The 548,165-nt window shown below is 47.6% G+C and overlaps 5 protein-coding genes and 1 long non-coding RNA gene across 18 annotated transcripts; 5 read left to right on the plus strand and 1 right to left on the minus strand.

Annotated features, from left to right (window-relative positions):
* Positions 1-73,505: 73,505 nt before the first annotated feature.
* On the plus strand, positions 73,506-414,060 carry STXBP5L (syntaxin binding protein 5L). 8 transcript variants are annotated; one of them, XM_073576992.1, is made up of 29 exons: positions 73,506-75,516; positions 125,197-125,294; positions 206,074-206,155; positions 214,570-214,670; positions 225,357-225,491; positions 241,387-241,450; positions 247,114-247,197; positions 249,864-249,987; positions 252,716-252,794; positions 255,101-255,249; positions 255,705-255,777; positions 258,918-259,065; positions 262,555-262,622; positions 265,180-265,220; positions 289,539-289,756; positions 289,924-290,102; positions 298,694-298,819; positions 300,034-300,185; positions 313,911-313,982; positions 335,951-336,016; positions 362,561-362,611; positions 378,885-379,055; positions 391,753-391,857; positions 392,259-392,498; positions 392,750-393,110; positions 393,265-393,430; positions 404,729-404,840; positions 406,922-407,142; positions 413,294-414,060. In XM_073576992.1, exons 1-29 carry the CDS (start codon positions 75,334-75,336, stop codon positions 413,333-413,335), a joined length of 3,711 nt encoding a protein of 1,236 aa, XP_073433093.1. In that variant the 5' UTR covers positions 73,506-75,333; the 3' UTR covers positions 413,336-414,060. The 8 variants fall into 8 exon arrangements, with proteins under 8 accessions (XP_073433093.1, XP_073433095.1, XP_073433098.1 ...); XM_073576994.1 differs by lacking the exon at positions 313,911-313,982; XM_073576993.1 differs by lacking the exon at positions 362,561-362,611 and having other exon boundaries at positions 73,507-75,516.
* LOC141091436 (uncharacterized) lies at positions 214,723-217,815 on the plus strand. Its single transcript, XR_012232514.1, has 2 exons — positions 214,723-216,136; positions 217,217-217,815. It is a non-coding gene; the product is annotated as an uncharacterized lncRNA (long non-coding RNA).
* Positions 414,061-414,829: 769 nt separating the features above from the next.
* POLQ (DNA polymerase theta) lies at positions 414,830-453,347 on the minus strand. Of its 4 annotated transcripts, none has more exons than XM_073576989.1 (31): positions 453,216-453,347; positions 452,218-452,933; positions 451,054-451,236; positions 447,272-447,402; positions 445,896-446,052; positions 444,194-444,302; positions 443,749-443,965; positions 443,421-443,580; positions 441,991-442,137; positions 441,682-441,894; positions 441,281-441,423; positions 440,875-441,070; positions 440,619-440,761; positions 440,357-440,550; positions 440,134-440,258; positions 439,804-440,047; positions 428,494-430,820; positions 428,252-428,398; positions 427,989-428,179; positions 426,792-427,032; positions 425,598-425,791; positions 424,662-424,793; positions 424,402-424,576; positions 423,589-423,715; positions 422,857-422,957; positions 422,564-422,748; positions 418,047-418,158; positions 417,720-417,844; positions 417,031-417,178; positions 415,748-415,857; positions 414,830-415,404 (listed from the first exon to the last, which is right to left on the minus strand). In XM_073576989.1, the coding sequence occupies exons 2-31, from the start codon at positions 452,819-452,821 to the stop codon at positions 415,291-415,293; spliced, it is 7,395 nt and encodes a 2,464-aa protein (XP_073433090.1). In that variant the 5' UTR covers positions 452,822-452,933; positions 453,216-453,347; the 3' UTR covers positions 414,830-415,290. The 4 variants fall into 4 exon arrangements, with proteins under 4 accessions (XP_073433090.1, XP_073433091.1, XP_073433089.1 ...); XM_073576990.1 differs by having other exon boundaries at positions 440,619-440,758; positions 451,054-451,239; XM_073576988.1 differs by having other exon boundaries at positions 451,054-451,239.
* Positions 444,517-445,902, plus strand: LOC141091412 (uncharacterized; the record flags this gene model as incomplete). The annotated part of the gene is made up of 1 exon (XM_073576953.1): positions 444,517-445,902. A coding segment is annotated over one exon (1,281 nt), but the record flags the coding sequence as incomplete, so codon positions are not given.
* A 14,813-nt stretch (positions 453,348-468,160) lies between the features above and the next one.
* Positions 468,161-473,155, plus strand: LOC141091437 (uncharacterized). Of its 2 annotated transcripts, none has more exons than XM_073577001.1 (11): positions 468,161-468,302; positions 468,493-468,598; positions 468,670-468,809; positions 469,486-469,582; positions 469,656-469,733; positions 470,346-470,436; positions 470,615-470,697; positions 471,741-471,885; positions 471,968-472,113; positions 472,463-472,585; positions 472,942-473,155. In XM_073577001.1, exons 1-11 carry the CDS (start codon positions 468,235-468,237, stop codon positions 473,026-473,028), a joined length of 1,164 nt encoding a protein of 387 aa, XP_073433102.1. In that variant the 5' UTR covers positions 468,161-468,234; the 3' UTR covers positions 473,029-473,155. The 2 variants fall into 2 exon arrangements, with proteins under 2 accessions (XP_073433102.1, XP_073433103.1); XM_073577002.1 differs by having other exon boundaries at positions 470,618-470,697.
* Positions 473,156-481,631: 8,476 nt separating this feature from the next.
* Positions 481,632-495,385, plus strand: FBXO40 (F-box protein 40). Of its 2 annotated transcripts, XM_073577003.1 has the most exons (6): positions 481,632-482,235; positions 488,835-488,904; positions 489,018-489,081; positions 490,039-490,086; positions 492,101-493,993; positions 494,860-495,385. In XM_073577003.1, exons 4-6 carry the CDS (start codon positions 490,084-490,086, stop codon positions 495,058-495,060), a joined length of 2,097 nt encoding a protein of 698 aa, XP_073433104.1. In that variant the 5' UTR covers positions 481,632-482,235; positions 488,835-488,904; positions 489,018-489,081; positions 490,039-490,083; the 3' UTR covers positions 495,061-495,385. The 2 variants fall into 2 exon arrangements, with proteins under 2 accessions (XP_073433104.1, XP_073433105.1); XM_073577004.1 differs by lacking the exon at positions 489,018-489,081.
* The last annotated feature ends 52,780 nt before the right edge of the window (positions 495,386-548,165 follow it).

The raw sequence follows: 548,165 nt of genomic DNA on the forward strand, positions 1-548,165 counted from the left end.
CGTGTATCTAATCCTATCCTGTGTGATACTGACTGCTGAGCCGTGTATCTAATCCTCTCCTGTGTGATACTGACTGCTGAGCCGTGTATCTAATCCTCTCCTGTGTGATACTGACTGCTGAGCCGTGTATCTAATCCTCTCCTGTGTGATACTGACTGCTGAGCCGTGTATCTAATCCTATCCTGTGTGATACTGTCTGCTGAGCTGTGTATCTAATCCTCTCCTGTGTGATACTGACTGCTGAGCCGTGTATCTAATCCTCTCCTGTGTGATACTGACTGCTGAGCCGTGTATCTAATCCTCTCCTGTGTGATACTGACTGCTGAGCCGTGTATCTAATCCTCTCCTGTGTGATACTGACTGCTGAGCTGTGTATCTAATACCATCCTGTGTGATACCGACTGCTGAGCCGTGTATCTAATCCTATTCTGTGTGATACCGACTGCTGAGCCGTGTATGTAATCCTCTGCTGTGTGATACTGACTGCTGAGCCGTGTATCTAATCCCATCCTGTGTGATACCGACTGCTGAGCCGTGTATGTAATCCTCTCCTGTGTGATACCGACTGCTGAGCCGTGTATCTAATCCTCCCCTGTGTGATACTGACTGCTGAGCCGTGTATCTAATCCTCTCCTGTGTGTTACTGTCTGCTGAGCTGTGTATCTAATCCTCTCCTGTGTGATACTGTCTGCTGAGCTGTGTATCTAATCCTCTCCTGTGTGATACTGACTGCTGAGCGGTGTATCTAATCCTCTCCTGTGTGATACTGAGTGCTGAGCGGTGTATCTAATCCTCTCCTGTGGGATACTGGCTGCTGAGCCGTGTATCTAATCCTCTCCTGTGGGATACTGGCTGCTGAGCCGTGTATCTAATCCTCTCCTGTGCGATACGGACTGCTGAGCTGTGTATCTAATCCTATCCTGTATGATATTGACTGCTGAGCCGTGTATCTAATCCTATCCTGTGTGATACTGACTGCTGAGCCGTGTATCTAATCCTCTCCTGTGTGATACCGACTGGTGAACCGTGTATCTAATCCTCTCCTGTGTGATACTGACTAGTGAACCGTGTATCTAATCCTCTCATGTGTGATACCGACTGGTGAGCCGTGTATCTAATCTCCTGTGTGATACCGACTGGTGAGCCGTGTATCTAATCCCATCCTGTGTGATACCGACTGCTGAGCCGTGTATCTAATCCCATCCTTTGTGATGCCGACTGCTGAGCCGTGTATCTAATCCCATCCTTTGTGATACCGACTGCTGAGCCGTGTATCTAATCCCATCCTGTGTGATACCGACTGCTGAGCCGTGTATCTAATCCCATCCTGTGTGATACCGACTGCTGAGCCGTGTATCTAATCCCATCCTTTGTGATACCGACTGCTGAGCCGTGTATCTAAACCCATCCTTTGTGATACCGACTGCTGAGCCGTGTATCTAATCCCATCCTGTGTGATACCGACTGCTGAGCCGTGTATCTAATCCCATCCTGTGTGATACCGACTGCTGAGCCGTGTATCTAATCCCATCCTGTGTGATACCGACTGCTGAGCCGTGTATCTAATCCTATCCTGTGTGATACCGACTGCTGAGCCGTGTATGTAATCCTCTCCTGTGTGATACCGACTGCAGAGCCGTGTATCTAATCCTCTCCTGTGTGATACCGACTGCTGAGCCGTGTATCTAATCCCATCCTGTGATACTGACTGCTGAGCCGTGTATCTAATCCCATCCTGTGTGATACTGACTGCTGAGCCGTGTATCTAATCCCATCCTGTGTGATACTGACTGCTGAGCCGTGTATCTAATCCTCTCTGGTGTGATACTGACTGCTGAGCCGTGTATCTAATCCCATCCTGTGTGATACTGACTGCTGAGTCGTGTATCTAATCCTCTCCTGTGTGATACTGACTGCTCAGCCGTGTATCTAATCCTCTGCTGTGCTGTGTATCTAATCCTCTCCTGTGTGATACCGACTAGTGAGCCGTGTATCTAATCCTCTCCTGTGTGATACCGACTGGTGACCCGTGTATCTAATCCCATCCTGTGTGATACCGACTGCTGAGCCGTGTATCTAATCCCATCCTGTGTGTTACCGACTGCTGAGCCGTGTATCTAATCCCATCCTGTGTGATACCGACTGCTGAGCCGTGTATCTAATCCCATCCTGTGTGATACCGACTGCTGAGCCGTGTATCTAATCCCATCGTGTGTGATACCGACTGCTGAGCCGTGTATCTAATCCTCTCCTGTGTGATACCGACTGCTGAGCCTTGTATCTAATCCTCTCCTGTGTGATACTGACTGCTGAGCCGTGTATCTAATCCTCTACTGTGTGATACTGACTGCTGAGCCGTGTATCTAATCCTCTCCTGTGTGATACTGACTGCTGAGCCGTGTATCTAATCCCATCCTTTGTGATACCGACTGCTGAGCCGTGTATCTAATCCCATCCTGTGTGATACCGACTGCTGAGCCGTGTATCTAATCCCATCCTGTGTGATACCGACAGCTGAGCCGTGTATCTAATCCCATCCTGTGTGATACCGAATGCTGAGCCGTGTATCTAATCCCATCCTGTGTGATACCGACTGCTGAGCCGTATATCTAATCCCATCCTGTGTGATACCGACTGCTGAGCCGTGTATCTAATCCTATCCTATGTGATGCCGACTGCTGAGCCGTGTATCTAATCCTATCCTGTATGATACCGACTGCTGAGCCGTGTATCTAATCCCATCCTGTGATACTGACTGCTGAGCCGTGTATCTAATCCCATCCTGTGATACTGACTGCTGAGCCGTGTATCTAATCCCATCCTGTGTGATACTGTCTGCTGAGCCGTGTATCCAATCCTCTCCTGTGTGATACTGACTGCTGAGCCGTGTATCCAATCCTCTCCTGTGTGATACTGACTGCTGAGCCGTGTATCTAATCCCATCCTGTGTGAGAATGACTGCTGAGCCGTGTATCTAATCCCATCCTGTGTGATACTGACTGCTGAGCCGTGTATCTAATCCTCTCCTGTGTGATACTGACTGCTGAGACGTGTACCTAATCCCATCCTGTGTGATACTGACTGCTGAGTCGTGTATCTAATCCTCTCCTGTGTGATACCGACTAGTGAGCCGTGTATCTAATCCTCTCCTGTGTGATACCGACTGGTGACCCGTGTATCTAATCCCATCCTGTGTGATACCGACTGGTGACCCGTGTATCTAATCCCATCCTGTGTGACACCGACTGCTGAGCCGTGTATCTAATCCCATCCTGTGTGATACCGACTGCTAAGCCGTGTATCTAATCCCATCCTGTGTGATACCGATTGCTGAGCCGTGTATCTATTCCTCTCCTGTGTGATACTGACGGCTGAGCCGTGTATCTAAGCCTATCCTGTGTGATACTGTCTGCTGAGCTGTGTATCTAATCCTCTCCTGTGTGATACTGACTGCTGAGCCGTGGATCTAATCCTCTCCTGTGTGATACTGACTGCTGAGCCGTGGATCTAATCCTCTCCTGTGTGATACTGACTGCTGAGCCGTGGATCTAATCCTCTCCTGTGTGATACTGCTGAGCCGTGGATCTAATCCTATCCTGTGTGATACTGATTGCTGAGCCGTGTATCTAATCCCATCCTGTGTGATACTGACTGCTGAGTCGTGTATCTAATCCTCTCCTGTGTGATACACACTTTCCATTGGTCGAATTCTCCCAGGACAGGTGGATGTTCGGGTGGTGATGGCGCCCCCTGCTGGGCTCCGTCTCTGGTATTTGTCCACGTTCTGGTTCGCTCCCGATAATGAGACGTCTATAATCCGGCTCTAATCACCGTCGCTGTAGTTTGACCTTCTCATTAGCGGAAGCTGCAGCCGCTGCTCTCCGGGGAATCCTGCACTCAGCGCCGCGAGTACCCAGGTCCGGGACAATTACCTCATTAACATTTCACCTTCTCTATTAATTGCTGTAAATGAAGAAGTGAAATATCCAAGACGAAGATTATATCAGAGAACAACGTGTTACCGAGGAAACGACGAGCGTCAGCGACATCATATTCCACATTACTGGATGTTGTGCTTGTGATTGTATCACCTCATTAACCCCTTAGATCTGCATTATACAGGTCACAGAATCAATCAACATAAACAGTGCAGTCACTGTGTACATACATTACATTACAGATCCTGAGTTACATCCTGTATTATACCCCAGAGCTGTACTCACTATTCTGCTGGTGCAATCACTGTGTACATACATTACATTACAGATCCTGAGTTACATCCTGTATTATACCCCAGAGCTGCACTCACTATTCTGCTGGTGAGGTCACTGTGTACATACATTACATTACTGATCCTGAGTTACATCCTGTATTATACTCTAGAGCTGCACTCACTATTCTGCTGGTGCAATCACTGTGTACATACATTACATTACTGATCCTGAGTTACATCCTGTATTATACCCCAGAGCTGCACTCACTAATCTGCTGGTGCAGTCACTGTGTACATACATTACATTACTGATCCTGAGTTACATCCTGTATTATACCCCAGAGCTGCACTCACTATTCTGCTGGTGAGGTCACTGTGTACATACATTACATTACTGATCCTGAGTTACATCCTGTATTATACTCTAGAGCTGCACTCACTATTCTGCTGGTGCAGTCACTGTGTACATACATTACATTACTGATCCTGAGTTACATCCTGTATTATACTCCAGAGCTGCACTCACTAATCTGCTGGTGCAGTCACTGTGTACATACATTACATTACTGATCCTGAGTTACATCCTGTATTATACCCCAGAGCTGCACTCACTATTCTGCTGGTGAGGTCACTGTGTACATACATTACATTACTGATCCTGAGTTACATCCTGTATTATACTCTAGAGCTGCACTCACTATTCTGCTGGTGCAGTCACTGTGTACATACATTACATTACTGATCCTGAGTTACATCCTGTATTATACTCCAGAGCTGCACTCACTATTTTGCTGGTGCAGTCACTGTGTACATACATTACATTACTGATCCTGAGTTACATCCTGTATTATACCCCAGAGCTGCGCTCACTATTCTACTGTTGCAGTCACTGTGTACATACATTACATTACAGATCCTGAGTTACATCCTGTATTATACTCCAGAGCTGCACTCACTTTTCTGCTGGTGCAGTCACTGTGTACATACATTACAGATCCTGAGTTACATCCTGTATTATACTCCAGAGCTGCACTCACTATTCTGCTGGTGCAGTCACTGTGTACATACATTACATTACTGATCCTGAGTTACATCCTGTATTATATTCCAGAGCTGCACTCACTATTCTGCTAGTGCAGTCACTGTGTACATACATTACTGATCCTGAGTTACATCCTGTATCTCTTTTATTATAAAATATCAAAAACAATACAACACAACATTCCAGAAAAGAAAACATGAACCAAAATACACACATTAATCATACACTTAGGACATACAGAAGCTTGTGCAAAAACACAACTTGTTATAGTCCCCAAGCTTTCCAGCTTAGGGGACCCCCAGCAGGAACTTTCCAACAGAAAACTTTTCCCATAAAATAATGAAAAACAGTTTTTAATCTTTCACCCCCATTCACACTTCCGCCCATACCTATATACAGGAAAACAAAAATAATATTCTTGGCCCATGCTGCCTTAAATAAACCTAGCCAATTCTTTTTTGGCAAAATTACCTACACCAGCTTAACACCTCAATATATATATATATATTTTTTTTTTTTTCCCCACCACCCACACCACAGGTCCATAAATGTCCATGGCCTTATCACGTCTAGGCCTGATGAGCATGAAAGTTTATGCCCATAAGCAAAACCCTCACCCATTTGCCCCCGATGTGCTCAAAAATGGTCCAATTTCCATGGTCCATGGTATATGGTATATCCATTCACCACTTTCCCCTTGGTTTAGGGTCCTTTTACTTTTTTTTCCCGCTCTCACCCCCCCATTCACCCCCCTCCCAACCTCACTACGCCCCCCATGCACCTCTGACTATGGAAAAGAATAACAACACATACTACAATACATATACTACAATACATATTACAATGCAATATTACAATGCAATGTCATTACATCATTTGCTTTACCGAATAATGCCACACCACAAACCTTTACTTACAGGCCCAAGTTCAGTGCCTGCAAGCCCAATATCCATTATTTCTCTATCTCAAAACAAAAATATGCCATGCCATGCAGTAGCCCACCACCAGGAAAAAGGAGTTCTAGAGGCCCCATCCCTCACTAACACATTCACCCTGTCCCTCAACGACTAAGACTGTCCCTACTTCTGTCCCTAAAGAAACTGTCCCTATCTGTCCTTACCTGCCCCTACTCTACCTACCTTATCATAACTAACTCTCTATCTGTCCCTCAGTGCCTGTCCCTTCCTGTCCCTATCTGCCCCTACTTCTGTCCCTCACCACCCACACCACCTTATGCTGTCCCTACCCACAGTCACACAAAATCTAGCTCTCCCTAGAGTGTGTTTTTAAAAGGAAAGGCCCCTCCAAAGCCAAGAGGCCCTCCTCACACCCAACCTTTCGAACTCCAAAGAACGCACCTTCACCAGGTCACCCAGGATGTTACTAACCACCTCTTCCCTTGGGAGGGCTTTCTGCCGTGTCGAAACTAAGCACCGTGCATTCCAAATGTAGAACCTAACCACTACACTGACTAGGAATAAAGTGCCCCGGTCTCGGCCACCCAGAGTTCTGAACGCTCCATAGGCTCACTCGGCATAGGAGAGGGACGCCAGCCGCGGCCAACGTATGAAAGCCCCCACCCTGTTGTAAACCTCTGTATTAAAGGGACACTGAAGCAGGAAGTGCTCCATGCTTTCCAACACGTCGCCACACTCCTCACGGGGACAACCCCGATCATCGGATTTCCTGCAGTTCAGGTTATCCTTTACATACAGCCTCCCGTGGAAGCAGCGCCAGGTCAAGTCCCAAAACTTCGTGGGGATCCGCTTAGAATTTAAAAGTCCGAGCCCCACCTCCAGATCCCAGCCTGGGCAATCCTCAAGGGCCAGGGGCTTCTGGAAATGGGTCAACAGAACCCTCCTGTCAAGGCATTGCCGCGACATGGTCCTGATTTCCCACATTCCCAGACCCCACCGGCGGATCACCTTCAGAACCGGGGTAGCATAAGCCGGGAGATGCCCATGAGGTGTGCGGAGGTCCTTCACTTGCCCTCCTGTCTCCCATTCCTGGAAGAAGGGCCGAAGCCAACCCTTGCAGGAGACTACCCACGGAGGAGCCCTCTCTAGCCAGAGGTTGGAAATGTTGGCTTTAAGAAAGGTGTTCACTAAGAACACTACCGGGTTGACCATACCCAACCCACCTAGTCTCCTCGTGCGGTATGTGACCTCTCTCTTGATTAGGTTGAGCCTATTTCCCCATAACAGCTGGAAGAACAGGCTATAGACCTGTGTCCAGAGAGGTTCTGGCAAGATGCACACGCTGCCTAGGTAAATTAACAAGGGAAGCAGAAAGCCTTTAGCCAGGGCAACCCCTTCCCTTAGGGACAAAGACCAACCCTTCCATTGGTCCACCTTTTGGGCGGCGATCTTAAGTCTGCCCTCCCAATTTTGCTGGGGGTAGTCCCCGGGGCCAAATTCGATGCCTAGAATTTTAGCGGTGGCCTGGGGCCCTGGAAGGGTGTCCGGGAGATCAAAACTAGGATCTCCCCCTCCCAGCCAGAGACTTTCACACTTATCCCGGTTGATCATGGACCCGGATGCCTCCGAGTAGCGCACTACCTCTGACATGACCCAATCCGCCTCCCCCCTCGAGGACACGAAAAGGGAAACATCATCGGCGTACGCCACCACCCTCAGAGAGGACCCAGAGCCCGCCTGGTCCATCCCGACTCCCGCCAACGGCCCACGATCTACCCTCCTTAGGAAGGGATCGATCGCGAACACGTATAAAAGCGGGCTCAGCGGACAGCCCTGACGGACCCCAGAACCCACCTCAAAAGGGCGACCTGACCAACCGTTCACCAGCGGAAAAGTCTCAGCCCCTTGGTACAAGATCTCTAACCATTTTACAAACCTCCATGGCAGACCATACCTCAAAAGGACGGACCAGAGGTATTCATGGTTGACCCGGTCAAAGGCTTTCGCTTGGTCTAAGGAAAGCAAGTACCCCTTCCAGTGGCCTGCCCTACCCTGCTCCACTGCCTCCCGGACACCGAGCACAGCACTAAAAGTACTGCGGCCTGGAACAGAGCAATGCTGGGCCCCTGAAAGGAGCCGGGGTGCAAACTTCACCAGCCGATTAAACAGCACTTTGGCCAGAACCTTCCGGTCCGTATCGAGAAGCGCTATGGGACGCCAATTCTCGATACGGGACGGGTCTTTACCCTTTGACAGAATAATTAGGGCTGACTTCCTCATTGAGTTGGGAAGAGTGCCCAAGGATAGACACTCATTAAAGACCCCTGTCAAGAGGGGCACCAAGGAGCCCCTAAAAGTCTTATAAAACTCGGATGTTAAGCCATCCGGACCTGGCGATTTCTTGGGCCGAAGCCCATCAATGGCCAGTCTCACTTCCTCCTCCCTAATTTCTTCTGCCAAAACACCAAGAGAGGGATCACCCCCTGGCTCAGGGACGGTTTCAGCCAGGAAAGCCGATATCCTATCCCGATCCAGATCCTTCTTTTCCAAGAGGCGTGAGTAGAAGGATCTGACCACATCCAGGATCCCTGATTTGGATCTGTTCAGGGACCCGGTACTGTCAATCAGTCCTGTCACCATCTTACAATTCACTGACATCTTACAGTTTCTGTAAGGGTCGGGTGAGCGGTACTTCCCGAAGTCCCTCTCAAAAACTAAAGATGTGTGTCTATCATACTGGCACCTCTTGAGCAAAGATTTCACTCTGGAGATTTCCTCACGGTCACCTCCAGTCGAGACAAGCTGCTCGAGTTTCCTCCCCAGAGCCTGATACAAGCGGTGCCTGTTCAGACTTCTGAGGTTCGAGAGCTGACGGAAGAACCCCGCCACCCGCTTTTTGAAGATCTCCCACCACTCTGACTTACTACTACAGAGATCCAACAGCGGTACCTGGCTCTGAAGAAAATCCTCAAAGGATTGTCTCACCTCCGCTTCTTCCAGCAGGGACGAATTGAGCTTCCACAGCCCTCTTCCCATCCGAGGAGTCTCTGCAACATTCAGAGAAAAGAAAATTAAACAGTGATCGGAGAACTCCACCTCAACGGCGGACACAGCAGAAAAGATGGCGTCCTCCTTCAAAAAAAACCTGTCTATTCTAGACCTACTGCTACCCCTATGGTAGGTGAAACCCCCGTGGCCTGGGGTGTGCCGGATGTGGACATCCACCAGGCGAGCTTCACTAGCTATGTTATTAAGCGCGACGCTGTCATAAGCCAGGCGGTCTCCGGGACCCCCCCGGTCACGGGACCTCGTAACGGTGTTGAAGTCCCCACCGAAGACCACCTGTCGGCTCGTAAAAAGAAAGGGCTTTATCCTCAGGAAGAGACATTTACGGTCCCACTTGGACTGTGGGCCGTAGATATTAATGAGCCGGAGCTCTTGTCCCCTCATGAAGACATCTAGGATCAGGCACCTCCCCATTTCCAACTCAGTAACCCGTCGGCATTCAACATCTGCAGTCTTAAAAAGGACTGCCACCCCGCTATACGGCTCAGCCGCCAGAGACCAGTATGAGGGCCCGCACCTCCACTCCCTCCGTGCTTTAAAGATGGCCCCCATGTCCGTTAGTCTGGTCTCTTGCAAAAATAAAATTTCTGCCTCAATCTGGGAGAAAAAATCAAAGGCCGTGAAGCGAGCTGCATCTGACTTAATGCTGGCGACATTAATGGACGCCAGCGTCAACGGGGCGAGTTCAGCCATCATGGGTGATCGAGTTGGATGGCCAGTTTCTTCCCTGCCCCGCTATCACCTCCTCCTGGGGAGGGGTCAGACACCTTCCTTTTTAGGGAAGCCCCCGACGTGTCCATCCCTCCCCCCCCAGTGAGGGACGGACTCCACCATCCCCCGAAGGACCCTCCGGTGTTACCCCCGGCCCAGCACCCTCGTCTTGCGGATCATCATCTGAACCTCCGAGGGCGCTGAACCGGTTGGAGAGTCTGATCAGAGGGGGGTCAGCGGGCCCTTCCGTATGCACTCTTGTGGTCGGGGGCGGGGGGGAATTTGAAGACTTGTCAGCCCTCTTCCCTCCCGATTTACGGTTGGCACGCTTGTTTTTGCCACCTGATGCTGTAGGCTGCCCCCTGACATCCTCGTCGACACTTTCATAACGAGAGGAGTCGTCTGAGTCAGCCGCTTTCTCCTCTCTCTCCATCCTCCTGATCTCCTCACTCACCGCACTCTCCCCCAGGGCCTCAGAGGCTTTTGCCACGGGCCTAGAGGGAGGGGCAGGCATCACCCCAGTTTCCCGAGGCTCCACCTGCCCCTTGCCTCCATGGCGTTTTTCTTGCCTCCGCTCATACGCGGGGCCCCTTGCCTTAGCATTGCCCTTCCTCACCGGCCCCTCAGCCCTTCCCCCTCCGCCACCACCTGCCACGGCAGAAGCACCGCCAGAGGTTGCCCCCTCATGGTCTCCCCCCACCGGGCCTGCAGCGGTATTGGAGAAAGAGCGAGGGCAGCGGCTGAGCGGGTGACCTAGGTCACCACACAGGTGGCACCGAATGTCTTTGCACAAGGCGGTCAGGTGGCCTACCCCACCACACAACGCACACTTCTGCACCTTGCAGCTGGCGCTGAAGTGGGTGGGGTCGCCGCACTTGTGGCAGACCTTCGGTTGCCCCTGGTAGAAGACCAGGATCCTGTCCCCAGGAACGCCGAGGAAGGGATGTGGGTGACTGTGCCGCCGGAAACCTTCAGCTTTACCATGAAGGTCCAGCCCCCCGACCAGATGCCAAATTCGTCCCTGTTCTTTTTTGGGACCTCGGTGACTTCCCCGTAACGAGAAAGCCACGTCATGATGTCCACGCCTGCGAGCGACTCGTTACAAGTCACCACGGTCACTCGCTTGACGGAATTTTGGCGAGACACCGCTTGCTCAACGAAGTCTCGCCATCCGGGCTCTTCTCGCACCAGCTCGTAGTTCGACCAGAAGAGCTCAAGCCCCTCTGGCCGCACGAAACTGACATCAAAGAAGTGGGACGCCGAAGGATGTATCAGGGCAAAGATGTCATTCGCCCCGAAGCCCATCTTAAGGAGGAGCTCCATCACCTTGCTCCTGGGTGGAGAAGCTTCATTGCCCCCCCACCTAAGACGGACCACATTCCTTCTTGGCGGCAAGGCCGTGTCTCTCTATCCAGAAAGACAGGTCCACTGTCCTCCCCTCTACTGTTACCGACCTTTCTCCCCTTTTAAGGGCCTCCAGGAAACGGTGGTGCAAAGCGCCGTCCCTGGAGCCCGGAGGCGAGGAGACCCCCCCCAGGACCACCCTGACCCCCAGCCGCGGCCCCCGCATAGTTACGTTGGGGTCTCGCGGCCGGGGGGGCAGATGGGCCAGCCCTCCCACCACCACTTGTGCCTGCACCCCCATTCGTCCTCCCACTCACTCTCCCATTCACTCTATTATTCCCACTCACCCCAGCATTCACTCCAGCACTTTCAGCCACATTCACTCCCTCATCCATGTCACTCACATCCCCATTCACGTCCACAAACAACTCCTCAAAAATATCAGTCACCCCGCTCTCACATTCACTCACGCACTCCTCATACTCCTCAGCACCAATTTTATTTATATTTACATTTTTATTTACATCAGCATTAACAGTTCCTTTGCCACAATTTTCCCTCCCACCTGCTGGGGGCCCTAGCTGGCCAGGTGCTCCATGATTGCCCTTACTGGCTAAGAGTGCTGCTGCCCCTTTAAGTGCCTCAGCACTGATGACATACTGCACATTTCCCTGGCTATGCCTGGGAGCAGCAGCAGCTCTTGGTTTCTCCAGCACCATTTTTTTTTCTTTTTCAGAGTTTCTTTTGATTTCCTTGCTCTGGGCAGGGACGGCCTCTGGCACAGCTCCCTGCCCTGCATCCTTCTTCACTCCCTCTGCCGGCCTGCCAGGGGGCGCCAGAGTCCCCGCACCCTCAGATGAAGGTAGGTGGGCTGGGGACCCCGACAACCCCCCCGCCAGCTTTTGGGGGCAGCTTACTTGCACTGATTGGGAGGGTGGGTGGGACAGAGGGCAGCGGGCCTGCCGTGGCCATGCCCCCCCCGCCAGTCACGGCCACCACGGGCAGAGCAGTGACCCCTTGCGAGGCCACGCCCCCCCAGGTGACACGGACGTAGCGAGCGGGACAGCGGCCGAGGAGGACACGCCCCCCCACATGCCACAGCCTTTGCAGGCCGGGCAACACTCGGGGAGGCCCCGCCCCCCTCACAGACCACCGCCGCCACTCTGCCCACCACTTGCCACGGGCAGGGCCGGCCACTCCCCCTTTTGGGTCGACATGCCGGAGACCCCGCTCTTACCACGGGCGCCGCCATGGGAGCGACCAGCTCCCTGCACCGCTTCAGTTGTTTGATTTTTTGCTCGCCCTTCCTAGACTTCTGGACCCCCACTAGCGATCCAGACTTAGCGGATCCGTATGTGGGGGGCCCAGAAGCCCCAGCACTCGCCGCCGGAGGTGCGGCCCTGACTGTACCAACTTTACCTGGTGCCAGGCCAGCCCCCCCTGCCACTGAGGGCTGAGCCTGGACACCACCACCACAACCAGCACCGACCTCCATGTCGCTGCCCTGGTCTGAACTGTCACCAGATGCGACAGTCAGGTCACAACAGTCATCTCTCTCCCCGCTCCCTCGCTGCGGACCCACCACAGGGCCCGAGCCGGGGTGGGTAGCGGGTTCCACACAGCGGGACAGAGGGGCCCCGGGAAGAGGAGCAAAAACCAGTTGTTCCTCCACGCCTTCAGAGGCCTTACGCCTGCGCCTCCTGTTTCTCCTCTTCCCGGTTGCCTCTTCCTCCGGGCAGACTTCATCCCCAAACAACAGCGTGCCAAACCGTGCTGGGGATTCCATCTGCCGCACTTGCCTGAGGATGAGGCAGCCCCCCTCGGTATTGCTCCCACTCCCTCCATCCTCCCCCTCGCTCCTGCTTTCCTCCGCGTTACTGGAGTCCAGCGGGAGGGCCACCTGCTCAGGGGCTATCCCGCTGCATGTTACCTGACTCCTTCTGGTGTCCGTCAGGTCTTCAGGTGGAGGTGGCCCGGGTGTGGTGTGGGCGCCATCTTGCTCTTCCTTCTCCTCACTTTCCTCCACCTGGGTGGGGCCTCCTGACCCCCCAGGAGACCCACCGGCCATGGCCCTGAACCGGTCCTCGTTCCGTAGCTTCTCCTGGAAGGGGCCGCTGCCGGCCATGATGACACTTCGCCGGCCCTCCAGGGCCCGAATCTCCTCTTCCAGCCGCTGGACTGTGGCGGCGACCTCCGCTTTCTTTGAGGTACGGAGCCTGCTTTTAGATATCCTGGCTCCCTCCAACTCCCCCCGAAGTGGTGGATGAGGCCCCCCACCCCCAGCTGGCTTGCCGGGGGGTGGGAGCCAGGGGCACAGCCCCGGCGCTCAGTCCCAGGGAGAGTCCTCTTTCCTGGGAAGGGGGTAGATGGAAAGTCCTTGCAGGAAAAACCTCCCTTCCCAGGAGCTTAGCAAAACCCCAGCCTGCAGAGCTCAGCACAGACGCTCCTCCTCTTCCTGGGCGTACCCAGAGCTGCACTCACTATTCTGCTGGTGCAGTCACTATGTACATACATTACATTACTGATCCTGAGTTACATTCTGTATTATACCCCAAAGCTGCGCTCACTATTCTGCTGGTGCAGTCACTGTGTACAGTGAGTGAAATAAATATTGAACACGTCGCCAGTTTTCTTAGTAAATTTATTTCTAAAGCTTCTATTGACATGTAATTCTCCCCAGATGTCAGTAACAATCCATCCGATGTCCATAAATTATGTGTAATAATGAGAAAAGACCCCAAGAAAAATATTGAACACACAGAATCCTAGAACGTTAGAGTTCGAAGGGACCTCCAGGGTCCTCCTGAGCATCGGGCTCAATGCAGGAGTCAATAAACCATCTCTGACAGATGTCTATCCTGACTCTGAAGACTTCCATTGAAGGAGAACTCACCACCTCTTGTGGCAGCCTGTTCCTCTCTTTGATTACCCTCACTGTCATCCATCTAGTCTCTAATCTGTATCTTCTCCCTCTCAGTTTCATTCCATTGCTTCTTGTGACTCCATTTGCAAATGAGAATAATGATGATCTCTCTACACTGTGACAGCCCTTCAGATATCTGTAGACAGCTGTTAAGTTTCCTCTTAGCCTTTTTTTTTGCAGCTAAACATTCCCAGATCCTTTAACCGTTCCTCGTAGGACATATTTTGCAGTCCACTCACAATCCTGGACGCTCTTCTCTGAACTTGCTCCAGTTTTCCAATGTCTTTTTTACAATGTGGTGCCCAGAACTGGACACAGTATTCCAGATGAGGCCTGACCAAGGAGGAGTAGAGGGGGATAATTACTTCCCGTGATCTAGACTCTAGGCGTCTCTTACATTCTAAAACTGTGTTTACCTTTTTTGCTGCTGCATCACACTGTTGACTCATGTGCAGTCTGTGATCTATTAGTATGCCCAAGTTTTTCTCACACGTGCTGTTACTTAGTTTTATTCCTCCCATTCTGTAGATGTAATTTTCGTTTTTCTTGCCCAGAAGTAGAATCTTGCATTTCTCCCTGTTAAATACCATTCTTTTAGTCGCTGCTATTGTTCAAGCTTATTTAGATCCTTCTGAATCCTTTTACTGTCTTTTCAAGTGTTAGCTATCTCCCCTAGCTTTGCATTGTCTGCAAATTTGATTAGTTTACCATCAATTCCCTTATCTAGATCATTTCTAAAAATGTTGAACAACACTGGGGCCAGGACAGAGTCTTGCGGTCCCCACTTGAAACACTCCTCAAATTATATGTGCAACCATTTATTACCACTCTTTGAGTGCGATCACTGAGACAGTTATGTAATCTCCTAACCGTAGCCTTTTCAAACCATACGTGGACATGTTTACAATAAGGATAGTATGAGATACTTTATCAAATAATAATAATAATCTTTTATTTTTATATAACATATTCCGCCGCGCTTTACAGTTTTGCACACATTATCATCACTGTCCCCGATGGGGCTCACAATCTAAATTCCCTATCAGTATGTCTTTGGAATGTGGGAGGAAACCGGAGTACCCGGAGGAAACCCACGCAAACACGGGGAGAACATACAAACTCCTTGCAGATGCTTTGCTGAAGTTGAGATATACTATTTTTACCACATTTCCTTGATCCACCCAGTCAGTGATTCCATCATAGAAGAAAATTAGATTAGTCTGGCATGACTTGTTTGCTACTAGCCCATATTGACTCTGGTTAATTACTGTATTCTTTTTCAAGTACTTACATACAAGCTGTTTAATAATTTGTTCACAGATCTTTCCTGGTATAGCAGTAAGGCTCACTGGCCTGCAATTTCCTGGCTCCGTCTTCTTTCCTTTTTTGAAGCTAGGGACAACATTTTCCCTTCTCCAATCTTCTGGGACTTCTCCTGTTCTCCATAATTTTGCTTAGATTCTGGCTAGTGATTCTGCACTTTCCCCAGCTAACTCTTTCTGTATCCTAGGATGTAATTCATCTGGACCAGGAGATGTAAATTAATGTAAATTAGCTCCGTGTTCCCGCACCATCTCTCTGTTTATGTATAGAGTGGATTCTTTTATTCCTTCGATGGCACTGTATCAGTTGATGTTACAATTGATTTCTTAGAGAACACAGATGCAAAATTGGAATTTAAAAGTTCAGCTTCTCAACATCATTTCTGACCACTTCACCCTTTTCATCCTGTAAAAATCTTATTGCATCTTGACTTTTCTTTTGCTATGGACATACCCCCGAAATCCTTTTTATTGCTTTTGGTCTCCCTTACAAGCCTCACTTCATTACTGGCTTTAGCTCTTCTTACTCTTGCCCTGCATTCTCTGCAGACAAAATGTATTCTTCTTCAAGTGACTAAGTTCTGAGTTCATCCACCCTGGTCTCTTTAAATGCTTCCAATTCTTCCTTCTTTTCGGGATTGTTACTGATTGTGTGGTGAGAATTTCATTTAGTAAAGTCTTCCTTCTTTCTTGGACATTTCTGTCCTTTAGAACATCCGGCCATTGGAACTTTCTCACCCTCTTTCGTAGCCCATTAAAATCTGCCTTTCAGAAGTCCAACTTTAAAATCTGAGTCCTCTCTGGTCTTCTGCCTCTTGTAATCGAAAATTTGAGGGTATTATGAGCGCTGCCTCCTAAATTCCCAGCCACCCTTGAAAGATAAAGTTGTCAGCAAGAGAATCCTAACAAATATCTGGATAGTTAAAATCTTCCATGATCACTATGTCATACTTTTTTGAGAACAGAGACATCTGATGTAAAAAGAGTTCATCCATATCTTCAGTCTGTCCAGGTGGCCAATAGTAAACACCTACAATAGTGTCCTTTCTGTTCTTCTCTTGATGAATTCTTACCCAAACAGTTTCTACAAAGCTACCAGTTTCTGAAGCTTGGATCTCTTTGGAGATATGTGTTTTCCTAACATACAATGCAACACCCCCTCCGCTCTTGTAAATCCTGATTAATAAATAACTTATAGCTTTCAAGGTTTGTATTCCAAGCATGTGTATCATCCCTCCAAGGTTCAGTGATGCCTATGACATCATATCTCTCTTCCTGTGTTAGCAGCTCCAATTCTCCTTGTTTCACATGTTCTGTGCATTTGTATAGACACATTTTAGTTTGTAGTCAGCTTCTCCTATATTTTCATTTAGAGTTTGTTGTATTTGTTCTTCCTTTCCAGTTCTAATAGCAGGATTCTCAATAGAATTCATTAGCTGCATATTTACATGAAGAACGAGAGCAGCAAAAGGCCCTGGAAAGTCCTGACACTAGCTGAGACTTATCAGTAATTAGAAAGCAACCCGGCCACTAAAACAATATCTGCTGCTTCACCTTAATTTCTGTAAAAATGTGCCTCATTACCAAGGGGCCACACAGAAAACATCTCATGATAGGTAGAACCAGTGAACTGTCTCAATACCTTCGAAAACTTATTGTTGCAAAACATCCTGATGACATTGGTTACAGAAGAATTTCTAAACTATTGAGGTTCCAGTGAGTACTGCTGGGCCGATAATCTGTAAGTGAAAAGAACCCCATTTCACCACAAAGCGGCTGCGACCAGCTGCTTCTCGCAAGATTTCATGCAGAGGTGTGAAAGAAATTATCAGAAGAGCTGTCCAAAAGCCAACCACAACTTGTGGAGAATTACAGAAAGACCTGGAATCAGCAGGTAAAATTGTTTCACAGAACATTATAAGTAATAATCTAATATATAAAGCTCAAGTATGTAGTGTATGTATGAATGTATGTGTGTGTGTATGTAGTGTATGTATGAATGTATGTGTGTGTGTATGTAGTGTATGTATGAATGTATGTGTGTGTGTATGTAGTGTATGTATGAATGTATGTGTGTGTGTATGTATGAATGTATGTGTGTGTGTATGTAGTGTATGTATGAATGTATGTGTGTGTGTATGTAGTGTATGTATGAATGTATGTGTGTGTGTGTGTGTGTGTGTGTGTGTGTGTATATGTCCATGTCCGGGATTGGCATCTGCACCGTCGCAGCTACAGCCACAAAATTTGGCACAGTCACACGTCTGGACCCCGAGAGCATCCTAAGCTATGTTGTGAGGCGAAATTTTAACCCCGCGCGTTCAAATTTACCAAACAATTTTGCCCCTATCTACATAATGGGGAAAAAGTGTGCGCGTGTCAAGCCCCGCCCCTCATTATGATGTCACAATGCCCCTATCTACATAATGGGGAAAAAGTGTGTGTGTGTATCAAGCCCCTCCCCTCATTATGATGTCATAATGGTTGCCATGGCGACGCTGATGTCATCATAGGTTGCAAGCCCTGCCGCTCATTATGATGTCATAATGGTTGACTTTGGGATGGAGGATATGTATGACGGGTATATGGGCACGGGACTATGAGATGGAGGATGTGTGATGGGTATATGGGCACTGGACTATGGGATGGAGGATATGTATGATGGGTAGATGGGCACGGGACTATGGGATGGAGGATATGTATGATGGGTATATGGGCACGGGACTATGGGATGGAGGATGTGTGATGGGTATATGGGCACGGGACTATGGGATGGAGGATGTGTGATGGGTATATGGGCACGGGACTATGGGATGGAGGATATGTATGATGGGTATATGGGCACGGGACTATGGGATGGAGGATATGTATGATGGGTATATGGGCACGGGACTATGGGATGGAGGATGTGTGATGGGTATATGGGCACGGGACTATGGGATGGAGGATATGTATGATGGGTATATGGGCACGGGACTATGGGATGGAGGATATGTATGATGGGTATATGGGCACGGGACTATGGGATGGAGGATGTGTGATGGGTATATGGGCATGGGACTATGAGATGGAGGATATGTATGATGGGTATATGGGCACGGGACTATGGGATGGAGGATGTGTGATGGGTATATGGGCACGGGACTATGGGATGGAGGATATGTATGATGGGTATATGGGCACGGGACTATGGGATGGAGGATATGTATGATGGGTATATGGGCACGGGACTATGGGATGGAGGATGTGTGATGGGTATATGGGCACGGGACTATGGGATGGAGGATATGTATGACGGGTATATGGGCACGGGACTATGAGATGGAGGATGTGTGATGGGTATATGGGCACGGGACTATGGGATGGAGGATATGTATGATGGGTATATGGGCACGGGACTATGGGATGGAGGATATGTATGATGGGTATATGGGCACGGGACTATGGGATGGAGGATATCTATGATGGGTATATGGGCACGGGACTATGGGATGGAGGATGTGTGATGGGTATATGGGCACGGGACTATGGGATGGAGAATGTGTGATGGGTATATGGGCATGGGACTATGAGATGGAGGATATGTATGATGGGTATATGGGCACGGGACTATGAGATGGAGGATGTATGATGGGTATATGGGCACGGGACTATGGGATGGAGGATGTGTGATGGGTATATGGGCACGGGACTATGAGATGGAGGATATGTATGATGGGTATATGGGCATGGGACTATGGGATGGAGGATGTGTGATGGGTATATGGGCACGGGACTATGGGATGGAGGATATGTATGATGGGTATATGGGCACGGGACTATGAGATGGAGGATATGTATGATGGGTATATGGGCACAGGACTATGGGATGTAGGATGTGTGATGGGTATATGGACACGGGACTATGGGATGGAGGATGTGTGATGGGTATATGGGCACGGGACTATGGGATGGAGGATGTGTGATGGGTATATGGGCACAGGACTATGGGATCGTGGATATGTATGATGGGTATATGGGCATGGGAATATGAGATAACTAACCACAGTTAGTTACTATGCCCGGGCAGCGCCGGGCTCTTCAGCTAGTATATAATATAATTTAAAGAAGGAGCCATGGGACCTTCAGGATGTGATGAGTGTTTGTGTGGAAGAATAGGCTAAAAGCTCACTTGAGCAATGACTGTGACTAGTTTCTCCGTTCTGAATCTTATCATGTATCTCTGCATACAGGGAGCTCCCCCTAGTGGTGGCTGCAGACAGGATCTTATCATGTATCTCTGTATACAGGGAGCTCCACCTAATGGTGGCTACAGACAGAATCTTATCATGTACCTCTGTATACAGGGAGCTTCCCCTAGTGGTGACTACAGACAGAATCTTATCATGTACCTCTGTATACAGGGAGCTCCCCCTAGTGGTGGCTGCAGACAGCATCTTATCATGTATCTCTGCATACAGGGAGCTCCCCCTAGTTGTGGCTGCAGACAGGATCTTATCATGTATCTCTGTATACAGGGAGCTTCCCCTAGTGGTGGCTACAGACAGAATCTTATCATGTATCTCTGTATACAGGGAGCTTCCCCTAGTGGTGGCTACAGACAGAATCTTATCATGTATCTCTGTATACAGGGAGCTCCCCCTAGTGGTGGCTACAGACAGAATCTTATCATGTATCTCTGTATACAGGGAGCTTCCCCTAGTGGTGGCTACAGACAGAATCTTATCATATATCTCTGTATACAGGGAGCTCCCCCTAGTGGTGGCTACAGACAGAATCTTATCATGTATCTCTGTATACAGGGAGTTCCCCCTAGTGGTGGCTGCAGACAGCATCTTATCATGTATCTCTGTATACAGGGAGCTCCCCCTAGTGGTGGCTGCAGACAGAATCTTATCATATACGGTATCTCTGTATACAGGGAGCTCCCCCTAGTGGTGAATGCAGACAGAATCTTATAATGTATCTCTGTATACAGGGAGCTCCCCCTAGTGGTGGCTGCAGACAGGATCTTATCATGTATCTCTGTATACAGGGAGCTCCCCCTAGTGGTGACTGCAGACAGGATCTTATCATGTATCTCTGTATACAGGGAGCTCCCCCTAGTGGTGGCTACAGACAGACTCTTATTATGTAGCTCTGTATACAGGGAGCTCCCCCTAGTGGTGGCTGCAGACAGGATCTTATCATGTATCTCTGTGCCATGGACATATATTACCCTCCTCCTTTTAGCTTTATGATTGCTGTTAGTCCATCACATATAATTGATATTTTTATTAGCTGGTATGATATTATAGAGCTGAGTGATGTTAGCTTACAGGCACAGCCTGGTGGGATTGCCACCATTAACCCCTTTTATTGCTGCAGTACCAGAGCGAGTCATTTCCCTGGCAGATTGAGGGACATGTACGGCTTCCCCTGATTGCAGTCCTTCTGGGCATGATGCGATGGCTTCTCCACAGGGACAGGTATCAGCCTGGAAGGAAATCTGTCAGCAGTTCCTGTGCTGTGAGATGTGCTCCTTGTCTTGTAATTGCTCAGTAATTAGTTCTCCTTCAGCAGCTCTGGGAATGCTGCAGCCCTGGGATCCGGCTCTGAGGAGGTGGCACTGGAGTGGGCAGATGGAGGGAGACTCCATATCTCTGCTGCGTCCATGGTGCCAGCTTTAATTAACCCCGCATCTTCCGCTCAGGACACGGAGTCCACATCATGGAGGTGTCCCATGGTCTGTTGAGTGACCGGTCCGGACACAGTGCAGAAAGAGGATAAAGGATTCAGGGTTCTGCAAAGAGAAAGTGGTGATGAGATCCACCAATGGGACCAAGGTGCTGACAGGTGGGCAGTGGTGAGGCCACCGGATCCCATCAAAGCCTGCAGAGACCCCAAAAGTCCCCCCTCAATAGCCTCATGCCGCCACACTCACTCGCTGTCAGCCCTCCAGTCACCTTATTCCACCCACTCACCCCCAGCGCATCCTCCCACCCATGGAAATGTAAAGCGTCAAGAAAATTATCTACTAGCTTTTATTATTACTTTCTGTATATTTTTTGTGGTTTTATCCATAATAAACACATTGCGCAATATCGTGTCATTTCCACATTTCACTGGAGAAGACACTATAGACTGACATTTCCAGTTTTCTGCTGCTCACTTGAGAGCTTTGCTGTGTAGACTGGGACAGCTTAGCAGAGTCATTTCATAATCCTTAGTGGGCTGTGGTAGCAGTCTATGAAATTCTTCCATGCATTGCAACTGCCATAAAGCACCCGCCTGCTACACTGGCCGCCACTGGGTGTCTGAAATATGGCTGCCCCCAGGAATACATTCATAAGGTAAAAAACTATGGTGCTCAGGATGCCTCAGCTGGAGACACACAGGATGATCTTATCAGTCTGCTGACTACAGCGCCCCCTGCGGTCTAATCCTGTTTGCACTTATCATTCAGGGCAGGGGCATCACGGTGGCTCGGTGGGTAGCACTGTATTATATATAGGGAAGCATGGTGGTTCAGCGGTTAGCACTGAACTATACATAGGGCGGCACAGTGGCTCAGTTATTAGTCTTGCAGCGCTGGGGTCCTGGGTTCAAATCCCACCAAGGACAACTGCATCTGCAAGGAGTTTGTATGTTCTCCCCGTGTTTGTGTGGGTTTCCTCCGGGTTCTCCGGTGTCCTCCCACATTCCAAAGACTGATAGGGAATTTAGATTGTGAGCCCCAATGGGGACAGTGATGATAATGTCTGTACAGCGCTGCTGAATATGATAGTGCTATATAAGAAAAGCATAATAAAGAAAATAAAATCTGGATCTCATAGCCAAACACAATGTATAATCCATGAAAGACAAAACATTATCTTAGCAGAAGATCACACATGTGACGACAGGTTGTAGACACAAGCATAGTAATAGATGAAATGTAACTGGTTTTATTGGGCGCGAGATGGCAGCATTATGTGACCAATGTACTGTACCATTAGACAAGGAATGGGGGCGCTATGTGAGCACTCAGTGGAACTATTATTACTGAGGAGATGTTGGGCATGTGAGAATATATATCATCTGCACTGTGGTGTTATCATAGAACTGTGTGGCGGTGTTTCCGTATATATTGTTATAAAGTGGTGTTACATGAGCCCTTTGTGGCACTGTTATTAATATGGTGCTATTCTTTGTCCAATGTATGGCATTTACTTCATGTGCAGCGTCATACTATTTGAGTACTGTAATATGTTGTTAAGTGAGCACTATATGACACTATTAATGATATACTGGTTTATGTGGCAACTGTATAGTGAGGTTATATAGTTTATAAAGTGCTGTTATTCGAATATTCTGTCAGAGACGTGACTAGCACGCTTATTAATACCAATCTTTTTTGCAAATTATGCAAACAAGGCCGTATTATAGTAGTTATATTCTTGTACATAGGAGCAGTATTATAGTAGTTATATTCTTGTACATAGGGGCAGTATTATAGTAGTTATATTCTTGTATATAGGAGAAGTATTATAGTAGTTATATTCTTGTATATGGGAGCAGTATTATAGTAGTTATATTCTTGTATATAGGAGCAGTATTATAGTAGTTATATTCTTGTATATAGGAGCAGTATTATAGTAGTTATATTCTTGTATATGGGAGCAGTATTATAGTAGTTATATTCTTGTACATAGGAGCAGTATTATAGTAGTTATATTCTTGTATATAGGAGCAGTATTATAGTAGTTATATTCTTGTACATAGGAGCAGTATTATAGTAGTTATATTCTTTTACATAGGGGCAGTATTATAGTAGTTATATTCTTGTACATAGGGGCAGTATTATAGTAGTTATATTCTTCTACATAGGCGCAGTATTATAGTAGTTATATTCTTTTACATAGGGGCAGTATTATAGTAGTTATATTCTTGTACATAGGGGCAGTATTATAGTAGTTATATTCTTCTACATAGGCGCAGTATTATAATAGTTATATTCTTGTACATAGGAGCAGTATTATAGTAGTTATATTCTTGTACATAGGGGCAGTATTATAGTAGTTATATTCTTGTATATAGGAGCAGTATTATAGTAGTTATATTCTTGTACATAGAGGCAGTATTATAGTAGTTATATTCTTGTACATAGGAGCAGTATTATAGTAGTTATATTCTTGTACATAGGAGCAGTATTATAATAGTTATATTCTTGTACATAGGGGCAGTATTATAGTAGTTATATTCTTGTACACAGGAGCAGTATTATAGTAGTTATATTCTTGTACATAGGGGGCAGTATTATAGTAGTTATATTCTTGTACATAGGGGCAGTATTATAGTAGTTATATTCTTGTACATAGGGAGCAGTATTATAGTAGTTATATTCTTGTACATAGGGGCAGTATTACAGTAGTTATATTCTTGTACATAGGAGCAGTATTATAGTAGTTATATTCTTGTACATAGAGGCAGTATTACAGTAGTTATATTCTTGTACATAGGAGCAGTATTATAGTAGTTATATTCTTGTACAAAGGGGCAGTATTATAGTAGTTATATTCTTGTACATAGGGGCAGTATTATAGTAGTTATATTCTTGTACATAGGGGCAGTATTATAGTAGTTATATTCTTGTACATAGGAGCAGTATTATAGTAGTTATATTCTTGTACAAAGGGGCAGTATTATAGTAGTTATATTCTTGTACATAGGGGCAGTATTATAGTAGTTATATTCTTGTACAAAGGGGCAGTATTATAGTAGTTATATTCTTGTACATAGGGGCAGTATTATAGTAGTTATATTCTTGTACATAGGGGCAGTATTATAGTAGTTATATTCTTGTACATAGGGGCAGTATTATAGTAGTTATATTCTTGTACAAAGGAGCAGTATTATAGTAGTTATATTCTTGTACATAGGGGCAGTATTATAGTAGTTATATTCTTGTACATAGGGGCAGTATTATAGTAGTTATATTCTTGTACATAGGAGCAGTATTATAGTAGTTATATTCTTGTACATAGGGGCAGTATTATAGTAGTTATATTCTTGTACATAGGGGCAGTATTATAGTAGTTATATTCTTGTACATAGGGGCAGTATTATAGTAGTCATATTCTTGTACATAGGGGCAGTATTATAGTAGTTATATTCTTGTATATAGGGGCAGTATTATAGTAGTTATATTCTTGTACATAGGAGCAGTATTATAGTAGTTATATTCTTGTACATAGGGGCAGTATTATAGTAGTTATATTCTTGTACATAGGGGCAGTATTATAGTAGTTATATTCTTGTATATAGGGGCAGTATTATAGTAGTTATATTCTTGTACATAGGAGCAGTATTATAGTAGTTATATTCTTGTACATAGGGGCAGTATTATAGTAGTTATATTCTTGTACATAGGGGCAGTATTATAGTAGTCATATTCTTGTACATAGGGGCAGTATTATAGTAGTTATATTCTTGTATATAGGGGCAGTATTATAGTAGTTATATTCTTGTACATAGGGGCAGTATTATAGTAGTTATATACTTGTACATAGGGGCAGTATTATAGTAGTTATATTCTTGTACATAGGAGCAGTATTATAGTAGCTATATTCTTGTACATAGGAGCAGTATTATAGTAGTTATATTCTTGTACATAGGGGCAGTATTATAGTAGTTATATTCTTGTATATAGGGGCAGTATTATAGTAGTTATATTCTTGTACATAGGAGCAGTATTATAGTAGCTATATTCTTGTACATAGGAGAGCAGTATTATAGTAGTTATATTCTTGTACATGGGGCAGTATTATAGTAGTTATATTCTTGTACATAGGGGGCAGTATTATAGTAGTTATATTCTTGTAGATAGGAGCAGTATTATAGTACTTATATTCTTGTACATAGGAGCAGTATTATAGTAGTTATATTCTTGTACATAGGGGCAGTATTATAGTAGTTATATTCTTGTATATAGGGGCAGTATTATAGTAGTTTTTTTCTTGTATATAGGAGCAGTATTATAGTAGTTATATTCTTGTACATAGGGACAGTATTATAGTAGTTATATTCTTGTACATAGGGCAGTATTATAGTAGTTATATTCTTGTATATAGGGGCAGTATTGTAGTTATATTCTTGTACATAGGAGCAGTATTATAGTAGTTATATTCTTGTATACAGGGGCAGTAATATAGTAATTATATTCTTGTACATATGAGCAGTATTATAGTAGTTATATTCTTGTACATAGGGACAGTATTATAGTAGTTATATTCTTGTACATAGGGCAGTATTATAGTAGTTATATTCTTGTACATAGGGGCAGTATTATAGTAGTTATATTCTTGTATATAGGGGGCAGTATTATAGTAGTTATATTCTTGTACATAGGGGCAGTATTATAGAAGTTATATTCTTGTACATAGGGGCAGTATTATAGTAGTTATATTCTTGTACATAGGGGCAGTATTATAGTAGTTATATTCTTGTATATAGGGGGCAGTATTATAGTAGTTATATTCTTGTACATAGGAGAAGTATTATAGTAGTTATATTCTTGTACATAGGAGCAGTATTATAGTAGTTATATTCTTGTACATAGGAGCAGTATTATAGTAGTTATATTCTTGTACATAGGGGAGCAGTATTATAGTAGTTATAGTCTTGTACATAGGAGCAGTATTATAGTAGTTATATTCTTGTACATAGGAGCAGTATAATAGTAGTTATATTCTTGTACATAGGAAGAAGTATTATAGTAGTGTGGTGTAGTTACCACTATGTCAGCTAGGGGGCGCTGTGTGGGTGTCCCAGGACGGGTGTACAGGCACATTCAGTGTGGTAACAGGAGCAGGGTCCTAAATGACCATTATGGGTCTCAAGGTGGGTGGCCTTGGGATGCAGGCTCCAGGGTGTATTGATCAGCAGAGGTACTGCTGATCTTTCTGTTACACTGTGTCAGGGAAGCCTGTGTGTGTCTATACAACCTTTAGTGATGTCATAGCCATGTGATCACCTGTGGGTGTGGTTACAGGGCTATGTAATTGAGGTGTTTGGCACATGTGAGAGAGTGTGAGAGTGAGTCTGTCTGAGTGTGGACAGACTTCCATGTGTCCAGGTGGGACACTACAGAGAGTGTATATGGGGAGGACTACAGCTCCCAGCATGTGCTGAGACTCTCAGTCCGAGTCTGAAGCCACGGACATTTATAATAATAATAATAATAATAATAATAATAATAATAATAAATTTTATTTTTATAGCGCCGACATATTCCGCAGCACTTTACATTTCAGAGGGGATTTGTACAGACAATAGACATTACAGCATAACAATAATCACATACAGTAGATTATAACAAATACCAAGAGGAGTGAGGGCCCTGCTCGCAAGCTTACAGTCTATGAGGAAAGAGGGAGACACGAAAGGTGGGTGGTAACAGTTGCCCTGATTGTATGGACCAGCCATAATGTTAAGTGGGTAACAGTACAGACACAGAGGGCTAATGGATGCATAAAGCATGTGGGAACATGATGCTGGGAACCTGGTTATGGTAAAACTTTTGGCTGTGCCACACAGGGATAGGTTAGGTTAATGTGTTGAGGCGATAGGCCAGTCTGAATAAATGCGTTTTCAGGACACGCTTAAAATTGTGGGGATTGGGGACTAATCGTATTGACCTGGGAAGTGCATTCCAAAGAATTGGCGCGGCACGTGTAAAGTCTTGGAGACGGGAGTGGGAGGTTCTGACTATTGAGGATACTAACCTCAGGTCATCAGCAGAACGGAGGGCGCGGGTAGGGTGGTATACTGAAACAAGGGAGGAGATGTAGGGTGGTGCTGAGCCATGGAGGGCTTTGTGGGTGAGGGTAATAAGTTTATACTGAATTCTGGAGTGGATGGGTAGCCAGTGTAATGACTGGCACAAGGTAGAGGCATCGGTGTAACGATTGGTGAGGAATATGATCCTGGCTGCAGCATTCAAGACAGATTGGAGAGGGGAGAGTTTTGTAAGAGGGAGACCGATTAGAAGAGAGTTACAATAGTCGAGACGAGAATGAATAAGAGAAACAGTAAGAGTTTTTGCAGAGTCAAAGGTAAGAAAAGGTCGAATTCTAGAAATGTTTTTGAGGTGCAGATGACAAGAGCGAGCCAGTGATCGAATGTGGGGGGCAAAGGAAAGCTCGGAATCAAGTATGACCCCAAGACAGCGGGCCTGTTGCTGGGGAGTAATAGTGGAACCACACACAGAAATGGCAATGTCGGGTGTAGGTACATTAGTAGAGGGAGGAAACACCAGGAGTTTAGTCTTTGACAGGTTCAGTTTCAGATATAGTGAGGACATGATATTAGACACAGCGTTTAGACAATCGCCGGTGTTTTCTAGAAAGGCTGGCGTGATGTCAGGAGAAGAAGCGTATAATTGGGTGTCATCAGCATAGAGATGGTACTGGAAACCAAATCTACTGATTGTTTGACCAATAGGGGCAGTGTACAAGGAGAAGAGGAGGGGGCCTAGAACCGATCCTTGAGGAACCCCAACAGTAAGGGGAAGGTGAGAGGAGGAGGAACCGGCAAAAGAAACAGTAAAGGAGCGGTCGGAGAGATAGGAGGAGAACCAGGAGAGAACGGTGTCCTTGAGGCCAATGGAATGGAGCATAGTGAGGAGGAGCTGATGGACATTTCTGTTCCTTTGCCTGAAGTGAAGGTTACATTTCAGTGTTATGCTGTCTATGGTTTATGGAGTAATAAACCTGGTGAAATTTTAAAGGAACGTGCCTCATGTTTGTCTCCCGCTGCACCTAAGCGAGTCGAATCCCTACAGTAGTTATATTATTGTACATAGAAGTAGTATTATAGTAGTTATATTCTTGTACATAGGAGCAGTATTATAGTAGTTATATTGTTGTACATGGGGCAGTATTATAGTAGTTATATTCTTGTACATAGGAGCAGTATTATAGTAGTTATATTCTTGTACATAGGGGCAGTATTATAGTAGTTATATTCTTGTACATAGGGGCAGTATTATAGTAGTTATATTCTTGTACATAGGGGCAGTATTATAGTAGTTATATTCTTGTACATAGGAGCAGTATTATAGTAGTTATATTATTGTACATAGGGGCAGTATTATAGTAGTTATATTCTTGTACATAGGGGCAATATTATAGTAGTTATATTCTTGTACATAGGGGCAGTATTATAGTAGTTATATTCTTGTACATAGGGGGCAGTATTATAGTAGTTATATTGTTGTACATGGGGCAGTATTATAGTAGTTATATTATTGTACATAGAAGTAGTATTATAGTAGTTATATTCTTATACATAGGGGCAGTATTATAGTAGTTATATTCTTGTACATAGGAGCAGTATTATAGTAGTTATATTCTTGTTCATAGGGGCAGTATTATAGTAGCTATATTCTTGTACATAGGAGCAGTATTATAGCAGTTATATTCTTGTACATAGGGGCAGTATTATAGTAGTTATATTCTTGTACATAGGAGCAGTATTATAGTAGTTATATTTTTGTACATAGGAGCAGTATTATAGTAGTTATATTCTTGTTCATAGGGGCAGTATTTTAGTAGTTATATTCTTGTACATAGGAGCAGTATTATAGTAGTTATATTCTTGTACATAGGGGCAATATTATAGTAGTTATATTCTTGTACATAGGGGCAGTATTATAGTAGTTATATTCTTCTACATAGGAGCAGTATAATAGTAGTTATATTCTTATACATAGGGGCAGTATTATAGTAGTTATATTCCTGTACATAGGGGCAGTATTATAGTAGTTATATTCTTCTACATAGGAGCAGTATTATAGTAGTTATATTCTTGTACATAGGGGCAGTATTATAGTAGTTATATTCCTGTACATAGGGGCAGTATTATAGTAGTTATATTCTTGTACATAGGAAGAAGAATTATAGTAGTTATATTATTGTACATAGAAGTAGTATTATAGTAGTTATATTCTTGTACATAGGGGCAGTATTATAGTAGTTATATTGTTGTACATAGGGGCAGTATTATAGTAGTTATATTCTTGTACATAGGAAGAAGTATTATAGTAGTTATATTATTGTACATAGAAGTAGTATTATAGTAGTTATATTCTTATACATAGGGGCAGTATTATAGTAGTTATATTCTTGTACATAGGAGGCAGTATTATAGTAGTTATATTCTTGTACATAGGAGCAGTATTATAGTAGTTATATTTTTGTACATAAGGGCAGTATTATAGTAGTTATATTCTTCTACATAGGGGCAGTATTATAATAGTTATATTCTTGTTCATAGGGGCAGTATTATAGTAGTTATATTCTTGTATATAGGGGCAGTATTATAGTAGTTATATTCTTGTACATAGGAGCAGTATTATAGTAGTTATATTTTTGTACATAGGAGCAGTATTATAGTAGTTTTATTCTTGTTCATAGGGGCAGTATTTTAGTAGTTATATTCTTGTACATAGGAGCAGTATTATAGTAGTTATATTCTTGTACATAGGGGCAATATTATAGTAGTTATATTCTTGTACATAGGGGCAGTATTATAGTAGTTATATTCTTGTACATAGGAGCATTATTATAGTATCATAGAATCGTAGAGTTGGAAGGGACCTCCTGGGTCATCTGGTCCAACCCCCTGCTCAAAGCAGGATTCGCTAAATCATCCCAGAAAGATGTCTGTCCAGCCTCTGTTTGAAGACTTCAATTGAAGGAGAACTCTGTCAAAAACTTTTTTCTAATATCTAATCTGTGTCTCCTCCCATTCAGTTTCATCCCATTGCTTCTAGTCTTTCCTTGTGCAAATGAGAATAAAGTTGATCCTTCTACAATGTGACAGCCCTTTAGATATTTGTAGACAGCTATTAAGTCTCCTCTCAGTTTTCTCTTTTGTAAGCTAAACAATCCCAGATCCTGCAGCCTTTCCTCATAAGACAGGGTTTGCAGACCGGTCACCATTCTGGTCGCTCTTTTCTGAACTTGCTCCAGTTTGTTGATGTCTTTTTTAAAATGTGGCGCACAAAACTGGACACAGTGTTCCAGATGGGGTCTGACCAAAGAGGAGTAGAGGGAAATAATGACTTCACGTGATCTAGACTGTATGCCTCTGTTAATACATCCTAGAATTGCATTTGCCTTTTTTGCTGCTGCATCACACTGTTGACTCATATTCAGTCTGTGATCTATTAGTATGCCCAAGTCTTTTTCACATGAGCTGTTGCTTAGCCCTATTCCTCCCATTCTGTATATGTTTTTTTCATTTTTATTGCCCAGATGTAGTACTTTGCATTTTCCCTGTTAAAAACCATTCTGTTAGTTGCTGCCCACTGCTCCAGTTTATTTATATCTTTTTGAATCCTCTCTCTCTTCTCTAGTATTAGCTATCCCTCCTAGCTTTGTGCAAATTTAATCAGTTTACCCTCAATTCCTTTATCTAAATCGTTGATAAAGATGTTGAACAATACAGGGCCCAGGACAGAGCCCTGTGGTACCCCACTTGAGACATTCTTCCAACTGGATGTGCAGCCATTTACGACCACTCTTTGGGTCCGATCACTAAGCCAGTTATGAATCCACCTAACAGTTGCCTTGTCCATTCCATACTTAGTCATTTTTTCAATAAGGATTGTATGAGAGACTTTGTCAAATGCTTTGCTGAAATGAAGATATACTATATCTACAGCATTTCCCTGATCCACCCAATCAGTGATACCGTCATAGAAGGAAATTAAGTTAGTCTGACATGACTTATTAGTTACAAACCCATGCTGACTCTGTTTAATCACTTCATTCTTATCCAGGTACTGACATACATGTTGTTTAATAATTTGTTCGAAGATCTTTCCTGGTATAGAAGTCAGACTCACCAGCCTATAGTTGCCTGGGTCCACCTTCTTCCCCTTTTTGAAGATCCGAACAACATTTGCTCTTCTCCAGTCTTCTGGCACTTCTCCTGTTCTCCAAGAATTTTCAAAGATTATGGAGAGGGGTTCAAAAATTTCTTCTGCTATCTCCTTCAGTACTCTGGGGTGTAATTCATCTGCACCTCGAGACTTGGATTCATTTAGGTTAGATAAATGTTTCCTCACTATCCTTCTGTTTATAGATATTCTGGATTCTTCTTGTAGCGGGGTCTTCTGGGCTGTAATACCTCTTACATTACCACCCCGTTTCTCAGGAGGTTCACTCTGCTTTTTTCCATCCTTCTTCTGAATGAAGGACGCTGGTTCAAAAGGCTTTGTAACATGGGAACATATAAAAGATCACTGCTACTCCATGTATTTCCAGTATATCAACATTTTACTCATCGGTCTCAGAATATATATACATACAGAGGGCTGGACAATCAATGTGTGTCGTGCCAGTAGATAACAGGCTCCAATTAAGACGCCAGACATGCATTACAATAGCCGTGGGATTTACAAAGGTGGGGGGAGATCAGAAGTGGGATATCTTGTTTACCTCTGCCCAGGGGGTCGCAGCCGGTTGGTTGCTGCAGTAAGGGCATACATCTCCTATTCGGTGTGCTGGGGGGTTCTGTAACACTTCTATTCCCTTAATAGGACATTGAAGAACAGTTGATGTTACATTTCCTTTCTGAGAGAAAACAGATGCAAAATAGGAATTTAAAAGTTCAGCCTTCTCAACATCCTGTCTTACCATTTCATCCTGTAAAAATCCTATAGCATCGTTGACTTTTCTTTTACTTTTGACATATCCCCAAAATTCTTTATTATTGCTTTTGACATCTCTTGCAAGTCTCAATTCATTTTCAGCTTTAGATAATCTGATTTGTGCCCTGCAGGTTCTGCAGACAGCATTATATTCTTCTTTAGATATGCCTCCCTCTTTCCATTTTATAAACATTTCTTTCTTCCTTTTTAGCATGTGCTTAAGTTCTGTGTTCATCCATCCTGGTTTCCTTAAATGCTTCCTATTCTTCCCTCTTTTCGGAATTGTTAACAATTGGGCTTTGAGAATTTCATTTTTCAAGATTTCCCATCCTTCCTGGACATTTTTGTCTTTAAGGATATCCAGCCATTGGATCCCTCCAATTCTCTTTCTGAATTCCTTAAAATCTGCCTTTCTGAAATCTAACCTTGACGTCTGAGTCTTCACAGGTCTTCCTCCTCTAGTTATCCAAAATTCTAAGATAGCATGGTCGCTACCTCCTAGGGTCCCAGCCACTTTTACCTCCTCAACCATTTCCTCCCTGTTTATAAGGATAAGATCCAAGGTAGCAGTTCCCCTTGATTTCTCCCCTACCTTTTGGAAGATAAAGTTGTCAGCAAGAGAAGATAAGAATTTCCTTGACCTGTTAGTTTTGCCTGAGAGAGATTCCCAACAAATGTCTGGATAGTTGAAATCTCCCATGACAACTATGTCATATTGTTTGGAGAACTTGGCCATTTGATGTAGTTAAATTCTTGCACATAGGGGCAGTATTATAGTAGATATATTCTTGTACATAGGGGGCAGTATTATAGTAGATATATTCTTGTACATAGGAGCAGTATTATAGTGGTTATATTCTTGTACCTAGGGGCAGTATTATAGTAGTTATATTCTTGTACATAGGAGCAGTATTATAGTGGTTATATTCTTGTACCTAGGGGCAGTATTATAGTAGTTATATTCTTGTACATAGGGGGCAGTATTATAGTAGTTATATTCTTGTACATAGAGGCAGTATTATAGTAGTTATATTCTTGTACATAGGAGGCAGTATTATAGTAGTTATATTCTTGTACCTAGATGCAGTATTATAGTAGTTATATTCTTTTACATAAGGGCAGTATTATAGTAGTTATATTCTTGTACATAGGGACAGTATTATAGTAGTTATATTCTTGTACCTAGGGGCAGTATTATAGTAGTTATATTCTTGTACATAGGAGCAGTATTATAGTAGTTTTATTCTTGTACATAGAGGCAGTATTATAGTAGTTATATTCTTGTACCTAGGGGCAGTATTATAGTAGTTATATTCTTTTACATAAGGGCAGTATTATAGTAGTTATATTCTTGTACATAGGGTGCAGTATTATAGTAGTTATATTCTTGTATATGGGGGCAGTATTATAGTAGTTATATTCTTTTACATAGGAGCAGTATTATAGTAGTTATATTCTTGTACCTATGGGCAGTATTATAGTAGTTATAGTCTTGTACATAGGGGGCAGTATTATAGTAGTTATATTCTTGTACATAGGGGCAGTATTATAGTAGTTATATTCTTGTACGTAGGGGCAGTATTATAGTAGTTATATTCTTGTGTATAGGGGGCAGTATTATAGTAGTTATATTCTTGTACCTAGGGGCAGTATTATAGTAGTTATATTCTTGTACATAGGGGCAGTATTATAGTAGTTATATACTTGTATAGAGGGGCAGTATTATAGTAGTTATATTCTTGTACATAGGAGCAGTATTATAGTAGTTATATTCTTGCACATAGGAGCAGTATTATAGTAGTTATACTCTTGTACCTAGGGGCAGTATTATAGTAGTTATATTCTTGCACATAGGAGCAGTATTATAGTAGTTTTATTCTTGTACATAGGGGCAGTATTATAGTAGTTATATTCTTGTACCTAGGGGCAGTATTATAGTAGTTATATTCTTGTACATAGAGGCAGTATTATAGTAGTTATATTCTTGTACATAGGGGCAGTATTATAGTAGGTATATTCTTGTAGCTAGGGGCAGTATTATAGTAGTTATATTCTTGTACATAGGGTGCAGTATTATAGTAGTTATATTCTTGTATATAGGGGGCAGTATTATAGTAGTTATATTCTTTTACATAGGAGCAGTATTATAGTAGTTATATTCTTGTACCTATGGGCAGTATTATAGTAGTTATATTCTTGTACATACGGGGCAGTATTATAGTAGTTTTATTCTTGTACATAGGGGCAGTATTATAGTAGTTATATTCTTGTACCTAGTGGCAGTATTATAGTAGTTATATACTTGTATAGAGGGGAAGTATTATAGTAGTTATATTCTTGTACATAGGAGCAGTATTATAGTAGTTATATTCTTGTACATAGGGGCAGTATTATAGTAGTTATATTCTTGTACATAGGGGCAGTATTATAGTAGTTATATACTTGTATAGAGGGGCAGTATTATAGTAGTTATATTCTTGTACATAGGAGGCAGTATTATAGTAGTTATATTCTTGTACATAGGAGGCAGTATTGTAGTAGTTATATTCTTGTACCTAGACGCAGTATTATAGTAGTTATATTCTTGTACATAAGGGCAGTATTGTAGTTATAGTCTTGTACATAGGGGCAGTATTATAGTAGTTATATTCTTGTACATAAGGGCAGTATTATAGTAGTTATATTCTTGTACATAGGGGCAGTATTATAGTAGTTATATTCTTGTAACTAGGGGCAGTATTATAGTAGTTATATTCTTGTACCTATGGGCAGTATTATAGTAGTTATAGTCTTGTACATAGGGGGCAGTATTATAGTAGTTATATTCTTGTACATAGGGGCAGTATTATAGTAGTTATATTATTGTACGTAGGGGCAGTATTATAGTAGTTATATTCTTGTGTATAGGGGTCAGTATTATAGTAGTTATATTCTTGTACCTATGGGCAGTATTATAGTAGTTATAGTCTTGTACATAGGGGGCAGTATTATAGTAGTTATATTCTTGTACATAGGAGCAGTATTATAGTAGTTATATTCTTGTACATAGGAGCAGTATTATAGTAGTTATAATCTTGTACATAGGAGCAGTATTATAGTTATATTCTTGTACATAGGAGCAGTATTATAGTTATATTCTTGTACATGGGAGCAGTATTATAGTTATATTCTTGTACATAGGGGCAGTATTATAGTAGTTATATTCTTGTACATAGGAGCAGTATTATAGTAGTTATATTCTTGTACATAGGGAGCAGTATTATAGTAGTTATGTTATTGTATATAGGGAGCAGTATTATAGTAGTTATGTTATTGTATATAGGGGCAGTATTATAGTAGTTATATTCTTGTACATAGGGGCAGTATTATAGTAGTTATATTATTATACATAGGGGCAGTATTATAGTAGTTATATTCTTGTACATAGGGGCAGTATTATAGTAGTTATGTTATTGTATATAGGGGCAGTATTATAGTAGTTATATTCTTGTACATAGGGGCAGTATTATAGTAGTTATATTATTATACATAGGGGCAGTATTATAGTAGTTATATTCTTGTACATAGGGGCAGTATTATAGTAGTTATATTATTATACATAGGGGCAGTATTATAGTAGTTATATTCTTGTACATAGGGGCAGTATTATAGTAGTTACAGTATATTCTTGTACATAGGAGCAGTATTATAGTAGTTATATTCTTGTATATAGGGGCAGTATTTTTGTAGTTATGTTCTTGTAGATAGGGGGCAGTATTATAGTAGTTATATTTATGTCTCCAGGGGTGTCTTATTTTTACCATGTAGCTATTTATTATTATTGGCCTTTTTCTGTTATGGCCTCTTGCCTTTCTTGTTCTGTCTTTGCATGGCTTCCTCTCCTGGTAATATGGCCATACATGTGTAGTAATCGTGTTTTGTGACCTTGTGGTGCAGTTTTTGGACTCCTTTACCCTAATGTCACTCTCCAGCAGAGCGATATTCGGAGTCCTCTCCCAGATCCCTCTCTGGAAGCCGCTGGGGGGTAATTTGTTGTCTGTGAGACGTCTGAGACTTGGGATTTTTTACATAATCATTTTCTTCTACAACGAATTCATGAGAAATAACCAGCAGATAAGGTCAAACATCTTATAGAGCAAATTAATCACAATCCATGACGGCGTTCAGCGTAAGGAATCGTGACTTGAGTGTATTTACTGTAACACAGGGAGGAATTAGGACGAGGTGCAAACCCCCTGAGCCGCCACTGATGAGCGGCATTATGATGTGGGGTGAGTCTGTGCTGTGCGCCGGCCCTTTATTTAATGACCAGAGGAAGATGCATACTGAAATATTTCTTCCCATGGAGGCCTGATGAAAGCTCATGAAGCCGCACTGCAGTAATATAAGGATCTTATCGTGTATCTCTGTATACAGGGAGCTCCCCCTAGTGGTGGCTGCAGACAGGATCTCATCATATATCTCTGTATACAGGGAGCTCCCCCTAGTGGTGGCTGCAGCCAGGATCTCATCATATATCTCTGTATACAGGGAGCTCCCCCTAGTGGTGGCTGCAGACAGGATCTTATCATGTATCTCTGTATACAGGGAGCTCCCCCTAGTGGTGGCTGCAGACAGGATCTCATCATATATCTCTGTATACAGGGAGCTCCCCCTAGTGGTGGCTGCAGACAGGATCTTATCATTTATCTCTGTATACAGGGAGCTCCCCTTAGTGGTGGCTGCAGACAGGATATTATCATGTATCTCTGTATACAGGGAGCTCCCCCCTAGTGGTGGCTGCAGACAGGATCATGTCATGTATCTCTGTATACAGGAAGCTCCCCCTATTGGTGGCTGCAGACAGGATCTTATCATGTATCTCTGTATACAGGGAGCTCCCCCTAGTGGTGGCTGCAGACAGGATCTTATCATGTATCTCTGTATACAGGGAGCTCCCCCTAGTGGTGGCTGCAGACAGGATCTTATCATGTATCTCTGTATACAGGGAGCTCCCTCTACTGGTGGCTGCAGACAGGATCTTATGTATCTCTGTATACAGGGAGCTCCCCCTAGTGGTGACTGCAGACAGGATCTTATGTATCTCTGTATACAGGGAGCTTCCCTTAGTGGTTGCTGCAGACTGGATCTTACCATGTATGTCTGTATACAGGGAGCTCCCCCTAGTGGTGGCTGCAGACAGGATCTTATCATCTATCTCTGAATACAGGGAGCTCCCCCTAGTGGTGACTGCAGACAGGATCTTATGTCTCTCTGTATACAGGGAGCTCCCCCTAGTTGTAATTCCAGGCAGACAGGATTTTATTATGTAAATCTTTGTGAATAGTGGAAATTTGAGAGCAGTGTATTAGAAAAACATCAGGTAAAGTAAACTCTAAAGGGGCAATTACTTTCTGTAATGTTGTGAATTGTTAAATGCTGAAATGATATTAAATATATGTAGCAGTCTCTCCCTTTCATCTTGCAGGCCGGGAGGAGATGGCAGGATCTGGATGTTGCCTTTACAGTTCTCTTCCTGGCACATTGTATCAGGGAAGCTTCTAATTCCTCAGTGTTGTTTCCCTGGAGAATCAAATCCTTGATTTGTCTTCTTTGTTTGCAGAGATGTCTTTAGAGCAGAAGGACAAGTGGAGAGATAACACTTCACACATCTCCCAGTAATTGTATTAACCTCTTCTTAACACAAAGTGAAGGAAATTATTAAAGGTGTGTGGTTCCACTATTACTCCCCAGCAACATGCCCGCTGTCTTGGGGTCATACTTGACTCCGAGCTTTCCTTTGCCCCCACATTCGATCACTGGCTCGCTCTTGTTATCTGCACCTCAAAAACATTTCTAGAATTCGACCTTTTCTTACTTTTGACTCCGCAAAACTCTTACTGTTTCTCTTATTCATTCTTGTCTGGACTATTGTAACTCTCTTCTAATCGGTCTCCCTCTTACCAAACTCTCCCCCCTCCAATCTGTCCTGAATGCTGCAGCCAGGATCATATTCCTCACCAATCGTTACACCGATGCCAGTCATTACACTGGCTACCCATCCACTCCAGAATCCAGTATAAACTTATTACCCTCACCCACAAAGCCCTCCATGGCTCAGTACCACCCTACATCTCCTCCCTTGTTTCAGTATACCACCCTACCCGCGCCCTTCGTTCTGCTGATGACCTGAGGTTATCATCCTCAATAATTAGAACCTCCCACTCCAGTCTCCAAGACTTTACACGTGATGCGCCAATTCTTTGGAATGCACTTCCCAGGTCAATACGATTAGTCCCCAATCCCCACAATTTTAAGCGTGCCCTGAAAACGCATTTATTCAGACTGGCCTACCACCTCAACACATTAACCTAATCTATCCCTGTGTGGCACAGCCAAAAGTTTTACCATAACCAGGTTCCCCGCATCATGTTCCCACATGCTTTATGCATCCATTAGCCCTCTGTGTCTGTACTGTCACACACTTAACATTATGGCTGGTCCATACAATCAGGGAAAATGTTACCACCCACCTTTCGTGTCTCCCTCTTTCCTCATAGATTGTAAGCTTGCGAGCAGGGCCCTCACTCCTCTTGGTATCTGTTATGATCTATGTGATTATTGTTTATGCTGTAATGTCTATTGTCTGTACAAATCCCCTCCGAAATGTAAAGTGCTGCGGAATATGTCGGCGCTATAGAAATAACTTTTATTATTATTATTAATAAAAGTAGCCGTTAGAACATAAAGTTCTCCCCATAATGTCCCCAATCTGATTTCCTGCAATGTTGGCCACAAAGCTATCAGACAGGCTTCAGGAACTGGAGCTTCTTTATTTCTCAGTTTACTGTTTGTGGGGAAACGGGGGGTTGGTGGGCGCCCAAGTCCGCTAGCTGGAACCGCATGGACCAGGGATCGCCCTGTCTAACGCCGGCTCTCCCATTAACGTGAGCATAATGCTACTCAGACAACGTAGGGTGAGGGTAAAACAGTGTGGCAATACTTTACTAAACCACAAAACAGGCAGATAACACATAGAACAGTCCCAGCACAGGACCCAAGATGGTGCACATTACAGAGTCTCACCCTTCCGCTGACTCACCGGGATAATAGCAGATGTTACTTCAGAGCTCCCAGGGTGGACTACCCCACCTGTGATACACACACAGAGAGGAGGTAACGACAAACGTTGGGAGATGACCGTCCATAGAGTCCATACAAGGTCCAAAGCCAGTTGACACGAGAAGCACCACCTGGCTTCTTCCAACATCTCCATGAAGCCAGGCGACCAACGGGTCCCAATCCTGGCCTTCTCCAAACGTATCCATGGCTCAGCATTTGTCAATGGAGCAGATCCGTATCCTTCCAACCAGAGCCGAAACCCCTAGGTTGTTTGCTATAGAATGATAGATCTGTGTCCCTTGTGAGGGTGCCATGATGGATTGGCTACAGTCCTGTCTCTCGTCCATTGGGTGTTTTGCAGAATGTCAGGCTGTGTCGCTCTCTCTCAGTCTCTGAGTCTTTTTATACTGAGGGATGTAACCTATTTTTAGGTTTACCCAGTGTCTTTCAGTCCAGCATCAAGATAAGGGAAGCAATGGTGATGAGATCAAGTAACATTACTTGACCATTCAGTCTATTTGCTCTGTCTTTCTTTCTCTGCTTTCAAAGCACAATTAGCATATCAGCAAACATCAATAGTCAAAGATAAGCGCACACTGCGTTATATGAAATATCAGCTTACAAGTCACTATTCCAGGCTTACCCAAACAAAAGTCTTTTTTCTTGCCCCACCAGAAATCAACACTTTAATCCAAAAGCCAACATACAGATAAAAGTCAATTTTTCTTGGTTTGTGAAACATAGTCGTCTGGGAAATTAAGATATAATCTGGTTTCTTCACACTCTCCCTTCAGGAGACTCAGAACATGTCCTTCTGTTGGGAGGTGACGACATTCAGCAGCTGGACGTGCTGGACTGCTCCCCTGGATTTTTGTACCCACTGCTCTTTGCTACATGTCATTGATAGAATCAGGATCCATGAGCTGGGGGTCCTATGGTAAAAATGCCAGGGTCCACAAGGCTGTGATAAGTGCCCAGCACTATGGCATGTTTATTTCCTAAAGCTGCAGATGTAATGTTCCCTTTTCAGTGGAGCTGGTGGCCGTACAGCTTGTGCTTTTCTGCTCGTCCTGACCGTCGCGCTTTGAGCTCTAGTGTGATCCCGCAGACTGGAGACGTCTGATGTAGGGCTCATATGTTATGTTGGGATGGCAGCAGGTCATCTTTGAAGAAAAGATCACTTTACCTTCAAACTCAGGTTTATACTTTACGTTTGCAAATCCAATGTTGCAGGGGCAAAATTTCTAAGGCAAAGAATACTAGTATACCAATAACACTATACTGAATAAGTCCCAAATAATTCCACTTCACCATGACCTCGTACCTGAGTAATGTAACCATACTGTTACTGAAGAAACACACTATACAGCAGGGGTGGGGAACATTCGGCACGCGGGCCGAGAATGGCCTTGGTGGTCTTTTCTCCTGCCCCCAAACAGTCTCCTGGGGTCATCAGTGCTCCAGCCGACAGCTGCGGACCCTATATTACCTTACACTGTGAGCATGCAAACACAGAGGTTACTATTGAACGCTGTAGTGGACACAATGAAGGATTATGTCCAGTACTATGTGGGCAGAGAATGTGCGCTCTGAGCTTCAGTCCCACCGACGAAGACAGCAATGGCATGCCAAATATCTCCTGTAATGTAAATGCCCCAGCGTCTCCTGTGAGGTATACAGCAGTCTCAGTGACTCCTATGTGATGTTTGCGCTGCAGCCACATTGTATCCAATGTGATGTATAATGTGATTTATATACAGTAGCTTTGGTGTCTCTTATGTGATGTATACAGCAATCTCAGTATCTCCTATGTGATGTATATGGCAGTCTCAGTGTGTCCTGTGTATTATATGCAGCAGTCTTAATGTGTCCTAGGTGATGTATACAGCAGTCTTGATGTCTCCTCTGTAATGTATTTGGCAGTCTCGCTGTGTCCTGTGTAATATATAGAGCCGTCTTGGTGTGTCCTATATGATGTATACAGCAGTCTCGGTGTCTCCTATGTGATGTATGCAGCCGTCTCAGTGTCTCCTATGTGATATATACACTGCAGACCTCCCACTGTGCAATGATGAATTTCCCAATGTGATAACTACAGTGTAATATACATCTGTGTTTGGAACGTAAAACTGTGAGTTCTTTTGAAAATTTATTGCAAAACCTCACCTGAGCTCCAGACCGATGCAAATCTGGAAAAGCAGCTGTGAGTAGCAACATCATCACTACCAACTATCATCACAGCCGCACCAAAGAGAAGCAGCCATGGCCGTCACATTAGCGTAAAGTAATTGTGTGACTCAATATAGCAGGGCAATTTTAAAGTTGATAATTTTGTGCTGCTGTTAATGATGGCATAAATATCCAAAAGGCCCCTGGCAGAAAACCGTTCCCCCACCCCTGCTATAGAGAGCCCAAAATTATCATGACACCCCTCTACAAGGCTAAATAATAGCACCTCGCCATGATCTCTACCATCACCACTAAGTACTGAGTGAATAATACTACCACACTGACAATACCAATATTACACAGTGTCCACATTGTAACATACATTAGTTCTTCACTCTGCAGACCGCATGCATGACTACTGTACAGTTACATCCAGTATCCACAAGTGACATCTTCTGTTTATGGAGTTGAACTTTTTTTTTTCCATCTGGCCCTGACCCCCATGACGACTTCTTCTATATGATACTCTTAATAACCCCAAAAAGCATCAGTGCCCCTGTTAGCACCTACAAAGTAACAGTACTCCTCTTAGGGTGCTGCAAAGATAATAGTGGCCTTTTTTTTCTACTTTTTGCAAAACAGTAATGTTTTTACTCTGATCCGCCATAGTAATTTTGTAATGTGGTGCCTCTCATGAAGCAATAATGCCCTCTATGAGCCCGAGCTGGATTATGAATCCAGCTCTGGAGGTGATTAGAATCTAAGACAGATTGAAACAGCAGAATTGTGAATGCAGCTGAGTGTGACTGGAATATAAGACATAATGTAGCTGCAGAATTGTGAATGCAGCTCTGAGTGTGACTGGAATATAAGACATAATGTAGCTGCAGAATTGTGAATACAGCTCTGGTTCATGTAAGTGTATACACAATGAGATTGTGTGGACATCTTGTGAATATACAGTTATTGCGTTCCGTGTATATTATAATGGCCGCCTCTCTGCCCGTCAAATGAACATATAAAATGCTTTATCAATTGAAGATTAATAAATGCGCTAATGAGGCAGTGAGGGTTAATGAAGCCACCATGGCTCCTCTGGGCGCTCGCTGACAGATTATTCTCTGTCTGTCATCCCTTCTCTGACTCATCCCTTCCATCGCTCCGTGATTGACTCACTCCTGTATTCTTCCCACTCACTCCATACCGGATTCACAGACAATGTGAGACTGTACGCTATTAAAGATGTGCACCCCAGAACCACACACTTCTTGACCCCACACACTCCCCGAACCCGCACACTCCCCGACCGCACACTTCCCGACCCCACACACTCCCCGATCCCACACACTCCCCGATCCCACACACTCCCTAACTCCGGACACTTCCCGACCCCACACACTCCCCGATCCCACACACTTCCTGACCTCACATACTCACCGACCCTGCTAACTCCTCAACCCCACACACTCCCCGACCCCGCACACTCCCTAACCCCGAACACTTACCGACCCCACACACTCCCCGATCCCACACACTTCCTGACCTCACATACTCACCGACCCTGCTAACTCCTCAACCCCACACACTCCCCGACCCCGCACACTCCCTAACCCCTAACACTTACCGACCCCACACACTCCCCGATCCCACACACTTCCTGACCTCACATACTCATCGACCCTGCTAACTCCTCAACCCCACACACTCCCCGACCCCGCACACTCCCTAACCCCGAACACTTACCGACCCCACACACTCCCCGATCCCACACACTTCCTGACCTCACATACTTATCGACCCTGCTAACTCCTCAACCCCACACACTCCCCGACCCCGCACACTCCCTAACCCCGCACACTTACCGACCCCACACACTCCCCGATCCCACACACTTCCTGACCTCACATACTCATCGACCCTGCTAACTCCTCAACCTCACACACTCCCCGACCTCACACACTCCCCGACCTCACACACTCCTCGACCCCACACACTCCTCGACCCCACACACTCCCCGACCCCGCACACGCTCCCCGACCCCGCACGCTCCCCGACCCCACACGCTCCCCGACCCCACACACTCCTCGACCCCACACGCTCCCCGACCCCACACACTCCCTAACCCCGAACACTTACCGACCCCACACACTCCCCGATCCCACACACTTCCTGACCTCACATACTTATCGACCCTGCTAACTCCTCAACCCCACACACTCCCCGACCCCGCACACTCCCTAACCCCGCACACTTACCGACCCCACACACTCCCCGATCCCACACACTTCCTGACCTCACATACTCATCGACCCTGCTAACTCCTCAACCTCACACACTCCCCGACCTCACACACTCCCCGACCTCACACACTCCTCGACCCCACACACTCCTCGACCCCACACACTCCCCGACCCCGCACACGCTCCCCGACCCCACACACTCCTCGACCCCACACGCTCCCCGACCCCACACACTCCTCGACCCCACACACTCCCCGACCCCGCACACTCCCCGACCCCGCACGCTCCCCGACGCCGCAGGCTCCCCGACCCCACACGCTCCCCGACCCCACACGCTCCCCGACCCCACACGCTCCCCGACCTCACATACTCCCCAACCCCACACACTCCCCGACCTCACACGCTCCCCGACCCCGCACCCTCCCCGACCCCGCACGCTCCCCGACCCCGCACGCTCCCCGACCCCACACACTCCCCGTCCTCACATACTCCCTGACCTCACATACTCCCCAACCCCACACACTCCCTGACCCGGCACACTTCCCGACCCAGCACACTCCCCGACCCCGCTCATTCCCTGACCCACACCCTCCCCGACCCCACAGATTTCCTGACCCACACACTCCCCGGCCCCGCACACACCTCAAACCCGTGTAGGAAGATGGATTGGGCCGGTGGTACCTCTCTCGTGTTGGTCTCGGAACTATCTGGGCTTTCACCATTGTTTCCGAGGGGAAGCTTTCTGACTCGGACAGATCTTTGCACTCAGCAGCAGGGGGCGTGTTAGGGATAAAAGGTATGGTGTGCAGGAAAGCAGGACTCTGACAGAGGGCGCAGCAGTAGAAGGTTGACTCACTCTTCTTTGAGGCGCTGTAGTTCCCCGGCCTATGCACACACTGACTGTGAGCGACGAGCAACTGTGTGTCCGCTCACCCCTGTCACTGATAATCCATCCTGCACCATTCCGCTGATTGCTGCGGGCGCGTGGCCTAAGACCGCTTTCACACTTCAGGCTTTTTGTCCCGGCACGATGCGGCGAAAAACCGGACTACTGGATCCGGCCGCAAACGCAGACACCGGATCCTTCTTTCTGCCGGATGTATTCCTGGCAGAGAAGGTTTCCGGGCATGCGCAGTGTGAAAAACTGGTCCGGTGTCTGGAAAAAACGTTGCATGCATTTTTCCGGATCTGGAAAAAATCGGACGCACCGCATTGCCATCCGGCACAATGTGGTAGTAATGATACAGCACGGGGAAAATGTCGGATCCGGCAGTCCGGTTTTTCGCCGCACCATGCCGGATACCGAAAGCCTGAAGTGTGAAAGTGGCCTAAGTCTGGCCAGGTGAATCATACAGAGCCGAGTAGGTTCACCCCCGCCTCCACCACTGAACTGAGTCACGCTAGGGCAGTACCACAGACTGTGCCACAATACGCACATCGTCCCAGGAACGCAGGACCACGCCTAGGAGAGCCAGGGTACGCCGCGTCCATCGGGAGACAGTGCCTTAACTTTCTTCAGGATCACGTCAGGGACTTGTCACTTGTGGTGCGACCGTGGTAATTCAAGCCTTCACAGCCCGGACACCATCAGACTGATAAGTTTACCTGTTTCATGAACAATTGTTCTTACCCTAACATAATACTCAGTTTTACTCCCCTCATAACCCATTATCTCCCTGCATGGAATAACCCCTGTAATAGACCCTTTTACTCTTGCTCTGCCTCCTGCTCGTCACTGCATCCCGCGCACCTGTTAGACCCCGCACTCTTCCCAACCCCGCACACTCCCCGAAACCGCACACTCCCCGACCCCGCACACTCCCTGACTCCACACACTCCCCGACCTTGCACACTCCCTGACCCCGCACACTCCCCGACCTTGCACACTCCCCGACACCAGTAGTTCATGTGCCCCTCTACCACCAGCAGCTCATGTGTCACCACCAGGTCTCACTGTAGGCTTCAGGCATTTTTATTTGTCCTCATCTTAGCAACACTATACAGTTTGCAGCCATCAGCTCCAAAAAAAAAAACATTTCTCATGGTCTCATCCCTCCTGAGTGCAGAGTCCTAGTGTCTCCATATTTTTCAGCCTGGGCCACAGCACATTGTAGGCAGCTTTCTTGCAGCCGGGCTTTAGGAGTGTGCTCGCGATTGTGTCTCCCCAACTCAGCTACTTCTTTAGATAACTGCATTGAACTTACATGTAGATTTTCTTCCCCCTTCTCACCAGAAGACGCTTATCATGGGTTTACCACGACAGAGAGGAGGCAGAAGACATCAGCGTCTGATTTATCCTACTCCTGCACTGATTAGAAGCACTTCACCTTCATATTAAGCGGTGCATGTTTCTTTTAGCAGTGCAGGGGTTAATCTGTTCAGTTGAGCGCTCCAGGTACAGGTCAGGAAGGTCTTACAGATACTCAGAGACAATAAATTATTTGTCACACCAGATAAATGTATGTTCTCAGTTGAGGAGATCTCTTTTCTAGGACATATTTTATCATTCACTGGTTTTCGCATGGATCCGGTGAAAATCCGTGCGGTACAGGATTGGGATCGTCCTGAGGATTTGAAGGCATTACAAAGGTTTTTGGATTTCGCCAACTGCTATCATTAGTTTATCAAAATCTTTTCGTTAGTGGCCAAACCTCAGACGGATATGACCAGGAAAGGGACAGACTTTTTCAAATGATCCAGTCCGTCCAGGGAGGCATTGAAAGCCTTGAAGGAGTGTTTTGCATCTGCGCCGATTCTCATTCAGCCTGACGTCGCTCAGCCTTTTATTGTAGAAGGTGACACGTCCATGGTGGGGGCTATATTGTCACAGGATCCATCTCCTGGTAAATGAAGTCCATGTGCATACTATTCTAAAAAACTGTCAGCTGCAGAGAAAAATGATGACATTGGTAACAGGGAACCCTTGGCAATCAAGTGGGCCTTTGAAGAGTGGCGTCATTTTCTGGAGGGTCCAGTTCATCCGGTTATGGTAATCATGGATCATAAGAATCTTGTATATCTAGAGTCTGCAAAACGTCTAATGCCTCGACAGGCAAGATGGGCATTGTTCTTCACCAAACTGTAAAGCACTGCGGAATATGTTAGCACTATATAAAAATAAAGATTATTATTATTATTCACCAGGTTTAAGAACATTTAAGGCGGATGCCTTATCTCGTTGTTTTCCTGGGAGTGGAAATAATTGTGAAGCGGTACCTATTCTACAAAAAGTGGTGGTTATTGCGTCTATGTGCCTTGATCTTGAGAAAGAGGTTGTTGAGGCTCAGGGAGACGCCCCTGTTACCTGTCCATTAGGGAAGCCGTTTGTGCCTGTGAATCTCCACCTGAGAGTTCTTAGTGAACGTTTTGATTCGGTCTTGGCTGGACATCCCTGTCGTAAACCCACCACAGATCTTCTTACTCTGTGTTTTTGGTGGTCAGGGGTACATCAGGATGTTTGGGAGTATGTAGCCGCCTGCAGTGTCTGTGCGTCTTCTAAGACCTCTCATACTCGTCAGTCTGGGTCTCTCCAGCCATTGGCGATTACCAGTGGACCATGGTTATATTTATCGGCTGATTTTATCACTGATCTACCCGTGTCAGCAGGTAAGACTGTTATTTTGGTGGTGTTGGACAGATTGAGTAAAATGTCACATTTCATTGCGCTACCTGCTTTACCCAACGCCAAGACCTTGGAGGAAATTTTCATCAGAGAGATTGTAAAATTTCATGGGATCCCTACCGATATTGTTTCTGATCAGGAGGTGCAGTTTATTTCCAAATTTTGGAGGGCATTTTGCACTCGTTTGTCCATCAGTCGTTTGCTTCAGCATTTCACCTACACTCTAATGGGCAAACTGAATGAGTTAACCTGAATCTTGAGACTTATGTTAGGTTTCTTGCGTCTGAAAATCAGGAGGATTGGGTTACTTACCTCTAGCTGAATTAGCATGAGTCTACTGGTAAGTCCGCATTCTTTGTGGCATACAGGTTTCATCCTATGTTTTGCTCATTTAATAGGAATCATTCTTCTGGAATACCTGAAGAAGAACACTTTTCATCATCAATTATATCTTTGTGGTAAAGGGTTCTTGACAAGTTGAGGAAGATGGGGTCCAAATATAAGAGTGTGGCTGATCGGAGACACTTGGTGGGTCCCGTGGGTTGGTAACTTGGTGTGGTTGTCTTCAAGGAACATTAAGTTGAAGGCACCCACTTGGAAACTGGGTCCCAGGTTCGTTGGCCCTTATAAGATTGTGGCCATTGTCAATCCGTAGCATTCCACCTTGCCTTGCCGCGGACCTTTAAGATTCATAATACTGGACCTTATCTTCACCCGCCTATGTTCCCTCACTAATCTCACCCCTCCCCCTGTCCGACCACAACCTACTGACATTCTCTTCCCTCAACTCTCCTAGTGCGCAATCCCCACTCCACAAACTCACCCTCACAAAAATCTCAAACACATCAATTTGCACTCACTCTCTGAGTCACTTCTCGCTCTTCTTGGTGTCCTGGTCTACGATGTCATGCGGTGTGAGGTGATGTATGGCGAAGGTAAGTGCACACACACCCAGGCACCATCCTGTTTTCTGCAATGTCTGGGGACACACCCTCAGCCGGGGGTGTCACATCTTTGTTTTCTTTCTGATACATGTGACCTATGAATGGTAACATTAGTGACCTGTGACCTACGGCAGGCACACGGGGTACACTCCTGTGTAGGGATGAGGTGGTCGGTGCTAGGACACTGAACATTATTTTGTTTGCTCTCCGGGACACTGAATGATAAGTTCAGGTGGAAGTTGAGGAATCTATAAAGAACATTTAGCGTTGCTCCTTTTCTGTTCAGTGTGGAGAACAACTGGGGGCGAATCACAGCCGCCATCAATGAGTCACGGAGGATTCGTGTAGGGGTAATTATAGGGAGATAGTAACAGATTTGTATGTATCACACATCACAAGCTCCACCTGTCAATCATTCATATTACCTCCTCCCGAGACCGTAACACCGGGTACCAGCCCTCTGCCGAGGATTAACACCGCTGTCCCCAGGTTACGCGGCCATGCTGCTCTTACAGCCTTTATTCAATCTGTTCTGCTGTGGCCAATTTTAGTTTTTCACATTTGCCCTCCCCTTCTTCCAGGAGGGAAGATTTAATGAAATGATCCAGGAGACACTCCAATACAAATGAGTATGTTGGCAAGCACCACTCCTTCTCGGAGCAATGCACTGGCACATTGAGTACTCCGTGCCCAGTGACTAGCAATCTGAATGAGCAAACAAGCCAGCGATTGCTTTGTCATCTAGGTTTTTCACATCCGTTCCAGAGTGCAATAGTGGATAGGAGTCTGTCATAAAGTACAGCACTCTGCATAGGCAGCAACTGAAATGACAAAGCTTTGATCATGATGAAGTGAGCTTTGTCATCTCAGTCATTACCTATGCAGAGCGCAGCAGCCAATAAACACCTCCATTGCTGCGCTCCTTGCCAGACTATGACTGATATGACAGACACTTTTGTGAGAGGAGACACAGAAACCTGCTGGGAGAGTTGTCCCAATGTGAGGGGTCCGTTGTACAAAAAATACTGCATTGTAATACATTCTAAATCTTTGCACGCCTTTTCTAAACCTACCCAAGGTTAAGGCTAGAGCTGGGATCATAAAAGAGTTACCGTACATAAAAACTATAAAAAATTATAACAATTGTTATAAATACAATTTCAAAACTCTATCCAGCTGAAGTTTGGATTAAATAGAGTAAAAAAGCTTGTTATTAACCGTTATATGACTTGTCTTGAGCTGAGACCATCCAACTCCCCCTCTCCTGCAAAGAGGTAATTAAAGTTGGAATCTGATTGATAGGAGATCCCCAACTTGCCTAGGAATGCAGAGGGTAACACGTTTATGGCTTATGCCTGCATGTGTCTCAGAACTGCAAAAAAACTGATGTGAGCTTCTTTGTTCCATTCAAATTATTATGAATATTGAGGTTTTTATGAACAGCATAGATAGGATTGATATGAAAGTCATATTTTCAGAGTTGTGACAAAGTTGCAAACATAACTCATTGTCTTATTTCACTGAGTGGTGACCATTACACCTTCAAATTAAATAACGTTCAGATGGATGATGCTATCCATGGCATGTTACCTATCTATATAAAGGTAAGATCGTGGTAGGAAACATGACAGTGATATCTCCAGCCTGGGACCTTCGGGGGCGAAGATATCGTAACGTTTGGGAACCTCATAATTTTCTAAGACTGAGCCACATCCCTGTTGTGAGTTACCGGAGGGGAGGTATGGGTGTAACCTGTGTTAATAAATGCAAATACCAAATTATAATCTTTGTCAGTCCTGGGAGATGCAGTTACTGTAGTTCTGCCTAGTATCTACCAAAATGAAGAGCTCTGTTTCATAAAAGCCAGAGCCAATCCTGTAACATAAGGTTCAGTACATTTTCTTGTGTTTATCCTTTCTTTTTTTATGTAATTGTTTATACTGTACAATTTTGTCTATTTTGTAACATCTTTGTGTATGTTTATAAACAGTGCCTATATTTCTGGAATAAATACATAAAATTTAATTCCTCTTGCCCTCTAAACCGCACCCCTGAAGCCATGCACTACCTGTGACTGGTGTCCAATCGGCCTGTGTATATATACACAGAACACTGTATCTGTAAGATCTTCACTGGTTTATTATATATGCGGCATAAACCATGGTGAAGTAAAAATAAACACGGACATTTGGGCAAAAGCAGGAAAACAAAACAAAGTGGTAACATAAAGCACAGTCCGTGTGGTAGCGGAGATCCGCCCTCTCAAAGTTAGCAAAACACACGGTTGGTTCAGGTTAGCACAATCATGAACACCTCTCTGGAGTTAGCCTCTCCAGACACACTGAACCCTGAATACCTCAGGAGGATGACTATTTATACCCCAGACCACATCCTGGACAACCTCCCACCCGTTCTATAGTTGTCCACAAAAACCCAGTCCTTAAAATGGCCTATTAACCCCTCTCGACAGAGTGTGCTGGAGCAAACATCTGGGTTTCTAGTCACTGAAGCTAATAGCCTCAGTGAAACGTATCTCCCCTCTAGCTCTTTGTCAGTGACTTTGTCACAGACATACAGTATATTCTATACACTGAATTCGGAGGTTTATATACCAGTCTAGTAGTGGAAGCCGCTGCTGCCTCATCCATCAATCCTCCTTTCCTGTAATAGGTGTGCTGATGATGGGATTCCCAGAGAATAGCAGGAAGATGGATAATACAAAGAAAATCCCTGGGATCGGCTCCTCCGGGCTCATTATTATTATTATTATTATGTGTTACCTGCAGCTATGAAACCACTTGTCATATGAAGCTGTCTCTCCGCCTGCAGGCATCATGGAAAGTGAGTCATCTTCTCAGGGGAAGAGAGGAAGCTCCTGCTGTACCTTATAACCCATCCGTTATATGGACCGGACAGGGGAACCCTTAAGGTTTTACTGCTAGTCATTAATGTATTGAGTCCCGGTAATCAGAGCGCTCGGACCTGAGTCCGTAAAATATGGCAAGTTCTCTAGTGGGAAAATTCCAGAAAACGATCCTTCTTTGGGGCATTTTAGGAGCAGTTTTGAGTTATCTGAAGCATATTTTTTTTGCAGCCTTCTGATTGAACAGTGCGCAGTTTGGGTGGATCCCACCAGGATCTGCACACTCACTCCTCCCACCAGGATCTGCACTCTCACTCCACCCACCAGGATCTGCACGCTCATTCCTCCCACCAGGATCTGCACGCTCACTCCTCCCACCAGGATCTGCACGCTCATTCCCCCCACCAAGATCTGCACGCTCATTCCCCCCCACCAGGATCTGCACGCTCATTCCCCCCACCAGGATCTGCACGCTCATTCCCTCACCAGGATCTGCATGCTCATTCCTCCCACCAGGATCTGCACAGTCACTCCTCCCACCAGGATCTGCATGCTCATTCCACCCACCAGGATCTGCACGCTCACTCCTCCCACCAGGATCTGCACGCTCATTCCTCCCAACAGGGTCTGCATGCTCATTCCTCAATCCTCCCACCAGGATCTGCACACTCACTCCTCCCACCAGGATCTGCACTCTTACTCCTCCCACCAGAATCTGCACGCTCATTCCTCCCACCAGGATCTGCACGCTCATTCCACCCACCAGGATCTGCATGCTTACTCCTCCCACCAGGATCTGCACGCTCATTCCTCCCACCAGGATCTGCACGCTCATTCCTCCCACCAGGATCTGCATGCTCATTCCTCCCACCAGGATCTGCACGCTCACTCCTCCCACCAGGATCTGCACGTTCACTCCTCCCACCAGGATCTGCACGTTCACTCCTCCCACCAGGATCTGCACGCTCACTCCTCCCACCAGGATCTGCACGCTCACTTCTCCCACCAGGATCTGCACGCTCACTCCTCCCACCAGGATCTGCACGCTCACTCCTCCCACCAGGATCTGCACGCTTATTCCTCTCACCAGGATCTGCACGTTCACTCCTCCCACCAGGATCTGCACGCTCATTTCTCCCACCAGGATCTGCACGCTCACTCCTCCCACCAGGATCTGCACGCTCATTTCTCCCACCAGGATCTGCACGCTCACTCCTCCCACCAGGATCTGCACGCTCACTCCTCCCACCAAGATCTGCACGCTCACTCCTCCCACCAGGATCTGCACGCTCACTCCTCCCACCAGGATCTGCACGCTCACTCCTCCCACCAAGATCTGCACGCTCATTCCCCCCACCAGGATCTGCACGCTCATTCCCTCACCAGAATCTGCACGCTCACTCCTCCCACCAGGATCTGCATGCTCATTCCTCCCACCAGGATCTGCACGCTCATTCCTCCCACCAGGATCTGCACGCTCATTCCTCCCACCAGGGTCTGCACGCTCATTCCTCCCACCAGGGTCTGCACACTCACTCCTCCCATCAGGGTCTGCACGCTCATTCCTCAATCCTCCCACCAGGATCTGCACACTCACTCCTCCCACCAGGATCTGCACTCTTACTCCTCCCACCAGAATCTGCACGCTCATTCCTCCCACCAGGATCTGCACGCTCACTCCTCCCACCAGGATCTGCACGCTCATTCCTCCCACCAGGGTCTGCACGCTCATTCCTCCCACCAGGATCTGCACGCTCATTCCTCCCACCAGGATCTGCACGCTCATTCCACCCACCAGGATCTGCACGCTCACTCCTCCCACCAGGATCTGCACGCTCACTCCTCCCACCAGGATCTGCACGCTCATTCCTCCCACCAGGATCTGCACGCTCACTCCTCCCACCAGGATCTGCACGCTCACTCCTCCCACGAGGATCTGCACTCTCACTCCTCCCACCAGGATCTGCACGCTCATTCCTCCCACCAGGGTCTGCACGCTCATTCCTCTCACCAGGATCTGCACTCTCACTCCTCCCACCAGGATCTGCACGCTCATTCCTCCCACCAGGATCTGCACGCTCACTCCTGCCACCAGGATCTGCACGCTCATTCCTCTCACCAGGATCTGCACGCTCATTCCTCCCACCAAGATCTGCATGCTCTTTCCTCCCACCAGGATCTGCGCGCTCATTCCTCCCACCAGGATCTGCACGCTCACTCCTCCCACCAGGATCTGCATGCTCATTCCTCCCACCAGGCATTGTTCCAATGTCCGAACATGTGACCAGTAAAGCGGCTTTACAATAGAAATGAATAGGAAGAGTCTTTCAGGAATATTTTCAGCAATGTTTGGAACCTTGTGTGCACAAAGCCCAAGATATCTCCCCCCCCCCTACAACCACAAGCACTTTCCCCTGCTGGATTTCTAGGTTGTGATCTCCAGAACAGTCCCTGAGATCACAGTCACTATGATGAATAGTGAAAACTAAAGACCCGTGGTCAACAGGAGTGCGGGCAGAACGTGACCCTCCAAAGGATGAGACAAAAATGAGGAAGGAAGGACTACAAGTACCAGGCAACAAATCTGTAGATGAATGTAGAATGCAGAGACAAGGTCTAAACAGAAATAAATAATTAATAGAAGGTATTATAGTTCACATAAATCGCAGAGTCAAATTCTCCATTAAATTTGCTGTCAGGTCAGTGTTATTAGCACCTTCAGAACTTGTTCCATGTTTAATGTCACCTATAATCTGTACAATTCAATTGAGAAAAAGAAACAAAAAAACCTGAAATCTTTTCGGGTGGAAAAAGAAGAATTAAGAAATAAAACAATGTGACTGCATAAACCTGCACACCTTTACACTTATACTTTGTTGAGTCCCATATCAGCCCAGCACATCTGAAATTGCTCATAATTCCCTCCACCTCGACAAAAGCCCCAGTTCCCAGCCTCAGGGAAACAGCCACAAAGCACAATGCTGCCCCCACCATGCCTTAGTGTGGGGATGGTGATCCCCTTGTGATGGGCAGTGTCGGCTTTGCACCTTTTTGGAATTAAGGCAGAAAAGTTCAACCTTGGTCATATCAGACAGAATACATTTTCCATATGCTTTTTGCAGACGTGATGAAGGTTTTGGCAGAACACAGACAGGGATAATTTTTTTGTTTGTAAGAAAAGGGTTCAGTCTTGCCCCCAACCTCACAAGCCAGACATATGAAGAATACGGGAGATGGTTATCACACAGGAGGACATAACCAGTACTTGAAATAAATTCCTGCAGCTCCTTTAATGTTGCTGTCGGCCTCTTAGCAGCCTCATGGACAAATTTCCTTCTTGTCTGTTCCTCAATTTTGGAGGGACGTCCAGTTCTAGGTAATGATACTGTTGTGCCAAATTGAAGCCTCTTCTTGTTCATGTCCTCACTGTGCTCCATAGTATCTTATGCCTGGGAAATGTTTTTGTACCATCTCCAAACTGACAGCTTTCCACAATGAGATCTTTTGCTGTGTTGTCAGCTGTTTACAGACCAAGAAATGTCGGGAAAATCCTCCTGGAGCAGCGACTCTTTCTCTGGGGTTAATCAGAATCGCTGTGAATGACGGTGGCCGAGCGCTGACTACTGTGTAACATGGGGGGAAATGTGATCGGCTGATTCTGGGCATGACCACAGCCCCGATTATAGGAGGGTGTGCACATTTATGCAACCACATTATTTTATTTTTTCTTATTTTTATTGTTCCCTTGAGATAGATTTCAGTTTGTTTAGAAGTAGATTTATACAGATTTATGGGTGACATTAAAGGGGTCAAAAGTTCTGAAATGATTCTTCTTGGTAGGATTTTTTACATGATAAAAAACTGGGATTATAAACAGGGTTGTTTGGACGTTTTATATCCACTGTACATCAGGCTCCTTCATTTCTGGAGTCAGCGCCTCACATATGCCGTAGATTCATATCCCTCCATTTCTAGGTGCTGAAGTCGGGGTCTCGCATTGTTTGTCACTTTCCCTTATATAACTTCATCCCATCAATACATGTTTGTGCATTATTCATTTTTCAAGGCCAAACAATCCGTAGAACGAGACAAGGCGGATTGTTATGCGGCACGAGAAGACCCCGCACTGCGCAGTCACTTCCGGCAGGGATCATGGTCGCCGCTCATCACCATCGTCGTTGACTATTGTGTCTTTGTTCGTCCCCTTTAAATGTTCGGTGTTTTTCAGTTTTCTGTGTCTGACTCCTGCGATGGCCATAAATCTCCTGCACAGGATGCGGCAATGATTGGCGGCTTCCAGGGGTGCATAGCCCGGGGCCATCACACATACCGCGCTCCCTCACTAGCGCTGACATAACCACAATATAAAGTGATGATGATGATGATGATGATGATGATCAGGCTCATGTAAATCATCAGCTAAATGGTAAGATGTTCTAGAGCCCCCGCCGCCCCCACATCACAGCTGGAATACTGAGACATAGGGTAACGTTACATAATGGATTCATCTTTATCTGCAATCTGCTGTTCTTTATCACTGCCCTATCAATGAGGAACCATCACTGCTCATCCTGAGCTTCCTCGTTCATCAACATAATGCCAGAACTACAGTAAAAAGTGACACTGAAATCCTGATTCATCAAGACTGATTGGTGAAATGTAAGTAATACGCTCATATTCATGACATGCGCCTCTCAATGAATGTGGCGTATCGTTCAGGTACAAAAACACAAGAAATGGACTTTGTGAATTAATGGAGACGTTTCTGACTCTTGTCTAGGCCAAGCTTCCCCCTCTTGCTGGTGCTGTGCAGGACTGGCTTAAAATTGCCAATTCAGATAAATGACTGCACATTTGTGACATTTTACGCAGTTTTTCACCAGAAAACTGTCTGATGAATCAGCCCCTGTCTATGGCACCTGCAGACCTGCCATTATCCGGCGCATACTGTACGGGAGTAGTCACCAACCTGCGGCTTTCAAGATCTTCTGCAACTAGAGCTCCCGTCATCCTATATAGTGTATTTTGAATGACAAGGAAGTAGAGATGTATAGAAGCAAAAAGGAGGCTGTGGCACACCAAAATAAAAATAAAAAAACTTTATTCGGCACTCAAGCCATCACTAAAAACCTGAAACGCGTCAGGTTCTGTATGGCTTTTAATTATGACTTGAGTGCCGAATAATGTTTTTTTATTTTTATTTTGGCGTGCCAGATCCTCCTTTGTGCTTCTATGCAATGCTGTGCTTTCCAGCCTTTGTGTGCACCCACCTGCTCTGCGGATTTGGCTCAAACCTTTGTGCTTTCATTCTGGATCTCGTGGAAGCTCCTACACTCCTCTCTCCTGAAGTGGAGATGTAGTGGCTATGTTCATGGCATCCCTTCCCAGCATGCCTGGCAGCCCAGGGAGGCTCCGCCGGTGGGATCCACAAGAGGAATGATCTGGGGAAGAGGCGAGCAGACATGGATGTAGGGTACAGCGATGGGGGCAGACTAGCACCCACAGTCTCAGTATGGCTCATCCATAGAAAGGGCAGAGGTCAGCGGATGTGAAATTAATAAAGAATAGGCAAGATGAGGGCAGGAGACAAGGGTAATGGGAAGTCTCTAGGGGTATGTGGAAAGGGGCATTCAGTTATTTCTGGAAGATATAAAACAGGGGCCTGGAACATGAACATTATGTTACACTCGGTCCCCCCCACAATACTCCATTTGCTTAGTTCTTCTCAGCAGGAACAACCTAGCATGGAGCAGACAGGATTGTCTGGGCTGGATACAACTGTAACAGTTCCTCAGCTGTGAGAAGTACTGGGCCTGTTCAGGTTTTCAGTCTCTAGTCGTAATAAGGCTACTTTCACACATCAGTTTTTTGCCATCAGGCAGGATCCGGCTATTTTTAGAAAAAACGGATCCGGCGTAAATTTTGGAGAACTGTAGAAACGGATCCGTTTTTCTGCCGGATCCATCTAGCAGGTCATATCTGTTTCCTGGGGGCTGGCCAATTGGATCTGAGCATGCGCAGACTTAAAAAAAACGGATCCGGTGGCTGGATCCGTCTTTTTCTGGATCCGGCACATTCCGGCGCCCATAGACTTTCATTGTGGCAAAAAGCCGGAAGCGTCGGATCCGGCGCTTCCGGCTTTTTCGTCGGAGACAAAAAAGCGTTACAGTAGCCATTTTTTCCAGACGCCGGAATGAGACAAATAGCCGGATACGGCAAAAAACGGACAAACCGCAATGCCATCCGGCGCTAATACGAGTCAATGGGGAAAAACCGGATCCGGCATTGAATTTCGCCGGATCCGGTTTTCCAAAAAAAAAGCTGGATCTCGCCTGACGGCGCAAAACGGATGTGTGAAAGAGGCCTAAGATTGACCAAAATCGCAGAATACTTCATTCCAGAACTTTAAGGGTTAACTGCGCTGATTTTTCGATCACCAGATTATAATCATATCGGCGACGGAAGACGGGTGTGAACCAGTGCCAGAAACACTGGAGAGAAGCCGATCACAACCACCATATGGGGCAGCACCTGGGGGAGTGACGTGAAATCCTCTGCACAATGATTGTTGGCCCCAACTACATGCATTTCAGGAAAAAGTGTCCATTGGTTGGTGGACACTCCCTTTAACACCGTCCCGTCCCACGCTGTTGCACAGTCAGTATCTCTGATTACAGGGTTAATCTGCAGAATCCTTCGTCCATTTTGAGATGTCTTATTTGCCGGGAGGAGCGAGCAGCGGGGATGCGGTGGCTCTGGTGCTCCATCCCTCCGCAGAGTCGCTGCCTTTCATTCTTTCTTGTAAGGAATAGCTTATCTGGCCTGGAACAATGTATCCAGACATGTAACAAGGGAGCGAGGCTCCGGCGAGGCGCGAGGCGATGGTGTCTGCCATTGGCGATTATCTGGGAACCGCGCGCTGATACATTTACGGAGGCCACAATCTGAAATGTTGCCTTCTGGTTGGAGATTTAGTCAAATTGTATCATCGGCCCCTCGGGCGACTGTCCTACCTCCTAACCAAGTGCTAAAATCATGCTGAGGAGGGACAGAGCCGGCAGACATCCTCCTGCCCCCAGGGGAGCGCGCACGGCTCAGCTACATTGCTGCCACATACACGGATGCATCTGCCCGGATTTAAAGTGATAATTCTATTTTGTGTAATGATCCTATAATAAATAGTTCTGCAACTTTCTGTTGGACCGTGGCTCGATTCCTCACCATCCTCAAGATCTCTGATGTCAGCAAACGGAAATATTCCTGCATACAAGTTTCCTTTCTACCTAGTACTTCTCATGGCTGAGAGTTTGTTACAGTGTACTCAGCCTGGACAATATTCTTCAAGAAATCAGCAGCCAAAATCTCCGGCGAAACCCCCGACAGACATAATATGATGTGTTTATCTGCAAACATGTTGCATTTGCTGCATGCTCATACCATAAAAGGAAGCAAGGCGGGGTAAACCGGAAGCCTGCCCCCCATCTCCACCAATCACACAGCTGCCTCTGTGTTACACACGCCCCTGAGGTGCAGCAAACCCCCCTATCAATGTGCAGGATGAAAATATGTAGTGGACACAGAACAGGACAAAGATGAAACTATTGATTTCAGATTTCCAAATCTACGACTGCCAAAACCCTCCCCAGTTCAGTGTCTCCATACTAATGTCTGCGCTGCCTAAATGGACAAAAGTATTTGCCCCCCTCTTACCCCCAGATGTCTTCATGTTTTTAGTCACAAGGTGATATACGATCCTAACATATATTCAACCCCCCCATATTAGAAAGCAGCTGTCCCCTATGTTTAGCAATTTTTTGTCCTTCATTTACATGGCAGGAGTTGCAGCCAGTCGACACCTGTGATGGGATATCATCCTTACTGATCACTGCTGACATGTCAGAAGGTGACCTGTGCAACTCGTAGAATGTTCCCCCCTGACCGCATTGTGCCCGCTGGATAGATGGTGGAGGAGGGTAATGCTGTGGGCTGTTATCAGGGGGAGGCCGCGGACCCTCAGCTCCAGTGATGGGAAATCTTCATCTTCAGCACAAGACATTGTGGACAATTGTAGCTTCAGATTTGTGGGAACAGTTTGAAGAAGACCCTTATCTGTCCCCATGACTGTGCCCAGTGCACAATGGCCACCCAGACATGGGGGGGAGGCAAAAGCAACCATGTGATTATTCACGTGACCAGTTACCTGGGTTACTAAAGGTCCTTGTGATCCTTCTTCCTCACTTCCCCTTGAGAAAGCGACCAGTGTGGATGCGAAACGCGCGTCGGGGATCACCCTCTTCTTTGGCTCCTGTGCACATCCCTGTTAGTAAGCCCTCTTTGCTTCTCTTTGAATTATTTATCCACTTGGACTTACTTAATACTGTAGGTATTATTGAGGGTTTTTGTGCCAATAGCCTTTATACAGCCGGTCCCACTATGCAAATTACATAATTGGCTGATTATATAGGTTTGGATATCATGCACGGTTGTTTTACTCCCCTATTTTTGTCTCTGTCCTGTTTTTGCTATTATGTAACTTGATACACTTATATTGTATTGTAATTTAATAAAATTGCTACATTTTTACTATATTGGATCCGTTACTTCTTTTGTTCTCCTATGGTTCAGTATGTATATGGAGTGGAATTTTCACTTATATGGCGGTTTATTTAAAAATTGTTCCGCCAGTTTTGTCTACTAAGATTTTGGGCATTTTTCTTGTTCTAACTATAGAAGTAGACGAGGACAGAGAAGCCCCCGGAGGTGGATGGGGGGGGGCACATACTTTCTCCATATTAATGTCTATGGATGTAGATGAGGACAGTGAAGCCCCTGTAGGTGGATGTGGGGGGCACATACTTTCTCCATATTAATGTCTGTGGATGTAGATGAGGACAGTGAAGCCCCCGGAGGTGGATGTGGGGGGCACATACTTTCTCCATATTAATGTCTATGGATGTAGATGAGGACAGAGAAGCCCCCGGAGGTGGATGTGGGGGGCACATACTTTCTCCATATTAATGTCTATGGATGTAGATGAGGACAGTGAAGCCCCCGGAGGTGGATGTGGGGGGCACATACTTTCTCCATATTAATGTCTATGGATGTAGATGAGGACAGTGAAGCCCCCGGAGGTGGATGTGGGGGGCACATACTTTCTCCATATTAATGTGTATGGATGTAGATGAGGACAAAGAAACCCCCAGAGGTGGATGTGGGGGGCACATACTTTCTCCATATTAATGTCTATGGATGTAGATGAGGACAGTGAAGCCCCCGGAGGTGGATGTGGGGGGCACATACTTTCTCCATATTAATGTCTATGGATTTAGATGAGGACAGGGAAGCCCCTGGAGGTGGATGAGGGGGTACATACTTTCTCCATATTAATGTCTGTGGATGTAGATGAGGACAAAGAAGCCCCCAGAGGTGGATGTGGGGGGCACATACTTTCTCCATATTAATGTCTATGGATGTAGATGAGGACAGTGAAGCCCCCGGTGGTGGATGTGGGGGGCACATACTTTCTCCATATTAATGTCTATGGATGTAGATGAGGACAGTGAAGCCCCCGGAGGTGGATGTGGGGGCACATACTTTCTCCATATTAATGTGTATGGATGTAGATGAGGACAAAGAAGCCCCCAGAGGTGGATGTGGGGGGCACATACTTTCTCCATATTAATGTCTATGGATGTAGATGAGGACAGTGAAGCCCCCGGTGGTGGATGTGGGGGGCACATACTTTCTCCATATTAATGTCTATGGATGTGGATGAGGACAGAGAAACCCCCAGAGGTGGATGTGGGGGGCACATACTTTCTCCATATTAATGTCTATGGATGTAGATGAGGACAGAGAAACACCCAGAGGTAGATGTGGGAGGCACATACTTTCTCCATATTAATGTCTATGGATGTAGATGAGGACAGTGAAGCCCCCGGAGGAGGATGTGGGGGGCACACACTTTCTCCATATTAATGTCTATGGATGTAGATGAGGACAGTGAACCCCCCGGAGGTGGATGTGGGGGGGCACATACTTTCTCCATATTAATGTCTATGGATGTAGATGAGGACAGTGAAACCCCCTGTGGTGGATGTGGGGGGCACATACTTTCTCCATATTAATGTCTATGGATGTAGATGAGGACAGAGAAACCCCCAGAGGTGGATGTTGCAGGGGGGTTGCAGGGGGCATTTATGCACACTTTATCCAAGTACAGTTTATCAAAGTACTGGCAGTTATAACATGGATGAATGTGACACGCATCTCTATTCTCTTCATACAGGTAACCAGCTTTTCCAATCTCTGCTCTGAATCCACTCCTGTGTCTCCATTCAATGTCAGCAAGCAGTTAATCCTGAATGCTATCTCTGTGTTTTCAACTCTCCAAGCTTCTATATGGTATATAGTTTTTTTCAACTTACTCTGCTTGTCCCCTTATGTTGTGAGGTCAAGAAACTTTTCAAAGTGCTTTATGATCCATGTAGTGCTGGACATGTGTTTATTTGACCACAACATTTTATTGGGTCCTGGTGTCGAAATTTAGTGTGATTGATTAACGAGAAGAGAGCCCAAAAAAAAAAAAAAAAAATTAAAAAAAAGTTCTAAGTCTTATCCTCCTATATATTCAGACATAGCTTGGGGATAGCATTTATGCAGGGGGCATTTATGCACACTTTATCCAAGTACAGTTTATCAAAGTACTGGCAGTTATAACATGGCAGTTCGACAGGGCAGGAGACAGGTAAGACATTTATATACATCTACTCCCTGTACATTTGGAGTACAAAAAATATATACCATATGCATTTGTGTAATTTTAATCCTGGCCGCTGCATTCACACACATCCACCGCCCTGGCATTAACTCTCTACACTCCATCCACATTGGCCCCTCGCTTCTTTCCTCTCCTATGTATAGCACTCATGCTCTTTTCACGTTGTTAAACTGCACAGATCCAGTCAGTCCCACCATTCAACATCAGAGACGCTCTCACAAATCACTTAACCATCTGCTCACTCTTTCTATCCTCCTTCTCCTAGTCGCAGGAGACATTGCTCCCAACCCTGGTCCCCCATGTTATAGAAAGTCAAACTTCCCGACTGCTACACTCTGAAACCCCTCTAATCTGATTAATATTCCCTGCATGCCATCTGTCTCTCTTAATTGTGCACTTTGGAATTCTCGCTCAGTGTGTAACAAACTCTCCTTCATTCATGACTTTTTCCTTTCTAATTCTCTTAACCTCCTGGCTCTTACTGAAACCTGGATCCAGCAGTCAGACACTACCGCTGCTGCTGCTCTTTCATACGGGGGGCTTCACTTCTCTCATACCCCAAGATCAGACAATAGAGCTGGTGGAGGCGTTGGTCTGCTCCTATCACCAAAATGTACCTTTCAGGTTATCCCTCAAGTACCCTCACTTGTCTTCCCTTCTTTTGAGGTCCATGCCGTCAGACTCTACACCCCCTTCTCCCTGCGAGTGGCGGTGGTGTATCGTCCTCCCGGCCCCTCCCATCAGTTCCTGGATCATTTTGCCACTTGGCTTCCACATTTTCTCTCCTGTGACATCCCTACCCTCATCATGGGTGATTTCAACATCCCCATTGCTCTTCCCCTCTCACCATCTGCTACTCACCTTTTATCTCTAACCTCCTCATTTGGCCTTTCGCAGCTTACTAATTCTCCAACGCATGAAGACGGAAACTCCCTCGACTTGGTCTTCTCTCGGCTTTGTGCAGTGGATGATTTTGCAAACTCCCCTCTCCCGCTCTCTGACCACAATCTTCTTTCATTCTCTATCAAGAACTGCCATGCTGCTCAGGTCACCCCCACTGTCCATACTTATAGAAACATACAGGCCATTAACACCCAGAAACTTATGAAGAACTTGCAGTCTTCATTGGCCCCTATCTCCTCCCTCTCCTGTCCTGATTCTGCATTGAAGCATTACAATGAAACACTTCAAAGTGCCCTGGATGAAGTTGCACCCCCTATAAATAGAACACTACAACGCAGACGGCGACAACCCTGGCACACGGTGCAAACACGTTTCCTGCAGCGGTGCTCCAGGTGCGCCGAACGTCTGTGGAGAAAATCCAATCTACCCGAAGATTTCATCCATTTTAAGTTTATGCTTAGAACATACAACACTGCCCTTCACCTCTCCAAACAAACCTATTTCAACACCCTCATCACCTCACTGTCCAATAACCCGAAACGTCTCTTTGACACTTTTCATTCTCTACTCAATCCAAGAGTACAGGCCCCAACCACGGAGCTCCGAGCTGACGATCTGGCCAATTACTTCAAAGAAAAAATTGACCAGATCCGACAGGAAATTATCTCCCAATCCCCTCATACCATGCACTGTCCTCCCTCCCCCACTGCATCGAACTCACTCTCTGATTTTGAACCAGTCACAGAAGAAGAAGTAAGCAGGCTCCTTGCATCTTCTCGCCCAACTACTTGCACCAGTGACCCATTTCCGTCACAGCTCCTTCAGTCCCTTTCCCCTGCTGTCACCCCTCACCTAACTAAAATATTTAACCTCTCTCTCTCTTCTGGTATTTTTCCCTTCTCATTTAAGCATGCCATCATACATCCACTACTTAAAAAACCATCCCTCGACCAAAACTGTGCCGCTAACTATAGACCTGTCTCTAATCTTCCCTTCATCTCTAAACTCCTGGAACGCCTGGTCCACTCCCGTCTTATCCGCTATCTCTCAGAAAACTCTCTTCTCGACCCTCTCCAATCCGGTTTCCGCTCTTTACACTCCACTGAAACTGCCCTCACTAAAGTCTCTAATGATCTGCTAACAGCTAAATCAAATGGTCACTACTCCATGCTAATTCTCTTGGATCTCTCTGCAGCATTCGACACTGTGGATCATCAGCTCCTCCTCACTATGCTCCGTTCCATTGGCCTCAAGGACACCGTTCTCTCCTGGTTCTCCTCCTATCTCTCTGACCGCTCCTTTACTGTATCTTTTACCGGTTCCTCCTCCTCTCATCTTCCCCTTACTGTTGGGGTCCCCCAAGGATCGGTTCTAGGTCCCCTCCTCTTCTCCTTGTACACTGCCCCTATTGGTCAAACAATCAGTAGATTTGATTTCCAGTACCATCTCTATGCTGACGACACCCAATTATACGCTTCTTCTCCTGACATCACGCCAGCCTTTCTAGAAAACACCGGCGATTGTCTAAACGCTGTGTCTAATATCATGTCCTCACTATATCTGAAACTGAACCTGTCAAAGACTGAACTCCTGGTGTTTCCTCCCTCTACTAATGTACCTATACCCGACATTGCCATTTCTGTGTGTGGTTCCACTATTACTCCCCAGCAACAGGCCCGCTGTCTTGGGGTCATACTTGATTCCGAGCTTTCCTTTGCCCCCCACATTCGATCACTGGCTCGCTCTTGTCATCTGCACCTCAAAAACATTTCTAGAATTCGACCTTTTCTTACCTTTGACTCTGCAAAAACTCTTACTGTTTCTCTTATTCATTCTCGTCTCGACTATTGTAACTCTCTTCTAATCGGTCTCCCTCTTACCAAACTCTCCCCCCTCCAATCTGTCTTGAATGCTGCAGCCAGGATCATATTCCTCACCAATCGTTACACCGATGCCTCTACCTTGTGCCAGTCATTACACTGGCTACCCATCCACTCCAGAATTCAGTATAAACTTATTACCCTCACTCACAAAGCCCTCCATGGCTCAGCACCACCCTACATCTCCTCCCTTGTTTCAGTATACCACCCTACCCGCGCCCTCCGTTCTGCTGATGACCTGAGATTAGCATCCTCAATAGTCAGAACCTCCCACTCCCGTCTCCAAGACTTTACACGTGCCGCGCCAATTCTTTGGAATGCACTTCCCAGGTCAATACGATTAGTCCCCAATCCCCACAATTTTAAGCGTGTCCTGAAAACGCATTTATTCAGACTGGCCTACCACCCCAACACATTAACCTAATCTATCCCTGTGTGGCACAGCCAAAAGTTTTACCATAACCAGGTTCCCCGCATCATGTTCCCACATGCTTTATGCCTCCATTAGCCCTCTGTGTCTGTACTGTTACACACTTAACATTATGACTGGTCCATACAATCAGGGTAACTGTTACCACCCACCTTTCGTGTCTCCCTCTTTCCTCATAGACTGTAAGCTTGCGAGCAGGGCCCTCACTCCTCTTGGTATTTGTTATAATCTACTGTATGTGATTATTGTTATGCTGTAATGTCTATTGTCTGTACAAATCCCCTCTGAAATGTAAAGTGCTGCGGAATATGTCGGAGCTATAAAAATAACATTTATTATTATTATTATTATTATTATTATTATTATTATTATGTGGGGGGCACATACTTTCTCCATATTAATGTCTATGGATGTAGATGAGGACAGTGAAGCCCCCGGAGGTGGATGTGGGGGGGCATATACTTTCCTCCATATTAATGTCTATGGATGTAGATGAGGACAGAGAAGCCCCCGGAGGTGGATGTGGGGGGGCATATACTTTCCTCCATATTAATGTCTATGGATGTAGATGAGGACAGAGAAACCCCCAGAGGTGGATGTGGGGGGCACATACTTTCTCCATATTAATGTCTATGGATGTAGATGAGGACAGAGAAGCCCCCGGAGGTGGATGTGGGGGGGGCATATACTTTCCTCCATATTAATGTCTATGGATGTAGATGAGGACAGAGAAGCCCCCGGAGGTGGATGTGGGGGGGCATATACTTTCCTCCACATTAATGTCTATGGATGTAGATGAGGACAGAGAAACCCCCAGAGGTGGATGTGGGGGGCACATACTTTCTCCATATTAATGTCTATGGATGTAGATGAGGACAGAGAAGCCCCCGGAGGTGGATGTGGGGGGGGCATATACTTTCCTCCATATTAATGTCTATGGATGTAGATGAGGACAGAGAAGCCCCCGGAGGTGGATGTGGGGGGGCATATACTTTCCTCCATATTAATGTCTATGGATGTAGATGAGGACAGAGAAACCCCCAGAGGTGGATGTGGGGGGCACATACTTTCTCCATATTAATGTCTATGGATGTAGATGAGGACAGTGAAACCCCCTGTGGTGGATGTGGGGGGCACATACTTTCTCCATATTAATGTCTATGGATGTAGATGAGGACAGAGAAACCCCCAGAGGTGGATGTGGGGGGCACATACTTTCTCCATATTAATGTCTATGGATGTAGATGAGGACAGTGAAGCCCCCGGAGGTGGATGTGGGGGGCACATAATTTTTCTCAATATTAATGTCTATGGATGTAGATGAGGACAGAGAAGCCCCCGGAGGTGGATGTGGGGGGGCATATACTTTCCTCCATATTAATGTCTATGGATGTAGATGAGGACAGTGAAGCCCCCGGAGGTGGATGTGGGGGGGCATATACTTTCCTCCATATTAATGTCTATGGATGTAGATGAGGACAGAGAAGCCCCCGGAGGTGGATGTGGGGGGGCATATACTTTCCTCCATATTAATGTCTATGGATGTAGATGAGGACAGAGAAACCCCCAGAGGTGGATGTGGGGGGCACATACTTTCTCCATATTAATGTCTATGGATGTAGATGAGGACAGAGAAACCCCCAGAGGTGGATGTGGGGAGCACATACTTTCTCCATATTAATGTCTATGGATGTAGATGAGGACAGTGAAGCCCCCGGAGGTGGATGTGGGGGGCACATTCTTTTCTCAATATTAATGTCTGTGGAAGACAGAGGAACCCCTGGAGGTGGATATGGAGAGGGTCACATATTTTTTCTCCATGTAGTGATACTATAGCGAACCCCAGTATGTATCAGGCACTGGCTATATGATCTTACACAGGTAGTGGCATGTAAAAGTTTGTGCACCCCTGGTCAGAATTACTGTTATTGTGGGCAGTGATGCAAGTTGAAGATGAAATGATATATAAGGCCTAAAGTTACAGATTACACATTTCCTTTGTATTTTATGCAAAAAAATAACAAAAATACGTTGTCAGTTTACATTTTAAAAACTACAATAATGAAAATGGGCCGATACAAAAGTTTGTGCACCCTGCATGGTTAGTACCTAGTAGCGCCCCCTTTTGCAGGTATCACAGCTTGTATACGCTTTTTGTAGCCAGACATGAGTCTTCCTATTCTTCTCTGGGGGATTTTCCTCCATTCTTCCTTGGAGAATTCCTCCGGTTCTGTGAGATTCCTGGGGCGTCTTCCCTCCTCTGCTATTTTGAGGTCTCGCCACAGATTTTCAATGATGTTCAGATCAGGGGACTGTGAGGGCCATTGTTAAACCTTCATCTTGCGCCTTCTGTGGTCATCTGTTGTGGATTGTTACTTGTGTTTAGGATCATTCTCCATGTGTAGAAGCCATCCTCTTCCTTTTCCTCTTTTCACCTTCAGCTTTTTTACAGATGGTGTTATGTTTGTATCAAGAATTTGTTGAAATGTAATTGAATCCATTCTTCCCTCTACCCGTGAAATGTTCCCCGTGCCATTGGCTGCAACACAACCCCAAAACATGATTGATCTCCCCCCCATGCTTAATGGTTGGTGAGATGTTTTCCTGAAATTCTGAGCCCTTTTTTCTCCATATACCTCTGATCATTGTGGCCAGAATGTTCTATTCTATCCTCATCGGTCCAAAGGACTTGTTTCTAAAATGCCCCAGGCTTGTTTAGATGTTCTCGTGCATTCTTCTGACACTGAATTTCATGATGAGGACCCATCAGAGGTTTTCTTCTGACGACTCTTCCATGAAGGTCATATTTGTGCAGGTGTCTCTGAATATTAGAACAATGTACCACAACTACAGAGTCTGCTAAATCTTTCTGATGGTCTTTTGCAGTCAAGCGGGGGTTCTGATTTTCCTCTCTAGCAATCCTACAAGCAGCTCTCACTGAAATTTTGCTTGGTCTTCCAGATCTTATCTTGACCTCCACTATTTCTGTTAACAACTGTTTCTTAATTCAATTCGAACTGAGGAAATGGCAACTTGAACACACTTTGCCATCTTCTTAAAGCCTTCTCCTGCTTTGTTGGAAACGGTTTTAGGAGCGCAGGAAAGAGACTCAGACAAGAGATGGGGTTAAACCACAACGCATTTCGACGGAGGATCCGTCTTCATCAGGTGCAAGGCGTACCCGGCAAGGGGCGTAACTAAGCGGCTACCTTGGTGTTCACTGGAGCCTCTAGTGGTGAGGTCAGGCTTGTGCGGCAGGTAGCCGCCAGGTACCACTCCTAGGCAGAACCCGGTACTGCAGCTGCTGATCCCAGGGGTCAGGTACGCTGACATTACTTTAGGGCTTAGTTAAGACAAACTGATCCATGAGTCAGGATCAAGGTTAGGACACTTATGGACCAGGGAATAGTGTTCAGGCGCTGGCCGCCTTGGGACCAGGGGACGAGGTTCAGGCACTGGCAAGCCCCGGGACGAGGTTCAGGCACTGGCAAGCCCCGGGACGAGGTTCAGGCACTGGCAAGCCCCGGGACCAGGGGACTAGTTTCAGGCACTGGCCACACTAGGAACAGGGGACCTCACTACTCATGTGCAGTACACCTTACTGACTAATAATTCACTATGCTGCTTGGTGACTCCCTAGGGGAGAGGGAGCCTTATATACAACATACCTCCCAGTTATTGGCTGGGAGCCATCTTGCAGGTGTACTGCTTATGCTAAATGCCTTTCAACAACAAGCTGAGAGCAATTAGTAAAATGTGCTCACTGCCACATTAAGAACGGGGAAGCGCGGGCACGCGAGTACTAGGAGCGCCGCCCGACTGAGGCACGCACACACAGAAAGCAGGAAGCAACAGGAGGAACATGCCGGGAAACAACGCCGCGGGGCTGGGGAGTAAGCTGGCATCCCTGCATGGAGGGCGGAAGGGGACTCCATGCAGGGGCACTGGCAGCAGAGTTACATTAAAGGAGGTTTTCCACAAACTAAAGTTTTAATCATTAGATTTTGGAATAATAATAATTTCCACAATTGGATGTTTAAAAAAAATATTGTTTAGGCTCTGTGCCCACGTAGCGATTCTCATGCAGAATAAACCTGAGGAGAATCGCACACCCTGCTCCCGGGAAAACGCAGGCAGTTTTTGATGCGCTTTTTTAAGCGTTTGTCAAGCGTTTTTGCATGCGTTTTCCTAAGCGTCTTTGCCCATACAATTGATGGCATGCGGAATCGCCCGCGATTCCGAAAAATTAATGAACATGCTGCGCTTGTAACCGCTAAGTGATTCCGCAGCGGTTAAAAACGAACCATTGGCACAACATGTGCATTTTCCATTACAAATCCATGGAATGCTTTTAAGCGTTTCTGCAGCAGAAACGCTTGTCTAAAAGAGCTGCAGAAACGCTTGAAAAACGCTACGTGGGCACACAGCCTCAAAAAAAAACAGCAAATGTTTTACCTCACAGGAAGTATGGGCTGTGATCCCAGCTGTCATGTCTGTACACTCCACTGTGTCCTCCCATGTCCAGGAGATGTGGAATGATCAGACCATTTAAACACATCCAATTGTGAAATGTTTTATTATTACAAGATCTAATGATTAAAACAAACTTTTGTTCGTGGGACAACCCCTTTAAGGCCGGAAACCTTATCTGAACACAGAAATCTCCAAGGGTGCCCAAAGTTTTGCATTGGCCCATTTTCCTTTTTGTAATTTTTAAAAGAAAAAAAAAAAGAAATACATATATACTGCAGAAAATACAAAGGAAAGGAAATGTGTCACCTGTGACTCTAAGCCTTTTAGATCATTTCTGTAGAAAAAAGAAAAAGTCCATCAGCTCACCCATATTTGCTGTAGTTCCAAGTGCCTGATCCTGCACGGACTGGGCTGAGCAGCCTCGGAAGAGATAATCAGAAAACAGGCGAATTCCAGCAGGATCCACAGGAAATCTTGTTCACTTAAAAAGTAACTTTTATTACCATAAAATTATGAACAAATCTGATGTTCAATGCAAAAATAGCACTAGCAGCACAACACATGCAGCAGCATAATCCTGCGCGTTTCGACTCTAGGTCTTAGATTATTTCATCTTCAACTTGCTCAACTGTTCACAATAACAGTAATTCTGATCAGGGGTGCCCAGACTTTTACATGCCACTGTATACTTTATTCTGAAACGCTGCGGCATTTCAGAGACAGTGTAATATCAGCTGTGGACTGAGGTCATGCTGGAGACTAGTCAAGTTGGTGAGTCTGTGGGGGCCTCTCCCCATGAGTGACTCTTGCTATGTGCAGAGGGGAACACCTGTCAGTCATTGCCAGTGGAGGGGACAAGACGCCGGGGGCCAACCTATAGGTTTAGGACTGCAACAAAAATATCATAAACACACTAAATGCTAACACTAAAAACTGGAGCTCCCGGGAAAAGGAAAAAATCAGTCTTCACACAGCAGAGAAGCGTTATCGGACTCCATCCGGAGAACTACAGCCACCCAGAACTTGGAGAACAGCGGCCACACGGAGAACCGCCGCCACCTGGAACCTGGAGAACTGCAGCGACTCGCAGAACCGCAGCGACCTGGAACCCGAAGAACCGCAACCACCTGAAACTCAGAGAACCACGGCCACCCAGTACTCAGAGAACCACGGCCACCCGGAGCCAGGAAACTGCAGCCACTTGGAACCCGGAGATCCGCACCCACCCGGAGCCAGGAGAACCGCGGCCACCCGGAGCCAGGAGTAATCCGCGGCCACCCGGAGCCAGGAGAAATCCGCGGCCACCCGGAGCCAGGAGAAATCCGCGGCCACCCGGAGCCAGGAGAAATCCGTGGCCACCCGGAGCCAGGAGAAATCCGCGGCCACCCGGAGCCAGGAGAAATCCGCGGCCACCCGGAGCCAGGAGAAATCCGCGGCCACCCGGAGCCAGGAAACTGCAGCCACTTGGAACCCGGAGATCCGCACCCACCCGGAGCCAGGAGAACCGCGGCCACCCGGAGCCAGGAGAAATCCGCGGCCACCCGGAGCCAGGAGAAATCCGCGGCCACCCGGAGCCAGGAGAAATCCGCGGCCACCCGGAGTCAGGAGAAATCCGCGGCCACCCGGAGCCAGGAGAAATCCGCGGCCACCCGGAGCCAGGAAACTGCAGCCACTTGGAACCCGGAGATCTGCACCCACCCAGAGCCAGGAGAACCACGGCCACCCGGAGCCAGGAGAAATGCGCACCCACCCGGAGCCAGGAGAACCGCGGCCACCCGGAGCCAGGAGAAATCCGCGGCCACCCGGAGCCAGGAGAAATCCGCGGCCACCCGGAGCCAGGAGAAATCCACGCCCACCCGGAGCTCTGAGAACCGCGCTACATTTGCCGCACGGTTAACACTAAGAACGAGTAACACAATGGCGGACTTGCGCAGCTCGTAGAACTCTTCTCTGTTAGGCCTGTTTCACACTTCAGTTTTTTGTGTGTCAAAATCCGCCAAAATGGCGGAAAGAGGATCCGTTGCAAAACTGATGTGAACGTTTGTGACTGGACCGTTTTTTTGATGGATCCGATGAATGAAGAATTTTAAAGGAACCGTAGCCGAGAGAGAGAGAGAGAATTTTTCCGTCCACCAGAAATGATTTCGGTGTTAGGTTCCCGGCTGACTTCCTTCCTCCGGGCATGCGCACTATAAAAATGCGGATCCTGCAGGGAAAAAACGTTGCAGGGTCCGTCCGGACATGTCGGCGGACGCAAAAAATTTGGCGGATCCGCATAAAACGGATCCAACGGAGGCCGTCAAGATCCGCCGGTAATGCAACTCAATGGGAAAAAACGGATCCACCAAAAAAAATGGCCGATCCGTTTTTTTTTTTTAAAAGCGGCGGATTTTGACTGATGGACAAAAACGGAAGTGTGAAACAGGCCTAATACAGGACGTGATTTGACAAACAATTCCCACTGACAACGAGCGAGGAATGGCTGAGGGGACGGAGGCGCGGGCTGTGGACGCCGTGCCGGCCCTGGTGCACACTGTGGCGGAGTGCGTGATCCAGGGATACCGTGTGTGACTCCGCTATACACCGAGAAGAGAGCTGTCAGCCGCCTCAGACCCGCTGCTCCATGACAGCAGCCTCCACAGCTCTGCGCCGACCACCTCATACTAACCACCCACTGCTCCAGAAGCATGGCTTATATACCTCTTTCTAACCACGCCCTTCAGGTAGCGCGCAGACACACGCTCCTTATTCGCTGGCTGAGCTGTCAATCATTTACACGGCCGACCAATTATTGACTGCGAAAAAAAGCACCGCCTCTTTTTGCTGCAGCTGACGGAACACTATATGGGCGTGGCCGTCTTGGTAATCGCGGCAGAGTTTTATACTGATTGGTCAGTGACGAGTGGGCGTTTCCATTTAACCAACTAAACTACGTGGCTGGTGAGTAGAGTAGAAAGGGGCGTGGCAGCAGAAGTCACGTGTAGGGGCGTTACTGGGCGGAGCTAGCGTCAGTGTGTTTTGAATTATTTATTACCTCACGCGTCCCGCCTTTTTCCCGCCCTCCAGTTCCCGCCCATTCTCCTCAGCACCACGGACAGCGGCGGCGACAGCCGAGGCTCCGGACCGGGCTCCAGCGGCGGCCGCACCTGCTCAGCTCCAGCGCGGAGATCCGGAGAGAGTGAGCGGGCGGAGGAGGCTGCTGGCCGGAGCCCTCACCGCGGCTCCCTGTCATCCCCACCGTCCGGAGTGCGATCCCCGCAGTCGGAGGCAGCTGCGCCCTGACAGGAGGCAGGTGCGGAACCTGTGGAGGCTCCGGAGCCGCCCGTCCTGTCTGCAGGAGCCGGGGAGGAGACCCTGCGGAGGAGCCGAGGGAACCAACCGCCTGGGATCTGCTGGAGATCGGGGATCCGGCTCCAGGGGGATCAGGAGAGATCTGGGATCCGGCCACAGGGGGCCAGGAGAGATCAGGGATCCAGCTCCAGGGGGGTCAGGAGAGATCGGGGATCCAGCTCCAGGGGGATCAGGAGAGATCGGGGATCCAGCTCCAGGGGGATCAGGAGAGATCTGGGATCCGGCCCCAGGGGGATCAGGAGAGATCAGGGATCCAGCTCCAGGGGGATCAGGAGAGATCAGGGATCCGGCTCCAGGGGGATCAGGAGAGATCTGGGATCCGGCCCCAGGGGGGTCAGGAGAGATCAGGGATCCGGCTCCAGGGAGATCAGGAGAGATCTGGGATCCGGCCCCAGGGGGGTCAGGAGAGATCAGGGATCCGGCTCCAGGGGGGATCAGAAGAGATCTGGGATCCAGCTCCAGGGGGGTCAGGAGAGATCTGGGATACGGCTCCGGGGGGGGGGGGTTAGGAGAAATCTGAGGTCTGGCTCCAGGGGGGGCAGGACAGATCTGGGATCTGGCTCCAGGAGGGGCAGGAAAGATTGACCGATCCAGTCTGCACTAGAGTAGATTGGGAGATCTAGCATGGATTGTGACATCAGTCTGCTGTAAAGAAGCGATCTAGTCTTGGGATCTGTATAGATAGTGAGATTTTTGGCTGTTGTAAAGAAAGGATCTATATAGATTTCATATATATTGAGAGATCTGGTCTGTTGCAAAGAATGGATTTAGTCTGGGGGATCTATAAGGTCTAGTCTGGGTAGATCCAGATTACATTGTGAGCTCTGGCCTACTGTAAATAAGCAATTTAGTCCAAGGGGATTTCATAGGGTGTGAGATCTGATCTGGTCTGTTGTAAAGAAGGAATCTAGTCTGGGGGGGTTCAAGTATAGGTTGTGAGATCTTGTCTGTTATAGAGTACATGGGGCTCTAGTGGCTCTAGTATACAATGGGAAATCTAGTCTTTTGTAAAGAAGGAATCTAGTCTGATTTTGAGACTTATTGTACATAAAGGGATCTAATCTGTTGTAAAAAGAGTCAGGGTCTGGTGAATCTAGTTTACAATGGTATATCTGATCTTTCAAAAATAGATCTACCCAATTACATAACAGATTGGAGATCTAATATAAATTGAGGTATCTGGTTGATTTTAGAGATGTCTGGAGCTGCTGTTACAGATTGTAAGATCCTTATTTTTATAAAGTAGATTGGGGGATCTATTACAGATTGAGAGATGTAATCAATGGTGAGGAAGAGATTTTGTACGTCACACTTAAAGTTGGGGGATTTAGCAAAGATTTATAGACCTTATCTGTTTACAGGGGATTGGGGTGACCTGATCAGGCCTAGAGTGAGGGATTTGATCTGTTACACATCAGATTGAGGGATCTAGTACAAAATGAGAAATCTGGCCTTTTGTATGGTGGATTCGGGGATATAATTAACCTAAAATTAGGGATCTGGTCTGATGAGAAGAAAAGATCTGGTCTGTTACACATCAGATTTAGCAATCCATTATGTAGTAAGAGATCTGGTGGTCTATTGTAGAGTAGTTTAGGGGATCAGGCAAAATACTGAGTGATCTGGTGCTGGGATAGAGAGATTGAGGGCTCGGATCTGTTGATCTATAGTGGAAATAGGCAATCTAGTTTCTTATAAAGGATATTGGGGGTTCTGGTCTGTAGATGAGATTGGGGGATCTGATCTGTGGAGGACTTGGGGGATCTAGTACTGTTATTGGTGCCTGTACTGGAGTAGACTGTGCTGTCTCCACGGAGTTCAGGTCACGTGCACGCCTCGAGCAGAGGATCTGTAGTTCTGAGGGAAGGAATATATAGTTATTATAGTCCTGTACGGGGCGGTGATCTCTCCTCTAGTGATCTATCACAGGTGTGAGGTAGGGACTGACGGCATCAGACAGCCGGCAGTATCGGACATGTGTTGCAGCTGGTGGACGGGGCAGATATCTAGCCGTGAATTCTTCGTTTTGGGGACTGATCGATGGACATTATCCGGGACCTCTGCTAGAGAAGATCGGATCCAGCACTAATCCGGGAGCTCCTGGGATGTCGCCGTCATAAAGTTCCCTCTTGGTTTGGGCTTTATCATCTGGGGTCCGGATCATATGACTTCACCCTAGGACACTTACTTCTGGGTTCACCTCACAAATTCTTCTCCATGATGTCTCGTTATAATCTCACCTAGTCCATTATAGACACTGCTCCTCGTGCCTTCCCACATCATCTGGAATTTACTCCATTTATTTGGGGGATGAACATTGGGGCTCTCTGTGCTCCCCTGACCTCGTAGAGGTGTCCGAGGATGAAGACTATACGGAAGGTGTTGGACGGCTTAACTGCCTCTACGCCGGTTGGAGCAGGAGTCGGTGGTGGAACAGGTGGTGGCTGTGGAGTTTATCCATCTGGACAGCCGGGGACTGTGGTGTCTCCCCGAGAACCAGAAATCCAGGAGAGCCTTACCTCCGAGCAGTTCCAAGTGTGCAAGGTAATCTAACAGAGTCCCCCACAATGCAGGCCCGAGGGGGCATTGTGTGCAGTGCCGCAGGTGGAGCAGGCAGCAGAGCAGACCTCTCAGTATGAAGGTCTGTAGTGGTGGAGGGGGAGATGTTAAGGTTATGTCTGCTCTGATTCTAGGCTGGAGATAGGTGTGACGGGTCGTTATCAGGGCTGTGGAGTCAGAGTCGTGAAGTCGATGTAAAATGGACCAACAGCGACTCCTAAACTATATAATACATTGGATAAAGATAAAGGGGATTATGTCAGTTCACCCATAGCGGAGTCTGGAGCTCGGAAAATCCAGCAGTGCCGCAGGAAGAGCATATAATAGTTGAAAATCCTAAATCCACCTTCATACAAGAAAGATATATATCTTTGTATCATGTTAGCCAAGAATATTTAGAATTGAGAGTCCTCAGTGGTTGATACCCTTTAATGGCTAACTGAAAAGATGGTAACACATTGCAGCTTTCGAGACTACTCAGGTCTCTTCGAATGTGTCGCATGGATTTATGTCTTTTTACATCAAATAAGTGTGAAAGTTTTATTGCCCTCTGATTGGGGTCTGGTTCTGTGTTGTATGATGACCCCAGAAGGTATGAAGAGCAAATTCGCTCTTCAGACCTTCTGGGGTCATCACACTACACAGAACCAGACCCCAATCAGAGGGCAATAAAACGTTCACACTCCTTATCTATGAACTGGTCCAACATTTATGTCTATGCCTCTCCTATAATGACAATTCTGCCTCATATCACTTGTCTTATCTATTGCATTATTTCTGTGCTGTCTTGTGCATAAATATGTGATTCTTCAGATTTTGTATCAGTTAATGCCTGATGAAGAGACCTGAGGAGTCTCGAAAGCTGCAATGCTGGGGCAGCCCGTGCCTGTCGTGTTGCTGGGGCAGCCCGTGCCTGTCGTGTTGCTGGGGCAGCCCGTGCCTGTCGTGTTGCTGGGGCAGCCTGTGCCTGTCGTGTTGCTGGGGCAGCCCGTGCCAGTCGTGTTGCTGGGGCAGCCCGTGCCTGTCGTGTTGCTGGGGCAGCCCGTGCCTGTCGTGTTGCTGGCTCAGCCCGTGCCTGTCCTGTTGCTGGCTCAGCCCGTGCCTGTCGTGTTGCTGGCTCAGCCCGTGCCTGTAGTGTTGCTGGCTCAGCCCGTGCCTGTCGTGTTGCTGGCTCAGCCCGTGCCTGTCCTGTTGCTGGCTCAGCCCGTGCCTGTCCTGTTGCTGGCTCAGCCTGTGCCTGTCCTGTTGCTGGCTCAGCCCGTGCCTGTCCTGTTGCTGGCTCAGCCCGTGCCTGTCCTGTTGCTGGCTCAGCCCGTGCCTGTCCTGTTGCTGGCTCAGCCCGTGCCTGTCGTGTTGCTGGGGCAGCCCGTGCCTGTCCTGTTGCTGGCTCAGCCCGTGCCTGTCCTATTGCTGGCTCAGCCCGTGCCTGTCCTGTTGCTGGCTCAGCCCGTGCCTGTCCTGTTGCTGGCTCAGCCCGTGCCTGTCCTGTTGCTGGCTCAGCCCGTGCCTGTCCTGTTGCTGGCTCAGCCCGTGGCTGTCCTGTTGCTGGCTCAGCCCGTGCCTGTCCTGTTGCTGGCTCAGCCCGTGCCTGTCCTGTTGCTGGCTCAGCCCGTGCCTGTCCTGTTGCTGGCTCAGCCCGTGCCTGTCCTGTTGCTGGCTCAGCCCGTGCCTGTCCTGTTGCTGGCTCAGTCCGTGTCTGTCGTGTTTGATACAGAAATTAGTTGAGCCTTTAGTTGTGATGAATCTGTGCTGCACTTTATATCCATGCTCTGTAGTGACCAGTGCTGTGGAGTCCAGGAAATTGAGGAGTTAAAAAGCGGAGAAGCCAGCGCTGCCTATGGTCAGAACGCAATACATAAAGTGCATATGCACATATTGATTTCTATCTGTACTTTAAAATGAAAAATGACAAAAATCTTGGCACTCAATATGTGAAATATTCAGACACTTTTATTTTGTGCATCCAGACAGAAAGGTTTAAACGTTTTCGGTCCAGCATAGGACCTTCATCAGAAAAATCTCGTTTACTGAAACATACATACAAAAGAAGAACAAAAACAAGACGTTAATTGCTGTCCGCACCATCACAGAAATACATACTAACAAAAGACATGACAAAAATATATGTTCCAACTTCATCAAAAATTGAAAGGAGAGAGAGACGGCTCGTAGAGGTACTATCCAAGGGTGCTTTGCTGAGTCAGGCGATGGTAACTCCAAAGGTGCTGTGCTGGTCGTTAAGGAAGAGGGAGCCTATAAGTGAGTGTTGTTGAGCGTGGAAGGAACTACAACAGATAATTGCTCGTGATAGTATGGTGTGCCCTTGTGCGATATCTCATACATGTGCAATCTAGTGCTTCCAAGATGGCTAGGAATAGAAGTCACACCAATACCTGAAATAAATAAATCCTTGTATTGGTAGCCAAAAGAAGGACAAAGTAGAGAATCTAATAGCAAAATGGAGGTTCTAATTAAATAATGCAATAGATGTGACACAATGTATACCCACTGCTATCAGCGCTGCCTTCACTCCTTATTTTAGTGACCCTGGAGGTCCCTTTTCTGAAGCCCTACGCTGCACAGGTATATTTACCTTCCTTCAACCTATTCCCTGCCTCCCTCTTGTTTTGCACTGTTTGATAGGCCACTTATTTTACAGCTGCCTGTTCTAATTTTGGATGGCTCAGTCCACATATGCTTTCCAGACGCCAGCCATTTAACATTTTCACCGGCCATCCAGGTATTCCATCTTAGGCTAGTTTCACATTAGTGTTTACGGCCGCAGCGTCGGGCTGCGCACGGCTGCCGCTAAGCCCCGAACCCTGCCACGCCTCCGCCGGTAGCTCTGCCTACGGGCGCATGACGCTGCATGCGTCCCGCGTCCCCTATCTTTAGCACTGGGGACGCAGGCCGAGCGCAGGTATGCGTTTGGCGGCACATGCGTCCTTTTGACGCTGTGCCGACCAGTGCCAAACAGAACCTGCAGCAATTTGGTGCAGTCGATGCAGGGATACGTTCTCGCAGGATTACGACGTCGCGATGACGTCGCGCGAATGACCGCGAGACTTCGCGATCCCGCGAGAACGGACGTCATCGCTCGCAAAGGCTTACTGGGACCGGGAGTGTGGAGAGAGGCGGGAAGGCTGCGCGGGACGTCGGAAGGTGAGAATAACAATATTTTTTATTTTAAATTCTATTTTTTACAGGGATATGGTACCCAAAGCCCGGAGGACAGTCTCCTCTCCTCTGGACCGTGGGTACCATCCGCAAATGTTCTGCTTACTTTTCGCATGGTGGGCGTAGCCTGTGGGTGCGGGATCGCCGCGATTCCGCTAAATTAATGAGCATGCTACGTTTTTTACCGCGAAGCAATTCCGTCGCGGTAAAAACCGCAGCATTAGTACAGCATTGCGGAATCCCTTAGGAATGCATGGGATGCTTATTTTTCGCATTTTCACGGCAAAATCGCGCGGTTAAAACCGCCGCGGAAACACAAAAAAGACGCCACGTGTGAACTCAGCCTTATAGGCTCCCTCTTCCTTAATGACCAGCACAGCACCTTTGGAGTTACCATCGCCTGACTCAGCAAAGCACCCTTGGATAGTACCTCTACGAGCCGTCTCTCTCTCCTTTCAATTTTTGATGAAGTTGGAACATATATTTTTGTCATGTCTTTTGTTAGTATGTATTTCTGTGATGGTGCGGACAGCAATTAACGTCATGTTTTGGTTCTTCTTTTGTATGTATGTTTCAGTAAACGAGATTTTTCTGATGAAGGTCCTATGCTGGACCGAAAACGTTTAAACCTTTCTGTCTGGATGCACAAAATAAAAGTGTCTGAAAATTTCACATATTGAGTGCCAAGATTTTTGTCATTTTTGATTGATGGGTTAGATACCCGACTTGAGCACCAACAACCAAACTATTCCTGAGTGCCATGCTCTCTTTTTAGGCTTGCACTTTAAAATGAGACATTTAGCAAACAATTGATAAATTCTTTGAGCCACCCCGCCACGTCACAGAATTCTCATGTGGGGCAGTCCTACTCTACGTTTTTTATATTCGCTGTGCCATTACATCCTCCTAAATGTATTAAAAGCAAGACCATATTAAATGCAAAATGTACCTGAATCGTTTCTGAATCACTCCCATGGCGCCAGAAAGGGCGAGCGCAGATAAAGGACGACCAGGTCCGGACATGGACATGGACATTTCAGATCTAACCACCACACTTCCAAACCAGCAACCACAGATGAAGGGTGAAACAGGCCCAGCCACAGGCGCATAATCAAATAGAGCCTGGGGCAGGGTAGGGCTGCTGTATGTGTGTACAGCAGCCTAGATCAATCACAATAAAGACAGAAAGCATGGCATGCATAACCCAGTGCGCACAGTGTCAGCCTGTACCCATAATGTCACAGTGTCAGCCCGTACCTATAATGTTGTAGGTCAGCCTGTACCCATAATGTCACAGTGTCAGCCCATACCCATAATGTCAGTGTCAGTCTGTACCCATATTGTCAGTGTCAGCCTGTATCCATAATGTCAGTGTCAGTCTGTACCCATAATGTCAGTGTCAGCCTGTATCCATAATGTCAGTGTCAGTCTGTACCCATAATGTCACAGTGTCAGCCCATACCCATAATGTCAGTGTCAGTCTGTACCCATAATGTCAGTGTCAGCCTGTACCCTTAATGTCACAGTGTCAGCCTGTACCCATAATGTTGTAGGGTCAGCCCTTACCCATAATGTTGTAGAGTCAGCTTGCACCCATGTTGTTGTAGGGTCAGCCCGCACCCATGATGTTGTAGCGTCAGCCCGCACCCATAACTTAGGGTTAGCCCGCACGCATGATGTTATAGGGTTAGCCCATACCCCTAATGTTGTAGGGTTAGCCCGCACCCATAATGTTGTAGGGTCAGCCTGCATCCAAAACGTTGTAGGGTTAGCCTGCACACATGATGTTGTAGGGTTAGCCCGCACCCATGATGTAGGGTCAGCCTGCACCCATGATGTTGTACGGTTAGCCCATACCCATAATGTTGTAGGGTCAGCCTGCACCCATAACGTTGTAGGGTCAGCCCGCACCCATAACGTTGTAGGGTCAGCCCGCACCCATAACGTATTAGGGTCAGCCCGCACCCATAACGTTGTAGGGTTAGCGCGCATCCATAACGTAGGGTTAGCCCACACCCATAACGTTGTAGGGTCAGCCCGCACCCATGATGTTGTAGGGTCAGCCCGCACCCATGATGTTGTAGGGTCAGCCCGCACCCATGATGTTGTAGGTTCAGCCCGCACCCATGATGTTGTAGGTTCAGCCCGCACCCATAACATTGTAGGGTTAGCACGCACCCATGATGTTGTAGGGTCAGCCCGCACCCATGATGTTGTAGGGTCAGCCCGCACCCATGATGTTGTAGGGTCAGCCCGCACCCATGATGTTGTAGGTTCAGCCCGCACCCATGATGTTGTAGGGTCAGCCCGCACCCATGATGTTGTAGGGTCAGCCCGCACCCATGATGTTGTAGGGTCAGCCCGCACCCATGATGTTGTAGGTTCAGCCCGCACCCATGATGTTGTAGGGTCAGCCCGCACCCATGATGTTGTAGGGTCAGCCCGCACCCATGATTGTAGGTTCAGCCCGCACCCATAACATTGTAGGGTTAGCACGCACACATGATGTTGTAGGGTCAACCCGCACCCATGATGTTGTAGGGTCAGCCCGTAGTCATGATGTTGTAGGGTCAGCCCGCACCCATTATGTTGTAGGGTCAGCCCGCACACTTGATGTTGTAGGTTCAGCCCGCACCCATAACATTGTAGGGTTAGCACGCACACATTATGTTGTAGGGTCAGCCCGCACCCATAACGTAGGCTCAGCCCGCACCCATGATGTTGTAGGGTCAGCCCGCACCCATGATGTTGTAGGGTCAGCCCGCACCCATGATGTTGTAGGTTCAGCCCGCACCCATAACATTGTAGGGTTAGCACGCACACATGATGTTGTAGGGTCAACCCGCACCCATGATGTTGTAGGGTCAACCCGCGCCCATGATGTTGTAGGGTCAGCCCGCACCCATGATGTAGGGTCAGCCCGCACCCATGATGTTGTAGGGTCAGCCCGCACTCATGATGTTGTAGGGTCAGCCTGCACCCATGATGTTGTAGGGTCAGCCTGCACCCATGATGTTGTAGGGTCAGCCCGCACCCATGATGTTGTAGGGTTAGCCTGCACCCATGATGTTGTAGGGTCAGCCTGCACCCATGATGTTATAGGGTCAGCCTGCACCCATGATGTTGTAGGTTCAGCCCGCACCCATAACATTGTAGGGTTAGCACGCACACATGATGTTGTAGGGTCAACCCGCACCCATGATGTTGTAGGGTCAACCCGCACCCATGATGTTGTAGGGTCAGCCCGCACCCATGATGTTGTAGGGTCTGCCCGCACTCATGATGTTGTAGGGTCAACCCGCACCCATGATGTAGGGTTAGCCTGCACCCATGATGTTGTAGGGTCAGCCTGCACCCATGATGTAGGGTCAGCCTGCACCCATGATGTTGTAGGGTCAGCCCGCACCCATGATGTTGTAGGGTCAGCCTGCACCCATGATGTTGTAGGGTCAACCCGCACCCATGATGTTGTAGGGTCAACCCGCACCCATGATGTTGTAGGGTCAGCCCGCACCCATGATGTTGTAGGGTCTGCCCGCACTCATGATGTTGTAGGGTCAACCCGCACCCATGATGTAGGGTTAGCCTGCACCCATGATGTTGTAGGGTCAGCCTGCACCCATGATGTAGGGTCAGCCTGCACCCATGATGTTGTAGGGTCAGCCTGCACCCATGATGTTGTAGGGTCAGCCCGCACCCATGATGTTGTAGGGTCAGCCTGCTCCCATGATGTAGGGTCAGCCTGCTCCCATGATGTAGGGTCAGCCCGCACCCATGATGTTGTAGGGTCAGCCTGCACCCATGATGTTGTAGGGTCAGCCTGCACCGATGATGTAGGGTCAGCCCGCACCCATGATGAAGGGTTAGCCTGCACCCATGATGTAGGGTTAGCCTGCACCCATGATGTTGTAGGGTCAGCCTGCACCCATGATGTTGTAGGGTCAGCCTGCACCCATGATGTTGTAGGGTCAGCCTGCACCCATGATGTTGTAGGGTCAGCCTGCACCCATGATGTTGTAGGGTCAGCCTGCACCCATGATGTTGTAGGGTCAGCCTGCACCCATGATGTTGTAGGGTCAGCCTGCACCCATGATGTTGTAGGGTTAGCCTGCACCCATGATGTTGTAGGGTCAGCCCGCACCCATGATGTTGTAGGGTCAGCCTGCACCCATGATGTTGTAGGGTCAGCCTGCACCCATGATGTAGGGTCAGCCTTTTCTCACACCTTATAAATCTCAGCACATAACCTGTTCCCTTTAATAAGTCCCACGTTGTGTCAGCAGCTGCTGGAGACGAGGCCTCGGGCAGAGCCATTGCTGGGAGAGTTTTTTCTTTTTCTTTTTGCTGCATTATAAAAATGTAAAGTGTCTGCTGGAAACGTCACTGGGTGGAGGAGCGGCAGCAGCGCCAGGTGTAATAACCAGAACAGTAATTCGTATAATCGCTCACATATAAAGCACCAGTGCAAGATTTATGATTTCCCAGTAAAAATCTTGATACATACAGCACCCTATACCTCATACATGACAGACCTAGACCTGATACATACAGCACCCTATACCTCATACATGACAGACCTAGACCTGATACATATAGCATCCCATACCTCATACATGACAGACCTAGACCTGATACATACAGCGCCCTATACCTCATACATGACAGACCTAGACCTGATACATACAGCACCCTATACCTCATACATGACAGACCTAGACCTGATACATGCTGCACCCTATACCTCATACATGACAGACCAAGACCTGATACATACAGCACCCTATACCTCATACATGACAGACCTAGACTTGATTCATGCAGCACCCTATACCTCATACATGACAGACCTAGACCTGATTCATACAGGATCCTATACCTCATACATGACAGACCTAGACCTGATACATACAGCACCCTATACCTCATACATGACAGACCTAGACCTGATACATACAGGATCCTATACCTCATACATGACAGACCTAGACCTGATACATACAGCACCCTATACCTCATACATGACAGACCTAGACCTGATGCCTACAGCACCCTATACCTCATACATGACAGACCTAGACCTGATACATGCAGCACCCTATACCTCATACATGACAGACCAAGACCTGATACATACAGCACCCTATACCTCATACATGACAGACCTAGACCTGATACATGCAGCACCCTATACCTCATACATGACAGACCAAGACCTGATACATACAGCACCCTATACCTCATACATGACAGACCTAATCCTGATACATACAGCACCCTATACCTCATACATGACAGACCTAGACCTGATACATACAGCACCCTATACCTCATACATGACAGACCAAGACCTGATACATACAGCACCCTATACCTCATACATGACAGACCTAGACTTGATTCATGCAGCACCCTATACCTCATACATGACAGACCTAGACCTGATACATACAGGATCCTATATCTCATACATGACAGACCTAGACCTGATAAATACAGCACCCTATACCTCATACATGACAGACCTAGACCTGATACATACAGGATCCTATACCTCATACATGACAGACCTAGACCTGATACATACAGCACCCTATACCTCATACATGACAGACCTAGACCTGATGCCTACAGCACCCTATACCTCATACATGACAGACCTAGACCTGATACATGCAGCACCCTTTACCTCATACATGACAGACCAAGACCTGATACATACAGCACCCTATACCTCATACATGACAGACCTAGACCTGATACATGCAGCACCCTATACCTCATACATGACAGACCAAGACCTGATACATGCAGCACCCTATACCTCATACATGACAGACCTAGACCTGATACATGCAGCATCCTATACCTCATACATGACAGACCAAGACCTGATACATACAGCACCCTATACCTCATACATGACAGACCTAGACCTCATACATGCAGCACCCTATACCTCATACATGACAGACCTAGACCTGATACATGCAGCATCCCATACCTCATACATGACAGACCTAGTCCTGATACATACAGCACCCTATACCTCATACATGACAGACCAAGACCTGATACATACAGCATCCTATACCTCATACATGTCAGACCTAGACCTGATACATACAGCACCCTATACCTCATACATGACAGACCTAGTCCTGATACATACAGCATCCTATACCTCATACATGACAGACCAAGACCTGATACATACAGCATCCTATACCTCATACATGACAGACCAAGACCTGATACATACAGCACCCTATACCTCATACATGACAGACCTAGACCTGATACATACAGCACCCTGTACCTCATACATGACAGACCTAGACCTGATACATACAGCACCCTATACCTCATACATGACAGACCTAATCCTGATACATACAGCACCCTATACCTCATACATGAGAGACCAAGACCTGATACATACAGCACCCTGTACCTCATACATGACAGACCTAGACCTGATACATACAGCACCCTATACCTCATACATGACAGACCTAATCCTGATACATACAGCACCCTATACCTCATACATGACAGACCAAGACCTGATACATACAGCACCCTATACCTCATACATGACAGACCTAGTCCTGATACATACAGGATCTTATATCTCATGCATAGCAGACCTAGACTTGATATACACTGAAAAAGTTTTCATACCCAGTGAACTTTTCCACATTTTTTCACATTACACCCACAAGCTTAGATATACTGTATCTTAGTATTTTATATGAGACTACACAAAGTAACAAGTACGTTTGACATGTAAACGGAATGAAGCAAGGTTTTCCAATTAGTTAAAAAAATATAAATCTGAACATTGCAAGGTGCATTTGTATTCAACCCCCTGTAGTCTGATCCTTCTAAATAACATCCTGAGTGACTAATCGCCTCCAGAAGTCACATACAGTGGGTACGGAAAGTGTTCAGACCCCTTTACCCCCCAAGGGTGGTTTGCACGTTCATGTCCAGGCCAATTTTTACAATTCTGACCACTGTCCCTTTGAGGTCATAACTCCGGAGCTTCCATGGGTCCCGGTGATTCTGACATTGTTTTTTCGTGACATATTGTACTTCATGTTAGTGGTAAAATTTCATTGATACGACTTGCGTTTATTTGTGAAAAAAACGGAAATTTGACGAAAATTTCGCAATTTTCCAACTTTGAATTTTTATGCCCTTAAAAGGAACCTGTCACCCCCCCCCCCCCCCCGGGCGTTTTTAAGTTAAAGAGCCACCTTCAGCAGCACTAAGGCTGCATTCTGTGAAGGTGGCTTTTCTTTTTCTGACCCCGAGTAACGCTGAAATATCGACTTTTATAAATAGCTCCTCATACCTGTAATGTGTCCCATAGGTATGATGTGTCCCCCTGTATCAGCTGCCTACAATCCGTCCATCATGCCTGTCCAGTGTCTCGGCGCCGCCCACCATCCGTCCATCATGATGCCCCTGTGCGTCGCTGCATCCTCCTGTTTTGAATCCCGGCGCCTGCGCAGTGACAAGAGTTCTCGGGCATACGCAGTGCACGCTGCCCGAGAACCGACATCAGGCTATTGCACCTGCGTGTTGTGGAGGCCCCAGATCCAGCCCTGCAGTGTGTTTTGATGTATTCACACAGCGGGGCTGGAGCCTCCATGACATGTAGTGACTTTTTCATTGCAAAATTGGCTGGAATTCAAATCGGACGCCATGTCACGTTTGGAGAGCCCCTGATGTGCCTAAACAGTGGAAACCCCCCACAAGTGATCCCATTTTAGAAACTTAGACCCCCCAAGAAACTAATCTAGATATGTGGGGAGAACTTTGAACGCCCAAGGGCTTCACAGAAGTTTATAACATACAATTAAAAAATCATATTTTTTCCACAAAAATGATCTTTTCACCCCCAATTTTTATTTTCCCAAGGGAAGCAGGACCCCAAAAGTTATTGTGCAATTTGTCCTGAATACGCTGATACCCCATATGTGGGGGTAAATGACTATTTGGGCGCATGGCAGAGCTTGGAAGGGAAGCAGCGCCATTTGACTTTTTTGGCTGGAATTGAGATCGGATGCCATGTCGCGTTTGGAAAGCCCCTGATGTGCCAAAACAGTGGAAACCCCTCACAAATGATACCATTTTGGAAACTAGACCCCCCAAGGAACTTATGTGGTGAGAACTTTGAACCCCAAGGGCTTCACAGAAGTTTATAACGCCCGGGCGTGAAAATAAAAAAATTATATTTTTTCCACAGACATGATCTTTTAGTCCCCAATTTTTTTATTTTCCCAAGGGTAACAGGAGAAATTGGACCCCAAAAGTTGTTTTGCAAATTGTCCTGAGTAGGCTGATTCCCTATATGTGGGGGTAAAACACTGTTTGGGCGCATGGCAGAGCTTGGAAGGGAAGGAGCGCCGTTTGACTTTTTCAACGCAGAATTGGCTGGAATTGAGATCAGACGCCATGTTGCGTTTGGAGAGCACCTGATGTGCCCAAACAGTGGAAACCCCCCAATTATAACTCCAACCCTAACCCCAACACACCCCTAACCTTAATCTCAGCCCTAACCCTAATCTCAGCTCTAGCCCTAACCCTAGCCCTAATGGGAAAATGGAAATAAATAATTTTTTTTTAATTTTATTGTTTTTCCCTAACTCAGGGGGTGATAACGGGGGTTTGATTTACTATTTATGGCGGTTTTTATGTTTGGCAGCTGTCGCACGCTAAAAGACGCTTTTTATTGTAAAAATAGTTTTTGCATCACCACATTTTGAGAGCTATAATTTTTCCGTATTTTGACCCACTGAGTCATGTGAGGTCTTATTTTTTGCGGGACGAGTTGACGTTTTTATTGGTACCATTTTTGAGCATGTGACATCGTTTGATCGCTTTTTATTCCGATTTTTGGGGAGCAGAATGAACAAAAACCTGCGTTTCATGAATTTCTTTTGGGGGGGTGCGTTTACACCGTTCCGCATGTGGTAAAATTGATAAAGTGGTTTTATTCTTCGAGTCAGTACGATTACAGGGATACCTCATTTATGTCTTTTTTTATGTTTTGGTGCTTTTATGCAGTGAAAACAATTTTATATAAAAAATAATTATTTTTGCATCACTTTATTCTGCGAGCTATAACTTTTTTATTTTTTCGCTGATAACGCTGTGTGGCGGCTCGTTTTTTACGGGACAGGATGACGTTTTCAGCGGTACTATGGTTATTTATATCCTTTTTTGATCGTGCGTTATTGCACTTTTTGTTCGGCGGTATGATGATAAAGCATTGTTTTTTGCTTTGTTTTTTATTTTTTAAGGGGTTCACTAAAGGAGTTAACTAGTGGGACAGTTTTATAGGGCAGGTCGTTACGGCCGCAGCGATACTAAATATGTGTGCTTTTATTGTTTTTTTTATTTCCAAAAAATTAATTTATTAGGGAATATTTTTTTTTATTTATTTAGGGATTTTTTATAAATTATTTTTACATTTTTTTAACTTTTTTATTGTCCCAGGGGAGAACATCACTGTAATGTGTCAGATTGCTGATCTGACAGTTTGGATAGCACTCTGTCAGATCAGCGATCTGACAGGCGCTGCACAGGCTTCCTCACTGCCTGCTCTCTGCAGGCACTGAGGAAGCCGCCTCCCTGTAGGCCCCTGAAGGCCCCCGCGGCCATCTTGGATCCCGGGGCCTGCAGGGAGGAGGCCCTCGGACAGCGCAGCACATCGCGCTGCTCCGGGGGTCTCAGGGAAGCACGGAGGGAGCCCCCTCCCTGCCGATGCTTCCCTAATTCCCCGCTACACTGCAATCATGTGAGGCCTGTTTCACACATCAGTTTTAGTGTTCAGTCAAAATCCGCTAACATGGCGGATAGCGGATCCGTTCCTGAACTGACCACAACGTTTGTCACCGGACCGTTATTTTAACGGATCCGTGAAAGGAAGAATTTTAAAGGAACCGCTGCCTGGGGGGGAAGAGAGAGAGAGGTTTTTGCAGTCGCCAGAACAGAGTTTAGGGTTAAATTTCCGGCTGAGTGAAGTCTTTCGGGCATGCGCAGTGAGAAGTGCGGATCCTGCCGCCCGAAAAAACGTTACATGCTCCGTTCAGGCATGTCGGCGGACGTCAAAATTTTGGCGGATCCACAAAAAAACTGATCCAACGGATGGCCATCCGTCAAGATCCGCCGGTAATGCAACTCAATGGGAAAAAAAACGGATCCGCCAAAAAAAAGTGGCGGATCCGTTTTTTTTGCAAAACGGCGGATTTTGACTGATGGACAAAAACTGATGTGTGAAACAGGCCTTAGGGGTTAACGTGCTGGGGGCAGTCCATGACCGCCCTTGACACATAGTGTCGGGTGTCAGCTGTAATAATCAGCTGACACCCGGCCGCGATCAGCGGCGCCCCTCCCCGCCGCCCTGGTCATAGGGTCCCGGGTACCGTGGACGGGATAGTACATCTCATGTCAGAAAGGGGTTACATTTTTCACTCTTTGTTTCATTGCAGCCATTTGGTAAATTCAAAAAAAGTTCATTTTTTCTCATTAATGTACACTCTGCACCCATCTTGACTGAAAAAAAACAAATGTAGAAATTTTTGCAAATTTATAAAAAAGAAAAATTAAATCTCACATTGTGCAGTATTGAGGAGAAGCACCTTTTGAGCTAGTACAGCCATGAGTCTTCTTGGGAATGATGCAACAAGTTTTTCACATCAGGATTTGGGGATCCTCTGCCATTCTTCCTTGCAGATCCTCTCAAGTTCCTCCAGTTCCTTCAGGTTGGATGGTGAACGTTGGTGGACAGCCGTTTTCAGGTCTCTCCAGAGATGCTCCATTGGGTTTAGGTCAGGGCTCTGGCTGGGCCAGTCAAGAATGGTCACAGAGTTGTTTCGAAGCCACTCCTTTGTTATTTTAGCTGTGTGCTTAGGGTCAATGTCTTGTTGGAAGGTGACCCTTTGGCCAAGTCTGAGGTGCAGAGCACTCTGGAAGAGGTTTTCATCCAGGATATCTCTGTACTTGGCCGTATTCATGTTTCCTTCAATTACAACCAGTCGTCCTGTCCCTGCAGCTGAAAAGCACCCCCATAGCATGATGCTGCCACCACCATGTTTCACTGTTGGGATTGTATTGGGCAGGTGAGGAGCAGTGCCTGTTTTCTCCACACATACCGCTTAGAATTATCACCAAAAAGTTCTATCTTCGTCTCATCAGACCAGAGAATCTTATTTCTCATAGTCTGGGAGTCCTTCATGTGTTTTTTAGCAAACTCTATGCGGCCTTTCATATGTCTGGCACTGAGGAGAGGCTTCCATCGGGCCACTCTGCCATAAAGGCCCGACTGGTGGAGGGCTGCAGTGATAGTTGACTTTGTGGAACTTTCTCCCATCTCCCTACTGCATCTGTGGAGCTCAGCCACAGTGATCTTGGGGTTCTTCTTTACCTCTCTCACCAAGTCTCTTCTCCCATGATTGCTCACTTTGGCTGGACTGCCAGGTCTAGGAAGACTTCTGGTGCTCCCAAACTTCTTCCATTTAAGGATTATGGAGGCCACTGTGCTCTTCGGAACCTTGAGTACTGCAGATTCTTTTGTAACTTTGGCCAGATCTGTGCCTTGCCACAATTCTGTCTCTGAGCTCCTTGGCCAGTTCCTTTGACCTCATGTTTCATGGTTAGGACATGGTTAATGTCCTGTTCTCACAAGTTTAACTTTTGCCGGGCTCTCTTTGGATCTGGGAGGGGTATTTATACTCACTCCAGACTAGCATTCTCTGTCAGCTATACTGTTATTCTGGCTGTGTGTCTGACCGACCCCCCTGGTGTGCGTGTATTCTGCATTGCTTGTTTGATTCCCGTGTATGACCTGGCCTGTTCCCTCACTCTGTACTCAGTCTCTCGTTTTGGTACTATTGTCTTCTCCGGTTCTGACCTCCTGGCTTGGCTATTGTTACTCCGTTGCAGTTTGTCCCTATTGTACCGTCCATTGCCCGTTCTGGTTTTCTGATCTATTGCTACGTCCTGACTATTCGCTCTGTCTAACCCTTTGGTACTGTCCTGCTATCTCATGCTTTGACGCTGCCTGATCTGGTTTCTGTCTCTGTCTATGCCACTTAGTAACATTGTCCTGTAGTTACCTTTCTAGGAGTTTCCCTGCAGCTCCTAGCTCTGTGGAGCTTAGGTCATGCCCCCAGCAGTCACGTGCTTCAGGTCCTGGAGCATGCATCATCACCGCTGCTGCCCGCTCCACAGGTATCTTTGAGCACTTTTTTTGTACTCAGGACATGCGCGCTGGCTCAGTGAGCAAGTGCAGTGCGGTGTTCCTGACATCATGATTCTCATTTGGTCTGACATGCACTGTGAGGTCTTATATAGACAGGTGTGCGCCTTTACAAATCAAGTCCTATCAGTTTAATAAAAAACAACTGGACTCTAATGAAGGAGTAGAGCCATCTCAAGGAGGATCACAAGGAAATGGACAGCATGTGACTTAAATATGAGTGTCTGATCAAAGGGTCTGAATACTTATGACCATGTGAGATTTAAGTTTTTCTTTCTTAATAAATTTGCGAAAATTTCTACATTTCTGTTTTTTTTCAGTCAAGATGGGGTGCAGAGTGTACATTAATGAGAAAAAAATAAACTTTTTTGACTTTACCAAATGGCTGTATTGAAACAAAGAGTGAAAAATTTAAAGGGGTCTGAATACTTTTTGTACCCACTGTAATTAGTAAATTGCTTCCACCTGGTAGTGATTTCTTCTCAGTATAACTACAGCTATTCTGTGAAGCCCTCAGACGTTTGTGTGAGAACATTTGCGATCAAAGAGCATCATGAAAACCAAGGAGCCCACCAGACAGGTCAGGGATAAAGTTATGGAGAATAGGAAAGCAGGGTTAGGTTATAAAAAATATCCCAAGCTTTGAACATCTCATGGAGCACTGTGCAGTCCATCATCCAGAAACGTAAGGAGTATGGCACAGCTGCAAAACAATCAAGACATTGATGTCCACATAAACTGACAACCAAAGCAAGGAGAGCACTAATGACAGAAGCAGCCAAGAGGCCTATGGTCACTGGTTAAGCGGCAGAGATCCACAGCTCAGGGGAAGAATCTGTCCACAGGACAACTATTAGTCATATCTGCACAAACCTGCCTTTTATGGAAAGGGTCAAGAAGATATTTTTGATAGCCATAAGAAGTCCCATGTAGCGGACACAGCGAGCATGTGGAAGATGAGACCAAAAGAGAACTTTTTGGGATAAAATGCAAAACTCTATGTGTGATGGAAAACTAACATTGCACCATCCCCACCGTCACACATTGTGGTGTCAGCATCATGCTGTGGGAGCGTTTTCTTCAGCAGGGGCAGGGCAGCTGGTCATATGTGATGTGAAGATGGATTCAGCTAAATTCAGGGCAATTCTGGAGGAAAACTTGTTAGAGACGGCAGAAGATGTGATACTGGGGCTTAGGTGTACCTTCCAGCAGGACAACGACTCTCAACATCCTGCCAGAGCCACAATGGAGGGTCTAGATCAGAGCATATTCATGTGTGTGATCGGCGCAGTCACCGTCCAGACCCGAATCACAGAAAATCTGTGACAAGACGTGAAAATTACTGATCACAGACGTCTCTACCCAATGTCTCTGAGCGAGAGCGAGGGGGCAAAGAGGATGTCACCTGTAGATGTGCAGAGTTGGAGAGACAGACCCCAAAAGACTGCAGCAGTAATGGCAGAGAAATTTTTATCATAATTAGAAAACCTTGTATAATTTCCTTTACTTTTCACAAATACTTTGTGTTGTTATCACGTAAAATCCCAATAAAATACACTGCTCAAAAAAATAAAGGGAACACTTAAACAACAGAATATAACTCCAAGTAAATTAAACTTCTGTGAAATCAAACTGTCCACTTAGGAAGCAGCACTGATTGTCAATCAATTTCACATGCTGTTGTGCAAATGGAGTAAACAACAGATGGAAATTATTGGCAATTATCAAGACACCCTCAATAAAGGAGTGGTTCTGCAGGTGGGGACCACAGACCACATCTCAGTACCAATGCTTTCTGGCTGATATTTTGGTCACTTTTGAATGTTGTTTGTGCTTTCACACTCGTGGTAGCATGAGACGGACTCTACAACCCACACAAGTGGCTCAGGTAGTGCAGCTCATCCAGGATGGCACATCAATGCGAGCTGGGGCAAGAAGGTTTGCTGTGTCTGTCAGCGTAGTGGCCAGAGGCTGGAGGCGCTACCAGGAGACATGCCAGCACACAAGGAGACGTGGAGGAGGCCGTAGGAGGGCAACAACCCAGCAACAGGACCGCTACCTCAGCCTTTGTGCAAGGAGGAACAGGAGGAGCACTGCCACAGCCCTGCAAAATAACCTCCAGCAGGCCACAAATGTGCATGTGTCTGCACAAACGGTTAGAAACCGACTCCATGAGGATGGTCTGAGTGCCCGACGTCCACAGATGGGGGTTGGGCTCACAGCCCAACACCGTGCAGGACGCTTGGCATACTGAACACATGTGACAGAGTCTGGAGACGCCGTGGAGAGCGATCTGCTGCCTGCAACATCCTTCAGCATGACCGGTTTGGCAGTGGGTCAGTAATGTTGTGGGGTGGCATTTCTTTGGAGGGCCGCACATCCCTCCATGTGCTCGCCAGAGGTAGCCAGACTGCCATTAGGTACCGAGATGAGATCCTCAGACCCCTTGTGGGACCATATGCTGGTGCGGTTGGCCCTGGGTTCCTCCTAATGCAGGACAATGCCAGACCTCATGTGGCTGGAGTGTGTCAGCAGTTTCTGCAAGATGAAAACATTGAAGCTATGGACTGGCCCGCCTGTTCCCCAGACCTGAATCTGATTGAGCACATCTGGGACATCATGTCTCGCTCCATCCACCAATGTCACATTGCATCACAGACTGTCCAGGAGTTGGCGGATGCTTTAGTCCAGGTCTGGGAGGAGATGCCTAAGGAGACCATCCGCCGCCTTATCAGAAGCATGCCCAGGCGTTGTACGGAGGTTATACAGGCATGTGGAGGCCACACACACACTACTGAGCATAATTTCCTTGTCTTGAGGCATTTCCACTGAAGTTGGATCAGCCTGTAATTTAATTTTCCACTTTGACTTTGAGTATCATTCCAAATCCAGACCTCCATGGGATATTCATTCTGATTTACATTGATCATTTTTATGTTTTATTGTTCTCAACACATTCCTCTGTGTAATGATTAAAGATTTGCAACTGGAATATTTTATTCATTGATATCTACGATGTGGTATTTTAGTGTTCCCTTTATTTTTTTGAGCAGTGTACATTTAATAAATTTAAGTATGTGGTGTAATTTGAGAAAATGTGGAAAAGGTCACTAGGTATGAAGAGTTTTGGAATCACTGTATGCAGCACATTATATCTCATTGATGACACACCTAGGCCTGATGCATTCAGCGTCCTATATCTCGGACACATCTGGTACCATATGTTACCCCCGCTTGCTGTAGTATCAGGATGTTCTTTGCACACTCACCAGTCACTTGTACTGGAAGCGTTTTATTTTCCAGTCCTAGGGATCCCGAGCTCCCAGTATAAGGAGATATTGTGTCTTCCTCCTGTCTCTCCGTTTTCTTAATGGGTTTGCTTAGGTCATTGCAGGGCTGCAGCTGCCTGGTGAGGAGATCTCTGGAGACTCTCTACTTCATCTCCCACAGGTTAAGGCCTGTTTCACACTTCCGTTTTTGTGTCCGCCAAACGGATCCGTTTCCGTTTTTTTGACGGAAACTGATGCAAACGGATCCGGTTTTTTAAAAACGGATCCGTTTTTTTGACGGATCCGCGGTAACCGCTAATGGAAGTCTATGGGACAAAAAAAACGGATCCTGAAAAAAATGGCGGATCCGTTTTTTTACGGAAACCAACGGATTTTGACGGATTTGAAAAAACGGAAGTGTGAAACAGGCCTTATCTGCTGCTAAAGTAGAAAGCTGAGATAACTTGCTGGAGGTGATGCTAACACCCCCATAAACATTGCTCATGTCAGGGGACAGCATTGAAAAGAGCAGGAAAATACATTCGGCACATGATATTCCCCTGAAATATCTGTACATGTTCAGACGTTGACCTGCAGTGATACAGTAAATGCTAAACTGGGAGGAGGGGGATGCAGCTGCACTTTCTGAGGCTGGGGAGAATGAGCGCACAAGTTTACCCATAATACTCCGCAAAACTCTGCACCTACAACTTACATTTTTCTCTGTCATCTCTTTTTTTTACAGCAATAGGTAACAGCCTTCCTCATTTAGGAAAGTTAAGAGGTTATAAATACATCTCTAACGGTCTACGGAAGTGAAGGGGTTAATATTTAAATCTGTGGTGGTCTAGGGTAATGAGAAGGTGTTTATTGTTACATCCCTTGTGGTCTATGAGAAGTAAGGAGAGTGAAGGGGGCCCCGAACCTGCCAAACGTAAGGCTATAAGGTGCCAGGGTCCAACCATGCAGTTCCTGCCGCAGATTGGACTCACCTGTCAAAGATCGCAGTCAGTGGGGTCGTAACAGAACCCACCCACTGCTATCTCTGGAGCGAACAGCTCTCTGCCGTCCCCTATCATCCGGCCAATGATGTGACTGACCAACGATCAACGGAGAAGGTCGTAGGCTGTTTCTACTAATGGAACGCATGGAATATACGCATATACCCCCGATACGGTCACTGTGAACGCCACGATAATCCCAGACTACTCGCTGCCACCACCAGTCGTTTTTTATACAGGCGAGCTGGAGGCCTGGTTCTGGTAGCGTATGGCTTCAGGGGGCGGGTTACAGAGCTAAAGGAACAGAACTATTATATTTTATATTTAATCCTAAACGATAGACAGTGTCTATAAAAAATATAAAAAAGATTTTACAAAGGGCACAAAACAATACAGCATATACAATTACATAGATTAAAGCAGAACTAACGAAAGAACGTAATACTCTGATTACAGAGACGATTCAGTTTAGCGAAGGAGAGCGCTTCGATTGGAGGCGTTCAGTGAGCGGGATTTATGCATACACCGATATGTATCTGTCACGCTGTGACTTCAGTAAGGAGGACTGGCCTCAAACTGTTCCTGGAGCTGGGACCCTAAGGCCTGTTTCACACATCCGATTTTCAGATCAGTTGTAATCCACGAAAATGGCGGAAAACGGATCCGTCGGCGGATTGACAGCAACGTGTGGCAGCAGACCGTTGTTTTGAGGGATCCGGCGAATGTTGAGTTTTGAAGGAACCCGTGGGGGGGGGGAGAGAGAAAAATTTTAGCGGCTCCTGGGACAGCATTTCAGGGTTAAAACTGCTCCCGTCTTTCACCTTTCGGGCAGTTAAAAATAGCGGACCGTCAGCCAAAAAAAAACGTTGCAGTGTCCCGTCTGGTCCGCCCAGGAGCCGCTAAAATTCTCACGGATCCGTCAAAAAACAGACCCAACGGACGACCATCAGTCAAAATCCGCCACTAATGCAAATCAATGGGGGAAAAAAACGGATCCGCCCCTTTTTTGGCGGATCCGTTTTTTTTAAATAAAATTGGCGAATTTTGACTGATGACCAAAAACGGATGTGTGAAACAGGCCTAATTATCCCTGTCCCTGGGGTACTCTGAAGGTTAGAGAGGCCCAAGTCTCTTACTATGCTCCTGTGAAAACCCTAATCTGTTCCCTCCCCCCACCCCATGAGGCATGGGACAGAAATGGAAGGTAAACCAGACACAAAGACAAAACATGGATAACAGAAAGCTTCTATCATACAAAAGCACCAACCAGCAATAGGGAGGAGGATGGGGACTGGGGGGAGTAAACTAAATGCCAAAATGGACCAGGAGATAACTACCCACGTACAACAGCAAACTACAGAACGCCACAACTGCAAACTTCACTACTTAGCTTTAGCACACAGCACAGGAAGACGAATCTCCACGAGCAACAACGAACTCCTGATCAGCACAAAGTCTCCTAAGGCTATGTGCACACGTTGCGGATTCTGCTGCGGATTCGCAGCAGTTCCGCAGACATGGTACAGTACCAGGTTAGCCTATGGATTTTAAACTCCACTGTGCCCACGCTGCGTTTTTTTCCATGCGGATTTGCCGCGGATTACAATCCGCAGCATGTCAATTGTTTGTGCGGAATCCGCAGCGGTTTCACACCTTTAACATTGTAGAGGTGTGAAACCGCAAGTCTTTTGACCTGCGGATTTACCTGCGGATTTTGCCAAATCCACGCGGAAAAGTCCGCAGCCCAATCCGGAACGTGTGCACATAGCCTAAGAGAAAGGAAGATATTTCACTGGCAGGACAGAGAGGGCCAGGCCATGGTTTATAGGAAGAGTTAATCAGATCAGAAGCTGCTGAAATGGGGCTGCATGTTTCTGATCAGCATAGAAAGGGTCGTTATCCTCTTCAGTACCAAAGGAAACCAAATTAATTTACTATGGGATACAAATACAAAGGCTAAATGGAAGATCTGTGATTCACAATACACAGTGATCTTCTACCCCCCAGATCTCCCAGGTTGGCGTGACACATTCGTAGCAGTATCTCTCTGCAGGAACACAGATCATAATTTGTCACTTTTATCAGTAACTGAATGACATCCACACATCCCCCTTGATGACCTCACGTGGGCTGGGTTGTGGAATTTTCTCAGCCTTTTATGAAATTCCCAATTGATGAGATATCTTCACTCTTGATGATTTCAGAAGTTTGAGATCGCCTCCATATTTTTTATCGGGATTTTACCTTTCCATAGATAGTAAACATGACATGGCTGGTGCCAGCAATCTGGCCACTATTGATTTGGGGCTTCTAGGAAGGTGTTACAGTTTTGAGAAAGCATGCATATTCTTCCACGATTAGCCCTGAAGTTGAAAATGTATGTCACATCACTATCGGATCTATATTAACCCCAATATTCTCAACGTTCTTTCGGAGACACCAAGTCTGAGGGAACAGTAGCTATCTCTAAAGGGTGTTAGATATTCACTTCCTTTCATCCCTTCAAAACTTAAAAGGTCTTTCCTGTGTTAATTACCTGTCCAATCTATAACTCTCCATCTCTCTCACAATAGACATTCCCTTTGGCACCACAGCGGTCCTTTGGTTCAAAAGGAACTGCCTGCAATTTAATTAGGATTGCCATTTCCCAGCTACACATAATTTCCTACTTCCTTATGTCCATTGTACAAGTCTATTTCTAAGAAACTCAGAATGTCAGCTCTTGTTTCTACTGGAAAAGAGAGATGAGGAGGGAAGGGGGGTGAATGCCCCCCTCACTAGTGGCTTTAGAGATCTTAATATTTTCTTTGACATCACCCATGTGCTAGGATGACTGGTGCTAATGGCAGTATGTGATGAGCAGTCATTACATCTGGAAAGGGTGCTCTTATGTTTTCCCCAAGTTCACATTTTCTCTACATACACTTAAAGGGGTATTCTCAAGTTGCCTCTTGAACTCTGCAGTCTCCTTATAGTCTTTTCACTTCCTTGATTGTGGCGGGCGGGCTCTCCTTGAATGACAGCTCTGGTGAGGAGCAGAGTTGTAGTAAAAGGGCTCATACTCATCTGCGTTTAAAATGGACACTTTCAATAGATAATAAATTGAATTGCACTCTGACTAATGTTAGTCATTGATTCGGTGTTCATCTGCGATTTTTTTCTGTCAGTTCAGATCGAACTGAGAAAAAAAATCTAATCATGCTGCGAGTGGCCACGAATATCAGATGAGACTTGGCAATGCAAGTCAATGGGTGCGAGAAAAAAAATACCAAGCCGCAGCTGTCTGCTTTACTCTGGCTGGTTAACAAATATAGGGGGACCCCACACCATTTAAAAAAAAAAAAAAAAAATGTTATTTATTTATTAAAAAGGAGGGGACCGCTCTGCTTTCCTCCACTTCCTGTGTCATGTACTTCCGGCGGTGTCACAAGATTCACCATTATGTAACTTAGTACACATGCATAGTAAGCTGCGTTCCTGCACTTAATACACATGTGACTAGGAAGATGATGATAGTGAATGGGTAATTTACACAGCTACATAAATTGACATGCTGCGGCCCCATGTCCGTCTCTGCTGGTGAGCCATGGGCATCAGTGCACGCATAGTGGGCATAGGATTTCTTGAAATACATCCACTCTGCTGTAACAGCTGGACGCTGCAGGTTGGCCATTGGGGATGTACACAGCATCCAACCCGCACCGTTTACTGACCGTGGGAACCTACCCCAATATATCTGCAAACAGGAAATCACTTTTATTTTCCTTGCCAGAAGCCAACTTTCAATTAGCTTTATTTCATGTGACGAAAAAAAACGCACGCGATGAAAAAACGCATCAAAAACGCAGGTGACCTTTCAGTGACCTCAGATGCAGATTTGGTGCAGATTTCACCTGTGTCAAATCCTGAGTAAATACTGAGACATTCCTGATTGCGTGCACATACCCTAATAATAATTAATCTTTATTTTTATATAGTGCTAACATATTCCGCAGCGCTTTACAGTTTGCACACATTATCATCGCTGTCCCCGACGGGGCTCACAATCGTACAGCCGCAGCGTCCAACCCGCAGCTTCCAGATGTTACAGCATAGTGGAGGGGAATTTATGAAATCCCATCTCCACTATGCGTGCATGGCCGCCTCTGGCTTCCTTGTGTAAGCAGACATGCATCGCGTCTTTCTAGACCACAGCATGTCTATTTATACATTTCATCGTCCTATGTATAGGACGCGGTGGTTCCGCATGGTTCAATTAACACATGCGGAATCACCGGACGTACAAAAAACGACAGCACTTTGGATGGAGCGGACATGTGCTGCATCCAAAGCGCTGCCAATACCCTAAGCCCAGGAAGTTCTAAGATAGTAGTTCAGCTATCAGTGGCTTGTTCTGAGTCTACACTGCTATCACTGCATTTACACATACTATAGAGATAATAAGGGTGGTTTCACATTAGCGTTTCCAGCAGCAGCGTCGGCCTGCGCACGGCCGCCGCTAAGCCCCGCCACCTGCCGGCCTCCAGTAGCTCCGCCTAGGGGCGCATGACGCTGCATGCGACCTGCGTCCCCTATCTTTAGCACTGGGGACGCAGGATGTGCGCAGGTATGCGTTTGGCGGCGCATGCGTCCTTTTGACGGTCCGCCGACCAGCGCCAAACGCAACCTGTTGCAATTTAGGGCGCTCAGCGCACCGTCAAAAGGATGCATGCGCCGCCAAACGCATACCTGCGCACGGCCTGCGTCCCCAGTGCTAAAGATAGGGGACGCAGATCGCATGCAGCGTCATGCGCCCTAGAAGGAGCTATCGGAGGAGGCGTGACAGGGGGCGGGGCTTAGCGGCGGCCGTGCGCAGGCTGACGCTGCTGCTGGAAACGCTAATGTGAAACCACCCTAAGACATTTGAACAAGTAAAGATTTCAGGACAGTGAAAGCCTTGATTATTAGACCTGGTTAGTGATTTATGACTGCATCTCATCAAGGAGGCTGAGCTGATAAATGCTGTGTAGAAATCAATGGAGTGGAAAAAGGTGACTGGGATGTTAAGAGTTAACCCCTCTCCTGGAATATAGCTACTGCCACGGTCATGGAAACAAGCTGTACACTATGAAAGATGAAAGCTTTCAGTGCAGGAGAATGGCAGCAGATAGAGAAAGCATGTCAAACTTGTTTAACTAATTAAAGCAATCTAAAAACTTGAGAATATCGCTTTAAAGAATTAGGATAAGTAAACTCTGCCCACACCTGACCACAGGACACAATCAGCTCAGAAGCCATGAAGACAATGAAGCCGCCTCTGACACCGGTTATTATCCTCTTGTTAAAGGGCTTGTCCAGCGCCTTGATATTTTAGCAAACAATTTTTTACTGTAAGATTAGATATTATTTTTAGGCTGTTGGTTTTATATAGAATACTACATACTAAGGCTATGTGCACACAGTGCTTTTTTATGTGTTTTTGCTGCTTTTTTTCTGCACAGAAATGGGCCAAAACGCTATGGAATCCTTATGCAAGCTAATTCAATGTCAATCCTGAAGTGTTGTACACATGTTCAGTAATTTTCCTTAAGTATTTGCAGTACGTTTTTTTCTGTAGCATGTCAATTCTTTTTGCATTTCTGCAGTGTTTTTACCCATTGACTTAAATTGAGTAAGTCAAATCTGCAGCAGACGCAGGTATAAAAATGTTTGCGGATTTGCTGAGTTTTTGTTTTGCGTTTTACCGGCTTCCTATGATGTTTCCCATGCTGTCATCTGTGTGACAGCGTGGGAAACATTGGCGCGGTAGTTCTTATCGGCGGTAACGCTGCCGCCAGTAAGACAGTTGGTCAGAGCGCTGCAGGGTAACGCTGTCAGATATCAGCGAGACCCCGGAGCTATGATTGTGACCCGAGGTAATGCTACTGTCGGTAAGACTGTCGGTCAGAGCGCTGAGGGGCCTTGCTGTCAGATGTCAGCGTGACTCCGCAGCTGTGACTGTGACCTGCTTAAGAACTTTCCCCGATTGTCTTTGAGAGCAGTCACATCAGTGATGAGATCAAGATTGTCATGGAACATTATGGATTATCTTCTCGGTAGACAGGTGAGGAATAATGGTTTCTTATTTTATTTTTGCTGCAGGAGACGTTGGCTTCGGCGGATTAGGCGAGTATGGTTTAATTAGGATTTATTAAAGGAGTCTGTGTCATTATTTCAAATAAAGAACTTTATTCTGGTTGTCTGTGTTTTTATATAATATCACTATGGGGTTAGTAATCGATAGGTGTCTTATAGACGCCTCTCCATTACTAACCTGTGAGCTTGATGTCACCCGACAATACAAAGGTGACATCAACCCCACAGCTATGAACCCCACTTGTCAATGCTACAGGGCAAGTGAGAAGAGCGAGGCTAAGTGCCAGATTTGGCGCATCTTATAGATGCGTCTTTTCTGGGGAGGCAGTGAGCTGATGTTTTTAGTCTGTTCTTACTCTATTAATATCAGCCTGTAGCTTTCTGCCTAGCCTTTGCTGGTTAAATTTTATAAGGGGACCCTATGTCAATTTCTTTCTGGGGCCCCCCCTGTAAACTAGTCGGTAAAGGTTAAGCAAACAGCAAAATAGCCTGGGAACCTTTATGGCTATTGGCTTCTTCCCAGAATATTAACATCAGCTCTCAGCCGTCGGCTTTCCCTCTGCTGGTTATTAAAATTATGCTGGAGCCCACGCAATTTTAAAATTTTTTTTTTTTCTGCAAGTAAATACTCAACATGCTCCCATAGCCTAATACTCTAATCTCCGATCCGACACTCTCTAGGACCACCACTGTTCTCTGTGTCCTGGACTTTAGCGATGAAGTTTCAACATGGACATTTGATTTCTGCAGCAAATCCGTGACAGGTCAGGGGGGAATCTGTAACACGGTGGTACAGAAGTGTAGGGGAATCAGTACGGGAGCGCAGGGGAATCAGTACGGGAGCGCAGGGTAATCAATATGGAAGAGCAGGGGAATCAGTACGGGAGCGCAGGGGAATCAATATGGAAGAGCAGGGGAATCAGTACGGGAGTGCAGGGGAATCAGTAAGGGAGCGCAGGGGAATCAATATGGAAGAGCAGGGGAATCAGTACGGGAGCGCAGGGGAATCAATATGGAAGAGCAGGGGAATCAGTACGGGAGTGCAGGGGAATCAGTACGGCAGCGCAGGGGAATCAGTACGGCAGCGCAGGGGAATCAGTACGGCAGCGCAAAGGGATCAGTACGGGAGCGCAGGGGAATCAGTACGGTGTTTATTACTTAGTTTGAGTATTATTCAGGGGTAAGATGCACAGAAAGTGTCTGGTTTTAATAATATAAAAGGTAATAAATCAGTTTCATAGTGATCAGATCAGTCAGCAAACAACTGATTTACGGGGCTGTGTCTTGCGTGTCTTGCCTCATGTATCTTATAGTGGCTGTGCCTGCCTTTACAGCCCTCAGGTTCACAGGTGATATATCCGGCATAATCCGTGCAATTTAAGAAGCAGTGCTTGGTAAAGTGACTGTGGAACTGACTTAGGTGCCAAGACCCCGTTAATCCATATCAAGATCATCAGTATCTGATCAGTGGGTTCTGAGAGCTCTGGCGACGGCCCAATGTGCACAGTGTACTGAGCAGCTCATCTCCGAACACAGTGGTCATTGTCCGGTACAGAAGCTCAGATCCCAATTACTTCAATGCGAGCTGATCTGCAGTACTGTGAACGGCCACTGCATGGAGCTGTGCGGGCCTGAATCCATGCACTCTGCGTACAGCCGATCAGTGGGGGGCGCCAGTGGTCGGGATCAGTCTAGAGTTAGGGGGCATTATGCGGCTGAGAGATGGCAGGGATTAGTGCTGCCACCCCTCCTGGCAGTGCCACAGGATGACACTGTGCAGCCTCTTCCGTCATTCTTTGTCATTCATTTTTTTGCATTAATAAATTAAATCCTCATTAATGTGACCCATCATTAATGTGCTCCTTGAATCACTTTTGTGAGCCGTGGTTGGTCCCGTCTGCGCCATTTAGGAGCAGGTATGCAGCGCCTTTATGCTCATGAATAAATGTAAGCAATTAGGCAGGCAGCGCTTTTATCCCGTCCCGCTCCCTCCACCAGATCTGCTGAAAGACGCTTTCCAGCGCCGGCTATTTTTAGTCCAGTAATGCTCTAAATTTACGCTGGGGCTTTTGACCGTCGCGCTCAGGCTCCTCTATCTAACATCAATCTCGTTATTGTACAGGAGTCTGAATATTTCTTCCTTTATTTAATAGGATGCGTCCCCGAGGGTCATGTCATGCTTCAGGTGGGCACAGAGCCCGTCCATCTAGGGAGCAGCTGGGTGCCAGTGTGTGCTGCCACTGCTCCTTAGGGGTGCACAAACTTGTAAGATACAAGAACCCCAATATTAGATTTAAAAGGACGAGCCGTATCCTGTCCTGGCTCACATGTGGTGCCGCATGATGGGGCGCTATGTAAGGCTACGAATGTATCCTTTATATCAGCTTCATTTACATATGAAGACAGAAAAAAGTGCATTGTCATTTGTACCTCTCAGGTGACGTGTAGGGGTCTATGTGTAGTATGTTCTTGTGTAGTCCAGGATGTACAAACCCAATTCCACAACCCAATTCCACAATTGTTTGGCGGCTGTGTGAAATGTAAAAAAACCCCCAAAACAATGTAATAATCTGGAAAGCTTTTATCTCCATATTTTATCACACAGAACAAAGAACAGATCAGAAATGGATAATGACAATTTTTCCATTTCATATGAAAACACTACCTCTTTTAGAAATGAATGGCTCCGACACATCTCAGAGCAGTTGTTCCCGGGCTGTGACCACCATCGTACCTGGGTTGCATCCATCACCGTGACCGGCTGCATCCACCATCGTACCCACCCGGGTCGCATCTGCCTTTGTGCCCTTGCCACTTCCATCCTTGCATCCCAGCCATGTTCACCATTCTGTCAGGCCGTGTCTACCATCGGGCTCGGGCCTCTTCCATCATTGATTCAGGGCCATGTCTACCATTGTGAAGCGCGTCTCCTCTTCTTCTTACAACAGCCTGTAAATCTCAGAGAGGTGAGGAGTCAGTGACTGATGTTTTGGGAGAGGAACGTTGTCCAATTTTTGTCTGATGTCGGATTCTCGCTGCTCTTCAGTTTGGGGTCTGGAATGTAATCAAGAGGAAGATGGATAGCAAATGATTATGAACTTATTTTCTTTGCATTATTTAAGGTCTGAAAGCACTGTTTTTTTTTTATTTTGACAATTTCTCCTTTTCAGAAAAACACCCACAAAATTTATTGCTTGGACATTCAGAGACATGTTGTCAGTAGTTTATAGAATAAAAGAACACTTTACATTTTACTCAAAGATATAAAGAGAAAAATCAGACAAACTGAATATTTGGAAGTGGTCTCTTAAAGGGAATCTGTCACCCTTTTTTTCATCTTGCAGCTGCCGGCATAGACATCGGGGGCTTATCTACAGCACTCTGTATTGCATTCTGTAATGCTGTAGATAAGCCTCCGATGTAACCTGAAAGAGAAGAAAAACACGTTATATTATACTCACCGGGGTGGGCGGTCCGGTGGGCATTGCGGTCCGGTCCGACGCCTCCCTTCTTCATGCAATGACATAATCTTCTCCCGTCCTGTAATGGCTGCAGCGCAGGCGCACTGCTCTGCCATGTTGAGGGCAGAGCAGAGTCCTGCAGTGCGCAGGCGTCGGGAGAGGTCCGGCGCCTGCGCACTGCAGAATTCTGCTCTGCCCTCAACAGGGCAGAGCAGTGCATCTGCGCCGCAGCCATTACAGGACGGGAGAAGAGGATGTCATTGCATGAAGAAGGGAGGCGTCGGACCGGACCGCAATGCCCACCGGACCGCCCACCCCGGTGAGTATAATATAACGTGTTTTTCTTATCTTTCAGGTTACATCGGAGGCTTATCTACAGCATTACAGAATGCATTACAGAATGCTGTATATAAGCCCCCGATGTCTATGCCAGCAGCTGCAAGCCGAAAAAAGGGTGACAGATCCCCTTTAATTTTTGCCAGAGCTGTATATATATATATACACACCCACACACACACACACACACACTATATATATATATATATATATATATAATGCTAAGCATTGATGTTGTCTCTCGTGTGTACACTGCCCCTGCCATAGTCACTAATGCCCCCCATTCATAAGAGAGGCAGAATTGTGTGATGATAACGAGCTGGATGGTCCCTCTCCTCGATAACAAGCTGGATGGTCCCTCTCCTCGATAACAAGCTGCATGTTCCCTCTCCTCATGAGTCTGCAGGACACAGAACTACAGAACAGTTTTCCATTCTGCCTCTATCCTGAGAAGAGGGCAGGGTTTTTGGATTTTGCTGTTATTCAGCTTTTTCCTTACATCATGGAGCGGTCACAATGATCACATACAATGATGTCACTCTCTGTTATTCTACATTTAGTTCCATTTCTCTGAAGTTGGTCCACAATTCTCGTCCTCAGTTGTTCTTTGATTGTCGTCCACCAATCATCTTTTTTTTGGAGAGACTCTGCCTCTCTCACATGCTCTTTATACACAGTCATGTGACTTACTTGGACATTGACCCTCCGACTGTTTTTCTTTAGGCCACTTTCACAGTCTTTGGTTGATGTCCCAGGTATTTTGAGATTTGTTGCTGCCATCAATTTCTAAATTATATAATTTTTGGAAATGAAATGGATTAATGTCCAACGTGTGATCTGAGTGATAACGTGTGGAGATAAGACATTTCCAAATCATTGCTTTCTGGTTTTCTTTACATTTTGCACAGTGACCTTCCTTTTGGGGAATTTGGGTTGCATAATATCCTTCCAATATTCCAATACATAATGGTTTGTGGTTGTATTATAATACCTATCGTGCTGTTAAAGCAGCCTCCATACACAGACAGCCCTGGCGCCTTTTCAGGTCTCCATGCAAAGTACATAGTATTCCCCAATCCCCAATAATGTCACTGAGAAACCCGGTGACTCGATCTTTTGATGATACAGTGGATTCTCTTGAACGCAGCATTTCTAGGCTTAAACAGCTGAGATACAAGATTGTTTTGATTCTGGCCAATGGCTGGTGTGGCAGAGCCTGCAATGAGGGTTAGGAAGGACTGCACCCCATAAGAAGGGCTGATGGGCAGAGTGGCATCACTCAGGGTACCTGCGGCTCCCAGCTAAGATATTGATTGAGTCATACAATTGAGGACTACCAGAGAGTCATTTTGAGTCCTAAAAAATTCATAATACTCAATCATATGTCACAAAAGACCAAGGTATCAATATCTTTATTTCATAATACAAAATCACCAGCATTAATTCACAAGTTATAAAATATAGATAATACAAGAACAGGCTGGCAGCTTCATAACCATATATGCAATGGTAAGCACCATAATCATAGATTAAAAAATTGTCTACTCATGATATGTATATAAATTTGACAGCAAAAATGCATAATAAATTCTATCATGAATAAGCAAGTAAAGTGATACAAAAATTAAAGCATGGCTCAGGAATGGGGAGATAACGTTAAAATATAAAAACTCAAGTGTAGGCCATCAAAAAATGCTGTGCGACTTATGTAATGACTCACAAGGTGTGCCCTTTAAGGAACCACACAGCCAAAATATAAATGACCCTATTTCCCAACAAAACCTAAGCGATGCTTACCCATAATGGATGCGATACCAAAGTGCAGGTGCCCTGACGTGCGTTTCGCTGACTGCCCCCCCTAGGAAGCCACAGCGAAACGCGCGTCAGGGCACCCGCGCTTTGGTAACGCATCTATTATGGGTAAGCATCGCTTAGGTTTTGTTGGGAAATAGGGTCATTTATATTTTGGCTGTGTGGTTCCTTAAAGGGCACACCTTGTGAGTCATTACATAAGCCGCACAGCATTTTTTGATGGCCTACACTTGAGTTTTTATATTTTAACATTATCTCCCCATTCCTGAGCCATGCTTTAATTTTTGTATCACTTTACTTGCTTATTCATGATAGAATTTATCACTCATTTTTGCTGTAAAATGTATGCACCATGCATTTTTGCTGTCAAATTGATATATAGTAACATAGTAACATAATAATAATAATAAATTTTATTTTTATAGCGCCGACATATTCCGCAGCACTTTACATTTCAGAGGGGATTTGTACAGACAATAGACATTACAGCATAACAATAATCACATACAGTAGATTATAACAAATACCAAGAGGAAAGAGTGCCCTGCTCGCAAGCTTACAGTCTATGAGGAAAGAGGGAGACACGAAAGGTGGGTGGTAACAGTTACCCTGATTGTATGGACCAGTCATAATGTTAAGTGTGTAACAGTACAGACACAGAGGGCTAATGGAGGCATAAAGCATGTGGGAACATGATGCGGGGAACCTGGTTATGGTAAAACTTTTGGCTGTGCCACACAGGGATAGATTAGGTTAATGTGTTGGGGTGGTAGGCCAGTCTGAATAAATGCGTTTTCAGGACACGCTTAAAATTGTGGGGATTGGGGACTAATCGTATTGACCTGGGAAGTGCATTCCAAAGAATTGGCGCGGCACGTGTAAAGTCTTGGAGACGGGAGTGGGAGGTTCTGACTATTGAGGATGCTAATCTCAGGTCATCAGCAGAACGGAGGGCGCGGGTAGGGTGGTATACTGAAACAAGGGAGGAGATGTAGGGTGGTGCTGAGCCATGGAGGGCTTTGTGAGTGAGGGTAATAAGTTTATACTGAATTCTGGAGTGGATGGGTAGCCAGTGTAATGACTGGCACAAGGTAGAGGCATCGGTGTAACGATTGGTGAGGAATATGATCCTGGCTGCAGCATTCAAGACAGATTGGAGGGGGGAGAGTTTGGTAAGAGGGAGACCGATTAGAAGAGAGTTACAATAGTCGAGACGAGAATGAATAAGAGAAACAGTAAGAGTTTTTGCAGAGTCAAAGGTAAGAAAAGGTCGAACTCTAGAAATGTTTTTGAGGTGCAGATGACAAGAGCGAGCCAGTGATCGAATGTGGGGGGCAAAGGAAAGCTCGGAATCAAGTATGACCCCAAGACAGCGGGCCTGTTGCTGGGGAGTAATAGTGGAACCACACACAGAAATGGCAATGTCGGGTATAGGTACATTAGTAGAGGGAGGAAACACAAGGAGTTCAGTCTTTGACAGGTTCAGTTTCAGATATAGTGAGGACATGATATTAGACACAGCGTTTAGACAATCGCCGGTGTTTTCTAGAAAGGCTGGCGTGATGTCAGGAGAAGAAGCGTATAATTGGGTGTCGTCAGCATAGAGATGGTACTGGAAACCAAGTCTACTGATTGTTTGACCAATAGGGGCAGTGTAAAAGGAGAAGAGGAGGGGACCTAGAACCGATCCTTGGGGGACCCCAACAGTAAGGGGAAGATGAGAGGAGGAGGAACTGGCAAAAGATACAGTAAAGGAGCGGTCGGAGAGATAGGAGGAGAACCAGGAGAGAACGGTATCCTTGAGGCCAATGGAACGGAGCATAGTGAGCAGGAGCTGATGATCCACAGTGTCGAATGCTGCAGAGAGATCCAAGAGAATTAGCATGGAGTAGTGACCATTTGATTTAGCTGTTAGCAGATCATTAGAGACTTTAGTGAGGGCAGTTTCAGTGGAGTGTAAAGAGCGGAAACCGGATTGGAGAGGGTCGAGAAGAGAGTTTTCTGAGAGATAGCGGATAAGACGGGAGTGGACCAGGCGTTCCAGGAGTTTAGAGATGAAGGGAAGATTAGAGACAGGTCTATAGTTAGCGGCACAGTTTTGGTCGAGGGATGGTTTTTTAAGTAGTGGATGTATGATGGCATGCTTAAATGAGAAGGGAAAAATACCAGAAGAGAGAGAGAGGTTAAATATTTTAGTTAGGTGAGGGGTGACAGCAGGGGAAAGGGACTGAAGGAGCTGTGACGGAAATGGGTCACTGGTGCAAGTAGTTGGGCGAGAAGATGCAAGGAGCCTGCTTACTTCTTCTTCTGTGACTGGTTCAAAATCAGAGAGTGAGTTCGATGCAGTGGGGGAGGGAGGACAGTGCATGGTATGAGGGGATTGGGAGATAATTTCCTGTAGGATCTGGTCAATTTTTTCTTTGAAGTAATTGGCCAGATCGTCAGCTCGGAGCTCCGTGGTTGGGGCCTGTACTCTTGGATTGAGTAGAGAATGAAAAGTGTCAAAGAGACGTTTCGGGTTATTGGACAGTGAGGTGATGAGGGTGTTGAAATAGGTTTGTTTGGAGAGGTGAAGGGCAGTGTTGTATGTTCTAAGCATAAACTTAAAATGGATGAAATCTTCGGGTAGATTGGATTTTCTCCACAGACGTTCGGCGCACGGGAGCACCGCTGCAGGAAGCGTGTTTGCACCGTGTGCCAGGGTTGTCGCCGTCTGCGTTGTGGTGTTCTATTTATAGGGGGTGCAAATTCATCCAGGGCACTTTGAAGTGTTTCATTGTAATGCCTCAATGCAGAATCAGGACAGGAGAGGGAGGAGATAGGGGCCAATGAAGACTGCAAGTTCTTCATAAGTTTCTGGGTGTTAATGGCCTGTATGTTTCTATAAGTCTGGACAGTGGGGGTGACCTGAGCAGCATGGCAGTTCTTGATAGAGAATGAAAGAAGATTGTGGTCAGAGAGCGGGAGAGGGTAGTTTGCAAAATCATCCACTGCACAAAGCCGAGAGAAGACCAAGTCGAGGGAATTTCCGTCTTCATGCGTTGGAGAATTAGTAAGCTGCGAAAGGCCAAATGAGGAGGTTAGAGATAAAAGGTGAGTAGCAGATGGTGAGAGGGGAAGAGCAATGGGGATGTTGAAATCACCCATGATGAGGGTAGGGATGTCACAGGAGAGAAAATGTGGAAGCCAAGTGGCAAAATGATCCAGGAACTGATGGGAGGGGCCGGGAGGACGATACACCACCGCCACTCGCATGGAGAAGGGGGTGTAGAGTCTGACGGCATGGACCTCAAAAGAAGGGAAGACAAGTGAGGGTACTTGAGGGATAACCTGAAAGGTACATTTTGGTGATAGGAGCAGACCAATGCCTCCACCAGCTCTATTGTCTGATCTTGGGGTATGAGAGAAGTGAAGCCCCCCGTATGAAAGAGCAGCAGCAGCAGCGGTAGTGTCTGACTGCTGGATCCAGGTTTCAGTAAGAGCCAGGAGGTTAAGAGAATTAGAAAGGAAAAAGTCATGAATGAAGGAGAGTTTGTTACACACTGAGCGAGAATTCCAAAGTGCACAATTAAGAGAGACAGATGGCATGCAGGGAATATTAATCAGATTAGAGGGGTTTCTGAGTGTAGCAGTCGGGAGGTTTGACTTTCTATAACATGGGGGACCAGGGTTGGGAGCAATGTCTCCTGCGACTAGGAGAAGGAGGATAGAAAGAGTGAGCAGATGGTTAAGTGATTTGTGAGAGCGTCTCTGATGTTGAATGGTGGGACTGACTGGATCTGTGCAGTTTAACAACGTGAAAAGAGCATGAGTGCTATACATAGGAGAGGAAAGAAGCGAGGGGCCAATGTGGATGGAGTGTAGAGAGTTAATGCCAGGGCGGTGGATGTGTGTGAATGCAGCGGCCAGGATTAAAATTACACAAATGCATATGGTATATATTTTTTGTACTCCAAATGTACAGGGAGTAGATGTATATAAATGTCTTACCTGTCTCCTGCCCTGTCTAACTGCCATGTTATAACTGCCAGTACTTTGATAAACTGTACTTGGATAAAGTGTGCATAAATGCCCCCTGCATAAATGCTATCCCCAAGTAACATAGTTTTGAAGGCTGAAGACCTTATGTCCATCTAGTTCAGCCTATTTTTAGTGCAGCTGTTCTGCATTGTTGATCCTGGGGAAGGCAAAAAACCCACAGAGTAGAAGCCAATTTTCTCCATAGGGAAAAAAATTCCTTCCCCTAAGCTGGGTCAACCATCTACCTATAATATTCTGTTATTCGTAACCTTCTATACTGTTACTCACAAGAAAAGCCACCATTCCTTTCTTACATTCATTCAGTGAGTTGGCCATCACCACTTCCTCATGAGGAGAATTCCAGAGCCTCACTGCTCTTACCGTGAAGAACCCTCTTCTATGCTGGTGCAGAAATTGTCTTTCCTCCAAGCGAAGAGAATGCCCCCTTGTTCTGGTCACAGTCCTTGGTACAAACAGTTCATTGGAGAGATCTCTGTATTGCCCTCTGATATACTTGTACATATACAGTGGGGAAAAAAAGTATTTAGTCAGTCAGCAATAGTGCAAGTTCCACCACTTAAAAAGATGAGAGGCGTCTGTAATTTACATCATAGGTAGACCTCAACTATGGGAGACAAACTGAGAAAAAAAAATCCATAAAATCACATTGTCTGTTTTGTTTTCATTTTATTTGCATATTATGGTGGAAAATAAGTATTTGGTCAGAAACAAGCAATCAAGATTTCTGGCTCTCACAGACCTGTAACTTCTTCTTTAAGAGTCTCCTCTTTCCTCCACTCATTACCTGTAGTAATGGCACCTGTTTAAACTTGTTATCAGTATAAAAAGACACCTGTGCACACCCTCAAACAGTCTGACTCCAAACTCCACTATGGTGAAGACCAAAGAGCTGTCAAAGGACACCAGAAACAAAATTGTAGCCCTGCACCAGGCTGGGAAGACTGAATCTGCAATAGCCAACCAGCTTGGAGTGAAGAAATCAACTGTGGGAGCAATTAATTAGAAAATGGAAGACATACAAGACCACTGATAATCTCCCTCGATCTGGTGCTCCACGCAAAATCCCACCCCGTGGGGTCAGAATGATCACAAGAACGGTGAGCAAAAATCCCAGAACCACGCGGGGGGACCTAGTGAATGAACTGCAGAGAGCTGGGACCAATGTAACAAGGCCTACCATAAGTAACACACTACGCCACCATGGACTCAGATCCTGCAGTGCCAGACGTGTCCCACTGCTTAAGCCTGTACATGTCCGGGCCCGTCTGAAGTTTGCTAGAGAGCATTTGGATGATCCAGAGGAGTTTTGGGAGAATGTCCTATGGTCTGATGAAACCAAACTGGAACTGTTTGGTAGAAACACAACTTGTCGTGTTTGGAGGAAAAAGAATACTGAGTTGCATCCATCAAACACCATACCTACTGTAAAGCATGGTGGTGGAAACATGCTTTGGGGCTGTTTCTCTGCAAAGGGGCCAGGACGACTGATCCGGGTACATGAAAGAATGAATGGGGCCATGTATCGTGAGATTTTGAGTGCAAACCTCCTTCCATCAGCAAGGGCATTGAAGATGAAACGTGGCTGGGTCTTTCAACATGACATTGATCCAAAGCACACCGCCAGGGCAACGAAGGAGTGGCTTCGTAAGAAGCATTTCAAGGTCCTGGAGTGGCCTAGCCAGTCTCCAGATCTCAACCCTATAGAAAACCTTTGGAGGGAGTTGAAAGTCCGTGTTGCCAAGCGAAAAGCCAAAAACATCACTGCTCTAGAGGAGATCTGCATGGAGGAATGGGCCAACATACCAACAACAGTGTGTGGCAACCTTGTGAAGACTTACAGAAAACGTTTGACCTCTGTCATTGCCAACAAAGGATATATCACAAAGTATTGAAATGAAATTTTGTTTCTGACCAAATACTTATTTTCCACCATAATATGCAAATAAAATGAAAACAAAACAGACAATGTGATTTTCTGGATTTTTTTTTCTCAGTTTGTCTCCCATAGTTGAGGTCTACCTATGATGTAAATTACAGATGCCTCTCATCTTTTTAAGTGGTGGAACTTGCACTATTGCTGACTGACTAAATACTTTTTTTCCCCACTGTATATTAAGTCTCCCCTAAGTCTTCTCTTTTCTAGAGGAAATAGACCTAATTTTGATAACCTTTCTGGGTATTGTAGTGAACCAACTCCATTTATTATTTTAGTAGCCCGCCTTTGAACCCTTTCAAGTTCAGTAATGTCTTTCTTGAGCATCGGCGTCCAAAATTGCACACAATCCTCCAAGTGTGGTCTGACGAGTGATTTGTACAGAGGGAGAATTATGTTTTCATCTCGTGTCCCCAGACCTCTTCTAATGCATCCCATGACCCTATTTGCTTTGGTGGCAGCTGCCTGACACTGGGCACTCCAGTTTAGCTTCTTATTGACTAAGATGCCTAAGTCTTTTTCCATGTCTGATTTCCCCAGCAGTTTCCCATTTAGTAAGTAATTGTAGCATCTGTTTCTCCTTCCCATGTGCATAACCTTACACTTATCTGTGTTAAACCTCATTTGCCATTTTTCAGCCCAATTCTCCAATTTACTCAAATCTGTCTGTAGTTGCAAACTGTCCTCCTTTGTGGTAACTACCTTACATAGTTTTGTCTCATCTGCAAATACTGATATTTTACTGTGTAAGCCATCCACTAGATCATTAATAAATATATTAAACAGTAGGGGGCCCAATACAGACCCCTGTGGTCCCCCACTAGTAACCCTGGCCCAATCTGAGGATGCACCATTAATAACCACTCTTTGTTTCCTATCACTAAGCCAGCTACCTACCCATCTACACACATTTTCCCCTAGCCCAAGCTTTCTCATCTTACTGACCAATCTTTTATGTGGGACAGTGTCAAATGCTTTAGAGAAGTCGAGATAAATGACATCCAATGATTCTCCTTGGTCCATTTGAGAGCTTACATCCTCATAGAAGCTGATCAGGTTAGTCTGACAGGAGCGATCCTTCATAAATCCATGTTGATATGGAGTTAAACATTTATTAACATTGAGATATTCCATAATGGTATCCCTTAGAAAACCTTCAAACATTTTACCCACAGCAGATGTTAAGCTTACCGGCCTATAGTTTACAGGTTCCCTTTTACTCCCCTTTTTGAATATTGGTACCACATTTGCTTGCCGCCAATCAAAAGGAACAGACCCTGATTCTATAGAGTCTTTAAATATAAGGAATAGAGGCCTGTCTATCACATTACTTAACTCCCTTAATACCCGAGGGTGAATGCCATCAGGGCCTGGTGATTTGTCCATTTTCATCTTACTAAGGCGGTCCTGCACTTCTTCCTGGGTTAGGCCGGTAATACTTAATGGGGAGTTTTCATTATCACTCTGCATTTCCCCTGGCAAATCCTTTTCCTGTGTGAACACTGTTGAGAAAAAAGTATTGAAAACCTTTGCTTTTCCCACATCGCTCTCTGTGATTTCACCCTCATTGTTCTTTAAAGGGCCGACACCATCAATTTTAATCTTTTTACTGTTTATATAATTATAGAATAGTTTGGGGTTTGTTTTACTTTCCTTAGCAATGAGCCTCTCAGTTTCCACTTTTGCTAAATGTATTTGTTTTTTTACACATTTTATTTTTTCTCTATAACTTTTTAATGCTTCTTCATTGCCTTCTTGTTTTAGCTTCCTAAATGCCTTGTTCTTGTTCTTTATTGCCCTTTTTACATCCTTATTTAGCCACATTGGTGTTCTCCTGTTCCTAGCCCTTTTATTTCTGTACGGTATGGCTAGCTCGCAGTGGGGGTGTAAAACTGATTTAAATATTTCCCATTTATTTTCTGTGCTCCTATTTTTGAGGACATTGTCCCAATCAATTCGGCGAAGGTCCTCTCTAAGCTGATCAGACTTTGCTTTCCTGAAATTCAGCGTTTTTGTAACCCCCTTCCAGGGCGCCTTACTGAAGGACAAGTGGACTTGTGTTATATTGTGGTCACTGTTCCCTCGGTGCCATCGCCTCGGACTTCTGTTATTCTATCCGGCCTGTGGCTTCACATTAAGTCCAGAAGGGCCGTCCCTCTAGTTGGGCCCTGCACAAGTGGTGACAGATAATTATCCTTGGTCACTGACAGACATTGGTTTCCTTTCTGAGATCCGCAGGTTCCAGGTTCCCAGTCTATGTCGGGGTAGGTGAAGTCCCCCATAATAATCACCTCATTGGGATTTGCTGCTTTGTCTCTTTGTTTCAATAATACATTCTCAGTGGTTTCTGTTATATTTGGTGGCTTATAACAAACCCCTATGAGGATTTTATTACTTTTCCCTCCTTGTATCTCCACCCATAGAGACTCCACCTCTTCGTTTCCCTCTTGTATATCTTCTCTTAGTGTGGACTTTATATATAGATAGACTCCACCCCCTTTCCTTTTTTTACGATCCCTCCTAAACAAATCATATCCTTGCAGGTTGGCCGCCCAGTCATAGCTGTCGTCTAACCATGTCTCAGTTATTCCTACTAGGTCGTATTTCTCCTCATACATTACCAACTCCAGATCTTCAGTCTTATTGGTCAGGCTTCTTGCGTTGGTCAGCATGCAGGAAAGAGGTTTTGCTTCCTTTTTCTTAGCTTCCTTCTGAGTGCCCTGTCTTGGGTCCTCTGTACCACATCTAGTATCCTTGATTAGTTTGTCCTTCTGCTGATATATGATATATGATTATGGTGCTTACCATTGCATGTATGGTTATGAAGCTGCCCGCCTGTTCTTGTATTATCTACATTTTATAACTTGTGAATTAATGCTGGTGATTTTGTATTATGAAATAAAGATATTGATACCTTGGTCTTTTGTGACATATGATTGAGTATTATGAATTTTTTAGGACTCAAAATGACTCTCTGGTCGTCCTCAGTTGCATGATTTAGTATTCTTGAGAGTATCCTTTCAATAGGGAATATGCATCGAATTACCCAACTTTTCCTAAATGTATTTCTGAGATATTGATTGAGCCCTGGCAATCGGTGGTGGTAATAGTCTTGTATTCGCAACCACAGCAATATGAGACAGCGAGAGGTGGGAAGACATTCACTAACATTTCCAGACATGATGAATGTCCAGTGTCTTCACATTTTAGCCAGGTGTCCTCTGTGAGAGCGCTGCGCGGCCATTATTGAGAAATATTCATCAAAATCAATGTAATAAATCAATAAGGAATTATTTCAGCTGCACATAAATCAGGACTAATTAATAACATATTCTTGAATGGTATGGTGCCATAAAAGAAGGAAGTGAGAAGATTGAGGTTATGTGCCCACGTTGCGTTTTAAAACGCACAATGAAAACCGGTCTCCTTCCCAGAAATCGCGCGTTTTTTTCCGCACTATTTCACCTCGATTCTGTTTGCGATTTTGCCGCGATTTTCTCAAGCACTTTCCAAGTGATTTGAAGCATCACTTGGAATGTGATTGACAGGTTGGTCACACTCGTCAAACATAGTGTTTGACAAGTGTGAGCAGCTTTTTATTATTGAGGCCGCCTATGCAGCATCAATAGTAAAAGATAAAATGTTAAAAATGATAAAAAATCGGGGTATATTTACCTTCCGGCGTCCGGCGCTGCCATCCCGGCCTCAGCGTTCCCAGTAATGCCTTGCGAGACCTGTGATGACGTAGTCTCGCGTTGCTATAGCGATCTCATGAGACCGCTAGAGTCACGCGAGACTACGTCATCACTGGACCGTGCCGCAAGGCATTACTGGGAACGCTTAGGCCGGGAATGCAGCGAGGGACGTCGGAAGGTAAATATACCCCGATTTTTTATTTTTTATTCTTTTTTTTACAGGGGTATGGTACCCAGGGCCTGGAGGACAGTCTCCTCTCCTCCACACCGTGGGTACCAACCGCACATGAGACGCTTAGCTTCCTGCATGGTGGGCATAGCCACATGCGGGAAGTAAGCGATTCTCATGCATTCCTATGGGTGCGGATTTGCGGCAATTCTTTGCGATTCCGCACAAAAGAATGATCATGCTGCAATTTTTTCCGCGATGCGATTCCGCCGCGGAAAAAAGCGCAGCATTAGCACAGCATGTGCGGAATGCCATAGGAATGCATAGGGAGTGTTCTGTACACGATTTTTAAATGTTTTCACAGCGTTTTCGCGCCGAAAATCGCGGCAAAAACGCTTAAAAATCGCATCGTGGGCACACAGCCTTAAGTTTAAAACATACGGTATATATTTATAAATAAGTAAAATATGTGATGTAAAAGACAAGACAAAGGGGGAACCTCCAAATGCAGGGAGAGACTGTGCCCAGCACTAGTTCATCAACTTTTTGTGAAGAAGCATCTGCGAAGCGGCGCTCGTCGGGCATGAGGGAGCAGCCCCGGCACACCATCCCCTGTGCACAGTTGTGCGTTATTTTCATCCGCAGCAGCCAGGTAACCTTCTAGTATACTATGCCTCTTCTTTTCTCCCACATTTATCATGGTGGTATATCAATGCTCACGCCCCAGTATTGAATAGCAAACGTTGTCTTGCACTACTGGTGACATAATATAACCGCCTCATTTATTCCTTTAAGGGCATCTAGACGTTTTTTGTACTTCATTCAATTTCTGTACTTGCTGCTATATACTTGCACTGTGCACTTTAGCTATTTAGCTTGTTTATCTATATTCCTTTTTATCAACAGGATTAATTTAGCCATACCTACAACATTGTGCTGATATGTCAACAAGTTGATGAACTAGTGCTGGGCACAGTCTCCCCCTGCATTTGGAGGTTCCCCCTTTGTCTTTTGTCTTTTGCATCACGTATTTTACTTATTTATAAATAACAATATATATGTTTTAAATTTAAATCTTCTCACTTCCTTCTTTTATGGCACCATACCATTGAAGAATATGTTACTAATGTATCACTGAAGTGACTCAGCCAATTTTAAACTAGGACTATGGGAATAAACATAAATCAGGACGTAGCATTTCTGCACCTCGTCAACTTTTCAATTTTTTAGTTATTTGAATGCAAATCTTTCCCTTTAAGTGGCAGTAAATGGATTATTAATATCTGGATGTATGTGTGGTCATGGCAGCTCTTCCCATCTTGACTGCACAGATGACAATGATTCCCATCTGTAGGACAACAGATAATCACACTTGGTTATAAATTGTCTATCCACATATTGCACTGATCCTGAGTTACATCCTGTAGATCTTTTATTATAAAAATGAAAAACATAACAATAATAATAACAGAAATAGCAAGAATATCAACCAGAAAATAATCCGTATACTGAACACTGGTCCGGCCGCTCAATCTCTCCTCTCACACATATTATACATATATGCAGAAAAATAACTAATAATAACTTACACCTCCGACTTCTGGTCCGGCCACCAAAGAAAATAATAACCATAAACAAAAGATAAAGTAAAATCAAACACAAACTATACAAATATATTCAAGACTAAATTAAGCACCCAACACTTAAGCCCTCCATTCCCAACCCTCGCACTGGTCCTGCTGTCATGCCTTAGTCCATGTCCATAGGCCAGATCGGATAGTACCAATTTTTCACCCAAACACCCCAGTGTCCTATAGTCCTACAAGATGAACCCACCTCCTCCCTTTTCCCACCACACAAACTAACACCACCCAAATCTATATCCCTATATACAATATATACAGAAATAAACACTACAATAACCACAAATCACAAAGCTCTACATCACTGTACACTGATTAAAACAGCAGCCCACCACCAGGAAAGGAGATGACCAGACTAGGGCACACTAAAAGAAAAGCCCCTCCAGAGGAGAACAGCCCTACTTGTGCCCAGTCTCTTATACTCCTGAGAGCACACCTTCACCAGGTCACCGAGTATGGTCCTAAAAACAACTTTCACTGGGAGAATTTTCTGTTGCGTCGATAAGCACCGTACGTTCCACATGTCATCACTAAACACTGTGCTAACTAGAAATAAGGCGCTGCAGTCCTGACCACCAAGGTCTCCGAATGCTCCATAGACCCATTCTGCATAAGAGAGTCGGGCCAGCCGAGACCAGCCAATGGAGGCACCCACCCTGTTGTACACCTCTGTATTAAAGGGACAACGAAGCAGGAAATGGTCCACAATGAGCCCAAGGACAGTTCCTGTCCTCAGAGCTTCTACACTTCAGATTGTCTCTCACACACAGTTTCCCATGGAAGCAGCGCCAACCAAGTCCCAAAACTTCTAGGGGATCCAGATAGAATTCAGAAGATGCAAACCCACCCCAAGATTCCGACTGAGTACTAGAGGCCTCTGAAAATGGGTCAACAGGACCCTTTTGTCAGAATTGTGATCTCCCACATTCACAGACCCCACTGGTGATTTACCTTCAGAACCAAGGTAGCATAAGCCGGAAGATGTCCATGAGGTGTGCGAAGATCCATCACTTGCCCTCCTGTCTCCCATTCCTGGAAGATAGGCTGAAACCATCCCCTACAGGAGAATACCCACGGAGGAGCCCTCTCTTTCCAGAGGTTTGCAATATTCATCTTAATGAAGGTATATACAAGGAATACCACAGGGTTGACCATACCCAACCCTCCTAGTCTCCTCGTACAGTAAGGAACCTCCCTCTTGACCAGGTTCAGTCTATTCCCCCATAGCAGTTGAAAGAACAAACTGTAGACCGGAGTCCAGAGAGACTCCGGCAAGATGTACACACTACCCAGATAAATCAGTAAAGGGAGCAGATACTTTTTGATCAGGTTTACCCTTTCCCTTAGGGTCAAAGACCAAACCTTAAATTGGTTCACCTTCTGAGTTTTGATCTCTTGCCTGCGGTCCCAATTTTGTCTGGGTAATCCCTCTGTCCAAATTCGATGCCAAGGACTTTTACAGAGACTTTGGGTCCTGGAGCGGTGTCCGGGAGATCAAAACCAGGATCTCCTCTCAGCCAGAGACTCTCACACTTATCCTGGTTGATCTTGGACCCGGATGCCTCCGAGTAGCGAGCTACCTCTGACATAACCACTCCGCCTCCTCGTGAGAGGAAACAAAAACAGTGACATCATTGGCATATGCCACCACCCTCAGTGGCTTCCGGTGCTTCCCGGTCCATCACGATTTTGGCCAACGGTCCACGCTCCACCCTCCAAAGAAATGGGTCAATCGCAAATAAGTACAGCAGCGGGCTCAAGGAACAACCCTGGCGAACACCAGATCCAACCTCAAACGAGCTGCCAATCCAACCGTTCCAAAGCCTTAAACTCTCTGCCCCACCGTACAAGGTCTATCCCCCCTGGCAGGCCATATCTCAGAAGGACAGACCAGAGGTACTCATGATTAACCAGATCAAATGCTTTTGCCTGGTCCAGGGACAGCATGTACCCCTTCCAGTGACCAGTCCTACCCTGCTCCACCGTCTCCCGGACACCGAGCACAGCACTAAATGTGCTTCGACCTGGAACAGAGCAATGCTGGGCCTCCGAAAGGAGTCGGGGTGCAAATTTCACCAGCCGATTAAACAGCACCTTTGCCAGAACCTTCCTGTCTGCATTGAGAAGCGCTATGGGACGCCAATTCTCAATACACGATGGGTCCTTACCCTTTGGCAATATGATCAGGGCAGACCTCATTGACTTTGGCAGAGTGGCCGAGGAAAGACACTCATTGAATACCTCAGTCAAGAGGGGAACCAAAGCGTCCTTAAAGGCCTTATAAAACTCAGATGTTAAGCCATCTGGATCGGGCGATTTTTTTTTTTTTTTTTTTTTGGGCAAGCCCTTCAATCGCCAACTTAACTTCCTCTTCCCTGATCGTCTCTGTCAAAACTTCAAGAGAGGGGTCTACCCCTGGTTCGGGGACGGCTTCAGCCAAGAAAGCCAACATCTCATCTCAATCAAGATCCCTCTTCCCCAAGAGGTGCGAGTAAAAGGGTCTGACAACCTCCAGGATCCCTGATCTCGATCGCCTCAGGGACCCCGTAATGTTGACCAATCCTGTAACTACTCTACTATTCACTGACATCTTGCAGTTTCTGTAAGGGTCGGGCGAGCGGTACGTCCCGTAATTTCTCTCAAAAACCACTCTTACTTACTACTACAAAGATCCAGTAAGGGTACCTGGCTCTAAAGAAAATCCTCAAAGGACTGTCTTATTTCCGTTTCTTCCAAGAGAGACGAATTGAGCCTCCAAAAACCTCTTCCCATCCGGAGGGTCTCCATAACATTCAGAGAAAGCAAAATTAAACAGTGGTCGGAGAACTCCACCTCAACATCAGACACTGCTGATCTTTTGCCGCTGTGAGGCACCGCTGATCCTTTATATCAGGATCTTGCTGACCAGTGGCGCCAACACAGAATAGGACTTTAGGAGGACTGGAACTTTCAACCCTGAAAACCCCCTCACACTTCCGCCACCTCTCAGCTAAGTGATCAGTGACAACTGTATTCAGGGGCGCCGAGGCTACCGGAGCTGTCCCCAACACTGGGCCGCTCCCCCCTCCCACTGAGGCGCGCACCACAGTATCGTGGCCTGACTGTTTCCCTGCCTCCGGGCCGCCCTCACTGTCCAACCTCTCGGCTGATGCACCTGCTCCTACGTCCTTGCTACTACAAGCAGAGACGGAGCTCTTCGCCTCACTGCCGTGCTCTATACTATCCCCGCGCCTTTGCACCGGATTCACAGCAGAACTCGGGCTGGGCAACGGGGCTTATACAGAGAGCTGACCCTGTAGCCTACTGAGGGGGTACAGGGAGGGGGGCTTCCTGTAGCTTTGGCTTGGTGGTCTTTTCCTCCTTTGGTAAATCATCACCAAGATGGAAATTCTGAAGGCACACTTGGGAGTTACATCCTTTATTATACCCCAGAGTTGCACTCACTATTCTGCTGGTGCAGTCACTATGTACATACATTACATTACTGATCCTTAGTTACATCCTGTATTATACTCCAGAGCTGCACTCACTATTCTGCTGGTGCAGTCACTGTGTACATACATTACATTACTGATCCTGAGTTACATCCTGTATTATACCCCAGAGCTGCACTCACTATTCTGCTGGTCCAGTCACTGGGTACATACATTATTGATCCTGAGTTACATCCTGTATTATACTCCAGAGCTGCACTCACTATTCTGCTGGTGCAGTCACTGTGTACATACATTACATTACTGATCCCGAGTTACATCCTGTATTATACTCCAGAGCTGCACTCACTATTCTGCTGGTGCAGTCACTGTGTACATACATTACATTACTGATCCTGAGTTACATCCTGTATTATACCCCAGAGCTGCACTCACTATTCTGCTGGTGCAGTCACTGTGTACATACATTACATTACTGATCCTGAGTTTCATCTTGTATTATACAGAGTCCCTCTGAGCATATGGAGGGGTCCTGAGTGAGGGGCTTCCTTCTTTGGTGTCCATGAGTCCTATTATGATGGTCCTGGTGTGGTTCCTCAGGTGAACCCTAGAGTCCAGTTATCATGTGTGTTTTCGTCCCTAGTTTGTCGATTAAACATGGAAAATCAGCTCATGTACAAACTGATATCACTCCACACTACTCGGTATGTGTGTGACCACACTGTCTGGAGCGATCACATGCCAATACGTGCTGACATCGCTGTTGTGAACAATGATTGGCGCAGCGGTCACGTGCTTGTATGTACTGGGATCACTGCTGTGGGGGATGATTGGCGCAGTGGGCGCATGCTTTTATGTACTGGCTTTCTGCTGTGAAGAATGATTTTCTCAGCGGTTACATGCTATTACGTGCTGGGATCGCTGTTGTGAAGAATGATTGGCGCAGCGGTCACATGCTTGTATGTACTGGTATCACTGGTGTGGAGGTTAATTGGCACAGTGGTTGCATGCTTATATGTACTGGGGTCACTGCTGTGGAGGATGATTGGCTCAGTGGTCGCATGCTTATGTACTGGCGTCGCTGCTGTGGAGTATGATTGGCGCAGTGGTTGCATGCTTATATGTACTGGGTCGCTGCTGTGGAGGATGATTGGCGCAGTGGTCGCATGCTTATATGTACTGGGGTCACTGCTGTGGAGGATGATTGACGCAGTGGTTGCATGCTTATATGTACTGGGGTCACTGCTGTGGAGGATGATTGGCGCAGTGCTGGCATGCTTATATGTGCTGGAGTCGCTGCTGTGGAGGATGATTAGCGCAGTGGTTGCATGCTTTTATGTACTGGGGTCGCTGCTGTGGAGGATGATTGGCGCAGTGGTTGCATGCTTGTATGTACTGGGGTCACTGCTCTGGAGGATGATTGGCGCAGTGGTTGCATGCTTATATGTACTGGGGTCACTGCTGTGGAGGACGATTAGCGCAGTGGTTGCATGCTTATATGTACTGGGGTCACTGCTGTGGAGGATGATTAGCGCAGTGGTTGCATACTTGTATGTACTGGGGTCACTGCTCTGGAGGATGATTGGCGCAGTGGTTGCATGCTTATATGTACTGGGGTCACTGTTGTGGAGGATGATTGGTGCAGTGGTTGCATGCTTTTATGTACTGGGGTCGCTGCTGTGGAGGATGATTGGCGCAGTGGTCGCATGCTGATATGTACTGGGGTCACTGCTGTGGAGGATGATTGGCGCAGTGGTTGCATGCATTTATGTACTGGGGTAGCTGCTGTGGAGGATGATTGGTGCAGTGGTCGCATGCTTTTATGTACTGGGGTCGCTGCTGTGGAGGATGATTGGCGCAGTGGTCGCATGCTTTTATGTACTGGAGTCACGGCTCTGGAGGATGATTGGCGCAGTGGTTGCATGTTTTTATGTACTGTGGTCACAGCTGTGGAGGATGATTGGCGCAGTGGTTGCATGCTTTTATGTACTGGAGTCGCTGCTGTGGAGGATGATTGGCGCAGTGGTTGCATGTTTTTATGTACTGGAGTCGCTGCTGTGGAGGATGATTGGCGCAGTGGTTGCATGCTTTTATGTACTGGGGTCGCTGCTGTGAAGGATGATTTTCTCAGTGATAACATGTCGATACGTGGTGGTATTGCTGTTGTAAACAATGATTGGCGCAGCGGTCACATGCTTGTATGTACTGGTATCACTGATGTGGAGGATGATTGTCGCAGTGGTTGCATGCTTATATGTACTGGGGTCGCTCCTGTGGAGGATGATTGGCGCAGTGGTTGCATGCTTTTATGTACTGGAGTCGCTGCTGTGGAGGATGATTGGCGCAGTGGTTGCATGCTTTTATGTACTGGGGTAGCTGCTGTGGAGGATGATTGGCGCAGTGGTTGCATGCTTTTATGTACTGGTGTCGCTGCTGTGGAGGATGATTGGTGCAGTGGTTGCATGCTTTTATGTACTGGGGTCGCTGCTGTGGAGGATGATTGGTGCAGTGGTTGCATGCTTTTATGTACTGGGGTCGCTGCTGTGGAGGATGATTGGCGCAGTGGTTGCATGCTGATATGTACTGGGGTAGCTGCTCTGGAGGATGATTGGCGCAGTGGTTGCATGTTTTTATGTACTGGGGTCGCTGCTGTGGAGGATGATTGGCGCAGTGGTTGCATGTTTTTATGTACTGGAGTCGCTGCTGTGGAGGATGATTGGCGCAGTGGTTGCATGCTTATATGTACTGGGGTCGCTGCTGTGGAGGATGATTGGCGCAGTGGTTGCATGCTTGTATGTACTGGGGTCGCTGCTGTGGAGGATGATTGGCGCAGTGGTCGCATGCTGATATGTACTGGGGTAGCTGCTGTGGAGGATGATTGGCGCAGTGGTTGCATGCTTGTATGTACTGGGGTCGCTGCTGTGGAGGATGATTGGCGCAGTGGTTGCATGCTTTTATGTACTGGGGTAGCTGCTGTGGAGGATGATTGGCGCAGTGGTTGCATGCTTTTATGTACTGGAGTCGCTGCTGTGGAGGATGATTGGCGCAGTGGTTGCATGCTTATATGTACTGGGGTCGCTGCTGTGGAGGATGATTTTCTCAGTGATCACATGTCGATACGTGGTGGGATTGCTGTTGTAAACAATGATTGGTGCAGCGGTCACCTGCCGTACCCAGAGGTGACTGTATTCTGCTGCGTGCAGGTGTCGGGGGATTTTCTTTTGATACGGTATTATACCATGATCTGTACCTTCCGAGCCCGGCCTGCGTCTCACCCACTATATGAATGCCTCTTGTCCTGTCTTGCAGACGATGCGACATGGTTTTCCATATCAACCCACGGCTTTAGCATTTGACCCGGTGCAGAAGATTTTGGCGATCGGTACCCGGAGCGGAGGAGTGCGCATGTATCCTTTTACCTGGTGCGTCCCATGTGGAGGTAAGGCTTCTACTACTCAGGATGGTTGTCACAAGGCGTTATGTACACGGTCACTTCTGTGGGCGGGTGGCTGTGATCGGGGTCCTGTATTGCCGGCCGCTGAGCTGATACCCCAGAATTGGACAGATTTGTGGCCCCTTCACCCTCTGGATATGGATATATACTGTATATTTTGCTTTTGCTCAGTCTACGGGCACATTGTGACATTATGGCCTGTATGTCCCACAATGATGATTCACGGATGTGCCCTGCACCACTTGATGGTAGCAATGTGGCTCCTATCACTGCTGTCAGCTGTTTTCTCCATGACCCCCATATACTGGTGAGCATCGGCGATCGTCATTACTCACCAGCTTCACTGAGCAGGTCTGTGATTCACCCCTGAAGAACTCCTGCAAAAAGGAAATGTTCACTTTTTTTTGTTTTGATATGTTGTAGCCACAGTTTAGTAGTTTTGATGCAGTAAGGGTCCGTGATCTTAGTCCGCACTAGTCAATGTGAAAACAAGGCAGAAGCGTCCTACCATCTCCGAGAGCGAGCAGAGCAATGTATGGACTCAGAAGAAAGTGTTCAGGTCTGCATATCCGCATTGTGATGTACAGTAGCATGTTAGTCAATAGAAGAAAAAAAAACACTGTGCAGACGCTGCGGATTTTTCCGTGCGGTTTTCTTGTGGTTCAAAATATGCAGCATGTCACTTTTGTGCGGTTTTCCACCTGCTCCATTCTCCAAATCCGCAGGGGGAAATCCGCAGGGGAAAACTGCAAGAAAAAAGGAAGAAATCCGCAGGAAAAATGCAGGTCATTAGAGCTGCGGATTTCTTCAATTCTGCGCGGAAAAATCCGCAGGGCAAAAAAGTACGTCTGCACTTAGCCTGATTCTCACTACTGCAGACTACGCCCACACTGACACCGCACGTACCCACTACTGCAGACTAAGCCCACACTGACACCGCACAATACCCACTACTGCAGACTAAGCCCACACTGACACCGCACAGTGCCTTCTGCTGTGCCCACACTGACACAGCACAATACCCACTACTGCAGGCTGTGCCCACACTGACACCACGCAGTACCTACTGCTGTGCCCACACTGACACCACACAATACCCATTACTGCAGACTGCGCCCACACTGACACCGCACGGTACCCACTACTGCAGACTAAGCCCACACTGACACCGCACAATACCCACTACTGCAGGCTGTGCCCATACTGACACCACACAGTACCTACTGCTGTGCTCACACTGACACCACACAATACCCACTACTGCAGGCTGCGCCCACACTGACACCATTCAGTACCCACTGCTGTGCCCACACTGACACCGCACAGTAGCAAGTACTGCGCCCACACTGACACCGCACAGTACCCACTACTGCCCCACACTGACACCACACAATACCCACTACTGCAGACTGCGCCCACACTGACACCGCACGGTACCCACTACTGCAGACTAAGCCCACACTGACACCTCACAATACCCACTACTGCAGACTAAGCCCACACTGACACCGCACAGTGCCTTCTGCTGTGCCCACACTGACACAGCACAATACCCACTACTGCAGGCTGTGCCCACACTGACACCACACAGTACCTACTGCTGTGCCCACACTGACACCACACAATACCCATTACCTCAGACTGCGCCCACACTGACACCGCACGGTACCCACTACTGCAGACTAAGCCCACACTGACACCGCACAATACTCACTACTGCAGGCTGTGCCCATACTGACACCACGCAGTACCTACTGCTGTGCCCACACTGACACCACACAATACCCACTACTGCAGGCTGCGCCCACACTGACACCATTCAGTACCCACTGCTGTGCCCACACTGACACCGCACAGTAGCAAGTACTGCGCCCACACTGACACCGCACAGTACCCACTACTGCCCCACACTGACACCACACAATACCCACTACTGCAGACTGCGCCCATACTGACACCGTACAGTACCCACTACTGCAGACTAAGCCCACACTGACGCCACGCAGTACCTACTGCTGTGCCCACACTGACACCGCACAGTAGCCAGTACTGCGCCCACACTGTCACCATGCAGTGCCTACTGCTGTGCCCACACTGACACCGCACAATACCCACTACAGCAGGCTGTGCCCACACTGACACCACGCAGTACCCACTACTGCAGGCTGCGCCCACACTGACACCACGCAGTACCCACTACTTCAGGCTGCGCCCACACTGACACCACGCAGTACCCACTACTTCAGGCTGCGCCCACACTGACACCACTCAGTACCCACTGCTGTGCCCACACTGACACCGCACAGTAGCCAGTACTGCGCCCACACTGACACCGCACAGTACCCACTGTTGTGCCCACACTGACACCGCACAGTACCCACTACTGCCCCACACTGAAGAATAGAAACCACTTGTATTTTCATAGTGAGACTAAATCTATTCACGTGTAAAGTGTTACTGTCCATGGATAATAGAAGCAGGTGAAATATCCAGGAATCTTCTGTCCTCGCTACGTCCTGATCCCTCGGGGGCCGGATTATTGGAATCTAATGTGATACTGGCTTTTCTTTGTGTCTCCTCCGCTCGTCAGAGGCTCATCTGTCATAATGAAGCCATATATCTTCTGCAGAGAGTGATGTCTGTGACACACACAGTACCCACCACTGCCCCACACTGACACTGCACAATACCTACTACTGCAAACTGCGCCCACACTGACACCACACAATACCCACTACTGCAGGCTGTGCCCACACTGACACCATGCAGTACCTACTGCTGCAGGCTGCACGCCTGCGCCCACACTGACACCGCACAATACCCACTACTGCAGGCTGCACCCACACTGACACCACACAATACCCACTAGTGCAGGCTGCACGCCTGCACCCACACTGACACTGCACAGTACCCACTACTGCATGCTGCGCCCACACTGACACCACGCAGTACCTACTGCTGTGCCCTCACTGACACCACACAATACCCACTACTGCAGGCTGTGCCCACACTGACACCATGCAGTACCTACTGCTGTGCCCACACTGACACCGCACAATACCCACTACTGCAGGCTGCACCCACACTGACACCACGCATTACCTACTGCTGTGCCCACACTGACACCGCACAATACCCACTACTGCAGGCTGCACCCACACAGACACCACGCATTACCTACTGCTGTGCCCACACTGACACCGCACAATACCCACTACTGCAGGCTGTGCCCACACTGACACCATGCAGTACCTACTGCTGTGCCCACACTGACACCGCACAATACCCACTACTGCAGGCTGCACCCACACTGACACCACGCAGTACCTACTGCTGTGCCCACACTGACAGCGCACAATACCCACTACTGCAGGCTGCACCCACACTGACACCACGCATTACCTACTGCTGTGCCCACACTGACACCGCACAATACCCACTACTGCAGGCTGTGCCCACACTGACACCATGCAGTACCTACTGCTGTGCCCACACTGACACCGCACAATACCCACTAGTGCAGGCTGCACGCCTGCACCCACACTGACACTGCACAGTACCCACTACTGCAGGCTGCGCCCACACTGACACCACGCAGTACCTACTGCTGTGCCCACACTGACACCACACAATACCCACTACTGCAGGCTGCGCCCACACTGACACCACGCACCTACTGCTGTGCCCACACTGACACCGCACAATACCCACTACTGCAGGCTGCACGCCTGCACCCACACTGACACTGCACAGTACCCACTACTGCATGCTGCGCCCACACTGACACCACGCAGTACCTACTGCTGTCCCCACACTGACACCACACAATACCCACTACTGCAGGCTGCACCCACACTGACACTGCACAGTACCCACTACTGCATGTGCGCCCACACTGACACCACGCAGTACTTACTGCTGTGCCCACACTGACACCGCACAGTACCCACTGCTGTGCCCACACTGACACTGCACAGTACCCACTGCTGTGCCCACACTGACACTGTACAGTACCCACTGCTGTGCCCACACTGACACCGCACACTACCCACTGCTGTGATCACACTGACACCGCACAGTACCCACTACTGCCCCACACTGACACCGCACAGTACCCACTGTTGTTCCCACACTGACATCGCACAGTACCCACTGTTGTTCCCACATTGACACCGCACAGTACCCACTGCTGTGATCACACTGACACCGCACAGTACCCACTACTGCCCTACACTGACATCGCACAGTACCCACTACTGCCCCACACTGACATCGCACAGTACCCACTACTGCCCCACACTGAAGAATAGAAACCACTTGTATTTTCATAGTGAGACTAAATCTATTCATGTGTAAAGTGTTACTGTCCATGGATAATAGAAGCAGATGAAATATCCAGGAATCTTCTGTCCTCGCTACGTCCTGATCCCTCGGGGGCCGGATTATTGGAATCTAATGTGATACTGGCTTTTCTTTGTGTCTCTCCTCCGCTCGTCAGAGGTTCATCTGTCATAATGAAGCCATATATCTTCTGCAGAGAGTGATGTCTGTGCCCCTCATTCTGGAACAGATTCTCATTTGTAGTGTTCTTATGAAGGGACTATATTTTATATTTTGGCATTAATGGACGAACCGTAGACTCCACAGTATTGTCTGCAGTCAGTGACGCCGCACAGTATTGTAATATAGGGATACTCTACACTAGAGAATGCCTTTCTTTTAGAAGAGGCCCCGAGGATAAGGTGATCAGAACCCTGAGCGGACTGTAGACCCCGCTGTGCCCTGCACTCCCCTGCTGTGGAGCTATAGCTGTATTTTACAGTGTGTGACCCCCTGAGTGGGACCCCCTGAGTGGGAGTGGGTCCACCCTTTTGTGAGCCTCACTTTCCTGCTGTGCAGGTATAGCTGTATATTACGGTGTGTGACCCACTAAGTGGGACCCCGCTGTGCCCCGCACTCCCCTGCTGTGCAGCTATAACTGTATATTATATATTACAGTGTGTAACCCCCTGAGTGGGACCCCTGTGGACCCCGCTGTGACCCACACTCCCCTGCTGTGCAGCTATAACTGTATATTATATATTACAGTGTGTAACCCCCTGAGTGGGACCCCCTGAGTGGGTTCACCCTGATGTGAGCCTCACTGTCCTGCTGTGCAGGTATAGCTGTATATTACAGTGTGTGACCCCCTGAGTGGGAGTTCGTTCACCCTGATGTGAGCCTCACTCTCCTGCTGTGCAGGTATAGCTGTATATTACAGTGTGTGACCCCCTGAGTGGGAGTTCGTTCACCCTGATGTGAGCCTCACTCTCCTGCTGTGCAGGTATAGCTGTATATTACAGTGTGTGACCCACTAAGTGGGACCCCTGTGGACCCCGCTGTGCCCCGCACTCCCCTGCTGTGCAACTATAACTGTATATTATATATTACAGTGTGTAACCCCCTGAATGGGACCCCTGTGGACCCCGCTGTGACCCACACTCCCCTGCTGTGCAGTTATAGTTATGTACAGGGGTATGTAAAAGTTGGTACACCCCTGCTCAAAATTACTGTTATTGTGACCAGTTAAGCAACTTGAAGATGAAATGATCTCTACAAGGCTTAAAGTAACAGATGACACATTTCCTTTGTATTTTAGGCAAAAAAATATATGTAGTCATTTTTTACATTTTAAAAATTACAAAAAGGAAAATGGGCCTATGCAGAAGTTTAGGCACCCTTGGAGCTTTGTGTGCTCAGATAACTTTGACCAAGGTTTCAGACCTTAATCAGCGTGGTAGGGTTATGGCTCGGTCACCATCATCATTAGGAAAGACCAGGAGATGCAAATTTCCCAGCTTTATAAAAACCCAGCCTCCTCTAACTTTGTACCAAAAACCAGCAGCCATGGGTTCTTTTAACCAGTTACCTAGCACTCTGAAAATGAAAATGGTGGAGGCCCACAAAGCAGAAGATCATAAGAAGATAGAAAAGAGTTTTAAAGTTGTCCTTTCCTCAGCAGGAAATGTAATTAAGAATTGGCAGTTACCAGGAATAGTGGAGGTCAAGATAACGTCTGGAAGACCAAGCAAAATTTCAGTGAGAGCTACTTGTTGTATTGCTAGAGAGGCAAATCAGAACCCCCACTTGACTGCAAAAGACCTTCAGAAAGCTATAGCAGACTCTTGAGCTGTGGTACATTGTTCTACAGGGATGTACATAGAAATCATGGGGCCTCATAGCAAAGGTTCTAATTGGACCCCCTGTCATCACCACCCCACCCCCCCCCGCCAAAAAAAAAAAAAAAATGTCAAGGTCGTAGAATAGCATATCTCATAAAGGAACTACATACAGAATAATGGCCCCCAATAGCCCTCCAAACAGTATAATGGCCCCCACACAGCCCTCCACACAGTATGATGGACCCCACACAGACCTTCATACTGTATAATTGCTTTCATACAGTATAATGCCCTCCACATAGCCCTTCAAATATGATAATGGCCCCACATAGTATAATGAGCCCCATATGGTCCTCCATATGGTACAATATATAATACATATAGTATAATGCACTCTCGATGGTCCTCCATTAAATATAATGCACCCCCATGATCCTCCATACAATAAAATGCACCCCCCATGTTCCTCCATACAATATAATTCACTCTCCATGGCCCTTCTTACAATATAATGCACCACCATGGTCCTCCATACAATATATTGCACTCCCTATGGTCCTCCATACAATATAATATACTCTCCATGGTCCTCCATACAATATAATGCGCCACCCATGGTCCTCCATACAATATAATGCACTCTCCATACAATATAATATACTCTCCTTGGTCCTCCATACAGTATAATGTGCCACCCATGGTCCTCCTTACAATATAATGCACTCTCCTTGGTCCTCCAGACAATATAATGCACTCTCCATGGTCCTTCATACAATATAATGCACCCCCCATGGTTTCCCATATAATATAATGTTTCCCCACTGTCCTCCATACAATGTAATGCACCCCGCATAGTTCTCCATAAAATATAATGCACCCCCATGGTCCTTCACACAATATAATGCACCCCCTTGGTCTTCCATACAATATAATGCATTCTCCATGGTCCTCCATACAGTATAATGCACCACCCATGGTCCTCCATACAGTATAATGCACCCCCCATTATCCTCCATACAGTATAATGCACCCTTCATGGTCCTCCATACAACATAATGCACTCCCCATGGTCCTCCATATAGTGTAATGTACCCCCCATGATCCTCAATACAATATAATGCACCCCCCATGGTCATACAGTATAATGCTCCCCCCATGATCCTCCATACAGTATAATGCACCCTCCATGGTCTTCCATACAGTATAGTGCACTCCCCATGGTCATCCACACAGTATAATGCACCCTCCATGGTCCTCCATACAGTATAATGCACCCTCCATGGTCATCCACACAGTATAATGCACCCCCCATGAGCCTCCATACAGTATAATGCACCCTCCATTGTCCTCCATACAGTATAATGCACCCTCCATCGTCCTCCATACAATATAATGCATTCCCCATGGTCCTCCATACAGTGTAATGCACCCCCCATGATCTTCCATACTGTATAATGCACTCCCCATGGTCAACCATACAGTATAATGCACTCACCATGATCCTCCATACAGTATAATGCACCCCCATGGTCCTCCATACAGTATAATGCACTCCCCATGGTCATCCATACAGTATAATTCACTCACCATGATCCTCCATATAGTATAATGCACCCCCCATGGTCCTCCATACAATATAATGCATTCTCCATGGTCCTCCATACAATATAATGCACCCTCATGATCCTCAACACAGTATAATGCACCCCCCATAGTCCTCCATACAGTATAATACACCCCCATGGTCCTCCATACAGTATAATGCACCCCCCATGGTCCTCTATACCGTATAATGCACCCCCCATGGTGTTTAGCTTGGGTATATATTACAGTGCATGACCCCCCCCGAGCACTGTGGGCCCTGCTGTGACCCCGACTCTCTTGTGTATGGCTATGAGTGTATATTACAGTGTATGATCCCCCCTTTCCTCCCGGTAGGACTGTGGACCCCGCTGTCACCCCCCATTCTCTGGTGTACGGCTATAGGTGTATATTATAGTGTATGATCCCCCCTCCCCGGGAGCACTGTGGACCCCAACGCTCTGGTGTACGGCTATAGGTGTACATTACAGTGTATGACCCCACGGGAGGACTGTGGACCCCGCTGTGACCCCCACTCTCTGTTGTATGGCCATATGTGTATATTTCAGTGTATGACCCCCCCGGTATCACTGTGGTCCCCGCTGTGACCCCCCACTTTCTGGTGTATGGCCATATGGGTCTATTACAGTGTATGACCCCCCTCCCCGGGAGCACTGTGGACCCCGCTGTGACCCCAACTCTCTGGTGTACGGCTATAGGTGTAGATTACAGTGTATGACCCCACGGGAGGACTGTGGACCCCACTGTGACCCCCACTCTCTGTTGTATGGCTATATGTGTATATTTCAGTGTATGACCCCCCCGGTAGCACTGTGCACCCCGCTGTGACCCCCACTCCCTGGTGTACAGCTATAGGTGTGGATTACAGTGTATGACCCCCCCAGGATCACTGTGGACCCCGCTGTCACCCACACTCCCTGTACGACTATACAGTTGTGGCCAAAAGTATTGACACCCCTGCAATTCTGTCAGATAATACTCAATTTCTTCCTGAAAATGATTGCAAACACAAATTCTTTGTTATTATTATCTTCATTTAATTTGTCTTAAATGAAAAAACACAAAAAGAATTGTCCTAAAGCCAAATTGGATATAATTCCACACGAAACATAAAAAAAAGGGTGGACAAAAGTATTGGCACTGTTCGAAAAATCCTGTGATGCTTCTCTAATTTGTGTAATTAACAGCACCTGTAACTTACCTGTGGCACCTAACAGGTGTTGGCAATAACTAAATCACACTTGCAGCCAGGTGACATGGATTAAAGTTGACTCAACCTCTGTCCTGTGTCCTTGTGTGTACCACATTGAGCATGGAGAAAAGAAAGAAGACCAAAGAACTGTCTGAGGACTTGAGAAACCAAATTGTGAGGAAGCATGAGCAATCTCAAGGCTACAAGTCCATCTCCAAAGACCTGAATGTTCCTGTGTCTACCATGCGCAGTGTCATCAAGAAGTGTAAAGCCCATGGCACTGTGGCTAACCTCCCTAGATGTGGACGGAAAAGAAAAATTGACAAGAGATTTCAACGCAAGATTGTGCGGATGTTGGATAAAGAGCCTCGACTAACATCCAAACAAGTTCAAGCTGCCCTGCAGTCCGAGGGTACAACAGTGTCAACCCGTACTATCCGTCGGCGTCTGAATGAAAAGGGACTGTATGGTAGGAGACCCAGGAAGACCCCACTTCTTACCCCGAGACATAAAAAAGTCAAGCTGGAGTTTGCCAAAACTTACCTGAAAAAGCCTAAAACGTTTTGGAAGAATGTTCTCTGGTCAGATGAGACAAAAGTAGAGCTTTTTGGGCAAAGGCATCAACATAGAGTTTACAGGAGAAAAAAAGAGGCATTCAAAGAAAAAACACGGTCCCTACAGTCAAACATGGCGGAGTTTCCCTGATGTTTTGGGGTTGCTTTGCTGCCTCTGGCACTGGACTGCTTGACCGTGTGCATGGAATTATGAAGTCTGAAGACTACCAACAAATTTTGCAGCATAATGTAGGGCCCAGTGTGAGAAAGCTGGGTCTCCCTCAGAGGTCATGGGTCTTCCAGCAGGACAATGACCCAAAACACACTTCAAAAAGCACTACAAAATGGTTTGAGAGAAAGCACTGGAGACTTCTAAGGTGGCCAGCAATGAGTCCAGACCTGAATCCCATAGAACACCTGTGGAGAGATCTAAAAATGGCAGTTTGGAGAAGGCACCCTTCTAATATCAGGGACCTGGAGCAGTTTGCCAAAGAAGAATGGTCTAAAATTCCAGCAGAGCATTGTAAGAAACTCATTGATGGTTACCGGAAGCGGTTGGTCGCAGTTATTTTGGCTAAAGGTTGTGCAACCAAGTATTAGGCTGAGGGTGCCAATACTTTTGTCTGGCCCATTTTTGGAGTTTTGTGTGAAATGATCAATGTTTTGCTTTTTGCTTCATTCTCTTTTGTGTTTTTTCATTTAAGACAAATTAAATGAAGATAATAATACCAAAGAATTTGTGTTTGCAATCATTTTCAGGAAGAAACTGAGTATTATCTGACAGAATTGCAGGGGTGTCAATACTTTTGGCCACAACTGTAGGTGTGTATATTACAGTGTATGATCCTCCGGGAGCGCTGTGGACCCGCTGTAACCCCCACTCCCAGCTGTGCAGTTATAGGTGCATGTGACCCCTCTATTTTGGAGTCTTCATGTAGGGGTGTAGGACGGGGCCGCTGGTCTGAAGTGCTCAGGAAGGAGCAGTGCAGCCCGGTCTATTAGTAATCAGATCACGCTCTGGGTGCAGTGCAGATCCCGCTCCCTCCTCATAATCCCACCATAATGATTTCTTCTTGTATCACCTCTGAGTACCTGACTTTGGAAGCCGCGCGGCCATATATGTATATCGTATACTGCTCCTGTCTGTGTGTAATCATACAGATCATACATCACACATACAGGGGCCTGCAATTGTACAGATCATACATCACACATACAGGGGCCTGCAATCATACAGATCGTACATCACACATACATACAGCGGCCTGCAATCATACAGATCGTACATCACACATACATACAGCGGCCTGCAATCATACAGATTGTACATCACACATACATACAAGGGCCTGCAATCATACAGATCATACATCACACATACATATAGCGGCCTGCAATTATACATCACACATACATACAGGGGCCTGCAATCATACAGATCGTACATCACACATACATACAGGGGCCTGCAATCATACAGATCATACAACACACATACATACAGTGGCCTGCAATCATACAGATCATACATCACACATACAGGGGCCTGCAATCATACAGATCGTACATCACACATACATACAGCGGCCTGCAATCATACAGATCGTACATCACACGTACATACAGCAGCCTGCAATCATACAGATCGTACATCACACATACATACAGTGGCCTGCAATCATACAGATTATACATCACACATACAGGGGCCTGCAATCATACAGATCATACATCACACATACAGGGGCCTGCAATCATACAGATCATACATCACACGTACATACAGCGGCCTGCAATCATACAGATCATACATCACACATACAGGGGCCTGCAATCATACAGATCATACATCACACATACAGGGGCCTGCAATCATACAGATCATACATCACACATACAGCGGCCTGCAATCATACAGATCATACATCACACATACAGGGGCCTGCAATCATACAGATCGTACATCACACGTACATACAGGGGCCTGCAATCATACAGATCATACAACACACATACATACAGGGGCCTGCAATCATACAGATCATACTACACACATACATACAGTGGCCTGCAATCATACAGATCGTACATCACACGTACATACAGGGGCCTGCAATCATACAGATCATACAACACACATACAGGGGCCTGCAATCATACAGATCATACAACACACATACAGGGGCCTGCAGTCATACAGATCATACATCACACGTACATACAGCGGCCTGCAATCATACAGATCGTACATCACACGTACATACAGGGGCCTGCAATCATACAGATCATACAACACACATACATACAGGGGCCTGCAATCATACAGATCATACTACACACATACATACAGTGGCCTGCAATCATACAGATCGTACATCACACGTACATACAGGGGCCTGCAGTCATACAGATCATACAACACACATACAGGGGCCTGCAATCATACAGATCATACAACACACATACAGGGGCCTGCAATCATACAGATCATACAACACACATACAGGGGCCTGCAGTCATACAGATCATACATCACACGTACATACAGCGGCCTGCAATCATACAGATCGTACATCACACATACATACAGGGGCCTGCAATCATACAGATCATACATCACACATACAGCGGCCTGCAATCATACATAATACATACATACAGCGGCCTGCAATCATACAGATCATACTGTACATCACACATACATACAGGGGCCTGCAATCATACAGATCATACAACACACATACAGGGGCCTGCAATCATACATAATACATACAGCGGCCTGCAATCATACAGATCATGCTGTACATCACACATACATACGGGGGCCTGCAATCATACAGATCATACAACACACATACATACAGAGGCCTGCAATCATACAGATCATACTACACACATACAGGGGCCTGCAGTCATACAGATCATACATCACACGTACATACAGCGGCCTGCAATCATACAGATCGTACATCACACATACATACAAGGGCCTGCAATCATACAGATCATACATCACACATACAGGGGCCTGCAATCATACATAATACATACATACAGCGGCCTGCAATCATACAGATCATACTGTACATCACACATACATACGGGGGCCTGCAATCATACAGATCATACAACACACATACATACAGAGGCCTGCAATCATACAGATCATACTACACACATACAGGGGCCTGCAGTCATACAGATCATACATCACACGTACATACAGCGGCCTGCAATCATACAGATCGTACATCACACATACATACAAGGGCCTGCAATCATACAGATCATACATCACACATACAGGGGCCTGCAATCATACATAATACATACATACAGCGGCCTGCAATCATACAGATCATACTGTACATCACACATACATACAGGGGCCTGCAATCATACAGATCATGCAACACACATACATACAAGGGCCTGCAATCATACAGATCATACATCACACATACAGGGGCCTGCAATCATACATAATACATACATACAGCGGCCTGCAATCATGCAGATCATACTGTACATCACACATACATACAGCGGTCTGCAATCATACAGATCATACAACACACATACAGGGGCCTGCAATCATACATAATACATACATACAGCGGCCTGCAATCATACAGATCATGCTGTACATCACACATACATACAGGGGCCTGCAATGATACAGATCATACATCACACATACTCTGGCCTGCAATCATACAGATCATACATCACACATACTCTGGCCTGCAATAATACCTCACATACAGCAGCCTGCAATCATGCAGATCATACAACACACATACATACGGGGGCCTGCAATCATACAGATCATACATCAGACATACAGCGGCCTGCAATCATACAGACAACACACATACAGGGGCCTGCAATCATACGTAATACATACATACAGCGGCCTGCAATCAAACAGATCATACTGTACATCACACATACATACGGGGGCCTGCAATCATACATATCATACATCACACATACATATAGGGGCCTGAAATCATACAGATCATACATCACACATACAGCGGCTTGCAATCATACAGACAACACACATACAGGGGCCTGCAATCATACATAATACATACATACAGCGGCCTGCAATCATACAGATCATACTGTACATCACACATACATACGGGGGCCTGCAATCATACATATCATACATCACACATACATATAGGGGCCTGAAATCATACAGATCATACTGTACATCACACATATATACAGCGGCCGCACACAGGTCCCCTGATGCAGTCTTATCGTCTCACGTCTGCTAGGACCTGAGGAGGCAGATGTCTGAGCCGCTCCTCGGGGAATCTTATTGATGGGAGATGACGATGCTGAGGACATTGCTACAAGAGACCACAGAACGAGAGCGTAAGGTGGCAGCAGCACAGAGGATGTCAGGAGTGTGCAGATCCTGGGAGAGATCAGTGACAGTCACATATTGCCATAAGAGAGAGAGGAGTATTTATGGCAGAAATGTATCAGTTATTTTATTAGGTAGAAATTATACAGAGACAAAGATAGAGATAAAATAGGAATGACAAAGAAGCAAGCTCCCTAGTGACAAATAACATCACACAGTAAAGAAAGTGCAATAATGCAGTTACCAAAGGACGGGGAAAGAGGCCAAGTGGCGATGCCTGATGCTGGTCCCCCAAGAAGCCTGCACATACAGCCCGCGAGACGAGCATTGGGTTGTGTCATTCCCCTTGTGACCAGCGCCGGATGCCGTGGGGAAGGATGCGCTGCGGATGCCGTGATCAGTGTGTGCTCACCTTGTGGTAAGTGTGATGATATCATCTGCGCGCTCAGCATCAGGCATCGCCCCTTGGCCTCTTTCCCCGTCCTTTGGTAACTGCATTACTGCACTTTCTTTACTGTGTGATGTTATTTGTCACTCGGGAGTTTGCTTCTTTGTCATTTGTATTTTATCTGTTACGTTTTTCTCTGTATAATTTCTACCTAATAAAATAAGTGATCTATTTCTGCCATAAATACTTTGTTCTTTCTCATCGCATATATGTGATTCTTGGAGAGCTAGGTCACATCGACATCCATGTATGACATAATCTTGGATGTCTATTGTTATGGACCTAATTAATCTATCACTAGTCAGAGTCACATATGGGCAGGGGCTCTCGCAGCATAGAGGATTTTAGGAGAGGAGTGTAATTCACAGTTGGAGAGTTACACAGTGGAAGAACCTGCGTCTCACCGGCAGCACAGAGTATTTCAGAAATATCTACTGATCACGTGTTCCCCGGACTATGGCCTAGTCATCATCCGCTTAGCATTGGGTCTCTCTAATGGAGGCATAGATATTAGACCAGGGCGTCCGGCCGCCCCTCACTGCCCTCCGTTGTAGGACGGTAACGCTGATTTCCTGTGTAATGGAAAGTTTACACCTCTCTAACGGACGTTGGGGCCGGTTCATCAGTACGGGCGTCTTGTATTTTAGTCTTGATGAAGGTTCGCGGGTGTAATACGCGCCCAGTTCTTGAGACGTGCGTGAATTTGGCGCAGCTTTCTGCTGCCGTGCATCTATCAATGGCTGCCGGACATTTCTGTCCTGAGTTACATCACTTCTGTGTTATAAATTATGAAGAATTAGTTGTCCGCCCTCGGCCACATCCCCGCTGGTAAAGCACCATCCTTTCTTTCATAAAGTTGGCAGAAGTGACTGTAAGAGGCGTAAAAGCCCCAACGGTCGGGCACGGGCCTGACACCGGGGCTACAGAGACAGCAGGGTTCTTACTGAGAGGTTGTGGCAGTGCCGCCGTCACATGTCATTTCTAGGGTATCATCCCATGTGCTCTGTACGGGGGGCTCCGGGCACCGTCCATAGCCTTTTCTGCATCCTAATGCTGTGTGTTTGGGCTCGTTCACACAGGGTGTTGTCCATGAAGAAACACGCGCTCCGTCCATGTTATACAATGGGGCCGTGCAGACGGGCGAAGTTTTTCACTGACTGAGCTTGCGTGTGAGAATAGCGGCAGCGAGCGCTCACTTGTTCCAGATGCCGCGCGGAGCCGCAGCGTCTCATCTACAGATACAATGCAATCCTGACACACAAATGGTTAATGGCTGTGAGTGAATAAACGGATTCTACACGGACAAGTGAGAAAACAATCCTCACACTTTTCTGGATGAAACTCTGACGACTTTTTATTTTACTGTCGTTTGACCCTATCCTCACAGACGGGACAGGAGCTTGAGCTCATCCTGGTCCTCCTGCTTCATTCCCCAGGTTAGATGTGGGTTTTTTGTCGTTCTGGATAATTTCTAGCTCTGTACATTACGAGAAGTGTGCGCTGCAGGTCCAGCCTCTCTGCCCGCTGAGATGCCATCTGCCTATCACATTAGAGGAGCTTCCGTGCCCACAGCGTGAAGAGCCTTCAGCATTTTCTCTGTATCCGGAGGGGAGGATCGTTAATTAGTGACGGGATCTGGAATCATCAATGATTTGTGCCATCACAGTCCTCTGTCCGGGGATAATTATATAGAATTGTGTCCAGTGGATAGCACTGTACTATATAGGGTAGCACGGTGGCTCAGTGGTTAGCACTAATATACAGTATATAGGACAGTACGGAGGCTCAGTGGTTAGCACTGTAATATATATGGGGCAGCACGGTGGCTCAGTGGTTAGCACTGTAATATACAGTATATAGGACAGTAGGGAGGCGCAGTGGTTAGCACTGTAATATATATAGGGCAGTATGGAGGCTCAGTGGTTAGCACTGTAATATATATAGAGCAGCACTGTGGCTCAGTGGTCAGCACCATGCTATATATAGGGCAGCACAGTGGCTCAGTGGTTAGCACAGTACTGTATAGGCAGCACGATGACTCAGTGGTTGGACTGTACTATATATAGGGAACCATGATGGCTCAGTGGTTATCATTGTAGCTATGCAGTGCTGGGGTTCTGGGCTCCAATCCCAACAATGACTACATCTGGCAGAAGTTTGTATGTTCTCCCTCTGTTTTCCTGGGTTTCCCCCAGGTTCTTCAGTTACCACACTCCAGATATAGACTAGGGAATATATATTATGAGCCCCAATGGGTCAAAGATGATAATGTCTGTACAGAGAATGATGGCACTATATACAGTGGGTACGGAAAGTATTCAGACCTGTTTAAATTTTTCACTCTTTGTTTCATTGCAGCCATTTGGTAAATTCAAAAAAGTCCATTTTTTTTCTCAGTTTGTGCACTCTGCACCCCATCTTGACTGAAAAAATCAGAAATGTAGAAATCTTTGCAAATTTATTATAAAAGAAAAAGTTCTCAATTGGCAGCTGTGTTTATTTAAACTGATAGGACTTGATTTGTAAAGGCGCACACCTGTCTATATAAGACCTCACAGCTTACAGTGCATGTCAGACCAAATGAGAATCATGAGGCCAAAGGAACTGGCCAAGGAGCTCAGAGACAGAATTGTGGCAAGGCACAGATCTGGCCAAGGTTACAAAAGAATTTCTCCAGTCGTGAGCAATTTGAGCAATTGCGAGAGAAGAGCCTTGGTGAGAGAGGTAAAGAAGAGCCCCAAGATCACTGTGGCTGAGCTCCACAGATGCAGTAGGGAGATGGGAGAAAGTTCCACAAAGTCAACTATCACTGGAGCCCTCCACCAGTGCTAAAAAACCACATGAAGGACTCCCAGACTATGAGAAATAAGATTCTCTGGTCTGATGAGGCGAAGATAGAACTTTTTAGTGATAATTCTAAGCAGTATATGTGGAGAAAACCAGGCACTGCTCATCACCTGCCCAATACAATCCCAACAGTGAAGCATGGTTGTAACGAATGAAAGCGGAGACAGAGATGGTGAAGTTCACATTCGTTTTTATTTTTAAAGTGGCACCTCGGGACCACGGTCCGGGGGGCTCCGTAGGGGGCGTGACTAGTGAGCCCCAGGTGCCCGTAGTAAAGCCCCTCTAACAGGGCCAGAATGGAATACCTGGAGGCCACAGGTGCTACCTCCAGTTAGGCCCCGAACACGTGGCAGCTGTCCCAGCGGGACCAAAAGGGATAACAGTAGTTGCAGCAGAGTCCGTAATGAGACGGGTCCTGGATCCGGGTAGTTGGTAAGGAGTTGGTTCCAGTGACCTTCACACAGTCCTTGGACTCGGATGGCTGTTGGCGGAACGGGATGGCTTTCGCCCAGATGGTTACAGATATAACCAGGAAGCACAGGATGCTGATACTCTGTGGAGACAGATAGCATTAGACAATGCACAGAGACTGCAGACGCAGCGCAGACAGGTTAGCATAAGAACCGGATGTAGCAATGATTGATACTCGTTGCTCCGGCGCTCTCCCTCTGGAGGAGAGGCCAGAAATAGCAGCCAGTGCGCTCCCATTGGATAATTGCACTTTTTGAAAAATGCATGCTGTCCCTTTAAGAAGGCAGGAGAGCATGCGGGCGGGCCCTAATAGCTCTAGTTGCAGATCTGCCGACAGGATGCCAGGAGGTGGAGGCAGGGGAGCGACCTGAATGCTGAGCAGCAGCATGAGACACAGAGGAGGCAGGCTGCTGCCTAAGGACAGCGTGCGAGGCACGAGGTGAGTGCCCAGAATGGGGAGCAGCGCTAGGACGGCGACCAGGTGTAACAGTAGCAGACCTGGGCGCCGCGCCAGGACAAGGACCGGGTGTAACAGTATCCCCCTCTTTACACCCCCTCTTCTTCAAGCCTTCGTAGAATTTTTTAAGGAGAAGGGGCGCCTGGATTTTCTCTCTAGGCTCCCAAGATCTCTCCTCAGGACCAAAACCCTTCCAGTCCACCAGATAGTAGGTCTTACCCTTTACTTTTTTCACGGCCAGGATATGTTTTACCTCAAAAACATCATCTTCTGAGACAGGGTCAGGAGTGGTACCTGGATCTTTAAAGAAGGGGCTCAAAACTACTGGTTTGAGGAGAGAAACATGAAAGGAGTTAGGCCCACGTAGAGAAGTAGGCAACTTCAGCTTGTAAGAGACTCGATTGATTTGTCTCAAGATCTCAAATGGTCCAATGAATCGGGGACCCAATTTGTAGGATGGCATCTTTAAACGGATGTACTTTGAAGAGAGCCATACCTTGTCTCCGGGGCGAAAGGTGGGCGCATCCAAACGTCTCTTGTCCGCATGCCTTTTCATACGCTGGGAGGCTTTCTCTAGAGCAGTTTTGGTGTCCCTCCAGACCTTAGAAAAATCTTCGGAGAAAGTATCGGCAGCCGGAACGCCAGATGATCCAGCGATGGGAAGAGGTATTCCGGGTTGCAGTCCGAAGACAATCTGAAAGGGAGACTTTCCAGAAGATTCACTTACTTGATAGTTGTAGGAAAATTCGGCCCAGGACAGTAAGTCTACCCAGTCGTCATGATGCGCGTTTACAAAGTGACACAGGAATCCAGCCAGGATTTGATTTGTCCTCTCCACTTGTCCATTGGACTGGGGATGGTATGCTGAGGAGAAATCCAGTTCAATTCTTACCAGTTTACAAACTGCTCTCCAGAATCTTGAGGTGAACTGGACTCCTCTGTCAGACACGATGTGGAGAGGGAAACCATGGAGACGGAAGATGTGCCGAATGAACAGATCCGCCAACTCAGGAGCAGTTGGAAGACCGGGTAGTGGAACGAAGTGAGCCATTTTAGAGAAGCGGTCCACCACTACCCACACCACAGAACAGCCAGATGAGATCGCAAGATTTGTGATGAAGTCCATCGCGATGTGTTGCCAGGGAGCGGACGGAATTGGAAGAGGCTGAAGCCTTCCTGCAGGTAGGTGCTTGGCCGTCTTGTTACGAGCACAGGAAGGACAGGCCGTGACGTACTCCAGAATGTCCTTAGCCATAGCAGGCCACCAGTAGTACCGAGAAATGAGTTGCAGAGTCTTTCTCTGACCGGCGTGACCAGTCAACTTGGATGAGTGACCCCAGCGAAGGACACGATGACGTTCAGAAGCTGACACGAAAGTTTTCCCAGGGGATAGCGGGGTAAGATCAACAGAAGTGACAGATACTAATCTTGAGGGTTCAGTGATGTGCTGCGGTTCTTCTTCTTGATCAGGAGGTAGAAAGTCTCTGGAAAGTGCGTCTACTTTGACATTTTTGTCGGCTGGGCGAAAATGAAGAACAAAATTAAAGCGAGCCAAAAACAAAGCCCAGCGGGCTTGACGAGGATTCAGCCTTTGCGCAGTTTGGAGGTAAGCAAGGTTTTTGTGATTGGTGTATGTGACGACTCCTGGAGTGGACCCTCTGGGTCGTGACACCAACCCTCCCAGGGCGAGCTGACCTAGTGAAGACCACCCCCTATACAGGGAGTGTCAGGGGCAAGCCCCAGGGGGTGAGGCACCACGACTGCTGGCACCAGGCGGCCGGCTCACAGGAGACACGAGTGGGTGAGAGTGTCTGCAGGAACGTGTAAAGTGTGGACACGGGAACACGTGGTATACAGAGACTTCGTTCGTCCGGGTGTGAGTGAAGCAGGAAGCGTGCAAGGAGCACGTCAGAGCACTGAGTCAGGCAGCAGGTGTGCCAGGAGGTGTAACAGAGTAAGAGACTGAGTACAGGATCAGAGTGTGTGCCCGGAGGCACAACCGAGTATAAGACAGAGCACGGAATCAGAGTGTGTGCCAGGAGGCACGACTGAGTATAAGACAGAGTACAGGGTAAGAGCGTGTGCCAGGAGGCACAACCGAGTATGAGACAGAGTACAGTGTCAGAGCATGTGCCAGGAGGCACAACCGAGTACGAGACAGAACACAGGATCAGAGCGTGTGCCAGGAGGCACAACCAAGTACAAAGCAGAGTGCAGATTCAGAGCGTGTGCCAAGAGGCACAACAGAGTGCAAGGCAGAGGGCCTGAGTACAGCGCACAGCCAGGCAGGGACACGGCAGACCAAGCCAGGAAGCACAACAATAATCAGGCACCTCCCCTAGGGGGAGGTCGTCTGATATAGCACATGACTACTACTGGTTCCGGGTCAAGAACTAGCCAGAAAGCACATGACCACTACAGGTTCCGGGTCAGGTCCTCCATTACCATAGAGAGGACCGAGCCCTATACAGCACTGACAGGAGCACGCAAGCGCAAACGTGACATGTAGGAGGAGGCCCGGGGACGAGAGCTGCGCGTGCGCACCCTACGGGACCCCCGGAGTGACCGCAGCTCCGGAAGAGATGACGTCGGGACCGAGGTCCCGCCCCCAGGTGAGCACGGCGTGACAGTACCCCCCCCTTTACGCCCCCTCTTTCTAAAACTGGGGAGGAACTTAGACAAAATCTGGGGTGCGTGGATATTCTCCCTGGGTTCCCATGACCTCTCCTCGGGGCCAAAACCCTTCCAATCGACCAGGAACATGGTTCTCCCTCTTACCTTCTTCATGGCCAAAATGTCATTCACCTCAAACTCATCCCCCAAGCCAACAGGCTGGGGTGTGTGGCCTGGAGAAGGATGAAATCGGTTAAGAACCACAGGTTTTAGGAGAGACACATGGAAGGAATTGGGAATACGGAGTGAAGGAGGCAGCTTCAATTTGTAAGCAACATCATTAATCCGCCTGAGGACCTCAAAAGGACCAATGTAACGGGGACCCAGTTTGTAAGATGGTACCTTAAGGCGGACGTATTTGGTGGAGAGCCACACCTTGTCACCAGGGAGAAATGGAGGAACGTCCAGGCGCCTCTTGTCAGCGTGTAATTTCATTCTGTCCCGTGCTTTCTCGAGAGCGGTTTTGGTCTCCTGCCATACCCTGGAGAACTCCACAGACTGAGAATCGGCAGCAGGTACCCCCGAGACAGGAAGTACCGGTAGAGGCACATTGAGATGCTGTCCAAAGACGATGAAGAAAGGAGACTTGGTAGACGATTCACTGGAGTGATTATTGTAGGCGAACTCAGCCCAAGGAAGTAGACCGACCCAGTCATTCTGATGAGCATTAGAAAAATGCCGGAGATAGGATGTAAGGATCTGGTTGGTACGTTCCACCTGCCCATTGGTTTGGGGGTGATAGGCGGAAGAGAAATCCAATGACACTTTCATGAGTCCGCATAGAGCTCTCCAGAACCGGGAGGTGAATTGGACCCCTCTATCCGACACGATGTGCTGGGGGAAGCCGTGAATCCTGAAGATATGGGAAATGAAGATCTTCGCCAAGTCAGGAGCAGAGGGTAGTCCGGGAAGAGGAATGAAGTGAGCCATCTTTGAAAATCGGTCTACAACCACCAAGACCACAGTACAACCGGAAGAACAAGGCAGATCAGTAATGAAATCCATGGCTATGTGCTGCCATGGAGCCGACGGAATGGGAAGCGGGAACAGAAGACCGGAGGGTGGTTGTCTGGGTATCTTGTTCTGGGCACAGGACGGGCAAGATGCTACAAAGTCTTTAACATCCTGGGAGAGTGAAGGCCACCAATAATGGCGAGAGATTAAGTCCAAAGTCTTTTTGACACCAACGTGGCCGGCAATCTTGGACGAATGTCCCCAATTTAGCACTCGTTTTCGGTTATTCTCAGCCACAAAGGTTCTTCCCGGAGGTAACGTGGTTAACTTGACAGGAGCCACAGTAATTACTTTGGATAAATCAATGATATGAGAGGGTTCTTCCTCTGCATCAGACGACAGGAATGATCTTGACAACGCATCCGCTCTAACGTTCTTATCGCCGGGCCGAAAATGTAGCTCAAAGTCAAAGCGGGCGAAGAATAGGGACCACCTGGCTTGCCGACGATTGAGCCTCTGTGCGGACTGGATGTACGCCAGGTTCTTATGGTCTGTGAAGATCTTGAATGGATGTATGGCACCCTCCAGTAAGTACCTCCACTCCTCCAAGGCCAACTTAATGGCCAATAGCTCTTTGTCGCCAATGGAGTAGTTCTGCTCAGTGGAGGAAAATACTTTAGAAAAGAAGCCACAGGTGACAAAACGTCCAGAAGAGGATTTCTGCAGAAGGACTGCGCCAGCCCCAGTAGAGGATGCGTCTACCTCGAGAGTGAAAGGTCTACTAACCTCAGGTCGGTGAAGCGCCGGAGCAGCGGCGAAGGCTTGTTTCAACGACTGGAAGGCCTCTTCAGCCTCAGAGGGCCAAGCCTTTGGGTTAGCTCCCTTGCAGATAAGGGACGAGATGGGGCGAACCAACGAGGAAAAATGAGGAACGAACTGTCGGTAGTAGTTCACAAAACCAAGGAAGCGTTGGATTGCCTTCACCCCATGGGGCTGTGGCCAATGGAGGACGGCGGACACTTTTGCCGGATCCATGCATAGACCTGATTCTGAGATAATGTACCCCAAGAATGGCAGGGACGTTTGCTCGAAGGCACATTTCTCGAGCTTGGCAAAAAGGCGGTTCTCCCTCAGGCGCTGGAGGACTTGACGCACGTTCTTTCTGTGGGCGGAGAGGTCTGGAGAAAAAACGAGGATGTCATCCAGATAGACTACCACGCAGGAGTACAGCATATCCCGGAAGACGTCATTCACGAACTCCTGGAAAACCGCTGGGGCATTGCAGAGGCCGAAGGGCATGACCAAGTACTCGTAGTGACCGTCTCTGGTGTTAAAGGCGGTCTTCCACTCATCCCCGGAACGAATGCGGATCAAGTTGTAGGCCCCACGAAGATCCAGTTTGGTGAAAATTCGAGCTCCTCTAAGTCGGTCAAAGAGCTCCGGGATCAATGGCAATGGGTACTTGTTCTTGACCGTGATATTGTTCAGGCCTCGGTAGTCTATGCAAGGACGGAGGGAGCCGTCCTTCTTTTTTACAAAGAAAAATCCCGCTCCCGCGGGCGAGGAGGACTTACGGATGAAACCTCTAGCAAGGTTCTCCTGGATATAGTCAGACATAGCTTGGGTCTCAGCAGGGGATAGCGGGTATATCCTACCCCTGGGTGGCGTAGAACCAGGAATGAGGTCAATCAGACAGTCATATGGCCGATGGGGGGGCAGAGTCTCGGCCTCCTTCTTGTCGAAAACATCTGCAAAGGACCAGTAAGCCGACGGCAGACCTGTAGGTGCCGGGGATGGACCGGCAGAGTTCATCAGACGGACGGGCAACAGGCACTTCTCCTGACAGAACGGTCCCCACCGGAGTATCTCGCCCGACCGCCAGTCCAGGGTTGGCTCATGAGTCCGTAGCCAAGGGAGGCCTAGAAGAAGTGCGTGAGACATGGTGGACAAGACGAGGAAGGAGATCTTCTCCAGGTGCAGGGCTCCGATCTGCAGCTCGATCTCTTCAGTGGCCTGGGTAACGGACTCCAGCACGGACGTACCATTGACCGAAACAATCGACCGAGGAGTCTCCAGGGATCTGACAGGAATCCGGTATTTTTTAACCGCCTCGAGTGTGATAAAATTCCCCTCCGCGCCAGAATCCAGGAAAGCCTCCTCAGAATAACGCTTGGCACCGAGATTCAATAATACGGACACGAGCAGGGGAGGAGAGGAATCACGTACACCTAGGGAGGCCTCTCCTATCAACCCTAGGCGGAGAAGTTTCCCGGCTTCTTGGAGCAGGAACGGAGGAGGTGAGAGGAGCTCCTCTCTCTGGCTAATTCACGGGCACGTTCCTGAAACCGCAGGTCGATGCGTGTCGCCAGTGAGATCAGATCCTCTAAAGAGGTGGGAGTATCCCGACCTGCCAGTACGTCTTTGATCCGACTGGACAGGCCACGCCAAAAGATCCCTACGAGAGCCTCGTTGTTCCAACCGAGTTCGGAGGCCAAGGTACGAAAATGGATGGCATACTGTCCTACCGGTAGCGTACCCTGATGGAGGTTAAAGAGGGACTCGGTGATAGAGGCCAGCCGACCCAGCTCGTCGAACACCTTGCGGAAGGTGTCCAAAAAGGTGGAAAGCTGAGAGACGAGTGGGTCATTGCGCTCCCAGAGGGGGTTCACCCATGCTAATGCCTCCCCCTCTAAGTGTGAAACAATAAAGGCAATTTGGGCGCGCTCAGTGGGATAGTGCTGCGGCAAAAGCTCAAAATGTAACCGGCATTGGTTCAGAAATCCTCGACAAAACTTAGGGTCCCCGCTATATCGGGGTGGCTTGCCGAGGCGCGGCATCGGGTGCGGGGCCGAGGACTGGGCAGAAACGGATTGTATGGCCGACAAACGAGACTCCATGGATTTCAAAAAGACCATAATCCTGGTCTGACTCTCCCGTAGGAACACCAGTTCCTTTTGGATGGAGGTGGTGGCACCAGCGGGGTCCATGGCCTGATTATACTGTGACGACTCCTGGAGTGGACCCTCTGGGTCGTGACACCAACCCTCCCAGGGCGAGCTGACCTAGTGAAGACCACCCCCTATACAGGGAGTGTCAGGGGCAAGCCCCAGGGGGTGAGGCACCACGACTGCTGGCACCAGGCGGCCGGCTCACAGGAGACACGAGTGGGTGAGAGTGTCTGCAGGAACGTGTAAAGTGTGGACACGGGAACACGTGGTATACAGAGACTTCGTTCGTCCGGGTGTGAGTGAAGCAGGAAGCGTGCAAGGAGCACGTCAGAGCACTGAGTCAGGCAGCAGGTGTGCCAGGAGGTGTAACAGAGTAAGAGACTGAGTACAGGATCAGAGTGTGTGCCCGGAGGCACAACCGAGTATAAGACAGAGCACGGAATCAGAGTGTGTGCCAGGAGGCACGACTGAGTATAAGACAGAGTACAGGGTAAGAGCGTGTGCCAGGAGGCACAACCGAGTATGAGACAGAGTACAGTGTCAGAGCATGTGCCAGGAGGCACAACCGAGTACGAGACAGAACACAGGATCAGAGCGTGTGCCAGGAGGCACAACCAAGTACAAAGCAGAGTGCAGATTCAGAGCGTGTGCCAAGAGGCACAACAGAGTGCAAGGCAGAGGGCCTGAGTACAGCGCACAGCCAGGCAGGGACACGGCAGACCAAGCCAGGAAGCACAACAATAATCAGGCACCTCCCCTAGGGGGAGGTCGTCTGATATAGCACATGACTACTACTGGTTCCGGGTCAAGAACTAGCCAGAAAGCACATGACCACTACAGGTTCCGGGTCAGGTCCTCCATTACCATAGAGAGGACCGAGCCCTATACAGCACTGACAGGAGCACGCAAGCGCAAACGTGACATGTAGGAGGAGGCCCGGGGACGAGAGCTGCGCGTGCGCACCCTACGGGACCCCCGGAGTGACCGCAGCTCCGGAAGAGATGACGTCGGGACCGAGGTCCCGCCCCCAGGTGAGCACGGCGTGACAGTGTATATGACTACCTGATGAAGAGCTCCTTCTAGAAGATGCCTCCACTCCTGCAGAGCCAATTTGATAGCCAACAATTCCCGATCTCCAACGGAATAATTCCTCTCTGCGGAAGAAAAAACCTTGGAAAAAAAAAAACACAGGAGTGCATTCGCCCAGTGGACGATTTCTGGGTTAGTACGGCTCCCGCACCTACTGACGAGGCATCGACCTCGAGAAAAAAATTGTTCATTGGAGTTAGGACGATGAAGAACAGGTGCGACAGCAAAGGCCTTTTTGAGAGAAACAAAAGCCTCCTCAGTATCAGGAGGCCAATCCTTGGGATTTGTACCATTCTGGGTCAGAGCAGAGATGGGCGCCACTCGGGTGGAGAAGTTAGGAATGAATTGTCTGTAATAGTTGGCGAAGCCCAGAAATCACTGTATGGCCTTCAGCCCAGACGGACAAGGCCACTTGAGTACAACCGATAACTTCTCTGGATCCATTTTTAATCCTGTGGAGGAAACAATGTAACCGAGGAAAGGCAAAGAGGATTGTTCAAAGAGGCACTTTTCAAACTTGGCATACAGTCTGTTCTCCCTGAGCCACTGTAAGACTAGGCGTACTTGCCTGCGGTGCGAGACCAAGTCAGTAGAAAAAAATCAGAATGTCGTCCAGATAGACAACAACACAGGTGTAAAGCAGATCCCTGAAAATGTCATTGACGAACTCTTGGAAAACAGCCTGTGCATTGCTTAGACCAAACGGCATTACCAGGTACTCGTAGTGGCCATCACGGGTGTTGAAGGCTGTTTTCCATTCGTCTCCATCCCTGATTTGGATCAAATTGTAGGCACCTCTGAGATCCAGCTTGGTGAAGATCCTGGCCCCTCGGAGATGGTCAAACAGTTCTGAAATTAGAGGCAAAGGGTACCTGTTTTTTACGGTGATCTTTTTCAGTCCCCGGTAGTCGATACAGGGCCGCAAGGATCCGTCCTTTTTATTCACGAAGAAGAAGCCTGCTCCTGCCGGTGATGATGATTTTCGGATAAACCCTCTGGCCAAATTCTCCTGGATGTAGTCCGACATAGCCTGAGTCTCTGCCTGGGAAAGAGGATAAACTCTCCCACGGGGAGGAGATGTTCCAGGAAGAAGATCTATTGGACAGTCATACGACCTGTGGGGGGGAAGTTTTTCAGCTTCCTTTTTCCCGAAGACATCAGAGAAGGACCATTAAGCGGATGGTAATCCAGGCAGGGTAGCAGGTTGGACCGGGGGTAAAACTGGTTCAATCCGGGTTAAGCAACGGTCCGAGCAGGAATCTCTCCAACGTAGAATTTCACCTGTTCTCCAATTAAGGACTGGTTCGTGTTTCTGAAACCAAGGCAAACCTAGAAGCAAGGGGTGAGACAAACCAGGGTACACATAAAAACGGATTCCTTCAGAATGCATAAGACCTACCCGGAGTTCCACTGGCTCAGTCTGGAACTGGACGGGTTCGGTCAGTGGCTGGCCATCGACAGCGGTCACCCGCAACGGATTGGGAAGAGCCTGAACTGGTAAGTGGTAGCGATCCACAAGCGTCTGCAGAATAAAGCTCCCGGCGGCTCCGGAATTCAACAGTCAGAGTCCAGAAAATGTTATTGCTCTGCAGGTCACGGAGACTGAGATCTGCAACGAGGGAGAGGAATATTCTCTACCTAGGGTGGCCTCTCCCACCGAGCCTAGGTACAGGAGTTTCCCGACTTCTTTGGACAGGAGTGGATCAGGTGTTCGGAACGACCACAATATAGACAGCTTCCGTCTTTGCGACGCGCCTCCTGGCGGCGGCTGGCCAGACTTACTCGATCTACCTCCATAGCTTCGGGAGAAGAGGATGAGGTAGCTATCTTGGAAGAATTAGAGTCCAGGTGGTAGGACTTCTTGTCATGCTTAATCTCCATGGAACGCTCCTGAAAACGCAGGTCAATCCGGGTCGCCAAGGAAATCAGGTCATCCAAGATGGTAGGCCTGTCCTGTCCCGCCAGCTCATCCTTAATTTTTCCAGATAGGCCCTCCCAGAAGGTAGCCAGCAAGGCCTCATTGTTCCAGGATAACTCAGATGAGAGGGTGCGGAACTGAACAGCATACTGAGCCACCGTGAGGGTTCCTTGGCTTAAGCGAAGCAGGGCAGAAGCGGTCGACGTGGACCCGCCAGGTTCATCGAAGGTCCTGCGAAAAGTCTCTAAGAGAGATTGAAGATCATTAACCAGCGGGTCTCCTCTCTCCCTTAACGGGTTTAGCCAGGCGAGAGCCTCTCCTGCCAGATGTGACATAATGAAGCCCACTTTGGCACAGTCAGAAGCAAACATGTGCCCCAGGATTTCGAAGTGTAGGGTACACTGATTGAGAAAACCCCGACACTGAGTGGGATCACCATGGAAGCGGGGAGGAGCCGCCAGGCGAGGGCCCTTGCTTGCCATGATAGCTGGTACCTGGGTGTTGCTGGGTGAATCAGGAGCAGCCGGGTTGAGCAGAGAATCCATGCGGGTGGACAGATTACGTAGATAAGACGTGATCTTGTCCTGTTGATCTTAGCGGGTCACGTCTTGGCACAGTTCCATAGTCGGAGGCCTCTGGGGTCCAGCGGATTCCAGGGTCGGAGCAATCTGTAACGAATGGAAGCGGAGGCAGAGATGGTGAAGTTCAAAACAGAGTAGTTGCAGCAGAGTCCGTAATGAGACGGGTCCTATATCCGGGTAGTTGGTAAGGAGTCGGTTTCAGTGACCTTCACACAGTCCTTGGACTCGGATGGCTGTTGGCGGAATGGGATGGCTTTCGCCCAGATGGTTGCAGATATAAGCAGGAAGCACAGGATACTGATACTCTGTGGAGACAGCATTAGACAATGCACAGAGACTGCAGACGCAGCGCAGACAGGTTAGCGTAAGAACCGGATGTAGCAATGATTGATACTCGTTGCTCCGGCGCTCTCCCTCTGGAGGAGAGGCCAGAAATAGCAGCCAGTGCGCTGCCATTGGATAATTGCACTTTTTGAAAAATGCATGCTGTCCCTTTAAGAAGGCAGGAGAGCACGCGGGCAGGCCCTAATAGCTCTAGTTGCAGATCTGCCGACAGGACTCCAGGAGGTGGAGGCAGGGGAGCGACCTGAATACTGAGCAGCAGCATGAGACACAGAGGAGGCAGGCTGCTGCCTAAGGACAACGTGCGAGGCATGAGGTGAGTGCCCAGAACGGGGAGCAGTGGCAGACTTGGACGCAGCGCCAGGATGGGGACCAGGTGTAACAGCAGCAGACCTGGGCGCCGCACCAGGACAAGGACCGGGTGTAACAGTGGTGGTGGCAGCATCATGCTATAGGGGTGTTTTTCAGCTGCAGGGACAGGACAACTGGTTGCCTTTGAAGGAAACATGAATGCGGTCAAGTACAGAGATATTCTGGATGAAAACCTCTTCCAGAGTGCTCTGGGACCTCAGACTTGGCCGAAGGTTCACCTTCCAACAAGACAATGACCCTAAGCACACAGCTAAAATAACAAAGGAGAGGCTTCAGAACAACTCTGCGACCATTCTTGACTGGCCCAGCCAGAGCTCTGACCTAAACCCAATGGAGCATCTCTGGAGAGACCTGAAAATGGCTGTCCACCAACGTTCACCATCCAACCTGAGGGAACTGGAGAGGATCTGCAAGGAAGAATGGCCGAGGATCCCCAAATCCAGGGGTGAAAAAGTTGTGGCATCATTCCCAAGAAGACTCATGGCTGTACTAGCTCAAAAGGTGCGTCTACTCAATACTGAGCAAAGGGGCTGAATACTTATGATCATGTGAGATTTCACTTTTTTTTTTATAATTTTGCAAAAATTTCTACATTTCTGTTTTTTTCCATCAAGATGGGGTGCAGAGTGTACATTAATGAGAAAAAAATTAACTTTTTTGAATTTACCAAATGGCTGCAATGAAAGAGAGTGAAAAATTTAGAGGGATCTGAATACTTTCCGTACCCATTGTAAGTAAAGAAAATAAATAGAGAATAAAGACCTAGTTCTGTGCTGCTGATGAGTGGAGATACCATGAGCCTGGAAAACTTTCCTGCTTGTCAGCCAGGTAGGGAGATAAGTGGCTGTCACACTCCTGGATCCTGCCTGTCAGATCGGATCCTGCCTGTCAGATCCTTGCTGCTTCTCATGTCTACTATGTCATTGGCAATGTCTGACTTTCTTTTTAAAGGGGCCATGCCTGCTGCTGTGCTTGTTGTGTAATGCTGATGGTTTCTGTTCTGCTCCTTTCATCTCTGTAGAGGAGGACAGAACGGGGACAGGACGATTACTTTATATTATAGGCAGTGATGATAATAGATGAGGATTATCTTCCCTGCAGCCACAAGAGTGGATGTTTCCTCCAACATAATCCTGTTACCTCAAAAACTCTAAAAAGCTGAATAAAGCCTCTATAAAGACCTTTAGAGCTGGCGATCACACACTTAACTACAGGCATGAGTAGTACAGGATATCCCTGCTCATACAGGGCAGGATCAGGTACAGGTCAAGCCCCTGTCACATATCAGTTTTTTGCCATCAGTCGCAATCCGTCAAATTTTGAAAATATCGGATTTGGTGACTGATGGTGTGTGCGGGCTATGTGTGTGGCGGGGCTGTGCGGGGGTCTGTGTGGGGGTATGCGGGGCTTTGCGGGGACCTGCGTGTGTGTTCAGGCATCGTCCGCTGGGACCACAAGTCCAATCGGGCTATGCCTGCTACAGTGACAGTGATTGACACATTAGCCAATGATGGGACACTAGTAGTCTAGCGCTCTCCGTCGTTTGCTAGAATGGAAGCCTAGGGGCGCCGGATCTGTCGCTGTCTGACAAATGACGGAATCCATTGCCATATTCCGTATTTTTAACTAAGCTGACTGTTATGAATGGGTCACCGAGGAGGAAAAAACCTAAACATGCTAAGCCCAGAAAAACCAGAGAGGTTGGTAACTATGCAGATTGCAGATCCCTGATCCTACCACACAACTAGCAGCAGCCATGGAGCGTGCCTACGATGAACCTAGACGCCTTGTCATGGCTGGAGGACTAAATAAGCCTAAAGTAAGAAAAGGGAAAACTAACTGCCTCAGAGCAGACCCCAAAGGAATAGACAGCCCCCACACATGTATTGATGGTGAAACAAGATGAAAACACAAACACAGGTAAGAAAATAGGCTGAGCAAACGATGGGGCCCAAACTAACTAGAGAGGAAAATAATGTCCAACAAAATTAACCCTGAAGTCACTAGACTCCTCCCACTATATCAGCACTCTGAAATATTCTCAGACAGAGGAAAAAGAGGCCAATTTAATAAGGGACAAAAAGCAAAATGGCAAACACAGATAATTCAGCACAGCCCAAGCCGGGGCTGGCTGACCACAAAAAAAAAACTAAATAGAGCAACAAAATCAAGTGTGAACATTAGCAGAGAAACTTAGCTTGAGCTGACTGGCACAGAGCAAGACCTGACAAGCAGAAGGAGTCACCAGCAACTGAATAGGGCGTCGGCTGTCTTAAATCCAATCTGAGACTCCTGAGATCCAATCGTCATCCTCATTCTCAGGTGGCAGATCTCCACCAATCAAATCAGCCTCACTACCTCCCGTTACCACCAGAGGGAGTCTGGAAGGAGAACTCACAACTGGTGAACCAGAGAATGAACTCACAACAGCCAACACTGTGCACCTGTATGGTGTGTGTGCGGGCTATGTGTGTGGCGGGGCTGCGCGGGGGTACATGCGGGGCTGTGCGGGGGCCTGCGTGTGTGTGTGTGTAGGCATCGTCCGATGGGACTACAAGTCCAATCGGGTTATGCCTGCTACAGTGACAGTGATTGAGACATTAGCCAATGATGGGACAGTAGTAGTCCCATCATCCGGCTAATGTGTTGAATGTAAAAAAAACAAAACAAAAAAACATACACACATATATAGTTGGTACTCACCATCTACACCTAATTCCGAAGCCATCGATCACCTGTAAAAAAAAATTAAAATAATAAACCAACAATATACTCCCTGTGTCTGACATAATCCAATTAATACGATTGTCCCACAATGATCTCCTGTGGAGAGCTGTCACATCAGCTGAAGCGACCGCTCTCCAGGGGCTCCGGGGATACAATGACGGAGATAATCCTCCGCATTTTATCACTTCGCCGCCCATAGGTCACCTGAGTTCACCTGTCACTTTGCGGCACTACAGCGTGAGAATTTTTTCACGCTGTAGTGCCATAAAGCGAGAGGCTTATCTCCGATGACACACTGCCGGAGGGTTATCTTTAGGGGAGATTGTCGTGGGACAATCGTTATTAATGGGATTACGTTGGACAGGGAGTATATTGTTGTTTGTTTTCAACTGGATAGACGTAAAATAAAAATTTTGAAAAAATGTGTAGTATTTTATTTCATTAAAATACTTTATATGTGTGTGGTTTTTTAACCCTTTATTAATATAAGATTAATAATGGATAGGCGTCTTATTGACGCCTCCCCATTATTAAACCGGGCTTAATGTCACCTTCCAATAGCAAGGTGACATTAACCCCTTATTACTCCATATGCCAGCGCTACACGGCAGTGGGAAGAGAGGGGCTAAGAGCCAGAATTGGTGCATCTTATAGATGCGCTATTTCTGGGGTGGCTGCGGGCTAGTATTTGTAGCCAGGGGTGCCAATATCCATGGGCCCTTCCAAGTCTATGAATATCAGCCCGCAGCTGTCTGCGTAGCCTTTCTGGCTATAAAATATAGGGGGACCCAACGTCATTTTTTTGAGGGTCCCCCTATTTTAATAGCCAGTAAAGGCTATGCAGACAGCTGCGGGCTGATATTCATAGCCTGGGAAGGGGCCATGGGTATTACCCCCTTCCCAAGCTACAAATATTGGCCCCCGGCCATTGTCTTTCCCCCTCTGGCGCAGAAAATTGCGCGGGAGCCCACGCCATTTTTTTTTAAATTAAAAAATATTGTTCATTAATAAACATCGGCCTTACTATTATTTATCTATATATCTATCTATCTATCTATCTATCTCTCTATCTATCTATCTATCCATAGATATATCAAAAGATAGATCCATAAATCTATGGATATATCTATAGATATATCTATGTATTCTATCTATCTATCTATCTGTCTGTGGGCGTTTTTAAAAACTGATCCTTAAAAAACGGAAGAAACGGATGCGACAGATCCATTTTTTGACGGATCCGGCTAGCGGATCCATCGAAAAAACGGATCCGATGCATTAGTTTTTCACAATCTGCGACTGATCCGTCGATCTTTCGAGCCAGCGGATTGTGATTGATGGCAAAAAACTGATATGTGAAAGGGGCCTCAGGCTCAGGTACAAGGCAGGTACAGGGAAAGCATCGGAGAGATATAGAGCAGGTTCAGATCAGGCACAGATTAAGGCTGAGGTACAGGGAAGGTGTAAAACAGATACTGGGCAGGCTGAGATACAGGAAAGACTCAAGAAAAGGGCAGGCTCAGGTACAGGGCATGTACATGGCAGGCTCAGGTACAGGTCATGTACGGGGTGGACTAAGATACAGGGCATTTATGTGGTGGGTTCTGGTACGGGATGGGCTCGGGTAAAGGGCATGCTCAGGTACAGAGAATGTACATAGTGGGCTCTGGTACAGGGCAGGTTTAGGTTCCTGGCATGTATGGGGTGGGCTGGGGTTCAGTGCATGTAGAAGGTGGGCTTGGGTACAGGCCAGGCTCAAGTACAGGGCATGTACAGGGCATGTACAGGGCAGGCTCAGGTACAGGGCAGGTACAAGGCAGACTTGCGTACAGGGCAGGCCCAGGTACAGGGCATGTACAGGTCAGGCTCAGGTACAGGGCATGTACTGGGCAGGCTCAGGTACAGGGCATGTATAGGGCAGGCTCAGGTACAGGGCAGACTTGCGTACAGGGCATTTACTGGGCAGGTTCAGGTACAGGGCAGACATGCGTACAGGGCAGGCTTAGGTACAGGGCATGTACTGGGCAGGCTCAGGTACAGGGCATGTACTGGGTTGGCTCGGGTACAGGGCAGTCTCATGTACAGGCCATTTTCAGGGCAGACTTGGGTACAGGGCAGGCTCAGGTATAGGGCATGTACAGGGCAGACTTGGGTACAAGGCATGTACTGGGTGGGCTTGGGTACAGGGCAGGCTCAGGTACAGGCCATTTACAGGGCAGGCTTGGATACAGGGCAGGCTCAGGTATACTGGCACCTCCATTGCATGAAGACAGGCTCTGTAACTTTCTTATACTATATGTGTCAGTGTCTGAACATTTCCTAACGTGACTGCCCCTCTCCCTATCAGCCAGTGGAGCACATGCGTGTCCGCTATGATGCCCTGCAAGGTCTCACATAGTGGGGGTCTTCAGTGGGGGCCTGTGCTGGTATAATGGACTCTCATCTGTCAGGACCAGGTGAGATGCAGCAGGACGAAGACAGCAGACAAGCAGATGGCGGAGGAGAGGGCGTCCTTGCTTTGCAGCTGCCGGGAGACGAATATGAAGAGTAAATAGATTTAGTAACTGGTTCTGTAACCGGTTCTCTGCAGCTTTGTCTTCTGTATATACTGTATACCCTGTACAGAGAGGTCCCCGAGACGGCAGGGCCGGCATCCCACAATATTACATCATCGTCATCCTCCATTCTGCTCCTCAGGGCAGGAGGGCACAGATGTCTGGGACCCCTACCGATCTGACAGCATCCAGTGGATAGCTGATCATTGTGATTAATTTATGGTAATCCTCTAATCTAGGCCTTTAATTTTTTGAAAATGGAGAAAATGATCGAACCCCCCCCCCATCCGTGAGGGAACAGGACCCCAAGTCCAGAAGAGAAGCAGGTTGACGCGTTTAGAAGGGGTGCTTCTTAATCATGACGATTATCGCATGACCCTGAATTATAGTTTCTCCGGACTTTTTCCTTGTATGTTTTTTGCCATCATACTGGTGATGATCAAACTTTTATTGTGACATATGCTTTTAAAGTGAAGGAAGTGCTGGATCCGCTGCTATTCTTGGACTATAATTCATTGACAAGTGCTAATGGAGGTCCGAACTTTCCAAATAATAATCTAGTGTGGGTCTGTTGTAACCCGTGGTTTTGAGCGTTATGGATGACCCATATGGGGGGAGCGGAGTATGACACAGGGCGGTCACCGCTGTCATTGCCCTCCCTGCCTGATAGTGGGGTACCATTGCTGTCCTGTGTGATTGCGGCCGTCCTGACGGACAGTTTTCATGTCCCGCCTGTGTCAGAGCCTGCGCGCCATGTTTTATATGTAGATGATCAGTGGGCACATGCGGCGTCCCTTACACCATTGTGCAGAAACACACTGAACTACATGAAAATCGGTGCACAAAGGAGGCGACTCGCCACCAAAGACACAAGTAGCCTGCACTGATGGTGGGAGAGCAGCATCTAAGCGGCTAAACCAGAGAGAAGGGCAGCTTGTGATGTGCGGCGTCTCTGCAGACTGAGCGCTCAGGACTAACGGCACTATTAGGAATGAAGCTGCAGTAATTGTATCCCATGAGCCTCTCCTGCCACCAGCTGAAATGGATTGCAGTGTGACCGGCGTACATGAAATGCTCGGTGACATCACTTTCTGAATATAGAGCCGGAGCGGCGGCTGCATGCTGCCAGCCTGATAGATGTTTGTTCCCTGGTGACCGATGCTCCACTTTACACTTGTTTTCTGTAAGAAGAATGGCAAACATGGATTTTATTAAAGGGACATTGTAAGCAGATGTGAAAAATCCTCAGCACTGCTTTGTGAACAGCGCTGGGAGGGGGCGCTACTCCTGAAATCATCAGTCCATACTGAGCCTCGCTCCTGGAAGAAGAATCACCCGGATATCTCTCATGTAGGAGAAGATTGTGCACCATGCAATCAGTAGAGGAAGGTGGTCCCGAGTAAAGGGAACCTACAGTTCAGACGTATGCACTGGACATAATAGGTAGATGGGGGTCCCTCCTATATCCATGTCTGTTCTGTGAGAGGCAGACATACACCGTCACCTCTTCATTCATTCTCCACCTCCATAAGTTCTCATACATTGTGAATGAACATGTCACAATCTATTTTTGGATCTGTGGCAGAGTCTGGACTCTCTTATATAAACCTTTTTCCTTTCTGGCCTCGGGGGTTTATATGGAGTTTTGCCCCAGTGGCCGCTGGTGTTACTGCAACTGTAGTTGGTCGGCTGCTGGGTTTTTGCCCCCAGTGGCCACTGGTGTTACTACATGTATAATTAGTCAGCAGGTGGTGACCTCCCCCCCTCCTTCCTATAAATGGTCATCAGCTGCTGCTGCTCCCTGTTTGTAATACTGGTCATTTGCTAACCAACCTTGGTGAAGACTGGACCTACCTGGTGGAGAGGGGGTCCAGCTTATCTAGAGCAGTGGAGTTGCTGCTGGATGCTGTTCGGGTGCCTTTCTCTGCTGCTTGGAGCATTGGCAGCAGATAAAGCTAAGTTTGGGTTTTTAGTTGCTTTAACCCCGTAGTATCTGTTTTATTTTTCCTTGTGTGTTATTTGGTGCAGTTCACTTTTTTCCCTGTCTCACCTCCTGGGGAGGGGGTTGTGGGTTTAGCTCAGGGCTAAGCAGGAGATAGGGACAAGTTGGGGACTTGGGCCTCACTACCATCAAGTGTACCCCCAAGTTAAGGAAAGTCAGGGCACCGCCTTAGCCTGAGGGGCAGTTCAGGGGCCCCGGTTCCATGTCTCCTATTTTCCTCCTACTGCCCCGTGACAGAACAGGTCACACAAAGCATCTGCAGCACAATCTGGTGTCAGGTCAGAGCCTGTTACACTCTGGAGAGAGGAAACACAGAAATATGGCACTGATCCTTCTAACAAATTTGTGTTTACTCAAAGGTGGATGCACATCTACTCTGCTCTCTGTCTCTGTTATTAATTAAAGATAGAAGAGTGGGAGTCAGTCATGAATGTGCGCTGTGTATGGAGACATCTGACACCTACAACCCAGAGACAACTGACAATTAGAGATGAAATCTGCAAAGGGTAAAACAATAGAAAATGCAGGATATAAGCTGCACAATGGGCAGAAAAACAGCAGCTTACTCTGATAAATTACAGAATTTGGCAGTAGAGGCCGACCAAAGGGCTGACAACTATTAGAAGATTTTAGTTTTTGTCTTGGACTCCTGCTGTTCCCCTTGGGCAGAGGCCAGCTGTTTAACATCCAGAATACCTGAGCCCCACTGCCAGTTATAGTTCTCCTCGTCCTGGTGTGACTGCATTCATCCTGCTTGTAATCTCCGGTTATTAGAGGCCTCCGCAGATTCGCTGAGCACAGGGTCGGGCGCCTCTTAACTCTCCGGTGAATTGTGACACCTATGTTAGTGCCCACACCCTCTTTTTCTGCGACGCGGAGCTTGTCTTACCATCCCAACGGGGGGGCTTGATGGATAACTTTTGTCTTGGACTCCTTCTGCTCTCCCTGGGCAGAGGCCAGCTATGTAAGAACCTGAATACCTGGGCCCCACCTCCAGTTATAGTTCTCCTCGTCCTGGTCCACAGCTGTTTGTCTTCTTTCATCCTGATTGTCTTCTTTCCCACCTGCTTGACGTTTCGTTCTGCTCCTGGTCTGAACCTTTTTCAAGCAGCGTCTTGTCCACCCTTTGCTAATCCGCTCCACCGGCCAGTCTACCACACACCGTCAGTGACATGAACATGTAGTAAGATAACTGAATGACGGTCTGTATGGCACCTGATTGTGCTCAGTCTGGCAGCGGGGGCCTCAGGTTTGCAGACTGGACTGTGACTCCCGGCACGTTCTCACCGAGAGGTGGAGAAATCTCAGGCCAGAAATTAGCTTCAGAAATCCATGTGTTTTCTTGGCACAGTTTTTAGTTTTCAATGTTTCGCGTGCCACACTTTTTTTTGCCGCCTTTTTACTTTAAGGTAAAGCTTGATGTGTTTTCCACGATGACAAATCGCGTCTCTTATAACGCAGCTTGATTTTGAAGTCTTGTCCAAAATCCATGTTAATAAACTCCCTGAGTTCAATTCCTTTGGACATACGTGACTGATCATCAGGTCCCCGGCGGATTTTCCACAGATTTTGCGCTATGCATGAATTGATGTTCTCTGGATTTAGCATCGGCGTTGCAGCTTGTGGGTGACGCTTGGTAAAATCGGATCCATATTGCTGCGGATGGAATCCGGCCAAACATCTACAGCCTATCTGGTAACATAGCAATGCCCGGTGCAGGATACGGCCGTGTTACAAGTGGGTGACAGCAGCTGTAATTTGGGGGAGTCATTGTTTACATCTGGTGATCTTTGTGCCATCAGGCCAGGCTGGGAGCAGGTAAATGTGGCAGGCAGTACTCAGAGAGGAGACCCCAGATACGTGATGTAGGGGCCCATCTGTAGCGCGCCTCCAGTGCCGTACAGCAGTGGCTGCCAGTGACAGCACTAATGGCAGCGACGAGCCGGGAGTAGACTGTAACTGGCGTCTTCAGTCGGAGGCCAGGATCCTCCGGGAGCTGCGGAGAATTGTTTTTGCCTTTCTGACTTTGCAGCTATTATGAGATGTGGGAATCCATTATCCTTCATTAAATAATCAGTGAATTAAACATACAGATTTGTCACCGTCACTGCTTCCTGTTAATTATATATCGCTTTGACGTCCTGGAGACTTTATTATCCTGCCTGGAGGCCTCCGCAGTGGACGCCATTGTCCCATATAATGAGCTGTCAATCACGTCAGCCACTCCATCCTAGCAGGAGAGAGCAGGGCCCGACCACGTCCCAGGGCAGATCACATCCAGGACACTGTCAAAAGATCTCCATGGGACACATTCAGGATAGTGGTGGCAGCCCACAACATATAGGTACAGGTGGTATATACCGTATATACTGTATAAGACTGGAGTCAGACAAAACATATAAAAATACTGACCGAATTTTACGGTCGTAATGCGCAGAAATGTTCCCTGAACAGTGATCCGTATGTCACTCGTTGTCAAGGTGTGGCTCCGTTTTTTGCGCATGCAAGCATCCGTATGACATTCGTATTCTGAGATTTTCTTGCAGGCATGCAAAATGGACATATAATGGAGCCCATGTGTTGTATAAAAAGATGTGGGGTGCTTCAAACAATCAATGGGTTCTATGAGGGTGCAAAAGCCTTGCATGGAGTGAACCATGAAATGTAAGAGAAAAAAGACCAAGCAAAGAATGGCCTGCACACCAATTAAAATAATAATAATAATTGGTGTGCAGGCCATTCTTTGCTTGGTCTTTTTTCTCTTACATATAATGGAGCCCAATGACAGGTTAAAACACAAACGAAAGAATATATATATATATATATATATATATAGTGGGGAAAAAAAGTATTTAGTCAGTCAGCAATAGTGCAAGTTCCACCACTTAAAAAGATGAGAGGCGTCTGTAATTTACATCATAGGTAGACCTCAACTATGGGAGACAAACTGAGAAAAAAAAATCCAGAAAATCACATTGTCTGTTTTTTTTCATTTTATTTGCATATTATGGTGGAAAATAAGTATTTGGTCAGAAACAAGCAATCAAGATTTCTGGCTCTCACAGACCTGTAACTTTTTCTTTAAGAGTCTCCTCTTTCCTCCACTCATTACCTGTAGTAATGGCACCTGTTTAAACTTGTTATCAGTATAAAAAGACACCTGTGCACACCCTCAAACAGTCTGACTCCAAACTCCACTATGGTGAAGACCAAAGAGCTGTCAAAGGACACCAGAAACAAAATTGTAGCCCTGCACCAGGCTGGGAAGACTGAATCTGCAATAGCCAACCAGCTTGGAGTGAAGAAATCAACTGTGGGAGCAATAATTAGAAAATGGAAGACATACAAGACCACTGATAATCTCCCTCGATCTGGTGCTCCACGCAAAATCCCACCCCGTGGGGTCAGAATGATCACAAGAACGGTGAGCAAAAATCCCAGAACCACGCGGGGGGACCTAGTGAATGAACTGCAGAGAGCTGGGACCAATGTAACAAGGCCTACCATAAGTAACACACTACGCCACCATGGACTCAGATCCTGCAGTGCCAGACGTGTCCCACTGCTTAAGCCTGTACATGTCCGGGCCCGTCTGAAGTTTGCTAGAGAGCATTTGGATGATCCAGAGGAGTTTTGGGAGAATGTCCTATGGTCTGATGAAACCAAACTGGAACTGTTTGGTAGAAACACAACTTGTCGTGTTTGGAGGAAAAAGAATACTGGGTTGCATCCATCAAACACCATACCTACTGTAAAGCATGGTGGTGGAAACATCATGCTTTGGGGCTGTTTCTCTGCAAAGGGGCCAGGACGACTGATCCGGGTACATGAAAGAATGAATGGGGCCATGTATCGTGAGATTTTGAGTGCAAACCTCCTTCCATCAGCAAGGGCATTGCAGATGAAACGTGGCTGGGTCTTTCAACATGACAATGATCCAAATCACACCGCCAGGGCAACGAAGGAGTGGCTTCGTAAGAAGCATTTCAAGGTCCTGGAGTGGCCTAGCCAGTCTCCAGATCTCAACCCTATAGAAAACCTTTGGAGGGAGTTGAAAGTCCGTGTTGCCAAGCGAAAAGCCAAAAACATCACTGCTCTAGAGCAGATCTGCATGGAGGAATGGGCCAACATACCAACAACAGTGTGTGGCAACCTTGTGAAGACTTACAGAAAACGTTTGACCTCTGTCATTGCCAACAAAGGATATATCACAAAGTATTGAGATGAAATTTTGTTTCTGACCAAATACTTATTTTCCACCATAATATGCAAATAAAATGAAAAAAAAACCAGACAATGTGATTTTCTGGATTTTTTTTTCTCAGTTTGTCTCCCATAGTTGAGGTCTACCTATGATGTAAATTACAGACGCCTCTCATCTTTTTAAGTGGTGGAACTTGCACTATTGCTGACTGACTAAATACTTTTTTGCCCCACTGTATATACACAAACACACACATGTCATTGAGACACATATATAAATATTTATGGTTCATAGAGTTCTACATAGCATAATAGCCGCTAAATCAATTGCCGACTTCTGTAAAATCATTACAAAACCCGACATGAAATGACACATGGTTTACATATAGAAAACCATGTCATATCAAAACGATTTATATATGTCAGTGTTTAATCAAATTAGTAGTTTGTGTTAGGAAAAATTTGGAACTCTTGGGGTCAAATTTAAAGCTATAATCGCGGAAAAAAATTGCATGGGCTCCCACGCAATTTTCTTCACCAGAGAGGGAAAGTCAGTGAGTGAGGGCAGATATTAATAGCCTAGAGAGGGACCATTGTTTTTGCCCCCCCCGGCTAAAAAAATCTGTCCCCAGCCACCCCAGAAAAGGCACAGCTACAGCGGGGAAAAAAAGTATTTAGTCAGTCAGCAATAGTGCAAGTTCCACCACTTAAAAAGATGAGAGGCGTCTGTAATTTACATCATAGGTAGACCTCAACTATGGGAGACAAACTGAGAAAAAAAAATCCAGAAAATCACATTGTCTGTTTTTTTTTTTCATTTTATTTGCATATTATGGTGGAAAATAAGTAGTTGGTCAGAAACAAAATTTCATCTCAATACTTTGTGATATATCCTTTGTTGGCAATGACAGAGGTCAAACGTTTTCTGTAAGTCTTCACAAGGTTGCCACACACTGTTGTTGGTATGTTGGCCCATTCCTCCATGCAGATCTCCTCTAGAGCAGTGATGTTTTTGGCTTTTCGCTTGGCAACACGGACTTTCAACTCCCTCCAAAGGTTTTCTATAGGGTTGAGATCTGGAGACTGGCTAGGCCACTCCAGGACCTTGAAATGCTTCTTACGAAGCCACTCCTTCGTTGCCCTGGCGGTGTGCTTTGGATCATTGTCATGTTGAAAGACCCAGCCACGTTTCATCTTCAATGCCCTTGCTGATGGAAGGAGGTTTGCACTCAAAATCTCACGATACATGGCCCCATTCATTCTTTCATGTACCCGGATCAGTCGTCCTGGCCCCTTTGCAGAGAAACAGCCCCAAAGCATGATGTTTCCACCACCATGCTTTACAGTAGGTATGGTGTTTGATGGATGCAACTCAGTATTCTTTTTCCTCCAAACACGACAAGTTGTGTTTCTACCAAACAGTTCCAGTTTGGTTTCATCAGACCATAGGACATTCTCCCAAAACTCCTCTGGATCATCCAAATGCTCTCTAGCAAACTTCAGACGGGCCCGGACATGTACAGGCTTAAGCAGTGGGACACGTCTGGCACTGCAGGATCTGAGTCCATGGTGGCGTAGTGTGTTACTTATGGTAGGCCTTGTTACATTGGTCCCAGCTCTCTGCAGTTCATTCACTAGGTCCCCCCGCGTGGTTCTGGGATTTTTGCTCACCGTTCTTGTGATCATTCTGACCCCACGGGGTGGGATTTTGCGTGGAGCACCAGATCGAGGGAGATTATCAGTGGTCTTGTATGTCTTCCATTTTCTAATTATTGCTCCCACAGTTGATTTCTTCACTCCAAGCTGGTTGGCTATTGCAGATTCAGTCTTCCCAGCCTGGTGCAGGGCTACAATTTTGTTTCTGGTGTCCCTTGACAGCTCTTTGGTCTTCACCATAGTGGAGTTTGGAGTCAGACTGTTTGAGGGTGTGCACAGGTGTCTTTTTATACTGATAACAAGTTTAAACAGGTGCCATTACTACAGGTAATGAGTGGAGGAAAGAGGAGACTCTTAAAGAAGAAGTTACAGGTCTGTGAGAGCCAGAAATCTTGATTGCTTGTTTCTGACCAAATACTTATTTTCCACCATAATATGCAAATAAAATGAAAAAAAACAGACAATGTGATTTTCTGGATTTTTTTTTCTCAGTTTGTCTCCCATAGTTGAGGTCTACCTATGATGTAAATTACAGACGCCTCTCATCTTTTTAAGTGGTGGAACTTGCACTATTGCTGACTGACTAAATACTTTTTTTCCCCACTGTTTATGATGCGCCTTTTCTGGCACTTAGCCACTCAATTCCCATGGCCTTTAGCGGTAGCTCATGGGTTAATAATAATGGATTAATGTCACTTTGCTATTGATAAAGCGGCGTTGTGAGCCAGTGAAAAGAGCGTCTGGGTGGACATTTGGTCGGGGGACCTCTTCTCTGCTGTTATCTAAACCCTGGTAAGCCCCTTGCTTATTGTTATTTTTGAAGAGAATTTCCCCTGTTGTTACAATGGATCTTAGTATGGGCTTCCCTTTTGGGATATTGATAGTGGGACCATTGTTTGTCCCTTACACCTGATATTTCATGTGGAGGTCTCCTTTCCTTTTCTTGTCTGTACTGTTTTGGATTGCATTGAGTATTGTGACCTATTGTGTCATTTTATGTATTAAATACTGAATAAAATTTGTACTACTGTTTTACATATTTATCACATTTGACTCCCTTTCTTTCTCTTGGTTTGGCAAGTACAAACAAGTTGGGAATGTCCAGCCATCGCACCGCTCAGGAAGGAGACTGGTTCTGTGTCCCAGAGATTAACCTGCTTTGGTCTGACGTGCATATCAATCCAAAGACAAAAGCAAAATACCTTGTGAAGATGATGGCAGAATCTGTTAAGATTGTGTCAATATTCACAGTGTAACGAGTACTGTATCAACATGGGCTGAAAGGCCACTCTGCCAGGAAGAAGCCACTACTCCAAAAGAAACATAAAAAAGCCACGTTTGCAAATGCACACAGTAGCAAAGACCTTCATCCCCACTGTGAAACATGGTGGTGGCAGCGTCATGTTGTGGGGTTGTTTTGCTGCAGGAGGGACTGGTGCACTTCACAAAATAGATGGCATCATGAGAAAAGAAAATTATGTGGCATTACTGAAGCAACATCTTAAGACATCGGCCAGGAAGTTACAACTTGAGCGGAAAATGGGTCTTCCAAATGGACAATAACCCGAAACATACTGCCAAAATGGTAACAAAGTGGCTTTAGGCTAACAACGTCAATGTTTTGGAGCCGCCATCACAAAATCCTGATCTCAATCCTATTGCAAATTTATAGGCAAAGCTGAAAAGGCCGGTGCGAGCAAGGCGACCTACAAACCTGGATCAGTTATGCCAGTGTTGTCAGGAGAAATGGGCCCAAATTCCAACCAACTATTGTGAGAAGCTTGTGGAAGGAGATCCCAAACGTCTGACCCAAGTCATTCAGTATAAGGGCAATGGTCCCAAATATACTAATGAAATGGATGGATGACTTTACACTACGTAATAAAAATGCATTAAAACATTCTCTTTCTAATTATTCTGGCATTTGGCAAATATTAATAATTATGGTAATCCTAATTGACCGAAAACGGGAAAGGTTTATTCTGATTTCATGTCAGATATTGAGAAAATCTGCAGATGTGTCTTTATATATAGCGGATGGAAACTTCGGGTTTCAACTGTGTGTATATATATATATATATAAATTCTTTGGTATTATTATCTTCATTTAATTTGTCTTAAATGAAAAAACACAAAAAGAATTGTCCTAAAGCCAAATTGGATATAATTCCACACCCAACATAAAAAAGAGGGTGGACAAAAGTATTGGCACTGTTTGAAAAATCATGGGATGCTTCTCTAATTTGTGTAATTAACAGCACCTGTAACTTACCTGTGGCACCTAACAGGTGTTGGCAATAACTAAATCACACTTGCAGCCAGTTGACATGGATTAACCCCTTCACCTCCAAGGGTGGTTTGCACGTTCATGACCGGGCCAATTTTTACAATTCTGACCACTGTACCTTTATGAGGTCATAACTCTGGAACGCTTCCATGGATCCCGGTGATTCTGACATTGTTTTCTCGTGACATATTGTACTTCATGTTAGTGGTAAAATTTCATTCAAATAACTTGCGTTTATTTGTGAGAAAAACGGAAATTTGGCGAAAATTTTGAAAATTTCGCAATTTTCCAAATTTGAATTTTTATGCCCTTAAATCACAGAGATACTGCACACAAAAAACTTGATAACTAACATTTCCCACATATTTACTTTACATCAGCACAATTTTGGAACCAAAATTTTTTTTGTTAGGAAGTTATAAGGGTTAAAAGTTGACCAGCGATTTCTCATTTTTACAACACCATTTTATTTTTAGGACCACATCACATTTGAAGCCACTTTGAGGGGTCTATATGATAGAAAATACCCAAAAGTGACACCATTCTAAAAACTGCACCCCTTAAGGTGCTCAAAACCACATTCAAGAAGTTTATTAACCCTTTAGGTGCGTCACAGGAATTTTTTTGAATATTTAAAAAAAAATGAACATCTAACTTTTTTTCACAAAAAAAATACTTCAGGTTCAATTTTTTTTATTTTACCAAGGGTAACAGGAGAAATTGGACTGCAAAAGTTATTGTGCAATTTGTCCTGAGTACGCTGATACCTGATATGTGGGGGTAATGACTGTTTCGGCGCATGGCAGAGCTCAGAATGGAAGGAGCGTCGTTTGATTTTTTCAATGCTAAATTGGCTGGAATTCAGATCGGACGCCATGTCACGTTTGGAGAGTCCCTGATGTACCTAAACAGTGGAAACCCCCCACAAGTGACCCCATTTTGGAAACTAGACCCCCCAAGGAACTTATCTAGATATGTGGTGAGAACTTTGAACCCACAAGGGCTTTACAGAAGTTTATAACGTACAGCGGTACAATTAAAAAATCATTTTTTCCACAAAAATGATCTTTTCACCCCAATTTTTATTTTCCCAAGGGTAACAGGACCCTAAAAGATATTGTGCAATTTGTCCTGAGTACGCTGATACCCCACATGTGGGGGTAAACCACTATTTGGGCGCATGGCAGAGCTCAGAAGGGAAGCAGCGCCATTTGACGTTTTTGGCTGGAATTGAGATCGGACACCATGTCGCGATTGGAAAACCCCTGATGTACCAAAACAGTGGAAACCCCCCACAAATGACACCATTTTGGAAACTAGACCCCCTAAGGAACTTATCTAGATGTGTGGTGAGAACTTTGAACCCCCCAGTGCTTCACAGAAGTTTATAACGCCCGGGCGTGAAAATAAAAAATTTGTATTTTTTCCACAAACATGATGTTTTAGTCACTATTTTTTTATTTTCCCAAGGGTACCAGGAGAAATTGGACCCCAAAAGTTGTTGTCCAATTTGTCCTGAGTATGCTGATACCCCACATGTGGGAGAAAACTACTGTATGGGCACACGTCGGGGCTCGAAAGGGAAGTAGTGACGTTTTGGAATGCAGACTTTGATGGAATGGTCTGCGGGTGTCATGTTGCCTTTGGAGAGCCCCTAATGTACCTAAACAGTGGAAACCCCCCACAAATGACCCCATATTGAAAACTAGACCCCCTAAGGAACTTATCTAGATGTGAGGTGAGCACTTTGAACCCCCAAAGGCTTCACAGAAGTTTATAATGCCAGGGCGTGAAAATAAAAAAATCGTATTTTTTCCACAAACATGATCAATTAGTCCCCAATTTTTTTATTTTCCCAAGGGTAACAGGAGAAATTGAACCCCAAAAGTTGGTGTCCAATTTGTCCTGAGTACGCTGACACCCCATATGTGGGAGAAAACTACTGTATGGACACACGTCAGGGCTCGGAAGGGAAGCAGTGACGTTTTGGAATGCAGACTTTGATGGAATGGTCTGCGGGTGTCATGTGCGTTTGGAGAGCCCCTAATGTACCTAAACTATTGAAACTCCCCCACAAGTGACCCCATTTTGGACACTAGACACCCCACGGAACTTATCTAGATGTGTGGTGAGCACTTTGAACCCCCAAGTGCATCACAGAAGTTTATAACGCTCGGACGTGAAAATAAAAAAATCATTTTTTTCCACAAAAATGATATTTTTGCCCCCAATTTTTTATTTTCCTAAGGGTAACAGGAGAAATTGGACCCCCAAAATTGTTTTGCAATTTGACCTGAGTAGGCTGATACCCTACATGTGGGGGTAAGAGATTCAATGGCTCGCACACGATAGGTACGGGGGTATGGTGCTAGTGAAGGAGGCTCATGAGTCCCACTTAAATGTCTATTAGAATCACTGCACACATACACTTAAGGAGTATTTGCTTATTAGTGAAATTTATTGAAAGCAAGTGCTCTTATAGTGATTGCGACAGAATGACGTTTCGGTCATTCAAGACCTTGATCACATAAGTTGCCTTGAACAATGTAGTGGTTCATGAAGGATGTGGTCCTTATGATCAAAAATAGGGACAGCGAGTATGCCCGTAGTAGTTCTGAACTAAGGGCTGTCCTGAATTAGGTAATGGTCACTTATGCCTTTAGGTTAGCCAGGGTCAGAGCGGTCGCTCTATGTGGGGTGGTGGCGAGACGGTGGAGTGTGTTAAAAAGCCTAAAACATTTTGGAAGAATGTTCTCTGGTCAGATGAGGCAAAAGTAGAGCTTTTTGGGAAAAGGCATCAACATAGAGTTTACAGGAGAAAAAAGAGGCATTCATAGAAAAGAACCCGGTCCCTACAGTCAAACATGGCGGAGGTTCCCTGATGTTTTGGGGTTGCTTTGCTGCCTCTGGCACTGGACTGCTTGACCGTGTGCATGGCATAATGAAGTCTGAAGACTACCAACAAATTTTGCAGCATAATGTAGGGTCCAGTGTGAGAAAGCTGGGTCTCCCTCAGAGGTCATGGGTCTTCGAGTAGGACAATGACCCAAAACACACTTCAAAAAGCACTAGAAAATGGTTTGAGAGAAAGCACTGGAGACTTCTAAGGTGGCCAGCAATGAGTCCAGACCTGAATCCCATAGAACACCTGTGGAGAGATCTAAAAATGGCAGTTTGGAGAAGGCACCCTTCAAATATCAGGGACCTGGAGCAGTTTGCCAAAGAAGAATGGTCTAAAATTCCAGCAGAGCATTGTAAGAAACTCATTGATGGTTACCGGAAGCGGTTGGTCGCACTTATTTTGGCTAAAGGTTGTGCAACCAAGTATTAGGCTGAGGGTGCTAATACTTTTGTCTGGCCCATTTTTGGAGTTTTGTGTGAAATGATCAATTTTTTGCTTTTTGCTTCATTCTCTTTTGTGTTTTTTGATTTAAAACAAATTAAATGAAGATAATACCAAAGAATTTGTGTTTGCAATCATTTTCAGGAAGAAACTGAGTATTATCTGACAGAATTGCAGTGGTGTCAATACTTTTGGCCACAACTGTATATATATATATATATATATATATATATATATATATATACACACGTACATACAAATGCTTTTGTGGCTTCCCCTCCGTGTGGAGTGTGTCAGTGACGGCCTTCTGGACATCTGTCTGGTCAGCAGTCTTCCCCATGATTGTGGAGCTACTAAAACAGACTAAGGGACCTTTACAGGGGTTTATTGTTAATTATTCTAATTTACTGAGATAATGACTTTTGGATTTTCATTGGCTGTAAGTCATAATCATCAACATTACCAGAAATAAACCCGTGAAATAGATCCCTCTGTGTGTAATGACTCTATAGAATAGAGGAGAGTCACTGTCTGTATTGAAGAACTGAAATAAATTCACTTTGTGATGATATTCTAATTTTGTGAGAAGCTCCTGTATATACTGATGTGCAGAGAGCCTGTTATACGAAGGTACAGGCGGCATATATAGAACGGAGCCTGCGTCATGTAGGTAGAGGCGGTCACAGTGCAGGAGGCTTCGCCCGCTCCTTACTTTCTGCGTTTTATTTTTCATTATTTTATTAATTAATGTAAGAGAATGTTTTGGAAAGGAAATGGAGACAGATTGCGGAGCTGAACAGAGCGCGGTGTACCGGCCGTCCATCTGGAGCAGCAGGCGGCAGCGGCTTCCGTTCACCGTGGGCTTGTTTGGCTGCTCCATGTCTTGATGGAGGCCGGGAACGGGCCTGAAAGTGAGAAGTCACAACCTGCGACACCAAGAAAGAAGGAGGAGCGGGAGAGGGAGCCATACAGTGACCTGCACAGTGTTATATCAGTGCTGGAGCGTTATAAGAGGGGCTGATATCAGTCACATATGGTGTAATGTCTGGAGGTTATATCAGTACTGGAGCGTTATAAGAGGGGCTGATATCAGTCACATATGATGTAATGTCTGGAGGTTATATCAGTACTGGAGCGTTATAAGAGGGGCTGATATCAGTCACATATGGTGTAATGTCTGGGGGTTATATCAGTACTGGAGTGTTATAAGAGGGGCTGATATCAGTCACATATGGTGTAATGTCTGGAGGTTATATCAGTACTGGAGTGTTATAAGAGGGGCAGATATCAGTCACATATGATGTAATGTCTGGAGGTTATATCAGTACTGGAGTGTTATAAGAGAGGCTGATATCAGTCACATATGGTGTAATGTCTGGAGGTTATATCAGTACTGGAGTGTTATAAGAGAGGCTGATATCAGTCACATATGGTGTAATGTCTGGAGGTTATATCAGTACTGGAGCGTTATAAGAGGGGCAGATATCAGTCACATATGATGTAATGTCTGGGGGTTATATCAGCACTGGAGTGTTATAAGAGGGGCTGATATCAGTCACATATGGTGTAATGTCTGGAGGTTATATCAGTACTGGAGTGTTATAAGAGGGGCAGATATCAGTCACATATGATGTAATGTCTGGAGGTTATATCAGTACTGGAGTGTTATAAGAGAGGCTGATATCAGTCACATATGGTGTAATGTCTGGAGGTTATATCAGTACTGGAGCGTTATAAGAAGGGCTGATATCAGTCACATATGATGTAATGTCTGGGGGTTATATCAGCACTGGAGTGTTATAAGAGGGGCAGATATCAGTCACATATGATGTAATGTCTGGGGGTTATATCAGTACTGGAGCGTTATAAGAGGCTGATATCAGTCACATATGGTGTAATGTCTGGAGGTTATATCAGCACTGGAGTGTTATAAGAGGGGCTGATATCAGTCACATATGATGTAATGTCTGGAGGTTATATCAGTACTGGAGCGTTATAAGAGGGGCTGATATCAGTCACATATGATGTAATGTCTGGAGGTTATATCAGTACTGGAGTGTTATAAGAAGGGCTGATATCAGTCACATATGATGTAATGTCTGGGGGTTACATCAGTACTGGAGCGTTATAAGAGGGGCTGATATCAGTCGCATATGGTATAATGTCTGGAGGTTATATCAGTACTGGAGTGTTATAAGAGGGGCAGATATCAGTCACATATGATGTAATGTCTGGAGGTTATATCAGTACTGGAGCGTTATAAGAGGGGCTGATATCAGTCACATATGATGTAATGTCTGGAGGTTATATCAGTACTGGAGCGTTATAAGGGGCTGATATCAGTCACATATGATGTAATGTCTAGAGATTATATCAGTACTGGAGCGTTATAAGAGGGGCTGATATCAGTCACATATGATGTAATGTCTAGAGATTATATCAGTACTGGAGCGTTATAAGAGGGGCTGATATCAGTCACATATGATGTAATGTCTGGAGGTTATATCAGTACTGGAGTGTTATAAGAGGGGCAGATATCAGTCACATATGATGTAATGTCTGGAGGTTATATCAGTACTGGAGCGTTATAAGAGGGGCTGATATCAGTCACATATGATGTAATGTCTGGAGGTTATATCAGTACTGGAGTGTTATAAGAGGGGCAGATATCAGTCACATATGATGTAATGTCTGGAGGTTATATCAGTACTGGAGCGTTATAAGAGGGGCTGATATCAGTCACATATGATGTAATGTCTGGAGGTTATATCAGTACTGGAGCTTTATAAGGGGCTGATATCAGTCACATATGATGTAATGTCTAGAGATTATATCAGTACTGGAGCGCTATAAGAGGGGCTGATATGAGTCACATATGATGTAATGTCTGGGGGTTATAGAGATTTATGATATAATATATTGACCACAGGGAAGATTTATCCGATTGATCGAGTCTACAGAAGGAAGTAGCTGATAACTGGCAGAACTGGACCCATACCGCCAGACACTGTTCACGAGGGGTGGACTCTGGAGTATTCCTACAGTGGGGCTGACATTGCATTGGTCACAGACGGCGTCCAGTAATGGTATAGCCATAAATCTCCCTGGTTGAAGGGCCTGTTGCTCTGCAATCCTGGCAGCAGGAAATCTGGGCATTGTGCAGGGTACAGACATGTGCGGCCTGAGTGCCAGTGACAAGCAAACACTATGAAATATGCATTTTCCCTACAGTAAGTCGTCTGCTGTATAAAATGTGTCTAATCAATAATGCAGACATTTCATTCAGCGAATGCCAAGAGTCCGGAACAGGCTGATTACTCGCCAATTGCGGGCGCTGGAGCTGCTGGTATTGACATAGTGATGAGCCAGTGACTGCTATACAGGAGGACACTGTCTACAGTTGAGACCTTATACATTGTCAGAGACTATTATACAGGAGGACACTATATACAGCTGGACTGTTTCCATAGTCAATGACTAATATATCGCTCGCTGCCTCGGGGTTATCCTTGACACTGATCTCTCTTTCAAACCACATATCAAAGCCCTTTCCGCTTCCTGCCAACTTCAACTCAAAAATATTTCACGAATCCGTACATTCTTCAACCAAGAATCTGCAAAAACCCTAGTCCATGCCCTCATCATCTCCCGCCTTGACTACTGCAACCTCCTGCTCTTGCTCTATGGCCTCCTCTCTATCACTCTCGCACCCCTCCAATCTATTCTTAACTCTGCTGCCCGACTAATCCAATTGTCCCCACGCTATTCCCCGGCCTCTCCCCTCTGTCAACCCCTGCACTGGCTCCCCATTACCCAAAGACTCCAGTTCAAAACCCTAACCATGACATAGAAAGCCATCCACAACCTGTGTCCTCCATACATCTGTGACCTCGTCTCCCGGTACTTACCTGCACGAAACCTCCGATCCTCACAAGATCTCCTCCTGTACTCCCCTCTTTTCTCCTCTTCCCACAATCACATACAAGACTTCTCCCGTGCTTCCCCCCTACTCTGGAACTCTCTACCACAACATATCAGACTCTCGCCTACCATGGAAACCTTCAAAAAGAACCTGAAGAGCTACCTCTTCCGACAAGCCTACAACTTGCAGTAACCACCGATCCACCAAACTGCTGCACTACCAGCTCTACCCTCACCTACTGTATCCTCACCCATCCCGTTGTAGATTGTGAGCCCTCGCGGGAAGGGTCCTCTCTCATCCTGTACCAGTCGTGACTTGTATTGTTTAAGATTACTGTACTTATATGTATTATGTATACCCCATCTCACATGTAAAGCGCCATGGAATAAATGGCGCTATAATAATAATAATAATAATAATAATAATAATAATATATTCAAGGAGGACAATTTACAGCTGGGACCATATCCATAATCAATGACTACTAAAGAGGAGGACACTGTATACAGCTGGATCATACATAGTGTCATGGAAATGACTCACTGGCCTCCTCGGCACCACTCTACTCATCATTCGGCTTTTTCTCATGTCTGGCCATCCCTTTGAGTCTGCTTCATGCAGCACTGTTGTACCAGCATGTGGCTTCTATCTAGCGGTAGGAGGGCATGGCCTGTCTCTCCTGTTATTTAACCCTGCTGTGACCTGCAGAGAATAGGTTTCCGGCGCTTTCCCATGCTAGCAAGGCCTTAATCAGGCAACTTCTATCACTCCCTGCCGAACGTTTGTTCCTACCCTGTTAGTCCACGTATATACTTGCTTCAGTATTCCGCTTCCGGTTACTGACCCGGCCTGTTTACCCGTCCTGCCTGACCTCGGCTACGTTTTCTGATCCTGTGCTGCTTGCCCCAACCTCAGATCGTCTGATTTCACTTCAGTCCAGCCTCTCTCTCTACCGCTTACCTGTCCCTCTGACCTGTGAGCTGCTGCCTTGGAGTGGTACCTGGTGACTACTGGTGGCAAAGCCATCCAAAGTAAGCCCGGCTCCTCGCGCAGTGGGTCCATACCCACCTGCATTGCATTACGTTCGGGCCATGGACCCCGCTGACAAGTCTACACCCAGGAATCCCACGACGACTGTGTAAGTGGATGTCCGCTTTCAGCATGAGCGTCAGGACCAGTTGATGCAGACCATCAATGTGGCAACCTAGCTGCAGGGTTTGTCCACCACTATGTCTGCTTCTACAATGTCCGGCCAGCCGCCTTCTGGACAGTTAGTCTCTACTAGGGATCCGCCTTATGCTTCAGTTACTGTGGCTGAGGTTCTGCCACACCACAGACCTTATGACTATCCCGTCAATCTACTTGGCACTTCTCCTCCCCTAGGGCGGGTGTATCTACTTTCTCTACTTGAGACCCAAGCCATGTCTAAAAAGCTCCAAGAGAGCTTAGCCAAGAGATTCATTTATAAGTCCTTCTCTTCTGCTTGTGCCGGCTTCTTCTTCGTGGCCAAGAAGGATGGTTCGTTACACCCCTGCATAGACTACTGAGGTCTTAACAAATTCACTCTTATGAACAAGTAACCCATGCCTTTAATTTCTGAGCTATTTCACTGAATCCGTGGAGCTAAGATCTTCACCGAGGAGCTTACAACTTGATTCGCTTTTGATACCTGTGATGATCACAATGAGTATCTCGTCATGCCCTTTGGGTTGTGTAATGCACCAGTCGTGTTTCAGGAGTTAATGTCATCTGCCGGCATCTCCTCTATGTTTCCATGATTGTGTATTTGGATGATATCCTGATATTCTCCCCTGATCTTCGTTCCCACAGAAAACACGTCTGTCTAGTTCTGCAGCGTCTCCGGGAGAACACTTTGTTTGCCAAGTTGTCCAAATGTGTCTTTGAACAAAGCTCCTTGCCTTTCGTCAGCTGCATAGTTTGAAATCAAGGTCTCAAAATGGATCCAGAAAAGGTTTCTGCAGTTCTCTCTTGGCCCTGTCCTCAAGGTCTGCATGCCATCCAGGGCGTTATGGGTTTTGCCAATTTCTGCAGGCAATTTATCCCGCACTTCTTGTCTCTTATGGTACCTATTTCCGCCCGAACCAGCTAGCGTTTAAATGCCAGATACTGTCCTGAATCGGCACTGTTGGATTTCCAGCAACTGAAAGATTCCTTTGCAAGTTCTCTGGTGATGCATCACCCCAATCCAAACAAGCAGTTTTTCTTGGCAGTAAATGCCTCTTTCTATCGTTGCTGGGGCAGTGCTCCTGCAAAGATCTTCTTCAGGCAAGTTTATCTCTTGCGTTTTTTTCTCCAAACTGAGCTAAATTATACAATTAGGGATCGTGAGTTTCTGTCTATCAAGTTGGCGCTTGAGGAATGGAGACATCTACTGAAGGGTGCCAGCTCTCTGGTAATGATTTACACTAACTATAAAAATCTGACCTTAATGCAGTCCACCCACTTTTTCGCTGGTTTTAACTTTGAGTTGCATTTCCATTCTGCGGAGAAGAATGTCAGGGTAGATGCTCTATTTTGATCTTTTGTTTGATGTGACCAATTCCCTGGTGGAGCCTCAGCACATCTTTGACCTGGCCAGGATTATTGAAGTAGCCCTTGTCCTATTTAAAGATATTCCTCCAGACAAAACCTTTGTTCCCACTGCCAGGAGGTGGAGAGTTCTGTCCTAGGGTCATAAATCCAAGTTGGCTGTTCATAGGGGCATACATAAGTCCCCCGAGCTGATTGCTCACCACTTCTGGTGGCACTTGCTAGTCAAGGATATCCAGGACGTCGTAACCGCTTGTTGACTATGCACCAGAAACAAGTCTTCCAGGCTTAAACCTGCTGGTGTCATCCAGCCTCTGCAGGTTCTTCTGCTCGCTGGCAACATACTGCTATGGATTTAATTTACGGACCTGTCTCTCTCCAAGATGTTAGGCTTCGGGTTCCGGGCGCTGCACAGCGGGAATCCCGAGCCTTGCCGTCGACGGTCTCCCATTCCCCTCGGGCCACAGTAGAGCCTGCTCAGCAAAATCCTCGATCCCGACGTCCTGCCCACACCAGCATTGTGGGTTCAGTTGCTGCTGCCACCTCTGGTCCAGTTATGGCAATGCAGCTTGGTCAGCAGCAAAAGACTCCAGAGTCGAAGTCCTTCCTTCTGTCCACGGAGCATGCTCATGAGACAATCTCCCATTGGGGATCGGGAGTCACATGCTTAGGTCCTTCTCCAGTTCTGATTGGTCCATCAGAAGGGTCAGGAAGGTCCCGGAAGGACTCGGCTATAAAAGGTTCGCATGGCCATGCGCTATGAAAGACTCTGAGGCTTTAGTACTTAGTGTATGTGTGATGATGGATGAATGAGCCTGGTGACTGACGCATTAAAATTCCCCCTCCTTGGATATTACGCAGTCAGCACAGTAGCTCTGACACTGCATAGCGCCGCAGTGTTTCTCATCGTCTTCCTCTAGCGCCTTGGTCGTTGGCCAGTACAGGCCTCCTGGAACACTGCTGCCGCAGCGTCCGCCTAAGTAACGCCGTGCGCCTCAGGAGCGCTTTCCAGCTCAGTTGATAGGCTGGTTAGTGGCGTCCGTAAGGGCAGACAGTGCACCCGTACTAAGCTGTGGTTCACACTACCATGACCTGTGACGTTAACAGGTCACGGTTGTTCGCCGGCTGGTACGTGCTTCATGAAGCAACGGGGTTCGTGCCTGCTAACACCGGGTCAGTGGTTATCCACCGGTGTCCGGTTTGCTCCTACAAGCCGTTCCCTCATTGTTTAGCTGCAGTTCGTCATTTCTGCACGGTGGGCCCGGGCTGCGAACGCATCTCTTATATAATTTCATCTTTATTTATTTGGTGCGTTCCGCCAGCCCGTAACATCATAGCGCCAGGGCCTGGCTAACAATAACGGACGAGCAGCGTTTTCTCTTCCTCCTTCGTGGTGATGAAATCCGGGAAGAGATGTGAGAGCCTCCTGAAGTGAGTGTCCCTCACTGCTGAGTATTTGGAGCAGTGTAGCAGGAAGTGGGTCTTATCGTCCAGGGCCTCCTGGTTACAGTGTTGGCACAGTCTTTCCTCCCTGGGCTTGTAGCTCTGCCTGTGTTGGCCGGATTCGATGGCCAGACTGTGGGCACTGAGTCTATACCGGCTCAGGATCTTGCGGTCTCTGGGGTCCGGGAGTTTCTCCAGGTATGGAGCCAGTCTGTAGTCTCTCTGTAGACTCTGGTACATGGTCAGTTTCTGTGAGCTGATGATGTCGTTCTTCCAGTCACTTACGTACCTCTCCTGGCCTTCGTCTACCATCTTCCTGATTCCGGCTTTTGTCAGGTTGTTGTGATTGGTGTTCTGGTCAGGTTGGGTTTGGGTGGGCTGTTCTGAGGATCCTGGTTTTTCTGATTCATCTACATGTGTCAGGGCTTTATGGTGATGGGAACTTGGATTGCTCCTACGTAGGTTAGCCCAGAATGACAGTACGTGTATATACTCGGGGCAGGTGTGTAGAGCGGCCGTGTATATACTTCGTGCAGGTGTATAGAGTGGTCGTGTATATACTCAGGGCAGGTGTATAGAGCGGCCGTGTATATACTCGGGGCAGGTGTATAGAGCGGCTGTGTATATACTTCGTGCAGGTGTATAGAGTGGCTGTGTATATACTCGGGTCAGGTGTATAGAGCGGCCGTGTATATACTCGGGGCAGGTGTATAGAGCGGCTGTGTATATACTTCGTGCAGGTGTATAGAGTGGCTGTGTATATACTCGAGGCAGATGTATAGAGGGGCCGTGTATATACTTGGGCAGGTGTATAGAGGGGCTGTGTATATACTCGGGGCAGGTGTATAGAGGGGCTGTGTATATACTCGGGGCAGGTGTATAGAGGGGCTGTGTATATACTCGGGGCAGGTGTATAGAGGGGCCGTGTATATACTCGGGGCAGGTGTATAGAGCGGCCGTATATATACTCGGGGCAGGTGTATATAGCGGCCGTGTATATACTCGGGGCAGGTGTATATAGCGGCCGTGTATATACTCGGGGCAGGTGTATATAGCGGCCGTATATATACTCGAGTTAGGTGTATATAGAGCGGCTGTGTATATACTCGGGGCAGGTGTATAGAGAGGCCGTGTATATACTCGGGGCAGGTGTATAGAGGGGCCGTGTATATACTCGGGGCAGGTGTATAGAGCGGAGCGACTGTGTATATACTCGGGGCAGGTGTATATAGAGCGGCTGTGTATATACTCGGGGCAGGTGTATATAGAGCGGCCGTGTATATACTCGGGTCAGGTGTATATAGAGCGGCTGTGTATATACTCGGGGCAGGTGTATAGAGCGGCTGTGTATATACTCGGGGCAGGTGTATATAGAGTGGCTGTGTATATACTCGGGGCAGGTGTATATAGAGCGGCCGTGTATATACTCGGGGCAGGTGTATATAGAGCGGATGTGTATATACTCGGGGCAGGTGTATATAGAGCGGCCGTATATATACTCGGGGCAGGTGTATATAGAGCGGCTGTGTATATACTCGGGGCAGGTGTATATAGAGCGGCCGTGTATATACTCGGGTCAGGTGTATATAAAGCGGCTGTGTATATACTCGGGGCAGGTGTATAGAGTGGCCGTGTATATACTTGGGGCAGGTGTATATAGAGCGGCCGTGTATATACTCAGGACAGGTGTATATAGAGCGGCCGTGTATATACTCGGGTCAGGTGTATATAGAGCGGCCGTGTATATACTCGGGTCAGGTGTATATAGAGCGGCTGTGTATATACTCGGGGCAGGTGTATAGAGCGGCTGTGTATATACTCGGGGCAGGTGTATATAGAGCGGCCGTGTATATACTCGGGGCAGGTGTATATAGAGCGGCCGTGTATATACTCGGGGCAGGTGTATATAGAGCGGCTGTGTATATACTCGGGGCAGGTGTATAGAGCGGCCGTGTATATACTTGGGGCAGGTGTATAGAGTGGCTGTGTATATACTCGGGGCAGGTGTATATAGAGCGGCTATGTATATACTAGGGGCAGGTGTATATAGAGCTGCCGTGTATATACTCAGGGCAGGTGTATATAGAGCGGCTGTGTATATACTCGGAGCAGGTGTATAGAGTGATCGTGTATATACTCGGGGCAGGTGTATATACTCGGGGCAGGTGTATAGAGTGGCCGTGTATATACTCAGTGCAGGTATATAAAGTGGCCGTGTATATACTCGGGGCCGTGTATTTACTCGGGCAGGTGTATAGAGCGGCCGTGTATATACTTGGGGCAGGTGTATAGAGCGGCTGTGTATATACTCGGGGCAGGTGTATATAGAGCGGCTATGTATATACTAGGGGCAGGTGTATATAGAGCTGCCGTGTATATACTCAGGGCAGGTGTATATAGAGCGGCTGTGTATATACTCGGAGCAGGTGTATAGAGTGATCGTGTATATACTCGGGGCAGGTGTATAGAGTGGTCGTGTATATACTCGGGGCTGTGTATATACTCAGGGCAGGTGTATAGAGCGGCCTTGTATATACTCGGGGCCGTGTATATACTCAGGGCAGGTGTATAGAGCGGCCTTGTATATACTCGGGGCTGTGTATATACTCAGGGCAGGTGTATAGAGCGGCCTTGTATATACTCGGGGCCGTGTATATACTCGGGCAGGTGTATAGAGCGGCCTTGTATATACTCGGGGCTGTGTATATACTCAGGGCAGGTGTATAGAGCGGCCTTGTATATACTCGGGGCTGTGTATATACTCAGGGCAGGTGTATAGAGCGGCCTTGTATATACACGGGGCCGTGTATATACTCGGGCAGGTGTATAGAGCGGCCTTGTATATACTCGGGGCGGTGTATATACTCGGGGCAGGTGTATAGAGCGGCCTTGTATATACTCGGGGCCGTGTATATACTCGGGGCAGGTGTATAGAGCGGCCGTGTATATACTCAGGGCAGGTGTATAGAGGGGCCGTGTATATACTCGGGTCAGGTGTATAGAGGGGCCGTGTATATACTCAGGTCAGATGTATAGAGTGGCCGTGTATATACTCAGTGCAGGTAAATAGAGTGGCCGTGTATATACTCGGGGCAGGTGTATAGAGCGGCCTTGTATATACTCGGGGCTGTGTATATACTCGGGGCAGGTGTATAGAGCGGCCTTGTATATACTCGGGGCAGGTGTATATAGAGCGGCTGTGTATATACTCATTGCTCCTCTCCTGTAGTGACATCTCGTCTCCGGGTCGTCGTGTTTTCGGCCTGCGGCGGCCTGCACGGCAGCTCCAGTGTGTAGATCTGCGGATGTTGAGAATCTGCCTCTCGGGGTTCGTCTGCTGGGAGTATAGAGTATAGAGCGGCCGTGTATATACTCGGGGCAGGTGTATATAGAGCGGCCGTGTATATACTCGGGGCAGGTGTATAGAGGGGCCATGTATATACTCAGGGCAGGTGTATAGAGGGGCCGTGTATATACTCAGGGCAGGTGTATAGAGCGGCCGTGTATATACTCGGGGCAGGTGTATAGAGCGGCCGTGTATATACTCGGGGCAGGTGTATAGAGGGGCCGTGTATATACTCGGGGCAGGTGTATAGAGTGGTCGTGTATATACTCAGGGCAGGTGTATAAAGCGGCCGTGTATATACTCGGGGCAGGTGTATAGAGGAGCTGTGTATATACTCAGGGCAGGTGTATAGAGCGGCCGTGTATATACTCGGGGCAGGTGTATATAGAGGGGCCGTGTATATACTCGGGGCAGGTGTATATAGAGGGGCCGTGTATATACTCGGGGCAGGTGTATAGAGCGGCCGTGAATATACTCGGGGCAGGTGTATATAGAGTGGTCGTGTATATACTCGGGGCAGGTGTATAGAGCGGTCGTGTACATACTCGGGGCAGGTGTATATAGAGGGGCCGTGTATATACTCGGGGCAGGTGTATATAGAGGGGCCGTGTATATACTCGGGGCAGGTGTATAGAGCGGTCGTGTACATACTCGGGGCAGGTGTATATAGAGGGGCCGTGTATATACTCGAGGGAGGTGTATATAGAGAGGCTGTGTATATTCTCGGGGCAGGTGTATAGAGAGGCCGTGTATATACTTCGTGCAGGTGTATAGAGTGGCTGTGTATATACTCGGGGCAGGTGTATATAGAGCGGCTGTGTATATACTCGGAGCAGGTGTATATAGAGTGGCCGTGTATATACTCGGGGCAGGTGTATATAGAGTGGTCGTGTATATACTCGGGGCAGGTGTATAGAGGGGTCGTGTATATACTCGGAGCAGGTGTATATAGAGTGGTCGTGTATATACTCGAGGCAGGTGTATAGAAGGGCCGTGTATATGCTCGGGGCAGGTGTATAGAGGGGTCTTGTATATACTCGGGGCAGGTGTATATAGAGTGGTCGTGTATATACTCAGGGCAGGTGTGTAGAGTGGCTGTGTATATACTTGGGGCAGGTGTATATAGAGCGGCCGTGTATATACTCGGGGCAGGTGTATATAGAGCGGCCGTGTATATACTCGGGGCAGGTATATAGAAGGGCCGTGTATATACTCAGTGCAGGTGTATAGAGAGGCCGTGTATATACTCGGGGCAGGTGTATATAGAGGGGCCGTGTATATACTCGGGGCAGGTGTATATAGAGCGGCCGTGTATATACTCGGGGCAGGTGTATATAGAGCAGCCGTGTATATACTTCGTACAGGTGTATATAGAGTGGCTGTGTATATACTCGGGGCAGGTGTATATAGAGGGGCCGTGTATATACTCGAGGCAGGTGTATATAGAGCGGCCGTGTATATACTCGGAGCAGGTGTTTATAGAGTGGCTGTGTATATACTCGGGGCAGGTGTATATAGAGTGGTCGTGTATATACTCGGGGCAGGTGTATAGAGGGGTCGTGTATATACTCGGAGCAGGTGTATATAGAGTGGTCGTGTATATACTCGAGGCAGGTGTATAGAAGGGCCGTGTATATGCTCGGGGCAGGTGTATAGAGGGGTCTTGTATATACTCGGGGCAGGTGTATATAGAGTGGTCGTGTATATACTCAGGGCAGGTGTATAGAGGGGTCGTGTATATACTCGGAGCAGGTGTATAGAGGGGTCGTGTATATACTCAGGGCAGGTGTATAGAGGGGTCGTGTATATACTCGGAGCAGGTGTATAGAGGGGTCGTGTATATACTCGGAGCAGGCGTATAGAGGGGCCGTGTATATACTCGGGGCAGGTGTGTAGAGTGGCTGTGTATATACTTGGGGCAGGTGTATATAGAGGTATATAGAGCGGCCGTGTATATACTCGGGGCAGGTGTATATAGAGCGGCCGTGTATATACTCGGGGCAGGTATATAGAAGGGCCGTGTATATACTCAGTGCAGGTGTATAGAGAGGCCGTGTATATACTCGGGGCAGGTGTATATAGAGGGGCCGTGTATATACTCGGGGCAGGTGTATATAGAGCGGCCGTGTATATACTCGGGGCAGGTGTATATAGAGCAGCCGTGTATATACTTCGTACAGGTGTATATAGAGTGGCTGTGTATATACTCGGGGCAGGTGTATATAGAGGGGCCGTGTATATACTCGGAGCAGGTGTTTATAAAGTGGCTGTGTATATACTCGGGGCAGGTGTATATAGAGTGGCTGTGTATATACTCGGGGCAGGTGTATATAGAGTGGCTGTGTATATACTCGGGGCAGGTGTATATAGAGCGGCTGTGTATATACTCGGGGCAGGTGTATAGAGTGGCTGTGTATATACTCGGGGCAGGTGTATATAGAGCGGCTGTGTATATACTCGGGGCAGGTGTATAGAGTGGTCGTGTATATACTCAGGGCAGGTGTATATAGAGTGGTCGTGTATATACTCAGGGCAGGTGTATAGAGGGGTCGTGTATATACTTGGATCAGGTGTATATAGAGTGGCTGTGTATATACTCGGGGCAGGTGTATATAGAGCGGCTGTGTATATACTCGGGGCAGGTGTATAGAGTGGTCGTGTATATACTTCGTGCAGGTGTATATAGAGTGGTCGTGTATATACTCAGGGCAGGTGTATAGAGGGGTCGTGTATATACTCGAAGCAGGTGTATAGAGGGGTCGTGTATATACTCGGGGAACGTGTATATAGAGCGGCCGTGTCTATACTTCGTGCAGGTGTATATAGAGTGGCTGTGTATATACTCAGGGCAGGTGTATATAGAGGGGCCGTGTATATACTCGGAGTAGGTGTATGTAGAGTGGCTGTGTATATACTCGGGGCAGGTGTATATAGAGTGGCTGTGTATATACTCGGGGCAGTTGTATATAGAGCGGCCGTGTATATACTCGGGGCAGGTGTATATAGAGTGGCTGTGTATATACTCGGGGCAGGTGTATGTAGAGTGGCTGTGTATATACTCGGAGCAGGTGTATATAGAGTGGCTGTGTATATACTCGGGGCAGGTGTATATAGAGTGGCTGTGTATATACTCGGGGCAGGTGTATATAGAGCGGCTGTGTATATACTCAGGGCAGGTGTATAGAGCGGCCGTGTATATACTCGGGGCAGGTGTATATAGAGGGGCCGTGTATATACTCGGGGCAGGTGTATATAGAGGGGCCGTGTATATACTCGGGGCAGGTGTATAGAGCGGCCGTGAATATACTCGGGGCAGGTGTATATAGAGTGGTCGTGTATATACTCGGGGCAGGTGTATAGAGCGGTCGTGTACATACTCGGGGCAGGTGTATATAGAGGGGCCGTGTATATACTCGGGGCAGGTGTATATAGAGGGGCCGTGTATATACTCGGGGCAGGTGTATAGAGCGGTCGTGTACATACTCGGGGCAGGTGTATATAGAGGGGCCGTGTATATACTCGAGGGAGGTGTATATAGAGAGGCTGTGTATATTCTCGGGGCAGGTGTATAGAGAGGCCGTGTATATACTTCGTGCAGGTGTATAGAGTGGCTGTGTATATACTCGGGGCAGGTGTATATAGAGCGGCTGTGTATATACTCGGAGCAGGTGTATATAGAGTGGCCGTGTATATACTCGGGGCAGGTGTATATAGAGTGGTCGTGTATATACTCGGGGCAGGTGTATAGAGGGGTCGTGTATATACTCGGAGCAGGTGTATATAGAGTGGTCGTGTATATACTCGAGGCAGGTGTATAGAAGGGCCGTGTATATGCTCGGGGCAGGTGTATAGAGGGGTCTTGTATATACTCGGGGCAGGTGTATATAGAGTGGTCGTGTATATACTCAGGGCAGGTGTGTAGAGTGGCTGTGTATATACTTGGGGCAGGTGTATATAGAGCGGCCGTGTATATACTCGGGGCAGGTGTATATAGAGCGGCCGTGTATATACTCGGGGCAGGTATATAGAAGGGCCGTGTATATACTCAGTGCAGGTGTATAGAGAGGCCGTGTATATACTCGGGGCAGGTGTATATAGAGGGGCCGTGTATATACTCGGGGCAGGTGTATATAGAGCGGCCGTGTATATACTCGGGGCAGGTGTATATAGAGCAGCCGTGTATATACTTCGTACAGGTGTATATAGAGTGGCTGTGTATATACTCGGGGCAGGTGTATATAGAGGGGCCGTGTATATACTCGAGGCAGGTGTATATAGAGCGGCCGTGTATATACTCGGAGCAGGTGTTTATAGAGTGGCTGTGTATATACTCGGGGCAGGTGTATATAGAGTGGTCGTGTATATACTCGGGGCAGGTGTATAGAGGGGTCGTGTATATACTCGGAGCAGGTGTATATAGAGTGGTCGTGTATATACTCGAGGCAGGTGTATAGAAGGGCCGTGTATATGCTCGGGGCAGGTGTATAGAGGGGTCTTGTATATACTCGGGGCAGGTGTATATAGAGTGGTCGTGTATATACTCAGGGCAGGTGTATAGAGGGGTCGTGTATATACTCGGAGCAGGTGTATAGAGGGGTCGTGTATATACTCAGGGCAGGTGTATAGAGGGGTCGTGTATATACTCGGAGCAGGTGTATAGAGGGGTCGTGTATATACTCGGAGCAGGCGTATAGAGGGGCCGTGTATATACTCGGGGCAGGTGTGTAGAGTGGCTGTGTATATACTTGGGGCAGGTGTATATAGAGGTATATAGAGCGGCCGTGTATATACTCGGGGCAGGTGTATATAGAGCGGCCGTGTATATACTCGGGGCAGGTATATAGAAGGGCCGTGTATATACTCAGTGCAGGTGTATAGAGAGGCCGTGTATATACTCGGGGCAGGTGTATATAGAGGGGCCGTGTATATACTCGGGGCAGGTGTATATAGAGCGGCCGTGTATATACTCGGGGCAGGTGTATATAGAGCAGCCGTGTATATACTTCGTACAGGTGTATATAGAGTGGCTGTGTATATACTCGGGGCAGGTGTATATAGAGGGGCCGTGTATATACTCGGAGCAGGTGTTTATAAAGTGGCTGTGTATATACTCGGGGCAGGTGTATATAGAGTGGCTGTGTATATACTCGGGGCAGGTGTATATAGAGTGGCTGTGTATATACTCGGGGCAGGTGTATATAGAGCGGCTGTGTATATACTCGGGGCAGGTGTATAGAGTGGCTGTGTATATACTCGGGGCAGGTGTATATAGAGCGGCTGTGTATATACTCGGGGCAGGTGTATAGAGTGGTCGTGTATATACTCAGGGCAGGTGTATATAGAGTGGTCGTGTATATACTCAGGGCAGGTGTATAGAGGGGTCGTGTATATACTTGGATCAGGTGTATATAGAGTGGCTGTGTATATACTCGGGGCAGGTGTATATAGAGCGGCTGTGTATATACTCGGGGCAGGTGTATAGAGTGGTCGTGTATATACTTCGTGCAGGTGTATATAGAGTGGTCGTGTATATACTCAGGGCAGGTGTATAGAGGGGTCGTGTATATACTCGAAGCAGGTGTATAGAGGGGTCGTGTATATACTCGGGGAACGTGTATATAGAGCGGCCGTGTCTATACTTCGTGCAGGTGTATATAGAGTGGCTGTGTATATACTCAGGGCAGGTGTATATAGAGGGGCCGTGTATATACTCGGAGTAGGTGTATGTAGAGTGGCTGTGTATATACTCGGGGCAGGTGTATATAGAGTGGCTGTGTATATACTCGGGGCAGTTGTATATAGAGCGGCCGTGTATATACTCGGGGCAGGTGTATATAGAGTGGCTGTGTATATACTCGGGGCAGGTGTATGTAGAGTGGCTGTGTATATACTCGGAGCAGGTGTATATAGAGTGGCTGTGTATATACTCGGGGCAGGTGTATATAGAGTGGCTGTGTATATACTCGGGGCAGGTGTATATAGAGCGGCTGTGTATATACTCGGGGCAGGTGTATAGAGTGGTCGTGTATATACTCGGGGCAGGTGTATATAAAGTGGTCGTGTATATACTCGGGGCAGGTGTATATAGAGTGGTCGTGTATATACTCAGGGCAGGTGTATAGAGGGGTCGTGTATATACTCGGATCAGGTGTATATAGAGTGGCTGTGTATATACTCGGGGCAGGTGTATATAGAGTGGTCGTGTATATACTCGGGGCAGGTGTATAGAGCGGTCGTGTACATACTCGGGGCAGGTGTATATAGAGGGGCCGTGTATATACTCGGGGCAGGTGTATATAGAGGGGCCGTGTATATACTCGGGGCAGGTGTATAGAGCGGTCGTGTACATACTCGGGGCAGGTGTATATAGAGGGGCCGTGTATATACTCGAGGGAGGTGTATATAGAGAGGCTGTGTATATTCTCGGGGCAGGTGTATAGAGAGGCCGTGTATATACTTCGTGCAGGTGTATATAGAGGGGCCGTGTATATACTCGGGGCAGGTGTATATAGAGTGGCTGTGTATATACTCGGGGCAGGTGTATATAGAGCGGCTGTGTATATACTCGGAGCAGGTGTATATAGAGTGGCCGTGTATATACTCGGGGCAGGTGTATATAGAGTGGTCGTGTATATACTCGGGGCAGGTGTATAGAGGGGTCGTGTATATACTCGGAGCAGGTGTATATAGAGTGGTCGTGTATATACTCGAGGCAGGTGTATAGAAGGGCCGTGTATATGCTCGGGGCAGGTGTATAGAGGGGTCTTGTATATACTCGGGGCAGGTGTATATAGAGTGGTCGTGTATATACTCAGGGCAGGTGTGTAGAGTGGCTGTGTATATACTTGGGGCAGGTGTATATAGAGCGGCCGTGTATATACTCGGGGCAGGTGTATATAGAGCGGCCGTGTATATACTCGGGGCAGGTATATAGAAGGGCCGTGTATATACTCAGTGCAGGTGTATAGAGAGGCCGTGTATATACTCGGGGCAGGTGTATATAGAGGGGCCGTGTATATACTCGGGGCAGGTGTATATAGAGCGGCCGTGTATATACTCGGGGCAGGTGTATATAGAGCAGCCGTGTATATACTTCGTACAGGTGTATATAGAGTGGCTGTGTATATACTCGGGGCAGGTGTATATAGAGGGGCCGTGTATATACTCGAGGCAGGTGTATATAGAGCGGCCGTGTATATACTCGGAGCAGGTGTTTATAGAGTGGCTGTGTATATACTCGGGGCAGGTGTATATAGAGTGGTCGTGTATATACTCGGGGCAGGTGTATAGAGGGGTCGTGTATATACTCGGAGCAGGTGTATATAGAGTGGTCGTGTATATACTCGAGGCAGGTGTATAGAAGGGCCGTGTATATGCTCGGGGCAGGTGTATAGAGGGGTCTTGTATATACTCGGGGCAGGTGTATATAGAGTGGTCGTGTATATACTCAGGGCAGGTGTATAGAGGGGTCGTGTATATACTCGGAGCAGGTGTATATAGAGTGGTCGTGTATATACTCAGGGCAGGTGTATAGAGGGGTCGTGTATATACTCGGAGCAGGTGTATAGAGGGGTCGTGTATATACTCAGGGCAGGCGTATAGAGGGGCCGTGTATATACTCGGGGCAGGTGTGTAGAGTGGCTGTGTATATACTTGGGGCAGGTGTATATAGAGGTATATAGAGCGGCCGTGTATATACTCGGGGCAGGTGTATATAGAGCGGCCGTGTATATACTCGGGGCAGGTATATAGAAGGGCCGTGTATATACTCAGTGCAGGTGTATAGAGAGGCCGTGTATATACTCGGGGCAGGTGTATATAGAGGGGCCGTGTATATACTCGGGGCAGGTGTATATAGAGCAGCCGTGTATATACTTCGTACAGGTGTATATAGAGTGGCTGTGTATATACTCGGGGCAGGTGTATATAGAGGGGCCGTGTATATACTCGGAGCAGGTGTTTATAGAGTGGCTGTGTATATACTCGGGGCAGGTGTATATAGAGTGGCTGTGTATATACTCGGGGCAGGTGTATATAGAGTGGCTGTGTATATACTCGGGGCAGGTGTATATAGAGTGGCTGTGTATATACTCGGGGCAGGTGTATATAGAGCGGCTGTGTATATACTCGGGGCAGGTGTATAGAGTGGCTGTGTATATACTCGGGGCAGGTGTATATAGAGCGGCTGTGTATATACTCGGGGCAGGTGTATAGAGTGGTCGTGTATATACTCAGGGCAGGTGTATATAGAGTGGTCGTGTATATACTCAGGGCAGGTGTATAGAGGGGTCGTGTATATACTTGGATCAGGTGTATATAGAGTGGCTGTGTATATACTCGGGGCAGGTGTATATAGAGCGGCTGTGTATATACTCGGGGCAGGTGTATAGAGTGGTCGTGTATATACTTCGTGCAGGTGTATATAGAGTGGTCGTGTATATACTCAGGGCAGGTGTATAGAGGGTTCGTGTATATACTCGAAGCAGGTGTATAGAGGGGTCGTGTATATACTCGGGGAACGTGTATATAGAGCGGCCGTGTCTATACTTCGTGCAGGTGTATATAGAGTGGCTGTGTATATACTCAGGGCAGGTGTATATAGAGGGGCCGTGTATATACTCGGAGTAGGTGTATGTAGAGTGGCTGTGTATATACTCGGGGCAGGTGTATATAGAGTGGCTGTGTATATACTCGGGGCAGTTGTATATAGAGCGGCCGTGTATATACTCGGGGCAGGTGTATATAGAGTGGCTGTGTATATACTCGGGGCAGGTGTATGTAGAGTGGCTGTGTATATACTCGGAGCAGGTGTATATAGAGTGGCTGTGTATATACTCGGGGCAGGTGTATATAGAGTGGCTGTGTATATACTCGGGGCAGGTGTATATAGAGCGGCTGTGTATATACTCGGGGCAGGTGTATAGAGTGGTCGTGTATATACTCGGGGCAGGTGTATATAGAGTGGTCGTGTATATACTCGGGGCAGGTGTATATAGAGTGGTCGTGTATATACTCAGGGCAGGTGTATAGAGGGGTCGTGTATATACTCGGATCAGGTGTATATAGAGTGGCTGTGTATATACTCGGGGCAGGTGTATATAGAGCGGCTGTGTATATACTCGGGGCAGGTGTATAGAGTGGTCGTGTATATACTTCGTGCAGGTGTATATAGAGTGGTCGTGTATATACTCAGGGCAGGTGTATAGAGGGGTCGTGTATATACTCGGGGAACGTGTATATAGAGCGGCCGTGTATATACTTCGTGCAGGTGTATATAGAGTGGCTGTGTATATACTCAGGGCAGGTGTATATAGAGGGGCCGTGTATATACTCGGAGTAGGTGTATGTAGAGTGGCTGTGTATATACTCGGGGCAGGTGTATATAGAGTGGCTGTGTATATACTGGGGGCAGGTGTATATAGAGCGGCCGTGTATATACTCGGAGTAGGTGTATGTAGAGTGGCTGTGTATATACTCGGGGCAGGTGTATATAGAGTGGCTGTGTATATACTCGGGGCAGGTGTATATAGAGTGGCTGTGTATATACTCAGGGCAGGTGTATTGAGTGGCTGTGTATATACTCGGGGCTGGTGTATATAGAGTGGCTGTGTATATACTCGGAGCAGGTGTATATAGAGTGGCCGTGTATATACTCGGGGCAGGTGTATATAGAGCGGCCGTGTATATACTCGGAGTAGGTGTATGTAGAGTGGCTGTGTATATACTCGGGGCAGGTGTATATAGAGTGGCTGTGTATATACTCGGGGCAGGTGTATATAGAGTGGCTGTGTATATACTCAGGGCAGGTGTATTGAGTGGCTGTGTATATACTCGGGGCTGGTGTATATAGAGTGGCTGTGTATATACTCGGAGCAGGTGTATATAGAGTGGCCGTGTATATACTTCGTGCAGGTGTATATAGAGTGGCTGTGTATATACTCGGGGCAGGTGTATATAGAGCGGCCGTGTATATACTCGGAGTAGGTGTATGTAGAGTGGCTGTGTGTATACTTCGTGCAGGTGTATATAGAGTTGCTGTGTATATACTCGGGGCAGGTGTATATAGAGCGGCCGTGTATATACTCGGAGTAGGTGTATGTAGAGTGGCTGTGTATATACTCGGGGCAGGTGTATATAGAGTGGCTGTGTATATATTCGGGGCAGGTGTATATAGAGTGGCCGTGTATATACTTCGTGCAGGTGTATATGGAGTGGTCGTGTATATACTCAGGGCAGGTGTATAGAGGGGTCGTGTATATACTCGGAGCAGGTGTATATAGAGTGGTCGTGTATATACTTCGTGCAGGTGTATATAGAGTGGTCGTGTATATACTCAGGGCAGGTGTATAGAGGGGTCGTGTATATACTCGGAGCAGGTGTATAGAGGGGCCGTGTATATACTCGGGGCAGGTGTATATAGAGTGGTCGTGTATGTACTCGGGGCAGGTATATAGAAGGGCCGTGTATATACTCGGGTCAGGTGTATATAGAGTGGCTGTGTATATACTCGGAGCAGGTGTATATAGAGTGGCCGTGTTTATACTCGGAGCAGGTGTATATAGAGTGGCTGTGGATATACTCGGGGCAGGTGTATATAGAGAGGCTGTGTATATACTCGGGGCAGGTGTATATAGAGTGGCTGTGTATATACTCGGGGCAGGTGTATATAGAGCGGCCGTGTATATACTCGGGGCAGGTGTATATAGAGCGGCTGTGTATATACTCGGAGCAGGTGTATATAGAGCGGCCGTGTATATACTCGGGGCAGGTGTATATAGAGCGGCTGTGTATATACTTCGTGCAGGTGTATATAGAGTGGTCGTGTATATACTCAGGGCAGGTGTATAGAGGGGTCGTGTATATACTCGGAGCAGGTGTATAGAGGGGCCGTGTATATACTCGGGTCAGGTGTATATAGAGTGGCTGTGTATATACTCGGAGCAGGTGTATATAGAGTGGCCGTGTATATACTCGGAGCAGGTGTATATAGAGTGGCTGTGTATATACTCGGGGCAGGTGTATATAGAGTGGCCGTGTATATACTCGGAGCAGGTGTATATAGAGTGGCTGTGGATATACTCGGGGCAGGTGTATATAGAGAGGCTGTGTATATACTCGGGGCAGGTGTATATAGAGTGGCTGTGTATATACTCGGGGCAGGTGTATATAGAGCGGCCGTGTATATACTCGGGGCAGGTGTATATAGAGCGGCTGTGTATATACTCGGGGCAGGTGTATATAGAGCGGCCGTGTATATACTCGGGGCAGGTGTATATAGAGCGGCTGTGTATATACTCGGAGCAGGTGTATATAGAGTGGTTGTGTATATACTCGGGGCAGGTGTATATAGAGTGGCCGTGTATATACTGGGGCAGGTGTATATAGAGTGGTCGTGTATACAGTGGGGAAAAAAAGTATTTAGTCAGTCAGCAATAGTGCAAGTTCCACCACTTAAAAAGATGAGAGGCGTCTGTAATTTACATCATAGGTAGACCTCAACTATGGGAGACAAACTGAGAAAAAAAAATCCAGAAAATCACATTGTCTGTTTTTTTTTTCATTTTATTTGCATATTATGGTGGAAAATAAGTATTTGGTCAGAAACAAGCAATCAAGATTTCTGGCTCTCACAGACCTGTAACTTCTTCTTTAAGAGTCTCCTCTTTCCTCCACTCATTACCTGTAGTAATGGCACCTGTTTAAACTTATTATCAGTATAAAAAGACACCTGTGCACACCCTCAAACAGTCTGACTCCAAACTCCACTATGGTGAAGACCAAAGAGCTGTCAAAGGACACCAGAAACAAAATTGTAGCCCTGCACCAGGCTGGGAAGACTGAATCTGCAATAGCCAACCAGCTTGGAGTGAAGAAATCAACTGTGGGAGCAATAATTAGAAAATGGAAGACATACAAGACCACTGATAATCTCCCTCGATCTGGTGCTCCACGCAAAATCCCACCCCGTGGGGTCAGAATGATCACAAGAACGGTGAGCAAAAATCCCAGAACCACGCGGGGGGACCTAGTGAATGAACTGCAGAGAGCTGGGACCAATGTAACAAGGCCTACCATAAGTAACACACTACGCCACCATGGACTCAGATCCTGCAGTGCCAGACGTGTCCCACTGCTTAAGCCTGTACATGTCCGGGCCCGTCTGAAGTTTGCTAGAGAGCATTTGGATGATCCAGAGGAGTTTTGGGAGAATGTCCTATGGTCTGATGAAACCAAACAGGAACTGTTTGGTAGAAACACAACTTGTCGTGTTTGGAGGAAAAAGAATACTGAGTTGCATCCATCAAACACCATACCTACTGTAAAGCATGGTGGTGGAAACATCATGCTTTGGGGCTGTTTCTCTGCAAAGGGGCCAGGACGACTGATCCGGGTACATGAAAGAATGAATGGGGCCATGTATCGTGAGATTTTGAGTGCAAACCTCCTTCCATCAGCAAGGGCATTGAAGATGAAACGTGGCTGGGTCTTTCAACATGACAATGATCCAAAGCACACCACCAGGGCAACGAAGGAGTGGCTTCGTAAGAAGCATTTCAAGGTCCTGGAGTGCTAGCCAGTCTCCAGATCTCAACCCTATAGAAAACCTTTGGAGGGAGTTGAAAGTCCGTGTTGCCAAGCGAAAAGCCAAAAACATCACTGCTCTAGAGGAGATCTGCATGGAGGAATGGGCCAACATACCAACAACAGTGTGTGGCAACCTTGTGAAGACTTACAGAAAACGTTTGACCTCTGTCATTGCCAACAAAGGATATATCACAAAGTATTGAGATGAAATTTTGTTTCTGACCAAATACTTATTTTCCACCATAATATGCAAATAAAATGAAAAAAAAACAGACAATGTGATTTTCTGGATTTTTTTTTCTCAGTTTGTCTCCCATAGTTGAGGTCTACCTATGATGTAAATTACAGACGCCTCTCATCTTTTTAAGTGGTGGAACTTGCACTATTGCTGACTGACTAAATACTTTTTTTCCCCACTGTATACTCGGAGCAGGTGTATATAGAGAGGTCATGTATATACTCGGGGCAGGTGTATATAGAGGGGCCGTGTATATACTCGGGGCAGGTGTATATTCAGGGGCCGTGTATATACTCGGAGCAGGTGTATATAGAGTGGCTGTGTATATACTCGGGGGAAGGTGTATATAGAGCGGCTGTGTATATACTCGGGGCAGGTGTATATAGAGTGGACGTGTATATACTCGGAGCAGGTGTATAGAGCGGCCGTGTATATACTCGGGGCAGGTGTATATAGAGCGGCTTTGTATATACTCGGAGCAGGTGTATATAGAGTGGCTGTGTATATACTCGGGGCAGGTGTATATAGAGTGGCTGTGTATATACTCGGGGCAGGTGTATATAGAGTGGCTGTGTATATACTCGGGGCAGGTGTATATAGAGCGGCTGTGTATATACTCGGAGCAGGTGTTTATAGAGTGGCTGTGTATATACTCGGGGCAGGTGTATATAGAGTGGCTGTGTATATACTCGGGGCAGGTGTATATAGAGCGGCCGTGTATATACTCGGGGCAGGTGTATATAGAGTGGCCGTGTATATACTCGGAGCAGGTGTATATAGAGCGGCCGTGTATATACTCGAGGCAGGTGTATATAGAGCGGCCGTGTATATACTCGGAGCAGGTGTATATAGAGTGGCCGTGTATATACTCGGAGCAGGTATATATAGAGTGGCTGTGTATATACTCGAGGCAGGTGTATATAGAGCGGCCGTGTATATACTCGGAGCAGGTGTATATAGAGCGGCCGTGTATATACTCGGAGCAGGTGTATATAGAGCAGGGCTGTGGAGTCGGAGTCGTGGAGTCGGAGTCGGTGCTCATTTTGGTGGAGTCGGAGTCGGAGTTGGAGTCGGTATAAAATGGACCGACTCCGACTCCTAAAGTATATAATAAATTGGGTACAGTAATTCAATGTAGAATGTGCTGAATATTTTTTCATAGGAGTTTGGGAAAGTTATGAAATGTCCTATAAATGGCTGTTATATTCCTGATCTAAGGCTACATTCACACACAGCGTTTTTCCTGTGTTTTTTGAGGATACGTTTTTCAGCTGCAAAAGCCGATCAGCTTTTTAAAAAACTGCATCACCTGAAAGGTTTTTGAGCTCATAGATAATGTTTTCAATAGCAAAAGCAGATTAGAATTCTGCTCTATCTATATATCCATATCTGTCTATCCATATCTTATCTGTACCAAAAAGAATGAAAGCCGGGTAGTACACCAATATATATTCTGTTCTATCTAAATATCTTGATTATTGGATCATAAAAATGATTAAATGTCTGAGGTTCACATTGTACTACAATAAATTTTTCTCTTAAATAGAAGCAATATGTGTGGGAGTCGGAGTCGGAGTTGGTGTAAGGGAAATTGAGGAGTCGGAGTCGCAGGTTTGGCTTACCGACTCCCCAGCCCTGATATAGAGTGGCTGTGTATATACTCGGGGCAGGTGTATATAGAGCGGCTGTGTATATACTCGGGGAAGGTGTATATAGAGCGGCTGTGTATATACTCGGGGCAGGTGTAGAGAGGGGCCGTGTATTTACTCGGGGCAGGTGTGTAGAGCGGCCGCGTATATACTCGGGGCAGGTGTGTAGAGCGGCCGTGTATATACTCGGGGCAGGTGTGTAGAGGGGCCGTGTATATACTCGGGGCAGGTGTATAGAGCGGCCGTGTATATACTCAGTGCAGGTGTGTAGAGGGGCCGTGTATATACTCAGTGCAGGTGTATAGAAGGGCCGTGTATATACTCGGGGCAGGTGTGTAGAGGGGCCGTGTATATACTCGGGGCAGGTGTATAGAGCGGCCGTGTATATACTCAGTGCAGGTGTGTAGAGGGGCCGTGTATATACTCAGTGCAGGTGTGTAGCGGGGCCGTGTATATACTCAGTGCAGGTGTATAGAATGGCCGTGTATATACTCTGGGCAGGTGTGTAGAGGGGCCGTGTATATACTCGGGGCAGGTGTATAGAGCGGCCGTGTATATACTCAGTGCAGGTGTGTAGAGGGGCCGTGTATATACTTGGGGCAGGTGTATAGAGCGGCTGTGTATATATTCGGGGCAGGTGTATGTAGAGTGTGTATATACTCGGGGCAGGTGTGTAGAGGGGCCGTGTATATACTCAGTGCAGGTGTGTAGAGCGGCTGTGTATATACTCAGTGCAGGTGTATAGAGGGGTCGTGTATATACTCGGGGCAGGTGTATAGAGGGGTCGTGTATTTACTCGGGGCAGGTGTATAGAGGGGTCGTGTATATACTCGGGGCAGGTGTATAGAGCGGCTGTGTATATACTCAGTGCAGGTGTATAGAGCGGCCGTGTATATACTCGGGGCAGGTGTATAGAGTAGCCGTGTATATACTCGGGGCAGGTGTATAGAGTAGCCGTGTATATACTCGGGGCAGGTGTATAGAGTAGCCGTGTATATACTCAGTGCAGGTGTATAGAGCGGCCGTGTATATACTCGGGGCAGGTGTATAGAGTAGCCGTGTATATACTCGGGGCAGGTGTATAGAGTAGCCGTGTATATACTCGGGGCAGGTGTATAGAGTAGCCGTGTATATACTCAGTGCAGGTGTGTAGAGGGGCCGTGTATATACTCTGGGCAGGTGTGTAGAGGGGCCGTGTATATACTCAGTGCAGGTGTATAGAAGGGCCGTGTATATACTCTGGGCAGGTGTGTAGAGGGGCCGTGTATATACTCAGTGCAGGTGTATAGAAGGGCCGTGTATATACTCTGGGCAGGTGTGTAGAGGGGCCGTGTATATACTCAGTGCAGGTGTATAGAGCGGCCGTGTATATACTCGGGGCAGGTGTATAGAGCGGCCGTGTATATACTCAGTGCAGGTGTATAGAGTAGCCGTGTATATACTCGGGGCAGGTGTATAGAGCGGCCGTGTATATACTCAGTGCAGGTGTGTAGAGGGGCCGTGTATATACTCAGTGCAGGTGTATAGAAGGGCCGTGTATATACTCTGGGCAGGTGTGTAAAGGGGCCGTGTATATACTCGGGGCAGGTGTATAGAGCGGCCGTGTATATACTCAGTGCAGGTGTGTAGAGGGGCCGTGTATATACTCAGTGCAGGTGTATAGAGGGGTCGTGTATTTACTCGGGGCAGGTGTATAGAGGGGTCGTGTATATACTCGGGGCAGGTGTATAGAGGGGTCGTGTATTTACTCGGGGCAGGTTTATAGAGGGGTCGTGTATATACTCGGGGCAGGTGTATAGAGGGGTCGTGTATATACTCGGGGCAGGTGTATAGAGGGGTCTTGTATATACTCGGGGCAGGTGTGTAGAGGGGCCGTGTATATACTCGGGGCAGGTGTATAGAGGGGCCGTGTATATACTCGGGGCAGGTGTATAGAGGGGTCGTGTATATACTCGGGGCAGGTGTGTAGAGGGGCCTTGTATATACTCAGTGCAGGTGTGTAGAGGGGCCGTGTATATACTCGGGGCAGGTGTATAGAGGGGCCGTGTATATACTCGGGGCAGGTGTATAGAGGGGCCGTGTATATACTCGGGGCAGGTGTATAGAGGGGTCGTGTATATACTCGGGGCAGGTGTATAGAGCGGCCGTGTATATACTCAGTGCAGGTGTATAGAGGGGTCGTGTATTTACTCGGGGCAGGTGTATAGAGGGGTCGTGTATATACTCGGGGCAGGTGTATAGAGGGGTCGTGTATTTACTCGGGGCAGGTGTATAGAGGGGTCGTGTATATACTCGGGGCAGGTGTGTAGAGGGGCCGTGTATATACTCGGGGCAGGTGTATAGAGGGGCCGTGTATATACTCGGGGCAGGTGTATAGAGGGGTCGTGTATATACTCGGGGCAGGTGTGTAGAGGGGCCGTGTATATACTCGGGGCAGGTGTATAGAGGGGCCGTGTATATACTCGGGGCAGGTGTATAGAGGGGTCGTGTATATACTCAGTGCAGGTGTATAGAGGGGTCGTGTATTTCCTCGGGGCAGGTGTATAGAGGGGTCGTGTATATACTCGGGGCAGGTGTATAGAGGGGCCGTGTATATACTCGGGGCAGGTGTATAGAGGGGTCGTGTATATACTCAGTGCAGGTGTATAGAGGGGTCGTGTATTTACTCGGGGCAGGTGTATAGAGGGGTCGTGTATATACTCGGGGCAGGTGTATAGAGGGGTCGTGAATATACTCGGGGCAGGTGTATAGAGGGGTCGTGTATATACTCAGTGCAGGTGTATAGAGGGGTCGTGTATATACTCGGGGCAGGTGTGTAGAGGGGCCGTGTATATACTCGGGGCATGTGTATAGAGGGGCCGTGTATATACTCGGGGCAGGTGTATAGAGGGGCCGTGTATATACTCGGGGCAGGTGTATAGAGGGGTCGTGTATATACTCAGTGCAGGTGTATAGAGGGGTCGTGTATTTACTCGGGGCAGGTGTATAGAGGGGTCGTGTATATACTCGGGGCAGGTGTATAGAGGGGTCGTGTATATACTCGGGGCAGGTGTATAGAGGGGTCGTGTATATACTCGGTGCAGGTGTATAGAGGGGTCGTGTATATACTCGGGGCAGGTGTATAGAGGGGTCGTGTATATACTCGGGGCAGGTGTATAGAGGGGCCGTGTATATACTCGAGGCAGGTGTGTAGAGGGGCCGTGTATATACTCGGGGCAGGTGTATAGAGGGGTCGTGTATATACTCGGGGCAGGTGTATAGAGGGGCCGTGTATATACTCGAGGCAGGTGTGTAGAGGGGCCGTGTATATACTCGGGGCAGGTGTATAGAGGGGTCGTGTATATACTCGAGGCAGGTGTGTAGAGGGGCCGTGTATATACTCGAGGCAGGTGTATAGAGGGGTCTTGTATATACTCGGGGCAGGTGTATAGAGGGGCCGTGTATATACTCGAGGCAGGTGTGTAGAGGGGCCGTGTATATACTCGAGGCAGGTGTATAGAGGGGTCTTGTATATACTCGGGGCAGGTGTATAGAGGGGCCGTGTATATACTCAGTGCAGGTGTATAGAGGGGCCGTGTATATACTCGAGGCAGGTGTGTAGAGGGGCCGTGTATATACTCGAGGCAGGTGTATAGAGGGGTCTTGTATATACTCGGGGCAGGTGTATAGAGGGGTCGTGTATATACTCAGTGCAGGTGTATAGAGGGGTCGTGTATATACTCGGGGCAGGTGTGTAGAGGGGCCGTGTATATACTCGGGGCAGGTGTATAGAGGGGCCGTGTATATACTCGGGGCAGGTGTATAGAGGGGCCGTGTATATACTCGGGGCAGGTGTATAGAGGGGTCGTGTATATACTCAGTGCAGGTGTATAGAGGGGTCGTGTATTTACTCGGGGCAGGTGTATAGAGGGGTCGTGTATATACTCGGGGCAGGTGTATAGAGGGGTCGTGTATATACTCGGGGCAGGTGTATAGAGGGGTCGTGTATATACTCAGTGCAGGTGTATAGAGGGGTCGTGTATATACTCGGGGCAGGTGTATAGAGGGGTCGTGTATATACTCGGGGCAGGTGTATAGAGGGGCCGTGTATATACTCGAGGCAGGTGTGTAGAGGGGCCGTGTATATACTCGGGGCAGGTGTATAAAGGGGTTGTGTATATACTCGGGGCAGGTGTATAGAGGGGCCGTGTATATACTCGAGGCAGGTGTGTAGAGGGGCCGTGTATATACTTGGGGCAGGTGTATAGAGGGGTCGTGTATATACTCGAGGCAGGTGTGTAGAGGGGCCGTGTATATACTCGAGGCAGGTGTATAGAGGGGTCTTGTATATACTCGGGGCAGGTGTATAGAGGGGCCGTGTATATACTCGAGGCAGGTGTGTAGAGGGGCCGTGTATATACTCGAGGCAGGTGTATAGAGGGGTCTTGTATATACTCGGGGCAGGTGTATAGAGGGGCCGTGTATATACTCAGTGCAGGTGTATAGAGGGGCCGTGTATATACTCGAGGCAGGTGTGTAGAGGGGCCGTGTATATACTCGAGGCAGGTGTATAGAGGGGTCTTGTATATACTCGGGGCAGGTGTATAGAGGGGTCGTGTATATACTCAGTGCAGGTGTATAGAGGGGCCGTGTATATACTCGAGGCAGGTGTGTAGAGGGGCCGTGTATATACTCGAGGCAGGTGTATAGAGGGGTCTTGTATATACTCGGGGCAGGTGTATAGAGGGGCCGTGTATATACTCGAGGCAGGTGTGTAGAGGGGCCGTGTATATACTCGGGGCAGGTGTATAGAGGGGTCGTGTATATACTCGGGGCAGGTGTATAGAGGGGTCGTGTATATACTCGAGGCAGGTGTGTAGAGGGGCCGTGTATATACTCGGGGCAGGTGTATAGAGGGGTCGTGTATATACTCGGGGCAGGTGTATAGAGGGGTCGTGTATATACTCGGGGCAGGTGTATAGAGGGGCCGTGTATATACTCGAGGCAGGTGTGTAGAGGGGCCGTGTATATACTCGGGGCAGGTGTATAGAGGGGTCGTGTATATACTCGGGGCAGGTGTATAGAGGGTTCGTGTATATACTCGGGGCAGGTGTATAGAGGGGTCGTGTATTTACTCGGGGCAGGTGTATAGAGGGGTCGTGTATATACTCGGGGCAGGTGTATAGAGGGGTCGTGTATATACTCGAGGCAGGTGTGTAGAGGGGCCGTGTATATACTCGGGGCAGGTGTATAGAGGGGTCGTGTATATACTCGGGGCAGGTGTATAGAGGGTTCGTGTATATACTCGGGGCAGGTGTATAGAGGGGTCGTGTATTTACTCGGGGCAGGTGTATAGAGGGGTCGTGTATATACTCGGGGCAGGTGTATATAGAGCGGCTGTGTATATACTCGTTGCTCCTCTCCAGTAGTGACATCTCGTCCCTGGGTCGTCGTGTTTCCAGCCTGCGGCGGTCTGCACGGCAGCTCCAGTATGCAGATCTGCGGATGTTGAGATTCTGCCTCTCGGCGTTCGTCTGCTGGGATTTGTGTTTGCGCACAATGCTGGGTGTGATCGCCACGGGCATCAGGAGCAGGATACAAGCTGGGTAAACAGCTCACTGAGTGCCTTAAAGGGAATCTGTCAGCAGATTTCTGCTATGTCTTCTGAGAGCAGGACCATGTGGGGCAGAGACCCTGATTCCTGTGATGTGTCACTTACTGAACTGTTTTGCTCATTTTGATGCAATCTTTTTTCTTCTTATATATGAGGTGCGCTGGGATGAGATGGATTCAGCTGGCGCTGATTGAGTCGCCGATGTTGCATGTCTGGGTGGGCTTTGAGTTTGGACCCCTATCCTTTAGGAGCAGTGCAGGTCAGTGATGAGAAGCTGGAAGTCGTAGAAAGCAGGTGCAGCACTGGAGAAGCCTCAGGAAAGACGTGGGAAGGGTGATGGAGGGAGGGGCAGGCGAATACCATGAGATGTAGCAGCGGATGGGTGGGTAATAGCGGGGTCTGTGTGATGGCCGCTCGCTGTCAGCGCAGACACCAATAAACGTCGCTGTTTATTCTGCATTTATATGGAAATTGAAGGCTTAGGGTACATGTTTACCGAGGAGGAGGAGGTGTGCTGAGGGATTGATGTCTGCACACAGACAGCTGGCCCGAAAGTATACACCCGGCCTGCGGCACCTTAACCCCTCGGTGACCACTGTCTGCAGCACGGAGTGCTTTTCCTGTTACCCTACATTGGCCTGAAATGGCCGCTGATTGGCTGCGTGATTGGCGAACGTTTCATTGTGTAGACAAACCGAGCAGATCGGGTCTGCACAGAACAGTCGTTAGTAGATCGATCTCTGCACATAAGCTGTCATTGTAATGGGGAGAAATGTCCCCAGTGGTCGGACCCTCAATAATTAACTTATCAGCCATATTTCTATTACAAAGCTTAGAAGCCATTTCACCCGACAAATGAGTTAAGTGAAACGGGTCGATGTAGGAGCGTGTCTGGGGTACGGCTACTCTGGGGGTCCACATTCAATAGCTCTCTTGTGTGAACCTACAGGCCCTGACAGCCTGTGAGGCAGAGTGTGATAGGAGTTGTGGTTCTGCCTCTGCTGGAGAGGGTCCGGTTGAGGATCACTGGTCTGGTCAGTGCAGAGAGGATGACACGTTGGGCACCTACTTATTTACCTCCGCTTGTGGGGTCTTCCAGGGTCTCGTCCTACATACACCTGTCATCACCTGCGTCCACTTAGGTTTCAGCCTTACTACATAGTCATTATTGTAACGGCACAGGATACCGCCCACCGGTAGGTACGAGAGGACCCTCATCACTGGAGGTGCAGTCAGCGAGCGGCGGTACTCGGAGGAATGAGGGATGTGTCAGCGAGACGGATGCGTCACCATGTAACCATTGTGTGATCACTGAGAAGCTTTTATCTTGTTTCAGGTTGTGAGTGACAGACAGTTCTCCAAGAAGAAGAGAAAACTATAAACCGTTTCCAAAACCTTAAAGGGGCACACACAAAGAAATGTCTCACCCCTCACGGATTAGTGTATGATCACTGGGACCCTCACAAGTCACTAGAACGGTGGTCTAGTGGGAAAACGTGTTCTCTGTCTGCGCCCCCTATATGGAGGGTCCTAATGGAATTCCACCACTGCTCCTTTACTCGCTTCACCTAATTGTGGCACTGAAAGGGTTAATTATTTTGTAATGGTTCACTAGTAAAATCCTTAACCATCGATTTCAGACTGGGCCGACCTGGCGTTGACTGCCATTGCCAGCATGAGAGCGGCGCGGCTGTCCTGCATCTTCAGTTCCTAATCAATGAGGTAAGCGTCCCCTGAACCCTCATACTGCCACCGCCACCCTGCGCACAGCATGTGAGGCGCACAGGGCATGGGATCACAATGGGGTCACAGCGTGTGGGGGTCACAGCGTATTGGATCACAGCGTCTGATTACAGCGTGTGGAGGCAAAGTGTATGTTAGTACCACACCAGATCTCTGTTTGGACAGGCAGGGTCTCTGGCATGTCACTTTACTCACCCGCGCTGCGGTCGGTTCTTCCCTTCCCCATGCTCCGCATGCTTCCAGCAGAGTCTCCAGCCATGTCCTTAGAGCGCACGTGCGTGCGCTCCCGCTCTCTTAAAGGGCCAGCACATGCACTTGCTATTTCTTCCCCAGCCAATGGCTGTGGGGCTTTATGTATATATTGCTTCCTCCCCACTGGGGAGGTGCCTGAGCAACCTTCCTGTTCTGCTGTCTAAGTTGTGGTAAGCTTGTGTACCAGTCCCTGCTGCACTCTGGTGCAGATCCTGCCTGCTGCACTCTGATACAAACTCTGCCTCCTGTACCATCCAATCTGGGTCCAGCTGCTGCGTGTCCGTTGGACTCTCATGGAGTGGCACGTGGTGTTCATCGGGAGCCAAGTCTAACCTCACTATCAGAGGCTCTAGTGAACAGTCTGGTGCTCTCTTACTCACACCCCTCCAGGCTCTCCGCCGATCGTGGTAAGTGTTTCCACAAACCACGTCTCTGACAGTGTATGGGGTCACAGCGTGTGGGGCCACAGGGCATGGAGTCTCAGCATTTGGTGGCAAAGTGTATGAGGGCAAAGTCTATGGGGTCACAGTGTTTAGGGTCATAGCGTGTGGGGGTACAGGACATGGGGTCACAGTATGTGGTTTCACAGCATATTGAGGCACAGAGTAGGGGGCACTGCCTGTGAGGCTACAGTGTATGAGGTCACAGTGCATAATTGGGGGAGATTCACTAATATTTTATGGCCAGTATTAAACTGATTGGAAGACAAAAATTTTTTTTTTTCCAGGAAGTCCCTCCTGACAGCACAATTGAGGTTGTCCTTCCATCCTTATAGGGACAGGAAATGCACGAGAGGTTAAAAGGTCCCCTCCCACTCCCATGCTCCAGTGTTTTTCCTGTCCCTGTAAGGACGGCCACGAGAGATATCGTGGAAAGTCAGAGAAGAGCTCTGGTGCTTCCATCGTTTCTTTGTGGGCTCAGTGGGATCGGGGGTTCCAACTCTGCCTTCCCCCTGTCAAGAGGTCCGGGGCTGACTCCCCTCCAAGGGGGGTTCCTCAGCCAGGCGTCCTGTGGAGTGGGGCACCGGGACTTGGAGCCACTTCCCTCCCAGCGGGGGGCTCTCGGCTCCACCGCCGGCCGCCGCATCACTTCTGGGCGCCACAGACAGCAACTTCCGGTTGCGTTCCAGGCTGGAACACATTAGGACCAGTAGGAGAAGGTGCTTCCGGTGACGTCAGACGCGGCAGGAGCCGGCATTCCGCTGAAGATTGAGGATCAGGCAGCTCAATCGAGGGAAGGAAGGACCTTAATCCCTTGGACAGGGTACTGTGTACCAGAGGCAAATATGGAGGATGCAGTGAGGTCCAGTGATCACCCTGAACCACCAATGACTGTAAGTGTGTTTAAAGGGGTATGTCCTATTAGACCCAGAAAAGACAGGAGTTCATTAAAAACTTTCCTGTGCTTTTACATTAGGGGGACGCGGCACCAGTATCTACGGCACCAACGTCTCAAAAATTGGGGAAATCCAAGAAGTGCGCTATCTGCTCCGTCAGGCTTCCAGAGTCATGGGAAAAACACCTACTGTATGTGAGGGATGCACCCTTAAAGTTATCAGAAGCGAACAAGCTTCCCTTTTTGCCAAGATGCGCACCATGGTCAGAGAGGAGGTTCAGGCCTCCATCTCAGGTCTCCTACCTCCCCATTCGTCCCATTAAGGACCCCCGTCCTAAGAGACCGAGGTGGGAGTTTGAGCAATCCTCAGATGAGGAGGTCCAATCACTAAGCTCGGACCTGGAGCACCTCAGAACCTCTTGGGGTGGGGAAGAGGTATCTCTTTTCATCAGAGAACACAGATGAGCTGCTAAGTGCAGTGAGAAGTACAATGCAGATCGAGGAAACCCCAAAACCTCAGTTAGTCCAGGACGAAATGTTTGGGGGCCTAAGAGCACGGATACGTCAGGTTTTTCCAGTGAACTATCACATCCGTACGATGATTTTGGAGGAATGGGAAGACGCTGAAAAATGGCTGGTCATCCCTCGAGAATTCAGACTTCGACTACCGTTTGAACCAGAGGACATTCGCACTTGGGACGAAATTCCTAAGACTGATGTTCCAGTGGCCTGAATATCAAGGAAGACGTCAATTCCCTTTGAAGATTCTTCTAGCCTCAGGGAGCCCATGGACAGGAAAGCCGATGGACTCCTTAAAAGGGCTTGGGAGGCTTCGGCTGCAGTTATTGAAACAAATATAGCTGCCACATCTGTTGCTAGATCTATGCCCCTGTGGATCGACCAACTAGAAGTCCAGTTAAAGGGGAAAGCCCCTAGGAGAGATATCTTGGAAGGTCTCCCCCTTTTGACACTTGCAACTGTTTTTTTTAGCAGACGCTTCGGCTGAATTAGATTGCGGACAGAAATAATTCTTTGCCCAGTGCGGCTCGTAGAGCCATATGGATGAAGACCTGGTCGGGTGACTACCAGTCAAAAAATAAATTGTGTGCCATACCCTTCTCAGGTTTGAAGGTGTTTGGACCAGTCCTAGACAAAATTCTAGAGAACGCCACTGATAATAAAAAAGGTTTTCCTGAGGAAAATTCAAAAAGATATTATCCCTTTCAGAGATCCCGCCCTTCCCAGAGGCAGGAATATCGGGGAAAAGGAAAATCGGGTCGCTGAGAAAACCCAAAAGGAGGGAAGAGTAGAGCCCCTCTATCTCTCTCCGGACCAAGTTCTAGGAGCAGGAGACAATGACGCTATACCCATTGGGGGTCGCCTCAGGGAGTTTGCAGGTCCGTGGGGGCTCATCTCTCAAACTCTGGGTCCTAAACACAGTATTCCAGGGGTATAACCTCGAGTTTACCAACCCCCCCCCCTTTTCACGATAAGAAAGCCTTCAGGGGAGAGTCGCACGATGGTGTCCCTAAAAACCACCATTCCTCTGATAGACCAAGATGCCGTAATGTGCACGATAGACCTAAAAAGTGCATACTATCATGTTCCCATTCACTCACTCTCAAAAGTTTCTTCGGTATACGCTAAAAATAAAGATTCGTGCTACCATTTTCAGTTCCAGGCTCATCCTTTTGGTCTAGCTTCAGCACCTTGGGTTTTTACGAAGCTGGTCACCGAGATTGTGGCATATTTAAGGCTAGTTTCAGACTATCGTTCGTGGGCGCAGCGCAGGGCCGCCGCTAAGTCCCGGCCGCGCCACCTCCTATCAGTTCCTCCTCTGATAGCATGAGGCTGCATGCGATCAGCATCAGCGTATCCTATATTTAGCATTGGATACGCTGATCGTGCGCTGACCATGCGCTGGTCTGATTTTGCTGGTGCTGCGCCCATTTGGCGCTGCGCCCAGCGCACAAAAACGCGCTGTGTTGCATTTTTGTGCTCTGGGTGCAGCGCCTTTAAAATCAGATCAGCGCACGATCAGCGTATCCAACGTTAAATATAGGATACGCTGATCGCATGCAGCCTCATGCGATCAGAGGAGGAACTGACCGGAGGGGGGCGGGGCTTAGCGGCGGCCATGCGCTGCGCCCACGAACACTAGTCTGAAACTATCCTAAGACAAAGAGATGTGATCTTCGTTCCATACTTGGACGATTTCCTCCTAATATCCCGTTCAGCTTCCAAGTTAAAAAGACAGCTCAACCTGGTGATCTCCTCACTACAAGATCTGGGTTGGATCCTGAACAGGGAGAAGTCGGACCAGGAAGAAGTTTCTGGGAGTTATCTTAGGTTCTAGAAAAAGAATCTTTCTATTGCCGGAAGAGAAGAAGGAAGCAGTCAGGAACAAAATATATCAACTGCTGCGGAATTGAGTCTCCATAAGAGCCGCAATGAAGATCTTGGGTACATTGACAGCATGCATACCATGCGTAAAGTGGGGCCAAGCCCACACGAGGGGACTGCAGAGGGTGATCCTTTCGAAATGGGACAGGCGGCAGACCTCTCTAGACAAAGACATTTGTCTTGCTCCGACACAAAAATCATCACTCAGATCGTGGCCCAGTCACAGGAACATCAGTCAGGGAGTAACATGGATCCTATCACCATGTGTGACTATCGTCGCAGACGCCAGCAGGGAAGGATGGGGAGCCCATTTGGAAGGAAGATACCTTCAGGGAACTTGGTCAGCAAACATCAGTTCCTAATCCTCAAATTACAGAGAATTATGTGCAGTATGGTAGACACTAAAAAGAAATCTCTCACGTTTACAAGACCGACACATAAAAATCATGTTGGACAATATAACCGCAGTTTCATTTCTTCGCCACCAGGGAAGCCCAAGACATGGGTCTCTTCAGGACCTGGCCGCTCGCATCTTCACTTGGGCAGAGAACAATGTTCGCTCTATATCAGCGGTACATCTAGAAGGCTCCAAGAACACTGTAGCCGATTATTTGAGCAGACCGAGCCACCGGGTGAAGAGCCATTCGTATGCCTGTGTCGTCGGTGGGGAGCTCCTCAGCTGGATCTCTTTGCATCAAGAAACAACGTCAAGCTGCAGAGGTTCTACTCCCTCAATCCAGCGGACCACCCGGACGTGAACGATGCCTTGAACCAGAGATGGGAAGGGGGTTTGCTATATGCCTTTCCCCCCATCGCCATAATATCAAGAGTCCTCAGAAAGATTCGAGAGGAAGGAGCATGGGTGATGCTAGTCGTACCATTCTGGCCGAAACGAAGTTGGCTTCCCCTCCTAAGGAAGATGGCTCAGGAAGGTCCACTCCATCTACCAGCGGTGGAAGATCTGCTTTCTCAGGGACCAGTTCTACATCCAAATCCAGGGAATCTACAGTTGTCAGCATGGATCCGGAGATCCAGAGGTCTCTCTGACCAGGTGATCTCCACGATCCAGGCCCGCCATAAACCTGTTACATGTGCGATCTACAATAAGATTTGTAAGAAGTTCTGCTCGGAATGTGGTAGCCCCCTCATAGACACGTCCCATCCAAACATCTCTAAATTCCAGGATTTAACAAAGGATTGAGTCCAAGCACACGAAAAGTTCAAATAGCAGTCTCAAGTATTTTCTTTGATTCCCCCTTGGCATCTCACCCGTGGATAGCGCGTTTTTCAAAAGCCATCCAGCGATTAAGACCCACAATAAGAAGAGCAGTTCCCCCGTGGGACATAAATCTGGTCCTCAATGCTCCATGTAAACCTCCATACGAGCCAATAACAGAAATAGACGTGGCAAAACACACTCAAAACAGTCTTTTTGGTGGCCATCACCTTGGCTAAAAGACTGGGTGAAATTCAGGCCCTGTCGGTACAGAACGCCTATATTCAGATCTTCGAGGATCATATAATCCTAAGACTTAACCCGGGATTTCTTCCTAAAGTAGTATCTCCCCAGGACTTAAACCAGGAAATAATCCTGCCCTCATTTTCCCAGTACCCAAAAAGCAATAAAGAGAAATTCTTTCACTCGATGGATGTCAGAAGTACGGTTATTCACTGCGTAGAAGAGACTCGGGAGTGGAGAAAAGACACAAATTTATTTGTCCAATATGGGGGTAAAAATAAGGGGAAAGCGGCATCTAGGCATTTACAAGACACTACAAGCTGGGTACGTTGGTGGGTAGCCAGATGGCCTTCGGCCGTAAGGTGCTGCAGGCAGTAGTCCCACCCTAGTGAATACCTACTTTGGTATTCTCCATGGTGCTGTCAGAAGGGACGTCCTAGAAAATGGGGATTAGACCTACCGGTAATATTGTTTCCAGGAGTCCATCCTAACAGCGCTGGTAATTCCCTCCCTACGATTTGTATTTGTAATAATATGCTTGTACAAAATCTCAATAAATAAGAATTCATTCATCCTGGAGTGGTACTTGAAAAATCTCTGGAGTGTGGGAGTGGGAGGGGACCTTTTAACCTCTCGTGTGTTTCCTGTCCCTATAAGGATGGAAGGACAACCTGCATGGTGCTGTCAGGATGGACTCCTGGAAACAATATTACCGGTAGGTCTAATCCCCGTTTTTTGCATCTGTTTCCAGCCATAGAGAAACCAGTCATTCTCCCCACGGATCCACTGCCGATACTTCCTGATCCCAGATTTTTCTCCATTCTTTCCCTGTCGTTGAGCATGTCCTGTGTAGTCACATGACCACTGCAGCAAGTCAATGGTTATTTTTTGGTTTGCAGCAGTCACATGGCTGTATGACACGTGATCGGCTGTGGGGAAGTACAGAGATGGATCTGTGATCAGCACTGATACAGATCTAATGGGGGATCTGTAAGACTTTTAATTTATAACCATCTAGGCTATTTTTCAGGATGGCTCCTTTAAACTTAAGTTTTCAAACTGTTGATGGACATGTCCCTCCTACTCAACTCCGCCCACTTGTGAAAACAATGAATCAAAAAAAGTTCAAACAATTGTTCAAGTTTGGCTCCAAGAGGTGAATAAATTCCTCCACCTATATAATGTGTGATATTAGAGGGCCTCAGCGTGGAATCATATATTCTGTACACCCCTCCAGTAGTGAGCACTCACACTGTATATAACTCAAATAACTATGGCCTCAGTCACCGGATCCCAGTGCTGGTCCGTAGACCCCTCCCCCATAGGCTGTTGTGGTCACCGGATCCCAGTGCTGGTCCGTAGACCCCTCCCCATAGGCTGTTGTGGTGGTCATCGGATCCCACTGCTGGTCCATAGCCCCCTCCACCATAGACTGTTGTGGTGGTCACCGGATCCCACTGCTGGTCCATAGCCCCCTCCACCATAGACTGTTGTGGTGGTCACCGGATCCCACTGCTGGTCCATAGCCCTCTCCACCATAGACTGTTGTGGTGGTCATCGGATCTCAGTGCTGGTCCATAGCCCCCTCCACCATAGGCTGTTGTGGTCACCGGATCCCAGTGCTGGTCCGTAGACCCCTCCCCATAGGCTGTTGTGGTGGTCATCGGATCCCACTGCTGGTCCATAGCCCCCTCCACCATAGACAGTTGTGGTGGTCACCGGATCCCACTGCTGGTCCATAGCCCCCTCCACCATAGACTGTTGTGGTGGTCACCGGATCCCACTGCTGGTCCATAGCCCTCTCCACCATAGACTGTTGTGGTGGTCACCGGATCCCACTGCTGGTCCATAGCCCCCTCCACCATAGACTGTTGTGGTGGTCACCGGATCCCACTGCTGGTCCATAGCCCTCTCCACCATAGACTGTTGTGGTGGTCATCGGATCTCAGTGCTGGTCCATAGCCCCCTCCACCATAGGCTGTTGTGGTCAACGGATCCCAGTGCTGGTCCATAGCCCCCTCCACCATAGGTTGTTGTGGTGGTCAACAGATCCCAGTGCTGGTCCATAGCCCCCTTAACCATAGGCTGTTTTGGTGGTCTAGGGCACCAGCCATGTAGGCTTTGTGACGTCTTGCAACAATTCCACTTCAGTAATTCACAGTTGTGTTTTTTGCTCGTGTCCGACCCTCACCATCCAAAATGGTAAGAATGTGGACCGCTCCATCCAGAGATTGTCTGTCACCGCACCGTCCTGACTGTGGACAAGTCCTATCATATGGGGTAGACAACATGGCGGAATGGCTGCTGGCGAACGTCCAGGGGGGTGATTGGCCACCTGACACCCTATGCTGGATGTGATTGGCCAGAACCCCTCACTGTAGCTCCTCCCCCTGGACTCGTGCTTGAGCCGATCCCTCAGATTCATTTGCTTCAGTAGCTAAAAAATAACACAACAGAAGTAAAAAATATCTTGAGCGGATAGCGACAACATCTGGACAGTTGGTGACAGATGGAAGCGACGTGTGAACTGTTCCCTGCGAGGTCCAGAGCCGCTGCCTTAGCACTTGGATTTCTATAGGTGATGGACCAGCAGGATTTGCCCGGGTTATTGCCCTCAGCAGGGGACAATCCACAGGAATGATGGTTTTGTGAGGGCACACACGTGCCGGTGCGGAGTCTGCCTGTCCGACATGCCGCCTGTTATGTCACTCTGCTCAATCATGGTGTCCGGGGTCACAGATGGGTCATGAGGCACGTGATACCTGACCATGGCAGTGCCAGACCTGAGCAGATGGCCCCTAGCTGAATACTCTCACAGAGGGGCCACACTGCCCATAGGTCACACACCTGACAGCGCCCCGTCACCCAGGTGTTATGTCTGTCCCGGCTCTAGCACAATGTCTTCCGTATGCCGCACTGGTCACTGTTTTCCTTGTGTCCGCAGGGTGCCTTGGTCGCTGCATGTGCCGACGAGACGCTTCACTTGTGGAGCCTGAGGCAGAAGCGCCCAGCTGTGCTCCATTCCCTTAGATTTAACAAGGAACGGTAAGAGGAAGAAAAGTCCGCAGACACAATGCTGGAGATTACTGGTGAGGGAGTGCGGCCAGAGGATCCGTACACATGTGCCTGGTAGATAGAGCCCCGCACGGCTGCAGCCCAACGTGACTTCTAATATTTCCCATAGGAAAAAGTCACGAGCAACTGGCAACGATCACAACCATATCTGAAAGTGCGGCCATAATTTAATTTCCCCACAGGACATAATAGAAATCATATGTCACGTTAAGTCAGTCATGAAGCGGTGTAGCCTCCAACTAATGCTCTGTGTCCTCCTCCCTGGCATGTCCACTGCTTAGTTTAAATATTTAACATTTGCCATTAAAGAACCCAGATAATCCATCCTATAAAAGGCAAATCTCTGAAAATCATGACATAGAATGTAAAGAGAGAAGAAATAAAGATATCCTGTATTATTCTCCAGAGCTGCACTCACTATTCTGCTGGTGTAGTTACTGTACATACATTACATTACTGATCCTGAGTTACATCCTGTATTATACCCCAGAGCTTCACTCACTATTCTGCTGGTGCAGTCACTGTGTACATACATTACATGACTGATCCTGAGTTACCTCCTGTATTATACTCCAGAGCTGCACTCACTATTCTGCTGGTGCAGTCACTGTGTACATACATTCATTACTGATCCTGAGTTACCTCCTGTATTATACCCCAGAGCTGCACTCACTATTCTGCTGGTGCAGTCACTGTGTACATACATTACATTACTGATCCTGAGTTACCTCCTGTATTATACCCCAGAGCTGCACTCACTATTCTGCTGGTGCAGTCACTGTGTACATACATTACATTACTGATCCTGAGTTACCTCCTGTATTATACTCCAGAGCTGCACTCACTATTCTGCTGGTGCAGTCACTGTGTACATACATGACTGATCCTGAGTTACATCCTGTATTATACCCCAGAGCTGCACTCACTATTCTGCTGGCGCAGTCACTGTGTACATACATTACATTACTGATCCTGAGTTACCTCCTGTATTATACCCCAGAGCTGCACTCACTATTCTGCTGGTGCAGTCACTGTGTACATACATTACATTACTGATCCTGAGTTAGATCCTGTATTATACTCCAGAGCTGCACTCACTATTCTGCTGGTGCAGTCACTGTGTACATACATTACATTACTGATCCTGAGTTACATCCTGTATTATACCCCAGATCTACACTCACTATTCTGCTGATTTTGTTTTATGGGAATCAGAACATCAGCAATGCTTTATTATAGTGGAATTCCCTTTTTAACTTCTTTATAAGTTTCATTGTAATCAGCTGCTTTCTGCACGTTATTGTACAGTACTTGTTCTTTCAGGTCACTTGAGAAATATTTCTTCCCACTATATAACTTGTATCATGCTTTCTTCTCCACAAGTTTTCCTGATTTTCTGTCTCTGTGTAGCACATATTCAGAAGACTCAGCAGCAGGTATGATATTATATAGCAATACTGATCAATGAAGCTGTGAATCCAGCACTTTGGTGAGAATTCTTTTTCTAGAAAGCAGCACTATGGAATACATTATACTGCAGAATTGAGCAGTGTACCTATGAATCCAACACCGGGTGGAATTAAAACATTTACTGGAAAGCAGTGGTATTGAGAGCGTCATTCAGCAATACCTCTGCAGATCCAGTACTGGCATGACATAAAAGGCTAACTAGAAAGTGGGACATTGTACTGCCGCTCTGAGCTGTGTAGCTGTGAATACAACACTGGGGTGACATAGAATATACTTACTAGAAAGTTGGAGCACTGAGCAGTATAACTGTGACTCCATCATTGAGATGAGATAATTCACTTACTGGAAGGCAGGTGCAGCATAGAGGACTTTGTACAGCAGCACTGAGCTGAGTAGCTGTGAATACAGCAGTGGGGTGAGATAAAAAAGTACTAGAAAGCAGCAACACTGAGCAGTGTATCTGTGAATCCACCAGTGAGATGAGTTAAAACACTAACTTCAAAGCAGCTGTAGCACTGAGAACATTATACAGTAGTACTGACCAGAATAGCAGTGAATCCAGCTGCTGGGTGAGATAAAACACCAGAAGTATCGGGTGTCTGTACATCTTTCTGCTGCTCACTCTACTCCTCACCTCCTCTTCATAGACATAAGCACCTGTAATCTGATGTCTTGTTGCAATCTGTCTTGTCTTGACCATGACAGATTTTAGCAATATGAGATGAGGAAGCAGAGGAGAGAGAAGAAAGGCTCATAAGTGGAGAAAGAAGCAGATTTCTCATAAAATGTATTACAAAGTGTCTTATCTTCGCTTGTACTTTTCCTTGTTTTGCTCTGTTGATTCCTTAGAGGGGTTTCTTAATCTCTGAAAACCCCTTTAGTCCACACACTATTGTGTTTCCATTAAAAGTAGAAAATAAAATGTAACAAGGTGAAAAGAAAAGGAAATGAAAGCAACAACTTTCAGGAGGTTTTTCCATTTTTATTGAAGCTATTAGGAGTAACGATTATTCTAACCTGGATCCTTCTCTCTATAACTCCTCCAGGCCTCATTTGGTGACTTGAGGAGCTGTTGTCAGACTCTTCAGGATGATTTGGTTTTGGATGGAGCGACAAGACAGAGGTATCGGAGGCAATATGCACTTGATGAATGTTCCCGCGGTCTGTGCTGTAATTATGTCAGCATGGGCACACAGGTAATGTGGTGGGAGCCATCAGTCCGGGCTCTGACTACCACCTCCTCGAGGAGCCACTGGTGACTGGAACTTGCCAAACTGTCATCAGATAAAGCGAAGCGCGCGACTTTTCTCAGGAAGCTGAGAGCCTCCATCAAGTATCAGAGGCTGAAGTACATGGCAGCCGATGCCTGGACGCGATGAGGATAAGGACCCGGCGGATACAACGTGAGAGCGAGAAATGGAATCAGCGAGTCTCCTGGGGACAAAACGAGAGGTTTCATCATGCCCATTCTGCTGTCTCCTGGGCGCAGACCCTGGCTAGAGAGCGAAACATCACGTTCTGCACGGCCCGGAGCGAGGCAAAAAGAAAACATCAGTAAAGAGGATCTGTCTGCTTTCCTCACTGCCTGTTTTACTAATTATCTTATCTTTGTATCTATAATATGGAACATATTTTTTAGAACTGTGTAATTTGCGGTTTCCTTGTTATTCCTACTGGAAACTAAATAGACAGCTGAGTTGGAAACAGGAGGGGTGAGGCCTGACATTCCGAGCTGCCAGGATCAGATTTTATAGGAACATGTCCCTTTTAGGCCTCCTTCACACGTAAGTGTGTGCGGTACACGTGGTGACAGTTTTCACAAGTGCTGGAGACACTTACACGTGTAGACCTATTCAAGTGAATGGTTCTGTGCACGTCAGAGTGTTTCCATGGATCGTGTGTCTGTGGGCAAAGCACACTGACATGTCTGTTTTTTACGATCAGCACGAGCCACAAAACGTCCCAAACACATGCACACAGATAACACACGGGGGCGCCAGGAAAGAAGCCATACAATAAACTCTGTTCCCCGGCGCCAAGTGGTGAATATGACTGTCCTCATTCTCCCCCGCTCTGCCAGCGATCAGCGTGAGCAGGGGAGAATGATGAGAGTTATATTCAAGTGATGACAGCAGGCGGCGACTGATGGAACTATTACTTCCATCAGACTACACCTGCTGCCGCTAGTAACAGTGACAGCAAGCGGTGACTGATGGGAGTATTCCTCACCCACCGCCTGCACTATAAATAAAATAAATAAAAAAATTGGCTTGGGTTCCCCTGTGTTTTCTATAACCAGCCAGGCAAAACTGACAGCTGGGGGCTGCAACCCTCAGCTGTCAGCTTCAGCAAGGCTGGTTATCAAGAATAGAAGGGACCCCACAGCATTTTTTTTAAATGTATTTAATTAATTTAAAATGAACGGCGTGGGGTCCCCCTATTTTTGACAACGAGCCATGCCAAAGCTGACAGCTGGGGGCTGGTATTCTCAGGCTGGTAAGGGGCCATGAGAATTTCTCCCTGTGATCTGCTGTGAACTGATTGAGCTGAACTACGCCAGATTTTTAATTAAATAATTTATTTTATAGCGCATGTGGGGGGGGGGATACTCCCATCTGCCGCTCCTGCACTAACTGTTATTAGGGGCAGCAGGTGGAAGCTGATGGGAGTAATAATCAGCCGCCACCTGCTGTCATTGTTGTCACTTGAATATAACTCTCATCATTCTCCCCTGCTCGTGCTGATTGCTGGCAGCGCAGGAGGGAATGATGAGAGCCGTCTTCCGTGTCCGGCGCAGGGGAACAGCGCTTACTGTAAGGCTGCTTCCCGTACGGCACACGGTTGCCACACGTGTGCTGCAGGTATTACATATTGCACACACGGACAATGACATCTACGGTACCGGAAATATCAGGACGTGTGAAACTGGTTATGTTCACAAGTTGTGATTTTGCTGCGTTTTACATTACCAACAAAAGCTATGGGATTTCAGAAATCTCATGCACACACTTTGTTTCTTTTCCTGACTGATTTGGAAAACTGCTGCGTTTTTGTAAACTGTAGCATGGCAATTCATTCAGTGTTTTTTCACCCGCAGAAATCGGTAACTGAGTAACTGCAAAAACTCAGGTATCAGGTTTTGCTGCGTTTTTGGTGCAAAAACTTTAAGGAAGATAAATCCTGACTTTTCTTGAAGAAAAAAAAAACGAAGCAAAAACGCAACTCGTGAACATAGCCTTACGGAGTAAGGTAACGCTCAGCTTTTAATGTATCCATACCAGTGATTACAGGGGACGTGTCAGGAAAGCGGCCCGTCCTCATAAACTTCCAAGTACAAATTATTCTTCAGAATAGGACTGTGGGTGCAGCTGGGGGCGATCATGCCATGGTGGGCAATACTGGGCCCCGGGAGACTCACCCAACAGCTGCCAGATCCTCAGTCCCCAGCAGCACGTTCAGCGTTGTCAGGGTTGTCAATGGCCCCATCACCTTTTCCTCTTTACTCATAGAATAATTATGTAAAAGAATAAAACTATAAAACTGCACACATACTTGGTAACACGACCTACATAACGACCGAGGTATAACAATATTGTCACGGGGTCCTTCTCTGGTGTCACACAACAGAGCAAGAGCAGAGTGAATAATCTCAAGATCTTTATTTTAGGCAAAAATATGAAAGGTCCATAAACAATCCACCACACAAAGGATAAGATAGGCCAGAAGCCAAATGCGGTTCAGTAACAGGATAAAAGCCCTGGGAGATGAGAGTCCAACAATCCAGCAGACAGAGGATAACACAGTCCATATACTCTTCTTTCTCTCTGAGGAGCTGTGTTCACATCATAGTTCCACACATGATCTGAACTTGTCTCTCACCTCACTGATATTTTAAAAGTCCCTCTCCTCATTCACAGGTCAGGGGCAGGTCGCAGGGGCTCATTGTCTCACCAAGCTAGGTCAATATGTCATCAGCAAATGAGCCAACAATGCAATACTGTGGGGGCTGATATCAGATGGCAACGACAGCCATTCATCAATTAGCAAATAACAACTCATCCTACGAGAGAACACCATGAAAATCAGTAAAATATGAATACAAACACAATGATCCCCACATACCATATCCCCCACCATCATAAATATAATATGCTCTGCCTGGTCCTATCACTGCGATAGCAAAGCAGAAGCCCAGGATTGCTGCCATATTTGTTCATTCACCTCTGAAAAAATGTAATAAAAAGTCATCTTTAAATCATATGTACCCTACAATGGAAAGAAAGTTTTTTGTGCAAAAGTAATATAACAAAAAATAACATATTTGCATATAATTTGCCATAATTATATCATCCTGCAGAATTAAAAAAAAGTCAATTTCTCCCCCCAAAACAGGTAATACCATGTTCATAACACATCATGTGTACCCCACAATGGGACCAATAAAAAGTACAGAACTGTGCAAAAGTTATAGGCAAATGTTGTAGAAATGCCTCAAAGTAAGAATGTTATCACAAGTAAAATTAATAGTCTATTTGTTATTAAGAAAATGCAAAGTGAATGAAGAAAGGAGAAATGTAAATCCCCTTAGTATCTAGTGACTGCCCATCTCCTCCATCATCAGTAGCTAGTGACTGCCCATCTCCTCCATCATCAGTAGCTAGTGACTGCCCATCTCCTCCATCATCAGTATCTAGTCACTGCCCATCACCTCCTTCACCAGTATCTGGTGACAATCTGTCTCCTCCATCATCAGTATCTGGTGACCGCCCGTCGCCTCCATCACCAGTGTCTGGTGACCGCCCGTCACCTCCATCATCAGTATCTGGTGACCATCTGTTACCTCCATCATCAATGTCTGGTGACTGTCCGTCACCTCCATCAGTATCTGGTGACCATCTGTCACCTCCATCATCAGTATCTGGTGACCGCCCGTCCCCTCCATCATCAGTATCTGGTGACCATCTGTCACCTCCATCATCAATGTCTGGTGACTGCCCCTCACCTCCATCAGTATCTGGTGACCATCTGTCTCCTCCATCATCAGTATCTGGTGACCGCCCGTTGCCTCCGTCACCTCCATCATGAGTATCTGGTGACCACCTGTCACCTCCATCATCAGTATCTGGTGACCACCCGTCGCCTCCATCATCAGTATCTGGTGACTATCTGTTGCCTCCATCATCAGTACCTGGTGACCGCCCGTGGCCTCCATCATCAGTATCTGGTGACCGCCCGTCCTCTCCATCATCAGTATCTGGTGACCGCCCGTCCCCTCCATCATCAGTATCTGGTGACCGCCTGTCGCCTCCATCATCAGTATCTGGTGACCACCCGTCACCTCCATCATCAGTATCTTTTGACCGCCCGTCCTCTCCATCATCAGTATCTGGTGACCGCCTGTCGCCTCCATCATCAGTATCTGGTGACCGCCTGTCGCCTCCATCATCAGTATCTGGTGACCGCCCATCACCTCCATCATCAATGTCTGGTGATACTGATGATGGAGGAAATGATATTGTTGCATGAGATTGTTCCACAGCCTCAGCTCATAGCAGAGTTTGGCTGCTCCTCTCACAGTTATGTCCTGTTTCAGTTATTGATTGTGTTTCAGATATTAAATATTGATCCTCATCACATGTCTGACTCTGGTGTAATTATATACTTGGCTATAATCCAACACATTCCTTCACATTCTCCAGTAACCAAGAAGTGAGGAAGGCAATGTGCGGTCACCAGATACTGATGATGGAGGTGACGGGCGGTCACCAGATACTGATGATGGAGGTGACGGGCGGTCACCAGATACTGATGATGGAGGTGATGGGCAGTCACCAGATACTGATGATGGAGGTGACGGGCGGTCACCAGATACTGATGATGGAGGTGACGGGCGGTCACCAGATACTGATGATGGAGGAGACGGGGGTCACCAGATACTGATGAGGGAGGGGACGGGCGGTCACCAGATACTGATGATGGAGGTGATGGGCAGTCACCAGATACTGATGATGGAGGTGACGGGGGTCACCAGATACTGATGAGGGAGGGGACGGGCGGTCACCAGATACTGATGATGGAGGGGACGGGCAGTCACCAGATAGTGATGATGGAGGGGACGGGGGTCACCAGATACTGATGAGGGAGGGGACGGGCGGTCACCAGATACTGATGATGGAGGGGACGGGCGGTCACCAGATACTGATGATGGAGGAGACGGGGGTCACCAGATACTGATGAGGGAGGGGACGTGCAGTCACCAGATACTGATGATGGAGGGGACGGGCGGTCACCAAATACTGATTATGGAGGGGACGGGTGGTCACCAGATACTGATGATGGAGGGGACGGGCGGTCACCAGATACTGATGATGGAGGGGACGGGGGTCACCAGATACTGATGATGGAGGGGACGAGCAGTCACCAGATACTGATGATGGAGGGGACGGGCGGTCACCAAATACTGATTATGGAGGGGACGGGCGGTCACCAGATACTGATGATGGAGGGGACGGGCGGTCACCAGATACTGATGAGGGAGGCGACGGGCAGTCACCAGATACTGATGATGGAGGGGACGGGCAGTCACCAGATAGTGATGATGGAGGGGACGGGCGGTCACCAAATACTGATTATGGAGGGGACGGGCAGTCACAGATACTGATGATGGAGGTGACGGGAGGTCACCAGATACTGATTATGGAGGGGACAGGCAGTCACCAGATACTGATGATGGAGGGGACGGGCAGTCACAGATACTGATGATGGAGGTGACGGGAGGTCACCAGATACTGATTATGGAGGGGATGGGCAGTCACCAGATACTGATTATGGAGGGGACAGGCAGTCACCAGATACTGATGATGGAGGTGACGGGAGATCACCAGATACTGATTATGGAGGGGACGGGAGGTCACCAGATACTGATGGGATTTACATTTCTATTTTCTTCGGTCATTGATAGAAATAGACTATTAACCCTTCTATATATGAAGCTTCTGACTCTGCAGCACTTTTCCACCCAAATGTAAAACTTGTACAACTTGGTCCGTAAAAAACAAGAGCACATGGCCTGAAATAGTATAATAGTAATAAATATGGCACAGCCGTGATTCTAGGAACGCAGTAATAAAATATGTGTCTTCAAGGAGCAACTTAGCAGATGCCTGAAGTGATTGAAGTCTGGGACTAATTTTTCGGCCGGGGTCCGGTCAGACAACCGGTGAAATGATAGGACTCATCTGTGCTCATCTGAGTTGCTGTTTAATAATGAGTTACAGGGGTTTGGTGCAGAAGCCCCCCAGTCAGCAGAGTCACAGGGTAGTGCCGTAGCACCTGACACAGCGCCATCCATAGGCATTCTGCTGGGTCTGGTATTGCCAGTCAGTCCGCTGAGCCCTATGTCTGCCACACAGCTGAACCTTGTGTCTGCTATATTATGTGGGTCTTAAGGTGAAGACCACCAGTCATACAATGAAAAAGAAGATAACCAGAGCCTGGAGCTTATGACCGGCCAGAAGGGCGGCAGCCTGTCCATGCTGCTGGGTGGCAGCTGCTCCTCGCTGTGGCCGCTGCATCTGCGCAGTCATCAGAGGAGAACGCACATCATCACATGACATGTGGCACATGGAGGGATCTGGAGTAGTCACGAGCCCTGATGCTGCATATGAGGCTCCGGTTGTGGACTGTTGCTGGATCCATAAGGTCTGAGCCCAGATCTGCTTTGTGGCCTCTTGTTTTTGTGTGCTGCACCGTTCCGCATAATGAGGTCATCGGCACGTTACCATTACCTCCTGTCTCTCCACTTTGATTTGCTGGCCATATGCCCAGATCTTGGTGTGACACAAGTAAACTGAGAGCGCTGGCTCCATCTCCCGTACAGACTGCAGCCAGATCACAGACTGCAGCCAGGTCCCCAATGTATACTGTAAGTCATGATCCGTAATGTATGTGCACAGTGACTGCACCAGCAGAATAGTGAGTGCAGCTCTGGAGTAAAATACAGGATGTAACTCAGGATCAGTAATGTAATGTATGTACACAGTGACTGCACCAGCAGAATAGTGAGTGCAGCTCTGGAGTATAATACAGGATGTAACTCAGGATCAGTAATGTAATGTATGTACACAGTGACTGCACCAGCAGAATAGTGAGTGCAGCTCTGGAGTATAATACAGGATGTAACTCAGGATCGGTAATGTAATGTATGTACACAGTGACTGCACCAGCAGAATAGTGAGTGCAGCTCTGGAGTATAATACAGGATGTAACTCAGGATCAGTAATGTAATGTATGTACACAGTTACTGTACCAGCAGAATAGTGAGTGCAGCTCTGGAGTATAATACAGGATGTAACTCAGGATCAGTAATGTAATGTATGTGCACAGTGACTGCACCAGCAGAATAGTGAGTGCAGCTCTGGAGTATAATACAGGATGTAACTCAGGATCAGTAATGTAATGTATGTACACAGTAACTGCACCAGCAGAATAGTGAGTGCAGCTCTGGAGTATAATACAGGATGTAACTCAGGATCAGTAATGTATGTACACAGTGACTGCACCAGCAGAATAGTGAGTGCAGCTCTGGAGTATAATACAGGATGTAACTCAGGATCAGTAATGTAATGTATGTACACAGTGACTGCACCAGCAGAATAGTGAGTGCAGCTCTGGAGTATAATACAGGATGTAACTCAGGATCAGTAATGTATGTACACAGTGACTGCACCAGCAGAATAGTGAGTGCAGCTCTGGAGTATAATACAGGATGTAACTCAGGATCAGTAATGTAATGTATGTACACAGTGACTGCACCAGCAGAATAGTGAGTGCAGCTCTGGAGTATAATACAGGATGTAACTCAGGATCAGTAATGTATGTACACAGTGACTGCACCAGCAGAATAGTGAGTGCAGCTCTGGAGTATAATACAGTAAGCGATCAGTAATGTAATATACACTGTGATGGGCGAAGGACATGCTGTAGTCTTCTCAGACTTTGTGGCTTTGATTGTCTTTTGTCACTTCTGTTTTATACCGGAGATTGTCCTGAGTGTGGGGTATACAGCATTGGGGATAATTATGAGACAGCTGTTTGCACCTAGCGGGGTCACATATACTGTATGTCCGGCTCTGTGTGTATAATCTGGTTATGTGCTGATGTGACTTACTTCGTTGTCTGTTTCAGGATCACCTGCTGCCATCTGCCTTTCCAGAGTAAGTGGCTGTATGTCGGGACGGAGAGAGGAAACACGCACATTGTAAATATTTTATCCTTCGTTCTGTCCGGATACGTGGTCATGTGGAACAAGGCGATAGAACTGTGAGTACGATCGTCCCTCATCACCCGATTCTGGGTCATTTAGTTAATTAATGAATCACCATCCCTTAAAGGATTTGTACCGTCTAAAGGCAACCAAGCTTAAAGGGATTTTTCATCCTGAATATTTATTGCCCTTTCTCAGTAATGCCTCGATCCATACAGAGCTGTAATCAGGGGGATCCTGTTTCCATGTAACCCCAACCTGGTGACCTGAGAGGTTAGTATATCGAGGTAGCCAAGCACGCTCACTACTACTCCATAGAAGCTCTGTAAGGACAATGTCGCTCTTGAGATTTTTAGTTGTCTTTTTCCATAACTTATATGTGCGACCATCACTTTACATAATCTTCCCCACATCTTGTAGTCTGGGAGGACCAGGTCCTTCTGGTGCAAATGATATGAGTCCAACAATGTCATAGTGGCTTGGCGGTAATGGCCTCGATTAGCTTACCACTTTAATCAATGTATACGGCTTTATTTACTGTGTTCAATATCTTGTCTTTCTGCGAGTGGAAAACAATCTTGTTTTTATCTTAATGAATGCCTGTCCTAAGCTAATCCTGCTGAGGGTTTGTTTGAATGTATAAGTGTGGACAGTAATCAACTATTTTGTCAATTTAATTCCTGCTCTTCCTCCGAATTTTACAGAAAGCCTGTGAGCCCTGCTTCTCCCACCCACTATTAGAGAAAGCCTGTAAGTCATTCTCTCCCTCCCATTTATAGAGTGAGCCTGTGAGTCCTGTTTCTCCTTATCACTTATAGAGAAAGTCTATGAGTCCTGTGACTCCCTCCCACTTCTAGAGAAAGCTTGTGAGTCCTGCGTCTCCTTATCACTTACAGAGAAAGCCCGTGAGCCCAGCTTCTCCCTCCGACTTATAGAGAAAGCCTGTGAGTCCTGCTCTCCTTCCCATTAATACGAAAAGACTGTGAAATCTGCCCCTCCCTCCCACTTCTAAAGAAAGCCTGCGAGTCCTGCTCTAGCACCCACTGATAGAGAAAGCCTGTAAGCCCTGCTTCCCCCTCCCACTTATACAGAAAGCCTGTGAGTTCTACTTCTCTTTATCACTTATAGAGAAAACCTGTGATCCTTCTCCCTCCCAGTTATAGATAGAGCCTGTGAGTCCTACTTCTCTCCCAGTTATAAAGAAAGCACGTGAGTTCTGCTCTCACCCACTTTTAGAGAAAGCCTTTGAGTCCTGCTGTCCCTCCCCTGTATAGAGAAAGCCTGTGATTCCTGAGCCTCTCTACCACTTGTAGAGAAAGCCTGTGAGTCATACGTCTCCTTATCACTTTTAGAGAAAGCCTGTGTGCCCTGCTTCTCCCTTCCAGTTATAGAGAAAGCCTGTAAGTCCTGCTTCTCCCTCCCACTTATAGAGAAAGCTTGTGAGTCCTTCATCTCCTTATCACTTATAGAGAAAGCTTGTGAGTCCTACGTCTCCTTATCACTTATAGAGAAAACCTGTAATCCCTGCTTCTCCCTCCCTGTTATAGAGAAAGCCTGTGAGTCCTGCTTTTAACTCCCACTTATAGAGAAAGCTTGTGAGTCCTGCATCTCCTTATCACTTATTGAGAGAGCCTGAGAGTCCTGCGCCTCTTTATCACTTATAGAGAAAGCCTGTGAGTCCTATGCCTCCTTATCAGTTATAGTGAAAGCCTGTGAGCCCTGCTTCTCCCTTCCTCTTATAGAGAAAGCCTGTGAGTCTTGCTCTCCCTCCCACTTCTAAAGAAAGCCTTAGACCTGCTCTAGCACCCACTGATAGAGAAAGCCTGTGAGTCCTGCATCTCCTTTTCACTTAAAGAGAAAGTCTGTGAATCCTGCGTCTCCTTATCACTTACAGAGAAAGCCTGTGAGCCCTGCTTCTCCCTCTGACTTCTAGAGAAAGCCTGCATCCTGCTCTAGCACCCACTGATAGAGAAAGCCTGTGAGTCCTGCATCTCCTTATCACTTACAGAGAAAGCCTGTGAGCCCTGCTTCTCCCTCCGACTTCTAGAGAAAGCCTGCATCCTGCTCTAGCACCCACTGATAGAGAAAGCCTGTGAGTCCTGCATCTCCTTATCACTTACAGGGAAAGCCTGTGAGTCCTGTGTATCCTTATCACTTACAGAGAAAGCCTGTGAGCCCTGCTTCTCCCTCCTACTTATAGAGAAAGCCTTTGAGTTCTGCTCTCATCCACTTATAGAGAAAGCCATTGAGTCCGGCTCTTCCTCCCACTTATAGAGAAAGCCTGTGAGACCTGCGTCTCCCTCCCACTTATAGAGAAAGCCTGTGAGTTCTGCGTCTCCTTATAAACCTGCGAGCCCTGCTTCTCCCACTTACAGTGAATACAGAAAGACTGTGAGTCCTGCCCCTCCCACTTCTAAAGTCTGTGAGTCCTGCACTAGCACCCACTCACAGAGAAAGCCTGTGAGTCCTGATTCTCATTCCCACTTATACAGAAAGCCTGTGTTTCCTGCTTCTCCCACCCACTTATTGAGAAAGCCTGTGAGTCCTGCTCCCACCCACTTATAGAGAAAGCCTGCAAGCTCTGCTTCTCCTTCCCTCTTATGGTGAAAGCCTGTGAGTCCTACTCTCCCTCTAATTAATACAGAAAGACTGCGAGTCCTGCCCCTCCCACTTCTAAAGAAAGCTTGTGAGTCCTGCACTAGCACCCACTGACAGAAAGCCTGAGTCCTGCTTCTCATTCCCACATACAGAAAACCTGTGAGTCTTGCTTCTCCCACCCACTTATAGAGAAAGTCTGTAAGTTCTGCTCCCACCCACTTATAGAGAAAGCCTGTGAGCCCTGCTTCTCCCTCCGACTTCTAGAGAAAGCCTGCATCCTGCTCTAGCACCCACTGATAGAGAAAGCCTGTGAGTCCTGCATCTCCTTATCACTTACAGGGAAAGCCTGTGAGTCCTGTGTATCCTTATCACTTACAGAGAAAGCCTGTGAGCCCTGCTTCTCCCTCCTACTTGTAGAGAAAGCCTTTGAGTTCTGCTCTCATCCACTTATAGAGAAAGCCATTGAGTCCGGCTCTTCCTCCCACTTATAGAGAAAGCCTGGGATTCCTGCGTCTCCCTCCCACTTATAGAGAAAGCCTGTGAGTTCTGCGTCTCCTTATAAACCTGCGAGCCCTGTTTCTCCCACTTACAGTGAATACAGAAAGACTGTGAGTCCTGCCCCTCCCACTTCTAAAGTCTGTGAGTCCTGCACTAGCACCCACTCACAGAGAAAGCCTGTGAGTCCTGATTCTCATTCCCACTTATACAGAAAGCCTGTGTTTCCTGCTTCTCCCACCCACTTATTGAGAAAGCCTGTGAGTCCTGCTCCCACCCAATTATAGAGAAAGCCTGCAAGCTCTGCTTCTCCTTCCCTCTTATGGTGAAAGCCTGTGAGTCCTACTCTCCCTCTAATTAATACAGAAAGACTGCGAGTCCTGCCCCTCCCACTTCTAAAGAAAGCTTGTGAGTCCTGCACTAGCACCCACTGACAGAAAGCCTGAGTCCTGCTTCTCATTCCCACATACAGAAAACCCGTGAGTCTTGCTTCTCCCACCCACTTATAGAGAAAGTCTGTAAGTCCTTCTCCCACCCACTTATAGAGAAAGCATGCAAGCTCTGCTTCTTCCCACTTATAGTGAAAGCCTGAGAGTCCTGCTCTCCCTCTCATTAATACAGAAATACTGTGAGTCCTGCCCCTCCCTCCCTCTTCTAATGAAAACCTGTGAGTCTTGCTCTAGCACCCACTGATAGAGAAAGCCTGTGAGTTTTGCTTCTCCTTCCCACTTACAGAGAAAGCCTGTGAGTCCTGCTTCGCACTCCCACTTATAGAGAAAGCCTGTGAGTCCTGCTCTCCTCCTCATGGAATCACAATCTGCTCCCATTATGCAAAAAAAACCCTGTTTGGGAGAGAAGAACAGACAATTCGCGGCGCCCTAAGTGCGTAAACACAATATTGTAGTCTTTAAAGGGTGCACAATTTTATGCACTCACCTGATAGAAGACTAACATAGCTTTGGATTATGTATCCTCAAAAATCCTTCCTTTTGGGATACTTCTCAGAAGACAGGGCTTGCAGCTTGCCTCGGGTGGATCCAAGTGAAAGAGGCAGATTCAGGCTCACACAGGATGAGTAAATCAAGAAAGGCACCTCCAGCCCATAAACGGCAGCGCTTCCCAGGACTCACATCCAAAGATGATATTCCATATTTTTTTATTTCATAGGTTAAAAAAGAGATACAACGCGTTTCGGATACAGTGTATATCCTTCATCAGGTATCATAAAAACACAGTACTGTGTTTTTATGATACCTGATGAAGGATATACACTGTATCCGAAACGCGTTGTATGTTTTATGATACCTGATGAAGGATATACACTGTATCCGAAACGCGTTGTATCTCTTTTTTAACCTATGAAATAAAAAAATATGGAATATCATCTTTGGATGTGAGTCCTGGGAAGCGCTGCCGTTTATGGGCTGGATGTGTTTTTCTTGATTTAATCTGCTCCCATTAGGACACACTGACCACATTGACCTGATTCTTCTGTGATGATCATCTGGGGAATAGCAGCAAATAAAACTCAGATCTATTCTCCCTCCTTTGTTGGCTGATAACAGATGGATGTGAGTATAATGTCATAGTCCATTTTGTAATCCTGATTTCCCTCCCTGCATACGCATCATATTGCTGTTTACACATCCGACCATTGTCACTTTGGATATCCTGCAGCTGCACACCCTTCCTCCCCCTCTTTACAGATGACAATCACCATCATGTACATTTACAGGAGGATTGGAGACACTTGTCACCATACAATCTGTAATGAACATGAAAGTAGGATCTTCAGTCTCCCCAATCTGCACCACATTAACGTGAAATGCCGCAGCCTTTACCAGGTTGTTTTATGTTGTGGCATTTAGGAAATGAATACAAATCTGCTGGCTCCGCAATTACTGCAGTCATACATTTATTCTCCCACATCGAAGAAGACATAAATCACTGGTGACCTTTCCATAAAGACTCGGTCTGGGATCCTGCGTTACTCCTCCTTCACTCGTTGTGTACTGTACTCATATACATGTATAAGAGAGGAAGAGAAACAGAGAGAGCAAGAAAGAGAGAAAGTGCGAGAAAGAAAAAAGTTTTCAGTAGGTGTGTACAAAATCTGTTAAAACTGGAAGTTTTAGGGTATGTGCACACTTTACGGATTTACCTGTGGAATTTTCTGCGCGGATTCTTCCTCGCAGTTAAAAATCTGCGTGTTTTCGATTCGGAATTTCATGTGTTTTTGTAAGCTAAATAAACATCTATATTTAACAAAAAAAAAAGAATTGTGATGTCATTTCTTTGTCCATCCTCTTCTTTTACATACTCCATCGAATACCATATCATCACATACCATGTTGACATATAATGTTTTGTGGTGTAGTAACCACTGTGTTCACTAGGGGGGCACTGTTCGGAGGTCCCAGGAGAAGGGATGAATGGCAGAGTGTTGAGGGGCCGTTATGTATCTCAAAGTGGGTGGCTTTGAGATGGAGACTTATGTGTGTGTGATAAGCAAGGACGTTGCCGTGTTCTTCCTCCACTTCTTCTTCAGCCTCTTTTCTTCCAAAGCCAGAGCATCTTCACCTCTGTTGTTGGCAATCACATCTGCCAGTTCATCTCTTTCCTGCTGTGCTTGTCTTTCAGCACACTCTGCAGCAGCAAGCTCCGTCTGCAAGCGAATCACCTCGGCTTCCATACTTTTCAGTTTCTTTTTGTCTTCACACTGTTCCTCACTCAGGCCTGGCCGCTGTAAGTCTTCGTCCCACTTCTTCTCCCGCAGAAGACCTCTTACAGTTTCTGTTAGTACTCCCACCTCTTCTCTGAGGGACTTATTCAGACCTTGCCACGATGCCAGGTGACCTTTGGGCTCGAAGACTTCTTTCTCTAGCTCATCCAGTCTGTGCTCCCTTTCTCTCTCAGAGCCACAGTCTCCCCTAGAGTCTGAGTCACGCCGATCATCAGAGTCAACCCTCCAGTTACCCTCTGACCGTGTGTCCACTCCAGTCACCTCATCTCCCAGCCCACCATGTCTTATCACGAGACGTCAGGTCCGTCAGTTGGGCAGATGTACTTTTTCTTCCAGTCACTTCTACATCAGACCTGTCCACTTTAGGAGACGTCACCGTCTCAACGTCTGTTAATCCAACAGTAGAAACGTCTCCCTCATTCGACCATACATCATCAAACAACACAAAGTCCCGGCCCCTCTCCAAGGCATAGACTAAGTCACGTGGTATCACGCCCCCTTGGCACGCACCACGTTTGGTCCCCTCGAACATTACTCGGTCTACTGCATAGTTCACCGTGACCCCATGTTTACAGTGAACCCTGGCGTTTTTCTCGGTCAGAGACAAAACAAGAGGAGTTCCTGTCAGAGTCACTTGACTCTCTGAGTCCAGTCTACCAGAGACTCCTTCCCGATGCAGCATCACGGTACACACCTGTGGCCCGTCATTATCTGGAAAATACATGCCGCACTCCTCAAAACTCATACAGACACACTACGGTTCCCCAGACATACCCACTGAGGCAATCAGTGCTGCCATTTCCTGAACCACCCCAATTTGGGTCACCGCCCCCTTCTGGGACTCCACCCCTTTTTGTGTTACCATCCCAATTTGGGTCACCGCCCCCTTCTGGGACTCCACCCCCTTTTGGGCTACCACCCCGATTTGGGACTCCACCCCCTTTTGGGCTACCACCCCGGTTTGGGCCACCGCCCCCTTCCGGGAATTCCTCATGTCCGTTATATCGGTCTTCTCTGACCACAGTTCACACAACACAGTTTATGTCTTTTAACGATACCACACAAGTCCTTGCTCGCACCACCACAGCTCCTGCTGTCACCGATCACCGACACCACCGGCTGCTGTTCACACACAGCGGCTGGTGTCCTCTTCGTAACCCCGCCGAGTTACCGGAAGCTGCTTGTCCCCTTCATAACCCCGCCGAGTTACAGGAAGCCGCTTGTCCCCTTCGTAACCCCGCCGAGATACAGGAAGCCGCTTGTCACCTTCTTGACTCCCACTGAGCCACCGCAGGCTGAGTTGAGAAAAGAAAAAAAACACCACACAAAAAACTCACGTGTCCTTTCTGTGTGCTATTCAGGACGTTCCGTCTCCTCTCCTGAGACCGTCCAACACACAGGGCGCACCGGGTTGTATTCAGGGATCGGCCCTCCTGCCAGGGTTTCCCAACACACCGGCCTCACCAGGTCCAGGGGCTTAGCGGGTGCTCTTCAGGACATCCATCTCCTCCTGAGACTGCCCAACACTCACGCCTCACCAAATCCAAGGTCATACCACGTGCTCCAGGGATCCGATTCTTCTCCTAGAATCTCCCAACACTGACCCTCCAGGACCTTGCTCACTGAACCCACACAGTCTCTCTCACTGACCCAGGTCAGTACAACACGAACACCTGTCCGTTACCTGTGTCGGCCCCACAGGTCCTCGGATACCTCTTCTCCACAGAGGCACCCTATCACTCACCAGTCTCTTTCTCACTGACCCCGGTCAGTACAACACAGTTTTCACGACCGTCACCTGCTGGCCGCGCAGGTTCTCGGACCCCTCTACCGCAGAGGTATCCTATAAGTCTCTTTATCCTGGGGGAAACGGCCGCACTGGGCTCACCGATCCGGACAGTGCCTTACTCACTAGGCCGCCCCACGGTTCCAGAACCACAGCCGGGCAGTGGCTTCCCCAACCGTCAGCCCTCCTGGCTCAGCGTTGCCCTTAGCAACCGACTTTGCAGTCCTCTTCCATTGCTCCCAGCAACATGGCTACAACAATGCCCATAGCTTTCTCCACCAATTGTGAGGTAGCGCTGTTATTCGGGTAGGGGATACTCGCTCAGCAGCCACAAAACCAGATCCAGCACAGATTTTCCATAAAGCAAGCATAGTCCATGAGGTTTATTCATCATCATAAACCAAAGCAATATGCAACAGCATATAAACAGCAGAGCGTCCATTATAGCGTCACTCTGTAAACCCTGTGTTCACACAGGTTGTACAATGTCCAGCATACAGGCTCTCTTAGCCTCACTTATCTCACCCACGTCCGGGTCTCCTCATGGCTGCTTCAGCTTACTGCAGACGTTCATTCCCTCCCCTGGGAACTCTCAGACACGTGCAGCCATTCACCACAGTGTCCCCACGTGCTGTCAGGCAGGAAGCCCCATCTCAGCAGGACCTTCCACACTGGACCAACCGGGTCCCAGCATTCACCTCATGTGACCTACCCTGGCCACATTATATGGTTCATAGCCACGCCCACCAGGTCACATGACTGACCTCATCACAGGTCCTTCAAGCACATACACACTCTTTACAACAGTGTTCTTTAAACACACCCCCTGGGTGGGTTTGTAGGTAACTGGTCCGCCCATCTCCCTAGTTACCTGGAGGCTTCTCCCTGTCACATTAAAGCAGCACCTCAGGAGTATCACTGCTGATCCACACATAAGTCTTCATCTCAAAGCCACCCACTTTGAGATACATAATGGCCATTCAGTATTCTGCCATCCATCCTTTCTCCTGGGACATTCACACAGCGCCCCCTAGCGGACTCAGTGGTTACTACACCACAATTCCTTTATTTCTTTTCGTTAAAAGAGCATGTTACAGGTAGTGGATACCCCAGTGGATGGTAAAAAATCCAACGCGTTTCAACTCAAAAGAGTGTTAATCATGGATTAAGACGGCTAATGCTGTCACTGTAGCAGACATAGCCAGATGGGACTAGTAGTCCCATCGGACGATGCCTGCGTACACACAGACCCGCACACACACAGGCGCGCACACACCCACAGACACCCTCACACACACAGATACACACAGACACCCGCAGACAGACCTGCATACATTCTCCGCACACACATAGTCTGCGCACACACACTCTTCCTCCTCCCGATCTGCAGAGTTTTTTGCACACAAAACCGCAAATCTTTTTATACCTGCGGTTTTGCTGCGGATTTGACTGACTCATTGGAAGTCAATGGGTGCAGAAACGCTGCAGATCCGCAAAAAGAATTGACATGCTGGAGAAAATAAAACGCTGCAAATCCACACATATTTTTCCATAGTACGCGTATGTGTACTCCAATTCTGAATTTCCCATTGACTAACATTGGTTGTGCACTACACTGCGGACTTGATTCAATTCCGTGCATCCAAAAGCGCTGCGGATCGGCATCAAAATCCGCAATGTGTGCACGTAGCCTGTCATTTATTTTTATCAATAAAAAAATGCAAAGTGACTGAACAAAAGAGAAAAGTAAATCCCATCAATATCTGGTGACTGGCCATCATCTCCTTCATCAGCATCTGGTGACCATCTGTCTCCTCCATCATCAGTATCTGGTGACCGCTCGTCCCCCTCCATCATCAGTATCTGGTGACCGCCCGTTGCCTCCATCATCAGTATCTGGTGACCGCCCGTTGCCTCCATCATCAGTATCTGGTGACCACCTGTCGCCTCCATCATCAGTATCTGGTGACTGGTCATCATCTCCTTCATCAGTTTCTGGTGAGCACTTATCACCTCCATCATCAGTATCTGGTGACTGTCACCTCCATCATCAGTATCTGGTGACTCTGTCACCTCCATCATCAGTTTCTGGTGAGCACTTATCACCTCCATCATCAGTATCTGGTGACTCTGTCACCTCCATCATCAGTATCTGGTGACTCTGTCACCTCCATCATCAGTATCTGGTGACTGTCACCTCCATCATCAGTATCTGGTGACTGCCCATCACCTCCTTCATCAGTATCTGGTGACCATCTGTCTCCTCCATCATCAGTATCTGGTGACCGCCCATCACCTCCATCATCAGTATCTGGTGACCGCCCATCTCCTCCATCAGTATCTGGTGACTCTGTCACCTCGATCATCAGTATCTAGTGACCTCCCGTCTCCTCCATCATCAGTATCTGGAGACAATCTGTCTCCTCCATCATCAGTATCTGGTGAGCTCCCATCACCTCAATCATCAGTGTCTTGTGACTCTGTCACTTCCATCATCAGTATCTGTTAAACTAAAGGGCTGCAGAATATGTTGGCGCTATATAAATAAACATTATTATTATTATTATCTGGTGACTGTCTTACTCCTCCATTATCAGTAATTGGTGAGCACCCATCACCTCCATCATCAGTATCTGGCGAGCACCCATCACCTCCATCATCAGTATCTGGTGACCATCTGTCAGCTCCATCATCAGTATCTGGTGAGCGCCCATCACCTCAATCATCAGTATCTGGTGCCTGTATGACTCCTCCATCATCAGTATCTGGTGATCACCCGAAGCCTCATAGTTAGCATAGGTAGCATAGTTAACAAGGCTGAAAAAAGCCACATGTCCATCCAGTTCAGCCTATATTCCGTCAGTATAAATCCCCAGATCTACGTCCTTCTAAAGAGCCTAATAACTGTAAGATACAATATTGTTGCGCTCCAGGAAGACATCCAGGCCTCTCTTGAACCCCCCAACTGGGTTCACCATCACCACCTCCTCAGGCAGGGAATTCCAGATTCTCACTGCCCTAACAGTAAAGAATCCTCTTCTATGTTGGAGAAACCTTCTCCCCTCCAGACGCAGAGAATGCCCCCTTGTGACCGGCACCTTCCTTGGTATAAACAGATCCTCGGAGAGATATTTTTATTGTCCCCTTATATACTTACACACGTGGTCAAAATTGTTGTTACCCCTCGTTTAATGACAGAAAAACCCACAATGGTGACAGAAATAACTTCAATCTGACAAAAGTAATAATAAATCAGAAATCTAGGAAAATGAACAAATGAAAGTCAGACATTGCTTTTCCTCCATGCTTCCAAAGAATTAAAAAAAAAAAAAATAAAACTCATGAAATAGGCCTGGACAGAAATGATGGTTCCCTTAACTTAATAATTTGTTGCACAACCTTTTGAGGCAATCACTGCAATCAGACGATTCCTGTAACTGTCAGTGAGACTTCGCAGGTATTTTGGCCCACTCCTCAAGAGCAAACTGCTCCACTTGTCTCGTGTGTGAAGGTTGCCTTTTCCAGACGGCATGTTTCAGCTCTTTCCAAAGATGCTCAATAGGATTTAGGTCAGGGCTCATAGAAGCCACTTCAGAATAGTCCAATGTTTTTCCCCTTAGCCATTCTTGGGTGTCTTTTAGCTGTGTGTTTTGGGTCATTATCCTGTTGCAAGACCCATGACCTGCGACTGAGACCAAGCTTTCTGACATTGGACAGCACATTTCTCTCTAGAATCCCTTGATAGTCTTGAGATTTCATTGTACCCTGCACAGATTCTAGACACCCTGTGCCAGATGCAGCAAAGCAGCCCCAGAACATAACAGAGCCTCTTCCATGTTTCACAGTAGGGACAGTGTTCTTTTCTTGATATGCTTCATTTTTCCGTCTGTGAACATAGTGCTGATGTGCTTTGCCAAAAAGTTCCATTTTTGTCTCATCTGTCCATAGGACATTCTCTCAGAAGCTTTGTGGCTTGTCAGCATGTAGTTTGGCAAATTCCAGTCTGGCTTTTTTATGATTTTTTTTCAACATTGGTGGCCTCCTTGGTCGTCGTCTCCCATGAAGTCCAATTTGGCTCATACAACGACGGATGGTGTGATCTGACACTGATGTTCCTTGAGCTTGAAGTTCACCTTTAATCTGTTTAGAAGTTTTTCTGGGCTCTTTTGTTACCATTCGTATTATCCGTCTCTTTGTTTTGTCATCAGTTTTCCTCCTGCGGCCATGTCCAGGGAGGTCGGCTACAGTCCCATGGAGCTTACATTTCTGAATAATATGTGCAGCTGTAGTCACAGGAACATCAAGCTGCTTGGAGATGGTCTTATAACTATTGCCTGTAACATGTTTGTCTATAATTCTCTTTCTAATCTCCTGAGACAACTCTTTCCTTCGCTTCCTCTGGTGCATGTTGAGTGTGATACACACCGTGTCACCAGACAGCTCAGTGAGGATCTGTAGCCTCTATACCGGCCACTCACTGACTCCAGGACTGTAGACACCTGTGATGATAATTAGTGGACACACCGCGATGTAACATGTCCCTTTTGTCGCATTATTTTCAGGGGTCTCATCATTTCGGTCCATGCCTATTTCATGAGTTTTATTTTTTTTAAGTTCTGTGGAAGCCTGGCTGGAAAGCAATGTCTGACTTTCATTTATTCATTTTCATAGATTTTTGATTTATTATGACTTTTGTCAGATTCAAGTTATTTCTGTCACCATTGTGGGTTTATCTGTCCTTAAATGTCATTAAATGAGGGGTACCAAGAATTTTGACCACATGTATATACAGTTGTGGCCAAAAGTATTGACACCCCTGCAATTCTGTCAGATAATACTCAGTTTCTTCCTGAAAATGATTGCAAACACAAATTCTTTGGTATTATTATCTTCATTTAATTTGTCTTAAATGAAAAAACACAAAAGAGAATGAAGCAAAAAGCAAAACATTGATCATTTCACACAAAACTCCAAAAATGGGCCAGACAAAAGTATTGGCACCCTCAGCCTAATACTTGGTTGCAAAACCTTTAGCCAAAATAACTGCGACCAACCGCTTACGCAAACCATCAATGAGTTTCTTACAATGCTCTGCTGGAATTTTAGACCATTCTTCTTTGGCAAACTGCTCCAGGTCCCTGATATTTGAAGGGTGCCTTCTCCAAACTGCCATTTTTAGATCTCTCCACAGGTGTTCTATGGGATTCAGGTCTGGACTCATTGCTGGCCACCTTAGAAGTCTCCAGTGCTTTCTCTCAAACCATTTTCTAGTGCTTTTTGAAGTGTGTTTTGGGTCATTGTCCTGCTGGAAGACCCATGACCTCTGAGGGAGACCCAGCTTTCTCACACTGGGCCCTACATTATGCTGCAAAATTTGTTGGTAGTCTTCAGACTTCATAATGCCATGCACACGGTCAAGCAGTCCAGTGCCAGAGGCAGCAAAGCAACCCCAAAACATCAGGGAACCTCCGCCATGTTTGATTGTAGGGACCATGTTCTTTTCTTTGAATGCCTCTTTTTTCTCCTGTAAACTCTATGGTGATGTCTTTGCCCAAAAAGCTCTACTTTTGTCTCATCTGACCAGAGAACATTCTTCCAAAACGTTTTAGGCTTTTTCAGGTAAGTTTTGGCAAACTCCAGCCTGGCTTTTTTATGTCTCGGGGTAAGAAGTGGTGTCTTCTTCGTTCTCCTACCATACAGTCCCTTTTCATTCAGACGCCGACGGATAGTACGGGTTGACACTGTTGTACCCTCGGACTGCAGGGCAGCTTGACCTTGTTTGGATGTTAGTCGAGGTTCTTTATCCAACATCCGCACAATCTTGCGTTGAAATCTCTTGTCAATTTTTCTTTTCCGTCCACATCTAGGGAGGTTAGCCACAGTGCCATGGGCTTTAAACTTCTTGATGACACTGCGCACAGTAGGCACAGGAACATTCAGGTCTTTGGAGATGGACTCGTAGCCTTGAGATTGCTCATGCTTCCTCACAATTTGGTTTCTCAAGTCCTCAGACAGTTCTTTGGTCTTTCTTTTCTCCATGCTCAATGTGGTGCACACAAGGACACAGGACAGAGGTTGAGTCAACTTTAATCCATGTCAACTGGCTGCAAGTGTGATTTAGTTATTGCCAACACCTGTTAGGTGCCACAGGTAAGTTACAGGTGCTGTTAATTACACAAATTAGAGAAGCATCACATGATTTTTCGAACAGTGCCAATACTTTTGTCCACCCTCTTTTTTATGTTTGGTGTGGAATTATATCCAATTTGGCTTTAGGACAATTCTTTTTGAGTTTTTTCATTTAAGACTAATTAAATGAAGATAATAATACCAAAGAATTTGTGTTTGCAATCATTTTCAGGAAGAAACTGAGTATTATCTGACAGAATTGCAGGGGTGTCAATACTTTTGACTACAACTGTACATGGTTATTAGATCGCCCCTCAGTCGTCTTTTTTTCTAGACTAAATAATCCTAATTTTGCTAATCTCCCTGGGTATTGTAGTTCCCCCATCCCCTTTATTAATTTTGTTGCCCTCCTTTGTACTCACTCTAGTTCCATTATATCCTTCCTGATCACCGGTGCTCAAAACTGTACACAGTACTCCATGTGCGGTGTAACCAGAGATTTGTACAGAGGCAGTATAATGCTCTCATCATGTGTATCCAGACCTCTTTTAATGCACCCCATGATCCTGTTTGCCTTGGCAGCCGCTGCCTGGCACTGGCTGCTCCAGGTAAGTTTATCATTACCTAGGATCCCCAAGTCCTTCTCCATGTCAGATTTACCCAGTGGCTTCCCGTTCAGTGTGTAATGGTGATATTGATTCCTTCTTCCCATGTGTATAACCTTACATTTATCATTGATAAACCCCATCTCCCACCTTTCGGCCCAAGTTTCCAACTTATCCAGATCCATCTGTAGCAGAATACTATCTTCTCTTGTATTGACTGCTTTACATAGTTTTGTATCATCTGCAAATATCGATATTTTACTGTGTAAACCTTCTACCAGATTGTTAATAAATATATTGTAGAGAAGAGGTCCCAACACCGACCCCTGCGGTCCCCACTGGTCACAGCGATCCAGTTAGAGAATATACCATTTATAACCCCCCTCTGCTTTCTATCACTCAGCCAGTTACTTACCCATTTACACACATTTTCCCCCAGACCCGGCATTCTCATTTTGTGTACCAACCTCTTGTGTGGCACGGTATCAAACGCTTTGGAAAAATCAAGATATACCACATCCAATGACTCACCTTGGTGCAGTCTATAGCTTACCTCTTCATAAAAGCTCATTAGATTGGTGTGACAGGAGCGATTCCTCATAAACCCATGCTGATATGGCGTTACACAGTCATTCTCAGTGAGATAATCCAGAATAACATCCCTCAGAAACCCTTCACATATCTCACCCACAATAGAGGTTAGACTTACTGGCCAATAATTTCCAGGGTCACTTTTAGAGCCCTTTTTGAATATTGGTACCACATTTGCTATGCGCCAGTCCTGTGGAACAGACCCCGTCGCTATAGAGTCTCTAAATATAAGAAATAATGGTTTGTCTATTACATTACTTAGTTCTCTTAGTACTCATGGGTGTTTGCGATCCAGACCCGGAGATTTATCTATTGTAATCTTATTTAGCCGGATTCGCACCTCTTCTTGGGTTAGATTGGTGACCCTTAATATGGGACAGAGATTTCCCAGTGAGACCCCCGACAAGTCCTGGTCATGTGCTCACTGATCGGTCTGGACTCCCTTTTTAGATCCTGGCTGATGATTCCCTCTTGGATATTCCTGATCTGACGTCTAACTGAACGGACTTTTACACCAATAGTTTTGTGGCTCTCGTAGACTTTATTATCCAGTTCCTCCCAATTTTCCCATTTTCTGCCTGATGTCAGTGAGTGGGAACCTTCTTCCATGCAGAGACATAAAGCTGCTGTCTGCGATGCATTTTACATGTCAGTGAATTGAAACAATTTTGTTGGTATCAAGAGAAGATTTTGCACCTAGAGCTGCAGAGTTTGTCACAATGTGTCAGTGTGTGGCCTCCTGTCCAGGCATTTACTTCCAGTAACATAACATACAGTGCGCTCCACCTGTAGAGTCAGTAGTAGTGCGTTGTGGCCACGCTGGGCTGAGGGTTTTTTCTCTTTTGCACACTCATACAGGAATCTCCTTTTACCTTCACTGATACATTGCTACAAAGCTTCAGAACAGGGCGGAGGTTGGTGCCGTCCAGAGAGCATTGTCTGCGCTCACAGCCGTGATGTAGCAGAGCCCACAGGGTAATGATCTCTCTTTGCTTTTCTTCCAGATCAACTAAAACTCACCCGGGGCCAGTTGTACATTTAAGTGACACCCCGCGAGATGAAGGCAAGGTAAGAAGCCCCGTGTAACATAATGTGACCCCTCCGGCCAGTGTCTGGGGCCCACTGAGGAACTCACTGGGGAACACAATTTACTAAGGAACTCACTGGGGAACACAATTTACTGAGGAACTCACTGGGGAGCAACTCGTTACGTTACACCTGACGCTTTATTTCACTATCTTTTGGCTTCTGAATCCAAAAGTGATCCCAGATTTTCTCCTTTGTTTCCAAAACCCTACAAAATGTACATACAGCGGAATATAATGCAAAAAATGACCTGAATGTAATGATAATGTAAATCTATTGTGTTCATACAAAGGATATATCGCTAATGTAAGTCACATTGTACAAGTAGGAAAGTTAGGTGGCATGTGAGATACAGATGCTTCTCCCAAAATGAGAATATCATCAAAAAGTGAATTTATTTCAGTTCTTCAATATAAAAAGTGACTCTCCTCTATTCTATAGAGTCATTACACACAGAGTGATCTATTCCACGTGTTTATTTCTGGTGATGTTGATGATTATGGCTTACAGCCAATGAAGACCCAAAAGTCATTATCTCAGTAAATTAGAATAATTAACAATAATCCCCTGTAAAGGCTCCTAAGCGTTTATAAAGGTCCCTTAGTCTGTTTCAGTAGCTCCACAATCATGGGGCAGACTGCTGACCTGACAGATGTCCAGAAGGTAGTCACTGACACACTCCACAAGGAGGGGAAGCCACAAAAGGTCATTGCTAAAGAAGCCGGCTGTTCACACAGTGCTGTATCCAAGAATATTAATGGAAAGTGGAGTGGAAGGAAAAAGTGTGGTAGAAAAAGGTGCACAAGCCACCGGGATAACCGCAGCCTGGAAAGGATTGTTAAGAAAAGGCCATTCAGTAATGTGGGGGAGATTCACAAGGAGTGCACTGCTGCTGGAGTCATTGCTTCACACCACACACAGACGTCTCCAGGACATGGGCTACAAGTGTCACATTCCTTGTGTCAGCCACTCATGACCAATAGACAACGCCAGAAGCGTCTTACCTGGGCCGAGGAGAAGAAGAACCGGACTGTTGTCAGTGGTCCCAGAGTCTGGAGGAAGAGTGGAGAAGCCACAATCCAAGCTGCTGGAGGTCTAGTGTGAAGTCTCCACAATCAGTGATGGTTTGGGGAGCCATGTCATCTGCTGGTGTAGGTCCACTGTGTTTTATCAAGACCAAAGTCAGCGCAGCCGTCTACCAGGACATGTTAGAGCCCTTCATGCTTCTCTCTGCTGACAAGCTTTATGGAGATGAAAATGTCATTCTCCAGCAGGACTTGGCCCCTGTCCACACGGCCAAAAGTACCAATACCTGGTGTACACACAACAGTATCACTGGGCTTGATTGGCAGCAAACTCACCTGACCTTGACCCCATAGAGCAGGGGTGGGCAATTAATTTTCCCGAGGGGCCACATGAGAGACCATGACTGTTATGGAGGGCCGAACCAATAGGCTGAAATGAATTAAGCTCAATATTAATATCAACATATAATTATTAATATTAATTATAGCACTCAATATTGAGCAGGATTATGTATGCCGACATTCCCCTATATACCATTTGAACCCAAATACAGTCTCTTCTATATATTGTATGAGGCCTTCACAGCCTCCCCATGTCCAGCGCATGAGGCACACACAGCCTCCCCATGTCCAGCGCATGAGGCACACAGCCTCCCCATGTCCAGCGCATGAGGCGCACACAGCCTCCCCATGTCCAGCACATGAGGCGCACACAGCTTCCCCATGTCCAGCGCATGAGGCGCACACAGCTTCTCAATGTCCAGCGCATGAGGCGCACACAGCCTCCCCATGTCCAGTGCATGAGGTGCACACAGCCTCCCCATGTCCAGCGCATGAGGTGCACACAGCCTCCCCATGTCCAGCGCATGAGGCGCACACAGCCTCCCCATGTCCAGCGCATGAGGCGCACACAGCCTCCCCATGTCCAGCGCATGAGGTGCATACAGCTTCCCCATGTCCAGCACATGAGGCGCACACAGCCTCCCCATGTCCAGCGCATGAGGTGCACACAGCCTCCCCATGTCCAGTGCATGAGGCGCACACAGCCTCCCCATGTCCAGTGCATGAGGCGCACACAGCCTCCCCATGTCCAGCGCATGAGGCGCACGCAGCCTCCCCATGTCCAGCGCTTGAGGCGCACGCAGCCACCCCATGTCCAGTGCATGAGGCGCATGCAGCCTCCCCATGTCCAGCGCATGAGGCGCACACAGCTTCCCCATGTCCAGCACATGAGGCACACACAGCCTCCCCATGTCCAGTGCATGAGGCGCATGCAACCTCCCCATGTCCAGTGCATGAGGCGCACACCGCTTCCCCATGTCCAGCACATGAGGCACACACAGCCTCCCCATGTCCAGCGCATGAGGCGCATGCAGCCTCCCCACGTCCAGTGCATGAGGCGCATGCAGCCTCCCCATGTCCAGTGCATGAGGCGCATGCAGCCTCCCCATGTCCAGCGCATGAGGCGCACACCGCTTCCCCATGTCCAGCACATGAGGCGCACACAGCCTCCCCATGTCCAGCGCATGAGGCGCACACAGCCTCCCCACGTCCAGCGCATGAGGCGCACACAGCCTCCCCACGTCCAGCGCATGAGGCGCACACAGCCTCCCCACGTCCAGCGCATGAGGCGCACACAGCCTCCCCACGTCCAGCGCATGAGGCGCACACAGCCTCCCCACGTCCAGCGCATGAGGCGCACACAGCCTCCCCACGTCCAGCGCATGAGGCACACACAGCCTCCCCATGTTCGGCAAATGAGGCGCACACAGCCTCCCCATGTCTAGCCAAACATCCCATATACATGAATAACTAAAAAAAAAGACAACACATACTCAACTCGGTCCCGTTCCCCGGCGCTCTGCTTCTGCTCCTGTCTCGGTGTCTGACTCTCCGCAGTACACAGCTAACGCAGTGTCATAACGTCATCGTGTCAGCTGTTTCACAAGCTGATTGGTGGAGGAAGTGGCCTGAGGCTCCTCCTCCACCAGTGCAGTCAGCATGGATATAGACAGCGAGCGGGCGGGCACGGTGCGGACCGTGGGCCACTATTTTCAGCTCCTCAGCTGTCTTGATCCGCGGGCCAGACTGAGACAGTCAGAGGGCCGGATGTGGCCCGTGGGCTGCACTTTGCCCAGGTCTGCCATAGAGAATCTATGGAGTATTGTCAAGAGGAAGATGAGAGACACCAGACCCAACAATGCAGACGAGCTGAAGGCTGCTATCAAAGCAACCTGGGCTTCCATAACCCCTCAGCAGTGCCACAGGCTGATCACCTCCATGCCACACCGCATTGATGCAGTAATTGATGCCAAAGGAGCCCGACCAAGTACTGAGTGCATTTACTGATCATACATTTCAGTAGGACGACATTTCGGATTTTAAAATAATTTTTTCAAGCTGGTGTTATAAAGTATTCTAATTTACTGAGATAATGACTTTTGGGTTTTCATTGGCTGTTAGCCATATATGAAATTCACTTTTTGTATTGAAGAACTGAAATAAATTCACTTTTTGATGATATTCTTATTTTGTGAGACGCACCTGTATGTATGCTTCTTGCTTTTCTTGAAGTGTTCAATCTGTGGACAGTCTCACCTGATGCTCCAACAATAGTCAGTCAAAGTATGTCCATCCCATCTACCCTGATACCGACCCTCCACGACCTTCATATCTTGGTGGAATCGTTCACTTTCTTTGCTCATCACTGACTGCACCAAGGTTTCAATAAGATGGCAGCAGAAAGTGCATCCTGATGCTCATGTTGCAGCCAAGGATTTAGTAGTTCTTCAAGAGTGCTGCCTTCGATCCACCTAGTGCTAGTGCTGGATAATCTCTTATTCCTCCGGTGCAGATGACGGACATTGTGCTGGATAATCTCTTATTCCTCCGGTGCAGATGACGGACATTGTGCTGGATAATCTGTTATTCCTCCGGTGCAGATGATGGACATTGTGCTGGATAATCTCTTGTTCCTCCGGTGCAGATGACGGACATTGTGCTGGATAATCTCTTATTCCTCTGGTACAGATGACGGACATTGTGCTGGATAATCTCTTATTCCTCTGGTGCAGATGACGGACATTGTGCTGGATAATCTCTTATTCCTCTGGTGCAGATGATGGACATTGTGCTGGATAATCTCTTGTTCCTCCGGTGCAGATGACGGACATTGTGCTGGATAATCTCTTATTCCTCCGGTGCAGATGATGGACATTGTGCTGGATAATCTCTTATTCCTCTGGTGCAGATGATGGACATTGTGCTGGATAATCTCTTGTTCCTCCGGTGCAGATGACGGACATTGTGCTGGATAATCTCTTATTCCTCTGGTACAGATGATGGACATTGTGCTGGATAATCTCTTGTTCCTCCGGTGCAGATGACGGACAATGTGCTTGATAATCTCTTATTCCTCTGGTGCAGATGACGTACATTGTGCTGGATAATCTCTTATTCCTCCGGTGCAGATGATGGACATTTTGCTGGATAATCCCTTATTCCTCCGGTGCAGATGATGGACATTGTGCTGGATAATCTCTTATTCCTCTGGTGCAGATGATGGACATTGTGCTGGATAATCTCTTGTTCCTCCGGTGCAGATGACGGACAATGTGCTTGATAATCTCTTATTCCTCTGGTGCAGATGACGGACATTGTGCTGGATAATCTCTTATTCCTCCGGTGCAGATGACGGACACTGTGCTGGATAATCTCTTATTCCTCCGGTGCAGATGACGGACATTGTGCTGGATAATCTCTTATTCCTCTGGTGCAGATGATGGACATTGTGCTGGATAATCTCTTATTCCTCCGGTGCAGATGACGGACACTGTGCTGGATAATCTCTTATTCCTCCGGTGCAGATGACGGACATTGTGCTGGATAATCTCTTATTCCTCTGGTGCAGATGACGGACATTGTGCTGGATAATCTCTTATTCCTCCGGTGCAGATGACGGACACTGTGCTGGATAATCTCTTATTCCTCCGGTGCAGATGACGGACATTGTGCTGGATAATCTCTTATTCCTCCGGTGCAGATGACGGACATTGTGCTGGATGATCTCTTATTCCTCCGGTGCAGATGATGGACATTGTGCTGGATAATCTCTTATTCCTCTGGTGCAGATGACGGACATTGTGCTGGATTATCTCTTATTCCTCTGGTGCAGATGACGGACATTGCGCTGGATAATCTCTTATTCCTCCGGTGCAGATGACGGACATTGTGCTGGATGATCTCTTATTCCTCCGGTGCAGATGATGGACATTGTGCTGGATAATCTCTTATTCCTCTGGTGCAGATGATGGACATTGTGCTGGATTATCTCTTATTCCTCTGGTGCAGATGACGGACATTGCGCTGGATAATCTCTTATTCCTCCGGTGCAGATGACGGACATTGTGCTGGATTATCTCTTATTCCTCTGGTGCAGATGACGGACATTGTGCTGGATAATCTCTTATTCCTCCGGTGCAGATGGCTGACTGTTCTTCTTGTATATGAGGGGTTAGAGTCCTGACACTTGCGGTGCCCCGGGCTAGTGGGTGTTTGGCCCCCTGTATATACCGCATCTCTTGGACTTCCTTTCTCCTGATCGTCCTGTTTGTCTTGCAGTTGCTGATAGGATATGAGAGCGGCACCATTGTTCTGTGGGACCTGCGGTGTAAGAGGGCCGACATCCGCTTCTACTACGACGAGGTAAGTGTTGCTGTGCAGACCCCAACCTGCGGCTCCATGTGGCATCGATATTGTGACTCCAGTGGGGAGGGGACACTTTCTATCATAAATATATACAGTCATGGCCAAAAGTTTTGGCACCCTTGAAATTGCTAGAGAGAATGAAGTATTTAGCCCAGAAAATTATTGCATTTTCTCATGTTTTGTTATTGACATGTTTATTTCCTTTGTGTGCGTTGGAACACCGCAAAAAAACATTAAAAAATATCAAATTGGACCTAATTTCACACACAACCTCAAAAATTTAAATCACCAAAAACCTGATAAAAAGAGGAGAAGTTGCCTCAAACCTTGCATTTTCTGTCTGTGAGCCACATTAGGCATGGAGAACAGAAAGAGGAGAAGAGAACTGTCTGAGGACTTGAGAACAAAAATTGCTGAAAAATATCAACAATCTCAAGGTTACAAGTCCATCTCCAGAGATTTTGATGTTCCTTTGTCCACAACGTGTAACATAATCCAGAAGTTTACAACCCATTGCACTACAGCTAATCTCCCTGGATGTGGACTGCATAGAAGAATTGATGAAAGGTTGTAACACAGGACAATCCAGATAAGCAGCCCTAATCAAGTTCCAAAGAAATCCAACCTGTCCTGCAGGCTCAGGGTGCATTGGTGTCAGCACGAACTATACGTCCACATGTGAATGAAATGAAACGCTATGGCAAGAAACCCAGTAGGACTCCACTGCTGACACATAGACATAAAAAAGCTAGACTACATTTTGCCAATATGGACGTGAGTAAGGCAAAATGTTTCTGGGAAAGTTCTTGTGGACAGATGAGACCAAGATAGAGCTTTTTAGTAAAGCACATCATTCTACTGTTTACTGAAAACTGAATGAGACCTACAAATAAAGGAACACAGTACATACAGTCAGATGTGGTGGAGGGTCACAGATGTTTCGGGGTTGTTTTGCTGCCTCTGGCACTGGGAACCTTTACTGTGTGCAAGACATCATGAATTCTATGAATTATCAATGTATTTTGGGTGGCAATGTACAGTAGTGCCCAGTATCAGAAAGCTGAGCGTGGTCCTAGATCATGGGTCATCCAGCAGGACAATGACCTCAGACATACTTCAAGAAGTCCCCAGAAATGGATGGAAAGAAAGTTTTGGAGAGTTCGGAAGTGTGAGCAATGGGTCCGGATCTAAGGGAGAAGACGCCTTCACATATGAGAGACCGGGAGCCGATTTTAAGAAGATTGTGGTTGGTTATAGGAAGTGATTGATTCCAGTTATTTATTCCAAAGGGTGCAACAAAATATTAAGGGGTTTTCCCATGAATTAAAGTTCATATTAATCATTAGATCTTGGAATAATAATAATTTCCACAATAGGTGGTGTATCAAAAAAATGTTCCTGTGCTGAGACAATCTTATAAATGTCTCCTGCTGTCCTGTGTAATGGTCACGTCTGACCGTGCAGGGACAGGGTCTGATCATACCACATCTCCTGGACATGGGGGGCACAGGGGAGTATACAGACATTACAGCTGGGATCACAGCCCATACTTCCTGTGAGGTAAAACATTTGCTGTTTTTAAACAATATTTTACTTCACAGTAAGAATCAGCTGTGATCCCAGCGGTAAAGTCTGTATACTCTCCTGTGTCCTCCCCTGCCGAGGAGACCCTGCACAGTCAGACACGACCATCACACAGGACAGCAGGAGACATTCATAAGATTAGCTCAGCACAGGAACATTTTTCTGATACACCACCTATTGTGGAAATTCTTATTATTTCAAGATCTGTTGATTAAAATGTACTTTTGTTTGTGGGACAACCCCTTTAAGTGTGTGTGGGGGGGGGGCAACAATTTTGTTTGGCCCATTTTTGGGGGTTTTGTGTGAAATTTTGTCCAATTTTCCTTTTTTCCTCTTTTTTTTGTGTTGTTCCAATACACACAAAGGAAATAAACCTGAGTATAACAAAATAGGAGTAATTCCAATAATTATCTGGGAGAAATACTTCATTTCCTGGAACGATTTCAAGGGTGCCGACACTTTCGGCCATGACTGCATATATTTTTTTTTTCTTTCCAGTTTTCCCTCGGTTTTTCTTATTGTCCGCACACTTACGTCTTGTCTATGCTTAGTCCTTGGGGTCCGGACCCCGATACTGGGAGTACAGCACTGGATGTGGAGGGCTGTGCTCCTTTTATTAGGGGGGAGACCGAGTTAGTTTTTTGCCCTTTTTATTTTTTGTTCTTATTTTATTTTTATGGACCTGTTACCACAGTTATTGCTTTTAGAGTATTTCTTCCTTTTTGTGCAGAGGCGAGCAGGGAGGCTGCGATCTGCGTGCTCCCAATAACAATGGCAGCCTCAGATGGCAGCTTCTCTTCTCGCCTCCAAGGTCCTTGTTCTCAGGAAATCCCTATCAGCAGCCTGAAGGCGGGAGGGGCACAAGCAGGGACACTGGCGGCCGATCCCACCGGTGGTAGGAAGTGCAGGAGTGCGCGATGCTATAACACATGGGAAAGCATGGGCCTCTGGACCGGCAACCGTGTGCTTTATGGTCGTCATCGTCTCCCTGCTCTGATCAGGGTAGTCTCAGGACCCGGCCCGGGTGTAATGTGTGACCCGGACATGGCTGCCAGTAATCGGAGTGTTCTCCCCCTCAGGCCATCCACTCCATCGGCTGGCACCATGAGGGGCGGCAGTTCATGTGCAGCCATTCAGACGGCAGCCTCACCGTATGGAACGTAAAGAATCCGGCCAAGCCCTTCCAAGTCACCATTCCCCATGGTAAGACGTCAGTCTGTGCCCAGTGTGTGAGCGCCCGGCTGCTGTGAAACTACTGCTCTAACAGGGCTTGCTGGGAGTTGTAGTTCCCCAATAGCCAGAAAACCAGAGATTAAAGGCGCTATTTAGGGAAATCAAGTTATCACTTATCCACGTGCGAAAAATTATAATTCAGCGATGGTCCGACTGCTGAGAGCCGCATCGACTGACCGAACAGGGAACGTCTAACCCCACTACAATGGAGCGGTATGTACAGCCATTCCCCATGTGACTGCAGCACTCGTCTTTTTCCGGCATTTCTCCAGCCCCATGGAGAATGAATGGAGCGATAGTCAGCCTTCTCACCTGATGCTCCATTTTATGAGGTGTGTGACAGTCACTGGCTTGGTAGAGGATGGGAGGTACGTGTCACTGCGCGATCAGTGATGTGAAATCGGAGTGGTTTTGTCTTTCCAGCACACTATGTGCTGAGTGGCCGTGTACAAGAGTTTAATAGTAACATAGTAACATAGTTTTGAAGGCTGAAGGAAGACCTTATGTCCATCTAGTTCAGCCTATTTTTAGTGTAGCTGTTCTGCATTGTTGATCCTGGGGAAGGCAAGAAACCCACAGAGTAGAAGCCAATTTTCTCCATAGGGAAAAAAATTCCTTCCCCTAAGCTGGGTCAACCATCTCCCTATAATATTCTGTTATTCGTAACCTTCTATACTGTTACTCACAAGAAAAGCCTCCATTCCTTTCTTACATTCATTCAGTGAGTTGGCCATCACCACTTCCTCAGGAAGAGAATTCCAGAGCCTCACTGCTCTTACCGTGAAGAACCCTCTTCTATGCTGGTGCAGAAATTGTCTTTCCTCCAAACGAAGAGAATGCCCCCTTGTTCTTGTCACAGTCCTTGGTACAAACAGTTCATTGGAGAGATCTCTGTATTGCCCTCTGATATACTTGTACATATATATTAAGTCTCCCCTAAGTCTTCTCTTTTCTAGAGTAAATAGACCTAATTTTGATAACCTTTCTGGGTATTGTAGTGAACCAACTCCATTTATCATTTTAGTAGCCGCCTTTGAACCCTTTCAAGTTCAGTAATGTCTTTCTTGAGCACCGGCGTCCAAAATTGCACACAATCCTCCAAGTGTGGTCTGACGAGTGATTTGTACAGAGGGAGAATTATGTTTTCATCTCGTGTCCCCAGACCTCTTCTAATGCATCCCATGACCCTATTTGCTTTGGTGGCAGCTGCCTGACACTGGGCACTCCAATTTAGCTTCTTATTGACTAAGATGCCTAAGTCTTTTTCCATGTCTGATTTCCCCAGCAGTTTCCCATTTAGTAAGTAATTGTAGCATCTGTTTCTCCTTCCCATGTGCATAACCTTACACTTATCTGTGTTAAACCTCATTTGCCATTTTTCAGCCCAATTCTCCAATTTACTCAAATCTGTCTGTAGTTGCAAACTGTCCTCCTTTGTGTTAACTACCTTACATAGTTTTGCATCATCTGCAAATACTGATATTTTACTGTGTAAGCCATCCACTAGATCATTAATAAATATATTAAATAGTAGGGGGCCCAATACAGACCCCTGTGGTCCCCCACTAGTAACCCTGGCCCAATCTGAGGATGCCCCATTAATAACCACTCTTTGTTTTCTATCACTAAGCTACCTACCCATCTACACACATTTTCCCTAGCCCAAGCTTTCTCCTCTTACTGACCAATCTTTTCTGTGGGACAGTGTCACATGCTTTAGAGAAGTCGAGATAAATGACATCCAATGATTCTCCTGGGTCCATTTGAGAGCTTACATCCTCATAGAAGCTGATCAGGTTAGTCTGACAGGAGCGATCCTTCATAAATCCATGTTGATATGGAGTTAAACATTTATTAACATTGAGATATTCCATAATGGTATCCCTTAGAAACCCTTCAAAAATTTTACCCACAACAGATGTTAAGCTTACCGGCCTATAGTTTACAGGTTCCCTTTTACACCCCTTTTTGAATATTGGTACCACATTTGCTTGCCGCCAATCAAAAGGAACAGACCCTGTTTCTATAGAGTCTTTAAATATAAGGAATAGAGGCCTGTCTATCACATTACTTAACTCCCTTAATACCCGGTTTTATGTGAGCACCGCAGTGCGGGTGGGAGGGTGCTCACCGTACCCCTTTTCCTTTTTCATGCAGGACCTGCAGGTGTTTGAGTACCTGCAGTGATGTCACGATCACGTGACCAGCCCATATGATGATATACCTGGACCTGTGGTTCAGTCGGTGTGTGGTACTGTGGGGAGAAGCTGTACTTCCCATAGAAGTGAGGACTGAGAGTGCTTTTCCCTAACAGTGTGCGGGAGGACCCCACACCAAGGAGTGCTGAACTGTACGCTATCGTTTTTGTCTTTTTTTCCTGTCGTGGGCTGTGTTTTGTTTTCACCACCCTGGTTTATCCTGCGTATAATAAACCCACTGGTGTTGTTACGTGCACATGTTCCGGAGTCTGCCTGAAGGCTCCTACCGAGCGTGACAACCCCTCACGGGTGTAAAATTTTCTCATGTGGGATAAAAATTCCCTGTTCTGCCTCTCCATGCAGGTCCCAGCAGTCAGACCCCAGCATTTAGCAATTCTGCGATTAGGTGATAACTTTTTGCAGTCGACGATCCCTTTAATGACTCTGCCATATCTGTGTCCCTTGTCTCCTGCTACATGAGGCTGTCTCTTGTCTCACAGGGAAAAGTCAAAGAGATGGAAGGAAACATGAATCCTGTAAGCCCATATTAAAAGTAGAGTACCGGACGTGTAAGAACAGGTGAGGCGGCAGTGGTGGCTGTTCTGACGGGGGGTACACGGTACTGATGCGATGCACAGTACAGACTGTGTGCACAGCACTGAGGGGGTGTACAATACTGACTGTGCACGGCAAGGACGGGTGCATGGTACTGAGGGGGTGTACATTACTGACTATGCATGGCTCTAAGGGGGTGCACAGCACTGAGGGGGTGTACAATACTGACTGTGCACGGCAAGGACGGGTGCATGGTACTGAGGGGGTGTACATTACTGACTATGCATGGCTCTAAGGGGGTGCACAGTACTGAAGGGGTGTACACAGCTTCTTACATAAGACACGTTATTCATATTCAGATGTTTTCATGTCTCGGCCGCGGCTCTGACCTCGGCTTTTACATCTCTGTTCCTTAAAGCGGATGTGTTCTATCATTGATGAGGTGAGGCCGCCACGCTGTGTGATACTTGTAGTGCACTGCAAAAGAGATAAAATGGTCCTTGCGCCTCATCTCTGCTCAGGAGGATCAAACGCTCTGGAGCCAATCTGCATCTAGAAAAGCCTTTGTTGCGGGAAACTGCTCCAGCCATCTGAGCTCCTCACAGGCCGCTGGTAATCCACGCCGGCCCGTCATCCAGTGCCAACAACGGCTCATCACATCCATCACACTAGTTACAGATTACACTAGGAAGCCGAGAGATAGCGGATAGTAATCCAGCGAGTGTTCACCGAGTGGAGGACAGGTCTAGATGGAGGAGTCTATACAAATATATAAACACTGGCGCTTCTATATATGAGATTTGGTGCAGGAACTAATGAGGAGCTGCAGGTGATAAAAAGTCCGGTTCTGTGCCTACCTGACAAAAACTGAAGACACGATTAAATGAATATAATCACCGCGCTGTCCGTTCCAAAGGCACTGCCAAAATGTCCACTCTCACCGCAAGAGACTGCAAATGGGAACCCTGCAAATACAGGACGGCAGGTTCCAAAAAAGAGCCGTATATAGAACCAAAGAGAAAGGAGTTCACTGCGAAAATACAGGAATACTAGCGTCAATAGTTGATACTAATATTCCTGTATTTTCGCAGTGAACTCATTTTGAAAAAGGCCAGCACATCACAGCCCCACATAATCTGAGCAATAAAGCACTTACATCTGGAATGTCCAAACCCGTAAGTACAATTATTTGTACAATCTAGTGTTTTATACCTAATAATTTATAAGTAAAAAACTTTTTTTGTAAAAAACTCCTTTTTGTTTGGTTCTATATACGGCTCTTTTTTGGAACCAGCCGTCCTGTATTTGCAGGGTCCCATTTGCAGTCTCTTGCGGTGAGAGCGGACATTTTGGCAGTGCCTTTGGAATTGACCGCACGGTGATTATATTCATTTAATTGAGTGTAGAGAAGTGTCTGTAGCTTAGGCTGTAAGTAAGTAGCTAGTCATTTTGGCAGGGCAGTTTCGGTGAAGATGGAAGCCGTATTGAAGGTTGTTGGCGTAGATTACATAAGAGGTGAGAAGTACAATGTGGACGTGCTTTTCGGGGAGTTTGGAGGCGATCCGGAGCCGCGATATGGGGCGATACCTGGACGTAGAGGTCGGGTTGAGGGATGGCTTCAGAATAGGTGTGATTGTGGTATGTTTGTTTTTCTAACGTTTTATTGGAGTTTTAATAAATGAATAAATAAATAGGGAAGAAGGGGGGGAAGGTGAGGTAAAGGGAAGGAAATTGTGGCATATTTGAAAGCAGAAGATACGTTACCAGTATTTAATGATAAGTTGAAGAGATTGGTTAGGGCTAGGATAAGCTTGGTGCTGAGGTTGGGGAGGAGATGGGATGGGGTCCAGTGCACAAGTGGTGAGATGTGATCTCCTTCAGTGATGGTGGGGAGGAAGGTTAGTGGGGGAGGGCAGGGGTCTGGTACACATAGGGGTTGTGGTGGATGAGTAGTAAAGACTTGCAGGATTTGGTTGATTTTGTTGAAGTGTACGGCAAACTCTTTTGCAGAGATGAGAGAGGTCGGCGGGGGCAGTGATGGGCGGAGAGCGGAGTTAAAATTATTGAATAACTGTTTGGGGTTATGGGATAAAGCTGATACAAGGGTGGTGAAGTAGTCTTGTTTAGCAGAGGTGAGGTCCGACTTGAATACCATAACATGAGATTTATCTACAGGATCCTGTAAGATGGATCCCGAAGCCCTCGTTCACCCACCTCCAACCAGAGTACTCCTGGGGCGCCTCACATGTCAGGCCCGGTGTGGAGGTATCAGGTTCTGCTGCAGTACTCCTGTACTCTCCCATGTGATAGTCACTGTCTTCCCCTTCCAGTGAACCGTTCATCATCTTCTCCGGTGGATTGTCCTATGACAGCAGGAGACCAAGTCTGACCATCATGCATGGCAAGGCAATCACTGTGCTGGAGATGGACCACCCCATCGTGGACTTTTTAACGCTTTGTGAGACACCTTATCCAAACGGTAAGAGTGGAGTCAGCTGCTGATCCTCATGTGGCCTCGTTATATGAAAGAGCTGTGCAACATTTCTGCATTTCAAGGGGTTGTCCTGTTTTAGAATAGTTTCATATAGTTATTAAAAAACAAACTCTTCCATTCTCACCTTCCCTTAGTCTAGCGCTGAGTCTATACTATTGCCCTGGTCTCTGACAGCACATGACGTCTCGTCATCTGTGCTGCAGCCAATCACTGAGCTCAGCAGCTTGTGCCGTCTACATTAGCAGGGCTCAGTGATTGGCTGCGGCGCTGCTGATGAGAAGTAAAGACTGCATCCAGTCAGGCGGTGGCTTTGCCCGCTGGTTGGGTGATGTGGCTCCTTGTGCATGGAGAACCAGCCTCCCTGTAATAAGGATTAGAATCACTTTTCTTAATCATCTTTGGTTTTGTTGCATCTCTAAATACAAGGTCTTCTCACCCAGAATTCCAGGAGCCGTACGCAGTGGCCGTGCTGATGGAGAGAGATGTTATCGTGGTGGATCTGACCCAAAGCAAGTAAGACATGTGCTGTCATAATATGCAGAAACTCTGTGACATTGAAAAGTCGCAACTTCGGGTTGCTCAAAATTTTTTTCAATTTTTGTCATCATGATACCAGGTTTGGGATGTGACGGGGGTGTGACGCCGCTACTCATCTGATTCATGACGAGCGGCAGCGTTAGTTACGCCAAACTTCTTACTCTAGACTGGAGTAAGAATTACGTCAAGTAGAACGGTGGTGACATGCCTCTGATATCTTAGGATGCGGTCGCCTCTTACAGCATTACTCCTGGTGTTTTTTATTGCACTGCTGCAGTGGTGCTGTAAGTGTAAGTCACCTGCCCCCCTGTCTCATTCTCACCTGTCATTCCCTTCATTCTTTTCTGGCGTCGCTCCGGTCTCAGTGTCTGCTGGAGTCGGAGGTCACTTTTCAATACAAATCTATGAGAGCTTCGTTACGGCCTTGTTCTGGCTCTCTTGTATTGCGAGCTTGTGACGTAGTTTCTGACTTCCATCCAGTCAGAAGCTTTTGTCACAAGATGGCGACACGGGACCGGAGCAGCGTTGGTAAAAGGTGAAGACGCCGGAGGGTGAGTATAACAATGGGGGGGGGCTTACATCTAAAGTGCCAATCTAGCACTGAAAAAACAACAAAAAAACGTCTGACTCCTGCACGCCCTGTCATCAAAACCAATGAGAAGAAATGTGGTGTTTATGGATTGAGGCCAAAGTTCTTCCAAGTTTACGTAGCTTTTTCAATACGATTCTTTTCTCAATCTCTGCTCCCGGGGTCATGTCTCCTTCCCCTGTTCACTGACCAAAGTAATAAGTGCTACCATGTAGTATTGCAGTGTTTGTGTTGTTCTCTTGTTTTCCAGTGCTTGTGTCTATCTCTCTTGTTTTGCAGTGTTTTGCTGCTCTCTTGTTTTGCAGTGTTTTGCTGCTCTCTTGTTTGCAGTGTTCTGTCGCTCTCTTTTCTTGCAGTGTTTTGCTGCTCTCTTGTTTTGCAGTGTTTTGTCGGTCTCTTGTTTGTAGTGTTCTGTTGCTCTCTTTTCTTGCAGTGTTTCTGTCGCTCTCTTTTCTTGCAGTGTTTTGTTGCTCTCTTGTTTTGCAGTGTTCTGTCGTTCTCTTGTTTGCAGTGTTCTGTCGCTCTTTTCTTGCAGTGCTTCTGTCGCTCTCCTTTCTTGCAGTGTTTCTGTCGCTCTCTTTTCTTGCAGTGTTTTGACGCTCTCTTGTTTTGCAGTGTTTTGCAGCTCTCTTGTTTTGCAGTGTTCTGTCGCTCTCTTTTCTTGCAGTGTTTCTGTCGCTCTCTTTTCTTGCAGTGTTCTGTCGTTCTCTTGTTTGCAGTGTTCTGTCGCTCTCTTTTCTTGCAGTGTTTCTGTCGCACTCTTTTCTTGCAGTGTTCTGTCGCTCTCTTGTTTTGCAGTGTTCTGTCGCTCTCTTTTCTTGCAGTGTTTCTGTCGCTCTCTTTTCTTGCAGTGTTTCTGTCGCTCTCTTTTCTTGCAGTGTTTCTGTCGCTCTCTTTTCTTGCAGTGTTCTGTCGTTCTCTTGTTTGCAGTGTTCTGTCGCTCTCTTTTCTTGCAGTGTTTCTGTCGCTCTCTTTTCTTGCAGTGTTTCTGTCTCTCTCTTTTCTTGCAGTGTTCTGTCGCTCTCTTGTTTTGCAGTGTTTCTGTCGCTCTCTTTTCTTGCAGTGTTTTGTTGCTCTCTTGTTTGCAGTGTTCTGTCGCTCTCTTGCAGTGTTTCTGTCGCTCTCTTTTCTTACAGTGTTTCTGTCGCTCTCTTTTCTTGCAGTGTTTCTGTCGCTCTCTTTTCTTGCAGTGTTTCTGTCGCTCTCTTTTCTTGCAGTGTTCTGTCGCTCTCTTGCAGTGTTCTGTCGTTCTCTTGTTTGCAGTGTTCTGTCGCTCTCTTTTCTTGCAGTGTTTCTGTCGCTCTCTTTTCTTGCAGTGTTTGTCTCTCTCCTGCTGTAGGTCACCTGGATCTTGATGTCTCTGTAAACAGATTAGTTACCTAGAAAGATACAAATGAAGCCATTCCTGTGCTGTAACCCTGTGCTAATTGTGGCATCCCTGGAGCATTGGAGGGGGGGGGTTGCAGTAATTTACTCTCCTGTTTACATAACATCACTAATTGTCTGACACTGATACTGGGGACAATATGTCTGTATTGTGTCGTGTTACCATGACAACACTGAGGATGATTTATACTGCCAGAAGAGTAATGTTTAAAGCCGAGATGTCTCCTGATGTGCCCATCACTGCTCCGATTATCCGGCTGTTCCCCATGCTCAGCCTGTACTGATGCTGAAGTCACTGACTGAGCTGCAGTGTAAAGTATGGCGAAGTGACATAACAGTTGCCTGTTAGTTAGCTCCATTGATATTTATGGTTATGTTCAGACAACCTCAGACTCCCATAAATAATTAAATTACCTGCAGTTACTAATGCTAAATATGCAGCATGTAGAACATGCCGTGCTGGGATGGACTTTTATTATTTGTTTGCTCCGTTGTAGTGTGGGTTTACAGCACCATGACAGTGCGGGTGCCAGCATCGTGGCAGCGCGGGTGCCAGCTCCGTGACAGCGCGGGTGCCAGCTCCGTGACAGCGCGGGTGCCAGCTCCGTTGCAGCGTGGGTTTCCAGCTCATGGCAGCGCGGGTGCCAGCTCCGTGACAGCGCGGGTGCCTGCTCTGTGACAGCGCGGGTGCCAGCTCCGTGACAGCGCGGGTGCCAGCTCCGTTGCAGCGTGGGTTTCCAGCTCATGGCAGCGCGGGTGCCAGCTCCGTGACAGCGCGGGTGCCTGCTCCGTGACAGCGCGGGTGCCAGCTCCGTGACAGCGCGGGTTCCAGCTCCATGACAGCGCGGGTGCCAGCTCCGTGACAGCGCGGGTTCCAGCTCCATGACAGCGCGGGTGCCAGCTCCGTGACAGCGCGGGTGCCAGCTCCGTTGCAGGGCAGGTTTCAAGCTCATGGCAGTGCGGGTGCCAGCTCCGTGGCAGCGCGGGTGCCTTCTCTGTGGTAGTGTGGTTGCCTACTCCCTTCCCTGTGTAGTGGAACTTCTGCATACTCCAGGCCCTGAAAAAACATAAAAAATGTGAGAAACATCCAATAAATGTTCCTCTTGGATTATAACCAGTGTCCTCTCTTTTTGGCTGGTAGCTTTCCAATCTTCGAGAACCCCTACACCATGGACATCCACGAGTCTCCGGTCACCTGCACGGAGTATTTTGCAGACTGCCCTCATGAGTTTATTCTAGTTCTCTATGCTCTTGGCGCAAAGCACAAAAAGCAAGGATACAGCAACAAGGTGAATCTCCTGCATCTCAGGTATCCAGAACAGCGCCGCACTGGCCGGCCGGCTGTGATGTGTGCAATATTGGTGCAGATTACAGTGCTAATCAGAAGGATTGAGCAGTTTACTTTACAGAAATATGCAGTGCTTCAGGGAGCAGGAGGTAGAGATGGGCAGTGTGATGAGGGCAGTGAAGGTAGAGATGTGCAGTGTGATGAGACAGGAGGACTTTGATGTGCAGTGAGATGAGAGGAGGTAGGGATGTGCAGTGTGATGAGAGAGGAGGATATGGAGATGCCAGTCTGATGAGAAAGGAGATGGAGATGTACAGTGTAATAAGGGAGGAGGAGATGGAGTTTTACAGTGTGATGAGGGAGAAGGAGATGGCAGTGGGATAAGAGTGGAGGAGATGGCAGTGTGATGAGAGAGGAGGATATGGAGATGGCAGTCTGATGAGAGAGGTGGAGATGTGCAGTGTGATGAGAGGAGGAGATGGAGATGACAGTGTGATGAGAGAGGAGGAGATGGAGATGTGCAGTGTGAGAAAGGAGGAGATGGAGATGTTCAGTGTGATGAGAGGAGGTGGAGATGAAGATGTGCAGTGTGATGAGGGACGAGATGGAGATGTGCAGTGTGATGAGGGAGGAGGAGATGGAGATGTGCAGTGTGATGAGGGAGGATGAGATAAAGATGAGCAGTGTGATGAGGAAGATGGAGATGTGCAGTGTGATGAGAGGAGGAGATGGAGATATAGATATGCAGTGTGATGAGGGAGGAGGAGATGGAGATGTGCAGTGTGATGAGGGAGGAGGAGATGTAGATGGGCAGTGTGATGAGGGAGGAGGAGATGTGCAGAGGAAGGAGATGGAGATGTGCAGTGTGATGAGAGAGGAGGAGATGAAGATGTGCAGTGTGATGAGGGAGGAGGAGATGGAGATGTGCAATGTGATGAGAGGAGGAGATGGAGATGTGCAATGTGATGAGAGGAGGAGATGGAGATGTGCAGTGTGATGAGGGAGGAGGAGATGGAAATGTGCAGTGTGATGAGGGAGGAGATGAAGATGTGCAGTGTGATGAGGGAGGAAGAGATGGAGCTGTGCAGTGTGATGAGGGAGGAGGAGATGTGCAGTGCCATGAGGGAGGAGGAGATGGAGATGTGCAGTGTGATGAGGGAGGAGGAGATGGAGATGTGCAGTGTGATGAGAGGAGGTGGAGATGGAGATGTGCAGTGTGATGAGAGGAGGTGGAGATGGAGATGTGCAGTGTGATGAGGGAGGAGATGGAGATGTGCAGTGTGATGAGGGAGGAGATGTAGATGTGCAGTGTAATGAGGGAGGAGATGTAGATGTGCAGTGTAATGAGGGAGGAGATGGAGATGTGCAGTGTAATGAGAGGTGGAGATGTGCAGTGTGATGAGGGAGGAGGAGATGTGCAGTGTGATGAGGGAGGAGGAGATGTGCAGTGTGATGAGGGAGGAGGAGATGGAGATGTGCAGTGTGATGAGGGAGGAGGAGATGGAGCTGTGCAGTGTGATGAGGGAGGAGGAGATGTGCAGTGCCATGAGGGAGGAGGAGATGGAGATGTGCAGTGTGATGAGGGAGGAGGAGATGGAGATGTGCAGTGTGATGAGAGGAGGTGGAGATGGAGATGTGCAGTGTGATGAGGGAGGAGATGGAGATGTGCAGTGTGATGAGGGAGGAGATGTAGATGTGCAGTGTAATGAGGGAGGAGATGTAGATGTGCAGTGTAATGAGGGAGGAGATGGAGATGTTCAGTGTGATGAGAGGTGGAGATGTGCAGTGTGATGAGGGAGGAGGAGATGTGCAGTGTGATGAGGGAGGAGGAGATGTGCAGTGTGATGAGGGAGGAGGAGATGGAGATGTGCAGTGTGATGAGGGAGGAGGAGATGGAGATGTGCAGTGTGATGAGGGAGGAGGAGATGGAGATGTGCAGTGTGATGAGAGGAGGTGGAGATGGAGATGTGCAGTGTGATGAGGGAGGAGATGGAGATGTGCAGTGTGATGAGGGAGGAGATGTAGATGTGCAGTGTAATGAGGGAGGAGATGTAGATGTGCAGTGTAATGAGGGAGGAGATGTTCAGTGTGATGAGAGGTGGAGATGTGCGGTGTGATGAGGGAGGAGGAGATGTGCAGTGTGATGAGGGAGGAGGAGATGGAGATGTGCAGTGTGATGAGGGAGGAGGAGATGGAGATGTGCAGTGTGATGAGGGAGGAGGAGATGGAGATGTGCAGTGTGATGAGGGAGGATGAGATGTGCAGTGCATTTTGGTTAGAGATCAAGATGCAGACGTGTAATGGGGAGATGGAGCTGAAGGTGCAGATGTGCAGAGAAGACAGAGCTGTGGCGCTGGGGTGTGGTGCCAGTTATTGGTCTGATAAATTAACAAAAAACCTAGTCGCATAGTTAGTTGTAACAAGGAAAACCTCTCGGATGTAACTGTTCAGAAAGAAAGATGCCACTGCAAAAGAGCACGAAGAAAAGGAGAAAACGGGGTGTATGGTTCAAGCAGTTTAGAAATGGTTATTGATTCTCAAACATTTTTAAAAAGTATTAAAAAAGAGGTAGAAAAAGACAAAGCGTGCCACCCATCCTTCACAATAGATCAAGGTCATATATATCTTTACAAGTGTAAATAATTGCTCCCCTGATGCAAATTCCCAATGGATTGATCCCTTTGTGGTATAAATTAGAAGTTGTATGTAAAGGGGTCCACTCGCCTCTATCATTATTAGGTTGGCGAGTCCTGTGAATGACTACTGTGCGCACGCGCCCCCGCTAACCGCGTCTCCCGGCATCTAAGTGTCCTGTGCACCTGACCGGGAGCTATAGCAGCGGCCACGTTCCCGCTCATGCACATTGGGGAATCTGATGGTTGGATCACTGACTAATGGGCAATCAAACGACTTTCCATGTGACCTGTTACCCTGGCTGCAAAAAGGACCTGTCAGGTAACACCACATCACACAACACCACCACACGACACCACATCATAGCGACATGGAGTAAATACGCGAAACGCGCGTTGGGGTTAATAATATCCATTTTTGTGACTACCTGATCCTCCTCTCTGTGAGTGTGAGTAAGATGCTTTTCTTTATTAATGCATTCACTTTGATAATTTATTTAAATTATGCATTTGAAAGGTTTTCTCCTTGCACCTCTGGGCAATGACTACGGTGCGTCCACCATAGATCAGACATTGAGTATCTACTCTTGACCTGTGGAAGACAGTTATTGTATGTGGACGCTTCTTGGGAATTTGTGCGAGGGGAGCAATTCCTCTCCGTCTTGTAAAGATATACCGTATATGACCTTGATCCTTTGTGAAGGATGGGTGTCACGCTTTGTCTGTCTTTTTGTACCTCTTTTTTAATACTTTTAAAATGTTTGAGAATCAATAAAATTTTCTAAATTACTTGAAACATATAACTCCGTTTTCTCCTTTTCTTCATTGATCTCATAAATATCTGATGTTTTGTGCAGGAATGGCCGATAACAGGCGGCATATGGAACCTTGGAACCACTGCATACCCCGAAATCATTGTGACAGGGTAAGACCTTGATCCACTGGGGGAGGGGGGGAGGGGCTATAAATGTGAGAAATACCAAAGTATACTTCTGATGGTTGGGAGCCGCCATGTGCGCAGGTTTCGCCTTCATAAAGGAGCTTCCTCAGCCATTACCTAATGAGGCTTGTTATGAAGCCCTCGCCCTGGAGTCTGCGCTGTCCTTTCACACCAGTAGCTCAGTAGATTGTCATGTTTCTGCCATTAACAGCTCCAGTAGATCAGTAGATGTGGCACGCTGTGTATCTGGTTGTAATGAGGATTACTTGGGAGCTGTAAATCTGCCCAAATATTGCAGCTGGAAAAGTTCGTAGCTTTGTAATAGTCTTTGTATTTCAATCTTTTTTTATGATCCCTACTTACGCTCAATGTACAGGAACATTTTATATAGATCAAGAGGTTAAAAATCTGTCCCCACTTATAGAAATGTTTAGGCTATGTTCAGATGTTCACATTGCATTTTGCCCTATGTTTATCCCATCGGCACATACAATCAAATCCCATTTTGTGGGAGTTCAGCCGTAAGCCTTGAAGGAGCCACTGAACATAGGCTGAAACGTGATATGAACATAACCGTAGTCACCAATCTAATTACATTGCTGGGTTGGATGGTGAAATAGGTTTCTTTACTGTACATACCATCCTGGCTGCACTTGGATATTCCAGATATTCCATCGCTGAGCAAATTGACAAATGCACCAAGCACGGGCCGATTCCTGCAAGGGCACTGAGCACGGGCCGCTTCCTACAAGTGCACTGAGCACAGGCCGCTTCCTACAAGTGCACTGAGCACAGGCCGATTCCTGCAAGTGCACTGAGCACGGGCCGATTCTTGCAAGTACACTGAGCACGGGCCACTTCCTTCAAGGGCACTGAGCACAGGCCAATTCCTGCAAGTGCACGGAGTACGGGCCGCTTCCTACAAGTGCACTGAGCACAGGCCGATTCCTGCAAGTACACTGAGCACGGGCCGATTCTTGCAAGTGCACTGAGTACGGGCCGCTTCCTGCAAGGGCACTGAGCACAGGCCAATTCCTGCAAGTGCACGGAGTACGGGCCGCTTCCTACAAGTGCACTGAGCACAGGCCGATTCCTGCAAGGGCACTGAGCACAGGCCGATACCTGCAAGTACACTGAGCACGGGCCGATTCTTGCAAGTGCACTGAGTACGGGCCGCTTCCTGCAAGGGCACTGAGCACAGGCCGATTCCTGCAAGTGCACGGAGTACGGGCCGCTTCCTACAAGTGCACTGAGCACAGGCCGATTCCTGCAAGGGCAGTGAGCATAGGCCGATACCTGCAAGTACACTGAGCACGGGCCGATTCTTGCAAGTACACTGAGCACGGGCCACTTCCTGCAAGGGCACTGAGCACGGGCCAATTCCTGCAAGTGCACTGAGTACGGGCCGCTTCCTACAAGTGCACTGAGCACAGACCGATTCCTGCAAGGGCACTGAGCAGTGACCGATTACTGGAAATGCACTGAGCATGGGCGGATTCCAGCAAGTGCACTGAGCGTGGGCCAATTCCAGCAAGTGCACTGAGCACAGGCCGCTTCATGCAAGTGCACTGAGCACATGCCGATTCCTGCAAGAGCAATGAGCGCGGGCCGATTCCTGCAAGGGCACTGAGCACTGACCGATTACTGCAAATGCACTGAGCATGGGCGGATTCCAGCAAGTGCACTGAGCGTGGGCCAATTCCAGCAAGTGCACTGATTACAGGCCGCTTCATGCAGGTGCACTGAGCATGGGCCGATCCCTGCAAGTGCACTGAGCGTGGGCAAATTCCAGCGAGTGCACTGAGCACAGGCCGATTCCAGCAAGTGAACTGAGCATGGGCCGATTCCTGCAAGTGCACTGAGCGTGGGCTGATTCGAGCAAGTGCACTGAGCACAGGGCAATTCCAGCAAAGGTCCAGGTCTTGATACTCCCACCTATTGCTCAGATAGTTCCATCCATACCCCTGAGAGGTGAGCAGCTCAGGAGATAGGAGCACACAGCTATGAAGCCTGTGCTTTCTGCTGAATCCATACTCCTCTGTGTGCGCTACGACGGGAGCTCTGCCTCCTGAGCTGCACTCCTCTCTTGGTAAGGATGAAGTGTTTGAGCCTCATTTACATTTATAATCCTAGTTGATTTTCTCTGACATGGAGCATCATGTGCGGCCAGGAAGGTATGTGATACTTGTCACAGCTGAGAGTTTGTGACCATTGTGTCCAGTGCTCTGTGTCAGTGCAGGTATATGTGTCTGTCTAGCAGCTGATCCTGGGGCTGTGTAAACAGGATACATTGTAACAAACACTCACTGATGAGAAGTTTGCCCTCACTTTTCAGTTTCTGGATGTAAGAATATTCCATTTCCTGAAAGCAGCAGAGATGTTTTCCATGATAGTTGGTCTTGTGGTGCCGGCCGCTCTGCGGTTACACTCCTGATTGTGGCCTTTCTACTTTCTATTGTGGGAATTATTGTTATAATTTCTATTACCCTCCGTGATGACGCCTGCACCTGAGCTCTTACCTATGTCTCCTTTATGTTCGCAGTCACGCTGACGGTTCTGTGAAATTCTGGGACGCCTCTGCCAGTAAGTACCAGGCCTTCCGTACTGCCTGATCATGACTTTTGGATATGGGACGGACCCCATTCCATCTTAAAACAACCATACCTACAGTAAATCTACACACTGGAATAAATACATAAAACACATTATTTTGGTTGTTAAAGTGGCCACAGCTTTATTTAAGTCACAGGATTAACCCCTTAATGACTGCCGATGCGCCTTTTAACGGTGACAGTTAAGGGTACTTAATCCTCAGCGCCGCTTTTTAACGGCAATGAGAAATAAGTGAATAGCTCCCCCCAGCATCGGAAATTCTCCAAGGTCTCGGCTACTAGGTGTAGCTGAGACTCCAAAAAACACGATTTGGGACAGTTTTTACCGACCCCAGTGTATCCCCCGTGATGTCTCCCGGCCAACGGCGTCTTCTTCTGGGAAGAAAATGGAAATGTTTGCTATTGGTTTATTTTGATCCCTGTGACAGACCCTATCACAGTGATCGAAATAGAAAAATTGTAAATAAACCCCCCTTTATCGCCACTTTAGTTAGGTAAAAAATAATAAAATAAAAAAAAAATTATTTCCATTTTTCTATTATGGTTAGGTTTGGGGCTAGGGTAATAGTTGGGGTTAGAGCTAGGGTTAGGATTGTAGTTAGGTGTTGAGTTCCTGCAGCTGCACAGCGTGAATTCAGAGCCTTGCATCCAGTGGTCTCCCATTCTCCACCGACCGCTCAGGAGCCTGCACAGCAATCTCGGCATCCCAGGCGCTCTGCTCAGACCAGCTCTGTAGGACTGGTTATTGCTGCCACCTCTGGGTCAGCAATAGCTGCGCAGAGGCTGTCCTGCAGCAAGCCACTCCAGAGGCTAAGTCCTCTCGTCGCGCTACTGGGCATGCTCACGAGACGATCTCCCATTGGAGATCGGGAGTCACATGCTCAGGTCCTTCTCCTGATCTGATTGGTCCATCTCAGAGATCTGGAAGGTCCCGGAAGTGCATGCCTATAAAAGGCCCGCATGACCGCTCAGCCATGCGATAGTATAGACTCTAATTGCTACTGTGTGAATGGTGATGGATGTATGGACTGCGAATGACTCATTAAGATTCCCCTCCCTCTGATATTACGAGTGCGATTAGGGATCTAGTTATAGAGTCAGCGCCAGTCAGTGGCAAGTTACTGGCCACACGGCACATCCTCCACATTGCTAGCGTCCGACGGTGCACCCCTCTTGGGCACTGTCGTATTGCGGCTGGGACAGTCGCCGCGCAGCTGTAGCAGCAGTAGTTGGCGTCCACGGTAGCGACGCCGCACGCACGGTAGGTCTAGACGGACATCGCCCTGAGTCTTGGGCTTAGTCCTGTGACCACATACCGTGCGTGCACTTCGCTGAGTCCTGTGAGGTCAACAGGCTCGACATTTATGTTCATGCCTTAGGCGACTCTGTGAATCAACAGAGTACGCCCAGCGCACATCGGGTGACGTATAACCCGCGTGTGCTATACCGCCATATAGCGCGTCTGCCATTGTCTAGCAGCAGTTTTAACGCCTACTGCACGGTGGACCCCGGGCGGCGAACGCACTTTCTATTATTTAATATTTAGTGCGTTCCGCCGTCCCTAACATTATACTAGCGCCAGGGTCTGGCTAGTAATGGCGGACCTGCAAAAGCTTCGGCAGTACATTGGCGGCTGGAGAGAAGGTTGGCGGTTATTGAGAGCTCCACCTCAGCTGCGAATGCTACAGTGGCAGCTGCCCAAGCAGTCGCAGAGGCTGTCTCGCATGTGCCCACACCCACGTTTGTGCCGACAATGTCCCGCCTCCCGTTGCCCGATAAATTTTCTGGTTACAGCGCCGCCTGCAGGGGTTTCGTGAGCCAGTGCTCTATCCAGCTTGAGTTACTGGACACGCGATTCCCTACAGAGAGGGCTAAGGTGGGGTTTATCATCTCCCTCTTGTCGGGCAGGGCGTTAGAATGGGCCACGCCGCTCTGGGAGTGTGGTGATCCTGTGGTTCTGAGCGCTGCTCAGTTCCTAACCTCTCTAAAACAGGTCTTTTTGGGACCACGGGTCACTCACGACACCTCTCTCCAGCTATTAGCTTTAACACAGGGCTCCCTCTCGGTCAGCCACTACGCTGTTTGTTTTCGGACACTGGCTTCCGAGTTAGAGTGGCCTGATAAGGCGCTCGTCCCTGTGTCCTGGAGGGGTTTGGCGGAGCATGTCAAAGATGTTCTAGCTACCCGGGAGGTTCCCGTAACTCTGGAGGAGTTGACTACTATCTCCACCCGCATTGATCTCTGTTATATTGAGTGCGGGTTGGAGCGAGCTCAATCCAGACAGAGGGTTAGGTTGGCTCCTGCCTTCTCTATACCTCTTGAACCCACGGAGGTGTCTCGCACTGGCTCTACGCCGTGTCCGGTGCGAAACTCCGCACGCTGTTATCAGTGCCGGCAGTTTGGCCACGCGGCTAACTCGTGTCCACAGCGGTCGAAAAAACGATCACGCCACATGGTCGTAGGAGGGGGTCTGTCTGATATGAAACACTTTTTTCCCAAACCGGTATTCCAAGGAACATTAGATAGCGGTGCTTCCACCTGGGAGGTAGAGGTCACGGTGGACTCCGGGGCAGAAGGAAATTTCATGTCTTCGTCCTTCGCCCAAAAGCACGCCATCCCGCTGGTGCTACTGCCCCATCCCATGACCATCAAGGTGGTTAATGGTGCACCTTTACCATCTCAGGTCACCCACCAGAGAGCACCTTTTGGTCTTTCTATCTCACCACGAGACCTAGTCCCTGTTCATTTTGCCAGATGGCATCAACCAGGTGCTTCTCAAAGTTCTGTTATGATTGGGTCACTGAGGAGGAAAGCAAGACCAAGCTAAGCCACAGAAAACCAGAGAGGTTGGTAACTAAGCGGATTGCAGTCCCCCGATCCTATCCACACAAGTAGCAGTAGCTGTGGAGCGTACCTACGATGATTCTAGACGCCTCGACACAGCCGGAGAACTAAATAAGCCTAAAGCAAGAAAGGGGAAATCTAAACTGCCCCAGAGCAGACCCCAAAGGAATAGATAGCCCCCAAACATATATTGTCGGTGAGACAAGATGAAAACAGAAACGCAGGTAGGAAAATAGGCTGAGCAAACGATGGGGCCCAAACTAACTAGACAGGACAGGAAAGGAAAGACACTGTCTGAAATCACGCAAAAAAACCTACAAAAAATGCCCAACACGTCTAATAGAAAAAAATACTGAAGTCACTAGACTTCGCCCACTATATCAGCACTCTGGTATATTCTGAAAACAGAGCAAAAAGAGGCCAATCTAATAAGGGACAAAAACAAACTGGCACAAACAGTAACATACGGATGGAAATTCAGCACAGCCCCAGCCGGGGCTGGCTGACCACACAAAACTGAAATAGACAAAACCAGATCAAATGTGAACAATAGCAAAAGAACACTTAGCTTGAGCATGCAGTGGCTGAGCTGGAAACTAAGACCTCAGGAGGCAGGAAAAAATCACCAGCAGGGATAGAGGGAGTTGACTTTCTTAAATCCAGTCAGAAACTCCCAATGTCCAATCGTCCTCCTCATTATCAGGTGGCAGGCCTCTGTTAATTAGATCAGCTCCATTACCTCCTGTAACCACCAGAGGGAGCCCGGAAAGAAAACTTGCGACCCCTCTGTCAATACAACCATCTCCACTACCTTCACCAACAACCAGAGGAAGGCCGGAAAGTGAATTCACAACAGTACCCCCCCTTGAGGAGGGGTCACCGAACCCTCATCCACGCCACCAGGCCGATCAGGATGGGCCCGGTGAATAGCTCGAACCAATCTATCGGCATGAATGTCAGAAGCAGAGACCCAGGAATTATCCTCCTGACCATAACCCTTCCATTTGACCAAGTACTAGAGTCTCCGTCTAGCCAAACAAGAATTCAAAATTTTCTCTACCTCATATTCCACATTGCCTTTAACCAATAGAGGGTCAGGAGGTGCCGCCATAGGAACTACTGGCTCCACAAACCTCTTCAACAGAGATTTATGAAACACGTTATAGATCTTAAACGTAACTGGAAGAGCCAATCGAAAAGAAACAGGATTAAGAATCTCCAAAATCTTATAAGGTCCAATGAATCTTGGCTTGAACTTTGGAGACGCAACCTTCATGGGAATATTCTTTGACGACAACCAAACCATATCACCCACTTTAAACCGGGGACCAATGGTCCTATGCTGGTTGGAAAACCGTTGGACTTTTTCCTGAGAGAGTGACAACTTATCCACCACTTGGTCCCAAATCTGCTGCATTCTCTCTACCACAGTGTTCACACTTGGGCAGGTCGAAGATTCCACTTGCCCTGAAGAAAATCGAGGATGAAACCCAAAGTTACAGAAAAATGGCGACATCAAAGTGGCAGAACTAGCTCTATTGTTTAGCTCGAATTCGGCCAAGGGCAAAAATGAGACCCAGTCATCCTGATCAGCAGATATAAAACATCTCAAATAGGACTCCAAAGTCTGGTTTGTTCTCTCAGTCTGCCCATTCCTGGGTCTCTGCCTCTGATATTCATGCCAAAAGATTGGTGCGTGCCTTTCATCGGGCTCACCCTGATCGCCCTGGTAGCGTTGTTGAGGGTTCGGTGACCCCTCCTCAAGGGGGGGGGGTACTGTTGTGAGTTCATTTTCCCCTCCGTCATTGAGGCCTGGTGAACTCCCTATTCTAGTGAAAGAAGGTAGTGAGCCTGATTATCAGGCACCTGGGACTAATGAAGACGATTGGCTGAGTGGAGTCACTGACTGGATTTAAGGCAGCCTACGCCCTTTCTGCCCTGCGGGTGATTTCTCTGTGGACTCTTGGACACCAGTCTGATTCCTGCTCTCCTAAAGCTAAGTTTTCTGTTTTGCCTTTTTGCATTTAAGATTTGTTTTGGTTTTTCTTGCTTTTTGGATTCTGCCACTCCCTGCTGGAGTGTGCAGTGTTCCGTTAGCTCTGTCTTCTGAAAGTACCTGAGTGCTGATTTAGTTTTTGAAGCTTAGTTGCTTCAGGGCCATTTTTATATCAGCTTGTTGGCTTTTGTCTCTGATAGGGTTTTGGCAGATTGCAGACAGCAGCCTTCCTATCCGTTCCTATCTAGGTAGTTTTGGGCCCCGTCTTTGCTCAGCCTGTCTTTCTGTCTGTGTAAGTGTTTTCATCTTGCTTCACCGTCATTATATGTGGGGGGCTGCCTATTGCTTTGGGGTCTGCTCTGGGGCAGTTAGATTTCCCCTTTCCTTCTTTAGGCCTATGTATCTCTCCGGCTGGGATCGAGGGGTCTAGGTCATCGTAGGAACCCCCCACGGCTACTGCTAGTTGTGTTGATAGGTTCAGGGGTCTGCAATCTGATAGTTGCCAACTGCTCTGGTTTTCTGGACTTAGCTAGCATTTCTGTTTTTGCCTCCTACGGTTACTCAATCATAACACAGCGGCCTGCCACCTGATAATGAGGAGGACGATTGGACATTGGGAGTTTCTGACTGGATTTAAGACAGCTGACTCCCTCTATCCCTGCTGGTGATTTTTTCCTGCCGCCTGAGGTCTTAGTTTCCAGCTCAGTCCCTGCATGCTCAAGCTAAGTGTTCTTTTGCTATTGTTCACATTTGATTTGGTTTTGTCTATTTCAGTTTTGTGTGGTCAGCCAGCTCCGGCTGGGGCTGTGCTGAATTTCCATCCGTATGTTACTGTTTGTGCCCGTTTGATTTTTCCCTTAATAGAGTGGCCTCTCTTTGCTCTGTTTTCAGAATATACCATAGTGCTGATATAGTGGGCGAAGTCTAGTGACTTCAGTATTTTTTCTATCAGACGTGTTGGGCATTTTTTTCAGGGTTTTTCGAGTGATTGCAGACAGTGTCTTTCCTTTCCTGTCTTGTCTAGTTAGCTTGGGCCCCATCGTTTGCTCAGCCTATTTTCCTACCTGCGTTTGTTTTTTCATCTTGTCTCACCGACAATATATGTTTGGGGGCTATCTATTCCTTTGGGGTCTGCTCTGTGGCAGTTTAGATTTCCCCTTTCTTGCTTTAGGCTTATTTAGTTCTCCGGCTGTCGAGGCGTCTAGAATCATCGTAGGTATGCTCCACCACAGTGTCAACACCTGGGCAGGCAGAAGGCTCCACCTGCCCTGAAGAAAATCGAGGATGAAACCCAAAGTTACAAAAAAAAGGTGACATCAAAGTGGCAGAACTAGCTCTATTATTTAAAGCAAATTCGGCCAAGGGCAAAAATGAAACCCAATCATCCTGATCAGCGGAAATAAAACATCTCAAATACGACTCCAAGGTCTGGTTTGTTCTCTGTCTGCCCATTGGTCTGAGGGTGAAAAGCAGAGGAGAAGGACAGCTGAATTCCCAGCTTGGAACAGAAAGTCCTCCAAAATCTAGACACAAACTGAACTCCTCTGTCAGATACAATGTTCTCAGGAATCCCGTGTAAGCGAACCACCTGTTGCAAAAACAGGGGCACCAACTCAGAGGAAGATGGCAACTTAGGGAGTGGTACAAGATGAACCATCTTAGAGAACCTATCACAAATCACCCAAATAACAGTCATTCTTTGAGAGACCGGCATATCAGAGATTAAATCAATTGAAATATGGGTCCATGGCCTCTCGGGACAGGCAAAGGCATCAACAATCCACTAGAGCGAGAACAAGATTTAGACCGGGAGCAAGTCCCACAGGACTGCACAAAATTCCTGACATCATGAGACAAGGTGGGCCACCAAAAAGAGCGACTCACCAGATCTCTAGTACCAAAAATACCTGGATGACCAGCCAATGCAGAGCAATGAACTTCAGACATCACTCTCTTCTTCCACTGGTCAGGAACATACAACTTTCCACTGGGGCAACGCTCAGGTTTGTCCTCCTGGAACTCTTGCAGAGCAAGTCTCAAATCGGGCGAGATGGCAGAAAGAACTACCCCTTCGCCTAAGATGGTAGCAGGCTTGGTCACCACAGGAGAATCAGCAAAGAAACTCCTAGAGAGGGCGTCTGCCTTGACATTCTTAGTTCCAGGAAGAAAAGAAACCACAAAATCAAAACGTGTAAAAAACAAGGCCCACCTAGCCTGTCTAGGGTTCAAGCGTTTAGCCGACTCTAGGTAAATCAAGTTTTTGTGGTCAGTGAGGACCACAACTTGATGTTTAGCTCCCTCCAACCAATGTCTCCACTCCTCAAAGGCCCATTTCATGGCCAACAGTTCTCGATTCCCCACATCATAGTTACGTTCAGATGAAGAGAACTTTCGGGAAAAGAAAGCACAGGGATTCATTTTAGATGTTACCGGATCCTTTTGGGACAACACTGCTCCTGCACCAATCTCAGAAGCATCCACCTCTACCTGAAAAGGGAGTGAGACATCAGGTTGCCGCAGAACCGGGGCGGAGGTAAATCTACGCTTCAGCTCCTGAAAGGAAGCAACCGCCTCCGGAGACCAATTCAACACATCCGCACCCTTCCTGGTCAGGTCAGTCAATGGTTTGGCAATACTAGAAAATTTTGCTATAAATTTCCAATAAAAATTAGCAAAACCCAAAAACTTCTGGAGGGCCTTCAAAGAAGTGGGCTGAACCCAATCATAAATGGCCTGTACCTTGGCCGGGTCCATTTCAATAGTTGACGGAGACAAAATAAATCCCAAAAAGGAAATCCTCTGTACTCCAAAAAGGCATTTTGATCCCTTGACATACAGAGAATTCTCTCTCAAGATCCAGAACACAGTCCGAATATGTTCCACATGAGCATCCCAATCCTTGGAGAAGATCAAAATATCGTCCAGATAGATAATCAAAAATTTATCAACAAAGTCTCGGAAAATATCGTTCATGAAGCACTGGAAGACAGAAGGGGCATTAGTGAGCCCAAAAGGCATCACCAGGTACTCAAAATGTCCCTCCGGAGTATTAAACGCCGTCTTCCATTCATCCCCCTACTTAATGCGGATAAGATTATACGCCCCCCTGAGGTCAAGCTTGGTAAACCAGCAAGCACCTCTGACTCTAGAGAATAGATCCGAAATCAGGGGTAACGGATACTGATATTTAATAGTAATTTTATTGAGGGCACGATAATCAATACAAGGCCTTAAAGAACCATCCTTCTTGGCCACAAAAAAAAACCCGGCACCTAAGGGTGAAGAGGATGGTCTAATATGACCCTTCTCCAACGCCTCCTTAATATAGGACCGCATAGCCTCATGCTCGGGTACAGATAAATTGAAGAGCCGATCCTTAGGAACTTTACACCCCGGGCTTAGTTCAATTGCACAGTCATAACTCCTATGAGGAGGCAAGGACGCAGACTCATTCTCACTAAATACATCATAGAAGTCCGCCAAATAGTCAGGAACCTCATGCGACTGAGGAGAGGTGGAAAAAACCGGAGCCTCACTAAAGGTACACCGGCAACCCCAACTCACCACAGACACAGACTTCCAATCCAAAACTGGATTTTGAATCTGCAACCAGGGAAACCCCAGAACAACGGCATCATGCAGACCATGCAACACCAAAAATCTGCAATTTTCTTGGTGGTCTGGGGCGACCCGCATGACTAACTGGGTCCAAAACTGAGGTTTATTTTTAGCCAGAGGGGTAGCATCAATCCCCCTCAAAGGGATAGGCGTCTGCAGAGGTGTCAACGGAAATCCACAACGTTTAGCAAAATCCAAGTCCATTAGGTTTAGCGCTGCTCCCGAATCCACAAAAGCCTTGGCGGAAAAGGTGGACAGGGAACAGATCAGAGTAATCGCCAAAAGAAACTTAGGCTGAACCCCACCAACAGAAAACGTGTGTGCAAAGCGTTTCTCACTTTTAGGACAAACAGAAATAATATGTGAGGCATCTCCACAGAAAAAACACAGCTTATTACGCCTTCTGAATTCCTGGCGTTGCGCCTTAGACAAAACTCTATCACATTGCATAGGTTCAGACGTCTGTTCAACCGGTGGCAACACCTCTCGTGTAATCCTGCGTTCACGTAAACGCCGATCAACCTGAATGGCTAAAGACATAGAATCGTCCAGACCAGAGGGAACAGGAAATCCCACCATAGTATCTTTTACGGCTTCTGACAAACCCTTCCGAAAGAGAGCAGCCAAGGCACTATCATTCCAGGTAGTAAGGACCGCCCACTTTCGGAACTTTTGACAGTACAACTCTGCAGATTCTCGACCCTGGTTCAATGCTAACAGGGTCTTTTCAGCCTGATCAATAGCATTAGGTTCGTCGTACAGCAACCCCAAGGCTTGAAAAAATGCGTTCACATTAGTCAGAATAGGGTCATCTGGTTTCAAAGAAAACGCCCAATCCTGGGGATCGCCGCGCAGCAAAGAGATGACAATTTTAACCTGCTGCGTGGAGCTCCCTGACGAGTTAGGCTTCAAAGCAAAAAATAATTTACAATTATTTTTGAAACTCAAAAATTTAGATCGATCCCCAAAAAATACATCAGGTGTGGGGATCTTTGGTTCAACAGCATGTGAACGAGCAAGATAGGCGGAAATTCCTCGCACTTCAGCAGCGAGCTGCTCCACACGATCAGACACTTGCTTTATCTCCATTGAGAGAAAAAAAAATTCCCCCTACGGCCTCAGAGATATAGAGGAAAGAATATACACACTTTTTTTTTTTTTTTTTAAACACAATTCTTTCCTGCTATTGAGTACCCAAGGATCTGCGGATTGGCGGGTGATTCTGTTATGATTGAGTCACCGTAGGAGGCAAAAACAGAAATGCTAGCTAAGTCCAGAAAACCAGAGCAGTTGGCAACTATCAGATTGCAGACCCCTGAACCTGTCAACACAACTAGCAGTAGCCGTGGGGGGTTCCTACGATGACCTAGACCCCTCGATCACAGCCGGAGAGATACATAGGCCTAAAGAAGGAAAGGGGAAATCTAACTGCCCCAGAGCAGACCCCAAAGCAATAGGCAGCCCCCCACATATAATGACGGTGAAGCAAGATGAAAACACTTACACAGACAGAAAGACAGGCTGAGCAAAGATGGGGCCCAAAACTACCTAGATAGGAACGGATAGGAAGGCTGCTGTCTGCAATCTGCCAAAACCCTATCAGAGACAAAAGCCAACAAGCTGATATAAAAATGGCCCTGAAGCAACTAAGCTTCAAAAACTAAATCAGCACTCAGGTACTTTCAGAAGACAGAGCTAACGGAACACTGCACACTCCAGCAGGGAGTGGCAGAATCCAAAAAGCAAGAAAAACCAAAACAAATCTTAAATGCAAAAAGGCAAAACAGAAAACTTAGCTTTAGGAGAGCAGGAATCAGACTGGTGTCCAAGAGTCCACAGAGAAATCACCCGCAGGGCAGAAAGGGCGTAGGCTGCCTTAAATCCAGTCAGTGACTCCACTCAGCCAATCGTCTTCATTAGTCCCAGGTGCCTGATAATCAGGCTCACTACCTTCTTTCACTAGAATAGGGAGTTCACCAGGCCTCAGTGACGGAGGGGAAAATGAACTCACAACTCCTCTGTTAATTAGATCGGCCCAGAAAGAGAACTTGCGACCCCTCTGTCAATACAACCATCTCCACTACCTTCACCAGCAACCAGAGGTAGGCCAGAAAGTGAATTCACAACAGAGTTCCCTGGCGCCGTTACCATTCCCCTCATATTGATTGGTCTTCGGGGAATATACGGGGTTGGAGCAAGGACTGTGAGGGGAGGTGCATGAGGGGCAGTGTCCAAGTAGCCTCCACAGAAGTACCCGCGGACCTTTCCGCGCTTCGTACACACTACCGGCAGTACGCGGACGGTTTCTCCAAAAAGTCTGCGGAGACGCTTCCGCCGCACCGTCCATACGATTGCCCCATAGACCTATTGCCAGGCGCGGAACCTCCCAGAGGCCGCATGTATCCTCTATCTCTCCCCAAGACGGAGGCTATGTCACAATATATCCGGGAGAACCTGGCAAGAGGTTTTATCAGAAAATCGGTGTCACCGGCTGGTGCAGGGTTCTTCTTCGTGCAGAAGAAGAGTGGAGAGTTGCGCCCCAACGCCATTACTGTAAAAAACAAATACCCTCTTCCATTGATCTCTGAGTTGTTTGACAGGTTGCGAGGGGCCCGGATCTTGACGAAATTTGATCTACGGAGGACGTACAACCTGATCCACATACGCTAAGGAGACGAATGGAAGACAGTCTTTAATACCAGGGATGGCCACTACGAGTATTTGGTCATGCCCTTCAGCCTCTGTAATGCGCCCGCTGTCTTCCAGGACTTCGTAAATGACGTCTTTCGCGATATGCTTTCCACCTCGGTGGTGGTCTATCTGGATGACATTCTCATCTTTTCTCCAGATTTGACCTCTCACCGGAGAGACGTCTGCAAGGTCTTCGACCGTTTGCGGGCGAATTCTCTCTTCGCCAAGCTGGAGAAATGCCAGTTTGAGCAGGAGTCCTTGCCGTTCCTGGGCTACATCATCTCGGCCCAGGAGTTGGCTATGGATCCTGCCAAATTGCAAGCAGTAGTGGACTGGCAGGAGCCCCATTCTTTGAAAGCGGTGCAGGGCTTTTTGGGGTTCGTTAATTATTATCGTCAGTTCATTCCCCATTTCTCCACACTGGTAGCTCCTTTGGTCGCTCTCACCAAGAAAGGAGCCAATCCTAAGGTTTGGTCAGAACAGGTCTCCACGGCCTTTTCTTCTCTGAAGTCCCATTTTGCTGGCGCTCCTATCCTCCACCATCCCAATGTGGATAAACCCTTTATCCTAGAGGTGGATGCATCATCCGTCGATGCAGGAGCAGTCCTTTTCGAGAAGGATGCTCAAGGTCGGAAGCATCCCTGCTTCTTTTTCTCAAAGACGTCACCGGCGGAGAGGAATTACTTCATCGGGGACAGGGAGTTGCTGGCCATGAACCTGGCCTTTTCTGAGTGGAGACATCTCCTGGAGGGAGCCCGGTTTCCCTTCTAGGTGTACACTGACCATAAAAACCTGGTCTATTTGCAAACGGCCCAGCGCTTGAACTCTCGACAAGCTAGGTGGTCGCTCTTCTTCTCCCGCTTCCGCTTCACCTTGCACTATCTGTCTGAAGAGAAGAACGTCCGTGCGGATGCTCTCTCTCGCTCGTTGGTCTCAGCGGAGGAAGAGGAGGCTGAGCCTCGGCTAATCGTCCCCACAGAGAGCCTGAGGACCGTGGTGTCACGATACTAGTGGATACAACTGGACACCAGTGGCTAGGTCAAAGAGACTACAGACACAGTGGGTTGCGCAAGCAATATTGTATTAATGATCTGAATGCAATATAGCATATAAGTCCAGATAAATGTTCAGTCAATATGATAGCAGAGCTGATACTCTGCGACACAGCATGCAAAGTCACTGAGCAATGCGGGCACAAGACACAGACTCTTGCAGAGCGGAGGAACACACTAGCTGGCTGGAGTTCTTACTTCACCGCAGGTGTAGTCAGGCAGAGGTTCCTGAAGTCAAGTGTTCAGCAATCACTCGGTCAGCAGGCAGGGATCCAGACGTGCAGGTTGGCAGAGGACTCCGCCGTTAAGAGAGGACCAACAGGGATAGTAAGTCCAGGCTTGGGACTGCAGAGGCACAAAGTCCAATACATAATACACAAGCAATGAATCAGAGCAGGTGCTGGCTTTATATACAGCTTTGGCAGGAAGCAAGATGGCCGACGTGGAAACATCAAGATCCATGTTAACTAAGGGCAAGTCTAAGGGCAAGAGAAACAGATTCCAGGACTAGATACTGACATTACTCCCACCTCAAGAACGGCCTCCGGACGACCCTAAACCAGGCTTGCCAGGGTACCTTTGATGGAACTGCTCAATCAGTCGGGAGGCGTTAATATTATCCACGGGTTCCCAGGAATTCTCCTCTGAGGAATAGCCTTGCCATTTAATCAAATACTGCAGTCGATTTCTGTAGATTCTTGAATCCAGAATCCTCTCAACGATGAACTGCTCTTGACCATCCACAAGAACGGGATCGGGAGGAGGAGATGAACGTCCTGGAAAAGGATTTGGTACTACAGTCTTTAGCAGGGAAGTATGAAAGACAGGATGTATCTTCAGTGTTCTTGGGAGTTTTAAGCGACATGCAACAGCACCTACCAGACCACTGATCCTATAAGGACCAATGTACTTCTGTCCCAACTTAGGGGAAGGGATCTTCATCTTTAAATTCTTCGTAGATAACCAGACTAAATCTCCTACCTTAAATGTTGGTGTTGGTTTGCGAAATCTGTCAGCTGCATTCTTGTACCTCTCTTGTGCGGAACCCAAAGTCTCTTTCAGAAGTTCAAGGTTCTGTTGAAGTGAAGAGATCCTGTCGGCAACTGCTGGTAAAGATGTATCTACCGGTAATCTGGGAAGAATGCTAGGGTGATATCCCAGGTTAGCGTAGAATGGAGACTGTTTGGTGGAGGCACTCTGGGAGTTGTTATAAGAGAATTCGGCCAAGGGGAGTAGCCTTACCCAATCATCTTGCAAATGGCAAACATAGCAGCGAAGGTATTGCTCTAGTGTTTGGTTGGTACGTTCTGTCTGCCCGTTGGACTGTGGGTGGAAAGCAGAAGATAAGTTAACTTCTATGCCTAATGCTGAACAAAAGCTTCGCCAAAACTTTGAAGTAAATTGAACTCCACGGTCAGAAACAACTTCATCCGGAACCCCGTGCAGGCGAAAGATGTTCTGGATAATTAGGTCAGCAGTGTCCTTCGCAGAGGGTAAACCGGAACAAGGGATGAAATGGGCCGCCTTGGTCAGGCGATCGACCACCACCAAAATCGTACTCTTTCCCTCAGAAAGGGGCAGTTCTACAATAAAGTCCATAGAAATGGATCCCCACGGGCGAGACGGCACCGGCAAAGGCTGTAACAGACCAGTAGGGGAGGCACGTGGAACCTTGAATTTGGCACATACCTCACAAGATGAAACGTACTTCTGGACATCCTTCCGAAAACCTGGCCACCAGAAGAAGCGAGATAAGAATTCTTGAGTCTTCTGAATTCCTCTGTGCCCTGCAACCTTGGAATCATGAACCAATCTCAACACTCTTAACCTCACGGCTTCAGGAATGTAGAGGCGCCGTTCCCGGGTCCAAACTCCATTCCTAAAAAGAAGGCTTACCTCATCAGATGGCTGAGACAGGAAAAGATCAGAGTTGTAAGCTTCTTTGATGACCTGCAGCAAATCTTGATTCTGAATGACTCCTACAAAATTGCAATCAGAAAGTATGGTCTTAGGTGGAGCATCTGGAACAGCGTCAGTGGAGAACATCCGGGATAGAGCATCTGCTTTTCCATTGCGAGAACCTGGTCTATAAGAGATTGTAAAATTGAATTGATTAAGGAAAAGACTCCAGCGGGCCTGCCGTGGGGTCAGGCATCTTGCTGACCTGATGAACTCAAGGTTGCGGTGATCCGTGAGGACCACGATCGGCTGTGAGGCTCCTTGCAGAAGATGTCTCCACTCCTTGAAGGCGGCGATGATAGCCAGTAATTCTTTATTTCCTACATCGTAGTTCTTTTCGGCAGGAGACAGTCGCTTGGAAAGAAAAGCACAAGGATGAAGTAAATTCTTCTCACCTGTTCTTTGGGACAGTATAGCCCCGGTGGCACAGTTTGAGGCATCCACTTCAATAATGAAGGCGAATTCCGGGTCAGGGTGGATCAGTACTGGTGCTGACGTGAACTTGGTCTTGAGCCGAGAGAATGCTTCTTGGGCTTGAAGGGACCAAATAAATGCTGTCTTCTTCTGTGTCAACCGGGTGATGGGCGAGACGATGTCAGAGAAGTTCTTGATGAAACGTCTGTAGAAGTTAGCAAACCCGATGAAACGTTGGACCTCCTTGACGTTCTTGGGGATTGGCCACTCCTGAATTGCCTTGATCTTGCTGTTATACATACTCAGACCCTGTGGAGAAATTACATAACCTAAGAATTGAATCTCCGACTTGTGAAATTCGCATTTCCCCAGCTTGATGTACAGCTGGTGTTCCCTCAACCGCTGCAAGACAGTCTTGACATGTTGCTGATGTTCCTCCATGGAGCTAGAAAAAATCAGAATGTCATCCAAATAGATTACGACAAAAATATCAAGAATGTCTCTGAAAATATCATTTACGAGATGTTGGAACGTTGCTGGGGCATTGCAAAGTCCAAATGGCATGACCAAATACTCAAAGTGTCCATATCGAGACCTAAATGCTGTTTTCCATTCATCTCCAGGTCTTATACGGACTAGATTGTATGCCCCGCGTAGGTCCAATTTTGAAAAGACCTTGGCCTGACGAACTCTCTCGAGAAGCTCCGGAATTAATGGCAGGGGGTAGCGGTTCTTGATGGTTACCTTGTTAATTTCCCGGTAATCAACACAGGGTCTGAGGGATCCATCCTTCTTTTTAACGAAAAAGATGGGTGCACCGGCTGGAGAGGATGAGGGGCGTATAAACCCCTTAGACAGGTTCTCGTCGATATATTCTTTGAGAGTCTTGAGCTCAGGACCGGACAATGGATAAATATTACCAAAAGGAATGGTAGCAGCAGGCAGAAGCTCGATTGGGCAGTCATAAGAGCGGTGTGGTGGTAATTTATCTGCATTCTTTTTATCGCACACGTCCGAAAATTCTTTATAAACTGCCGGTAACTCTAGGTCCGATGATGGGTTGGCCGGAGATGGATCAGTCGATTTCTCAGAAGTTACCTCTTTAGCTGGGAAGCGCAATCTCTTAGTCTCCCAGTCAATGATGGGATTTTGAGCCTGCAACCAGGGTAAACCCAAGATAATAGGGAAATGTGGAGAGGAAATCAGAAGGAAGGGCAATTTCTCCTGGTGATCATCTCCCATGAGGACCTTCAGTGGTTCAGTCTGCTGGTCTACGGGCCCCGAGGTCAAAGGGGACCCATCCACAGTCTCCATCAGAATTGAAGACACTCTTCTCTGTGATCGGATTCCATATTCCCTAGCAAAACAAGTGTCCATGAAGTTACCGCTAGCCCCAGAGTCTATCATGGCGGAACTGTTCACCCAACGGGAGTCAATCCAGATCTTGATAGGAAGGTAACAATGTGAATCTTTTTTCTTATTGCAAGGGTATGAAACTGCAGAAGATAGAATAACAGCATTAATGGGTAGTATCGTTTCGGATGTAACAGAGTTCATATCTGAAAAGTCATAATCAGGAGCGGTTGCTGCAATTTCGGGTGGCCCTGATTAGGAAGTCATGGAGTATGATTCAGAGAAGTCGCGTTCTATCACGGCTGCGGTTGTTCTGCGAGAACGATTGGGGCAGTTGATAATAAAATGTCCTGACTTCCCACAGTAAAAACATAAATTCTCCTTGAAGCGAAATTCCTTCCGTTCGTCACTTACTCGACTTCGTAGGGAATTTACCTGCATCGGCTCAGGTGTGGACTCCTGAGGACTTGGGTCCGGAATCTCCTTAGGAAGGAAAGGAAGAAGCGATTTATTGCTGCGGTTCATCTCAGACCACCTTTCTAGTTTTCGTTCGGAGATGCGAGCGTCTAGGCGAATACAGTGATTGATGAAATCACCTAGAGCAGTGGGAGCCTCCGCACGTGCAAGCTCGTCCTTGATGGAACTGGACAACCCCTTCTTAAATATAGAGTACTTCGCTGCACTATTCCAGGTGGTGACCTGAGCCCACCTTCTAAAATCCATAGCATACTCAGTCACTGGGCGTTTACCTTGACGCAAATTCAGCAGGGCCGTCTCAGCTGTAAGGCCACGGTTCGGATCGTCAAACATCTGCCCCATGGCGGCGATAAACATATTGAAGTCATTCAGACATGCATCCTGTGATTCTATCAGAGGGTTTGCCCAGGCAAGGGCCTTATTAGTCAGCAACATGATGATAGTCAATACTTTGGATCGGTCTGTAGGAAAATGTGTGACATGTGCAGCAAAGTATAAACGACACTGGTTCAGAAACCCACGGTACTTGTCTCGGTCGCCACCAAACCTAAATGGCGGTAGTTTGGGGATGGTAGGAACAGAAGCCTGAGATTGTGCCTCCAGAGCCGCAACTCGGCCACGCAATTCCTGAAGGGTCTGACTGAGTACTTGTATATCATATTTAGTCTGCCCCTCTAGGCCTTCTATTCTGCTCTTCCATGTCTGCACTTCAGCGTGTACAGTGGCAGTGATATTATTTAGCTTCTTAACACGCACTTCTAAAGTCTCTGACCCAGCGGCATCCATTTTTAAGGCTTGTGTATCCTGTCACGATACTAGTGGATACAACTGGACACCAGTGGCTAGGTCAAAGAGACTACAGACACAGTGGGTTGCGCAAGCAATATTGTATTAATGATCTGAATGCAATATAGCATATAAGTCCAGATAAATGTTCAGTCAATATGATAGCAGAGCTGATACTCTGCGACACAGCATGCAAAGTCACTGAGCAATGCGGGCACAAGACACAGACTCTTGCAGAGCGGAGGAACACACTAGCTGGCTGGAGTTCTTACTTCACCGCAGGTGTAGTCAGGCAGAGGTTCCTGAAGTCAAGTGTTCAGCAATCACTCGGTCAGCAGGCAGGGATCCAGACGTGCAGGTTGGCAGAGGACTCCGCCGTTAAGAGAGGACCAACAGGGATAGTAAGTCCAGGCTTGGGACTGCAGAGGCACAAAGTCCAATACATAATACACAAGCAATGAATCAGAGCAGGTGCTGGCTTTATATACAGCTTTGGCAGGAAGCAAGATGGCCGACGTGGAAACATCAAGATCCATGTTAACTAAGGGCAAGTCTAAGGGCAAGAGAAACAGATTCCAGGACTAGATACTGACACGTGGCTTCGGTCGCTCTTGAGGCAGTTCCGCCTGGGAAAACCTTTGTCTCTCCTCGCCTGCGGCTGGAGGTCCTCGCGTGGGCACACGCGTCCAGGGCGGGTGGTCACTTTGGCATTAAGCGGACCACAGAACTCCTGGCAAGGTGTTATTGGTGGCCGCACATGACCTCGGGACACAAAAGAGTACATTCAAGCATGCGTCTCTTGTGCTCGGAACAGGTCCTCTAGGCAGAGGCCGGCTGGGTTGCTGTATTCCTTGCCGGTGGCAGACAGACCCTGTGAGATGGTCGGACTGTCCAAGTCGGGTGGCAGCACGGTCATCTGGGTGGTTACCGATCATTTTTCTAAAATGGTGTATGTGGTGCCACTCACGCGGCTGCCTTCCGCTCGCGGTCTCGCCGCACTGTTCATAAAGCATGTTTTTCATTTGCACGGTATGTCGGGCAAAATAGTCAGTGACCAAGGTCCCCAATTTGCGTCTCGGTTTTGGAGGGAGCTCTGCAGTCTACTCAGTATCAAGCTAAACTTGTCCTCCGCCTATCACCCCGAGACGAACGGGTTGGTTGAGAGAGCCAATCAAACTCTGGTCACGTACCTGCGACATTTTGTCTCTGCTAGGCAGGATGACTGGGCATCCTTACTACCGTGGGCTGAATTTGCTCTGAATAATGCAGTGGTTGATTCCACTGGTCAGACGCTGTTCCTTCTTAATTACGACCAGCATCCGCGCGTCCCTGTCCCGATGCCAGTGTCTTCCACTGATTCCAGGGTGGCAGACTGGGCAGTGGAGGCTCGCAACCTTTGGGATCGCACCCAGGATGCCATTCGAGCCTCTAAAGAGAGAATGAGAGCGTCAGCCGACACACATCGGTGTCCCGCTCCAACTTTTGCCAATGGCGACTTGGTGTGGCTCTCTGCCCGAAATATCAAGCTCCGGACCGAGTCCTCCAAGTTCGCTCCGCGATACATTGGTCCCTTCAAAGTCCTTGAGCGCATCAGCTCAGTGGTCTACCGTCTGGCTCTTCCACCACACTTGGCCATCTCTGACGTCTTCCACATGTCCCTTCTCAAGTCTGTTCACATGGCTCGGTTTTCCGAATCATCTGCCGGGACATCAGACCTGTCCTCGAATGAGTTTGAGGTCAACGCCATTGTGGGACGCAGGATTGTGCGTGACAAAAAATTTTATTTGGTGGACTGGGAGGGTCATGGTCCTGAGGCCCGGACCTGGGAGCCAGTGGAGAACATCCACACCCCGCTCCTGATCGCGGCGTTTGAGCGTACTGAGGCGAGGGGGCCCTAGGAGGGGGGTTAATGTTCGGCGTCTGGTTCCTGCAGCTGTACAGCGGGAATCTAGAGCCTTGCATCCAGCAGTCTCCCATTCTCCACTAACCGCTCAGGAACCTGCACAGCAATCTCGGCGTCCCAGGCGCTCTGCTCAGACCAGCTCTGTAGGACTGGTTGTTGCTGCCACCTCTGTGTCAGCAATAACAGCGCAGGCTGTCCTGCAGCAAGCCACTCCAGAGGCTAAGTCCTCTCGCCGCGCTACTGGGCATGCTCGAGAGACGATCTCCCATTGGAGATCGGGAGTCACATCTGATTGGTCCATCTCAGAGATCTGGAAGGTCCCGGAAGCGCACGGCTATAAAAGGCCCACATGACCGCTCACCCATGCGATAGTATAGACTCTAATTGCTACTGTGTGAATGGTGATGGATGTATTGACTGTGAATGACTCATTAAGATTCCCCTCCCTCTGATATTACGAGTGCGTTTAGGGATCTAGTTATAGAGTCAGCGCCAGTCAGTGGCAAGTTACTGGCCACACGGCACATCCTCCACAGTGCTAGCGTCCGACAGTGCTCCCCTCTCGGGCACTGTCGCATTGCGGCTGGGACAGTCGCCGCGCTGCTGTAGCATCACTAGTTGGCGTCCGCGGTAGCGACGCCGCACGCACGGTAGGTCTAGACGGACATAGCCCTGAGTCTTGGGCTTATTCCTGTGACCACATACCGTGCATGCACTTCGCTGAGTCCTGTGAGGTCAACAGGCTCGACATTTATGTTCATGCCTTAGGCGACTCTGTGAATCAACAGAGTACGCCCAGCGCACATCGGGTGACGTATAACCCGCGTGTGCTATACCGCTATATAGCGCTTCTGCCATTGTCTAGCAGCGGTTTTAACACCTACTGCACGGTGGACCCCGGGCGGCGAACGCACTTTCTATTATTTAATATTTTGTGCGTTCCGCCGTCCCTTACATAGGGTTATGGGTAGGGTTGGGATTAGGGTTAGGGGTGTATTGGGGTTAGGGTTGGAGTTAGAATTTGGCGGATCCACTGTTTAGGTACATCAGGGGGTCTCCAAACATGACCTGGCGCCGCCATTGATTTTGCGTTCAAAAAGACATTTTTCTTCAAGTGCCTCCTTATTGTGCATCTTGAAACATACACACCGTCCAGGATTTCAGCTGATGTTATTTGTGGGTTTTCCTCTGCATCCCGAACAATTTTCCTGGCAGTTGTCACAGGTCACAGGTGAGGATTTTTCCTTTAGTAGCCATTCGAACCCATTTGTGTCAACTTCTGTGCATATTATCAGGCCAAAATCACCAGGGTGTGTGAACTTTTGATCAGGGTCATTTGGATGTTTTGGGTTGTCATTATGATTTATAAAGAGAACAACACAGTAGTCTGACAAGAAATGGCTTCCCCGAACCACTAACCATGAGTGGAGAAAAAGTTTTGGTGTTATCATTGACATTCTCTGAAAAAAGGCCAAGAAAGCAGAAATTCTGCCGGGGTATGTAAACTTTTGAGCACAACTGTATGTATGATCTGTGTACAGGCTCCATTCCTGAGCTATATACTGCTCATATATACAGATCCTGTGTATCCAGGTTATCATTTCCCACAATATATGTGTGATCTGTGTACAGGCTCTGTCCCTATGCTGTGTATAGATCCTGTCAATCCTGGTTAAGTATACAGCATAGGGACGGAGCATGTACACAGATCACACATACGATATATAGTGAGGAGAATAACCTGGATACACAGGATTTGTATGCATGATACGTATACAGCACAGGGATGGAGCCTGTACACAGATCACACATACGGTATATAGTGAGGAGAATAACCTGATACACAGGATTTGTATGTATGATATATATACAGTACAGGGATGGAGCATGTACACAGATCACATATACAGTATATTGTGGGAAATTATATCATGTATACAGATCCTGTGTTTTCAGGTTAAGTATACAGCACAGGGATGGAGCCTGTACACAGATCGTACATTTATAATGTGGAGAAAAGGAGAGAGAAAAAAGGATGCATAGGCTGGATATAAATAACATTTGCTTTTTATTTTATTCCATTAAAAAGGAAAAAGTGTTGTCCAGACAGATTAAAAAGAGTCCAACATTCTAACATGTTTCTGGCCGTAGCCCTTACTCTGTGGTATCACTGCCCCTTACCTCTGTGGTACCACTGCCCCTGACCTCTGTGGTACCACTGCCCCTGACCTCTGTGGTATCACTGCCCCTGACCTCTGTGGTACCACTGCCCCTGACCTCTGTGGTACCACTGCCCCTGACCTCTGTGGTACCACTGCCCCTGACCTCTGTGGTACCACTGCTCCTGACCTTTGTGGTACCACTGCCCCTGACCTCTGTGGTATCACTGCCCGTGACCTCTGGTATCACTGCCCCTGATCTCTGTGGTACCACTGGCCCTGACCTCTGTGGTACCACTGCCCCTGACCTCTGTGGTATCACTGCCCCTGACCTCTGTGGTATCACTGCCCCTGACCTCTGTGGTATCACTGCCCCTGACCTCTGTGGTATCACTGCCCCTGACCTCTGTGGTATCACTGCCCATGGCCTCTGTGGTACCACTGCCCCTCACCTCTGTGGTACCATTGTCCCTGACCTCTGTGGTACCACTGCCCCTCACCTCTGTGGTACCATAGCCCCTGACCTCTGTGTTACCACTTCCCCTGATCTCTGTGGTATCACTGCCCGTGACTTCTGTGGTATCACTTCCCGTGACCTCTGTGCTACCACTGCCCCTGACCACTGTGGTATCAATGCCCGTGACCTCTGTGGTATCACTGCCTCTGACCTCTGTGGTATCAATGCCCGTGACCTCTGTTGTACCACTGCCCCTGACCTCTGGTATCACTGCCCCTGATCTCTGTGGTAACACTGCCTCTGACCTCTGTGGTATCACTGCCCGTGACTTCTGTGGTATCACTGCCTCCGATCTCTGTGGTACCACTGTCCCGAACTCTGTGGTACCACTGTCCCGACCTCTGTGGTATCACTGCCCCTGACCTCTGTGGTACCACTGCCCCTGACCTCTGTGGTACCACTGCCCCTGACCTCTGTGATACCACTGCCCCCAACCTCTGTGGTACCACTGCCCCCAACCTCTGTGATATTACTGCCACTGATCTCTGTGGTACCACTGCAGCTGATCACTGAGGTCCGATTGTTGCTGATCCCTGTAGTACCACTGCCACTGATCTCTTTGGTACCACTGCTGCTGATGGTGTCCTTATAGCTCTATGAATGGCATATTCCACTCCTTCTTCACTATGGATACGTGATCTCAGTTCACATTTGTTTCGGATGAGAATTTACATGATCTGTAAACATAAAATGAGTGAAGCAAAGACCCGGAGAGGTTATTCCATATGAGCGGAGCGAGACGCCGCTTATCTCCCTCGGTTGGGTTCCAGCTTGTGCCTGGAGATGTCGGCTCCACATCATTTGGCTGCAGCTGGAGCGGCTTCTCGCAGTAGAAATCACTTCCACACAATGAACTTTACGCTTATCCACGGCTGCCAAATAAGCTTAGTCAAGGTGATGAGTGTCATAGACCTCTGTGGAGTGCGGCTGGCCCCATGCGCCCCTCGCGCCCCCATCCACACATCATTTGTTCCATTGTTTGGGGGGAATTAAATCATGATTCACATGATATTTTACATGTTGTGAGAAGAGAAGAAGGTGACGGAGAGCTGCCACATGACATTCATAGCGCGATCCTTGTGGGACGGCCTCCGCCTCCTGGATATTAGGCAGAACCCCACCCTCCGCTCCTGTGAGCCCCAAAGTGACTTTCATCTCTTTGGTTCAGCACATACAAATTCCTCCACATTCTGGAGTCGTGTTCACAAGTCTGTCTGCGTCTCAGTGTGAAGACATGGATTCATTTACAACCTCTGGAAGCGGAGATCTTGGCTGCTGTACCAGGCATTCAAATGTCCAGATCTCCGCTTCCTCAAGTTCCATGGTTATAATCAAGCTCCAAGGAGGAGACTGGAGGAGGACAGAGGAAGCGAAGAGGAGCGTGGAAGTGGACAGAGGAGAGTAGAAGTGGACAGAGGAAAGTGAAAAAGGACAGAGGAGCGTGGAAGTGGACAAGGAAAGTGAAAAAGGACAGAGGAGAGTGGAATTGGACAGAAGAAAGTGAAAATGGGCAGAGGAGAGTGGAAGTGGACAGAGGAGAAAGGAGGACAGTTATGACTGGAAGAGGACAGAGTAGAGTGGAATAGGAGAATGGGAGTGGACAGAGAAGCCTGGAAGAGGAAAGGGGAAGTGGACAGAGGAGAGTGAAAGAGGACAGAGGAGAATGGAAGTGGACAGAGGAGACTGGAAAAGGACAGAGGAGACTGGAGGAGGACAGAGAAGTCTAGAGGAGGAGGACAGAATAGTCTACAGAAGGAGGACAGAAGAAACTGGAAGGGGACAGAGGAGACTGGAAGGGGATAGAGGAGACTGGAAGAGGACAGAGGATACTGGAAAAGGATAGAAAAGACAGGAAAAGGACAGGAGAGTGGAAGAGGATAATGGGAGTGGTCAGAGGAGAGTGGAGGAGGACATAGGAGTCTAGAGGAGGAGGACATAATAGTCTAGAGGAGGAGGACAGAAGAGACTGGAAGGGGACAGAGGAGACTGGAAGAGGAGAGAAGAGACTGGAGAGGACAGAGGAGAGTGGAATAGGACAGAGGAGACTGAAAAAGGATAGAGGAAAGGAGAGGAGGACAGAGGAGACTGGAAGAGGAGAGTGGACGAGGACAGAGGAGACTGGAAAAGGGCAGAGGAGAGTGGAGGAGCACAGAGGAGGTTTCTAGATTTGGTTTTCATGGTGTAGAGACCCACGTCTGTTCTTCGCACCCCTGCAGGCTGATATTTTGGCCTGTATTTTGCCACCTTGCTTATCGGTCACTTCTCCGATCCTCCTTTGACCAGTGCTGATGATTCTGCTTTTGCAGAACTTGTACCATGAAGGCTGAGGCTTGAGGCCCAGCGGTTGGACACACGTGATTTTCTCTTCATGGTGGCTCCTCGGCATCGCTGTATAATGCAGTATTGTCAGACTCGGCCTTTTCTAAATTTCCCAGTGCACAATGTACAACTACAACGACTGTTACTCCCCTTTCTGTCCCTGCCCGGCGTCAGCCCCCTGGTTTCATTTGATTTTTGCAGCCAGCCTCCAGATGCTGTACAAACTGAAGACATCCAAGGTGTTTGAGAAGCTGAAGCCGAAGGAAGGGAAGCAGACGGCGGAAATAGTGGAAGACGACCCGTTTGCCATCCAGATGATGTCTTGGTGCCCGGAAAGTAGAATCTTGTGTGTTGCGGGAGTTTCGGCATATGTCATTATCTACAGATTCAGCAAACACGAGGTGGTAACGGAGATAGCGGTAAGTGCTGACAGGAATAAGACCCCCACAGATTTGCCTCGGCCTAATGAGCCTTGTGCTTATTGTGAGCTCCGCCCACGAGGAGCAGTTTTATACATCATTTTAAGATGTGTGGATTTGGCTCCACCTTTCACTCTCATCTGATTCATCCTTTTGTTTCCTGTAAGTCCCTAGAAGTGCGGCTGCAGTACGAGGTGGAGGACATCATGACCCCCGACCCGGACAGCGTCCCGCCGTTTCCTGAACCCACGAGTCAGCCTCTGTCGTCAAAGAGCAGGAACCTGGCAGGTAGTGCCAACACGGTGACAAGTGAGGGGCCCCTGAAGGACAGCATACCTTGTCTGAGGTACGGAGCCCTGTCGGGTCCTCTGAGGCTTTTCATAAGAAGTCATCTGCATCTATTAAAGGGGTTGTCCAGTAGTAGAAACATATGGCAAATTCTGGTACTGCTTTTTAATTTGCCCCTTGCTTAACCACAACACATATGTAAGTCATACTTGGCTCCATACGGGGGGAGGGGGGCGATTGCTGTGTGCGCCTCGAACACAGGGGCCGGGGCCAGCACCAATCACTGCAGTCAAACCATTCAGGCACTGCTGTCAGTCACTAACAGACATTACAGTGGTTCTTAGCGGCCCCGATGGGCATGCATTTGCACCAAATACAGGGCAGTCACAGGGTGACCCTGCGGTGCCGAGGCATTTGGGGACCTTCACAAAAGTGGTCTGGGCTACACGGGAGATTGTTACTTTTACTACATACTGCAATACTGAAATATATAGTGCAAGCGATTAAATGGTCGTAGGTGTAAGGCTTCTTGAGGGACTAAACAAATAAGTCAAATGTAATGACATTTTATTCAAAATATTAATTTAAAAAAAAAAAAAAACAGAAACGTTTGAATAACGTCCGTTTTGTCATCCAAAAATAAAATAAAAAAATAAGCTATTTAGTATCACCACGTCCGGAAAAGTCCGGTGAATATATGAAATTTACTAACTCTTACGGAAATTTTATTTTTTTTTTAAATTGAAGACCAGAATTCCCGATTTTCGATCATCGAATCAACCAAATCAAAAAAAGTGATCAAAATATCACATGTACCCCAAAATATTAACAACACAAACAGCAGTTCGCCCTCCCCTGTTACTCTATATGGTAAAATGACCTGCTCAGTCCTGGACATCCCCCTTTCATATGTCCCCATTGTCTTTGCTGCATTGCTTTACTGCTGTAACTGTAAAGAACCCTTTCCTCTTTTGCTTTGCTTCTCCTTTACACATAAAGAATAACTGCTGGTCCTGTAAATGGTGAGTCATGGGTCAGTGCTTTGTACCAGCCTTTAGCAACTGCTGTCTGGCACAGAGTGTCGCTCCTTAGGCTACTTTTACACTTACCGCAGTTTTTGCGGGCCGTTATTGCAGCCCGTTTTTGCGGGCCATATCACCGCAATTTTTACGGTCTGCCGCAATAACGGGCCGCAAAAAAGCTTGCAGATTGCAGTTTTACATTTTTCCAATACTATTGAAATAGTATTGTAAAAAAAACCCGGCGTTCCGCAAAAACAGAAGTCACGGTGCGCCGCAAAAACAAACTTCCGTTTGTTCTTGCGGCCCCATTGGTTTTCAATGGGGGCTGTGTCCATACGCCGAGAAAAACATCGAGCAAGCTTGATCTTTTATCACAGCCACAAATACGGCCCATACGGCACACGGCGCACCGTGGAATTTTTGCAGGCTGATTTTGTGGCCCCATAGGAATCTATTGAGGCTCAAAATCGGCCCGCAGAAACACGGTAAGTGTAAAAGCAGCCTTAGTTTACTACTCCTCGGATATACCCCAGATTACCGAGTGTTGGTGCTTTGTGCCTTACTCTCGGATTACGCTGGCAGCGACTGCACATAAAGCCCGAGGATCTAATATCCCGAGATTACAGTCATTCGTTGAGCGCGTACGAGGTGGCCTAATAAGCGCAGGCACTGGCAGCGAGCGAGCCGGCAAAGCTGCAAATTAAGAGCAATTACAGCATTATCCAGCGCCGTGCGCACAAAGACGCCGTGATTAGCCGCACTCAGCTTTACTCACTTTGTTGAAACAACAACTCATCGCCGATAATTTTAGGTTAGAAGAGGATTTTTTTCTGTTGATTTTCTGTAGAAAAATGTTTATTCATCGCTTATTCCAGGAAATTACTGCCGAACAGCACCGTACACCCTGCATGTGATGCCGACGGAGGAACTGGCCAGCAGACACTGCACCTACAGATGGGAAATCAGTGCAGGCTTAGTCCTGCTCACATAAGGCCAGGGTTTGTCATCACAGTGTGCCAGAGATTTCTCTTAAGCAGCCTATGGATGAGGATAGTTTCCATCTACTGATGGATGAAGATAGATAGATAGATAGATAGATAGATAGATAGAGTAAGGCTATTACTTGGCTGCGTCTGGAGGTAAAACAGGAAAGCGTTTCCATTTAAATGTCCATGCTGGTTTATTGCTGCTTCATTAACCATGCCACAAGCAAAGGAAAAATAAACAGCCTTCAGTGCAGGCAGAACAGTTACTTTGATAAAGTCTCTTGAAAGCCAGTCCTGGTTACACAGGCTGGATAGCGTCCAGTACTCCGGTTCGGTCTGAACATACAACATAGGGTGCCTTCTCCCTCCACACACAACCATGTGGTAACAACGGACTCCATTTTAACATATTAACCACACCCAGAGGTGAGGTATGTGGGCAGTCAGACCCGTTCACCTCTCAGGCCGTCCGTAAAGCCTGGCGAGATGTTCAAAACAACCCTCTTAGTGCTATATGCACTAGAGCAATATTCCAGGATTACATCACAGATGACAACCATCTCTGTAATACATACCTTCCATCAACTATGTATCCGGTAGCTGCCTTACAAAAGACAGATAATAGTTAGATGATAGACAATAGAGGCTCATATGACTATTTGAGAAAGGTTCATTTGAGCCAAAACGTCGCCACGCCACGTGGGCTACATAAAGTCCACTTGTAATGGTAACTATTGAAGTGCTGTCTGCTTTTTCTATTTTGATATAATTTTGCAAAAGGCTCTGCACTCACATTGGACCTGCTTAAGTGTGCTGTTCGATAGATTGGCGATCCCGAACAGCAGAGTTTGGCGTCTGAACTGAACACTTACTATTCGGGCATGTACACCGAACACGGACTTCACCAGGAAGTCCGTGTTACTGTTCAGGTTCGGCTGCTCGAACACCGGGTGTTTGTCACGCTGTCATGTGCATGACAGCGCAGCAAACACCGCTTCCGATCGTCAGTGAAATCATCCCTGCCAGTCAGTCAGCCGCGGTTCCCACGCTGTCAAAAGACAGCGTGAGCGCTTAGCTGTGATTGGAGGTATAAAGTTTACCTCTTGTCACTGGGGTCAGATGATGGGACTGCTTGCTGCTTCCATCATCCGACGCCTACTGCTGCTAATAACAGCGAGCGCAGAAGCAGCTGATTGGAGTATTTATTAGTTGGCTCCTGCGCTGTAAATAAATAATTAAAAAAAATTTTTTCTCACAGTGCTAACGGGGATCTCACCGAGGTCACGGCAGTTCAGCACAGCTGGGAACACAGACTCAGTGACCGGCTGTAACATCGATGACATCACCGCCGGTCACTGAGGCTTCGCACGCAGCAGCTCATTCATCAGTGGTTTTCAGCCTGGACGGTCGCATCTTGGCACAATCCAGGTTGAAAACTGTTTTTCCCCAGACATAGATTACGGTGAGGGACAGAACAACGGACAGATGCAGGATATTGTTGTTTTTAATTAATGTTTTATTACAGAACACGAGGGTTTAGGTGGAATTAGGCATTAGGTGAGTGTAACTGTTATTTTTAAATCAAAAAGTAAAAGTGTTTTGTTTTATTTCTAATAAAAGGCTTTATTCTGGCTGTGTCTTTATTTACCATGTGACTATAGGATTAGTAATGGATAGATGACTTATAGACACTTCTCCATTACTAAACTGTGGGCTGGATGTCACCTGACAAAACAAAGGTGACATCAACTCCACAAATATGAACTCCACTTGCCAACGCTACAGGGCAAGTGGGAAGAGACGGGCAAAGCGCCAGAATTGTGCCTCTTCTGGGCAGCTCCGGGCTGCTATTTTTAGGCTGGGTGGGTTGTAATATCAATGGCCCCTTACCATCTTGAGAATACCAGCCCCCAGCTGTCTGCTTTAGCTTGGCTGGTTGTCAAAAATGGAGGGAACCAACGACGTTTTTTAAAATTATTTAAGTAATTTAAAAAAACACTGTGGGGACCCCTCTATTTTTGATAACCAGCCTTGCTGAAGCTGACAGCTGAGGGTTGCAGCCCCCAGCAGGGAGTTTTGCCTGGCTGGTTATCAAAAATACAGGGGAACCCACAACGTTTAATTTATAAATTATTTATTTACAGCGAAGGAGCCGGATAATGAATACTCCCATCATCCGCTCCTGCTGTCACTGTTTTTAGGGGCAGCAGGCGGATGATGGGAGCAGTAGTCCCATCAGCTTACACCAGTGACCGATCACAGATGAGCGTTCACGATGTTGTTTGACAGCGTGGGAACCGCGGCTCTCTGACCGGCAGGGATGATTTCACTGCCGATCAGAAATGGTGTTTGCCGTGCTGTCATGCACATGACAGCGTGGCAAACACTAGGTGTTTGGGCCCTCCATTTAAGTGAATGGGGTTCGGGTTCGGGTATTGTTCTGGTACCCGAACTTTTTGCAACTGTTCGGCCGAACCCGAACATTCAGGTGTCTGCTCATCTCTATAGATGATACATAGATAATAGATATGTCACGCTCACGCCTTGGCTGAATGGCGTGAGCCGGGGGGTTGTGGCCCCACCGTGCCACAAACCAGGCTACCCTGGAAGGGGCGTGACTACGACAGCTACCTCGGTCTTCACTGGAGCCTCTGATTGTGATGTCAGGCTTGTGCGGCAGGTAGCTGTCATGTGCCACTCCAGGGTGGTGTCTGGCTGTGGCTGCTGATCCCACTCGGGGACAAGTCACTTGGACAGGTGTGACTAACAGGCAGGCTGAGACACTGGGCAAGCAGGCACGGCTTGGTACATTGGCAGGCAGGCACGGCTTGGTACACTGGCAGGCAGGCACGGCTTGGAGACACGGCTTGGAGACACTGGGCAAGCGGGCACGGCTTGGAGACACTGGGCAAGCGGGCACGGCTTGGAGACACTGGGCAAGCAGGAGTGGTATATGAGAGAACAGGTTTGGACCTGTTCACACAGGAGGTGCAGGTAGGCGGAGCCGCAGGAGTGCAGAGTAGGCAGAGCCGCAGGAGTACTGAGTAGGCTGGGCTCCAAGGGAGCCGGGCAGGCAGAGCGGCTAGGGAGCCGAGCAGGCAGAGCGGCTATGGAGCCGAGCAGGCAGAGCGGCTAGGGAGCCGAGCACAGGCAGAGCGGCTAGGGAGCCGAGCACAGGCAGAGCGGCTAGGGAGCCGAGCACAGGCAGAGCGGCTAGGGAGCCGAGCACAGGCAGAGCGGCTAGGGAGCCGAGCACAGGCAGAGCGGCTAGGGAGCCGAGCACAGGCAGAGCGGCTAGGGAGCCGAGCACAGGCAGAGCGGCTAGGGAGCCGAGCACAGATAGAGCGGCTAGGGAGCCGAGCACAGATAGAGCTGCAAGGGTGCAGATTCACAGAGCTGCAAGGGTGCAGATGCACAGATAGAGCTGCAAGGGTGCAGATTCACAGATAGAGCTGCAAGGGTGCAGATGCAAAGATAGAGCTGCAAGGGTGCAGATTCACAGATAGAGCTGCAAGGGTGCAGATTCACAGATAGAGCTGCAAGGGTGCAGATGCACAGATAGAGCTGCAAGGGTGCAGATGCACAGATAGAGCTGCAAGGGTGCAGATGCACAGAGCTGCAAGGGTGCAGATGCACAGATAGAGCTGCAAGGGTGCAGATTCACAGATAGAGCTGCAAGGGTGCAGATTCACAGATAGAGCTGCAAGGGTGCAGATTCACAGATAGGGAGGACACAAGGAAAGACAGCAGGGAAGGAAGCCACGGACAAGGAGAAAGGGAGATTAAGGTAGGACAGAGTACAGACAGGGTACTGGGACCAAGACTCAAGGGCCAGGATATTCAGCCTCCTGGCAGGCGGACAAGGTACAAAGCAAGGCTAAGAGTATTCCTACAGAGAAGGAGATACACAGAACAGGGCCTGGCTTCCTCAGCAGCAAGATACTGAGTATAGACATTGCTCAGGCAAAGGTCAGTGGGTGTGGCTAAACTAAATAGTCAAGGGCTCTAGGTGATTGATAAGGGACATATTACACAGGTGCACCCTGATGGCATAAGAACCAGAGAGTTCAGGCGCCGCCCCCCTATACACACAGTCAGGAAACATGGAGAGCAGAGGCACAGGGCTGGCAACAGACAGAATTCACAGCATGGCTTGAAGCAGAAATTAAGTTGGTGTGCGGGGGATGGGAGGCCATGCAGTGATGCCAGCAGGGTTGTTACAAAATAGATAGATAATAGATAGCTACAGAAAGTTGTTTAGAACTTTATAAAACTTTACATTTCCGCAGGGCTGAGAATTTAATTTATTATCCCTTTCCGGACCAGGCGATAGATCGTTTTTGATCTTTTGTTTGTTTCTCCCTTTTTTCCAAGAGCCATCTTTTTTTTTATCTTTCTGTCTCCGTAGTAGGATGAGGTCTTGTTTTCTTTTTCAGGACAAGTTGTAGTTTTATCATATAATGTACTAAAAAATTTAAATATAAAGAATTATAAAAATTAATAAAAAAATTGTACTTCCACCATGGTTTTGTTACTTTGGTGTTCATTGTGCTGTAAAATCACTCAGTAACATGATTCTTCAGGTCGGCGCGATTACCAAACTTTCTTACATTTTAAAAAATAATGATTGGTTTACTGTGGCCATTTTCTGAGATCTGTAAGGTTATTTTTGTTCTGTTAATGGAACCGTGTGAGGGATGGTTTTCTAGTCTGATGGTCTTCTGGCATGACAGACTTCTGGGCTGACGGTCTTCTGGCATGACAGACTTCTGGGCTGACGGTCTTCTGGGCTGACGGTCTTCTGGGCTGACGGTCTTCTGGGCTGACGGTCTTCTGGGCTGACGGTCTTCTGGGCTGACGGTGTTCTGGGCTGACGGTCTTCTGGGCTGACGGTCTTCTGGGCTGACGGTCTTTTGGGCTGACGGTCTTTTGGGCTGACGGTCTCCTGGTCAGACGTTCTGGTCAGACGGTCTTTTGGGCTGACGGTCTTTTTGGCTGACGGTCTTCTGAGCTGACAGTCTTCTGAGCTGACGGTCTTCTGGGCGGACAGTCTTCTTGGCAGATGGTCTCTTGGGATGACGGTGTTCTGGTCAGACTGTTTTCTGGTCTGACGGTTTTCTGAGCTGACGGCCTTCTGAGCTGACGGCCTTCTGAGCTGACGGCCTTCTGAGCTGACGGCCTTCTGAGCTGACGGCCTTCTGAGCTGATGGCCTTCTGAGCTGACGGCCTTCTGAGCTGACGGTCTTCTGAGCTGACGGTCTTCTGGGCTCACGATCGTCTGAGCTGATGTTCTTCTGGGCTGAAGATCTTCTGAGCTGACGGCTTTCTGGGAGGACGGTCTTTTGGGCTGACGGTCTGTTTATTGGCGACATTCACAGGTGATCACTGTTGCACTTTTTCTTAGGGCGGAGCTGTGACCAAAAATAGCAATTCTGGTGTTTTGATTTGCTTTCTCTGTAGGGCATTCACCATACAGGGTCATTAATTTGATATTTTGATAATTTTACTGTAATAGATTCACAGGCACCAAATAGGTTTATTTTTTAAATATTTTGTAAAACTTTTTTTATTGTTTCACTTTTATTTTATGTCTTTATTGGGGAGTTTATTCTGCGATCCTTCCACAGCCACAGGACTGCTGTAAAAGACTTACTACGCCGATCATGAGATGATTCAGCTTGGTGTTTAGTAGCAATCCAATTGAAATGTCTGTCTAACGGGATCAAGCCTACACTGACATGTACTGTATCTTCCTCATCATTGAACACAGATGATAATGTGTCTTGACCTTTTGTCAGCACCTGAGTTATACCAACTCACCCCCACCCCATGATGACATCACGTGGGTCAGGTTGTGGGATATCCTCAGCCCTTCAAGATTTTATGAAATTCCCAACTCATGCGATAACGTCACTCCTGATGATCGCAGAAGTTCGAGATCACTGCCATATTTTTTTTTCGGGGTTTTACTGTTACCCAGAGACCTAACAAAACGTGTCTGTTGTGAGCGGTCTGCTCACTATTGCTTGGTGGCTGATAGGCAGGAGTTACAGTTATGAAAATACATGCATCTTCTTCTCCGATTTCTCCTGAAGCTGAAAATGTATGGCCCATCACTATCGGATCTTTACAGACTCCAATATTTCTAACGTTCTTTCAGAGCCATATGTCTGGATAAATGTTTAGCATATGCCTTACAGGAAACAACAGTGTCACTTGAATGCAAGATGCATTTCCTGTGGATAAAGCCCCTTCCATTTTGATATCTATGTGTAAACACAAGTACCTTTGTTCCAAGACCTTTTCCTGTCTTAATTATTTGTCTAATATATAACCTTTTGTCCACACACAATAGACATCATCTTTTTTAATGCAGGGGCCCTTTTTCCTAAAAGGGACTGCCTACAATTTAATTAGGCTGGTTCACTTCACAACTATACTTATATTCCTACTTCCTTATGTCCATTGTACAGTCTATTCCAATAGGCTCAGAGGGAAGAAGGGAGGGGGGTAAGTGCCATCTCCACTAGGGGCTTAGAGACTTAAATATTTTATATGGCAGGAAGTATAAGAGGACCCCTTCTATAGTTCTTATAGTAAAGGATCATAGAGAGGACCCTGATGATGTGTTCTCCCCCCAGTGTGAAGAGCCGGCCTGTGCGGATGCCACCAGGTTACCAGACAGATCTCGTGGTTCAGCTTGTATGGATGGATGGAGAACCTCCGCAGCAGATCACCAGCATGGCCGTCAGCTCTGCCTATGGCCTGTGAGTACAGACAGGAGGTTTTTAATAAAGGTGACAACAAATGATGGCTGGTCTCTGCCTGACTGTATGATGGCCCCCTCTGTAGCTCCCACTCTGTATCATGGCCCTCATAGAAGCCTCCACACTCTATGAGGACCCCCTATATGTATGATGTTCTCCCCTTAGTAGCCCCCATAAATAGTAGTAGCCCCCATTATTTATGAAGGCCCCCCCTTAGCAGCCCCACTATTTATGAGGACCCCCTTAGTAGCCAGCTCTTTTTATGATGGCCCCTCTTAGCAGCCCCACTATGAGTGCCCCCTTAGTAGCCCCCTTTATTTATGACATCCTTAGTAGCGTCCACTATTTATGAGGACCTCCCTTAGTAGCCCCCGTTATTTATGATGACCCCCCTTAGTAGCCCCCGTTATTTATGAGTGCCCCCTTAGTAGCCCCCGTTATTTATGAGTGCCCCCCTTAGTAGCCCCCACTATTTATGAGTGCCCCCTTAGTAGCTCCCTTTATGATGTCCCCCTTAGTAGCCCCCACTATTTATGAGTGCCCCCTTAGTAGCCCCCTTTATGATGTCCCCCTTAGTAGCCCCCACTATTTATGATGGTCCCCCTTAGTAGCCCACTTTATTTATGATGGCCCTCCTTAGTAGCCCCCACTCTTTATGATGACCCCCCTTAGTAGCCCCCACTATTTATGTATGCCCCCTTAGTAGCCCCCACTATTTGAGTGCCCCCTTAGTAGCCCCCACTATTTATCAGTGCCCCCTTAGTAGCCCCCTTTATTTATGATGAACCCCCTTAGTAGCCCCCACTATTTATGAGTGCCCCCTTAGTAGCCCCCACTATTTATCAGTGCCCCCTTAGTAGCCCCCACTATTTATCAGTGCCCCCTTAGTAGCCCCCTTTGTTGCCCCCACAGGTAATGGCCTGCACCTCCACTACATGTCTGTCCCAGATCTCGAGTCTCTCCTTGTTACACTTGTGTCATGTCCTCCCGGTGATGAGTGAGGTGACAGCTCTGCACCCCCTGATTTGCCCTGTTCACACACAGACGTGCAGCCCGTTACACATCTACACGTAACTCCTTACAGACAAACCTGCGGCTCTTCCCTGTCTCTGCTGTAAATGACTGAAGATGAGACAGAAGGTGACATGTCGCATGTACCGATGATGCTGCACGTCGCCCCTGGATGATGACCTGTAACTTCTGCACTGTTTCAGAGTCGCCTTTGGAAACAGTAACGGCCTGGCTGTGATAGATTATATTCAGAAAACCATCCTGCTCAGCATGGGGACTGTGTACCTCTATGGAGCCAGCGACCCGTACCAGAGGCAGCCGCGCTCGCCCCGCAAGAGTAAGCAGTTCCCCACAGGTAAGAGATGCACAGAGCGTGCACATCCTGCATGATGTACCACAACTGCATGAGAACCGTGTGCCACCGCACTGCCATCTCCAGCACCCACTGTGTGTCTTCTCATAGTATTCCTTGTCTTCTCCAGAATCCTTATATCACATACAATTATTTCATCTCTGGAAAATCTAACTATCAGGCGTCTATCTCTGCTTCATACCATAGGCAGAGCTTGTGTATGTGTAGATTGGTACCTAAAAACAGGAGCTGCAGGAAACTGATGACTGCACCAGACACAGTACCCCCAAAGCTTCAGGGGCGTTGATGACATTAATCAGAACCTGAAACCTACATCCAGGCCCCTGAAAAATAAATACTAATTGCACTATCCTGAGTTGCATCCTGTATTTTACCCCAGAGCTGCACTCACTATTCTGCTGGTGCAGTCACTGTGTACATACATTACATTACTGATCCTGAGTTACATCCTGTATTATACTCCAGAGCTGCACTCACTATTCTGCTGGTGCAGTCACTGTGTACATACATTACATTACTGATCCGGAGTTACCTCCTGTATTATACTCCAGAGCTGCACTCACTATTCTGCTGGTGCAGTCACTGTGTACATACATTACATTACTGATCCTGAGTTACATCCTGTATTATACTCCAGAGCTGCACTCACTATTCTGCTGGTGCAGTCACTGTGTACATACATTACATTACTGATCCTGAGTTACCTCCTGTATTATACTCCAGAGCTGCACTCACTATTCTGCTGGTGCAGTCACTGTGTACATACATTACTGATCCTGAGTTACCTCCTGTATTATACCCCAGAGCTGCACTCACTATTCTGCTGGTGCAGTCACTGTGTACATACATTACATTACTGATCCTGAGTTACCTCCTGTATTATACTCCAGAGCTGCACTCACTATTCTGCTGGTGCAGTCACTGTGTACATACATTACATTACTGATCCTGAGTTACCTCCTGTATTATACCCCAGAGCTGCACTCACTATTCTGCTGGTGCAGTCACTGTGTACATACATTACATTACTGATCCTGAGTTACCTCCTGTATTATACCCCAGAGCTGCACTCACTATTCTGCTGGTGCAGTCACTGTGTACATACATTACATTACTGATCCTGAGTTACATCCTGTATTATACTCCAGAGCTGCACTCACTATTCTGCTGGTGCAGTCACTGTGTACATATATTACATTACTGATCCTGAGTTACATCCTGTATTATACCCCAGAGCTGCACTCACTATTCTGCTGGTGCAGTCACTGTGTACATACATTACATTACTGATCCTGAGTTACCTCCTGTATTATACTCCAGAGCTGCACTCACTATTCTGCTGGTGCAGTCACTGTGTACGTACATTACATTACTGATCCTGAGTTACCTCCTGTATTATACCCCAGAGCTGCACTCACTATTCTGCTGGTGCAGTCACTGTGTACATACATTACATTACTGATCCTGAGTTACCTCCTGTATTATACCCCAGAGCTGCACTCACTATTCTGCTGGTGCAGTCACTGTGTACATACATTACTGATCCTGAGTTACATCCTGTATTATACCCCAGAGCTGCACTCACTATTCTGCTGGTGCAGTCACTGTGTACATACATTACATTACTGATCCTGAGTTACATCCTGTATTATACTCCAGAGCTGCACTCACTATTCTGCTGGTGCAGTCACTGTGTACATACATTACATTACTGATCCTGAGTTACATCCTGTATTATACTCCAGAGATGCACTCACTATTCTGCTGGTGCAGTCACTGTGTACAGACATTACTGATCCTGAGTTACATCCTGTATTATACTCCAGAGATGCACTCACTATTCTGCTGGTGCAGTCACTGTGTACATACATTACATTACTGATCCTGAGTTACATCCTGTATTATACTCCAGAGCTGCACTCACTATTCTGCTGGTGCAGTCACCGTGTACATACATTACATTACTGATCCTGAGTGCATCGCTAAGTGGTCGCTAGTGAGCTGCCAAACAGGCAGTTCTCACTAGCGATGTAGCGACGCAGAAGCGGTTGTTACTTACCTGTCAGACGTGGCGATGAGGACGTCCTCCGCCCGCGTCCACGCGTTGCTCGTCGGCGCCAGTAGGAAGCGTCCGACAAGAAACGGCCCAGGACGTTCTCGCGCGATCAGCGATAACCAGGGGGGGAGCCGGTCGGAGGTAAGTATCAGACATAGCGATCTCGCTTAGTGTGACGGGGCCTTTACAATCAGGACAGGCCATTGATGTGCTTAGCTGACTATCTACACTGGGCACAAGTGTAACAAGCCCTCCGCTGTTCTGGGCCTTCTCTCTTGTCTTCGCCCTCGGTATGGACACATACCGGTCACTGACAACCAGCACAGATTTTGAAAATTATAAAGTTGAACTCGTGAAGTGTAGTAGACAGTTGTAGAACATGAGGCTTTGTATACGGTCCTATTCACACGGTCAGTATTTAGTCAGTATTTTACATTAGTATTATTAAGCCAAAACCAGGAGAGGAACAATCAGAGGAGCAGGATAATAGAAACACGTCAGCACTCCTGTTATCACCACTCCTGGTTTTGGCTGCCAAAACGCTGATGTAAAATACTGACCAAATGATGAACATGTGAACGAGGCCTAAGGGGACTATACACCGGCTGCTATGTGCGTATATGCTCAGTAATGTGCAGGATGATGGCGACTTCTCGGCTGCACATGTTGAATACATTTTCTGATGATTCTTCTGCGATGATCCAGGCCTGGGTGGGCTGCAGCACGGAGGAGCCTCAGACCCCAGAACCCTGGCAGATCCGGATTAAACCCAGTTTATTTTAATCAGATTCAGGAGGTCTCATCTCCACTTGCCTACACAGGACACCTGGTGACACGGGTGGTCTCGTCCCCGCAGCAGATCACCCCGCTCCTGACTCCAGCTGTGAGATAACAATAACCCAGCGCATGTCACATGCTAAGAGCGCAAGGACTGGAGAGCAGGCAGCGCTGTGCAGAGGTAGAGCGAAGCCGTCAGTCGCACCCCAGGCGCCCCAACAATCAGATGCAAGCCTGACAAAAGGAGCCTCATTAACTCTGCAATGTCAGGAAACATCGGCCCAAGTGAGGCTCAGAGCAGGACGCAGAACCTGCCGCTCATCTCATCTTTGCCAGAAGCCAGATCTCCATTACAGTCATCAGGTTATTGTCTGTAGTCTAATTCCAAAAACAAGGCTAAATATGTAAAAGCTCATCCATAATGATACAGCAAAACCCCAAAAAAGAATATAGGACCGAGGAGCAGTAGATAAAATGTATAAATCTTATTATTACAAAAAATTCTGAATATAAAAATAGTATGTAGTATAACAATATATAAACAAGGGAATCAGCCACCCCTAGATACCTCAATCAGACTAGGTGGGTACATAAATGGCAAATTAATTAATTGAATCCGTATATGTCACATATATCCATAACAGTAAAAACAGACATTCACAATTGTCCATATATATAAAAAAAAGGACCACAAGTATAAAGGTAAAGATAAATAATAGCTGCCAGATATGTGGTCCAAAACAGGGACCTACTAAAGATACATAAAAGGAGATACGGACTGACAGCTAAGTTTTCAAAATAACATTCAGTGGTTCACAAGTTCAAAGATGCCGGCCATGATGATACATAGAAAAGGGGGTATATACAGGTCTATAAAGTAATATATGCGTATAATGCCAAAAACCAACCTTGCTGAAGTGTGGGCAGGGAGACCCCCATATCTCCTTTTATGTATCTTTAGTAGGTCCCTGTTTTAGACCACATATATTGCACTTTATATTTGATATTTGAGAGATATTTGCTTATTTATTTGTTTACACTTTATATCTGGCAGCTATTATTTATCTTTACCTTTATACTTGTGGTCCTTTTTTTTTTCCATAGATATGGCCAATTGTGAATGTCTGTTTTTACTATTATGGATATATGTGATATATAATTAATACAATTAATTAATTTGCCATTTATGTACCGCCTAGTCTGATTGAGGTATCTAGGGGTTGCTGATTCCCTTGTTTATATATTGTTATACTACATACTATTTTTATATTCAGAATTTTTTGTAATAATAAAATTTATACATTTTATCTACTGCTCCTCGGTCCTATATTCTGTTTTTTTTTTTTTTATTGTCTGTAGTCTGCAGCATGTGCTGCAGCCGGATGGAGCATGTACAGCAGATGTGGGGAAAGCAGCGAGTGCGTGGACCCCCATATGTAATGAGCAATATACAGCTCTGGCAAAAATTAAGAGCCCACTGCACAGTTGTATAAAAATCCGCTTCTCTCCGTGTCTGACAGCCATTCCTCCATTCCAGTGTCAGCTGATTCCAGCCAGAGTCCACCTCATTCTACTTAATATGCTTCTGATTAGTGATCACCTGAACCAAATCTTATTTAACGAAGGAAAGTATAGAAACCCTGCTGTGGTGTTCACAATCCTCCTGCAATAGGAGAAGCTGGATGGCAAAACAAGTGCTAGTAATATCCCAAAAGTAATAGGAATGAAAAAATAACTTTTACCCATGCCAAAGGAGTTCAAAAGAAAAGTCTTGAGTGAGGAAAAGAAGGGATCAGTTCTGGCTTTACTAGCAGAGGGATACAGTGAGCGTCATGTTGCCTCCATTTTTAACCCCTTCATGACCAAGCCTATTTTGACCTTAATGACCAGGCCATTTTTTGCAATTCTGACCATTGTCCCTTTATGAGGTAATAACTCTGGAACGCTTCAACGCATCCTAGCGATTCTGAGATTGTTTTTTCGTGACATATTGGGCTTCATGTTAGTGGTAAATTTAGGTTGATAATTTTTGCATTTATTTGTCAAAAAATCAGAAATTTGGCGAAAATTTAGAAAATTTTGCAATTTTCAAATTTTCAATTTTTATTCTGTTAAACCAGAGAGTTATGTGACACAAAATAGTTACTAAATAACATTTAATAACACAAAATAGTTACTAAATAACATTTTCCACATGTCTACTTTACATCAGCACAATTTTGGAAACAAAATATTTTTTTGTTAGGAAGTTATAAGGGTTAAAAGTTGACCAGCGATTTCTCATTTTTACAATAAAATTTACAAAACCATTTTTTTTAGGGACCACCTCACATTTGAAGTCACTTTGAGGGGTCTATATGGCAAAAAATACCCAAAAGTTACACCATTTTAAAAACTGCACCCCTCAAGCTACTCAAAACTACATTCAAGAAGATTATTAACCCTTCAGGTGTGTCACAGGAACTAAAGCAATGTGGAAAGAAAAAATGGACATTTTAATTTTTCCAACAAAAATTTGGATCCTAAAATTTGTTGAGCAATTTCTCCTGAGTACAACGATACCTCATATGTGGTCATAAACCACTGTTTGGGCGCACGGCACGGCTCAGAAGGGAAGGAGCGCCATTTGACTTTTTGAATGGAAAATATGCTGGAATATTTAGCATTGCCATGTTGCATTTGGAGAGCCCCTGTGTGCATAAACATTGGAGCTCCTCCACAAGTGACCCCATTTTGGGAACTAGACCCGCCAAGGAACTTATCTAGATGCATAGTGATCACTTTGAACCCCCAGGTACTTCACAAATTGATCTGTAAAAAAAAAAAATACTTTCTTTTCACAAAAATTTTCTTTTAGCCTCAGTTTTTTCATTTCCACATGGGCAACAGGATAAAATGGATCCTAAAATTTGTTGAGCAATTTCTCCTGAGCACACCGATACCTCATATATGGTCATAAACCACTGTTTGGGTGCACGGCAGGGCCCGGAAGGCAAGGAGCACCATTTGACTTTTTGAATGGAAAATTAGCTCCAATCGTTATCGGACACCATGTCGCATTTGGAGAGCCCCTGTGTACCTAAACATTGGAGCTCCCCCACAAGTGACCCCATTTTGGAAACTAGACCCGCTAAGGAACTTATCTAGATGTGTAGGGAGCACTTTGAACCCCCAAGTGCTTCACAAAAGTTTATAACACAGAGCAGTGAAAATAAAAAATAATTTTTTTTCCTCAAAAAAGATTTTTAGCACACTTTTTAATTTTCACAAGGGTAACAGGAGAAATTGGACCACAAATCTTGTTGTCCAGTTTGTCCTGAGTACGATGGTACACCATATGTGGGGGGGAACCACTGTTTGGGCACACGGCAGGGCTCAGAAGGGAAGGAGCGCCATTTGACTTTTTGAAATGCAAATTACTTCCAATCGTTAGCGGACACCATGTCGTGTTTGGAGAGCCCCTGTGTGCCTAAACATTGGAGCTCCCCACAAATGACCCCATTTTGGAAACTAGACCCCCTAAGGAACTTATCTAGATGTGTGGTGAGCACCTTGAACCCTCAAGTGCTTCACAAAAGTTTATGACGCAGAGCCGTGAAAATAAAAAAAAAATTTTTCCCCTCAAAAAAAATGATTTTTAGCCAGCAATTTTTTTTTCACAAGGGTAGCAGGATAAATTGGACCCCAAAAGTTGTTGTACAGTTTGTCCTGAGTACGCTGGTGCCCCATATATGGGGGGGAACTATTGTTTGGTCACACGTAAGGGCTCGGAATGGAAGTAGTGGCGTTTTGAAATGCAGACTTTGATGGAATGGTCTGCGGTCGTCATTACGTTTGCAGAGCCCCTGATGTGCCTAAACAATAGAACCCCCCACAAGTGACCCCATTTTGGAAACTAGACCTCCCAAGTAACTTATCTAGATGCCTGGTGAGCACTTTGGACCCCCAAGTGCTTCACAGAAGTTTATAACGCAGAGACGTGAAAATAAAAAAAAAATTTTCCACAAAAATATTTTTTTAGCCCCCAATTTTTTATTTTCCCAAGGGTACCAGGAGAAATTAGACCCCCAAAGTTGTTGTGCTATTTTTCCTGAGTACGCTGATACCCCATATGTTGGGGTAAACCACTGTTTGGGCACACGTCGGGGCTTGGAAGGGAGGAAGCACCGTTTAACTTTTTGAAGGCAAAATTGGCTGGAATCAATGGTTGCACCATGTCGCGTTTGGAGACCCCCTGATGTGCCTAGACAGTGGAAGCCCCTCAATTCTAACTCCAGCCCTAACCCCAACACACCCCTAACCACAGCCCTAACCCCAACACATCCCTAACCCTAATTCCAACCCTAACCATAACCCTAACCCCAACATACCCCTAACCTTAATCCCAACCCTAATTCCAACCCTAACCCTAATTCCAACCCTAACCCTCTTTCCAACCCTAACCCTCTTTCCAACCCTAACCCTCTTTCCAACCCTAACCCAAACCCTCTTTCCAACCCTAACCCTCTTTCCAACCCTATCCCTAACCCTCTTTTCAACCCTATCCCTAACCCTCTTTTCAACCCTAGCCCTAACCCTCTTTTCAACCCTAACCCTAATGGAAAAATAAAAATAAAAATATTTTCTTTATTTTATTAGTTCTGCCTACCTATGGGGGTGATAATCGGGGGGTTTATTTACTTTTTCTTTCATTTTGATCACTGTGAGAGTGATCAAAATGAAAGAATGGAATCTGCAGCCGGGAGATTCGGGCGGGCGCACTGCGCCCGCCATTTTCTAAGATGGCGGCGCCCATCATCCGGACCCGAGGGACACCGGGAGGGACGGGGGGACTCAGGAGGTACCGGGGGGGTGAGGGGGGGATCGGAGGCTGGCGGGGAGCAGAGGGAATGGGAGGGGGGCAGATCATGACAGCGGCGGCAGATCGCCGCTGTCATTCAGTTGCGGGGGGGGCGATCGCCGGTGGGGGGGTGGAATCGGTGTCTCCAGCCATGTCCGATGCTACAGCAGCGTCGGACATGGCTGGATTGTAATATTTCATCAATTTTCATTCATGAAATATTACTATCGCTCTGATTGGCTGTTTCACTTTTAACAGCCAATCAGAGCGATCGTAGCCACGTGGGGGCGAAGCCACGCCCCTTTGGTGAATTACAAAGCCCCCTGTATCTGCGGGTCGGGTGACCTTTCAGTGACCTAGGTCACCCGACCCGCAGGGGGGCTTTAAAGTCATGACGCCACAGAGGCGTCACTGGTCAGATTTGAACCAGGTTTCATGACGCCTATGTGGCGTCATTGGTCGTGAAGGGGTTAAAATGTCTAAGACGGCAGTCCATTACAACAAGGTCAAGCCGCAGACATTGGGGACAACAAAGCTACACACAGGAAGAGGGCGAAAACGACTCTCTACTGACAGGGATGACCGTCATCTTATTCGAATGTCACTCAGCAACCGCAGGATAACATCAAGTGACCTACAAAAGGAATGGCAAATGGCAGCTGGGGTGAAGTGCACGGCAAGAACAGTTCATAACAGGCTTCTAGAGGCAAGGCTCAAGTCATGTAAAGCTATAAAAAAGCCTTTCATCACTGATAAACAAAGGAGAGCCAGGCTGAAGTTTGCCAAAGACCATAAGAATTGGACCATAGAGGACTGGAGTAAGATAATCTTCTCTGATGAGTCTAATTTTCAGCTTTGCCCAACACCTGGTCATCTAATGGTTAGACGGAGACCTGGAGAGGCGTACAAGCCACAGTATCCTGCACCCACTGTGAAATTTGGTGGAGGATCGGTGATGATCTGGGGATGCTTCAGCAAGGCTGGAATTGGGCAGGTTAATCTTTGTGAAGAACTTATGAATCAAGCCGCATACAAGGTTATCCTGGAAAAACAGCTAATTCCTTCTGCTCAGGCAATGTTCCCCAACTCTGAGGACAATGCGCCATGCCACACAGCTAGGTCAATCAATGTGTGGATGAAGGACCACCACATCAAATCCCTGTCATGGCCAGCCCGATCTCCAGACCTGAACCTCATTGAAAACCTCTGAATGTAATCAAGAGAAAGATGGAGAGTCACAAGCCATCACACAAAGAAGAACTGCTTACATATGTGTACCAATAGAGGGATAAGGTCACCCAAAAGCCGTGTGAGAGACTGGAGGAAAGCAGCCAAGATGCAGGAAAGCTGGGATTAACAATCATGGGGATTCCACAAAATATTGATTTCTGAACTCTTCCTGAGGTAAAACATTAGTATTGTTCTTTCTACAACCCCTGGCAAATTATGGAATCACCGCCCTTGGAGGATGTTCATTCGGTTGTTTAATTTTGTAGAGAAAAAGCCGATCACAGACATGGCACAAAACTAAAGTCATTTCAGATGGCAACTTTCTGGCTTTAAGAAACACTAAAAGAAATCAAGAACAAAAAATGTGGCAGTCAGTAATGGTTACTTTTTTAAACCAAGCAGAGGGAAAAAATTATGGAGTCACTCAATTCTGAGGAAAAAATTATGGAATCACCCTGTAAATTTTCATTCCCAAAACTAACACCTGCATCAAATTATATCTGCTTGTTAGTCTGCATCTAAAAAGGAGTGATCACACCTTGGAGAGCTGTTGCACCAAGTGGACTGACATGAATCATGGCTCCAACACGAGAGATGTCAATTGAAACAAAGGAGAGGATTATCAAACCCTTAAAAGAGGGTAAATCATCACGCAATGTTGCAAAAGATGTTGGTTGTTCACAGTCAGCTGTGTCTAAAATCTGGACCAAATACAAACAACATGGGAAGGTTGTTAAAGGCAAACATACTGTTAGACCAAGGAAGACATCAAAGCGTCTAGACCGGTAACTTAAAGCAATATGTCTCCAAAACAGGAAATGCACAACAAAACAAATGAGGAACGAATGGGAGGAAACTGGAGTCAACGTCTGTGACCGGACAGTAAGAAACCGCCTAAAGTAAATGGAATTTACATACAGAAAAGCTAAACGAAAGCCATCATTAACACCTAAACAGAAAAAAAGCAAGGTTACAATGGGCTAAGGAAAAGCAGTCGTGGACTGTGGATGACTGGATGAATCTGCATTGGACAAGGTGATGATGCTGGAACTTTTGTTTGCTGCTGTTCCAATGAGATTTATAAAGATGACTGCCTGAAGAGAACATGCAAATTTCCACAGTCATTGATGATATGGGGCTGCATGTCAGGTAAAGGCACTGGGGAGATGGCTGTCGTTACATCTTCAATAAAAGCTCAAGTTTATGCTGATATGAAGGACACTTTTCTTATCCCATCAATTGAAAGGATGTTACGGGATAATGAAATCATTTTCAAGATGATAATGCATCCTGCCATAGAGCAAAAACTGTGCAAACATTCCTTGAAAAAAGACACATGAGGTCAATGTCATGGCCTGCAAATAGTCCGGATCTCAATCCAATGGAAAATCTTTGGTGGAAGTTGAAGAAAATGGTCGATGACAAGGCTCCGACCTGCAGAGCTGATCTGGCAACAGCAACCAGAGAAGGTTGGAGTCAGATTGATCGAGAGCGCTGTGTGACACTCATTAAGTCCAGGCCTCAGAGACTGCGAGCTGTTAGAAAAGCCAGAGGTGGCGCAACAAAGTACTAGTGATGGGCTGGAGGGTTTTTTTGTTTGTTTGTTTTTCATGATTCCATAATTTTTCCCCTATGCTTGGTCTAAAAAAGTAACCATTACTGATTGCCACATTTTATGTTCTTGATTTCTTTTAGTGTTTCTTAAAGCCAGAAAGTCGCCATTTGAAATGACTTCAGTTTTGTGCCAGGTCTGTGATCGGCTTTTTTCTACAAAATGAAACAACTGAATGAACATCCTCCAAGGCCGCTGATTCCATCATTTTTGCCAGGGGTTGTAAATGATTATGAACTTGGTTCCTTAGCATTATTTGAGGTCTGCATTTTTTGTTATTTTGACCATTTCTCATTTTCTAAAAATAAATACAAAATCTAGTACTTGGAAATTCGGAGACATGTGGTCAGAAGTTTATAGAATAAAAGAGCAATTTACATTTTAATCAAAAATATAAAGAGAAAAATCAGACAAACTGAACATTGTGCCGCGGTCTCTTCATTTCTGCCAGGGCTGTATATATTGAGCAAAATGTGCTGCTGCCGGATGGAGCATGTACAGCAGATGCACAGTAGTGAGTGCAGCTCTGGAGTATAATACAGGAGGTAACTCAGGATCAGTAATGTAATGTATGTACACAGTGACTGTACCAGCAGAATAGTGAGCGCAGCTCTGGAGTATAATACAGGATGTAACTCAGGATCAGTAATGTAATGTATGTACACAGTGACTGTACCAGCAGAATAGTGAGCGCAGCTCTGGAGTATAATACAGGAGGTAACTCAGGATCAGTAATGTGATGTATGTACACAGTGACTGCACCAGCAGAATAGTGAGTGCAGCTCTGGGGTATAATACAGGAGGTAACTCAGGATCAGTAATGTAATGTATGTACACAGTGACTGCACCAGCAGAATAGTGAATGCAGCTCTGGGGTATAATACAGGATGTATCTCAGGATCAGTAATGTAATGTGTGTACACAGTGACTGCACCAGCAGAATAGTGAGCGCAGCTCTGGAGTATAATACAGGATGTAACTCAGGATCAGTAATGTAATGTATGTACACAGTGACTGCACCAGCAGAATAGTGAGCGCAGCTCTGGAGTATAATACAGGATGTAACTCAGGATCAGTAATGTATTTACACAGTGACTGCACCAGCAGAATAGTGAGTGCAGCTCTGGGGTATAATACAGGATGTAACTCAGGATCAGTAATGTAATGTATGTACACAGTGACTGCACCAGCAGAATAGTGAGTGCAGCTCAGGGGTATAGTACAGGAGGTAACTCAGGATCAGTAGTGTAATGTATGTACACAGTGACTGCACCAGCAGAATAGTGAGTGCAGCTCTGGAGTATAATACAGGATGTAACTCAGGATCAGTAATGTAATGTGTGTGCACAGTGACTGCACCAGCAGAATAGTGAGTGCAACTCTGGAGTATAATACAGGATGTAACTCTGGAACAGTAATGTAATGTGTGTACACAGTGACTGCTCCAGCAGAATAGTGAGTGCAGCTCTGGAGTATAATACAGGATGTAACTCAGGATCAGTAATGTATGTACACAGTGACTGCACCAGCAGAATAGTGAGTGCGGCTCTGGGGTATAATACATGAGGTAACTCAGGATCAGTAATGTAATGTATGTACACAGTGACACTGCACCAGCAGAATAGTAAGTGCAGCTCTGAAGTATAATACAGGATGTAACTCAGGATCAGTAATGTAATGTATGTACACAGTGACTGCACCAGCAGAATAGGGAGTGCAGCTCTGGAGTATAATACAGGATGTAACTCAGGATCAGTAATGTAATGTATGTACCCAGTGACTGCTCCAGCAGAATAGTGAGTGCAGCTCTGGAGTATAATACAGGATGTAACTCAGGATCAGTAATGTATGTACACAGTGACTGCACCAGCAGAATAGTGAGTGCAGCTCTGGAGTATAATACAGGATGTAACTCAGGATCAGTAATGTAATGTATGTACACAGTGACTGCACCAGCAGAATAGTGAGTGCAGCTCAGGGGTATAATACAGGCTGTAACTCAGGATCAGTAATGTAATGTATGTACACAGTGACTGCACCAGCAGAATAGTGAGTGCAGCTCTGGAGTATAATACAGGATGTAACTCAGGATCCATGAATTAGAAATCATGTATTTAAAAGTGACTGCATTTTTAGAAGTAGACCTTCTTTATGTTTTATGTTATGTGGGCTCATGGGGGTCACGCTATGTGTGTTCTCTGTGGACCCCCTCTTCTTGTAACCCTGCTTGACGTCTCTTTGTGCTTTGTCCGCTGGGAGTTTTCTAGGAGAATTATACGAGGGTGACTCAATAATTTCCCACTCTCGGGTTATATTATACCTTGCTGTCCGCACCGTTATCTGCCTTTCTCTGATGAGTCCGCGGTCTCCGCTGTGCAGGTTTGAACATTTTCCATCAGTTCATCGGTGACTGCGGTGGGGAAACAATGGTCGCCTCAACTTGTGATTTACAGAAAAGAAGAGCAGTGTGCAGGATTCATTTTTCGGTGTTTGAGGGGTTTTGCTTATTGAAGACTTTGTGAACAATAAGAAGAAATTGTTTTGTCATAAAGAAGTGTATGTGAACGGATAGAGAAGGAATGACGCACAAGTGTCAGCCATTAAGAAACAGCCAGACGCCCGGCCAAAACTGATGACTGCGTCGCCCGGCACGTGACCTGATTCTGCCAGACAGACGACTGACTTTGTATCATGTTACTTGTAAGAAGCTTCAAGGGAGAAGATTTCCAATTCATGAAGAGGTGAAGACACTGGAGCATTTGTGGCTCGCAGATCATCCTGAAATATATTTTATGAGGGAATACGAAAGTGTGATGGATGAAGTGTATTGTGAAGCCGAAGGATTACTTGGAAAAATAAAGTATCTGTGATTTCTAAAAGTCGATTGAAGTGAATCAGTCATCCAGAGTTGGGTAATTTTGACTCACCCTTGTGTAAACCTCTTTTGACAGCCGCTGTTCATGTCTTTGACTGTCTTGGCTTTTCTCCTGAATCTGTGATCTGGTGTACGGCATCGTTTCCCATCCGTCCTCCTCTGTTCTCCACGTGCTGACATGATTGGTTGATGTGGGGATGGTGAGGATCACTTCAGCCGCCATGAATATCACTTTCTTTCACCGCAGACTGTTTTTTTTTCCTTTCTTTTCTCTGCCTGCTGCTGCTGATCTGCTGATGCGCTGGCATGTTCCACAGACAACTTTTGCATGCGTGGCCTGTCTAATTTTTACCCCGATATTACGAAACGGATCCGTACTTCTTATCAGAGTAAGTTCCCCTGGGCTGCGGGTGTGGCGCTCGTCCCTTGCTCCTCTCTCCTTGGTTGTCATGAACACATTACACCTGCATGTCGGGGTTTGTCATTGTTGATTCCATTCCTGTAGAGCAGATTCCTGATCCTGAATATTTGCTACAGTTGTGTCTAATCTCCACCGGCCTCTGTGAGATACACAGCGTGGACAGAACACTTTGCCAAGCCTGATACATTGTAGGTCAGGAGAGACATTCTCACACTTGTGTGTTTAGTTTACAGATGTCTTTGTGGATTTGATACAATTTTTAGCAGCAACTTGGCAAGCTTTCACCCTCAGGAATGTCCTCATTCACTGACAGCAAGCAAATACTTGCACTTTCCGTGTTCCCTCGGCGTTAGTACTCCAGCAGCATTTCGATAAAGACTTTAGTAGGGTTGAAATGTCAAGCTTCCAAGATTTAGACATACGTTTACAGAGTGCAGTGAACTTTAATCGGTAGAATAGACTGCATATACATGTTTCATCATTTACAGATAGAAACAGGGAGAGAGTACTATCTGCACCTACATCACTTATATAAAGAGTCAGGAATACAGTACTGCCTGCACCTATATCATTTACAAGAAGAATCAGGGAGACAGTACTATCTGCACCTTCATTTATAGTAAGAGACAAGGATACAGCACTATCTGCGCTTTCATCACTTACAGAAAGATACAAGGAGAAAGTACTATTTGCACCTATATAATTTACAGGAAGAAAGAGGGAGACAGTCCTATACACACCTTCATTTACAGGAAGAGGCAGTAAAATACTACTGTCTGGGGCCATTACATTGTATGAAGGACTATATAGCGCCCTTTATACTGTATGCAAGATTATGTAGGGCCCATTATATTGTATGGAGTACTATTTGGGACCATAATACTGTATGGAGTGCTATGTGGGGCCTTTATACGCTATAGAAGACTATGTAGGGCCATTATACTGTATGAATGACTATATCGGGCCCTTTATACTGTATGAATAACTATGTAGGGCCCATTATATTGTATGTTGTACTATTTGGGGCCATTAAACTGTATGGAGGACTATATGGTGCCAATTATTCTGCATGGAGGACTATGTGGGGCCCATTATACTGTATGGAAGACTATATGGGGCCCATTATACTCTATGGAAGACTATATGGGCCCATTATGATGTGTGGAGGACTATGTGGGGCCATTGTACTTTATGGAGGCCTATGTGTGACTTTATTCTGTATGGAGGACTACGTGGGGCCCATTATTCTGTATATTGGAATATGTGGGGTCCATTATTCTGTATGAAGTACTGTGTGGTGCCCTTTATTCTGTATGGAAGACTGCGTGGTACCCATTTTTTCTGTAGGGAGGACTGAGTGGGGCCCATTGATCTGTATGGAGACTGTGTGGGGTCCATTATTTTTATGAAGGACTGAGTGGGGCCCATTATTCTGTATGGAGGACTATGTGGCCCATTGTTCTGTATGGAGGACTACTTGGGTCCCATTATACTGGAAGGACGAATATGTGGCCCATTGTTCTGTATGGAGGACTATGTGGGCCCATTATTCTTTATGGAGGATTATGTGGGCCCATTATTCTGTATGGAGGAATATATAGGCCCATTATTTTGTATGGAGGAATATGTGGTGACCATTATACTGTATGGAAGACTATGGGGCCCATTATACTGTGTGGAGGGCTACGTGGGGATCACAGTTGGGGCATCATAGTGTGTTTGGAGTCACCATATTTTGCTGATGGTGTTTGGGGAGTGCAGTAGGGTCATTATATTGTGTGAGTAGTGAGTACTGTGGAGGGCACGTTTGTTGGCATAATACTTTATGGGGGCAATGAAAGGGCAATCTAGGTGCTTCAATAGGACTAAAATTACTTTGTAACGGCTGCAAAAGTTGTGAGATATGCTCTTCTGTGACCTCACCAAATATTAAGGGTTTTTTTTAGAGGCTGGGTAGGTTCTAATTACTATAACTTCGGCCATGGGGCCCATTATTTCTATGTATGCTCCTGCACATGAGGAAATACCCAGTGCTCATGTGATCAGACTCTTAAGATCTGTTAATTTAAATGTACTTTGTTCAGTGGACAACCCCTTTAAGTTTGTTTCCATATGAAAAGGTTCATCTGTGTATGTGATGATAAGAAAAAACTTCCTCAATTGTAGACATTTTTGAATAAATATCAAGGTTGGCCCACAACTTTGTTCAAGTTCTTAATTTTGGCCCTCTGTATATTTGAGTTTGACATCCCTGATTTACAATAAGAGACAAGGAGACAGTACTATCTGTACCTACATCACTTACATAAAGACACAGTGGAATAGTAGAATCTGCACCTGCATAATTTACAGGAAGAGTCAGGGAGAATAATATTATCTGCACCTTCATTTACAGTAAGAGACAAGGAGACAGCACTATCTGAACTTTCATCCCTTACTGAAAGAAACAAGGAGAAAGTACAATTTGCACCTACTTAATTTACAAGGAGATACAGGAAGACAGTACGACAGTATAAACACACCCGCATTTACAGGAAGAAATAGGAAATAGTGATAGGGAGAGGGTTAAATTAACCCTTCACGGTTGATCCAGTGATTTCCAAATTATTCCACAGAGTGTTGCTAGCAACTTAAATGACCAAACGGAGACTTGTCTCTGTATGGGACGATCCAAAGAGATCGCTAAACCCGTTTATTTTAGTCACTTCTTTTATAATATTTTGCTTAATTATGCAAAGTTCTCAACTACTAATAGCATCATTTCACTTTATAAGCCAATAACATTGAAAGAAAACCGGAAACTGCATATATGTCCGTATTTACGTAGCATAGAAAGTAGTATAATGGCATATTCTTCAGAGTAGTACACTCCCGGGTCCCTTATCTTGTACCTGATGAGGAACAGTCTTGTTTCATGACAGCCTGAACTTTTCATCCCAATTACAAAAAATGTATCTTACAGCAACAAAAATGGAGAAACGAAACCTTCAGAGAATGGAGAAAATGAAACTTCAGCTTTGATTTTAGTTTTAACCCTTCACAATAGTACTATCTGTACCTCCAGTTACAGGAAGAGACAGACAGACAGTACTATCTGGAAATTCATTTACATTGAAATACAGGAAGGCAGTACTATCTGGAAATTCATTTACAGGAAGAGACAGAAGACGAGTGCTTTTCGTTGCTGCATCATTTACAGAAGAGACAGGAAGGGGGTGTTATCTGTAAATTTGTTATTTACAGGGAGAGACAGGTAGAGAGTACTATCTGGAAATAAATTTGCAGAAAGGAGATAGAGGGTGAGTGCTTTTCGCTGCTGCATCATTTACAAGAAAGGTGTGGTATCTGTTGCTATGTAATTTACAGGAGAGACATTGAAGAAGTGCAGTTAGTTGCTATATAATTATCAGGTAGAAACAGGGAGGCAGTACTGTCTGTGCCTAGAATATTTACATTGAGAGAAGGTGGGTGTACTACTTGTATTTACATAATTTTTTTACATTAGGAGATGTGAACAGCACTATCTATACCCATATAATTTACAGGGTAAGACTGGGGGGCTGTTCTATTTGTATATACTTCATTCACAGGTAGAAACATGGAGGTAGCACTTCATCTACCTTCATTATTAATATGGAGCAATAGGGAGAGTAATGTACTGTATATACACTGCTCAAACAAATAAAGGGAACACTAAAATACCATATCCTAGATATCTCTGAATGAAATATTCCAGTTGCAAATTTTTATTACTTGCATAGAGGAATGTGTTCAGAACAATAAAACATAACAATTATCAATGTATATCAGAATGAATATCCCATGGAGGTCTGGTTTTGGAATGATACTCAAAATCAAAGAGGAAAATCAAACTACAGGCTGATCCAACTTCAGTGGAAATGCCTCATGACATGGAAAAGATGCCCAGTAGCGTGTGTGGCCTCCACGTGCCTGTATGACCTCCCTACAACGCCTGGACATGCTCCCGATGAGGCGGCGGATGGTCTCCTGAGGGATCTTCTCCCAAACATGGACTAAAGCATCCACCAACTCCTGGACAGTCTGTGGTGGATGGAGCAAGACATGATGTCCCAGATGTGTTCAATCAGATTCAGGTCTGGGGAATGGACGGGCCAGTCCATAGCTTGAAAACCTTCATCTTGCAGGAACTGCTAACACACTCCAGCCACATGAGGTCTGGCATTGTCCTGCATTAGGAGGAACCCAGGGCCAACCTCACCAGCATATGGTCTCACAGGGGGTCTGAGGATCTCATTTCGGTACCTAATGGCAGTCAGGCTACCTCTGGCGAGCACATGGATGACTATGCGGCCCTCCAAAGAAATGCCACCCCACACCATTACTGACCCACTGCCAAACCGGTCATGCTGAAGGATGTTGCAGGCGGCAGATCGCTCTCCACGTGGTCTCCAGAGTCTGTCACGTCTGTCACATGTGCTCAGTGTGAACCTGCTTTCATCTGTGAAGAGCACAGGGTGCCAGTGGCGAGTTTGCCAATCCTGGTGTTCTGTGGCAAATGCCAAGCGTCCTGCACGGTGTTGGGCTGTGAGCACAACTCCCATCTGTGGACGTCGGGCCCTCAGACCATCCTCTTGGAGTCGGTTTCTAACCGTTTGTGCAGACACATGCACATTTGTGGCCTGCTGGAGGTCATTTTGAAGGGCTCTGGCAGTGCTCCTCCTGTTACTCCTTGCACAAAGGCTGAGGTAGCGGTCCTGCTTCTGGGTTGTTGCCCTCCTACGGCCCCCTCCATGTCTCCTGGTGTACTGGCCTGTCTCCTGGTAGCACCTCCAGCCACTGGACACTCCGCTGACAGACACAGCAAACCTTGCCACAGCTCGCATTGATGTGCCATCCTGGATGAGCTGCACTACCTCAGCCACTTGTGTGGGTTGTAGAGTCCATCTCATGCTACCACGAGTGTGAAAGCTCAACCAACATTCAAGTGACCAAAACATCAGCCAGAAAGCATTGATACTGAGATGTGGTCTGTGGTCCCCACCTGCAGAACCACTCCTTTATTGAGGGTGTCTTGATAATTGCCAATAATTTCTATCTGTTGTCTATTCCATTTGCACAACAGCATGTGAAATTGATTGACAATCAGTGCTGCTTCCTAAGTGGACAGTTTGATTTTACAGAATATATACAATATACAATATTTACAGGGAGAAACTGGGAGGCAGCACTGATTGTACGTACAATATTTACAGGGAGAGACTGGGAGGCAGTACTATTTGTATTTACAATATTTACAAGGAAGACTGGGAGGCAGTACTATTTGTACCTACAGTATTTACAGAGAGAGACCAGGAAGCACTACTATTTGTACCTACAATATTTACAGGGAGAGACTGGGAGGCAGTACTATTTGTACCTACAATATTTACAGGGAGAGACTGGGAGGCAGTACTATTTGTATCTACAATATTTACAGGGAGAGACTGGGAGGCAGTACTATTTGGTACTTACAATATTTACAGGGAGAGACTGGGAAGCAGTACTATTTGTACCTACAATATTTACAGGGAGAGACTGGGAGGCAGTACTATTTGTATCTACAATATTTACAGGGAGAGACTAGAAGACAGTACTATTTGGTACTTACAATATTTACAGGGAGAGACTGGGAAGCAGTACTATTTGTACCTACAATATTTACAGGGAGAGACTGGGAGGCAGTACTATTTGTATCTACAATATTTACAGGGAGAGACTGGGAGGCAGTACTATTTGTACCTACAATATTTACAGGGAGAGACTGGGAGGCAGTACTATTTGTATCTACAATGTTTACAGGGAGTGACTGGGAGGGAGTACTATTTGTACTTACAATATTTACAGGGAGAAACTGGGAGGCAGCACTGATTGTACGTACAATATTTACAGGGAGAGACTCGGAGGCAGTACTATTTGTATTTACAATATTTACAAGGAGAGACTGGGAGGCAGTACTATTTGTACCTACAGTATTTACAGAGAGAGACCAGGAAGCACTACTATTTGTACCTACAATATTTACAGGGAGAGACTGGGAGGCAGTACTATTTGTACCTACAATATTTACAGGGAGAGACTGGGAGGCAGTACTATTTGTACCTACAATATTTACAGGGAGAGACTGGGAGGCAGTACTATTTGTACCTACAATATTTGCAGGGAGAGACTGGGAGGCAGTACTACTTGTACCTTCAATATTTACAGGGAGAGACTGGGAGGCAGTACTATTTGTACCTACAATATTTACAGGGAGAGACTGGGAGGCAGTACTACTTGTACCTTCAATATTTACAGGGAGAGACTGGGAGGCAGTACTATTTGTACCTACAATATTTACAGGGAGAGACTGGGAGGCAGTACTATTTGTACCTACAATATGTACAGGGAGAGACTGGGAAGCAGTACTACTTGTACCTTCAATATTTACAGTGAGAGACTGGGAGTCAGTACTATTTGTACTTACAATATTTACAGGGAGAGACTGGAAGACAGTACTATTTCTACCTACAATATTTACAATATAATTATAGAAGGATAGGGAAAATGAAGGGAGGTCAGCTCACCAGTCTCGGTTGCGATCCATAATCCTCCTGCGCACGGAGTCACCTTGATCAGGGGTGTTGACTGAAGCAAAATAAAGGATGGAATCTCCAGCGCTGGACTTCAGTTAAAAATATATCATTTATTGTAAATTCTTAAAATCGAACAGAAAAAAGTATGGATAAGGACATACAGGCAGATGGGGTCTCTGGTGGTCTCCAACCAACGCGTTTCAACCTAGAGGGTCTTACTCATGGTTCACACTAGACCAATACTGACGACTACAAATAGTACAAAAACTAGTAAATCACAGGTGTTGGACAAAAGAATTAATGAAAATAGGGAGTATCCCTACCAGTTAACTCTTGCAAACACTCAGCCTAATGTGGAGCTGAAACAAAAACTTGTCGGAAAAACAGGAAAAAAAAAAAAAAAAAAAAAACTAATAAAAAGATATCATAAGAATATAATAACAATCACAAAAATTATCAGAATAACCAGAATTGAATAGGACTAAGTAGAATGTAAATATACAGAAGAAAATATCAATCTAATTGCAATATTAAATCAAGTCGTTTGTTCAGACCTAATGGTACTCTTATATTTAATTTAAAAATCCAAAAGGATTCACGATTTAATAATTTTCTCCTGAAATCACCTCCCCTAGTAGATCTATAGACTTTCTCTATTGCTATAATTTTGAGACTATCAGTTTTACCTCCATGAACAGTTTTACAATGATAAGAAACTGCTGAAATATTATAATTACTACTAGTAGCTTCTGACAAGTGTTTCCTAATTCTCTTTTTAAGAGGTCCTATTGTGCAGCCTACATATTGTAGGTTACAAAAAACGCATTCAATAACATATATTACTCCTTCTGAATTACAATTTATGTGAGACTGAATAGGGTATGATATGCCAGTAACACCAGAAGTGAATCTGCTGGTTTTAACCACATAGTTGCAGACTTTACAGGGATGATGTCCACATTTGGAAAAGCCTTTATATGACAACCAAGTATTATTTTTAGTTCTCCTATTACTGATAAAAAGACTGGGGGATAAGATATCGCTCAAAGCAGGAGCTTTCCTGGCTATGTATCGTATCTGGGTATTGTCCAGAATTTGACCAAGTTTATTATCATTGTGTAAAATAGGTAAATATTTTTTGACAATGTCCGTTATCTTATTGAATTGTGGACTGTACATGGTAGAAAAACTAACTATAGGACGGCCATAATTATTACAGGGGGCCAGTGTGCAATTCTTTTTCTTGTTAGGAGTAACTCCAGTGTGTACAAGGCTCAAAGGAGATTCAGTCAGCAGGGTGTGTCTATCGATCCTGCTGACAATATTATCAGCTTTCCTTAGCATCCAATTAGCATATCCTCTGTCCTTAAGTCTAGAGAGGGTTTTGTTTGATTCTTTAGCAAATGTTATAGGTGAACAGTAGGCAGTACTATTTGGTACTTACAATATTTACAGGGAGAGACTGGGAAGCAGCACTATTTGTATCTCCAATATTTACAGGGAGAGACTGAGAGGCAGTACTATTTGTACTTACAATATTTACAGGGAGAGACTGGGAGGCAGTACTATTTGTACTTACAATATTTGCAGGGAGAGACTGGGAGGCAGTATTATTTGTACTTACAATATTTACAGGGAGAGACTGGGAGGCAGTACTATTTGGTACTTACAATATTTACAGGGAGAGACTGGGAAGCAGTACTATTTGTACCTACAATATTTACAGGGAGAGACTGGGAGGCAGTACTATTTGTATTACAATATTTGCAGGGAGAGACTGGAAGACAGTACTATTTGTTCTTACAATATTTACAGGGAGAGACTGGGAGGCAGTACTATTTGGTACTTACAATATTTACAGGGAGAGACTGGGAAGCAGTACTATTTGTACCTACAATATTTACAGAGAGAGACTGGGAGGCAGTACTATTTGGTACTTACAATATTTACAGGGAGAGACTGGGAAGCAGTACTATTTGTATCTACAATATTTACAGGGAGAGACTGGAAGACAGTACAATTTGTTCTTACAATATTTACAGGGAGAGACTGGGAGGCAGTACTATTTGTATCTACAATATTTGCAGGGAGAGACTGGGAGGCAGTACTATTTGTATCTACAATATTTGCAGGGAGAGACTGGGAAGCAGTACTATTTGTACTTACAATATTTACAGGGAGAGACTGGGAGGCAGTACTATTTGGTACTTACAATATTTACAGGGAGAGACTGGGAAGCAGCACTATTTGTACCTACAATATTTACAGGGAGAGACTGGGAGGCAGTTCTATTTGTACTTACAATATTTACAGGGAGAGACTGGGAGGCAGTACTATTTGGTACTTACAATATTTACAGGGAGAGACTGGGAAGCAGCACTATTTGTATCTACAATATTTGCAGGGAGAGACTGGGAGGCAGTACTATTTGTACCTACAATATTTACAGGGAGAGACTGGGAAGCAACACTATTTGTATCTACAATATTTGCAGGGAGAGACTGGGAGGCAGTATTATTTGTACTTACAATATTTACAGGGAGAGACTGGGAGGCAGTACTATTTGTATCTACAATATTTACAGGGAGAGACTGGGAGGCAGTACTATTTGTATCTACAATATTTACAGGGAGAGACTGGGAGTCAGTACTATTTGTACTTACAATATTTACAGGGAGAGACTAGAAGACAGTACTATTTGTACCTACAATATTTACAGGGAGAGACTGGGAGGCAGTACTATTTGTACCTACAATATTTACAGGGAGAGACTGGGAGGCAGTACTATTTGTATCTACAATATTTACAGGGAGAGACTGGGAGGCAGTACTATTTGTACCTACAATATTTACAGGGAGAGACTGGGAGTCAGTACTATTTGTACTTACAATATTTACAGGGAGAGACTAGAAGACAGTACTATTTGTACCTACAATATTTACAGGGAGAGACTGGGAGGCAGTACTATTTGTACCTACAATATTTACAGGGAGAGACTGGGAGGCAGTACTATTTGTACCTACAATATTTACAGGGAGAGACTGGGAGGCAGTACTATTTGTACCTACAATATTTACAGGGAGAGACTGGGAGGCAGTACTATTTGTACCTACAATATTTACAGGGAGAGACTAGAAGACAGTACTATTTGTACCTACAATATTTACAGGGAGAGACTGGGAAGCAGTACTATTTGTACCTACAATATTTACAGGGAGAGACTGGGAGGCAGTACTATTTGTATCTACAATATTTACAGGGAGAGACTGGGAGGCAGTACTATTTGTACCTACAATATTTACAGGGAGAGACTGGGAGTCAGTACTATTTGTACTTACAATATTTACAGGGAGAGACTAGAAGACAGTACTATTTGTACCTACAATATTTACAGGGAGAGACTGGGAGGCAGTACTACTTGTATCTACAATATTTACAGGGAGTGACTGGGAGGCAGTACTATTTGTACTTACAATATTTACAGGGAGAAACTGGGAGGCAGCACTGATTGTACGTACAATATTTACAGGGAGAGACTGGGAGGCAGTACTATTTGTACTTACAATTTTTACAAGGAGAGACTGGGAGGCAGTACTATTTGTTTCTACAATATTTACAGGGAGTGGCTGGGAGACAGTACTATTTGGTACTTACAATATTTACAGGGAGAGACTGGGAAGCAGTACTATTTGTACCTACAATATTTACAGGGAGAGACTGGGAGGCAGTACTATTTGTATCTACAATATTTACAGGGAGAGACTGGGAGGCAGTACTATTTGTACCTACAATATTTACAGGGAGACTGGGAGTCAGTACTATTTGTACTTACAATATTTACAGGGAGAGACTAGAAGACAGTACTATTTGTACCTACAATATTTACAGGGAGAGACTGGGAGGCAGTACTACTTGTATCTACAATATTTACAGGGAGTGACTGGGAGGCAGTACTATTTGTACTTACAATATTTACAGGGAGAAACTGGGAGGCAGCACTGATTGTACGTACAATATTTACAGGGAGAGACTGGGAGGCAGTACTATTTGTACTTACAATATTTACAAGGAGAGACTGGGAGGCAGTACTATTTGTACTTACAATATTTACGGGGAGAGACCAGGAAGCACTACTATTTGTACCTACAATATTTACAGGGAGAGACTGGGAGGCAGTACTATTTGTACCTACAATATTTACAGGGAGAGACTGAGAGGCAGTACTATTTGTATCTACAATATTTACAGGGAGAGACTGGGAAGCAGTACTAATTGTACCTACAATATTTACAGGGAGAGACTGGGAGGCAGTACTATTTGTACTAACAATATTTACAGGGAGAGACTGGGAGGCAGTACTATTTGTATCTCCAATATTTACAGGGAGAGACTGAGAGGCAGTACTATTTGTATCTCCAATATTTACAGGGAGTGACTGGGAGGCAGTATCATTTGTACTAACAATATTTACAGGGAGAGACTGGGAGGCAGTACTATTTGTACCTACAATATTTACAGGGAGTAACTGGGAGGAAGTACTATTTGTATCTACAATATTTACAGGGAGTGACTGGGAGGCAGTGATATTTGTATCTACAATATTTACAGGGAGAGACTGGGAGGCAGTACTATTTGTACTAACAATATTTACAGGGAGAGACTGGGAGGCAGTACTATTTGTGCCTCCAATATTTACAGGGAGAGACTGGGAGGCAGTACTATTTGTATCTACAATATTTACAGGGAGAGACTGGGAGGCAGTACTATTTGTACCTACAATATTTACAGGGAGACTGGGAGTCAGTACTATTTGTACTTACAATATTTACAGGGAGAGACTAGAAGACAGTACTATTTGTACCTACAATATTTACAGGGAGAGACTGGGAGGCAGTACTACTTGTATCTACAATATTTACAGGGAGTGACTGGGAGGCAGTACTATTTGTACTTACAATATTTACAGGGAGAAACTGGGAGGCAGCACTGATTGTACGTACAATATTTACAGGGAGAGACTGGGAGGCAGTACTATTTGTACTTACAATATTTACAAGGAGAGACTGGGAGGCAGTACTATTTGTACTTACAATATTTACAAGGAGAGACTGGGAGGCAGTACTATTTGTACTTACAATATTTACGGGGAGAGACCAGGAAGCACTACTATTTGTACCTACAATATTTACAGGGAGAGACTGGGAGGCAGTACTATTTGTACCTACAATATTTACAGGGAGAGACTGAGAGGCAGTACTATTTGTATCTACAATATTTACAGGGAGAGACTGGGAAGCAGTACTAATTGTACCTACAATATTTACAGGGAGAGACTGGGAGGCAGTACTATTTGTACTAACAATATTTACAGGGAGAGACTGGGAGGCAGTACTATTTGTATCTCCAATATTTACAGGGAGAGACTGAGAGGCAGTACTATTTGTATCTCCAATATTTACAGGGAGTGACTGGGAGGCAGTATCATTTGTACTAACAATATTTACAGGGAGAGACTGGGAGGCAGTACTATTTGTACCTACAATATTTACAGGGAGTAACTGGGAGGAAGTACTATTTGTATCTACAATATTTACAGGGAGTGACTGGGAGGCAGTGATATTTGTATCTACAATATTTACAGGGAGAGACTGGGAGGCAGTACTATTTGTACTAACAATATTTACAGGGAGAGACTGGGAGGCAGTACTATTTGTGCCTCCAATATTTACAGGGAGAGACTGGGAGGCAGTACTATTTGTGCCTACAATATTTACAGGGAGTGACTGGGAGGCAGTACTATTTGTACTAACAATATTTACAGGGAGAAACTGGGAGGCAGTACTATTTGTGCCTACAATATTTACAGGGAGAGACTGGGAGGCAGTACTATTTGTATCTACAATATTTACAAGGAGTGACTGGGAGACAGTACTAGAATCATAGAATCGTAGAGTTGGAAGGGACCTCCTGGGCCATCTGGTCCAACCCCCTGCTCAAAGCAGGATTCGCTAAATCATCCCAGTCAGATGTCTGTCCAGCCTCTGTTTGAAGACTTCCATTGAAGGAGAACTCACCACTTCTCGTGGGAGCCTGTTCCACTCATTGATCACTCTAACTGTCAAAAAGTTTTTTCTAATATCTAATCTGTGTCTCCTCCCATTCAGTTTCATCCCATTGCTTCTAGTCTTTCCTTGTGCAAATGAGAATAAAGTTGATCCTTCTACAATGTGACAGCCCTTTAGATATTTGTAGACAGCTATTAAGTCTCCTCTCAGTCTTCTCTTTTGCAAACTAAACATTCCCAAATCCTGCAACCTTTCCTCATAAGACAGGGTTTGCAGACCGGTCACCATTCTGGTCGCTCTTTTCTGAACTTGCTCCAGTTTGTTGATGTCTTTTTTAAAATGTGGTGCCCAAAACTGGACATAATATTCCAGATGAGGTCTGACCAAAGAGGAGTAGAGGGAAATAATGACTTCACGTGATCTAGACTGTATGCTTCTGTTAATACATCCTAGAATTGCATTTGCCTTTTTTGCTACTGCATCACACTGTTGACTCATATTCAGTCTGTGATCTATTAGTATACCCAAGTCTTTTTCACATGTGCTGTCACTTAGCCCTATTCCTCCCATTCTATATATGCTTTTTTCATTTTTATTGCCCAGATGTAGTACTTTGCATTTCTCCCTGTTAAAAACCATTTTGTTAGTTGCTGCCCATTTAATCAGTTTACCCTCAATTCCTTCATCTAAATCGTTGATAAAGATGTTGAACAATACAGGGCCCAGGACAGAGCCCTGTGGTACCCCACTTGAGACATTCTTCCAACTGGATGTGCAGCCATTTACGACCACTCTTTGGGTCCGATCACTAAGCCAGTTATGAATCCACCTAACAGTTGCCTTGTCCATTCCATACTTAGTCATTTTTTCAATAAGGATTGTATGAGAGACTTTGTCAAATGCTTTGCTGAAGTCAAGATATACTATATCTACAGCATTTCCTTGATCCACCCAATCAGTGATACCTTCATAGAAGGAAATTAAGTTAGTCTGACATGACTTATTAGTTACAAACCCATGCTGACTCTGTTTAATCACTTCATTCTTATCCAGGTACTGACATACATGTTGTTTAATAATTTGTTCAAAGATCTTTCCTGGTATAGAAGTCAGACTCACCGGCCTATAGTTGCCTGGGTCCACCTTCTTCCCCTTTTTGAAGATAGGAACAACATTTGCTCTTCTCCAGTCTTCTGGGACTTCTCCTGTTCTCCAAGAATTTTCAAAGATTATGGAGAGGGGTTCAAAAATTTCTTCTGCTATCTCCTTCAGTACTCTGGGGTGTAATTCATCTGGACGTGGAGACTTGAATTCATTTAGGTTAGCTAAGTGTTTCCTCACTAACTTTCTGTTTATAGATATCCTGATTCTTCTATTCCCTTAATAGGACAGTGAATAACAGTTGATGTTACATTTCCTTTCTGAGAGAAAACAGATGCAAAATAGGAATTTAAAAGTTCAGCCTTCTCAACATCCTGTCTTACCATTTCATCATTTTCATCCTGTAAAAATCCTATAGCATCTTTGACTTTTCTTTTACTTTTGACATATCCCCAAAATCCTTTATTATTGCTTTTGACATCTCTTGCAAGCCTCAATTCATTTTCAGCTTTAGATAATCTGATTTGTGCCCTGCAGGTTCTGCAGACAGCATTATATTCTTCTTTAGATATGCCTCCCTCTTTCCATTTTATAAACATTTTTTTCTTCCTTTTAAGCATGTGCTTAAGTTCTGTGTTCATCTATCCTGGTTTCCTTAAATGCTTCCAATTCTTCCCTCTTTTCGGAATTGTGCTTTGAGAATTTCATTTATCAAGATTTCCCATCCTTCCTGGACATTTTTGTCTTTAAGGATATCCAGCCATTGGATCCCTCCAATTCTCTTTCTGAATCCCTTAAAATCTGCCTTTCTGAAATCTAACCTTAACGTCTGAGTCTTCACAGGTCTTCCGCCTCTAGTTATCCAAAATTCTAAAATAGCATGGTCGCTACCTCCTAGGGTCCCAGCCACTTTTACCTCCTCAACCATTTCCTCCCTGTTTATAAGGATTAGATCCAAGGTAGCAGTTGCCCATTAGATCCAAGGTAGCAGGGTATCTACAATATTTACAGGGAGAGGCTGGGAGGCAGTACTATTTGTACTAACAATATTTACAGGGAGAGACTGGGAGGCAGTACTATTTGTACTAACAATATTTACAGGGAGAGACTGGGAGGCAGTACTATTTGTACTAACAATATTTACAGGGAGAGACTGGGAGGCAGTACTATTTGTACCTACAATATTTACAGGGAGAGACTGGGAGGCAGTACTATTTGTATCTACAATATTTACAGGGAGTGACTGGGAGACAGTACTTTTTGTATCTACAATATTTACAGGGAGAGACTGGGAGGCAGTACTATTTGTACTAACAATATTTACAGGGAGAGACTGGGAGGCAGTACTATTTGTACCTACAATATTTATAGGGAGAGACTGGGAGGCAGTACTATTTGTGCCTACAATATTTACAGGGAGAGACTGGGAGGCAGTACTATTTGTATCTACAATATTTACAGGGAGAGACTGGGAGGCAGTACTATTTGTACCTACAGTATTTACAGGGAGAGACTGGGAGGCAGTGTTATTTGTATCTACAACATTTACAGGGAGAGACTGGGAGGCAGTACTATTTGTACCTACAATATTTACAGGGAGTGACTGGGAGGAAGTACTGTTTTTACCTACAATATTTACAGGGAGTGACTGGGAGGCAGTACTATTTGTACCTACAATATTTACAGGGAGAGTCTGGGAGGCAGTACTATTTGTACTACCAATATTTACAGGGAGAGACTGGGAAGCAGTACTATTTGTATCTACAATATTTGCAGGTAGAGACTGGGAGGCAGTACTATTTGTACTACCAATATTTACAGGGAGAGACTGGGAAGCAGTACTATTTGTATCTACAATATTTGCAGGTAGAGACTGGGAGGCAGTACTACTTGTACCTTCAATATTTACAAGGAGTGACTGGGAGGCAGTAATATTTGTATCTACAATATTTGCAGGGAGAGACTGGGAGGCAGTACTATTTGTACCTACAATATTTGCAGGGAGAGACTGGGAGGCAGTACTATTTGTACCTACAATATTTACAGGGAGAGACTGGGAGGCAGTGCTTTTTGTACTTACAATATTTACAGGGAGAGATTGGGAAGCAGTACTATTTGTACCTACAATATTTACAGGGAGAGACTGGGAGGCAGTAATATTTGTATCTACAATATTTGCAGGGAGAGACTGGGAGGCAGTACTATTTGTACCTACAATATTTACAGGGAGAGACTGGGAGGCAGTACTATTTGTACTAACAATATTTACAGGGAGAGACTGGGAGGCAGTACTATTTGTACCTATAATATTTACAGAGAGAGACTGGGAGGCAGTACTATTTGTACCTACAATAGTTACAGGGAGAGACTGGGAGGCAGTACTATTTGTACCTACAATATTTACAGGGAGTGACTGGGAGGCAGTGCTATTTGTACCTACAATATTTACAGGGAGTGACTGGGAGGCAGTACTATTTGTACTAACAAAATTTACAGGGAGAGACTGGGAGGCAGTACTATTTGTACCTACAATATTTACAGAGAGAGACTGGGAGGCAGTACTATTTGTACCTACAATATTTACAGGGAGAGACTGGGAGGCAGTGCTATTTGTACCTACAATATTTACAGGGAGTGACTGGGAGGCAGTGCTATTTGTACCTACAATATTTACAGGGAGAGACTGGGAAGCAGTACTATTTGTACTAACAATATTTACAGCGAGAGACTGGGAGGAAGTACTATTTGTTCTAACAATATTTACAGGGAGAGACTGGGAGGCAGTACTATTTGTTCTAACAATATTTACAGGGAGAGACTGGGAGGCAGTACTATTTGTACCTAGAATATTTACAGGGAGAGACTGGGAGGCAGTACTATTTGTACCTTCAATATTTACAGGGAGAGACTGGGAAGCAGCACTATTTGTAATAACAATATTTGCAGGGAGAGACTGGGAGGCAGTAATATTTGTATCTACAATATTTACAGGGAGAGACTGGGAGGCAGTACTACTTGTACCTACAATATTTACAGGGAGAGACTGGGAGGCAGTACTATTTGTACCTACAATATTTACAGGGAGAGACTGGGAGGCAGTACTACTTGTACCTACAATATTTACAGGGAGAGACTGGGAGGCAGTACTATTTGTACCTACAATATTTACAGGGAGAGACTGGGAGGCAGTACTATTTGTACCTACAATATTTACAGGGAGAGACTGGGAGGCAGTACTATTTGTACTAACAATATTTACAGGGAGAGACTGGGAGGCAGTAATATTTGTATCTACAATATTTACAGGGAGAGACTGGGAAGCAGTACTATTTGTATCTACAATATTTACAGGGAGAGACTGGGAGGCAGTACTACTTGTACCTTCAGTATTTACAGGGAGAGACTGGGAGGCAGTACTACTTGTACCTTCAGTATTTACAGGGAGAGACTGGGAGGCAGTATTATTTGTACCTACAATATTTACAAGGAGAGACTGGGAGGCAGTACTACTTGTACCTTCAATATTTACAGGGAGAGACTGGGAGGCAGTACTATTTGTACCTACAATATTTACAGGGAGTGACTGGGAGGCAGCACTATTTGTACCTACAATATTTACAGGGAGAGACTGGGAGGCAGTACTATTTGTATCTACAATATTTACAGGGAATGACTGGGAGGCAGTACTATTTGTACCTACAATATTTACAGGGAGTGACTGGGAGGCAGTACTATTTATACCTACAATATTTACAAGGAGAGACTGGGAGGCAGTACTACTTGTACCTTCAATATTTACAGGGAGAGACTGGGAGGCAGTACTATTTGTACCTACAATATTTACAGGGAGTGACTGGGAGGCAGCACTATTTGTACCTACAATATTTACAGGGAGAGACTGGGAGGCAGTACTATTTGTATCTACAATATTTACAGGGAATGACTGGGAGGCAGTACTATTTGTACCCACAATATTTACAGGGAGTGACTGGGAGGCAGTACTATTTGTACCTACAATATTTACAGGGAGAGACTGGGAGGCAGTACTATTTGTACCTACAATATTTACAGGGAGAGACTGGGAGGCAGTACTATTTGTATCTACAATATTTACAGGGAATGACTGGGAGGCAGTACTACTTGTACCTTCAGTATTTACAGGGAGAGACTGGGAGGCAGTATTATTTGTACCTACAATATTTACAAGGAGAGACTGGGAGGCAGTACTATTTGTACCTACAATATTTACAGGGAGAGACTGGGAGGCAGTACTATTTGTACCTACAATATTTACAGGGAGTGACTGGGAGGCAGCACTATTTGTACCTACAATATTTACAGGGAGAGACTGGGAGGCAGTACTATTTGTATCTACAATATTTACAGGGAATGACTGGGAGGCAGTACTATTTGTATCTACAATATTTACAGGGAGTGACTGGGAGGCAGTACTATTTGTACCTACAATATTTACAGGGAGAGACTGGGAGGCAGTACTATTTGTACCTACAATATTTACAGGGAGAGACTGGGAGGCAGTACTATCTGCACCTACATTTAAAGGAAGAGATAGAAAGGGATAGTTATTTTTACATTCGTTATTGACAGGGAGAAACAAGGCAACAGTTATATCTGCACCCACATCATTTACAAAGTGAGAGTATCACTTACAAGAGGGACTGGGGTGCGATACTATCTGTAACTATGCCATTTACATGAAGAGATAGGAAGGCAATACTAGCCAAGATAGTACTGCCTCTCTGTCTCTTCTGAAAATGATAGTTAGAGATGTTACTGACTCTGCGCATTGTCGTATAAATCATGTATTGACAAATAGTGTTGCTTGTGTTACTGTCTCTAAATGACATAGTTACAGATAGGTCTACAGGACTGAATCTTTACCTAAATGACATATGTCTCTGCCTCCATCTCTGTCTGTAAGTGATATAGGAGCTGACAACTGTCTCCCTGTCTCTTCCTGCAAATTATGTATTTACAGATAGTACTGCTTTCCCCTCTCTTTTTGTAAATGTAGTATGTAGTGACAGAGAGCACTGCTTCCCTGTCTATTTCTGTAAATGAAGTAGGTGCAGACAGTACTGCCTCTCTGTCTCTTTCTGTAAATGAAGTAGGTGCAGACAGTACTGCCTCTCTGTCTATTTCTGTAAATGAAGTAGGGGCAGACAGTACTGCCTCTCTGTCTCTTTCTGTAAATGAAATAGGGGCAGACAGTACTGCCTCTCTGTTTATTTCTGTATATGAAGTAGGGGCAGACAGTACTGCCTCTCTGTGTATTTCTGTATATGAAGTAGGTGCAGACAGTACTGCCTCTCTGTCTCTTTCTGTAAATGAAGTAGGTGCAGACAGTACTGCCTCTCTGTCTATTTCTGTAAATGAAGTAGGGGCAGACAGTACTGCCTCTCTGTCTCTTTCTGTAAATGAAATAGGGGCAGACAGTACTGCCTCTCTGTTTATTTCTGTATATGAAGTAGGGGCAGACAGTACTGCCTCTCTGTGTATTTCTGTATATGAAGCAGGTGCAGACAGTACTGCCTCTCTGTGTATTTCTGTATATGAAGTTGGTCCAGACAGTACTGCCTCTCTGTCTCTGTATATGAAGTAGGTGCAGACAGTACTGCCTCTCTGTCTATTTCTGTATATAAAGTTGGTCCAGACAGTACTGCCTCTCTGTGTATTTCTGTATATGAAGTAGGTGCAGACAGTACTGCCTCTCTGTCTATTTCTGTATATAAAGTTGGTCCAGACAGTACTGCCTCTCTGTGTATTTCTGTATATGAAGTAGGTGCAGACAGTACTGCCTCTCTGTCTATTTCTGTATATAAAGTTGGTCCAGACAGTACTGCCTCTCTGTCTATTTCTGTATATAAAGTTGGTCCAGACAGTACTGCCTCTCTGTCTAGTTCTGTATATGAAGTTGGTCCAGACAGTACTGCCTCTCTGTCTATTTCTGTATATGAAGTAGGTGCAGACAGTACTGCCTCTCTGTGTATTTCTGTATATGAAGTAGGTGCAGACAGTACTGCCTCTCTGTCTATTTCTGTATATGAAGTAGGGGTAGACAGTACTGCCTCTCTGTCTATTTCTGTATATGAAGCAGGTGCAGACAGTACTGCCTCTCTGTCTATTTCTGTATATGAAGTAGGGGCAGACAGTACTGCCTCTCTGTCTATTTCTGTATATGAAGTAGGGGCAGACAGTACTGCCTCTCTGTGTATTTCTGTATATGAAGCAGGTGCAGACAGTACTGCCTCTCTGTGTATTTCTGTATATGAAGTAGGGGCAGACAGTACTGCCTCTCTGTCTATTTCTGTATATGAAGTAGGTGCAGACAGTACTGCCTCTCTGTGTATTTCTGTATATGAAGTAGGGGCAGACAGTACTGCCTCTCTGTCTCTTTCTGTATATGAAGTAGGGGTAGACAGTACTGCCTCCTTGTTTCTTTATATTGCCGGTTTCTTGTGTGCCGGTCTCCTATAAATGATACAGTTACAGGTAGTACTGTGAGCCTGTATTTTTCTGTAAATGTTGTAGTTAAACATAGTACTGCCTCCCTATCGATCTTGTAAGTGATGCAGTTACAGATAGTATTGCCTCTGTTCTTTCTGTATATGATATAGTTACAGATAGTACTGCCTCCCCTGTTTTTATAGTACTCCTTTCTTGTGTGCCTCTCTCCTGTCCTGTATGCCTGTCTTTTTTTGTAAGTGATGTAGTTACAGATTGTACTGCCTCCCTATTGCTCATGTAATTGATTTAGTTACAGATAGACAGGCAGTACTATCATGGAGGCAGAACTGTCTCTTTCTGTACATGATATACTTACAGATAGTACTTCCTCTCTTGCCATAAATTATGCAGTTACAGATATTACTGCCTCCCTGTTTCTTTTCTTTGCAGATAGTATTGCCTCCTTGTCTCTTCCTATAAATGACTTATTTGCTGATATTACTGTGTCCCTGTTTCTTCTTTTCAGTGATGTCAGTACAGATAGTACTGTTTCCCCACTTCTTTCTGTAAATAACAGTTACAGATAGTGCTGCCTATCTATAAATTCTGTAGCTATAGATAGTACTGCCTCCCTGTCTCTATCTGTATATTATGTACAGTTAGGTCCATATATACTTGGACAGAGACAACATTTTTCTAATTTTGGTTCTAGACATCACCAAAATGAATTTTAAACCAAACCATTCAGATACAGTTGAAGTTCAGACTTTCAGCTTTCATTTGAGGGTCTCCACATTAACACTGGATGAAGCGTTTAGGAGTTTCCGCTCCTTAACATGTGCCCCCCTGTTTTTACAGGGACCAAAAGTAATTGGACAGATTAAATAATTGTAACTAAAATGTTCATTTCTAGTACTTGGTTGAAAACCCTTTGTTGGCAATGACTGCCTGGTAATGTCTAGAACCAAAATTAGAAAAATGTTGTCTCTGTCCAAATATATATGGCCCTAACTGTAGATATACATAGATAGTATTGCCTGCCGTTCTCTAAATGATGTAGGTAGAGATAGTACTGTGTGTTTGTTTTTCCCTTCAATTCTATAGGTACAGGTAGTGCTACCCCCTGTCTCTCCTGTAACTAATGTGGGTACATTTAATGCGGTTTCCCTGTCATTTCCTGGAAATTATTCAGGCACAGGTAATACTTCCTCTGTCACTCCCTGTAAATGATACAGGTACAGATAGTGCTGCCTCCTCGTCTCGCCATTAAATTATAAAGGAACAGATAACACTTTTTCATAAATGACCTGGACTGCACAGAAGCATTTTCGTGGCCTCAGCCTGTCGCACATTGCTTGGACATCATGCTGTCTTTTGCTGTACATTTCCTATGTTCTGGCTCTTTTTGTGTAGCTGGCGGCTAATCCCCATGTCCCGATACCGCTACTCTGCTGCACCACGGTGAATGTTACGGCAGCGTCCCCAGGTATCATGAATCGTCAGGTCCCTGCACCCGCCAGATAAGAAGTGTACGCAGCTCCCGTGTCGCTTTATTTCCTGCAAATATTTATAAACCTGAGAATAATTTCTGACTATTTTGGGGTTTGGAAGTGAGTAATAACATTGTTATGTGCAGGTGGGTCCCCAGGGGCTCCTCACAGCCCTTCTTCTCTTTCTCATTATAATAATATGGGTGTTTTTCCTTGCAGGTCTGACAGAACTCACAGACAGCCCCGTGTCCCTGGAGCTGGATCGCTGCAAGTCTCCCACGTCAGGTACATGGGATAAGCTCCTTACAGTAGGGGCCATATCTATCCAGCAACTGCACTGCCATCTCAAATGAGGGTCTCCACAGCCGCCCCCTCATAAATACATACTATAAGCTCTCACAGGTGTGCAGATGATACACATATGTGTGTGTATATTTATATATATATACACACTAGGGACAATATAATGATGATGTCCGTGGTTACAATGGAGGATGCAATTGCTGTAGTGTGCAATAGCTGCAGGCTTATGCTGAAGCAGGCCCAGACAGAATACAGCAAAGAGCGCAGTGCAAAGGTGAAAGGACTTATGCAAGGAATCTTCCAGAGAAACTCAGTGAATAGATATAGAGGAGAGAAGGGAAGTGGCTCAGAGGTGAAACTTACTTTGGCCATGAGGGTACGTTCCCACGTTCAGGAACTGCTGCGGGTTTAACGTACAGTATTTATGCAGCGTAAAACCCACAGCAGCCAGATGTTACAGCATAGTGGATGGGATTTCCAGAAATTCCATATCCACTGTGCGTCCATAGCCGCCCGCAAATCACCAGCGGAGTCTGACATGCGGCGCTTCTTTCAGGACCGCAGGATGTCAATAGAGGCCCGTCTGTACAACAGAATTATAATCCATAGAATTAATTGGATGTGTTCAATAGAAGGCAGCGCTTTGCACGCAGCGAACGTACAAAGGAAATCTGTCATCTTTAACTTTAGGCCTTTTAGATCATTTCATCTTCAGCTTGCTTAACTGTTCACAATAATAGTAATTTTGAGCAGGAGTGGACAAACTTTTACCTGCCACTGTATTTATTATGTTTAGATGAAGGGATTGGGAGTCACATGCTCAGGTCCTTCTCCAGTTCTGATTGGTCCATCTTAAGGATCAGGAAGGGCACGGCTATAAAAGGTTCGCATGGCCGCCCCACCATGCGCTATGATAGACTCTGAGGCTATAGTACTTAGTGTATGTGTGATGATGGATGAATGAGCTTGGTGACTGATGCATTATAATTCCCCCTTCCTGGATATTACGCATGTGTTAGGGTTAGGAATTGGAGTCAGCACAGCAGCTCTGACACTGCATCGCGCCGCAGTGTTTCTCATCTTCTTCCTCTTGCGCCTTGGGCGTCGGCCAGTACAGTCCTTCTGGACGACCGCTACCGCAGCGTCCGCCTAAGTAACGCCGTGCACCTCATGAACGCTTTACAGCTCAGTTGATAGACTGGTTAGTGGCATCTGTCAGGGCAGACAGTGCACCCGTACTAAGCGGTAGTTCACACTACCGTGACCTGTGACGCTAACAGGTTGCGGTTGTTCGCTGCCTGGCACGTGCCTCGTGAAGTAACGGGGTTCATGCCTGTTCGCACTGGGTTAGTGTTTTCCCACTGGTGTCCGGCTCTCCTTCACACCTTCTCCCCATTGTTTTAGCTGCAGTTGGTCACCTCTGCACGGTGGGCCCTGGGCTGCGAACGCACCTTATATATTATTTCATCTTTATTATTTGGTGCGTTCCGCCAGCCCATAACACCCACATGTATGGTGTCCCTGCAGTCCCACACACATAGTATGATGTCCCCACAATCCCACACACATAGTATGATGTCCCCACAGCCCCACACACAGTATGATGTCCCCACAGCCCCACATACATAATATGATGTCCCCACAGCCCCACACACATAGTATGATGTCCCCACTGCCCCACACACACAGTATGATGTCCCCACATCCCCACACACAGTATGATGTCCCCACAGCCCCACACACAGTATGATGTCCCCACAGCCCCACACACATAGAAAACCAAAAGCAAAACACAAAACAAATATCCTGGAATAAAAAAGTAAAAAAATATTGCAAAAATTGCATGAAGGTAGTAATAATAGTAATAATAAGGGTATTTAGTTAACATAATTTTGATCAAAATAATGTAGAAGCCATCCCGCCACGTCACGGCAACCCTTGTGGGACAGTCCTAACTCTTGTATTTAAAACCTTTCCACTTGTCAAGTGACGTAAATGTGAACAAGGACAGAGGGACTGAACCACCAGTAATAGTATAGGCCAGACAGGATGGATTTTCCAACTCAGAAACAGGGCGGTCACACCCTTATATGCACAGAATGCACAATGAAACAAATGAGAAACTGGGTCTGAGCAGAAAAAGTAAATTAATGTGCATGCAAAATGTAATTGCATATGAACACATGACCTTTACACAGAGAAAACCAAAAGCAAAACACAAAACAAATATCCTGGAATAAAAAAGTAAAAAAATATTGCAAAAATTGCATGAGGTAGTAATAATAGTAATAATAAGGGTATTTAGTTAACATAATTTTGATCAAAATAATGTAGAAGCCATCCCGCCACGTCACGGCAACCCTTGTGGGACAGTCCTAACTCTTGTATTTAAAACCTTTCCACTTGTCAAGTGACGTAAATGTGAACAAGGACAGAGGGACTGAACCACCAGTAATAGTATAGGCCAGACAGGCAGTCTGGCCTATACTATTACTGGTGGTTCAGTCCCTCTGTCCTTGTTCACATTTACGTCACTTGACAAGTGGAAAGGTTTTAAATACAAGAGTTAGGACTGTCCCACAAGGGTTGCCGTGACGTGGCGGGATGGCTTCTACATTATTTTGATCAAAATTATGTTAACTAAATACCCTTATTATTACTATTATTACTACCTCATGCAATTTTTGCAATATTTTTTTACTTTTTTATTCCAGGATATTTGTTTTGTGTTTTGCTTTTGGTTTTCTCTGTGTAAAGGTCATGTGTTCATATGCAATTACATTTTGCATGCACATTAATTTACTTTTTCTGCTCAGACCCAGTTTCTCATTTAGCCCCACACACATAGTATGATGTCCCCACAGCCCCACACACACAGTATGATTTCCCCACAGCCCCACACACATAGTATGATGTTCCCCCGCAGCCCCACACACATAGTATGATGTTCCTGCAGCCCCACGAGCATAGTATGATGTCCCCACAGCCCCACACACTGTATGATGTCCCCACAGCCCCACACACTGTATGATGTCCCCACAGCCCCTCACCCACAGTATGATGTCCCCACAGCCCCACACACAGTATGATATCTCCACAGCCCCACACACACAGTATGATGTCCCCACAGCCCCACATACATTGTATGATGTTCCCCCGCAGCCCCACACACATAGTATGATGTTCCTGCAGCCCTACGCACATAGTATGATGTCCCCACAGCCCCACACACTCAGTATGATGTCCCCACAGCCCCACATACATAGTATGATATCTCCACAGCCCCACACACACAGTATGATATCTCCACAGCCCCACACACACAGTATGATGTTCCTGCAGCCCTACGCACATAGTATGATGTCCCCACAGCCCCACACACTCAGTATGATGTCCACACAGCCCCACACACTCAGTATGATGTCCCCACAGCCCCACACATATAGTATGATGTTCCCCCGCAGCCCCACACACACAGTATGATGTCCCCACAGCCCCACATACATAGTATGATATTCCCCCGCAGCCCTACGCACATAGTATGATGTCCCCACAGCCCCACACACTCAGTATGATGTCCCCACAGCCCCACACACATAGTATGATGTTCCCCCGCAGCCCCACACACACAGTATGATGTCCCCACAGCCCCACATACATAGTATGATGTTCCCCCGCATCCCTACGCACATAGTATGATGTCCCCACAGCCCCACACACACAGTATGATGTCCCCACAGCCCCACACACATAGTATGATAATCCCCACAGCCCCACACACACAGTATGATGTCCCCACAGCCCCACACACACAGTATGATATCTCCACAGCCCCACACACATAGTGATTTCCCCACAGCCCCTTACACATTTTGATGGACAGACCCAAAGCTGCCCACTCAGTATGATGTCCCCACAGCCCCACACACATAGTATGATGTTCCCCCGCAGCCCCACACACACAGTATGATGTCCCCACAGCCCCACATACATAGTATGATGTTCCCCCGCATCCCTACGCACATAGTATGATGTCCCCACAGCCCCACACACACAGTATGATGTCCCCACAGCCCCACACACATAGTATGATAATCCCCACAGCCCCACACACACAGTATGATGTCCCCACAGCCCCACACACACAGTATGATATCTCCACAGCCCCACACACATAGTGATTTCCCCACAGCCCCTTACACATTTTGATGGACAGACCCAAAGCTGCCCACTCAGTATGATGTCCCCACAGCCCCACACACATAGTATGATGTTCCCCCGCAGCCCCACACACACAGTATGATGTCCCCACAGCCCCACATACATAGTATGATGTTCCCCCGCAGCCCTACGCACATAGTATGATGTCCCCACAGCCCCACACACACAGTATGATGTCCCCACAGCCCCACACACATAGTATGATAATCCCCACAGCCCCACACACACAGTATGATGTCCCCACAGCCCCACACACACAGTATGATATCTCCACAGCCCCACACACATAGTATGATTTCCCCACAGCCCCTTACACATTTTGATGGACAGACCCAAAGCTGCCCACACAGTATGATAATCCCCACAGCCCTTCAAACAGTATCATGACCCTCACACAAGTTTTAAGTCCCGGCAGCCCCCCTACACAAGCATGCTGTTCCAAAAGCCCCTTACACAGTATGATGGCCCCCACATTTGCCTCACATAAGTATAATAAAACTACTCCCGTCATCCCGTTCCCTGTGATGCTCTGGGCACAGTGTGACTGAGTCACCTCAGATCCTGTATTTGTTAGCGCCGTTAGGGGACTGGAGCCTGTGATCGTCTGATCAATGGTACTATATACGGCAGTGGCACCGTATTGCTGTATGTAGCAAAAATCACGGTCTTCTTTGAAGCTCGGCCACAGGCTAGATTTCATCAGAGCTACATGATGACAGGCACGGAGGTCTTCAATAGACCCTCAGCTGTCGTAGGCACACGTCGTCGCCCTGCAATCGCCTCACAGGGCAGCCAGTGAGCGGGTAGAATGACGCACCCCCATGCCAGTTTGCCACTAATGATGGTTTTTATAGACAGATCTTGGCTGCGTGTCACAGCCTTTATCTGCCTTGTACCTGTTCCCAAATTGCGATGTGCATGTGTGGCAGATGTTGGGAAGGGGTTAAAGTGCCAGATTTTTGTAATGTAAAAAAGCATTTTCCAACTTTATTGTCACACATAATCTATACAAATCCATTGAGAAAGAAATTGAAAAAGAAAGAAGTAAATAATGAGATTGCATGAATCACTAATGTTGTGTTGCAGTCCCCTGTGGGTTTCTGGCAGCGTTCAGTCTTTTTGGAACAGAGTTTAACATCAGGAATTGGCGACCTTTGCTGGCTTTTCCCTGCAGTAGCTCCACATCTCCACAGCTGACTGATTGCGGGGGCATCTCCTGTGTACAGCGCCCTCTTCAGGTCACAGATTGTCTCTTGTGTTCAGGTCTGGGATCAGGCAGGGCCATTCCAGAACTTCTATCTTCTTCTGTTGAATTGTTCTTATGCTGACTTGTAGGTCGCTTAGGGTTGTTGTCCAGAAAGGTGAAATTCATCTTCAGCTGGAGGTTTTGATGCAAAATTAACTGATAAATTAATTAACTGTTCATAATTCCCTCTCCAGTTCCAGCTGACAAAAATCAGCTCCAGAGCACAATGCGGCCCGCCCTCACCATGCTTCCCTGTGGGCATGGTGATCTTCTGGTGATGTGCAGTGTTAGCTTTGCACCTCTTGGAATTATGATCAAAAAGTTCCATCTTGGTCTCATGAGACATAGCATGTTTTCCCACATGTTTTTTGGTTTCCGTTTTATCCTATTCATTTTAATGTTCACCTAATAATAAAATGTTGTGTTTTATTACCTGGATGAATGTGCCGGACAGAATTCTCCTGCCTCCTATTTTGGCTGTACTCACCTGGGCGATCGGCACCCACCATCGAATTTCCAATTTCCACTGATGTAATGCACAACGTGGTGAGCGCCACAACCCCACTCCTTGCTCTGGCCAGGATTTCCTGAAGCTCCTCTAATGTTGCTGTCGGCCTCTTTGCAGCCTCCCAAACCAAATTTCTTCTTGTCTTTTCATTAATCTTTGAGGGACATCCAGTTCTAGATAATGTTATTGTTGTACCAAATTTAAGGCACTTCTTGATGACATTTTCACAGTGTCTAATGCCAGGGAAATGTTTTTGCACCTTCTCTTGACTGACAACTTTCCACACTGAGATCCTTTGCTGTGTTGTCAGCTGTTTATAGACCAGAAAACGTCAGGAAAATGGTCCTAGAACAGCGACAGTTTCTCTGGGGTTAATCAGAATCCCTGTACATGATGGCGGCCGAGCGCTGACTACTGTGTAACATGGGGGAAATGTGACCGGCTGATTCTGAGCACAACCCCAGCTTATAGGAGGGTGTGCCCACTTATGCAACCAGAATAGTTTAGTTTGTTATTTTTATTTTCCCCATTTAATTGGTTTTAGCTTGTTTCTCTATGGATTTCTACAGATTATGGACAACATTAAAGTGGGAAAAAAAGTTTTGAAATGATTCTTGTTGGTGGGATTTATTTCCATGCCAAAAACCTGTGATTTTATTAGGGGTGTATACTTTTTATATCCACTTATTTACCGTCTCAGTGGTGCTGTCGTCAGTCTATGAAAAGGCTCTGGGAATAGTGGAAAGTGCTTGTCAGGGAGGATCACTGAGAACATGAAGTGATGCCGCTTGTCTTTGACATAAGGAGACATGAATTGCAGGTGGCGGCCTCTGTACTGAGCAGCACAGGACACTTGGGACATCACAGTCCCGCCTGTCGAGCTGCGATATGACATCCGCAGGTCCAGGTCTTTACTCCTGTTCACAGTATAGAGAGGGTCAGATAGTGACAGATCAATAGGAGGTAGACGCGTGGGTGAGAGCAGTAATTACTGAGATTCTGAGTCCTACACGGTGTATTCCTCGGAGATCGGTGACAGGCGCAGATGTGAACTGGAAGTCTACCGGCGGAGGCAGATACTCTACAGAGCATTAAAGGGGCCCACACCTCCATGCATACAGAGAGAGGGGCATACAGTCACAGACAAAAGTGTCGGCAATTTTTTGTTTTGTTATACACTTTTATTTCCTTTGTGTGTATTGGAACAACACAAAAAAAAACAGAAAAAAAGGCAAATTGCGAAAATAACTTCACATAAAATCCCCAAAATGGGCCGGACAAAATTGTTTTCACTTTTAATATTTGGTTGCACCCTCTGATATAAATAACTACAATCAATCGCTTCCTATAACCATCAATAAGCTTCTTACACCTCTCAGCTTTTGGACAACTCTCCACAGGTGATCAATGGGATTTGCCAATTCAGAGCTCTTCAGCACTATGTTTCCATCCATTTCTGGTGCTTCTTGAAATATATTTGGGGTCATTGTCCTGATGGAAGACCCATAACCTAGGCAGGGCCAGTTTTAGACAAAGTGGGGCTCTTGGCAAAGTGGGGCCCCAAATGCTCACATGTTGCATCATCACACAGAAACAATTTACATGCGCTGAGTTCAGGCCGCTAAACGAGCTTGATCGACAATGTTGAAGCCGTTCGATGCTTATTTTCGTGTCTCTTTACACCGGATGAGGAAGAATGATGGAGACAGAACAATCACTATTAGAGCATATTTATTAGATCAATCTGTCCCCATACAGTATCATGTTATCAGCAGCATATCTGCAGTTTTCATGGGGCGATGTGCTGCTGAGAACAATGATTTTTGATCCAGCATAAACAATCCAATCACTCAATGAATAGGCCGCATTTTGCTTGTTTAGTATAATACACCCCATAGTACTCCACATAGTATAATACACACCCTTTAGTCCTCCATATTGTATAATGCACACCCCATAGTCCTCCATATAGTATAATGTGCCCCATAGCCCTTCATATAGTATAGTACACTTCCTATAGCTATCCATATTGTATAATACACTCCCTATAGTTCTCCATATAGTATAATACACTCCCCATAGTACTCCATTGTAACTTGCTGCTGCAGTGCAGTACAGCGCAACCTCCACCAGGGGGTGCTAGTGAGGGAAGAGAGGTTGCACACACACACAGCGTAGTAACACAGAGCAACAGCACAGGTGTCACAGGTAACGAAAGAGTGGTCAGACTAGCCGAAGTCGGCAACTGTCAGGAGCAGAAGTACCAAGGGAGACAGCAAGTGCGTAGTCAGGGACGAGCGAGAAGTGAGGACCTACCGGGAATGTGGTATCAGAAACGTAGAACATGGTCAGGGTACAAGCCAGATGGTCAAAAGCCAGTCGGAAAGCGTGGTATCAGAAACAGAAAAAAAACAGAAGCAGAGTCCAGGGATCAAGCTGAGTAATACACAAATCCAGGTAATCAGGGGCAGAAGGAACACTAAAGGAATACAGGTCAGAGGCAGTAGCTTGGAAGCTTGCAGTATAGCTGATGCTGGCCCGCAGGCTGCAGAGGACTGAAATGGCCCAGCCAGCTCCAGAACGAGTCAAAGGGGATCAACCCCTGCATGACCAGTCCAAAGAGAAGACAGCAGAAAACAAACTGTGGACTGGATCATGACATCCATATAGTATAATACACTCCACATAGTCCTCCATATAGTATAATCTACACCCCACAGTCCTCCATACATTATAATGCACCTCATAGTCCTCCATTCAGTATAATGCATGCCCCATAGTCCTCCATATAGTATAGTGCACAGCCCATATTCTTCCTATAGTATAATGCACTCCCCATAGTTCTCAATATAGAATAATGCATCCCATAGTCCTACATATTATATAATGCACCCGCCATAATCCTCCATATAGTACAATGCACTCACCATAGTATTATGTACCCCATTGTCCTCCATATAGTTTAATGCATTCCCGATAGTCCTCATTACAGTATAATGCAGGTCTCATTTGTGTCCAGTTTTGGGCACCACATTTTAAAAAAGACATCAACAAACTGGAGCAAGTTCAGAAAAGAGCGACCAGAATGGTGACCGGTCTGCAAACCCTGTCTTATGAGGAAAGGTTGCAGGATTTGGGAATGTTTAGTTTGCAAAAGAGAAGAGTGAGAGGAGACTTAATAGCTGTCTACAAATATCTAAAGGGCTGTCACATTGTAGAAGGATCAACTTTATTCTCATTTGCACAAGGAAAGACTAGAAGCAATGGGATGAAACTGAATGGGAAGAGACACAGATTAGATATTAGAAAAAACTTTTTGACAGTTAGAGTGATCAATGAGTGGAACAGGCTGCCACGAGAAGTGGTGAGTTCTCCTTCAATGGAAGTCTTCAAACAGAGGCTGGACAGACATCTGACTGGGATGATTTAGCGAATCCTGCTTTGAGCAGGGGGTTGGACCAGATGGCCCAGGAGGTCCCTTCCAACTCTACGATTCTATGATTCTATGATTCATATAGAACATATAGTATAATGCACTCCCCATAGTCCTCAATAGAGTATAATGTAGCCCCCCTCATAGAGTACAATGCAGCCCCCCTGCGAGTATAATGCAGCGCCCCCTCAAAGTATAATACAGTGCCACTTCATAGAGTATAATGCAGAGCCCCTCATAGAGTATAATGCAGCCCCCCTCAGATTACAATGCAGTGCCCCCTCATAGAATACAATGCAGAGCCCCTCATGAATTATAATGCAGCCCCCCTCATCTACTGTACTGTTTCCTGACAGGCACTACTGTGCAACGTTAGGACTACGTCAGTGGTCAGGTGTTACATAGTAAGGTCATGACGCTGAACAGCAGCGGTCAGGACACAGTATAGATTATAAGCCTAAAGCCTGTATGAGTCAGGATGAATGGCCATGTGTCAGAAGAACAGGAGAAAATGCAGAGCACAGGTCAGTATTACACACCTGACTGCTTCTGCCTCCCTGATCATAGAATCATAGAATCGTAGAGTTGGAAGGGACCTCCTGGGCCATCTGGTCCAACCCCCTGCTCAAAGCAGGATTCGCTAAATCATCCCAGTCAGATGTCTGTCCAGCCTCTGTTTGAAGACTTCCATTGAAGGAGAACTCACCACTTCTCGTGGCAGCCTGTTCCACTCATTGATCACTCTAACTGTCAAAAAGTTTTTTCTAATATCTAATCTGTGTCTCCTCCCATTCAGTTTCATCCCATTGCTTCTAGTCTTTCCTTGTGCAAATGAGAATAAAGTTGATCCTTCTACAATGTGACAGCCCTTTAGATATTTGTAGACAGCTATTAAGTCTCCTCTCACTCTTCTCTTTTGCAAACTAAACATTCCCAAATCCTGCAACCTTTCCTCATAAGACAGGGTTTGCAGACCGGTCACCATTCTGGTCGCTCTTTTCTGAACTTGCTCCAGTTTGTTGATGTCTTTTTTAAAATGTGGTGCCCAAAACTGGACACAATATTCCAGATGAGGTCTGACCAAAGAGGAGTAGAGGGAAATAATGACTTCACGTGATCTAGACTGTATGCTTCTGTTAATACATCCTAGAATTGCATTTGCCTTTTTTGCTGCTGCATCACACTGTTGACTCATATTCAGTCTGTGATCTATTAGTATACCCAAGTCTTTTTCACATGTGCTGTCACTTAGCCCTATTCCTCCCATTCTATATATGCTTTTTTTCATTTTTATTGCCCAGATGTAGTACTTTGCATTTCTCCCTGTTAAAAACCATTCTGTTAGTTGCTGCCCACTTCTCCAGTTTATTTAAATCTTTTTGAATCCTCTCTCTCTCTTCTCTAGTATTAGCTATCCCTCCTAGCTTTGTGTCATCAGCAAATTTAATCAGTTTACCCTCAATTCCTTCATCTAAATCGTTGATAAAGATGATGTTGAACAATACAGGGCCCAGGACAGAGCCCTGTGGTACCCCACTTGAGACATTCTTCCAACTGGATGTGCAGCAATTTACGACCACTCTTTGGGTCCGATCACTAAGCCAGTTATGAATCCACCTAACAGTTGCCTTGTCCATTCCATACTTAGTCATTTTTTCAATAAGGATTGTATGAGAGACTTTGTCAAATGCTTTGCTGAAGTCAAGATATACTATATCTACAGCATTTCCTTGATCCACCCAATCAGTGATACCATCATAGAAGGAAATTAAGTTAGTCTGACATGACTTATTAGTTACAAACCCATGCTGACTCTGTTTAATCACTTCATTCTTATCCAGGTATTGACATACATGTTGTTTAATAATTTGTTCAAAGATCTTTCCTGGTATAGAAGTCAGACTCACCGGCCTATAGTTGCCTGGGTCCACCTTCTTCCTTTTTTTGAAGATAGGAACAACATTTGCTCTTCTCCAGTCTTCTGGCACTTCTCCTGTTCTCCAAGAATTTTCAAAGATTATGGAGAGGGGTTCAAAAATTTCTTCTGCTATCTCCTTCAGTACTCTGGGGAGTAATTCATCTGGACCTGGAGACTTGAATTCATTTAGGTTACCTAAGTGTTTCCTCACTATCTTTCTGTTTATAGATATCCTGGATTCTTCTATTCCCTTAATAGGACAGTGAATAACAGTTGATGTTACATTTCCTTTCTGAGAGAAAACAGATGCAAAATAGGAATTTAAAAGTTCAGCCTTCTCAACATCCTGTCTTACCATTTCATCATTTTCATCCTGTAAAAATCCTATAGCATCTTTGAATTTTCTTTTACTTTTGACATATCCCCAAAATCCTTTATTATTGCTTTTGACATCTCTTGCAAGCCTCAATTCATTTTCAGCTTTAGATAATCTGATTTGTGCCCTGCAGGTTCTGCAGACAGCATTATATTCTTCTTTAGATATGCCTCCCTCTTTCCATTTTATAAACATTTTTTTCTTCCTTTTTAGCATGTGCTTAAGTTCTGTGTTCATCCATCCTGGTTTCCTTAAATGCTTCCTATTCTTCCCTCTTTTCGGAATTGTTAACAACTGTGCTTTGAGAATTTCATTTTTCAAGATTTCCCATCCTTCCTGGACATTTTTGTCTTTAAGGATATCCAGCCATTGGATCCCTCCAATTCTCTTTCTGAATCCCTTAAAATCTGCCTTTCTGAAATCTAACCTTGACGTCTGAGTCTTCACAGGTCTTCCGCCTCTAGTTATCCAAAATTCTAAAATAGCATGGTCGCTACCTCCTAGGGTCCCAGCCACTTTTACCTCCTCAACCATTTCCTCCCTGTTTATAAGGATTAGATCCAAGGTAGCAGTTCCCCTTGTTTTCTCCCTTACCTTTTGGAAGATAAAGTTGTCAGCAAGAGAGGATAAGAATTTCCTTGACCTGTTAGTTTTGCCTGAGAGAGATTCCCAACAAATGTCTGGATAGTTGAAATCTCCCATGACAACTATGTCATATTTTTTGGAGAACTTGGCCATTTGGTGCATAAAGAGTTCATCCATATCTTCAGCTTGCACAGGCGGCCTGTAGTGAATGCCTACAATGGTGTCCTTTCCATTGTTCTGTCCTTGTATTCTTACCCAAACAGTTTCCACAGAACTCCCAGTCTCTGAAGCTTCAATCTCTGTGCAGATATACGCGTTTCTAATATACAATGCGACACCCCCTCCTCGTTTATCAAGTCTGTTTCTTGCAAATAAGTTGTATCCTTCTAGTCTTGTATTCCAATCATGTGTATTGTCCCACCAAGTTTCAGTGATTCCAATGACATCATATTTCTTTTCCTGTGTTAGTAGTTCCAATTCTCCTTGTTTGTTGCCCATGCTTTGTGCATTAGTATAGAAACATTTTAGTTTGTGATTGGTTTCTCTTTCTCCAATATTTTTATTAATTAGATTCTTTTGTCTTTGTTCTTCCTTTCCACTTCTAATAGCAGAGTTCTCAATAGCATTTGTCAGATGTATGGCTTTTTCGGGTCTTTTGCTTCCCTTCCCATGTTGTTCTAGTTTAAAGCTCTCCTTACAAGTGTAGCAAGGCGACTTCCAAATACATGCTTTCCAGTCTTCGTAAGGTGCACCCCATCTCTAGCAAGTAGTCCATCGTATAAGTAGTTCACTCCGTGATCCAGAAATCCAAATCGTTGCTGACGGCACCATCGACGTAGCCAGTTGTTCACCTGCAGAATCTTATTCCACCTCCTTGTTCCATGGCCATCCACTGGGAGGATGGAAGAGAAGACCACCTGCGCTCCCAGTTCTTTCACTTTCTTGCCTAAGTCTTCAAAGTCTCTGCAGATGGTTTCCAGGTCGTTTCTTGCGGTGTCATTTGTCCCCACATGTAGTAGCAGGAATGGGTAGTCATCTGTAGGTCTGAAGAGTCCTGATATCCTGTCAGACACATCTTTAATTTTTGCACCTGGAAGACAGCACATTTCTCTTGAAGTTATATCCGGTCTGCAGATAGCGGCCTCTGTTCCTCTCAATAGGGAATCCCCCATGACCACCACTCTCTGTTTCTTCTTCACAACATTTTTCTTTCTCCATCCAGGAGGACTCTGAAGGCGTACAAGGTTGCTGTTTGTTGGCAAAGTCATTACTATAAATAACACTATGCAGCTCCTGGAAAGGCTCGCATTGCAGAACAGATTAGATGCACTTATATCTGCCTCTTCTGCAAAGTGAATCACTGCCTTGTGCTATTTGAATTGTAAGCTCCATTGTGGAACCAGCAGGGTGCCCCTTCTGTGCCTGGGGGCCCTAGACAGCTGCCTGGTCTGCCTGCCCATAATGCCAGCCCTGGACCTAAGATGCAAACCGAGCTTTCTGACACTGGGCACTACATTAAGACACAAAATCCTTTGGTAATCTTCAGATTTCATGATGCCTTGCACGTAGTCAAGGCTCCCAGTGCCAGAGGCAGCAAAACAACCACAGAACATCTGTGACCCTCCACCATATTTGACTGTAGGTACTATGTTCTTTTCTGTGTATGTCTCATTCCATATTCAGTAAACAGTAGAATGATGGGGTTTACCGAAAAGCTCTGTCTTGGTCTCATCTGTCCACAAGACACTTTCCCAGAAGGATTTTGGCTTACTCGCGTACATTTTGGCAAACTGTATTCTAGCATTTTTATGTCTCTGTGTCAGCAGTGGGGTTCTCCTGGGTTTCCTGTCATAACGTTTAAATTCATTCACATCTAGATGGATAGTTTGCGCTGACAGGGATGCACCCTGAGCCTGCAGGACAGCTTGAATTTCTTTTGACCTTGTAAGGCAGCGCTCACCGAGTGTATTGGGGAACACTCACTTGGCAGCGCATTCACGTCACACAGGAACACTTTCCGTTAAACAGTCTGTGTGGTTTATTGAACGCCATAAACCATATAAGGCAACACAAAGAAAACAGTCTTGTATCAGATAGATCAGTGTTCACATTAGAACTCCGCTCTCTCAGTTCTGAGGCCACACAGGCTGGGCCATGTCTAGTAACAGGCTCTATAGCCTCAACACAGTTATTTCCCCCTGTCCTGGGGTTACCTCTGAGGAGCTCCTGCTCCAGACGCCGACTCTTGGTTAGTCCTTTCTCCCGGGGAAGCGGCCGCACTGGGCTCACCGATCCGGACAGTGCCTTATTCACTAGGCCGCCCCACGGTTCCAGAACCACAGCCGGGCAGTGTATTTCCCAAATAGCAGGCCGTCACAGACTCAGCTCACATACGTGGCAGGTCCGGGTGCTGTTCAGGGATCCAACCCTACTCCTTGGGTCTCCCAACACACCGGCCTCACCAGGTCCAGGGCCTCAGCGGGTGCTATTCAGAACGTCCGTCCCCTCCTGAGACCGTCCAACACTCACGCCTCACCGGGTACTATTCAGGGATCCATCCCTACTCCCAGGGACTCCCAACACACCGGCCTCACCAGGACCAAGGTCGCAGCAGGTGCTATTCAGGAAGGCAGCACACCTTCCAACACCTAGACCTCCCAGGACCTTCCACCCTGAACCATTCAGGTACACACTCTCTCCCCCTGTGACCTACCTCAGGCACATTATATGGTCCGTAGCCAGACCCACAGGTGATCACATGGCTATGACCTCATTGCAGGTCCTTTTCAAACACACACCGTAGACACACACATATACTTTGGGCATTCATACACATGCCCCTGGGTGGATTTGTAGGTGACTGGTCCCACCCATCTGTCCAAGCCACCTGAAAGCCTTCCCTGATACATAGTAACAAACACTCAGCATTACCTCTGCTGATTACCACATATTTCAGCTTCCACATCCCAGGGCCACCCACCCTGGGATACATAACAGTCATTTACCATCCTATCTCCACTACCACAATGGATATGCCTGTGTGCATGACCCATACAGCGCCCCCTAGCTGTCACAAGGTTCACTGCATCACAACCTTGATTGGGGCTTATCCACCATCCGGACTATCCTGCGTTGCAACCTTTCATCAATTTTTCTCTGCTGTCCATGTCCAGAGAGATAAGCTGCAGTGCCATAGGTTGTAAACCTCTTGATTATGTTATGCACTGTAGACAAAGGAACATCAAGATCTCTGGAGATAGACTTGTAACCTTGAGATTTTTTATATTATTCAACAATTTTGTTTCTCGTGTCCTCAGACAGTTCTCTTCTCTTTCTGTTGTCCATGCTTAGTGTGACACACACCAACATACAATGCAAAGATTGAGGCAACTTCTCCCCTTTTTACCTGGTTTCAGGTGTGATTTTCATATTGCCCACACCTGTTACTTGCCACAGGAGAGTGTGAACGAGCATCATAGGTTTGAAGCGAAGTCGTTCACAGTTCTGGAACGATGCCATTTTTTATGACATTATGTCCAATTTGTCTTTTTTTCAGTTTTTTTTGTGTTGTTCCAATACACACAAAGGAAATAAACATGTGTATAGCAAAAAATGGGTAATTTCAATAATTTCTTGGGTGCCAACACTTCCGCAGTGACTGTACTATATGAGGGTGTCCTAGCATATAATATCTTCCCATACTGTATACGTGCAGATGCCATGATGTGTGATCACCTTTTGTTACATATTTGAGGTTTCCTTATTTTGCCACACTCCCATTTTGATAATGTGTTAGTCACACTGGTAAATGCTGGGTGGAATGGAAACGTGGATATGCTGTCCTGTCTATAATTGCATTATACACCTTTTCAATTATTTGGCCTCCATATTGTGCTGCATCCAGCAGAGGTTACAAAGTAATCAGGGTCTTTAAAGGTTTTCGTGACTTTATGACTCCTTATCCCTAAAGCTAGTTGGAAAGCATTTTTACCTGCTTGCCCCTCTGCAGTCACAGTCTTCTAGTTTTTACCTGTAACTAAGTATTGAGTGGAGACTAGGTTCTATTATCTCTCCTATACACAGCACATGTACGTGGACATGGCAGATTCCTATTGCCCTGAATATAAATAGTACATGTTCAGAAGCAACAGCATCATGAAGGACATTATTACAGCAGTTTTCAGCAGTGTAGCTGTGAATCCAGCAGTGTGGATGAATTAAACACCTACAGGAAGCCAGCAGCAGATAGAAAGACATTGCACCGCAGTAATGAACAGTGTAGGTGTGAATCCAGCCTAGGGGTTAAATAAACCACTTACTTGAAACAGCAACATGGAGTACATTATACATCATTACTGAGCAATGTGGCTGTGATTCCATCACTTTTGGTATTGTAAATACATACAAGATTTAGTAACAAATTGGAAAACATTTTACAGAGCTCTGAACTGTGTAGATGTGAATCCAGAACTGGGGTGAAATAAACCACTTACTAGAAGCAGCATTTAATACATTGTAAATCATTTCTGAGCAATGTAGCTGTGATTCAAGACTGGAGGTTACATAAACAGCAACAAGAAGCAGCAGCAGATTATTGAACATTTTACATAATTACTGAGCAGTGTAGCTGTGAATCCAAAAATGGAGTGAGTTAAAAAAAAATAACTTACTAAAATGCATCAGCCCCATTTCTCAGTTACTCATTTCATCCCTCCCTTCTCCATGGACTTCCATAGACAACTACAGTATAATCTGATTCTTCGGTAAGATTACTTGTTTTGACTACAACAGACTTCCAGAGTGAATAGTGATTTCAGGAGGCAGGGTGGAGGAGGAGAACTAATATTTATTACTAGGAGACCCCACTAGAAACTCGGCCTTTCTCTAACAGGTACTAAAATTATACCTATGTATTAACAGATTATTGGTGAAAGGAATAAAGAGAGATTACAAGTATCAGCGTGTTTCTTCCTGAGGAGATGATTAGATGTTTATTGTCTAATTGTATTTCTATAGTATCATTATTTCCATAATGTGACTACATGATTATATAGGATTAAAAAATAGGAGAACAATCGGAGTATAGGATTCAATAGAGTAAAAAAATTACAACTTTATTAGTCAAAATACAGTTTAGATACAATAAAATAGCATAATAGCAAAAAACAGGATAGACACAAAAACAAGGCGGAGAAAAATCCCATGCATCATATCAAATAACAATATAGTCAGCCATTACAGAAGCCGCACAATGAGACTGGCTATATACAATGTGTAAGCAGGCTTCACTCCATAGTCACCTAAATCTAAAACCCAAGTGGGAATATGACTATAAATAAGAAGGGGGGCTTACCAATAGAAATGTGCACGGACCCAAAGCAGAGGGTAGCACCCCGACGCGCGTTTCGCGTACACACAGGTCACTTTCTCAGGCCTGTGTGTACTGAACACCGCACCCTGTATGTGTAGATGGGAATCCTGCTTAGGGAAAAAGATCCCAATGCATCTACAGTAGTAAGCAGCAGCCAGAGCCTCAGAATAAAATTGTGATGTTTTGGTCCCGCACTCCAGAATCTCTTCTTCTCAGTCATGGGGGAGTTTTCCTATAAATCTCTCTGCGGTCAGATTTGTAAGATCCTTAGTGCTGTGTGTCCCCATCAGATTCCTTTTGATCCCTTCCCATGTGTGTGATCTGTGACTATCGCTGTGATGAATAGGAGAAGCTTTGTCATTTATTGATTTATCTGTTCTTGAAAATCACTTATGATTCTGATGGTAAAACCTGGCCAAACACTGATGACAAAACCTGGCCAAACACTGATGACACGCAGATGAAAAACACTGATGACACTCAGACCATTTTTTTGTGTCTGTGAAATATCACTGATGTCTGAATGAGGCCTTAACCACTTACTGGACGCACACGGCTTATACAATACCCAGAATTCAGGATATCGCTGTCCTGGATTACACGTGTGGTCATGGTTTTCAGCATCAATCCTTTCACTTATTTTTCACTCATCTCCGTTATCTCTTCTCACACCCAGAGCTGCATTCACTAAAACTACAAGTTTTTAGGCCACACAACCTTTTACTTTTTATCGCCCCCCCCCTGCTTGTTCAGTGTCTGCACTGTGAATTGCATTCTGGGAAGCGTAGCCTTTGCACTGAGTATTGTGAAGTCCTTTGATGCAGGATGCAGAGGAGTCCAGATCCTGGCCGGGCAGTCGTCCCCTAATCTTTCAATAATTGTGTTAATAATGTGTTAAAGTGGTATTCCCGCCTTATGAAGTAATTGCCCATAAGTGAGTCTCCAGATTTACAATCTACCAGTACTCTGCTTAAAGGCAAAGACACTTTTGATGTGGAAAAACTATTTTTCCATTTGTTATTGGTTAGCTGTAAGTAGTAAAGTTAGACTGAGTTTCAGTGTGCATTCTTCATTCCTTCATTCGTTTGTAGACTCTCTGATATGCAGTTCGCAGCCTGATCGAAGTTTCAGACTTATTCTTGTGGCAGTGTCTCTCTCAATAACTATTGTTATTATCATTTCTTTTTAGAGCCCCATTTATTCCCGGCTCCTGTACATGAGAAGGGGTTACATATAAAATGACAGAATGGTACACAGGAGAGAGGACCTGCTTTTGCAGCCTTACATCCTACAAGATGATGGGGAAGGAGACAGTAGGCTGGGGGGTTGCGGCAGCTCAGGTGATGGTGAGGTGGCAGCTACGGTGATAATGAGGTGGCAGCGGGGTCATTACAAGCTGTAGTTTTTTTGAAGAGATGGATTGTCAAGTTATGCCTGAAAGTTCTGAGTGTGGCGGATAGTCGGAATTGTTGAGGCACAGAATTACAGAAGATGGGGAATACTCAGGAGAAGACTTGGAGGCGATTGGGTGAGGAATGTATGAAGTAGAGAAGGAGGTCTTGGGAGGGCTGGAGATTACATGTTGGAAGATATTGAGAGATTAGTTCAGAGATGTACTGGGGCAACAGATTATGGATTTGTAGGTCAGGGTGAGTAGTTTGAAGTGGATACATTATGGAATTGGGAGCCAGCGGAGGGATTTGCACAGGGGAGAAGTGGAGAAGTATTGATGAAAGTTGTGTATTAGTCGGGCAGCAGAATTAAGCAAGGACTGGAGAGGTGCAAGAGTGTTAGCAGGGAGGCCACAGAGGAGGATATTGCAGTAGTTGAGGCGGGAGATGATGAGGGAGTTAACATTTTAGTAGATTCAGTGGGAAAGGACGGATTTTGGAAATATTTTTGAGTTGGAAGTGACGAGAGCTTGGATGTGTGGTGTGAAGGACAGGGCAGAGTCGAGGGTTACTCCGTCCTACTGACGTCATTCACCCGCCCTGCAGAGGCGCACATTGGTGGTAAGTGCCCCAGTAGAGCTGAAGATCTAGTGCACGGGCGGGAGATTTAATGTGTGGGGAGATTTGGAGTGGGGGGGGATTTAATGTGTGGGAGGAGATTTGGAGTGGGGGTGGGGGGAAATTTGTAGTGAGCATGGGGAGATTTAATGTGTGGGGGGAGATTTGGAGTGGGGATGGAGGATTTAATTTGTGGGGGATATTTGAGGACGCAAAATGAGGAGCAAAGGGGGAGATGCATGGCACGTATGAGGAAACAGTATGGGGGGCATGGACAAGGAAACAGTATGGTGGAATGGAGGACATGTATGAGGAAACAGTATGGTGGATGGGTGCAGACACAGTATGGTGAGTGGGGGGATGGGTGCAGACAGAATGGGGAGCAAACGGGGGAATGTATGTGGACACAGTATGAACCACCACACAAAAAAAAGAGGTAAGGAGAACTGGCAATTTAATCAATATAATATTAATTTCATAGAATAATAATATAATGTAATATAAAATCAAATTAAATATGATTATTGCCAGTAGTTAGGATATAAATTGGGGACAGTCGTAAACTTAGCTAAAACCACCACACAAAAGACAACACAACGACCATAAGTCCCAGTAGAGAGTACAATATTTATTGTTGACAATCAGATAAAATCACATATTAAAACAGGTATCAATATATGGAATATGACAAGTTTTTATTCATATATTGAAGAAATATACAAATTTAAAATTATATCTAGATTATGGGCAGTACCACCCCTATAGGACATACAATCACATAGCAGTGCAAAAATTGTAAAAAATGTGCATATAGTTAATATTAAAATACAACTCTATAAATTTGTAAAATGCATCATGAATTATAATTAAAGTGCTGTGCTATTTTACAATAAAATAATTAGTGCTAATATGTCCTATGTGGATCATATAAATAAAGTGCAGTGACTAGTACAATTGAACAATAAGTGTCAGTATGCCTATGCAGACCATACAAGTGGTACTCAAAAAAAAACGCAAACGGTGTCACAAAATGACCTGTATGTCTGCTGACCAGGAAAACGGTATACCATAAACAAAATTAAGGAAATAACTAGTGAATAACTTACAAAGTGTGATGTGTAAATTGTTCCTGGTCTCCTGGGATTGACGCCCAGCCCCAACGCGCGTTTCGGCGCTAAGCCCCTGACGAAGGCTTTTGTGTGGTGGACACAGTATGAGTAGTGATGGGAAAAAATTTATGTGGACACAGTTTGGGGAGTGAGGGTGATGGAATGTGTGCAGAAACAGTATGGGGAGTCGGGAATTTGTGAGAAGACAGTATAGAGAATGAGGGGATAAATATATGAGGAGACAGTATGGTGAACAGAGGGGATGTGAGAGGAGACAGTATGAGGAGAGAGGGGAATAGTGTGAGGCGACAGTATGGGTTGAGAAAAGTGAGTGGGCACACAATAGAGACTGAGTAGTGGGGGCGTAGCAGGGGGGGACAGTGTAAGGGTACAGCCAGGAGAGGACAGTATACCAAGGAGGGATAGTCTAGAGACTGAGGCCTGCAGGGAGGACACAGTGTGAGAGGACAGTGTGAAAAGGGATCCCAGTATGGAAAGGAAAGGCCAGTGTAGTGGGCATGTACCTTAAGAGAGACAGCGTGTGGTCATATTTTGTGGAGACAATATAGTGAGGGGCAATTATTTATTCAGGGGCTCAGCGTACAGCAGATATTTTTATTCAGGAGCATTATAATGACACTGCCATTTTTAAGGGCATCATGTGGAGATTTGTTGCAGAAGACCGGAGAAGATGGAAGTCTGCAGAGACGGCTGTGGACAAGATGAAGAAAAGAAAGAGAACGACTCCAGAGACGACGTCATCTATCAGGTTCCTGGATGTAAATATTTGTGATACTGACTAATTCTTATGTTTTTATTTGTTAGGAGCATTACAGGGGTTCTCCAGGTCTGTGCTGAGTCTGCAGACATTCTATGTGACTGCTGACTTGTGAATTCTCACAGTGCTCACTGAACGCTGTCAGGATTCTCTCGTGCCGGTAATTTACATACATGCGGTCACATGCTGACTAGACATGTGTGGCCTCACTCAGTGAAAATGAACGGAGCGAGGCCGGGCACGTCTAGTCGGAATGTGGCCAGAAGTATATAAATCACATACTTGTGCTGACATGACTGTACATCAGCAAGGGAGAATCCTAAATGTGTGCAGTGCATTCGTTGTGAGAATTCAGAAGCTGCAATGTCAGGATTCAGCTCTGCAGGGTCCAGTAGTCATCACACGGACACTTCACTCATATGCGATTTTCATAGTTATGATCCGGTGACAACGAGCTTCTCCTCCTGCTTCTCTCAGTTTTTCAGTGAACATTTAGAGCATTAGGGAGAGCACTTGGGGGGGGGGGGGGGGCGCCAAATTGAATTCTTGCCCCGGGTGCCAGAAAGCCTAGATACACCTCTGCGTTGAACATTAGGAAGCGAGAGTAGAAAAACGAGGATATGGCTGATAGACACTTGAGGATTCTGGACAGCAGAGAGGTGATATTTGGGCCGTAGAGGTAGATATTAGTGTCATCAGTGTATAGGTGGTACTTGAAGCCATGGGACTCCTGGGACAGAACCTTGAGGCACACCGACAGAGAGAGAGCAGGATGAGGAGGTAGTATGGGAATGGGAGACACTATACAGTGGAGAAAAAAAGTATTTAATCAGCCACCAATTGTGCAAGTTCTCCCCCTTATAAAGATGAGAGCGGCCTGTAATTGACATCATTGCTAGACCACAACTATGAGAGTCACAATGAGAAAACAAATCCAGAAAATCACCTTGTCTGATTTGGTAAGATTTATTTTGCAAATTATGGTGGAAAATAAGTATTTGGTCTTTAACAAAAGTTCATCTCAATATTTTGTTATATATCCTTTGTTAGCAATGACAGCGGTCAAACATTTTCTGTAAGTCTTCACACGGTTGGCACACACTGTTGTTGGTATGTTGGGCCATTCCTCCATGCAGATCTCCTCTAGATCAATGATGTTTTGGGCCTGTCGCTGGGCAACATGGACTTTCAAATCCCTCCAAAGGTTTTCTATAGGGCTGAGATCTGGACACTGGCTAGGCTACTTCAGGACCTTCATGTGCTTCTTACAAAACCACTCCTTCATTGCCCTGGTGGTGTGCTTGGGATCATTATCATACTGAAAGACCCATCCACGTTTCATTTTCCATGCCCTTGGTGACGAAAGGAGGTTTACACTCAAAATTTCATGATACATGGCCCAATTCATTCTTTCATGTACACGGGACAGTTGTCCTGGTCCCTTTGCAGAGAAACAGCCCCAAAGCCTGATGACACCCCCATGCTTCACAGTAGGTATGGTGTTCTTTGGATTCAACTCAGCATTCTGTCTTCTCCAAACACAACGAGCTTTGTTTCTACCAAACAGTTCTACTTTGGTTTCATCAGACCATATGACTTTCTCCCAATACTCTTCTGGATAATCCAAATGCTCTAGCAAATTTCAGACGGGCACAGACATGTACTGGCTGAAGCAGGGGGACACGTCTGGCACTGCAGGATCTGAGTCCCTGGCGGCGTAGTGTGTTACTGATGGTAGCCTTTGTTACGGTGGTCCCAGCTCTATGCAGGTCATTCACTAGGTCCCCCCATGTGGTTCTGGGATTTTTGCTTACCGTTATTGTGATCATTTTGACCCCACGGGGTGAGATCTTGCGTGGAGCCCCAGATCCAGGGAGATTATCAGTGATCCTGTATGTCTTCCATTTTCTTTTTATTGTTCCCACAGTTGATTTAGTTATATCAAGCCGTTTGCCTATCGCAGATTCTGTCTTCCCAGCCTGGTGCAGGGCTACAATTTTGTTTCTGGTGTCCTTCCACAGCTCTTTGGTCTTCACCATAGTGGAGTCTGGAATGTAGCTGAGGTTGTGGACAGGTGTCTTTTATACTGATAACAAGGTCAAACTACCATTACTACAGATAATGAGTGGAGGACAGAGGAGCCTCTTAAAGAAGAAGTTACAGGTCTGTGAGAGCCAGAAATCTTGCAGGTTTTTAGGTGACCAAATACTTACTTTCCACCATAATTTGCTAAATAAATCTTACCAAATCAGACAAGGTGATTTTCTGGATTTGTTTCCTCATTTTGACTCTCATAGCTGTGGTCTACCTATGATGTCAATTACAGGCCGCTCTCATCATTTTAAGTGGGAGAACTTGCACAATTGGTGGCTGACTAAAGACTTTTTTTCGTACTTGCAGAATTTTGGACGCAGTGGAAACCCCGCTCCGCCCAAATCGCCGCCCCCTGTTGAATGTGCGGTGATACCGCATGTGCTCATTGAACACATGCGAAACCACCGCATCCTAGCCATAGACTGGGTTATTTATCTTGCGGAGATGGAGCGTCTCAGCAAGATAAATAGACATGCTGCGGTGTATAAAGACCCGCCGCATGTCCGTAATATTTCGGTTGGGTCACCCGCGTCCCTGCATGCATAGTGGAGATGGGATTTCATAAAATCCCATCCACTATGCTGTAACATCTGGTTGCTGCGGATTGATTGCTGCGGCTGTACACAGCGTTCAATGCGCAGCACGTCCTGAAAACATACGCTACGTGGAAACATACCCTAATTACTCTCCCCTTTCTCTCTACTGCAGATCTGTTTACAACCCCGTCCCTCTGCCTCCTGCTATCTCTAACGCAAAGAGAAAGGAGGGAGAGCAGTCAGGAGCGGGACAGGATTGCATTTTACTTGCAGATTCCACGGTTAGATAAAGGACTGCATGCCACTACTATAGGGATTTTAGAAAGGGGGCCCGAGCTAAGGCTGTTAATGCTCCCCTTCTTCTTCTTGGGTCTTCTGCACCATTGAACTCCACAGGAATAAAGGAGGAAACAACTGGAGCTTCATGCAGTAGAAAATAGGTGGGCAAACAAGTCCTGCCGAGGCATTCTGGTGGTTGTAGTGTTGATGTGTTTTTTTCGTTATGGAGCCATGTAACATTATTAGAGCTGCTTAGGACAGGCTTCAATCACCAGCATCCATCCAGCATTAGTAGTCACGACCAGAATGGGGAAACCTCTGTACGACCGAAGGTATGTAGAGACGGCTCTGGATGCCGGATTATAGCGCATGACCCCTCAGTTCTGCACTGGACCATACAAGATGATGAGGGTGTTCTGCCATCACTTCAGTGTTCTTGTTTGTGGCGCGTCCATGTCACCTCCTGGGGTCACTGCCTGAACATCGTTACTCATCCTCCCCGATGAAGTGTTTGGCCTTTCTACAGCACATTAATGGGAATAGCAATTTTCAGTCATAATTAATATTATTACCCCGACCATTTCACCGGGCGCCGACTCTCAAGTGCTGACCATTAATTTCCATTCTCATGGTTTAGGCCACATGAAGGTCAGCTAATGAGCTCCCGGAGTCACTAATGCAAGCACAGCGCTGTCCGACTAATTAAGAGCGCTCCATACATCCCGGAGTCGTCATTAACGTGATTAAAATGTGTTTTCTCCAGTTGATTTACCTTCCAAAACCTCTGTTGAGTTCCCAGAAACGTATCTGGTTCATTGAAGTCAGAGTTATACCACATCAGTAAAATAAACATGATTGACGAGAGCGCAGAGCGATGGCTGAGGCAGATATGTAGGAGGCAGCGGCTCAGGAAATGTAATGAGTGCAGAAGGTCGCCGCTGGTAAATGCTAAATGACAGATGAAAGGAAATGCTGGGAAAACGCTAAAGTAGATAATCTGAGAAAGCATACAGAAGAGCGGATAGTCCATGATACCGGCAGATAAGACTGGATGAAAATGTATGTATCGTATCCTGAAGCCACGTGAGCTACACTGCAGGAGGAGAAGGAACAGTCCACCATGACTGATAACGGAACCCGGCCAAATCCCCACAAATCCGAGCTAGAAATACTCTGTGTGAACCTTCACAACCCAACCCGAAATGCGTGGGCAGAGAGGCTGAGGTCTGTCTAATGAATATGTCCTCTGCTCCAAAACAAGACGGATATGTGAAGTAGATGGGTCCTACGCAGTCCCTTCCCACCCTCCATACTTCATCTAACCCTTTCCCTGGCCTGGTCCTGCTTCTCCAGCTTTTACAGTAAAGAGTGAAAGTCCTGCCCAACCTAATATCACACAGGGAGGATGATTCCCGGGTTCTTCCGCAGCTGCCCAATGGTTGTCCACACTGGTGAGATATTTGTTGTCAGGTTACACCTTTGTAGGATGCTTGATTTGAGGATGCTCTGTCGGGAGGTGTCTATACTGCATATGTCCATGTGTGGCCAGTCAGTTATTGACATGTGGATTACGGTCAGCCCAGGGCTTTATTAACGTGTGAGAAAGAAGGTAAGGGCTGTCTGTATATTGATAACACTACTATAAAGCCCACGAGACCATAGGAGAGGGCCTCCTCCTGATTCACACCCACAAACCTCTTTTATCTTTTTAAGCATGGGACAGTGATTAACCGCCCAAACTTCCCTTCCCTTATAGATGACATGGCCATTGTTGACCTTGGACCAGATCCTCAGAGAGGGGAGCCCTGTGCTGGTCCGCACAGGACTGAGCAATGACGCCCCTCACCATAAACTCAACGTGCCCACCTTGTAATCCAACTACTCCAGTCTACGAGGCTGGGTGATCATCCAATGTCTTCTGCCCATTGGAGGCCATCATGGTGGTTCGGTTTTCCCCTCTGTGTGTCATACCGCTCCTGCCTGCACTTGTTGTCATTTTTTATTTGTCCTACGCTTTGGTTTGGCATTTAATAACGACCATTCTCCTTTTTCTGTTGTTTCAGTTAAAGGATCAAGAAAGTTAAGTCTGCCAACAGATCTTAAGACTGATCTTGGTACGGTAGGCGAAAGCCAACAATTTTTAAAGCTTCCTCACTCTCATTTGGCAATCCAACCAAACCCATGAGATCTCAAGGTCTTCCCTCCAATGCTTGGCTTGGCGGAGGCTTTTCTTTCCTATCCATGCAGTCCTCCTGTTGGCAGCATCCTCAGCATTTTCGCTTGTGTATGACACTCATTTTCCTGTGGCTGCATTGTGTAATTCATTTCTGAGCAGACACACATTGGGAGAAACCAGGAAGATGCCGACATGATCATTACCATCACCGACTAACCCCAACATGATTCCATGCTGCAGAGCTCATAGTGCTGCTGTATTTACTCTATATACCGTATATATAGACCGGATCTACTGCACAGTGGAGGTTTCATTTCATTCTGTTTGATTAGTAAGGATGATGGCCACTCATCGTTAACATGCATGCATGCTCCAGACTGCACCACACTAACGAGAGATTCTGATTAATTGCTTTAGGCATCATGAGCTTCACATTATGACCCATTTAGTCCTATCCAGATATTAAAGACAAACCTGGAAAGATGACTTATCCTCTGTCTGTATGTATACATGTTCACAGTGATTTCATCAGCAGAATAGTGAGTGCAGCTCTGGAGAATAATACAGGAGGTAACTCAGGACCACTAATGTAATGTATGTACACAGTGACTGCACCAGCAGAATAGTGAGTGCAGCTCTGGAGTATAATACAGGAGGTAACTCAGGATCAGTAATGTATGTACACAGCGACTGCGCCAGCTGAATAGTGAGTGCAGCTCTGTAGTATAATACAGCATGTAACTCAGGATCAGTAATGCAATGTATGTACACAGTGACTGCACCAGCAGAATAGTGAGTGCAGCTCTGTAGTATAATACAGCATGTAACTCAGGATCAGTAATGCAATGTATGTACACAGTGACTGCACCAGCAGAATAGAGAGTGCAGCTCTGGAGTATAATACAGGAGGTAACTCAGGATCAGTAATGTATGTACATAGTGACTGCACCAGCAGAATAGTGAGTGCAGCTCTGTAGTGTAATACAGCATGTAACTCAGGATCAGTAATGCAATGTATGTCCACAGTGACTGCACCAGCAGAATAGTGAGTGCAGCTCTGGAGTATAAAACAGGAGGTAACTCAGGATCAGTAATGTAATGTATGTTCACAGTGACTGCACCAGCAGAATAGTAAGTGCAGCTCTGGAGTATAATACAGGATGTAACTCAGGATCAGTAATGTAAAGTATGTACACAGTGACTGCACCAGCAGAATAGTAAGTGCAGCTCTGGAGTATAATACAGGATGTAACTCAGGATCAGTAATGTAAAGTATGTACACAGTGACTGTACCAGCAGAATAGTGAGTGCAGCTCTGGGGTATAATACAGTATGTAACTCAGGATCAGTAATGTAATGTATGTTCACAGTGACTGCACCAGCAGAATAGTAAGTGCAGCTCTGGAGTATAATACAGGATGTAACTCAGGATCAGTAATGTAATGTATGTTCACAGTGACTGCACCAGCAGAATAGTAAGTGCAGCTCTGGAGTATAATACAGGAGGTAACTCAGGATCAGTAATGGAATGTATGTACACAGTGACTACACCAGCAGAATAGTGAGTGCAGCTCTGGGGTATAATACAGGATGTAACTCAGGATCAGTAATGTATGTACACAGTGACTGCACCAGCAGAATAGTGAGTGCAGCTCTGGAGTATAATACAGGATGTAACTCAGGATCAGTAATGTAATGTATGTACACAGTGACTGCACCAGCAGAATAGTGAGTGCAGCTCTGGAGTATAATACAGGAGGTAACTCAGGATCAGTAATGTATGTACACAGTGACTGCACCAGCAGAATAGTGAGTGCTGCTCTGGAGTATAATACAGGAGGTAACTCAGGATCAGTAATGTAATGTATGTACACAGTGACTGCACCAGCAGAATAGTGAGTGCAGCTCTGGAGTATAATACAGGATGTAACTCAGGATCAGTAATGTATGTACACAGTGGCTGCACCAGCAGAATAGTGAGTGCAGCTCTGGAGTATAATACAGGATGTAACTCAGGATCAGTAATGTAATGTATGTACACAGTGACTGCACCAACAGAATAGTGAGTGCAGGTCTGGGGTATAATACAGGATGTAACTCAGGATCAGTAATGTAATGTATGGACACAGTGACTGCACCAACAGAATAGTGAGTGCAGGTCTGGGGTATAATACAGGATGTAACTCAGGATCAGTAATGTAATGTATGGACACAGTGACTGCACCAGCAGAATAGTGAGTGCAGATCTGGAGTATAATACAGGATGTAACTCAGGATCAGTGATGTAATGTATGTACACAGTGACTGCACCAGCAGAATAGTGAGTGGAGTTCTGGAGTATAATACAGGAGGTAACTCAGGATCAGTAATGTAATGTATGTACACAGTGACTGCACCAGCAGAATAGTGATTGCAGCTCTGGAGTATAATACAGGATGTAACTCAGGATCAGTAATGTAATGTATGTACACAGTGACTGCAACAGCAGAATAGTGATTGCAGCTCTGGAGTATAATACAGGATGTAACTCAGGATCAGTAATGTATGTACACAGTGACTGCAACAGCAGAATAGTGAGTACAGCTCTGGGGTATAATACAGGATGTAACTCAGGATCAGTAATGTAATGTATGTACACAGTGACTGCACCAGCAGAATAGTGAGTGCAGCTCTGGAGTATAATACAGGAGGTAACTCAGGATCAGTAATGTAATGTATGTACACAGTGACTGCACCAGCAGAATAGTGATTGCAGCTCTGGAGTATAATACAGGATGTAACTCAGGATCAGTAATGTAATGTATGTACACAGTGACTGCACCAGCAGAATAGTGATTGCAGCTCTGGAGTATAATACAGGATGTAACTCAGGATCAGTAATGTAATGTATGTACACAGTGACTGCAACAGCAGAATAGTGAGTGCAGCTCTGGGGTATAATACAGGATGTAACTCAGGATCAGTAATGTAATGTATGTACACAGTGACTGCACCAGCAGAATAGTGAGTGCAGCTCTGGAGTATAATACAGGATGTAACTCAGGATCAGTAATGTAATGTATGTACACAGTGACTGCACCAGCAGAATAGTGAGCGCAGCTCTGGAGTATAATACAGGATGTAACTCAGGATCAGTAATGTAATGTATGTACACAGTGACTGCACCAGCAGAATAGTGAGTGCAGCTCTGGAGTATAATACAGGATGTAACTCAGGATCAGTAATGTAACGTATGTACACAGTGACTGCACCAGCAGAATAGTGAGTGCAGCTCTGGGGTATAATACATGAGGTAACTCAGGATCGGTAATGTAATGTATGTACACAGTGACTGCACCAGCAGAATAGTGAGTGCAGCTCTGGAGTATAATACAGGATGTAACTCAGGATCAGTACAGGATCAGTAATGTACAGTACAGACCAAAAGTTTGGACACACCTTCTCATTCAAAGAGTTTTCTTTATTTTCATGACTATGAAAATTGTAGATTCACTCTGAAGGCATCAAAACTATGAATTATCACATGTGGAATTATATAATTAACAAAAAAGTGTGAAACAACTGAAAATATGTCTTATATTCTAGGTTCTTCAAAGTAGCCACATTTTGCTTTGATTACTGCTTTGCACACTCTTGGCATTCTCTTGATGAGCTTCAAGAGGTAGTCACCGGAAATGGTTTTCACTTCACAGGTGTGCCCTGTCAGGTTTAATAAGTGGGATTTCTTGCCTTATAAATGGGGTTGGGACGATCACTTGTGTTGTGCAGAAGTCTGGTGGATACACAGGTGATAGTCCTACTGAACAGACTGTTAGCTGCTTTTTTCTTGGAATTTGTATTATGGCAGGAAAAAAGCAGCTAAGTAAAGAAAAACGAGTGGCCATCATTACTTTAAGAAATGAAGGTCAGTCAGTCCAAAAAAATTGGGAAAACTTTGAAAGTGTCCCCAAGTGCAATGGCAAAAACCATCAAGCGCTACAAAGAAACTGGCTCACATGAGGACCGCCCCAGGAAAGGAAGACCAAGAGTCACCTCTGCTGCGGAGGATAAGTTCATCCGAGTCACCAGCCTCAGAAATCGCAGGTTAACAGCAGCTCAGATTAGAGGCCAGGTCAATGCCACACAGAGTTCTAGCAGCAGACACATCTCTACAACAACTGTCAAGAGGAGACTTTGTGCAGCAGGCCTTCATGGTAAAATAGCTGCTAGGAAACCACTGCTAAGGACAGGCAACAAGCAGAAGAGACTTGTTCAGGCTAAAGAACACAAGGAATAGACATTACACCAGTGGAAATCTGTGCTTTGGTCTGATGAGTCCAAATTTGAGATCTTTGCTTCCAACCACCGTGTCTTTGGGCGACGCAGAAAAGGTGAACGGATGGACTCTACATGCCTGGTTCCCACCGTGAAGCATGGAGGAGGAGGTGTGATGGTGTGAGGGGGCTTTGCTGGTGACACTGTTGGGGATTTATTCAAAATTGAAGGCATACTGAACCAGCATGGCTACCACAGCATCTTGCAGCGGCATGCTATTCCATCCGGTTTGCATTTAGTTGGACCATCATTTATTTTTCAACAGGACAATGGCCCCAAAGACACTTCCAGGCTGTGTAAGGGCTATCTGACCAAGAAGGAGAGTGATGGGGTGCTACGCCAGATGACCTGGCCTCTACAGTCACCAGACCTGAACCCAATTGAGATGGTTTGGGGTGAGCTGGACCGAAGAGTGAAGGCAAAAGGGTCAACAAGTGCTAAGCATCTCTGGGAACTCCTTCAAGACTGTTGGAAGACCATTTCCGGTGACTACCTCTTGAAGCTCATCAAGGGAATGCCAAGAGTGTGCAAAGCAGTAATCAAAGCAAACGGTGGCTACTTTGAAGAACCTAGAATATAAGACATATTTTCAGTTGTTTCACACTTTTTTGTTAATTATATAATTCCACATGTGATAATTCATAGTTTTGATGCCTTCAGAATGAATCTACAGTTTTCATAGTCATGAAATAAAAGAAAACTCTGAATGAGAAGGTGTGTCCAAACTTTTGGTCTGTACTGTATGTACACAGTGACTGCACCAGCAGATTACTTAGTGCAGCTCCAGAGAATAATGCATTATGTAACTCAGCATAAGTACGAGTATATTAAAATTTGTTGTGCTATGTTCCTGAAATCAATTATAGACATCACAGTAGGCAGCTTTCTGTCACTTGTTTGTTCTCTTCTTAGACAGACACTTGTATATCACATATTGGTGACATTACAGTAGTTTACTTAGTAAATGCAACATTGTCCAATTTATTATCTCTGCTGTGAACCTTCAATACATTTATGGCCTAGTGCAGAGGTGTACACCATTTTTTGGTCTAAGCGCCATATTATCCCAAGGCTCACAAAAAAAATAAAGGGGTGCTTGCATGAATACAACACACTGGAACCACCGCCTGTACATGAATACATTACCAAAAACAAGTATTGATTTTTTTTGGAAGATTTGGGGCGTTTCTACTCTTTAAACCTAGTTTGAACACATTTGAATTTACACTGATTTTTTTGAAGCAGAAACACTCTGAATCCTCTTCACAATCTCAAAACTCCATTTTGAGCAGTTTGGATTTTTAACATTGCCGTGTAGCATGTCATCTGATAGTTATGGAGTGCTTCATGTATACAAGACCAGAACCACCATCATTACATGAATTACATCACCATAACCTTGATCACAACATAAGTACATGAATATGGCACAAGAACTATCATCTGTTCATGAATACATCATCAATACACTAATAGAGCACCAGAGCCACCACCAGTTGATGAATACATGACCAGAACCAACATCAGTACATGAATATAGCACCAGAACCATCAGCAGTACATGATTACAGCACCCGAACCATCATCAGTACATGAATAGAGCATCGGAGCCACCATTAGTACAACAATATAGCACCAGAGCCACCCCCAGTACAGTAATACATCACCAGAAAACACCATCAGCACATGAATATAGCAACAGAACCATTAGCATTACATGATTACAGCACCCAAACCATCATCAGTACATGAATAGAGCATCGGAGCCACCATTAGTACAACAATATAGCACCAGAGCCACCCCCAGTACAGTAATACATCACCAGAAAACACCATCAGTACATGAATATAGCAACAGAACCATCAGCAGTACATGATTACAGCACCCAAACCATCATCAGTACATGAATAGAGCATCGGAGCCACCATTAGTACAACAATAGAGCACCAGAGCCACCACCAGTACAGTAATACATCACCAGAAAACACCATCAGTACATGAATATAGTACCAGAACCATCAGCAGTACATGATTACAGCACCCGAACTATCATCAGTACATGAATAGAGCATCGGAGCCACCATTAGTACAACAATATAGCACCAGAGCCACCCCCAGTACAGTAATACATCACCAGAAAACACCATCAGTACATGAATATAGTACCAGAACCATAATTCGTACAGGTGTATGTCACCAAAACCACCGTCTGTACAGGAATACATCACCAGAACCGCCATCGTTATATGAATACATCACCAAAATCACCATCGGTATATATGAATACATGACCAGAACTACAATCAGTACATGAATAGCGTGAATAGAGCGCCATAACTTCCATCAGTAAATGAATACAGCACAAGAACCACCATTATTACAGGAGTACATCACCAAAACCACCATCTGTACAGGAATACATCACCAGAACTATCATCGGTACGTGAATACATCATCAGAACTACCATCAGTACATGAACAGAGTACCAGAGCATCAGTAAATGAATACAGCACAAGAACCTCCACTAGTACAGGAATACATCACCAGAACCACCATCAGTACATGAATACATCACCAGAACCACCATCAGTAAATGAATGCATCATCAGTACTAGCATTAGTACAGTCATGGCCAAAAGTTTTGAGAATGACACAAATATTAATTTTTACAAAGTCTACTGCTTCATTTTTTGTAATGGCAATTTGCATATACTCCAGAATGTTATAAAGAGTGATCAGCTTAACAGCAATTACTTGCAAAGTCAATATTTGCCTAGAAAATTAACTTTATCCCCCAAAACACATTTCAACATCATTGCAGCCCTGCCTTAAAAGGACCAGCTAACATCGTTTCAGTGATTGCTCCATTAACACAGGTGTGGGTGTTGATGAGGACAGGGCTGGAGATCAATCTGTCATGATTAAGTAAGAATGACACCACTGGACACTTTAAAAGGAGGCTGGTGCTTGGCATCATTGTTTCTCTTCTGTTAACCATGGTTATCTCTAAAGAAACACGTGCAGTCATCATTGCACTGCACAAAAATGGCCTAATATCCCTATTCTAGCTGCGATACTCTTCCCTGAGTATCGCAGCTAGAAAGATTGCACCTCAGTCAACAATCTATCGCATCATCAAGAACTTCAAGGAGAGAGGTTCCCTTGTTGCCAAAAAGGCTCCAGGGTGCCCAAGAAAGACCAGCAAGCGCCAGGACCGTCTCTTAAAAGTGTTTCAGCTGCGGGATCGGGCTACCAGCAGTGCAGAGCTTGCTCAGGAATGGCAGCAGGCAGGTGTGAGTGCATCTGCACGCACTGTGAGGCGGAGACTCTTGGAGCAAGGCCTGGTCTCAAGGAGGGCAGCAAAGAAGCCATTTCTCTCCAGAAAAAACATCATGGACAGACTGATATTCTGCAAGAGGAACAGGGAGTGGACTGCTGAGGACTGGGGTAAAGTCATTTTCTCTGATGAATCCCCTTTTCGATTGTTTGGGACATTTGGAAAACGGCTTATTCGGAGAAGACCAGGTGAGCGCTACCACCATTCTTGTCTCATGCCAACTGTCAAGCATCCTGAAACCATTCATGTGTGGGGTTGCTTCTCAGCCAAGGGAATGGGCTCTCTCTCAGTCTTGCCTAAAACACAGCCATGAATAAAGAATGGTACCAGAATGTCCTCCAAGAGCAACTTCTCCCAACCGTTCAAGAGCAGTTTGGCGATCAACAATGCCTTTTTCAACATGATGGAGCACCTTGCCATAAAGCAAAGGTGATAACTAAATGGCTCAGGGAACAAAACATAGAGATTTTGGGACCATGGCCTGGAAACTCCCCAGATCTTAATCCCATTGAGAACTTGTGGTCAATCATCAAGACACGGGTGGTCAAACAAAAACCTTCAAATTCAGACAAAATAAAAGTATTGATTTTGCAAGAATGGACTGCTATCAGTCAGGATTTGATCCAGAAGTTGATTGAGAGCATGCCAGGGAGAATTGCTGAGGTCCTGAAGAAGAAGGGTGAACACTGCAAATATTGACTTGCTGCATTAACTCATTCTAACTGTCAATATAACCTTCTGTTACTCATAATATGATTGCAATTATATTTCTGTATGTGATAAAAACATCTGACAAACACACATAAAAACCAGAGGGCAGCAGATCATGTGAAAATATATTTGTGTCATTCTCAAAACTTTTGGCCATGACTGTACATGAATACATTACCAAAACCACCATCAGTACATGACTACATCATCAAGCTTAGTACAGTGATCAATTGTAATGTCAAGTCATCCCCATATGCAACTGTATTACATGAACCTACATCCCAGTATGTCCTTAACAATGGTACTGAGATGGTGGGAGTTGTTACCAGCCATCATCACACTGCAGACCGTACAGGAATAACAGTACTGGTGAGACGCAGGCAGTATCGTAAATAACTGTATATAGCCAGGTACCTTATAGGTGACATTTTCTCTGATTGGAGTCGGTCTCTATCTGGTCCAGATGCTGTGATGACTTTTCTCCAATCTTTTGCAGTACATCCTGCCACAGTGCAATTAAAAATAGCAGGAAGATTATAATGCTCCTGAATAAAAATCTCTGCCCTACACTCTAGCCCTAAATAAATAATTTCTCCCTGCCCAAAATACGACTCCCACACTGTCTCCCATGCTGTGTCCCTGAATAAATAATTGCCCTTCACTGTGCTTCCTGCACAAGATATCCCCACACACCGTCCCTCTTATAATATATGGCCCCCACATTGTCCTCCATTATGAGCTATGACTGCCATGCCGTCCTTTCTTACAAACTGTGACCGTCACGCCGTCCTCTCTCACACGGTCCCCATCTTCAGTGTCGCCCCTCATTCCCACATCTTAATATTGTCCTCACCCACGTTGCCTCTTTCTGTGCTGCCCCCACAATACCACTCTCCATACTGTCCCTCACACTTCTCCCCACAGTGTCCCATAATGTGTCCTCTCGCTAACACTCCCTTAGTCCATACATTCATTCTTCGCCTCCTCCATCAAACCTTTACTGCTCTTGGTTGTGTCTTCCCCTCCTCTGCGTGACGTCAGCAGTGTGATGGCCTCAGCATGCCGCTGACCTTTGGGCGAGGAGCTGATGAGCGGTCTTCTGCCCCTTTCCCGGCATTTATGCCGTCAAATGTGTTTGCCTCTGAAAGAAAGAAATACTATTGAGTACAGAAAGAAAGAATGCCGTGTCTACAGATAGTTCGTTGGTGACCAGAAATCCTTTGACAGGCCATGTGTGGCCCAGGGGCTGTGTGTTTTGACGTCTGGCCTAGGTTATTATACTTGGAAAAAGATAAAGCGAAGGTTTGGTAGAATGAGAATCTTGTAACTTGAGACATCAGTAAGAAGGTAACGCGGAGATTATTAAAGGATGATGGATGTTATATGAATGCTGTAGGTGGACTCAAGGGATAATGCCAACGCTACTGCTCCCTCCAAGCGAACCCCGGACACTGAAGACGTTAATTGTCTGCTGCTCTGCACAACCAATACTTCATGGGCGGCTGGTTATCTGTGCACGAGAGATCACCAAACCAGCCTGACTGAGAATGACCACCCCAGTAAACATAACCGAGAGTGACCACCAAGGAGAGTGTGACAGGGGGACCAAGGAGAGTGTGACAGAGGGACCAAGGAGAGTGTGACAGAGGGACCAAGGAGAGTGACAGAGGGACCAAGGAGAGTGTGACAGAGGGACCACCAAGGAGAGTGTGACAGGGTGACCAAGGAGAGTGTGACAGGGGGACCAAGGAGAGTGTGACAGAGGGACCAAGGAGAGTGACAGAGGGACCAAGGAGAGTGTGACAGAGGGACCACCTTAGAGAGTGTGACAGAGGGACCACCAATTAGAGTGTGACAGAGGGACCACCAAAGAGAGTATCACAGAGGAACCACCAAGGAGAGTGTGACAGGGGGACCAAGGAGAGTGTGACAGAGGGACCAAGGAGAGTGACAGAGGGACCAAGGAGAGTGTGACAGAGGGACCACCAAGGAGAGTGAGACAGAGGGACCACCAAAGAGTGTATCACAGAGGAACCACCAAGGAGAGTGTGACAGGGGGACCAAGGAGAGTGTGACAGGGGGACCAAGGAGAGTGTGACAGAGGGACCAAGGAGAGTGACAGAGGGACCAAGGAGAGTGTGACAGAGGGACCACCTTAGAGAGTGTGACAGAGGGACCACCAATTAGAGTGTGACAGAGGGACCACCAAAGAGAGTATCACAGAGGAACCACCAAGGAGAGTGTGACAGGGGGACCAAGGAGAGTGTGACAGAGGGACCAAGGAGAGTGTGACAGAGGACAACCAAAGAGTATGACAGGGGGACCACCATAGAGCATTACAGGGGGACCATCAAAGAGAGTGTGACAGAGGGACCATCAAAGAGAGTGTGACAAAGGGACCACCAAAGAGAGTGTTACAGAGTGACCACCAAAGAGAGTGTGCAAAAAAACCCTGTTTGGGAGAGAAGAATAGACAAATTGCAGCATCCCAAGTGCGTAAACACAATATTGTAGTCTTTAAAGGGTGCACAATTTTATGCACTCGCCTGATAGAAGACTAATATGGCTTTAGATTGTGTATCCTCAAAAATCCTTCCTTCTGGGATACTTTTCAATAGACAGGGCTTGCAGCTTGCCTCGGGTGGATCCAAGTGAAAGAGGCAGATTCAGGCTCACACAGGATGAGTAAATCAAGAAAGGCACCTCCAGCCCATAAAATTTTATACTATTAGGATTTGTACTGTATTTTTATGATACCTGATGAAGGATATACACTGTATCCGAAGTGAGTTGTATCTCCTCTTTTTTAACCTATCAAATAAAAAAATATGAAATATCATCTTTGGATGTGAGTCCTGGGAAGCGCTGCCATTCATGGGCTGGATGTGCCTTTCTTGATTTACCAAAGAGAGTGTGACAGAGGAACCACCAAAGAGAGTGACAGAGTGACCACCAAAGAGAGTGTGACAGGGACCACCAAAGAGTGTGACAGAGGGACCACCAAAGAGAGGGTGAGAGAGTGACCACCAAAGAGAGTCTTACAGAGGGACCACCAAAGAAAGTGTGACAGAAGGTTACCAATTAAGTTAACCAAGCAATTATGAACAAGAGTGACCACCAAACTCAGTGAGGCTGAATAGCCATCATAGTGAATATACTGTAGCCAAATGTGGCAACCAAAACGAGTGACCACTGAAGACAGTGCAACCGAGAGGCCCCAACCGAGAGGGTGACCTTGTGTAACCATATAACCATCAAAGCAGATGTGGCCATGAGAGACTGCCAAGCAGAGTTTGACCAAAAGTAACCCCCCAAAGCGAATCTGACCTGTAGTGATCAGAGCCAGTGGCCCCTGTGCCTGGTACCTTATGGGTGTAGCGTCTATATGTCCCCTGGTGCAGATTCATTACCACTGTCGTAAAGTCAGACAGGATCATGCCAGACATAAGGAAACTGCACCAAATTTATGCGACTGTACACATAGGACCCTAAATTTGGTACATCTTTCCAGACCTGTCAGTCGAGTTCCTCTTCCTCCTCCTCGGCCGTCGTACTTCATGCTGATATTTTCCACTACATTTGGTGCATCTCGTCTTCCTCCTCGGCCGTTGTACTTCACGGTGATATTTTCCACTATATTTGGTGCATCCCCTCCTCCTCGGCCACCGTACTTCACGCTGATATTTTCTGCTACATTTGGTGCATCTCCTCTTCCTCCTCCTCGGCCGTCATACTTCATGGTGATATTTTCCGCTACATTTGGTGCATCTCCTCTTCCTCCTCGGCCGTCATACTTCATAATGATATTTTCCTCTACATTTGGTGCATCTCCCCTTCCTCCTCCTCGGCTGTCGTACTTCACACTGATATTTTCTGCTACATTTGGTGTATCTCCTCTTCCTCCTTGGCCGTCGTACTTCACTCTTATATTTTCCGCTACATTTGGTGTATCTCCTCTTCCTCCTCCTCGGCGGCCGTACTTCACTCTGATATTTTCTGCTACATTTGGTGTATCTCCTCTTCCTCCTCCTCGGCCGTCATACTTCATGATGATATTTTCCGCTACATTTGGTGCATCTCCCCTTCCTCCTCCTCGGCGGCCGTACTTCACGCTGATATTTTCTGCTACATTTGGTGCATCTCCTCTTCCTCCTCCTCGGCCGCCGTACTTCACGCTGATATTTTCCGCTACATTTGGTGTATCTCCTCTTCCTCCTCGGCCATCGTACTTCACGCTTATATTTTCCGCTACATTTGGTGTATCTCCTCTTCCTCCTCCTCGGCCGTCGTACTTCACGCTAATATTTTCCGCTACATTTGGTGCATTTGATTTCTGATACTGTCAGCATTGATGAATATCATTGGCATTTCTTCTCTGTAGAGTTTAGTTTTTGGAGCCGGCTGTTATAGAGAATCAGCGCGTATTCACACAGTAAAGAGAAACTGGGTCTGAGCAGAAAAAGTAAATTAATGTGCATGCAAAATGTAATTGCATATGAACACATGACCTTTACACAGAGAAAACCAAAAGCAAAACACAAAACAAATATCCTGGAATAAAAAAGTAAAAAAATATATTGCAAAAACTGCATGAAGGTAGTAATAATAGTAATAATAAGGGTATTTAGTTAACATAATTTTGATCAAAATAATGTAGAAGCCATCCCGCCACGTCACGGCAACCCTTGTGGGACAGTCCTAACTCTTGTATTTAAAACCTTTCCACTTGTCAAGTGACGTAAATGTGAACAAGGACAGAGGGACTGAACCACCAGTAATAGTATAGGCCAGACTGCCTGTCTGGCCTATACTATTACTGGTGGTTCAGTCCCTCTGTCCTTGTTCACATTTACGTCACTTGACAAGTGGAAAGGTTTTAAATACAAGAGTTAGGACTGTCCCACAAGGGTTGCCGTGACGTGGCGGGATGGCTTCTACATTATTTTGATCAAAATTATGTTAACTAAATACCCTTATTATTACTATTATTACTACCTTCATGCAGTTTTTGCAATATATTTTTTTACTTTTTTATTCCAGGATATTTGTTTTGTGTTTTGCTTTTGGTATTCACACAGTGCAGTATTTTCTTCGTGACCTCAGCTTTATACACTGCTCCAAAAAATAAAGGGAACACTTAACAACAGAATATAACTCCAAGTGAATCAAACTTCTGTGAAATCAAACTGTCGACTTAGGAAGCAGCACTGATTGTCAATCAATTTCACATGCTGTTGTGCAAATGGAATAGACAACAGATGGAAATTATTGGCAATTATCAAGACACCCGCAATAAAGGAGTGGTTCTGCAGGTGGGGACCACATACCACATCTCAGTACCAATGCTTTCTGGCTGATGTTTTGGTCACTTTTGAATGTTGGTTGTGCTTTCACACTCGTGGTAGCATGAGATGGACTCTACAACCCACACAAGTGGCTCAGGTAGTGCAGCTCATCCAGGATGGCACATCAATGCGAGCTGTGGCAAGAAGGTTTGCTGTGTCTGCCAGCGTAGTGTCCAGAGGCTGGAGGCGCTACCAGGAGACATGCCAGTACACCAGGAGATGGGGAGGGGGCCGTAGGAGGGGGCAACAACCTAGCAGCAGGACCACTACCTCAGCCTTTGTGCAAGGAGGAACAGGAGGAGCACTGCCAGAGCCCTTCAAAATGACCTCCAGCAGGCCACAAATGTGCATGTTTCTGCACAAACGGTTAGAAACCAACTCCATGAGAATGGTCTGAGTGCCTGACGTCCACAGATGGGGGATGTGCTCACAGCTCAACACCGTGCAAGACGCTTGGCATTTGCCACAGAACACCAGGATTGGCAAATTCACCACTGGCACCCTGTGCTCTTCACAGATGAAAGCAGGTTCACACTGAGCACATGTAACAGACGTGACAGAGTCTGGAGACGCCGTGGAGAGCGATCTGCTGCCTGCAACATCCTTCAGCATGACCGGTTTGGCAGTGGGTCAGTAATGGTGTGGGGTGGCATTTCTTTGGAGGGCCGCACAGCTCTCCATGTGCTCACCAGAGGTAGCCTGACTGTCATTAGGTACCGAGATGAGATCCTCAGACCCCTTGTGAGACTATATGCTGGTGCGGTTGGCCCTGGGTTCCTCCTAATGCAGGACAATGCCAGACCTCATGTGGCTGGAGTGTGTTAGCAGTTCCTGCAAGATGAAGGCATTGAAGCTATGGACAGGCCCGCCCGTTCCCCAGACCTGAATCCGACTGAGTACATCTGGGACATCATGTCTCACTCCATCCACCAACGTCACGTTGCCCCACAGACTGTCCAGGAGTTGGCGGAAGCTTTAGTCCAGGTCTGGGAGGAGATCCCTCAGGAGACCATCCGCCGCCTCATCGGGAGCATGCCCAGGTGTTGCAGGAAGGTCATACAGACACATGGAGGCCACACACACACTACTGAGCATCATTTTGACTTGTTTTAAGGACATTACATTCCACTTTAATTTTGTGAGTGACTCCAAATCCAGGCCTCCATTGGTTAATAAATCTGATTTCTATTGATGATTTTTGTGTGATTTTGTTGTCAGCACATTCACCTTTGTACAGAACAAAGCATTCAATGAGAATGTTTCATTCATTCAGGTCTAGGCTGTGTTATTTCAGTGTTCCCTTTATTATTTTGAGCAGTGTATCATAAATCTGCATGATATGAAGGATGAAGTTAGTTTCCTACTGTTTGGTTTCTTCACTATGGCTTTCCCATGCACTGTTCACATCACATTCATGGATGCACGTTACAATATTCAGATTCCTTCTTGTCGTCACTCACTTGTACACTGTGGTTGGCCTATATCATGTGTGTGCCCTGATAATGTGTATCACTCGCTGATTGTCGCACGGTCGGTTCATTATATACAGGTAGTTATGTCCTGAGTTGTCCCCTGTGGCGCACACCTGCCCCACGCTCCTCTCCGGCTTACGGCTGTCCGGCACAGCTCTACTTTCAGCGGTGCGGTGTCACGCTTTCCATAGCTGTAACCTGTAAACGCTTTGCTTCTGAGAGTGGACGACGGCATCTCCTGCGCCGCTAGCATGTTAAAAAACACATGATTTCTTCATGACTTTTTAGTGGGTACCTTGGTTTTATAAGGCGGCATCTCCCCCACCCCAAGGCGCCTCCTGCAGGGAAGTAGGGACCCGCTTTGGTGAAGGAGGGAAGCGCGTCCGTTAGTACAGCCTGATGGTTATTGCTTCCACTCTCATAATTCACATTCGACCTGAGCTACTATTGCTTTACAGTGCAGGTAATAAGACGCATTGGTATTTGTAGTACCCCAGCTTCTCTTACCGCCATGATTCCATTACTGTCACCATCGTGGCCTTGACGTGTCCCAGTAATTTTCATCCATTTTCATTATTTTACATGATAAACCATGTTTCTGGGACATTTTCTATCCCTCCGTTTGCTGTGTTCCTTGGCTTGTTCTCTGCATATGTCCTGCATCTGTGACTGTGGTTCCTGCTGCTGTGGTCGGAGGTTCAGTCTCCGAGCTGGTCCTGAGTGACACGTCTCAGTTCCTTCCCTGTACGTCCTCGTAACCTGCACACAGGCCACACGTCGCAGCAGCTACATACATCACCGCAGCAGCAGTCTCCATCATTGCCCTGAATGAGACCATCACCCATCACTTTAAATCTTCAAGTTCGGCCATAAGTGTGAACACGAACAACAGACATGGCCACCACTAGGTCTCGTAGAGCGGCACCACAGTGCTGTGTGTCCAAGGAGTTGGGGGTACGTGGTCTGTAGAGTGAGATCTGCACCATGCAATGGAGGCTGCGGCCACTTACACTGCTCTTTTGTCTTCTAGATCATGTGAACGGTCACTGTACAAGTCCCACGTCACAGTCCTGCGGGTCAGGGAAGAGGCTCTCCAGTTCTGATGGCACCAAAGCCAACAGGAGAGGCCCGGGCAGACCACCGTTTCGAAAAGCCCAGTCTGCAGCGTGTATGGAGATCACCCTGCCTGTCACCACTGAAGGTGAGTGGATGGTTGCCCTCATGATGGTGCTCCATACAGCGGTGGGCCGTGTCCAGACCCCAGGGTCACCGGCCATATCTGTGTCTGCTCCTCCAGTGTCGGGAACCTCCATTCCTTCTGTTCATTCCTCTGGGTAGAAGTGTCTAGAAGTAGCTGGCATGTCCCAGTTTGGAGATATAATCCACACTATGTAGATGTCCGCAGCACTACGTCAGCATTATCTCACCGTGTGGTCTGTAGCTGGCATGACCTCGTGTCTGGACATAGATGGCATGACCATGCGTTAGACTCTGTAGTAGCATGACCCCCGTTGCCACCCTGTACACTAATATATGCACACGTGTGTAGAGGACGGTAACGTTTTAGCCTCTGCTACATCCTGATTACCTGACGGCAGCTGACAACCATCATCGAGAGCATCGGGAACGGTCCATTGCACGGCACCAGTGATGTACAGATTCAAAGGATCGTCCCAGGCTTGATGGTTGTCCTTCCCTGCACCGAAAATGGGATGTAGATGTGTCAGAAACCATTACTAAGCACAACGTGCACATAGACAGAGCCTGAACCTGGTGTAGTGTCGGGACAGAGTGCGGCTGAATACACACAAGCGGGGGAACCAATAGTCAACACTATTGGCTCCTCCAATTATTTGCCACACCATGTAATATATCTCCGGGTAAAGGATTCAGAGCAGCAGCCTGTACCTGTATGGTTGTGTGGATCCTTAGCCTTCAGTCCATGACCCTTCTATCAGCTGAGCATCAAGGACCTTTCCCTGTGAGGTCTGTAAGGACGATTGTCATCAAATAAATAAAATAAATACCCGGATGAACGTTTAGAGAAAGTCTCCATTCGGCCTTCCTCATCCCGAGCTTGGACTTTGTAGAAAAGAAAGGCTAAACCCTGCGGCCATCTATTAATTACAGAGAAATAAATAAGATCACCTTTAAAACTAGCCACCCACTCCCCTTAATTCCTGAGTTGCTGGAGAGACTCCGTTCTGCCTTAATAACGCCCCTGCCACCATTCATTACTTCATTAATGATGTGTTTCGAGATTTCTTGGACCAATTTGTTGTTTATCTTGATGAAATTCTTATATTTTCTGGAGGAAAGTCCTGTTAGTCCTGAAACTTCTACCGGAGAATCAGCTCTATGTCAAGCTTGAAATATGTAAATCTGAACAAACCGGAACACAATTTGTTTGATAAATCATCTCTCTAGAAGGTCTAAGCATAGATCCTAGCATACTCAGAGCTGTGCTTGACTGGCCTACTCCAAAAAATGTAAAAGGCGTCCAAAGCTTTACGTTGTCTGTAAACGTCTAGAGAAGATTAATAAAAATCTTTTCAAAAATCATCTAAAAAAATCACTTCACTCACAAAGAAAACCATAGCGTTTTTCTGGTGTCAAGAAGCACAGGTGGCTTTTCACAAAATACTATTTTCACCTCTGCACCATTACTGGTCCATCGAAATCCTGAACTGCCAATTGTTGTCAAAGTAGACTCAATCGCTGGCCAAAAATCACGATCAAGCGCGTTTACAGTTTGTTCAAGAACATTTAGACATGCTTGAGAAATACTGGGAGAATATAGTCTGGTCAGATGAGACTAAAACTGAACCCTTTGAATATCATTATACACACCATGTTTGGAGGCCAAAAGGCACTGCACATCACCTCAAAAACACTACCCCAGCAGTGTAGTGTGGAGGTGGGAACATCATGGTGTGTGGCTGATTGTCATCATACAGCCCTGGCAAACTTCATGTAATTGAAGGAAGGATGAATGGACAAATGTACCAAGACGTTCCTTATAAAAAAAATCTGCTGCCATTTACTGGGATGATGAAGATGAAACGACGGTGGACATTTCAGCAGGACAATGATCCCACACACAACCATAGAAACTCTCAATTGTTTTCAGAGAGAGAAAATTAACCTGCTAGAAAGGACGATCACCGGACCTGAATCCTATAGAAAATGTATGGAAGGAACTAAAGCTCAGAGATCATATAAGGAGCCATGGAACCTTCAGGATGTGCTAGTGTTTGTGTGGAAGAATGGGACAAAGTACCACCTGAGCAATGCCTGCGACTAGTTTCTCCATACAGGAGGCGTCCTGAAGTTTCATCACCAACAAAGGCTTTGTACCAAGTAATAAATACATTTCAGTAATGTGATCAACACTTTTCTCAATATTACGCACAATTTATGGACATCTATGATGATTTCTCCTATGTGGATCAGATGGGTTGTTACCGACATCTAGAGAGAATTTCATGTCAATAGCAGCTTTACAAATAGATTTACTTAGAAAATTGATGACCTTGTTCAATACTTATTACACCCGCTGTGTTTATGATCTCCCTGCCAAGCAGGGTGAGTTGATCAAGGGACAGTGGTGGAGGGAGGCGATAGCCCTTCATTCCAGGGACCTTTACTGCCCGGAGTCCCTGCTGCCAGGTTCCCAGCTGTCTGTGTTTTCTTCCTGTACTATTAGTGCCCCCTTCCATTTATTAGACAGTGACCCCCTCCCTGTGTAGTGCTACCTTTCTGTGCGCAGTGCCCCCTCCTGTGTGCAGTACCTCTTCCTCTGTGCAGTGCCGCCTCCTGTGGGCAGCGCCTCCTCATGTGTGCAGTGCCCCCTTCTGTGTGCAGCGCCTCCTCATGTGTGTAGTGTCCCTCCTGTGTGCAGTGCCGCCTCCTGTGTGCAGCATCTCCTCCTGTGTGCAGTGCCTCCTCCTGAGTGCAGTGCCTCCTCCTGAGTGCCAGTGCCTCCTAAGTGCAGTGCCTCCTCCTGAGTGCAGTGCGTTCTCCTGTGTGTAGTGCCTCATGTGTGCATTGCCCCCTCATGTATGCAGTGCCTCTTCCTGTGTGCAGTGCCCTTCCTGTGTGCAGCACCTCCTCATGTGTGCAGCGCCTCCTCATGTGTGCAGTACCTCCTCATGTGTGTAGTGTCCCTCCTGTGTGCAGTGCCTCCTCCTGTGCGCAGTGCCTCCTCCTGTGTGCAGTGCCTCATCCTGTGCGCAGTGCCTCATCATGTGCGTAGTGCCTTCTCCTGTGTGCAGTGCCTCCTCCTGTGTGCAGTACCTTCTCCTGTGTGCAGTGCCCCCTGCTGTGTGCAGTTCCCCCTCATGTGTGCAGTGTGCCCTCCTGTGTGTAGTGCCTCCTGTGTGCAGTGCCCCTCCTGTGTGTAGTGCCTCATAAGTCCAGTGCCCCCTCCTGTGTGTAGTGCCTCCTGAGTGCAGTGCCTCCTCCTGTGTGCAGTGCCTTCTCCTGTGTGCAGTGCCTCCTGTGTGCAGTGCCTTCTCCTGTGTGCAGTGCCTTCTCCTGTGTGCAGTGCCCCCTCCTGTGTGTAGTGCCTCCTGAGTGCAGTGCCTCCTACTGTGTGCAGTGCCTCCTCCTGTGTGCAGTGACCCCTCCAGTGTGCGGTGCCTCCTCCTGTGTGCAGTGCCTTCTCCTGTGTGCAGTGCCTCCTCCTGTGTGCAGTGCGTTCTCCTGTGTGCAGTGACCCCTCCTGTGTGCAGTGCCTCCTCCTAAGTGCAGTGCCCCCTCCTGTGTGTAGTGCCTCCTGAGTGCAGTGCCTCCTACTGTGTGCAGTGCCTCCTCCTGTGTGCAGTGACCCCTCCAGTGTGCGGTGCCTCCTCCTGTGTGCAGTGCCTTCTCCTGTGTGCAGTGCCTCCTCCTGTGTGCAGTGCGTTCTCCTGTGTGCAGTGACCCCTCCTGTGTGCAGTGCCTTCTGTGCGCAGTGCCTCCTCCTGGGTGCAGTGCCTTGTCCTGTGTGTAGTGCCTCCTGTGTGCAGTGCCCCTCCTGTGTGTAGTGCCTCATAAGTCCAGTGCCCCCTCCTGTGTGTAGTGCCTCCTGAGTGCAGTGCCTCCTCCTGTGTGCAGTGCCTTCTCCTGTGTGCAGTGCCTCCTGTGTGCAGTTCCTTCTCCTGTGTGCAGTGTCTTCTCCTGTGTGCAGTGCCTTCTCCTGTGTGCAGTGCCTCCTCCTAAGTGCAGTGCCCCCTCCTGTGTGTAGTGCCTCCTGAGTGCAGTGCCTCCTACTGTGTGCAGTGCCTCCTCCTGTGTGCAGTGACCCCTCCAGTGTGCGGTGCCTCCTCCTGTGTGCAGTGCCTTCTCCTGTGTGCAGTGCCTCCTCCTGTGTGCAGTGCGTTCTCCTGTGTGCAGTGACCCCTCCTGTGTGCAGTGCCTTCTGTGCGCAGTGCCTCCTCCTGTGTGCAGTGCCTTGTCCTGTGTGCAGTGCCCCCTGTGTGCAGTGCCCCCTCATCTGTGTAGTGCCCCCTCCTGTGTGCAGTGCCTCCTCATGTGTGGATTGCCCCCTCCTGTGTGCAGTGCCTCTTCCTTTGTGCAGTGCCTCTTCCTTTGTGCAGTGCCCTTCCTGTGTGCAGCACCTCATGTGTGCAGCGTCTCCTCATGTGTGCAGTACCTCCTCATGTGTGTAGTGTCCCTCCTGTGTGCAGTGCCCCCTCCTGTGTGTAGTGCCTCCTGTGTGCAGTGCCTTCTCCTGTGTGCAGTACCTTCTCCTGTGTGCAATGCCCCCTCCTGTGTGCAGTTCCCCCTCATGTGTGCAGTGTGCTCTCCTGTGTGTAGTGCCTCCTGTGTGCAGTGCCCCTCCTGTGTGTAGTGCCTCCTCCTAAGTGCAGTGCCCCCTCCTGTGTGTAGTGCCTCCTGAGTGCAGTGCCTCCTCCTGTGTGCAGCGCCTTCTCCTGTGTGCAGTGCCTTCTCCTGTTTGCAGTGCCTCCTCCTGTGTGCAGTGCCTTCTCCTGTGTGCAGTTCCCCTTCATGTGTGTAGTAAGGGCAGCGCCTCCTAAGTGCAGCGCCTCCTGTGTGCAGTGCCTCCTGTGTGCAGCGCCTCCTAAGTGCAGTGCCTCCTGTGTGCAGTGCCTCCTAAGTGCAGCGCCTCCTAAGTGCAGCGCCTCTTGTGCGCAGTGCCTCATCCTGTGCGCAGTGCCTTCTCCTGTGCGCAGTGCCTCCTCCTGTGCGCAGTGCCTTCTCCTGTGCGCAGTGCCTCCTCCTGTGTGCAGTGCCTTCTCCTGTCTGCAGTGCCTTCTCCTGTGTGCAGTGCCTTCTCCTGTGTGTAGTGCATCCTGTGTGCAGTTCCTTCTCCTGTGTGCAGTTCCTTCTCCTGTGTGCAGTGCCTTCTCTTGTGTGCAGTGCCTTCTCCTGTGTGGAGTGCCTCCTCCTAAGTGCAGTGCCCCTCCTGTGTGTAGTGCCTCCTGAGTGCAGTGCCTCCTCCTGTGTGCAGTGCCTCCTCCTGTGTGCAGTGACCCCTCCTGTGTGCAGTGCCTTCTCATGTGTGCAGTGCCTCTTCATGTGTATAGTGCCTCCCGAGTGCAGTGCCTCCTCCTAAGTGCAGCGCCTCCTGTGTGCAGTGCATCCTCCTTAGTGCAGTGCCTCCTCCTGTGTGCAGCATCTCCTCCTGTGTGCAGTGCCTCCACCTAAGTGCAGTGCCTCCTCCTGAGTGCAGTGCCTCCTCCTGTGTGCAGTGCCTCCTCCTGTGTGCAGTGCGTTCTCCTGTGCCTTCTCCTGTGTGCAGTGCCTTCTCCTGTGTTCAGTGCCTTGTCCTGTGTGCAGTGCCTCCTGTGTGCAGTGCCTCCTCCTGTGTGCAGTGCCTTGTCCTGTGTGCAGTGCCCCCTGTGTGCAGTGCCCCCTCATCTGTGTAATGCCCCCTCCTGTGTGCAGTGCCTCCTCATGTGTGGATTGCCCCCTCCTGTGTGCAGTGCCTCTTCCTTTGTGCAGTGCCTCTTCCTTTGTGCAGTGCCCTTCCTGTGTGCAGCACCTCCTCATGTGTGCAGTACCTCCTCATGTGTGTAGTGTCCCTCCTGTGTGCAGTGCCCCCTCCTGTGTGTAGTGCCTCCTGTGTGCAGTGCCTTCTCCTGTGTGCAGTACCTTCTCCTGTGTGCAATGCCCCCTCCTGTGTGCAGTTCCCCCTCATGTGTGCAGTGTGCTCTCCTGTGTGTAGTGCCTCCTGTGTGCAGTGCCCCTCCTGTGTGTAGTGCCTCCTCCTAAGTGCAGTGCCCCCTCCTGTGTGTAGTGCCTCCTGAGTGCAGTGCCCCCTGTGTGCAGCGCCTTCTCCTGTGTGCAGTGCCTTCTCCTGTTTGCAGTGCCTCCTCCTGTGTGCAGTGCCTTCTCCTGTGTGCAGTTCCCCTTCATGTGTGTAGTAAGGGCAGCGCCTCCTAAGTGCAGCGCCTCCTAAGTGCAGTGCCTCCTAAGTGCAGCGCCTCCTAAGTGCAGTGCCTCCTGTGTGCAGTGCCTCCTAAGGGCAGCGCCTCCTAAGTGCAGCGCCTCTTGTGCGCAGTGCCTCATCCTGTGCGCAGTGCCTTCTCCTGTGCGCAGTGCCTCCTCCTGTGTGCAGTGCCTTCTCCTGTCTGCAGTGCCTTCTCCTGTGTGCAGTGCCTTCTCCTGTGTGTAGTGCATCCTGTGTGCAGTTCCTTCTCCTGTGTGCAGTTCCTTCTCCTGTGTGCAGTGCCTTCTCTTGTGTGCAGTGCCTTCTCCTGTGTGGAGTGCCTCCTCCTAAGTGCAGTGCCCCTCCTGTGTGTAGTGCCTCCTGAGTGCAGTGCCTCCTCCTGTGTGCAGTGCCTCCTCCTGTGTGCAGTGCCTTCTCATGTGTGCAGTGCCTCTTCATGTGTATAGTGCCTCTTCATGTGTATAGTGCCTCCCGAGTGCAGTGCCTCCTCCGAAGTGCAGCGCCTCCTGTGTGCAGTGCATCCTCCTTAGTGCAGTGCCTCCTCCTGTGTGCAGCATCTCCTCCTGTGTGCAGTGCCTCCACCTAAGTGCAGTGCCTCCTCCTGAGTGCAGTGCCTCCTCCTGTGTGCAGTGCCTCCTCCTGTGTGCAGTGCGTTCTCCTGTGCCTTCTCCTTTGTGCAGTGCCTTCTCCTGTGTTCAGTGCCTTGTCCTATGTGCAGTGCCTCCTCCTTTGTGCAGTGCCTCCTCCTGTGTGCAGTGCCTCCTCCTGTGTGCAGTGCGTTTTCTTGTGTAGTGCCTTCTGTGCGCAGTCCCTCCTCCTGTGTGCAGTGCCTCCTCCTGTGTGCAGTGCCTTCTCCTGTGCGCAGTGCCTACTCATGTCTGCAGTGCATCCTCCTGTGCGCAGTGCCTTCTCCCAGAAGGCAGTGCCTTCTCCTGTGTGCAGTGCCTTCTCCTGTGTGCAGTGCCTCCTCCTATGTGCAGTGCCTCCTCCTGTGTGCAGTGCCTTCTCCCGTGTTCAGTGCCTCCTCCTGTGCGCAGTGCCTTCTGTGCGCAGTGCCTTCTCCCGAGTGCAGTGCCTTCTCTTGTGTGCAGTGCCTCCTCCTGTGTGCAGTGCCTCCTGTGTGCAGTGCCTCCTCCTGTGCGCAGTGCCTTCTCCTGTGTGCAGTGTCTTCCCTGTGTGCAGTGCCCTTTCCTGTGCAGTGCCCGGGTGTAGTAATGTCACATCTTTCTCCTCTGATGGTGACTGCAGGTTCTCGTGTCACATACTGGTCATTCCCAGCCGCCTGACGCGTCTCCTCCAGATCCCGTATCACCGGTGTCCAGGGAAACCTTCAGACGCCCGGCACCGATCAGATTAAGTGATGAGAAGCTTCATCCAACTCACAATCCGCAGACTCCAAATCCCATTAATCTGTTCCATTCACTGACAGATGGCGGCCACGTGCTGTCTGCCCCCATAATAATGCTCTGATTATAGCTTGAGCTGTTTGCCCCGTAATAATGCTGTGATTATAGCTTCAGCTGTGTGCCCCCATAATAATGCTGTCCTGTTCTTACAGCTGAGGGTTTGTTACAGTGTATCCTCTGAACGTTCTGATACATTGTAAGTAACGTGTCCATGTGCTGCAGTGACTGGGGATGACCACCACGTGACACGAGACCCGTGAGCACCGCAGCGTGGGCAGAGCACATTTCACCTGTTGTGACCGGACAATACCCATCACCTGTACCGTCAGCAAGTGAAATGTCCTCCGCTGGCAAGAAGGAGACGCACCAGAAGATCCTGTCCTGTATAATTAAGGGTTAAGATGAGCAGACTTCAACGTGCTTGTGCCCCTATGACAACCCCTTCTGCTCCTGTTCCGCTGTCATAGGGCACCAGACATCATAGCAGCCGCTCAGGATCTATACTTATAGATTTAATATAACCAATTTGCTTTCTTTGGATGCCCAGAGCTTGTTTTATAATGCTGAGCTTCTGCCACAGGACAGGAAGTGTTATCATGGGGACACAGGTACAGGAGCTTGTCACAAAGATGGTGTCTGAACTCGCCGGATTTTTTCACATTTTAAAATACTAAAGCGACAAGATCTTCCCTGCGTTCTCCTTCCTTAGTTATGTGCATGTATACAGCATCTGTAAGAAATAGTGGTGGGGTGTTAAGGTTAAAGGGGAGTAACGGAGCATGGAGCTGGGGAAGGATGGATGGTTAATGGGATGGTCCAGTCAGTAGTCACTGAATGTGGTCATCTGGTGTGTTAGGGGTTAAAGGTTTGTTGTAGCATCATGGTTGTAGGATAGTAGCTGTAGGGTTGGAATTGTTGGGCGGTAGTTGAAGGTTTGCTATACAACGGTAGGTTGAATTGTGGTCGTCATAGAGCGGTAATTGGGTGGAAGTTCTAGGATGGTAGGAAAGCAAAATAGTCATAGGGCTGCAGTTGTAGCACAGTAGTGATCAGATGATGGTTGAAGGATGGTACTTAAAGGAGAGAAGTAGTAGGAGAGTAATTATTGGGCCGTAGTCACAGGACAGGAGTTCTATGACTGTAGTTGTTGCATAGTAGTAGTGTTAGTGTGGTGGTTGTAGGACAGAAGTTGTAGTTCGATCATAGAGAAGATGTGTGGAATGGTAGTTCTAGGAGGGTATTTGCAGTTATAGTACCATAGTTGCAGGGTTGGGGAGCATTTATGGTTGAAAAGGATTTGTGGATGGATAGGATTTTTGGTTGCAAAGATTTGTGGTTTAGAAACATTTGTGTTGGGAAGATTTGTGGATGGAGAGGATTTGTGAATTGGGAGTATTTGTTGTTGGTATGTTTTGTGGATGAGTAGGATTTGTGGTTTGGAAAAATTTTTGTTGGGTGGATTTGTAGATGGAGTGGATTTGTGGATTGGGAGTATTTGTGGTTTTGAAGGACTTCTATATGGGAGGATTTGTGGATGGTGAATATTTGGTTTGGAAGGAATTGTAGTTGGTATGATTTATGGATTGGGAATATTTGTGGTTGGTAGGATTTGTGGTTGGGGAGAGGGTTTGTGCTTGGGATGGATTTGTGGTTGGAAAGGATTTGTGGATGGACCAGATTTGTGGTTTGGGAGGATTTGTGGATAAAGAGGATTTGTAGTTGTGGAGAAGATTTGTGATTAGGGATGATTTATGGTCGGTAGGATTTGTGGTTGGGTAAGGTTTATGCATAGGGAGGATTTGTGGTTGGGACGATCTGTGGTTAGGAGGATTTGTGGTTTTGGAGGATTTCTGGTTGGGAGGATTTGTGGTTTGGTAGGATCTGTGGATGGGATGATCTGTGAGCAGGAGGATTTGTAGTCGGGGAGGATTAATGGTTGGCGATAGGATTTGTGGGTTGGGAAGATTTGTGGTTTGGGAGGATCTGTGGTTAGGATGATTTAGGGGTGGGAGTATTTGAGTTTGGGAAGGATTTGTGATAGGGAAGGATTTATGGTCAGGGGGAATTTGTGGTTGGGGATGATTTATGGTCGGGGAAGATTTGCGGTTGGTCAGATTTTTGGCTGGGGAAGATTAATGAGAAAAATTATGGTTGGGGCGATGTGTGGTTGGAAGGATTTGAGGTTGGGGAGGATTTATGATTGGGAAATGCATTTGTAGTCGGAGGATTTGTGGTTGGGAAGGATTATGGTTGGTCAGATTTGTGGTTGTTTGAATTTGTGGTTGGGGAGAAGATTTGTGGTCAGTGAGGAGTTGTGGTTAGGCTTTGTAGTCGAGGAAGATGTATGGTCAGGGAGGATTTGTGTTTGGGGAGTATTTGTGATTGGGAAGAGCATTTGTGGTTGGGGAGGATTTCTGGTTGTGGAGGATTTGTGGTTGGAGAAGATTTGAGAGAGGACTTGTGGTTGGGGAGATGTGTGGTTGGGAAGAATTTGTTTAGAGTATTTGAGGTTGATGTGGATTCGTGGGTGGAGAGAGGATTTGTGGTCGGTAGGATTTGTGGTTTGGGAGGATCTGTGGGTGGGAGGATCTGTGTTTGGGTAGGATTTGTTGGGAGAATTTGCAGTCGGTAGGATGTATGGATTGGGAGTATTTGTGGATGAGGAATATTTGTGGTTGGGAAAGATTTGTGATTGAGGAAAGGATTTGTGGTTGGGTTAGATTTGTGGTCAGGTCAGATTTGTGGTTGGAGAGAGGATTTGTGGTTGGTCGTGGAGGATTTGTGGTTGTGGAGGATCAGTGGATGGGGAAGATTTGTGGTTGGGAGAATTTGTGGTCGTTGAGGATTTGTGGTTCAGGAGAAAATTTATGGTTGGAAAGGATTTGTGCATGGGTAGGATTTATGGTTGTGGAGTTTATGTGGATGATGAAGATTTGTGATCAAGGAGGATTTTAGGTAATTGCGGATTTATGGTCGGGTAGGATTTGTGGTTAGGTATGGATTATGCGTGGAGAGGATTTGAGGTTTGGGAGGATCTGTGTGTGAAAATTTGTGGTTGGGAGGATTTGTGGTCGAGGAAGATTTATGGTCGGGTAGGATTTGTGGTTAGGTATGGTTTATGCATGGAGAGGATTTGTGGAGGGGGAGGATTTGTAGTTGGGAGGATTTGTGGTTCAGGAGGATTTGTGGTTGGGAGGATTTGTGGTAGAGGAAGATTTATGGTCGGGTAGGATTTGTGGTTAGGTATGGTTTATGCATGGAGAGGATTTGTGGACGGGGAGGATTTGTGGTTCAGGAGGATTTGTGGTTGGGAGGATTTGTGGTAGAGGAAGATTTATGGTCGGGTAGGATTTGTGGTTAGGTATGGTTTATGCATGGAGAGGATTTGTGGACGGGGAGGATTTGTAGTTGGGAGGATTTGTGGTTCAGGAGGATTTGTGGTTGGGAGGATTTGTGGTAGAGGAAGATTTATGGTCGGGTAGGATTTGTGGTTGGGTAGGGTTTATGCATTGGGAAGATTTGTGTTTGGTGAGGAATTGCAGTTGTTGAGAGGATTTGTGGTTGGGGACGATTTGTGGTTGGGAGGATCTGTAGATGGAATGATCTGTGTTTGGGAAGGATTTTTGGTTGGGGAGGATTAATGGTTGGGAGGATTTGTGGTTGGTTTTGTAGTTGATAGGATTTATGTATGCAGAGTATTTGTGGTTATTAGGATTTGTGGTTGAGAGAATTTGAGATCGAGGAGGATTTGTGGTTAGTAGGATTTGTGGTTGGCGAGGGAATTTATGATCAGAGAGGCATTATGGTTGGAAAAGATTTGTGGATGGGTAGGATTTATGGTTGTGGAGTATATGGGGATGAGGAGGATTTGTGGTCAAGGAGGATTTAAAGTAATTGAGGATTTATGGTTGGGTAGGATTTGTGGTTAGTTTGGTTTATACATGGAGAAGATTTGTGGTCGGGGAGAATTTGTAGTTGGGAGGATTTGTGGTTCGGGAGGATCTGTGGGTGAGAGGATTTGTGGTCGAGGAGGATTTATGGTCAGGTAGGATTTATGCATGGAGCGGATTTGTGGTTGGGGAGGATCTGTGAGTTAGGATTTGTGGTTGGAAGGATCTGTGGATGGGAGGATCTGTGTTTGGGAAGGATTTGTGGTTGGGAAGTATTAATGGTTGGTAGAATTTGTGGTTGGATTTGTGGTCAGTAGGATTTATGTATGGGGAGTATTTGTGTTAGGATTTGTGATTGGGAGAATTTGTTGACAGAGAGGATTTGTGGTTAGTAGGATTTGTGGTTGGGGAGAGAATTTATGGTTGGTCAGAGAGGAGTTATGGTTGAATGGATTTGTGGATGGGTTGGATATATAGTTGTGGAATTTATGTGGATGAGGAGGATTGGTGATCAAGGAGGATTTAAGGTAATTGAGGATATTTGTTTTTAGATATGGTTTATGCATGGAGAGGATTTGTGGTTCGGATGATCTGTGGTTCGGGAGGATCTGTGGGTGAGAAGATTTGTGGTTGGGAGGATTTGTGGTTGAGGAGGATTTATGGTCGGGTAGGATTTGTGGTTGGGTAGGGTTTATGCATTGGGAGGATTTGTGTTTGAGGAATTGTGGTTGTTGAGAGGATCTGTGTTTGGGAAAGATTTGTGGTTGGTTGGATTTGTGGTTGGAGAACATTAATGGTCGGGGAGGATTCTTGGTTGGGAGGATTTGTATTTGGGGAATTGTGGTCGGGTAAGAGAATTTGTGGTTGTGGAAAATCTGTGGTTTTAGTGGGAAATTAGGCATCTGCTTTGATTGGGAAGTCTCTGTCCTCTGTAGTGGTCGAATGATGCTGGAGCTGTGGGATTGGCGGCTGTAGTAATGAGGATGATCCGGTGGTCAGAGGTGGATTTGTCCCGTGGGATCGCTTTGTGTAAGGGGTAATTGGAGTAGTTGTAGGTGAGAGGATGGTAGTTCCTGGACTGTGAGCTTCGCTGTGAGAGTCTCTGGTGTTGTGTGGGGGATGGGATATATAATCGGTGCTCTGTTTTTGTCTATCTCCCGGCTGATTCTCTTGCCGCTGTCCTCTTGCACCCCGTGGCTCTTGTAGCAGTAGGTTACATATCCCGAAGGGCAATGCTCCAGCAGTTACACGGAGTCAGTACTTATTCCAATGACGAATACCACTATTCTACAAACTCGTGGGCCGAGAAAGGTAAGACCCATGTGTAGCACTGTGTGTCCTGTAGGAGTAGTAGTCCTGTCTGTCCTCCATGTGTAGCATCTTACGTGTCCTGCCTGTGTCGGGCTGATCCCACTGTAGGGTTCACTGAGCGCCTTGTATAATGCCGCCATGTTCTACCCGCCAGCTCCTGTAGTGTGTAGTGCCCTAAATCCTGAGCCTATCCCTGTACGACTCCTGGAGGTTCGAGAAGCTGAGATATTAGAAGCTGGTGTCCAGAACCCTAACAGCATCCTATATCTCAGCTTCCTAGTGTTGCGTGGACACCAGTATGGGTTAGTATTCAGAGATCTGCCAGGTTTGTCACGTGCGTTTCTCTGTCGTGGCATTGTGTGCCCATATTACCCACTAATCTCTTGTTCTACCTCCTGTAGAAAGTCGAGAAAGCTCGTTCAGCCGCTCGCGGAGCTCCAGCGTGTCCAGCATCGATAAAGAAGCCAAAGAGGCCGTCACCGCATTGTACTTCATGGAGACCTTTGCCCGGAAGAACGACCAGGCTCCGTCTCCGTGCCTGTGGGTGGGCACCAGCCTGGGCATGGTGCTGATCATATCGCTGAACATTCCCGTATCCGAGGAGCAGCGGCAGAGCGAGCCCGTGCAGGTGTCCCCCAGCGGTAAGATCATCATTCCAGGATCTCTGCTGTCAGTCAGTGAATAGAAACCCATCCTGATCTAGTTCTGCTCACACAAGTGCTGGTTTGTTACAATGTATCGGTGCAGGTAGAGACTTTGATTGTGGCCTGATGCATTGTAACAAGTCCATCTGCTGTAGGAGCAGGACTAGGGGAAACGGCGCTGTGGGGCTTCCCTAGTAGGGGGATTAGTGCCGCAGGGTCCGTGTGTTACTTGTGCCCTCTGTGTGCAGGCACGGTGCTCACCATGAAGGGCGCGGTGCTGACGTTCTCCTGCCTGGATTGTATGGGCTCATTGATTCACCCGTCGTATGAAGTCTGGAGGGACCTGAACAGCGGCGAAGAAAACGAGAAGACAAGGAAGCGGAAGCTGGTCGCCTTCTCCCCCTCCTCCTCGCAGGACATCGGAGATCACCAGTTCGCAGTTGTCTGCTCGGAGAAGCAAGCGAAAGTGTTCTCCCTGCCGTCCCAGACGTGTCTGTACGTGCACCACATCACCGAGACGTCCTTCCTGCTGCGGGCAGACGTGGTCACCATGTGCAACACCGTGCTGCTGGCATGCTTCTGCGCCAACGGACACATCATGACCATAAGGTACGAGCAGACTCACCTGTAACCAGATCTGGCCAGCTGCTGCAGAACCTCTTTGTGGAGGGGCTGTCATGGCCACTGCAGCAGCTGGGGTGCTTACCTACATTTATACTATGGATCAGGTGTTGATGAATTTGTCCTGATTTTGTGGTTGCAGCCTCCCCAGCCTCCGTCCGCTGCTCGACATCAACTACCTGCCGCTGACAGACATGAGAATAGCGCGGACATTCTGCTTCACCAACCACGGCCAGGCCTTGTACCTGTGCTCTCCCAGTGAGATCCAGAGGATCACATACAGTCAGGAGATGTGTGAGAGCCTGCAGGTGAGGCCCTGCTCAAATCTGTCCTCGCATCCGCCTGTAATGGGTACGAGGCCGTCACCATCAGGGGCTGCACATGCGTCTGACGCCATTTATCGTACTATTGTGTGACACACAGGAAGTTCAGGGGTAGGCTACATTCTGGGGGAAGGGCTGTGCTGCAGGGATTAGCTATGCTCTGTAGGAGGGGCTGTACTCCGGGGGATGGGCTATGCTTCATATGAGAGGCTATAATCTGAGGAATGGACTATATTCCGAAGGTTAGGCTATGCTTCATAGGAGGGGCTTGTTACATGTTACAGAACCACTTAGCACCCAGAATATGTTGTGCAGTTATATGCATTCCCCTTTCGTCCGCCCTCCCCCTACCTTTGTCATTTCCACAGTAAACATCGGCAGGCTTCGGCCACCTGCGGCTTTTGTAATGCATGTCTGGCCTGCCGCTTTTCTATTGGCCTGCCCTCTGTATCTGTGTGATATATCCTGTGTCCTGTGAGTAAAGTGTTGTCAGACTGGAAATACATGGAGAAGCAGTGATCTTTTATATGCGCCCATGTAACCCAGGGATTCCAGCCCGCGTCATTCATTCAGACTCCAGCCAACGTAGAGCGAACCTCCGAAAACACGGGGTGGTACTGAAAGAGGTACCCCAGCTTGGTAGACCCCGTTAAAGGGCTATAATCTGAGGAATGGGCTAAACTCTGGGGGATGGGTTATGCTTCATAGGAGGGGCTATAATCTGAGAAAATGGGCTATACTCCGGGGAATAAACTATGCTTCATAGGAGGGGCTATAATCTGAGGAATGGGCTATTCTCCGGGGAATAAACTATGCTTCATAGGAGGGGCTATAATCTGAGGAATGGGCTATACTCCGGGGGATGCGCTATACTTCATAGGAAGGGCTATAATCTGAGAAACGGGCTATACTCCGGGGGATGCGCTATGCTTCATAGGAGGGGCTATAATCTGGGAAATGGGCTATACTCCGGGGAATAAACTATGCTTCATAGGAGGGGCTATAATCTGAGGAATGGACTATACTCCGGGGGATGGGGTATAATCTGAGGAATGGACTATACTCCGAAGGTTAGGCTATGCTTCATAGGAGGGGCTATAATCTGAGGAATGGGCTATACTCAGGGGGATGGGGTATAATCTGAGGAATGAAATATACTTCGGGGGATGGGGTATAATCTGAGGAATGGGCTATACTCCGAAGATTAGGCTATGCTTCATAGCAGGGGCTATAATCTGAGGAATGGGCTATACTCCAGAGGATGGGCTATAATCTGAGGAATTGACTATACTCCGAATGATACTCTATGCTCCATAGGAGGGGCTATAATCTGAGGAATGGGCCATACTCCGAAGGTTAGGCTATGCTCCATAGGAGGGGTTATAATCTGAGGAATGGACTATACTCCGGGGGATGGGCTATGCTCCAAAGGAGGGGCTATAATCTGAGGAATGGACTATACTCTTGTGGATGGGCTATGCTCCAAAGGAGGGGCTAGAATCGGAGGGATGGACTATACTTCGGGGGATGGGCTATGCTCCTCAGGAGGGGCTATAATCTGAGGAATGGACTATACTCTGGAGGATAGGCTATGCTTCATAGGAGGGGCTATAATCTGAGGAATGGGCTATACTCTGGAGGTTAGGCTATGCTCCAAAGGAGGGGCTATAACCTGAGGAATGTACTATACTCCGGGGGATGGGCTATGCTCCAAAGGAGGGGCTATAATCTGAGGAATGGACTATACTCCGGGGGATGGGCTATGCTCCAAAGGAGGGGCTATAATCTGAGGAATGGACTATACTCCGGGGGATGGGCTATGCTCCATAGGAGGGGCTATAATCTGAGGAATTAACTATACTCTGGAGGTTAGGCTATGCTTCATAGGAGGGGCTATAATCTGAGGAATGGGCAATACTCCGGGGGATGGGCTATGCTTCATAGGAGGGGCTATAATCTGAGGAATGGACTATACTCCGGGGGATGGGCCATGCTCCATAGGAGGGGCTATAATCTGAGGAATGGACTATACTTCGGGGATGGGCTATGCTCCATAGGAAGGGCTATAATCTGAGGAATGAACTATACTCCGGAGGTTAGGCTATGCTCCATAGGAGGGGCTTTAATCTGAGGAATGGACTATACTCCGGGGGATGGGGTATAATCTGAGGAATGGACTGTGCTCCGGGGAATGGGGTATAATCTGAGGAATGGACTATACTCCGGGGGATGGGCTATGCTTCATAGCAGGGGCTATAATCTGAGGAATGGGCTATACTCCGGGGGATGGGCTATGCTCCAAAGGAGGGGCTATAATCTGAGGAATGGACTATACTCTGGGGGATGGGGTATAATCTGAGGAATGAAATATACTCCAGGGGATGGGGTATAATCTGAGGAATGGGCTATACTCCGAAGGTTAGGCTATGCTTCATAGGAGGGGCTATAATCTGAGGAATGGGCTATACTCCGGGGGATGGGGTATAATCTGAGGAATGGACTATACTCCGGTGGATGGGGTGTAATCTGAGGAATGGACTATACTCCGGGGGATGGGCTATGCTCCATAGGAGGGGCTGTAATCTGAGGAATGAACTATACTCCGGAGGTTAGGCTATGCTTCATAGGAGTGGCTATAATCTGAGGAATGAACTATACTCCGGGGGATGGGCTATGCTCCATAGGAGGGGCTGTAATCTGAGGAATGGATTATACTCCGGGGGATGGGCTATGCTCCATAGGAGGGGCTATAATCTGAGGAATGGACTATACTCGGGGGATGGGCTATGCTCCAAAGGAGGGGCTATAATCTGAGGAATGAAAGATACTCCGGGGGATGGGGTATAATCTGAGGAATGGGCTATACTCCGAAGGTTAGGCTATGCTTCATAGGAGGGGCTATAATCTGAGGAATGGGCTATACTCAGGGGGATGGGGTATAATTTGAGGAATGAAATATACTCCGGGGGGATGGGGTATAATCTTAGGAATGGGCTATACTCTGAAGGTTAGGCTATGCTTCATAGGAGGGGCTATAATCTGAGGAATGGGCTATACTCTGGGGGATGGGGAATAATCTGAGGAATGGACTATACACTGGGGGATGGGGTATAATCTGAGGAATGGGCTATACTCCGAAGGTTAGGCTATGCTTCATAGCAGGGGCTATAATTTGAGGAATGGGCTATACTTCGGGACATGGGATATGCTTCATAGCAGGGGCTAAAATCTGAGGAATTGACTATAGTCCGAATGATACTCTATGCTCCATAGGAGGGGCTATATTCTGAGGAATGGATTATACTCCGAAGGATAGGCTATGATAGGAGGGGCTATAATCTGAGGAATGGGCCATACTCCGAAGGTTAGGCTATGCTCCAAAGGAGGGGCTATAATCTGAGGAATGGACTATACTCTGGGGGATGGGCTATGCTCCAAAGGAGGGGCTAGAATCGGAGGGATGGACTATACTTCGGGGAATGGGCTATGCTCCTTAGGAGGAGCTATAATCTGAGGAATGGACTATACTCTGGAGGTTAGGCTATGCTTCATAGGTGGGGCTATAATCTGAGGAATGGGCTATACTCTGGAGGTTAGGCTATGCTCCAAAGGAGGGGCTATAACCTGAGGAATGTACTATACTCCGGGGGATGGGCTATGCTCCAAAGGAGGGGCTATAATCTGAGGAATGGACTATACTCCGGGGGATAGGCTATGCTCCAAAGGAGGGGCTATAATCTGAGGAAAATGGACTATACTTCGGGGGAGGGGCTATAATCTGAGGAATGGACTATACTCCGGGGGATGGGCTATGCTCCATAGGAGGGGCTATAATCTGAGGAATTAACTATACTCTGGAGGTTAGGCTATGCTTCATAGGAGGGGCTATAATCTGAGGAATGGGCAATACTCCGGGGGATGGGATATGCTTCATAGGAGGGGCTATAATCTGAGGAATGGACTATACTCCGGGGGATGGGCTATGCTCCATAGGAGGGGCTATAATCTGAGGAATGGACTATACTTCGGGGGATGGGCTATGCTCCATAGGAAGGGCTATAATCTGAGGAATGAACTATACTCCGGAGGTTAGGCTATGCTCCATAGGAGGGGCTTTAATCTGAGGAATGGACTATACTCTGGGGGATGGGCTATGCTCCAAAGGAGGGGCTATAATCTGAGGAATGGACTATAATCTGGAAGATGGGGTATAATCTGAGGAATGGTCTATACTCCGGGGGATGGGGTATAATCTGAGGAATGGACTATACTCCGGGGAATGGGGTATAATCTGAGGAATGGACTATTCCCCGGGGGGATGGGCTATGCTTCATAGCAGGGGCTATAATCTGAGGAATGGGCTATACTCCGAGCGATGGGCTATGCTCCAAAGGAGGGGCTATAATCTGAGGAATGGACTATACTCCGGGGGATGGGCTATGCTCCATAGGAGGGGCTTTAATCTGAGGAAAGGACTACACTCCGGGGGATGGGCTATGCTTCATAGGAGGGGCTATAATCTGAGGAATGAACTATACTCCGGAGGTTAGGCTATGCTTCATAGGAGGGGCTATAATCTGAAGAATGGGCTATACTCTGGGGGATGGGCTATGCTTCATAGGAGGGGCTATAATCTGAGGAATGGACTATACTCCGGGGGATGGGCTATGCTCCATAGGATGGGCTATAATCTGAGGAATGGACTATAGTCCTGGGGATGGGCTATAATCTGAGGAATGAACTATACTCCGGAGGTTTGGCTATGCTTCATAGGAGTGGCTATAATCTGAGGAATGAACTATACTCCGGGGGATGGGCTATGCTCCATAGGAGGGGCTGTAATCTGAGGAATGAACTATACTCCGGAGGTTAGGCTATGCTTCATAGGAGTGGCTATAATCTGAGGAATGGACTATACTCCTGAGGTTAGGCTATGCTCCATAGGAGGGGCTATAATCTGAGGAATGGACTATACTCTGGGGATGGGGTATAATCTGAGGAATGGGCTATACTCCAAAGGTTAGGCTATGCTTCATAGGAGGGGCTATAATCTGAGGAATGGGCTATACTCAGGGGGATGGGGTATAATTTGAGGAATGAAATATACTACGGGGGATGGGGTATAATCTGAGGAATGGGCTATACTCCGAAGGTTAGGCTATGCTTCATAGGAGGGGCTATAATCTGAGGAATGGACTATACTCCGGGGGATGGGCTATGCTTCATAGCAGGGGCTATAATCTGAGGAATGGGCTATACTCCGGAGGATGGGCTTTAATCTGAGGAATGGACTATACTCCGAAGGATAGGCTATGATAGGAGGGGCTATAATCTGAGGAATGGGCTATATTCCGGAGGTTACGCTATGCTTCATAGGAGGGGCTATAATCTGAGGAATGGACTATACTCCGGGGGATGGGCTATGCTCCTTAGGAGGGGCTATAATCTGAGGAATGGACTATACTCCGGAGGTTAGGCTATGCTTCATAGGAGGGGCTATAATCTGAGGAATGGGCAATACTCCAGGGGATGGGCTATGCTTCATAGGAGGGGCTATAATCTGAGGAATGGACTATACTCCGGGGGATGGGCTATGCTCCATAGGAGGGGCTATAATCTGAGGAATGGACTATACTCCGGGGGATGGGCTATGCTCCATAGGAGGGGCTATAATCTGAGGAATGAACTATACTCCGGAGGTTAGGCTATGCTCCATAGGATGGGCTATAATCTGAGGAATGGACTATACTCCGGGGGATGGGCTATGCTCCAAAGGAGGGGCTATAATCTGAGGAATGGACTATACTCTGGGGGATGGGGTATAATCTGAGGAATGAAATATACTCTGGGGGATAGGGTATTATCTGAGGAATGGGCTATACTCCGAAAGTTAGGCTATGCTTCATAGGAGGGGCTATAATCTGAGGAATGGGCTATACTCCTTGGGATGGGGTATAATCTGAGGAATGGACTGTACTCCGGGGGATGGGGTATAATCTGAGGAATGGACTATACTCCGGGGGATGGGCTATGCTTCATAGCAGGGGCTTTAATCTGAGGAATGGGATATACTCCGGAGGATGGACTATAATCTGAGGAATTGACTATACTCCGAAGGATAGGCTATGATAGGAGGGGCTATAATCTGAGGAATGAACTATACTCCGAAGGATAGGCTATGATAGGAGGGGCTATAATCTGAGGAATGAACTATACTCCGAAGGTTAGGCTATGCTCCATAGGAGGGGTTATAATCTGAGGAATGGACTATACTCCGGGGGATGGGCTATGCTCCAAAGGAGGGGCTATAATCTGAGGAATCGACTATACTCCGGGGGATGGGCTATGCTTCATAGGAGGGGCTATAATCTGAGGAATGAACTGTACTCCGGAAGTTAGGCTATGCTTCATAGGAGGGGCTATAATCTGAGGAATGGGCTATACTCTGGGGGATGGACTATGCTCTAAAGGAGGGGCTATAATCTGAGGAATGGACTATACTCCGGGGGATGGGCTATGCTTCATAGGAGGGGCTATAATCTGAGGAATGGACTATACTCCGGGGGATGGGCTATGCTCCATAGGAGGGGCTATAATCTGAGGAATGGACTATACTCCGGGGGATGGGCTATGCTCCATAGGAGGGGCTATAATCTGAGGAATGAACTATACTCCGGAGGTTAGGCTATGCTCCATAGGATGGGCTATAATCTGAGGAATGGACTATACTCCGGGGGATGGGCTATGCTCCAAAGGAGGGGCTATAATCTGAAGAATGGACTATACTCTGGGGGATGGGGTATAATCTGAGGAATGAAATATACTCTGGGGGATAGGGTATTATCTGAGGAATGGGCTATACTCCGAAAGTTAGGCTATGCTTCATAGGAGGGGCTATAATCTGAGGAATGGGCTATACTCCTTGGGATGGGGTATAATCTGAGGAATGGACTGTACTCCGGGGGATGGGGTATAATCTGAGGAATGGACTATACTCCGGGGGATGGGCTATGCTTCATAGCAGGGGCTTTAATCTGAGGAATGGGCTATACTCCGGAGGATGGACTATAATCTGAGGAATTGACTATACTCCGAAGGATAGGCTATGATAGGAGGGGCTATAATCTGAGGAATTAACTATTCTCCGAAGGATAGGCTATGCTCCATAGGAGGGGTTATAATCTGAGGAATGGACTATACTCCGAAGGATAGGCTATGATAGGAGGGGCTATAATCTGAGGAATGAACTATACTCTGAAGGTTAGGCTATGCTCCATAGGAGGGGTTATAATCTGAGGAATGGACTATACTCCGGGGGATGGGCTATGCTCCAAAGGAGGGGCTATAATCTGAGGAATGGACTATACTCTGGGGGATGGGCTATGCTCCAAAGTAGGGGCTATAATCTGAGGAATCGACTATACTCCGGGGGATGGGCTATGCTCCATAGGAGGGGCTTTAATCTGAGGAATGGACTATACTCCGGGGGATGGGCTATGCTTCATAGGAGGGGCTATAATCTGAGGAATGAACTGTACTCCGGAAGTTAGGCTATGCTTCATAGGAGGGGCTATAATCTGAGGAATGGGCTATACTCTGGGGGATGGACTATGCTCTAAAGGAGGGGCTATAATCTGAGGAATGGACTATACTCCGGGGGATGGGCTATGCTCCATGGGAGGGGCTATAATCTGAGGAATGGGCTATACTCTGGGGGATGGGCTATGCTCCAAAGGAGGGGCTATAATCTGAGGAATGGACTATACTCTGGGGGATGGGCTATGCTTCATAGGAGGGGCTATAATCTGAGGAATGGACAATACTCCGGGGGATGGGCTATGCTCCTTAGGAGGGGCTATAATCTGAGGAATGGACTATACTCTGGGGGATGGGCTATGCTCCATAGGATGGGCTATAATCTGAGGAATGAACTATACTCCGTAGGTTAGGCTATGCTCCATAGGAGTGGCTATAATCTGAGGAATGAACTATACTCCGGGGGATGGGCTTTGCTCCATAGGAGGGGCTGTAATCTGAGGAATGAACTAATCTCCGGAGGTTAGGCTATGCTTCATAGGAGGGGCTATAATCTGAGGAATGGGCTATACTCCGGGGGATGGGCTATAATCTGAGGAATGAACTATACTCCAAACTCTCCTTCCTCGCCATCACCGAAACCTGGCTCACCCCTTCTGACACAGCCTCTCCTGCTGCACTTTCGTATGGTGGCTTCCACCTTTCTCACACCCCCCCGCCCCAGCAGCAAACATGGTGGAGGAGTTGGTTTTCTCCTGTCAGATACCTGCTCCTTCACCCCAATCCCACTGCCACCCTCTGTTACCCTCCCTTCCTTTGAGGTGCACTCTGTGCGCATCTACTCCCCCTCCAACCTCCAACTGGCTGTCATCTACCGCCCCCCAGGGCCAGCCACCACCTTCTTTGACCACTTCACCACCTGGTTACTTCATTTCCTTTCCGCTGACATCCCTACCATCATCATGGGCGACTTCAACATCCCCATTGACACTTCCCTCTCAGCTGCCACTAAACTTCTATCTCTCACTTCCTCCTTCGGCCTCACTCAATGGTCTTCTACAGCCACCCACAAAGATGGCCACACACTGGACCTCATCTTCACCCGCCTCTGCTCCCTATCTAACCTCTCTAACTCACCTCTTCCTCTCTCTGACCACAACCTGCTCACATTCTCTTCCCTCTTCACTCCATGTCTACAATCCTCACCCCACAAACTTTCACACCCTCGCAGGAATCTTAAACACCTTGACCTACACTCATTCTCTGAATCCCTCCTCCCTCTTACAGATATAAGTTCCTTACACAATGCGGATGACGCTGCCGCTCTATATAACACCACAATAGCTGTAGCTTTGGAATCCGCTGCCCCACTTACACATACCAAAACTCGCAAAATCAACAGACAGCCCTGGCACACCAGCCTGACCAAAGAGCTGAGGCGAGCTTCCAGGGCTGCTGAGCGCAGATGGAAAAGATCCCACTCCAACGAGCACTTCATCGCATTCAAACAGTCCCTCACTACTTTCAAGACCACACTCGCCACAGCTAAACAAACCTACTTCTCATCTCTCATATCCTCCCTGTCTCGCAACCCTAAACAGTTATTCAACACCTTCAATTCTCTCCTCCGCCCCCCAGCACCTCCTCCCTCCCCACTCATCTCAGCTGAAGACTTTGCCTCATTTTTCAAGCAGAAAATTGATAACATCAGGGACAGTTTTGGTCAACAACCCCCAGAGCCCTTCCTCCCGACTTCCCAGCCCTCCACCTTCAAAACCAACTTCTCCACCATTACAGATCGACTCTCCACTCTACTCTCAAGATCACATCTCACCACCTGTGCACTCGACCCGATCCCATCCCACTTCATCCCAAACCTCACCACAGTCTTCATCCCAACCCTAACCCATCTCTTCAACCTATCACTAACAACTGGTGTTTTCCCCTCAAGCTTTAAACATGCCTCCATCACACCTATCCTCAAAAAGCCCTCTCTTGACCCATCCTCTGTATCTAGCTATCGCCCTATATCACTTCTCCCATACGCCTCCAAGCTACTGGAACAACACGTCTACCTTGAACTGTCCTCCCATCTCTCTTCTTGCTCCCTCTTCGACCGCTTACAATCTGGCTTCCGGTCACACCACTCCACTGAAACAGCCCTTACTAAGGTCACCAATGACCTCTTAACTGCCAAGAGCAAGCGACACTACTCTGTCCTCCTCCTCCTGGACCTGTCGGCTGCCTTTGACACAGTGGACCATTCCCTATTATTACAGACCCTCTCATCCCTCGGCATCACAGACTTGGCCCTCTCCTGGATCTCATCATACCTAACAGACCGGACATTCAGCGTCTCCCACTCACAGACCACCTCCTCACCTCGCCCCCTATCTGTCGGAGTCCCACAAGGTTCAGTCCTTGGGCCCCTGCTGTTCTCTATTTACACCTTTGGCCTGGGACAGCTCATAGAATCTCATGGCTTTCAGTATCATCTTTATGCTGATGACACACAGATCTACATCTCTGGACCAGATATCACCTCCCTACTAACCAGAATCCCTCAATGTCTGTCCACTATTTCATCCTTCTTCTCCACTAGATATCTGAAACTCAACATGGACAAAACAGAATTCATCATCTTTCCCCCATCTCACGCGACCCCCCCTACGAACCTATCAATTACAGTAAATGACTGCCCACTCTCCCCAGTCCCACAAGCTCGCTGCCTCGGAGTAATCCTTGACGCTGATCTCTCCTTCAAACCACATATCCAAACCCTTTCCACTTCATGCCGACTTCAACTCAAAAATATTTCACGCATCCGTTCATTCCTCACCCAAGAATCTGCAAAAACCCTAGTCCATGCCCTCATCATCTCTCGCCTTGACTACTGCAACCTCATGCTCTGTGGCCTCCCCTCAAACACTCTCGCACCCCTCCAATCTATTCTAAACTCTGCTGCCCGACTAATCCACCTGTCCCCCCGCTATTCCCCAGCTTCTCCCCTCTGTCAATCCCTTCACTGGCTCCCAATTGCCCAGAGACTCCATTACAAAACCCTAACCATGACATACAAAGCCATCCACAACTTGTCTCCTCCATACATCTGTGACCTCGTCTCCCGGTACTTTCCTGCACGCAACCTCCGATCCTCACAAGATCTCCTTCTCTACTCCCCTCTTATCTCCTCTTCCCACAATCGCATACAAGATTTCTCTCGCGCATCACCCCTACTCTGGAACTCTCTACCACATCATATCAGACTCTCACCTACCATCGAAACCTTCAAAAAGAGCCTGAAGACCCACCTCTTCCGACAAGCCTATAACCTGCAGTAACCACCGATCGACCAAACCGCTGCACGACCAGCTCTACCCTCGCCTACTGTATTACCACCCATCCCTTGAAGATTGTGAGCCCTCGCGGGCAGGGTCCTCTCTCCTCCTGTACCAGTTATGACTTGTATTGTTTAAGATTATTGTACTTGTTTTTATGTATACCCCTCCTCACATGTAAAGCGCCATGGAATAAATGGCGCTATAACAATAAATAATAATAATAATAATAATAATAATAATACTCCGGGGGATGGGCTATGCCCAGGGGGTGAGCCTAAATTATCAAGGATGGGCTACACTCAGGGAGGCTTTTACACTTGGGGGGTGGACTATAATGTAGTGCAATGTAGTCCTGATCTTCATGCTGGTATCAGCTGAGCTTTCTCACGCTTCATCCCTCTTTTAGGAGACCCTCGGAGACCTCTTCTCAATGGTGGAGACCCCTGAGGCTCAGAACAGAGGCTTCCTGAAAGGACTGTTCGGCGGAAGTGGCCAAACACTGGACAGAGAAGAGCTGTGTACGTATCATTGCCACTACAGTCAGTGCCAGCCAAGATGCCAACTATAGTCAGTGCCAGCCTTCAATGTCTTGCGAAAGTATTCGGCCCTCGGAACTTTTCAACCTTTTCCCACATATCATGCTTCAAACATAAAGATACCAAATGTAAATTTTTGGTGAAGAATCAACAAGTGGGACACAATTGTGAAGTTGAACGAAATTTATTGGTTATTTGAAATTTTTGTGGAAAGTCAAAAACTAAAAAGTGGGGCATGCAATATTATTCGGCCCCTTTAACTTAATCCTTTGTTGCACCACTTTTTGCTGCGATTACAGCTGTAGTCGCTTGGGGTATGTCTCTATCAGTTTTGTACATCGAGAGACTGAAATTCTCGCCCATTCTTCCTTGGCAAACAGCTCGAGCTCAGTGAGGTTGGATGGAGATGGTTTGTGAACAGGAGTTTTCAGCTCTTTCCACAGATTCTCGATTGGATTCAGGTCTGGACTGTGACTTGGCCATTCTCACACCTGGATACGTTTATTTGTGAACCATTCCATTGAAGATTTTGCTTTATGTTTGGGATCATTGTCTTGTTGGAAGACAAATCTCCGTCCCAGTCTCAGGTCTTTTGCAGACTCCAACAGGTTTTCTTCAAGAATGGTCCTGTATTTGGCTCCATCCATCTTCCCTGTCCCTGCTGAAGAAAAGCAGGCCCAAACCATGATGCTGCCACCATGTTTGACAGTGGGGATGGTGTGTTCAGGGTGATGCCTGTGTTGCCTTTACACCAAACATATCGTTTGGCATTGTTGCCAAAAAGTTCGATTTTGGTTTCATCTGACCAGAGCACCTTCTTCCACATGTTTGGTGTGTCTCCCAGGTGGCTTGTTGCAAATTTTAAATGACACTTTTTATGGATATCTTGAGAAATGACTTTCTTCTTGCCACTCTTCCATAAAGGCCAGATTTGTGCAGTGTACGACTGATTGCTGTCCTATGGACAGACTGTCCCACCTCAGCTGTAGATCTCTGCAGTTCATCCAGTGTGATAATGGGCCTCTTGGCTGCATCTCTGATCAGTCTTCTCCTTGTTTGAGATGAAAGTTTAGAGGGACGGCCGGGTCTTGGTAGATTTGCAGTGGTACGATACTCCTTCCATTTCAATATGGTCGCTTGCACAGTGCTCCTTGGGATGTTTAAAGTTTTGGAAATTATTTTGTATTCATATCCGGCTTTAAACTTCTCCACAACAGTATCACGGACCTGCCTGTTGTGTTCCTTGGCCTTCATGATGCTCTCTGTGCTTCTCACAGAACCCTGAGACTATCACAGAGCAGGTGCATTTATACGGAGACTTGATTACACACAGGTGGATTATATTTGTCATCATTAGTCATTTAGGGCAACATTGGATCATTCAGAGATCCACAATGAACTTCTGGAGTGAGTTTGCTGCACTGAAAGTAAAGGGGCCGAATAATATTGCACGCCCCACTTTTCAGTTTTTGAATTTCCACAGTAATTTAAAATAACCAATAAATTTCGTTCAACTTCACAATTGTGTCCCACTTGTTGATTCTTCACCAAAAATTTACATTTGGTATCTTTATGTTTGAAGCATGATATGTGGGAAAAGGTTGAAAAGTTCCAGGGGGCCGAATACTTTTGCAAGGCACTGTAGGTAACAACTATAGCTTGTGCTAGCCAAGGTGACAGCTATAGCATGTGCCAACTACAATCATGGTGTAAACAGTGATAATGGTAATTGTGCTGATGACGAGGACATCAGTAATCATGGGGCAAACTCTAGCCTTGGATGCCAGGCTGGAGGCCTCGTACTGTATAATCATGGGTGCTACTTTGGATCCAGTCCTGTTGATAGCAGAATTGTGAATGCAGCTCTGGATGTGACGAGAGGATGAGACAGTCACATCCAAAGCTGAAGTCACAATTCTCTGTCCGGAGTGCGGTGCATTGTTGGAATCAGAGCCGTTCAGATCCAAGTCCCATGTCCGTATTGTGATAGAAAAGTCGTATATGAGCCGCACACATTGGGACTACTACTCCATCATCCGCACTGACAAGATTCTTTTTCTCAGTTGGACAAGCGACAGCTGGCATTGGCTCCCGCTATTTGGCAGAACACATTCCCGGGCAACGAAGTGTGGAGGGCGTGAAAGGAGCGGCGACCGGCGTGGTGGGAGATCTGAACAGAGTCCGCCAAGCTCTGGATGAGCGAGGGCAGCGTCTGGGCGAGCTGGAGGACAAGACGGAGCGCATGCTGTCAAGTGCCGAAGCTTTCTCCAAACATGCACATGAGGTAAGAGACCACCCGCCCGCACTGCCGTCAGACATTGTGCCTGATTATGGGTGCAGCATCATCGGAGGCTCCTGCTCTTCCCCCATGCTTTACGCTGCATCTCTTCTTCATTAGGACACCGCTATGGTCACTCATATTATCTGTGGGAGCCTAATGTCTGATGAAACAATAGGTGGATTATAGAGACTGAGGTCACTACTCTGTCCTTCTTCCATGCTCTACACTGCAGCATTGCTAGTTCTGATTTGCTGCTGTGCGTTAGTACAAGCTCAGCATTTAACCCCTTCACGACCTTTGACGCCACGTAGGCGTCATGAAAAGTCGTGCCAGAACGACCCATGACGCCTATGTGGCGTCATGACTTTAAAGCCCCCCTGCGGGTCACCCGACCCGCAGATACAGGGGGCTTTGTTCTTCGCCACAGGGGGCGTGGCTTCGCCCCCACGTGGCTACGATCGCTCTGATTGGCTGTTAAAAGTGAAACAGCCAATCAGAGCGATAGTAATATTTCATCAATGAAAATTGATGAAATATTACAATCCAGCCATGGCCGATGCTGCTGTAGCATCGGACATGGCTGGAGACACCGATTCCACCCCCCCCACCGGCGATCGCCCCCCCCACAACTGAATGACAGCGGCGATCTGCCGCCGCTGTCATGATCTGCCCCCCTCCCATTCCCTTCGCTCCCCGCCAGCTTCCGATCCCCCCCTCACCCCATCTCACCTCCCCCGGCACCTTCTAAGTCCCCCCGTCGCTCCCGGTGTCCGGCGGGTCCGGTTTCAAAATGAAAGAAAAAGTAAATAAACCCCCCGATTATCACCCCCATAGGTAGGCACCACTAATAAAATAAAGAAAATATTTTTATTTTTATTTTTCCATTAGGGTTAGGGTTAGGGTTGAAAAGAGGGTTAGGGTTAGGGTTGGAAAGAGGGTTAGGGTTGGAAAGAGGGTTAGGGTTGGAAAGAGGGTTAGGGTTAGGGTTGGAAAGAGGGTTAGGGTTGGAAAGAGGGTTAGGGTTGGAAAGAGGGTTAGGGTTGGAAAGAGGGTAAGGGTTGGAAAGAGGTTTAGGGTTGGAAAGAGGGTTAGGGTTGGAAAGAGGGTTAGGGTTAGAATTGGAAAGAGGGTTAGGGTTGGAAAGAGGGTTAGGGTTAGGGTTGGAATTAGGGTTAGCGTTGGAATTAGGGTTAGGCTTGTGGTTAGGGATGTGTTAGGGTTAGGGCTGTGGTTAGGGGTGTGTTGGGGTTAGGGTTGGAGTTAGAATTGAGGGGTTTCCACTGTTTAGGCACATCAGGGGGTCGCCAAACGCGACATGGTGCAACCATTGATTCCAGCCAATTTTGCGTTCAAAAAGTCAAACGGTGCTTCCTCCCTTCCAAGCCCTGACGTGTGCCCAAACAGTGGTTTACCCCAACATATGAGGTATCAGCGTACTCAGGAAAAATTGCACAACAACTTTTGGGGACTAATTTCTCGTGTTACCCTTGGGAAAATAAAAAATTGGGGGCTAAAAAATTATTTTTGTGGAAAAAAATGATTTTTTCATTTTCACGTCTCTGCATTATAAACTTCTGTGAAGCACTTGGGGGTTCAAAGTGCTCACAACACATCTTACATACGTTCCTTGGAAGGTCTAGTTTCCAAAATGGGGTCACTTGTGGGGGGTTTCCACTGTTTAGGCACATCAGGGGCTCTGCAAACATAATGACGACCGCAGACTATTCCATCAAAGTCTGCCTTTCAAAACGTCACTACTTCCATTCCGAGCCTTGACGTGTGCCCAAACAATGGTTCCCCCCCACATATGGGGTACCAGCGTACTCAGGACAAACTGGACAACAACTTTTGGGGTCCAATTTCTCCTGTTACCCTTGTGAAAATAAAAAATTGCGGGCTAAAAAAATCATTTTTTGAGTAAAAAAAAAGATTTTTTATTTTCACGGTTCTGCATTATAAACTTCTGTGAAGCACTTGGGGGTTCAAAGTGCTGCTCACCACACATCTAGATAAGTTCCTTGGTGGTCTAGTTTCCAAAATGGGGTCACTTGTGGGGGGTTTCCACTGTTTAGGCACATCAGAGGCTCTGCAAACGTAACATGATGCCCGCAGACCATTCGATCAAGTCGGTATTTCAAAACGTCACTACTTCCCTTCCGAGCCCCGACGTGTGCCCAAACAATGGTCTCTCCCCACATATGGGGTATCAGCATACTCAGGGCAAACTGGACAACAACTTTTGGGGTCCAATTTCTCCTGTTACCCTTGTGAAAATAAAAAATTGCGAGCTAAAAATTCATTTTTTGAGGAAAAAAAAAGATTTTTTATTTTCATGGCTCTGCGTTACAATCTTCTGTGAAGCTCTTCGGGGTTCAAGGTGCTCACCACACATCTAGATAAGTTCCTTGGGGGGTCTAGTTTCCAAAATGGGATAACTTGTGGGGGGTTTCCACAGTTTAGGTACATCAAGGGCTCTGCAAATGTAACATGATGCCCGCAGACCATTCCATCAAAGTCAGCATTTCAAAATGTCACTACTTCCCTGCTGAGCCCCAACGTGTGCCCAAACAGTGGTTCCCCCCCCACATATGGGGTACCAGCGTACTCAGGACAAACTGGACAACAACTTTTGGGGTCCAATTTATCCTAGTACCCTTGTGAAAATAAAAAATTGCCAACTAAAAAAAATTTTTTTAGGGAAAAAAAAAGATTTTTTATTTTCACTGCTCTGCATTATAAACTTCTGTGAATCACCTGGGGGTTCAAAGTACTCACTATGCATCTAGATAAGTTCCTTAGGGGGTCTAGTTTCCAAAATGGGGTCATTTGTGGGGGAGCTCCAAAGTTTAGGCACACAGGGGCTCTCCAAACACGACATGGTGTCCGCTAACGATTGGAGCTAATTTTCATTTCAAAAAGTCAAATGGCGCTCCTTCCCTTCTGCGTCCTGCCGTGCGCCCAAACAGTGGCCCCCCCCACCATATGGGGTACCAGCGTACTCAGGACAATCTGGAAAACAACTTTTTTGGTTCAATTTCTCCTGTTACCCTTGTGAAAATAAAAAATAGCGTGCTAAAAAATCATTTTTGAGGAAAAAAAATGATTTTTTTATTTTCACTGCTCTATGTTATAAACTTTTGTGAAGCACTTGGGGGTTCAAAGTGCTCACCACACATCTAGATAAGTTCCTTAAGGGGTCTAGGTTCCAAAATTGTGTCACTTGTGGGGGAGCTCCAATGTTTAGGTACACAGGGGCTCTCCAAACGCGACATGGTGTCCGATAACGATTGGAGCTAATTTTCCATTCAAAAAGTCAAATGGCGCTCCTTCCCTTCCGGGCCCTGCCGTGCACACAAACAGTGGTTTATGACCACATATGAGGTATCGGTGTACTCAGGGGAAATTGCCCAACAAATTTTAGGATCCATTTTATCCTGTTGCCCATGTGAAAATGAAAAAACTGAGGCTAAAAGATAATTTTTGTGAAAAAAAGTACTTTTTTTTTTTTTTACGGATCAATTTGAGAAGCACCTGGGGGTTCAAAGTGATCACTATGCATCTAGATAAGTTCCTTGGGGGGTCTAGTTTCCAAAATGGGGTCACTTGTGGGGGAGCTCCAGTCTTTAGGCACACAACGACTCTCCAAACGCGACATGACAAGCGCTAAATATTCCAGCATATTTTCCATTCAAAAAGTCAAATGGCGCTCCTTCCCTTCTGAGCCCTGCCGTGCGCCCAAACAGTGGTTTATGACCACATATGAGGTATCGGTGTACTCAGGGGAAATTGCCCAACAAATTTTAGGATCCATTTTATCCTGTTGCCCATGTGAAAAATGAAAAAATTGATGCTGAAAGAAAATTTTTGTTGGAAAAATTAAAATGTCCTTTTTTTCCTTCCATGTTGCTTTAGTTCCTGTGAAACACCTAAAGGGTTAATAATCTTCTTGAATGTAGTTTTGAGTAGCTTGAGGGGTGCAGTTTTTAGAATGGTGTCACTTTTGGGTATTTTCTACCATATAGACCCCTCAAAGTAACTTCAAATGTGAGGTGGTCCCTAAAAAAATGGTTTTGTAAATTTTGTTGTAAAAATGAGAAATCGCTGGTCAACTTTTAACCCTTATAACTTCCTAACAAAAAAATATTTTGCTTCCAAAATTGTGCTGATGTAAAGTAGACATGTGGGAAATGTTATTTAGTAACTATTTTGTGTCACATAACTCTCTAGTTTAACAGAATAAAAATTCAAAATTTGAAAATTGCGAAATTTTCACAATTTTCGCCAAATTTCTGATTTTTTCACAAATAAACGCAAAAATTATCGATCTAAATTTACCACTAACATGAAGCCCAATATGTCACGAAAAAACAATCTCAGAATTGCTAGGATGCGTTGAAGCGTTCCAGAGTTATTACCTCATAAAAGGACACTGGTCAGAATTGCAAAAAATGGCCAGGTCATTAAGGTCAAAATAGGCTGGGTCATGAAGGGGTTAAAGGCCCGTCACACTAAGCGATATCGCTATAACGTCACCGATTTTGTGACGCAGCAGCGATATTGCTATGTGTGATACTTACCTCCGACCGGCTCCCCGCTGGCTATCGCTGATCGCGCGAGAACGTCCTTGGCCGTTTCTCGCCGGCTGCTTCTTGCTGGTGCCGACGAGCGACACGTGGACGCGGGTGGGAGGACGTCTTCATCACCGCCTCTGACAGGTAAGTAGCGACCGCTGCTATGTCGCTGGTGAGATCTGCCTGAGTGACAGCTCACTAGCGACCACTTAGCGATGCACCAGCGATCCTGACCGCGTCATATCGCTGTCGGGATCGCTGGTGCATCGCTAAGTGTGACGGTACCCTTAGTCAGTACGTGAAGAGATGATTAACAGCAAGCAACTAAACAAATGTAGCCGAAAACTGTGCAGGAAGGAGCCTTAATAAGGAGTGGCCTGGATTATAGGGGTCGTCCAGATCAGAACATGGCTGCTTGCTTCCAGAAGCATTGCCACTAGAAATGGGCAAATTGTTAGTCGGGCTGGTCCGGCAGCCCCATCTGTATCCCACTGCCAGACAGGAGCCTGCGCACCATCTCCTCCTACCTGCCGGCAGCTCTGGGCCTCATCCGATATGTGGGCTGGCGGATGACATCATTCTGATAGATGCATGACATTGTGCTGGGCTTACTAATCAGAAGAGGTGCAGGCAGGTAGGAGGCGAATTGCAGGGCTGCCGTCTGGGGGGGGGTCACAAAATACAGACGTGGCCACTGGACCCTGAGAATTTCTCATCTCCAGTAACCACCCCATCTACAAGTTGTGAGTGAGGAGAGATTCTGGGTGAAACAAGCCATGTTTTTGGAGCCATGGACATCCCCTTTATACAGGACTTTGATCACATTTTTCGTGTTGAATTGGACACACCATGTAATAGTGGCTACAGAGCAGAAGAAAACATATTTTTTTCTTTCACGTCTTCAATGTGGAGCTACTAACAATCACAGTATTTGACACCTAATGAGTTAATGTTTCTTGAGTCCAAGTGGGTGTTATCAGATAGTTTTCACTGTGGGCGTGTCTTTCTCTCTGTATGATGCTGACCAATCATAAACGTGCAGCAGTCACGCCCCCGCCACAGCACGGGCTTTGTTTGAGATGTAAGCTGAGTTTAGCGGTGTTATATTACAAACCCTTCTTTCAGCTCTCCTCCTCTTATAGCACTGTCAGCTCTGCTGTACCAGCCCTCTCCTTACATCTCACACAAAACCTAGGGGGTGGGGGGGGCGGAGTTTTTCTGTTTGCTTATGATTGCTCAGCAATATACATGGAGCAGAAGTACACATCTCTAGTGAAAACCAGCTGTAAAGTTAACTCATTAGATGCCAAATGCTTTGCTACCATATCTGCAACGACGAGACAAAAAAAAAACAAAAAAAAAAAGTTTTATTCCGCTCTGCAGCCATTGTTATATCGTGGGCCCGTTCAGTATCAAACATTTGGTGAAAGATCTTCAGATTCAGATGTGGCTGTAATTTAGATGTCTCACTCCCCCGTTCACCTGTGCGAGGAGCCGTCCAGCTCCGCTACATGGTACAGGGAGGGTCTCTGCCCCCGAGATACCAGACGTGACGGTTTTGTGGTTCTGTTCTCTCTTCACAGCTGATGCTGAAATGCAGGGATAAGAAGTGGTACCAGTTTTAGAGCCGATGCCGTCAGCCAATCCAGGACAGCGCACCGACCCTTTAATCGATGGCTAAACTCCAGCATTCTCCAACAGTGTGTAGCCCCCCTCTAGTGGTGGGGAGACCACTGGACAGACACATGGGACTTCAACCCCTCCCTGGGGACCTCCACAAAGACTTCTCTTCCTAGATTCTCCAGAGGGCATGACAATTTTTTTTTTTAAATTGTTTTCTGAAAACAAAAAAAAAATCTGTGTCCTGTAAAATCTCGGCTGTAAATCCCTGCACTCGCGGCGGCGGCGACTCTGCGTGGAACACGTCCAATCCGAATATGCATGACCAGAAGAGACGCATGCCGTGGATCCTACAGGGTTATATCACAGAGCAGAGGAAGGACGTTGCCCGGGTCGTAGCGGGCGAGTCTTTCTGTGTGCGCCTCCTTCTCGCTGTTTTATTTTCCAGCTTCGTCTTCGCTGCACTTAGAATCGCCATGTTCCCAGGACGAGGACGACACGAGCGGAGATCAGCGGCAGCGCACAGAGCTGTACAGATGTATAAAGAGAGAAGTTATCTCTGTGCCGCTGGGCTGCACCAGCCGCACCCCACACCTTGTACATGAAGGGGGGACGGTGTCGGAGCGTCGGCAGCGGTCGTGTCCCTCGCCCCGGGTCTGGCAGTAGAGTAGTTCTACAACTGAGAAGCAAAATGTTCTGTGTTTGAAATAAAGTGTAATTTGACATCCGAGCCGCCCCGTGCCTCATTTATGCCTCCGAACGCCATCGTTGTACCCAGCTCCTTCTCCCGCCTTCACAGGAGGAAGTCTCAGCACAAAGCAGATTATGTGATGACTGTGTCTGTGGGGGGCACTATAGGCAGAATATTAATTTCAACGTCTCTGCACGGCCATTACTTTATGTGATGGTACCGCCGCATCCAGGAGAAATAATGAGGATGGAAGCAGCGGGATCTGGAGAAACCAGGGGGAATGATCCCCCGCAGTCACATCTGCTTCCTGCTGTCATTAATCCCCCTCACATCCCATCCGAAAACAGCCCTCTACAACAGGAAATGCAACCGATCAGCACCCCCTGAAATACTCTGTGCTGCTGGGAACCCCGCTACTTCCTCCAAGGATCTCCCACAAGATCAGCCCATTCCTGTCTTGTAATACTTTGCTGCTGTGGAGGGTGAGGAGCTTGTTCGTTACCAGCCTCTGCTGAAATACTCTGTGCTGCTGAGTGGAGCGAGCTCCTTACACTATGGAAAATGCTGTCTAGGACCACCCATAAGATCTGGGTTACATGAATGAATAAATGGGTCCTAGAAGCACAGAGTATTTCAGCAGAGGCTAGTGCAGGTGTCCCAGTAGATCTGCATGTCCCTCTCCTGAAATGCTCTGTGCTGCTGGGGACCCTATAACACCAGATCAGCCACCCCCCTCCCCGACCTTAGTCCAGGCCTGTAGTGACGAGCTGAAGATGGGTGCCGACAGGCAGAGCTGGAGACTACAGAATTATGACATCATTACTGCACTATTATATTATTACAGATTACAAGGATAAAAAGAGGAGCGTCAGGATAGGCTCCGCCTTATTCCAGCACCCTGGCTCCTCGGGAGGATAGGCTCCGCCTTATTCCATCACCGGTACCCTGAATCTGCTGGAGGATAGGCTCCGCCTTATTTCTCCACAGGCAACCTCCCTACACGGGAGGATAGGCTCCGGCTTATTCCACCACCGACATCCTGGCTCCACCGCAGGATAGGTTCCAGCATATTTCATCAATGGCATCTTGGCTCCGCCTTTTTCCATCATCGGCACCCTGCCTCCGCAGGAGGATAGGCTCTACCTCATTTGATCAATGGTATCCTGGCTCATCCCACATGTGCAAAATCATTAAAAAATTCATATTATAAATCACGCGACGGATTCAAGTAATTTCCTTCCAGGATTTGGCCCCGGGCCGAGGTCTCGTCTACAGGTCGCAGTCCTGGAGGTCGCCCCAGCTGGGCCCGAACTTCACTTTCACCTTCAGACTCACTGACAACCGCACCGCGTTTTCCATCTCGTTTTTTATAATCTGCGCCACCTGTAGGAAAACGAAACGTCAAAATGAGGGGACGGACGCTGCTCCATCTTGTCATGAAGACCCGGAGCTGGAAGCCGAGAAAATCCTGATAATCCAGGAGCGGATGTCATGACTGACGTGGTGGTGCCGATCTCTGGGGCCCGGGCTGACGCAGTGACACCCATGTGGGGCCGTGGGTGTTGGGGTCTGGCCCATATTAGTGATTTATATCTTATTTTTTTCTCCGTCAGATTATCTGAAATTTCACAGACGAAGTGGAGCGGCAACAGATATACAGTATAATACGCCAATGCTGTAGTCGGGGGTCGCGCGACGCTACAGAGAATATTTAGGGCAGCGATACCTGGATGACATCGTCCTCGGCCGCCTCATACAGCAGCTCATCGTGCAGCTGTAGGATAAAGAAGGCGCCGCGTCTTGGAGGTGAAGGGTTCACTTTTCGTACCAAATGTCCTAAATATGAAAGACATGAAAATGTTAAAATCCCCAGTTGGACCCTTATCCTCCTGTTTCCATCCCACAATTAGCAATTCAGCGATATCAGTCCATACAGGACGGTGCAAAAGTTTCAGGTAGGTGTAAAAAAAAAAAATAAATGCTGCAGCGTTATCAATCCGTGATCAGTATCTGGTGACCGCCTGTCGCCTCCGTCATCAGTATCTGGTGACGGCCCTTCACCTCCGTCATCAGTATCTGGTGACTGACCAACCGTCGCCTCTGTCATCAGTATCTGGTGACTGACCAACCGTCGCCTCCGTCATCAGTATCTGGTGACCGCCCGTCGCCTCCGTCATCAGTATCTGGTGACCGCCCGTCCTCCGTCATCAGTATCTGGTGACCGCCCGTCCTCTCCATCATCAGTATCTGGTGACCGCCCGTCCTCTCCGTCATCAGTATCTGGTGACCGCCCGTCGCCTCCGTCTTCAGTATCTGGTGACCGCCCGTCGCCTCCGTCTTCAGTATCTGGTGACTGCCCGTCGCCTCCGTCTTCAGTATCTGGTGACCGCCCGTCGCCTCCATCATCAGCCGGACGACCCCCAACATCCATGCAATGCCATCCTGGGGGGATGATCCGGCCTCGCAGACCCTGACCTCACATCATCCCGTCTGTCTGGGATCTCACGAAGAGACAGAATCATTTAGTTTGCAGCATTTTTTTGCACAGCACCGTATGAATTGTGGGTTGTTGCCCTCCTTCCCTCAGATCATGGTGTATAAATCACCCCAACCCTCCATGACTCTGGTGTGTGTTAATCTATACTGCTGTGTATGCACCAGGCAGCTCAGGCTGAGCAGAGCTACAGCTGATGCTAGGACACAGCACAATGTGGCGGGGACACATGGGGGTCTGACGCTTTCTGAGTTCCGCTCTCTGGTCGGTGACAGTGATGGATCCAGCAGAAGCCTCTTCTCTCACCGATCACATATAATGGGCAGCGACCCGCCAGCCGATCACGTGACCCCGCGGTGCAACAGCCGCCATCACCAGCGATCTCGCACCAAGATCACGACTCAAGGTCATTTCTACTAACTGCTCGGTCTCCAGTGTTTAACCCTCTAAATCCAGCAGCGTAAGATGAACATTTAAGAGACCGTTCATCCCGACCTGGAGCCCGGATCACGCACCTTTAAGCCTTGGCAGCGGCAGGTGTCCATGGGACTTGGCCACGGAGGGGAAGATCTCCTCCAGGCGGCTCTGGATGTTCACAGTGGCAGTTTTGACGATGTCGGCAGCGGATCCCTGCACGGTCGTGTTCACAGCCTGGCGTTCAGCCTGAAACAGACACAACACCTCGCACCGTCATAAGAAAACCAGATAAAACCGCAGTGGAGGCGGCAGCCGTCTGCTTCTATGTCATGAGATCGCTCGCTGCAGAATAAAGGCCAGCGCTGCCTCCATTGCTGAGGTTTCTGCTTACTGTCAGGGAATGGGAATCCTTATGTTTCGAGACTGAACTTTCCTTCCCACGGGCCGATAACTGCTCCTAGAAACGCTCAATATTGATAACTGGCCCATGGAAACATCAATGACCTGAAAACTAAAAGTGTCAGTGGATCGGATTGTTTCCGTGGCCTATAAATCAGCAGTTGTCGGCAGCACGTCTGCTCTTGTGCTTCCGAGGATCAACTAACAATGTATCGGCCGAGCGCTCAGGGACTTGTTATGTGGCCGGATGGTGCTGGTTGTGGGCTGGAATCTCCCCCCGTAAATTCCGATCCATCACCCCCAAGTGCAGAACCGGACAGAGGTTTCTACTGCTGGTTAGCGCTGACACACTGTAGCAAACCTGCACCGTACCGGCGGGAGCACTCACATGAGCCTTTGCGTGGTGATTTGCATCCTTGATGGCTGGCAGGTACCGACGCCGGCCCAGGATGGTCTGCACGAACCCTCTGGAGGCACAATTCTTCACCGTCTCCTTCAGAAACCGCTGAATACCTGGAAACATAAAGACCGATGGAACCGCAGCTCATCACAAAACCGCAGGTTACTGCCGGGGGGGAAGGAGACAAGCGGTGGCCAGACCTGTAGATCTGCTTATCTCAAGGGTTTACCAGGGTGAAATCGGAGGCAAAAACTCAAAACAGGTGCCAGTGTGAGCGGCCGAAGATCCGGAGGGGCCCCTCATCTCCACGCTCACCTGTGTACCGGGTCTTGAATGATTCGATGTAGCAGGCGGCGTCCTCCTCCCTGACACCCATCTGCTCGCTCAGGGATTTCGCTCCCATTCCATAAATGATCCCGTAACAAATCTACAGGATGAAAAGAGACATCAGCAACGACCCGAACCGCGATGTAACCCGGGAAGAGAACGGTGCGAAACTGAGCGCTGCTGCCCAACCTGCAACCTCCGCAGACCGTGCATCTCAGTTACTATCTCCACAACCTCTGCTTGCTGGCAGTTAATGTAAACTTCCATAAGCTAAACCCCTTCCTGGCCTAGTCCTGCTCACACCGCTGATGATTTCCTTACAATGTGTCAGTATTGAATCCAAACAGGAGAAAGAGCGGTGATTCCCAGGCGCTGCCGCAGGGTGGAGACGAGAGTGCATGTTCTCTGGATCTCCATTCATACGAGGCGTTTCTACGTCGGGCCGACTCCTTCATCAGGTGGAGCATGTTATACATACAAGGGAGGGAAGAACCTTATACACTGCTACAAAGAAATCCAGAATTAATATCAGAAGTTTATAGAAATCACAAATGTAAAATCTGCAGCAAAAGACCATTTGTGATCTATAAATGTATCATAAGGGTGTGATCCTGAGGGTGATCTGAGTGTCATCCGGCGGTGACAGTGTGATCAGAGAGTCATCCGAGGGTGATCAGTGCGATCTAAGGGTCATCTGACAGTGATCCAAGTGACGTCCGAGGGAGATCTGAGTGTCATCCGTGATCCAAGTGTCATCCAATCGTCAGAGGATGATCCGAGTGTCACCCGAGGGTGATCCGAGTCTTGCATGTGAGAACCGCAGCACCGATGCAGAGAAGACAGAGATCTTAATTTCTCCATCTTTTCCGCTTCCCGGGTCTGCGTATGTTGGCCTGCACGGAGATGACATCTGATGTGTCACATGCAGCCACAGACTTGTAGAGGGGTGCAGGATCCGAATATCGGACACACCACATGCTGCCGTGGATGTTTAGCTTTAGAATTGCCGCACTGGAAGTATCTTTAATTCTGGAAACAGAGAATCCCCTGGCCTGATAATAGCGGTTTTATTCACTGGTTTGATACTACTGGGAGCTACATGATTCTTGAAAATGCCCCCTGATTTGGGGGCAGAAACTTTGACAGTAAAGGGTCCCTGAATAATGGAACAATATCTGGAGGTCGCAGACCTGATCGATGTGAACATCGTAGTTCAGTCTCCTGTCATCAGGTTCAGCTTTGATCTTCTCGTCTCTCCCTTTACTGATGTTTTTAACATCACATTTTTCATTTTGTTGTTATTTGGGAAGCCATGCTGAGATTGTTGTGTGATTAAACGCATCTTTACGAATATTCTTTGTGTTTCCTTCTTCAAGCAATCTGCTTCCCATCATCTCTGATTGGGATCTAGAGTTCAGCCTGTTCTCCCTTTTCCTCCAATATTGTCCAGATATTTCTCATCCATTTGGGAAAGAGGCGGCAGGAAATTCAAGAAAGCGAAAGCTACGGCCGTCAACGTCTATGAAATGTCATAATTACAATATTCTCTTTACTGTCCCAATAATTTTTTTATAATTATAAGACGTCGCACAAATACTCCACATGATTCAAATTTCTATAGAACGGATGTCTTCTGCTGCAGATTTTAGATTTGTATAAACCGTTAACTGTGTTAATTCTGGATTGTTTGTAGCGGTGGATCAGGGTCTTCCCTCCCCTGTATGTATGTAGAATATACCTTCCCTGATGAAGGAGTCGGCGCGACACTCATCTACCCCCTGCGGCAGCGCCCGGGAATCAACGCTCTTTTTCCTGTTTGGTTTGAATACATTTCTTCTGCCCAGTGTGTGTCAGCGGTCAGAGCAGTGGTCATGGTTTGTCAGAGGCCAGAGCAGCGGTCAAGGTGTGTCGGAGGCCAGAGCAGCGGTCATGGTATGTCGGAAGTCGGAGCAGAGGCCGGAGCAGCGGTCGTGGTGTGTCGGAGCAGAGGCCGGAGCAGCTGTCGTGGTGTGTCGGAGCAGAGGCCGTAGCAGCTGTCGTGGTGTATCGGAGGCCGGAGCAGCTGTCGTGGTGTATCGGAGGCCGGAGCAGCTGTCGTGGAGTCGGAGGCCAGAGCAGCGGTCATGGTGTGTTGGAGGTCGGAGCAGAGGCCGGAGCAGCGGTCGTGGTGTGTCGGAGGCCGGAGCAGCGGTCGTGGTGTGTCGGAGGCCGGAGCAGCGGTCGTGGTGTGTCGGAGGCCGGAGCAGCGGTCGTGGTGTGTCGGAGGCCGGAGCAGCGGTCGTGGTGTGTCGGAGCAGAGGCCGTAGCAGCGGTCATGGTGTGTCGGAGGCCGGAGCAGCGGTCGTGGTGTATCGGAGGTCAGAGCAGAGGCCGGAGCAGGGGTCGTGGTGTGTCGGAGGTCGGAGCAGCGGTTGTGGTGTGTCGGAGGCCGGAGCAGCTGTCGTGGTGTGTCGGAGGCCGGAGCAGCTGTCATGGTGTGTCGGCGGCCGGAGCAGCTGTCATGGTGTGTCGGAGGTTGGAGCAGGGCCGGAGCAGCGGTCGTGGTGTCGGAGGCCGGAGCAGCTGTCGTGGTGTGTCGGCGGCCAGAGCAGCGGTCATGGTGTGTTGGTGGTCGGAGCAGAGGCCGGAGCAGCGGTCGTGGTGTGTCGGAGGTTGGAGCAGAGGCCGGAGCAGCGGTCGTGGTGTGTCGGAGGCCGGAGCAGCTGTCGTGGTGTGTCGGAGCAGCTGTCGTGGTGTGTTGGAGCAGAGGCCGTAGCAGCGGTCGTGGTGTGTGTCGGAGGCCGGAGCAGCGGTCGTGGTATATCGGAGGTCAGAGCAGAGGCCGGAGGAGCGGTCGTGGTGTGTCGGAGGTCGGAGCAGCGGTCGTGTGTGTCGGAGGCCGGAGCAGCTGTCATGGTGTGTCGGAGGCCAGAGCAGCGTTCATGGTGTGTCGGAGGTCAGAGCAGAGGCCGGAGCAGCTGTCGTGGTGTGTCGGAGCAGAGGCCGTAGCAGCGGTCGTGGTGTGTCGGAGCAGAGGCCGTAGCAGCTGTCGTGGTGTGTCGGATGTCAGAGCAGCGGTCGTGGTGTGTCGGAGGCCAGAGCAGCGGTCATGGTGTGTCAGAGGCCGGAGCAGAGGCCAGAGCAGCGGTCGTGGTGTGTCGGAGGTCGGAGCAGAGGCCGGAGCAGCGGTCGTGGTGTCGGAGGTCGGAGCAGAGGCCAGAGCAGCGGTTGTGGTGTGTCGGAGGCCGGAGCAGCTGTCGTGGTGTGTCGGAGCAGAGGCCGTAGCAGCTGTCATGGTGTGTCGGAGCAGAGGCTGTAGCAGCGGTCGTGGTGTGTCAGAGGCCGGAGCAGCGGTCGTGGTGTGTCGGAGGTCGGAGCAGAGGCCGGAGCAGCGGTCGTGGAGTGTCGGAGGCCGGAGCAGCTGTCGTGGTGTGTCGGAGGTCGGAGCAGCGGTCGTGGAGTGTCAGAGGCCAGAGCAGCGGTCATGGTGTGTCGGAGGTCGGAGCAGAGGTCGTGGTGTGTCGGAGGTCGGAGCAGAGGCCGGAGCAGCTGTCGTGGTGTGTCGGAGCAGAGGCCGTAGCAGCGGTCGTGGTGTGTCGGAGCAGAGGCCGTAGCAGCTGTCGTGGTGTGTCGGATGTCAGAGCAGCGGTCGTGGTGTGTCAGAGGCCAGAGCAGCGGTCATGGTGTGTCAGAGGCCGGAGCAGAGGCCAGAGCAGCGGTCGTGGTGTGTCGGAGGTCGGAGCAGAGGCCGGAGCAGCGGTCGTGGTGTCGGAGGTCGGAGCAGAGGCCAGAGCAGCGGTTGTGGTGTGTCGGAGGCCGGAGCAGCTGTCGTGGTGTGTCGGAGCAGAGGCCGTAGCAGCTGTCATGGTGTGTCGGAGCAGAGGCTGTAGCAGCGGTCGTGGTGTGTCAGAGGCCGGAGCAGCGGTCGTGGTGTGTCGGAGGTCGGAGCAGAGGCCGGAGCAGCGGTCGTGGAGTGTCGGAGGCCGGAGCAGCTGTCGTGGTGTGTCGGAGGCCGGAGCAGCGGTCGTGGAGTGTCAGAGGCCAGAGCAGCGGTCATGGTGTGTCGGAGGTCGGAGCAGAGGTCGTGGTGTGTCGGAGGTCGGAGCAGAGGCCGGAGCAGCAGTCGTGGTGTGTCGGAGCAGAGGCCGGAGCAGCGGTCGTGGCGTGTCGGAGCAGAGGCCGGAGCAGCTGTCGTGGTGTGTCAGAGGTCGGAGCAGCGGTCAGGTGAGCGGTCCTCGATTGTTTCCAGTGTGGAGTTGTGCCAGACCAGACCCAAAGCAGGGGACATATACAATCCGTTGCTCAATGTGTCTTATATTGGGGTAACACACCTGCAGCCATTTGCCCTGATTCCAGGCCAGGACACAGAGTTGTGCAGCTATTACACTGTAACGAACCATCAGCTAATATGAAAGTATTCATATCAGATCCCTACATAGAAATCTCAAAATCCTGAGCCGAGAGTCGCCTCGTTTCGCCAGCACAGGAAGACATACAATTGATGGGACCCCGGTTCGGTGGGTCACCTGTTTGGCCTGCTGCCTCAGGCTGTCAGTGACAGCATCCGGCTCCATCATCTTCCACTCCGCTGCGATGCTCCTGAAGACGTCGGAGCCACTGTTCAGCACTTGGATGAGGCGACGATCCCGGGATAAGTGAGCGAGAATCCGCAGCTCCAGCTGAGAATAATCTGCTGCCAGGATCATCCCTCCTGCAGGGGGAACAAGACCCGATGTGAGCGTCTATCCGTGACTGCCGGACCCCCTCGCCGTACTCATTTATGGAAGCGACCTAAGCAGAACGACCCAGTCAGAATTACCTACAAATGGGACGAAGGCGTGCCGCATACTAACGAGAAACGACAGCCCCCTCTCCTGCCGGATCTGATCCGCCAGCGCCTCGGGGAGGGTCTTCTTACCCCTAAAATCAGAAACGACCAGAGATGCCACATCACAACCCATCCCTCACAGCGGAGCCCCCCCAGTACACGGCACATGGGCCACACAGAGGGTCAGAAATAATCAGCACCCCCCGTCATCCAGCTCTAGTGAACCAAAAATATACGCTCTGTCCCAGGTTCTCACCTTTAAGATCTCTGCTTGGTGTCAGAGAATGGAAATATTTACTGTAAATCCGGTTGGGCGGACTTATTACAGTGGATTAGTAAAGATCTACGTCGATATGGGAGGAGACACAGATTAGATATTAGAAAAAACTTTTTGACAGTTAGAGTGATCAATGAGTGGAACAGGCTGCCACGAGAAGTGGTGAGTTCTCCTTCAATGGAAGTCTTCAAACAGAGGCTGGACAGACATCTAACTGGGATGATTTAGCGAATCCTGCTTTGAGCAGGGGGTTGGACCAGATGGCCCAGGAGGTCCCTTCCAACTCTACGATTCTATGATACATTGTACCAACCCTGCAGCTGTGTGAGCTGGACAGAGTCAAGGTGAGTTTTCAGCCTCTATATCAGTAGGGACATTGCAGCTAATAACAGACGCCAAGCACCGGAGAACCCCTATATCTGCGAATGATGAGGGTTGTCGCTTACCGCTGCTTGGAGAAGGCGGAGGCGCTCGCTGCCTGAGACGGGGGGCTCTCTCCAACCAGAAGAGGCATTTCTATCTCAAAGTCTTTGGGAACGTTCTGGATATTGGGCTCAGTGAAGCTGATGCGGCCTGGAACAGAAGAAGCGGCAGGATGATGACATTCTCCACCCCGCTGCCCCCAACTTCACTGCTGTCCCCGGCGTCACGACCCCTGTCCCACCCTTCTTCATCACCACCATCTCTGCTCCACAATGTAACCACTGCTGTATTATTCTTGAACACAGTCCCATAATGCCACCATTACTGCCCCCTGGTCTTGCAAGCACCACCACTGCCCTCTCTCCTGGTTTCGCCAGCACCATTGCTGCCCTTCTGGTCTCACCAGCATCATCGCTGCCCTCTCTCCTGCTTTCCCCAGCACCATCGCTGCCCCCTGGTTTCCCCAGCACCATCGCTGCCCTTCTGTTCTCACCAGCACCATCGCTGCCCTCTCTCCTGCTTTCACCAGCACCATCGCTGCCCTTCTGGTCTCGCCAGCATCATTGCTGCCCCCTGGTTTCGCCAGCACCATCGCTGCCCTTCTGGTCTTGCCAGCACCATCGCTGCCCTCTGCCCTGGTCTCATCAGCATCATCGCTGCCCTCTCTCCTGCTTCCCCCAGCACCATCGCTGCCCCCTGGTTTCGCCAGCACCATCGCTGCCCTTCTGGTCTCGTCAGCACCATCGCTGCCCTCTCCCCTGGTCTCAGCACCATCGCTGTCCCCAGTTTCGCCTTCACTTCTGCAGCTGGGGCAGCTCATGACACTACATCTGTACCTGTGGCGGTGTGAGTCTGGGACACGGGGTAGATCCGCTCCATGCCCAGGCCCTGGCAGAAACTCTTCTCCCGCTGCAGGGGGTACACCACCTTGGTCATGGCGTTGGTGATCCGCTTCCACTCTAGGATGAGTCCGGGCAGAGGATGCAGCGGCTTCAACTTCTCCAAAATGTCCTGGGAAGAAAGAAAATCATTGCTGGAGCGAGGCCCTGAGTACTGGGGGAGCCGCGGACGGAGGAGATGATGAGGGTGATGGTACCTTTGTGGTGCTGAACTGCTTGGAGAGTCGGACTCTGTTCAGCGCCGGCCGTCTGGTGTAACCCAGCGTCTTCTTGTTCCCGGGACCCTTCAGGTCGCCATTGGGGGGCAGTTTAAGTTCAATGAACAGAACCTAAGAAAGGGCAAATGAATCCGGAGACACGGCACCTTCTGTCCCTTACTCGAGTCACACCCAAAGCCACACCCAACCTTCAGCAGGGAGCACAACATAACACAGCAGAATAGTGCTCGCAGCTCTGGAGTATAAGACATGATGTAATAGCACAATAGTGAGTGCAGCTCTGGAGGATAAGACATGATGTAACAGCAGAATAGTGACTGCAGCTCTGGAGGTGACTGGAGGATAAGACATGATGTAACAGTAGAATAGTGACTGCAGCTCTGGAGGTGTATGTAGATGTGATGTATTAGGGTTAAAAACACAAAAATTGAGCTTGGTTTGAGCTGGTATACATGCAACACAAACGCATGTTCACATTGGCCATAAAGCGTACAAAACCTACAAAAGACAAAATGAGAAAAACCCTGCTGTAATTAAATAAAAAGCAAAAGTGCATGTAAGTAATACAGAGTTCTTAGTAATACTGTCTGTGATCAAATATAGCATAAAAGCCGTCCCACCACCGACAAGGTGACTCTGATGGGGACGGTCCTACACTGTCTAATATTAAATACCTTACCATGTGTCAGAGTTGACGTCAGGGTGTGATCAGAGTCACCTTGTCGGTGGTGGGACGGCTTTTATGCTATATTTGATCACAGACAGTATTACTAAGAACTCTGTATTACTTACATGCACTTTTGCTTTTTATTTAATTACAGCAGGGTTTTTCTCATTTTGTCTTTTGTCGGTTTTGGATGTATTAGGGTTGTACAGGTTTGTGTAGGTTTGTGTGTCGCTAATCTGTCTCGGTACCTGGGCGACGTCATCAGGGCTGGTGAGGGAGAAGCTGTGGCCGGCGAGCTGGTACGCCTGCGCCTCGATCTCGTTCAGCTTCGCTTGCATGATGTGTTTCTGGGTCTCGCACTCCTCTGTACTGAAGCCGATGCCATTCAGCTCCAGCAGAGCCAGGCAGTAATGTGTGGGCATCTCCACCCTGCTGAAGACCCCTGCAGGACAGTGCAGACATCAGCCCCGGACCCCCTGCAGGACACAGCAGATGCCAGACCCCCTGTAGGACAGAGCAGACACCGGCCCCGTACCCCCCGTGGGACAGAGCAGACACCTGCCCCCGACCCCCCGTGGGACAGAGCAGACACCTGCCCCGTACCCCCCGTGAAACAGAGCAGACACCTGCCCCGTACCCCCCGTGGGACAGAGCAGACACCTGCCCCGTACCCCCCGTGGGACAGAGCAGACACCTGCCCCGTACCCCCCGTGGGACAGAGCAGACACCTGCCCCGTACCCCCCGTGGGACAGAACAGCCAGCTGCCCCGTACCCCCCGTGGGACAGAGCAGCCAGTTGCCCCGTACCCCCCGTGGGACAGAGCAGCCAGCTGCCCCAGACCCCCCGTGGGACAGAGCAGCCAGCTGCCCCAGACCCCCCGTGGGACAGAGCAGCCAGCTGCCCCAGACCCCCCGTGGGACAGAGCAGCCAGCTGCCCCAGACCCCCCGTGGGACAGAGCAGCCAGCTGCCCCAGACCCCCCGTGGGACAGAGCAGCCAGCTGCCCCAGACCCCCTGTGGGACAGAGCAGCCAGCTGCCCCAGACCCCCTGTGGGACAGAGCAGACACCTGCCCCGTACCCCCTTTGGGACAGAGCAGACACCTGCCCCGTACCCCCTTTGGGACAGAACAGCCAGCTGCCCCGTACCCCCTGTGGGACAGAGCAGACACCTGCCCCAGACCCCCTGTGGGACAGAGCAGACACCTGCCCCAGACCCCCTGTGGGACAGAGCAGACACCTGCCCCAGACCCCCTGTGGGACAGAGCAGACATCTGCCCCAGACCCCCTGTAGGACAGAGCAGACACCTGCCCCAGACCCCCTGTAGGACAGAGCAGACACCTGCCCCAGACCCCCTGTGGGACAGAGCAGACACCTGCCCTGGACCCCCTGTAGGACAGAGCAGACATCTGCCCCGGACCCCCTGGCCTCAGGATCTCGTACCTCGCAGATTCTCCTTCTCCAGTAATCCGTGTAACGTGCCCATGATGCTATAGACAAGGACACTCTCTATGGCGGCCCGGTACCGTCCAGACTGGTCACTGCTGGCACTGAGGCCGAGGCTCTGCACGCCCTGACCACTGCTTACCCCGTCCAGCAGGGGGAGCTCTTGTGGGAGGAAGTTGGCTGCCATGTTGTGTAGTGTTCGCTCCTTGGAGCTTGGATCTAGTAACCAGCAAGCAACCTGCAAAACAAGACCAAAAAGTAAGTGACCCCAGAAATCACATAGCAGCCATGTGTAATGACCCCTGCGTCCAGTCTATCTGTACATACAGCTCTGGATGTGATTAGAGCAGAAGTTACACAACTTAAGTCACTGATCTGATCACATTATGGCAGCTGGTCATCGCTCCGGCCTCCGCCGATGACATATCATCGCTCCGGCCTCCGCTGATGATATCGCCACCTGACGCGGCAGCCGGTAAATCGCCAGGAGTTAATTACCTGCGGATTTCCATCTCCTGCCTCTGAGGATAATCTGATCACAGATAAGCAGCTCAGACGTAATCCTGAAATTAATCCAGAGAGCCGGCGCCGCTCATCCTGGGGGATGAAACGCCCGATGCGACCACACGGGAAAGTCCCCAACACCTCCTCAGAGGAAGGGACAATAACAGGACAGGGATCGATAATCACAGGTACGGCCGCGTTCTCCTTTATCGTAATGCTTTAATACAGAAGCAGCGCCGCCCACGACCCGGGGTTTTTACTCAATGCAGCGGTAAAACCAAACATAACCAGGACAGAGGCGGCGCTGATCCTCCAAAAATAGTAATACATTGTTAAAATAATTAACAGCCCCTTTAAGAGAAGCAGCAGCCAATAACAGTTGTTTTGCACATTACCCTCTGGTACACAGCTTGGGCCCTCGTGTCTCCTGACACGGCTCAGCCCTTGGGTCTCCTTGCACCTCACCCCAACACAAGACGCAGCCCCCATGTCTCTGTACACAGCGCATCCCCTATTTGTCTGTACATGGTGCACCCCTCACCCCAGTACTCAGCGCAGACTCCACATCTCCATACACAGCACAGCCCCCATGTCTCTATACACAATGCAGCCACTACGGCGTAGTCCATATTTCAGGACGTACAGATGACTCGGAGGTCGCTTACAGACAGGACATAACAAATGCGTTACCTTTGGGTCCTGGAAGTGTCCAGTAATGGAGACCCCGCAGCTCATCAGCAGAGCTTTGTACTGCTCGATGAAGTTATACATGATGACCTCTGAGGGGCGCATCTGCTGCAATGTGGACTGCAGAGACAGAAGCCGCTGGCTGACGGACAAGTTCTGGTCCAGCGGAGGAGGGGCCAGGCTGGAGCTTATGTCTGTAACGAGAGGACCCAAGAGGTTATAGACTCGTGCACCAAGTCACCAGGTTTTATACTCTGCGCCGGTACCTGAGCCATCTTGCTGCCTCTGTAGGGACAGGTAATAGGCGTCCTTCCCTCCCCAGCACACGGCCAGGCCCACGAGCAACATGTCGTCCCAACCCGGGATGGAGAGGCCGTCATCTTCCTTGGCTTGTTCCTGTCGCAGCGACGGCACTAAAGTATCACGAGAGGAGACAAGGATAATATCACCGGCGTACACAGCAGCAGACCCCCATTACACTGAATGAGACCACCATGAACCTACAGACCTTGCTTAAACCTCCCACCGATGCACGACCTGGATGAGGCCACCCTAGATCTCCGCTCACAGGCCAAGGACAGCGAGAACGACGTCTGGCTCCTCCATTCCTGCAGGAACGTCTGGAACAAGGCGAGGTCGCTGGCCACATCAATGATGCTGAACACCTGAGAGCTGCATGGAGGAAGAGGCGAGGACGAGTCCTGGGACAACTGCAAGGAGAAGTCCTGGGCAATTATGGAGGCATCTCGGTTGTCCCCAGCCACCTCCACAACTTCCCCTCGTGACCCAAACATGTCGTCCGCGTCCTGTGACAGGAAGCTCAGGCTGCCCAACGAGTCCAGTCTTGGCCTCTTGATGCCAGATTTTATGGAGGACATGCCAATCACTCGTGAGGTACAAGCACTCGGAGGAGTGGGGGGAACCAGCTCCAATCTGCTCTCAGGCCTGGAGTTGGATTGTCGATCAATATCCGAAGCCGTGTTTGGGGTAGAGTTAAGGTGCGGGACATCTGAACGAGGGTTTGCAGCGGAAGTGAGCAGGACGCTGTCAGTATCTGGACATAGGGGTCTCTCCCTGCAGATGGTCCGTGTGTCTTGCTTTGGGTCAGAACAGACATTTGTGGTGATATTCGGCCACTGATCTAAAATATCCTCCATTCCTTGAGTCAAGCTAAAACTGAGGTCGCCCCACTCCGGCCCGAGCTTCACTGTCTCCACATTGTCCCTTTTCTCCACCGCTGTAGCCGGGAATTTTGTTTCGGACTTGGGCAGTTGTTCAACGTGATCTAGAACCTCGACCATCTGAAAAGAATCAAGCTGAGAGAACATGATCGACCCTTCGTCGTATCTCATATCCTTCTCGTCATCAGATGGAGGAGGAGGAGGAGGGTTGGGCTCCTCAGGTTTGGAGCCAAAATCTAGATCATCATTGAAGCTGTCGAACAGGAAGCTGCCACTCATGTTCAGGCTGCTGTCCGTTGCCTCGCTATGACCAAGACCCCGGTCTGAGGAGGAGTCTTGCTTTGGAGGAGACGCTACGCGAGGGTTTGGACCCTGCTCTTCGCTCTTCACTTGCGTTTGGCAGGACTGGAACAAGGCCTGAAGTTGTGTATCGCTGAGGGACAGGTCACCTCCTGCTGGCCGCTCGCTGGGGGGATCTGGTGACCTTTTTGCAGAATTCTCCCCCTCATATTTTATTTGTTCCTGGCATGGAGCCTCCACATTCGCAGGTGTCTCCTCCATACACACCAAGATCGGCCCGTCTGTGGGTAGAGCCTCTGACAGGGCCACCTTTGCGTCCTCCCCCTCTCTATGGTCTTTGGACGGCACATGCTGCAGAATTAATTTCTCCGTTTGGGTATCCAGCTGTAAACTGTCCTCGAAGGTCCTGGACGCCATGTAGAAGGCAGGAGAAAGACAGAGGACAGGCGAGGTGGCGGGGCATGCTGGAGGGCACACTGTGAAGTCAGAAGCTTTGCTGTTTTGGGGGTTTATCGCAGTGTTATGGATAATCTCAGGAACATCCCTAGTCACCGTGGACGTAGCCTTGTGGTTAGGTCGTAGGGAGACATCGGACACCCGGGCAGCAGGACAAGGCTGTATAGTTGGAATAGTGAACACGGGTGCATCTGAGCTCCCTCCTAAATCACCAACAGGCCCATCATTCGCTGTAGGGGCCAGGTCTCCGGCATCCTTTGATGATGGATCTTCATCGAGCATCCGGGCATCTGGCACATCTTCCATATCTTCTTTACATTCAGATGTGGCACCAGGAGCAGCATTGCCAAGGTGCCCGTCATCTGGGCATTTAATGGCCATGCTCAGCGCTCCAGAGGTTATGGATTCGGCCCCAGTTCTCGGACTACTAATAACCATCTCTTGGTTAATAACCTTTCCCATCCCAAGACTCTTCCCTGAATTTTCCGGGATGTTCTCCTTATCCTTCACCACAATGCCTTCTGTGCTCAGTTCCCGGTGCCCGGCACATGTGGCACGTGAGGAATTTGCATTAGCAGCCGTCTCCAGTCTCCTCAGATCAGGAGCTGCGCTCTCTGTGTTCAAGGAAGGGTTAATCTCTGAGGTAGGGGGCTTCTCTTTCTGCTCGGTGGAGGATTCGGAGCTCGTGTCCAGAGATGACCCAGACTCCAGGGTTGTGTCTGGATTCCAGTGGATCCCCATCAGAGCCAGGTCCTCCTTCAGCAGTCTCCGCGCCTCCTCCACGATGAGCTCCGCAGCCTCTCGCTCCGTCAGGCCTTTTTTTCCAGAAATCCAGATGCATCGAGCAGCTCGGCGCTCCTGGGCGGCTTCCTCATCTTCATCTACAGCTCGGCGGATGCTGAGGAGCAAAAAGGAAGAAAAAAAGAGAACTCAGAACAAAAAAGCAATAATACAAAAACATGGATTTTTGTGATAAACTCACCGTAAAATCCTTTTCTCCGAGACGCTCATTGGGGGACACAGGTACTGTGGGTGTATGCTTCTGCCACTAGGAGGCTGACACTAAGTGAAAAAAAGAGGTTAGCTCCTCCGCCGTATACACCCTCACCCGTATTGCGGGCGGAAATCAGTTTGGTGTCAAAGCAGTAGGAGGACAACAAAATCAGCCTTAATACAGGTACAACATGTCCAAAACACCACCCTTATATCAAACTAGTAAATGCATATAAATTTAAACAAAACAAGAGCCAAATGGCTAATAGGGTGGGTGCTGTGTCCCCCAATGAGCGTCTAGGAGAAAAGGATTTTACGGTGAGTTATCACAAAAATCCATGTTTCTCCTTCGCCTCATTGGGGGGACACTGATACGTCCTAAAGCAGTCCCTGGGTGGGAGATTGACTCACCGATCCAAGCTACATGCACCTCTTGTTTAAAGGTGCGCCACCGCTGCTTGGAGAATCCTTCTACCCAGGCTCGCATCCGCCGACGCCGGAGCATGGATATTATAATGTTTGGCAAATGTGTGCAGGCTGGACCAGGTTGCTGCCTTGCAAACCTGTTCCGTCGAAGTCTGGTGCCGAAGCGCCCAAGAGGCGCCCACTGCCCGAGTAGAGTGCGCTCTGATCCCTGCTGGAATCAGCGTGCTTCTAATGCGGTAGGACTCCTGAATAGTCAAACGAATCCATCTGGCTATGGTCGATTTTGAGGCAGCGAGTCCCTTCCTGCACCCTTCAGGGAGCACGAACAGCGTGTTCGGCTGACGAAAGGGTGCCGTCCTCGACACGTACCTCCGGAGGGCTCTTAGCAGGTCTAACGTGTGAAGAGCCTTTTCCACACGGTGCACCGGTGCTGGACAAAATGAAGGCAAGACAACATCTTCATTAATGTGAAAAGAGGACACGACTTTTGGCAGAAAAGGAGGGGCTGGTCTGAGCACCACCTTATCTTTATGGAAAGTGAGGAACGGGGCTAGGCAGGATAGGGCTGCCAGTTCTGAAACCTGCCTGACAGAAGTGATGGCCACTAGGAACACCACTTTCCAGGAAAGGTACCCCAAGGAGATATCCTGAAACGGTTCAAATGGAGCTCCCTGCAGAACACTTAGGACCAGGTTAAGGTCCCAAGCGTCCAAAGGCGCCTTATAGGGAGGTACCAAGTGGGAGACTCCCTGGATGAAAGTCTTCACCTGCAGATTGGTAGGAATTCTGCGCTGGAACAGGACGGATAAGGCCGATATTTGTCTCCTGAGGGAATTGGGGCTAAGCCTAAGTCTAGGCCCGACAGGAGAAAAGTCAAGATGTTGGGGATCGAGAATCTCAGTGGAGAAACACCGCGGCCTCGACACCAAGCAAAGAACACCTTCCAGGTGTGGTGGTAAATTCGTGCTGAAGCAGGCTTTCGGGCACTAATCATTGTAGCGACCACCTTGCTCCCGAACCCTGCCTGGGTTAGAATCCAAGATTCAACGGCCATGCCGTCAAACACAGGGCCCCTGAGTTCGGGTGGCAAATTGGCCCTTGAGAAAGTAGATCTGGGCACTCTGGCAGGCGCCAGGGAACGTCGGCGAGCAGCTGCATTAGATCTGCGTACCACACTCGACAGGGCCAGTCTGGAGTCAGCAGAATCGCCGGGACCCCTTCCGTCTCGATCTTCTTGATGACCCTCGGAAGTAGTGGCAGCGGGGGAAATAGATATGGGAGGAGAAACTGGTCCCATGGCAGAAACAACGCGCCCACAGCGATTGCCTGCGGGTCCCTGGCACGAGCGACATATGTGGGCACCTTGGCGTTCACTCTGGACGCCATCAGGTCCACATCCGGAGTTCCCCACAGCTGACAAATCTGCCGGAAGACTTCGGAATGTAGAGACCACTCTCCGGACGCTAGACCCTGCCGGCTGAGAAAGTCTGCTGCCCAATTTTCCACGCCCGGGATGTGGACAGCCGAAATCACCGAGTGGTTTGCTTCGGCCCACTGCAGAACGTGCCCCACCTCGCGCATGGTTGCTCTGCGGCGGGTGCCTCCTTGGTGATTTATGTAAGCCACCGCCGTGGCGTTGTCCGACTGAATCCAGATGGGGCGGCCTGCTAGAAAGTGATGAAACTTTAGCAGGGCCAGACGAATTGCTCGTATCCCCAATAAGTTGATCAGGAGGCGTACCTCCTGTGGCGACCACCGTCCCTGGGTCGTGTGGTGCCGAAACACCGCTCCCCAGCCGAGGAGACTGGCGTCGGTTGTCATCACCAACCAATGGTCTGGGGGGAACTGGTTAACCACCATCCGAGCGACTGCCTGACTTGACAGGACAGTCGGCACTGCCGATCGAGCATGAGGGGATTCTTGTCCCAAGCTGACATAAGGGCGCGCTGCAGGGGGCGAAGATGGAACTGGGCGAACGGTACCGCTTCCATTGCTGCCACCATTTTCCCTAGACTTCTCATCCCGGATCGGATGGTATGAGGGACTGGTTGCCGAAGTGTCCGGACTCCCTGCCGGAGCGCTAGCACCTTTTCCTGAGGGAGAATTACCAACCCTCGGCGAGTGTCGAGAATCATTCCTAGGAAGGAGACCTTTTGAGCTGGCACAAGGGATGACTTCTTCGCATTGACCAACCACCCTAAGCGTGCAAGAGTATCTAGCGTGATGTTGACATTTTCCTCGCATGCCCGTATTGAAGGGCCTTTGACCAAGAGGTCGTCCAGATAAGGACGACTATGCCTCAAGAATGCAGTGTGGCCATGACAACTGCCATAACCTTTGTGAACACTCTGGGAGCCGTGGGTAGCGCCATGAACTGAAAATGTTGACCGTTGATGGCGAAGCGTAGAAACCTCTGATGAGGAGGATGGGAATATGCAGATATGCGTCCTGGATGTCTATTGAGGTCAAGTATTCTCCCTGCTCCATGGCCAATATGACTGACCGGAGAGACTCCATCCGGAAATGTCTGATCGTGATGAATTGGTTCAGAAGCTTCAGGTCCAAAACAGGCCTGACAGACCCATCCTTTTTAGGAACCGCAAAAAGGTTGGAATAGAACCCCTGATTTTTTTCGTGTTCCGGCACTGGAACAATGACTCTGTTGTGCTGGAGCGATTTGAATTTGATGGCTCTCAATAGAGCCCTTGCCTGGGCATCCACTCTGGGAAGCCGGGAAAAAAAAACCGTCTTGGCAGGTATCTGACAAACTCTATTTTGTAACCTGAGGCCACCAATTCCTTTACCCATGCGTCGTGAGCGATATTGGCCCAGATGTGAAAAAACCAGAGTAGGTGGCCACCCACCTTGCCGGTGTCGTCTGGTAAAGGCCTCGAGTCATTTGGCCGACGATCTTTGGTATCTGGATCCCCTCGATCTAGGCTGCTGAGTACGCAATCTCCCCAATGGGTTGGCTCTATATGAGACCTGCCGCTCCCTATCCTGGTTGGGGCGGCCTGAGGCGGCGGAATTGGCCGCTGTAGTCCACCTGGTGTTGTTAAAGGCCCTAAAACGTGCCTGAAACGGGTGACGAAAAAGCGGTTTGACCCTTTGTTGAGGGAGAAACCCGCTCTTTCCTCCTGTGGAGTCGGAGACAAGTTGATCCAACTTGTCCCCAAATAGGCGGATGCACTGATAAGGCAGTGAAGTCAAGGACTTCTTAGAAGAAGAATTGGCTCACCATGCCCTTAACCATAGGGCTCTTCTGATCGAAATTGCATTAGCGGCGGCAAGTGCCGAGCAATTGGCCACATCCAAAGACGCTTTGATTACATAGTCTCCGGCCATCGCCATCTGACCCGCGACCTCCGAAATCTCTGCAGGTAGAACCTGCTCCTGCGCGACCATGTTTAATGTTTCTGACCATGTTATCATAGCCTTGGCTACCCAAGTTGCTGCGAACGAGAGAGCAAGTGCTGACCCTGACGCATCATATACTGAGCGAGCTAAGCTCTCTATAAGGCAGTCCATGGGATCCTTAATCGAGGAAACACTAGGGACGGATAGCAGGGTCTTAGTGGCTAGGCGCGAAACCGGAGGATCCACCATCGGGGATTCCGTCCATCTTTTACAGAGGTCCGGAGCAAACGGATACCTTGTTTCGAGTGCCTTTTGACCCGAGAAACGCCTGTCTGGACGTTCTCTGTGCCGCTGCGCTATGTCCTCAAACTACGGGTGAGAGGAAAAAATTCTGTGCGGGCGCTTCACTCGCTTAAATACCACTTTATGCCCCGTAGCCGCTGCGGGATCATCCTGAATCCCCAGGGTCTGATTGACGGCTTCTATGAGGCTGTCCACTGTTTCACGTGACCCTGGAGTGTCCAGGTCAAGGGGCTCGTCTGAGTTGCAATCTGAGGTCTGTCTGCTCGCTATCAACCACTGGTGACGGGGAGCAAGAAGCAGAGCTTACGGATGCCAAGGCACCGGATGGACTGGGCGACACCGTGTGAATTTGTTTCCTCCGGGTCTGCCTGGAGTGAGACTGGCCCCTGCAGGCCGGAGGCTTTTGTTTGGTGGAGGTTCCCTCTAAGGTCGGCGAGCCATTGTCCCTGCCCCTATCTGGGGCTTGAAGGGACTCTATTGCTCTCGTAAGCGACGCCATGGACTGTGACAGTGATTGGGCCCACTCCGGGGGATTTGACACATTGGTCACGGTCGTAGGGGAGGGCTCCTGGGCGCATTCGGATTCGCAGGCTTCGCATAGTCACTTGCTCTGCGCCCGTGGAAATGCAGCCCGACAAGAGATGCATGCAGCGTAAAAGAACGTGTGCGTCTTTGCCTTTTCGGACATACTGTATCTGTCCGCTGCTGGGGGTGTGGGGAAGAGGTAGCACCTCGTTTTCCCCGTAGCGTGGCCTCTCGGGCAGCAATTACCCCAGACTTGCGCTCCCCGTCCTGGCTGCTTTCTTCAAAACGAGCGCCACCAGCTGTGGGAGTGAGCCAGAATGTAAAACCACTCTAGGGGCGGTGCTTCCGTTCTGCGGCCTAGCCGGGATCCGAAGCCAGGCACTAAATTTCTTCGCCGCCGCCCAGTGCTGGGCGGGCCGCCGAAAGTGACGCGTGGCTCCAGGGGCGGGACTTCCGGCCGCGGCCTAGCTCCGGCCTCAATTTTTCCCCTACCTGACTGGGGGGGGGGGGGGGGCACGGTACACAAAAAACATGGCGCCACTAACTGTGCGGCGCCACCTGACGGATCCAGCCACCCTCAGCCTTGCATGGCCGGTGGCTTCTGCCGGCTGGGGGCTCCAGCCCTGAGATCTTCGCAGGAGCCCTCCCAGACCCTCTCCTCACCGATGATCCTCTTCAGCCTGAGCGCAGGTATGTGATGTGAGGGGGCCTTGATAAAATAGGGTGCCTGCACCGTCCTATCTAACCCCTTCAGGGGGTGAGGAGAGGGACCGTCCGCCGCCTTGCAGCACCGCCGTCTAGCGTTGGTGGAGCAGTGGGGCCACATGGACTAGTCTTGTGCCTCTGTACAGCCCATGGTTTCAATACCTAGGGGTGGTCAGAGCTAAGTTCGGCATTGTGTCCCACGACGCGGGAGAGGATACGTGGAGGGACACTCGCATGTGCTCGTCCGTTGTTGGTTTGGGGAAATCAGACCCTTTCAATAGGATCCGTTGCCCCTGTCACATCTTCATGGAAAAAGACGAAAAAAGTCTGAAGAAAAAAAACCAGACGTGTGCCTCCATGGACACTAAGCAAAAAACTAATTTCCGCCCGCAATAGGGGCGAGGGTGTATACTGCGGAGGAGGAGCTAACCTCTTTTTTTCACTTAGTGTCAGCCTCCTAGCGGCAGAAGCGTACACCCACAGTACCTGTGTCCCCCAATGAGGCGAAGGAGAAATAAAGCTCAATTTTGCGGTGCTGCATTGCAGGGGATGTAGTGAATACAGAATTATGAATGCAGCTCTGGAGGTAACTGGAGTACAAGACAAAGTAAATTGAGATCTATGAAGAAAAGTAAAACATTTATAAACTTAGAAAGTGGATTTAATTAGTGAAATAATGTTAATCGGAGGAGTCCGACACGCGCCAACCTGAGGGGAGCAATATGGCGGCTCACGCTTCTAATTAATCTCACCAGCCAATAAGTGTTTTGTAAATCATGAAAATGAAATTCTGCAATTATCCGGGAATTGGAGATAATCCCCCGCAGATCAGGACGTGGAGAAACACATTAACCGCGTCCCCCTGTTAATTACACGGCAGAAGAACGGCACGAGCTGCGGATCAGGGCCCTCGTCACCGAGGTACAGAAGGCTGGGACGAGATTATTAGAGGGGACCAACTGCAGCATTGAGTCGCGTCCCCCGTCACTGCCGTAGAGCGTACGCAGCTCTCATCAGAGGGATAGAGCGCCAATTATGCAGCAGGATGTACAAGCCGCCGCCGTGCACATCCCTGTAATTAAAACTTCCAGTTACAACAGCTGGAGATCTCCTGGGAGACATAATGCAGGAAACGAAGAGCGGGAGGAGAGCGGAATAATACCGACAGCCCCCGACACTGAGGACAAAAAGACTGACAGTATAGAAACAGCACGAAAGGAAAAATATAAATGCTAAAGATATAAACCCCCTGTAGATGGAGCAGCCTTATATCCACAGACAACAAGGTTATATCAGTTATATTCTGGTACATAGGGGGCAGGATTATAGTAGTTATATTCTTGTACATAGGGGCAGTATTATAGTAGTTATATTCCTGTACATAGGGGGCAGTATTATAGTAGTTATATTCTTGTACATAGGGGCAGTATTATAGTAGTTATATTCCTGTACATAGGGGGCAGTATTATAGTAGTTATATTCTTGTACATAGGGGCAGTATTATAGCAGTTATATTCTTGTACATAGGGGGCAGTATTATAGTAGTTATATTCTTGTACATAGGGGGCAGTATTATAGTAGTTATATTCTTGTACATAGGGGCAGTATTATAGTAGTTATATTCTTGTACCTAGGGAGCAGTATTATAGTAGTTATATTCTTGTACCTAGGGGGCAGTATTATAGTAGTTATATTCTTGTACATAGGGGCAGTATTATAGTAGTTATATTCTTGTACCTAGGGGGCAGTATTATAGTAGTTATATTCTTGTACCTAGGGGGCAGTATTATAGTAGTTATATTCTTGTACCTAGGGGGCAGTATTATAGTAGTTATATTCTTGTACCTAGGGGGCAGTATTATAGTATTTATATTCTTGTATATAGGGGGCAGTATTATAGTATTTATATTCTTGTATATAGGGGGCAGTATTATAGTAGTTATATTCTTGTATATAGGGGCAGTATTATAGTAGTTATATTCTTGTACATAGGGGCAGTATTATAGTAGTTATATTCTTGTACATAGGGGCAGTATTATAGTAGTTATATTCTTGTATATAGAGGCAGTATTATAGTAGTTATATTCTTGTACATAGGGGTAGTATTATAGTAGTTATATTCTTGTACATAGGAGCAGTATTATAGTATTTATATTCTTGTATATAGGAGCAGTATTATAGTAGTTATATTCTTGTACATAGGAGCAGTATTATAGTAGTTATATTCTTGTACATAGAGGCAGTAATTATAGCAGTTATATTCTTGTACATAGGGGCAGTATTATAGTAGTTATATTCTTGTACATAGAGGCAGTAATTATAGCAGTTATATACTTGTACATAGGGGAAGTATTATAGTAGTTATATTCTTGTACATAGGGGCAGTATTATAGTAGTTATATTCTTGTACATAGGAGCAGTATTATAGTAGATATATTCTTGTATATAGGGTGCAGTATTATAGTTGGTATATTCTTGTACATAGGGGCAGTATTATAGTAGTTATATTCTTGTACATAGGGGCAGTATTATAGTAGTTATATTCTTGTACATAGGAGCAGTATTATAGTAGTTATATTCTTGTACATAGGGGCAGTATTATAGTAGATATATTCTTGTACATAGAGGCAGTATTATAGTAGTTATATTCTTGTACATAGGGGCAGTATTATAGTAGTTATATTCTTGTACATAGGGGCAGTATTATAGTAGTTATATTCTTGTACATAGGGGCAGTATTATAGTAGTTATATTCTTGTACATAGGAGCAGTATTATAGTAGTTATATTCTTGTACATAGGGGCAGTATTATAGTAGATATATTCTTGTACATAGAGGCAGTATTATAGTAGTTATATTCTTGTACATAGGAGCAGTATTATAGTAGTTATATTCTTGTACATAGGGGCAGTATTATAGTAGATATATTCTTGTACATAGAGGCAGTATTATAGTAGTTATATTCTTGTACATAGGGGCAGTATTATAGTAGTTATATTCTTGTACATAGGGGCAGTATTATAGTAGTTATATTCTTGTACATAGGGGCAGTATTATAGTAGTTATATTCTTGTACATAGGAGCAGTATTATAGTAGTTATATTCTTGTACATAGGGGCAGTATTATAGTAGATATATTCTTGTACATAGAGGCAGTATTATAGTAGTTATATTCTTGTACATAGGAGCAGTATTATAGTAGTTATATTCTTGTACATAGGGGCAGTATTATAGTAGTTATATTCTTGTACATAGAGGCAGTAATTATAGCAGTTATATTCTTGTACATAGGGGGCAGTATTATAGTAGTTATATTCTTGTACATAGGGGGCAGTATTATAGTAGTTATATTCTTGTACATAGCGGCAGTATTATAGTAGTTATATTCTTGTACATAGGAGCAGTATTATAGTAGTTATATTCTTGTACATAGGGAGCAGTATTATAGTAGTTATATTCTTGTACCTAGGGGCAGTATTATTGTATATACATGCAGGATAATAACTCATAATGATAAGAATAACAGAAAGGTAAGAAGACGATTTTTCGGCTCAGCAGACAGGGTTTCTCACCTCTTAAAGGGCACCGCGTTCTTCAGGGCCGTTTCCACATCGCTGACATTTCCTCTTGCCAGCACGCTGACAGTAATGAGTCCGGCATTGTAAAGCGCTCTCGCCCTCTGAGCGTTCAGTAGATCCAGGCGGACGAGGTCACAGAGCTCTCGCTGTACACCGAACGTCAGCCGACTCTGGAACTGGGAGAGAAGCAGCTCCATGTTGTGCCATCCCAGGCGATTACTGAACACCGTCACCATTCCTGCCGAGAGTAGGACGAGATATGATGATTTATGCCTCATGAAGGTTTATGACAATGTCCGCTCTGCTACATCTGTGGTAACTCACCAGCGTAGGTGGCGGCTGACTGCTGCAGGGACTGGAGTTGACCCCGGCTGCAGCCGTATTTTTTCGTCAAATCTGACAGAGGAACTTCACTGATCAAATCCAGCAGCACGAGGCTCGTGTAAAACCTGGAGGGGGAAAAGGTAGAAACGATGGTCCGAGCACAACCTGCCGTCCCATCAACACCCTACAGGCTGCACAGCACACGTCACGGAGGGCCACTCACCTCTTATGGATGGCGATCTGACGATGCTGTCGGTCAGTTTTGGCGACGATCTTTCCGTTCACAGAGCGGGCCAGGAAGCCTTCCTCAATCCCCACCAGCTCAGCGACGCGTTTCATGGACACAGAGAGCTTCTCCCAGAGACAGAAGAACTGGTACCAGTCAATGGTAGCCCACTCCTCATAGACAGGGGTGACCTGAGGGCAACTGAGGGGCTCAGTGATACGAGACGCGGGACAGGATCCGCGGTCGTGTGATCACTTACCAAGTACAGGATGTGCAGGTCGTTCTCCAGGACGAAGCCTTTCATCGCCCTCTGAAGATCTGCAAAAATGCCCAGAGCCTCGGAGGGCGACAGCGAGGACGAGAGGGTGGCTGAGCCGAGCTTTGTGGGGCGATAAACCTCTGCTGCAGAGAGAAACATCAGATAATCTGTGTCTGGAGGTCGGATATTCATCAGGGGGGATATCAGTCCTTGGGAGTAACCAGGATTCCTCGGCATCCCCTGCACGCGGTGATACCTTTCTCTCCATGCCGCTCCTCCTCTACCATCTGTATGAACTCATTCCTCAGCAGCCAGTCCACACACGCCTCAATCGCCCCCTGGTCCTGCCGCTCCAGATCTCCGTCCTCCTCTCTCAGGCTCGCAGCCAACAGGGTGCAAGAGGCGTAAATCCTCACGTCCTCGGGCGTGTCTGCCACCCCGCCAACGATGATCTGGGTGCAAATCAGAAGGAGTGACAACTCATGTGCCTGGACGTCACAATGAGGCCCTATTACACGGTCACCGGGACACGCTCCATCACTGCGGCTGCTCCGTTTGAGTGACAGCAATCTCTGCAGTGCTCGAACATGAACCAGACAGCTCAGGATGAATATGGGTACAGGTCCCCACCATGCAGAGCGCTGCACGTTGTGGGTTCTCACCTCCAGGATAGCCCGGATCATGCTGCCCGTCACTCCGGCCCCTTCTTTTCTCTGGAGGCAGCTCTGGACCGGCTTCAGGGACCCCTGCAGCAGACTGATCCCCTTCGCTCTCTCCGCAGGCTTACATATGAGGATGCTCTCCCCTATGGAGGACGGAAACTGGAGATCAGGCCAGAGAAGTGCAGGAGTGAAATAAGAATCTCTCTGCCCACATCTACGACGTCTCTCCGCTGAGCGTTTGCTTCCATAGTATGTAGGATGATATCAGGGGGCGCAGGTCACAGTCACCTGTCTGACAGTCAGTCTGGCTGATAGCGGAGGACAGTAGAGTGCACAAACCCCAGATCCATGCAGATTCGAGATGCATATGGCCATCACAGATCTCGCCTCCGCGCGCTCACCTTCGGTGTCCACCCCTTTGCGGCCGGCTCTTCCTGCCATCTGTTTATACGTCAGGATGTCCAGAAGTCGCCCATTGAACAGTGGGGTCCTGATGATGACCCGCCGGGCAGGGAGGTTAACACCGGATGACAGGGTGGAGGTTGCCGCCAACACACGGACGATACCGTGCCGGAAGGCGCCTTCTACAACATCACGTTCATCAAACGTCAGCCCTGCCAACACAATGGATGTAGACATGGCAGAAGGGGTTAATGAGGGCCACAGCTGTACTCAGAATGGTGCGACGACTACTTTATAGTGGTCCGTACCGGCATGATGGAAAGCAACGCCCCAGGGAACGGTGCGTCCAAGAACAGCGTCCAGCCCGGCCGGACATCTCCTCAGCTGCCCCACCACATCCTGGATGCCGTCCTTGTCCAGGACCACGGGGGAGATGCTCGGCTCCAATCTGCCGCCTATCAAAAATAACAACTACCCCCATCAGTACGGACAGAATAATTTATAAAACATTGATGGAAAATGCAAAAATTTCTCAACTTCCTATACTAAGGAGAAGCCTGGAATTGTGCTGCCACCTGATGGATCAACAAGGTAACACCAGAAGGGTAAAGAATCCACGTGCGTCATTTAGGACAGAAACTACCTCCCTGATGCCACCTAGTGGAGGAAGCGGCTGTATAAAGCAGTGACCGACCCGTGCTACGTGACCGGAATAGCTCAGCCGAGTGCCCATGTAACAGAGACAACCCCGGCGCAGGGCCTGTTTACTGAATTAGCTGCGAACGCCCCATTATGCGTCCCATGATATAGGTTAGTACGAGCCCCCATTATGCAGGTTAGTACGAGCCCCCATAATGCAGGTTAGTACGGGCCCCCATAATGCAGGTTAGTACGAGCCCCCATTATGCAGGTTAGTACGGGCCCCCATTATGCAGGTTAGTACGGGCCCCCATTATGCAGATTAGTACGAGCCCCCATTATGCAGGTTAGTACGGGCCCCCATTATGCAGGTTAGTACGAGCCCCCATTATGCAGGTTAGTACGAGCCCCCATTATGCAGGTTAGTACAGGCCCCCATTATGTAGGTTAGTACGAGCCCCCATTATGCAGGTTAGTACGAGCCCCCATTATGCAGGTTAGTACGAGCCCCCATTATGCAGGTTAGTACGGGCCCCCATTATGCAGGTTAGTACGAGCCCCCCATTATGCAGGTTAGTACGGGCCCCCATTATGCAGGTTAGTACGAGCCCCCCATTATGCAGGTTAGTACGGGCCCCCATTATGCAGGTTAGTACGAGCCCCCAATATGTCGGTATATTGGGTGCACGGAGCTGGTGTGAGGATTTGGGGGGGCCATAGGAGGCGATTTGGGATTCTGCTTATATCGAGTTTTGTTCTATGAAGTTCCCGCCATCAGGTTTGGATTTCTGGGGGATGCAACGCAGGAGTCTGGGAGCAGCGGTCTGTAGACGGTGGGTGGCCTCTCCCTTCCGGATGAGTCTCTGTCTCTAGTTTATTTTGGGGGGAGAATTTGTGTCGTTTTTCACGGTGACTACGGGATGGATAGAAGACGTGGAGCCTGCAGGAGCCGCTCCGAGAACAAGCAACGGGCACCCACCTACAGAAGCTTTACATCTACAGCCCAGGACTGACCGGCAAGAAGACAGCGCAGCCCCCCGGTGTTAGCGCAGCCCCCCAGGATTGGCGCAGCCCCTTGGTATTCACGCCCGGGTCTTACCTGCAGCCTCCTGCGCTGCCCGCTGGTACAGGTTGTAGAACTCGCGGGCGATCGTATCGGACAACTTCTCACACCAGTTCTTGGACGGACAGAAGATTAAGATGGCGTGACCGCTCAGGACCGTCTCGTAACACAGACTGACAATATGGTCGTCATCCCCCTGTGACAGGAGAGGAGGCGTCAGTGGCATTTAGTAAGACCACACATCCATGTGTCGCAGTCACGGGTCTCCCGACCTCCACATGTCTCATACATGAGTCAGAAGACCCCCCTGGCTGAGGTGCTCGGATATGTGACCCCCCTTCTCCATCCACCATTCAGTTCTTACCTTCAGGTGAATTAGTGGCTGCATTTCCCGCACCGTGGCCATGGAGGAGTCGTAGAAGGTTTTGCCAATTTTGAGCTGCTCTCGGAGGGGCACGGGGCGGTAGTCGGTGTGGTAGAGCTCAGCCCCAAGCCAGGACGCCAGCAGGCCGAGGTTGGGCAGAGTGGCGCTCATCCCCACGATCTGCACCTCGCTCCAGGAGTCGCTGGACGATTTAATCCTGCAACGTTATAAGGAAAGCGGAAAAGGAGGAGGTAAAAGTCACGGACCGTCCGCGGGTCATCCTGGTCTTCTCTACATGTACCAGGACTGGAGCTACAGTACCATGGGGCGAGGAAACAACGACTGAGGTGGCAGACATGAGGTCCGGTCTTGTGGGGTCACTATCTGCAGGGACACTGCTGTATCTCCAGGGGTCTCTATTATATACTGGTGATAAATCACTCACCTGGCCGTAGGTTTCCGGGTCACGTACTCGATCTTGGTGAGGAGAAGCTCCAGCAGATAACCACGGTGCGAATCCCCCAACATGTGCAACTCATCCACCACCATCATCCCTGCACAGGGGAAACAAGACCACACACCCATCATTAACAGTGTGAGACACAACACCCATCATCATCACCAACAGAGCAGGAGACACAACACCCATCACCAGAGCAGGAGACACAACACCCATCATCATCATCAGAGCAGGAGACACAACACCCATCATCATCATCAGAGCAGGAGACACAACACCCATCCTCACCAGAGTAGGAGACACAACACCCATCATCCTCCTCATCAGAGCAGGAGACACAACACCCATCATCCTCATCAGAGCAGGAGACACAACACCCATCATCCTCATCAGAGCAGGAGACACAACACCCATCATCCTCATCAGAGCAGGAGACACAACACCCATCATCCTCATCAGAGCAGGAGACACAACACCCATCATCCTCATCAGAGCAGGAGACACAACACCCATCATCCTCATCAGAGCAGGAGACACAACACCCATCATCCTCATCAGAGCAGGAGACACAACACCCATCATCCTCATCAGAGCAGGAGACACAACACCCATCATCCTCATCAGAGCAGGAGACACAACACCCATCATCCTCATCAGAGCAGGAGACACAACGCCCATCATCCTCATCAGAGCAGGAGACACAACGCCCATCATCCTCATCAGAGCAGGAGACACAACGCCCATCATCCTCATCAGAGCAGGAGACACAACGCCCATCATCCTCATCAGAGCAGGAGACACAACGCCCATCATCCTCATCAGAGCAGGAGACACAACGCCCATCATCCTCATCAGAGCAGGAGACACAACACCCATCATCCTCATCAGAGCAGGAGACACAACACCCATCATCCTCATCAGAGCAGGAGACAACACCCATCATCCTCATCCTCATCAGAGCAGGAGACACAACACCCATCATCATCAGAGCAGGAGACACAACACCCATCATCATCAGACCAGGAGACACAACACCCATCATCATCAGAGCAGGAGACAACACCCATCATCATCATCATCAGAGCAGGAGACACAACACCCATCATCACCATCAGAGCAGGAGACACAACACCCATCATCACCATCAGAGCAGGAGACACAACACCCATCATCACCATCAGAGCAGGAGACACAACACCCATCATCACCATCAGAGCAGGAGACACAACACCCATCATCACCATCAGAGCAGGAGACACAACACCCATCATCACCATCAGAGCAGGAGACACAACACCCATCATCACCATCAGAGCAGGAGACACAACACCCATCATCACCATCAGAGCAGGAGACACAACACCCATCATCATCAGAGCAGGAGACACAATACCCATCATCATCAGAGCTTGAGACACAACACCCATCATCATCATCAGAGCAGGAGACACAACACCCATTATCATCATCAGAGCAGGAGACAAAACACCCATCATCAGCAGAGCAGAAGACACAACACCCATCATCATCAGAGCAGGAGACACAACACCCTTCATCATCAGAGCAGGAGACACAACACCCATCATTAAAATTACAGTAAGACACCATAACTCCCATTATCTTCAGTACACTATTCCACATCAATGACAGATGACCCCATTATCCTGTAGCAGATTGGACTTCGCACCCAGCAGATCGATCCTGTTCTCCTCGATCAGTCGGTTCACCAGGCCATTTGCTTTCTCAATGGTGCAGACAGCGACATCCAAAGAGGTGAAGCCCCCGGCCGGCGCGGAGCCCCCCATGTATCCACCGACCCGGACCCCGACTTCCTGGAACAGGTTCTGAAAAACAATGTGTAACTGATTCTTACATAGCCCAGCACCTCCGGCACAGCCCGACCGCTGGGGGTCCAGCGGGGCCCGGCACAGCCCGACCGCTGGGGGCCCGGCACAGCCCGACCGCTGGGGGCCCGGCACAGCCCGAGCGCTGGGGGCCCGGCACAGCCCGACCGCTGGGGGCCCGGCACAGCCCGACCGCTGGGGGCCCGGCACAGCCCGACCGCTGGGGGCCCGGCACAGCCCGACCTCTGGGGGCCCGGCACAGCCCGACCTCTGGGGGCCCGGCACAGCCCGACCTCTGGGGGCCCGGCACAGCCCGACCTCTGGGGGCCCGGCACAGCCCGACTTCTGGGGGCCCGGCACAGCCCGACCTCTGGGGGCCCGGCACAGCCCGACCTCTGGGGGCCCGGCACAGCCCGGCACCTCCTGACCGCTAGGGGCCCGGCACAGCCCGGCACCTCCTGACCTCCGGGGGCCCTGCACAGCCCGGCACCTCCTGACCTCCGGGGGCCCTGCACAGCCCAGCACCTCCTGACCTCCGGGGGCCCTGCACAGCCCGGCACCTCCTGACCTCCGGGGGCCCAGCACAGCCCGGCACCTCCTGACCTCCGGGGGCCCAGCACAGCCCGGCACCTCCTGACCTCCGGGGGCCCAGCACAGCCCGGCACCTCCTGACCTCCGGGGGCCCAGCACAGCCCGGCACCTCCTGACCTCCGGGGGCCCAGCACAGCCCGGCACCTCCTGACCGCTAGGGGCCCAGCACCTCCTGACCTCTAGGGGCCCAGCACCTCCTGACCCCTGGGGGCCCAGCACAGCCCGGCACCTCCTGACCCCTGGGGGCCCAGCACAGCCCGGCACCTCCTGACCTCTAGGGGCCCAGCACAGCCCGGCACCTCCTGACCTCTAGGGACCCAGCATAGCCCGGCACCTCCTGACCTCTAGGGGCCCAGCATAGCCCGGCACCTCCTGACCTCTAGGGGCCCAGCATAGCCCGGCACCTCCTGACCTCTAGGGGCCCAGCATAGCCCGGCACCTCCTGACCTCTAGGGGCCCAGCATAGCCCGGCACCTCCTGACCTCTAGGGGCCCAGCATAGTCTGGCACCTCCTGACCCCTAGGGTCCCAGCATAGCCCGACGCCCCCTGACCTCTATGGGCCCAGCACCTCCTGATTTCTAGGGGCCACAGCTCATAACCTGTAGATCATGTTTCCTTTGACATTACCTGTAGGTACAAGGTCTTCTCTTTGGCTACGGATACGAAGGGCAGGATGAATATGGCTTTCTTGCGCGTCTCGAGGACTCTCTTCAGGATGAGCAGTTCGGCCACCAGAGTCTTCCCGGCACTCGTAGGAGCTGAGAGCAAAGAACAGGTCAATGTGACATTGCAGGATGCAACCCCTTCATCTGGAGTACCGGCCTCTGTGCACCTCAGCCAGCTCAGATCACTGTGGATATCTAATATATAAAGCTCAAAGTGTGTGTGTGTGTGTGTGTGTGTGTGTGTGTGTGTGTGTGTGTGTGTGTGTGTGTGTGTGTGTGTGTGTGTGTGTGTGTGTGTGTGTGTGTGTGTGTGTGTGTGTGTGTGTGTGTGTCCGGGATAGGCATCCGCACCGTCGCAGCTACAGCCACAAAATATGGCGCAGTCACACGTCTGGACCCCGAGAGCGTCCTAAGCTATGTTGTGAGGCGAAATTTTAACCCCGCGCGTTCCAATTCACCAAACAATTTTGCCCCTATCTACATACTGGGGGAAAAAGTGTGTGCGCGTCAAGCCCCGCCCCTCATAGTGATGTCACAATGCCCCTATTTGCATACTGGGGAAGCAGTGTGTGCGTATCAAGCCCCGCCCCTCATTATGATGTCATAATGGTTGACTATGGAATAGAGGATGTGTGATGGGTATATGGGCACTGGACTATGGGATGGCGGATATGTATGATGGGTATATGGGCACGGGACTATGGGATGGAGGATGTGTGATGGGTATATGGGCACTGGACTATGGGATGGAGGATATGTATGATGGGTATATGGGCACTGGACTATGGGATGGCGGATATGTATGATGGGTATATGGGCACGGGACTATGGGATGGAGGATGTGTGATGGGTATATGGGCACTGGACTATGGGATGGAGGATGTGTGATGGGTATATGGGCACTGGACTATGGGATGGAGGATATGTATGATGGGTATATGGGCACTGGACTATGGGATGGCGGATATGTATGATGGGTATATGCGCACGGGACTATGGGATGGCGGATATGTATGATGGGTATATGGGCACGGGACTATGGGATGGAGAATATGTATGATGGGTATATGGGCACGGGACTATGGGATGGAGGATATGTATGATGGGTATATGGGCACGGGACTATGGGATGGAGAATATGTATGATGGGTATATGGGCACGGGACTATGGGATGGAGGATATGTGTGATGGGTATATGGGCATGGGACTATGGCATGGAGGATATGTGTGATGGGTATATGGGCACGGGACTATGGGATGGAGGATGTGTGATGGGTATATGGGCATGGGACTATGGGATGGAGGATGTGTGATGGGTATATGGGCACGGGACTATGGGATGGAGGATGGGTATATGAGCATGGGACTATGGGATGGAGGATGTGTGATGAGTATATGGGCACGGGACTATGGGATGGAGGATGGGTATATGGGCACGGGACTATGGGATGGAGGATATGTATGATGGGTATATGGGCACGGGACTATGGGATGGAGGATATGTATGATGGGTATATGGGCACGGGACTATGGGATGGAGGATATGTGTGATGGGTATATGGGCATGGGACTATGGCATGGAGGATATGTGTGATGGGTATATGGGCACGGGACTATGGGATGGAGGATGTGTGATGGGTATATGGGCATGGGACTATGGGATGGAGGATGTGTGATGGGTATATGGGCACGGGACTATGGGATGGAGGATGGGTATATGAGCATGGGACTATGGGATGGAGGATGTGTGATGAGTATATGGGCACGGGACTATGGGATGGAGGATGGGTATATGGGCACGGGACTATGGGATGGAGGATATGTATGATGGGTATATGGGCACGGGACTATGGGATGGAGGATATGTATGATGGGTATATGGGCACGGGACTATGGGATGGAGGATGTGTGATGGGTATATGGGCACGGGACTATGGGATGGAGGATGTGTGATGGGTATATGGGCACGGGACTATGGGATGGAGGATGTGTGATGGGTATATGGGCACGGGACTATGGGATGGCGGATATGTATGATGGGTATATGGGCACGGGACTATGGGATGGAGGATATGTATGATGGGTATATGGGCACGGGACTATGGGATGGAGAATATGTATGATGGGTATATGGGCACGGGACTATGGGATGGAGGATATGTATGATGGGTATATGGGCACGGGACTATGGGATGGAGAATATGTATGATGGGTATATGGGCACGGGACTATGGGATGGAGGATATGTGTGATGGGTATATGGGCACGGGACTATGGGATGGAGGATGTGTGATGGGTATATGGGCACGGGACTATGGGATGGAGGATGTGTGATGGGTATATGGGCACGGGACTATGGGATGGAGGATGGGTATATGGGCACGGGACTATGGGATGGAGGATGTGTGATGAGTATATGGGCACGGGACTATGGGATGGAGGATGGGTATATGGGCACGGGACTATGGGATGGAGGATGTGTGATGAGTATATGGGCACGGGACTATGGGATGGAGGATATGTATGATGGGTATATGGGCACGGGACTATGGGATGGAGGATGTGTGATGGGTATATGGGCACGAAACTATGGGATGGAGGATGTGTGATGGGTATATGAGCACGGGACTATGGGATGGAGGATGTGTGATGGGTATATGGGCACGGGACTATGGGATGGAGGATGTGTGATGGGTATATGGGCACGGGACTATGGGATGGAGGATGTGTGATGGGTATATGGGCACGGGACTATGGGATGGCGGATATGTATGATGGGTATATGGGCACTGGACTATGGGATGGCGGATATGTATGATGGGTATATGGGCACTGGACTATGGGATGGAGAATATGTATGATGGGTATATGGGCACGGGACTATGGGATGGAGAATATGTATGATGGGTATATGGGCACGGGACTATGGGATGGCGGATATGTATGATGGGTATATGGGCACGGGACTATGGGATGGCGGATATGTATGATGGGTATATGGGCACGGGACTATGGGATGGCGGATATGTATGATGGGTATATGGGCACGGGACTATGGGATGGCGGATATGTATGATGGGTATATGGGCACTGGTCTATGGGATGGAGAATATGTATGATGGGTATATGGGCACGGGACTATGGGATGGAGAATATGTATGATGGGTATATGGGCACGGGACTATGGGATGGAGAATATGTATGATGGGTATATGGGCACGGGACTATGGGATGGAGGATATGTATGATGGGTATATGGGCATGGGACTATGGGATGGAGGATATGTATGATGGGTATATGGGCACGGGACTATGGGATGGAGGATATGTATGATGGGTATATGGGCACGGGACTATGGGATGGCGGATATGTATGATGGGTATATGGGCACTGGACTATGGGATGGAGAATATGTATGATGGGTATATGGGCACGGGACTATGGGATGGAGAATATGTATGATGGGTATATGGGCACGGGACTATGGGATGGAGAATATGTATGATGGGTATATGGGCACGGGACTATGGGATGGAGAATATGTATGATGGGTATATGGGCACGGGACTATGGGATGGAGGATATGTATGATGGGTATATGGGCACGGGACTATGGGATGGAGGATAGTTATAATTTTCTATAACTAACCACAGTTAGTTACTAAGCCCGGGCAGCTCCGGGCTCTTAAGCTAGTGCTGTATATATCAGTGAGGGAGAGGTGACATGGCAGACTATACTCACCAGAATACACCAGGTTCTTCCCCTCCAGGACCTGCCCCTGCATCAGACACTCCGCCTGCCACTCGAACATCTGCACCACTCCCAGGCCGGCGTACGCCTTCTGCACGGCTCTGGGAAGACCCCAGCTCTCCAGTAGGAGCTTGTCCGCCAGCTCGGCCGGCACTGCCACATGGAGGCCACATCCTGCTGGAGACACCAGAGGAGGGAAACGTCACCACCCGGTCAGAAGTTCAGTGCATTCACCCACCCTCCACCCTGTAATCCAACTATAACCCAACTGTAACCCCAGATATAACCCAGCCGTAACCCAGCAGTACCCCAGATATAACCCAGCAGTAACCCAGCAGTAACCCAGATATAACCCAGCTGTAGTTCGGCTACATGATCATTCCTGCATAAGGGTTTTCCGTCCTACTTTAAAGCTTTGCAGAGGGGAAGTCATGGCAGTAAAAGGAAGAAGTCAAGGTGGACCCCGAGCGGAAAAAATGTCATGACTGACAGTCACCTGACCGCTGGGTCATGTGACATCTGGTTGGCTGCTGGGTCATGTGACCGCTGGTCGGGACATCAGACCAAACCCCTTCAAGTTCTGCTCCTTCTAATCCGCTGTGGGGGCGCCAGCCGTTATCAGCGACATTTCTCAGGACATAAATCTGGAGCGGAGGGCTCACATCGGGGTCTCCCACGCCAGGAGTGACAGTGCCCAAAATTGTGACATTTATACATCCAGAGCGGCGGAAAAAGAGGCGCAAATGCTTCATAAATGTGGTGGATGGGGCAACGGGGATCAATTTCTGCATGAAAAGTGCTGCAGTGTACCGGTCAGAAGTCTGAACACAACGGCTGCATTTCCACACCACCCAGCGGTGCCCCGACCCTACAAGCTTCCCACTGTGGCCCTCGGCCCTACGCGCCCCCCGACCCTGCATGCTTCCCAGTGTGGGCCCCCGGCCCTACGCGCCTCTCGACTATGGCCCTCGGCCCTACACGCCTCCCAACTGTGGCCCCCAACCCTACGCGCCCCCCCGACTGTGGCCCCCAACCCTACGCGCCTCCCGACCCTGGCCCCCGATGATCTCCGACCCATCTGGCCCTTGACCTTACACGCCTCCCGGCGATCTCCGACACATCAATGCTGTCCTGGCGGTAAAGCTACACACTCACCGCTGCTGCTGAGGCTTCCGTCCAGCAGGGAGCGTTCCAGCCCAGATGGTGGCACCAGCACTGAGGCGGAGAGGATGGCGCCTGCGCTCTCCCGCCTGCTCCCCTTCTGCAGGATGGACGCCTGCTGCCCCGGGCTGAACAGGATGTAGTCTCTGGTGACAGCCGCTTCTCCGCTGGCCCCAGGGGACGTCCTGTTGTTTGGAGCTCGGGGCTTGCGGTGTGTGCGGAGTGTGACCTTCCTGGACCTGGAGGGGCTCGGGGGGTCCTCGGACCCCGGACTGGACAGGGTGTAGTCTCTGGTGTCAGCCGCTCCTCCGCCGGCCCCGGGGCCCCGCAGTCTGGCAGACGTCCTGCTGCTCGGAGCTCGGGGCTTGCGGTGTGTGCGGAGCGCGGGCTTCTTACATGTGGAGGAGCTCGGGGGGTCCTCGGACCCCGGGCTGGACAGGGAGCGCTGACGCACACGTTTGCGGCTGTTGTGGGGGCCCAGGACCCCCTGTGTATTGGATGCAGCCATCTTGGGATCATTTTCCTTGGCCGTTAATCCTCCGAACAGGATGGCGGCCAGGCTGGCTTTGGTGGCCGGGGGTCTGTGCGGCTTCTGCATGGCGACGGCTGCTCGTCCGGGTCACTCAGCGTATGGTGGCGGCTCCTGGAGACGTGTCCCCCGCGGGGGTCCTCTGAGGGGGCCTCATGACCAGGACAAGGGGCACTTGGCGCTGCGGAGGGAAAAGAGGAGTCAGAAGGTGACATGCCGCCATCTTGTCATCACACAGATCACCGCTGACATCTGTGGCCCCCGGAAACTACAACTCCCAGCATGTCGAGCGCCTCAGATCAACACTCTGTGCAGCCCCTCATAATGAGCCCCCACAGCTTACAGACCGGTCACCATGACAACCAGAACAGAGGGGGACAGAACCACTGCCATCACTGGATATCACCCCTGCCCTGCACAATGGTCTGTCCCGGCACTTCATCCCCCCTCACATGGTCTTTACCTGCTCCACAGCCGGAGACTCCGCGACAGAGCGGCCCGTCAGGTTTAAACTGCGCGCGTCACCGTCCTACGCCATCAGTGACGTCATCACCAGAGCGACCGCCTGACCGCGACGCCGCCATGTCAGATGTGGGCAGCTGGATCACGTGACAAGTTAGATTAGCGGACCCTGGGGCAGCTGGGAGGGGTCACAGCAGCAGCTGAAGGGTTAATGACGTGTTTACTAACCACCTGTGTGAGGGGAATCCCGAGGTCAACACGCAGGGGGTTAATGAGCTGTGACGTCAGCTGGTCCCTATGTTATAAGTAGGCAGCAGGGAGGAAGGGAGCAGACGGCGGTGCCGGGCACAGGTGAGGAGAGAGGCAGGACCGTGAGGAGCCTCATATACCGCGGCCACATCACAGCACACACTGCCTCTACTGTCCGGCAACTGTGCACATACATTACTGATCCCGAGATACCTCCTGTATTATATACTCCAGAGCTGCACTCACTATTCTGCTGGTGCAGTCACTGTGTACATACATTACATTACTGATCCCGAGATACCTCCTGTATTATACTCCAGAGCTGCACTCACTATTCTGCTGGTGCAGTCACTGTGTACATACATTACATTACTGATCCTGAGTTACATCCTGTATTATACTCCAGAGCTGCACTCACTATTCTGCTGGTGCAGTCACTGTGTACATACATTACATTACTGATCCCGAGATACCTCCTGTATTATACTCCAGAGCTGCACTCACTATTCTGCTGGTGCAGTCACTGTGTACATACATTACATTACTGATCCCGAGATACCTCCTGTATTATACTCCAGAGCTGCACTCACTATTCTGCTGGTGCAGTCACTGTGTACATACATTACATTACTGATCCCGAGATACCTCCTGTATTATACCCCAGAGTTGCACTCACTATTCTGCTGGTGCAGTCACTGTGTACATACATTACATTACTGATCCTGAGTTACATCCTGTATTATACTCCAGAGCTGCACTCACTATTCTGCTGGTGCAGTCACTGTGTGCATACATTACATTACTGATCCTGAGTTACATCCTGTATTATACTCCAGAGCTGCACTCACTATTCTGCTGGTGCAGTCACTGTGTACATACATTACTGATCCTGAGATACCTCCTGTATTATACTCCAGAGCTGCACTCACTATTCTGCTGGTGCAGTCACTGTGTGCATACATTACATTACTGATCCTGAGTTACATCCTGTATTATACTCCAGAGCTGCACTCACTATTCTGCTGGTGCAGTCACTGTGTACATACATTACATTACTGATCCTGAGTTACATCCTGTATTATACTCCAGAGCTGCACTCACTATTCTGCTGGTGCAGTCACTGTGTACATACATTACATTACTGATCCTGAGATACCTCCTGTATTATACTCCAGAGCTGCACTCACTATTCTGCTGGTGCAGTCACTGTGTACATACATTACATTACTGATCCCGAGATACCTCCTGTATTATACTCCAGAGCTGCACTCACTATTCTGCTGGTGCAGTCACTGTGTACATACATTACTGATCCTGAGATACCTCCTGTATTATACTCCAGAGCTGCACTCACTATTCTGCTGGTGCAGTCACTGTGTACATACATTACATTACTGATCCTGAGATACCTCCTGTATTATACTCCAGAGCTGCACTCACTATTCTGCTGGTGCAGTCACTGTGTGCATACATTACATTACTGATCCTGAGTTACATCCTGTATTATACTCCAGAGCTGCACTCACTATTCTGCTGGTGCAGTCACTGTGTACATACATTACATTACTGATTCTGAGTTACATCCTGTATTATACTCCAGAGCTGCACTCACTATTCTGCTGGTGCAGTCACTGTGTACATACATTACATTACTGATCCCGAGATACCTCCTGTATTATACTCCAGAGCTGCACTCACTATTCTGCTGGTGCAGTCACTGTGTACATACATTACATTACTGATCCTGAGTTACATCCTGTATTATACTCCAGAGCTGCACTCACTATTCTGCTGGTGCAGTCACTGTGTACATACATTACATTACTGATCCCGAGATACCTCCTGTATTATACTCCAGAGCTGCACTCACTATTCTGCTGGTGCAGTCACTGTGTACATACATTACATTACTGATCCCGAGATACCTCCTGTATTATACTCCAGAGCTGCACTCACTATTCTGCTGGTGCAGTCACTGTGTACATACATTACATTACTGATCCCGAGATACCTCCTGTATTATACTCCAGAGCTGCACTCACTATTCTGCTGGTGCAGTCACTGTGTACATACATTACATTACTGATCCTGAGTTACATCCTGTATTATACTCCAGAGCTGCACTCACTATTCTGCTGGTGCAGTCACTGTGTACATACATTACATTACTGATCCCGAGATACCTCCTGTATTATACTCCAGAGCTGCACTCACTATTCTGCTGGTGCAGTCACTGTGTACATACATTACATTACTGATCCCGAGATACCTCCTGTATTATACTCCAGAGCTGCACTCACTATTCTGCTGGTGCAGTCACTGTGTACATACATTACATTACTGATCCCGAGATACCTCCTGTATTATACTCCAGAGCTGCACTCACTATTCTGCTGGTGCAGTCACTGTGGACATACATTACATTACTGATCCCGAGATACCTCCTGTATTATACTCCAGAGCTGCACTCACTATTCTGCTGGTGCAGTCACTGTGTACATACATTACATTACTGATCCCGAGATACCTCCTGTATTATACTCCAGAGCTGCACTCACTATTCTGCTGGTGCAGTCACTGTGTACATACATTACATTACTGATCCCGAGATACCTCCTGTATTATACTCCAGAGCTGCACTCACTATTCTGCTGGTGCAGTCACTGTGTACATACATTACATTACTGATCCTGAGTTACAACCTGTATTATACCCCAGAGCTGCACTCACTATTCTGCTGGTGCAGTCACTGTGTACATACATTACATTACTGATCCCGAGATACCTCCTGTATTATACTCCAGAGCTGCACTCACTATTCTGCTGGTGCAGTCACTGTGTACATACATTACATTACTGATCCTGAGTTACAACCTGTATTATACCCCAGAGCTGCACTCACTATTCTGCTGGTGCAGTCACTGTGTACATACATTACATTACTGATCCCGAGATACCTCCTGTATTATACTCCAGAGCTGCACTCACTATTCTGCTGGTGCAGTCACTGTGTACATATATTACATTACTGATCCTGAGTTACCTCCTGTATTATACTCCAGAGCTGCACTCACTATTCTGCTGGTGCAGTCACTGTGTACATACATTACATTACTGATCCTGAGTTACCTCCTGTATTATACTCCAGAGCTGCACTCACTATTCTGCTGGTGCAGTCACTGTGTACATACATTACATTACTGATCCTGAGTTACCTCCTGTATTATACCCCAGAGCTGCACTCACTATTCTGCTGGTGCAGTCACTGTGTACGTATATTACATTACTGATCCTATGTTACAGCCTGTATTATACCCCAGAGCTGCACTCACTATTCTGCTGGTGCAGTCACTGTGTACGTATATTACATTACTGATCCTGAGTTACCTCCTGTATTATACTCCAGAGCTGCACTCACTATTCTGCTGGTGCAGTCACTGTGTACGTATATTACATTACTGATCCTGAGTTACATCCTGTATTATACCCCAGAGCTGCACTCACTATTCTGCTGGTGCAGTCACTGTGTACATACACTACATTACTGATCCTGAGTTACATCCTGTATTATCCTCCAGAGCTGCACTCACTATTCTGCTGGTGCAGTCACTGTGTACATACATTACATTACTGATCCTGAGTTACATCCTGTATTATCCTCCAGAGCTGCACTCACTATTCTGCTGGTGCAGTCACTGTGTACATACATTACATTACTGATCCTGAGTTACCTCCTGTATTATACCCCAGAGCTGCACTCACTATTCTGCTGGTGCAGTCACTGTGTACATTACATTACTGATCCTGAGTTACCTCCTGTATTATACTCCAGAGCTGCACTCACTATTCTGCTGGTGCAGTCACTGTGTACATACATTACATTACTGATCCTGAGTTACCTCCTGTATTATACTCCAGAGCTGCACTCACTATTCTGCTGGTGCAGTCACTGTGTACATACATTACATTACTGATCCTGAGTTACCTCCTGTATTATACTCCAGAGCTGCACTCACTATTCTGCTGGTGCAGTCACTGTGTACATACGTTACATTACTGATCCCGAGATACCTCCTGTATTATACTCCAGAGCTGCACTCACTATTCTGCTGCTGCAGTCACTGTGTACATACATTACATTACTGATCCTGAGTTACATCCTGTATTATCCTCCAGAGCTGCACTCACTATTCTGCTGGTGCAGTCACTGTGTACATACATTACATTACTGATCCTGAGTTACATCCTGTATCTCTTTTATTATAAAAATATCAAAAACACAATACATAATACATAAGACAGACAAAAACAACATTCCAGAACTAAAAAACAAGACAAAACCATACAGAAACATACAACGCCTGTGCAAAACTTGCAATGTCCTTTGTGGTCCTCAAGCTTTCCAGCTTGGAAGGCCCCCAGCAGGAACTCTCCAACAACACTATACAATTTAAAAAAAAAAAAAAAAAAAAAATCCCAGATATAATCCATTCATCCTCATGCATACCCTTTCACACCCCATTCACGCTTCCCACCCATACCTATATACAAATAACTAAAGAAATACTTCCGGCCCATACTGCCTCAAAACTAGCTTTAGCCATTAACTTGGCAAAAAGAACCGCCACCGAGCTTACCACCCCTATCCTCTTTTTTTTTTTTTTTTTTTTTTTTTTTTTTTTTTTTCCCCCCCCCACCTTTTTTCCTCACCACAGGTCCATATGCGTCCATGGCCTATCACTCCACAAGGTCCATAACAGTTCGTGGCCTTATCACATCTACTTGAGGAGCACGAAAGTTTTATGCCCCTCAAGAAAAAAAAACCCTCCACCATTTGCCTCCGATGTGCTCCAGCATGCCTTTTTCCTCCATGGTCCATGGTATATCTCCACTTGCCACTTCCCTTGACTTGGGGTCCTTTGATTTTTCCATTCTCACCTCCCCCATTCACCCCCCTCCCAACCTCACTATACCCTCCCATGCCCTCTAACTAAAAGAAAATAACACGTACACAACACATAATAACATACAATACAATACATAATACAATATAACACCAATTAAATATAATTAATTACTAAATACACCATACCCTTCAAAACGTTTCTTACAGGCCCAAGTTCAGTGCCTGCAAGCCCAATATCCACTAATGCTCTATGTTTCCAAAACAAAAGACTAGAGTGGCATGCTTTAGCCCACCACCAGGAAAAGGAGTTCTCGAGGCCCCGTCCCTCACTAACTCATTCACCCTGTCCCTTAACAACTAACACTGTCCCTGCTTCTGTCCCTAAAGAAACTGTCCCTATCTGTCCCTTCCTGTCCCTACTCTACCTAACTTATCATAACTAACTCTCTATCTGTCCCTCAGTGCCTGTCCCTCCCTGTCCCTATCTGCCCCTACTTCTGTCCCTAACACACCCAGTGAAACTTATGCTATCCCTACCTTCATTCACACAGAGCTAGCTCTCCCTTGAGTGCGTTTTTAAAAGGAGAGGCCTCTCCAAAGCCAAGAGGCCTTCCTCACACCCAACCTTTCGAACTCCAAAGAACGGACCTTCACCAGGTCACCCAAGATGTTTCCTACCACCTCATCCCTTGGGAGGGTTTTTTCCGCGTCGAAACTAGGCACCGTGCATTCCAAGTGTAGAACCTAACCACTACACTGACTAGGAATAAAGTGCACGGGTCCCGACCACCCAGGGATCTGAACGCTCCATAGGCCCACTCAGCGTAGGAGAGGGACGCCAGCCGCGGCACCACCCTGTTGTAAACCTCTGCATTAAAGGGACAATGAAGCAGGAAGTGCTCCATGCTTTCCAGCACGTCGCCACACTCCTCACGAGGGCAACCCCGGTCATCGGAGTTCCTGCACTTCAAGTTATCCTTTACATGCAGCCTCCCGTGGAAGCAACGCCAGGTCAAGTCCCAAAACTTCATGGGGATCCGCTTAGAATTTAAAAGCCCCAGCCCGACCTCCAGATCCCGGCCTGGGCAATCCTTAAGGGCCAGGGGCTTCTGGAAATGGGTCAACAGGACCCTCCTGTCAAGGCATTGCCTCGACATGGTCCTGATTTCCCACATTCCCAGACCCCACCGGCGGATCACCTTCAGAACCGGGGTAGCGTAAGCCGGGAGATGCCCATGAGGTGTGCGTAGGTCCTTCACCTGCCCTCCTGTCTCCCATTCCTGGAAGAAAGGCCAAAGCCAACCCTTGCAGGAGACTACCCACGGAGGAGCCCTCTCTAGCCAGAGGTTGGAGATGTTAGTCTTAAGAAAGGTGTTTACTAGAAACACCACCGGGTTGACCATACCCAACCCGCCTAGTCTCCTCGTACGGTATGTAACCTCCCTCTTGATTAGGTTAAGCCTATTCCCCCATAACAATTGGAAGAACAGGCTATAGACCCGTGTCCAGAGAGGTTCCGGCAAGATGCACACACTGCCCAGGTATATTAATAAAGGTAGCAGAAAGCCTTTAGCCAGGGCAACCCTTTCCCTCAGGGTTAAAGACCAACCCTTCCATTGGTCCACCTTTTGGGTGGCGATCTTTAGTCTGCCCTCCCAATTTTGCTGGGGGTAATCCCCGGGGCCAAATTCGATGCCTAGAATTTTGGCGGTGGCCTGGGGCCCTGGAAGGGTGTCCGGGAGATCAAACCTGGGATCTCCCCCTCCCAGCCAGAGACTTTCACACTTATCCCGGTTGATCATGGACCCGGATGCCTCCGAGTAGCGCACTACCTCCGACATGACCAATCCGCCTCCCCTCTCGAGGACACGAAAAGGGAAACATCATCAGCATACGCCACCACCCTCAGAGAGGACCCAGAGCCCGCCTGGTCCATCCCGACTCCCGCCAACGGTCCACGATCTACCCTCCTTAGGAAGGGATCGATCGCAAACACGTATAAAAGCGGGCTCAGCGGAGAGCCCTGACGGACCCCAGAACCCACCTCAAAAGGGCGACCTGACCAACCGTTCACCAGCGGAAAAGTCTCAGCCCCTTGGTACAAGATCTCTAACCATTTTACAAACCTCCCAGGCAGACCATACCTCAAAAGGACAGACCAGAGGTACTCGTGGTTGACCCGGTCAAAGGCTTTCGCTTGATCTAATGACAGCAAGTACCCCCCCAGTGACCTGCCCTACCCTGCTCCACTGCCTCTCGGACACCGAGCACAGCACTAAAAGTACTGCGGCCTGGAACAGAGCAATGCTGGGCCCCTGAAAGGAGCCGGGGTGCAAACTTCACCAGCCGATTAAACAGCACCTTGGCCAGAACCTTCCGGTCCGTACCAAGAAGCGCTATGGGACGCCAATTCTCGATACGGGATGGATCCTTACCCTTTGACAGAATGAGGGCTGACTTCCTCATTGAGTCGGGAAGAGTGCCCGAGGAGAGACACTCATTTAATACCCCTGTCGAGAGGGACCAAGGAGTCCCTAAAAGTCTTATAGAACTCTGATGTTAAGTCATCCGGACCTGGCGATTTCTTGGGCCGAAGCCCATCAATGGCCAGTCTCACTTCCTCTTCCCTGATTTCTTCTGCCAAAACACCAAGAGAGGGATCACCCCCTAGCTCAGGGACGGTTTCAGCCAGGAAAGCCGACATCCTGTCCCGATCCAGATCCTTCTTTTCCAAGAGGTGTGAGTAGAAGGATCTGACCACCTCCAGGATCCCTGATTTGGATCTGTTCAGGGACCCCGTACTGTCGATCAGTCCTGTCACCATCTTACAATTCACTGACATCTTACAGTTTCTGTAAGGGTCGGGCGAGCGGTACTTCCCGAAGTCCCTCTCAAAAACTAAAGATGTGTGTCTATCATACTGACACCTCTTGAGCAAAGATTTCACTCTGGAGATTTCCTCACGGTCACCTCCAGTCGAGACAAGCTGCTCGAGTTTCCTCCCCAGAGCCTGATACAAGCGGTGCCTGTTCAGACTTCTGAGGCTCGAGAGCTGACGGAAGAACCCCGCCGCCCGCTTTTTGAAGATCTCCCACCACTCTGACTTACTACTACAGAGATCCAACAGCGGTACCTGGCTCTGAAGAAAATCCTCGAAGGATTGTCTCACCTCCGCTTCTTCCAGCAGGGACGAATTGAGCTTCCACAGCCCTCTTCCCATCCGATGAGTCTCTGCAACATTCAGAGAAAAGAAAATTAGACAGTGATCGGAGAACTCCACCTCAACTGCGGACACAGCAGAAAAGATGGCGTCCTCCTTCAAAAAAAACCTGTCTATTCTAGACCTACTGCTACCCCTATGGTAGGTGAAACCCCCGTGACCTGGGGTGTGCCGGATGTGAACATCCACCAGGCGAGCTTCACTGGCTATGCTATTCAACGCGACGCTATCATAAGCCAGGCGATCTCCGGGACCCCCCCGGTCACGGGACCTCGTAATGGTGTTGAAGTCCCCACCGAAGACCACCTGCCGGCTCGTAAAAAGAAAGGGCTTGATCCTCAGGAAGAGACATTTGCGGTCCCACTTGGACTGCGGGCCGTAGATGTTGATGAGCCGCAGCTCTTGTCCCCTCATGAAGACATCTAGGATCAGGCACCTCCCCATTTCCAACTCAGTAACCCGTCGGCATTCAACAGCTGCAGTCTTAAAAAGGACTGCCACCCCGCTATACGGCTCAGCCGCAAGAGACCAGTATGAGGGCCCGCACCTCCACTCCCTCCGTGCTTTATAGATGGCCCCCATGTCTGTTAGTCTGGTCTCTTGCAAGAATAAAATTTCTGCCTCAATCCGGGAGAAAAAATCAAAGGCCGTGAAGCGAGCCGCATCTGACTTAATGCTGGCGACATTAATGGACGCCAGCATCAACGGGGCGAGTTCATCCATCATGGGTGATCGAGTTGGATGGCCAGTTTCTTCCCTGCCCCGCAATCACCTCCACCTGGGGAGGGGTCAGACACCTTCCTTTTCAGGGAAGCTCCTGACGTGTCCATCCCACCCACCCCCGGTATCCTCGCCCCCGGGTTCCAGGTCTGTCCCCCCCCCTCAGGAGGAACAGTGCCCCCTGAGGGACGGACTCTGCCATCCCCTGAAGGACCCTCCAGTGTTGCCACCGGCCCAGCACCCTCGTCTGGCGGCTCATCATCTGAACCTCCGAGGGCGCTGAACCGGTTGGAGAGTCTGATCAGAGGGGGGTCAGCGGGCTCTTCCGTGTGCACCCTGGTGGTCGGGGGCGGGGGAGACTTTGAAGGCTTGTCAGCCTTCTTCCCCCCCCCCCCGTTTTGCGCTTGGCACGCCTGGTTTTGCCACCTGATGCTGTAGGCTGCTCTCTGACATCCTCGTCGACACTTTCATAACGAGAGGAGTCGTCTGAGTCAGCGGCTTTCTCCTCTCTCCATCCTCCTGATCTCCTCACTCACCACTCTCTCCCCCAGGGCCTCAGAGGCTTTGGCCACGGGCCTGGAGGGAGGAGCAGGCATCACCCCGGTTGCCCGAGGCTCCACCTGTCCCCTACCACCCTGGCTCTTTTCCTGCCTCCGTTGGTACGCAGGGCCCCTTGCAGCATTGCCCTTCCTCACTGGCCCCTCAGCCCTTCCTCCTCCGCCACCACCTGTCACAGCAGAAGCGCCACCGGGGGCTGCCCCCCCACGGTCTCCCCCCACCGGGCCTGCGGCGGCATTAGAGAAAGAGCGAGGGCAGCGGCTGAGAGGGTGACCTAGGTCACCACACAGGTGGCACCGAATATCCTTACACAAGGCGGCCAGATGACCCACCCCACCACACAAGGCACATTTCTGCACCTTGCAGTTGGCGCTGAAGTGGGTGGGGTCGCCGCACCTGTGGCAGACCTTCGGTTGCCCCTGGTAGAAGACCAGGATCCTGTCCCTTCCCAGGAACGCCGAGGAAGGGATGTGGGTGACCGTGCCGCCGGAAACCTTCAATTTAACCATGAAAGTCCAGCCCCCCGACCAGATGCCGAATTCGTCCCTGTTCTTTTTTGGAACCTCGGTGACCTCCCCGTAACGGGAAAGCCACGTCATGATGTCCACGCCTGCGAGTGACTCGTTACATGTAACCACGGTCACTCGCTTGACGGAATTTTGGCGAGACACCGCTTGAGCCACGAAGTCTCGCCATCCGGGCTCTTCTCGCACCAGCTCGTAATTCGACCAGAAGAGCTCAAGCCCCTCGGGCCGCACGAAGATGACGTCGAAGAAGCGGGACGCCGAAGGATGTATCAGGGCAAAGATGTCATTCGCCCCGAAGCCCATCTTAAGGAGGAGCTCCACCACCTTGCTCCTAGGTGGACAAGCTTCACTGCCCCCCCACCTAAGACGGACCACATTCCTTCTTGGCGGCCCCTGCCCGGCTGTGGGGAGAGACCAAACAGTCCCTCCCTCCCTTTGATTTTGGAAGGCGGCAAGGCCATGTCTCTCTATCCAGAAAGACAAGTCCACTGTCCTCCCCTCTACCACTATTGATCTATCTCCCCTTTTGAGGGCCTCCAGGAAACGGTGGTGCAAAGCGCCATCCCTGGAGCCCGGAGGCGAGGAGACCACCCCGACCCCCAGTCGCGGCCCCCGCATAATTGCGTTGAGGTCTCGCGGCCGGAGTGGCAGATGGGCCAGCCCTCCCACCACTACCACCACTTGTGCCAGCACCCTCATTCGTCCTCCCATTCACTCTCCCATTCACTCTTTTATTATTTGCATTCACCCCAGCACAGTCACCCACATTCACACTAGCACTCACTCCCTCATCCATGTCACTCATATCACCATTCACTTCAGCCAACATATCCTCAAATATGTCCACTCCGCTTTCGTTCTCACTCGCACAATTGGTGTACATAGCAACAATATTTACATTATTTACATTTCCTGAACCTGTGCAGTTCCTCTCTTTGCCTGCTGGGGGCCCTGAGCTCTCTTGCTGGGAGCTACTCCAGCTCCTGTCCAGGAGCGCCGCTGCCCCTTTAAATGCCTCAGTGCAGATGACATCATGCACGCTGCCCTGGCTGGGCCTAGGAGCAACAGCAGCTCCTGGTTTCAGCTCCATTTTTTTTTTTTCTTTTGCCGAGTTTTCATTACTCTGGGCAGGGACGGCCACTGGCACCGCTCCCTGCTCTGCACTTTTCTTCACCCCCGCCGCCGGCTTGCCAGGGAGCGCCAGAGTCCCCGCACCCTCAGATAAAGTAGGTGGGCCGGGGACCCCGACAACTCCCCGCCAGCTTTTGGGGGCAGCACAGCATTACTTGGAAGGGTGGGTGGGACAGAGGGCAGCGGGCCCGCCGCGGCCCCCTGCGAGGCCACGGCCCCCCCGGGTGACGCGAGAACAGCGGGCGGAGCCGCGCCCGCTGAGGCCACGCCCCCCCTTACCAGTCACAGCCACCACGGGCAGAGCAGCGACCCCTTGCGAGGCCACGCCCCCCCCGGGCGACGCTGGCCGGGCAACACTCGGTGAGGCCACGCCCCCCTCACGGACCACCGCCGCCACCCTATGCCCACCACTTGAGACGGGCAAGGCCAGCCACTCCCCCTCGTCGTCCCCCCCCCCTCCCTTTTTGGGCCGACGTGCCGGAGACCCCGCTCTCACCACAGGCCACATGGGAGCGACCAGCACTTTGCACCGCCTCAGCTGCTGCTTGATGTTCTGTTCGCCCTTCCTAGGCTTCTGGACCCCCACTAGCGATCCAGACTTAGCGGATCCGTACGTGGGGGGTCCAGAAGCCCCAGCACTCGCCGCCGGAGGTGCGGCCCTGGCTGTACTAACTTTACCTGGTGCCAGGCCAGCCCCCCCTGCCACCGAGGGCTGAGCCTGGACACCACCACCACAACCAGCACCGACCTCCATGTCGCTGCCCTGGTCTGAACTGTCACCAGATGCGACAGTCAGGTCACAACAGTCATCTCTCTCCCCGCTCAGGGCCCAAGCCGGGGTGGGTAGCGGGTTCCACACAGCGGGACAGAGGGGCCCCGGGAAGAGGAGCAAAAACCAGTTGTTCCTCCACGCCTTCAGAGGCCTTACGCCTGCGCCTCCTGTTTCTCCTCCTCCCGGTTGCCCCATCCTCCGGGCAGACCTCATACCCAAACAGCAGCGTGCCAAACCGTGCTGGGGATTCAGTCTGCCGTACTTGTTTAAGGATGAGGCAGCCCCCCTCAGAACTACTCCCGCTCCCTCCATCCTCCCCCTCGCTCCCGCTTTCCTCCGCGTTACTGGAGTCCAGCGGGAGGGCCACCTGCTCGGGGGTTATCCCGCTGCATGTTACCTGACTCACGCTGGTGTCCGCCAGGTCTTCAGGTGGAGGTGGCCCGGATGTGGTGTGGGCGCCATCTTGCTCTTCCTCCTCCTCGCTTTCCTACACCTGGATGGGGACTCCTGACCCCCCAGGAGACCCACCGGCCATGGCCCTGAACCGGTCCTCTGCAGCTTCTCCTGGAAGGGGCTGCTGCCGGCCATGATGGTACTTCGCCGGTCCTCCAGGGCCCGAATCTCCCCTTTCAGCCGCTTGACCGTGGCGGTGACCTCCGCTCTCTTTGAGGCAGGGAGCCTGTTTTTACTGATGACCCGGGCTCCCTCCAACTCCCCCCGGAGTCTCCTGAGCTGCTTGCCGGCCTCCTCGTACTCGGAGAGGTGGGCATGAATGCGGGAGGCGTAGGTGGTAGCTGGCTCTCCCGCAACCTTGGAGCCCCAGATGTTAAGGGGGGGCCCCGCCTCACCTCTGCCAGCTGCTGCACTTCCGGGAGAAGGGCCCGCCACAGCCTTCACTTCGGGGGTCCCGGACCCTGGAGCCTTGCGGCCCCCTGGGGTCCGCTTTTTCCCCATCCCTGGGACTGGCTGGCTGTGCCTTGGGCCTCCTGGTGGTGGATGAGGCCCCCCACCCCCAGCTGGCTTGCCGGAGGGTGGGAGCCAGGGGCACAGCCCCGGCGCTCAGTCCCAGGGAGAGTCCTCTTTCCTGGGAAGGGGGCAGATGGAAAGTCCTTGCAGGAAAAAAAACCTCCCTTCCCAGGAGCTTAGCAAAACCCCAGCCTGCAGAGCTCAGCCCAGACGCTCCTCCTCTTCCTGGGCGTGCCCAGAGCTTCACTCAGTATGCTGCTGGTGCAGTCACTGTGTACATACATTACTGATCCTGAGTTACATCCTGTATTATACTCCAGAGCTGCACTCACTATTCTACTGCTGCAGTCACTGTGTACATACATTACATTACTGATCCTGAGTTACCTCCTGTATTATACTCCAGAGCTGCACTCACTATTCTACTGCTGCAGTCACTGTGTACATACATTACATTACTGATCCTGAGTTACATCCTGTATTATACTCCAGAGCTGCACTCACTATTCTGCTGCTGCAGTCACTGTGTACATACATTACATTACTGATCCTGAGTTACATCCTGTATTATACTCCAGAGCTGCACTCACTATTCTGCTGGTGCAGTCTCTGTGTACATACATTACGTTACTGATCCTGAGTTACATCCTGTATTATACTCCAGAGCTGCACTCACTATTCTGCTGGTGCAGTCACTGTGTACACACATTACGTTACTGATCCTGAGTTACATCCTGTATTATACTCCAGAGCTGCACTCACTATTCTGCTGGTGCAGTCACTGTGTACATACATTACATTACTGATCCTGAGTTACATCCTGTATTATACTCCAGAGCTGCACTCACTATTCTGCTGGTGCAGTCACTGTGTACATACATTACATTACTGATCCTGAGTTACATCCTGTATTCTACCCCAGAGCTGCACTCACTATTCTGCTGGGGCAGTCACTGTGTACATACATTACTGATCCTGAGTTACATCCTGTATTATACTCCAGAGCTGCACTCACTATTCTGCTGGTGCAGTCACTGTGTACATACATTACATTACTGATCCTAAGTTACATCCTTTATTATACTCCAGAGCTGCACTCACTATTCTGCTGGGGCAGTCACTGTGTACATACATTACATTACTGATCCTGAGTTACATCCTGTATTATACTCCAGAGCTGCACTCACTATTCTGCTGGGCCAGTCACTGTGTACATACAATACTGATCCTGAGTTACATCCTGTATTATACCCCAGAGCTGCACTCACTATTCTGCTGGTGCAGTCACTGTGTACATACAATACTGATCCTGAGTTACATCCTGTATTATACCCCAGAGCTGCACTCACTATTCTGCTGGGGCAGTTACTGTGTACATACATTACATTACTGATCCTGAGTTAAATCCTGTATTATACTCCTGAGCTGCACTCACTATTCTGCAGGTGCAGTCACTGTGTACATACATTACATTACTAATCCTGAGTTACATCCTGTATTATACTCCTGAGCTGCACTCACTATTCTGCTGGTGCAGTCACTGTGTACATACATTACATTACTGATCCTGAGTTACATCCTGTATTATACTCCAGAGCTGCACTCACTATTCTGCAGGTGCAGTCACTGTGTACATACATTACATTACTAATCCTGAGTTACATCCTGTATTATACTCCTGAGCTGCACTCACTATTCTGCTGGTGCAGTCACTGTGTACATACATTACATTACTGATCCTGAGTTACATCCTGTATTATACTCCAGAGCTGCACTCACTATTCTGCTGGGGCAGTCACTGTGTACATACATTACATTACTGATCCTGAGTTACATCCTGTATTATACTCCTGAGCTGCACTCACTATTCTGCAGGTGCAGTCACTGTGTAATTACATTACTAATCCTGAGTTACATTCTGCGTTAAACTCCTGAGCTGCACTCGCTTGTTTTCTTTCTTCAGCATTAATAATGGCGCGGAGTTCCTATGAGAGTTGTTGCTGGTTCCCGTCCGGTCTGAGGGAGAAGACGAGTTGCAGGTAATTGGATGGACGGTCTGGTCTTGCAGTGTCGGGGCCTCTGCTTGCTGTCACTCACTAGGCGCTGTCCTTGGCGTTTCCTGGGGATGTTACTGCTGCGGTGCTGGATGCACAGTTACACGGCTTGTTAGTGATCAGGTGTTGGTGAGCCGCTCTTGCTGATTGCCGCTGTCTCTTGTTCTCTCCTCAGACGTGGCTGCTGCGATGTGTTGCGGTTCTGCAGGAGCCGGGCTCAGATTGCGGACTTTCCTCCAGGCTCGCCGTGTGTCCATGAGGTTGTAACGCTGCTGGCAGAGGTAATGGTGCGTCCGCTTGTCCTGCTCCCTATAACCCCCAGTATCGGTGCCGTCACTGCCCCCTGTACCAGCTTCTTGTAGATGGCGGCTGCGCTCGGACCGTGTCCTGTAGATGTTGGGACTCTCGGCAGTTTTCTCTGGCCACGGTGCTCTCCTCAGCCTTCCTCCCCAGACGCCATGAAGTTGAGTGCAGACCTCGTGGGGCCCTGAGGTGAGTGTGACCCCCATTAACCCTTACATGCCGTGCCGTCTGCTGACTGGTTCCCCATAGACGAGTGAGGCTGTGATTAATGGCGACGTTACTGCACGGACACCCCGGATCGGAGAAAACGCTGATCCTGGATTTGTCGGCAGTGGAGCTCCCCAATGGGTGCCGATCCTTGTGTGCGCGGGATCTTGTGCTGTCCCTCCAAGCCCCTGGCAAAGTAATCACTGGCGCAGTCCTGACCCTGATAACGGCCCCCCTGGGAGGTGTAGGGGCGCATAGGTAAAATGCGTGTGACTCTACAGGATCCCCATTATGTCGGGCACGTGACGGCCAGTGGGGAGGGTTTATGAAGGTAAACGACGTCTAGTGCCACCTACAGGATGCGGCAATCGGGAGTCAATATCTGCCTTTCTAATGAGTCAGATAAAAGCCAAACCGGACAGTGTTTGTAGACTCATGTTTCAGGGCCTTTGCTGCTCTTCAGTGCAAAACGAGAGGTCTGACTTGGCTGGATGAGAGGCCTCTGACGGATCTACTGGGTAGTTTCTCCTTGTGGAAAGGATCACTGTCTCTTCTCACAATCTTTTGCCTAATATTGTAATCGACCCCCTCACCGGCGCTGATGGCGGCACATCATAGACCTGGCGACCCCCATATTCACTGCTGCTCTTATACACAGGTGCCGTCTGCTCCGCGGGTTGTTCTTCCAGATGGATCTGATGCGTCACTGCCATAAAATGACGACCGTGGTCCCCTGGATCCAAGACCTCCTAGAGGTAGGTGACAGTGGGTGGTGGGCGCATGGAGGGTCCGGATGTGACCTTTTCTTACTACCTCTCTTACGTGCAGGTTTGCACTGCTGGTTTGGTTTCCCGGCCGCAGGGTTTGTGCCTGTCCTGCAGGGGGCGCCAGGCGGTGTTGTCGGAGGTGAGTAGGGGAACCCCTCACTGTTTAGTTGTTCTGATTCTGGATTGTGGGTGGAGGGGGTCCGCCCGGGATGCTGGATTGTGGGTGGAGGGGGTCCGCCCGGGATGCTGGATTGTGGGTGGAGGGGGTCCGCCCGGGATGCTGGATGGTGCGTGGAGGGGGTCCGCCAGGGATGCTGGATGGTGCGTGGAGGGGGTCCGCCTGGGACGCTGGATGGTGCGTGGAGGGGGTCCGCCTGGGACGCTGGATGGTGCGTGGAGGGGGTCCGCCCGGGACGCTGGACGGTGCGTGGAGGGGGTCCGCCCGGGACGCTGGATGGTGCGTGGAGGGGGTCCGCCCGGGACGCTGGATGGTGCGTGGAGGGGGTCCGGCCGGGATGCTGGATGGTGCGTGGAGGGGGTCCGGCCGGGATGCTGGACGGTGCGTGGAGGGGGTCCGCCCGGGACGGTGCGTGGAGGGGGTCCGCCCCTGATTCCGGATTGTACATATAAACACCCCACCAATCCCCTGATGTGCGGTGGGGCAGGGGGCTCTCGCTGTGTTGGGGGTCTCATGAGACCGTCTGCGTCGGACCGTAAGTGCGTGGTAATGCTCAGTGTTCTTCCTTGTCAGGTGTCTGCAGGCAAAATGCACAAACCCAGCAAAAGACAGGCGGCAGCGGTCCGGAGGTCAGAGGAGCGCAGAGCTGCGGCAAACATACTTGGTGAGTCGTGGGGGAGGGGTTGACAGTTATCTGATATCGGGGGTCCGCCTTTCTGGAGTATAGGGGTCCTGGATATCCCGTTCTGACAGGCGGCACGAGATTCATGAACGTATCAGAAGTGACCAATGTCTGAGTGAAGGGGTAAAAATCTGATACCCCCCCCCCTTCCTGTCTCCAGCAGAATACCTGTGCGATCCAGAGAAGACTGGAGATGACGACTTATCGGGGGCCGAAGAGCGAAGCGGCCACAGACTGAAACCCGTGAGTGATGGCGGAGGAAACCGCAATCCCAATAATGACACATACACACCGGGGGTCACCCGCACCGCAGCCTGACACATCGGGGGTCACCCGCACCCCCCTCCAACATCAGGGTCTGACCCCACAAGTGCTCTTCTGGATGATACAGAAATTCTCAGACTCTTAAAAAATCTTGTAGAAAATCTTTCCAGAAGAGCGAGAGCCGTTATATCTGCAGAGCGGAGACTCCATATTAATGTCCATGGATTAGTCACACGTTACCTGGGGGGGTGGGCATGACCCAGATACTAAAAACTAAAATAGAAAGGTGCAAGAAAAAATGGAGAGGGAACCAGATCCAAGGTGTGCGCTGCGTGAAGGTAATGCATATAGGCTTTGCAGTAGCTGCTGTTTTAGAGTCAACAATACAAAGGAGGCGATGGGAGACTGTGCGCCATAAACCTGCATGTTCCTGAAGTAGAGCGAAACGTGCGTCAAGGCAGTGGGATGCCATTGTATGCACAGTGGCTCACATTGGAAGGTAATAGTGGTTTTCACACTCCACTTCTCATAGGAATATTAAAATATCTTTATACAAACACTGCGCCTTCTAGTTGTCATTATAATGGCCCCGGGCAAAGCACAGGACTTCAGATTGAACAGCGTGTGCAGGTTTACGCAGCAGATGGTCCTGTCGCCTCCTTTCTATTGACTTTAAATGGCCGCTATTGCCAATTGCTGCAAAGCCTCTATTAACTTCACTCAGCGCACACCTTGGATCTGTTGGGGATTCACTGGGGATGAAGGTTACCCCCCCCTCCATCATTGGTGTCCGTGCCTTCCTGGGTCCTGGCGACTTCAGGAGCACAACTGTGTGGAGGCGGCCAGCAGACTGATGGCTTAGCCAGCCCCCTCCTCAGAGCTGATGAATACAGTAGGGTGGCTCGCCTACTGGGACGAATGTCTGCCTCCTTCACATTCATCGCACCGCTCTGGTTACACGCTGACGTGGGCACTATGGGGCAAGAAGCGAAGTTCTGTGGCTGACCCTCGCTCTCCCGCAGGGTCTCCTCTCCTCGGCCCAGCAGCTGAAGAATTCTCTGAAGAAGGATTTGGAGACTCATCAGCTTTATCTTGGTGCCATAGAGACCCGGCTGAGCGGCCTGGAGCGCCGGGCACAGGACGTCACCAAGCGCCTGGAGAGGGCCAGTAAGTGAGGCTACTACTCCCCCATCCTCCTCCTTCATCTGATGCCCAGCACCCACTATCCTCCCCTGACTCTGTGCTGCAGATCTGGAGCTGGAAGCCATTAAACAAGGAAGCGTCGCCCTGAAGACCCTCGTGGACAAGCCCATCCCTTCTACGGTTACAGAACCTGTGGACGGTCTGTGGGAAGATTTGTTGCTGTGCGGACTGACGGGGAAGATCGCCCGCCCGGTACGTATGTACAATGCATAACCTGTGAGAAAGTGAGTACACCCCATAAGTCAATTACAGATGCTTCTGGGCAAGTAATTGTTGTAATTGTATGTAAATGACAGATCTGAGGGTGCACTCGGTGGTCGTACTTGATGGTCGCACTCGGTGGTCGTACTTGATGGTCGCACTCGGTGGTCGTACTTGATGGTCGCACTCGGTGGTCGTACTTGATGGTCGCACTCGGTGGTCGTACTTGATGGTCGCACTCGGTGGTCGTACTTGATGGTCGCACTCGGTGGTCGTACTTGGTTAATTCCATGACTGCAGGTGTTGCTTGCACTTTATATTGGACTTTTCCTCCCTTCAGGGTTTGTGCAGAAGGAAAGACCCCGAGCGCAGCTGTGCCAGGGATCATCCAGCAGGTGGCGGCAGTGTGTACCAGAGGGCAGACGTACGGAGCGGACTGTCCAGCTGTCAGCAGCACGTGGATGTGAGTGAGGGTCTGTGGGGGGGCTCGTGATATACAGCCCCCAATATAAGGGGAGGTGCAGGGAAGAAAAGGGATCAAACACAACTGTTTCATCATTTGCTGAGATCTGTTTGCTGCCAGTGAATGGAACATATCGAGGGTCTGCTGATCACAGCTGCAGGTCTGGTACAATGTAGTCTACAAGCAATTGTAGTGAACCCTCAGCCGTGAGTCAGTATTGGGTCTGTGCCAGTTCTTGGCTTGTTATCTTCTGCTGCAGCCGACCCTTCTTGTGTACAGGCTAATCCAGAGTGGGGTTGCTGGGACTTCTAGTTCTCCAGTGTCCTCCTCACATCCCGCTTTCTTTTCCTTTCCAGGTTCTCTTACAGCAGATAACGCAACAAATTGACCAGATGGAAAGTGACATAAAGGTGACGTCCGCGTTGCGCCATAACGCCAGGTAGCGAGGCCGCGGAGCGCTCGTCAGTCATCTCGCTGCAGAGCGCTCGTCATCTCTCGCCGCTGCTCTCGGGGAAGGAAAATCTCAGATTTCAGAATTGTCATATTTAATAAACTTATTTATTAACTGCAGGAGCTGCGCTCGATCTGATTTTCTCATGAACCGCAGAGATTGTCGTTTATTCGCCGTCGCTGTGGCGGCCGCACCGCCTGAGAAATGGCCACAAGCTGAAATGCTGCCACTAGGGGGTGCTCTGTATTCTGAGCTGTAGTCATACCTGTGCACAGAGCTCCCCCTAGTGGTGGCCCCTGATGGGTAGAATCCAGACTTGTGACCATATAACAAACACTACCGCACAGGTGCCGGCTGGATCTGCCAGTGACGCCTCTTGCACCAGTCTGATGTTTAACCATTTAGATGCTGTTGTCAGTTGCTAACAGCTGGTTTTGAATAAAGCGATTGTTGGTTGCATTAGCAGCTGTGGCCTGCAGGGGGCGCTGAAGCCCTTCATAGGAAATTGCACTGAAGCGATGTACTAAAAAGAATGAAGAAAAGAAATAAAGAAAGAACATAGTAACTTATAGGGCCAAAGATACGGAGCGGTATTCGAGATTTCATTTTGATAATTCATGTTCATTTCATAATGTGTAGACAATTTTAGGAAGTCAACATAGATCCCATATAAACAGGGGCATATTCTATTCCCTGAGCTTTATAGGCGGGGAATGAACATGAAATATATGTAGATCATAAAGGACATGTGTTCTCCTATTATCTGCTTATATTTCATGTTCATTCCCCACCGATCAAGCTCTCGGCGCAGCGCCCCCTTCATGGATTGCTACACTTCCTTTTCCCGGGGGCTTCACCGAACCATAACAGACTTTTCCCCATTGAGGAGATCAGTTAGGGATGTTGTTCTCCCCAAAAACTTTAGTATGAACCTCCGATGATACCGAGAAACACTCTCACCTGTTTGGTGGTCACAGGTTCTGGATGGCCTTGATTTTATTTGGGGTTCAATAACCCCACAGCCGATCAAGCACCGGGCTTCCTCAAGCCCTACCGCACACTTCTTGGGATTTGTCGTCAAGCCCGCGGCTCTAAGCGAATCTACTACCGCTTGCTCCTGGGGCAAGTGCCAGTCAGTACTAAAGATGATGTCACCCAAATACGCTGACGCATACTTCCGATGGGGTTCCAGCACTGTCCATAAGCCTCTGGAACGTGACTGGGGCCCCATGTAGTCTATGAGCAGGACGACATAGTGGTACAGTCCCTCCAGTGTTATGAACGTCGTCTCTTCCTTTGCCGACTCCGTAAGACACCTGCCAATAACCCTTGGTCAGATTGACCCAGTTGCTTGATCAGCTCGTCCACCCTGGGCATTGGATGAAGGTTGAATTTTGACGCCTCATTTAAATTACTGGATTCATTACAGAATCGTAACGACCCGTCCGGCTTCGGCATAATCGGGCTAGCTCGGTCACTCTGAGATTCCTCAGTTTCTCCCAGCTGGAGCATTTGGCTTGTCTCTGGGCCTCGGGCACATGGTATGGTTTCACTCATACCCTTACGTGAGGTTGGTGATGTCATGCTGGATCACAGAGGTACGACCGGGTAGACCTGAGAATGCATCAGTATTCCCTTGTATCAATTTCCGCACCTCCCGCTGCTGCTGTTTCGAGAGGTGTCTTAGTTTTACCTCCCTCTGTTCGGGCTGATATCAGAGGGTCCCCAGAGGTTGGGATGGAAGTCACCTCTGTAAGCATACACTCCCGGTCCTTCCATGCTTTCAACAGATTCACGTGATAGAACTGTACGGGCTTTGTTTTTCCGGGCTGGTAAACTCTGTAGTCTACTTTGCCCACTTTTTTCCGAACTTCATACGGCCCTTGCCACTTGGCCATGAGCTTGCTTTCGGCAGGAGGCACAAAAACCAACACCTGATCTCCGACGTGAAAGGAGTGAACTGCGGCCTTTCTGTTATACACGCGGCTCTGCGCTGCCTGACCACCGCGATCGGTCCTGTATGTTGGCCACATGCTCAATGACACTTATGCGGCGTTGGTTCCTGCCCCCACGTCTTTTTGGCTACGTCCAGCAGACCCCCTAGGATGCCTGCCATACAGTAGCTCAAAAGGTGAAAACTCCGTGTATGAGGAAAATGAGTCATTGCCTAAATAACCGAAGCACTCATCCAGGGCTGCCTGCTGCATCTCCTTGGTTTGTGAATGACATGCTGCCCCACCCCCATTAGGTTTTTGCAGTATAACACTGAGGGTCTCATGCTGCATTCCCCACTCCCTCTTTCCCCTGTTGGAATCTCCACTCGCCCCTCCCTTCAGGTAAACGAGCTTTGGGTAAGGTGAGATCATGCTCTGCTGGCACAAGCAGGGAGTAAAGTTTTCCAGCCACATGTTCCTTTGTCTATTTCAGATCGAATGTAATAAAACACAATAAGCCCAGAGACAGGAAACTTATATTTTCGGGATCAGCATAATTAAAGCTACACACAGCAACGTTTTGCACCCACCAGAAACCGAGAAAAGGGTTTCTGCCTTCCAGTCACCTGCAGATGGGCCCTGTTTGGTATCTGCAGAAAGATAAATTTGTAAGTGAACATAGGATACCCCTGTCGTCACTTTGTGAGCTTCCCAGCAAGAGATGCGCAAGATAGACATTTTCTAAGAACATTTTAAAAGGGGGCGTATGTCCTCTAGCTCAGCCCCCCACTGAGGTCAGCAAGGGAAAGGTATAAAGCTCAGAGGCTCAAATCAGAGGGGTGACACTTGCCTGGAGAATGCGCTACAAGAAGCTGCGCATATGTACCCTTTGTTCTGGGACAGTTCTCCCTCATCAACACATCCTACCAGTGACTGAGATGTGTAAGTTCTTATTTTAATCCTCTTATCTGTAGCTGTTTGTATATACCGTATTTTGTCTCCTTTTGTAATATATTTTGTATTTTTGTAAACGCTGCCTATACTTTTGGAGTAAACGTATAAAATTTACTAGTTTTGTTTTCCTTGCTCTATGAACGAACCGCCACGTCCTCCGCGCTAAACTACGCTATCTTGTGGGTGGGTTTTAATATCAAGCGAGGAGCTGGTGGCAGCAAAGTGTTCTGGGGTATTTGGGAAACTCTGGCAGTGACGGAACAGAGGTTTAGGGAATGTGCACACTAGGGTGACCGCAAAAAATCGATGTCTCAATTTCTGACATTTTTTTCCCCCCCACATATGAGATCCGGTCACCCTAGTGCACACGGTGCAGATTGTCCTGCGGATTTGGCTAAATCCGCAGGTAAAAAGACCTGCATTTTACCTGCAGATTTAGTGCGGATTACCCCTGCGTTTTGACACCTGTGGTTTTCTATAATAGTGCAGGTGTCAAAACGCTGCGGATTCCGCACAAAGAATTGACATGCTGAGGACATGCTTATCCGCACGAAAAAATCTGCAGCATGTGCACAGTGTTTTTCAAATTTCATTGACTTTAATGCTACTGTACAACGCAGCAGAATCTGCAACGTGTGCCCATAGCCTTATGTGTGTATTTCCTGCCTGAGACTTGGGATATACATACCACCCTCACTGAAGAGTGCCCAATAGCCAGTACATGGCAAGGCAGCCTTTCTGGTGACTACTTATATTAGGTGTAGTTCCCTGACTGACCTAAGTGTAAGGGGGTGCCAGAGAGCTGCAAGTTCCTAACCGGAACTGAAAGTGGAAACAAAAGTGTGGGTTTACATATCCCACAACCATTTATATAAAATAAGTAAATTCTTAACCTTTGGGGGCAACCTTCCCCCTAACCCCTAACATATTCGTGTCAGAAGTGGGATAGACAAATCCCTTACACCGTGGAAGCCTGCGGTACTTCCCAAATGGTGAACATCAAGTAGGGCAACAGCATGTCCCAATTCCTTCTTCAACATGGATTTTTAGGGTTTTGTTGAAGCGCTCGACTAACCAGTCAGTCGGGGGGTGATACACCGACTTATGCAACTGTTTTATTTTTTAGAAGCTTGCACAGTTCCTTCATCACCTTGGACATGAAAGCAGTCCTCTGATCAGTGAGGATCTCCTTCGGTAGCCCAAGGCGACAGAACATGGCAAACATCTCCTGGGCGATGAGTTTAGCTGAGGTGTGACACAGCGGAATGGCTACCGGGTGGTGTAAACTACGACCACCAGTATGTGTTGGTGGCCCCGGGCAGATTTTACTATCTGCTCAAAGGGTACCTCTATGATGGGCAGAGGTACCAAGGAACTTCAGTAGTTTGTGAGGGGTGAGGTCGTTTGGCACTCTGGACCTCCGCGTCGACCCAGGCCAAAAAAAGCTGCAGGATGCGTTCCTGCGTCTTTTTGGCCCCCAAGTGCCCTCCCAGCATGTAGATATGTCCCATTTCTAGCACCGCGCGACGGTAGGGTTGAGGCACTAGCAGCTGTACTACCACCTCATCCTGGATTTTGTGAACCCTATACAATAGGTTTTGGTTGACAGCCATGCAGGGAAAGACAGTTTCTGCACCCGGTTGCTGAGCCACTCCATTAACCTCTATCACCCTTTCTCTTACATGAGCAAGTGTGGGATCCTGGAGCTAAGCTGTCCCAAACTTACCAGGGGACACTTCCAGCTCGGGGATCAGTGGGGTCTCCTCGACCAATCCTGACCATACCTCTAGGGGAGACCTATCGGCGTTGCATTCTAACCCTATGTCGGCGACCCCTATGGGAGGTTAACCCTGGTCTCCCACAGGGACCAGTACAGGGGATAGTCTCTTCCCAATATAGTTCAATACGGAAGCGTCTTCACTACTCCCACCATATGACTTATCTCACCACATGGGGTGGAAAACGTAGCCTCCGTGGTCAGGTACTCTCGGAGCTCCCCATGTATGCATACCACCCCACCTTCCGTCCATTGGGGTTTTCCCCAGGGACCAGTGTACCAGAGTCACTAAGCTCCCCGAGTCCAAGAGAGCGTCGCGCTCATACCCACTAACGAGTACCTCGCACAGCTGGGGTTACTGGCAGGGTCTGTAGTGGCAGTGCAGACTGGCTGGGCTTACATAGATACACTGCGGGTATACCCGCAGTCCATAGGTTCTGCTGTCAGGAGGCACGTGGCAACCACAGGTCCGGGTGCTTGAAATCGACAACACTTAACTGCAACACGATGGGACCTTGGAGCTGATTTAGGGGACACAGGGAATATAATATACACCTGTTTATATGGTATATGTGTTCATTGCTCTATCTACATATATTTCATGTTCATTCCCCTCCTATAAAGCTCAGGGAATATAATATACACCTGTTTATATGGGATATGTGTTCATTCCCCTATTATCTACATGTATCATATCTTCATCACCCACCTATAAAGTGGGGCTTGCACGCATTCAACAAAGCATCGCATTAGCTAAGCATCAAGCAAAAGACAGTTACTCCATGGCAGTTAGTCAGGGCAGTAGTCAGGTAATTCACACTTTGCTCTCCCTTTTAACCATGTGCTTTTTTTTATATTCTCCTGTGTTCCCTTGCCATCCACATACACCGCCCCATCCCCCCTCCATCACGACTCATACACATCAGCCCCGCTATACTTCCCTCTCTCATGTACAGCTCCTATGCACTTCTCACCTTCCTGAAAAACCTCAGCCCATCTTGCCCAAACACATTGCACAAAAAAACTTCTTACATTTCAAAGAATACAATTCAAACATTCCCCGAGACCCACAAACAGACGTGGTGGAGTCGGCATACTCCCGTCCCCACTAGCCACTTGCCAGGTCATCCCCCCAGTTCCATAACTTTCATTCCCTTCTTTTGAGGTCCACACCATCAGGCTCTTCCATCCCCTCCCCCTCAGAGTAGTGGTCATATACCGGCCCCCAGGCTCACCCACCCACTTCCTTGACCACTTCTCAGCCTGGCTGCCGCACTTCATGTCCTCCAGAGCTACCAACCCTTATGCTGGGAGGCTTCAACTTCCCCATTAAAAGCCCCACATCTGCATCCCAGCTTCTGTCACTAACCACTTCTCTCGGCCTATCACAGCTTTCAACCTCTGAGACACACAAAGACGATAACACCCTTGACCTGGTCTTTGTCCGGCTCTGTTCAATCTCCTACCTAAATAACTCACCACTTCCCCTCTCTGACCACAACATTTTCTCCTTCACGCTCACAAATCCTCACCCACCCCAGCTCACTCCTACCTACCACACAATCAGAAATCTACAAGCCATTAACCCTCAGACACTTTCAGACTCCCTACACTCATCACTGTCCCCAATCTCCTCTTTTTCCTGTCCTGATCTGGCTGTTCATCACTACAATGGCACTTTCAGAAGCACCCTTGACCAAGTAGCACCCCTCACCCTCAGAACCTCCGAGCACAGAATAAAACAGCCCTGGCTCACATCGCAAACTCGACTTCTCCAGCGATACTCTAGGAGTGCTGAACGCCGATGAAGAAAAACCCGCACACCAGAAGACGTCATCCACTTCAAATTTATGTTAAGAACTTATAACTCTGCCCTTCACCTCACCAAACAGACCTTCTTCACCACCCTGATCTCCTCACTAGCCAACAACCCATAGAAACTTTTTGACACTTTTCACTCCCTCCCCCTATCACAGACATTTGTACTGATGACCTGGCCTAACAGTTTATAAAGAAAATAGATAATATCTGTCAGGAAATCCGCTCCCAAACACCAAGCGCTGTGACTCCCATCCCTTCCTGCATCTCCCCTGGCTCACTTTCCACATTTGATCCCATCACAGAAGAAGTCTCCAGACTCCTCCTCTACTTCTCGTCCGACTACATGCCCTACCGACCCCATTCCCTCACATCTCCTCCAGTCTCTCCAGTCGTCACAACTCACCTAACTACAATCTTTAATCTCTCCCTCTCCTCGGGCATTTTCCCATCCTCCTTCAAACACGCCATCATTACTCCATTATTAAAGAAACCCGCTCTCGACCCTGCACAAACAACTACAGACCAATCTCCAATCTCCCCTTCATCTCTAATCTTTTGGAGCGCCTAGTTTACTCCCGCCTTACCCGTTACCTCTCCATTCACTCCCTCCTAGACCCTTCACAGTCCGGCTTCCGCCCCCTTCATTTGACTGAAACTGCACTCATCAAAGTGACCAATGACCTTCTGACAGCAAAACGTAACGGTGACCACTCTCTGCTCATTCTTCTTGACCTATCTGCAGCTTTCGACACTGTTGACCACCGTCTCCTACTCTCTAGGCTCCAGTCACTAGGCATTAAGGACATCGCTCTTTCCTGGTTCTCTTCCTATCTTTCTGACGGCTCCTTCAGTGTTTTGTTCTCTGGCTCCACGTCATCTCTTCCTCTTGCTGTCGGGGTACGTCAGGGCTCAGTCCTTGGCCCCTTTCTCTTCTCTCTCTACACGGCCCCAATTGGACAGACCATCAGCAGATTTGGCTTTCGGTACCATCTTTATGCTGATGACACACAACTATATACGTCATCCACCAACCTTACCCCCGCTGTACTACAGAACGCCAGTGACTGTCTGTCTGCAGTCTCCAACATTATGTCCGCTCTCTATCTGAAACTCAACCTCTCCAAAACTGAACTTTTTCTGCTCCCGCCGTCTACTAACCTCCCTAAATCTGACATTTCCCTCTCCGTGGGTGGCACCACAATAACACCCCGGCAGCAGGCGTGCTGTCTGGGTGTTATGTTTGACACCAATCTCTCCTTCACATCCCATATACAATCTCTTGCCGCTTACACCTAAAGAACATCTCTAGAATCCGCCCTTTTCTCACCATGGAAATAGCAAAAACCCTCACTGTCACCTTGATCCACTCCCGCCTGGATTACTGTAACGCATTATTAATTGGCCTCCCTGTTACTTGACTTTCCCCTTTCCAGTCCATACTTAATGCAGCAACCAGGGTCGTCCATCTGGCTAATTGGTACTCGGACACGTCCGCTCTTCATCAGTCCTTACATTGGCTGCCCACTCATTATAAGATTCAATTCAAAGTACTTGTTCTCAACCACAAAGCTCTCCACAGTGCAGCACCCCCTTACATCTCCTCCCTCAATTCTGTCCATCGGCCTAACCGACCGCTGCGCTCTGCAAACAACTTTCGACTAACCTCCAAGACTTCTCCCGCGCTGCTCCTATCCTCTGGAATGCTCTACCCCAAGAAATCAGGACTATCCACAATTTGCATACTTTCAGGCGCTCCCTCAAAAAACATTTGTTCAGAGCGGCCTATCACGTTCACTAATCACAGTCATTCTATGTGTAAGTGTGCGTGTGTAGCCCATTCACTATCTCCATCCATCCTTCAGGATGGCTGGACCATCATTGTAGATACTTCATTGTATATACACCCCTGTCCTCTGTATCTCCCCCTCCTCACTGTAGAGTGTAAGCTCTCACCAGCAGGGGCGGCTGATTGTGCTTTTATTATTGTATTGTTAACATTGTTACTTATGACTTGTGTTTAAAACTGTAAAGCGCTGCGGAATATGTTGGCGCTATATAAAGATTATTATAATAATATACACCTGTTTATATGGGATATGTGTTGATTTACTAATTGTCTGTATTTCATGTTTATTTTATATCCAAAATACACAAGACCTCTGTAATTCCTCTCCATGACTTTGCACCTATAAGTTACTATGTTCATTCTTTTTATTCCTTTTCTTCATTCTTTTTCGTACGTCCCTAGACTAAGATCCTGCAAAACTGGTAATAGAAAAATGTAAAAAAAAATTAATTATGTTCTCTCCTGGTCATGAATGGGTTAATGTTCGGAATCACATTCTGTAACTATGGAGCCCAATGATCAGTCGGGTCGTGTAATCCAGGCTCACGGCTCGGGTTGTGCACTTTTTGCAGATAAGACTTTTATTAGCACCGGACAATGATGCGGTGAGTCGGCCCCGGTGTTGTCGGTGACTCGGAGTCTGTTGTTGCCCCCTGAGCTGTGCGTTATACCCCGGACACGGTCACAGGAGCGGCCACTGTGCTCAGAGGGTTAATGGGAGCAGCAGCAGCCATGTAAGCGGAGACTCCACCAGCTGACCGGGCGGCTATTTATACATGACCTGTCCGGTGTCACACGGCGAGCGACTGCACAGCCACCAACATGGGGGCGAAAGAAGCAGAAAAGTGACCGGACCCCCAGCGACAGGTGAGGTGGCCAGAACGGAGGGGTCTATGAGGGCAGCACACAGGGGGCAGAGACTGCGATATAAGTGCGGATGTACACGGGTACCGGGGGCACGGCACGAAGGATACACACTGAGAGGGCACCGGGGGCAAGGCACGAAGGATACACACTGAGGGGGCACCGGGGGCACGGCACGAAGGATACACACTGAGGGGGCACCAGGGGCACGGCACGAAGGATACACACTGAGGGGGCACCGGGGGCACGGCACGAAGGATACACACTGAGGGGGCACCAGGAGCACGAAGGATACACACTGAGGGGGCACCAGGAGCACGAAGGATACACACTGAGGGGGCACCAGGGGCACAGCACGAAGGATACACACTGAGGGGGCACCGGGGGCACAGCACGAAGGATACACACTGAGGGGGCACCGGGGGCACAGCACGAAGGATACACACTGAGGGGGCACCGGGGGCACGAAGGATACACACTGAGGGGGCACCAGGGGCACAGCACGAAGGATACACACTGAGGGGGCACCGGGGGCACAGCACGAAGGATACACACTGAGGGGGCACCGGGGGCACAGCACGAAGGATACACACTGAGGGGGCACCGGGGGCACAGCACGAAGGATACACACTGAGGGGGCACCAGGGGCACGGCACGAAGGATACACACTGAGGGGGCTCCGGGGGCACGAAGGATACACACTGAGGGGGCACCAGGGGCACAGCACGAAGGATACACACTGAGGGGGCACCGGGGGCACAGCACGAAGGATACACACTGAGGGGGCACCGGGGGCACAGCACGAAGGATACACACTGAGGGGGCACCAGGGGCACAGCACGAAGGATACACACTGAGGGGGCACCGGGGGCACAGCACGAAGGATACACACTGAGGGGGCACGGCACGAAGGATACACACTGAGGGGGCACCGGGGGCACGGCACGAAGGATACACACTGAGGGGGCACCAGGGGCACGGCACGAAGGATACACACTGAGGGGGCACCGGGGGCACGGCACGAAGGATACACACTGAGGGGGCACCAGGAGCACGAAGGATACACACTGAGGGGGCACCAGGAGCACGAAGGATACACACTGAGGGGGCACCAGGGGCACAGCACGAAGGATACACACTGAGGGGGCACCGGGGGCACAGCACGAAGGATACACACTGAGGGGGCACCGGGGGCACAGCACGAAGGATACACACTGAGGGGGCACCGGGGGCACGAAGGATACACACTGAGGGGGCACCAGGGGCACAGCACGAAGGATACACACTGAGGGGGCACCGGGGGCACAGCACGAAGGATACACACTGAGGGGGCACCGGGGGCACAGCACGAAGGATACACACTGAGGGGGCACCGGGGGCACAGCACGAAGGATACACACTGAGGGGGCACCAGGGGCACGGCACGAAGGATACACACTGAGGGGGCTCCGGGGGCACGAAGGATACACACTGAGGGGGCACCAGGGGCACAGCACGAAGGATACACACTGAGGGGGCACCGGGGGCACAGCACGAAGGATACACACTGAGGGGGCACCGGGGGCACAGCACGAAGGATACACACTGAGGGGGCACCAGGGGCACAGCACGAAGGATACACACTGAGGGGGCACCGGGGGCACAGCACGAAGGATACACACTGAGGGGGCACCGGGGGCACAGCACGAAGGATACACACTGAGGGGGCACCGGGGGCACGAAGGATACACACTGAGGGGGCACCAGGGGCACGGCACGAAGGATACACACTGAGGGGGCACAGCACGAAGGATACACACTGAGGGGGCACCGGGGGCACGGCACGAAGGATACACACTGAGGGGGCACCAGGGGCACGGCACGAAGGATACACACTGAGGGGGCACCGGGGGCACAGCACGAAGGATACACACTGAGGGGGCACCAGGGGCACGAAGGATACACACTGAGGGGGCACCAGGGGCACGGCACGAAGGATGCACACTGAGGGGGCACAGCACGAAGGATACACACTAAGGGGGCACAGCACGAAGGACACACACTGAGGGGGCACAGCACGAAGGATACACACTGAGGGGGCACCGGGGGCACGGCACGAAGGATACACACTGAGGGGGCACCGGGGGCACAGCACGAAGGATACACACTGAGGGGGCACCGGGGGCACCAGGGGCACGGCACGAAGGATACACACTGAGGGGGCACAGCACGAAGGATACACACTGAGGGGGCACCGGGGGCACGGCACGAAGGATACACACTGAGGGGGCACCAGGGGCACGGCACGAAGGATACACACTGACGGGGCACCGGGGGCACAGCACGAAGGATACACACTGAGGGGGCACCGGGGGCACGAAGGATACACACTGAGGGGGCACCAGGGGCACGGCACGAAGGATACACACTGAGGGGGCACAGCACGAAGGATACACACTAAGGGGGCACCGGGGGCACAGCACGAAGGACACACACTGAGGGGGCACAGCACGAAGGATACACACTGAGGGGGCACCGGGGGCATGGCGCGAAGGATACACACTGAGGGGGCACGGCACGAAGGATACACACTGAGGGGGCACCGGGGGCACAGCACGAAGGATACACACTGAGGGGGCACCGGGGGCACAGCACGAAGGATACACACTGAGGGGGCACCAGGGGCACGGCACGAAGGATACACACTGAGGGGGCACCGGGGGCACGAAGGATACACACTGAGGGGGCACCAGGGGCACAGCACGAAGGATACACACTGAGGGGGCACCGGGGGCACAGCACGAAGGATACACACTGAGGGGGCACCGGGGGCACAGCACGAAGGATACACACTGAGGGGGCACCGGGGGCACAGCACGAAGGATACACACTGAGGGGGCACCAGGGGCACAGCACGAAGGATACACACTGAGGGGGCACCGGGGGCACAGCACGAAGGATACACACTGAGGGGGCACCGGGGGCACGAAGGATACACACTGAGGGGGCACCAGGGGCACGGCACGAAGGATACACACTGAGGGGGCACAGCACGAAGGATACACACTGAGGGGGCACCGGGGGCACGGCACGAAGGATACACACTGAGGGGGCACCAGGGGCACGGCACGAAGGATACACACTGAGGGGGCACCGGGGGCACAGCACGAAGGATACACACTGAGGGGGCACCGGGGGCACGAAGGATACACACTGAGGGGGCACCAGGGGCACGGCACGAAGGATGCACACTGAGGGGGCACAGCACGAAGGATACACACTAAGGGGGCACAGCACGAAGGATACACACTGAGGGGGCACCGGGGGCACGGCACGAAGGATACACACTGAGGGGGCACCGGGGGCACAGCACGAAGGATACACACTGAGGGGGCACCAGGGGCACGGCACGAAGGATACACACTGAGGGGGCACAGCACGAAGGATACACACTGAGGGGGCACCGGGGGCACGGCACGAAGGATACACACTGAGGGGGCACCAGGGGCACGGCACGAAGGATACACACTGAGGGGGCACCGGGGGCACAGCACGAAGGATACACACTGAGGGGGCACCGGGGGCACGAAGGATACACACTGAGGGGGCACCAGGGGCACGGCACGGCACGAAGGATACACACTGAGGGGGCACAGCACGAAGGATACACACTAAGGGGGCACCGGGGGCACAGCACGAAGGACACACACTGAGGGGGCACAGCACGAAGGATACACACTGAGGGGGCACCGGGGGCATGGCGCGAAGGATACACACTGAGGGGGCACGGCACGAAGGATACACACTGAGGGGGCACCAGGGGCACGGCACGAAGGATACACACTGAGGGGTCACAGCACGAAGGATACACACTGAGGGGGCACCGGGGGCACAGCACGAAGGACACACACTGGGGGCACAGCACGAAGGATACACACTGAGGGGGCACGGCAAGAAGGATACACACTGAGGGGGCACCAGGGGCACGGCACGAAGGATACACACTGAGGGGGCACAGCACGAAGGATACACACTGAGGGGGCACTCGGGGCACGGCACGAAGGATACACACTGAGGGGGCACGGCAAGAAGGATACACACTGAGGGGGCACAGCACGAAGGATACACACTGAGGGGGCACCGGGGGCACAGCACGAAGGATACACACTGAGGGGGCACCGAGGGCACGGCACGAAGGATACACACTGAGGGGGCACCGGGGGCACAGCACAAAGGATACACACTGAGGGGGCACCGAGGACATGGCATGAAGGATATACACAGAAGGGGCAACGTGGACATGACACCAAGGATATACACTGAGGGGGCACGGCAAGAAGTATGCACACTGAGGGGGCACCGAGGGCACAGCACGAAGGATACACACTGAGGGGGCACGGCAAGGATACACACTGAGGGGGCACCGGGGGCAAGGCACGAAGGATATACACTGAGGGGGCACGGCAAGAAGGATACACACTGAGGGGGCACCGGGGGCACAGCACAAAGGATACACACTGAGGGGGCACGGCACGAAGGATACACACTGAGGGGGCACGGCACGAAGGATACACACTGAGGAGGCACGGCAAGAAGGATACACACTGAGGGGGCACTGGGGGCAAGGCACGAAGGATACACACTGAGGGGGCACGGCAAGAAGGATACACACTGAGGGGGCACCGGGGGCACAGCACAAAGGATACACACTGAGGGGGCACAGCACGAAGGATACACACTGAGGGGGCACAGCACGAAGTATACACACTGAGGGGGCACCGGGGGCACAGCACAAAGGATACACACTGAGGGGGCACAGCACGAAGGATACACACTGAGGGGGCACAGCACGAAGGATACACACTGAGGGGGCACCGGGGGCACAGCACGAAGGATAAACACTGAGGGGGCCCCGAGGGCACGGCACGAAGGATTCACACTGAGGGGGCACCGGGGGCACAGCACAAAGGATACACACTGAGGGGGCACCGAGGACATGACACCAAGGATATACACTGAGGGTGCACCGAGGGCACGGCAATAAGGATACACACTGAGGGGGCACCGAGGGCACAGCACGAAGGATACACACTGAGGGGGCACCGGGGGCACAGCACGAAGGATACACACTGAGGGGGCACCGGGGTTACGGCACGAAGGATAAACACTGAGGGGGCACCGAGGGCACAGCACGAAGGATACACACTGAGGGGGCACCGGGGGCACAGCACAAAGGATATACACAGAAGGGGCAACGTGGACATGACACCAAGGATATACACTGACTGGGCAATGTGGACATGACACCAAGGATATACACTGAGGGGGCAATGTGGACGTGACACCAAGGATATACACTGAGGGGGCACCGAGGACATGGCACGAAGGATATTCACTGAGGGGGCACCGGGGGGCATGGCACAAATGATATACACTGAGGGGGCACCGGGGGCAGGACACAGGAATATACAGGACTGTGCAAAAGTCTTAGGCAGGTGTGACCGCCCGTCACCTCCATCATCAGTATCTGGTGACCGCCCGTCACCTCCATCAGTATCTGGTGAGCTCCCATCACCGCAATCATCAGTTTCTGGTGACCGCCTATCGCCTCCATCATCAGTATTTGATGACCGCCCGTCACCTCCATCATCAGTATCTGGTGACCTCCGTCCCCTCCATCATCAGTATCTGGTGACCGCCCGTCACCTCCATCATCAATATCTGGTGACTGCCCTCACCTCCATCATCAGTATCTGGTGACCCCCTGTCACCTCCATCATCAGTATCTGGTGACCGCCCGTCACCTCCATCATCAGTATCTGGTGACCGCCCGTCACCTCCATCATCAGTATCTAGTGACCACCCGTCACCTCCATCATCAGTATGTGGTGACCGCCCTTCACCTCCATCATCAGTATCTGGTGACCGCCCGTCACATCCATCAGTATCTGGTGACCGCCTGTCGCCTCCATCATTAGTATCTTGTGTCCGCCCGTCACCTCCATCACTTCTCGTCACCTGTACGCTGGTTATAGAGGATCTCGGCAGGAGATTGTGCCATCTTGTATCACTGACCCCCGATCTATGATTCCTGGGCGGACCCTTCTGTGTCTGTTTCTGATCCCACACAGACTGGATGATGTGAGATCGGGCTCCTCGTTATTGGTGGCATTGGCTGGATGTTGGGGGTTGTTGTCCGGCTGCACATATTTATCATGTAGCGCCATCAGGGTATTCTGCAGACGGACAGCGACCCCCAACATCCAGCCAATGTCAGTGTAAGAACGAGGAGTAAGAAGGATTCGCACAAACCGAAGTTTCCGTTCTTATAAATGAATCTGTTTTGTTTTTTTTTGTGAAAGTTCAAAACAGATAGAAACTAAAGAAGTAAAAAAGAAACCATTGAAGTGAACGGGATCCGGTAACTGAATGTTTTATATCTGTTTTTCTACTGCTCAAATGGATTGGTGAGAATAGCCTAAGCCCTAAGGGCTCATAGAAATACATGGAGGTGGTCACGCTCCAGTCGGGAGAGTATCGACCAGTCCGTGCATTGCAGTCTGAGATTGGACCGATTTGCACGGACAACTGAATGAGCCCGAAGTGTTTTTTTCTTATTTCAGGCAGAGCTGAATTAACAGCTACACACCTCAGTCCTGCAGTGCAATGTCCTTCATCCTGATGCTGCTCCAAGTAAGTATTTAATCTAACCCCAGAGCTGGATTCACAGCAATACCTCTCTGTACTGCTGTACAGCATGATGCTGTTGATTACTTTTAAGTGCTTTACTTTATCTCACACCACAGTGCTGGATTCACAGCTACACTTTTCAGTACTGGGGTATAATGTGCTCCATGACACTGATTTTTGGTAAGTGTGTTTTATCACATCCCAGTGTTGAATACACAGCTACACTGCTCACTATTTCTGCTCCATGTCATCCGTGCTGCATTTAGTGACTGTTATCTCACTCCAGTGCTTTATTCACATCTACACTGCTAAATGCTGCTGTATAATGTTCTCTATGCTACTGCTGCTCTTATAGTAAATGTTTTATCACATCTGAGTGCTGAATACAAAGCTACACTACTCACTATTGCTGCACAATGTCATTCATGCTGCTGTTGCTGCATTTAGTGACTGTAATCTCACCCTGTACTCACATTTACACATTTCCACTGCTAAATACTAATGTATAATGTTCTCCATGCTACTGCTACTCTTATAGTTAGTGTTTTATCACATCCCAGTGCTGAATACACAGCTATACTGCACAGTACTACTGCACAATGACATCCATGCTGCTGGTGCTGCATTTAGTGACTATGTTATTTCATCCCAGTGCTTGATTCACATCTACACTGCTTAAATACTGCTGTGTAATGTTCTCCATGATACTGCTGCTCTTATAGTAAGCGTTTTTACTCACTTAAAGCCTGGATTTACAACTACACTAGTTAGTACTATTTGATAATGTCCTCTATGGTGATGCTTTTTCTAGTAAGTGTTTGTCTCACACCAGAGCTGGATTCACAGCTGCATTGTTCAGTGCTGCTGTGTATTGTCTTTCATGCTGCATCTGAACACGTGCTCAATAGAGAGCGTGAATCCATCATGTCTTGAGTTTGCAGTGAATAAGAGACATCACAGCTGATAGTCTCCACCTAGTAGCTCAGAGATGATTGAAAGTTAGAAAGTAGAAAACTGGTGAAAATTCAGGATATAAGGAAATCTTGTTATTCCTTGTGCACACAGGACGGCTTACTCTGAGCATTCGCCTGAAGCAGTATTGTTTTCATGATAAGTTATAAACTTCTCTATTCACAGATGAGATGTGAATAATTCTTGACTGGAGGTGAAGACTGACCGACCATGGTGAGTGCGATCAACCAGTATAACTACCATAGCACCCATCAAACCAGTGGTCTCTATGGAGCAGTCTGGTTTAGGGCCGTTGTCTCACAGTTTGCTATGTATCTTCACACTTTGCTGCATTTTGCTACCTTCATGAAAACTGCTTGTACTGACCTTGAGTGACACTTTCTGCTCTTGTCACATCCAAAGCTCCTATAATTCATTGGGTCATAGGAAATTAACTGGCATCTGAGCTTTGGTAGTGATTGGAGTTATACTCCGTATGTACGGTATATAAAAGCATGCAAGAACATTGGATCTAATGTTGTGAAATAATAGCAAATGCTGGTTTCCAGAACTGGATTTACAGCTACAGTGCTCAGTCCGGCTATATAATGTCCTCTATGCTGCAGCTTTCTAGTAATTGTTTTAACTAATCCCAGTGCTGGATTCAAAGCTATGCTACTCAGTACTACTGTTTATGGTTCTTCATGGTTCAGCTCTTATAGTCAGTGTTTTATCTGAGTGTTGTATTCACAGCTACTACACTGTGCAGCTGCCTAGTAACCGTTTTTCACATAGTGCTGTATTCACAGCTAAACTGCTTAGTATTGTTGTATATTGATATTGATATCTACTTGTAAGTTTTTCTTATCTCACCCCAGTGCTGGATTCCCAGCTTCATTACTCAGTACTATGGTTTACTATTTCCCATGATTCAGCTTTCCAGTGAGTGTTTTATCTCACTGATTGCTGGATTCACAGCTACATTGCCCAGGAAGCAGCCTTCTAGTAAGTGTTTTATCGAACCAAATGCTGGAATCACAGCTACTATGTTTAGTACAGTTGTATAATGACCTCCATGCTGCTTCTTCTTCTTCATATTATATGTTATTTTATATAGTAACTAGCTGAAGAGCCCGGCACTGCCCGGGCATAGTAACTAACTACGGTTAGTTATAACAAATTACAATGATTATATCTATATATATAAAGCTGAGTGTATAACCCCACCCACTCCGCATAGCCACATTCACTATAATATCCCACATCATCCCGTCAGCCAATGCTACCGGACTACTACCCCTAATATCTCACATCATCCCGTCAGCCTGGGGTCAGAACCAAAGCGCTGGATGGATTTGCCCTAACTTCCATACCGGAGATCTCTTTAAGAAAAGCCTGGGGTCAGTACCAAAGTGCAGAGTGGATTTGCCCTAACTTCCATACCAATGATCCCTTTAAGAGGGAAGATGTGCGTACGGGATGGAGGATGTGTGATGGGGATATGGGCAGGGAGGGGGGATTCATTTCTGTCGTGCTCTCTGCTCCTTTCAGGGGGGGCAGACAATGGCTGGGAGCTTATGTTCCCAGGGATGCTAGATTTCTCCCACCATGTCTGCTGAGGTGTTGTCAAGTGGGAAAACTTGCTCATAGCAACCAATCACAGTTCAGCTACTTTTAACCAGCGCTGGTGAAATGAGAGATGCTTAGTGATTGGTTGCAAGGAAAACTGTTGCTCATAGCAACCAATCACAGCTCAGCTTCTTTTGAACAGCTCTGGTAAAATGAAAGATGCTTCGTGATTGGTTGGTGATACATACATACATTCACTTTTATATATGTACAATACAAAATAATATTGTGGTACCATGTTAGCCAGAAAAATAGATGTAAATACTTATGTCCCCCCAAAAAATTGAGAAAAGTATTCAAGGAGTGATACCTTTATGGACTAACCAGAGAAATTATATTTGTAAGCTGTCAGGACTCAGAAGGCCCCTTCATCAGGCTGGATTACAACTCTCTTTACAGTAATTCACTTGTAATCCAGCCTGATGAAGGGGCCTTCTGAGTCCTGACAGCTTGCAAATATAATTTCTCTGGTTAGTCCATAAAGGTATCACTCCTTGAATACTTTTCTCAATTTTTTGGGGGGACATAAGTATGTACATCAACTTTTAAATATAGAGATAGCTTTACATTAAGTTTTATTAAATAAATATTTTTACCTCTGTTTTTTAATGACCCTTAGGGAAGGACCCAGCGGCCTCCACCTGGACAGCATCGGCACTGCCAGAACTGCTTCAACAAGCGCTGCAATGCTCCCATCAATACTGGTGTCTCCTGTGTTGTAATCAACTGCAAGCTGCACTGTGGTGCCACCTTTCACATGTGCAAAGAGGAGGAACATCATCTTCTGTGCCCCAATGAGTGGGTGCCTTGCTTGAACTCTGTATTTGGCTGCCCTTTCTCAATGTCCCGAAGCAAACAGGCGAAACATTTGAAGGTCTGTCCAGCAAGCGTGGTCTGCTGCTCCATGGATTGGAACCGCTGGCCGACTATCCTCAAGCCTCAGACACTCTACAAGAATCTCCTGCAGGAGGAGGTTGGAGAAGAATGTCTGGACGTGGCCCTGACATTGAGAGACCAGAAGATTCTCTTTAGCTCCCTGAAAATGGCCGAACTTTATCCAGAACTCTCTGAGGATCCAAAAGACACAATCATTTTAGGTCCATCTGAGCCAGAGCAGGAGGAGGGTGCAGTCGGGGGTTCAGATCCAGAGAAGGTGGACAATGGTCAGATGGTTGGTCTGACTCAGTATGAGCGAGAAGCCTTGGCTCGAGGACAAGACAACATGGATTTAGATAAGTTCAAAGTGTGGGACACTATATTTAGCAAAGAGATGAATGCAGCCAAGTATCTGCAGTCCAGTACTGGTCCGACTGGCAGCAAACTCCCTGATGCAAGCAAAACGCCCAGCAACAAACCCAAAACAGAAGCCGAGAAAAAACAAGAACCAAACGAAGGCAAAAAAGCAGAAGGAGCTGCGAAACTGTCAATGGCCGATCTCGAGAAGACAGGGTTTGCTCCATGGCAAGATGGCGTCCTGGAGAGACTGAAAACTGAGGTGGATTGTGGGAGTTTTAACATGTACCTGGTGCACCATGGCAGCATGCTGATAAGATTCGGACAGATTGCCGCGTGCACCCCCAAAGAGAAGGACTTTGTTTATGGCAAACTGGAAGCCCAAGAGGTGAAGACTGTGTGCACCTTCAAGATACCGACCAGCTACTGCGGCAGGAGGGCGAAGCTGGGAGATGACCGCAGCAAGAAGGAGAAAGCTGAGAAACTGGTGGACACCTCCGACCTGGGAGTCCCAGTAGACAAGTTGCCACTGACCGAAACTATTAGCACTACTTTATTAGTGGCTCTCGAGAGGGAGCTGAGGGGTCACACGGTGTCTCAGATGAAAGCGCTCGATGGCCTGCTCATTGACTTAGGAACCCAGACCTACGACTTCGGAGTTGATCCTTTCACCAACAAGACTGTTCTATTAGACCTCCTGGCCGAGAAAAAGATGAGAAATTTAGGTCTGTACTTGGACATTGAGAGCGAGTGTGTGAGCACGAGACACAACAAGTCCAACTCCTCCTTTACTTTCTCCTGTAACCTCTTCTTCCGCCGGGACGAGTTTGCGTCACATTTCAGGAATGTCCACTCGGACATACAGTCCTGCCTGGACGGGTGGTTCCAGCAACGTTGCCCTCTTTCCTACTTGGGTTGCACCTTCATACTGAACAGGTTTCGTGCCGCGGGGCAAAGAACACAGGTCATCTACAGCAAACACATGAAGACGTTTGCAATGAAACATCTGGTGGATGATACTTTATATGAAGGTGTAAGACCCAATCTGTCCCGAAGCCACCGAGGGAAGAGCAAGGACTCTCTCAGTAACCTGCCGCTGGAGGTCCTGCAGCACATCGCTGGCTTCCTGGACAGCTTCAGCCTGTGTCAGCTTTCACAGGTGTCGTCCCTCATGAGAGATATCTGCGCCTCGCTGTTACAGGAGAGGGGGATGGTCCATCTGTACTGGGAGAAGAAGACTTACTCACATGGAGGAACATCATGGAGATGTCGAAAGAAGGTGGGTAACTGAAAACATAGATATTGTGCAGGCAGATCACACTCCTGGAGAGGAGGCCAGCTCTGATTGGTCCATTTTGCTTCTGGCCACTCCCCAGAGGAACAGAAGTGTCCACAGTTAGGGTCATGGAAAGAGGCAGGAAGCAAACATGGGGTCATTCTGCCACCATAATGGAAGGTCCGTCTTATTATTAAATGTGGGCCGAAACATATATCCACATTTTTAATTATAAGAAATGTTGCATTACATAAAAACTTTACAAATCGTTTTGATTAAAAATCTTCCGTCTCCGCAGAACGATGTGTCTCCGTAGTTACAGACTACACACGATCTCTGTGTAGTCTGGTGTGACTGTCGTATTCTCATCCATCCGTTCCATCATTCTGAATTCTTCCACCAGCGCAGGAAAGCGAGAACTGCAGCGGAAATTTCTGTATTGGATCTTCTGCGTGTGAATTTATTGGATTGAAGAAAGTCTGACGACACCGACTACAATACATTGTAGTCTGTTACCATGGAGACACAAAGCGGAAACAAAATGGTTGAAGATTTTTATTGAAAACTATTTGTAGATTTCTTTAATTTTCGATTTAAGATGACTTAGAATAAAATGTCCTATTTTTTGCTAATATTTACCCCAGGACCGAAGAGCTCGCTGCTTGTTTTCTCCGGCACTCCTTTTCCACAATCCTTTGGACTAATGTCCCTCCCCATTGTATTCTTGCTTATATCTTCACCTTCTAATTCTGAAAGGGATGAGACCTACAAGATTTGACCCCTCTCCCCAAAAGCTTGGCAACCATTTTTTTTGCCAAGCACTATTTTGATTAACCCTTCATGTTGCCAAAATGTTCCTTGTGTTTCAGGTCTGGAATTTCAGCAGCCTCTTCTCGCCAGTACAGCAGTGGACACTCGCTGACATCGCCTCCATGTCTGAGCATCTGAAGGTTTGTCCTTATAACACCCCAGAGCAGAAGAAGGATCCATTCCAGCTCCCCAGTCTGTATGGCCCAGAGGAGGCACAGAAGGAAAGCCTGCTGAACCTGCGGAGCAAGCGGAGGTCGTGATCGACCACACAGGCCACACCCACTGCAGGGGCGGAGCTCGGGAAAGTCATCCGCTAAGGAGTGCAGCAGCACTGCCTCTCACCCGCCCACAGAGGTTTATAGAAAACTAGAATCAGATGGACCCATATGATTACGAATTTAGGATTTCTCATCAATATGAAGGAAGCTGAAAAGTTCTACAACTTCCCCCTACAAAATGATCCCGACTCATTAATTTTCTTTTTTTTGTGTTATGGCATTCATTAGTGGTTTTTGTTCCAAATTCTTGAAAATGGCGCCCGCGGGTTCAAGAATTTTGCTCAAAATAAAGAAAATGTTCTGCCTATTTGGCTCTGATTCACCATTTGTGCTTTTTAAGTTACCGAACTTTTCTTTTTAGTCTTGTCGTATTAGTTGCAGTTTTTTGCGTCACATTTTTCAAAATTGCCCCCGCCGTTAATTAATTTTGCATAAAGGAAACAATCGTCGTTATTTTTGTCTTTGATCCATATTTTGCAATAAGTCTCACATTTCATAAAATGGTGCAAACACTGCGTGAAATGCGCGGCGTCCATAACATCACTCCGGGGCGACACGGGACGACGATTGCAATGTTTTAAAAAGTCGCCAATGATGGATTAGCCGGAAACGCCAAACTCTGCTCACAATGACGAACACAAGAAAAAAGAAAGTAGAACAGAAAAAAGACTTTAAAAAGATGCAAATTAAAGGAAGAATGAGATTAAATTGAAAAACTTGCGAAAACCCCCAAAAAACGAGACAAAAACAGGCGCAAATGTGATAATGAATCGGGTCCTTTGTCTCTTACTTTCTTTACACTCACGATTCGTTAACTTTTCGCTCACATCGCTAAGATTTCTACCATATAAAAAATAATTAGGTTATCGCTCCGGGAGACTTGGGGCAAGAAAAATGTGACTTTTTAGAGAAGCTGCAAATAATGAACTGACAGCAAAAATAGAATTATACTTACGGGTAATTCGGTTTCTTAGACCCTCCACGACAGCACACAGGAGGCTGCCGCCCCATCCTAATTAGACAGGAAACAAGAGGTTTAAATAGCCTTCCCCTTCCTCTATCCCCAGTGTCTTCCAAGGACCACACAGAATGAATGCTTTCATTTTTTTTTTTACACCAAGGAATTAATGAACATATCGTTTTAGGGGGGAATTACCCGTGCTGTCGTGGAGGGTCTTAGAAACCAAATTACCGGTAAGTGTAATTCTGTTTTCTCTAATCCCCTCCACGACAGCACACAGGAGAAATACTGAAGAATAAAAGCTGGGGAGGGACAACAGCCTATAGGACTTTCCTGCCAAAAGCATTGGTCTAATCTGTAGTGTTTAGTGAAGGTATGGACCGAGGACCAAGTAGCAGCTCCGCAGATCTGCTCAATGGACGCTTCGGCCCTTTCAGCCCAGGAGACGGCGAAGTCTCTAGTGGAATGAGCCTTTAGCGATTCTGGAGGAGATAGGTCTTGATTCCTATGTGTGTCCGTGATCGCTTTTTTGATCCAATTTGCCAGAGGGCTCTTGGAGGCTTTCTTTCCTTTGTTTGGTCCTTCCTCCAAGGTTCTACTTGACTTAAGTAGAAGAGAATAGTTCACCGAACATCCAGAGAATGGAATCCTGCTTCTCTCTCGTCCTTTGGATTGTCACAGAAGGAGGGTAGAATGATTTCTTGGGACCTGTGGAAGTCAGATGATACTTTTGGCAGAAATGATGGGTCTAGGTGGAATATTATTCTGTTGTTCACAATTCTTAAATAAGGTTCCCTAATGGAAAGGGCCTGTATCTCGCCAACCCATCTTGCTGTTGTAATGGCCACAAGTAGGGCCGCCTCCCAGGATAGTGTGTCTATCTGGACCGGGTCCATAGGCTCCAATGCTGGAATAGTTAGACCTTTCAGCGCTATATTCATATCCCAAGTTCAAATTATATTGGACATCCTAGGACAGATTCTGGGGGCAGCTGTCATGAACCTCTTTATCCACCAGGTTCTGATCAAAATAGGAGCTCAGAGCAGATACTTGGACTTTCAAGGTACAGGGTTTTAGTCCTTTTGATAAGCCGTCCTGTAGGAAGTCTAGTATTTTAGCCATGTTAGGGTGGAAAGCACCAATGGGAGTGGATCCATACCATGCTGAGAAGGTCTTCCATATCTTGGAGTAGATGGCATTTGTGACCTGTTTCCTACTTTTTTGCAAAGTGGATATGACAGCATCTGAGAGGCCTCTGGCTCTCAGGACTGTGGCTTCAGAAGCCAGGCTGCCAAGCGTAGGCTGTGGGGACCTGGGTGAAAAATGGGACCTTGATGTAGAAGGTTGTCGTCTAGCAGCAGGGTAAGAGGTTCCTCTGAGCTCAGGAATTTCAGAGCCCCAAACCAGCTCCTCTTTGGCCAGAGAGGGGCAATCAGGATGGTTTTGACCCTGTATGTTCTGACCTTTTGTAGCATCCTTGGCAACAGCGGAACTGGAGGGAAAGCATAGGCCAACCTGAATCTCCATGGGTGTTTGATTGGGTTTCGTTTGGACCTATGGAGAAATAGTGCTCTATGTTTGTGTTTTGCCAATTCGCAAACAGGTCCACATCTGGGACACCCCATTTTTTGGTTATTAACTGGAACACTCTCGTACTGAGGCTCCATTCCCCTGGATCTAGATCTGTCCTGCTCAGAAAGTCTGCTTCAATGTTGTCAGATCCTTTTAGATAAAGAGCCGATAAAGACAGGAGGTGACGTTCTGCCCAAAAGGAAAATTCTTGCTGAGACCTGCTGCTCACTCTCGAATCTTGTGCTGTCCTGATGACGTAGATGGGCCACAGTGGTCATGTTGTCGGAGTAGATTCGGACATGGGTTCCCTGGAGTATTGGTTTTGCTGCTCTCAGGGCCTTCTCTACTGCTCTTAATTCCTTGAAATTGAAGGATTGGTTGTCCATCTTTTTGGGTCAGATTCCCTGAAAGACTTCTCGATATGTCACTGCTTCCCAACCACGTTTGCTGACGTCTGTTGTTACCGAAGAGACTGGGTATTGGATCCAAGGTATTCCCTTTGCCAGATTTTCTTGGCTGAGCCACCAGTTGAGGGATAAATTTACGTGGTGAGGAAGGGAGAGTCTTGTATCGAGTGCTTCTGTAGTTTTGTCCCAGTGAGAGAGGATAAATATTTGGAGGATCCTCGAATGAGCCTGGGTCCAGGGAACTGCCTGAACACATACTGTCATTAATCCCAGGACTGACATGGCAAATCTTAAGGTCACCTTCTTCTGGATTTTTAGGGTCCGAACCCTTGATCTTATGTTCAATTGTTTGGTGACCGGAAGAGAGGATCTTTTAGATTTGGGAGTCTAAAAAAGATCTCAGTTGATGGGTTCAAGTCTGATTTTACCCAATATATGATCCAGCCTAAAGGTGTTAGGGTATGTAGGACCGAATGGAGATGTGTTCTTAGAGTTACAATAGAAGGGGCCATGATGAGAAGGTCGTCCAGGTAGGGAACAATGTAGATGTTTTGCTTCCTTAAAAAGGCTACTACTTTCGCCATGATCTTTGTGAATGTTCAGGGGAGAAATGATATGCCGAAGGCAAGGACTTTGAACTGGAAGTGATGCACCTCCTGGCCTAGAGGGACCGCAAACTGATGGTAGCTTGGATGAATGAGTACATGGTAGTATGCCTCCTGGAGGTCTATAGTGGCCATGGCGTAGTCCTTCCCGATCAATGGGATTGTAGATATTACTGACTCCATTTTGAATCGTCGATATACGATGTATTGATTCAGCCATTACAGGTTGATAATAATCTGGTAATCTCCACTCGGTTTCTTTATAAGGAACAACCGGGAGTAATGACCTTGGCCCCACTTCTGGAACTGGAGATATTACCGCAGAGTATAGCATTTGCTGAAGTTCTTTGTACAGAATGTTCTGTAAGCTTGATGATGGGAGAGATGTCACCTCTAGTCTTTGTGGTGGAAAGGAGGAAGATTCTATCTTTACTCCTCTTCTGACTGAGTCCAGGATTTTGCGGTCTGATGTTACTTCCTGCCATTTTGAAAAGTAGTTTGAAATCCTGCCCCCTACTCGTTTGGCGTCATTGCCTATCTGAACTTGGGTTTTGAAAAATATTTCTTCCTTTACCCCCTTTCGGGTAGCTCCACCGTCCAGATTTATCTTTCCCTCTGTATTGAGGGGTTTGCGTCTGAGGGGGATGTAATGGCCTCTTTTTGAGGGAGTTTTTGGTTCAGAAAGATTTTTCCTTTTGTCGGTCACTTTCTCCAACAGTTCGTCCAGTGCAGGACCAAACACGTGTTCCCCTTTGAAGGGAATAGAGCATAGCTTAGACATGGAAAGGATGTCACCACTCCACATCTTTAACCATAGTGCACTTCCTGGGGTGTTGGAGAGCACCGACGTCCTCGCAGCAATGCGGACTGATTCAGCCGAGGCGTCTACAAGGAAACCTGCAGCTTTCTGTAGGAGAGGTAACGAGGCCAGAAGATCTTCTCTATGAATACCTCCCTTAATATGGTCTTCTAGTTGTTGTAACCAGAGAAATAGGTTTCTCGTGACGCAGGCGGATACGACATTTGTCTTTAAGGAGGTCGCCGGTGCTTCCCAAGATTTCCTCAATAAGCTGTACATCTTGCGGTCAAGTGGATCCTTAAGTTGAGTGGCGTCCTCAAAGGGCAACGTTGTTTTCTTGGCTGCCCTAGCCACCTGGATATCCTCTTTAGGGATTTCAGTCCAGCACTTTGAGACGTCCTCATCTAGAGGAAAGCGATCCTTCATATCACTTGGGATGTTCAGCTTCCTTTCTGGGAATTCCTATTCATCCAGGATTAAATTTTGGACGTTGTCATGGATTGGAAAAACCATCTTCCGTCTTGATTTCAGACCCTCGAACATCTCATCTTGGACTGTGAGGGATGGTTTCTCCTCTTCAACTCCCATCGTATTCCTGAATGCCAGCAGTAGCACCTCCATATCCACAGAGGAAAAGAATAATTTTCATTATCCTCCATATGACTCGGCGTAAGCTCTACAACTTCCAACCCTTCTTCTGGACCTGATATTTCAGCTTATGAGGCAGAGTTATCCTCAGGAGCGTATTTCCTCTTTTTGGGTACAGAGGGGCCCCCTGAAAAGGACTGGGAGAAGGTAGCTAGGGACGACTGGATCTCTTGTCGCACCATTCCTCTAACTTCATCCATCAGGGATGGCTGCTCGTCACGGATAATTTTCTCCATACATTGCTGACATAAAGCTTTTTTCTGGCTGGATGGAAGCTTTTTACTGCAGATGGTGCATTTACGATTTGCAGATTTTTCCCTTGATTTTGGTGCAAGATCCTTGTCTCCCTAGAAGAGAGGAGAGGGGGATCTCCATAAGAATGGATCCTGTACCAAAATGGACCTACTCTTACCAGGTATACTCACTGGGCCAGGGTCAGCGCTGGGCTCTGCAGACGCAGATCTAAGAGAAGGAGCATCCATTATTAGAAGCTCAGTCCTACCTTATGGAGTCTTCAGTCGGGGCACTTTCATACAGGAACCGAGACCCAGCGCTTCTTCTCAGAGATAGGTCCTGTCTCTGGGTGTCTTTTTCTGAATTCAAATTTCCCGCCAAAATGGCGGTGCGTTCCGCCGTGGAATGCATACTGGAAGTGATGTTGCGCCTTCACTCTCGGCGGTGTATGTCACTTCCTGCGATTGCCCAGGACCGCGGGGGAACCCGGAAGGCACCGCCAAGATGCAGGAGCAAGGGAAAAGAGAGGCTATGCGGCCAGGGGGCTACAGGAGGCCCCCCGGCCACTCCTCACCACCCAGCATTGCCAGACTGGAGCTGGAGGATGGTGCGGTCCTGCCCTGGGCAGGAGCAGCTGAGGCAGGAAGGTCCAGAACGATCGACCCAGGCTGCCCAGCTTAAAGGTATTTGCAAGAGAGACTGTCGCCGGCCGAGCTCTCAGGAGAAGCCGAGAAGGCACACAAACACCTCTTCATCCCTTAAGGACAGGAAACACTGAGGATGGAGGGAGGAGGGCTATTTAAACCTCTTGTGTTTCCTGTCCCTAATTAGGATGGAGACGCAGCACAACACCTGTGAGGGGTCGTGGAGGGGAGTAGAGAAATCTGGATTACAAAAGCCGCGTTGACGAGGGCAAAGAGGGAAAAAAAACAGACAGACAAGTAGAAAATTAATAAATAAAAGCCGCAAAGCCGGAAAAAGAAGGCACAAGAGACACACAATAATGACTTGGGCGCTTTATATTTCAATCCTTCAGCCCTTACAGAAGCGACCGCTGCTCGCAGGAACTTTCTTGCTACATTCAGAGACCAAGCCTGGACATTCTCGCAGCTGAGGGTTTGTCACTATGTATCCAGTCTGGTAGACAAACACATCATCAGGATAGATTTCTCCCCTATAGTTTGTTACAATGTATCAGCGCAGGTAATATGTATGAAGGTTGCAGTCCAGACTAGATGCAATTGTAGCAAACCCTCAGCTGTCAGCAGAATTAGGTTAGGGTGAAGTTTCAGCCTCTGTTCTCATTCACTGACAGCGAGAGGAGACCTTGGCATAACGTCACGTCCGCGGGCGGCCGGCTTTTCATACTTCTGTTTTTTCTAGAGTGATCTAATTAATAGGGAACAGTATGGACGTCCGAACGTTGATTTTACTGCGTGGGAAGATTTTTCACAAATTATTGCAGACTGCTGTAAAGTGATGTTTTCATGGCTGTCCCCCAATATTTCGGCACTTTACAGGTCACCAGATCTCTGTACCGTGCCCATCTGCTCTGGATGTAGATATTATAATGTATCTTATTACCGGTATCAATAATACAGAAGTCACATGACCATAACACGATCATTATATCTCATTACCCCCAGCGTGGTCTCCAGCTGCAGGACCCTCCATACCGTGTACAGTACACTGGCGCCACCTGGTGTCTGACTGTAATCACTGCAGCCGGTCTATCTATCTAGAATACAGACACCTCAGAGGGGATCTTCTCATCTACATGTATAATATATGTGCGGTCAGTACAAAACACTGGCACACGACTTATTCCTTCCATAGACCATACTGAGGACCAGGGGGCATCATTACAGGTGGAAAAAAGGTGATTCCAGCAGCTAAATAGGAAAGGGTTCTTTACAGTTATGCACTCCCTGACAGAAGTTCTGTCGCTTATCCAGGTTATATAACCTGACGTTAAATTCATCCATTGATTGTATGAATTATTCTTTTGAAAGCTGAAACTCTCCGAAATGTGTTTTAGGTTAAGAAAATAAATTGGCATCAATGCAGAAATATTGATCATTTAATGGGCACAGAATGGTCAGATTTTGGCAAGACAAAAGTTTTGTCGGCCACAGAAAGTAATGTGACATTCAAACAAATAATTAACTTAAAATACAAATCTATGTTGCCTAACATTGGTGAATGAAGTTGTGGTGCTTTTAGAGTCATAATTAATATTTTGTGTGACTTCCATGAGCTTGAAGGACGGCATCCATGCTGTTCAACAATGATTCATACAATTTATTAGTGAAGTCATCAGGAATAGCACAGAATGCAGTCTCACCTGCCTCCCAGAGTTCATCTAGATTCTTTGGTTTTGTCTCCCAAGCTTCCTCTTTCATCCTACCCCAGACATGCTCAATGATGCTCATGTCTGGTGACTGGGCTGGCCAGTGCTTGAGCACCTTGATCTTTTTTTTCCAGGAGGAGTTTTGTTGTAGAGATGGATGTATGAGATGGAGCGCCATCCTGCTGCAGAATTTGACCCTTTTATGATTTGGAATATAAGAGGTAGCTAATACTTCTTGATATTTTAGGCTATTGATATTGCCTTCCACCTTGCAAATGTTTTGCACCCCCATACTGAATGTAACCCCAGACCATGATCTTTCCACCACAAAATGTAACTGTTTTCTGGGTGTATTTTGGATCCATACGGGCTCCAGTAGGTCTCCTGCAGTATTTGTGGTGGCTGTGATGTAATTCTACTGAAGATTCATCAGAGAAATCCACCTTCTGCCACTTTTCCAGCGTCCATCTGGTCTTCAGCCTCTTGATAATCCAGGCTTTGGTCGCAGGGTGGATTTTCGGCATGTTGTCAGAGATCAAGTTGCAGCTCAAGTGAAGGTCTGGGGTGCTGGGTTTCTTTTTATACACACCCACTAATTAACCGATCATTTACTGAGCGCAGGTGAGGATGTAAACTAGGATTGGGGGCATTATATGACCAGGCGACAAAACTTTTGTCTTGCCAAAATCTGACCATTCTGTGTTCATTAAATGATCAATATTTCTGCATTGATGCCAATTTATTTTCTTAACCTAAACCACATTTCGGAGGATTTCAGCTTTCAAAAGAATAATTTATACAACCAATGGATGAATTTAACGTCAGGTTATAAGCTTTTATTTACATAACATGGATAAGCGACAGAACTTCTGTCAGGGAGTGTAGCATTCAGAATATGGAGTGCCGAGCACAAGAAGTAGTAATGGCCGACACGATAACAGCTTTTCTAGAAGAGCAGGATGAGTCCTCGATACGCAGAACATGAGGATTATGGATAATTTAATGACAAAATTAATAATTGGTGGAGAAAGGTGGAACTTGGTGGCCCGGAGTCTTTTCTGAACCTATGTAACCAGTGGCATAACTATAAAGTTATGGGCCCCGGTGTGAACTTTCAAATGAGGCCCCCCCATGCCAAAATACACATACATCTCCACTCCGTACACCTCATACACACGGCTCCGCTCCGTACACCTCGTACACACACGGCTGCACTTCGTACACCTCGTACACACACGGCTGCACTTCGTACACCTCGAACACACGCGGCTCCACTCCATACACCTCGTACACCCACGGCTCCTCTCCGTACACCTCGTACACCCACGGTTCCGTTCCATACTCCTCGTACACACGGCTCCGCTCCGTACACCTCGTACACACACGGCTGCACTTCGTACACCTCGAACACACGCGGCTCTGCTCCGTACACCTCGTACACACACAGCTCCGCTCCATACACCTCGTACACACACGGCTCCGCTCCGTACACCTCGTATACCCACGGCTCTGCTCCGTACACCTCGTACACACACGGCTCCGCTCCGTACACCTCGTACACCCACGGCTCCGTTCCGTACACCTCATACACCCACGGCTCCGCTCCGTACACCTCGTACACACGCAGCTCCGCTCTGTACACCTCGTACGCACACGGTGTTCTGTCCCCACATGAGGCGAATTGAGGTGCAGTTGATTGGGGCTGGGAGAGATTCCTACCTTCCATTTCCTCAATGCAGAGGAGACAGGACCATTGTTGCTGTTCATGCGTCCGGAGAGATGATACACAGACCAGAGATTGTGAAGTCCAGACTGGTTTATTTGGAAATCTGGACATACAGCGTATGATTGGTAATGCAGTAGGTTCTCCAGACGTGCAGAATGTTCACAACAAGATGTGAGCAACGAAGTGTGAGCAAAGTGCAGCAAATGTGCAACGAATGTGGTCGAAAAACTGATGCCTTTCACAGCTCGGTACAGGCGCGTCTCTCCCGGGTGAAAATGAAACTAAGAATGGCTGCAAGCAGGAAGAGAAGGTGTGACCTGACCCGGAAGTGGAAGGCATGTACTAGAATTAATTAGCTGCAGGCTCCTATACAGAAAAAGGACAGCAGGTGGCAGCAGACCAAATGCAAGATAATTATACAAACCATATAATCATAACTTAGACGGAACAGCACACTCCCTGTCTGAAATTCCGTAAGGGATTTCACTATATTGTTTTTGTTTTTTTTTTAATGAAGTTCAATAACATGGAAAACAAACACTAATATGCATGCAATGCAATAATAACTTCAAAACGAGGTAGATGACAGACAGTTCCTGAGACAATCCAAAGAGGAACCCCATCTTCGGATCGGAGAAGCCGCTCTAGGCCAAACTATCTCAGACTCAAAGGTAATCCAATGGATGAAGTACTAGGGCAGTGTTCTGTTCATGGTTCATCCTACCGGAATGTCCTTTGTTGAGAGTGGTTTATGGCAGACGTGTCAACCGTGACAGACTTTGTCTCCAAGTGAGTTATGATGAGATCTCGCAATGTGGACTAACCTTGCGATAGTCTTGATGAGTTTTATCCAATTGGAGAAGCATTCGAAGCGCTGGCAACTAAGGCTGGAGGTTGGTTTAGTGTTCGTCGCCAGAGCACTGACCTCGGAGCGGACTTCTGGATCGCCATCCGGATCCTGGATGCTGAAGACTTCCTGGACACATTCACTTCCCTTCTGTTCCAACAGAAACTTAGGACCTGAAAGCCAAGAAGAGTTAGCAAAAGACGTTATAGACATAGGTCTAGTGGCATGGTCAGCTGGATTAAGTTCAGATGGGATATAGTGCCATTGTTCAGGCTTGGAAGACCTCCTTATTCTCTTGATGCGGTTACTGACGTACACGTAGAAGCGCCTTGTTTGGTTGTAGATGTAACCTAAGACAACCTTACTGTCACTGTAGTATTGTACGTCGTCTACATTGGTGTCTAGCTCGTGCTGTATAAAGTCTGCGAGTTCTACTGCAAGCACGGTTGCACAGAGTTCAAGCATGGGAATAGTGTGGTCAGGCTTAGGAGTCAATTTGGCCTTGCCGAAGACGAACCCAACGTGATCTTGATTGTCAAGTCCCGTCACCTTCAAGTAGGCGACAGCTGCAATGGTTTCTGTGGATGCGTCTGAGAACACATGGAGTTCTCTCCTAGTGCTAGCAGCAAGTGAGGTTCTGGCTTAGCATCTCGGTATATGGATTTCATCCAAGGCACACAAAGACTGCTTCCAGGTTTCCCATTTTGGTTCCTTATCAGGAGGGAGTGCGGCATCCCAGTCTTTGACGGTTTCGGAAAGCTGTCTCAGAAGGGATTTACCTTGAATGGTAATTGGTGCTACGAACCCCAGTGGGTCGTACAAGCTATTCACCACTGACAGGACACCACGTTTAGTAAATGGTTTGTCTGCACAGTTGATTTGGAAACTGAAGGTGTCGACTGACAGGTTCCACCTCAAGCCTAAGCTTCTCTGCACAGGTGGACAGTCTGGTCCCAGGTCTATGTCCTTGAATCCTGGTGCGTGGTCACTTGACTCAAAGGCTCTCATGACAGCCGGGCTGTTTGAAGCAATTTTGTGCAATCTAAGCTTGGCTTGGTACAGCATACCTTGGGTCCTCTTGAGTAGGTCGATCGCCGCTTCTTCTGTGGGTAGAGATTTTAGTCCATCATCTACGTAGAAGTCTTTCTCTACAAAGTCTCTGGCGTCTGTTCCATATTCAGACTCTCCTTCTTGTGCGGTTCTCCGCAGGCCATAGTTTGCCACTTCGGGAGAAGGGCTGTTCCCGAATACGTGCACCCTCATGCGATACTCCACCATCTCTTTGCTGGGGTCATTGTCCTTGTACCATAGGAACCTGAGGAAATTCCTATGGTTCTCTCTGACTATGAAACAGTGGAACATCTGTTCAATGTCGGCGGTGATGGCAATGGGCTCTTTCCGGAACCTCATAAACACTCCTACTAGATTGTTTGTAAGATTAGGAACCGTGAGGAGGACATCGTTGAAAGATACGCCTTGATGTTTGGCGCTTGAATCAAAGACAACTCTAATTTGCTTAGGATTCTGTGGGTGATATACTCCGAATGAGGGTAGGTACCAGCACTCCTCGTTTTCCTTTAAGGGAGGCGCTGGCTCCGCATGGTTATTCCGGAATATCTTGCTCATAAAGGTGACAATGTGTTCTTTCATCTCCAGTTTGTTGCTAAGTGTGCGCTGGAGAGAGTTGAATCTGGACAAGGCTTGTTCACGATTGTTCAGGAGTCTTGCCCTGGTAGCTCGGAAGGATAGGGGTAAAACCCATTGATAAGTCTCGTCCTTAAAGGGGTTGTCCGGGCTTTTCACATAATCTCAGTACATATCTGGGCTGCAGAATTATGACAATAAGTAATTTACTTTCTGTCACTAGCTTGCATGGTTTTCTAGATATTCTGAACAGAACGTCCAAGGGGGGGTGTTATGGCATTGAAATGAGAACTAGTCGCAACCTCCTACTCTACTCCAAACATGCCCTCTATAGCAACAACCCCACCCTCCATAGCTACAGGCCCTCCCCGTCCACATGAAGCAGCCCTCATCACACAGTAACAAATTCTTCCCCTCCAGCAGCCTCAGTGCAGAGAGCAGAGAGCTGCTCCTCCCCCAGACACACGCTGAACAGTGATCTATGGAAAGTGAAAATAGTGAGGAGTGAAAATCGTCCTGTATTCTGGGCCACTCAATGATTACAATACATAACTCATTATCAGTAATTCCTTCCCTCACTGTCCCAGGCTGCTGGCAGCAGTGAGAACAGACTGTGTGATGGCCAGTGATGGGGGTCTGCAGCTTCTAATCTGCACAGGGGATGGCAGTCACTGATGTAATCTGTTGTGTGACAAAGCCTCTGCTGTGTGAATGAGACAGCTCTGTGTCACTGATGTCTTCACACAGCAGCGTTGACTCTTGTTTGGTCCAAGCACACATTTCCTATGATTACCCACCCCAAGTCGAGTCTCCATGTGTAGGGGGCGTAGTCAGAACCATTGCACTGTTGGCGGACCTTATGTATCCTTAAATTGTCTCTGCTGAGCAGAAGTAGGATTTCAGCATCTGTGTCCATAGGTGGGATAACGCTGACTAGGTGGTGCCTTAGGTGTGGTTGGTGGAACACAGCTTCTGGAGCAGGAATCTCATTCCTTGGGCTGGATATTTGATTGCATTCGATTAGCGTAGGTAGGGGTATTTCTATGCCTCCGTTGACAGGAGACGCAATGAAACCTTCTGCCCTACTGCCGCTAGTCTCTATGCAGCCTGAGCAAGTGTTCAGAGTATAGGGCGTTGCTGGTCCCTTGATTCCAAAGGCTTCAAAGAACTTAGGTCCAGCTAGGGATCGATTGCTCTGATCGTCAATGATGGCATACATTTTTACTGCCTTCTCTGGTTGCCCTTCTGGATAAACTCTGATTAGGCATATCCTGGCACAGCATTTATCACTTTGGCTCTCCCCACATACCTCTGAGTATGAGCAGGAGACAGCCGTGATAGACTTGGCGTTATTCTGTGGCTCCCCGCCATGGCTTGTAGCCGGACTAGAGGTAACTGCGACTGCTGGATCGCTGGTGGCTGAGGTTGGATGCAAAGCTGATGGGTGTTTGTCACTATGACACTCTTCACACTTAATGGCAGATTTACAGTCCTTGGCCATGTGTTCTAATGAGGCGCAGCACTTGAAACATACCCCAAGTTCACTGAGGATTTTCTTGCGCTCCTGCATGGTTTTGGACCTGAAGCCTCTACATTTGTTCAATGAGTGCGGTTTTTTGTGAATGGGACACTCACGATTGAAAGACTTATCTCTTGACGGGATAATGTAATGTTTATCGGCAGTTACAGCAGGTGGTGGCAGGTTAGTCTTTCTGACGCTTACACTGCTCCTCAAGTCCTTGCGTCTATGTGAGGCGCTTTCATACCTTGATGACGGTGTTGCTGGAGCTGCAGTGTTAGACTCCGTGAAGTCTAATCTAGGGTCGTTCCTCATTTGGGCCTGTTCGTTGACAAACTTTCAGAACTGATCGAATGAAGGAAAGGTGACATCATGTGACCTTTTGTACCTGGAAACGCATACTGCCCACTTCTCTTGCAGACTATGTGGCAGCTTTGAGACGATTGGGTTCACCCCATGGGCAGTGTCCAGGTAGCACAATCCAGACAGACGAGGGTCTCCTTTTGCAAGATCCAGCTCCATAAGCAGATCGCTTAAGTCCAGAAGCTTGTGGGCTTCCTTAAGGTTGATCCTTGGAACATTCTGCAGTCTCTTGAATAGGGACTTTTCTATGGCTTCAGCGCTGCCATAGGTTCTTTCGAGTCTCAGCCAGGCAGCAGTGAGACCTGCTTCAGCTTCCCCCACGTAGACGATCCAAAGACTCTTGATACGGTTTGTGGAGTCAGGACCCAACCATTTTACCATGAGGTCGAGCTCCTGTTCTGCGGATAGGTTGAGGTCAGCAATGGTGGCCTTGAAGGTTGCTTTCCAGGCTCTGTAGTTCGCTGCACAGTCGTCAAACTTTGAGAGGCTGGTGCTGATTAGATCTTTGCTCACCATAGACCTGGCAAACTCGGACATGTCCGATCCTTCACTCCTTGTTACCATGTTAGCTTGTGTTGCCTCTCGGGCGTATAACCTGTGTGGCGTGGAAGGGTGAATTGTTCCCAGGTAGAATGATGCTGCTGCAGGGTTGAGCTGTGGTTTAACCTCTGGAGATTTTGATGACTGTGGCTTGAACTGTGGAGGTGGACTGGAATGCGTCTTGTGGTCATCTTGTGATGATTGCTGCTCCTTAGGGGACACAATAAGGCGTTGGTCTTCGGTCTCTGCAGATGCTGTGGGTAACACTGGCACCGTAAGTTGGGCTGACTTGGACGTTTCCACATTGTTGGGTTGAACGTCACTGGAGAAGGTGTGTGCTGCAGATATCTGTTTCTCCACGTAATCACTGTTATGGACGGCTGGGTCCTCTTCTTCCAGTGGTGGTAGGCAAATCGGGTCGAGGTTTTGATTCAGTGCTTGCTCGAGTATTTTTACTTCGGCTTCCTGTTTGAAGAATCTTTGCTTCAGCCTCTACCTTCTTGGCTTCTGCCTTTGCTTCAGCTTTCTTGGCTTCAGCCTCAGCTTTCATGGATTCTGCCTGTGCTTCAGCTTTCTTGGCTTCGGCCTCTGCTTCAGCTTTCTTGGCTTCTGCCTCTGCTTTCTTGGCTTCTGCCTCCGCTTTCTTTTCTGTGTAGGAATGTCTTAGTTTGGATCGCTTTGCGTTTAAACGGGCCTCTAGGATTCTATCGCTGAGGGTTGAAGTTCTTGAGCAGGATGATTTGTATGACCGAGAAGAGTGCTTGGATGAACCTGACCTGTGAGATCTAGCTTCTTGCAGATGAGCAATATGGAGCTCCGCTTTATCTTTGGCGTCTTGCACGGCGGCGTCCCTTTCTGTGGAATCTACTTTGCTTAATTCTGATGAGGCTTCATCGATATTAGAGTCTTTTAGGAAGGTGGCGTACCTTGCAAATAGTCTCTTGTATCTTCCGTGGGCCGTGTCTAGCCGTTTTATAGTGTCCTGTAGACTCGCTGCATCATTTTTGTGGCGTTGGATGCTTGACATGAGGGAGGTGGCTCGTTCCCATAGGTCGTCCAGATTGTGATAGTTTTCGACAGCCTTTATGGTTGGTTTGACAGAGCGTTTTGGTCGTGAGTCTTGGACTATTTGTAAAGCTGGCTCTGTTTCCTCCTCTTCATAATGGACAGTATCGGGTTGTATTTGCCCTGTTTCAGCAGTGGGAGACTGTGCAGGGTCTTTTTCGGCCATTTTGATTTAAGGTGCACTGTCTCTTTAAGAAACTGAACTTTTGAATTGGGGGCTGGAAATCACAGTGCAGCTTAGTTAAGACATCCTGATGAGATCCCCAATGTGTTTTTAGAGAATTGTGGGGTTTTGCAGTCTGACAATCTGCAGCGATGTATAATATACAGAGAGTCTCTATGCACAATGCGGTCTGGGGTGATGCTGCAGAATCTTTTAGCAGGACAGGGCTGCAGTATGTGAGCGGGCAGACGGGTTAGGATGTAAGGGTGATTTTTTGCTGGGCTTCAAGGCAGTTTTTCGATTGTTCTGTCCCCACATGAGGCAAATGGAGGTGTAGTTGATTGGGGCTGGGAGAGATTCCTACCTTCCGTTTCCTCAATGCAGAGCAGACAGGACCATTGTTGCTGTTCAGTGTCCGGAGAGATGATACACACACACCAGGGATTGTGGAGTCCAGACTTGTTTATTTGGAAATCTGGACATACAGCGTAAGATTGGTAATGCAGTAGATTCTCCAGACGTGCAGAATGTTCACAACAAGATGTGAGCAACGAAGTGTGAGCAAAGTGCAACAAATGTGGTCGAAAAACTGATGTCTTTCACAGCTCGGTACAGGCGTGCCTCTCCCGGGTGAAAATGAAACTAAGAATGGCTGCAAGCAGAAAGAGAAGGCACGACCTGACCCGGAAGTGGAAGGCATGTACTAGAATTAATTAGCTGCAGACTGCTATACAGAAAAAGACCAGCAGGTGGCAGCAGACTAAATGCAAGATAATTATACAAACCATATAATCATAACTTAGACGGAAAAGCACAAATGGCTCCGCTCCATACACCTCGTACACACGTGGCTCCGCTCCGTACACCCCGTACACACACACGGCTCTGCTCCGTACACCTCGTACATACGCGACTTTGCTCCGTACACCTCGTACACATGCGGCTCCGCTCCGTACACCTCGTACACACACGGCTCCGCTCCGTACACCTCGAACACACACAGCTCCGTTCCGTACACCTCGTACACACATGGCTCCGCTCCGTACACCTCGTACACACACACGGCTCTGCTCCGTACACCTCGTACATACGCGACTTTGCTCCGTACACCTCGTACACACGCGGCTCCGCTCCGTACACCTCGTACACACACGGCTCCGCTCCGTACACCTCGTACACACACGGCTCCGTTCCGTACACCTCGTACACACACGGCTCCGCTCCGTACACCTCGTACACACGCGGCTCCGCTCCGTACACCTCGTACACACGCGACTTTGCTCCGTACACCTCGTAAACACACGACTCCGCTTCGTACACCTCGTACACACACGGCTCCGCTCCATACACCTCGTACACACACGGCTCCACTCCGTACACCTCGTACACACGTGGCTCCGCTCCGTACACCTCGTACACACGTGGCTCCGCTCCGTACACCTCGCACACACACACGGCTCTGCTCCGTACACCTCGTACACACACTGCTCCGCTCCGTACACCTCGTACACACGCGACTTTGCTCCGTACACCTCGTACACACACGGCTCCGCTCCGTACACCTCGTACACACACGGCTCCGCTCCGTACACCTAGTACACACGTGGCTCCGCTCCGTACACACCGTACACACACGGCTCCACTCCGTACACGTCGTACACACACACGGCTCTGCTCCGTACACCTCGTACACACGCGGCTCCACTCCGTACACCTCGTACACACACACGGCTCTGCTCCGTACACCTCGTACACACACGGCTCCGCTCCGTACACCTCGTACACATGCGGCTCCGCTCCGTACACCTCGTACACACACGGCTCCGCTCCATACACCTCGTACACACACGGCTCCGTTCCGTACACCTCGTACACACATGGCTCCGCTCTGTACACCTCGTACACACACACGGCTCTGCTCCGTACACCTCGTACATACGCAACTTTGCTCCGTACACCTCGTACACACGCGGCTCCGCTCCGTACACCTCGTACACACACGGCTCCGCTCCGTACACCTCGTACACACACGGCTCCGTTCCGTACACCTCGTACACACACGGCTCCGCTCCGTACACCTCGTACACACGCGGCTCCGCTCCGTACACCTCGTACACACGCGACTTTGCTCCGTACACCTCGTAAACACACGACTCCGCTTCGTACACCTCGTACACACACGGCTCCGCTCCATACACCTCGTACACACACGGCTCCACTCCGTACACCTCGTACACACGTGGCTCCGCTCCGTACACCTCGTACACACGTGGCTCCGCTCCGTACACCTCGTACACACGTGGCTCCGCTCCGTACACCTCGCACACACACATGGCTCTGCTCCGTACACCTCGTACACACACGGCTCCGCTCCGTACACCTCGTACACACGCGACTTTGCTCCGTACACCTCGTACACACACGGCTCCGCTCCGTACACCTCGTACACACACGGCTCCGCTCCGTACACCTAGTACACACGTGGCTCCGCTCCGTACACCTCGTACACACACGACTTTGCTCCGTACACCTCGTAAACACACGACTCCGCTTCGTACACCTCGTACACACACGGCTCCGCTCCATACACCTCGTACACACACGGCTCCACTCCGTACACCTCGTACACACGTGGCTCCGCTCCGTACACCTCGTACACACGTGGCTCCGCTCCGTACACCTCGCACACACACACGGCTCTGCTCCATACACCTCGTACACACACGGCTCCGCTCCGTACACCTCGTACACACGCGACTTTGCTCCGTACACCTCGTACACACACGGCTCCGCTCCGTACACCTCGTACACACACGGCTCCGCTCCGTACACCTAGTACACACGTGACTCCGCTCCGTACACACCGTACACACACGGCTCCACTCCGTACACGTCGTACACACACACACGGCTCTGCTCCGTACACCTCGCAATCACACACGGCTCTGCTGCGTACACCTCGTACACACGCGGCTCCACTCCGTACACCTCGTACACACACACGGCTCTGCTCCGTACACCTCGTACACAGACGGCTCCGCTCCGTACACCTCGTACACACACGGCTCCGCTCCGTACACCTCGTACACACGCGGCTCCGCTCTGTACACCTCGTACACGCGCAGCTCCGCTCCGTACACCTCGTACACATGCGGCTCCACTCCGTACACCTCGTACACACACGGCTCTGCTCCGTACACCTCGTACACACGCGGCTCCGCTCCGTACACCTCGTACACACACGGCTCCACTCCGTACACCTCGTACACACGCGGCTCCGCTCCGTACACCTCGTACACACACGCGGCTCTGCTCCGTACACCTCGTACACACGCGACTCCGCTCCGTACACCTCGTACACACGCGGCTCCGCTCCGTACATCTCGTACACGCGCGGCTCCGCTCCGTACACCTCGTACACACACGGCTCCGCTCCGTACACCTCGTACACACACACGGCTCTGCTCCATACACCTCGTACACACACACGGCTCCACTCCGTACACCTCGTACACACGTGGCTCCGCTCCGTACACCTCGTACACACACACGGCTCTGCTCCGTACACCTTGTACACACGCAATTTTGCTCTGTACACCTCGTACACACGCGGCTCCGCTCCGTACACCTCGTACACATGCGGCTCCGCTCCGTACACCTCGTACACACGCGGCTCCGCTCCGTACATCTCGTACACGCGCGGCTCCGCTCCGTACACGTACACACGCGGCTCCGCTCCGTACACCTCGCACACGCGCGGCTCCGCTCCGTACACCTCGTACACACACGCGGCTCCACTCCGTACACCTCGTACACACACACGGCTCCGCTCCGTACACCTCGTACACACACACGGCTCTGCTCCGTACACCTCGTACACACGCGGCTCCGCTCCGTACACCTCGTACACACGCGGCTCCGCTCCGTACACCTATTACACACGCGACTTTGCTCCGTACACCTCGTACACGCGCGGCTCCGCTCCGTACACCTCGTACACACGCGGCTCCGCTCCGTACGCCTCGTACACGCGCGGCTCCGCTCCGTACGCCTCGTACACGCGCGGCTCCGCTCCGTACGCCTCGTACACACGCGGCTCCGCTCCGTACACCTCGTACACACGCGGCTCCGCTCCTTACACCTCGTACACACGCGGCTCCGCTCCGTACACTTCGCACACACGCGACTTTGCTCCGTACACCTCGTACACACGCGGCTCCGCTCCGTACACCTCGCAATCACACACGGCTCCACTCCGTACACCTCGTACACACGCGGCTCCGCTCCGTACACCTCGTACACACACGGCTCCGCTCCGTACACCTCGTACACACACGGCTCCGCTCTGTACACCTCGTACACACGCGGCTCTGCTCCGTACACCTCGCAATCACACACGGCTCTGCTCCATACACCTCGTACACGCGCGGCTCCTCTCCGTACACCTCGCACACACGCGGCTCCGCTCCGTACACCTCGTACACATGCGGCTCCGCTCCGTACACCTCGTACACACACGGCTCCGCTCTGTACACCTCGTACACACACGGCTCTGCTCCGTACACCTCGTACACGCGCGGCTCCTCTCCGTACACCTCGTACACATACGGCTCCGCTCCGTACACCTCGCAATCACACACGGCTCCGCTCCATACACCTCGTACACACGCGGCTCCTCTCTGTACACCTCGTACACACGCGGCTCTGCTCCATACACCTCGTACACGCGCGGCTCCTCTCCGTACACCTCGTACTCGCGCGGCTCCTCTCCGTACACCTCGTACACACACGGCTCTGCTCCGTACACCTCGTACACACGCGGCTCTGCTCCGTACACCTCGCAATCACACACGGCTCCACTCCGTACACCTCGTACACACGCGGCTCCGCTCCGTACACCTCGTACACACGCGGCTCCGCTCCGTACACCTCGTACACACGCGGCTCTGCTCCGTACACCTCGCAATCACACACGGCTCCGCTCCATACACCTCGTACACGCGCGGCTCCTCTCCGTACACCTCGTACACACACGGCTCCGCTCCGTACACCTCGTACACACGCGGCTCTGCTCCGTACACCTCGCAATCACACACGGCTCTGCTCCATACACCTCGTACACGCGCGGCTCATCTCCGTACACCTCGTACACACGTGGCTCCGCTTCGTACACCTCGTACACACACGGCTCCGCTCCGTACACCTCGTACACACGCGGCTCCGCTCCGTACACCTCGTACACATGCGGCTCCGCTCCGTACACCTCGTACACACGCGGCTCCGCTTCGTACACCTCGTACACACACGGCTCCGCTCCGTACACCTCGTACACACGCGGCTCCGCTCCGTACACCTCGTACACATGCGGCTCCGCTCCGTACACCTCGTACACACGTGGCTCCGCTTCGTACACCTCGTACACACGCGGCTCCGCTCCGTACACCTCGTACACATGCGGCTCCGCTCCGTACACCTCGTACACACACGGCTCCGCTCCGTACACCTCGTACACATGCGGCTCCGCTCCGTACACCTCGTACACACACGGCTCCGCTCCGTACACCTCGTACACACGCGGCTCCGCTCCGTACACCTCGTACACGCGCGGCTCCTCTCCGTACACCTCGTACACATACGGCTCCGCTCCGTACACCTCGTACACACGCGGCTCTGCTCCGTACACTTCGCAATCACACACGGCTCCGCTCCATACACTTCGTACACACACGGCTCCGCTCCGTACACCTCGTACACACACGGCTCCTCTCCGTACACCTCGTACACACACGGCTCCACTCCGTACACCTCGTACACACACGGCTCCGCTCCGTACACCTTGTACACGCGCGGCTCTGCTCCGTACACCTCGTACACACGCGGCTCCTCTCCGTACACCTCGTACACACACGGCTCCACTCCGTACACCTCGTACACACACGGCTCCGCTCCGTACACCTTGTACACGCGCGGCTCTGCTCCGTACACCTCGTACACGCGCGGCTCCGCTCCGTACACCTCGTACACACGCGGCTCCTCTCCGTACACCTCGTACACACACGGCTCCGCTCCGTACACCTCGTACACACACGGCTCCGCTCCGTACACCTCGTACACACGCGGCTCTGCTCCGTACACCTCGCAATCACACACGGCTCCGCTCCATACACCTCGTACACGCGCGGCTCCTCTCCGTACACCTCGTACACACACGGCTCCGCTCCGTACACCTCGTACACACGCGGCTCTGCTCCGTACACCTCGCAATCACACACGGCTCTGCTCCATACACCTCGTACACGCGCGGCTCATCTCCGTACACCTCGTACACACGTGGCTCCGCTTCGTACACCTCGTACACATGCGGCTCCGCTCCGTACACCTCGTACACACGCGGCTCCGCTTCGTACACCTCGTACACACACGGCTCCGCTCCGTACACCTCGTACACACGCGGCTCCGCTCCGTACACCTCGTACACATGCGGCTCCGCTCCGTACACCTCGTACACACGTGGCTCCGCTTCGTACACCTCGTACACACGCGGCTCCGCTCCGTACACCTCGTACACATGCGGCTCCGCTCCGTACACCTCGTACACACACGGCTCCGCTCCGTACACCTCGTACACATGCGGCTCCGCTCCGTACACCTCGTACACACACGGCTCCGCTCCGTACACCTCGTACACACGCGGCTCCGCTCCGTACACCTCGTACACGCGCGGCTCCTCTCCGTACACCTCGTACACATACGGCTCCGCTCCGTACACCTCGTACACACGCGGCTCTGCTCCGTACACTTCGCAATCACACACGGCTCCGCTCCATACACTTCGTACACACACGGCTCCGCTCCGTACACCTCGTACACACACGGCTCCTCTCCGTACACCTCGTACACACACGGCTCCACTCCGTACACCTCGTACACACACGGCTCCGCTCCGTACACCTTGTACACGCGCGGCTCTGCTCCGTACACCTCGTACACACGCGGCTCCTCTCCGTACACCTCGTACACACACGGCTCCGCTCCGTACACCTCGTACACACACGGCTCCGCTCCGTACACCTTGTACACGCGCGGCTCTGCTCCGTACACCTCGTACACACACGGCTCCGCTCCGTACACCTCGTACACGCGCGGCTCCACTCCGTACACCTCGTACACACACGGCTCCGCTCCGTACACCTCGTACACGCGCGGCTCTGCTCCGTACACCTCGTACACGCGCGGCTCCGCTCCGTACACCTCGTACACACGCGGCTCCTCTCCGTACACCTCGTACACACACGGCTCCGCTCCGTACACCTCGTACACACACGGCTCCGCTCCGTACACCTCGTACACACACGGCTCCGCTCCGTACACCTCGTACACACACGTCTCCGCTCCGTACACCTCGTACACACACGGCTCCGCTCCGTACACCTCGTACACACACGGCTCCGCTCCGTACACCTCGTACACACACGGCTCCGCTCCGTACACCTCGTACACACGCAGCGATCCTGTCAGGCCAATTGCAGTCTGGCAGCCAATCAAAGCACGGAGCGGCACAGCCAATGAGCGGCTGCAGCTCCGCGATCGGGCCCCTAAGGCCTCTGGGCCCTATCGCAGCTGCGACCGCGGTAGTCACGCACCTGTGTGTAACTATATAACTATGTAACTAGCAGAACATAAAGATCATCAGGATTTATTTCCCCTAAGGCTGTGTGCACACGGTGCGGATTCTGCTGCGTTGTACAGTAGCATTGTTTTCAATGGTAAACTGGAAATCGCTGTGCACATGCTGCGGATTTTTTCACGCGGTTTTGCTGTAGTTTACAATCTGCAGCATGTCAATTCTTTAGTGCAGAAACGCTGCAGTTTCACACCTTATCCATTATGAGGTGTGAAACTGCAGGGCAAAGGTTTTCACTACAAAATCCGCAGAGGCAAAAAACTCTGTGTGCACATACCCTAACAGCATTTTATCACATCTATAATGTAGACGGTTATATGTAGTCATAGTGCAGGAAAACAGATGAACTCCTAAACCTCTCCTTTACGAGGACTCTACAATATGGCCTCTAGTAATCTCTGGTTGTCAAATATTAACTACAGACGCCACGACATTGGGGAATATAAGATGTTATCCTTGAGTTTCCGTCTTTTATGGAGCAGATGTTGATCGTTGCAGAACTTGACAACATGGTGAAACTGTGTGTTAACAATGAACTCAGTCACAATTCTCCCGATGTTGTGACTGTCACATGAATGTGTATTTATTGCAGTATAACTGTACGTTCGTGTTTCTGAGCATTTGACCGATATTCTTCTTCCACCAGTTCACATTGTGCGATTTCTGACGCTTCCAAACATTTTGTGACTCCCATCAGCGGCACACCAATATCCTCCGTGTATTCAGCATTGAAAGGGTCGTTACCCCAATAAGGCGAGGAGATATCGGAAGACCCCTCTTAAGGCTTTTTGGATCCATAATCTCAGCGCATCTATCGGAAGGTTTCATCACTGGTCGCATAGAGCGCCCTTCCATATCATGTTTTCTTCATTTCTTCGCTTCTTTGTGTTGGTTTTTCCTGTTTTATTTAGGTCATGAATCATTTTCATGTGTTTTTATATGTTGTCACCGGCCTCCTCAGCCAATCAAGTTGGTTATAACTTTCTATTGGTGACACCTGATAAATGGATACCAATTATCCAGCCACACCACTCACAGAAAGAGTCGTAAAGCATAACAAATTTTATTAAAGATACACAATTTTCCATAAAATCTTACAAAGTCATAGTTGACATATTAACAAACATATTATAAGGCTGTGTGCACACGATGCAGATTTGCAGCTGTTCCGCAGCGGATTTTACCGCGCAGAAACGTTGCATATCCGCATTGTGATGTACAGTAGCCTTTAAATCAATGTAAAAAAAAAAACGCTGTGCAGACGCTGCGGATTTTTCCGTGCGGTTTTCCCGCGGTACAAAATCCCCAGCATGTTACTTCTTTTGTGCGGTTTTCCATCTCCCCTGTCACCAAATCCGCAGGGGGAAAACCGTGATGGAAAACCGCACAAAAACCGCATGAAAACCGCATGAAAAATAGAAGAAATCCGCAGGAAAAATGCAGGTCATTTAACCTGCGGATTTCTTCCATTCTGCACGGAAAAATCCGCAGGTACAAAAAGTCCGTCTGCACTCAGCCTAAGAGGAAAAAGAGTTTTTACCCAAGTAAGACGCACAACTTGGAATAGTGGGAATAAGTGCAGGCTATAGGATCTTGTAATATTCAGACGAACACTAACACGTCAACATGCAGTAAATAAACCATCAAAAGTGGTGTTCAAGACAGATCATAAAGTGCAAATACACAGACATGCCAGCAAATATTTGTTTAGCACGAGATCTCATTAACTGAAAACTAAAAGTAAAGATTCCAAAACAACCACAAGACGGATTCATCAGCAGGTATCAGTGTAATCAGTATAACGGCACCGACCTGACACTGTCTATAGTCACTGAGCACAATCCTGATCACAGGTATCAGTGTAATCAGTACAACGGCTCCAACCTGACACTGAATGTAGTCATTGAGCACAATCCTGATCACAGGTATCAGTGTAATCAGTATAACGGCTCCAACCTGACACTGCCTGTAGTCACTGAGCACAATCCTGATCACAGGTATCAGTGTAATCAGTATAACGGCGCCGACCTGACACTGAATGTAGTCATTGAGCACAATCCTGATCACAGGTATCATTGTGATCAGTATAATGGGCCGACCTGACACTGTCTGTAGTCACTGAGCACAATCCTGATCACAGGTATCAGTGTAATCAGTATAACAGCGCCGACCTGACACTGCCTGTAGTTACTAAGCACAATCCTGATCACAGGTATCAGTGTAATCAGTATTACAAGGCCGACCTGACACTGTCTGTAGTCACTGAGTACAATCCTGATCACAGGTATCGGTGTAATCAGTATAACGGTGACGACCTGACACTGCCTGTAGTCACTGAGCACAATCCTGATCACAGGTATCAGTGTAGTCAGGATAACGGCGCCGACCTGACACTGCCTGTAGTCACTGAGCACAATCCTGACCACAGGTATCAGTGTAATCAGTACAACGGCGCCGACCTGACACTGCCTTTAGTCACTGAGCACAATCCTGATCACAGGTATCAGTGTAGTCAGTATAACGGCGCCAACCTGACACTGCCTGTAGTCACTGAGCACAATCCTGATCACAGGTATCATTGTGATCAGTATAATGGCACCAACCTGACATTGTCTGTAGTCACTGAGCACAATCCTGATCACAGGTATCAGTGTAATCAGTGTTACAGCGCCAACCTGACACTGCCTGTAGTCACTGAGCACAATCCTGATCACAGGTATCAGTGTAATCAGTATTACAGCGCCGACCTGACACTGTCTGTAGTCACTGAGCACAATCCTGATCACAGGTATCAGTGTAATCAGTATAACAGTTCCAACCTGACACTGTCTATAGTCACTGAGCACAATTCTGATCACAGGTATCAGTGTAATCAGTATAACGGTGCTGACCTGACACTGCCTGTAGTCACTAAGCACAATCCTGATCACAGGTATCATTGTGATCAGTATAATGGGCCAACCTGACACTGTCTGTAGTCACTGAGCACAATCCTGATCACAGGTATCAGTGTAATCAGTATAACGGCGCCGACCTGACACTGCCTGTAGTCACTGAGCACAATCCTGATCACAGGTATCATTGTGATCAGAATAATGGGCCGACCTGACACTGCCTGTAGTCACTGAGCACAATCCTGATCACAGGTATCATTGTGATCAGTATAATGGGCCGACCTGACACTGTCTGTAGTCACTGAGCACAATCCTGATCACAGGTATCATTGTGATCAGTATAATGGGCCAACCTGACACTGTCTGTAGTCACTGAGCACAATCCTGATCACAGGTATCAGTGTAATCAGTATAACGGCGCCGACCTGACACTGCCTGTAGCCACTGAGCACAATCCTGATCACAGGTATCATTGTGATCAGAATAATGGGCCGACCTGACACTGACTGTAGTCACTGAGCACAATCCTGATCACAGGTATCATTGTGATCAGTATAATGGGCCGACCTGACACTGTCTGTAGTCACTGAGCACAATCCTGATCACAGGTATCAGTGTAATCAGTATAACAGCGCCGACCTGACACTGCCTGTAGTTACTAAGCACAATCCTGATCACAGGTATCAGTGTAATCAGTATTACAAGGCCGACCTGACACTGTCTGTAGTCACTGAGTACAATCCTGATCACAGGTATCGGTGTAATCAGTATAACGGTGACGACCTGACACTGCCTGTAGTCACTGAGCACAATCCTGATCACAGGTATCAGTGTAGTCAGGATAACGGCGCCGACCTGACACTGCCTGTAGTCACTGAGCACAATCCTGACCACAGGTATCAGTGTAATCAGTACAACGGCGCCGACCTGACACTGCCTTTAGTCACTGAGCACAATCCTGATCACAGGTATCAGTGTAGTCAGTATAACGGCGCCAACCTGACACTGCCTGTAGTCACTGAGCACAATCCTGATCACAGGTATCATTGTGATCAGTATAATGGCACCAACCTGACATTGTCTGTAGTCACTGAGCACAATCCTGATCACAGGTATCAGTGTAATCAGTGTTACAGCGCCAACCTGACACTGCCTGTAGTCACTGAGCACAATCCTGATCACAGGTATCAGTGTAATCAGTATTACAGCGCCGACCTGACACTGTCTGTAGTCACTGAGCACAATCCTGATCACAGGTATCAGTGTAATCAGTATAACAGTTCCAACCTGACACTGTCTATAGTCACTGAGCACAATTCTGATCACAGGTATCAGTGTAATCAGTATAACGGTGCTGACCTGACACTGCCTGTAGTCACTAAGCACAATCCTGATCACAGGTATCAGTGTAATCAGTATTACAAGGCCGACCTGACACTGTCTGTAGTCACTGAGTACAATCCTGATCACAGGTATCGGTGTAATCAGTATAACGGTGACGACCTGACACTGCCTGTAGTCACTGAGCACAATCCTGATCACAGGTATCAGTGTAGTCAGGATAACGGCGCCGACCTGACACTGCCTGTAGTCACTGAGCACAATCCTGACCACAGGTATCAGTGTAATCAGTACAACGGCGCCGACCTGACACTGCCTTTAGTCACTGAGCACAATCCTGATCACAGGTATCAGTGTAGTCAGTATAACGGCGCCAACCTGACACTGCCTGTAGTCACTGAGCACAATCCTGATCACAGGTATCATTGTGATCAGTATAATGGCACCAACCTGACATTGTCTGTAGTCACTGAGCACAATCCTGATCACAGGTATCAGTGTAATCAGTGTTACAGCGCCAACCTGACACTGCCTGTAGTCACTGAGCACAATCCTGATCACAGGTATCAGTGTAATCAGTATTACAGCGCCGACCTGACACTGTCTGTAGTCACTGAGCACAATCCTGATCACAGGTATCAGTGTAATCAGTATAACAGTTCCAACCTGACACTGTTTATAGTCACTGAGCACAATTCTGATCACAGGTATCAGTGTAATCAGTATAACGGTGCTGACCTGACACTGTCTGTAGTCACTGAGCACAATCCTGATCACAGGTATCAGTGCAATCAGTATAACGGTGCCGACCTGACATTGTTTGTAGTCACTGAGCACAATCCTGATCATAGGTATCAGTGTAATCAGTATAACAGTTCTGCCCTGACACTGTCTGTAGTCACTGAGCACAATCCTGATCACAGGTATCAGTGTAATCAGTATAACAGTTCTGCCCTGACACTGTCTGTAGTCACTGAGCACAATCCTGATCACAGGTATCAGTGCAATCAGTATAACGGTGCCGACCTGACACTGCCTGTAGTCACTGAGCACAATCCTGATCACAGGTATCAGTGTAATCAGTATTACAGCACCGACCTGACACTGTCTGTAGTCACTGAGCACAATCCTGATCACAGGTATCAGTGTAATCTGTTGTGAGTTCATTTTCCCCTTCATTACTGAGGCCCGGGGAACTCCCTCTTCTGGTAAAGAAAGGTAGTGAGCCTGATTGTCAAACACCTGAGGCTGATGATTGTGACTGGCTGAGTGGAGTTACGGACTGGATATAATGCTGCCGATGCCCTTCTGCCCTGCGGGTGATTTCTCTGTGGGATCCTTGGAGACCAGTCTGAATTCCTGCTCCTCCAAAGCTAAGTTTGCTGCTCGGCCTTTTGCTTTTGTGCTTTGACTTTGTTTTTGCTTTGTTTTTCTGGATTTCTGCCATTCCCTGCTGGGGTGTGCTGAATTCATTTAGCTCTGTCTTCTGAAAATACCTGAGTGCTGATTCAGTTTTTGAAGCCTAGCTGCTTCAGGGCTTTTTTCATATCAGCTGGTTGGCTTATGTCTTTGATAGGGTTTTGGCAGATTGCAGACAGCAGCCTTCCTGTCCTTTCCTATCTACAGTAGGTAGTTTTGGGGCCCCGTCTTTGCTCAGTCTATCTTTCTATCTGTGTTAGTATTTTCATCTTGCTTCACCGTCATTATATGTTGGGGGCTGCCTATTGCTTTGGGGTCTGCTCTGGGGCAGTTTAGATTTCCCCTTTCTTTCTTTAGGCCTATGTATTTCTCCGGCTGTGATCGAGGGGTCTAGGGCATCGTAGGAACCCCCCACGGCTACTGCTAGTTGTGTTGATAGGTTCAGGGGTCTGCAATCTGATAGTTGCCAACCTCTCTGGTTTTCTGGACTTAGCTTGTATTTCTGCTTTTGCCTCCTACGGTGACTCATTCATAACAGAATCACCCGCCATACCGCAGATTCTAGGGTACTCTATAGCAGGAAAGAATTGTAAAACAAACAAAAAAAAAAATAGTGTGTATATTTTTTCCTCTATATCTCTGAGGCCGTAGGGGGAATTTTTTTTTTTCTCTCAATGGAGATAAAGCAATTCTCTGATCGTGTGGAGCAGCTCGCTGCGGAAGTGCGGGGAATTTCCGCCTACCTTGCTCATTCACATGCTGCTGAACCAAAGATTCCTACTCCTGATGTATTTTTTGGGGATCGGTCTAAATTTTTGAATTTCAAAAATAATTGTAAATTATTTTTTGCCTTGAAGCCTAACTCGTCAGGGAGCTCCGCGCAGCAGGTTAAAATTGTCATCTCTTTGCTGCGTGGCGATCCCCAGGATTGGGCATTTTCTTTGAAACCAGATGATCCTATTCTGACTAATGTGAACGCATTCTTTCAAGCTTTGGGGTTGTTGTATGACGAACCTAATGCCATTGATCAGGCTGAAAAGACCCTGCTGGCATTGAGCCAGGGTCGTGATTCTGCAGAATTGTACTGTCAAAAATTCCGAAAGTGGGCAGTACTTACTACCTGGAATGATAATGCCTTGGCTGCTCTCTTTCGGAGGGGTTTGTCAGAGGCCGTAAAGGATACTATGGTGGGATTTCCTGTTCCCTCTGGTCTTGACGATTCTATGTCATTAGCCATTCAGGTTGATCGGCGTTTGCGCGAACGCAAAGCTGCACGAGAGGTGTTGCCACCTGTTGAACAAATGTCTGAACCTATGCAATGTGATAGAGTTTTTTCCAGAGAGCAGCGTCAGGAGTTCAGAAGGCGTAATAAGCTGTGTTTTTTCTGTGGAGATGCCTCGCATATTATTTCTGTCTGTCCCAAACGAGAGAAACGCTTTGCACACACGTTTTCTGTGGGTGGTGTTCAACCTAAGTTTCTTCTGGCTATTACTCTGATCTGCTTCCTGTCCACATTTTCCACCAAGGCTTTTGTGGATTCAGGAGCAGCCCTAAACCTAATGGACTTGGATTTTGCTAAACGTGGATTTCCGATGACACCTCTGCAGACGCCTATCCCTTTGAGCGGGATTGATGCTACTCCTTTGGCTAAAAATAAACCCCAGTTTTGGACCCAGGTGGTCATGCGGGTCGCCCCAGACCATCAAGAAAATTGCAGATTTCTGGTGTTGCATAATCTGCATGATACTGTTGTTCTGGGGTTTCCCTGGTTACAGATTCATAATCCAGTTTTGGATTGGAAATCTGTGTCTGTGGTGAGTTGGGGTTGTCGGTGTGCCTTTAGTGAGGCTCCGGTGTTTTCCACCTCTCCTCAGTCGCATGATGTTCCTGATTATTTGGCGGACTTTTATGATGTATTTAGTGAGAATGAGTCTGCGTCTCTGCCTCCTCATAGGAGTTATGACTGTGCAATTGAACTGAGCCCGGGGTGTAAATTTCCCAAGGGTCGGCTCTTCAATTTATCTGTACCCGAGCACGAGGCTATGCGATCCTATATTAAGGAGGCGTTGGAGAAGGGTCATATTAGACCATCCTCGTCACCCTTGGGTGCCGGTTTTTTATTTTGCAGCCAAAAAGGATGGATCATTAATACCTTGTATTGATTATCGTGCCCTCGACAAAATTACTATTAAATATCAGTATCCGTTACCCCTGATTTCTGATCTATTCTCCAGAGTTAAAGGTGCGTGCTGGTTTACCAAGCTTGACCTCAGGGGGGCGTATAATCTTATTCGCATTAAGCATGGGGATGAATAGAAGACGGCGTTTAATACTCCGGAGGGACATTTTGAGTACCTGGTGATGCCTTTTGGGCTCACTAATGCCCCTTCTGTCTTCCAGTGCTTCATGAACGATATTTTCTGAGATTTTGTCGATAAATTTTTGATTATCTATCTGGATGATATTTTGATCTTCTCCAAGGATTGGGATTCTCATGTGGAACATATTCGGACTGTGTTCCGGATCTTGAGGGAGAATTCCCTGTATGTCAAGGGATCTAAATGCCTTTTTGGAGTACAGAGGATTTCTTTTTTGGGATATATTTTGTCCCCGTCAACTATTGAAATGGACCCGGCCAAGGTACAGGCCATTCACGATTGGGTTCAGCCCACTTCTTTGAAGGCCCTCCAGAAGTTTTTGGGTTTTGCTAATTTTTATCGGAAATTTATAGCAAAATTTTCTAGTATTGCCAAGCCATTGACTGATTTGACTAAAAAGGGTGCTGATGTGTTAAATTGGTCTCCGGAGGCTGTTTCTTCCTTTCAGGAGTTGAAGCGAAGATTCACCTCCGCCCCGGTTTTGCGGCAACCTGATGTCTCACTTCCATTCCAGGTAGAGGTGGATGCTTCTGAGATTGGTGCAGGAGCTGTTTTGTCCCAAAAGGATCCTGTAACATCTAAAATGAATCCCTGTGCTTTCTTTTCCCGAAAGTTCTCTCCATCCTGAACGTAACTATGATGTGGGGAATAGGGAACTGTTGGCCATGAAATGGGCATTTGAGGAATGGAGACATTGGTTGGAGGGAGCTAAGCATCAAGTCGTGGTCCTCACTGACCACAAGAATTTGATTTACCTAGAGTCGGCTAAGCGCTTGAACCCTAGACAGGCTAGGTGGGCCTTGTTTTTTACACGTTTTGATTTTGTAGTTTCTTTTTTTCCTGGAACAAAGAATGTCAAGGCAGACGCCCTCTCTAGGAGCTTCCTTGCTGATTCTCCTGTGGTGACCAAGCCTGCTACCATCTTAGGCGAAGGGGTAGTTCTTTCTGCCATCTCGCCCGATTTGAGACGTGCTCTGGAAGAGTTCCAGGAGGACAAACCTGAGCGTTGTCCCAGTGGAAAGTTGTATGTTCCTGACCAGTGGCAAGAAGAGAGTGATGTCTGAAGTTCATTGCTCTGCTTTGGCTGGTCATCCAGGTATTTTTGGTACTAGAGATCTGGTGAGTCGGTTTTTTTGGTGGCCCTCCTTGTCTCGTGATGTCAGGAATTTTGTGCAGTCCTGTGGGACGTGCTCCCGGTCTAAATCGTGTTCTCGCTCTAGTGGGTTGTTGATGCCTTTGCCTGTCCCCAAGAGGCCATGGACCCATATTTCAATGGATTTCATCTCTGATATGCCTGTCTCTCAGAGGATGACTGTTATTTGGGTGATTTGTGATAGGTTCTCTATGATGGTTCATCTTGTATCACTCCCTAAGTTGCCGTCTTCCTCTGAGTTGGTGCCCCTGTTTTTACAACAGGTGGTTAGTTTGCACGGGATTCCTGAGAACATTGTATCTGACAGAGGAGTGCAGTTTGTGTCTAGATTTTGGAGAACTTTCTGTTCCAGGCTGGGAATTCAGTTGTCCTTCTCCTCTGCTTTTCACCCTCAGACCAATGGGCAGACAGAGAGAACAAACCAGACCTTGGAGTCATATTTGAGATGTTTTATTTCTGCTGATCAGGATGATTGGGTTTCATTTTTGCCCTTGGTCGAATTTGCTTTGAATAATAGAGCTAGTTCTGCCACTTTGATGTCACCTTTTTTTTGTAACTTTGGGTTTCATCCTCGATTTTCTTCAGGGCAGGTGGAGCCCTCTGCCTGCCCAGGTGTTGACACTGTGGTGGAGAGAATGCACCAGATCTGGGACCAAGTGGTGGATAAGTTATCTCTCTCCCAGGAAAAGGCCCAGCGGTTTTCCAATCGACATAGGACCATTGGTCCCCAGTTTAAGATTGGTGATATGGTGTGGTTATCATCAAAAAATATTGCTATGAAGGTGGCTTCTCCTAAGTTTAAGCCTAGATTTATTGGACCTTACAAGATTGTGGAGATTATTAATCCGGTCTCTTTTCGTTTGGCTCTTCCTGTCACATTTAAAATCCATAATGTGTTCCATAAATCTTTGTTGAAGAGGTTTGTTGAACCTGTTGTTCCGGGGGTTGCACCTCCAGACCCTGTATTGGTTGAAGGTAACATGGAGTATGAGGTAGAGAAAGTACTGGATTCCCGTCTGGCTAGACGGAGACTCCAGTATTTGGTTAAGTGGAAGGGTTATGGTCAGGAGGATAATTCCTGGGTCTCTGCCTCTGATATTCATGCCAAACGATTGGTGCGTGCCTTTCATCGGGCTCACCCTGATCGCCCTGGTGGCATAGTTGAGGGTTCGGTGACCCCTCCTCAAGGGGGAGGTACTGTTGTGAGTTCATTTTCCCCTTCATTACTGAGGCCCGAGGAACTCCCTCTTCTGGTAAAGAAAGGTAGTGAGCCTGATTGTCAAACACCTGAGGCTGATGATTGTGACTGGCTGAGTGGAGTTACGGACTGGATATAATGCTGCCGACACCCTTCTGCCCTGCGGGTGATTTCTCTGTGGGATCCTTGGAGACCAGTCTGAATTCCTGCTCCTCCAAAGCTAAGTTTGCTGCTCGGCCTTTTGCTTTTGTGCTTTGACTTTGTTTTTGCTTTGTTTTTCTGGATTTCTGCCAATCCCTGCTGGGGTGTGCTGAATTCATTTAGCTCTGTCTTCTGAAAATACCTGAGTGCTGATTCAGTTTTTGAAGCCTAGCTGCTTCAGGGCCTTTTTCATTTCAGCTGGTTGGCTTATGTCTTTGATAGGGTTTTGGCAGATTGCAGACAGCAGCCTTCCTGTCCTTTCCTATCTAGGTAGTTTTGGGGCTCCGTCTTTGCTCAGTCTATCTTTCTGTCTGTGTTAGTATTTTCATCTTGCTTCACCGTCATTATATGTTGGGGGCTGCCTATTGCTTTGGGGTCTGCTCTGGGGCAGTTTAGATTTCCCCTTTCTTTCTTTAGGCCTGTGTATTTCTCCGGCTGTGATCGAGGGGTCTAGGGCATCGTAGGAACCCCCCACGGCTACTGCTAGTTGTGTTGATAGGTTCAGGGGTCTGCAATCTGATAGTTGCCAACCTCTATGGTTTTCTGGACTTAGCTTGTATTTCTGCTTTTGCCTCCTACGGTGACTCATTCATAACAGTAATCAGTATAACAGTTCCGACCTGACACTGTCTATAGTCACTGAGCACAATCCTGATCACAGGTATCAGTGTAATCAGTATAACGGTGCTGACCTGACACTGTCTGTAGTCACTGAGCACAATCCTGATCACAGGTATCAGTGCAATCAGTATAATGACGCCGACCTGACACTGCCTGTAGTCACTGAGCACAATCCTGATCACAGGTATCAGTGTAATCAGTACAACAGTTCTGCCCTGACACTGTCTGTAGTCACTGAGCACAATCCTGATCACAGGTATCAGTGCAATCAGGATACTGGTGCCGACCTGACACTGCCTGTAGTCACTGAGCACAATCCTGATCACAGGTATCAGTGTAATCAGTATAACGGTGCCGACCTGACACTGTCTGTAGTCACTGAGCACAATCCTGATCACAGGTATCGGTGTAATCAGTATAACGGTGCCGACCTAACACTGTCTGTAGTCACTGACTACAATCCTGATCACAGGTATCGGTGTAATTAGTATAACGGTGCCGACCTGACACTGCCTGTAGTCAATGAGCACAATCCTGATCACAGGTATCAGTGTAGTCAGGATAACGGCGCCGACCTGACACTGCCTGTAGTCACTGAGCACAATTCTGACCACAGGTATCAGTGTAATCAGTATAATGGCGCCGACCTGACACTGCCTGTAGTCACTGAGCACAATCCTGATCACAGGTATCAGTGTAGTCAGTATAACGGCGCCAACCTGACACTGTCTGTAGTCACTGAGCACAATCCTGATCACAGGTATCAGTGCAATCAGGATACTGGTGCCGACCTGACACTGCCTGTAGTCACTGAGCACAATCCTGATCACAGGTATCAGTGTAATCAGTATAACGATGCCGACCTGACACTGCCTGTAGTCACTGAGCACAATCCTGATCACCTGGTTACCATGGTATCACCTGTGGTTACCATGGTACCCTGAGGTCACGTGATGACCCCAGGGTACGGTGGCCTGTGAGATCCAGCAATAAGCTGGGTCTCACGTGCACAGTCAGTGAGACACTAACAGTCTGATACACTGCTGTACACGAGTACTGCAGTGTATGAAACCAGTGATCAAAATAAAAATTATACATGTCCCACAGTGGGACTAAGTAAAAAAGTTAAATAAAATATGTCAAAAATGTTAAAAAAGCGCAAACAAATCACTAAAATCCGCTTCGACACTCAAAATGCAGCTTTTGTGATAAAACAAGAATAATCAAAAAACATACATAATTGGTATCGCTACTTCTGGAACGACCCGCTCTATAAAACTGGCAAGTGATTTATTCCGTTTGGTGAAAAGCGATCAAAAAGTCATATGCAAAAAAATTATATAAATGAAAACGTCAAACCGTCCAGCAAAAAACAAGCACTAATATGGCTCATTCAGCAAAAAAATAAAAAAGTTACAGCTCTCAGAATATGTCGATGCAAAAACAAATTCATTTTGCTAAAATTTTGTTTTTAGTGCTGGTGTAGGTCCACTGTGTTTTATCAAGACCAAAGTCAGCGCAGCCGTCTACCAGGACATGTTAGAGCTCTTCATGCTTCCCTCTGCCGACAAGCTTTATGGAGATGGAAATGTCATTCTCCAGCAGGACTTGGCCCCTGTCCACACGGCCAAAAGTACCAATACCTGGTGTACACACAACAGTATCACTGGGCTTGATTGGCAGCAAACTCGCCTGACCTTAACCCCATAGAAAATCTATGGAGTATTGTCAGGAGGAAGATGAGAGACACCAGACCCAACAATGCAGACGAGCTGAAGGCTGCGATCAAAGCAACCTGGGCTTCCATAACCCCTCAGCAGTGCCAGAGGCTGATCGCCTCCATGACACGCTGCATTGATGCAGTAATTGATGCAAAAGGAGCCCGACCAAGTATTGAGTGCATTTACTGAACATACATTTCAGTAGGACAACATTTCAGATTTTACAATCATTTTTCAAGCTGGTGTTATAAAGTATTCTAATGTACTGAGATAATGACTTTTGGGTTTTCATTGGCTGTAAGCCATAATCATCAACATTAACAGAAATAAACACGTGAAATAGATCCCTCTGTGTGTAATGACTCTATAGAATAGAGGAGAGTCACTGTCTGTATTGGAGAACTGAAATAAATTCACTTTTTGATGATATTCTCATTTTGTGAGAAGCACCTGTATATTGTAGCTGTCAATCCTTTGGACACTTCATCTCCCTCTTGATTGGCTGTAGTGTAGGAGCACTGAGGGTACTCGCTGATGTCACCCTTTAGTTTGTCTTCCTCTGTAATATGTAGGTCTAGGTGGGCTATGTGAAGATCCAGGGTTGTGGGTGTTAGTAATCACCTAGGCAGGTTAACGATGCAACAAGTTTTATTTGTATCCATACAAGCATTTCAGTAAGTCCAGGTAGATGACCCCAATGTAATGCCCCAGTCCACGGGATCAGCAACAAGTCAGTAAAAATAGTCCATGGGATAATTCCTAGGAGAATGTAGATTTCACGACCAAAGCCCGAGAAAACTTAGTTCCAAGTTCTATAGTCCATTCCTGGGTCCAGGAGCGGCCTTAGCTCTGCTCCTTTCGCTTCAGATTCCCGGACCCAACTGCACTCCCCCATCATGTCTCTCAACTCTCCTCCCAACCCCCTAATCAAATCCAACATTCCAACCCCCTTCACCAATGTACATTGAATTCACAGCCAGTGAAGTCTCCGGCCAGTCTGGAGTGATGTGAACCCAAGTGGCCCACCTGCCGAGAGAAAGAAAGGCACATCTTCCCCCACCAGATAAGGTCATTGCATGTAAATACAACATGAGGCAACTAGTCATCTGTGCTGGGAAAGTATATTAGATCCTCACAGGCTACATGTTCATTTTCCATTTATGGACTATTGAGATGATAGCTTGGAAAATATAACTGCTGTATAGTATGAGTCATGATGTCCCTTATATCTTAAAGGCACATATATGGGCATGCAGGTCTTTGAATGCTAAATCCATTGACACCTTTATATCTAGTATCTGTTGCTGCATTCCCTAGAAATCCATGTTTTCATTCTATGCCAATAAGGTGCTAAGTGGTCTGGGCGTCACCAACTTCTCTAATGTGATTGACAGCTCACCGGCTGATTTTCCTGCCTGGTGCCTGAAATTGCAAAGGCAGTGAGCGATAAATCAAGCTAAAGAGTTCAGTGCTATGCAGGGAAACAACTTGGAGAGACAGAGGCTTGTGAGGTGCTCCTGTTAGGTGCAAATAAATGAAAGTAGCCAATTTCTCAGGAATGGAGCAGCAGATAAAGGTTATTAAGGTGTCTCTGAATTTATATTTCAAAGACCTACATGCCCATATGTGAGGCTTCGGGTGTTGATAATACTACAGATTCATTCTGTTCATTCTCCATCCAAAATGTAAATGAATAAAAAGTAATTAAAAAGTGTTACATACCCCAAACTGGTACCAATAAAAACTGCATCTGTTCCTGAAAACAAATCTCCACTCTGATGCGTCATCTGTCAATGAAATATATAATTTCCATGTCACTGTCCACTCAAATCTAAAGAGCTAATGTCTCCTTGTGGAGAGTGACGTGTCAGTGTAAGGAGACTTACAGGCCATGCGAGGCTCAAAGGCTCTCAGAATTTCACACAGTTTCTCCCAAAATATAAAATTCAGTTACATTTTTGCTCCCAAATCTAAATGACCTCTCACTGTTGAACCCCATACTAAGTCCAAACTGCAGCTAACAGCCCCACATATGGCAATCGTGTAGCGCCCCCAAGTTGGGCACAATGTAATGGGCACTACAACGGCATATTTGCAATTTTTCTCCTTAACATCCATCTTTTTTCTGGGCTACACGTGTAGGGCCAAAATAATCACTTCCTCTATAGATGAATTCACTAAATATTCCAGAAAAATATCCGCCCCGAACGTCAGACGAGCCCTTTCCTTCTGAGCCTTCTTTTGTGGCCAAACAATCGTTTCCGATTACATATAGGTAATTACTATCGCTGTGTTTAGGGCAAATTGCTTAGTGATTTGTGGGCTCCGTTTTCTCCTGTTTCCCTTTGTGAAAATGAAAAATTTGTGGCTAAAACATCATTCTAGCTGAAAAAATACAACTTTTCTTTTTATCATTCCACTTTGTGTTAATTCCTGTGAAGCAGCTGAAGCACCAACAAACTTACTGACACCAGTTCTGGACACATTGAGGGGCGCAGGTGTTAAATTGGCGTCACGCTGGCAGGATTTCCATTATACGCCCTTCAAAGTTTTCTCACAATGGAAGAGATCCATAACAAGATCAGTTTACTCAATTTCCTGGATAAAAAATAAAAATGGCTGCAAAATTTTTAACCAGTCTAATATCCTGACAAAACGAAAGAATGTGTAGAAAATGACGCTGGCGTAAAGAGTTCATATGGAAAATATAACTATAGGGAATGTGTCACAAGGTTTTTGCTGCCTCATCTGAGAGCAGCATAGCCCGCCCACACCACAGCTGCCCCACCCACACCACAGAGGACCTCCCACACCACAGCTGCCCCCGCCCATACTACAGCTGACCCCATGCACACCACAGCGGACCCCGCCCACACCACAGCTGCCCCACCCACACCACAGAGGACCTCCCACACCACAGCTGCCCCCGCCCATACTACAGCTGACCCCATGCACACCACAGCGGACCCCGCCCACACCACAGCTGCCCCACCCACACCACAGAGGACCTCCCACACCACAGCTGCCCCCGCCCATACCACAGCTGACCCCATGCACACCACAGCGGACCCCGCCCACACCACAGCGGACCCCGCCCACACCACAGCTGCCCCCACCCACACCACAGCTGTCCCCACCCACACCACAGCTGCCCCCACCCACACCACAGCTGTCCCCACCCACACCACAGCTGCCCCCACCCACACCACAGCTGTCCCCACCCACACCACAGCTGCCCCCACCCACACCACAGCTGTCCCCACCCACACCACAGAGGACCTCTCCCACACCACAGCTGCCCCGCCCATGCTACAGCTGACCCCATGCACACCACAGCGGACCCCGCCCACACCACAGCTGCCCCCACCCACATCACAGCTGCCCCCACGCACACCAAAGTGGACCCTGCCCACAATACAGTGGACTCAGCCCACACCACAGTGGACCCCGCCCACACCACAGCTGCCCCCCACCCACACCACAGCTGTCCCCACCCACACCACAGAGGACCTCTCCCACACCACAGAGGACCTCCCACACCACAGCTGCCCCCGCCCATACTACAGCTGACCCCATGCACACCACAGCGGACCCCGCCCACACCACAGCGGACCCCGCCCACACCACAGCTGCCCCCACCCACACCACAGCTGTCCTCACCCACACCACAGCTGCCCCCACCCACACCACAGCTGTCCCCACCCACACCACAGAGGACCTCTCCCACACCACAGCTGCCCCCGCCCATGCTACAGCTGACCCCATGCACACCACAGCAAACCCCGCCCACACCACAGCTGCCCCCACCCACATCACAGCTGCCCCCACGCACACCAAAGTGGACCCTGCCCACAATACAGTGGACTCAGCCCACACCACAGTGGACCCCGCCCACACCACAGCTGCCCCCCACCCACACCACAGCTGTCCCCACCCACACCACAGAGGACCTCTCCCACACCACAGAGGACCTCTCCCACACCACAGCTGCCCCCGCCCATACTACAGCTGACCCCATGCACACCACAGCGGACCCCACCCACACCACAGTGGACCCCGCCCACACCACAGCTGCCCCCACCCACATCACAGCTGTCCCCACCCACACCACAGAGGACCTCTCCCACACCACAGCTGTCCCCACCCACACCACAGAGGACCTCTCCCACACCACAGCTGCCCCCGCCCATACTACAGCTGACCCCATGCACACCACAGCGGACCCCGCCCACACCACAGTGGACCCCACCCACACCATAGCCTGCCCCACCCACATCACAGCTGTCCCCACCCACACCACAGAGGACCTCTCCCACACCACAGCTGTCCCCACCCATACTACAGCTGACCCCATGCACACCACAGCGGACCCCGCCCACACCACAGCTGCCCCCACCCACATCACAGCTGCCCCCACGCACACCAAAGTGGACCCCGCCCACAATACAGTGGACTCTGCCCACACCACAGCTTTCTGTGTACATTGCATAGTGACAGTGAGCTGATTATCAGAAGAGAGGGTGTGGTTGGACCAGTTGACACAAGGGAGCTAATCTGGGCAGTGTTAATATCCTGGTGATAAAACAATAATTGTATGGAAACTACAGCACACAGCCTAATATGTGATACATCCCTGACTGTCCCTTGCTTGCCATTTATTAACACTTTATTACCCTTCTGTGAAAAAAGGGTAGGGAACAGGCAGTAAATAGCAAAAGAGCACCAACGGGGCATGGGTGCCAAGTGGGCCCTAAATGGAAATAAGTAGATATGGAAAGTGATAGTGTGAGTGATGGCTCAGTGGTTAGGATGGAGGCTCAATGGTTAGCATGGTGGCTCAGTGGTTAGGATGGAGGCTCTAGAGTCCTGGCTTCAAATCCCACCAAAGACAACATCTGGCAGGAGTCTGTATGTTCTCCCTGTGTTTGCCTGCGTTCCTCCGGGTTCTCTGAGACTGATAGAGGATGCAGATTGTGCGCCCCAATGAGGACAGTGATGATGATGTCTGTACAGCGCTGTGGAATATAGTAGCGCTATATAAGTAAAATAAATAAAATAGTCTCATTGGTTTGCCCATATGCAATTCATTGGAAGTCACAGACTGAATGGCGAGAGGCCAGCAGACATAGAATCATAGAATCATAGAATCGTAGAGTTAGAAGGGACCTCCTGGGCCATCTGGTCCAACCCCCTGCTCAAAGCAGGATTCGCTAAATCATCCCAGTCAGATGTCTGTCCAGCCTCTGTTTGAAGACTTCCATTGAAGGAGAACTCACCACTTCTCGTGGCAGCCTGTTCCACTCATTGATCACTCTAACTGTCAAAAAGTTTTTTCTAATATCTAATCTGTGTCTCCTCCCATTCAGTTTCATCCCATTGCTTCTAGTCTTTCCTTGTGCAAATGAGAATAAAGTTGATCCTTCTACAATGTGACAGCCCTTTAGATATTTGTAGACAGCTATTAAGTCTCCTCTCAGTCTTCTCTTTTGCAAACTAAACATTCCCAAATCCTGCAACCTTTCCTCATAAGACAGGGTTTGCAGACCGGTCACCATCCTGGTCGCTCTTTTCTGAACTTGCTCCAGTTTGTTGATGTCTTTTTTAAAATGGGGTGCCCAAAACTGGACACAATATTCCAGATGAGGTCTGACCAAAGAGGAGTAGAGGGAAATAATGACTTCACGTGATCTAGACTGTATGCTTCTGTTAATACATCCTAGAATTGCATTTGCCTTTTTTGCTACTGCATCACACTGTTGACTCATATTCAGTCTGTGATCTATTAGTATACCCAAGTCTTTTTCACATGTGCTGTCACTTAGCCCTGTTCCTCCTATTCTGTATATGCTTTTTTCATTTTTATTGCCCAGATGTAGTACTTTGCATTTCTCCCTGTTAAAAACCATTCTGTTAGTTGCTGCCCACTTCTCCAGTTTATTTAAATCTTTTTGAATCCTCTCTCTCTCTTCTCTAGTATTAGCTATCCCTCCTAGCTTTGTGTCATCAGCAAATTTAATCAGTTTACCCTCAATTCCTTCATCTAAATCATTGATAAAGATGTTGAACAATACAGGGCCCAGGACAGAACCCTGTGGTACCCCACTTGAGACATTCTTCCAACTGGATGTGCAGCCATTTACGACCACTCTTTGGGTCCGATCACTAAGCCAGTTATGAATCCACCTAACAGTTGCCTTGTCCATTCCATACTTAGTCATTTTTTCAATAAGGATTGTATGAGAGACTTTGTCAAATGCTTTGCTGAAGTCAAGATATACTATATCTACAGCATTTCCTTGATCCACCCAATCAGTGATACCGTCATAGAAGGAAATTAAGTTAGTCTGACATGACTTATTAGTTACAAACCCATGCTGACTCTGTTTAATCACTTCATTCTTATCCAGGTATTGACATACATGTTGTTTAATAATTTGTTCAAAGATCTTTCCTGGTATAGAAGTCAGACTCACCGGCCTATAGTTTCCTGGGTCCACCTTCTTTCCCTTTTTGAAGATAGGAACAACATTTGCTCTTCTCCAGTCTTCTGGCACTTCTCCTGTTCTCCAAGAATTTTCAAAGATTATGGAGAGGGGTTCAAAAATTTCTTCTGCTATCTCCTTCAGTACTCTGGGGTGTAATTCATCTGGACCTGGAGACTTGAATTCATTTAGGTTAGCTAAGTGTTTCCTCACTATCTTTCTGTTTATAGATATCCTGGATTCTTCTATTCCCTTAATAGGACAGTGAATAACAGTTGATGTTGCATTTCCTTTCTGAGAGAAAACAGATGCAAAATAGGAATTTAAAAGTTCAGCCTTCTCAACATCCTGTCTTACCATTTCATCATTTTCATCCTGTAAAAATCCTATAGCATCTTTGACTTTTCTTTTACTTTTGACATATCCCCAAAATCCTTTATTATTGCTTTTGACATCTCTTGCAAGCCTCAGCTCATTTTCAGCTTTAGATAATCTGATTTGTGCCCTGCAGGTTCTGCAGACAGCATTATATTCTTCTTTAGATATGCCTCCCTCTTTCCATTTTATAAACATTTTTTTCTTCCTTTTTAGCATGTGCTTAAGTTCTGTGTTCATCCATCCTGGTTTCCTTAAATGCTTCCTATTCTTCCCTCTTTTCGGAATTGTTAACAACTGTGCTTTGAGAATTTCATTTTTCAAGATTTCCCATCCTTCCTGGACATTTTTGTCTTTAAGGATATCCAGCCATTGGATCCCTCCAATTCTCTTTCTGAATCCCTTAAAATCTGCCTTTCTGAAATCTAACCTTGACGTCTGAGTCTTCACAGGTCTTCCGCCTCTAGTTATCCAAAATTCTAAAATAGCATGGTCGCTACCTCCTAGGGTCCCAGCCACTTTTACCTCCTCAACCATTTCCTCCCTGTTTATAAGGATTAGATCCAAGGTAGCAGTTCCCCTTGTTTTCTCCCTTACCTTTTGGAAGATAAAGTTGTCAGCAAGAGAGGATAAGAATTTCCTTGACCTGTTAGTTTTGCCTGAGAGAGATTCCCAACAAATGTCTGGATAGTTGAAATCTCCCATGACAACTAGGTCATATTTTTTGGAGAACTTGGCCATCTGATGCATAAAGAGTTCATCCATATCTTCGGCTTGCACAGGCGGCCTGTAGTAAATGCCTACAATGGTGTCCTTTCCATTGTTCTGTCCTTGTATTCTTACCCAAACAGTTTCCACAGAACTCCCAGTCTCTGAAGCTTGGATCTCTGTGCAGATATACGCGTTTCGAACATACAATGCAACACCCCCTCCTCGTTTATCGTCTGTTTCTTGCAAATAAGTTGTATCCTTCTAGTCTTGTATTCCAATCATGTGTATCGTCCCACCACGTTTCAGTGATTCCAATGACATCATATTTCTTTTCCTGTGTTAGTAGTTCCAATTCTCCTTGTTTGTTGCCCATGCTTTGTGCATTAGTATAGAAACATTTTAGTTTGTGATTGGTTTCTCTTTCTCCAATATTTTTATTAATTAGATTCTTTCGTCTTTGTTCTTCCTTTCCACTTCTAATAGCAGAGTTCTCAATAGCATTTGTCAGGTGTATGGCTTTTTCTGGTCTTTTGCTTCCCTTCCCATGTTGTTCTAGTTTAAAGCTCTCCTTACAAGTGTAGCAAGGCGACTTCCAAATACATGCTTTCCAGTCTTCGTAAGGTGCACGCCATCTCTAGCAAGTAGTCCATCGTATAAGTAGTTCACTCCGTGATCCAGAAATCCAAATCGTTGCTGATGGCACCATCGACGTAGCCAGTTGTTCACCTGCAGAATCTTATTCCACCTCCTTGTTCCATGGCCATCCACTGGGAGGATGGAAGAGAAGACCACCTGCGCTCCCAGTTCTTTCACTTTCTTGCCTAAGTCTTCAAAGCCTCTGCAGATGGTTTCCAGGTCGTTTGTTGCTGTGTCATTTGTCCCCACATGTAGTAGCAGGAATGGGTAGTCATCTGTAGGTCTGAAGAGTCCTGATATCCTGTCAGACACATCTTTAATTTTTGCACCTGGAAGACAGCACATTTCTCTTGAAGTTACATCCGGTCTGCAGATAGCGGCCTCTGTTCCAAGACAAGGCTCGCTCACCACTCACAGAGGTGAAGCTGCTCTTTCCTGCCCTAGTAGAGATGTATTTTGGAGCTTCCCTGTGACAGACTGCAGTGGTGACTGATCACCGGGGCAATGGGCTGTACACTATTCAATTAAAAGTTCTCATCGCTGTTCTATGGAATCCGCTCCAGCTCCGCACATCGGACATTCTTTTCTGACAGTGAGTGCACTGAGATTGCTGCTTTTCAGCTCTTTTCCCGACATGTAATATCTGATGCTTTTCTTCTCTCTGGGTTGTGTGGATTATGACCTGTAATAAAGTTATAGTGTATGTAGCCATCATGAGATATTTAGAGAAATACATTTTTACGATATGACACAATGTACTTTATTGATCCCATAGGAGCAACTTTATTACCCGGAATTAATTTCACATTTCTTATCTTTCTAGCCTTCACATAAGATAAATAGGGTCCTGGCAGTTCACGGCTCCAGTCCTCATATCACAGACGATGTCTACGCAGACACTGCTCACAGGTAAGGAGGTGGAATAAGATTCTGCAGGTGAACAACTGGCTACGTCGATGGTGCCGTCAGCAACAATTTGGATTTCTGGATCACGGAGTGAGTTACCTTTACGATGGACTACTTGCTAGAGATGGGGTGCACCTTACGAAGACTGGAAAGCATGTATTTAGAAGTCGCCTTGCTACACTTGTAAGGAGAGCTTTAAACTAGAACAACATGGGAAGGGAAGCAAAAGACCAGAAAAAGCCATACACCTGACAAATGCTATTGAGAACTCTGCTATTAGAAGTGGAAAGGAAGAACAAAGACAAAAGAATCTAATTAATAAAAATATTGGAGAAAGAGAAACCAATCACAAACTAAAATGTTTCTATACTAATGCACAAAGCATGGGCAACAAACAAGGAGAATTGGAACTACTAACGCAGGAGAAGAAATATGATGTCATTGGAATCACTGAAACTTGGTGGGACAATACACATGATTGGAATACAAGACTAGAAGGATACAACTTATTTGCAAGAAACAGACTTGATAAACGAGGAGGAGGTGTCGCATTGTATGTTAGAAACGCGTATATCTGCACAGAGATTGAAGCTTCAGAGACTGGGAGTTCTGTGGAAACTGTTTGGGTAAGAATACAAGGACAGAACAATGGAAAGGACACCATTGTAGGCATTTACTACAGGCCGCCTGTGCAAGCTGAAGATATGGATGAACTCTTTATGCATCAAATGGCCAAGTTCTCCAAAAAATATGACATAGTTGTCAGGGGAGATTTCAACTATCCAGACATTTGTTGGGAATCTCTCTCAGGCAAAACTAACAGGTCAAGGAAATTCTTATCCTCTCTAGCTGACAACTTTATCTTCCAAAAGGTAAGGGAGAAAACAAGGGGAACTGCTACCTTGGATCTAATCCTTATAAACAGGGAGGAAATGGTTGAGGAGGTAAAAGTGGCTGGAACCCTAGGAGGTAGCGACCATGCTATTTTAGAATTTTGGATAACTAGAGGTGGAAGACCTGTGAAGACTCAGACGTCAAGGTTAGATTTCAGAAAGGCAGATTTTAAGGGATTCAGAAAGAGAATTGGAGGGATCCAATGGCTGGATATCCTTAAAGACAAAAATGTCCAGGAAGGATGGGAAATCTTGAAAAATGAAATTCTCAAAGCACAGTTGTTATCAATTCCGAAAAGAGGGAAGAATAGGAAGCATTTAAGGAAACCAGGATGGATGAACACAGAACTTAAGCACATGCTAAAAAGGAAGAAAAAAATGTTTATAAAATGGAAAGAGGGAGGCATATCTAAAGAAGGATATTATGCTGTCTGCAGAACCTGCAGGGCACAAATCAGATTATCTAAAGCTGAAAATGAATTGAGGCTTGCAAGAGATGTCAAAAGCAATAATAAAGGATTTTGGGGATATGTCAAAAGTAAAAGAAAAGTCAAAGATGCTATAGGATTTTTACAGGATGAAAATGATGAAATGGTCAGACAGGATGTTGAGAAGGCTGAACTTTTAAATTCCTATTTTGCATCTGTTTTCTCTCAGAAAGGAAATGTAACATCAACTGTTATTCACTGTCCTATTAAGGGAATAGAAGAATCCAGGATATCTATAAACAGAAAGATAGTGAGGAAACACTTAGCTAACCTAAATGAATTCAAGTCTCCAGGTCCAGATGAATTACACCCCAGAATACTGAAGGAGATAGCAGAAGAAATTTTTGAACCCCTCTCCATAATCTTTGAAAATTCTTGGAGGACAGGAGAAGTGCCAGAAGACTGGAGAAGAGCAAATGTTGTTCCTATCTTCAAAAAGGGGAAGAAGGTGGACCCAGGCAACTATAGGCCGGTGAGTCTGACTTCTATACCAGGAAAGATCTTTGAACAAATTATTAAACAACATGTATGTCAATACCTGGATAAGAATGAAGTGATTAAACAGAGTCAGCATGGGTTTGTAACTAATAAGTCATGTCAGACTAACTTAATTTCCTTCTATGACGGTATCACTGATTGGGTGGATCAAGGAAATGCTGTAGATATAGTATATCTTGACTTCAGCAAAGCATTTGACAAAGTCTCTCATACAATCCTTATTGAGAAAATGACTAAGTATGGAATGGACAAGGCAACTGTTAGGTGGATTCATAACTGGCTTAGTGATCGGACCCAAAGAGTGGTCGTAAATGGCTGCACATCCAGTTGGAAGAATGTCTCAAGTGGGGTACCACAGGGCTCTGTCCTGGGCCCTGTATTGTTCAACATCTTTATCAACGATTTAGATGAAGGAATTGAGGGTAAACTGATTAAATTTGCTGATGACACAAAGCTAGGAGGGATAGCTAATACTAGAGAAGAGAGAGAGAGGATTCAAAACGATTTAAATAAACTGGAGAAGTGGGCAGCAACTAACAGAATGGTTTTTAACAGGGAGAAATGCAAAGTACTACATCTGGGCAATGAAAATGAAAAAAGCATATATAGAATGGGAGGAATAGGCCTAAGCAACAGCACATGTGAAAAAGACTTGGGTATACTAATAGATCACAGACTGAATATGAGTCAACAGTGTGATGCAGCAGCAAAAAAAGCAAATGCAATTCTAGGATGTATTAACAGAAGCATACAGTCTAGATCACGTGAAGTCATTATTTCCCTCTACTCCTCTTTGGTCAGACCTCATCTGGAATATTGTGTCCAGTTTTGGGCACCACATTTTAAAAAAGACATCAACAAACTGGAGCAAGTTCAGAAAAGAGCAACCAGAATTGTGACCGGTCTGCAAACCCTGTCTTATGAGGAAAGGTTGCAGGATTTGGGATTGTTTAGTTTGCAAAAGAGAAGACTGAGAGGAGACTTAATAGCCGTCTACAAATATCTAAAGGGCTGTCACATTGTAGAAGGATCAACTTTATTCTCATTTGCACAAGGAAAGACTAGAAGCAATGGGATGAAACTGAATGGGAGGAGACACAGATTAGATATTAGAAAAAACTTTTTGACAGTTAGAGTGATCAATGAGTGGAACAAGCTGCCACGAGAAGTGGTGAGTTCTCCTTCAATGGATGTCTTCAAACAGAGGCTGGACAGACATCTGACTGGGATGATTTAGCGAATCCTGCTTTGAGCAGGGGGTTGGACCAGATGGCCCAGGAGGTCCCTTCCAACTCTACAATTCTATGATTCTATGATTCTATAATACACAGGGATTGGGGGTACAACACGGGAAAACACGGGGGGCTCATTCCTTGCAGCAGGAATATTGTAAGACAATATGTACAACGGCTCCGACTGTATATTGTGCGTATTTCATAGAGAAAATGTTTAGACAAGACGTCTGTATGTGAACCTCAGCAGCGACATGTGAAGGGTTTACTGTACAGAGTGAATCCTACTCACAGCTGAGGGTCTGTTACTATTGTATCCAGTATAACACTGGTTCTCTGTTAGGTAACTTGGACTCCAATTAGATTTTTTTCATTGGACAGGCCGGGTATTTATACCGGCAGGCTCCCCTGCTTTGATACGCCCCCTGAAGAAGCTGGGCGAAACGTGCGCTTTGAGGCCGGTGGCAGGAGTGCCTTCCTATTCCTCTATTGTAGCTAACCACACAGGTACATTAATTATACTTTGTTGTTCCCTGGTACTTCATGTCTTGGCATTTATACATACACTAACCACCAGGTAATGAGCATACCTTCTGTCTGATGTGCACCAGCACTTTACTCTAAATGGAATGTTGCCATCTAGTGGCCATATGTCTAATTGTTCAGCAGTTTCCTGACTGTTTTGATACTAGTGAATTTTTTTTTTCAGGTTGTACTTACCTGATTGAGCATGCACTTTATTATTTTATAGCTATATTTTACATTATGTATAGTCTTATTATTGTACCTTGCTGCTAATTACCATTGAGCTCCTTTTACCTCCATATTCATTTCAGCACCAGTTTTTTTTTTAAACTTGTAATTATTCTGAAATAAAAATGTGTTTTATCCTATTTTTATTGGTCACTTCTACTTTTATACCAGTTATGTAGTTATTTTTTCTGGTATAAGTTTTGTTTGAGCATTTGTATGTGAAGAAGTGCAGCCCAATGACATAGGGCGTTATATCACTGTGGACAATCATTGTGTATAAAAAAAATTAAATTGTAACAAACTCTCAGCTGCAAGAGGGATCAGATCTGTGCCATCCTTTTCCTTTTAAAGGGGTCACCAAATATATAAAATGCCCCTTATATCTACTATATAATCGTCTAATTCTGTCTGTCTGTCTGTAACAGAAATCCCACTTTGCTGATTGGTCGCGGCCGGCCACGGCCAATCAGCGACCGGTGCCGTGCACAGGCGCAGTCCGGAATTCGAAGGATGCACGCCACCGCTACCGTCGGGAGATCAGCGGCACTTGCCGCTGATCTCCCGATGGTTGCCGCAGCTGATTTCCAGCCGCACTGACGTCAGCGGCGACGCAGCTGAGAGATGACCAGCGCTAGCCGGTACCCAGGGTCCGGAGGAGAGGAGACTCTCGTCCAGGCCCTGGGAACCATAAACCTGTCAAAAATAGAATTAATGTAAAAAATAGTGATATACTCACCTTCCGACGCGGCCCCCGGACTCTTTGTTTTCTCTTACCACGCGCCCCGCATCTCCCGTTCCCAGTAATGCTTTGCCCCAGTAAGACAAAGAGACCTGACTGTAAACCAGGTCTGCCCACTCACCGGACACCTCACATCACTGGCACTGCTAGGTTCCTCATTAGGGCCTCCTGATGAACCGCAAAGGCGGGGAAACGCGTTGAGGCTGGAGGTAAGTAGGGGCTGTGTGCCCCGTTATATATCCTATATATGTCTGTATTAGGAACTATTATGCACAAATCTAGCTGTTCCTGATGTCTATTATGTGAACCTTGCAATTTGAATTGATTTTCTTGGTTTGCAGTCAGGTCTCTTTGTCCCAGTGGGGCGATTTTATTGTTGTTGTGTGACCCCATTTCTTGTGCTATTTATAGTAGGTGCACTTTTGTCTTATGGTTGATATATGATTACAAGGCATTGTACTATATTAAGAGACAAAGAGCATTGTCTTTGACTGTTTTATGTATATAATCTGTCTATTCTTGTTTAAGATCTATCCTTCATCCCTTTACTATGCCCATTGTTTTCCAACCTATAGATCATTAGGGGCAAATAGGGTTAGCCTGGGATAGCTGCCACAGAGTGGGGGCGCCAAAAATTGTATCTTTTTAGGGTGCCAACCTCCACTGTCAGGAAGGGACAGCAGGCTATTGTAGGGATTTTGGACAGGTTATTGTGTATTTTTGCTTGTGTTATTTATTACACTGGGTTGGTGAATTTTTAGCCAATATCTATTAAAATTGATGTTTTAATGGGAATATATGTTTGCACTATACGCTATATACAGAGCTCCTGTGTATAATGTCACTGGTGATCACTGTATTACCGGCACACTATGCACTATATACAGAGATCCTGTGTATAATGCCACTGGTGATCACTGTATTACCTGTACACTGACACTATATACAGAGCTCCTGTGTATAATGTCACTGGTGATCACTGTATTACCGGCACACTGACACTATATACAGAGCTCCTGAGTATAATGTCACTGGTGATCACTGTATTACCTGTACACTGACACTATATACAGAGATCCTGTGTATAATGCCACTGGTGATCACTGTATTACCTGTACACAGACACTATATACAGAGCTCCTCTGTATAATGTCACTGGTGATCACTGTATTACCTGTACACAGACACTATATACAGAGCTCCTGTGTACAATGTCACTGGTGATCACTGTATTACCTGTACACAGACACTGCATACACAGACAGTGCATACTAAGTACAGATCTCCTGTATATAACAGTACTTATGGTGATATTAGTATTGTGTTTTATTAATGATTAGTATTGTAGTATTTATTAATGATTAGTATTGTAGTATTTGGTCACCATGTGGTGGTAATTTGTGATCCAGCCATGTTGTGGCGGTATTTGTTCCTTGTATGTGGTATTATAGGTCACTATATGGTGGTAATATATGGGTCAGCTATGGTGTGGTGGTATTTGTCTGTTGTATGTGATATCATTCAGTCACTGTGGTGGTAATATGTGGTCTGGACATGGTGTGGTGGTATTTCTTCCTTGTATGTGATATTATTAGTTATTTTAAAAATTGAAAAATAAAAATATACCTAAATTGCATTGCATATTTTAACAAATGTTTAATAGGCTAGAGTAGAGCAGGGCTCGGCCAAAAGAGTCTACCTTATCGTGGTGGCAGATTAAAATATCTTTGGGCCAAAACAAAAGCTGCCAGCTATATGTGTGATCTGGTAATGGGAACTGTTAATGTGGGATTGGTGAGAAGTGGCGTTTTTTCCAAGAGTGGACGGTGGGACTGTGGACAGTTCGAGGGGTGGAGACGGGGCTGGGGTGGAGCCTGGGCGGAGTCTCAAGGGGGCCCTGAATTTTGTCAGTATGGGACCCCGAAATTCCTAGTGGAAGCCCTGCCTGTAACTACTGATCCTTTATTCTGGATGTCATAGAAAATTAAAGTCCCTAAGGTCAATCTAGGGAAGGACCTTGAACCCCCCTCCCTCCTCTCTTGCACAAAATCCAGAAGGTGGAAGAGCTGACAATCTAAACCTCTTCTGGTGAACCACATGTTTAACATATGTGAAGAGAGGAAATTATGTATAGCTATGAAGTGACAAAACAAAGTAAAATCCCTTTGAGGCTGGGACTGCCTGCGGTGACCAAATAAGTAAAACAGGATATCTATTGTGGGAAGAAGTCAGGAAGACTGAGATTTGTAGATTCGAGAGGAAGGGAAGTGAAAATCTTACACCTTTATAGGTAACTCTTGTTTTCTTCAGAGGAAACTGGTCGTTGGCAAATAGTCGGTTCAATGCCCAAGGTCAAATATGAATATTGGGGTTTGTGTCAATCCAATATTGATGGGACATACATTTTCAACTTCAGGGCTAATAGGGGAAGAATATTCATATTTTTTCATAACTGTGAGACCTGCCAATCAGCCCCAAATTAATAGTGGCCAGATAGAAAACATGACATAACTGTTGTCAGCTATCTATGAAAAGGTAACATCACGATAAAATATATGATGGCAATATCGATTGCCTGTTATCGTCAGGAGTGAAGATATTGTGAATTGTGGGAATCTCATAATTTTCTGAAACTGAAGCCACTTCCCATGACCAGCTCTGTTAGGAGTCATCAAGGGGAGGTCTGTGGGTGCAACTTACAATAGGTGCTGATGAAACTACAAGGCAAATTTTGATCGGTGTTCAATGCCGGAAGATACATCGCCGTGTAGACTTGATTCATGTTTTCGGACGCTCTTCAATCAGAATGCTTCCGTCTGCTAAGCACTGAAGTCATTGCAGTGACGTCAGGTTTAGTTATTTTTTTCTGTTTATCCTTTTATTTTATGTAATTGTATATGCTGTTTTGTTTTGTCCCCTTTGTAAAATCTTTTGTATATGTTTATAAACATTGCCTATCTTTCTGGATTAAATCTAAAATTGAATAGTTCTGTTCCTTTTGTTCTGTAATTCGCACCCCTGAAAATCATACACCACTTGTCAGGTGTCCAATCAGCCTGTATAAACGATTGGTGGTGGCAGCGAGCAGTAAGTTTTGTTGTTGTTTTGCTGGCAGAGAGCGTACCGGGGTGTATACATATATTCCTTGCCTTGGAATCGGAGGTGTCTATACCACGTGTTCACTGTTAGTTCTCCAGTAAGTGGCCTAGTAGTGGAAGCAGCCGCGGCCTCCTTTGCTAATCATCAGTCAATTGCGTAATTGTCCTGACGATAAGGAGCAGCAGAGGGCTGTTTGTGGTTAAAAGGTGACCGTAGTGGGTT

This window comes from Dendrobates tinctorius, unplaced genomic scaffold, assembly GCF_039654945.1.
Source record: "Dendrobates tinctorius isolate UK_male_01 unplaced genomic scaffold, ASM3965494v1 ptg000054l, whole genome shotgun sequence".
NCBI lineage: Eukaryota > Metazoa > Chordata > Amphibia > Anura > Dendrobatidae > Dendrobates > Dendrobates tinctorius.

Bases quoted from the DNA above. Each gene is read 5' to 3' on its own strand.
- FBXO40 (XM_073577003.1), top strand. The intron at 493,994-494,859 runs GTGGGTAACTGA...CTTGTGTTTCAG, and splicing joins CATGGAGATGTCGAAAGAAG to GTCTGGAATTTCAGCAGCCT.
- STXBP5L (XM_073576992.1), top strand. From the start codon at position 75,334: ATGAAGACTATACGGAAGGTGTTGGACGGCTTAACTGCCTCTACGCCG. The intron at 247,198-249,863 runs GTAAGTGTTGCT...TCTCCCCCTCAG, and splicing joins TCCGCTTCTACTACGACGAG to GCCATCCACTCCATCGGCTG. The intron at 392,499-392,749 runs GTAAGATCATCA...CTCTGTGTGCAG, and splicing joins CGTGCAGGTGTCCCCCAGCG to GCACGGTGCTCACCATGAAG.
- LOC141091437 (XM_073577001.1), top strand. From the start codon at position 468,235: ATGGCGCGGAGTTCCTATGAGAGTTGTTGCTGGTTCCCGTCCGGTCTG. The intron at 471,886-471,967 runs GTAAGTGAGGCT...TCTGTGCTGCAG, and splicing joins CAAGCGCCTGGAGAGGGCCA to ATCTGGAGCTGGAAGCCATT. The intron at 472,586-472,941 runs GTGAGTGAGGGT...TTTCCTTTCCAG, and splicing joins GCTGTCAGCAGCACGTGGAT to GTTCTCTTACAGCAGATAAC.
- POLQ (XM_073576988.1), bottom strand. From the start codon at position 452,821: ATGCAGAAGCCGCACAGACCCCCGGCCACCAAAGCCAGCCTGGCCGCC. The intron at 441,424-441,681 runs GTGAGCGCGCGG...CGTCCTCCATAG, and splicing joins CAAAGGGGTGGACACCGAAG to GGGAGAGCATCCTCATATGT. The intron at 440,551-440,618 runs GTAAGTGATCAC...AGTTGCCCTCAG, and splicing joins ACCTGCACATCCTGTACTTG to GTCACCCCTGTCTATGAGGA.